The 576,716-nt window shown below is 42.0% G+C and overlaps 7 protein-coding genes, 1 long non-coding RNA gene, 1 other non-coding gene and 1 pseudogene across 48 annotated transcripts in view; 6 read left to right on the forward strand and 4 right to left on the reverse strand.

Annotated features, from left to right (window-relative positions):
- Positions 1-13,718: 13,718 nt before the first annotated feature.
- On the forward strand, positions 13,719-258,442 carry MAPKAP1 (MAPK associated protein 1). Of its 18 annotated transcripts, XM_059142974.1 has the most exons (17): positions 13,721-13,989; positions 14,894-14,927; positions 16,071-16,163; positions 31,860-32,015; positions 32,933-32,997; positions 41,676-42,003; positions 44,416-44,505; positions 57,773-57,921; positions 81,118-81,168; positions 124,475-124,647; positions 145,895-146,071; positions 160,824-160,933; positions 195,481-195,588; positions 214,561-214,701; positions 228,882-229,019; positions 252,472-252,569; positions 257,923-258,442. In XM_059142974.1, exons 6-17 carry the CDS (start codon positions 41,745-41,747, stop codon positions 258,046-258,048), a joined length of 1,620 nt encoding a protein of 539 aa, XP_058998957.1. In that variant the 5' UTR covers positions 13,721-13,989; positions 14,894-14,927; positions 16,071-16,163; positions 31,860-32,015; positions 32,933-32,997; positions 41,676-41,744; the 3' UTR covers positions 258,049-258,442. The 18 variants fall into 18 exon arrangements, with proteins under 18 accessions (XP_058998964.1, XP_058998963.1, XP_058998957.1 ...); XM_059142978.1 differs by lacking the exons at positions 31,860-32,015; positions 32,933-32,997; XM_059142975.1 differs by lacking the exons at positions 14,894-14,927; positions 16,071-16,163.
- LOC131813393 (small nucleolar RNA SNORA72) lies at positions 102,038-102,169 on the forward strand. The gene has a single exon (XR_009346793.1). It is a non-coding gene; the product is annotated as a small nucleolar RNA SNORA72 (small nucleolar RNA).
- A 5,582-nt stretch (positions 258,443-264,024) lies between the features above and the next one.
- Positions 264,025-277,930, reverse strand: LOC131812849 (uncharacterized). 11 transcript variants are annotated; one of them, XR_009346510.1, is made up of 6 exons: positions 276,422-277,548; positions 275,931-275,969; positions 273,895-274,870; positions 271,311-271,422; positions 269,119-271,075; positions 264,031-265,489 (listed from the first exon to the last, which is right to left on the reverse strand). It is a non-coding gene; the product is annotated as an uncharacterized LOC131812849 (long non-coding RNA). The 11 variants fall into 11 exon arrangements; XR_009346509.1 differs by having other exon boundaries at positions 264,025-265,489; positions 273,895-276,594; positions 277,014-277,548; XR_009346508.1 differs by having other exon boundaries at positions 264,027-265,489; positions 273,895-275,969.
- Positions 277,931-303,667: 25,737 nt separating this feature from the next.
- On the reverse strand, positions 303,668-383,208 carry GAPVD1 (GTPase activating protein and VPS9 domains 1). 6 transcript variants are annotated; one of them, XM_059143545.1, is made up of 26 exons: positions 383,110-383,208; positions 350,634-350,851; positions 348,273-349,116; positions 345,065-345,151; positions 343,544-343,678; positions 343,209-343,398; positions 339,029-339,186; positions 336,885-337,014; positions 335,285-335,410; positions 332,917-333,090; positions 331,109-331,249; positions 329,890-330,024; positions 329,304-329,423; positions 325,401-325,478; positions 324,929-325,299; positions 323,462-323,549; positions 322,408-322,488; positions 318,901-319,023; positions 316,781-316,910; positions 315,745-315,854; positions 315,312-315,471; positions 314,250-314,437; positions 313,405-313,618; positions 311,351-311,423; positions 309,857-310,054; positions 303,668-308,657 (listed from the first exon to the last, which is right to left on the reverse strand). In XM_059143545.1, exons 2-26 carry the CDS (start codon positions 350,816-350,818, stop codon positions 308,517-308,519), a joined length of 4,380 nt encoding a protein of 1,459 aa, XP_058999528.1. In that variant the 5' UTR covers positions 350,819-350,851; positions 383,110-383,208; the 3' UTR covers positions 303,668-308,516. The 6 variants fall into 6 exon arrangements, with proteins under 6 accessions (XP_058999528.1, XP_058999529.1, XP_058999527.1 ...); XM_059143546.1 differs by having other exon boundaries at positions 336,948-337,014; positions 339,029-339,189; XM_059143544.1 differs by having other exon boundaries at positions 339,029-339,189.
- Positions 383,209-387,805: 4,597 nt separating this feature from the next.
- On the reverse strand, positions 387,806-394,589 carry LOC131812296 (hypoxanthine-guanine phosphoribosyltransferase-like). Its single transcript, XM_059141629.1, has 2 exons — positions 394,501-394,589; positions 387,806-389,091 (listed from the first exon to the last, which is right to left on the reverse strand). The coding sequence occupies exon 2, from the start codon at positions 388,997-388,999 to the stop codon at positions 388,319-388,321; it is 681 nt and encodes a 226-aa protein (XP_058997612.1). The 5' UTR covers positions 389,000-389,091; positions 394,501-394,589; the 3' UTR covers positions 387,806-388,318.
- Positions 394,590-394,735: 146 nt separating this feature from the next.
- On the forward strand, positions 394,736-399,458 carry HSPA5 (heat shock protein family A (Hsp70) member 5). Its single transcript, XM_059141628.1, has 9 exons — positions 394,736-394,866; positions 394,948-395,167; positions 395,272-395,503; positions 395,929-396,066; positions 396,592-396,704; positions 396,796-397,186; positions 397,356-397,593; positions 397,944-398,111; positions 398,553-399,458. The coding sequence occupies exons 2-9, from the start codon at positions 395,001-395,003 to the stop codon at positions 399,113-399,115; spliced, it is 2,010 nt and encodes a 669-aa protein (XP_058997611.1). The 5' UTR covers positions 394,736-394,866; positions 394,948-395,000; the 3' UTR covers positions 399,116-399,458.
- A 1,789-nt stretch (positions 399,459-401,247) lies between these two features.
- Positions 401,248-428,002, reverse strand: RABEPK (Rab9 effector protein with kelch motifs). 4 transcript variants are annotated; one of them, XM_059141631.1, is made up of 8 exons: positions 427,883-427,997; positions 420,781-420,841; positions 417,082-417,239; positions 413,040-413,192; positions 408,182-408,343; positions 405,201-405,350; positions 402,561-402,710; positions 401,248-401,878 (listed from the first exon to the last, which is right to left on the reverse strand). In XM_059141631.1, exons 1-8 carry the CDS (start codon positions 427,956-427,958, stop codon positions 401,586-401,588), a joined length of 1,203 nt encoding a protein of 400 aa, XP_058997614.1. In that variant the 5' UTR covers positions 427,959-427,997; the 3' UTR covers positions 401,248-401,585. The 4 variants fall into 4 exon arrangements, with proteins under 4 accessions (XP_058997614.1, XP_058997615.1, XP_058997617.1 ...); XM_059141632.1 differs by lacking the exon at positions 427,883-427,997 and adding an exon at positions 423,010-423,090; XM_059141634.1 differs by lacking the exon at positions 408,182-408,343 and having other exon boundaries at positions 427,883-428,002.
- Positions 428,003-429,448: 1,446 nt separating this feature from the next.
- On the forward strand, positions 429,449-465,822 carry PPP6C (protein phosphatase 6 catalytic subunit). Its single transcript, XM_059141672.1, has 7 exons — positions 429,449-429,657; positions 452,195-452,290; positions 454,153-454,218; positions 455,303-455,444; positions 460,401-460,480; positions 460,647-460,856; positions 463,098-465,822. Exons 1-7 carry the CDS (start codon positions 429,583-429,585, stop codon positions 463,344-463,346), a joined length of 918 nt encoding a protein of 305 aa, XP_058997655.1. The 5' UTR covers positions 429,449-429,582; the 3' UTR covers positions 463,347-465,822.
- Positions 465,823-469,358: 3,536 nt separating this feature from the next.
- SCAI (suppressor of cancer cell invasion) overlaps positions 469,359-576,716 on the forward strand; it is a 134,650-nt gene continuing 27,292 nt past the window's right edge. For 2 of the 5 annotated variants that reach the window (XR_009346410.1, XM_059142320.1), the window contains exons 1-14: positions 469,359-469,531; positions 470,246-470,290; positions 537,391-537,522; positions 557,799-557,894; positions 558,455-558,541; positions 559,632-559,730; positions 566,938-567,034; positions 568,494-568,592; positions 568,719-568,871; positions 571,375-571,476; positions 571,738-571,839; positions 572,551-572,629; positions 574,272-574,371; positions 576,487-576,568. Coding sequence is in view for 4 of the 5 variants with exons in the window: in XM_059142320.1 (XP_058998303.1) it covers positions 469,479-469,531; positions 470,246-470,290; positions 537,391-537,522; positions 557,799-557,894; positions 558,455-558,541; positions 559,632-559,730; positions 566,938-567,034; positions 568,494-568,592; positions 568,719-568,871; positions 571,375-571,476; positions 571,738-571,839; positions 572,551-572,629; positions 574,272-574,371; positions 576,487-576,568 (1,326 nt within the window). In the remaining variant the exon portion in view is untranslated. Of the gene's footprint in view, positions 469,532-470,245; positions 470,291-492,001; positions 492,621-527,741; positions 527,806-537,390; positions 537,523-557,798; positions 557,895-558,454; positions 558,542-559,631; positions 559,731-566,937; positions 567,035-568,493; positions 568,593-568,718; positions 568,872-571,374; positions 571,477-571,737; positions 571,840-572,550; positions 572,630-574,271; positions 574,372-576,486; positions 576,569-576,716 lie in introns of those variants that run through there. The other 3 variants (XM_059142321.1, XM_059142322.1, XM_059142323.1) reach the window with 3 other exon arrangements.
- On the forward strand, positions 504,292-504,991 carry LOC131812597 (small ribosomal subunit protein uS10-like; annotated as a pseudogene).

Here is a 576,716-nt window from a genome sequence, read left to right on the forward strand (position 1 = left end):
GTATTTGGCCCGTCCTAGGATGCTGCTAAAAAGGAAATGCATTCTTAAACCCTATTCAAACTGCAAGAAATAAAAAATGTGGCTCATTTGGTATTTCATCACTTATCTCAGATGTTCTAAGAAAGCATGCATTCTTATGCACACTTTGGGGAAAGAATGCCCATTTTTATAATAGGATTTATAAAGTTGACTCTGCCCGCTTTGTATCCAAGAGGGGAAGAAGCAGATGCTGCCGAGCCATCATGCACCACGGGGATCTTCCCGTCAGTGCAAAATGGTTGCGATTTTCCCTCATTTATTGAGGACAGATCTGCTGTGAGGTAGCAGACACCAGACTTGGAGCTAGAACTATTTTGCCTTATTAAACAAATCTGTGTATCACTTTGGTAAAAAATCAAATTTTAATTTCCAAAAAAGAGAGACATGCCGGGTTGAGATAGTGCCTTTTCCTATTTCTCTGGCAGCAATTATTCATCTGAAATGCTATAGAGTGAACTGTCACAATTTCCAGTGAAAATACACACAAAAACCCCCAAACAAATAGAAAGGGAGTAAAGAGGTCCTTTAAAAAACATCTCACAGCTTAGTAGCCATATCATATTCCTCGAGGATCAGAATCACGGAGAAGAAAGTAACAGAAAACACAACTTGAGAGCTTTTTGTTATAAGCTTTTAATCTCTGTGTATAATTACTTTGAGAAAAACAAAATTTTAATTTAAAAATAAAATAATAGGGTAATCTACATCAAATGAGAAAAACTGAAACAAAATAAAATATAGCATAAGAAAACTTGTGGGTTTTTTTGTTTTGTTTTTTTTAAGATTTTATCTATTTATTTGACAGACAGAGATCACAAGTAGGTAGAAATGCAGGTGGGGAGAGAGGAGGAAGCAGGCTCCCTGCCAAGCAGAGAGCCCAGTGTGGGGCTCAATCCCAGGACCCTGGGACCATGACCTAAGCCAAAGGCAGAGGCTTTAACCCACTGAGCCACCTAGGCGCCCCACAGGAAAGCTTGTTAACGATGCTTAAATGCTTTGTGGTTTACCACCAGACCCTTCCAGTTAGAAACCATTTTACTCTCTGGGTATTCTTCTAAGGCCCTGAAAAGGTGGGGAGAGTGGAGATGGCTATTTACACCCAGGAAAGCCCGTGTTTCTAAGGGATGTTTAATATAAAGTGATTATACAACTTGCCTCCACTTAACCAACTTTCCCACCTGGTCTTCACGTGCGACAGACTGGCACACGGTGGCTGAGGGTTGGATTTAAACCTAAGTTTAAATCCTTGCTCTGCAGGTAATCTGGAACAATTTACTTCTCTAAGCCTCAGTGCCTCATCTCTAATGTGGGTACAATTACTGTAGCTACTGCTTAGGGCTAGTGTCAGCATTAAAGGAGATGGTGCATGCAAAAAAATGACTTAAGTATTCCATAAACATGAGGGGGACATTCTGATTTTTTAAACTCCTTTTCCGTTTTTATAGCATGTTGTATGCAGCACATGCAAACCATACCATTTTCTTTGTGATAATGAAGTTCTGATCTTTTTTTTTTTTTTTTTTTTTTTAGGAAGTGCCCTTATCCTTGATTTTCCTTTTTTTTTTTTTTTTTTTAAGATTTTATTTATTTACTAGACAGAGAGAGATCACAAGTAGGCAGAAAGGCAGGCAGAGGGGGGAGGGGGGTTGCAGGTTCTCTGCTGAGCAGAGAGCCCGATGCAGGGCTTGATTCTAGGACCCTGGGATCATGACCTGAGCTGAAGGCAGAGGCTTAACCCACTGAGCCACCCAGGCGCCCCTGAAGTTCTGATCTTTATTCCACTTCTCCCTTCCACTGTCCTCTCTAGGCATTATTTCCTTTTGTCCTCTGAGCAGCATGCTTCTCCCGTCTGCTTTCCGCGTCCTAAAGGTCATTCACAATGGCCAGCATGACCAGTGTTTTACCCAGAACCGACAACATGGAGAAATTAATCCCAAACGTGTTCATGATTTTTTAGTTCTTAATGACCTTGCCAGTTAAGAGAACCGGCTTGCTTTTAAACAGGTATTAAAACATTAAACTGAACTATCCCTAGGTTGTCACAGCTGAGTTTCTGGATTCCCTGACTCTCATCCCCACCAGGAAGGAGAGGCAGGCCAGTCTCCAGTGAGTCTCTCTGCAGTGGACTGCAGAGAGGTCTGGCTAGGGCTGGGATTTTTATGTGGGAGGTTGGGAGGCAGAGAGAAACTAGAAGAGCAATTCTAAAAGGGGTTGCCATTTTCTTCAATGGCGGTAGAGAACGGGCAAACCAGAAAGATGGGTTGGCCTTGGGGTTCCTGACCCCGGGGGGCGCACTTGCCCATCTCAGCTTGAAAAGCACCAGCTGGAGGGCAGGAAGCGATCATTTGATGGGCCAGAAGAGTGGGGAGAGGGGATCTAAACCACCACCCCATCAGAGAAAAGCAGCTCATCTATTACAGCATAGAGTGGTGGCGAAGAGCCCACGCTCTGAGGGTTCACACCCAGCTCTGCCCTTATTAGGTCTGTTTTCTCACACATTACTCCAAACCTCAGATTCCTCATCACTGCTGTGATGTAAGATGGCAGTCATTAGAACACTTAGTTTAGATTCCCATCTGTAAAATGGGAATCCTTTGAATATTTAATTCATGGGGCAATTCTGAGGATTCAAAGACATCATACTTAAAAAGCATTTCACTAAATAGGTATCATTCTCCAGACAGCTGTGTTTCTGCTGAAACGTTACCAATCCGTGAGCCAATTCTGACCAATTTACCTACTTCAAATCGTAACTCATCCCAGTTGTTTTAAGTTAATATTAATAAATATTTTATATTAATTATATTATATACTTATATTAATTATATTTTATATTAATTTATTATTAATTAATATTAATAAATATTTTCAGTACCGTTATTCTCCCCCCATTAGAACATAAGTTCCACGAGGGGATGGTTTTTGTCTGTTCTGGTCACTGATTCTATCCCTAGCACCTAGACAGTGTCTCGCCAGGTGTTAATAAATTTAGTTGCCGAATAAATAAGTTTTGGCCAACATTATTATTACAATACCAGGGTCAGAAACTCTTGACAACCCCTTGAACTGGGAAAATAGGGGAAGGCAAATATAAAAAAGTCTAGTTAGGTAATCACTTGTAACATTTTTACCGGGTACTTGGTGGAGTTTTCATATCTGATCTGCCACATCAATCATACAAAACGTCCTGGAATCTTTAAGGCAAAGATTAAATAGGAAGGAGGGTCCGAGGTAGGGAAGGGACCCATCTATTGAACTGATCCTGGGAGGGGAGACTGAGGCTCCAAGTCTGGAATCCATCTTGAGGGTCAGGAACTATTCGAATGACTGAGGAGGGCAGCGGATTTTCATTTTAAAAGTTTATGTTCTTAATCTGTTTTATGATATGCAAGTAACATTGGGCCTTGAAATATTATCCAAAAAATACAGTTACCTCTACAGCACCAATCCTTCCCTCGGGAGAGTCACTGCAGTTGCTTGGGAATGTCTGTAGGCCTCGACCAAAGCATTTGTAGAGATGTAGAAAGGTATGTATATCTATATGTACAGATGTATGTGTATGTGTGCATATTTTTCAAAATATAAATGCTAGCACACTGTATATGCTACTTTTCAAATCCTTTTTATTACCCTGTCATATGTGTTTTATATCCCTTTGTTTAACTTCCTAAAGATCTACCTCTGTTTTTTTTTTTTTTAAGGATTTTATTTATTTATTTGACACTCAGAGATCCACAAGTAGGCAGAGAGGCAGGCAGAGAGTGAGAGAGGCGGAAGCAGGCTCCCTGCTGAGCAGAGAGCTCGATGCAGGGGCTCCATCCCAGGACCCTGGGATCATGACCTGAGCCGAAGACAGAGGCTTAACCCACTGAGCCACCTAGGTGCCCCAATCTACCCCAGTTTGTAATGGCAGCAGGAGTTTTTAAGTTAATGATGAGGAATTTAAAAAATAATTTTTAGGTGTGCCTGGGTGGCTCAGTGGGTTAAAGCCTCTGCCTTTGGCTCAGGTCATGATCCCAGGATCCTGGGATCGAGCCCCACATCAGGCCCTCTGCTCGACAGGGAGCCTGCTTCCCCCTTTCTCTCTGCCTGCCTCTCTGCCTACTTGTGATCTCTCTCTGTGTCAAAGAAATAAATAAAATATTTAAAAAAATAATTTTTAATAGGGCTTATTTTTTAGAATACTTCTAGATTTGCAGAGAGAGTGAGAAGATAAAAGAGCTCCCATATGCCCTTTACCCAGCATCCCCTGTTAGAACATCTTGCATTGCTATAGTACATTTGTAAAAATTAATGAACCAACTAAAGTTGAGTTTAGTTGAGTTTAGCTTATTAGTAAATGGTTCAGTTTATAAACTGAAGTCCATAGTTCATTCAGATTTCCTTTGGTTATTGTCTTTTTCTGTTCCAGGATTCCACCTAGGACAGTACATTACATTCAATAGTAGGTCTCCTTAAGCTCCTCTTTTTTTTTTTTAATATTTTATTTATTTATGTGACAGAGAGAGAGAGAGCGCGCGATCACCAGTAGGCAGAGAGGTTGGCAGAGAGAGACGAGGACGCAGGCTCCCTGCTGGACAGAGAGACCGGGGCTCTATCCCAGGACCCTGGGATCATGACCTGAGCCGAAGGCAGAGGCTTAACCCACTGAGCCACCCAGGCGCCCCTCCTTAAGCTCCTCTTGACCAGAATATCTTCTCAGACTTTCTCTGGTTCATGATGACCTTAACTGTTTAAGGACTGCTGGTCTGTTCTCTTTTAGCATGCCCCTCACTTGGGATTTATCTGATCTTTTCCTCACAATGAGACAGTAGCTGTGGGTTATGGGGAGGTAGACCCCTGAGGTAAAGGGTCATTTTCATCATATCATATCAAGAGTACGTACTTGCAACATGACTTAATACTGTTGATACTATCTTTGATCACTTGGTTGAGGTAATGGATATTTATTTTACACTTTGAGTTATAATCCAGTAATACTTGATTTATTTTGTTGCTCAAATTTTTCAGCTTTGATCACTGGCTTTCAGTTGGCTCCTGTGTTCCATTTGAGATACTTCCATCAGTAGAGTTGTTGTTGTTTTCAACTACTTTCTTACTTTCTGGTACTACATGATGCTTCAGGTTCATCTCGGCTATTTTCTGCCCCAGCCCTCGAATCTGTCATTTCTCCAAGGAGCCCTGGTTCCTTTCCCTGAAAAATAGTATAGAAAACCAACATCTTGGCACTAGGTGTGTTCTTATGGCCAGCAAATTTATTTTTCTAGGAAGAATAAAAATGTCTATAGACTTTTTACTTTATTCAAAATGAAAATTATTAATTCAAAATTGCCATCATTGAGTCCAAAGGACAAACATGTATTTCAAAAATTTATTATTTACTTTACTGGAAAAAATATTCAACTTTTGCAGCCTATATATGTAGGACATTTAAGAATCCATGTAATGGTGTTACATGACCCTACAGGGTAGATGTGATAAATTCCACCCCTAAATGGGAAAACCAAGGCAGAGAGAAGTGATTTGACTCTTTTCATCAGGGGCACACAGCTGAGCTGAAGTTAGAATTAGTTTATTCTATTCAAAACAACATTTTCAACATTTTGTGCTGAGATTTTGGCAAAAAAAAAAGAAAAAAACCAGGAAAAACAAATGAATGATTTATAGCCCTCCTGCCCACCCACCCCTTTCCTAAAACCTTTCTCCAGCATCATCTCCAGATTTTGCTAGAAACTGTACACACCATCAGACAGAACAAGTTCCTCCAGATGAAGCAAGTTATGAGACTTGCCCCTTAACTCTTTCCCCTCATAATCAATACTGCTATATACAATATCAATATATAAAAGCAGAAATCAGTTCTTAGGTGATTTCCTAAAGCTAAACCAGGCACTCAGCCTCAAGAACCATAGGGCCAGGCAGGTTTTGCCAATGAATACAACAAGCTACAGCACAACAGTCTTGATGAATGGTGGTTGCTACGTGGCCTTCACCACACTCAGTACCCAGCAGGAAGGCAGCCACTATTCACCTGATTCCTGACAAGTGGGCTGTGGACCCGGAGTTGCCACATCTTTCCCAATTTTCCAGGAGAAGCAGAAAAGCCCTCAGCTGGCCAAGACCGTGTGGGCTGGTTTCAGTTTTCAAGCTATCAGGGTTTTGTTTGTTTGTTTGTTTAGCTTGTTTTTTGGTTTGCTTTTCTATTTTGTTTTTGTTGTTTTTACTTCTGAGCTTGCCTTTGTTTCATCATTGTTGTAGGCACTGTTTTTGCTCAAAGTCGTTTGGGTGACAATTTTCACATATTCTTTCAACAATTGCTGACCTCATTTATTTTTCATTCAGGAAAAAAAATTTTTTTTTTAGATTAATTTATCTAGGGTGCCTGAATGGCTCAGTTGGTTAAGTATCTGACTTTGGCTGGGGTCATGATCTCAGGGCCCTGGGATCCAGCCTTCGTGGGGCTCTGTGCTCAATGGGGAGTCTGCTTGAGGATCCTCTTTGTCCCTATCTCTCTCCCTCTCCCCTTGCACATGCATGCTCTCTCTCTCTCTCTCTCTCTCGCACACATGCGAGGAGGGGCAGAGGGAGAGGGGGAGGGAGAAGCAGACTCCCCACTAAGCAAGAAACCTCATGCAGGGCTGGACCCCACAACCCCAAGATCATGACCTGAGCAGAAATCCAGAGCCAGACGCTTAACTGACTGAGCCAGCCAGATGCCTCTCAGAAAATATTATTGAGTACATAATACAGTTGTCATGGATCACTGATGCAGAGATAAGTATTCTGGGGGGGGGTCACTCAACATATGTGGAGGAATGTGTTAGCCTAGGTAAGATCATTGACTGATAATCCTTATTCACTGCCATATAAATATTTACTGAGCATCAACGATTTTGTTCCTTCTGTGCCAGTCACAAGGGATGCTACGATGACTGAAATACGTCTCTGTCCAGGTTCCTTCTAGTTTAGAAGATTGGCTCTCAAGGAGTCAGGGGAGCTGAGCAAATAATAGAGTTACAGGAAAGATTTAAAATAACACTCTTTGGAGACCTAGACATCTTCTTAGTACAAGGGCAACTTTAGTTTTCCTGGATTGTATAAGTCCAGCACAGATCGCTTGCACAGGTAGGTGCTTAATAAATGCTCATTGAAGGTGAGGATGATGACTTGAGATAAGGAAAATCTGAAACCTCTCTCTAGGGATGTGGTCAGGGGGTGGAATGCTTTAGAAAGAGTCCATGTGAGAGAAGACTAAAGAAATTGAGGTTTCTTATACTATATCATGGAGAAAAGAAAGGTGTGGACAAAATAACCATCTTCAAATATCTAAGGAAATATCACTCATGTGTTTTAAACATCAGTTCTTGTCTGCTTAGGGCAGGACAAGAGGGAATTATCTTAAACAAGAACAGAAGGGACTTATCAATCAATGGGAAGGAACCTACCTAAAAGGATTATAAGATGGTGGAAGGCAACATGGTTTTGAGAAAGGACATGGTTATTTTAGGAACAGGGGCTGATTATTACTGGGGAAGTGCAGAACTTGGGGCCTCCAAGTCAGCCAATTACTAGCTATATGATCTCAAGAAAGTGATTTCAAGTTTCTGAGGGTCAGTTATTTGATTTGTTAAATGGGGATAATAACAGTATTTATTTATTTATTGGGTTGTTGTGAGGATTAAAAAGGCATTAGGAATATCTGTGCCAGGCACAGAATAAGGTGCAACCAATGATGGATTATTCATTGCTATTAATCAATGCTGGTCCAACGTGGGGGAAAAAAATCACACCACCATTCTACACATAAACATAAGCTGTCTTTTCAGAGACATCAAACCAACAATTACTGCTGTATATTGTGAGACTTACAGTCTCGTCGAAAACACATGTTGTGAACACTCAGAAAGTGAAATAAAATAAGATTAAAATAATAGCGTCAGTAGAGTGAAGTGGTTAAGAGCATGGAGTCAATAAAATGTGTGAGCACTTGGAACAGTGCCTGCTACCTAGGAATTGTTTGCACTTGACAGAACAAAACCACAGTGCAAACTAAGGTCAATTTTTAAATGAAAGCTTCAAAAAAGACGTATATAGGTTCTCCGGTGGGAGAAATTGCTCCAAATTAGTGTACATCAAACAAACAGGTGGATAAAGGTTTGAATGCATTGATCAGAAGGATCTTAGCTGTCACAAGCAATAGTTATTCACTATTTGGATGTCCTAAGCTTTTATTTTTAAAACATTTGCAGGCACTACTTTGAATACCCTCCTTGTCAGCTTCAAAGAAAGACATTTGTTTCTGATATTTTGAATACACCCAAGAAACAGTTCTCTACATTGTGACTGTGACTACATTGTGACTGTATTCTATAAACTTGACTTCATAGCAATTATAACTCTGCAGCACATTTAACTTACTAATATTTATTGAAATATTTTTAGCTGCAAAAACATTTTATGTTCACTATTATTTATTAATGCCCTGTTTTAAAATATTACACATAAAATTTATTCCAGTGCACATTAGTAAATAAATTACGCTTGTAATTTCTAATGCATTTTTAATTATAAATTTATCCATGTCTACCTTTATTTATGATAGTGGTGTCTCACTGTTGAACATACTGTATATTAATGGAGACACTGTTAATTATGCATTCTTAGAAGTTGCATTCGACAAAACATACGAGTCTTTTTTTTATATCCTAAGTCCTGTTAACATCAATTAATTTAGGAGTTGGCACTCACAGTACTAGCTAACCTTTAGAGCAAGAAAAGATACTATTAGCAGCTGGTTACAGGGCCTGGGTTTGGGGACAAGACTCCAATTATATATAAATGTAGCCAAAGAGATGCTATCTAATGCCAGCCAGATGTTTCATTTTCACCCCAAGTATCTAAAAAGGGATCCTCACCAGAAATAATATTCAGTACAAAACACACTAGAACAAAGCTCAGCAAATCTCTGCAGAGCCCCCAGAACTGATCTATAAACCAAAGCATTGGTTTAAGATTTTCTGGTTGGTTAATGCTGTGCTTCCCGACCACCCACCAAACTCACCTTATTAGAAACAATACATTTGCTTAAAAAATGTCTTCCCATTTGGGGAGTGTGGGTGGCTCAGTGGGTTAAAGCCTCTGCCTTCCACTCAGGTCATGACTTCAGGGTCCTGGGATCAAGCCCCGCATTGGACTCTGCTCAGCAGGGAGCCTGCTTCCCTTCCTCTCTCTCTGCCTGCCTCTCTGCCTACTTGTGATCTCTGTCTGTTAAATAAATAAATAAAATCTTAAAAAAAAAAATTTCTTCCCATTCAATGTTATTTTAGTTTGAAAAAATACTATATTGCTCTGAGATTGTGTACTTCCTGGGGGCTTCCTTAAAATAGTTTGAATGGATATTTGACTAATTTACTGTTGTCCTGAAATTGCTTTGTACAATAGGAGTGTAAATGCCTATGTTTTCCCCTCTGGAAACAAAATATCTATTTCAAAAGGAGAGGAAACCAAAATTGGGGAAATAGCAGGGAAACATATTCACATATATAAAATATTAAGAGCACACATTTGCAGAGAAACTAGAAGGTGCTTCTGTTTTCCCACAGCTCTGGCAGGGCTTGAAAGAGCGTTACTTTCATCCTATTATTTTTACTCTCAGCTTGTTGTCATAGGCTTGGCTAAGTGGTATTTTCCGTGTGTAAATTCTGCTTATACAAAATAAGATTTCCAATTGCTTCATTCATGTGCACATTTTGAGCATCTTTTCCTTTAATACACGTTTTACCAAGTATTTATGGTGTTTTAAGATTTTAGTATCAAAAGACATAACAGACGTTCCTTTCCTTATGGCCTGTGAAGGAGACAGATATATGTTCAAAGAACAGAAAATGTGATTATTGTTGAACACAGAAAATGAAGCTCTTCATGTGGTCTAATAGGGAGAAGTATTCTGGGAAAGCTTCCTGGAGGAAGCAGTATATGAATTGGGTCTTCAAGAATGAATGAAATATACTTAGAACTAGCTACAATGCCATGCACACACACGCGTTTTAAAAGCACTTGGGGGTTGGGGCACCTGAATAGTGTAGTCAGTTGGGCAGCTGACTCTTGGTTTTGGCTCAAGTGGTGATCTTCAACTGATACTGAGATTTAAGTGAGATTGAGCCCCGTGTTGGGCTCTGCACTCAGTATAGAGTCTGCTCAGGACTCTGTCTCCCTCTGCTCCTTCCCCACTAAAAATAAATATATATATATTTTTAAAAAGCACACTGGGGCTTATCCTTTTATAATACTGCCACATGTTGTATAGAAACCTAAGATTGCCACTAGAGAGGCCACCAGGTGCCCTGGTGGCCTCTCTAGCCATCTTAGAACTTCCAGCCGTCTGGCTGCCATTGATTGAGAGGGAAGACTGGCAGAAGAACTGCCCACCAACCCATAAAATCTTAAGGAATAATAAATTAAAAAAGAAGAAGGAGGAGGGGAAGAAGGAAGAGGAGGAGTAGAGGAGGAGGAGGTGCATGAAGAAAAGTTGACTGAGTAGAAAGGGATAGGGCAACTGAAGTTTGCGCAGGAATTGTGGAAAGCAAATGCATAAGGCCCTGGTTCTTGCTGCTGATCTTGGTGTACTAGACCATAAGCCCCGACATTTACAGAACACTTCCTGTATGCCAGACAATGTTCTAAGCAGTTTCCACACAGTATCTCGTTGAATCCTCACAACAACGTAGGTAAAGGAACTGAAATATAGAGAAAACAAATAACTTACTGGAGGCACACAGCTAATGGGTGTCTTTGAACCTTTGTCCATTGCCCCTGTTCTAGTCCTGGAGATGAGAAGAAAATGAACCTCCATCCTCTACTATGGTCTCCTCCTTGCAATTGGTCTGTCTACTCTCGTCCTCATCTGCCTACCTTCCGAACACCGTTCCAGTTGGTTTTCTTTTCACCCTATGTCTATCCATCTTCCTGGGAGTCTTTGAGGTCCTCATGGTATCTCAGTTCCTTGACTGTCTCTCTCTCTCTCTTTTGTTTTAGATTTTATTCATTTATTTGAGAGAGAGAGAGAGAGAGAGCCAGGAGAGGGGCAGAGGGGATTTTTCCCAAGCAGACTCCATACTGAACGTGGAGCCTCATGTGGGGCTCAGTCTCACAACCCTAGATCATGACCCAAGCTGAAAACAAGAGCCCAGTGCTTAACTGACTGAGCCACCCAGGTGCCCCTATCTCACTTTCTTTTTTTTTTTTTTAAGATTTTATTTATTTTTTTGACAGAGAGAGATCACAAGTAGGCAGAGAGGCAAGCAGAGAGGAGGAAGCAGGCTCCCTGCTGAGCAGAGAGCCCGATGCGGGGCTCGATCCCAGGACCCTGGGATCATGACCTGAGCGGAAAGCAGAGGCCTTAACCCACTGAGCCACCCAGATGCCCCCCTAACTCACTTTCAATAACTTTTCTCTCCATTCTACTTCTGTCAGGATCTCACTGTCACATGGCTCTTTATCTGAGGTTATAAAGACATCATCTCTGAGAATAACCTGCCTTACTTCACTGGTGAACTTTATCACATATGTTCTAGGACTTACAGGCTAGTGACATGAGCCTTTCTGGAATCCTCTTATATACACCTAGCCAGCGTCCATTCTGTGGCCCTTTAAAAAGTACTCTAAAGTGGTGCCTGGGTGGTGGCTCAGTGGGTTAAAGCCTTTGCCGTTGGCCCCGGTCATGATCCCAGGGTCCTGGGATGGAGCCCGCATTGGGCTCTCTGCTCAGTGGGGAGCCTGTTTCCTCCCCTCTCTCTTTGCCTGTCTCCCTGCCTACTTGTGATCTCTCTCTGTCAAGTAAATAAATAAAATCTTAAAAAATAAATCAATAAAAAGTACTCTAAAAAGCTAAGGTCGTAAGCTCCTTGACCCCATCACACTTGACCAGTAAAACTGTTTCTTAGGATTAAGCCAATTGCTTACTCTTTCTGTACCTGTATCTTGACCTTTGAAATGAGCAGTTTTAGAAAAATCACACAAACTGTTATATTAGTATCATCATAAATCCAGAGTCTCCATTCTCAATGGAGTGTCCAACATTGTCCTTGAAATCTTTTCATATTTCCCTGTATTCCAACTTGCCCACTAATTCAAATTCAATCAAACTTGACTATACGTTTCATGAGGGCAGAGTCCCTGTCTGTTTTTTTCACCACTGAATCTCCAGTGCCCAGGATAAGCTTAATACATATGCACTTGATCAGTATCTGTTCACTGACCGAGGTGTAGTAATAATGTAAGCATATTATGTAAAGGTCAGCTATGTGCCAGGCTCTTTTCTATGCAAGTTGTATGTATGAACTCATTTAATCCTCATGACAACTCAGTGAGGTTAGTTAGGACTTGTCATTCCCATTTTACAGAGAAGGAAACTTATAGGGGCTACTTGAAGTATGAGGTCACAAAACTAGTGAAAGGTACAGTTCCTTACAACCTGTACAAGCTTAGAGGGTCCAGCTGATTTCAGTTTTAGATAGTTCAAGTTTTATATGTCGGAGGGACAAACAGCAGCTCTGCTTCAGACTGGAGTTCAAGAGGAAAGTGAAAATGAAGATTAATATTTGGGAGGGAAGAGCTAGCCTGGTGACCTTAGAAAATAGGATTTTCAAACCTTGTTTACACACTTTGGTTTAGCAGAGCACCTCCAACAGGTCCCCAGTGGAACTGTGGTGTTGTGTGTGCAAGAAAGCATTTGGGTGTCAAGGTTCTTTTTTTCCCATGTATGAGCTAAGAGATCAGTCACATATTTGAAAACAAGGGGGAGGATACATGGTGTGTTTTTTGGTGACTTTAATATTGTGTAATGATGCGCCAGGGTTGAACTTCGGCCTTGTTTGTTTTCCTTTTGCTAAGGTGCATTTTTTAGAAGTTTTCTGGGCTCTCTCTCAGGAGAGAGATCCTATCACTGCACTACTTGAGTCGTCCCTTCCCCTTCACGGTGTCTTCCCCCGGTTCTGTCAGGAGAGAGACCGTCAACAGTGAGCTCCTTTTCTGTGCAAGTCCTCTTATCTTACGGAAACCTCCCTTCAGTTCTTTAAAGAAAAATTTTTTTTTCACCTATTTTTTTTTGAAGTATAGTTGACACACAATTTCCTGCAGTTCTTGTGGAAGGCAGTTGTTTCCATTTTAAGGTAACAAGGGTAATAACTAATATTTACTGGGTATTTATGCATCAGGCACTGTGCGAAGTGCTTTACAAGCATCATCCCATTCCATTTTCACAGGAATACTCTAGAACTGGAACTACTGTATGGATGAGAAAACCGAGTCAAGAGAGAAGGGTCATTTCCGAAGCTACACAACCACTTATGTTTGGCATTAGAACCCAAGTTTTTGCGACCCAGACGTAAAGCTGTCTCGTCACTCATTTCTGGATGAATTGAGAACTTTCTTCCATAGAGAAAGGAGATGGAGATTTGAAGGAGAACGCTAATGTTGATTTCTATGCGACGCAAATACACGGGTTGACACGTCCGTCACATTCCCAGCTAGCAATCTGTGACTCAGGCCTTAACCGGACCGCAGAAGTGCAGCGCATGCGTACGGCCTCCCGCTCGGCCCCGCCCCCCGGGAGGGCTTGGCTCCTTGCTCTCTGCTCTGGGGCTTGCGCACTACATCCCCAGCCAACGGCTTCTTCCCGGTCAGGGACTTCCGGTGCGCGAGGTGCGGTTCCGGGTCGTAGCGGCTCACGGTAACAGGGCTGCCGCTTGGCCGGACGGCGGCAGCGAGCAGTGGGGGCATGAGGGCGAGCCGGGAGAGAGGCAGTTGAGCCGGCGGGGAGGAGCGCCAGTTCCCGAGGATTCCCAGAGTTCGGAGCTCGGGTCAGGGGCCGGGAGGCGCGGGGAAGCCGGGCCCTTCCCTCAGGAGCGTGTCCCGGAGCCGACCCGGCCCGTAGTGTGGCAGCAGCTTCAGGTAAAGGTTGCCCCAGCCGCTAGCTCCCTCGCACACCGTCCCGTCAGCCCACCCGAGGATCCCAACCCTGCTCACTCCTCCGCTCTGGGCGCTGCCCCGGGGGGGTAGCCTGCCTGGCCCTTGTCTCCATTGAGCATCCGTTTCCTCGTCTTTCCAGAACTGGAGGGAGCCTGACAGCTGGGTTGTGTGACTGGGGGAGGAGAAGCCAGTGGACTGGGTCGTGCTGGGTGGGGGGAGGGTTGGCTCCGGCAGTTTCTGACCCTACCACTCGGCAAATGTAGATGTCCTAATCTTCATAACATGCAAATTGTTTTTAAAGCATTGTCTTTGTGGTCCCCGTTTCCTTAGCTCTTCTCCCCAGCTGTCCCAAAGGAGTAAGCAGCCTCGCAAAACTTTTTTCTAGCTGGAGTGCTGCTGGAACTTGGATTCAGCTTTTTATGAGAATGGCAAGGAGTTTTCTAAATCTGGTGAAGGCTTAAAAAAAAAAAAAAAGTAGTTTAAACAAGATTATTACTTTAACTGAAGACCCAAAAGTTGACTCCTTTTGGAGTCAACAAATTGGTTAAAATTTTATTTGGAATGCATGCAAGTAATTCTTGAAGCCCGTTAGGGTACATGGCCCTGCGCAAAGCATCACGTTATAAACCAAAACCAGCAAAGTTAAAAACTTCCCCAGGTTAAACAGATGGAGACAGGTCTTAACACACATCAGTTAAAACAAAGTCAGCATTCTCATTCTATTTTTCAGAAGCAGAGGGGGAGGATTATTACTTTAAAAGCCTAGTACAAGAGGAAAAGCTAGCACCGTTTTTTTATTCCTCATTTTGTGACCCCACACAAGGTGCTTAGTAAATGCTGAAAGAGTTCTTGATGAAGTGTTGATTATTGTGTTCATCTTTTTCAGTTTACACACTTCCAAGTTTGCCGGAGCTTCTGAGGTATGCTAGTGGCCCCTTTGTCATTTAGCGTTGTGCTCATATCTACTTTTAATTACTGTGATGCCAGACAGTACTCACATTGTATACCTCTTGATCTAGCTCCAGCTATGCTTGAAAAAGCCCCCTTCCTTAATTCCCTACCTGATCTTTTACTCTAGGTAAGTAGGACCTCAAATGGAAGAGTCAGGGTAAATTTTACATCTGGTATGAGACAGAGGTAGGATTCAAACCCAGGTCTGTCTCATGCCTGCATCTGTGCTTTTTTTCGTTATATGCTTTGCCCTCTTTCACACACTGTAACATTATATGAAACTACATACAGAAGAACTATAAACGAGAAAAACTATGAATGTCAAAGTCAGTGGTACAGATAGCCCTTTAAATGTAGAAAAGACTATGATCTTTCAAGGTCAGAAAGTGGTAGGTGGGTCAGTTCAACTTTGAATAGGAGCATGGAAGACCTATAGAGAGTAACATGGACTCTGGATTCAGTTCCTTGTCCCTCCTCTTACTTCTTGACTTTTGGAAAGTTTCTTAATTCCAGTCATTATTTTCCTCAAGTATGGGTTGGGTTAGAGGGATAATATCTCATGGAATGTAGTGAGTATTTAATGAGCTAATGTGGATAAAGGGCTTGATACATGGTTAAGGTCCCCTGAAATGATAGTTGTAAGATGCAAAGATGCAATGTCTATGATGGTTTTAGAGTGGCAAGTAGACCAGACTGAGTAAAGCAAGCCGTTGCTTCTTATAGTGGGGATACTGGGAGGTAAATTGGAGGGTCTATAGGAGTCAGAGTCAGTGAGGGCTTTAGCGTCAGTCAAGAGAGGTAAAGTCCAGTTTCTGCTCATAATTTTTCCAGTTAATAAATGCTCTGACGATCTCTGATTCATTCAGCAGTGCCAGGGAAAGTGTTAAGACCCTGGAGATGTAAAAAGGCATAAAACCAGCACCCACCCTGAGGTGGTTGACATTCCAGTGGGGGAGATGTAAGTATGCGCAGGTAAACTGTAGGAAAGTACCATGGCAGCCGTCTCCACAGGGTACTGTAGAGCACACAGGCGGGAACACTGGTAATGGTAGCTAATGAGCACTTACTGTCTGCTAGCATGGTGTTAAATGCGTTGTCTCATTCCCATACAGAAAGGTGTTGTTAGCATCCTGTTTCTACAGACGAGGAAACTAGAACGCAGAGAAGTTAAAGAAGTTCCCTGAGTGTATGCAGCGGTTGGAGCTGTGAGTAGAAGGGATTATCTGCTAGACTTTGGTGTTTGTACTCACTGTGGTGTGGATGGGTGGATGGGGACTGTCTGAATAGACTTGAGAGATGCTAGCCCTTGAGCCATAGCGTCGGAGTAGCTTGGGTGTGCTTCACTATGCTAGACCGCAGGGATAATGAGGAGGGAATGCGGCCGCTGCTAAGCTCGTGGCCTTATCTATCACGGTAAATATATATATATAGTTTTTGGTGCAGTGGAGGAGTTGTTTTATTTGTTGACTCATAACTGAAGACTAGAAATCTGCAGGTCAGTGGATTTGTATGTATGTATTTCAGGGGAGAGGATTTGCTGGAAATCTCTTATTCTGATATATCGGCCTTATTGTTAAGGACACAGCAATAGATGCCAAATTATATGACTAGGAATTCTGTCACATTGCATTTTTCCCCCCAGGGGAGGTGCCCTGACCTTGTGTTTTCTGGGAGTTTGAGGTTTTAGAGAAGTTTTGACTCCACAGTTAGCACATTTCAGCTTGTGCTAAATTTAAAACAATTGAGCACGTATATATTTAGTCATCTTTAAATGTTTTTGTGCATCTTACTTCCTTCAGTCTTTGTGGTTCTGTGAGATAGGTGGTGTTACCCCCACGGAACACATGAGCAACCTGAGACTTAGTGGTTAAATATATTACCCAACTCACATAGCTAGTGAGTGATAACACCAGAAAAAATAGGCTAAAGAAGAATAAACAAGTATTTATTAGTTCTCTTTTGAGCATGTACCTCAGGGTCTTCTAGCTCAAGTGCCCATGATAAAAGAGTAGGACAGACCTCGGTGAACTGGCTGTCATAGGACCAGTCTGAAGGTAACAGTTGCTGCTCAGCTCCAGTTGCTTATTGCTCTCTGAGGAAGGGGTCTGGTGTCCCTGGATCTTCTGAGGGATGCTATTCTTTTGGTTTTTTATTTGTATTTTATTTAAAATATTTTTAATTTCAATCCCAATGAGGGATAATATTCTTTTTTTGGCCGGGAGAGGATAATATTCTTGAGGGGCATTCAAGAGTTGCTTAAAATCTGGATTTTAATGAATTTAATTTTAAAATTTGCCATTTAAAAAACTGCCATATAGACCAAAGCACATCTGCGTTCTATGTACAGTCCAGGCTGCCTGATTATGAACTCTCATCTACCTGATGACTGAAATTTTGGTACGCACTGTTCAGAACAGGAGGTACAACACATGTAATGATTATTAATCAGAAGTCTACTGGTAAATTGCCAGAGTAGGGTATATTGTAATTAACATACTGATTGTGTTTGGGGAAGTGACGGAGTGAATACTTTTGTTATATCATGAGGCTAATTTTCAGGAGGGATAGGATTTAGATGAGGAGATGACCTTGTAATACTTTTGATTTGTGTTCTTAGCACTTTTTTTTTTTTTTTTACAGATTTTACTTATTTATTTGACAGACAGAGATCATAAGCAGGCAGAGAGAGAGGGGGGGGGGAAGTAGGCTCACTACTGAGCAGAGAACCCGATGTGGGGCTCGATCCCAGGACCCTGGGATCATGACCTGAGCTGAAGGCAGAGGCTTTAACCCACTGAGCCACGCAGACACCCCTGTTATTAGCACTTTATTTATTTTTTTTTTTTTTTAAATTTTTTATTTTTTTTTTTTATTTATTTGACAGACAGAGATCACAAGTAGGCAGAGAGGCAGGCAGAGAGAGAGAGAGGGAAGCAGGCTCCTTGCTGAGCAGGGAGCCCGATGCGGGACTCGATCCCAGGACCCTGAGACCATGACCTGAGCCGAAGGCAGCGGCTTAACCCACTGAGCCACCCAGGTGCCCTGTTATTAGCACTTTAAATGCTACCAGATTCTTGTCTTTTGGTCCTCTTTGTAGTACATGAAGTGAATGAACAAGGAAAGTAATTATAAATTCTTGAGATGAAGAAACTGGTGCCCAGTGAATGACAGTTTAGTAGAAAGTGCACCGGATTGAGAGGGACTCGAATTCTGAATTCAGTATGCCACTAACAGCCTTTTGATTTTGGTCATTTACAAATCCTTGAATGTTTTTCCCATCTGGATAATCATGAGGAGCTCAACTCAAGTCCTGCTAAGGTCTTTGCAGGATGCCAAGCTTTCTGGTTCTAAATGACACTCTTAAAGTCACACAAGTGATTATCGGCAGACCCCAGGGGAGAATGGTTCATATCTAAAATGCTGCTCTTTCTTTCATGATGGCAGGTAGGGAGCTACTCCTCAGCTCTTCCCTCTGGTCTGTGTTCATCACTAATTCTGGGAAAGGACCTTGATAGGCCAGGTGCTTCCCAAATGCATACAGTGGTTTGTTGACTTTATATATACAAGATTGAAAGGGGGCATAGAGACACCTAGCATAGTGAGAGAAATATGGTCAGGGAGTTCCCAGCCCAAGGGTTTATTTTTATTTTAATACCCAGCCTCCACAAGGTGAGAATTGAAGAAATATTGTTCTTTGACATGCTGGTTTTCATTCATACTCTATTGTATAAGGAAATAGCGTAGAATATAAAATGAAGAAAATAAATCCTGACCAGCCACTCAAAATTTATTATCTCTAGTTGGAAGCAATCTAGATATACAGAGGAAATAGATTTAATAGAAGAAACAAAATTTGGACCCAAAGAAGAAAACAGTTTTAAGTAATTGAAAGTGAGAAAAATGGGAGAAACCACTTAAACGACAAAACTTAAAATCTGGGAACAGCAAGAAGGTACTAAAATGACTATTGGAATTAGATTATAGTAATCACCTGTGAAATAGAGTCATGTCACATTTACTCCTAAATATATGCGTTGTTAGATTTTCATATCCTATACTTGAGTATATTTTTATAAGTTTGGGTATATTTTTATTTTATGCTTTTATTGATACAGATAAAATGGACTGAATATGTAAAACTTAAAAAAAATAACATTTTTAGCTCCCTGTGGATTTAGCTTAAGGTACTATATTATAACTAAGTACTCTTTAATAGAGAAAATGGTAGAAAATTGTTGGAAGGACTAATTTTCTTTCTAAAGCAATTTTTTAAAAAAACAGTGTATTTTTGGGGCACCTGGGTGGCTCAGTGGGTTAAGCCACTGCCTCCAGCTCAGGTCATGATCCCAGAGTCCTGGGATCAAGTCCCACATCGGGCTCTCTGCTCAGCAGGGAGCCTGCTTCTCCCCCCCGCCCTGCCTGCCTCTCTGCCTTCTTGTGATCTCTGTCTGTCAAATAAATAAATAAATCTTAAAAAAAAAAAAACAAAGACAGTGTATTTTAAATCTGAGCGTCCATAGTTGCTGATGTAAAGGAGACTAATGAAGAAGACCTGAGGTTGAATCTTGAAGCCATGTGAGGTGGGGCTTTAGAGTCCCAGACACCTGGATTGGAATGCTGGCTCTGTTATTAACTGTGTGAGCTGGACAGTCTGCGAACTGAGGCCAGCATTGCCAGTCTTATCTGGGGCTCAGAAACCACTTATGTGAGTACCTGGTACTAATGATGCTTCTGGAGAGGTGCAGGTACCAGCGTGCAGGGACATAATGCATTTAGAGACAGTATAATGTGATGAGAAATGACTCTGCGGAGTGGTCGTGAAGAAGTGAGACCCTCATTTTCATGTCTGGATGTCATGTCTTGTTCATTTCTAGTTGTGCTCTGTGAATTAGTGTGCCTACCAAGAGTGCACTGTTGAGGCGTTTCCATATGCTTCTTTTTGGTGTAAGGAGGGTTGAATGAAGTCATCTGTTTAGGTTAAATGAATTGATCTGGTAATAACAATAAGGACTTCCAATTGCTTATATAACCTTTTTTTTGGTGTGCCATGACTGCCCTTTGAAGTTGTTAAAAACAAGGGCTGTGGTACTCTCCTTGTCTCCATCTTAACAAATGCTGAAATGGAAGCTTGAAGTAAAGTGATTGACGAGGGAGAGCTGATAATGACAAAGCTCGGATTCAAACCTTTGGAAGTGTTTTGTTTCATTTTACTGTGAACGCAGTGGTGGTTTTGTCACTATTTCATGCTGTTTTAGATTTGGTTGCTGGCCCTTGTTTTAGGACGGTCATCAACTATGGCTCTTCTTACTCCTTTAAACTTGTTACTGATTATATTGTGTAAGTGTTTGGTTACAGGTATAATCTTATAATACAAAGTTTTAAAGATTTAATAAAACCCTAACCATAATAGTTATTGCTAGCAGAGATTGGTGGTGATTGGTTACAAATATATTGCTAGTGGGAATAGAATTGGTGAAAATTTTCTGGAGAGCACCTTCTCAGTATTTATCCAAGCCTTAAAAACTAAGTCATGCAAGTCTTTTGAGCTTGTGATTCCATTTTTAGAAAAAATTTTCAAGTTTTTATTTAAATTCAGTTAGTTAACATAGAGTGTAATGTTAGTTTCAGGTGAATTTGTGATTCATCACTTATATTTGAAATCTGGGGCTCACCAGAAAGTGCCCTCCTTAATCCCCATCACCCATTTAACCATTTAACCCTTCCCCCTGCCCACCTCCCTCCCAGCAAACCTCTGCCCCGCTCCCCTGCTTATGCACGCGTGCACTCTCTCTTTCTCTCTCTCACATAAATAAATAAAATCTTAAAAAAAAAAAATAGAATATGGTTTCATGTATGTTGACATAAATGATGTTGAGGTACCCAGGTTAGCCTTTCTCTCTTTGCCCAAAATTCTCTTTAAGACAATATCATGGAGGGGCGCCTGGGTGGCTCAGTTGGTTAAGCCTCTGCCTTGGGCTCAGGTCATGATCTTGGGGTCCTGGGATTAAGCTCCACATCCTGCTTCCTGCTTAGTGGGAAGGCTGCTGCTTCCTCTCCCACTCCCCCTGCTTGTGTTCCCTCTCTCGCTGTGTTTCTCTCTGTCAAATAAATAAATAAGATCTTAGAAACAAAAAAAAGAAAAACCAGTATCATGGAAGAAGAGTTGTATTTGTGTTGGTGGTACCAGTGTCCTCTTTAGTGGCCAGTGTGAGAGTGGTAGCTTTGTGACAGATGTCTTTCAGAGTACACTCCTGTCTCTGTGAGGTTGGACATTGGTATATGGAGCTTTTATGTGACTTGAATGCTTATATATTGGAAAATGCTCTTTGGTATGGGAAATTATAAGTGTGATTTTCTGTCTCAGTTTTTCTGAGAAAAGGTCAAAATTTAGGTTTTAATTTTTATGCTAACAGTATTTTAAAAAGTATGAATATTAGACTGTCATGATGAATTGGTGCTTTTCTCATTGTTTCATAATTGAAATTGCGGTAGTTTCAGCATGTACATATCAGCAAGATGGCCAGTTAGGGTTGTTGTTGTTGTAAATGGTAATTCTCCTATATACGATATAAAAAACATGCAGAAATTTTAACGATGTATTTGAGCATATTTAAATTAGGAAAATACCAGGCAAGATGTTTCTTTTTGTAAACTGCTTCTGTCCAAAGCATTCTGTATATTATCAGAATGAAAAATGACAGCACTTTGTCATCTGTTCAAATTGATATTGCACTCTATGCAGTGACAGCTGAAAAGGCCCACAGGTGCCATATAAAGAGGTGACCATGTTGTCATATTTCATTTCGGCATCCCTCTGCAAAGCCATAATTACCTAATTAGGTTGTTAATTAGGAGATTAGCATTTCACTATATTGATAGAATGCTCTTTACCGGCGTGGGGCTAGATACAGATTTGTCTGCCCTAATTTATAATCTCTGCCTTTTTTGTACTTATTTATTTGCTTAAGTTCCTGATGTGGGGCAATTCAGTTTACCTGAGAAACTAATGAAGCTTTGATCACTGGATTAAAGTTGCTGAGTTAAAATGTGAACAGAATTAGAAGTGTGGTCCCATCCCCAAAACGATAATAAAAATTCTTGAGTTGGTAGAATCTGTATGCTTGTTTGCATAGGCAACAAATACATAATAAGAAATAAAATTGTTGTTATACAAAAAAATCCAAATACAAAACCTAAGTTTGAAATGCGATAGAGATTTATTAATCCTAAACTAGACGAAGGCAATTATTTAGTTATCTTGAATAACAAACGTCTGTCACTTACACTGGAGACTTATAAAATATGTTAAGTATTTTGAACATGTTTCAAAACTGAAGCTTGGTTAATGACTTTGGAACAAACGTATTCAGTCTTGTGTTTAGACTTCCTTAGATAGCCATCATGCATCAAGGTTTATCTCATTTGTTTCTTCTGTCCTTTAGTCTGTGCTTGGAACATTCTCTTCTCACGGCCTTTGCAGTCCTGAGTGCTTCTGGAATTTGAAGTATTTCACAGTACCCTTCACTCGGTGAACTGTGTGGAGTAAGGGGCATTTCTATTAAGTGTGTCCAAACTTTTTTTGTGGGAGCAGGGAATGGGGCCAGCAACATGATGATTTTCGTGTATTTCCACTCCAGTGTACACGCTTTGACTGGAATGCTTATAATTTGTGTTTCGTGTAGCTTTTCTGATCTTTCCAGTTAAGGAGATTCAGAGTTTTAGGAGTGCATGTTAGGAGCTCCATTCCCACTGTGGTAGTAGTTTTAGCTCCTTTTGATATAATCACAATGAGAGCCGTTGTGGAAAGTGCATGTGTACTTAAGTCCCTTTTCTGTGCAATTGTTAGGAAGAATTGCATTTGTTGATAATGTTCTTTACAATGAAGAAATATTTTAAAATATTTGTATATGAAGAAAATATCATGTGAAATCTTTTAGCAAGTGAAGATTTTGCTTAATTGTAATCATTCACGTATTGGTCATTATATGCTGACTATCCGCGAGGCACTAGGCATATGTCTGGGTATTGAGCAATCAAAACCCTAGACACTGACTCTGCTCTCATGCGACCTGCAGTCTAGTACAGACTAGTTCGAGAAGTGTTTAGTAATGGGAGTGGAGGCGAGTGTGGAGGAGTATCTACTCTGACCTTGATAAGGTCAGCCCTTCCTGGGGTGAGTTGGGATCTGAAGGGGGAGGGAGCAAACTGAGCCAGTAGAAGGATGGAGAAAACTGCTCTAGGCAGAGCTGTTCAAAAGCTTGAAAAAAACTGAAACTGAGGTTGGCTGGAGTCAAAAGTAGTAGAGGGTGAGTAGAAGGTGGAGCTGCAGATGTAGGCAAGGTTCGGTTTTATTACAGTTTGGGAAGGAACCAAAGGATTTTAAAGACAAGTTAGGAAACGAGTTAGGTGAGAGATGGTGGCTTGGGTTCTGGAGATAAAGAAAAGGGAATGAAATCTAAAGCAAGAGGAGGGTGCATAGGATTAATTACATGGCTATAGGTTTCACAGAAAGAAAGGAGTCAAGGATTCTAATTTGGACATTATAATTGCTTTACAATTTTCAGTGTGACATTCTCACACTTAAATGTACTTTAGTACATCAGAGAGAAGAGGTCATGAGACTTCTTTTTCAGTATGACCAAAACACGTACAGTACTACCAACTAGTTTTCTTTGAGGTGAATTGGGAAGAATACTCATATTTGAGTCTCACTTTTGGTTCCTGTATTGTGACCGCTGCTTTGTGGGGTATGCGATAATATCTTACGGAGGTCCAGAGAAACTGCGATTTTCCCAGTTTTCTGTTGCTGGGTTACTGGGTGGTGACATTGGGAGCACGCGGTAGCTCTGCGGAGCCTTGTGTTTTCTACCAGGCAATATTGCCTTTCTGGTTTTATCCCCTTCTGTTTGTTTATTCCAAAGAGAAGAGAAGTAGTCCCCAAGGACCAGTCACCGACAGAGGCATTGTATTGTTAATGTTAACTGTGGCTTCTCCTGCCCAGCTCTACTGTGGATTAAAGCGCCTGGTGCTTTGGTAGGAGAAGCTATGAACGCACCTGAATGTTTCAGCAAAGTCCCAAGATTCTGCTGGGATTTCTGGGACTAGGATTTAATCTTCCTCAACTAGAAATGTAGATTAGTTACCTCCATACAAGTTCACTAACATATGTGAAAGTTCTCCTCCTTTTCTTCAGGAAAAGATTTGGAAGCTCCCATTTTTGCGTGAGGAATTGCATCTCTCTTTGGTATAATCAACCTATATTGTGAAGTGTTTAAAAAATTTCATGGTTGCAGCTTCCACCACTGTTCATTTAAGTGATTTGTTGGCATCATAATGTTAGATTCTCCTGAAGGAGAAGAAATCGGGGATGCAGCATGGATTCTAGCCTTCCTGTGTTTCTACACCGCCCCCCTTTTTAAAATTAGGGTATAAGTCTTAATGCTGTAAAATTTCCCCCTTTAAAGTGTACAATTTTATATTCACAAGGTTGTATAACCATCATCACTATATAATTTGAGAACATTTTTATCACCCAAAAGGAAGCCCCATACCCACAAGTAGTTGCTCCTCATTCCTCCCTCCCACAGCCCCTGGCAACCATTAATCTACTTTCAGTGAACCTTTTATATGAATGGAGTCATACATTATGTGGCCTTTTGTGTTTGGCTTCTTTTACTTAGCATAATATTTTCAGTGTTCAAATATGTTGTAACATGTATCAGTACTTCATTCCTTTTTATGGCTGGATAATATTCCATTGTGTGGAGATATACCACATTTTGCTTATCCATTCACGAGTTGATGAAAATACGTTTTTTCCCCACTTGGCTATTGTGAATAATACTGCTGTGAACATTCCTGTGCAAGTTTTTGTGTGAGCCTATGTTTTCTCCTCTTTTGGAATGGATTGCTGGGTCATGTGGTAACTCTGCTTAACATTTTATAAAGAACTTCCAACCATTTTCAAAAGTGGCTGCACTATTTTGCGTTCTCACCAGCGGTGTATAAAACCGGTCCCCTTTTTGCTTCTACTCTCTTCAGGCTTTGTTGCTCTGGTTTGGGGTGGAATCTCCCTTAGGCTCTAGGAGTTTCATGAGCCCTTTATCTTGATAAATGGGAAATATTCCATTTTCCTTTTTCCACAAGGTTTATTCTCCTTATATTAGACATTAGTGACAGGAAACCAAATAAGGCTTTTCGTCTTTTCCTCTCAAGGACTTCCCAGTTCAGTGTTTGGAACTTCTTATTAGATAATGGTGGGGAGAGGGAAAGGCCAGTGAAGAAAGTAACTGCCTAGGAATTTGTGAATTTCCACAGCATGGTTCCTAACTTTAGAATCTAGGGAAAGATTATCTTGTTTTTCACAGCTTCTAGGATTTCTTTTTCTTGCCCCGTCCTTTGACGCTTGGTATTCCTTGAATTTTGTTTCTAAGTTACTGCTCTTCTTTCCTTATATGTTTTCCCTGGGTAAGTTTATTCCCATCTACAGCTTCATCTGTCATATATATGTTGATATCTTCCAAATTTGCTCAGATCTTTCTCTTAGGCTTCAGATTTGCATATCCTTTGTGTGTCACTTATATGTTGTAGTCTCCCGAACTCATTCAGACCTCATTCCTGGGCTGTCAGGTTTACATCATGATGAATCTGTTTGGGTACTCCATAGATATCGCAGGTTCACTGCGTTTGAATAATTCCTCATTTTCCCTCTACCTGTTAAGCTGTTCCTACTTTTGAGTTTACAGTTTCATTTGTTGGCTCTCATGTAGGCCAGAGAGTTTCCCCTTCTCCTTCGCTGTCCACATCCAGTCACCCAGTTCTGGCAGTTTTATTTTCTTCATATTTCTTACCTATTTCCTAAAAATTTTGACCTATATGTCGCTGCCTTACTTCAGATTTCATCATCTTTCCCTGAGCTGTAGTCACAGCTTCATAACTAATCTTGTGTCTTGTCCATCAGATTAATCTGTGCCCCTGCCAGATCAGTCAGATGAGCACACGAAGTGCTCATCTAACCAGCAACTTTGAACTCTGTGTAGTCTTAGCTACTGAATACACATTCTGCTGTTTCTTGTTTTAATGCCTTATCTCATGTTGTCTCTTCTACTTGCAAGAGATGAGCTTGTCTCTTTGATGACTCTTCCAGCCATCCAGCTTCTCATCTTTGAATATTCATCTTAGAGCGAGGAGTAATTGCAGTAGTAATTGTAGACGTTTGGATGTGGTTCACCATGGGCCAGACACTGTTATATGAACATAACATGAGAATTCATTAAGTCCTCCCAACAATCCTTTGAGATAGACACCAGAATTATTGCTGTTTACAGATGTGTAAACAGAGGCACTGAAATTGTTACTTTGCCTAGGTCCTGCAGTGAGTGATTAGCTAAGTTCAGATTTGAACCCAAGCAGTCTGATGCTTGATTGCTTGCTCTTTGTCTCTCCTACATACTCTTTGTCAACGTACCTGATTCTCTGTGCTTCCCCAGCCTCAAAAGTTAGTTATCTTCATCCTGCTTTTGTAGTAACCCAGGCATGGCCCAAAGTTAATCTGAAGTCCGTAGACAGATCTGGAGCAAATTTTATTTTTAACATTTTTGATCAAGGAGGCAGCATTATAGATTACTTAATTTCCAGCCCTCCCCCTCACCCCATTTTTCTTAAGGAGACTAAGTTGGAAGTAATTACTTTGCATTATCCTGATCTTAGTCATTCATCTCTGTGAAGCCTTGTCTGAATATCTGGTTTTATTTAGAGATTTTTCCTTTGTGTTTCCATAGTACTTTGTTACAGAATCCTCTAGCATTGTTCTCACTCTTTATTTTTTAAAAATTTTTTATTTAAATTCAGTTTAATTAACATATACTGTATTATTAGTTTCAGAGGTAGAATTCAGTGATTCATCAGTTGCCTACAACATTCAGTGGTTATTACATCATGTGCCTTCCTTAATGCCCGTCACCCAGTTACCCCCATCCCGTCACCCACCTCCCCTCCAGCAACTCTCAGTTCGTTCCTGATAGTTCAGAGTCTCTTATGGTTTGCCTCCCTCTCTGTTTTCATCTTATTTTGTTTTTCCTTCCCTTTCCCTATGTTCATGTTTTGTTTCTTAAATTCCACTTATGAGTGAAGTCTTTACTGTGACCGTTTATGTATTTAATCTCCTTTTCTTGACTCCCTTGCTTGCCTGCTGGGGATAGGGAATAAGACTTACTACTTTATACTCCTCACTGCCAGCATGGAGGAGGTATTTCTGCTTGTTGAATGAACAGGGAAGTTTGCTTATACCCATATTTAGATTAGTGAGAGAAGAGGATTAAGAGGAGTGTGATGAAATGGGCTTACATTGGAAATTTAAGGCAGCGTATAGTAATTGTGTGGAGCAGGAATTCTGGAGTCAGGTTACATACTTTATCCTGGCTCCACCTTTTACTAATTTTGTGACCTTGAGTAAGTCTATGCCTCAGTTTACTGATTTGTAAGACATAAATAATAATAGAATCTACCTCACAATTTTGGAAGTGATGTGTGAGAGCTTGCTAAATAAATAAGCAACCTTCTGGAATCCAGAGAATTGATTATAATACTTAAATTGTATTTTGTGAAACATTTCTCCTCTGACTGTAGAACATCATAGGCAGAATGAAGCCAGTCCTGCTGCCCTATCCTCATTTTGATTCATGTAGTGATGGTTTAGAAAGGAAAATAAAAAATGTAGAGTAGAAGGTTGTAAACAAAATGGCTGGCAGTTAGTGTAGTTTTGTTAATAACAATAATAGCAATTATCATTTACTGAGGTTATGAAAGCTCCATTCAAGTGAAAGTACAAAGCACCTTTCAAAATCACATAAAAATAGTTTAGAGATTATCTGACAGTTTAGACGATCTCATTGCTGTCTTTCATTCATTAGAAGTTGAATGAGTTTGTAAATATTCTTTTTCTAAGTATTCCTATGAAGTAGAGAGGACATAGATTATGGATATTTCCCTGCTGAGGATACAGAGTCAGGGATACCTGACTCACTTGAAGTCATTCCATTGTTAGTCCTGAGGCAAGCTAGAGACAACGAGAAATTCCAGATGTGTTTACTGTTACAGTTCTAGAAACCATTTTCTATATATAATAGCATTAAAAAAACCAGGTGGCCATAATGCCCATTCAACTCAGTCAAGCCCATTCAGCCCACTCAGTTTTGTAATGGGTTTCTGCCAACATGTTGATACTATTCAAATCTTTGTCAAAGGAAATTCCTTGAACTTCTATGCTTAGTCTGAACCATGGCACAGTGATATAAGTAAAATCCGCAATAGATTTCTTTTTTCCTTCGAAGCAAAAACACAAAACTTTTTAGTTGGACTCTAGGGTACACTCCCAACCATACCTCCTCCTTCTTGAATGTGCTTGGAATAGAATTTGACAGCTGGAAGTCACTTCTTAAAGTTCAGACTCCCCATGTAACAGATGCAGAAATGGACTGATATGTAAAACAGGTTTAAAGAGGCTTAAAGAAGTGACTTGTCCAAGGCCATGTAATTAGATCCCTGGTAATTAGGGAATTGGAATTCAGGTTTCCTGAGTGGTGCTTGGAGTAAACTGTGTTGCTTCCATTAATTGATGATGTGGTTAGCCTGAGAGCCAGGTAAGTGCAAACATAACTCTCTTGAATTCTTCTGTTTAAGTAAACTGCAAACATCAAGGAGACAATAAAAGAAAAATCTTAGGCTGTAGTGGGATACTTACATACTGAACCAGCACTATGGATAAGGGTCCTTTTTTGGAAAATCATGGCACAACCCTTTGGGAACAAGAAAGATCCATTTGTTCATCTGTTGATTCCACGCTGAGCTCTTATTGGATGCCAGCCACATTCTACTAGAATCTGGCAGCACAGTGATGAATAAGACAGTGTCCTTAAGGAGCTTAGTGTTTAGACAAGAAAACCAACATATAAATAAATAATTATTTAAAAAAAAAAAACAGTGTGATTAGTTTGTTCATTCATTTATTCATTCCTTCAGACTTTAACATAGCAGCCAGAGAGATCCTTTTTAAATGGGAGTTAGATCATATCACAATCCTCTGGTGGTTCTCCATTTTACTTGGAGTAAAAGGAGAGTCCTTAGAATAGCTTGTAAGGCTCTGCATGTTTGCTCCACTCTTCCAGACCTCATCCTCTGCTGCTTGCTTCCTTGATGAGCTCCTTGCTACTTCAGCAGCGCTAGGCATGCTACCCTCACTGGGCAATGCACTTCCCTTCAGAAGTGTACATGACTTGTTCTCTTATCTCCTTCAGATGTTAACTCAAACGTCAGGTTCTGGGTAAAACATTCCTTGACTGCCTTATTTACAGTTGCAGCCGTGGCTCAGCACTTGGCATGCCCATCTCTCTTCCTTGTGCTGTCTTTTTCCATTGCACTTCTAATCTCCTGTATAATTTACTTCTCTGTTTTGTCTGTCTCCCCATTAGAATGTGAACTCCACGAGGCCAGGACTTTCTGCTTTGTTTTCTGCTGTACTCTTTGCATCTAGAATAGTGCCTTGCACATGGTAGACTTCAATCAATATTTGTTCAGTGAATAAATTCAACAAACACATAATATCTTCTATTAACAATGTGCTAGATTAATTATTTGGTGGAAGTAGTGACAAAGTGCAGTGCAATGGGACTGCAGAGAAGGGAGCAGCTAACCTGGTCTATGGGATTCGTCAGGGGGGTTTCCTGGAAGAACTGACCATTTTGAGCTGGATTTTGAAGAATCAGTAGGAGGTAGCCAGATGAAGAACGGTGGATAGGCTTCAGATCGAGCTTGATGGGATAGACTTGCCTTTGTTCAGGCTTTGATTTTCCTTAGGGTATATTAAAATTTCAGTAAACATACTAGGAGTTAAATTTGTTTAGTAGTACCTGAGAAGATTTGAGCATAGATTTTTGTAGCAAAATTGTATAGTTTAGTTTTAGTATCAGTGAAACTCTTCCAAGGGCGTTGGAAATGACCACAAATTTAGTGGCTTCATAGCATCACAGCTGGGTTTCTCAACCTTGGCGTCAGTGATATTGACCTTTGTGGGGGGTAAAGTTCTTTGTCATGGGTGCTGTTCTCTGCATTGTAGGATGTTTAACGGCATCGTTGGCATTTATCCACTAGATGCTAACAGTATGACAGCCAGAAATATCTCCAGACATTGCCAAATGTCCTGGGAAGCAAAATTGCCTTCCAGTTGAGAACCACCACGTTAGAATCACTGCATTGTTGGGGTCTAGACATTCCTGCCTTTAACAACTTTACAGGTGACAGGGAGGGGGAATCTTAATTTAGTGACCACATTTCTGATGCTAGAATTGGATTGAGAAGTTTGAAATTGGCAGTTCCTTATACATGGTATTCATATAACTAACTGTATTGAAGGTAGAAGTAGACTGCTTTTAAAGCAGCTTGGACCCTGCAAATTGGAGAAGAGTTCACAGAGGATGCAATTCTTGAGTTGTGCTTCAAAGAATAAGGTTTATAATGGAGAGGGGCACATCTCAAGGGGATTATCATTGCCAAATGTGTTCATTTGAACTGTGTTTAGAGAGTTCTGGGAGTTGCCTGCTGGGAAGAAGGGACAGATGGTAAAACTGGGTTGTAGAGAGAAAATGTGTATGAAGGCAAAGAGGTCTAGGCTGTTTTCCTTTAGTGTGTATCTTCATTTCTCTTGCTACATAACACATTAGTACAAACTTAGTGTTTGCTTAAAACATTACAGATTTCTTATCTCTTAGTGGGTTGGGAGTCATGACTTCATCTGGGTTTTCTGCTGAGGGTCTCAACAGGACGATAGTAAGTTGGCTCCAGCCTCATCTGGAGGTTTGACTAGAGAAAGACCTCCTTCCAAGCTCCTTCAGGTTGTTGGTGGAATTCATTTCCTTGTGGCTCTGTGACTGAGGCCCTCATTTTCTTGCTGTCTGTTGACTGGAGCCACTCTCGGCTCTTCCAGGCTATTCCCAGGTTCTTGCCATATATTGTTCCGTAATTTGGCTGTTTGCTTCTTCAAGGTCAGCGGGAAAATCTCTCTTCTCGGTTGTCCAGGATGGCATCTTCTATAACAAAGTAATCAAGGGTATAACTTCCCCCACACCTCCTCCCAACACTTTTGCTGTATACTCTGTTGGCTAGGTTTTATGCACACTAAAGGGGTGGGCATGACGTAATTGCATGGCTATCAAGAGATAATTTCTGGGGCGCCTGGGTGGCTCAGTGGGTTAAGCCGCTGCCTTCAGTTCAGGTCATGATCTCAGGGTCCTGGGATCGAGTCCCGCATCGGGCTCTCTGCTCAGCAGGGAGCCTGCTTCTCTCTCTCTCTCTCTCTCTCTGCCTGCCTCTCTGCCTACTTGTGATCTCTCTCTTCAAATAAATAAATAAAATCTTTAAAAAAAAAAAAAAAAAAAAAAAAAGAGATAATTTCTGGAGCCATCTTAGAATTCTGACTCCTTAGAATTCCAAGGAGCTACAACTTTTAGCTCCTTGAAGGCAATGGCCAAGTCTTTTTTCATTTCTTGCTCAGCATTGTATCTCTGGCGCCTGGCACATAATAAGTGCCTTATAAATATTTGTCAAATGAAATGACATCAGTGAATATTTGGTAGACAGTTGAGTGCTGTTTATGGTTTCAGCTCCCATACTGGTAATTTCATGTTGGGAAGTAGTCTGGTTTCTCTGGCATTATTCATTTCTTCACTCTAGGTAAAACGATAAACATTTTTACCTGAAATATTAAAGTAAAACCTCAAATTATTTGTTTATTATCACAAGCGTCGATCAAATTTATTATGTCAGAGAAATAGCACCTACTGGAAAAATAATTTAGGGCTACACTGCAGCAAACTAGCAGATTTCTTTTTTTTTTTTTTTTTTTGAAGATTTTACTTATTTATTTGAGAGAGAGGGAGAGAGAACACTGAGGGAAAAGGAGAAGCAGACTCCCCGCTGAGCAGAGCCTGATGCAGGGCACGATCCCAGGACCCCAAGAACGTGACTTCAGTTAAGGCAGACGCTTATCCGACTGAGCCACCCAGGTACCCCAAACTAGCAGATTGCTTTTAACGGCCAGAAATGTTGGCATATTTGGAGTTTTGAGGGTGGTGGGTAGGTAGATTGTCTGAGGTTTCACATCTCTTGCTGGCTATTAAACACTTCAAAACACTTTAAAAATACTGATTGTTTTATGGTGTTATTAGTAGTCATAGTTTTTTTTCTTTTAAAGATTTCAGTTTTAGGGGCACTTGGGTGGCTCAGTGGTTAAGCCTCTGCCTTCGGCTCGGGTCATGATCTCAGGGTTCTGGGTTTGAGCCCTACATTGGGCTCTCTGCTCAGCCGGGAGCCTGCTCCCCCCCCCCCCCCCCCCGCCTGCCTCTCTGCCTACTTGTGATCTCTGTCTGTCAAATAAATAAATAAAATCTTAAAAAAAAAAAAAGATTTCATTTTTAAGTAATCTCTACACTCTCAATGTGGGGCTCGAACTTCAACCCCAAGATCAAGAGTCACAATGCTCTGCTGACTGAGCCAGTCAGACGTCCCTACCGTTGTTCCTCATACTAGTCATGGGAAACATCTATTGAGCAAAATTTAGATCTTGAATTGTCCATTGATAAAGTGCCATTTTGTCTTCACAAAATCAAGTATTTCTGATATCCAAGTCAATATTTCTCCACTAGACCTTGCTGTTTAGACTGGGTTTATGAGAATCCCAGTACGTGCCAAGGAGCGCTAGAGACCATAAAGTAAGCATGGCCCATATTCCTAGACTATCAATTTTAGTGATATTTTCAAATGTAAAACTTCTTTCCTGTTAAAACAAATACAGATACGGTATATTATAGAATGGAAAATATGAATGAAGTGTAAAAGTAAATTTCTTATAGCATCTTACTTTAGGTGGCTCCTCCAACCTTCTTTCATACCTTGATTTATGGTCGCTCTCCTCTGCCTTTAGGTGTGTTCGTGAACAGAGAGGCCCTGTACTGTACCAGGCTCCCTTTAACTGGATCTTGGCAGATGGTAAGATTCGGAGACATTTCAGGTAGAGATTAGTGGTACAAGAAAAACCAAGGGTGTCCCTTTGTCCAAAGGAGATATTTTATTATAGGAGGGAAAACCTGGTTTCCTGGTAGGTCGGTAGGGGTCTGGTTGGCTTCAGGTGGCCTCAGTTACTCATCAGGAGACCTCAGCAGGATAGCTGGAATGACGGACAACTGAGCCTTTCTACAGGTCAGTTATCCCAAGGTCCTTTTTTTTTTTTTTTAATCTATGCCGCCCCCTCCCACACATCCCCCCCCCCCAAGCTTCTTTCAGTGATTCACGTATGTTACAAAGAAAGTGACAGCAGAAGTTTTGCAAGGTCTCTTGAGGCTGAGGTTTAGAAGTTACTTTCATTACATTCTGTTGGTCAAAGTAAATCACAGGGTGAGGCCAGATTCAAGGGGGTAGGGAAGTAGACTCTACTTGATAGGAGGAGCTGTAAAGACTGGCCTTTAGGAAACTCACCATGTGGGTGCCTGGGTGGCTCAGTCCTTAAGCATCTGCCTTCGGCTCAGGTCATGATCCCAGGGTCCTGGGATCAAGTCCCACATCAGGCTCCCAGCTCTATGGGAAGTGCGCCTTTCCCTCTCCCACTCCCCCTGCTTGTGTTTCCTCCCTCCGTGTGTGTCTCTCTGTCAAATAAATAAATAAAATCTTTAAAAAAAAAGAAAAGAAAAAAGAAACCCACCATGTGATCATGGACAAGTTACTTAGTTCCTTTAAGCCTTAATTTTTTAAATTTGTAAAATGGAGATGATATTAATACCTACCCCTTGGGGTGGTTGTAAGGACGAAATATGTTGTCACATGAACATACAGCTGATAGTAAGAGCTCAGTAAACATCTATTATTCTTCTTGAATGTCTGCCTAATGAAATCCCGGTCATCCCTGGGACCTTCTTCCTTCCTGAAGCCTCTGTAACTTTCTTGTCTTTTGGAAAACAGACTTAGTGTCTCATTTGATGGTTAGTATGTATTGCCTTCTGTTACATTTATACATGTATACAGCGTAGCTCATCTACTGGAGTTTGTAAGCCTCTGGAAGGTGCAGGCCAATGTTCATCTAATTTTTTGTAGGATTCCCAGTGCCTAGCTCGCAATGATGTTTTGTGAATGAATCCCCCTATTATTTAAAAGAAGATACAAGCATTTCTTTTCTGTTGTTTTGAGTCTAACAAGTACTTTCCTGTGCTTGCTTCGGCAGCACATATACTAACAAGTACTTTCCTGAAAGGGAAAATTAAACTCTCCCTCTATAGAGACTCACTATTCACTGTTTAATGAAATTAGATGTATTCATATGGAGATTTTAATTCTTGAAAGGAACAAAAACTTAATTTTTGCTGGTCTAAAAAATAAATGAAGATTTAATGTAGAGTTATATTAGACTTAGAAAAAGATTTAAAAACAATGAAGTATGTTTTATTTTACTAGTCAATTTCAATAATTTTCAAATTCCAGGAGGTATGAACTCTGAACTTTACTAGATCAAAAGATGTCCAAATCTTAGTAAAGGGGTCTGTTGGTTTTCATACATGAAAGATTTTGTATATAGTAAAAAGCCTTTTGTTTTTCTAAGTTGTGGTCATTCCTTGTTGTGCAGATGTAACACTCTTAAGGAATCCTGTGTAGGAATCAGGTCTGACTTGAAGTTAATGCTAATAGCATGAAGTCGGGGTACAGTGAGGAAAGGTGTAAAAAAAAAAAAAAAAGTCTCGCATCTGCTGTTACATGTTGTTAACTCCCTCAGCAGACGTTAAATCATTTCAAGTACAATAATAGTGTGGGAGGTAAATTAACTAACCATTAACAATCTTATAAATACACAATTAACATGCCAACATTTATATGACACATTGATGGGGCAGCAGTAATTTTTGATTGGGAGTTTGCAGACCTTGGAGAAGCCTCAGGCTGTTGCTTATTCAGACAAGTTTTCACAGATTGCAGGTAAGGGGGCTTGAAGTCTGTCTGGCAGAGGGAAGTAGGTGTGTGAAAATCTAGGAAGGGAAACTTCCTTTTAATCATTGGCTGGACGTGAGCATTTTAAGTCATGTTTAGGATCCATCTCAGGTCCTTAGGGAGTGAAGAAGCTCATGCTTGGGTTATCTCAGTTATGGACTTTGTTTGCAACTGAAGTTACATAAATCTCTAGGGGTTTTAAAAAGATGCAAGATGCTTACATGCAACTCGGAATTTAAAGTAAACCTTTCCTCTGTGGTTTCAGGTCAACAAGTAGGTGATCTCTGAAGTTTCTTTCTCTTGTAAAATTTTGTGACTTATTTTTAGATAATCATTATGTGCATTGCTTATTTCTTGCTATTGTACAAATCATGGTTGCATGAGTCGAGGGAAGGCTAAGGGTCTAGTCTTCTGCGTAACACATTTCCTGTATTATGTCTTCCATGAAGACCCGTTACAGAAATTTCTCTCGGGACCCCAGAACCCAACGAACTCAACAACAGGATCTTTAAAAATCTCATTTATTACAACTGTTATAATTCTTTGTTACTTTTTGTTTGGGGAGGTCTCAGACTTATTAACTGTCTGACTTTGGGCAAGTTTTTATTTGCTTCAGTTTTTTCTTCAGTAAAGTGGGGATAAAAATATTATCTCATAGAGTTATTTTGAGAATTATGTGAATTAATCCATCTAAAAAAGAGCAAGTCTAGCTTTTGTAATAAATAAGGTTAGTTATTGTAATTGCTTTTTTGCTTCTGAGATTCTACAGTCTTCCTGTGGCAAATGTACAAGGTCTTATAACATTTGTCCAGAGTTTCTTACCCTTTGCCACTTCTCTCATCTACTTTTTTACTATGTTGTATCTTGTGTTTTTCTTTAGCCCTTTGCAAACAAAGTTTGGAGAATGTATGTGTATAAAGCTATTATTAAAAATATACTTGTATTGAGACTTGATAGCATTAAAACCTACTAAAAATTTACTCCCCTGTGTAGGGCATGTTCCAAGTTAACACAGGCAAGTTACATGGCTATTAATGCACACAAATGGTCACGTAAAGTGGTAATAACATCTAGATTGCACCTGGAACAACACTTAGTACATAGTAGGAACTTCATAAATATTTGTTGAATGAATGAATGAAGTATAAAAGGTGACCCATCTAGTACATTTGAAATGGCTGTGTCACTTTGGGATATCTCATGTCCTCCAACACTGTGTGGATGTCCCTTTTGCTTTCAGTTTTGTAAAACAAATGTCTATGCTTTGAAAGGAACCTGGAGTTAAAAAGGGGGAGAATTTGTGAAAAGTAGGACATCTTGGGGAACAGACCTCCTGGGAGCTGAAATTGTTTATCTAGGTAGCCTAAAGCTATATAAAAAGGACCAGTTATCTCCAAGTCAAGAATTGGTAACATTCAGGGAAGATGTTCAGGGCCCAAAGAAACTGTATTTTAAAAATGTAAAAGTAGCATTTCTAAACCATGTTTGTGAATCTCTCTCTCTCTCTCTCTTTTTTAAAGATCTATTATATTTGAGAGACAGAGATAGTAAGAGAGAGCAGGAGCGGGAAGGGATCCCAGGACACTGGGATCGTGGCCTGATCCTAAGGCAGACGCTTAGCCGACTGAGCCCCTGTGAATCTCTTAGACATTGATAGGTGTTGTTGTAGGAAAAAATGTTTAAGGATCAGATGAATTTGGGATTTGGGATGTTTTGTGTTATGAGATTCTTCACTCTTAGAGATTCACACTATGCATTAGTTATTTAAAAGCATTGGGAAGTCTGTAATTAAATAGCAAGAAGAAAATTTATTTAATTTTGTTTAATGTGGCATTTCTTAGACATTTTTAAAAAATTTTAAAAATTGTAATATATAGCAAAATTAACCATTTTAGCCATTTTCAAGAGTATAGTTCAATGACATTAAGTATATTCACATTGTAGTGCAACCATCGCCACCATCAGTCTCCAGAGCTTTTTCATCTTCCCAAATTTAAACATGCTTTAAAAATACTCAGCATTCCCCTGTCCCTCCAGGTCCTGGCGTCTGCCATTCTGCTTTCTGTCTCTATGAATCTGACTATTCTAGGTGCTTCATATAAGTGGAATCATACACTTTGTCTTTTTTGTGACTTATTTCATTGAGCATAATCTCCTCAGGGTTCATCCATGTTGTGGCATGTGTCAGAATTTCTTCCTTTTTAAGGCTGAAGAACAACCTATTATATGTATATACCACATTTTGTTTATCCATTCCCTACTAGCTATTTTTTTTTTTAAAGATTTTATTTATTTATTTGACAGAGAGAAATCACAAGTACACTGAGAGGCAGGCAGAGAGAAAGAGAGAGAAGGAAGCAGGCTCCCTGCTGAGCAGAGAGCCCGATGCGGGACTCGATCCCAGGACCCTGAGATCATGACCTGAGCCGAAGGCAGCGGCTTAACCCACTGAGCCACCCAGGCGCCCCCTACTAGCTATTTTTAATGACTGTGTAGTATTCTGTTACTTGCATGTGTTGTGACGTACTCATTACTGGTGGATGTTTAGGTTACTTTCAGACTTTCAGTATAATAAATAATCCTGAGATAAATATTTTTGCGTAATTATCTCCTGAGGGAAAATCCTACAAGTAGGGTTGCCCAGAAGGTACTCATACTTTGATAGATGATACCACATTACCCTCTAAGAAGTCTCAATTTTAATTCATTTTTACAGTGCACGAGAAGACTAATTTCTCTGAATCCTGCCAACGTTATGTTTTAAAAATCTTTGATCTTTGCACAACTGATTAGAGAGAATAATTTGTTTTCATCTGTGTTTGGAATATCTTTGTCTTAGAAATAAAATTTACCTTCAAATGATAATTTGCTGCTCTTAAAGTGATTTAAAACATTCTTTTGGTTCTGAAATGTAGTGTTGGGGTAAGTTGATGGTGTCCCAACAGGACAGGTTTTTTGTTTTGTTTTTAAGGATTTTATTTGTTTGTTAGAAAGGCTCGATCCCAGGATCCTGGGGTCATGACCTGAGCTGAAGGCAGACACTTAACCAACTGAGCCACCCAGATGTCCCCCAAGGTGACAGTTTTGAAAGGCATATTGAAGAGAGTCTCTTGTATCTGTATTAATGGAAGAGCAATCCTTTCTTTATAATCATACTATATATGACATGCTCATAGATGACTTACCTCTACAACAAAATTATATAGTCTTTGGAAGTCAGACAGCAACTGTTACTGAATTTTTGCCCTGGGTAAGATGCTTGTTGCCAAAAGGGATGTGGTGTGTCTCCTGTCCTTTTGGAACTTACAGCCTAAGTCTTCAAATACATGTCATGGTAGGTGGAAGGCACACTTCAGGGCAGACTTCCTGGAATTCTCTATGAGAACTGGTTTTGGATAATACTTGTTGAGTGAATCCTACAGATTCCTCATTGTATGAAGTCATAGTATTCTCATAGAGAAGATATCTGCTCCTGTTGGGGATTTTGGGACCTCTGTTCTACAGGGGTAAAGTTAGGGACTTCGTATGTGCCTTCAGAAGTATTTGCCCATAACTCTTTTCTTCATAAGCGGTGATGGAGCAGATCTGTTTTCCTAAAACACACACACACACACACACACACATTCTGATTCTCTTGAGGGTACTCAAGTATACTTTTGTTGCTTCGCCCTTTGCCATTTGACTTCTTGGTGCCAGAACACCCACTAAATGTATTGCCTCTCCCTCAAGCCCTTGTTTTTTGCAGGGGATAGTTACTCAATATGAAATTGAAAGCACCTGTCCCTTTGCTAGTGACTAGCGCCTTTACTGTCCTGGGGGAGACACTGTGATTGCTACGAGGATGTCGGCAGTTTTGACCATCTGTGATGTTCTGATTTTGTTACAAAACAAATATTCTCATTTATAAGTAATTCCATGATTGTATACATCTCTTTGTGGTTTTATAAGTAATTCTTATTTTTACAGGTGAAATTTAAATGCTCCCCTGTGATTCTGTAATGTTTTCCTGATTAATACACTTAAAATGGTAGGCTCACAATAATATTTCTGAGACTTGGAGGGATCTCATTGTATTAGGAAATACACTAGGACAGTATTAGGTTCTAAACATAAAAAATAATATTTATTTATTTGTCAGAGAGAGAGAGCAAGCACAAGCAGGGGGAGTGGCAGGCAGAGGGAGAAGCAGGTTCTCCACTGAGCAAGGAGCCTGATGCAGACTCAGTCCCAGGACCCTGGGATTGTGGCCTGAACCCAAGGTAGATGTTTAACTGAGCCCCCCAGGCATCCCTAGGTTATAAACTTTTTGATTCAGTGGTGCCTTACCTTGGCATTTCCCATTAGCCTCAGTGTAAAATAACGACTCACTAAATATATTTGAAGGAAAAAATGAAGATTAGTGTAATTCATTTGATTAGAGATGTTCCTCAGTTAAACTTTCTCTTAATCTTAGTATCTTTATTATAAGATCTACCAAGTGATGTCAGTAGAATGTTACTAGACAAAAATTTTTAAAAACCTCTGTTGGTTATAATGATTTATTAGCTAGATTTTCCACTATGTTCCATTTCTAGAAGAAACAAATGACACGAAAATCTAGTGTTGTAGGTCTTTCTAAAAATAAAACTTTCTGGGACTGTTCTGGGGACATAATCATTCCAGCTTTCATGTTCCTTACATCTCATAATGACTTTAGAGGAGGAAAAAGGTGACCCAGGTGACCTGCAGAGTCCTCTGTCAGAAAGGAAGCACACATTTTTTTATGTGCTGTGCACTTACTAAAGAAGAATGAATATTGATATATTTTAGGATTATTTTAAATAGAATTGAAAGCTGAAGTTAGCAGTGATTATTTTTACCATCATCTTTGTTATTATTAATTGCAGCCAATATTCTATTATGTGTCAGGTGCTCTTTTGAGCACTTTCCCTGCATTATCTTATATATCCTCTCATTCCTGGAATTCCGTTTTATTAATGAAGAAAGAAAACAGGCTCAAAGAGGTTAAGGTTATTTTGACTGAAATCACGTGGTAGGGTGAGGATTTGAACCCAGTTCTACCTGTAGGTCCTTATCCTGACCAGTGTCCTCTAACACAGTAGCCCCCCCTCATCTGCAGGGGGTGCACTCCAAGACCTGCAGTTGATGCCTGAAACCATGGATGGTACCAAACCCCATGTGTACTATTGTTTCTCCTACACATACCTAGCTATGATAAAATTTAATTTTCGAATTAGACACAGTAAGAGATTAACAACAACAACAACTATAAAACAAAACGATTACAACAATATACTGGAATAAAAGTTATGTGAATGTAGTCTCTCAGAATATCTTATTATACCATGATCAGTGTTCTTGTGATGATGTGAGGTGATAAAATGCCTACATGATGAGACAAAGTGAGGTGAATGACATAGGTATTGTGACATAGCATTAGGCTACTAATCTATTTTTTAAAAGATTTTATTTATTTGACAGAGCACACGCAGGGGGAGGGTTAGAGGAAGAGGAAGAAGCAAGTTCCCCACTGAGTGGGGAACCCAATTCAGGACTTGATCCCGGGACCCTGGGATCAGGACCTGAGCCAAAAACAGACACTTAATCTACTGAGCCACCCAGGCTCCCCTAGGCTACTATTATTGACCTGATGATACATCAGAAGGAGAATCATCTGCTGTTGGACCTCTGTTGATCACGAGTACCTGAAATTGCAGAAAATGAAACCACAGATGAGGGGAGACTGCCGTATTTTCTTTTTTGAATATTCCCATTAAACTGAGGAGGTATCTTAGTTTCCAGAATAAACATCATATGGTTTTCAGAATAAACATCATTTTAGTTTCATCAGGATTCAGGAAGCAGTTCTTATGTTGAGGTTTCTAAGAAACTAATTTGGTAGCAGAGAATTTTGATTAATAAAGTTTATTTTAAAGGCACAATGCTAGGACACCTGGGTGGCTTAGTCAGTTACACATCCTACTGTTAATATCGGCTCAGGCCATTGTCTCAGGGTCCCGAGATTGAGCCCTGTATCAGGCTCTGCACTGGGCGTGGAGCCTGCTTGAGATTCTCTCTCTCCCTCTGCCCCACCCTCCCCCCTCTTAAATGAAATGAAATAAAATAAAAGCACAATACTATCTTAAACCAGAAGAAAGGTAAATGTATTTATTGAACAAAATTACTTTAGTGGTTCATTTTTTATTAATCCTAGTAACTGAAGTATTGTCTGTGTTCTTTTAGTTACCTCACAGCTATGTGACAAAGGGGGAAATGTAAACGAAAGAAGTACAGGTTCACACTTCTGCACATAATTTGAGGAAAATACGACTTGTTCCCCCATGACCTTATAAAGTAATGAGGAGACTGAATGAAATTGAAGGGAGAAAGAAAGGAAAATTTATTGTTTTAACAGTAATTATGTGCTTTGAGTGGTCTAAGGAGTCACTATTATTTGTTTTGCAAGAGAGGAAGCCATCCTCTCTGATACCATGGAGATCTCATTGGCTAGAGCTGTAGCCCCTAGTGCTTATAAGGATTTCCTTTCAGCCTAGATTTAATCCTTGTAAGCTCCTAGGTATAGGGATAAATGTTGATTTTCAAGGTACCATTTTACTAATTTGAATTTGTTTGAAAAATGATTCAGTCATTTTCTTCCTCATTCTTAAATATTGCTGTGTACATCATGTTTCTAGGGAGGTGAGCACGTGAAACAATATGAAGAGGAGAAAATAGCCTTTTAAGGAAATTGGCCCACAGAAAGGATGGCCTTCTTGGACAATCCAACTATCATTCTAGCTCATATTCGACAGTCACATGTGACCAGTGATGACACGGGAATGTGTGAGATGGTTCTCATTGATCATGATGTTGACCTAGAGAAGATTCATCCTCCTTCAATGCCTGGAGACAGTGGGTCAGAAATTCAGGGAAGCAATGGTGAGACTCAGGGCTATGTATATGCCCAGTCAGTCGATATTACCTCAAGTTGGGACTTTGGTATTAGAAGACGCTCAAATACAGGTAAACATTGCCTTTTAGTAATGTCTTCTGAACTTTAAATCAGTCAGTAATCTTACAGAACAATGCACAATGTTGGAATAGGTTTAGTGGGGAAAGTTTCTGTGTATTAACAGGAACATGATTAAACAACATCTCCCTCTCTCTGAATGGAGAGTGCCTCTGGAATGATGCTACTAGAAGGAAGTAGAAGACAAATAGATGAAAAAGGTGACTCTGAGAAGCATGTTGGATGTTGTGTTTCTACAATGTCCTCATGTAGAAAGGGAAGTAGACTTATTTTGAGTATCTTCACAGAGCAACATTAGTCCCAGTGTGTAGACTACCTGGTGGCAGTTTTCAGGTTGACATAATAAAGAATCTTTAATACGGAGAGCTGACCAGCCAAGGAGTGCTGCTGCTGGAGCCCTTTCTTGGCCCTGGAGGGGTTGGGGGGAGCTGGGCAGGGGATTGGAGGTAAACACCTGAATATTTGTTAGGGCTACTGTTAATAGGAATTCCTACACTGGGTGTGAGACTAGAAAAGATGCCCCTGCTTTTAATATATTATCTTTATTAAGTTGCTCTCTACCCTTTGATCTTTGTGGCTTGAAAATGCTAAACCTTGGTACACACATATTCAGTCATTAGCTTTTAAAAGCTTATCATTACCTATTTTCTAGCTTATTTGTTTTGGAAACCTTTCAAGGCGAATGTGATGAACCAAGGCCTTTACTTAGATAAATTATTTAGAATATGTAATGTAGTTCTAATATGATAGGGTGTGCTAGGAGGTGATTTTTATTACATAATCAGAAATAAAATTTCTGCTAATCAGTAGCAGTAACCTGCTAACTTCCAGGAAAAGTAATGACAGGAGATGTGGTAAAACATTTAAAATATTTGCATGTTATATTTGTGGTCCAAATGTAAAATGCACATAAAGGAGTACTGCAGGATACAATATACAATGCAAGGCATGTTAATTTAAGGTTTTGGTTCAGAATTCAGCATTCTGTGATATCTCCAAAGAATAATTTGCTCTCATGATGATAATAATTAATAGCATTTCCTAGTATCTCAAGGAACTTTTATCAAAATAGGGTTTGAGTGAAGGTTTGAATATAATTTAGAACCATTGATTCTCAATTCTATAGTTGAAACTGACTTCCTTGCAAGTTATTGAGATGATATCTTATATGACAGGTTGAATGGATTTCAGTAGGAGAATGCTGCTAAATTGAGAGTTTTATGATTATATTACTTTGGCTGTACCCTTCACATTTATTAATTGCAATTGAATGTATTTTCCTTCAATGGCATTTGGTTCAAATGTGACATTGTCAGAATGCTTTTGCTGGCACAGTTTACATTTACGGCAAGATTAGTTTCAGTGTTTCCCTACTACAATGCTAAGGTGAGGGTATATGATTTTCTACATTGCAAGAGGCTGAAAGAGAAATTTACTTACTTATTTTTTGTTACCATTGTGCCAGGAAAGGAAGTTGAAGATTAGCCAGAGGAAACTAATCTCAAGAAATGGTATCAATTATGACTTTCTTTTCCATTGTGGTTTCCATATGCAGTAGTTGTTAATATATGCTAAACAGTATTTCTTTAAAAGATCGGTTCACTGATTTTTGGAGGTTGATCGGCCAGTGGTAATATAATCTCACAAATGCATGATTTTAGGTGATGCTTTTGTTATTGTTGTTGGAATTTCTTAAGATAGCACTTAGATGCTAATAATTACAATTGTGGTGTGTCCTAGTGACCAAAGAATTTACTTTTTAATCCTTTCAGTATATCTTAAAATTTTGTATAAGAAAAATTATTCTTTTTAAGATTTGACTAATGTTACAAAGATACAAATCATTTATTTTACTACCTATAAACTGTTTCAGCCCACTGAAGAAAAGCTATGCTAATTTATATAGCTTTGACATTTTATAATTTTCATGATTTTTAGATAAAGGATTTTATATTTAAAACTTTAATAGTCTAGTCTGAGTTCATTTATCTTTAATTTTTGAAACGGGTAGAGTAATTCATAACAGTAATTTTATTCCTGTAATGTAATATTCACTTCAGTTCATTTGTGCATTAAAATTCCTTTAAGACCGTTATTAATGATTTATATAATGAAATGTCATATTAATCACAGAAGTTTTCACATTTTATTATTCTCTTCCATGTTAATACTATCTTTATGATCTCTATTAATGTTTTATATCCTCTAATTTCAATTATAAATCAAGAATATTTTCATGTTTTTGTTGGTATTTGCTTTTCAGGGGTGCCACCTTTAAAATTTTATGACTTTTTCCCTACATATGCAATATAAAACATCTTTATTCATATAAAGGTAGTTAATTATGTCTTTGTTTATAGTAAACTTTCATTGACAAACTTATAGTTATAATATTTCTTTTCAAGCTCAAAGATTAGAACGACTCCGAAAAGAGAGACAAAACCAGATCAAATGCAAAAATATTCAGTGGAAAGAAAGAAATTCTAAGCAATCAGGTAAATGGAAATAATTTTAATTGTTAATTTGTGATTTGTATATTTAGTTTATATTAATAAGTAAGAGCTTTTATTTTTTAATTCATCTTTTTAAATCCTCTGAGCAGATACCTTTTGTGTTTTGAGCTTTGAATGCTTTCACTTGGGTGCTTTGGACCTTTGATGCCATGTGTTCTTTAGGTCTTGTGTTTTTGGTCACTGTTCATTCTGGGTCATAGGAATTGGTGTGTGCAAGGCACATTTTGTACAAACTCTCATGCCAGTACCTTGTTCTTAGCGCCAAGGAATACCTATGGTTTGGGTGGGCCTCTGGGTTATAGATTCCTCCTGGCAGTTCCAACCTAGACTTTCCTTTGCCTCATTAGTGGCCACAATAATAATCTTTTTTGCATATGCGCTGATTCTTTTCCTTTAGCTTAACAAGCATTATAGTGCTGGTATTATCAGCATTTGTGGTTTATGTTCATATGGTATATGTAGTAAAAAGCTGGCCGTATTACATATTTTCAAATCTTCAATCTCAGCAAGAAGAGAAAATTAAAAACAAAACAAAATAAAATGCTATTGAAGTTTTTCCTAATGTTTATGTCATGTGTCCTAGATTTCCTCTTTTTTTCTCCTTTTAAAGAAATGTCTGCACTTTGTCTTCTATGTCTTCCAGCACCTACTACCATGCTGGCACGTAATAGATGTCCAATTAATTTTTGTTGACTGACTCCTTTGCTACATTCTACTTATAAAACTAACAATATTAATGACTGTTACATTAACATCAACACCTACCTGGGACGCCTGGGTGGCTCAGTTGGTTAAGCAGCTGCCTTCGGCTCAGGTCATGATCCCGGCGTCCTGGGATCGAGTCCCGCGTCGGGCTCCTTGCTCAGCAGGGAGCCTGCTTCTCCCTCTGCCTCTGCCTGCCATTCTGTCTGCCTGTGTTCGCTCTCTCCCCCTCTCTCTCTCTGATAAATAAATAAAATCTAAAAAAAAAAAAAACATCAACACCTACCTAGTGCTGTTCTAAGCACTTTATACACATTACCTCCAATGTAGTGATCTTACAAGGTATAGCTATTGCTATTGTTAACAGATGAGACAGAAACTCAGAGAGCTTTAACTTGGTAAAGTGATAAGCCCAGAAAGTGGTAGTGCAATAGAGCCATATTGTGTATCTAGCTCTATCTGCAGCTAAAGGCCAATCTCTTTCTGATAAAGAAACTATATAAAGTGGTTATTGCTTTTTCCTGCTGTGGTTGTAAACCACAATGGGTGTGCTCAATGGGTGTGATTTTCTTAATGAAATGACAACTGCATAGAACCAGAAATCTGATTCACTTCTTTCTTACGTCTCATTTCTGCAACTTTCTATAGTTCTCCTTGAATATCTATTTAGTTTTGCTCTTGATACTTTAAAAATCTCTCTAGGCTGGCCTTTTCTGTTGATCCAGTTAATACTTCTCTCTTGTATTTATCACAAACCTGAAAAGCTTTATATTGTTTATCTTGTCCACTTCCTTCAAATTTTTCATGTATCTAATGCCTTTTCTATTCATCTTTTCTTAATGAATATAGAGCCGATTTATCTAAACTCATCTCTCCAGTTACCCTTTGTTTTGCCTTCTTCATTTCCTTATCTTAAGACAATTACAAATAAATAGGATGAGTAGAGCACCTCAGATCTAACTGCATTAATCCCCTTTACCACGTGGCAAATTCTTCAACTTAAATTTCGATACATCTCCCACTTACTCCTTAAAGTCTAATCCACTTTAACTTCTGTTCAGTGTTTCACAGAATGTGCTAGAGAAATAAATAGCGTCCTTTTTGCTTTCATTTGGAGCCATACTGTTCATTATTTGTGTATACTTCTCTCTCCCTTAGTTTCCATCCCTCTTATTTCCGTCTCTCACAGATTTCAGTAATTGACCCTGTGATCTTACTGCTGGAAAAGCTCCTTCTTAATATACTTGTCCACCCTTCGAGATGGTGACCTTGAACCAGCCCAGTGAACCTCATCAATGCACAGAGGAATGGTTTTGAATTCTTTGTTCAGCTGGGTTCCATCATTACCACAGGTTGGCACTCTTGGTGTCCTGAAATGTGTTAGAAGAGTGGAGTCAGCAGCAGTCCAGTAAACACTGTTTTCATGCAAGTCTCAAGCACATACTCTGTTTTGGCAAGAAATGCCACAGCCAGATCCTTTCGATCTTCATTGGGAATTTTGGTTAGATAATCGTTTATTCATTCTCTCATTCTTTTTCTGCTCTTTACATTTCATTAAAAATATTTAAATCTGGATGCCTGGGTGGCTGAGTTGGTTAAGCAGCTGCCTTCGGTTTAGGTCATGATCCCAGCGTCCTGGGATCGAGTCCCACATCAGGCTCCTTGCTCAGCAGGGAGCCTACCTCTCCCTCTGCCTCTGCCTGCCACTCTGTCTGCCTGTGCTCACTCACTCTAACAAATTAAAAAAAAATTTTTTTTAAATCTGTTCTTCTTTTTTATTTTATTCCCTACTAGAAAAATCATTATTATGAATGTGATGACCTCCCCTGCAATGTTTTTCTGCATCCTGTCCATCTTTTAAGATATAGCAGAAATGGGGCGCCTGGGTGGCTCAGTGGATTAAGCCGCTGCCTTCGGCTCAGGGTCTGGGATCTGATCTCAGGGTCCTGGGATCGAGTCCCTTGGCTCTCTGCTCAGCGGGGAGCCTGCTTCCCTCTCTCTCTCTCTGCCTGCCTCTCTGCCTACTTGTGATCTCTGTCAAATAAATAAATAAAATCTTTAAAAAAAAAAAAAAGATATAGCAGAAATGCATTCTTTTCATAGAAGGTTGGAAGGGATCTGAGAAGCTCTCTGGTCCATACCCTGAAGTTTTCTATGAACTTACTGAGATCACATGATAAAGGGAATATCTTAGAGTAAGATCCTAAATGTGAATGTGGTTGTTGGAAGACAGTTTTGTCAGGAACAATGTCAAATCAAGCCCTGGCATATATATATACTCACGTGTGTGTGTGTGTGTGTGTATACACATACACGTAAATATATATATATATATATATATATAATCTTAAAATATATATTTTTAGGTATATGTATAATATATATGTGTATATATTTTAAGATTTTATTTATTTTTTAAGTAATCTCTACATCCAATGTGGGACTTCAGCTCATGACCCCAAGATCAAGAGTTGCATGCTCTTCTGACTGAGCCAGTCCAGTGCCCCAAGCCTCGGTATTTTTGATTTTATTGTTTTGAAATGGTGTTGGTATATTCTTTGCAAAATTTATTATTACTCTTATTCATTGAGCCATTTAACAAGTGTTTCTTCCATACCTTCTGTGTGTATAGTAATTCTATACTAGGTGCTTGGGGATTACGTGATTCTTGCCCTTAAGAAATCTGGTCTAGTGAGAAAAAAAAGCTATTTACACAAGAAGTTAAATAGTAACTCAAGAACAATGTAGTATCGGGGCGCCTGGGTGGCTCAGTGGGTTAAGCCGCTGCCTTTGGCTCAGGTCATGATCCCAGGGTCCTGGGATCGAGCCCCACATCGGGCTCTCTGCTCAGCGGGGAGCCTGCTTCCTCCTCTCTCTCTGCCTGCCTCTCTGCCTACTTGTGATCTCTATCTGTCAAATAAATAAATAAAATCTTTAAAAAAAAAAAAAAAAGAACAATGTAGTATGTATATCAGTTATTTATGATATTCCTGAAGTTTTCTTCATGTATCCTCTAGTATTGGTTTCTTAAACCAGCAGTTCCCAGAAATGGTGACTGTAAAAATCAGAAATGCATCCAAAACCGTATATTATAATGGTTTCCATTAAATTTCTAGCCCTACCTGTGGAATTCCTAATTCAAAAGATAAAGATCAGGGTTCATTATTCTATATTTTTCAGAAGCTCCCTGGGTGTTTCTCATGAGTAACCAGTGCTGGGGACCACGGGCATATTAAGTATGCCAGCCCATAAGTTTGCTTCCTCTTCATGCAAATCCAGCAACTTAGCTGTTAATACTTCTGTATTATATGTGAGAAAACTGTAACCCAGAGGTTAAGTAACTTTTTTAAGTTACTTACAAGTAGTATGTGGCAAAGCCAGAATTCTTCTCCTGGCCAGTCCTACCCCAGACACTGTAGTCTTTCTACTCACTTCCATTCTGCCATACTGTTGGCAGAAGGGAGCTGCTCCCGGACTCTGGGTATTGAGGAGGCTTTGTGTTCCCTTACTCCTTTCCTCCTCTGTGTCAGTGGTGGCCAGGGTTCAGAAAGGTTGCCAAGGCCTCTATATTAAAAGAAAATTTCATTACAGGAAATTTGAAAGAAAATATAAAAATGAAAACAAGCAACCAGTATTCTCAGGTTCAGAGGAACTGCTGTTGTTAACATTTTGATACATGTTTTCTAGATTCTATTTACATAGGTATATATATTTTAAATATTCTAAACATACCTCTTATGATCTTTTTTGTATGTACAAATAGTACATAAATGCAACGTTTTGTCTTGTCTCTGTATTGTCCCTGCACTTTTACATTTCTTATTAAGGTTATTTCCGGATGTTTTGTATTTTGTGCTATCCTTACAATTAATGTCTTCTTCCCCATAAGTTTTGTTACTGCTCTTGTGAAGAAATCTATTGTCTTTATCTATTTGTTTTGTATCCAGCTACTCGCTGAATCCTTACTAGTTCTAATATACATTCCATATTCCTGAATGCTACTGTATGTGCTTTCTCATAAGCCTGATGATAATTAAATTTCTAGGCTATTGTTTTTTCAGTTCTCTGTTTGTTGGGGACTCCCAACTGATTCTGTTATTCAGAACTCTTCAGCTGCCAATGACATAGAGCAAGTGAAGTTGAAGAGCAGTTTGAAGTTGAGCAACTCAGGCTGTGCCTTATGTATGGCTTGGAAGCAGGAGGAAAGGCTCTCATTACCAGCCCCCATCTCATTTCTGCTTTTTTGTGCTCATTTGCTCTCTCCTTCCTCCCTCTCTTCTGCCTCCCTATCCTGGCAGCTCTTTTTTCTTTCTTTCTTTTTTTTTTAAATTAACATAAAATGTATTATTTGCCCCAGGGATATAGGTCTGTGAATCATCAGGCATACACATTTCGCAGCACTCCCCATAGCACATGCCCTCCCCAATGTCCATAATCCAGCAGGCCTATCCTTACTTCCCATCCTCCAGCAACCCTCAGTTTTTTTCCTGAGATTAAGAATCTCTTGGGACGCTTGGGTGGCTCAGTTGGTTAAGCAGCTGCCTTCGGCTCGGGTCATGATCCCAGCGTCCTGGGATTGAGTACCACATGGGGCTCCTTGCTCGGCGGGGAGCCTGCTTCTCCCTCTGCCTGCCATTCTGTCTGCCTATGCTCGCTCTCCCCTGCCCCCCTGATAAATAAATAAAATCTTAAAAAAAAAGAAAAGAATCTCTTACAGTTTTTCTCCCTCTCAATCCCATCTTACTTCATTTTTTTCCCTCCCTAGCACCGAAGACCCCCCCCCACCCTGCCTCTCAAATTCTACATATCAGAGAGATCATATGATAATTGTTTTTCTCTGATTTATTTCACTCTCCGTAATACCCTTTAGTTCATCCACATTATTGCAAGTGGCAAGATTTCGGGTTTTTTGACAGCTGTAGTATTCCATTGTGTATATATACCACATCTTCTTTATCCATTCATCTGTTGATGGACATCTAGGCTCTTTCCATCGTTTGGCTATTGTGGACATTGCTGCTATAAACATTCAGGTGTACCTGCCACTTCAGATCACTACATTTGTATCTTTAAGGTAAATACCCAGTAGTGCCATTGCTGGGTTGTAGGGTAGCTCTGTTTTCGACTTTTTGAGGAACCTCCATGCTGTTTTCTGGAGTGGCTGCATCAGCTTGCATTCCCACAATAGTGTCGGAGGGTTCCCCTTTCTCTGCATCCTCGCCAACATCTGTCATTTCCTGTCTTGTTAATTTTAGCTGTTCTGACTGGTGTGAGGTAGTGTCTCCCTGTGGTTTTGATTTGTATTTCCCTGATGCCAAGTGATGTTGAGCACTTTTTCATTTGTCTCTTGGCCATTTGGATGTCTTCTTCTGGCAGCTATTTTTTCTACTTCTCTTCCATAGTTAATCATTTAACAAGTTTTTAGTTAGCTCCTAAAATACACAAGGACAGCTAGGCCTTTGTAGGCCTAGAAGATACAGCAAAGAACAAGACAAAGTCCCTGCACTCATGGATCTTGTGGGGGAGATAGACAGTAAACAAACCTAGTATTGTCAGAATGGGATAAGTTGCAAAGCAAAAAACATATTCAGGTAAAGAGGATGAGGAATGCTAGGTAGGGAATTTTGCTATTTTTTATATGGTGATCAAGGAAGACCTCATTGGGAGGGTGATGCTTGAGCAGAGTTCTGAAGGAATGAGACAGGCAGATACTAGAAAATGGGTGTCCTAAGATGAAGGAGAGTGAGTGCGAAGGTTCTGTGATGCATGTGTGCCTGATGTATCCACAGAATAGCAAGGAGGGATGCTCATTGACTAGAGTAGAAAAGGGGAAGAGTGGGCCCAAATAGGTGGTGAGAGAGCTGATCATGGAGGATCTTGTAAAGAATTTAAGTTTTACTCAGGGTGAAGTGATTTCATCTGATGTGATTGATAAGCTTCTTAGTCCCTCCACTCCTGGCTTAAATTTAAATGGCTTTTTATTATGGAAAATTTTAAACATATACAAAAATAGAGAGAATGGTGAAATGAGCCTCTGTATACCCATCACCCAGATTTAGCAGTTATCTACTTAGGGCCAGTCTTGTGTCTTTTCTTGATTTACCTCCTCTCCCCTTCTAGACTTTTTTAAAGATTTTATTTATTTATTTAGAGTGCGCTGAAGCCAGAGGGAAGGGCACAGGGAGAAGGGGACCGTCTCAAGCCGACTCCTCACTGAGCTCAGAGTCTGATTTGGGGCTCTATCCCATTATTCCAAGATCATGACCTGAGCTGAAATCAAGAGTCTGATGCTTAACTGACTGAGCCACTCAGGCGCCCCTCCCACCCCCTACCAGATTAATTTTAAGCAAATCCCAGCTATAGTATAATTTCATACCTAAATACTTGTGTATTTTTTAACACATAAGAAAACTTAGCAGGAATTCTTTGATATTAACAAACATTTCCCTGATTGTCTCAAATGTTTCTTTTTTTCTTTTGCCAGTTGTTCATTCAGGTATAGATCTAAGGTCCACACATTTGGTTGACATATTCCATTTCCTTTTTAATTTATATAGTCTTCTTTACTTTTTTCCTTGTGATTTATTTAAGGAACTGTGTCATTTGTCCTATTGAATTTCCTACAATCTAGATTTTGCTTATTGTATCTGTGTGGTCTCATTTAATATGTTCCTCTGCTCTCTATTTCCTGTAAACAGGGAATTGGATCTAAAACTTGGCTAAGATTGAAGCTTGATTTTTTGATAAGAATATTTTGTATATGCTAATCTATAGTTCATATTGCATCGTATTGGGAAATGTGGAATAACTTCTTGTCTTTTTTGTGCTGTTCAGATTGATGGTAGAATTAGGTTTTCTTTACCCATTTTTAGGTTACTCTCATCAGCCTTTCTTCTAATGGTTTTAGTGGTCATTGATGAGCTTTACCTAGATGAATTATTTCATTAGGAGTTGCAAAATAGTGATTCTAATTTTATTGTCTTGATATAAAGACCAGCTTTTCCTAATGTATTACTTGGTTATTCTCAGATGTAGTCACTACAAGAAAGACAGGATAAATGCATGATTCTTATCTATTTCCTTCTCCAGATCTGGCCAGAATTAGCCATTTGTTTCAAGAGTCTTAGTTCTTTTTTAGTGGTAAATGGCATTGAAAGACCAAAACTTGAACTCTAGAGGTGCTCACTGGATTGGTTTCTTCCTTAGAGGCCTTTCAGAGGATAGAGCTCAGAAAAAGATAAATTTAAGAGGAAATACATTTTGAGTTAATGCTGATAACGCCTATTTGAATTTAGGATTATAGAGTGTTTACTTTGGTTTTATGTTTATGTATCTTTTCTCTTATGCTGAAAATCCTGGTTCCAGAATAAAAATATCACCATCATTACTAACACTATGATTACTAAAAACAGTCTGAGAATTTTTTTTTTGCCCTTTTGATATGTTCCATTAGGGATGTATAAATTGCTGTGTGATAAAGTTACTTAAAATAATTTCTCTTTTTGTAGTTAAAATGCCAACTCAATATTACACTTAGGTTTGTTCATTTCATTTTGCTTTTATTTTTAGAGATTGTATTCTAATTTTTCTTTAATAGCTGTATAAAACATTTATATGGCTCCAAAGTTGAATACATAAAACAGGATAAAATCAGAGAATTCTAGTTTCAATTTTTTTTTTTCTTTTTGAGAGAGAGAGAGAGAGAGAGAGAGAGAGAAAGGAGCGTTGGGGGCAGAGGGAAGGAGAGATTTTTAAGCAGACTCCATGCCCAGTGCAGAGCCTGGCAGGGGGCTCCATCTTAGAGTCCTGAGATCATAACCTGAGCCTTAGTCTAGAGTTGGATGCTTAACTGACTGGGCCACCCAGAAGCCCCTAGATGGTCAATTTGAAAAAGGTTTTGGCTTTTCTGTCCATTTAAATCTCTATATAAATATATTTATATTCATATACTACTCTTTATAGGTTACAGATAGCATACTGTAGGGGCACCCAGGTGGCTCAGTCAGTTGAGCTTCTGCCTTCAGAGTCATGATCTCTGGGTCCTGGGATGGAGCCCCGTGTGGGGCTCCCTGCTCAGCAAGGAGTCTGCTTTTCCCTCTCCCTCTGCTCCTACCCCCTGCTTGTGCATGCCTGTACACTCTCACTCTCTCCCAAATAAATAAAATCTTTTTTTAAAAAGTGTACTGTACACACTATTTTATGCAAAACATTTTTCACTTAGCAACACATTCTGGGAACATATAAAGATAGGCTTCATTCCATTTTATAGCTTCGGAATTCAAATTAAATTATTTGTAGTATGCCATGATATGGATGTGCCAGAGTTCAGCCAACCTGTCTCCTGTTGAAGGATATTTGATTGTTTTCAGGCTTTTGCTGTTGCAAATGGTATTGCAGTGAATAGCCTTATGTATGTGTGTTGTGTTATATTTTCCCCAGTGTGTCTAAGAATCCTGGAAGTGGTATTGTTGGGTCAGACAGTAAATATATGATATCCCTTGATATTGCCAAATTCCCTTCCATAGGTGTTTTTCTGTTTTGCATTCCTCTAATAATGTACAGAATGTTATTTCCCCATATCTGTAAAGTTTTAGATTTTTGCCAATCTCATAGATGTGGAATGGTATCTCAGCATAATTTCAATTTACATATCCCTTGTTATAAATGTGGTTGAGCATTTTCCATTTGTTAAGAGCCATTTGAATATCTTTTTCTGTGAATATTTCGTATTTCTTGTCCATTGTTCCAAAGAGTTGTTCAATGTCTACTTTTAGAATCTTTATATAGTAGGAATATTAACCTGTCTTCTTTCCTACTTTATCATGTTTCTTTTTACTTGGCTAATTTTTTCCACACAAAAATATTATTTATTTATTTATTTGAGAGAGAGAGAGAGAGAGAGAGAGAGAAATTATAAGTAAGCAGAGAGGTAGACAGAGAGAGAGAGAGAGAAATTATAAGTAGGCAGAGAGGCAGACAGAGAGAGGGGCGAAGCAGGCTCCCTGCTGAGCAGAGAGCTGGATGCGGGGCTCGATCTTAGGATGCTGAGCTGAAGGCAGAGGCTTAACCCACTGAGCCATCCAGGTGCCCCAAAAGTATTTTTATTTTATGTGGTCAAATTGATCAATTTTTTTTCTTATTGTGATGTTTATAACCTAACACTTTAAAAGACTCTTGTTGGTTGGTGTGTTGGAAAGAGACTGGTGGGAGCAGGCCTGGGTGAGGCAAGGGCAGAAACAAGATTGAATGTGGTGGTATTAATCCAGCATTGGTAACTGTGGAAGTGGTTCTGGTTATATTCTGAAATTTTTGTTAATGCATAGGATGTTGGATGTGAGAGAAAGAGAAGAGTGAAGGTGACTCCCAAGTTTTTGGCCTAACATGATACAGTTGCCATTAACTAAGGAGGAGAGGCCTGTGGGAGTGGCAGGCTTGGGGGAAGATTGGTTATGGACATGTCAACTTTGAGATACCTATTGGACATCCAAGTGGAGGTATCAAATAGAAAGTTGAATATGTGAGCCTATAATTTCAGGGAGTGTTTAGGTCCATGAATAATCATTTGGGAGCTGTCAGCATGTAGAGGATATTTATTTAGGTTTTCCGTTTTTATATATTTTTTTTATTGAGGTATGCTTTCTAGATTCTGAAATGTATAGATATTAAGTATATAGTTCAATGACTTGTGACAAACATATACACCTGTGTAGTCCCAGTCAAGTATAGAGCATTTGTGTACCCAGAAAGTTCCCTGGTGCCTCTTTCTAGTCAGGCTGCTGCCCAGAGGCAGCTGTTGTTCTAATTTATATTACCACAACTTAGTTTCTCCTCAAGTTGATAATATTTAAAATAGAAGGCTGGATGAAATCACGAAGGGTATGAACGTGGATAGAGAAAAGAAAAGGTCCAAATATGATGACTTGGGGAATGCCAAAGATTTGAGGGGAAAATGAGGAATTGGCAAGGAAACTAAGAACGAGTAACCTGAAAGATAGCATGAGAGCCAGATGGAATGGAGTCCTGGAAACCAGGTAAAAAAACTATTTCAGAAAGGAGTGAGTGATCAGCTGTTTCACATGCTGTCACAAGGTCTTGAAAGATGAGGATTCAAAATTTACTGATAGATTTTAGCAACAAGGGGATCATTGGTGACCTTAAAAACTGCTATAACGGAATGGTAGGGCCCGCGGGCCTGACTGGAGTGGATCTGAGGGACTGGGAGGAGAGGAACTGGATAGCAAGGACATACACAGTCATTTTGAGGAGCAGAAAAAGGGCATCATAAGTGGAAGGGAGTATAGGATCAAAGGAGGATTTTTATTTATTTATTTATTTGGAAAGATTTGTAGAGAGAGTGCTTACATGCAAGCAGGGAGGGGGCAGAGGAAGAGGGAGAGAGAATCCTCAGACAGATCCCTGCCAGCACAGAGCCCACCATGGGGCTCAATCCCAGACCTGAGATCATGACCTGAGCCCAAACAAGTCGATGCTAAACTGACTGAGCCACCCAGGTGCCACCGCCCCCCACCCTGCCTTTTTTTTTTTTTTTGAAGATGAGCAGTATTTTGGGTACCTTTGTGTGCTCATGCATTTAATCCAGTAGAGGGAAAGCTGGAAATGAGAGAGAATTGCTTGAGTGATGCCCTTGAGTCAGCAAGAAGTCAGTCCCTGAATATACAAAGGAGGGGCTGGCCTGAGGTCGGGGCCTAGGCAGTTCATCCATGGGAGTAGGAGGGAAGGCAGGTTGTGGTACAGGTGAGAACATGCAAAAGGTCTCTTTTGGTTGTTTCTGTTTTTCTGTGACTCAGGAGGAAGGAAGGAAGGAGGGAGGGAGGGGGATGGAGGCGACGGGAGAGGAAGGAAGGGTGGACAGAGGAAAGAAATGCCAAAGGTTGAGGAAAGAGCTCTGAGTTTGAATTAGTCTGAGAATGGTATTATTAATATATCATCTCTTCATCCCCAACCTTACTGATAACAGTTGCGTGACTTTGGTAAGTCACTTTTGTTTGCTACACCTCAGTTTGTTTATGGAATGAGTAGTAACCCATCTCTTAAGGTTGTTGTGAGGACAAGTTGAGAAAACACCTAGCATTGTTCCCAACCCATAGTAGGTATTTAATAAAGGGTTATTCCTTTCCCAAGTGTAGCAAAAAAACTGTTAGTAGATTATGCGCAGAATAATACTTGTAATATGTAGAATATCATGTAATCTAAACCCTTTTCAAATGTCTATTTATCATCAGTTGTCCTTATATATTCAGATTGTGGAATTGGAGAGTCAGGTGCCACATTTTTAAAAAGAATTAGATCTTTTTCTCCTGGTTTGCCACTTCCATCTATAGGGACTGATTGGATAAATTTGTCCCACTAGTTTGTTGAAAAGATGGTTTTAGTTATGTTTTTCAAAAGTTCTAAGTCACCATTTCAGAGTTCTGTTTAATCTAAGTTCAGTTTGGCTGTACTTAAGAATGGAATGGGGTTGAACCTGTTCATTGCAGATTTTAAGATCTAAGATTGATTTTAAAATTTAATATGGAAATTTTCTAATATTTACAAAAATAAAAAGTATAAAGTATAATAAACCTCCATGTACTTACCTCGCTCCCACCTTAAATGATATTCAGATTAATATGGACACTTAAATGATCTTTGAGAAGATGTGGAACTAACTTGTCTTGATTTACTAATGAGTAAGAGCTAAAGATTCTGATTTAATAATAATTTAATTTGAATTCCTTCAATCATTAATTTATTCATTGATTCATGCAAAAAATTTATTGAGGGTCAGCTTTGTTCATTAGTGCCTAATGGCTAAGAGCCTTGCTGATTGCAAATCTCAGCTCTGCTACTTACTGGTTGTGTTGCCTAAGGCCAATCAAAGTATTCTAAGCTTCAGTTTCCACATTGGCACAATTAAGATAGTGCTAGTATCTACCTCATAGTTTGTTAGGTTTGTTAGGAGGAGTAATTGAGATACATTGGCTTGCTCGGTAAATGTTAGCTGCTGTTATTATATATATCATTTCTCATTTTCCTCCTCCTCCTCTTTGTCTTCCAGATTTTGTGCTAGGTGTCCCTGGAGAGTATGAGAGGATTAAGATGTAGACCTTCACCTTGAAGAACTAGAATTCCAGAAACCCAAAGTATTAGAGCCAGGAGAGATTTTCAGGATTATCTAGTTCGGCAAGCTCAGAGAGCCTTAGTGAATTGCCCAGTATCACAACATCTCTAAGTGGCAAAGCCAGGCCAAAGCCCAGGTCCTTTAGATGTGAAGCTCTTAGGACAGAATGGCTGCTCTGTTGGTTTGACTGTGCCCCACTCCTCAAACCCCAGTCCTTCTAAATTGACAGTCCTGACCTCTTTTCAGGACTCTGCCTTTTCAGTGTGCAAACATCGAAGTATATGTGAAGCTTTTTGCACATATCGGACCTGAATGTACCCTGGACACTCTCTCCTTGAGATTCCAGGGAAGACTTGCTAGGAAAGGTAGACAGGCTGTCTCTCTGTGTAATCTCAACGATGTTCTTATCTTCCTCTTATATCACAGCCCAGGAGTTAAAGTCACTGTTTGAAAAAAAGTCCCTCAAAGAGAAACCTCCAAGTTCTGGAAAGCAGTCAATATTATCTGTGCGGTTAGAGCAGTGCCCTCTGCAGCTGAATAACCCATTTAACGAGTATTCCAAATTTGATGGCAAGGTAAGTAAAAATAAAACATTGTCTTTTTGAGTAAAACCTCAGTTGTGTGGAATTGTTTTTGTTAGTATTATCATTATTAGATTTTAGGGCTTCGTAAATGACTCAAAGGAATTATAGAATGTCATTCACATGTAAAAAGGTCTGAATTTGGGCTGTATACTGTTTCCACAGCAGTATACTTGGAGGATTAAAACAAGAACAGTCTTGAGATATTTGTCCATGTACTCTTTTTCTGTGTTTCATTTTCCAAGTATACTTGAGGGTTTGGGTTGTTGGGATGTGATGAATCAAGGCCTGATTGTGCTGGGAAAGCTTTGAAGGTGGTTCTGGGGAGAGAGTTTGCATTGTTTTGGTCTGATTCTTTATTATAACTATAGAAATTGTTGAGGTTAAAGCTTCATTTCAGATTTTTAGGCCATTGTTTTTATGTCAGTATTTCATTGTAAGCAGTCTTGTTTGACACTCGCTATGTAGGATGACTTTATTTTTTTCTGTTTGTTCTAATAATTTGCAGTTTAAAAATTAAAACATGTCTATTTTCCTTTTAGAAAAAGGGCCACCACTGTAGGTGGAGTATAGTCAGTCGCCCTTGCAGCCCTCTCTCTGCCCACGCTCCCTGCCTTCTGTGTCTCTGTGTGGAGCTGAGCTGGGCTTCTTTGAAGAGACAGTAGCAGTTGATTTTTATATTTATTGCCATTATATTTGCTGTCTGGCAGTGGCTTGGAGGTGCTGAGTGATAGCTTGTTTCCTGGAGGGGTTGCGTACAATTTGTCTTATTTTAACACCACTGCAATTAATAAACATACAGGCTCGTTGCTTATGTTTCCATTTTTTCACATTCAGCTTCTGGTTATATGCTTTCAGTTGTCTGAGCAAGGAGATGTTTTCTCTTCGAAACACTTCTACCTCATAAGGTTCAGCATGTTTCCATATGAAGCATATATGGCCACAGACAAGTGAGGTTATTGATGTTGGTGGGAAAAGAGAGCCAAGAACTAGAAACAAAATGTGGAAGTTCCATAAAGATACTAATATGCTCAGGAGTTGCCTCCAAAAAAATCTGAAAGGACTTTTAGTAAATGAGAGATTATACTGATGTAAAGCATCTCTTTAGCCTGCCCCTGCCACGACTCCTGTTTCTTGTGGAATGTAGCAAAGAGAAGGAAGGGTCCCCCTAGGGGACAGGAATGTCAGTCTCTGGAAAATGGAGAGTTGGACTGTAGGATTTGTTTTTAAATACTACAGTTGATTCATTTAGATATATATGTGTGAGCATTATTACTGGAATTAGGTTACATGGCTGGAATTTATTTGCTTCCATTGTCTGATACCATCTCATTGTTTAAGGACATAATTGCTGGAATAATTACTCTGTAAAAATACTTGATGCCAACAAAATAGCACAGATATTTTAAAATATTATGTCCTAGAATTCCTAGTATACCACTAGATTTTATTTTATAAATTACTTAGCTTTGGATTTGAGAGAAAGTTATAAGGTATCTTTGGTATATATCTAACTTTCGAAGTGCCAGGGAGAAACTAAAAAAAAAAGTGAAGAAGCCATTTTCTTGGTCACAAAGGAATTATTTTTGCTAGATATGTTTACACTTAAGGCTCTCCGTACTTTTGTCATATCAAATCTATTTGTAATCAGCAAAAGGTATATGCATGGAGCAGTCACCATTACACTTTGATTAAGAAAGATTTATGTATCGATAAGTCTATCCCGTGATGCGATGCTATTTTATTATTAGCCTCCATATTACAAATTCTAAAATACAATTAAACTCTTGTTCTCATCTATTATTTAATATTGATGCGTTTGGCAGATATGTAATGAAAGTGGCTAATATTTGAAGGATATTGTACTGTACATATTAAATTAGTCTTTCTTTATCTTTGTGAAATGCATCAATATGATATTCAATGACATCTCAATGATTAATAGAGAATTACACTTGAGTCAAGCCTTTTTGTAACCTAGAAATTAAAATGACTATTCAAATAACACCTCAAAATGATCAAATTAGCATTTTGTGATTGCATAATAATGGGATTGTAGTAGTTATAACAGCGCCATGGCTGCCTCTAGAGTTAAGATCATGTCAACCCCTTGATAATAAAGCCTTTCTGTGAGAGTCGACTTTAATAATTTCCAGATTGATTCTTCCCATAAATCACTTGACGTTCAGCACTAAATTTTTGTTACTGTTGTAACTTAAAATTATTTTATTTTTATTCAGCTCATATTTAAGAAGTGAAATGAGTGTCCTGTTTTAATGATTCACCATCTTGTCATTGAACTCCGTGCTTTTTGCTTCAAATAGAAGGGTTTTTCGTGGACTTTGATAGTCCTTTTTTTTTCTTTTTTTTCTGTGAAGGTTTGTTAAAGCCACTAAAATATGTACAGAGTTTTCCTGTACAGATATTCACAATGCTTTTCTTGGGAATAACGCTTGCCTTATTTACATAATTAACCGAGTTGCTTAGGTCTCTTGGGCAAGTGGTACATAATTGGGGAGAGAAGGGGACAGGGAAGAGTTTGGGGTCTAATTAAATATGCTAAAAAACTACTTAATTATGTATTTCCTCAAGAGGCTGACTGCTGTGAAATCCTCCTTAAGATTAAACTAGCGTTAGATTTGAAAAAAGGATTTTGTTTTTGGTGTGGCTTTACAATTCATTGTAGGTAAGCCAGCATGTCTAGTGTCTTGTTTGTGCAAACTGGATTGTTGTTAGTTTTAGTGATTCTAAGGGTAAGCATCTTTTAGCTATTATGCTAAATTAAAGCAAATACTATTCAGATAATTTGTGGTACCTGTAGCAGTTTAATAATTTCATTTTTAAAAATTGTTGATTAATAATTTCTTAGAGGAATAGAGTTGAGAGAGAAAGACTGTGCTTAGGCATGTGCTTTGTTGTAATTTTAATAATTTTTTGGATCTGATTTATTATTATGTTCTCTTTAGTAAATTGGTGATGCTGTGACCTGTTTTAGATTCATTGATTATTAGTAACTCTGTTTACTGATGATTTGAAAAAAGTCCAAAATAGATTGCAAGTGGTTTTAAGGAGTGCTTGCTTGGTCGCACAAGGCAAAACCAGGCTCAGCCACCTGCCTGCATTCTTTGGGCTTGTTGAAAGCAGTCCTCAAAAAGCTTAATTAACAAAATCTCTGTTCTAAAGATTGAGATAATCAGAAAACTTCTTGTGACAGTCCTTCTGATTTCACTGTATGTGGGATATATTGGGTTTGACAAGGCATTGCTTTGAGGGAATGGGCTCATTCATGGTAAGTGAATACTCACTCAGCACTTATGTAAGTATCTGTCCTGTCTTTCTACCTGTTTCATATGAAGTCATGTTTTTGCAAGTATCTAACCCTTTCCATTCCATGCCTTATCACTTACTCGAGAAACTTTTGCTAGTACATCACCACTATTCTGGTTAAATTGAATTTGCAAATATCATTATTAGTAGACCGTTCAAATTTTATTTTATTTTATTTATTTATTTTCAAAAAGTATTTATTTACTTGAGAGAGAGCGCAAGTGAGAGAGAGAGCATGAGTCGGGGTGGGTAGAGGGTGAGGGAGAAACAGACTCCCTACTGAACAGGGACCCCAACTTGGGGCTCAGACCCAGGACCCCGGGATCATGACCTGATGAAAGTAGATGCTTAACCAACTGAGACACTAAAGTGCCCCTTACTTTATTTTTGTAAGTAGGCTCCATGCCCAGCTTAGAGCCTGGTGCAGGGCTTGAACTCACATTCCTGAGATCCAAGATCTGAACTGCAGTTAAGAGACAGCAGCTTAACTGACTGAGCCATCTAGGCACCCCCATTAGAATTTTAAATACCCATTTCCTGTCAGTATAGTTACTAACAAAGAAATGATAATGATTATTGGTTTTGGCATCTTGGTCAGATTTTCCATCTCTCCAAACCTCAGTTTCTTTACCTGTTAAAGAAATGAGAGTTCTTCCTCAAGGCTGATGAGACCATCAAATAGGACAATAGTAGGGTAAGTAGGGTAGAGCACCTAGCCCAGTGAGAACCAGTGTACTTTACTTTGTGACCTATTTTGTAGTAAGACCTGAGTTTGAATTCGGACTCTACCACTTAACAGTGTTGACCTCAGGCTAGTTACTTAACCTTATAAAGTGGTCCTGTCCTTGTATTAATGTGGGTTGAGATGATGGTAATGTTCTTTCTCATGAGGATTAATTGAGATAAGGTCTCTTTGCCAAGACATGTAGCACATAATAGGAAGCACTCAACAAATATCCCACTTCTGCTCCTCTCTGTAAAGGATGAGGGCTGGTGATGTCGTCCCTTCTTAATGTACTTCATTAGATATTGACAGGATCGAGTGAGAGAAAGTGTGTCTTGAATCCAGGAGTTCAGAATAGCATTGTTCAACAGGACGTGCAGCAGACTCTGGGTGAAGGTCTGCCTGAAGACCAGCGAGTCCAGTGAGGCTTCGGGCTTTAACTTTAAATAGGAAGATTGAGTCAAGTTAGTACTTCCTTTTTTTTTTTTTTTGGCTGTGTTTTTTCTTTTTTTTTTAAACATCATAGGAGAAGGTAGTTTAATATTAGTCATTGGTAGTTTACTAAAACGTGAAGTATTTCTTTGACTTCGCTAAATTCTACTCTAAATATAAGGAGAATGTTTGCCTTGAGTGCTTAAAAAAGCAGAACCCCTTCTTGTTCATATAGACAACTGTGACTGTGATTGTGTTAACTTATTAGAAAGTAACCATTTCTCTGTTAGAAAGTGTTTTAACGAAGCTGCAGAGAGCATGGGGGAAGGGATAATTCATGAGTGCTAATTGCTTGGCTGTTAATTTTCATAAGTGTTGATAGAAGCAGTTCCTTAAATTAAACTTTGTTTAAAATGTATCAGGGGAAATATTCCACAATGTCGAGCCTGAAGTGAAAATTAATATGAATGCTGTGGCAATTAACACATACTGGTTAATAGCTTTTAGCAGCATTTTGGGATGATAGTCCTTAAATACATTTTTGCATGCTGCTCTTGTTTCAGCATTGTTCCAGTCTATGTCTGGATAATTATGAACAAATGTTTTCTACAATCATTGGCATTAAATAGCTCTTTTCAAAGAAAGTCACTTAAAACTTCGCAGAAAAGCATGAAGCCACTGAGAAACGTGGCAAACTTAGGAAAGGTCAGCAAATTGAAATTGCGTTTAAAAAAATTGCCTTGATCGCTTCTTGGCCTTTTGGCTAAGATCAAGTGTAAAAAAATTGCCTTGAGAGGAAAATGCTCCTCATTTGAACTTGGAGTATTTGCTATTGTAAAGGGAATGGTCCCTCTAATATGTTAAGCAACTTCAGTTCAGGATCTCTTTCCAAAAAATTGTAATCTGGACTTTATTGTTGGTTATGTTTCTAGATAGCGGCTTTTGCTTAGGGCTGTCTGAGCTGAGGTGTGGTTTTGAGCCCAAGAGCCTCCTGGTTTTTGAGTTTCTTTCTCTTTTCCACCCATCAAGTTGACCAGCCCCCACCCTTTCTGGGATTGACTTGCTTAGTGCCCATCCAGAGACAATTTAAGAGTATTTTGTTTTTTTGTTTTGTTTTGTTTTGTTTTTAAAGATTTTATTTATTTGACAGAGATCACAAGTAGGCAGAGAGGCAGGCAGAGAGAGAGAGGAGGAAGCAGTCTCCCTGCCTAGCAGAGAACCCGATGCGGGGCTGGATCCCAGAACCCTGGGATCATGACCTGAGCTGAAGGCAGAGGCCCCAACTGAGCCACCCAGGCGCCCCTCTAAGAGTATTTTGAATCAGGTGCTCTATGTCCTGCTCCTCCATTTGCTTCTTTTAATAAACCTTTTTATTTTTTTTTTTTTAAGATTTTATTTATTTATCAGAGAGAGAGAGCAAGAGAGCACAAGGGGAAGCATCAGGCTCCCTGGACCCTGACATGGGGCTTGATCCCAGGACCCCAGGATTGTGGCATGAGCCGAAGGCATACACTTAACCCACTGAGCCACCCAAGCTCCCCTTTACATACCTTTTTAATAAAGGAGAGTAAGTCCCAACATCATTTTAGCAGTCATTCTCTCAGCATCTTATCTGTGACTGTATTTCATTAGTCTTCTTTTTCAAAGACCAGTTTTTATTAGTCTATTCTATTTCTTTCTTTTTTATTTTTTTAAGGTTTTATTTATTTATTTGAGAGAGAGCATGGGGAGAAAGAGCAAGAGCAGGGGGAGAGGAAGAAGCAGACTCCTTGCTGAGCAGGGAGCCTCATGTGGGGCTCAATCCCAGGTCATGAGCCAAAGACAGATGCTCAACCAATTGAACTGCCCAGGTGCCCAGTCTGTTCTATTTCTAAAGGAAGATATTAGGTATTCGCTACCTCTTCACACACTATGATATACTAATAGAAGTACCAAATTCATTATTTTAAGAATCTCCTTTAACGAGATTATTTCCCCCTTACCATCGTATTAGTGCATTTCTCTTCCTGTTGCTTGACATTATACTGAAAATCCCAAGTAGAGATTTTGGGATTTCTGTCTGGGTGGTACTCAAAATGAATTAAACAGGAATCTTACAATGAAAGACAGTGTTTTCAGCATTTGACTCTGCAGTTAAATTTTGAAGACTCGAGTTCTTAAAATTAGCTCCCTCCATTTGGAGCTGCTTCCATCCAGGCCTTGTTTCTGCCAGTCTGTAGAGGCGTCTTCTGATTCTAGAGGAATCTTCTAGAAATTCCTGTCAGAGGTAGAATTGACCATTGGTTTTAGAGGCTTCTCAAAGGAAGGCAGAATTTTGCAGTAGAAAGAACATAATCATCAGGCTTGAATTAGAATTCCAACTTTACCACTTACTTGCTGGGTGATATCAGGCAAATCACTTTACCTTTTTTTTTTTTAAAGATTTATTTACTTATGAGAGAGAGAGCACAAGCAGGAGGGACAGAGGGAGAGAGAATCCCAAGCAGATTCCACACTGAGCACAGAGCCCAATGTGGGGCTCAATCCAAAGACACTGAGATCATGACCTGAGCCAAAACCAAGAGTTGGATGCCCAAGTGACTGTGCCACCCAGGCGCCCCTCACTTTACCTCTTTGAGCCTGTTTTCATATGTCTAAAATGAAGCTAATGTTATCTTTAAATGTTGTCACAGGATTTAACGAAAAGGGGAGATGTGTACGTAGAAAGTGCCTGGCGCATGGTCAGTGCTGAGAGCTTTATTAGTTTCCTTTCATTTTACCACAGTGCCATTTGTTTGCTTCATATTTAATGAGGGCCTACTATGTAAAGACACTGTTAAGTAGAATCTGAATTCACTGGTGAGCAAAAACAACCTGGTTTCGATCTCATGGAACTTTTTCTCTTGGCTGGAAGATAGATGCTACGTAAACAGTCATCCTACTGAATGCAAAATTGCCATAATAGTGTAATCACAACTGGTTAATCACTAAGTACCGGGGAGAGGCAGTTGAGACCTTCAGACTTTTATCATAGGGGCATCTGACCTACTCTAAGGGGTCAAGGATGATATCCCTGTGAAGGTGACTCTTGATTTGAGACTCTTGATTTGAGAGCTGAAGGATGAGTAAGAGCTAAGTAGGTGAAGGGGGAGGAGAAAGGATGAATGGAGGCCCTGAAGAAAGGGATAGCTTGGTAGTTTTGACGAATTGAAAGAAGGGTGTGTCTTTGGGGACCTGGCGGGGGTGGGGGTAAGTAGAGTGTGGTACAAGGTAAAGCCGCAGGCCAGACCATGTAGGTCTGGTGGAATTGTTCTCTTTAAGAGTATTGGCAGGCCTTTGACAAGTTTAAATGAGGAGATGAGGTAATCAGATTTGTGTTTTGAAAAGATCTGAAGGGAATACACTTGAGAAAGGTTTGTGAGGCCAAAGAGACCAATCAAGAAACTTTGCATTGGTCCAGTTGGGAGAGATGGTAACTTGGGCTAACTTATTGGTGATGTAGAAGGAATGGATAAACTCAAGAGATATTTAGTAAGTAAAAGTGCTAGGACTTGATGATGGATTGCATGTTAAGGAATAGGGGAGAGAGCGGTTTCAAGGATGATATCCTGATCTGATTGTGGCTTGTAGAACTGAATGGATGATGATGATTCCATCCCTGAATTAGGAAACACCGAGGGGCGCCTGGGTAGTTTAGTCAGTTAAGTGACCAACTCTTTGATCTCAACTCAGGTCTTGATTGCAGGGTCATGAGGTCCAGCCCTGGCTTTGGCTCCATGCTGGGCATGGAGCCTACTTTAAAAAAAAAAAAAAAGAAAAAAAAGGCCCTGAAAGAGGGCCGAGGATGAGGCAAGATGTTGACCTTTATGAGTTCGTTTGGGCCTGGTGACTGCAGATCACATCTTCTTACCATGCCCTTGAAGACACTACACTGTTTTGGTGGGGTGAGGGGTATGCAGCATACCCTTCTTGTTTGGTTTGTATTTGGGGCATGTGAGGCAAGGGTCTCTGAGGTGGGAGTGGGCTGGGAGCCAGGAACCTCTTCTTTGTCCCTACTTCACAGACAGCTTTGGAACTCTGGCTAAGGAATTGCCCTGGAAGTTGGTCACCTCTTACTCTGAAATGGGTTATACTCTCAGATGCCCAACCCGGTTCACCAGGCTGTTAAGAAGAGAAAATGAGAGAGTAATTTTAGATGAGGCAAATGTCAGGTGTCATTTAAGAAACTATATTGATTGTAATTCTTGGATATTAGAGGACTAAGAGGTAAAACATGGACATGTTTTTATTATAACAAGATTACTATTGTAGTACTATCTTATTCCTAATTAATTACCAGATTAGTAGACAAAATCTGGTTGGAATGTCTATCAAGCACTGAGGTTCCAGGAAAAACCTAGGAGACAGTCCTTGTAGGTGTGGTGAGGCTAGGCATGGTGGGATTTTATACTGAGTGCCCTCATATGGGACACCTTGGTCCATATAATTTGCAGTGAAGAGATTTCCTTGTGCCTCAGAGTACTAGACCCTGATTTTACTGTCTTAAAGAGGACAATGCAGAGAATCAAATGACAACCTAGGATCACTCAGCTGGGCATAGAATCTTTTTTTTTTTTTTTTTTTTTAAGATTTTTATTTATTTGTTAGAGAGAGATACAGAGCGCAAGCACAGGCAGACAAGAGTGGCAGGCTAGAGGCAGAGGGAGAAGCAGGTTCCCTGCCGAGCAAGGAGCCCGATGTGGGACTCGATCCCAGGACGCTGGGATCATGACCTGAGCCGAAGGCAGCCGCTTAACCAACTGAGCCACCCAGGTGTCCCATGGGCATAGAATCTTAAGTGTTCTTATTCTCAGAGATTTTTTTTTTCATTCTTAATGACATTCATATTTGCAAAATGGAAACTCAAGTTCTAGAAAATGACATGGTAGAAAGAACATGGGTATGGACTCAAAAGATGTGGGCTTTAACCCTGGTCATGCCATGGGGCCTGGGACAAGTCACCTCCCATTTCTAAACCTCGGTTTCTGCCTGTTTAGAATGAGGAACTCAGCCTGGATGACCTCTTGGATTCCTTGTGTCTTTAAGGTTCCATCGTTTTGTGATTGGGGAGGTGATTGACACAGTGACATGTAAGTTATAAATGGGAAAACTTCAACTCTTGAAGTTTTGATCTTTGACGTGTATGTTGGTACTTTCCTCTTTTAACTGATTATAACAAAGCTGTGATATAGGGAGTGTCACCTCCATTTTATGGCTGAGGACACCGAGGCTCAGAAGGGAAAGTGATGTGCTCAGAAATGTACTACTTATGTGGCAGAGCAGGGGTTCAACTCCCTTTTCCTTATTCCAGTACCACAGCTGTTTTTCCTACACTCTTTTATAGCCATTATTATGGAGGAAACAAAAACACTGTTAATAATTGAAAAAATTTTTAAATTTTAAAACAAAAGGATTTTCCTTTTACCAGGGCACTTGAGATCTGACAGACTGTTTTGGATCTTAATGTCATTTGTGTCCATTGGATAAGTTACTGCATCTTGTAAACCTCAGTTTTCTTACCTGTGAAAAAAGAAATGAGATACCGGGGCTAGAGAACGCTGCAGTGCTTTGTATGGAGAATGTAGTTTATGTCCCACAGATGCTTTTTTATTTCCACTGCCCTTCCTGGTGTGCAGAGTTGATCATTTGTCTATCCAGCCAAAAAATTACTTATTAAGCATCTATACTGAACTGGTTTGTTTCAAATGTGTATTACCTACAGACTCTGTGCTAGGCACTGATGAGTAAGCTAGGACTAACTGCCCTGAAGGAACTTGAAGGTAAGAGTGGCCATAGCGCCAACAAGTGGAGGAACCACACTTCACAGTCAGGGTTGTGCCCTGTGCTGTGGACTGTGACAGTGGCCCATGACATCAGGTCCATGAACAACTAACTGGAGAGTAAATGTGAGAGGTAGCGTTGTAGAGACTGTGGGAGTGTGGAGGCAGCAATGATGTTCATCTAGTTTGTTATCATAGGTGGATTTGTCTGAACTTTGATTATACTAATTCCTAGACAGCAGATACTTAACTTTGGTCACTCTTATTATGAAGCCCAGCATGACACTCTCCACACATAAATGTGAAAGTTTTTTTAAATGGCAGTGACGAATTTCAAATGTCATTACTCTTTGAGGCTTGCATCTACATGCCACTGTCATAAGAGCTGTGTTTTATTAATATCTCCATTCCTTTGTCTTAAATTGAAGTTTTAACACCTAGACAAAGATACATGTAAGAAAGTAAGTTTAGGAAATTTGCAAAATATGCTACTATGCAACCAAAGATTAAATTGATTTGTTATATGTGCATTTAGCTACAATTCATTTTAATTGTCTGTATGAAGTTAAAAAGTATTAGTGTCAGATAAAGATTCATCACCAGAGTGTGATTTAAGGCTGGTGCTGGAGAACGCAGGCATGTGTTCCGGCAGATGTTTGTAGAAGGCGCTGTCTTTCCTGACAGCAGTTAAAAAGTATGGTTATAGTAATCAAATTGTGGTGCAGCGACTCAGAGGCTAGGGCCAGATTGAATTAAAATAGATATAAGATTTATGAATAGCAATAGCTGTGATAAAATTTCACTGCCTTCTTCAACAGGAAGGACTTTTTCCACAGTGGAAAGAAGAAAATCTAATAACCACTTTCCTAAAACTGTGGTTTTGCTGACTTTCATTTTCCCTTCCTAATTATGACATCAAAACAATAACTTGCTGGGTTTTTTTCAGCTATGATAGCCCACCCCCCTTTTTTTCCCTTTCTGTCTTATTAAGTGCATAGCATTCAAGCAAGGATTTTTTATGATACTGTTTTAGTTCAGAAACAAAATTCATGTAAATCTAGCCAAAGGATTTAAATCCCTTTTTATATAAAGTTTTTATCATTATCACCATAACTGTGTTTTATTGGGTTCCTATGTTGTATCAGGTCCTATAATGGACCCTTGTTACTCCTCACAACATTCCTGTGTGTGAATATTAGTACTGTTGTACAGGTAAGGAAACTGAAGCTTTATCGATTGAATAAATGATGCCTAGGATCTGAACCCAATGTGTGGGACTTCACAGCCCCTTTCTTTACTGCCTTATAGTAGTTCTTAATTTATTCTTCTGCAGAAATTTATGACACTAAGATCTCTAGTCTTTTTATTTCCCCAAAGGCTTTGAAGTAGTTCTCAGATTGACACAGGACAAGCATTTCTTTACTATTCATGATGTATATATATTAAAATATAATAGAGGATTTCTGTGTACTGTGGATGTGAAATAAAATGTTGGGAGCATGTTTTGGTTTAAAATTATACCTCCTAGGGGCACCTGGGTGGCTCAGTGGGCTAAAGCCTCTGCCTTCAGCTCAGGTCATGATCCCAAAGTTCTGGGAATGAGCCCCGCATCGGGCTCTCTGCTTGGCGGGGAGCCTGCTTCCTCCTGTCTCTCTGCCTGCCTCTCTGCCTACTTGTGATCTCTGTCTGTCAAATAAATAAATAAATAAAATCTTTAAAAAAAAAAAAAATTATACCTCCTAATATACAATTACTTCGTTAAGTTTGGGATCAACTTTGTCTTATTACAGTTTTTGCAGAGATTTTCTTTTTTATTATTATTTTCAAAGATTTTATTTATTCATTTGAAAGAGAGAAAGAACAAACATTGGGGAGGAGCAGAGGGAGAGAGAGAGAACCAGGCTCTCTGCTGAGCAGGGATCCTCCATGCAGGGCTCTATCCCAGAACCTGGAGATCATGACCTGAGCTGAAGGCAGATGCTTAGCCGACTGAGCCACCCAAGCGCCCCTTTCTCAAAGATTTCAAAAATCACTAATTGTACGTGATGGGAGCTGAAAACACTGCATTCCCGCTCTCCAGGTGTTTACAGTCTAGGATCAGCATGCTGATAGGGATAAACGAGTGGTGTAGGCAGAGGATAGTTGACAGTTTCTTACCGGAGTGGATTATAGCCTTTTTCTTCTATATAGATATCAAGGAAACTCTGTGTCTTTTTGGGTAAATTAGCTTGGGAAAGAAAATCCCGGAGGTTTTTTATTGTTCCTTGGTCATCTTTAAAACTGTGTTGTGTTCTTCTGTGCTGTCACTGAGCTTCATTTCCCAGGTGGTGGGGGAAAGTACAGTATTTCTTTTACTCGAGGCTGGCCAGAGTGGAGATTCTGGTCCCATCCTTTTCGTAAGGAGGCTGGGATTGGAGTTGGAGTGTGCTTCTCTGGCTCTTCCTAAAAAGTTGGAGGGTCAGCTTCCTTTTCAGCTGGGCAGGGGTACTCCCCCATGGCCCCAGTGGCTCCGGTGTCCCTTTCCACTCATCACCTTTCAGCGTTTTCTCTCCTCTCTTTCCTTTGGTGACACTTTATGCAAGCACGAAGGATCAAGAATGAGTTTCTGTTTGTCTTCAAAGCACTCTCCTGTTGTCGCGATTTTGAGATTCCCCTCCACCTCCCACATGTTTGAAGGTCTGCTGCATTGTGACTGATGATTGTGCTGTGTCTAACATGCTGTTGAATATTTTTAAAAAACACATTTTTCATATTCAATTAGATATACGGAGAAAAATGTTAAGATGTAATTTTGATCTTTAAATGCAGTTATGTAGAACTAGAAACGGATATTATCTCTTTAAATGAGACAGCAAGAATAGGTCTGTTGACCATGAATAATTTTTGTCAGTTTTGCTACCCCGGCAGATCCTTCATTAAGCGTTCAGCATTAAATTAAAATAGAACCAGTTTCCAATAGTAATTAACTTGAGTATATTGGGAGGCTATTATTCACATTAAAGTAACCTTTTAATAGCTCTGCCTTTAACTTCACTGCAGGTAATGACTTTAAAGAGCACTTATTAAAAGAGAAATGGTAATGAGCTTTAATAAAGCAGAACAACTTGAAAATTAAGAACCATTTTCTATGGAAAAGGATGTATAGGTGTGACTTCGATATTACATTAATGGTGCTAATAATTCTTTATCTAGTCTCTTAACATTAGCAGTGATTGCAAAGGGACAATTGTGTTGCAAAAATTAATTTTGCCATTTTGGGGTAAAATCGTGTTAATGTGAAATTTTGTCTCATGTTTTTTCAAGGACTCTTACTACTAGGGGTTGCCTGCAGTTTGTAATTTTGAACCTTTATTATGTACCCCATCTTTAATGAAAATAACGTAAATGGGTTAACAAAGGTTGTCTTGGATCATCGTGGTAGTTCATACATTAGATGCTTGCTTTAGGAGGTTATGGGGTGATTAGTAAAATGTCTATTTTTCTTCTGAATCTATCCTTCTAAGGACACCTCAGTGGAGATACATTGCTCTCTGATCTCTCCATTCCCCTCTTAACCTCTCTTTGGAAGACTGAATGCTTCCTGAATATTTCATTTTTTAATCGAAGCTCCAATTGAGTTAAGGTTTATTCTTAAAATTAAGAATTGATATTTTCTGGCCACTGACCACTTGATTGTGTTGTAAAAGAATGTGCCTTTCTATATTTGACTGTTCAGAAATTTTAAGGTGAGGCAAAAATAAAACACAAGTGATACAGAATTTCTTGCCCTTCAGATTGGAAAGTTAAACAGAAATTCCCACGTGAGCAAGATCTAATTGGTAAAGTTTTCTGGAGGGTAATTTTTGATATATACTGAAAGCCTAAAAATATGCCCTTTGGCTTAGAAAATATATATCTAGGAATGTATTCTAAGGAGTTAAACAGAAGAGTATGCAAAGATCTGGATTTTCATTATGTATGTTATAGAAATACTAGAAAGAACCCGAATGCCCAGAATAGGATTACTTAAATAAATTACGGCATTGTTTCTACATACTGAATATTATGTCATGATTAAAATGATGACATTGATGTGACTTTTTTTTTTTTTAAAGATTTATTTATTTATGAGAGAGAGGGTGAGAGAGCGAGCATGAGCCGGGAGTCGGGGAGGAGAGGAGCAGAGGGAGGAGAAGCAGACTCCCCACTGAGCAAAGAGCCTGATGGGGAACTCAGTCCCAGGACCCCAGGATCTGAAGGCAGATGCTTAACCAACTGAGCCATCCAGGCGCCCCTTGATGTGGCTTTTTTTTTTTTTTTTTAAGATCTTTTTTTTTAAAGGATTTTTTATTTACTTATTTGAGACAGAAAGATACAGAGAGACAGAGAGAGCATGAGCAGGGGGAGAGGCAGAGGGAGGGAGAGAAGAAGACTCCCTGCTGAGCCAGGAGCCAGATGTGGGGCTTGATCGCAGAATGTTGGGATCATGATCTGAGCTGAAGGCAGATGCTTAATCATCTTAGCCACCCTGGTGCCCTTTGATATGACTTCTTGATAAAAATTGTCATAAATAGTAAATTTATAAAAGGTTATATATAAAATAGCATATATAGCATCATCAAACTTTTGTTAAAATGATTATATTTACATAGAAAATATGAAAGGATGCACACAAAATTTAAAGAGATATCTCTGACTTCTGTTTGGCAATTTTTATTCCTCTGAGATTCTTCTTTTTCTGACCTGCTCCGTTTCCGACCTGGGCCGGTTCACCCCTCCTTAGGCAACCTGGTGGTCCCCCGCTCCCGGGAGGTCACCATATTGATGCCGAACTTAGTGCGGACACCCGATCGGCATAGCGCACTACAGCCCAGAACTCCTGGGCTCAAGCGATCCTCCTGCCTCAGCCTCCCGAGTAGCTGGGACTACAGGCGCGCGCCACCGCGCCCGGCGATTCTTCTTTTTCTGAAATGAATGTGTATTACCCCTTTAATTGTGATAATAATGATGAAAAGGAAGCTAAAGTGGGAAGTTACAAGAAAAAGTTCACCTAATTTTGTGTAGAGAAAAACTGGTAGGCTGTTTTTAGATGAAGATGATTCTGACTTTTAAGACAATGAGATTCCATTATTAAAAACCATGCAGTATTCATACTGACATCTTAGACCATGGTATTAATTATCTTTTCTGGATTAAGAAAAGCCATTGGCTACTTGTTATTTGATTTTTTTCTCTTCTTAATCATAAATTCAAAAAATTTTGAGTAGGTATTATGTATAGAGCATAGTACAAGGCACTAAGGGAAGGAGAAAATAAAACGAGGTGTCTGTCCTTAGGAACAATAGATAAAGATAATAATAGTGCCTCCTGTTGACTGAGTACTTGCTGTGTGGCAGGCAGTATGCTGGGAACTTTAAGTATATCATCTCTAATCTACACAGTAACTCTGGGATGCAGATATTGTTAGCTCCATGTTGATAGGAGGTCTGAGAGGAATTGAGCAATTCACCTAAGACCACACCCTGCTATATGGTAGGGCCAGCTCTGAATGCAGTTTAGCTGCCTTTGGAATTGATACTCTGTTTAAGAAAAACCATGTATATTAAAAGAAATATTTTTCACGTGCATTTTACTCCTTTGTCAGATATTGTGTATGTTAGTAGGATGTAAGTAAGAAGCTCTAGTTTTCCTAAGATTTAGCATAAGAAAAAAAATAGTCTGTTTTTTTCCGAGTTGATTCTGGAAGAGTACTTCATTCATGAGACCAAGTTCTATTACTTATTTGTCACTTTCTCTCTGACTGAATTCATCATCTCACCTTTCTGGGTTTAGTCAGCCAATCAGAAAAATGAGGAGGATGACCAAGACCAGACCCATCATTAGAATTACATAATTTTTTGTCAGTGTGAGACATTTACGAACATTTGGAGACTCTGAAGTATTTAGGTTCTTTTTATGACAGTACTGTTGGCAAGGCAGATGGTTCATTCACCAAACATTTGTTGAATATTTACCATACTCCTGGCAGAGTAGAATGTCCTGGGGTACATTAATAAAAGGGTAGTCCCTGCCCTCCAGGAACTAGCTCAGAGTCTCCATGAGGTAGACCATGGTAATCCAAGGACAAGGAGATGTGGGAGTACAGAGACAGGAGTCAGCCTAGACTGAAGTGTTGGTGGAGAAGTTAGTGGTCTTAAGCCCAAGTGGAAGGAGGAGGAGGTTCTGGCTGGAATCGTTATGATTTAGATTTTCAGCGACTGCCCAGGTAGCCGACCTTCCTCGAAACCTGTTTCAGTCTGACATGTTAAAAAGCAGATGCCGTATCTGCTACCAGGTCACATTCTTTCTCTTGGAAAATTCCTGTTTGTCCTCTTCAAGAGCCAACTCACAGATGTCACCTCTTCCTTAACACTTTTTTTGACTTCTCTAATAGTGACTTTCTCCTCTGTACATCCATAGACCTTGCTTCTGCCTCTTTAGAGTCCAAATTTTTCTCTTTCTCCCTCTTCTCGGTGTACAGCCCAGCATAGCACTCAGTAAGTATTGGACAGGAGGAAGGGAGGAATGTGCATCTTAGTGGGTCATATCTGAACTATTTCAAACGACTGTAATGACAGCCACGGTAATAATAACAACGAGCATATGTTGAGCATTTGCTGTGTGCTAGCCACAATGCCAAGTGCTTTGCATGTAATGATAAATTGAATTCTTGCAGAAGGCCTGGGAGAAGGTATTACAATGATGCCCAGTTTGAGAGGTGAGGAGACTGAGGCTGGAAGAGGTCCAGTAACCCGCCTCAGGTCAGAGAGCGCGGAAGTGGGAAGAGGCAGCCGCGGTGCCCAGGCGCTCCAGCTGCAGGCGGCGTTCTTCATCTCCGCGTTACACTTGCATGATGTGTGAAGGGCTCCCAGAGGTCTTCTGCTTGTTATTGTGAGGTTAATTCTCAGCCAGTTTTTAAGTGGCTCCTTGTTTCCCCCAAGGGGTTGGCCACAAAGGTGGTGATCATTCCTTTTGCCCTGAGGTTTTCATAAAGTCTTTTTGCCAGTGGAATATTTGTAGCTGAAGCCATTTAGGAGACAATGAGGTGCTTAGGGACAGAGAGCTGCCGTTGTACAGATGACACAGTGTTTTATGTGCTGCCGTCTTTAAGGGTGCACGCTCTGTTTCCTCAGGCCTGAATGATTGAGGGACATGAGTGAGAGTAAGCAGATTGCAGTTTAATCTTAGAAAGATCCCGGTAATTTGTACAGACCTGTAAGTATTTGGAGTTGACTGGGAGGAAGGATGTTGCTCATAGAAAAAGGAGAAAAATATTAAAGTGTATTTTGTGTGCAAAACAAAGGGTCTTTCTATGAAATTGATAATGTCCAGGTGATTATTTTCAAAGAAAGATGCTTGCCAAAGTGAGATTTAAGCCATTTAAAAATCTGAATTGATAGGAATACTTTTCTTCTCTTCCACCACTCTCTCCTCACATGGTGTCCCTAAGGTCAGCCAGTGATTCCTTCTCAGGGTCTATCAGATTTGACACTTCTCAGATTTGCCAGACACTTCCTTGTTCCAGGACCTCTCACGTCCCATTTATGTTACAGCAGCAGCTTCCAGGCTGGTCTCTCTGCCCGCTTGTCCCCTCTCCCTCCATGTGTCCAATTTGTGGCCAGATGAACTACCCCATTGCCCTCTTGAGATAGCAAAACTAAACCCGTCCACTGACAGTAGCAGCACCCTCTCTTCCCACATACCTTCCATCTTAATTTGTACCATTCAGTTCACCCTTTATTTACCCATCACCTACTTTCCTCTTGTAGATATGCTACTTTTTTTTTTTTTTAAGATTTTATTTATTAATTTGACAGAGAGAAATCACAAGTAGACAGAGAGGCAGCCAGAGAGAGAGAGAGAGAGAGGGAAGCAGGCTCCCTGCTGAGCAGAGAGCCCGATGCGGGACTCAATCCCAGGACCCTGAGATCATGACCTGAGCCGAAGGCAGCGGCTTAACCCACTGACCCACCCAGGCGCCCCGTAGATATGCTACTTTAATGAAGACATCATTTCTCATTTAAGCTCCATGATAGCCCAGAGAGAGAGATATTTTTATTCTAGTTTTCTAGATGAGGAAACCATCTAGAGACAGAGAGAAAACCCCAGAAGGAATTAGCATATAGGTGCAAAATAATTATCTGGTAAATGAATAAATAGATGATCGAAAGCCAATAATTAAGAAAGTTTATGCAGTACTTGAACCTGAACCAGTCTGATTCTAGATCTTCTGTTCCCCTGCTTCCTGATATAGCCCCATTTTCCTTACTACCTGACAGTTGTGTTCTCTGACCACGAGCTCTTTCTAATTTTTCATACTGTTGCTCTAGTCATTTCTTTAGCTTGGACTGCATTTACCCCATTTCCTTATTTTCTTCAGAACATAGGGCAAAACTTATTCTGATTGGCACTTTGATACCTGAACCACTTTTTATCTGCCCATTGCCTTGGTGCTGTAACATTACAATATACTTAATTAGATATTCATTTGTGGCCTGCCTTTTCCTTTCCTTTTCTTTTTTTTTCCTCTTCCTTTTTTCTTTTTCTTTCTTTCTTGACTTTATTTTTAAGCAGTCTCCACACCCAGCATGGGGCTCAAATTCACAACCCCAAGATCAAAAGTCCCATGTTCCACCAACTAAGCCAGGCAGGCACCCCTGATTTGTGACATTTCTAATCAGATTACATTTGGTAGGTATGTCTTCAAAGACAGACTCACGGGCTCTTTGGGCAGAAGGCTGGGAGTAATGAATTAAGTGTCAGGCAGACTTGGGTCTTGGTTTTGCCACTTATTATGCAAGTTTGGATAAATAAGAGCTTAACTTCCATTCGACCCAGTGTTCTCTCCTTTCCAGCCCAACTTTTTAGTCATTTTTTAGACATTGGCCCATAACAGGTCATCAGGACAAATTATTTTTTCAGTTAATTAATGCTTTTTTATTTTTAAGGATTTTATTTATTTGTTTGACAGAGAGACCACAAGCAGGGAGAGCGGCAGGCAGAGGGAGAAGCAGACTCATCTGCTGAGCAAGGAGCCTTGAGGGGTGGACATAGGGCTCCGTACTATGATCCTGGGATCATGACCTGAGCCACCCAGGAGGCCCAGTTAATGCTTGTTTAGTTGTGGGTGTTCTGGTACCTCGGTTCACTGGTACACTTGCCCTGGGTGCAGTATTTAGTTTAGAATTTTCTCCTTAGGAATGATGACCATTCCAGCAGTGTTAGATCGACTTTCCCAGGCCACATATTAGAGAATATGCAATTAGTTATCTGGCAGATGTTACAATTACAGAATTGTTATATGAGGGGGGAAGAGTTTTTATCTAATTTGCCAAATTATTTAATTTGCCTTTATGTGTCTGATAAATATACATTAATATTTCTCTGGGTACTTTTTTCAAACCAATACTTCCCTTAGTGTTTTTTTTTTTTTTAAGTATTTGATTTAGTTTTTTTCCTTCTCTCTAGTCCCTTGTATTTTTGTTCTCATCTGTGTGTCTCCTTCAGGGTAACTGCCTGTTCTAGGCATCACACCTGTCATTGGAGAGGTATTTGCTGCCTTGGCTCAGGGTCTTGTTCATCTCAAAGCAGGTCTCCTTTTATCGGTCGTGCAGCAGCAGTTGTCCAGAGTTCCTTCCAACAAAGATCCGTGGAGTTGGAAGACTTGGGAACAGGGAGTGCCCTGGGAAGGCATATCAGAGCCACAGCTATCCCACCATTCCACAACCAGTGCTTAGAGCTCATACCTAGGCCAGACTGAGTTGAGATGCTCTAGGGGGGGACTATATTTAATCAGATAGAGACCTACACCCTAGCAATCTTTGTTTCAGTTAATTTAGTGAAGACTTGAGCTACTTAGGCCAGGTGTATACAGATGTGAGATAAACCACTATCCTTGTTCTGGAGGGGCTTGCAGTCTAGTGGGTTTACAGACCACTGTGAAGAAGCATTAAGGAAATTTTAAATTAAAGACAACTTAAAATCAGAATTTCGGGTGTCTGTTTTTGAGCAGGAGGTGCTAAATCATCTCTATATCTTTTTGCATAATTTAGTTTTAGTCTGTGTGTAATTGCAATTCTGCTCTCGCACCTACCTTTGTTATCTTTGAAAATTTTTTCTTATATATTGCACATGAGTACTCCTTTTCAGTGACTAGCTTAACGTTCCTTTGAGCATTTATTTCACAGTTCCCGTGCTTCATGAATAGCCTTGTAGAGAAGGCAAAGGTATGGAGCATTTTATCAACTGTGATCTTGAACATACAGTGGAAAGTTGTTTTCATGATTTTTTAAAGATTTTCTTAAAATTTTATTTTATTTTTTGAGAAGCAGCTGGGGAACATACAGATAAAAAGACTGGGAGGTAGGGGAATGCAGTGAGCATTTGTATCTAGTGGTTTCAATTCCGTTTATGAAGTGTTGGGAGACTAATCTTCTGAAAAGAGGCTTGTGCCACTAATGATGTTTGCGGGGAGTGGGCCTGTTCTAAGCTTCTTGCTGTTGGTGTAAATAGACATTAAGAACATCCGATAAATCTGAGGGCAGAATTTGCAGGACCTGATGTCTTCCTGGCCCTGTGGAAGCAGTAGGTTTCATGGTGGGCGGGCCGGAATTGCAGGAGAACTGCGTGCCACTGTTTCAGTGCAGAGAGAGGAAGAGAATGACTCCAGCATGAGACTGGTTAGCTCTATCTGTGGATTATTATGGGATGACCTTTCCACTCAGTAGATTGTCATGGAGCAAAGCAGAGGACAGCAGTTGACAGATGTGTTTCCCAAAGTTCTGTTCTTTCCTTGCTGGTGCATCTTTGTGATAAAATCTTTGAGCCTCAGTTCCCTTATGTGAAAAAAAATTGGAGTGACTGTACGTACCAGTGATGGTTATTTTGAAGGTAGAGTGGAGAATACCTGGGCAGGGGCTCATAAGCTGCTTATTGTCCCTACAAATGACTTATTCTGTTGAGACTTAGACTTTCCGTCTCCCCTGTAACCCAGCATTGAGCATTATCAGGATCAATTTCCACGGAGAAATTTAAACCACGCCTAACTTCACCAGTACTCAGTTTGCCCCAAGGAAATGGGCTCATGAAGCCGTGCAGTGTTCTTTGCTAGTTAGAAAGGAGGTGAAGCCGTAATTGTTTCAGTGGGATTTCTTTTTCCTCTTCTCCACCTTGCGGAAAGTGTATTCATGTGTTTTATAAGACTCCCCTACAAGTCTAATTTGATGACAAGAATCGCCATTATTGCTAAATTTATTACACTTTCACCTCTTTTCCCTGAGTGACTCATTATTGAGTCCTGGAAATGCAACTGTGTTTTTGTTTAGGAGGAGGAGGTGGTGAGGGAGAACTTGGGGATGACTTTTAAATAAGAGAACTTTGTATTATATTTATCTGTCTGGAGGCAATAAATCTGTTTCAGCAGATTAAATACAGACTTCTTTATAAAGCCCTATTTTCTCAAACCTCTTATCAGCAGCACTTGGCAGTAATCACACCTACGGAAACTTGTAATTTTCCTCAAGGAGGTGACACTGACAGAATTAAAAATGAAGGAGCCCCCCTGAAAAGCAAGTTCATTACAAATTAACAGTGGTCTTAGCAAAGCAGTGGGCTAAGGCGTGTCAAATAGCGATATGGATAAAGAAACCCAGCATTTTAAACTGTCAGAGCTGGGAGCAGGGCTAGCCTGAGAACAAATTAATCACATATTGTCAAGGCAAAGTTGCATCAAATTAACACATCGGATTCCAGCATATTAATGTTAGAATGCTTTCACCTGATTATTACTGCAAACCATTGCCACTCTTTGAATGCAAAGATATAATTAAATTGCTAAATAGAAAGTGCATATAATATCTCCACATGCATTTAGGATGCATGAGCTGAAAAGTGCACATCCTAGGAAGTGACAGATTCTATTTGTAGGGGGAAAACTTTACTTTTTTTCCCTTTTATTTACTTGGGAGTACTAGAGTATGAAATTAGAAAAGTTAGTTATGTTATTCATATCCTATATGAGTTAGATGAAATACAGGTTTAATTTAACTGATTTGCTACACTGGCTATGAGTACATAATTACCTCTGTGTTTTTCTGGAAGAGAAATGGGAAAATGTTGCACAATGGTCCTTTGCAACAAAATTGCCCATTACACATAATCCTAGTGGTGGATTTATCATCAGAAGGTACTTTGGAGAAAGTAGACTGGCCTTTATGACAACTGTCTTTTACGTGGGATTGCTTTCGGGCTCTGCTTAATATAGTATTGTGTGTTTTCTGATACTCAGAATGAGAACTCTGGCTCAGTTGTGGTTGACCTTTGTGATCAGGGGTATAGCCCAGCAGGAAGAACTTGCTTTTTTCCTAGTCTCTGCTTGACCTAGATTACCAGGCCTTCTGATTTGCTCTCTCTGCTATTCACATTTGGCCTTATTGTCTCTGTTTATTCACACTCGGGCTGGACTATTTCCCCGGCACCCTCTACCAAGCTCTGTCGGTCCTTTGCATTAAAAATCTTCCTTAGAACTCACTTCCTTTCTTAAGGACCCCTTTATCAACCCAGGTATCCACAGACTTCTCTCTTCAGCTTGAGACAGAGCAGTCTTGATTTACTAGTCTCACTTAGCAGCAGTCAGGGCTTGTAAACCTGACGAAGAGGAGTAGTGATCATTAGGAGCCAGCATGGGCTCACTTAGAACCTGGCAGGGTAAGATAACCTCATTTCTTTCTTGGGTAGGCTGATTGGCCAGATAGAGTACTGTGGTCATGGCACTGTGACTTTCACTAAAAGGGACCCTTGACTGTCTCAGAGGTTACAAAAGTGTGGATGTCATTGCTTCCTGGGCATTTCTGCTTTGTAGGCCATCTGATCTAAGATCTTTGTTCCCCTCAGGGTGAGTGCCTCCTGCCGCTCAAGCACGCCTCCATTCTCCAACCCCACACAGTGAGTTTCTGAGCTCGTGAGTGGCAAACTCATTTTGATATTCATGTCACTGGATTATGTTTGTGAATTAAGTGTGTTGCAAAGGCCGTGTTTATTGCACTCCAAAGACTTCTAAAAGTTTGTTTTGTGTCTAGATGTTTAGGAGTGAGCCATGCCTGTGTTATTAAGTGTACAGTATGGTAGTGTTAATCATTTACACCTTTCTGTGCAACAAAGAACTAAAACTCACAATTCCTCCTTGCTTCCTCCCGCTGCCCACCTGCCCCTAACAACCACCATTCTACTTTTCCTTTTCTCAGAGTTTGACTGTTGTAGATGCCTCACATAAGTACAATCATGTAGTCTTTGTCTTTTTGTGACTGGCTTAAGTCACTTAGCATAATGTCCTCAAGATTGATCCACACTGTAACTGACAGGATTTCCTTCTTTTTTTGGAGGTGGAATAGTATTTCATTGCATGTATGTATTATCTTTCCTATATCTGTTCATCTGTAGGTGGACATTTAAGGTTGCTACAGCCTCTTGGGTATTATGAGTAATGCTTCATAGAGCATGGGCATGCAGATGTCTCTTCAGGATCCAGTTTTCATTTCTTTTGGATATATACCCAGAGGTGGAATTGCTGGATCATATGATAATTCTGTTTTTAGTATTTTGAGGAACTTCCATATACTTTTCCATAGAAGCTGCACCATTTTACGTTTCTACCAACCGTGTACAAGGGTTCCATTTTCTCCATATTTTCACCAACACTTGTTGTTATCTGTTTTGGAGGCTTTTTTTGTTTGCTTTTCCTCATTTTTGTTTTTTGTTTTGTGGGGTTTTTGTTTTTTTTTAGATTTTTATTTATTTGTCAAAGAGAGAGGGAGAGAGAGCAAGCACAGGCAGTCAGAATGGCAGGCAGAGGCAGATGGAGAAGCAGGCTCCCTGACGAGCAAGGAGCCCGATGTGGGACTTGATCCTAGGACCCTGGGATCATGACCTGAGCTGAAGGCAGCTGCTTAACCAACTGAGCCACCCAGGCGTCCTGGTTTTATTTTTTTTTAATAATGGGCATCCTGACAGATGTAAGGTAATAACTTCATTATGGTTTTTGTTTGTTATGGCCTGTGATATTGACTTTTCAAGTGCTTCTTGGCCATTTGTGTATCTTCTTTAGAGGAATTTCCCTTGCCCGTTTTTTTTTTTTTTTAAACTGTTTTTATTTTTTTTTTAAAGATTTTATTTATTTATTTGACAGAAATCACAAGTAGATGGAGAGGCAGGCAGAGAGAGAGAGGGAAGCAGGCTCCCTGCCGAGCAGAGAGCCCAATGCGGGACTAGATCCCAGGACCCTGAGATCCTGACCTGAGCCGAAGGCAGCGGCTTAACCCACTGAGCCACCCAGGCGCCCCTCCCTTGCCCATTTTTAAATTGGATTTTTTTTTTTAAATTGTTGAGTTGTAGGAGTTTCTTATGCATTCTGGATGTTAACCCTTTATCAGATACATGTTTTGCAGATATTTCCCCTTGCTGATTTGTAGTTCTCTTTTCTCTCTATTTACTATTTCCTTTGCAGGGCAGACATTTTAAGTTTGATGTAGTTTCATTTGTCTTTTTTTCTGTTGCCTGATTTTGGAGTCATATCCAAAAAAAAAAAAAAAAAAAAAAAAATCACTGCTAAATCCATTGCCAACAAGCTTTTCTCTTATGTTTTCTTCTAGGGGTTTTATGGTTTCAGGTCTTACATTTAGGTCTTTCATCCATTTTGAGTTAATCTTTGCAATATGGTGTGAGGTACGCATACAGCTTCATTGTTTTACCTGTGGCTATCCAGTTTTCTCAACACCATTTGTTGAAGAGACACATTCTTGTCCTAAATGACTTAGAATGAGAGCACAGCTATAAGTGGAAAAGTAATGGTTAGAGCTTTATCCTTCATATTTATGTGACTGTTCTTGCTAATTTACATAGTGAAGGATTTTATTTAAAATACCCTTTTTTGTGGAGGGTAACTCAGTCGGTTAAGTAGCTGCTTTCTGCTCAGGTATGATCTCAGGGTCCTAGGATCGAGCCCTGCACCGCAGGGAGCCTGCTTCTCCCTCTCACAGATCCTAGCATCCAGTGGTCACTCAGCAAAACTAAATGTATGAACAGGCCATCTTTGCCATAGACTGTACAATTATGAAGGATATGATGCCTAAGTTTATATATAACTAGGTGAGCTTCTGTCTCCTCAATTCTAAAATTAGGAGATGGAAAAAATTAATAATAAAATAAAGTAAGATTAGGAAGTAGATAGTTCTCTGAGGTCCCCAAGTCTATGAATATCACATAGGGAATTCTTATCCACGTACTCCCAGAGCTTCAGTCCCACAAATCCCACAAGATCTGCTGACAAATAGGACAGATCTTAACTTTTTTGTTTGGTGGGTGGGGCCCTAAGGAATTTTGCCATTTTAAAGTCCCGTGAAGTAAAGTTTGTTGGCTAAGCTTTACCAAAGTGTTCTGGTACTAGCAATTCTGTCTTTCATTTCAGGCAAAGCATCCCCATCTCACCCTCTTTTTTAGCTTTACTATTCTTATTTCTAAAATTGGAGAGATTGATCTATTTTTACAGTTCAGTGGATGTGTGTTTGAGGAGGGAAATGAATGTATTTTGAAAGAGCATATTTGATATTTTAATGTTATGTAAGGGAAATAATTTTTATAAAATACTTAGAAAAAAAGTAAAGCTTCATGAAAATTTGTTGGGAATATACAGAAGATAGAAAAAATTTTAATGGCTGTGATGAGGTATACATCATCTTTGGGGGTGTGTGTGAGATTTTTATAGTCATCAGAAGGGGTCTCAGGTTAAAGATGGTCATGAAACATTGCCTTAGTTTTTGCTCCTATTCTAGTTTTCTGTGATTCTGTAATGATGAAAATTTCACAGAAGGCTTCAGAGGGACAAGCCCTGCTTAGTTCTGATTTATGTATGACTTGCATCTACAGTTTTTGTTTGCTTGTGTGTGCTTCTAAATTGAATCCCAACTCTTCCATTTACTACCTATATAACCACAGGCAAAGCACTTAATTTCTCTCAGCCTTAATTTTTTTCATCTGCGAATGGGATATGGTAACACCTTCATAAGATTGTAGTAAGAATTAAGTTAGATGACCAAAGCTCTTAGCTTAGTGGCTGGTGCATCATAAATGTTCTGTTCATGTTATTTACTATTGTTAGTATAGTATTGTTAAGAGTTTGGAAGTGAACATGATCACACGTGACTTTGGAACTTTGAGAGGCATATGTAGAAATTAGGAAAAAAAAATACTCATTTTGTTGTTGGCAAATCTGGTTAGGTTCTTCAGCCTGATACCTTAAATATCTCTACTGAGTTTAGACAAGCACCGTGCAGTAGAACATTCTATGATGGTAGAGATGCTCTATATCTGTGCTGTCTAGTATGGTAGCCCCTAGCCACATGCAACTGTTGATCGCTTGAAATGTGGCTAGTATGACTATGGAACTGAGTTTTAAAATTTAAGTGATTTTAAATTTAAATAGTCACATGTGACTAGTCGTTGCTATATTGGGCAGTATGTGTCTAGACACTGGGATGACTTAAAAAGGAGTATCTGTATCTGCAGAGGAGACAGACTTAACAGAATTGCTGTCTCATACTCTTTCCATGCCAGGGCTGGGGTCAGAGAGAACTGGGCCCTCAGACTTGATCTTAGAAGACTGGCCAGGGACCTAACCCTGGCTAGGGTTCTAGTTTAGCCTATTCTAGTTTGAACACAACTTGGCAGGCACTTTTGAGACAGCCTGGAACAGATGAAGCTATGCCAGGGAATTCAGTCTTCTTGAAAAAAAGAAGAGGGATGACTTTTCCAGTATTTCTAAAATGGTAGAAAGACCTCATTTGCGGCTGGAGCTAGGAAGCCAGGGACTAGAAGGAATAGTTCCTTCAGTGGCTCCTACAGTTATAGCGACTAAATGTTGTACAGGGCATTTTCTCAACAATAAATTTTAAACTTTAATGCCTGAATGATAAAGACTTTATATTTTGTTTCATTTTACACTTCAAATATGACCACATATTTTTTTCTTGGGTACTTGTGTATTTTTTTTTTTTTTACAATGTAATTGGATGATCCAAGTGTAGCTTATCTTTCAGACAGAACAAAGACACTTAAAACTACAATTAAAACAAAATGTTTCATAAGCCTCCTCCCTGAATTCACTCTGATCTCATTTGTATTGGATATGGTTTTTAGTAAGCTTGTGAAGCTTCTTTGTAGTTTTTCCTTTTTCTTTGTATTCTTTTCATTGGGGTTAAATATAAAAGGGCATTCTATTTATATATATTTTTTTAAAGATTTTATTGGGGCGCCTGGGTGGCTCAGTGGGTTAAAACCTCTGCTTTCAGCTCGGGTCATGACCCCAGGGTCCTGGGACGGAGCCCTATGTCGGGCTCTCTGCTTAGTGAGGAGCCTGTTTCCTCTCTCTCTGCCTACTTGTGATCTCTGTCTGTCAAATAAATAAATAAAAGTCTTTAAAAAAAAAGATTTTATTTATTTATTTGACAGAGAGACACAGAGAGGAAACAGGAGCAGGGGGAGTGGGAGAGGGATAACGCAGACTCCCTGCTGAGCAGGGAGCCCAATTCGGGGCTTGATCCCAGAGTGCTGACCTGAGCTAAAGGCAGGTGCTTAACTACCCAGGTGCCACCCAGGTGCCCCTAAAAGGGCATTCTAGATAGAATAGTTTATTTCTAGAAAGGGAAAAGCTGATGTTTCTTTAAGTGCATCTTGCTTATAGCCTAGTAACATGTGCCATCATGACTGTGTAATTTCATAGTATGGGGCATCCTGTTGTCCATGAGTAACTAAGTGAGTTTGAAGGGACATTTTTTGGGAATCAGATCTTACATTTGGGGATTTGTCTTGAGGTCACCATCATATGTACAGCATCCCCCCACCTTATTAAAATGATGGTTACACTTCTAAGCTCTTTAGTTGATATCTTTTCAGAATAAGTATTTTCACACTGTTTAATAGTAGCCTCAAAGAACCATGCATAATTATGGGATATGAGCAGTTACTTTAATGACTATGTAATTTATATAGTGAGGATATAGCATATCTAAAGCAGCCGCCAATTAATTAGAAGACACTGTTTAATCTACATGTATAAAATTTCAATTAAAACGTCTTTGCTAAACTTCTTGTCTGATTTTATTGTATTTTATATGGCTCAATTGATTGAAACATCTTTGAAAATAGTTATTGCCTTGGAATGGTAAATCATTGATTAAGCATTTACTGTGTGTTAGGCATTATGGTAAGTATTTTATATATATTATTTCATTTAATCCTTACAACAGCCTGTGAGATAGATTATATCACTGGTATACAGATTTGAAACTTCTTGGGACCTCAGTGTTCTCTCCTTTATACTGGGGTTAATATTACCTACTTCAGTGTGTAACAAGGATTAAGTGAGATTAGTACATGCGCACCTTGCAAAAAGTATTCTGTAAACGATAGTTGCTGTTGTTACTTTTGTCTTACTATTTTTTTTTTAAGGATTTTATTTATTTATTTGACAGAGAGAGATTACAAGTAGGCAGAGAGGCAGGCAGAGAGAGAGAGGAGGAAGCAGGCTCCCTGCTGAGCAGAGAGCCCGATGCGGGACTCGATCCCAGGACCCTGAGATCATGACCTGAGCCGAAGGCAGCGGCTTAACCCACTGAGCCACCCAGGCGCCCTGTCTTACTATTTTTGATTTCATGTTTCATGTTTTAAAAAGCAGTGCTTTTTTTTAAGAGAGGGGGAGAGGCAGACAGAGAGGAGAATCTTAAGCAAGCTACATGTGTGGAGCCTGACGCAGGGCTCAGTTCCGTGACCCCAAGATCGTAACGTGAGCCGAAATCATGCGTAACTGACTGCGCCACTGAGGTGCCCCAAGGGCCTAAGGGTCAGTGCTTTTTATGATCCAAAAAATGTGCAAAGGTATTACACAGTGAAAGGTCTCTTTCCCTGCTGCCCCCATTCATCTAGTACCTAATCCATATCCATTTTACTAGTCTGTTACATGTCTTCCAGAATATCAATATGCAAATATGAATATATATTCTTACTTCTCCCCCCTTCTACACAAAATATAACATACTATTAACACTGTTTCAAAGGTTGCTTTATTAACTTAGCAGTATAACTTAGAAATCACTCTGTAATAGTCCCCAGAGGATTTCTCATTCCTTCATATAGCTGCATAGTATTCCATTGTTTGGAAATATTATAATTTATTCAGCCAGTTCCCTGTTGAGGGAGACTTGAGTTATTTCTAATTTTTTGCTATTACAAACAGTGCAGCAGTGAATAATCTCATGCACATGGCATTTTGCTTGTGTGCAATTACGTATGTAGGATAAATTTCAAGAAGCAGAATTGCTGGGTCAAAGGGAATATGCGTTTGTAATTTTTGTAAGCATTGCCAAATTGCCCTTCATAGCATTTGTGCCAATTACATTCTAACCAGCATTACAAAAGAGAGTGTATTTTCTCATAACTTCACCATAGAATTTATAAAACGTTTGGATTTTTGCCAGTCTAATAGGTGAAAAGTGAATTTGTGTAATTTTAATTTACATTCTCTTATGAGTGAGATGGGGCCTTTCATTTGTTTAAGAACCTTGACAGTTTTGTAAACTTCCCTAATGTATTAGACTCTTGATCTTTTTCTTAATTTCTAGGAGTTCTTTATATATTGGGGAGAGTAATCCAGTTTATTGTTTATTTTGTGTATCTTTTGACTTTGTTTATAGATTTTTTGGGACCATACACAAAAAATCTTTGAGGAGTAAAATTTACTTGTTTTCCCTTATAACTTCTGGATTTTGAATTTATTTATTTGGGGAAGTTTTTAAAATATGTCTTGCATATTTCTTATGTTTATTCCTAGATATTTGCAGTTCTTGCTATTGTGTATGGGGCCTTATTTTCTGTTTCTGACTGTGTGTATTAAGGCTGCTGATTACTGTGTTAATTTTGTATTCCTTTACATTACCAAATTTGATTTATAGTTTTTAATTCATACAGGATTTTCATATATATATAAGAATATTATAATATACAATAATATATAGAATAATATAGCAATTTCATTTTACCTCTTTCATTTCTACTTCTGCACCTCTGACTGCTTTCTCCAGTGTTGTTGCTATTGTCACGACCACCACCACGTACTTGACATTAAGCTAAAAGTTGGCATTAAGTAAGTGTTCATTCATTCTTTAATTTCAAGGTGTAAACATTGCTAAAATGTGGCAGTGTCCATGCCAAGCAGGGAATATTAAGACAAATTTTAAAAAGTAAAATAAAGGAGGGCAGAGTTGGAAAACATCTTTGTATTTTTTACCCTTTCTGGCAGCGCTTATAAGATCCGATATTAAATAGATGCATGTTTTGTTTGTTTGTTTGTTTTTGCCTTTGTTGAAAAATATCATTTGAGGTGTGTATTTTCTCCCTTGGAAATCACTTGGTATTCTTTTTTCTTTCACTTTGGAAAAAAATTAATACTTGACAATATAACCACAAGATTATGTCTTTGTGTTCGAGTAATAGTCTTGCATTTAATCAAATATAGAACAACATTTGAATTAGCAACTGAAATCCTTTTGAGGTTTTCCAGAACTTCAATTAAACTTAGTAGGAATTTTGGATTGCTTTTTGCTGCGAACATTCTGTTCCTTGATTCCGGGTAGTCCTATAATGAGTTGTCTCTAGCATTCAGCCTTCTGCTCTCAGGGGGTTATTTGATTTGTAAACTGTAGGGGACTGGAGAATTTGAGGAGAAAAGAATATGAGGAGAAATTGTTAAAAATGCTTTTTAAGTGCATATGTAGTTCTCTTTCCCCTCCTCCCTCCCTAAGTAAGTCCTTAAAGGAAATTATTGGTTACTTGGGAATAATTGAGTACTTTTCTTTTCTACATAAGCTGGCAAGCTTGTGAGGCTCCTTATCCATTTTTGAAATATAGATATGGTTTACTTACAAATGTCTTAAATTTTTGAAAATTAGGGTGCCTGGCTGGCTCAGTCTGTTAAGCGGCTGCCTTCGGCTGAGGTCGTGATCCCAAGGTCCTGGGATCAAGGCCCACATTGGGTTCCCTGCTCAGTGGAGAACCTGCTCTACCTACTTGTGCTCTCTCTCTGTCAAATAATCAATAAATTCTTTTTAAAAATTTTAAAAAATTAGAAATTTTTTGAAAATTAAAATATTGAGCAAATGCAGAAAAACATTATTTTGAAAAAGATTTTGTTTATTTATTTGACAGAGAGAAGGTGAGAGAAGGAACAGAAGCAGGGAGAGTGGGAGAGGGAGAAGCAGGCTCCCCACAGAGCAGGAAGCCCTCATGACCTGAGCTGAAGGCAGATGTTTAAAGACTGAGCCACCCAGGCACCCCCAGAAAAACACTTTAAAGATATATCCAAGATATAAATAATTGTGTAGTAATCACTCATGTACCCATCACTCAGTGTGGGAGGAAGAACATTACTTTGACTTTTGAAGTCCCCTGTGCATTATTCTTGCTCTGCTCCCACTCACAGAAGTGTCAAATTCTCTTGATTCTCCTTATAGCTTTATCCCTTATGTTTGTATCTCTAAACAATGCATTTTTGAACTTTATTTAAAAGGAATTCTGCTTTAAATTCTTCTGTAATTTTTTTCTCTCAACGTTATGTTCCTGAGATTCACCTGTGTTGATGCCTGTAGCTTTAGTTAATTCATTTTCATTAATGGAGAAACTCCATTGTATGAGTATACTATAATTTATTTATCAGTTCTGTTGTTGATGGACATTTGGGTTGTTTTTGCTACTACAAACATTACTATTTATAAATAATTTACATGTGCAAGAATTAACCCAAGGCTTAGAAACATGTTTGACCATGAATCACATCCACAATGGGGGATACATTTTATATCCTGACCCAGCACGCATACCTATAATGTGTGATGTACACATATGTATGAATATATAACATTTGGAAGCAAAATTTTCATCTAAGAATATTTATCTTCACTAAGTGCAAAGATACTCTGATACTTTTTATTCTAATCTAGTCTGTTGTAGTTAATTAAAGAAATATTGGGGCACCTGGGTGACTCAGTTGGTTGTCTGCTTTCAGCTCAGGTCATTGTCCCCGGGTCCTGGGATGGAGCCCTGCATTGGGCTCCCTGCTTAGCAGGGAGTCTGCTTCTCCCTCTCCCTCTCCCTCTGCCTGCAACTCCCCCGGCTTATTCTCTCTCTCTCTCTCTCTCTCTGTCAAATAAATAATTAAAATCTTGAAAAAAAATATTGGTCAGAATTGCCTAAATTGATTTCCTAACCCTCAGGACCATGGTTTCAAAAATCCTGTTGCAGAATACATACAGATTTGGAATTACAGGGTCATAGGATATGAATGCAGCTTCAGCCTTAATAGATAATAACAAATTCTTTTCCCAAAGTGGTTATTCCCATTTATAGCCGTGTTTAAGTGTCCCAATTATCCCAGCAGACTTAATTTTTCCCGTCTTGCAGGTATGACATTGTATCTTATTGTGATAAATTTATTTCTCAGATTATAACTAGAATTTTGTGTGTGTGTGTATTGGTTATTGATATTTCCTGTTCTGTGAAATTCTGTTCAAATCCTTTGCCCATTTGTGTTTATCATTTTTTTGAAAGATTTACTTATTTATTGGGGGCGCTGGGCAGAAGGAAAAGAAGAGAAAGACTCTCAAGCAGACTTTCTGCTGAGTGTGGAGCCCGACATGGACTTGATCTCATGACCCCAAGATTGTGACCTAAGCTGAAATCAAGAGTCAGATCCTTAACCAACTGAGCCACCCAGATGCCCCCTTGTTTATCATTTCTTACTGATTTGAAGGAATTTTCGAAAATGTATCTTGGATAATAAACTTCTTAAAAAAGATTTTATTTATTCATTTATTTGACAGAGAGAGCACAAGCAGGGGGAGCTGCAGGCAGAGGGAGAGGGAGAAGCAGGCTCCCCACTGAGCAAGGAGCCTGATGTGGGTCTGGATCCCAGGACCCTGAGATCATGACCTGAGCCAAAGGCAAATGCTTAGCCAACTGAGCCACCCAGGTGCTCCTGGATAGTAAACATATTTATGTGTGCAGATACCAGCCATTTTATGGCAGAAATCTTCTTCTGATTTGTGGCTTGTCTTCATTATCTTTGTGGTGTTTTTTTCTTTTTTAAGATCTTATTCCTTTAATCGAGAGAGACAGAGATAGCAAGAGAACATGAGTGGGGAGGAAAGGGAGAAACAGGCTCCTCGCTAAGCAGGGAGCCTGATGGGGGGCTCCATCCCAGGACCCTGGGATCATGACCTGAGCTGAGGGCAGATGCTCACCTGACTGAGCTACCTACGTGCCTTGTGGTGTTTTTTTGATGAACAGAAATTTATTTTTAATGTATCAAATGTATGAGTCTTTTGCTTCATCATTTATACTTTTTTGTCTTATTTGAGAAATCCTTCCCTACCCCAAGATCACAAAGATATTTCATATGTTGTATTTAAGTTTTGAAGATTTTATTTATTTATTTGACGGACAGAGATCACAAGTAGGTCTAGAGACAGGCAGAGAGAGAGAGAAAGGAGGAAGCAGGCTCCCTGCTGAGCAGAAAGCCCGATGCGGGACTTGATCTCAGGACTCCAAGACCATGACCTGAGCTGAAGGCAGAGGCTTAACCTACTGAGCCACCAAGACGCCCTGTATTTAAGTTTTTATATTTAAATAATCTTTCTGGAATTCTTTTTTTTCTTTCTTTTAGGTGTGTAATGTGAGGTAAAGGTGCAATTTTAGTGTGTTTTGTTTGTTTGTTTGTTTGTTTTTCTGAATGGTTGATTGGTTGGGCATTTGTTATTTAAATCTCATTTCCCCTTGGTCCATGGGGCTAGCTCAGTCATATGTATCAAACTTCCCTTTTTGTGTGCTACTGTTTCTGAGCACTCTCTTCTTTTCCAGTGGTTTGTTTTCCCTAGGTTAATATCACACTATCTTAATTATTTCAGACTTAAAACAATTTCTGATATATGGTAAGTCAAGCCCCAAAACTCTTTTTTTTTTCCCCTTAATTATGAGCATCCTGTGTATTCTTGACCCTCCCATATAAATTTTGAAACTGCTTCTTAGGTTTTAAAAAAATTCCTGTTAAGATTTTGATTGGACTAGAATTTGTAGATTAATTTGGGGAGAATTGATAGCTTTACTGTTTTAAGCATGTATATCTCTTCATTTACGTAAATGCTCTAAAGTGACTTTAATAAGATTTTATAATTTTCTCCATAGAGTCTTGTCCTTTTTAGATGAATTTACAAATACTTAAAATTTTTTGATTCTGCTCCCAATATCGTTTAAATCAGTGTCTGTTTCTTACTGGTGTATATGAATAGCAGTTCATTCTTCCTCCTCCTCATTCTTTTTCTCCTCCTCCCCATTGTATTTATTCACCTCACGGAGATTTTCATCAGTAACAGAGGCAGTTGATTCTTCTGCATTGGTTTAATTTCAACAACCTTGGTAAACTTCTAGTAATCCTATTTCATACCTTTTTTGGTTTTCTCTGGAGTCAGTGATTTGCAAATAATGATAGTCTCTGTTTTCTTTCTAATCCTTATACTTTTTTTTTTCTCTTGCCTTACTGAGCTGGCTAAGACCCCTAATACCGTGCTGAAAAAAGTAATCTTGCTATGTTCCTGACATTAAAGAAACGACTTTTAATATTCCACCATTAAGAATGATGTCTTAATCTCACAAAACAAACTGAGGGTTGCCGAGGGGAGGGGGTTGGGGAGAAGGGGGTGGGATTATGGACATTGGGGAGGGTATGTGATTTGGTGAGTGCTGTGAAGTGTGTAAACCTGGTGATTCACAGACCTGGGGATAAAAATATATGTATATAAAAAATATATGTTTATAAAAAATAAAAAATTAAAAAAAAAAAAAAGAATGATGTTTTTTGTTTGGTAGATGGCTTATGTTAGAATAAGAAAGGTCCTTTTTACTCCTAGTTTGCTAAGATTATCTTCTTTTTTTTTTTTTTTAAGATTTTTATTTATTTATTTGACAGACAGAGATCACAAGTAGGCAGAGAGACAGGAAGAGAGAGGAAAAAGCAGGCTCCCTGCTGAGCAGAGAGCCTGATGTGGGGCTTGATGACCTGAGCCAAAGGCAGAGGCTTTAACCCACTGAGCCACCCAGGAGCCCCTATCATATTTTAATCATGAGTGAGCGTTGAATGTACTGAGTGCTTTTTCTATATTTATGTATACTGCCATATTATTTTTTCCTTTAATTTTGTGATCTGATCAATTATATAAAATCATTTTCTTGTTGTAACTAGCCTTGCATATGACAAAATAAAACAAACTTTGGTCATCGAGTATCCTGGCTTTTATATAGTGCTAGATTGGTTTGCTAATATTTTCTTGAGGATTTTTGCCTCCTTTATTCACAAGTAAACTTGGCCTATAGTATTCCTATCTCATACTCCCAGGTTTTTGTTTTTGTTTTTAATGAATGCATCCTTTTTTTCTTTAAGATTTTATTATTTATTTGGTACAGAGAGAGACAGTGAGAGAGGGAACACAAGCAGGGGGAGTGGAAGAGAGAGAAGCTAGCTCACACTGAGCAGGGAGCCCGATGTGGGGCTCAATGCCAGGACCCCAGGATAATGACCTGAAGGCAGATGCTTTACGACTGATCCACCCAGGCACTTCAGGTCTCAGGTTTTGTTACAAAGTTTTGGTAGGCTTATAGAGTGATTTAGGAATTATTCTTTTTCAGTACCATTGAATAATATGGGAAATAGCATTATCTGTTTTTGAATGTTTGTTAGAACTTGCTAATAATCCGTTGTAGCAGGTTACGTCCCATGGAAAGCAGAATCTGAAGTAGAGATACACATGCAGGAAATTTATTAGAGAATGCTTTTGGATCAACATCTATGGGGAGAAGAGGAGGAAACAGCTCTTCATGGATAGCAGGAGGAGTTGGAGCGCTGACACCTGGGGGACTCTGAAATTAGGAGGACACTTCAGGGTTGCCGCAAGTTGGGGTAAGACTGCGAGGTTTTATATTCCTTGCATCCGACTTGTCACTGAATCCTAGCTGCCCTGAAAAGGGGGTGTGGTCTTGGACAAGGAGGCTCTATCATCCTGTTTAATTCCAAGAAAGGACTAGCAGCTGATAGCAGCCATCCCGGCAGTTGGAGAATCCGCCCTTCATTCCTGAGGATGGCATCTGGGTGGTGCAGCCAGGGACTACCCTTGGTGACACTTGTGTTCATTTGCTTCTTAGAATTCTGGGAGCATTCCTTTGCATCTGTGGGGGCTTCTTTTCTTTGGGGAAAATTATACAAGGAAGGTGGAATAAGCTGTAGTCCGCATTTCTGCAACTGCTTCTAAGGTCACAACTGATACCCATCCACCTCTTCAGGTATCCATGTTAGTCCCTTCAGTCTCAATTAGTGTTTCTGCTGCCCTGGTGGCTTTCATAGTATGATGACTCAGACCCTGATCCCTGAGGGTCCAGGTCCCTGGTCAAAAGCTGTGGCTGCTTCATTTGTCCTTTACCAGCAAAATTGGGCAAAAGAGGAACAAAATATGCACAAGAAGATTTCCTGGCCAGATGTGTTCCTTCCTGCCTATTATGTAACAGCGGTCCTACCTTCTCCTGATGAGAATTAATTACTCTTGTCAGGATTGTGCTTTTTCTTCTTGCCTGATATCACTTGACACAGGGAGCATGAGGGGCAGCCATAGTCTAGCATTTAGTGGGACTTTTGCCGTGTCTCCTGGTGGAAGTGTTATCACTTGCCAGGTTCTCTAAAGCCACAGAGCCCTGATTTCCAGAGATAGGAAGCATTCCCCATAATGGCTAATCTTGCTTCTTCTCCTTGGTTCCTAGAACCATGTATTTTATCTGCTGGGGACAAAATACCATATAATGGTTGTTGATTTTTAGTATATATATAACATCCTGGAAATGGCTTCCCAGCCTTACAGGGTATAATCTGTGAGCTAGTGCCTTATCTGTACCTTCAACGTGTTGTTCAGTCACTCTTATACATTGACAGCTTCTGGGTAGTGTGGTGTCTGATATGACCAAAGGACCCCATGGTTGTATGCTACTGTTAACATCTCCTTTGCTATAAAGTGGATTCCTCAGTCTGGTGGAATATTAGGTGGGCTGCCGCTTTGGTGGATCAAACAGTCTGAGATATCGGTGCTAGCTGAGGCACTACTGACAGGAAGTGCAAACCCAGAAGTACTAGTCTCTCCCCAAACCACTCTCAGAGTAGAAGGGATCCAGTGCATTCAGCTTGCCACCGAATGACTGATTGGTCTTCTTAGTGATGATGCTGTATTAGGGACCCAGCATTTTTCTCTGTTGCTGTTAGGTTGGATATTTGACAGTAGGCAGTAGCAATATCAGCTTTGTTGAGTGTGAAATAATGGTGTTGGGCCTGTATATAGTCTCAGTCTCTGCCGCCATGGCTTCTCTAATCATGGGTCCATTGTGCCAGCATTGGAGAGACCAATAACAAAGAGACTAGCTGAAATTAAAGCAAGTTTGTGTTGAGAATTTCCCAGATAGCAATTTACCAGGAGGATTTATAGGACTCAGCATATAGTTGTACTCACATTTGTGATTTATTACAGCGGAAGGATACAAAGTACAATCAACAAAGGGAAAATGCATATTAGAGACTCAGTGCCCATAGTTTCTATTGGAAGCATGTCACATGGGCACCCTCTGTCTATATACCAAAATTCCAGAGTCCTAGAAAGAAAGGAGGTGTTCAGTATAAACCATTGTTATTCGCACAGTTAGTCATTCTTACTGCTTAGGGTAATGAGGACTGTACTGAGGTCCAAGTTCCCATGAGTTTACATATTTTAACCTCCTGACACAAGCCTTCACTTTGACGTAAGGAAGATGAACAAACATGTCCTAAACTCATGACTATTGGGAAGATTCCCTATCACTGTTGTCTCTCTTTTTTTTTTTTTTTTTAAAGATTTAAAAAATTTTATTATTTATTTGACAGAGAGAGACACAGTGAGAGAGGGAACGCAAGCAGGAGGAGTAGAAGAGGGAGAAGCAGGCTTCCCACCAAGCAGGAAGCATGACATGGGGGCTCAGTCCCAGGACTCTGGAATCATGACCTGAGCCGAAGGCAGACACTTAACAACTGAGCCACCCAGGCACGCCAGTATTACTGTTGTCTTTTAAGGCCACTCCTGAATGGGACTGTAGTATAGCCAGGGTCCATTTTTAGCTTCAATGATGTCCAGCGGTTCTTGAAGTGTTGGTATTCCTCTTAGTCAGTGTATAATTGCAAAATGGCCATAGGTAGGTTGGGGGAATCATTACAGTTTTTACCTGATGTAGAGGTACAGGTCCTTCTTCCTTCAGCTTTATCTCATAATCTCACACTTTTTGGATATGTCTATCACTAGGTTTTTTTTTTTTTCCATGAAACTTTTTTTTTTAATTTTTAATTTTTAATTTTTTATAAACATATATTTTTATCCCCAGGGGTACAGGTCTGTGCATCACCAGGTTTACACACTTCACAGCACTCACCAAAGCACATACCCTCCCCAATGTCCATAACCCCACCCCCTTCTCCCAACCTCCCTCCCCCCAGCAACCCTCAGTTTGTTTTGTGAGATTAAGAGTCACTTATGGTTTGTCCCCCTCCCAATCCCATCTTGTTTCATTGATTCTTCTTCTACCCACTTAAGCCCCCATGTTGCATCACCACTTCCTCATATCAGGGAGATCATATGATAGTTGTCTTTCTCCGCTTGACTTATTTCGCTAAGCATGATACGCTCTAGTTCCATCCATGTTGTCGCAAATGGCAAGATTTCATTTCTTTTGATGGCTGCATAGTATTCCATTGTGTATATATACCACATCTTCTTGATCCATTCATCTGTTGATGGACATCTAGGTTCTTTCCATAGTTTGGCTATTGTGGACATTGCTGCTATCACTAGGTATTTTTTATACCGATTACTTCCTATTTGATACATCAATTATTTATGTGTTTCTAAATTTCCAAACCTATTAGGTTTTATACTTTTTCTTTTTAGTTATTCTAACTTTATTGTTTTGTGGTAGAGAAGATGGCCTAATGATACCAGTTATTTGAAATTTGTTGAATATGGTTTTATGTCCACTGATGTAGGTCACTTTTTATAAATATTACCTGTGAACCCAGGAAGAATGCTAGAATAACTGCTGCTCTTAGTTGCAGGATTCTAAATATGTCCATTAGGTCAAACCTGTTAATGTTGTTAAAATCTGTATCTTTATTGATATTTTTTATCTGCCTGCACTATCAGACAAAGATACATTAGAATATTTCACTTTGTTGATTGCCTGTTTTCCCTTAATGTTCTGACAGATTTTCTTTTACATATTAGGAGGCTGTGTTTTTAGGTTCATACAAGTTCAGAATTATTGCTTCCTGGTAAATTGAACTATTTGTGATTTGGGACTATCTCTAGGGTACCCCCTCCCCATTTTCATAGCTATACAAGCTCCATTTGGTTAATATTTGCCTGATAAATGTGCAGTTTCATGTTTAATGCAGATTTTTTTTTCCCTTGCTTTTCCTCTTTGGGTTTCCCTGGACTTTCTGAGTCTGTGCAGTGGTATCTTTTTTACCAGTTTTGTAAACTCTCAGCTACTCTCTTTTTAGACATTGCCTCTGCACCTTATTCTTCCCTCCTCTTCTTAAATTCTAGTTAAACTTGTTAGAATATTACTTGATTTTCCCTGTCTCTTAACCTCCTTCTCATATTTTCCCTGTGTCTCTTCAGGTTACATTCTAGGTAATTTCTGCAGTTCCGTCTTCCAGTTCACATATTCCCTTTTCAGCTATGCAACCCATACATTGCACTTGTAGTTTTAGTTATTGTATTTTTCATTCCTAGAAATTCCATTTTGATCTTCTAAAAATCTGTTTGGTAATTTTTAAAACTTTTTATTATGAAACTTTTTTTTTTTTTTTTAAGATTTCATTTATTTATTTGACAGAGAGAGAGAGCACAAGTTGCTCAGAGAGGTAGGCAGAGAGGAAGGAAGCAGGCTCCCCGCGGAGCAGAGAGCCTGATGCGGGGCTCAACCCCAGGACCCTGGGATCATGACCGGAGCTGAAGGCAGACACTTAACCAACTGAACCACCCACGCGCCCCTATGAAACGTTTAATAATGATTTTCCTAGTAGTATACTGTTCAGTGAACACCCTTAAACCTACCACCTATGTTTAACTATTAACATTTTTCCGTATTTGCTTTACTTATGTTTTATTTAGCCATTTCAAAATTGCCATCCACTCCTAAATATTTTAGCTTGTATCTCCCAAGGACACTGACATTCTCTTACCCCAACCATGATATCAGATCGTAACCTGGGTGAGGTTTTACAGTTTCTTGCTCTTACTCATATTTTTAATACTTTAAAATTTTTCTTTCAACCTGTATTTTATGTTCTGTTTCTGATCATTGTGTTGGCTCCAGTCTTTGTGGGCCTCTTACGTGATGCTTTTCTATGTTTTATGATTTGAGGCTGTAACAACTTATTTTCTGCAACTTTTCTTTTGAGATTACTGAGTCATGTAGGTTTCTCCTACAAGGCTTTGTTAGCTTTAGCCTGGTACCTGGGGTTACTAACAGCCCAGGACAACTAACTAACTTACTTACGTAGGTTGGTCCTTCCTTCCCTCTCTCCCTCCTTTCCTTTTGCTTTTGCTTTTCCTGTTCCTTTTCGTTTTCCTTTTCCTTCCTTCCTTCCTTCCATTTATTTTATCTTTTTAAGTAATCTCTGTACCCAACATGGGGCTCAAATTCACAACCCTGAGATCAAGAGTTGCATGCTCTACTGACTAAGCCAGCCAGGCTCCCCCAGGATAACTTTAAATTCTTGATTGGATTCTTTCTGGTCCATCCATCAGGTAATATGAATTCGGCATGAAAATCTTATATGAAAGTTGTGGTTATAAATTCTCAGGAGAAAAATTTTTTTTTTGTTTGGGACATGAAATTTTCCCTTGTCATGTGGGGGACCTTAATTCTAATTTACTTTCACATGTAGGTCTTTGGGGTTCCAGCTTTATTACGGATTATGGATGGGCTCTACTGGGTATCCACCTGACCAGGAAAGTATACACTTCATATCACTTTGTTTGGTAAATACCATCAATATTGGCAAAAATTGTGTTGTGTTTTCTTTTCTGGGTTGCCCATTTCACTTAATTTTGGGGCCTTTGTGAATTCCTCAAACACTGCCAACCTGTTGAACTAGGTAAAATGAATATTTTTACATTTTGTCAAGTTCTTTAGTTGTTTTTCATTAGATTGTTGGTCAGGGTACATATTTTGCTATATGGCTGAATTAGAAGTTCTTAAGTAATCTAGAACATTTTTTTTAATGTTTTGTCTTAAATGTTGTAGAAAGAGTATTTTAGAAGGATGAAAAAGATAGAGACAGTTTATGCATAAATATGTCATTGTTCTTGATTTCATGAAAATGTTGATTCAAAATATAATACAAGGCTTTTTCCCTCCCAAGAAAGCTTTAAAAATATACACTGGTTTTGGGGCAAATTATAATAAGTTAAATATTGTGGTCTTTCGAGTCTCTTAGGACCTGGGTTTCCATCTGAGTTCTCTCACTAGCTATGTGACTTTTATGATTTCTTTAACTTCTTAATATTTATTTATCTGTAAAATGGAATAAGTAAGGGCAGTTTTGAGGATCAAAAGAGGTAATATATGTGAAGGGCTCAGCCTGGTGCCTGACACATAGAGTAAATGTTAGCTGTTTTTAATTTTAGCCATTCTCTTTCCAGAAGTGTTCAAGGTGTTAATACAGAGTGTTAAATGTGAAATATCTCACATTATACATGTAATAGTGTAAAACTAAATATGGGTATGTGGGAGACACAACCATAAAGGGAAAAGCAAGACAGGTACCATAGTATCAGAAGATGAGGAGAAAAGCAGTATGAGGCTTGGCAGGTGAGCAAAGCCAAGAAGGCCCTCTGACTCCTCTCGGCTTTCCAGGACTTGGATTTAATAAAGATCTTCTCTGCTCTGGCTTTTTCTTTTGTGCTCTGTTTAGTTAGTCTGGGAGCATATATATCCCTGCCTCTTTGGACCAGAGGGAGTTCTCACTTCCTGTGGCCCACGGGAGCTGCCTAGCATACTTTAGGAGAAGGATGCTTGTTCCCTTCTATTGGGACCTCAAGGATAGTTAGGGATTTTCATTCTTACCAGTTCAACAAGGAACTGTTTGGTATCCCCAGAGTTCTGGAAGTACCTTATTAGATAAGAGATACAGTTGTTTTCTTCAGAATAGAAAAATCTATAATAAACAGGAATACAGAAATATATACCAGGCAGCATCAGCATATATCAGATAATATGAAGCATTTAGACTTTTTTCCTCTTCCCCCGGTAGACCAGGCCTCGTGAAATTCTTGTACAACTTTTCATTAGGCTCCAGTGTAAAGCATCAGAAATAAGAGGGAATCGTGTAGTCCACCTCCTTCTAACCTTTTGCTCTGTATTTTTGCATGCCCAAAGACAAGAAAAGTGTGTCTTTTCATTGTCTGTGTATATTTCTCTTGGTACTACTATTGTCACTTTAGTTTTTTAGTAAAGGAAATTGGCTTATTTGAAACGTTTGTCTTAATCCTCTATGGAAATATCAGTTTACGGGAAGGTTAAGGCAGCTCGTTTGGGCTCCTCTCAGAGTCTCTGCTGCAATTGTCGGAAAGGAAACCCCAGGGAAAGCCCCCGAACACAGGCTTCACAGGAGCAGTGGCTGCGCAGAAGAGAACACTCTCGATGCTTTATCAGGTGCTGTCTGGAGAGCAGAAATAATGGGCTGAAGGCAGAAATGCTGATGTCTCCACTTTCCCAACTTAGCACAAACATCTTCTTTATCTTTGGTGGGTTTTGGTGCCACAGAGGCGGCTCCAAGAAGCCTTAAATGCAAGTGTGATTGCTTTTACAATCCTGGCTTTGAAAGCATGGCGTTTGGGGATTTCCTTGACTTGAATTCTTTTTTTAAAGGGAGCGGATTCATAGCATCCACTGTCAGTGCCATTTCCCTTTCTGTGATGACTTATGCACTGTGTACATGAAAGGATTCAGGAAGTAAGATGTAAACATAAGTAGATAAATGAACAAATAAATGAAACGCTCAGCTGCCTTTGTCACAGTGAAAAGGTTTGACTGTAACATAATGGGAACATAGCAGCTGTTTGATTAAAACTTTAGGATTTTTTCTGCAGATTTCGATGCGTGTCTGCATTTTTTTTTTTCTTTTTAAACAACACTATGATATGGGAAAAGTGGTTCCCTAGAATGCCGTGGAGCTTTTTAATGTAGCACCATCCTAGTCACTGCAGGTGCTGGTATGAGATACTCTCCCTTCTGGGGCTTGCTTCCCTTCTGATATGTCCATCCTTTGGATGGCCCAGAAAGTGGTTTGTAAAGAATTTGCTTCTTATCATCATACAGTTTTTTAAAGTTGTTGTTTTGTTTTACCATCTTAAACAGTTTGAAATGTACAGTTCAGTGGTATTAAATGCATTCATCCTATCATACAGTAGTCCTCCCTTACCCACAGGACCCCCCAGTGGATACCTGAAACTGCCGACAGTATTGAACCCTGTATGTACTATTGGGGTTTTTTTCTATACATACATACCTAGATAAAGTTTAATTTATGAATTAGGCACACTAAGAGATTAACAATAATAAAATAGAACAACTATAACAATATACTGTAAGTTTGTGAATATTCTTACTGCTCTGATTTTGTAATAATCAGGGCAGGCTAAACATTTGATATATTAAGACCATGCATATGTCCCCAGACCTAGTTCTTTCCCTCCATCTGGTTTTATCAATGCTGGTGATAAACCAAGTCAGATTTATACAGTGCATCATATGTGGGAAATGTCTGTGACTCTAGGTATCTGATCATCCTGGAGAAATGACAGCACAGCTAGTGTAGTAACTTTTGAAAATAACCATTGCTAATTGATGATTACCAGTTGCCATTAAATGAGTTATAAAACTAAAAAAAAAAAGTTATTTGAATGTAGTCTCTCTCTCTTTCAAAATACCTTATTGTACTCACCCTTCTGGGGATGATGTGACTTGATAAAATGCCTGCATGATGAGATGAAGTGAGGTGAGTGACATAGGCATTGTGATGTGCGTTAGGCTACTATTATTGACCTTCTGACAGCGTTTTAGAAGGAGGATCCATCTGCTTTGGGACCACAGCGGACCACAGGTAACTGAAACTGTAGAAAGCGAAACTGCTGGTAAGAGGCGACTACTGTATGACCATCACCACTGTCTGTCTTCCTCTTTTCATCTTGTAAAAATGAAACTCTGTATCCATTAAACAGTAACTCCCCTTTCCCCCTCCACCCCAGCCTTTGGCAACTACCATTCTACTTTCTGTGTCTGTGATTTTGACTCCTTTAAGTATTTCATATATGTGGAATCGTACAGTATTTGTCTTTTTGTGACTGGTTTATTTCACCTAGCCTAATCCTCAGAGTTCATCCATGTTGTAGCATATTGCAGAATTTCCCTACTTTTTAAGGTCGAGAAACACATCATTGTATGTATATACCACATTTTGCTTATCCATTCATCTGTCAATGGGCACTTGGGTTGTTTCCATGTTTTAGCTATTATGAAGAATGCTGCAGTGAACATGCGTGTACATATGCTTCTTCAAGCCCCTGCTTTCAGTTCTTTTGTGTGTATACCCAGAAGAGGAATTGCTGGGTTATTTGGTAGTTCTGTTTTTAATTTTTTGAGGAACCTCCATACTGTTTTGCACAGAGGCGCTACCATTTTACTGTTCCACCAGTAGTGTACAAGGTTTCCAGTTTCTCCACATCCTCACCAACTTGCAGTTTTCTGGGTTTTTTTGATAGTAGCCATCCTGATGGGTATGAGTTGCTATCTCATTGTAGTTTTTACTTGCATTTTCCTTCTACCTGGTGATGTTGAGCATCTTGTCGTGTTTATTGGCCATTTGTGTATCTTCTTTGGAAAAATACCTATTCTGGTCCCTTTCCCAACCATAATTTTACTAAAAGCAAAACATGCAGCTTTGCAATGTTCAGAGGCAATTTGAATTGGTGAGTAAGAACTGGGGCTCAGGAGTTAGACAGCTCCAGGTTGACATGGCTTTACCAGCTGTGTGACATTGAACAAGTTACTTCATTTCTTCAGGCTTCCATTTCTTCTGTAAAATGGGAAGAATAGTTGAATCTGTTTTGCGGAGTTCTTCTGGGATTACCTAAGCTAATATTATAGACATCAAATATATGGGATAGTATTTGCCATGTTGTAAGTTTTTAATAAATATTAGCTACTATATTATTGGAATCATGAGCCAGTCTTAAAAGATACCTTTTATGGGCACCTGGGTGGCTTGGTGGATTAAGCATCCAACTCTCTATGTCAGCTCAGGTCTTGATCTCAGAGTTGTGAGTTCAAGCCCTGTGTTGGGCTTGATAATTAACACACACACACACACACACACACACACACAAACACGCACACACACCCCTTTTATTTGTTAGTTGCCTTGCTATCTTGATAGGAGTATAATTCAATTCGTTGCATTCTTGAGAATGTTCACTTGTTTTTCCAGTTCACGCCTACTTACTATCTCAGTCACTGTAGTATTAAGTGAAACCATGTGGAATTACAATTTTTGTAGGTAATAAACTATGACTGGCATCAGTTTAAAGTGATTCAGCTTAATGTAATAGAAACTATTCGAATGTCTAATATATGCCAGAGTGCTTACTGTGCTAATTCATTCATTCTTCCCAGCTTCCCTATGAAGTATATATTACTTTCCCCATTTGGGGAAGGAGAAACTGAGGCGCTCAGAGTTGAACAAACATGCCTGAATTTACACACCTACTAAGTAATGAAGCCAGATTTCAAGCCAGATCTTGTTGAATCTAAAGCTCAATCATTTTCTTTTCTTTTCTTTTCTGTTTTTTCAAAGTTTTTATTTTAATTCCAGGTGGTTAACATACAGTGTTATCTTAGTTTCAGGTATACAGTGTAGTGACCCAACACTTCATACATCACCTGGTGCTCATCATGACAAGTGCCCTCGTTCATCCCTGTCGCCTCTTGCATCCATTTCCCCCCACCCTCTTCCCCTCTTGTAATCATCAGTTTGTACTCTATAGTTAAGAGTCTGTTTCTTGGCTTGTCTGTCCCCCTTTCTTTCCATTGTGCTCATTTGTTTTGTTTCTTAAATCCACGTGTGAGTAAAATCATATGTATTTGCCTTTCTGTGACTGACTTACTTGGTTTATCCTAATACTCTCTAGCTCCATCGAATTCATTGCAAATGGCAGATTGCATTATTTTTTTTAACGGCTGAATAATACTCCACTGTGTGTATATATTGGTGTGTGTGTGTGTGTGTGTAATCACACATACGTGCCGCATCTTCTTTATCCATTCACCAATTTATGGACACTTGGGCTGCTTCCATATCTTGGCTCTCGAAGATAATGCTTCTCTAAACGTAGGGGTGTATCCCTTTGAATTAGTGTTTTTTATTGTTTGGGTAAATACCCAGTGATGCGATTGCTAGAATGTAGGTTAGTTTTCTGTTTAACTTTTTGAGGCACTGCCACACTGTTTTCCACAGTGGCTGCACCAGTTTGCATTCCCACCAACAGTGCACAAGTGTTCCTTTTTCTCCACATCTTCAGAAAGTTCATTCATTTTCCTTCCAATTTCAGCCACATAAACAGTCTCAGAAACACCCTTCCCCTATCTCTGTGCCCTTTAAAGGTGAAAGTTAAAGAAACTACACTATTTCTTCTTAGCTGATGGGGATTTGGGTTTTCTTCAGTACAGTGAGCGTATATGGTAATTCTGTGTTCATGTACATTTTCTGCTTTCGTCTCTCTTTTTCATGTTTGAAATATAGCAGGTGCAGTGTTGGTACAGTCACCTAGCCTCTTTCACAAAGGTGCTGGAGGGTGAAAATAAGTAACTTAGAGTCTGCTTTCAACTCATTTCATGGCCACCATCATGCCCACCATTTATTGATCATTCTGTGCAAGGAGTATGCTGGATGCTTTAGTCACAGCCTCTCATGTCCCTATATAATTTATGTAGAGTAGGGCTAAAATCCTGTACAGTATGGAAGGAAACTGAGGCTAAACAGGATTATATGATTTAGCCAAGAGCATAGGACCCTTTAGTCTATCTTGCTTCAGGGACCAGATGTTCATTTCCTCCCATTCTTAGAAAGGGTCTCCTAGAGGGTAAATGAGGACAGCCTTTCTATAGAATACTCTGTAGCACACTTGGGCCTGTTACTCCTAGGGAATTTTCCCATTTCTTGCCTATTCCCTTCCCCCTTACCTGTTCCCCTTTTCTTTTCCTTCTTCCTTTCCTCCCTCTGTTCATTCCTTCTTCCTTCCGTTTTTCCCATCCACTGACTCTCTCCTTCCTTCCTTCCTTTCTCTAAAACTACCTAATGAAGTTTAAATTCTAAGATTAAGAAACTGATTAATGTATTTCCTGAAGAAAATTGGATTCTCTAGATATTCCCATTTGATTTTTTTTTCCTGGCACTAAAAATTATCTCTAAGTTTAATTTGCTTTCAGAGGAATTACCATTTTTAAAAATATTCTACTAAAACAAGTTAGATTGAATTCCTATCAGCTTTTAGAAGTGACCTCAGTCTTTTAAGTAATAAGATTTGGAAGTAATTCCTTTATGTCTGAGTTTAAGAGAATGGCATGTTTTGAGTTCTAAAGAAAGCCTGTTTGACCTAGCACCATACTTATTCCTAAACGAGGTAACCAGAACCAACTTTCTTACTCAGTCTAGGAACTGTGTTGGTGAAACCTTATCGGTTTGCAGCTGGAGGTTGCACTTTTATTCCTTTGTTGTTCCATTGTTTCCTTTAGGGTAAGGGAAAATAATTAAGGAGAACATCTTTTCTGAGCAGCTGGAATCAAATTCCAGCTGACTGCAGCACCTGCAAAGATGGCACCTCTGCCTTTGGGTGGCCGGGTGGGATGCCAGCCACGGAGCCCGCGACAGTGGGCTCCAAAGTGCAGAGATGCGACCGTGCCGCACCACTCCTGCCCTTCTGTGAGCTTCAGATGGCGGCGGTACCAGTGAATGCAAAGTGTCTGTTTTAGACTAATTAGAGGGATGATTTGTGAAACAGTGGCTATTTATTTAATTAATCACCAGCACAAAGCCATAAAACCCATATTTTAAAAATCCCTGTTAGTTTGCCATGTGGTTAATAGATTGGGGCACATTAAAAAGTGACATGGTGATGTATTAAAAATGTTCCACCTAAGGTTCCTTCAGAAAGGAACGGAAGCTGTCTGCTTTCAGATGCTGAAGTGTTACCTGCCAGGATTTGACCCAGCGGAGGTTTTAATGTTTGTAAAGGCATTTATCTTTTGAATAGCATCTTCATTGGGACATTTCCTCTCGGAGTATTTCAAAATACAAAAATACGGGTAGAATAATTTTTAAAAATTATAATTAAAGTGATTTTGTTAGTTTTTCTTAACAACGAGGAGCTATATTTTCCCATTAGATTATACTGTGTTTACTAAGCAAAGCAGTATTTCTTACAGGGTATTCTTTTCCATTTGGGGGAAAGGGAGTTATTTAATTAAGTAATAAATGAAATAGCATGTTCGTTGCAGCAGTCAGAATTGCGTTTTGTTCTGCCCTCGTTATTTTTTATCTAATAGGTACAGGGACAATGGCTCTCCTTATTCAGTCTCAGTTCAGGTGAATTGTCACTTTTGGATAGGAAGAACAAAAAGAGACTTGACTTATTTAAGAGATAACACTGGCATTAAAAATGAGTATAAATGATTTAGATTATAACAAATAATCATGATTTTCATACACACAAGCTTCTGGTTGGTGTTCAGTATACATAAATGTGTCTATGCAAGGCTTCCTGCGCTTTGAGAGTATTTGGGGCCAAATTTGGTATGTTTGTGATTCACTCTTATTTTTAAAACATTACTCTGAATGGTCAACTGTTTCTAATAAGCAGTTCCCTCAGATTTTAAGATTATGTATGAAAATGTGTTGCTCAGGTGGATGTCTGTACGGAAATTGTCCAGCTCTTAGGATTGTGTTTCTTTGCTGTGTTGTATAATTACCTGCTCTGTTAGAAAGGGAGCTGGAATAAAACATGAGTATGTTAATGCAGCCTGGAGCTGATGTGGTGGTGATGATTACAATGCAGATAAAGCATTTCTCATAACTGCCTTTGCCTACTGGAGCCTTTGAAACATCTGGACCTTTAATTGAAAAATAGTGTGGTGCTGTGCAAGGCAGACATGCTAAGTGAAGTCACTAATTTAGAATACAAAAATATCGGGACGCCTGGGTGGCTCAGTTGGTTGGACGACTGCCTTCGGCTCAGGTCATGATCCTGGAGTCCTGGGATCGAGTCCCGCATCAGGCTCCCAGCTCCATGGGGAGTCTGCTTCTCTCTCTGACCTTCTCCTCGCTCATGCTCTCTCTCACTGTCTCTCTCTCAAATAAATAAATAAAATATTTAAAAAAAAAAAAAAAAAAAAAAAAAAAAAAAAGAATACAAAAATATAATTGATAAAGTGTTTTATTTACATTGTATTTAAATATTCATACTTTGTTATGCTTTGTATAACAGGGAATTACTGGGTTAAATTTTCATGAACATAGACAGTTTAAATGAGATAAATTAAGTGAAAACGTTAATGGAATTTCACACTGGAACCAGAAAACAGTTGGTTGTAGGAGGGTGTATACTTTTGCATGTATTGGGGCCTTTTAGGGAAGCAAATAGGTTAGGTCCTATTCTGTGGGTTTTGTGCTTGAGAGTAACTAACCATCAGTTGGTAACATAATTGCATTTCATTCTTGTTATTGCTATCATATCTTGTTATTTAGTAAAAATAATAAAATAAAATGTTTCTTGGCATAATGGTAAATGGCTTTAATGGCAACATTATCACCCAATAAACCAAAGCCTTCCCCACCTCTCGGGGGCAGGTTATCAGAGCCTGCCCAGGAGAGCAGAAGAGCTGGTGAAGGGCGTGCAATTAACCTTTGTCCTGCATTCGCAGCAGGGGAACTGACCTAGCAGCCTTCCAAGGAAATCCAATTTAATTTAAAATGAATTTGAAAAGACAAATTAGCCATATCTATTTTAATAAGATAAAATCCCGACTCTCCCTGTGTCTGGTTTAGTTAGGACCTCAGAGGAGATTAGACTAAGGCTCAGGATGATCACGAGGGAAATAATGCCAGGGGGCTGAGGTGAAACCCAGGAGACCCAGGTACCCCAGTGCCTTGTCAGTTTCTGCAAGTGAGCAGGTCTTGGGCTGCCCGTTTCCACAGAGAATTGCAACCTGAGATGAGCCTTTGTCTCACCAGACCTTTTGCTTGTGTTGGAGCTTGATGCCACGTTGATGTCATACGCTGTTTGCCGGGCTCTCCGGGGACCGCGTTGTTATTTCCCTCCTTTCATCATCAGAGCACATTTGGGTACTGTCACCTGGGTAGCCACATTCAGTAATAGATACACCTCACAATTACTGATGAGACTCTGAATCCAGGAGGAAGGATTCTCTGGGGCTCCTCAGTTGGTACTGGACTGCTGCTTTTTGGAAACAAGAGCAGAGGGTTCTGCCTCCTCTTTGTGGATCTAGTGTTGCCATGTGTTTTACCTCTGAAACATAATCAGTGAGGATTTATAGAGCCCCTTCTATGAGCCCAAAGGCAAGGAAATCCAAAATAGTTTCTGCCTTCTGCCTGTACATGAGAGGTAACTGCTCCTGGAAGCGGGTATCCTAGTGTCCCTCTAGTAGCAGTGGTCTCTGCAGAGCATCACATGCATGTGACAGGCAGGGCCACAGGAAGAGAGGCTCAGACCTGATGTGTGGGTCTCAGCCAGAAGGCTATTTCCGATCTACTGTCCAGGACTCCCAGATCTAAAACAGTGGCTGCAGCATGAACCTGTAGCCTTTATGATTTTCCTTAAATACCCAGGCTTATCCCAGAGTTCTTGGGGATGAAAGTCAGCAAGAGGGTAAGGTTTTAGAGTTCAACAGACCTAGGTTAGCATGATGTTCCCCCGTCCTAGCTGAGGGATTTGCAGCAGCCTACTGCTTCCTGAATCTCTCATTCTCCCGCTTTAAAAGGGAGCGAGCAAACCTCATAGGACTATTGGGTGCATTAAACGAGATAATGTATGAAAAGTAGTTGGACCCTGGTAGGTGTCCGACCAACGGCAGGCAGCACTTGTGACCTGCCCTTTGCAGAGAGCACTGTGGGGCCAGCACAAGGGGCTGCATTCAGAGGAATGGTGTCTTGGTGCCTAGTCCCACCTCCCATTAAGGCTGTCTGCTCTGTAGCTGGCTAGCTTTCCCTTTGTGTTGTTAGGCTGATTACCTAATTGTGAGCAGTGTGACTGGTGGAGGGCTTTTAATTTTTTAAACTACTTGGTGCTGACAGTTTTATCCAGTGGATCCTGTTGTCCTCTCACTTTTAAAAATAAAGTTTTCTTGAGGGGGTGGGTGCCTGGGTAGATCAGTCAGTTAAGCATCCAACTCTTGATTTTGGCTCAGGTCATAATCTCAGGGTCGTGAGATCAAGCCCCACATCGGGCTCCACGCTCGGTGTGGAGCCTGCCTAAGATTCTCTCTCCCTCCACTGTCCCTCTCCCTGCTTGCATTCTGTCTCTGTCTCCTTCCCTCTCTCTCTCCAAAAATGTATGAATGAATGAATGAAAGAATGAATAAAAATGAAGTTTTCTGGGGCGCCTGGGTGGCTCAGTGGGTTTTTGGGCTGCTTCTCAATTGTAAATTTTGTATATACTTAGAAGTGAATCTTTCCCAAAGGAAGTATCGTTCTAAATAAATAATAATTTAGCTCTTCTTTTTCTTGCTGCTCTTTGTATTTCAACATGTATTTGAAAACTATTAAAAGCAAACTTTCTCAAATGGCTGTTCGGCATTGTATCGTTTTCATAATGTCAAAACCATAATATATTTTTTGCTGCAGACAAGCATCTTTCTCTGTCACCAGAGGTATAGGTTCTTTGTGTGGCCTTTTCCTACACAGAATAACACCTATCCCAGTTATTTCACATGTGCATTTTGAGGATGAAAGTGAATGTCGTAATTGGAGAAATGTAAAGCTATTTATTTCCATTTTGTCTGATGTTTTTACATTGTTTGCTAGGAGGTGAGTCAGGGATTTGAATTAATTACAATTACTGAAGAGACATATACTGATTGAGCAAATAAAGTAGTAAGCCCATTTGTGGCAAGACCATCTAATTAAATTCTAACTTTGGATAAGCTAGATGTGCATGAAAGATTAATTTTAAGAGGTTTTTATGACTTACTAAATAATGATTCAGTAAAAGTTTTGAATTATATCATTAAGAAATATTGAATCTTAAAGTGATAAAACACTTAGTCATGAACATACTGTGTAGAAATTTGTGGGTTTCTAAAAACTGTTCGGAATTAAGGACACAGATTGAAATTTTTAAAGTGTATATTGACATTTAAAAATTTGTAATGTTTAATCAACTAAAGCCCTGCAAGAAATGAATATGATATATGCACCAGAATTATTTCCTTCAATAGTTATACAATTTTATATTCTCAAAATACTTCACTATATCTGGAATCAAATTGTCCTTGGGGGTAGTGGAGGGTTGTACCAACTTTTCCACATAATTTAGGAGAATGATAATAGCTGTACTGTAACCTTTTCTAGAGATACATCATTTAGTAATGGAGCCAAGTATACATTCTCCATTGAGTTTTAATTTTAAAAGTTGATATTAAATCTTAAAAAGACTCATTATATTATGGTAATTGATAGAGTTTAAAACATGTAACTCTTCTTTATGGTTTTAAAAAACCTATTTTTACTTTTAAAGCATATTGATTTTATTATATAAATGATTTAATAATGAAGAGGTCCCTATACTTACCCTAGGTGATGGGGCTTAGTTCATGCAAATTACTTTTCCCTGATATTATCATCATTATAGAAGCCATTGTTTGTATAATTAAATGCAAAGTGCTGTGTAACATTAATGATCTAAAGAATCCCACAATGGCTATGAAAATTCAAAATGGACACTTTACATTCCATTATGCTTTAAGATGGCTGGATTGTACTTGTGCGAGAGCACCTTCTGGCATGTGCTGTAACCAACCCCAGGCTGGAGGAGAAGAGGATGCAGTGGCTTTTCTCTCTTAATGACTGAGTTAGAGACCTTTCCCTTTTGCGTCTGCTTCTCAATTTTGTTTATTCGAAGGGACGATTTATCTAAAGATCTGCCTGGTCTGATGAACAACTTGGGTAACAATGAGAAATAACTGACATCTGTGTAACAGTTTGCAGTTCAAAGTGTTTTTTAACATGCTTTATTTTTATTTTATACATCCTGCCATTCCATTTCTGTCTTATGGCTAAGGAAATTGACTTTCAGAGAGGTTATGGGCTTGCCGAAGGTTGCACAGCTCGAGGCTGGCAGGGCCACGGTCCAGACCAGTTCTGTAGACTCTGCAAAGAGTTACCAAGCAAATATAACCCATGATGGTAAAAACCGACAGTATCAGGAACTGCTTTCTGAATTTAAGACTTTGAGAAAATGGTTGTTATTCCTGATGCAATTTATAGGTAAGCTTTTATTTTTTACCTTTATCCTCCCCCCCTTTTGTAAAATTTCTTAACCTGTATTTGAACAAGTTGGTATCTTCAAACAAAAGAATTTTTCCAGGCTATTACTCAAATTTCACTTGCTAACAGTTAGATTGTTTAAACCAAGAGCAGTAGGGATTTTATTTTTTTCAAAAGTAGAAGAAGACTCTGTCAGCGTATCAAAATATGGAGGATTTATCTTTAATAGAGGAAACCTTTACTGAGAGCAACAACTCCCTTTCCTGTTTTGGGTCCAAGACTATAGATTTCCGTTTACCATAGATACTGTCAAAAGAAAAATTATGAAAATCACTAGCCTAAGAAAAACAAATGGAAGTGGTATTTTCCAATCCGTATTATACTCTTAAAAGGATTATAGTTATAGTCTTGCTCATTCCATGGTACTTAGTAACAAAGTTATTTTGTTTGAGGCTCTCAGATATATGAAGGGTGTCTGTAGAAGTGGAGTTAGATTAGTTTCAGTGTCCTGAGGGCTAGAACGAAGATCAGTGGGTAAAATCTGCAGAGTGTACCTCAGTGGATGGAAACATGTTTTAGCCATCAGAACTGTTTGCCTAGAGACTAAAGCTAAGTGTCTGCCTCTGGTGGTGGCGGGGACTTCATCAGCGAAGGTATCAGGAGAAGTTGTAGGACAGCCATTTGATGAAAAGGTTCTAGAGGGGATGAGTCTTAAAATTCTTTGCCATTTAAAATATCTGTGAGTGGCAATAAGGTTTTGTGGGGTTTTTTGTTTGTTTTTACGCCTGTGAATGTAAAAGCAGGGGGGAAAGAAACCTAAACAGCCAGCATTTCTTGAGCATTCAGTATGGACTGGACACAGTCCTAAGTGCTTTTAATACGCATAGTGTATCATTGAATCCTTTGAATAGCTCCATGAGGTGGTACTTTTATAATCGGTTTCCATGTGGAAATAGTGACTCAGAGAGGTTAAATTAAATTGTGTCCAAGGACATACAGTAAATGGCTTTGCTGGGAATTGAACCCAGTTCTTTCTGACTACACAACTTAATGCCTTTAACCACCACACTGCACTGCTTTACTAGCTCCTATTAATATAATAAGGATCCTGGAAATACCCACATCAGAACTTGACCTTGTTAAAAAAAGAGTGACAGTTGACGTTCTTAATAATAAAAGCTTAATGGAACCAACGTTGGTGATTCAGAGGAAATTAATGAGATTTTGTCAATTTTATTTTAAACTTAACTTGTCAGAAAATACAGTGTCCAGTGACAAACTGTAGAAATGTTTTTGACAAATTAACTTGACTACAGGTGCCAGATCAGGGAAATGTTAATTTAATAGCCTTTAAACGTTCCAGATTTATTGAGGGTTAAGATAGCACTACAAAGCCAAGCCCCTAGCTCTGAATGGATTTGTCATAGAATTTTATACAAAATCTATTCATAAATTCAGTGCTACCATTTTGAATATGAGAAAGTTCTTTCTGTGAGCCCATAAAGCCAGCATTTTGTTGATAGTAAAATGCTACCGTCTGGTGTTCGGGGTGTTTTTTCTACCCCTCCCCATGTAGACCTTCTTTATGTCTCATGGTTAAGCCTGGCTTAGACCATAGGCCAGATTTTATTCAGAATCGTTACTCTGAATAAACAAAGTCCCTTAATCATCAGCAGAGTAATGATGATTTCAGACCTCTGTACCACGGTATGTGGCTACCAAGGATTTAAAGACCAAGCTATAGCTGCAAACTGGGTATGGAGCCTACTTAAAAAATAATAATAATAAAGTAAAGACTAGGACATAAATTGGTAGAATATAGCATCCTTTGTCCTGGCTGAGGAAATTTGGGAAGGAAGATAGTGGTGAAATGGGAGTACAGCCATTCCTTTAAGAGAGTTTTAACTTTTGAAGGCTGCAAATAACCCTTTTATCAAGTTGCATCATTACATTGTCTGCATACACTGATATATTTATTTCTGCATTAAAATTGCATATAATGATCTACTCATGCAGTTGTGACTAATGGAATAATGTTAGCTGCTTTTTGTCTCTTTAATTGCAGAAGCCAAGCTGTCTATCCTTTCTGTTTCTTTCTCTTGATAGAGAAATTGAACACTTAGCAACAGTTTTGAGCTCTGATATTCAATTTATTATTGACAAACCTTGATGTTAAGTAGTGTTGCTAACTGAACCTTCTGTCCTTGAGACTTAATTCAGCTCACTTCCCCCCACCTTTTTTTTTTTTTTAATACAGATTTTATTTCTTTATTTATTGAGAGAGAGAGAGAGACAGAGCAGGAACAGCTGGGAGGGGCAGAAGGAGAGGAAGAATCCCAAGCAGATTCCACACTGAGCACAGAGCCCTACATGGGGCTTAGTCTCACAACCCTGAGATCATGACCTAAGTCAAAATCTAGAGTCAGATGCTCAACTGACTGAGCCACCCAAGTTCCCCCAGCTAATTCACTTCATATGGATGTTTCTTAATTCAAGATTATTTGAACTGAATACTCTCTGTTCTTCTTGCTTTCCCTATTTTGGAAACTATCAGGTCCATAATTTTGAAATTAATTTTATGATAGGCAGCAAATTCTATGCTATTCCAATTAATGAGATCAGATGGGAAAAACCTAGGTATAGATGTAATAAAACTCATCATCATATTCAAATTCTACATATTTCAGTTCTGTATCAATTCACGTTCTATATACTGAAATTATTTTAAAATTTTAAGCTTTTGCATTTTATGAACTACATATCAATTGGATGATCTGTGGTTCATAACATTGCTGCTTCATGATTGCCATAAAAATGGTTTTCAAAAGACTGATCAGTATGTATCATAAGCCCCAAAACATTCATACTCTTTGACTCAGTGATCTACTCTGAGGAATATGTGCCCAAACATTTAAGTACTAGAATGTTTACAGGAATGTTATTTATAGTGGTGAAATATTAGAAACAATGTCTGAATTCAACAAGGAGGGAATAGGTTGATAGTACCTCTGTATGACAGACACAATGTGCAGGTATTTAAAATCATGTGTTGAAAGAATACTAATCATTTATTCCGTCAGTATAAAGAAGTAACTACTATATGTCAGGCCTGTTATTAGATTCTGAGTATATTTTAGAGAAGGAAAGGGATTCTTAAAGAACACAATCTGGGAAGTAGAAGAGGTATAGCCAGTTTACCTGGATCAGGAGAGAAGTGCTCTTTAGGTCTGGTGGGTCCATTATGAAGGATACGCTGAAGAGTCTTTCAGTAAGCTAATACCATACCCCTACTACATGCTATGTCCTAGGAGAATGCAAAATGAGTGAGGCACAGTTTTTCCCTTTGCATAACTCACACTTGCATAAGAAGGTGGAAAGGAGGTGGTGAGGGTAGGTAGAGAAAAAGTAAAACCATAAGGTTGTGCAAGTTAAACTTGTAGTGAGCAAAGCAGAGGGAATTTGGACTTCTGCCTTCTTGGAAGAGGAGACAATTGAAGCTGACAGAAGAAGGGGTACATTTCTTGCTCAGTGGCTACGTGCCAGGCATTTTATATACATCTTTTTTGCTTTTCCAAGTAAGGAAGTAGAGGTTCTGAGAGGTGTATTTACTTGCCTAATGTCTAAAGTCTAGAGGCTACGGAAGTGGCAGAGCTAGGATTTAAACCTGGATCTGGCTGACCCCAAGCCTCGTGCTCCTAACTACTCTTCCGTCTGCGCTAGCAGTGGTACACTGGGACCAGAATGTGATGGGTATTAAATGCCCTGCGAAGAAACGGGCATGCGGACACTGGGGAGAAACATCATATACTTCTTTCGGAGTTGGCGACTGGCCTGTTCAATGATTTGAGTTAAACCACATTGATCGCCAAAGGGAGATAACAGTTTGGAAGAGAAGAGAGGTTTTAGAGACAGGGAATTAGTTGGGAGACTGCCGCATGCAGTGGTCTCCCTGAGGCCTGAAGAAGCTTGAACTAGGGCCGTGCTGCTGAGGACGGGCGGGACATTTCAGAGGGTTTGGAGACTGATGAGACAGAAAGAGGAGTTAAATAAGTAGGGTCCCTAGCCTGAGTGACAGAGTGGAAGAAAGCCCTAACTGAGCTGGGACATGGAGTAAGAGACAAGCTGGCGAAGAAAATCGGCCTTGGACGTGAGGAGCTTCAGGCGCCAGCCCACATTTGCAGAACCATCAAGTCATGCGGAGGCCGTGGGACGTGAACCCTGGAGTCTGGTTGGTCTTCATGAATTACATTTGTGTCGAGGAATCATTTTGCTACAGGGAGTGCTTCTCTTTTTGTTCTGAAACCAGAATTGGGGGCATTCCTTGATTTAGAGGCTGCTCTGGAGAGTGTTGTTCAGCTCCAAAATTTGTCAGCTCATTGTAAGTTTCTTACTTTTTATTATTTTTTTTAAATAAAAATTATTTAGCCTGCCATAGGAAGGTGTCTGAGTTATATTTTCGGCTTATTTTTTCCAATAGCCTGTCACAGCACCGGGCACATAGTGTGTTCTTAATAAATTTTGCCAGATAACTTAACATAGACTACATTTTCAAAACCGATCCTCTCTTTCTCTTACCTAAAACTCTTAAGTGCCATATGGTGGTTCTTTCTATATCCTTTTTAGTTTATAACTGTAACATTTACTGTATTTCTGATTGAAAAGTAATACATGCTAATCATAGAAAATGCAGAAAAATACAAAGTAGAAAATTAAAATCACTCACAATCCTATGTCTCAGAGAGAACTCCAGTTCATTTTTTTGTGTATTGGTATGGTATATTTTTAAATACAGTAAGCATCTTTTCCTTAGGTTAATGGTTCTGTTGAATGGAAGGGTTTCTTTCTTTCATTTTTTTCTTTTTTTTAAACCTAGGCCTTTGCCAACCCCTTTTAGTCTGGATTACTTCTGAGCTGTCATGACAGCCTGTACCTTCCCCCTCTTGAAGCTTTTATCACATAGTACAGTGTAGCTCTTAGACTGTGACTTTGATGAGGGTCTATCTGCATTGAGTCTCGCTTGATTTTGTCTTCAGAGTCCAACACGGTGTTTCAGTGGGTGTTCGTTGCATGCCTGAGTGACTGAGAAAGATGATGCCAACCCATTTTCCCCTATCTCTGTATTGACCACTTCTTTGTGCTCTATTTATGCCTCCGTGTCTCCAGTTGTGTATTGTCGAACGCATAAGTTGCCATGCAGTGAAACTGTATGATATGATCTTTGTTTATCACTATTTGCTTTTTAATAGTTAGATGTTAGGTCTTTGGAATATTGCTTGCCTTGATATGTGATGAATACTTTTAATCCTTTGGTCACCTTTTTTTTAATAAGTTAATTACTTTCTATTATGTTGATGGATTGTTTTATGTTTTAGATGATTCCCTCTAAATATTGCAGCACGGGGACTATTAGGTAGAGCTAACTGCCACCACCTTGAGTTTTTTCAGAAGAGGTTCCTTATTAAAAAATACATAATTTCAGTGTTTGTCCAAGGTACTTTTTCCCATCATCAGTGCCTCAAGATGGAATTAGAAGATTAAAAAGATAAAGTGCTTCATTCATTTAATAAGTATCTACCATATTTATTCTCACAGTTTTCCCCACACTTGCTATTTCACTATAGAGGATAAAGGGATTCATAGACGCGCTGTGTAACCATCTGCCCTGCAGTCAGCTGACAGTGGCAGAATTCTCTAGAGTCTTGGTCTCCTAACACTTCTCCTTGGGCAACTCCTCCGAATTCACTCCATTTGTAGGAGACTGCTTTAGGCACTTGGACTTGGTCTCCTGACACTTCTCCTTGGGCAACTCCTCCAAATTCACTCTGTTTGTAGGAGACTGCTTTAGGCAGTGCTTTGGATGTGTTTATGAGGTCAGTGTGGGAGGGAGGGATTCAGGTCTTGGAGAGTAGAGACTGATTACATTTAGATGAACTTTATATATGTTTATAAAATAATAAAAAATAATGAGACAGTTTTTAAAAAAAGAGAGAGAAGAACTTTAGAGAAAGAAGTCATTGGTATTTGAAGTAGGGGCTTTGAAGTCAGGCATGAGTTTGAGCTCTGCTCTTCCACTTTGGTTGTGGGAGCTTGAGCAGATGACTATAGCCTTATAAGCTTTAGTTTTCTCCTCTATAATATTAGGGTCATGATAGAATTCTGCCTGTTATAGTGATTTTGAGTATTAAATGAGGTAATTTACGCAAACATTTACCAGAGCTTATTTAACAGTTAGCTCTAAATAAATGCTAGCTCTTATTGTAATAATAAATATTATTATTAGGGCTCCTTGCAGCATCCATCTTTGTCCTCCTGTGACTATGTAATTGGCCTGAATAATAGAAGTGGGTCTGATTTTAAAACCTAGGCTCTTTCTGGCGCACTGCTGTGCATTTCTAACACACTTTACAGTTTGTGAAACACATTCACATTTCTCATTGTGATTCCTCTAGCCCCTCAGCCCCAGTTCTACCAAAGGATAAGGAGGACTATACCATATTGGGCTGGGTCTGAAAGGGGGTTGAGAAGAAAGTGGTAAGAGGGCAATATACCCACTTCAAAAAGCTTATTTTAATTTTAACCCTGGGGTTGCCTGACAAGGTCAAAACACTTGCTATTTAGAGACAACTTAGCTAGCTTTTGGAATTACTGTTTCCCAGCTGAAAAACATGCATGGTACCTTTGTGCATGCAGAAGTGAGAGAGAGAGAAAGAGCATTGTTGTAAGAGAAGTACTTTTTTTTTTTTTTTAAGATTTTATTTATTTATTTGACAGAGAATTCACAAGTAGGCAGAGAGGTGGGCAGGGGTGGGGGAAGCAGGCTCCCCACTGAGCAGAGAGCCTGACGTGGGGCATGATCCCAGGACCCTGAGATCATGACCCGAACCAAAGGCAGAGGTTCAACCCACTGAGCCACCCAGGTGCCTCAAGAATTACTTTTTTTTTACTATTTGTTTGATGGCAGGCAAAACTAAAAAAAAGTTTAGTAAATTTAATGTTAGATTCTAGGTCATAAGAAAAGTGGAATTTCTCTAAAAGTTTTAAAAACTGATTTTATGTATTTCCTTACCCTAGTTCTGATCTTTTTTTTTTTTTTCTTCCCATCCTAGAGTTAGAATGTTAAAGATGGAACCACTTGATTTCTCAAGTACCTCCATCTCCATCCACTACCAGGAAACAGACTCATAGAGGAAGATGGATGGTTGGATGGATGGGGGAAACTAACATTTATTGAGTTATTGCCATGTTGTCCTGGTAGGCATTTTGAGTCATCCGTGCATTCATTCCATAGTTCAACAGATTTATTTGGAGAGCCGTCTGTGCACCAGGCACAGTGCTAGCCATTGTGTATAGAGAAGTCAACAAAGCAGACATTATTATGGCTGCTCTCATAGGAGGTCAAAGGCCAGTGAGGAAGACATACACTGAGGGTGTACATAAATACATAATATCCAATTGTTAAGTGCTATGAAGGAAATGAACAGCTTATGGGTAAGAAAGTAACTATGAGAGGGGCTTTCTACAGGATTTTCAGTGAAGGATTCTCTGAGGAGTTGTCATATGAGCTGAGCTTTTAGTAATAACAATATTAATAACTAATAATAATCCTCACAAGAGTTCTCTGATAGGTAGGTTCTATCATTATCATTTTACATATGAGACAGTGCAGGAACAGAGAGATTAAGTAACCTGCCCAGACCCGTACTTTAGAGAATGCAAACGTCATGAGAAAGAGCCTTCTAGATGTAGTGAATAACATTTGCTGTGTTCTAGAAAGTGGGAGAAACAGGTGTATACACACACACACACACACACACATACACACATATACACACACTGGGGGCACTTCTAGAAGGCTGGCGTAGCTGAGCTATGACAAGCAGGCCAGGGAGCAGCAGTAAATGATGTTGGAGAGTTAGGTAGAGATCAGATCATGCAGTGCTTTGTTGGACACTGCAGGAAATTTGGATTTTATTCAGAGTATCATGTGAGCACTCATTGAAGGAATTTAAGCAGAGGTGTAATATCCAATTTGAGTGAAAAAAAAAATCCAGCTTGTATTTCAAGAACAAATTGAAGTAGATAAGCGTATAGGAGGTCAAGAATTTATTAGAACAATCCAGGTGAAACTTCATGGTATTTTGGTGGCAGTGGAGATGCAGAGAAGTGGGATGGTTTTGAAATACAAGATTTTTCGATTTTTAAAGTTGAGTTAAAATTCCCATTACATAGAATTTACTGTTTTAATGACCTTAAAGTGTATAATTTCATGGTTTTCAGTATATTCCCAATGTTATACCGCTATCACCACTATCTAACTCCAGAACAATTCCATCACCGCAAAAAGAAACTTCATACTTCTCAATACCCTGTACCTTACCCCCCCCGCCAATATCCTGACAACCATTAATCTTTTTGTTTTTATAGATTTGCCTAATCTGGACATGTCATATAACTGGGTTACTTTTTATGAAATGGCTTCCTTCTCTTAGCATGATGTTTTCAAGCCTCACCTATGTTATAGAATGTCAGTACATTGTCCCCTTTTATGGCTAAGTAATATTCCATTGGTTTCATTTTTGCCTGTCTATCCATCAGTTGATGGATGTCTGGATTGTTTCCATTCTTTGATCGTCATGAATAATGCTGCTGTGTACACTTATGTACACATTTTCAGTTCCCTTGAGTACACCTAGAATGGAAATGCTGAGTCTTATGGTAACTATATGTTTAAGTTTTGAGAAACTGACAAATTATTTTTCCATAATGGCTGCAGCATTTTACATTTTCACCAACAATGTATGAGGGTTCTAACATCTCCATATCCATGCTAATCCTTCTTGTTTGTTCTGTTAAAAAAAAAAAAAATTATAACCATCCTAGTGAGCATGAAGTGGTTTCTCATTGTGATTTGGATTTGGCATTTCCTTAATGAATAATGACGTTGAACATTATTTCATGTGTTTATTGGCCATCTGTATATTTTCTTTGGAGAAATATCTATTCAAGTTCTTTGCCCTTTTAAAGATTGGAGGGGTCGCCTAGGTGCTTAGTGGGTTTAAGTGCCCAGTTCTTCATTTTGGCTCAAGGCATGATGTCAGGATATGAGATTTAGCCCCTCCTCAGGCTCCACACTCAACGGGGAGTCTGCATGGGATTCTCCTTCTTCCTCTCCCATTGCCCCTCCCCCTGCTCTTTCTCTCTTTTTCATTCAGATAAATAAATTAAGTCCTTAAAGATTGGATTGTTTGTCTTTTTATTGTTGAGTCATAAGAACTGTTTATATATTCTGGGTACTAAATTTTGTCAGCTATTTGATTGGCAAATATTTTTTCCTATTCTGTGGATTGTCTTTTTGCTTTCTTGATAGTGCTTTTGAGACACTAGTTTTCAATTTTTATAAAGTCCAGTTTATTTTATTTGTTGCTTCTTTTGGTGTCATGTTAAAGAAATTATTGCCTGATAAAAGGTCGTGAAAAAGTTACACCAATATTTCCTTCGAAAAGTTTAACAGTTTTAACCTTAAACTTAGCTCTTCGATCCATTTTTTTAAAAAGATTTTATTCATTTATTAGTCAGAGAGAGAGAGAGCACCAGCAGGGTGAGTGGCAAGCAGAGGAAGCATCTTCCCTACCGAGCAAAGAGCCCCATGTGGGATCCCAGAATCTGCGATCATGATCTGAGCCAAAGGCCGGAACTTAACTGGCTGAGCCACCTAGGCATCTCAGTGCATTTTGAATTAATATTTGTATATGATGTGAGGTAGGGGGTCTAAATTCATTCTTTTGTGTGTGGCTATCCAGTTGTCCCATTTGCTGAAAAGATTATTTTTTTCTCTATGGAAATACATTTTTGCAGTAGACACTAGAACTTACTAAGAGGGTAGGTAGAAAACAGGAAGAAGAAAGAAGAATTTATTACTGATTTAAGCAGCTGGATTAGTGGTAGTAGCATTTCCTGAAATGAGGGAGAGTGTTGTTATTTGGGGTGGAATGGAGTGAGGAATAATGAAAAGTTCAGATTTGAACTTGAGTTTCAAAGTTTGTGATACTTTTCTACATATTGTATAGACAGTTTGATGTATGAATTTGGAATTCCAGGGAGAAGTTTGAGATGAAGATAAGATTTGGGTGTCAACAGAATGTAGATTGTACCATAGCTTTGGGGTTGTGAGATACCTAGGGAAGAAATATACAGAGAGAAAAAAGAGAGCCCAATCTAGAAGCCAAGGAGTGCTAACAAACAGAGACTATATAGGTGAAGAAATCTGCAAAGCAGACTGAGAATGAGAGACCAGAGAGCACTGAAAAAACCAAGAGTGTATATCATGGAAGCCAAAAGAGTAAGAGGTTGATATTGTAGGAGAAGGGTAAAGTAAGTAAAGGGATTAAAGTCCTTGTGAAAGTAAGAGCCAAGGGGGCACAGAATATTAGTAGAGAGATTAACCTTTAATGAGATAAGTGACACTCTGGTGTAGGAGGAGGTGTATGTAGTTAAATTCAGGTTAAGTTTGTGAATTTAATTATGGGAGGAAAATTCCTTTCTGAAAGGTCTTCTTTTCTTATTGAAGAGTAAGAATATTTCTCATCTGTTGGCAGTATATGAGCAAAGGATAGGAGCTGAGGTCATGGCGGGCTCATGAGGAGTTTGAGGAGAGAAGCAGAAGTATGCAGGGGTGGTCTTGCATGCATGGGGTGCAGATTGGATCAGGAGCTATAATAGGCATGCTATTGTGTTGAGTGTTTGAGGTTTATCATCATGAATTTACAGTCAAAACAATTTGTGCAGTTACAGGATTTTTCTCCAGCAGTATTTGGTTGGGGAGTACAGAGGTTTGGGTTTATCCAAGGCTGGCATTCTGCCAGTTGAGTCCCATGGAGGAAGAGAGTATTAAAACTGTATTTACAAAGGAATGATTATAATGGTTGATCATGTAATCTCGAGGGCGTTATTGGGAAATAATGGTGACATCATTCATAGTGGTGGATCAGTAAATTGTGTGTTGAAGAATTTGGGGGACTACTTGAACAAGTGAGATGAAAGTATATTAAAGTATAGTTACTGAATAGATGTTCTAATTTGAGATTTTGGAGTTGGTACAGATCCCTGGTGTACCCACTGTAAGTGATTGAAGGGAGAAGAGATAAAAACACATGGGATGACATGGTCTAGGGATTGAGTCACTTGGGTATTACATGGATTTTCCTTTAGATGGGATTGCCAAGAATGATGATAGTTGTTGGGGTGGAAAGAAGACTCCTCAGTGAGAGAGAAGCATGCCTGGAAGGTTGGTGGATAACAGAAACAAAAAAAGTAGGAGGAAAGGAAAGTATAGTTGGAGGGCTTGGGTCTCAAAGCAACAGGGAATTTTGCAAGAAAGGAGAAATAATAGTTTAGAAATAGTGGGGACAAGAATACCTGTTCAACATCCTGGCCTTGAGGACTTGGGTTTAAAAAAGAAAAATACAGAACAGTCTTCTGGACAGCAGAGGAAGCAGTATCCTCAGTGACTAGCAAGTTTCAATTAAGACAAAGCGGTAGAAGGAATGTTTAAAAAAAATTTTTTTTTAAATAAAAGAAATGATTTAGGGTGCCTGGGTGGCTCAGTTGGTGACTGCCTTCAGCTCAGGTCATGATCTTGGAGTCCTAGGTTCGAGTCCTGCATCGGGCTCCCAGCTCCATGGGAAGTCCACTTCTCCCTCTGACCTTCTCAGCTCTCATGCTCTCTTTCACTCTCTGTCTCTCAAATAAATAAATAAAATCTTTAAAAAAAAAAAGTGATTTATGGAAGTTTGCTGATTAGTGCAGAGGGTAGTGAAAGTTTCAGAGGGTAGTGAAAGTTTCAGGAGGGAGAATAAGTGTGTGGGAGGAATTGAGTATGTATAGGGCAGTTTGGGTATTGTTGTTAGGACAATAATGTAAGACCAAGGATCCTTGAACTTTAATGCAGATGACTGAAATAAATAGGTGTACTGCATAAGGGAATTAACCCCCCTAGGCTCTGAGAAGGCAAGCCCTTGGTTCCAGTGCTGCAGGCCTAAATGCTTCCTCACACATGGAGTGTGGCAGCTTCCCGATGCAGCTAATTCCAAAGTCTCAAGGAGTGGTGTAATTTTCAGGGAGAGCAGATGATGTCAGGGTCTAATGGTGACTTGTCCAAGGCCACACCATAAAAGTAACAAAGCACATTTCCTGACACCAAACATAGGTTTGCTCATGACTCTTAATTTGTTTATTTTGGTTGTAGTGCTCCTTTACCTTACTGCAGGCAGAGCTGGACCTATTAGACCATTAGAAAGTGAAAATTAAAGGGGAAAAAAAACCCTTAAGACAGTGTTTCCACTTTGGGGCCATTTCAGGCTCTGGAGGTGGTCTGTGCCAAAAGGATGAGAAATGACTGGTGAGTAGTCATTGTGGCCCAGTGGCATCTACATGACCATGACTGTGTGCTTTACTCTCATGCATGTGTTCCTTCCACAGGGTCATGTAGGCACAACAGCAACCAAGAAGATCGACGTCTACCTCCCCCTGCACTCGAGCCAGGATAGACTGCTGCCAATGACCGTGGTGACAATGGCCAGCGCCAGGGTGCAGGACCTGATCGGGCTCATCTGCTGGCAGTACACAAGTGAAGGACGGGAGCCAAAGCTCAAGTAATCCTTCCTCTTTTTGGCTGCTCTAGTTCTGGCTGTCTTCTGGCCACCCCTGCTGCATTCTGGGCCCAGTCTGTCTTTCTAGGCATTGGCCTGGGAACCAGATGTCCACGCGGATCCAGGTCAGGTCACTCACCAGATCTTGTCACTCACCCAGATCTGGGTCTGTGTATCTCAGGCTTATCTCAGAGAATCTGCTTATGAAGTAGACCGATGAGTTTGTAAATGTAGACTTGAAGAAATACATTTTAGCAGTTTTCAAACCCTTTAATGATGCTTACTGGTTGAAATTGCATGGGAGGCCATAAGAAGGAACTAATATTTGTTGAACACCTACCATGAGTTGGACACTAATGCCGAACTCTATGTACCAAATTTCTTGTTTAATTCTCCTGGCTCTCTGTGAGGTAAGCATCATGATCCTTATTCTGCAGAGGAGGAAATTCAGAATCAGAGAACTGACATTTGCTGAAGGTCACACCAGTGGGAGATGGCATGATCAAGATTTGACTTCTGGTCTGTTTGATGCTAAGGTTTTTGGCATTATTTTCTTTTGGTGTGAATTACAGTCTTCTTTGTCAGTGGTATGGTTTTTTCCTCAGTTTCTAAGCTCTGTTATGATTAAATTATTTTATTAAAAGTGTAACACTTGAATAGACTCCTGCCCGTATATCATAACCCAAACATCAAAGTGCTTTGCCATGTTGGTTCCCTACTTAAATGTCTCATCAGATAGCCAGCCTCTTCTAGTTTCCTGTGCTCTCTTGAGCAGTAAGGTTTGGGTCAAAATATAGTGGGTGCCTTCATTTTGGAATGGATTCTTATGGAGACTTTTCCTTCTCTTAGAACAGTCCATTCTGTGGTCAGTTGTTTTGTTATTTCTTTCTTCTTGAGGTGCATTTAATTTGTACTTAAATTATTCTTTGGGGGCACCGGGGTGGCTCAGTCAGTTGAGCATCCAGCTCTGGATTTCAGCTCAGGTCATGATCTCAGGGTTGTGAGATTGAGCCCCACATCAGGCTGTGGGTTCAGGGTGGAGTCTGCTTGGAATTCTGTCTCTCCCTCACCCTCTGTCCCTCCCCCTGCTCATGCACATGCTTTCTCTCTATTTCTAAAATAAATAACATCTTTTAAAAAATAAGTTATTCTTTCAAGTTCTTATGACATTGCCCTCCACTTTGCCTGAATAAATTGTGAATATAAAGATAATCTTTACTGCTTCTATGGCAATAGAAACCTTTCAGCCAAGCCTTTTCAACCACGTAGGCTCAGAAAAGGGTTGAGTCAACAGCTCGGCCCAAGGCTGACCTACAATGTTATCCTTTTTTTCAACATGAAGTAGAAGCAAGAAAACAGGGAAAGGACCCAAAGTTCTAGGGAATTTGTGCATGTCTGAGTTAACTAAGATATTGCTTAGTGCAAGCACTGAGACCAAGAGACACACAGGGCTGCCCAGAGTTATGCAGCTAGTAGTGAACAGAGTCAGGAGTCTTAACTGTGACATAACGTTATGGATGAGGAAACTAAAGCTCAGAGAGGCTAAGTAACCTTCCTAAATCACACAGTAAGTAAGTGGCAGAGCTGGCGTTAAAACCTGGGGATCTCTGGCTTCAAAACCCTAGCTGTTCTCTGTTACATTATACTCCCTACTCTAGTATTATGGGTGATATTAAAATATTCACTGAATCCATACTTACTGGAGGCACAGTGCTAGATCTTGGCATACAGAAATGAAAATGGTACTTCGTGCCAGCAGGTAGCCTACTGTTTAAGGTAAATAGGTAATAGTAGTATTTTCCAATAGCATGTGAAATCGGGTTCTGTGAGAACATCTGACCCCATAGTCGGGGGTGAGAGTGGAGTCCTGAAGAGCAGCTTTGATGAAGTGACACCTGAGCTGAAACTTGAAGGAGTAGGGAAAAGTGACGCGGAGAGGTTGAGAGGAGGGTGTTCTAAAAACAGAGGGCACAGCATGGACTTTGTTGTGATGGTCCTTTCAATTCAGGCTTTGAACTCTGTATTCCATTCCAAATACATAGCAGTGATAAATGATATATGTTATTGACATACCTGGACTTTAATAACAAGATAAACATGCTGGTAGACTAAAAACAGAACCAGGTATGGAAATAGGCAGTATGTGCAGGGAGTCGGTTCTTTTAGGATGACACTTCCCAGAGAACATGTTGTGAATAAGTTTACTGGGGTGTGAAATATTGACTGTTATCAGGGTAGCTAGGCAGGGCCTAGGGTTCTCAGAGTCCCCAGCTGTCATTTCTGGGTGAGGAAAAGTCTCATCTGTTTACCCACATGTGGTACACATACTGTTGCTTTCAAAGCATGCCATCATGTCAAAAGAGTGGACAACACTGCTTGAGGGTATGGAGACCAAAGGAACTTCATGCCTGGATCAAGACCAGTGGAAGTCTCACTGCTGTTAACTAGAAACTGGGATGGTACTGTCCTCCTTATGAGAAGAAACTGAGCAAAGCTGCCTGGGTCTGTGGCTTGTTCAAAGTTGTGTTTCTGGGGCGGAGTGGGAATAGAGATAGCAGTGCAGCTGGGACCTGGTGGTGACATGACTGGCTTTACGATAGCCCTAGTGTTTCCAAGGGATGGGAACCCTGAGCTGCCAGGATAAGAACCTGGTTCTAGAGTGAAGGTCTCTGCTCTTCACTGGTGGGGATGGGGATGGTGGATGGGGATGGAGGATGGTGCAAAGCTGTTTAAGAACAGGAAGGGAGGGAGAGAGAGAAAGAGAGAAACTGTTCCTATTCAAGAAGAACTAGCAAATTAAGACTCCCAAACAAATGAATGTAATGAGTATTAAAAAAGATAATAATCAGGAGATGAATTCACTCCCAAGAAAATACAGTAAGCATTCTGAAAATCAACTTCAAATAAATATGTTTAAAATCATCAAAGAGATGAAGGGATAATGTCCATGGTAAATGTCTAAGAAATAGTGAAAGAAAACCAAGCAGATGAGAATTAAGGGATGGATTTAGAAGAGAACCAGTTAAAAGTACTGGAAATATAAAAGGTATTTGTTAAAGTAACAAAAAGTCATATGGGGTAAACTCTAGACTGGGTACAATTAAAGAGGGACTGAGTTGAATGATAGTACCAGTGATTTCAATTACTAACCTGGAAAGATGGAGAGCCTCCCACTAGTGAGGCAGAGAATGGAGGGAACCATGTATGGGGAACCATGAATGGAGAAACAGTATTTGAAGAGATAATGATGCCAGAGTATTTCCCAGATTGCAGGAAGATATGAATGAGTCTTCATATTAATAGCACATATAAATGAAATAGAAGAAGGTTAGCCTTTTCAGTGAATGCTACTGGAACAGCAAGACATCATAAACCAAAAAAGTCAACCTAAACCTCATCTATCTTGTATAAAATTAGTTCAAAAATGAATTGAGATTGAAATGTAAAACTTTAAACTTTAAGGAGAAAACAGAGTAGAAAATCTTTGGGACCAAGAGCTAGATGAAGAGTTCTTACACAGGACACTGAAAGCAGGATCCATAATAGAAAACAAAATGATCAGTTGGATTTCATCAAAATTAAGAACTTTTACAAATGATCTTTATTTCCTTTCCATTCCAGAAGCTGTCAGGCAGCCATTCTGCCTCTCCTTTCCCATGGGCCGTAGTCTTCATCCAGCTTCACCTGGCCAAGGGAGATGGAGGGTGGGGGTGGGGAAATGAACCCTTTGCAGAGAGTCAAAACAGTAGAATTTAAGGCAAAAACACATCAATAGACATATTTTGGTAAACTGTATAATGAAAAAAGAGACACAGCCCACCAAGATTATAATATGCCCCTAGTCCCAAAAAATTTTAAGGGAATTGAAAGGCAGCGTTGAGTGATTGACAGTCCTAATAGAAACTCTGATGCATTCCTATTGAAACCTGATAGATAAAGCAGATGAAAAAGTAGTAAGGACAAGGAAGATTCAAATCGTTTAATTAGCAATTCTGACCCCCCAAAATGGAGATTGTCTCTTATAGTAGTTTGTAAGCCTCTGAAATTGAATACATCTTATTAAGATTTATATTCCTGAGATATCTAACACATTCACATTTTTTAGTAGTTGCTTTATAAGTATATTTTGAATTACAAAATTACATTGAATCTGAATAAACCATTGGTTCTTTGAAATTTTTTATAATTCTTATGTGATGGTGGATTTCTCAGTTTTGTTTGTTATTAAGACAATTTATAAAATAAATACCTGGGATCTCTTCCTGTCGGGCAGTACAGTGCAAGGTATTTTCTTCTAGCTTATTTGTACTTAAATGTTGGAATAGATCCTTTTTTAAAAAAATTTATTTATTTATTTTCAGCATAACAGTATTCATTATTTTTTCACCACACCCAGTGCTCTCTAGTACAATCCGTGCCCTCTATAATACCCACCACCTGGTTCCCCACCTCCCCATCCCCCTCCCCTTCAAAATTCTCAGATTGTTTTTCAGAGTCCATAGTCTCTCATGATTCACCTCCCCTTCCAATTTACCCCAACTCACTTCTCCTCTCTAATTCCCCATGTCCTCCATGCTTTTTGTTATGCTCCACAAATAAGTGAAACCATACGATAATTGACTCTCTCTGCTTGACTTATTTCACTCAGCATAATCTCTTCGAGTCCCGTCCATGTTGCTACAAAAGTTGGATATTCATCCTTTCTGATGGAGGCATAATACTCCATAGTGTATATGGACCACATCTTCCTTATCCATTCATCCATTGAAGGGCATCTTGGTTCTTTCCATAGTTTGGTGACCGTGGCCATTGCTGCTATAAACATTGGGGAACAGATGGCCCTTCTTTTCACGACATCTGTATCTTTGGGGTAAATACCCAGGAGTGCAATTGCAGGGTCATAGGGAAGAACAGTGTGGAGATTCCTCAAGAAATTAAAAATAGAACTTCCCTATGACCCTGCAGTTGCACTCCTGGGAATAGATCCTTATTTGATCTTTTCTACTGAGTTAGCTGTGTGAAGAGCTCTTCATTCACAGGAGGCCTAAATTGCTAGATGCATGGTTTCAGTCTGGTTGTTAAGCAAACCATTTATTTAGGAATATTATTCTCCTGTCTCTGGGCCTTGTAAACTGTCAATGGTAGTAGGGTTTGGCCCCAGGGAAGGAATGGAGAATTTGGCTAGAATTTTTGGCTTCCTTTGCTCTTATACCTGTGACTCTTGAGCAAGATGGAATGTGATACTTAAGCTAATTCCCTGCTTCTTTTGATTCAGTGATTTTAGGGAAAACATTTGCAATAAATGAACCTAAATCATTTCAGTCTCTAGGTGGTTGAATTTTTAAATTTAGACTTTGTTATTTGGATTCATGTTTATTGAATTTTCATCAGAAAATGTGGCCTATAAAATTTCTGCTTAGACATTCACTTATATTTGGGAGGCTTACTACACAATAAATTTTTTATAAATATTTTGTGGATTCTGGAGATATATTCTCTATGTTAGAGAATTAAGTGTGTTCTTTTTAAAGCAATATCTTTAATTACTGTTATCTTCTTATATTTTTGACTATTTGGTCTGTGGATGATTAAGAGAAGTGGATTAATGTTTCCATTTTCTTGTTTGTTTCTGTCAGTTTCTCCTGACATTTCAGCAGTTTCCACTTTACATATTTCAGCACCCAACAGTATTCATGCATTTTGTATCTTATTTTGAGTTCTACTTTTTTCAATAAAAAACAGTCCTGTTTGTTTTATGTATTATGTACTGCCTCTTTCTTTGCTTCCAGTAATATGAGCTTTTTTGCCCTGTTCTTTGCATTTGTCTGATTGTTGTGTTCAGCCTATTATCTTTGCCTTTTTGTTTTAAATATGTTAAATAATTTTGTGAGGTTTTTCTTTTTTTGACCCTGTCTAAATCACTCTTTTTTTTTTTTTTTTTTTTAAGATTTTATGTTTAAGTAATTTCTACACCCAATGTGGGGCTTGAACTCACAACTCCAAGATCAGGAGTCTCGTGCTTCACTGACTCAGCCAGCCAGGCACCCCTAAATCACTGTCTTTTTATAGGGAGGTTTATCTTACTAACATTTATCCTCACCATTGATGTGTTAGTTTCATGTTAGTCAACTTGTTTAAGTTTTGTGTTTTATGTTTTTTTGTTGTGGCCTTTCTCTGTTTTGATTTATTTAAAATTCTGAAGCCAGTTACCTATAAGATTTTTAAAATATTTTTAATAAGCTTTATTTTTACAGTAGTTTTAGGTTTACAAAAAAACCATACAGAAAGTTCAGAGTTGCCACATATCTCCTTCCTGACACTTGTTTTCCCCTGTTATTAACACTTTGCATTAGTGTGGTACATTTGTTATAATTGATAAACCAATACTGATACATTATTACTAACTAAAATCAATAGTTTACATTAGGGTATACTCTTTGTATTGTACAGTTCTTTTTTTTTCTTAATTTTATTTATTCTTTTAGTATTCTCTACACCCAGTGTGGGGGTCAAACCCAGGACCCTGAGATCAAGAGTCACATTCTCTTCCGCTGAGCCAACCAGGCGCCCCTATATTGTGTAGATCTAGTGATTGCATCATAGAGAGTTGTTCCACCACCCTAGAAATGCCCTGTGCTCCACTCTTTTCGTCTCTCCCTCCTCACCTTTAGCAACCACTTATCTTTTTACTGTCTCAGTAGTTTTGCATTTTCTAGAATGTCAACTGGTTGAAATCATACTATATGTAGTCTCTTCAGACTATCATCTTTCACTTAGCAATATGTATTTAAGGTTCCTTCATGTCTTCTCATGGCTTGATAGTTCATTTCTTTATTTAGTTGAATAATATTCTATGGTATGAATGTACCACAGTTGTTTTTCCATTCACCTATTGAAGGACATCTTGGTTGCTTCCAGTTTTTGGCAATTACTAGTAAATCTGCTATAAACATTAATGGCAGGTTTTCATGTAAACATAAGTTTTGAATTCATTTCACAAGTAACTAGGAGTGCAGTTGCTGGATTGTGTGATAATAAGCCTTTGTTTAACTTTCTAAGAAACTGCCAAAATGTCTTCCAAGATAGTTACACCATTTGGTATTTCCATCAATTTATGAGTGTTCCTTTTGCTGTAAATCCTTTCCAGCATTTGGTTTTGTAAATGTTTTGGATTTTAGCTATCTTAATAGGTGTGCAGTGGTATCTCATCTTTGTTTGAATTTGCAGTTTCATTTTTGAGTATCTTTTCACATGCTTATTTGACACCTATTTGTATTCTTTGGTGAGCTGTCCAGTTCTTTGGCCAATTTTTTAATTGGGTTGTTTTCTTATTGATTTTTCAGAGTTCTTTATATACCTATCAGTTATGTGTTTTGTAAAGATTTTCTCCCAACCTGTGGCTTATATTTTCATTTTCTTAACAGCATCAGCTCCAGCTTACCACTTTTTTCTTTCATAGATTATATTTTGGCATTGTATATAAAAAATCATCACCAGACCCAATGTTACCTAAATATTATTATATGTTATTTTCTAGAAGTTTTATATGTTTTTTTGTGCCTCACAGTTAGCTCGGTGATTCATTTTGAGTTAATTTCTATTAAAGGTGTTAGGTCTATGTCTAGATTTTTTTTTTAACACGTGAATACCCACATGAAAAGGTTATCCTTTCTCCATTCCTTTTGCTGCTTTGCTCCCAACGCCTTCGCTCCTTTGTTAAGTATCAGTTGACTATATTTGTGTGGATCTATTTTTGACATATAAAATTTTTTAAACATTCCTTTTTAATGTATATTTCATCATATTCAAGAGTGAAACAGATCTTTTGAGTAACACCCATTCACGAAAGAGAGAAAAATAAAATTCAGTGAGGTTTTATCCTGTCAAGAACTTGAGATGGGAGGTATATACACCTGCTCTTTACAGGCAACCACATTTACTCTTCTTCATAGGTAACTTAAGAGATTTTTCAAGGGTAGTTTTGACTAGTCCCAGTTTTTGTGTAGACTTTAGTCCTGTATTATGACTCTGTTGTACACTAAAATAGCTATTCTTTGCCTTCTTCTTTTCAGTAGTCCCTTAAATATTCAACATATTTCATTACTTACTATTGTTCTTTATGAGGCTGCTGACAGGTGAGCTACTAAAAGCCGGAGGAGTTTTGTTGTAGTCTAGAAAGCTGGAGTAGTATACTTTTGAGATTATTGCATTACTCAGTGAGTGGCAGTTTCTGGCAATAGAGTAGTACTGTCCCAAAGAAAAATAATGCAGTCATCTTACAACTGTTAGAATGGCTGTCATCAAAAAGACAAGATATAACACGTGTTGGCGAGGATATGGAGAAAAGAGAACCCTTGTGCACTGTTGGTAGGAATGTAAGGTGCAGACACAATGGAAAACAATATGGAGGTTCCTTAAAAAATTATAAATAAGGGGCACCTGGGTTACTCAGTGGGCTAAAGCCTCTGCCTTCGGCTCAGGTCATGATCCCAGGGTCCTGGGATTGAGCCCCACATCGGGCTCTCTGCTCAGCAGGGAGCCTGCTTCCCTTCCTTTCTCTCTGCCTGCCTCTCTGCCTACTTGTGATCTCCGTCTGTCAAATGAATAAATAAGTCATCTTTAACAAATTAAAAATAGAACTACCGGATGATCTAGCAATCCCACTTTTGGATGTGTATCTGAAAGAAATGAAAACGAGATCTTGAGGAGATATCTGCATACCCGTGTCCATTGCAGCATTTTTTCAGTGATATGTTTCACAGTTTTCAAACAACCTGAGTGTCTGTCTATAGATGAAAAGATAAGGAAAATGTGGTATAGATACACATAGTAGAATATTATTCAGCTGTGAGAAAAATATCCTGCCATTGTAACAACATGGATTGATCTTGAGAGCATTATGCTAAATGACATAAGTCCGAGAAAGACAAATAATGTATAATATCACTACATATGTGCAGTCTAAAACCAAATTCATAGAAACAGAGATTAGAATCATGGTTCCCATGGACTGGGGGATGGGAGATATGGGGAGATACTAGTCAGAGTACAAACTTCCATTTAGAAAATGAATACATTTTGGGGGTGCCTGCATGGCTCAGTCAGTTAAGTGCCTGACTGTGGATTTCAGCTTGGGCCATGATCGCGGGGTCATGAGATCATGGCCCATGTCAGTCTCTGTACTCAGCGTGGAGCCTGCTTTTGATTCTCTCTCTCTCCGCCCCTCAGAAAGAAAGAAAATGAGTAAGTTTTGGAGATCTAATGTGCAGCATTGCAATTTCAGTTAACAGTACGATTTTATATACTTGAAAGTTGCCGAGGGAGTAGATATTTAATATTCTTACCCCCAAAAAGAAACGGTAATATGTGATGTGATGGATGTGTTAGCTAATATACTTGGTGATAATAGTTTTGTAATGTGTAAGTATATCAAATACACATATGTTATAAAATGATTACCACGAATAAACTAGAAGTTCTTAGAATATAGCATAGTGGTTAAGAGCATGGGATCCAAAGCCAGAGTCTGGGTTGAATTCTGGCATTAACGCTTTGGTGTGATCTTGAATGAATTACTTCAATACCATAAACTCTAGTTATCTCATGTGTAAAATGAGGATAACAGGGTAGTTATGAAAATAAAATGAGAAAATACATGACACGTACTTAGTGTTTATTTCTGTTGCCATTAAATACTGTAACTACAGCCAGCTACTACTATGACCAATACTGGTAGTAGTTCAACAACAGAAGTATAATTTAGCTCTTTCTTAATGATTCAAAGAATTATACTGTGCTATGATATACTGGTGCCCTTGTGGGCTTATGTAAGTATATAAGAATATTTGATTTTACATTATGTTTTCTGACAACTTTGCCATTTGAATTCTTTGTACCTCCCCACTTTTGCTGTCTACATGACCACCTCTTTATGCACTCCCATTTCTGGGTTGCTGCTTCTAATTTATTTTCCTTAGAGTTATCATTGAGAACCACATACCTAGATAATATGGCCCACGAGGCCCTTCCCATTCTGATCCTCAACTATGCTCCCATGCATCCATTCTTTAACACATCACATTCTTTAACTGGCAGCTTTTTGATCCCACTGATACCATGTCTGCTTTTTGCTGTTTCCTTAGTCAGAAATGCCTTTCTCACTCTTCTCTTGATATCCAGCTTAATCTTGAAGACTTCAGTTCTTTGTTATTCATTCATTCTGCAAAAATTTATGGAGTCCCAGGCTCTAGGTATCGAGGATAAAATGGGGAACAAGAGAAATGTGATCGCTGCACTCAAAAAATTTACAGTTTGATGGGGAAGAAATTATCAAGTGTAAGAGCATTTTGTAACTGGCTCATTTCACTTATCATTTGTATTCATTCATGCATTCAATAAATATTTATTGAGTGTTTGTTATATACCACACATTTTGCTGGATATACAATGGTGAGTGGAGCCAGACATGGTCTTTCTTTCATGAATTCCACAAGCTAGTGAGGGAAATGGGCAAATAATTCAAATAATTAAACCAAATAATTAAACCAAATAGTGTTTGCATAAAAACTGAGTTAAGTAATGTGAAGGAAAGGAAAGCCATTTATGAGAGCCTAGCCTTGCAAGTCAGGGAGAAAATCCCTGAGAAAGTGATACCAGAGGTGTTTAGCAAGGGGAAGTTCCTGGCAGATGGAACTGCATGACATTGACACTGTGGCAGGAGGAGGCATGTAGTGGTCAGGGAATTAATGAAGACCAGTACGGCTGGAGCACAAAGTAGGGAAGAGAAGATAGAGTGAGATGAGACTGAGGTGGGCAGGGGCACAGTGGAGATTGAGAGAGGAGGACAGATTCTGGAAATGTTTAAGAGGTAAAATTCAGGGGATGTGGGTTGGCGGATTGGGGTGGCTGGGTGATGGACATTGGGGAGGGTATGTGCTATGGTGAGTGCTGTGAATTGTGTAAGACTGATGGATCACAGATCTGTACCCCTGAAACAAATAATACATATTATGTTAATTTTTTTAAAAGAGGTAAAATTCATAGGACTTAAGGATCAACTACATGTGAGAAGTGTGGGAGAGGAGAGGTACCAAAGGTGGCTCCCTAGATTCTTGACTTGCACAAGTGGATGAATTGTGCTTTTCACTGAGGCAGGGGGCACTGGAAGACTGGGTTTTATTTGGGTTTTTTGATGTGGGAAGGGGAGTGGGAGGGGCACAAGTTTCATCTTCTGTCTTTTAATTTGAGATGGCTTTGCTATATCTAAGAGAAGTTTTCAAATAGTCATTTTTAAAAATTCATTTTTATTATAGTTCAGCACAGTTAACATACAGTGTTATATTAGTTTTAGGTGTACAGTAGAGTGATTCAACAATTCCATATACTACTCAGTGCTCATTGCAGTAAGTGCACTCTTCATGCTCATCACCTAGTTCACCTGTCCCCCCACCCATTTCCGCTCTGGCAGTCATCAGTTTATTCTCTGTAGTGAACAGTCTGTTTTTTGGTTTGTCTCCTTTTTCTTTGTTCATTTGTTTTGTTTCTTAAATTCCACAGGTTTCTTAAATTGCCAAGGTGAGTGAAATCATGTAGTGTATTTTTGTCTTTCTCTGACTTACATCACTTAGCATTATACTCTAGATCCATCCATGTTGTTGCAAATGGCAAGACTTCATTCTTTTTTTTATGGCTGTGGACACCTGGTCTGGTTCCGTAATTTGGCCATTGTAAATAATGCTGCAATAAACAAAAGATGCATATATCTTTTTGAATTATTGTTTTCATATTCTTTGGGTAAGTACCCAGTAGTGGAATTATTAGATCATGTGGTAATTCTATTTTCAATTTTTTGAGGAGCCTCCATACTCTTTTCCACAGTGGCTGTACCAGTTTGCTTCCCCACCTACAGTGCACAACGGTTTCTTTTTCTCCACATGCTTGCCAACACTTGTTTCTTATGTTTTTTATTTTAACCATTCTGACAGGTGTGAAGTGATAACTCATGGTTTTGATTTGCATTTCCCTAAGGATGGGTGCTTTTGAGCATCTTTTCATGTGTCTGTTGGCTGTCTGGATGTCTTCTTTGGAGAAATGTCTGTTCATGTCTTCCACCCATTTTTTAAAAATTTTTAAAGTTTATTTATTTATTTAATAATCTCTACCCAATCTGGGCCTTGAACTCACTACTCAGAGATCAAAAAGTCGTTTATACTTCCATGTTTGAAGTTTAGGGCAATCTTGGTGAATGGAAAAAGCAAGGCTCAAAAGACTGCATATAGTATGCCACTCTTGTCTGTGGCATAGAAATAGAGCTAGAAATATGAAGTTAAGAATCATCTGCATAGAGAGATTAATTGAAGTCTCCAACATGGTTGAGTGAAAACAGATAAGGGCTGAAGCCTGGCTGTAGAAAAACTATGTAGGGGGTTCCTGGTTGGCTCAGTGGGTTAAGCCTCTGTCTTTGGTTCAGGATGTGATCCCAGGGTCCTGGGATCGAGCCCCGCATCAGGCTCTCTGATCAGCAGGGAGCCTGCTTCCTCCTCTCTCTCTGCCTGCCTCTCTGCCTACTTATGATCTCTGTCTGTCAAATAAATAAACAAAATCTTTAAAGAAAAAAAGAAAAGAAAAAGAAAAACTGTATAGATGATGGTGCTGAAATGGGGGTCCTCAGGAAGAAAGAGGTTCAAGCTGGGTGAATAAAGAGTTTAGTTTTGGATGTAATGAAGGCTGAGAGTACTTGAGAGATGTCCGTGTGGTGAAGTCTTGTAAGCAGTAGGATAGATACAGGTTTGGAGGCTCAACCATCTCTCTTTTATTGTTTTGTTTTCCCCAGTCCATAACACAATGCTTAGTGCATACCAGGTACTCAAGAAGTAACTTGTGGAATGGATGAGAGAACATAGGAGCATTTAAATTCAAAGATCTGGACTATAAGTTCTCCACCCGCCATTGCCAAGGTAGCTCTTCTCCAGGTGTCTGCTTAGACAAGCCTCTGACTGTATATAAACCTTTGTTCATTAAAAATCACTGTGTTTGGGGCACCTGGGTGGCTCATTTGTTAAGCAGCTACCTTCAGCTGAGATCATGATCCCAGCATCCTGGGATCAAGCCCCACACTGGGCTCCCTGTTTGGTAGGAGGCCTGCTTCTCCCTCTTCCACCTGCCTGCTTGTGTTCCCTGTCTTGCTCTGTCTTTCTCTGTCAAATAAATAAATATAATTTTTTAAAAAATCACTGAGTTAGACAATCTCAGCCTGGTGAAACATTTTTTGAAGTGATAGATGAAGGTTTGGGGATATTCTTTACAAATAGTTTCTTTATTAAGCTGGACGGAAAGACTGCTCATTATCAATATATCCCAAGTGCCAGAGTCCCCATACTTATTAGATAATGAATGGATAGATATGAACACATTGGAGTGCCTGCTCTTTGTCCTGCCCCATGCTAAGCATTTTATGTATATTATTTCATTCTTTATAATACCTCTATTACTCATAGATAACGGTAGAAAAACTGAGAATCAGGAACTTAAGTCATTGCTCAAGATCATATATTTAGTAAGTGGCAGAATCAGGATTTGAACCCAGGTTTCACTCCATTTCACTTGCTCTTAACTACCATGCTACACAAAGAAATGAATTACTTTTCCTGGTGATAGTGCCCAGAGACATGGCCATTTAAGATTTTCATCCATCCATCATTCTATTCTTATAATCGTTCATCAGCAGGCATTTAGATGTTGTTTATACCATCCCAGGTACAATGCTAGGCACTAGGAATATAATCAGTCATAAAATAAAGTTTATAGCCTCAAGATACAGGCTAATGGGTGAGACAGATACTAAATTGCAGAATTTTAGCTCCATTGTCATTGAGACTTGCTATAGTAGTAGACATATAGAATGCTGCAAGATCATCGAAAAGGATTTTTCTAATTCTGTCAGAAGATGGAGGCTCAGGTTGAGTAGGGGTGGGAGAAAAGTCAGGGAAGGCTTCTTAGTAGAATGGAATACCTGAGCTAAATCTTGAAAGATGACCAACAGACTAAGTATAGGGAGCCTCTGGGTTGAGAGACTTGCATGAGTATTAACAGGAGCTGGCATATGATCTGATGAGGATACTATAAGTAGCTAGTGTGAATGAAGCTTAAGCTCTAGGTTCTGGAATGGCAGAAGATTGAGTTGAAAAGCACAACAAAGTATAGTGGGAAGACTTTATGGAAGCCAGATACTTGTAATGGGCTCTTTTGGTTTAATTGTAAAGGGTGCAAAAGGTTTTAAGTATGGGAATGACAGTATGGTGTTGTGTTTCAGAAAGATCCCACTGAATATTTTCAGGGTCAGTTTATAATAGAGTTGACAAATTTCTGAAACTTAGAATTTTGCGTAGTGAATTCTTTTTAAAAATATCTAGTTCAGAATGATATGAAAGAGGACTTCTCAGAAATGCCAGAATGTTAGAATTAGCAAACAGGGATGTTAAAACAGCTATTATAAACATGCTTCATATGTTCAAGATGATAGAGGAAAGAAGTAGGAGATATTTTAAAAAACCCAAATGGAACTTCTAGAGATGAAAATTATAGGATCTGAAATGAAAACATGAGTTTAACAGCAGATTAGATACTATAAAAGAAAACATCAACAAACTTGAAAACGTAGTAATAGGAACTATCCAAAAAGGAGCTCAAAACAGTATAAAGGTCTTCCATTTGGAAATTAGTGGGCATTCTCTCTTTAGAACTTCTTAACCAGGAATTTTAGGCTTAACTATTCCTGTGTGATATGGCTGTGGCTTGACAAACCTTAAAAGGTTACTTACCAATTTACTTTATATTTATGGGATTTTTATTTTGGAGATGAGGATATCTTGAAAGTCTTAAAAGACTTTTCTCTGACCTCAAAGAAATGAACTTCTGTGCTGCAATCCTCAGGGCGTTTCTTTCTATTGATAATGTTTGACACACTCTTTATAATTGATTCTGTCATCAAAGTAAATACCAAAGCCCAAGTAAAGGGTTCTGGATATTGCAGAGCCATGTGCTCTTTTCGTTTTTCATTTAAAAACAACAACAACAACAACAACAAAAAACAAGCATTCATCTATCTAGCCCTATCCTTAAGTATATTTTGCATGTTTTGAAGATAAAAGTGAATTTTTATGAGTATGTAAATTGAACGTGTCAGATCACATTTGAGAGGAAACTAGGATGTTTACTAGAATGCTCCCAAATTTTTATATACAAATTAAATGCCAATTAAATACCATCTTCCTATATATGGATTATAGGCTTTTGTCTCTTCATAAAAACCATACTGGCCTTTGAACATGAAATGAGTATTGGTCAATAATTGAATGAAATAAATTTTTCTAATGCAAAATTTTATTAGCCTTATTTGATGAAACATGAATAAGTGAAATTCAGTTAATTATACCCATTAACACTTCAGGGATTAGGATATGTAGATACATATGTTTATTTTTTAGTCACATATTTATTTGTTTATATAAATATGAAATCTCCACGGTTGCTGTAGTGAGTACATTTAATGATAGAGTATGTGTGTGTGTATCTATCTGTCTTCCAGAAGGACTCTTTTTGGCAACAGGGTCCATTTTGCCCCCATTCATTGTTCTAACTTCCAATCCTCTCACAAACTTAATTGTCCCTGGAAGGGAGTTCTTTTTCCATGCCAACCCACTTCTAAAATTAAACCTCTTTCTGTGGATCCTATTATGCTGTACTTACTTCCATTAGTCTTTTCTTTTTTTTCCAGGAGGAACTCTTTTTTTTTAATTTTTAATTCAAGCATACTTAATATACAATGTTATATTAACACAAAGAAAATGAAAACATAAATTCAAAAAGATATATGTACCCCTGTGTTTTTATTGCAACATTATTTATAATAACCAAGATAGCAAAGCAAGTATCCTTCAATAGATAAATGGATAAAGAAGATGTGTGTGTGTGTGTGTATACACATTATATATACACTCTATATACATCAAAAATGGAAAATTATTCAGCCATAAAATAGAATGAAATCTCACCAGTTGCAACAACATGGATGGATCTAGAGGATGTAACTAAGTGAAATAAGTCAAAGAAAGACGAATACCATATGATACCATATGATCTCACTCATAGGTGGAATTTAAGAAACAAAAAAATGAGCAAAGATAAAAAAGACAAATGAAAAAACAGACTCTTAAATATAAGAACAAACCTGCAGTTATTTATTAGTCTTTTATCATTTTTTCAATCTCTCTGATAGTGTCTCACAAACAGGACTTCTGGTGTTCTCTATTTCATGCTATCTGCCATGCTTCTGTTAGATAGTTAATTCTGCTTCTGTGTAATGAGAAGCTTAGGAGTGGTAGAAGAAATTTTGACAAAATGAGAATCCTTTCTTCAGGTACTGTGCAATTAATTAAGTCATTTAATCCTTTTAAGACCGTTATGCAGTAGATATGTATGGTTAGTTTCTCCATAATTCCAAGACTTGATAGAGAAAATGACCACTTAGAAATCAGGAGATGTGGGGTGCCTAGTGGCTCAATGGGTTAAGCTTCTGCCTTCGGCTCAGGTCATGATCTCAGGGTCCTGGGATCAAGCCCTGCATCAGGCTCTCTGCTCGGTGGGGAGCCTGCTTCCCCATCTCTCTCTGCCTGCTGCTCTGCCTACTTGTGATTTCTCTCTCTCTCTCTGTCAGATAAATAAAATCTTAAAAAAAAAAAAAAGAAGGGATGTGGATGAGGCAGGAAATGCTGGGGGTCCTCAGGACAGGTGATTCTTCAGTGGGGTGAGAGGAGATTTCCCAACCTTCTTTGTACTGTTCTATATTTTTAAATTGTTTTGTGTTTCTGATAGGCCTGCATTACCCTTACCAAAAAATAAGTTCAATATTTTATAAAGGAAAATGAAATACTTAGTCATTATGGGACATCTGGAAGGTACAGGAAAAAAGTGCTCATTGCTTAAATGTAAGCACAACCTTTGTAAACGTTTTGGTACCTTTCATTCTAGTCATTTTATATGCAGATAATTCAGCATTTTGGCATAGTTGTAATAATTTGTGTTTTTTCTCCGTAAAAAAGTAAGGTGTGGGATGCCTGGGTAGCTCAGTCAGTTAAGAATCCATCGGCTCAGATCATGATCGTAGGGTTGTTAAGATCAAACCCCTGTCTCCCTCCCTTGGCCCCTCTCCCCTTTAAAGAAAGAAAAAAAGTGAGGTGCCAGTACTCCCTATCTTGATGAACTATAAAAATGCCTCTCTCATCCTCACCTCTTCCTGGGCCTTTTTCTCCTTTTGTCTTGAATTGCAATCTCTGACTCATCTACACTGCCTAGAAAGCCCCATTTGGTTAACAGATATCAATGTGACAAGCAAGAAAAAGAAAAAGAAAAGCTTATTACTTCTCCTCTTCTTGTTAGCACACACATCATTAATAATACCCTTTATGTTTTTTTCATGAGTAGAGTGATTCAGTCTACACATTCATATATTCATTCATTCAACAAATATTTGTTAAGTATCTACTAAGGGCCAGCCATTTTATTCTTCAGTGAGAAGCAGAGACACTAGAAGAATCCTTGCTCTTTAGGAGAACATAGAAGCACAAATAAGAAAAATGTGATAAGTATACGTAGAAATATTAATCAACTTCGAAAAGACCACAGAGAGGAATCAGTTGGATTCTCTCTCCTAGAGATCCAAATGATTCCCCTAGAGAAATCAAGGAAAGCTTTTTATACATTAAAAAAAATGGAGGATCTCAGAGAGATTTAGTCACACAGCCAGTTAGTGGTTGAATTAGCATTAAAACCAGAGCTGACTGTAAAACCACTCTTTCTTCTACTGAACTAGGTCACAAGGAGGAGGCATCCCTCTTTTCATTGTGTTCATTGTGTTATAAGTTCCAGATGTCAGTATGTGGGGGATTCTTGAGTCATGGACCACAGCTTCCCCCTTTTTCTCTCCCTGCTTCAGAATGCCACCAGTTTCTGATTTGATCTAAGAGTAACAGAGTGGAAGTAAGGAGACCTGAGTCTCTAGAACCAGCTTTGCCACTCTTCGAACTGGGTCGTCATGGGCATCTTATTCCTCATTTCTAGACATCTCTTCCCATTTGTAAAAGTGAGGAGGTTGAAATAAATCTAAGCTTCTAATTTTTGTAATATGTCATGGTTTCCTCCTTCTTTTCAAATTATGAGGCATTTCCATAGAAGCAAGGGTTCCCAAGGGCCTTGGCAAGTCTAGACACACCATGGAATTGGCAGAGGAATAGGTGGGGGTCAAAGGTGAAGGCTCTTAACTACCTGGGTTTGAATCTCAGGTCTGTCACTTACTGCTATTTAATCTTGAACAAACCACTTAACTTCATTGAGCCTTGCTTTTCTAATTTGTAAATCAGAAATAATAATAAATAACTCAGTTGTGTGAAGATTCATTGAGCTTTTGTATATCCATCCACACTATTTTACATGGTGTCGGGCACATAGCACTCAATTAATATAGGTAATGATACTAATGGCTACTGTACTAGTACTAATTTGGAGTCCTGAAGAGGTTTTAGAAACCAAAATACCATAGTAGCTTCTTTTACTAATGATTCCTTTGTATAGGCACAAAGGAACCAATATGTACATGCGTTGAATATGGAGTTTTAGTAATTTTCCCCTCAGGTGTTCAATTAAAGGGTTGAAAGAGTTGGGGTACTGTTTGCTGCTAACTTTTACTCATGACCCAGAAAAGACTTCCATTCCTCTTGTATAATATGGGAGGAGTCATTCATTCTTTTCTCTGCTGTGTTCTCAGTGCTCAGAGCAGGCTACAGCACGGGGTAGGTACTTTGCAAATGTTTTTTGAGTGACTAAATGATTTCACACTTTGTTTTTAAAAACTGAGGAGAATAGTAGCACTTGGCAGTGAGTCTTTAGGCTCTTGGATCTTATTTTGTGACATGTGTTGAGTTTGTTTTGAAGGGGATTTGGGGACATCCCATGACATTCAAAACAGAATTCTTCTGATACCAATGTTTGGCTTTCTGCTTTGATCAATAGGCTTATTATTTGCCCTTGAAACCTCTGTGGTGCTGGGGAATCACAGACATTCCTCAGGATGATTTACACGGCAATAAATAATCTGTGCTGTCGGTTGCTTGCTTCATCAGTGTCTGCCCTGTTCCTAAAACCCTGGAGGCTCCATGGGTTGGAGCACTGCCGACACTAACTCCAGATCATGTCCCTTAGCTTTACTGTTCTTTTGTTGCTCTAATATGCATCCACAACACATTTTTTTTTTAAAAGATTCTATTTATTTATTCGACAGAGATCACAAGTAGGCAGGGAGGAAGGCAGAGAGACAGGCAGAGAGATGGGGAAGCAGACTCCCTGCTGAGCAGAGAGCTTGATGTGGGGCTCAATCCCAGGACCCTGGGATCAAGACCTGAGCTGAAGGCAGAGGCTTTAGCCCACTGAGCCACCCAGGCACCCCTCCACAACGCATTTTTAAGGGTTGGTGTAATTGTAGAAGTTATTTTCCATCTGACTTTATTATAGTTACGATACCATTTATTTTTTTAACTCTGTTATATGGTAGGCTCTGCATATATCATCTTCTCTAATCTGAGTTAGGTGATTGTACCCTTTTTATAGAAGTGGAAACTCAGACCCAAGGAGGTGAAGCTTTTTTTCTGAAATCGCGTGGCCCGTAAGTGCTGGAACTTAGATTTTATTTTAACTCAGGTCTTTCTGGACGCAAAGCTCTTAGCAGCAATACTATGACATTTTTTTAATCTAAGGGACTTTCTTCTGCTGCTATAAGTGTTTGGGGTTTAAGTTTGCAACCTCTTGCAAAGATCCATAAGTTTTCCATATCATTCAGAGATGAATTTTAAATTTCTTACCAGCGTTGCAAATACATGAAATTTATAGAGACAAACATAGCCAGATTACTTTCTTGTTATCCATCCATTTAGCAAATTTATAGTTCCCATTAATTTTAATCTGTCCTTATTACCTGTTTTATATAATAAATATCTCTTAGTCCTGACAGACTGAGTATAGATCACCTGAAGTAGGCTCGCTCTCAATAAGCAGAGTTGCAGCTAAAGATTTGTGAATTAATTGGGAAAATTGCAAATCAGGTAGTCAGTGAAATAATTCATTGTCACATCCAATCAATAAACTTTGTAAATCAACTCATTTAATTCAAAAAATGATCTATATAGATCAAGCAACCAATTAAACAATTAGCATACACTTTGCAATTAATTAATTTAAGCATCAATCATATAATTAAAACTCCAAATTTAAGCTGCACAATTTAGAACTCTAGTGCCTTGTGAACTACTAGGTTCATGTCTGTGAATGCTAGCAGATTAGCAGTTTCACAGTTCAGCTTAGGAGCAGGGTATCTTAAAATGTTTTTAATTGATTTTTAAGCTTTAAATTGTCTTTATGATGGTAGAGGTTCCCACCTTTTTTCTGCAAGTTGACTTTTTAATTCCCCCAAAGAAAGAGAAGGCAGTGTGTGTCGGCTGTAAGATGGGGAAGTCTGGAATCTGGGATTATAGACTGGACATTCTGGGGATGTGAGGACAGTAGTTACCTGCATCAGGATAACTCAGGTCATTTGCTTTTACTCTGTTACGTATCCTTAGTGTCTGGAATCAGATCTTGCCATGTGAATCTGATACTCTTCAAAGAAAGGAGAACTGTATGGATTATCTTTGTTACCTTGAGTATTCCTCTGACCTAGAACAGGTATTTTCTTAACCCCAACCGTAAGTCAAAGGCCTCTGATTCCTCCCCCATGCCAATAATTTTTTCTCCTTTATAGTTTGTTTCTCTTTTATGATATTTATTTTATGTATACTTACAGGTAACTAGTGTAGTACTTACTTTTTCAACTTGATATACTGTAAGCTTCCTTGAGGGCTAATACTAAGTGTCATCTTTGATTTAAGGGGTTAAGTTCTGCATCTTACCTATAACAGGTGCTCAGTAAATGTTTGTTGAAAGAATAGAGTACTGGAAGGCCCTCATTTCACATTGCTTTTCTCCCCCTTTGTATGCCATGTTTTCTCCTTCAAATGCAGTAGGATTGGGGGGAATCTAATGTATCACCAGGCTCTTGGGTAAAAGAACAGCTGTGTCCCAGTTTGCTTGCTGTATACCATCGGCTCTGGTCTCCTTGGCCCTCCTTCATCTTGGTATCCACTCACCTTTTTGGTTTTCCTTTCAGTGACAACGTCAGTGCCTACTGCCTGCATATTGCTGAGGATGACGGGGAGGTTGACACAGACTTCCCCCCACTGGACTCCAACGAGCCCATTCATAAGTTCGGCTTCAGTACCTTGGCCCTGGTTGAAAAGTATTCATCTCCTGGTCTGACATCCAAAGAGTCACTCTTTGTTCGAATGTGAGTATTGACCCTGTTACTGATCTCAGTATCTCATCTCTGCCTTCTAGGACTTGGACTTGTTTGCTCGTGATTTGAATGCCACTGGGCATCTGGATTTTCATTTGTGGTGACTACTTCCAGGGAGATGTTGACGACACCGTTTGCATTGTGTTTCATGCTTCTGCACCTGGATTGAATGCAGACATGCTTTGCAGTAGCAATTTGCATTAGGTAGCTCTCTGCACGTAGTATCTGTGAGCCAGGCTTCTGGACCTACTGCGTGGGGTACTTTGGAGACTGCAAAGCAAAAATTTTGGTTTTCCCTTTGTCTTCATGAACTCCAAACTATATGAAAATGTGCATTGCAGCCACTTTTGTCTTGTGACTTAAAATACTTCTTTTCTTCTCCAACTTCATTCAAATCAACTTTGATTTTTCCTCTCAGTTGCCTTCCTTTAGACTGATAAGGGGGTATTTTCCCGTGCCTTTGGCATTCTAATAAAGGCTTTAACTTATAAGCCCTTTCCAGAAAAAGTGTTTGTAAATGCAGAAAATAAAATCCACCAAGAATGTAAAAGAGTTCCATTATATTTAAATACTTCTGAAATTATTAAATGAATTTGTGATACAGTGATATGTATGGCTTTTTAATACCAAGATCCAGCAGCAGGTCTAACTCCTAAGTCTCTCACTTCAAAGTAGTGATGAGCATAAATGAGATTTGAGAAGTCTGCAGCAACTGTAATGTGCTGTGACATTTGTTTTTTTCTGTTCTTAACAGAGTCACCAATACTGCTAATACTACTGTGATTTGTTGACTATATTTATAATTGAAGGAAATGGGGACACCTGGGTGGCTCAGTGGGTTAAAGCCTCTGCCTTTGGTTCAGGTAATGATCCCAGGGTCCTGGGATGGAGCCCCAAAGCAGGCTCTCTGCTCAGCAGAGAAAAGCCTCTCCTGCAAATGCAAGAGAGCCTCCTCTCTCTGCTTGCCTGTCTGCCTACTTGTGATCTCTGTCTGTCAAATAAATAAATAAAGTCTTTAAAAAAATAATAATTCAAGGAGATGCTAAATATCATAAGTTAATGAAAATAAAAATAAAATTTTTGTGTATTCAAGTCTCTAGAGCGAGTTTTACCCAGAGGTCCCAATTGTTAGAAGAAAGCCTGTAACATTTTCTAAGCACAGCGTAAGCTTCGCTAATGGGAACGGAGACTTGCCCTCTCCAGGCCTCTCCTGGGAACACTAGTGATCCTTTTGGCACCCCCTGCTGTTAGTAACCAGCAAACTCACTATCCACAGCAGGGATTGCTTTAGAGGACTTTTCCCTTCTCTCTTTAAAACATACTGCCTTTGTTTCAGATTTTCAGTGAAAATAGGATTATGCTACCTATGATATAGGAGGATTTTGTGTCAGGGGGAGCTGTTGGGGGGGATGATTCCAAGTTTTTGTACTTAGGGCTTCATCCCTGCTATGAAGTCTTGTTTGCTATATGTAACAGTAAATATTTTCCCTCTTTTTATGTTTCAAAGGGGCTAAATCAACAACACTGAAGAATACTGAAAGTAATCTAAAACTTATCCAATGATTTATCCCTCCTAATATAACTATTTTCATATCATCGTTTCCATGTATATATGGAAATATATATATTAAAATATATATTATATATTACATATATTATTATATATATTAAAGTTTCTGCTCTAGTGTAAATATTTTGTTATTTTTACTTAAAATTACAAATATTTGATATCTTTTCTTAGTTCCTATAATCTATATTTATTATGTACCAAGAATCTAGACCAACCCTGTGCTCATGGAGCTTACTATCTAGTAAGGAGGGATTCGTCAAATCATTAAAACGTGGCAAGCAGGACAACAGAAAAAGGCCCAGGCTGTGTTGGAAGCCTACCACAGCATATTTAGGTTGTTTTCTTGCTTTGGTTTTAGTAAATGATGCTAATCGTACTTATCCAGATCCCTTTTACTTCTGCTGAATCACATTCTTTGGACAATTTCCTGTGTGTAGTATTATTGGTCAGATTAGAAACATCTCTAGACTTTCATTTTGTATTGACACGTAGCCTTCTGAAAGGTGTTCCAGTTTACAGTGCAATTGTATTACTAACAGCTACTGAATACTAACAGAATTCATAAAAGCATCTTTTAAAGTCTTATTGTCACAAAGTATCATTAGGACATTTTTTCTGTTTACTTTAGAAGATGTATACAGGGCTACTTCAGTAGTCTCCACCTGCATTTTTGTTTTTATTTGTAAATGACTGGAAGAGTTCTCATTAGTGCATAATTATTTACTACATAAATATTAACATGTGACCACCACATTCTTTTGAAGTAAATGTCCTTTTTAAAACAAGGGCTTTTAGATCATTGATTTTCAACAGAATGGGGCTGGGGATAGCAAGACATACCTTCCCGGGAGAAGCATCTAAAGACTATACAGGGTCTCCCTATGAACCCCGGCTTTTGGAGAATGGGAGGAAAGAGAGGAGGAAGGGCAGAGGGTAACAACAACTGCTTTGAACTTAATACTCTTACTTTTTTCCTGAATTACTCCCATCCCTGCACTCCCACTCCCAAACACACACACCCCAGGCAGTCCTTTTTCTATTTTAAAGTTCAAGAGAGCTTATTCAATATGTCTGGAGTGTTTCTGAAAACACGAGGTAAAGTAAAAACTTTATATGCATTTAAGAAAAAAAAATGTCAATAAATTTTGTTTCTTCTCTTCCTCAGTTGTCTGATGAAATAGTACAGATTACTGACCGTTTGCCCCATGTGTATTTTCTTGCTTCAGCAACCTTCCATTCACCTTGCTGGTCTATATTCTAAGTTAGAAAAGCCCCTCCTGAAAAAAAAAAAAAAAAAAAAGAAAGAAAGAAAAAGAAAAGCCTCTCCTGCAAATGCAAGACAATGTGTCCAAAGTTTCTTAGAGTAAAGTCCTAGCAAAATAAGTACAGCTGTCGCTCCTTTTCCCAGTTGACCCCTTACCTCCTTGCCTCTCTCTCCCAGGGGAGAATGGGCAGGGGGTGTCTGAGAAGACACGGAACTGAACCAGGAAGAGAGAGCTCGGCTTTGACAATAAGCAGTGAATTAGTATTTACTAAATGAAAGCTATGTATATGTTAGTCCATTTAATCTGAATATAGACTGGTTTTTATTATGACCATTTTCAAGACATAAAAACTGAGGCTGACAAACTTTGCTCTCAGGCCTGGATTTGCCCCCATACCTGACTTGCAAAGTCCACACCCTTTGCAACACACTGCTGAGGGTTTGGGACAGTGGTGGGGAATCTAGTGGTGGTCTCATCATTCAAGTGTCCACTGTCTTAAGGCCAACATTCAGCTACTATATATTATAGTGTAGGGTAGGAGTGAGGGAGCCTCTGGCGCCAGAATGCTTGCGTGCCATTCCTGACTTTACCCTTGCTAGTATGTGTATGTAATCTTGGATGAACTGCTTAACCTTTTTTGGCCCAGTCAAATGAGGGTAATAATAATAGTACCTACCTCATAGAGCCATGATGAGGATTGAATGAGTTGATATATATAAAACACTTAGAACAGTGCCTGGCTGTGTGAGTGTTTATTGTAGTTACTGTTGCTGTGACTAGAAACCTTTTGAGGGCAAGAACTGATCACTTATGCCCCACAACACCCAGAGTAGCTCCATTAGTGTGGTAGGTACACCACAAATATGTCTCAAATGAACTAAATAGAACACTACCTGTTTCTGCATTTTTCTCCTTCCCCTCCTTTCTGTCTCTATAAGAGAAGGGCAGAGTGTGGGTAGACATTGTTCAGCTGGACTGAAAAGTTACCAGGATAACGTTTGCTGACTTAGGGGTAGGCATAGACATTGGCAGGGGTAGACATTGGAGATCTGTAGACTTCAACTCAGTCCTCTTACGGGCAGACATCTTTTAAGAGATAGTAGCAAGACTGTAAACTCTTTGAAGAGAGGGTGTACACAGTCTTCGTAGAGAAGGAATGGATGAATCTTCAGGTGTCTTTGGGCTGCTGGTGGGGGGGGGGGGGCTGGTCAAACTTTTTTTCCTATTTTTCTTTCTGAGCCCACCTAGCTTTTGGTACAGCCCTGTGCCAGAAGGCAAGCCCCCCAGCTTGCCTTCTGGCTTTCGGAGGCCCTCACATCACCCACCCCACCCCTCACACCTCCCACATACCATCTTTTCCCACTCCAAGTGAGGCTGTACAAACTTTGAGCTTCAGCTAACCTGGGTTCAAGTTTCAGTTTCACTGGCGACTTGCTACATGACTGTACTCTCAGCTTCTTCATCTGAAAAATGAGGGGAGTAATAACTACCTCATGGAATTGTCATGAGGAATTTTCTGAAATGTAAATCATGTACAGACCTCTTTTAAAGGAAAATTAATTCTCCTGAAGCCTCAATGTTTGCCAAAATTCATTTTATTATAACATTACTTAAATACCCTTAAGTGTAAAATTCTAGCTATAAATTCCATGTCTTTATGCAATCCAAACAAAATTACAAATTAAATACAAATAAAACTATAACATTAATAAAATGCAAATTAACAACTTAAATGCAACAGATGATGTTTGGTTCAGATTAAGTCACTGATGTTGGATTTAATGGTGTTAAATGTTTTACTTGTCAACTTGAGTTTTTTTGATTTTCTTATGAAACATTGACTACCATATTAATATTTGTCCTTTTAAATAGTGAGTGTATTTTTAACTACTAGTCCATTATTTTAATGAGCCAGTTGATTTATAGTGCATTCTCCCCTGCCCCCCAGTTTTACATGTGCTTTACTGGAAAAATAAGGCATTTCTGCAACGATAACGAATTTATGTCAGTTTGCCCAGGACTTTCCCTGTTTTGAGATTCAAACTCCTATACCCAGGAGCATCCACCTCAGCCCATTGTTGTTTGTTCTGTACATAGGCGGGCTCTCTGCCTGACCGATACCTGGGCACAGTGTGACTTGGGTACTCAGAGCATGAATTCTTCAGAGTTCAGCAAACAGGAGTTCCGTAGAGAGAGCCTAGTGCCCGCTTCTCCCCTCGCTTTTCTCTATTCAACAAAGAATTAATAATCCCACTTCTGCATGCGACTTGCAGTGATGTCATTTGGCTTTTACTGAATCTATTAGTGACATTAAATAACTCTAGCTGCTAGAACACACAACCCCCAGATCTCACCAGTTTATCCAGCAAGTCAGCCGACTTCCTCTATAAAGAGCCAAGCAGTAAATATTTTAGGCTTGTGGGCCATACCTCTCTGTAACTCAGCTCTGCTATAGTAGCAAGAAAGCAGCCATAGACAACAATATATCAATGAAAGGACATGGGATAGATGTGTTGACACTGGCTTATCCTACTAAGTTTAGTTCTTGTTCAGATCCATCTGATGAGGTCGGGTTTTTCTCCTGGGTGTTTCTCCTCTAGGCAGTGATTCAGGGCTCCCCAAGCTGGGTAGAGATGGAGAACATGGAAGTGTAGGAGTGGCCTATATCTCTATCAATCTATTGCTTGTATAGGTTATCATATATATACATATATGTATCATCTACATATAATTTTGCTTTTTAAAATATACATTATATGTATATGATACTGTGTGTGTGTGTGTGTTCTTGATTTTCATTAAAATAAAAACAAAAATTTTAAATCCTAAAACTTAGCTTGTGAATTCATCTGTTGATCCTGAGGGCTGTTGAATCTAAGATAGGAAATGCTGTTAAGAAGATGTTAGCTCAGACCCTGGTATGCAGGAAGTGTTACATAGTTGCTATTTTTATTTTTTCTGTGAGAGATTCATCGGTCTGAATAATTCACACTAAGGTGTGTATGAGATTTAACTTTTCTTTGGGTGATTTATTACATAATGAATACATGTCCATCCTAGAAAAATTAGAAAATAGAGCTGTGTTTCTTCCTATAAAAGAAAATTTAAAATTTCACTTTGTTCCATCATGCAAAGTTGTGACTTTTCAAGTTACAGAATATGTATGTTTAAAAAGAGGAGAGGGTGCTGAGTGTGGCTCGGTTGGTTTGAACATCCAACTCTTGATTTTGGCTGAGGTCATGATCTCGGGGTCATGGGAGATCGAGCCCTTCCTCGGGCTCTGTTTTGAGGTAGAGCCTGCTTGGGATTCTCTTCCTCCCTCTCCCTCTACCTCTCCCTCTTCCCATCTAGTCCCCGTCCCTGACTCTTGTGTGCGTGCACGCTCTCTCTGTGTGGAAAAATAAAAAATAAAAAGAGGTACTAGTTAACTTTCATGAGTCCCCAGTTGGAAAAGTGTTCTGTGGAGAAGGATGTGAAACTGGATGACTTCTGATCTTCTTACTGAGTCGATGGTGTGAGACTAGCCTTCTCTTCCCAGGCCCTTGGTCCCAGGAAACTCCCAGACACAGAGTTGTTTGGGGAGGGAGAATGGATTTACACTAAAAACTTGTAAATTAAGAGCGCGCTAATGGAAACTCTCTCCTTTAACAGAGGCAAGTGGATTTCTAAGATACCATTCGTGATTGATTTTGGACAGATCCAATGTATGTGTGTGTGTGTGTGTATATATATATATATATATATGAATCTTTTTAACTTGCTGACTGGTAGCAGCTCTGAGCCTAAGCATTGAAGTTGTTTGGGTATCAGCCGTGTGGAAGGGGAGAAGTAGGAGGCAGCAGTATGGGGGAGTCTGGCTCCCAACACTAAATCACCGGATTTCAGCTGGATCCCAGTATCCGAGAGAGTGCTCCTTGTCAGCAGTGACCAAGCCAAGGCCTCCCGGGCCTTTAGACGTGGTAGGACAAGGGAGAATGAGATCTTGGAGTGAACAGGGGAGGAGCCTGCTTTGTCCCTCTCCTCCCATTCCCCAGCACAGGGCCAATTCAGTTAGGACTTGTGGAACTGAATTGAGTTCACAAATGGCACTGGCAACAGCAACTGTGACAGTATCATTAGATGCGTTGCCATTAACATTTCACACCAGGATCCTACTCTGGAGTCGGGGAAAAAGGGTTTTAGAAAGTGAAGAAAAGTCCAAACCAGTAAAATGGACAGAATCTCCCTAAATCCTAAGTTAGTAAGAGCAGTTAAACTGCCTTCCTATACATATGTTTTACTTATAATGTTTGTTATCTCAGGTAAACATGGGGAAGGGATGTTTTTAACCAATAGCTAGATCAGAACAGATAGAATCCCGCTAAGATTTTGCTGTTTGGGGAAGGGCCCACCAGGTAGTCGGTAGACGGTCTTCCACCAGAAGCGGGGCTGCCTGGGCCATTATGGCCCAGAGAGTTCCCAGAGACTGCTGTGGCTTCTCTTGGCTCTGTGTGAAAGGAAAGGTTAGCTGTTTTTTAAGAGGCGTGCAGATTCTTTGCTGTTGGCTCTATGAGGACTTTTCAGAGGGGTTGGTAGTTTTAGTGTACCCTCTTGATGAGATCTCCAGGGTATACCCAAAGTGATCAGACCTTTTTGAAAGGATATCATCAGTTTTGAAGCCTCTCCTACCCTTATGTGATACTGCCTTGTGGTCTGGAGAGGAGGGAAAAAAAGGAAATGAGTATTTTTGCACACTCACTCAGTTTGGTGCCTGTAGTGGCCATTATCTCATTTATTCTTTATAACAAACTCATTTTTATAATATATGAGCTGAGGATGAGAGACAAGTAGTTATTTGCTCAAGGTCATACAATTTGGTAAGGGGCAGAGCTAAAATAGAATAAGGAGGGGAGAAAAAGACGCCTGTATTCTTTGTACTCAGGCCTGACAATATGGGTATAAATTATCTTACTTATTTATTGTTTGCTCGAGTCATAGAAGACCAACTGTGTGTTGTTTCTTTTCATTCTGTTGTATTAGCAAACATTTCCATTGTCCAGATTGTCCTCATGTACGGAAATGTAACATATGCAGCCTGTTTAATTTTGTATTTGTAAATCTGACTTGATTTCCTTTTTGGCAACAGCTACTGTCTAGAGAAAAGAAAAGATTTTTCTTTGTGTCTGTTTAAAGTGACAGAAATATTGGAGCAAGTAATAAAGATGGAAAGCATTAATTACATACTTACAAGAATTTAAAGGTCAGACAAGCTAAATATGTATGTTTTGCTCACTGGAATGTCTCTTGAAATTGTGCCAGGATGCGCTTTGTTCCTATAATGAAAGCACCCATTTTAGATAGCCATCAGCTTACTTTGGTTTCCAAAAATTATACCAGATTGTTGCTTTAGTTGCTATATATTCTAAAAGTTTAGGACTCCCATTTCTGACATAAATGTGATTTGTTTCATGATCCACCCCCTTTGGCCATGTTTAGTTACTGTGTCTCATTTTGATTTCCTCTGTTCTCCCCTCAGCTTATGTTGGAGTCTGTCAGCTGCTGCTATGTACATGTCAGGCTAGTGACTTGTAATGTTTATTAATACAATGTCAGTCTTGCTGTTGAAAAAACTGTGATGCTTCTCAGAAGGTTGCAGTAGAACGAAGCGTTTGATTTCCAGATCCTGTCTGCACTGCATGGTGAATACATCCTCAGATGTTATGCAGTTCACTGACCTGACAGTTATGGAACCCCGCCTGGGACCCCATTTCAGCAGGACATATTTGAACAGAAACAGTTTGCAAAACTTTACACACTTAAACTCCTGCCAAGGCAAACTGTTAGCCACTTGAGTTTGTTATAAATACCCAGTGGCAGTGGTTGGAAGTAGCCCACGGTGTGTTTTATATTCTGAACTGAATGTGAATGTCTTTGCGGTTATATAGAGTAGTAAATAATTGAGTTTGATTAGGGAGAGGGACCTCATTATCCCCCACCTGTGCCCAGCTGGAAGGGGAGGGTCGAAATGAAGCCATTAGCTGTCTCTCTTACTGGCATCTCAAAGAGCTCAAATACATCTGTGTCTTATTTTCTTTTCTGGCACAATCAGTCGAGCAAGCTAAGCAGGCATGAACGGATTTGGCAAGTCCCAAGGACTCTGGCAAAGATACACAAGGAGAAGGCGGAGGGCAGTCATTTTGGCTTCTCACTGCCCATTAGTCTAGCGAGTTATGTTTTTGGAAAATGTCTGTTTTGAAAAAGAGTACTTTGTCCAATGTCAAACATCACATACTCACACAATATGCTTTGATCTTTTAAAAAAATTTTTTGTCAGTGCAAGGGGAAACAAAATGTGGCATTCACACTAGTGTAAACTCTCTTTATGGATAAAGTAATACTCAAAAGACTTGCTTTGAAACAGGCATGCTACAGTTATTACAAGGCTTTCTCTTGCTCATATATTTTCATTTTCTACTTTGAAGTACTAGAGAATGAACATGCACAGAGTTGGGACCAGTGCAGGCTGGGGACTGGAGGAGTGTGTCTTCATCACTGTTAGGACCTGGTCAGGAGCGGAGAAGCGAGTGCTGCTCTTGGCTGCCTTTTCCCCTTCCATAAGCTGAGACTGTGGCTCAAGAAACCATGAAATTCTCCAAGGGCTTTTAAAAAGGGACCTCGCAGTTCATATGGTCGTTTAAAATCAAACTGAATGTTACAGTGGAAGTTGAATCTTTGCCACAGATTGATAGGTAGTTCCCACCTGGAGGATGTGCTTTCTGGAAGTCTATTCTTCCCATGACTCCTCAAGGCTCTCCTCTGGGCTACAAAGAGGTATAAATCCCAGGCTTTGGTGTTGGCCTTCCCTGGCTCCAACTCCTGGCTCCTTCACTTAGCTGTGCAACTCCAGGCAGTGTCCTAACCTTGCCCAACCTCAGTTTCCTCCATTATAAAATGGGACCTTTTCTGGGAGGATTAAATGAACAAAGTAAGTGCTCACTAAATGTTGACAGTTGTCCTCATCTCATTCATCACTTCTTGGTACATAGAAAAGCCATGGTTATTATATTAAGCACTTATTACATAACCGGTGTTGTGTTAACAGATATTTAGTCCTCACAATAATCTTCTGCTTTAAGAATTATCCCTGTTTCATAGATGAGGAAACTAGAAGATATAGAGAGAGAGACTGTGTCATTTACCCCCAACTCCAGAGCAGGGACCACTGGGACTGGACTCCAGAGCTGGGACTCCAAAGCAGGGTCTGCTCTAGGCTGTGCTGTGCTTTGCTGCCTTCCAGTCACCACCAGCTTCCGTACCACGATACAGGGCTGGATGATCACTGTTTGAGACATCTCCATTAAGAAGCTCTCTGGTCCCCTGACCCCTCCACGGCTTGGCCAAGTGCCTCTGTGTTTGGTAGCACTCGGAGCTGGCCTCCTTCTTTGTACTTAGTGCACAGCAGTAGAAGTCTTTGTTTGCTTCTTTGTCTTCCTCTCCCACTATACTGTGCTCCTTGGTTTAGGGACCATAGTGTTGATTTCTGAATTCAAAAAAGATCTTTAATAGAGGAACTTCGGGTTAAATGCCCTAATGCCTCCAACCTCGGATTCTGTAAAATGGATCTAACAATAACACCTGTTTTAGGATTAAATGAGTTAATACAGGATTTAAAAGCTTAACTTAGCATGTGACACATATAGTGGTTGCTGTTACTTCTGTCGTGATTGCTGAATAATAACTTGTACTGTGGAGCTCAGAAAGCTCTTAATAAGTCTCACTAAATTTCCCTGCACACCCCCATGATTTTTTACTTTCCTCATCTCTAGCCAAAGCCAGTGAGTTAAGCTGAGGTACAGTGTACCCACTTCCCTGGCTCACTCTCTCAAAAGTGAAAGTCTTGAAAATGGTGCCTTGAGTGCTTTTCTGTGAGCTTCAGAGGGGGCCTGATGCCTGGGTCAGGGGTTGCTTGCTTACAGCGCGCCTGACTGTTGCTACCATGCCCAGCAGGTTGCACATTTTAATGGCCCTGTGTTCCCAACTATAAGCAATGGTTGGGATCCTTCCCCAACTAAGCAGTATCTGCTGAGGGTGTGTAGGGAGGGCGGGGGGGTGAATGGGGCCTCTTCTCTTGGAGAGATGACTTAGGACATGGGGAACACGAGAGCACTAACATTTCTAAGCTCCTTTTACTGTTTGCCAACCCGAATGCTAGGTGCTTGCCATTCATCGTCTATTTTATCCTCTCTGCCAGTTCTTTAGGGAAGAAGCCTCCTCGTTTCATGGCTGCAGCAGAGGTTCCCACGTGTTAAGGCAATGTTTTGGTTAGCCGTGGAACGAGAACTTGAACCAAAGGGTATTTAACCCCCAGTGCATGTGTTTTCCTCTCCAGTATGTTACCTCCCAACTTGGGTTCTGCTTCCAGCTCTGTCCCTATAAATAGAATCTAAGCTTTCCAGATAAGGACCTGTGCCCCGTCAGCTCTGGTTTAATATTTAGCAGAGAAATGCTCATTGTGTTAGGTTAATGTGGGTATAAAAACTCCCCTCTGGTAACTAAGTGGCTTTGCACTGGGACAGAGCTAAATTCCTCAAGTGAGTAATCTCTTTTTAAAATGCCCATACGTTTTTCAGTGGTTACAAGACTTGACAGGACCTAACTTCGAATTGACTGAAGCACTCCTGGCAGCATTTAGTCAGCTCCCTGAAGTGGCTCTTCCTCCTAGACCCGGCGCAGGCAGCCCAAGGAGCTGTGGAGGGCAGCTGCCTGTGCTCAGTGCCCCCAGCGTGCCCTGCTGTGGCGGGAGACAAGCCGTCTATCCACGAGGGGAGCGGGAGGAGGAGCAGTTTCTGAGCCGAGAGTCCGGGTTTGTAGTCCATCTGTCCCTCCATCCGCCTGTCTGTCCGAGGGCCAGCCACCCTCAGCACAGGTCGCACCTCAGAGCCTGGAATGCGGGGCCACACGGAAGGGAGACAGGACCAGCGAGTGCCCTTCCTAGCTACTGCCAGCTTTTCTCTCGAGATCACTGTCTTCTCAGTCTCACAGCCAATGCCCAACGTTAAATAAAAAGCAGCTCTAAAAGATGTATTTCAATAGACTTTTTCGAAAGCCCATAAAAATTCCTGGATATAAAGAAATGAGGCATAAAACCCAGAATGTTTGGAAGTCAAGCTGAAAATTGCGGAAGCAAGTCTCCATATCCATTTATTAAATGGGAGCATATCTTAACAGTCGCACCTAGATGTCTTCTGAGAACCACTTCGATTCCGTGCTCTTGTATTTTGGAAACGTGTTGCCCCCTTAAGTGCTGTAGATTTGGAGCAAGATCAGGAGTTGATATTTGTCTGGAGGGCGGGAAGCGAGCAGAGTGGGAGACTGACCCGAGGAAGCTTTCATTAGGTCCGGTTGAGTGTGCAGTACGTGGGTCACAACCTCTTTCTCCTTTTAATGTGCACGATTTTACCGGAATGGAGCCCCAGAGTGAGATACCGCACACTGGCGCAGGCACGTTCCGAGCGCCGTGCGTGCCCCTTCCCTCCACTGTTGTTTTCATTTTCCTCTCATGAACCTTGCTACCCTGGCTTCAGCACGGAGGCTGTAAAGGAAGATGGAGAGCCAAGTTACCTCAGAATGATCACTATCGTTAACATTCACGGGTGGTTCACTTATCATTCCTGACTGCACAGACATGGCAGCCGCTCGGAAGCGTCCGCAGGTGTAGCATGGTGATACATATTACATTGTGCCACAATGGATTTATGTATTCTGTAACAAAAGAAAAGTGTAATGAAAAAATACAGAAGGTAATCCTTTATTCCTCCACCACACAATTTATCAGTAATGCCTGTGGATGATAAGTGCCAGGGATTTCCTCTGCTTGCTTTAACCTTGTCACCCAGGTACGTTTTGGTAAAATGACAGAAAAATACAGACGAGGGATTTTCCTGTGTTCAAAAATCTTTTAAAAGGACACTTTTAATTTATGGAAGTTAGTCCGAACGCAAGGCTTCCCTTTGAGCTTCTAGTCTGCCTTTGCTAAAAAAGATAAACGTATTGGTTTGAAATAATGCTGTCAGCCAGCAGCAGATTAGGCGAGAATGTAAGCGATTTATAAGCAGACTCAAATCGAAAATAGTTCAGGTGGAACCCAGGTAGATGGAAGTTCGTGAGATCTAGCCCAGGACTAGTTTGTGCGTACCCGAGGACTCGTGTTCCCTTTTAGGCCCCACTCACCCATCGCCCAACATATTGTCACAGATGGAGCGCATACTGACTTCTGAGGAGCGAGCAGGGGAAGACAAGCCTGAATGCGGATGATTGGCATTTGTTCCAAACACGCCCTGGCCTCACGCCAGAGCAAATACCCCCAAGTTTATAAATGCACAAGGCACTTTACATTTCAGTGTGCTTGCCAAAGTATCACTTACTGCATCGCTCCCTAAATATAGTTTTTAAAAAAAGAGCTATTTCTTATTTTGCTTTGATCAGTAAAATAAACTTTTAAAGATTGTTCTGGGATGGGGTCCAGCTTCTGAGGTAAAGAATGGCTGGAGCTCAGGCATGATTCAGTAACAGAGTGTTCAGTAAAATTAGCTTGACAGTTCTCAGGCCTGCTGTTCAATAGCAAGAACTTGACCAAGTTAAAATGGATGATCGTGCTGGCTAGACCAGCGTCGGCTTTTGCTTTTTAACAAATGGAATGTCAAGGATTAAACAGCGAGCCGTATGGAGAGGAGGGGTGTGGAGATGTCTTTGTATTAGGGAAGCAAATTGGGTCCTTGGTTTTGAGATTGGCCCCCCAGCCCCTGTGGAAAGCCAGCCACCTGGTTGGGTCCAAACTAGGTCCCAAAGAGGTTTAAGGCCTCTTCTCAGCCTCTCCTTCCGTTGGGAAGCTTTTCCATGGCTTAGCTTGCGGCTTGGCTTTTCTTTCGGATTTCTTGTCAGTATGAAGTTCTGCCATATTTTTTGGCTGTGTGTTCTCCTTTGAGATTCTTATGAGGAAATGGGAATGCGACCAAACTCCTTGTGGTAATTCCCATGTTCCATCGTTGGAAACTTGGGTCCCATTTGTTAGATGAGCTGCTTGGAATTGGCCTGTTTTGTTCTGGTGCCCGAGCATAGTGAGTAGTATTTGTGATACTTGCTACTGCAATTAACAGTCTTGGTGAAGTCCTACCTCACCCAGGGATGGGCTTCTGTTTTTAGGGTACTTGTTCCCTACCAGATTTCTCGCTATCTACATGAACTATTCCCTTCAAGTTTGACTGACTAGAAGTTTAAAAATAGTCTTAGTGTTTTGTCTTATAATTATTTAAGCTTCATTTCATATTTTGTTTGACCTTCTTGGACTAAGTAGATTAAAACATTCCTACTGAAGTATATATAGACCGTATATTCAAAATTTATTTATTTACTTATTTACTAGCCACTTAGGAAGAGCCTTTTTTTCCTTATTCTAAATTGCTTTGGGCTGTCATTCTCCCCCATCACTCCCCCGCCACCCACCATCCTCACCCCATGACATTTTTCCTGTAGGGCTCCATGAGCTTTAATGTGATGGTAGTATCTGCCTGCAGTGACATCTACTGACACAAGCTAAGTTTATTGTCAACCCGTGTTCAAGATTTGGCTTGGGAGCCAACACAAGTAACCCACGGTACTAGTGACCCACACTGACCAATTAGATTCAATTTGAAATAAATTAGAAAAACATTTCCTAACTCTGACCTTCCTTTCACTTGGAACTGTTTATACCAGAAAGCCCCCCGCCCTCTTTCTCTCTCTCTCTCTCATTAGAAGTTAGTCTGTTTTTTTTTAAATAACTGGCACTTTGAGGTACACTCAGTAAAACTTTATTAAACACAATGACGACCGCAGTAACAGTCCTCTGGTTGAATGTTAGTGATGATTTAATATTTGTCTTTTCCTACAGAAATGCTGCTCATGGATTCTCCCTTATTCAGGTGGACAACACAAAGGTCACCATGAAAGAAATCTTGCTTAAGGCAGTGAAGCGAAGAAAAGGATCCCAAAAAATTTCAGGTGAGACCCTGGAAATAGAAAATTAACCGTTAGTTTAAAAGTGTTTGGTATGTGCATACGTGTGCATGCATGCGTCAGTATGTGCACATGTGTGTGTGTGTCGGTGTGTAAGAGAGGGCTGGCTGGATTGTTTTAGATATCATTGCTAGAAGGTTTGGTTAGCAGATCTACAGCCCAAAAAAAAAAAAAAAAAAGTTTTTTTTTTGTTTTGTTTTGTTTTTGAAACTGCCCCTGGGCCCAAGGAAGGGTTTGGGTCGGTGGCATGTATGAGAAGAATGTGTTCCTATTGATTATGGAAGTTCCACCATTAATAATGTGTGGTAGATTGATATATCTATTTGAACTATTAGTTGGTGTAAAGCTGTCTTAAAAACCAAATGCTAAATTTGAAGGACTGCTTTTAATTTCATGTTTTCATGTAATTTTCCATGGGGGAAACTTTCAGTTGCTAGTGTTTGGGGTATGCAGTAAAAGAAAAACAGTCTTCATTTTTACCAAATGAGGACAACTGTAAAAAAAAAATTTTTTAAAGATAAATCACTTGATGTGCACCAAATACCTGTTAATCTTTAATTCCTCATTACCCAACTTTGTACAGAAAATAAGCTTATAGTATTAGCTATGATATTTAAAAGATATAAGGGGAAAAAATATTACCAGTATTGAGAAATAATTATTTTGAGAAATAGCTCAAAGATTTGTCATACCACAGACAACTTTAATATAAATCAACCTCTCTATGACATGTCAAATACCATCGCTTTGTAAATAAATGAGACTTCCTCAACACCTTTGGTTTCATCTTCTGGAGAGGAAAAAATGCATTACTCAGGTTGAAGAAAATAGTTTTGTGTTCTTTTTAAGGAGAGGCATATAATCTGTTCCAGATTTAATTAGCTATCTTCAGATGAAAGCTGAAGTTTTAATAAAAGTTAGAAGAGATAACACAGTGAAGGACACGGATGAGCTGTCTCAAGGCCATATTCCAGGGGAACGATAAGAGCTGTAAAAAATGGCAGAGGAGAGCAATTGAATGGAGCAATGAAAATCTGATTCTCATAAAAAAGAGAGAGAGAGAGAGATGCTGGTAGGGGCGGTTGTAGATGAGACCTGCTAGCGTCTGCAAGCAATTTGGATGCTTGCCAGGAGTCATTGTTCACCCTCGGCTGTGGCGGCTCTGTCCAGATGTGCCAACTGCACGTTTCGGCTTTTGCCAGCTGACTGCGCCGTTTGATAACCAGCTCTCTGGATGCCCATCACTGGCCGCAGAGATAGAATTAAATGATGATGATCTTCCCACAAGTTGGGAGAGGAAACAATGCATATAAATCTTGATTTCATCTCAGCATGAGAAGTCTTTATCCATCATCACTCATAATGAACAAGTCGTTAGCTGGGATGAATGGTGTTCTGGTTTTTCCAAACACCTCTTTTGTTCATTTTTTGGGTGACTTTTATCCATTGCATGGGGGTCAAACCTCTTTACATTTAAGGGATGATTGAAGAGGCATAGCCTCACCTTCCCAGGGGAAAGTAGATATTTGGGGGTTCTAAGTGCCAATCTAGTAGCATTTAAACAGGTTCAGATATTTAAAAAGCATTCATCTTCCTTTAGGATCCTGTTTTTTCCTTGCGTTTTGACCCTAAGTTTTTTACACAGTAGTGCATTTGGTGACACATTCATTGTATTCAAAGATAGCATTATTCCAGGTTGTCCAAGAGGAGTGGGAACCAGCTTTTTAAACCTTCTTAATAGAAATTCAGCTGTTGCAGATTTTTTTAGACCATGAAACCTTTGTGAACTCGCTGAGGTGCAGCTAAACCAGTGTCTTTGCCTCTGTCTGCAGCTCTCTCTTTCCAATTGTGTACCTATTTATCTGTGTCCATCTCCAGCAACCACGTTTATCATACACATGGTTATTTATGTTCACCTTTGTGTACACATCCCTGCCATTTCCATCAGAGACTTTGCCATATCCAAAACACAGTAATCTGCATTATTTATTCCTTTTCATGCTACAGAAGTCATTTGAGATTGATGTATTTACATAAATTACTGTCCATTTTCTTAATCCAAAAAGCTCTATAAAATGGGAAGCTCTTTCTATTGCTTTATTAAGTCTGGTCTCATGAAACAGAGGATCTCCAGTTTAACAAAAATGTTGATTTAAGGTTAGCGTGGTAAAGCTGGTGTGTTTGGTGGTTTTGAACTTTGTGTTGTGGAGTGGGCTTGTTTTGGAGGGTAATTAACAAAAAGAAGAAAATCGTCTTGTCATAGGTGGAAACACAGTATGTTTACTTTTAAAAAAAGGCTGTTAGTGCTCACTGTTGGCTATGAAATACTTCTACACATTATGACACCTGAACTCGGTCCTGAACTCGAGAACTTGGTGGCAGGAGATGCCAGGCTAGAGACGTTCAACCTCCACTTGCTGTCTGCGGCGACCCCTGCAACCTCTGCGGGAAAGGGGCCTGCCTCGCCCCATGTCTAGGACAGCAGTGGAGCGCTCCGCCCTCTCTCCAAACTGCTTTTGCCTGATGGAGTCCAGAGCAGCACTTGTCTCTTTGCTGCTCTTACTTAACTGAAGTAAGAGGCAAGATTAAACAACATGGGTCATGTGGAGGCGAGAGTTCTCACTACTCGTTCATTAGGGGTTAGTTGCACTACAAACAAGGTTTCAGAAATCCTTTTCCAGGCTGACAGTGCACTTCTTTTGCTTACTCACAAACCTCTAACTTCTCTTCTCTTTTTTCCAGACCGACCATACAACTTTCCATTTCACAGTAATCATAAATTGCGAACCAAAACTATTTTATTATGAAACCTAGATGTGGGTTTAATGACTGTTCTAATGTTTAAGTACTCTGTTGCCCTTCCGTCTGGCACTCCCCGATTTTCATTTGTAAAAAATTGGAAGGTGGCAGATATCTGAGCAAAAGAAGTCTTCTTTGTTTAGGTAGATAGGTTTGTCAGTGGAAACTCATAGGGGTTTTTTTGTTTTGTTTTGTTTTTTGTTTTTGTTTTTTGTTTTAACCCATAGGGTTTTAAAATATTTTTGCTTGGTATGGGTAGACTATCATTATAGGCACTTGTAACTGATCTAGAATTTTGACTTGCATTATTTGTAATTATCATCATCATAACTATTTATGAACACTGCAGGGTTTTTTCTATTAATATTCATGTACTGAACCAGAGTAATCTTTTCACAGTGTGTTCCAGTCAGTTCTCTGCTTAAGGCCCATTTTTTTTTTAAAGCCATTTTTAAATGTCTCTTTTAAAAAAGTTTCTCTGCAGCTTTTCATTTTATTACTGACCCACTTGACATTTGGAAGCTACCTGCACTGGCAGAAAGTCCCCACTGTTTAATAAGAGAATTGTAAATGGAGAATCTGGTTTTGGAAGAGTTAGCTGGAACCTCTTTACTTATTTTTATAGTTGTGTGGGTGAGTTTTTGACATAATGAAGAGTAGCCAGTCAGGTCCCTTGATTTAGCTGGTAAAATATATGGACCTTGTTATTTAGTGAGTAAAACCCTTAGCCATCAAGTTCTCCTTTGGTCAAGTTCACCCTCATAGTCAGTGACCTTCTGAGCCTCTTAGTATTTTGTTGTTATTTAAAAATACTGTCACCCACCAACCTTTACCAGCCTCCTGAAGCATGGTGTTGGGTATGGCAGGAATGCTTAAGAAATGGAGGCAGATACTATTTCAGTTTTACATTGACACAGAAATATAGTTAACTGTTGGTCTACAAAAGAGAGAGGGCTTTGACGTGGGATGTTCCAAGCAGAATAGTTCTCTGTGTGGCTTTGTTATGGGATTTGTTGTCATTTTGAAATGAAGGTGTTTTTCTTTATCATCTGCTGAGAGATTGAACCAGAAGCATGTTAACTTTTTCTTACCTTTGTTCATTCTTGCCTTTCAATGTGAAAGACAATTTTTATTAATCTGAAAATCCTTTTGAAATGTTCTTGTAGTAGTATTAATAAAACTTATGACATTCATTTTTGGTTTTCCCTTATAAAATTTCACCTAGATTTTGAAAGATAAATGTTAGCTTTGTTTAGAGTCACAGACCACCCTATTGTTTGCTAATGTGCTGTGTTTTCACAGGGCACCTAGAATGTCATTAGTGACATGGTCTAGACTAAGACTCCTCTCCATTATTCCCTAATATATTGCTAGGATCAGAGAAGGTGAGCAAACAGCAATCGCAGGGTGCAGGGTTCTGATCAGAAAGAGGGCTAATGATGACATCATTGGACTCTCAAGTTTTATATTAGAGATTCATGTAAAATGTACATTTTGATCCATACTATATTTGTACTTTCATTCATCCTGTATTCTCATGTGTCAGACCTATGCTGGGTACAGGGAGACAATGGAAGGCAGATTTACAAGGCCCTTGCTGAGGAGGAACTTCCATTTTAGAAGGAAGGTAAATATGAAGAGCTGAGAGAGAGAATAGTAAGATGCAACATATAGGATGGTAAGGGAATTCCTCCCTGAGAAATTGACATTTAAATTGTGACTTTCACATTTAAGCTGTGAAGAGTTGGGCAGGGCCAGTGTCATTCAAAGCCGTGGCTATTAAAGGCTTACTATACTTTAATATAAAAAGAACATTTCAGATTTTTTTGTAGTTAATTTGCTTCACTCTCTCCTCCACCCACCCTACCTACCCAAAAAAGTAGTAAAATTGACCCTTGACTTGTTTCCTGGGCAAAGTCCCCATCCATGTCTTACCCATGAGCAGATCCTCTCGGTTTTACCTCCAGAATACATCCTGAATTTGTTCAGTCTTTTCCATCTCCCCTGGGTGAGTCCAGATTGCTATGGCTTTACCCAGACTGTTGAAATAGCAGTTTTTCTGGTTTTCCTGCCTCTACTCTTGTCCTCCTCCTGTCTTTTGTCTACACAGCAGCGAGAGGGTTCTTCTAAACTATAAATTAGATCATATCTGCTCTACATCCTTCAGAAACTTTCAGAATAAAACCCAGACTTTGAACTACTATAAAACACTGAGGCCCAAAGAGGGGAAGGGACATACAGAGAATATGAACACAAAGAAAGAAAAGAATTGGGAAGAAGTGCAGAATTGATCATTGCAATATGAGAAATATATACAGACCAGGCGGAGAACCTGGGAAGCCAGGGTAGGATTTGGAGCCTGTAACTTAATGTGGACCTGCTCAATTTAATAGACAGCAACAGCAGAGCCAGTCTCTGACACCCTTTCTGCAACACCTCACTTGGTAGGCCTTAACTGTCATGCCAGGTAGACCTAGAAAGTAGCATACTAATTATTAATTAATTATCAGTGATGTTTTAAGGGGATTTGTATGTCAGGAGAGGAGTTCGCTTTCCACGATACATGGTTCCTTCCAATGGGGTAAGAGCTGATTTATTGAGTGCCTTTGTGTACTTATATGTACTATCTCATTTAATCTGCAAACACCCCGAAAAAGTAGATTTTGTTATGCTTGTCTTACAGACGAGAATTTAGAAATGCTTGGGGGAGGGGTGTACGTTAAAATTAAGGAACCATTGAGAACTATGTATGTAACCATATGCTTACCTCTCTGAGCCTTTCTTAGCTCTAAAAGGACTTCAAGTTACCCAAATTTCCACAGTAAGTAAATAGCAGAATCTAAACTGAGCCCAGGCTTTTCTGACCTCAAAGCTCATACACTTTTTATTGTACCATGTTGCTTATTAGAACCCTAATGAGAGAACAAATTTAAAATTCTGTAAACAGAAATGTTCATTGATTCTAAGATCTAAATGCACTAGGGAAGTGCAGCATTTAAAGGAACCCTGTGGTGAATCTGGATATAAAACCAGGAATTCTTTTTGTAATTGCACAGTTTGTCTGTATTGGTGTCAGTTTTAATGTTTTATGTCTGGCTTTCTTAAAGCAACATACACCTGTCCTGAGCTGCCCTGTAGAAAAGAGAAACCCATATGTTTTAGAGAGAGTCGGGTCTCTAACACTCTTCTAACCTGAAATGTTCTCTAAAGGCTGAAGTAAGCTAAAGAATCTTCTTGCTGTAGAGTTGAAGATTCTTCCTCCTTGTGTAATTGTAGAGATGGAAAATCTAGTAACTGTTCTTCTATGAAAGTAATTTGCGAACTGGAGACACAGACATGTGGTTTCCTTATGCTGTAGCAGGTAATCCTTTAAAAGAAAAAAGAAGAAGATGAAGAAGAAAATGTAAATAGGACTGTTTAAATGTTCTTAGTCGGGGCACCTGGGTGGCTCAGTGGGTTAAAGCCTCTGCCTTTGGCTCGGGTCATGATCCTGGGGTCCTGGGATCAAGCCCCGCATTGGGCTCTCTGCTCAGCGGGGAGCCTGCTTCCTCCTCTCTCTCTGCCTGCTTCTCTGCCTACTTGTGATCTCTGTCTGTCAAATAAATAAAATCTTTAAAAAATAAATAAATAAAATAAATGTTCTTAGTCAAAAAGGCAGTAATTTCTATGGAAAACTGCTCCTCCTCATGAAATAATAAATAATCATGCCAGTGCCACTCATGCACGGCGGCCGGATGAGATGTGAGGACCGGGTACTTCGTATCCAGTGACCCAGTGGGAAAACGATAGAGAAAATTAGGGCAGCTAAAGTGTTTAAATGTCTAACTCAGAAATGCCCCGGGCAAGAAGCTCCAAGTTAAATATTCCTCTTTCCCTCTTCTCTCTGCCTTTTTATCTTGTTGTCTCTTCCCACCTGAGCTTCCCCCTGTCTCGAGTGCTCTGAGGCTCCTGATGGATCTTCTTGAGAATAGAGCAGAGCATGTTAAAGATGGCATTGCAGTCAACTATTTTATCTAGGAAGCCTGGAAATTTAGAGAATTTATGTCAGGCAAAAATCTTTGGGAACCACTTTAGAGACCCAATTATTTTAGAAGGGTGTTATGAGCTCTCACAACCGCCACATCAGAAAAACCTGAAATACATCATTCGCCAAAACTACATTTGACCAGCGTTTACTCTTCCTGCTAGTCGCTAATCTTTCAGAAGTTCCTCTTCCATCACAAAATCTATTCATTCACGCCATCTGGGGCAGTCACAAACGTGGATTAGATTAAAGCAAAAGCCGAATGAAAGAAAGAGGAAAGACCTGTTCTCCTGACAGGCTGTGTGGTGCTGCAGGAGGCACATGTATTTTGAAGTCAGAGGAAGGACCTCTCTCTGGACCACTAGGGACTAATTCTAGAGCATCACTAATTTAATAATAGCTTTACAGGAAAAAAAATAAAGAAAGAAATACTGCATTCAATGTACATATTGATTGTAAGCTGTAGCCTAATTTTAGAGATGTTATAAAGTAGGAAAAAAATGCATCTTAGAATGAAGAACTATGGTAACAGAACGCATAATCCCGTACTTACCTCTCTGAGTCATGCTTTCCTCAGCTGTGACACAGGAGAGGTTGAGGGAGGGGTCACCTAGGGCACTGTGGGAAGGGGCAGGTGTGCTCTACAGCTCCACAGTGTGGCTCTGACAGACCCTGTTGACTTCAGTGGTTACCGTGCCTCGCTTCCTGCTCTGGGCCAGCCCTGTGAGAAACCCAGTGAGAAAACAGATTGAGAAAAGGGGGCAGTAAAATATGGCAAATTCACAAGGAGAAATACGTAATCTACTAAAGCAGCATAGATTAGGGAGTACTTAAAACTACTGTGTGAGACAGGGCCTGAGGAAAGATGCTCTGGAGTAATGGATTTGGTAGTTTTTTGAAGATTAAATAGAATTTTGCCAGATGGGTAAGTGAGAGGAAGGACATTCCAGGCAGAGACATTTTGAGACATAGTAACGGAACACGGATATCCCAAATGAGTGGAGCAAGAACAAGGCAGAAGGTCAGCTGCAGAAGCCAGGCAGGGGCCAGATCTGATCAGACCAGGCCCCATAAGGTACTCAAAACTAGGAGAGCTGTATTTGCTTACTGGGGGCTTATTTTGCAGCAGACACTGTGTAGAAACTGGGGATTTTGTTAAAGCCAAGAAATGGTCCTTCCCCTCCCAGAGCTTACTGTTTAGTTCTTCCGGGAGAAAAACAGGGAATTACAATACCATGCATGTGATCAGAGGAAATAAGTGTAGGGCCTGGGCACACACATTGTGGGAGGGGAGCCCTAGTCTTTGGGAGTCAGGGAGAACCTCCAGGTGAGACCTGAAGATGGTGGAAACTGACCAGATGAAGAGAACTGGGAAAGAGCATTTAGGCTGAAGGAGTGAGTTGAGAGAGCTTGATGCCTTCTGGAAACCGCTTGTAACTCAGTATAATGAGCAGTAGAGTAGGAGTTAGGAGGGTGGGGCATTATGAGGCTGAAGTGGTCGTTTGGGACCAGGTCATGTTTGTAAACCGTGTTGAATTTGAACTTTATTCTGGTGGCAGAGGGGAACCATTGAAAGGAGAACAATATAGTCAGAATTTCTTTTAGAAAACACACTGTCTGCATGATAAAAATCGATTAGAGGACATAAAACAGGAGGCAGAGACACCGGTGAGGAGGCTCTTGAGGACTCAATCCAACGGATGATGAGGCCTGAATTAAGGCGTGGGGAGAAGAGGATGTGCTCAGTACAGGAAGCAGAGGAACGGACACCATAGTTGAATCGGATTTCTTTTATTAGAGCTAAGTGCAGTTTGAGGAGAAATACCTTGAAATACCTTGAAGCTGCCACCCATTCTGGTGTTAATATTAAAACGAGGGGGTGGTAGAAGACAGGCTTTTAAAGATTTCTTTTTAATAAAGTAAATGCTTGTTGAAAAAAAAATCAAACATTTAGAATATGCATGAAGTAAAAAGAAACCTGTGTCAAGGTTTCTTCTGACTTTATTTGGTATGAACCCTTGGTTTTTTATCCAGTTCATACATAGACAGACATACAGGCTCTAAGTTTCATGTGGGCAGTACCCTGTTTTTTGTTTTTTTGTTTCTTTAAATCACTATATACCCAACATCTAGCAGAGTGTCAAACAGAAGACACTCCATAAATGTTTGTTAAATGAACTTGTAAAAACTGTATCCACGTAATGATATTTAAGGATACCACACAGTGTGTATGGTTTTGCATTTGTATTTCACTCAGTATTATGTCATAAGCTTTTGACTATGTTAGAGCTAATATTGCAGTTTTATCTTGCTAGTTACATTTATTTAACTTAGCTCTCTGTTGTTGGGCATTTGGATTATTTCCAAATTTCCAGTTTTACACAAACAGAGTGAACAATCTGGTATGAATATTCATTGCACGTTTGTGCTAGATGTTAAATATGGGATTGCTTGTCAGAAGTTTGCTTCCTTAAAATGTTGAGAAAAACAAATTGCCCTTTAAAAAGTTTATACCAATTCTTTGACACTCTAAGAATATATGAGAGCCTCTTTTCCCACCCCCTTACTAACACCGATGTTATCAATCTTTAATTTTTGCCAAACTGATGGCTAGCAGTTAATATTGCATTTTAATTTGCATTTCTGGGGCTTTTGTGTAAAGTTAAGCATTTTTAAAGTGTTTTTATTTGCCATTTATCTTTCTAAAAGATAGTTTTTAAGTCACTTGTTTTAGTGGGAAGAGAAATTGAGAAGCCTAATTTCACAAAACTGTTTTTAAGAAGGACCCTGTAGTTTAGCATACATTTCACCCTCCCACTCCCTTTCCTGCCCCAGTAGGTGTGTGTGTACACACACACACACACACATACCCCTGATATAGAGGAGAGGCACACATCCAGCCCAGGCCATTTTACTTGTTTGCCTTTCATTCACCAGCAGAGCTTCTGTTTATGTGCTTGGAGAGAAGTAGCTGATAATTCACTAGACTTCGGTTCACCTCATTTAGGACCTTATGTTGTTACTTTCCTGCTTTGTCACAAAACTATTTGAAACAACAGACTTCCTGTTAAATAGTTTATTTTAGTCTGGTACGTGTATATAGTACTTAGAAAATGCATCATAATCGGAAGTCGGAAATGTAGACCAAGAAGTTGTCACCCCTTAACAGGTTTATTTTGGGGAGGCACATCTAAGGACACGTCTGGCAGTATTATAAACAGCACTGGCACCAAGGGCAACTGTGGGGGGTTAATAGGGACCCTGCATCATTCTTTGCCATGTGCCTGGTGAGTTAACTCCTAGAAGTTTCTGGGAATGGTAGCAAGTGGGGAAAAGACTGCAACCAACAATCAGTGTCACAAAGTGGGGATGACTAATTTGCTGAGGACACCGTCGAGACAGATGTTTAATTAGCTGAAGTCAGAGTGGATAAATTGGGAGAGGACTGCCTATGCAGAGAGATGCCCTGTTCCCTCATCTCTCATTTAACTGGTTGGGTTTGGGTTTTTGTCCTTACCGTTTTCTTTTTGAAGGCAACGTCCTCAGACTCAGGGGAACTGTGAGGGGGAATAGGAGAAAAAGTACCCTTTGGTACATCTCCTGAACGCTTACTATATTTTTGTATTTACAAAGACCTTGTGAAATAGACATCATCTATTTTTTATGGTTGAGAAAACCAAGGCCATTTATGTTTGTATTGTGCATATGTGCACACATTCTTGTGTGGATTGCTAATGAGTGACATAGATGAGATTTGAACCTGTACCCCTTGATTCTTAAGCCCAGTGTTTTTTCTCTGTACTGCAGCTTTCCCATTTAAATTATAATGCAAGTGAGAGAACTTTCTGGAATAAAAGTAATCTGTACATTGACAGGAGCTGGTATCACACAAATGTATACATTTGTTGGAACTGTCAAATGGTACTCATAAGATTTGTGCATTTCACTGTATGAAAATTTTACCTGAAAGTAAAAAGAGAATCTCAAACAAATATTGGATAAAAGTTAAGCACATTGAATGTACTGTTGTCTGCTCACTGCTTTGAAATGCATTTTTTTTTAAAGATGCATTGGTGGATGGATATATGATAAAGCAAACATGGTAAAATTGCCAATTGTAGGATCTAAGTGGTAGGTATATGGGTTTTCAATGTACAGTTCTTTCAACTCCTCTGTTTTAAAAATGTTTATAATAAACTAGGAAAGAACTTATAAAAATAAAATACATATATTTTAGGTTCTGCTTATTAATTTAAATTTCTGAACTTATAAATAATTATCTTTGTGGCATGGAAAACACTAATCTTTACTTCCTATAGGGTATTTTATCTTTCATTACTTCATATGTTAAAGGACATCTTTGCGGTCATAGTTTCTTCCATGTACCTGTGGTTTTAAGTAGCATATAGAGTTATGAAAATATAATAGTTGTTACCACTTAATCGAATATTAAACATTTGCCAGGCAATCTGCCAAACACTTTCTAGTCATTTCTTTTAATCCTTAAATCGAGTGAATTGGTTGTTATTTTTGTTTTATAAAAAAGAATACTAAAGCTCAGAGAGTCTGCAGGACTTGTCCAAGGTCAGACAGCTAGTAAGGAGAGGAACTGGGATTTAAACCTAGATGTATGATGCCAAAGTTCATATTCCTCCTACTGGCTAAGGTCCCCAGGTCCACATGTCAGTGGAAGCAGGTATGCTTTTCTCCCTCGAGAGACCAAGTGCACCTGCTTCATTCGGACGTGGCAGCATGATTCAGTGGAAAGAGTACGGGCTTTGGACCCAAACCAGCCCAAATCTCCACCTTGGCTTGCCTTTCCACACAAGGTATAAGGTTAGACAAGTCATCAGACCTTTTTCACTTTGGTTCTCTTTTCTGTCAACAAGGATAATAATGCCTACCTGGCAGGGCTGTTGTTTTGTCTGGATGCATATAAAACAGTACATAGTAGTTCAGTGGATATCAGCTGCCTTTATCCCTGTTGCTACGATGGCACCAAGCACACCATAAAATCTGGCTTTTGAGGTTTTGGTTTACTTCCTTTTCTGCCCATATGACTTGGCTTTTGCCTGTGTCTTTTGTTTGCAACGAATGAAGTCTGTGGAAAGCTTATACCCTGTGATAGAACCAGCCTTTGAATTATGTTTGGATATGGGTCTGCTGGAAGCACCCTTTATTTTGAACAAGGAGGAAACTAGATCCGGAGAGCCAACTCTAATGATTTTTGACTACCAAGAAAACCCATGTCAGGTATGTAGGGGTGGTTAAATGGTCACAGGCACATTTCGTCGTGTAGCAAATATCAGCAAATTTCATTTACTCTACGGAAGATTCTAGAGAGAAAGCGAACAAATTACAGTTATCTGTAACAAACATGTTTACAGGCGATTATAAAAAGCCTTTGTATTAAGAGCCAAGTAGCTCACAAAGCCTGTTGCTGCTTCTTAGAAAACATTTAAAAGGGGAAATATAATGAAACATCTGTGTGATTTTTGAGGAATGATTACAGAAGTTACAGGGAGGTTTGGAGTGCTGTGTCTGTCCCTTACACTCTCCATGAAGAGTCTTTGTCTCCCCCAGAGGAAGCAGACGGCCTGTTTCTTCAGGCAGGCCATTCATGAATTTATCCTGTTAGTAGCTGTAAGGAAAACTCTTCCTCTGCCAAGGCTGGGTTTGGCTATTTTCATGAAAAATTATCACTTTATATGAGCTGCAGTCTCATAGAAGACCTCTTTCAGGCCAGCCCAGAGACCTGAGACACCCCACTTCTATCTCACTGTTTTCAGAGGTGTGACACTAGAGCCAGTCTTCCTCCCTTACACAGTTTAAAAGGCAGTTTTAACAATTACAGTGACAGCTTTCCACAAGGAGTTTTTCCTTTTTGAGTAAGCTACAAATGCCAGTACTTTCTACAACACCTTTAAATGCATTAAGAAAAGAAGAAAAATAGCTAATGAGTCAGGATATTTCTTCTGTCTTAACAGTGACAGTAGTACCCAGAGACAGAGATGACTTAAAATCAGGAAAAGGCATTGGAGCGGCACTAGGAGGCAGGTCTGGGGAAAGGAAGTATCAGCCCTTACTTCTCATTACCTAGCTACTGATCACAGTCAGCAAGGTGGATGGATTTTACTGTGCCTTCAAATCACTTTTTCAAACAGAAAGTCAGAGAGATGTGATTAAAAGCCCAAGTGCTACAGAAGATACAGGGTGGTCTATTGGAGCTCCTCAATCTTCTCCAAAACTGTCATCACTGGATCATAGAAATATTGAATCATAACAGAACCCCAGCTTCCCTTTTTTTTTTTTTTTTTTTTTTGCACACTACATTTAATAGAACAATGTGAGGGGCACCTGGGTGGCTCAGTGGGTTAAGCCTCTGCCTTCGGCCCAGGTCATGATCCCAGGGTCCTGGGATCGAGCCCCTCGTTGGGCTCTCTGCACAGCGGGGAGCCTGCTTCCCTTCCTCTCTCTCTACCTGCCTCTCTGCCTACTTGTGATTTCTGTCTGTCAAATAAATAAATAAAATCTTTAAAAAAAAAAAATAGAACAATGTGAATTAAGATAAAAGTAAGACAAAGTATGATTTAAGTCTAAAAAAAATCCTCAAGTACAGTGTATCCAAATCCAGACTCATCACTCAGTAAATATTTATGGGGTCTCTGCTACATTTTAATCAGTGTATAAGGATGGCAGGGCCTGCTCTCAGCTCTCATTTTAGTGGGGTAGAGAGTCAATAAAAACAGACCACCCAGCAAGTACTTTTGATAGGGATACTCCCTTCTGGCTTTTAGCATGTCCATTTTCCAACTAAAAGGACTTCTTTGAGCCTCCAGTTTTGTGAGCGCTCCTCCTGAAAGGAGTCCCTCTTGCCTCCACGATCGGGCATTACCTCAGTCTTACCACTTTAGCAAATTTCCACGGATCTGCTGCTACTCGATTACCAATATCACACCCTGATGCAGGGAGACGTGGACAGGACAGTGATGGCTGGATGAATTCGTGAGCAATGAGTGACTCATCACACCCAGAGCAACAGCATCAGTTAAGAGGTACAGGCTGTATCTCAGCATTGGAAACTGCTAGAGGGAACATTGTCCCTTAGCCACTCAGCCTTGCATCAGAGGCGCCATGGGCCTGCCCTGGTGAGTTCCTAATACATTGATCTTGCCAGATGTTGTTATGTACCTTACCAAGGAAAAGGACGAAGACCCTCCTTTGCCTTTGGGATGAGGGGAATTGAGCTTTCATTTGAGTACAATGAAAGTCCTTTGGGGAGAACAGGTTCCTTTTTGTTTGCCAGTACTCTAGCTGGCCTGGAGTTGGTGACTAACATATTTTGTGAAATGAGCAAAGGAGAAGCAGTGAAAGCCAATCTGCAGCCCACAGCTGCTTTGCTCCCTGCCAGCCCAGACCCAAGGCCACCCACTTCCTGTTCGGGAATAGAGTCACTGCACTTTGGTTATTGGAGATCAAACTTCCTCTGAGAATTAAATCATCGAGTGAAAATGTAAATGTCTTAAAAATGAAACACAGTGCACATCAGTTGAAATTAGTGTTGCCTCCCAGGTTCCTAAGACATGAATCTCTAATGAGTCCTTGGGGAGCCAGTGGGATATAGCAAAAACAGACATTTTAAGCAATGATAATCAAGTAAGGGTGCCTAACAGGAAGAAGCTACTGCAAAAACCCTGTTCCAGTAAAAGAAAATTAAAGCAAACTCCTTTCCAAAGCATGGCTGTGTTTTGTGTGAAACGTAGAGCTCACGCAGATTCCTTATCTCCCACAGCAGAAGTTAAACTGTATTATCTGATATTTATAATCATTTTTTAAAAAGCTGAGTAAGGGGGCGCCTGGGTGGCTCAGTGGGTTAAAGCCTCTGCCTTTGGCTCAGGTCATGATCTCAGGATCCTGGGATCGAGCCCCGCATCGGGCTCTCTGCTCGGCGGGGAACCTGCTTCCCCCCTCTGCCTGCCTCACTGCCTACTTGTGATCTCTCTCTCTCTGTCAAATAAATAAATAAAATCTTTAAAAAAAAAAAAAAAAAAGGCTGAGTAAAGAATGCTAATAAAAAATAGGAAGGTGAGTACCAGAATAAATAGCCAAAAATTTTTGAAGTGATTGCCTGTAAGAAGGGATTCAGGGAAATGCAGAGAATTAACTTTTTCACTATAGGACTTGTGGTGTTATTTACTTCTATATACAGCAGCCGCCCACAGGTCCTATCCCTGTGCTTTAATAAAAACACCCTTTTTTGGGTGCCTGGGTGGCTCAGTGGGTTAAGCCTCTCTTCCTTTGGCTCAGGTCATGATCTCAGGGTCCTGGGATCAGCCCCACAGCAGGCTCTCTGCTCAGCAGGGAGCCTGCTTCCCCCTCACTCTCTGCCTGCCTACTTGTGATCCCCACCCCCCTCTCTCTGTCAAATAAATAAATAAATTTTTAAAACACACACACACACACACACACTCCTTTTGTGCACTGGAAAAAAAATTAAATAAAAAATAAAACTGTAAATACAGTTGACCCTTGAACAACACAGGTTTGAACTGCATGAGTCCACTTATGTGCCGATTTTTTACAGTACTATAAATGTATTTTCCTTATGTTTTTAACATCTTTAGCTTTGTTGTAAGAATATGGTATATAAAACATAACATATACATATGTGTGATACAGACACCATATCAAATATGTTCTAATCAACTGTTTGTGTTATTGGTAAGCTTTCCAGTCAGCAGTAGGCTCTTAGTAGTTAAGTTTGGATTTTTGGCTATCTGGGGGATCAGTGCCCCAACCCTTGTGTTGTTTAAGAGTCAACTACACAGTGTAAGAGGTACATAAATGATGAATATTGGAACATGAAAATATTCAACAAAATTAAGATGTTTAAAAAAAGGAGTCATCTATACATGTTCCTTTGCAAAAAGTAAAAATAGTTTTTAAAATTTGTAAAAAAAGAAGATTGCTTACTTTCAAATTCTAGAGCTTAGAAAGATTTCATTCTTTCCCTTGCTCACATGGACTTTATTTGGTAACTTCCTTTCTCCTAAAAGCCACAATCCATTTTATTGTGTGGATGTCAGTTTTCTGTGAGAATGCTGTTATTAAATAGTTGCTTCCCATTGCAAACATCTCCAAACCTTTTAAGACCAGCGTGTTAGATGAGTATAACCATTATAGTGTGATTTTGCCAACATCTTGTCTCTGTGACCTGTTTCTCCGCAGGTTAAAGCGCAAGCTATTAGCTGAGTACTCTTGTCCCATCCTAAGAATGACTAATATCTCAAATATAAATGAAAACAGCTGCTTTTCCATAACATTAGAGTTCCAAACAGCTGTCACATGTACATTTTGACATTCTGGTTTTTTGTTTTTGTTTTGTTTTGTTTTTTCCAAATTGGGACAAAAATTAGTTTACTGAATCACTTATCTGGTTAAGTATATCATCTAACTTCTGTGGAAAGGTGGAGAGGAGGTCAAGGAAAAGCCTATTGAGCTAGAATGTAGCTATCCACAAAGATTCAAACTTACTTAAAATGAAAACCCTGCGATGAGACCCCTCTGTGCTGAGAACAGAAGGTCTGTGGGGGCTGGCGGTGGCTGCCACACCAGTGCCGCCCTTGCCAGAGAGCCTGCTTCTCGGCTGACAGCCATTGTTCTCTCTCTAGCTACAGAGACCGTGCAGTGCCACCCCCTTGTGTCCTCAACGCCTGAATCTGTGCTGTCTCATCTTCCGCAGCCCTTGGAGGGTTTATTTCAGGGATTACTGGTGTGGATCAGAAGACTGTGCTCCCTCTATTGGCTCAAAGCTGGCCCCACCACCCCTAGCTAGGTAACCTTGGTCAGGTCATTCTCCCTCTTCCGAGTTCCTTGCTTTATATTGCTCCTTAGTAAAATAAAGTCGCAGCTGCTTGGTAGTCTTAACTGTGGGAGCTTAATACCTTAGATGTTCTAGAAACATCTCCCTGGTTCTACTCTTGGCTTCTGTTATTCTTTCTAGCTCTCTAGTAGGTTTCTTAGCCTGTTTGAACTTCATTTTCCTTATCTGTAAATGAGAACACTGTCATCTTATAGCATTGTAGTTAGAATTAAATGGAAATCGGTGTGAAACACTGAACACTCAGCTGTTATTACTTTATTACTCAATAAATGTTAGTCCTGCACCCTCTCTTCAATTTCATTGTTATGAAACCCAGCCATATCACAATTTTGTGATATAACACTTTGTTTTTTAGGAGTATGACTGCTTTGACTCAACAGAGACCCTAGCTACTAGGAACCCAGCTCAAATTTAGCCCATGTTAGGTATGGCCCAGAATGTGTGCATCTGTCTGCCCAGCTGCTCATTTGAGCTTTTCCAGGGGTCTGAGGCCCCTTGTCAGAGCAGCAAAGCCTCAGTGAGAACATAGGTATGCACATGTAAGAATGACCTAGCATTCCTCTGGAGGCTCTGCATCTGGAGCTGGATAGGCAGAAGGGTTAAAAGCTGGAGAAACTTTTGTCATAAATTTTCTCTTCAGCAGGACTTCCCAGGGAACATCTGACATTAGGAGAGAGGAAATGCTGATTGGCCTCGGAGTCAGCTGAAGGAGACATGAGCTGCAGTGGAAGCTGCTGGATTTACTGTTATTAGCAAGGCAAATGGAAAGCCAGCGGGGCAGCCCAGCTCCCAGATAATAGATGTAACAAGAAGGAAAACTCCCAGGAAGGAAAATGGCTGGCAGCCGCGACTCCTCTACCTCCTCCGCGGCCATCTTTTCTCTATTGCTTTTACCTTTTTGGTTTGTGTGTTTAGCACAAGGAGAAGCATATTTTAACATGTTGGGTTGTCAGTCACCGTTGGTTTAAAATAGGATCTATAACTCAGCTTCTTGCCGATTTGATAGATTCGTAGTTAAACATGGTGAAATGTGTAAAATTGTACTAATGTAGTATGAAATAGCTGCTATTTCCTGAGCACTTACCACGCACCAGACTAAGTGCTTTACATTGTTACTATCTCATTTAATCCATGTAACAACTTCACGCTCTAGAAATTATCACCATCCCCAGTTTAGAGATAAAGAAACAATGCTTAGAGCACTTAGGTAATTTCCCAAGGTCTTAAAGCTTAGTGGAGCTGGGATTTGAGCCATGCCATTAAGGTCCTACCAGTCCAGGGGAAAGTATTGAAGCAGGAGCCCAAATGGCTATTATGGGGCCAGACAGGGTACTAGCAGTAAGCAAAGTGCTTACTGACGCCTTGAAACACAGCCCTAGCTGGTACAGTGGTGCTTGGAAAGTGGACAGGTAGGCAGAGAAGAGCTGAGTTGGCAGGTGGAAATGATCTCTGAAGGGTCTGATTCCCCCAAAACAGGGAAAAAGGCAGATGGGCAGTTGATGCCTAAGAACACAACTGAGGGGAAATTGCAGGTCCAGACATCAGGGACCAGGGAAGCAGATGATGGTCAGCATCCAGGGACGATCTGTGTTCCACGCGGGTTCAGGGCACAAAGGCAACAGGTGAGCAAAACTCGTGTTGTCAAAATTACCTCTAGAAAAAAAATCCCTTTAAAAATTCCTGTCAGGGGCACTTGGGTGACTCAGTTAGTTAAGCATCTGCCTTTGGCTCAGATCGCGATCCCAGGGTCCTGGGATTGAGTCCTGCAGCAGGCTCCCTGCTCAGTGGGGACTCTGCTTCTCCCTCTCCCTCTGCCCCTCCCGCTGCTCATGTTCTCTTTCTCTCTCTCTCTCAAATAAATAACTAAAATCTTTATTTAAAAAAATGTCTGTCAGAGGCCAGCATACTATAGTTTTCCTCATTAAGTCCAACATGGCTAACCTCTTTTTCTAGGATGAGAACCAATGAAACTAAAAATACGTATCTTTAAATGCTAAAATCAAAGTACTTGTCACAGAAAGACGTTCACACTTTAAGAGGAGCTACAAAACAGATACTGCCATCCACCCAATTAATTCAGTAAGTCATTCTTCAGATATTTGCCAAGCTCTGTAACTACAAAGATGAGTAAGACTCCCCCCCCTCACAATTCACTCTTGGGGTTCACTGAATCACTGAGAGTCATGGCAAGGGAGATTTTACAAACTATTTAAATTGTTCTTTTGGTCATTCTTCACTCTCTGTTTTTCCTCATTTTTACCAAACAATTCTAGTTGAATTCAGGTAAACTACATGTGTAACTTATACACAGATCCAGGCAGGTAGGTGGCATCAAGAGCAGGACCAGTTTTCTGAGAGGCACCCTGAGAACCCAGCAGGTTAGTAAGCCCAGGGCAGGGTTCTGGGCAGGGCTGAGCTGGGGGCAAGGGCCCTTAATCTGAATGAGACATGAAGGTCAAGGCCAGATTAAAGAAAGGAAGTCTTGTTTGGGGTTGGCTTTAAATTACAGAAATTTTGCCTTGAAGCAGAGCCTGCAGGTGTGAGGAACATGAAGTGGCAGACTTTCCTTATTATGGGGAAAGGAAGCGGGCTGTTCTAGGAGCCTGGTAGGTCCTGACGTTGACATGGGGGCAGACAGAGAAACACATATGCAAAAGGTCCTAGAGGCCAGATAAGACTTAGAGAATAACCATGATATGGTTATTCTGTGATACTCCATGAATACTATGCACTGAGCAGTAAGGAGACCAGTTCGGCTGGCTTACAGAGGACATAGACGGACAATTAGGATGGATAGAAGGTCAGGAGAACAGGGTGAGGAAGTTGTGAAAGGATTTTAAGCATGGAGGTGGTAACCTTAAGAGAGCACCCTCTGACAGTAGGATAAAGAATGGATGGCTGGAGGCCAGGAGAAGAGTTGAAGACCATGACTGGGAGCTGGACGATAAGCAGTGCAAGGGTGATGTATTAAATGGGTAGAGTCTTTGGAACTTGGGAGTTGACTTCCTGTCAACAAGGAGGGAAGGCTGAGTAAGAAGTATTCCAGACTTGTGAGTGTCCTGTTCACTACTCTGAATCTTTGGGGCCCAAATGGTCCTTGTATCGGTAGTGCCTACCCCAGGATTTAGCACAGGGCGGGTTCAGTAAACGTTTGATGGACAACTGAGATAATCCAGTATCACTGGAAACCCAGTGACAAGGAAAAAGAGCTCATTGAGTAGAGAAGGTTAATATGTTTGTAGTTGGTTCTCATGTGAAATTAGAATCAATTAAGTGCTTGGAGCTCTCTTCACTCCTGCAAAGGCAGTCCTGAGCCACTTATTGTCAGTGGTACTTCCTTGGAGAGTTGATAGAAGCCCCTGTGAGGCCCTGCAGACTATTGTCCCACCCAGGGTTACAGCCCCTTCATCGGGGCCAGTGGCACCCAAACGGTGAGAGAACACAGTCACTCCTGGTGCCTCACGCCTTTCGCTCAGTAGCCTGTCAAGCACATGCAACTATTGTCTTCATTTTCAGAGGCGGAGACCAAGGTTCTGAGAGCTTTAGTTTACCCAGGCAAGTCTCTGGCATGAGCAGATTTGAATAGAAGTCTTCAGATTCCACTGTATCATAACAAAGTCTGCTGATTGAAAACAGTTGGCCCTAAGCATGCTCTCCATTGACTTAGGTTGGAATCACTACTTTTTTACAGCTCAGAAAAGGCTACAGACAAATGAAGTCTTTTTGTTTGCTTCTTTTGTTTTTGTCCTTAGGTGTTTGTGACTAAATTCACTAATTTTGCTGGCTGTCAAGACTGTGTTAAGGAAAATGGGTTTGAACTGCTGTGGTTTTTGAGTACTGGACTGGATGTCAGAAACCTTTGCCATCACGGGAAATTCTGTCACTCTGGATTTACTATCTGTTCCCCACAGCTGAATTCCTCAGCAGTGTGATTTAGCACCCTGGCTCCCCATCAACCGGTTTTGGCATTTATTTGAATGCATTACTCCACTGGTTTCCATAAACTATTTTACAATTGTTTAAAATAAATGACTTTATTTCCACAAAAACCATCTGTATTTCTTTACAGAGTAGCAGATAACTGTACGTAAAATTTGGTAATGTCACAGTGACTCAAGTTAAGAGAAACAGATTAGATTGAAAAATTGAATGCTAAGGGACAGTGTTAAAGGTTTCCATCCTCTGTAACAAGTGATACCTGGATTTGAAGGCGGGGGGGGGGGGGTTGCTTCTTTTTTTTTTTTCTTCTTTATTTTAAAAGTAATCCTAGGACTCCTTTCTCCAAAGGGAAGTACATTCGTGCCAGCTGGGTAGTGGACTCTTGAGCATTCCTATGTCGTTTCAGCACTCTCTCTGCCTGGAGTGGTGTGTGGGAAGCTCCTATCCAGAAGCTTCCAGACTTCTCCACGTTTTGGGTTATCCGTGCCTTATCTCTTCTTGTTCTGATGATGGTGGGTTCCTAGGCTGTGTGTTGTAGCTCAAAGAACTCTGATAGGAAGCACATTGGGACAGGTTGCTCTGGTGAGAAAAGGCAGGCCTGGGTAAGGGAACTGAACTGATGCGGAGGCGGGCTTGGCCCCTGACAGGTGTGGTCTTCCATTCTCTAGCCAGTGCCCAAAGCAGCACAGATCTCCACCAGCCCTGTTCATCCCCAGGAAACCCAGTCAGAGTTGGGGTTCTATTGTGATTCTCCAATCTGTGGGGACATTTGGAGTCAGCTGGAAGTGGAACTTCAAGTCTTCTCTGGAGGGCGAGGTAGGTAGTCAAGGTGGTAGCCAAGTGGGCCGAGTTTCCACTTAGTCATCCAATAGACACTGAAGCACACTTTTTGCTGTGGCTGCCCCATGAACGCAGAACTCCTGAGTCTGCGCTCCACCCGCATTTTGCGTACAGCTGGTATGAAAGACAGGCCCAACCAGAGACCTTCCTAGTGTGGGTTGCACGGAGAAGTGCAGAGGCAGTGGTACTCGATGCAGCTTTGACTTCTTGAGTAGGGGAAAGTGAGGACCAGAGACGTGAAGTGAAGGGAAGACTACTTCAGATAGAGGAACCAGTATGAGCAGAGCACAAAGGGTTGAAACAGCATGGTTTGGAGGATATTTCTGGATTACCGGATCATTAGGTGGGAGGTGGGAAAGGGAGGGAGATGAGACCAGATTGGCGGACCTCCAGAGGTTCCAGCCTTTGCTGAAGAATCATACCCCACCCCCCGCCCACCCAGTGAAGCTTGGACAGCAGAAGCGGAAACCCAGGCATATGATCTATGGAGTCCTTGGAACAATTCTTTTTTTTTTTTTTTTTTATTAATTTGACATACAGAGATTACAAGTAGACAGAGAGGCAGGCAAAGAGAGAGAGGGAGGGGGGGAAAGCAGACTCACTGCTGAGCAGAAAGCCCAATGCGGGGCTCGATCCCAGGACCCTGAGATCATGACCTGAGCCGAAGGCAGAGGCTTTAACCCACTGAGCCACCCAGGCTCCCCCCTTGGAACAATTCTTAAGAGGGAGGTGCTGGTGCGCCTGAGTGATTCAATGGGTTAAGCCTCTGCCTTTGGCTCAGGTCATGATCTCAGAGTCCTGGGATCGAGTCCCTCATGGGGCTCTCTACTCAGCAGGGAGCCTGCTCCCCCCCCCGCACCCATCCTGCCTGCCTCTCTGCCTACCTGTGATCTCTGTCAAATAAATAAATAAAATCTTTTAAAAAAAAAAAAAAAGAGGGAGATATTGTTATTATCCCTCATTTACAGGTGGGAAAGCAAGGCATAAAAACATTAAGTAATTGCCCAGGGTCACACAGCTAGTAAGTGGTGGAGCTGGGAATTCAAACCTGAGCAGTGTGGCTCATAACCACTAGACCGTCTCAAATGTGTTGGGGTCAGCATGGGTTGGAGGGCACTCCCTAGAACACACACAGACATATACACAGACACATACACACATTACTGAGTTTAGGGCAAGGATCAAATCCACACTTTCTTCCCACCCTCCCAAGCTACAGGGAGGGACTCGGAGCACACTGCCTCTTGTCTGAAAGCCTGAGCGGAGGTATCAGGACTGTCTTAGAGGGAGAATGAATAGGGCAGACAGAGACAGTATGGAGACATCCTTTGTTTTCCACAGCCCATCTAGAACCCAGGTGGAGGACAGAGCAGGCATAGTTTTCTAGACTAAGGTGATAGAGGAAGTTGTCGGGTGGATAGTCTGACTCATGATCTGCAGTCATGGCCTCTCTGCGGGCCTGTGGGTGCCAGCAGCCTGGCCTCAGATGTTCCAGTCCTCTTTACATGTACTGCCCAGCTCCTTTGGGCAGCTCTGGAAGCTTCTGTGGTCCACCCTATGCCTTAACTCTGGACATGGGAACCCTTGAAGAGACTCTATGCCATTTTTGTTCCTGGGCCACCAGCTGCTTAGGTGTCTTCCCAGCAACCACTGAGCCCGCATTACCTGTGAGAAGCCAGAGATAGTGAGAGGGGAGTCCAGAGGACACAGTCCATAGTCTGACCTAGCTGGAATCACCTCTCAGATTGTTTTTTTTTTTTTTGGAATTGGATTTTTAATGACAGAAGTAATACCTATGTAAGATAGAGATCTGTGAAGTAAGAAAGCAAAAGCCTTTGTCTTTGCTACTATCCCATCCAATGCACAGAGGTAATTCTAGTTAACAGAGTAACCGTGAGAGCAGTTTGGCTGATAGCCTTCCAGATTGTGTGTGTGTGTGTGTGTGTGTGTGTTGAAAACACACACACACACATGCATATATATATATATAGTTGGAGTTTTACTTTATTAATATGGAGCATACTCTAGCGCCTGGGTGGCTCAGTTGTTAAGCATCTTCTTTCGGCTCAGGTCATGATCCCAGGGTCCTGGGATCGAGCCCCGTATCGGGCTCCCTGCTTGGCGGGAAGTCTGCTTCTCCCTCTCCCACTCACCCTGCCTGTGTTCCCTTTCTCGCTGTGTCTCTCTCTGTCAAATAAATAAAATCTAAAATATATGTATATATTATATATATATATATATAATCACATATATATATATATATGGAGCATACTCTATACATTCTATATCTTTTTAAATTTAATAATGTGTCATGGAACTCTTCCCGTGTCTTATTAATTTAGCTTATTTTGTTAACAGCTACATACCATCCCAGTGTATAGATATACCGTCCTTTATTTAATCATTTCCTGCTGGAGAATATTCAGACTGTGCAATTTTTGATTTTAAAACTGCTACAGTGAACATCTTTGAACATATATCATTGTGTACTTGGACTAATGCTTCTCAGGATAGATTCTTTTGTTGGGTCAAGAGTCAAGGTTGTTCAATTTTAAATGCCACCTTGTTGAAGTCATTCTATTGAACAAAGATTATTGAGCACCTACAAAGAGCCTGTTGCTGTGCTAGAGCTCTGGGAATACAGAGTTGGTTGTATTAAAAAGCCCCTCCATCCTCATCCTCAAAGATTTGCGGGAGTAGGGGGAAACAATGACAAATAGAAATGCTTCTAATCCAGCATGCTCAATACACTGAGAGAAGCAAGGCCACGAGGAAGTTGCAGAGAAAGGGCCCTTGATTCTGGCATTTGGGCAGGGCTGCAGAGAGGAAGGGAGATGCCAAAAGGTGTGCTTCCCTACTCCTCCCGGGAGCCCATCTGTGAGACTGGGTCTTCAAGAAGAAATTTGTTCTAAAGAATTATGATGCTCCTGCATTTTCTCCTACACAAAGGAGGAAATCTCGGCTATACGCCCTTTCCTTTCCTCCTCTTGGCACTTTCTGATTGATGATTGGAAATGATGGCAATACATAAACTATTTTTCTTTTTATTTTATGACCCGGTAATAGCAGTAACATATTTCCAGTAAATGTTTTCTATCGCAATAAAAAAGTTGTAACAAGACTAGAAATGGGTATAGTTAAACCCTAAAGAAATCATACTTTCGGAACTGTGGATTGAGGCAGTAACTCTGTAAATCATTTAACTTGGAAAAGGTCCCTTTCCACCCCAAAAAAACTTAGGGCAAGCAGCTGGTGTTTACTTTAAGTGCCCGTCGGATAGGTGTCTGCTGTGAGGGCTGGGGGAGGCCTCAGTTTTGAGCCCCTTAAGACCAACTACTTTATTTCTTCCCACCTCATTTCCCACCTAACACCTTTACTCCTTTCTGAGCCAATAAATCATCTCAACCTTATAATTCTTTTTCTCAATCCCTAAATCAAGAAGATTATAGCATGCTCTTTCTGGAATATGGCATGTTAGTGCAGTTAAGAGCGTAGGCTCTGGAAACACACACCTGGATCTTGTCCTGGTGACACTTTGGACACATGACATAACCACTCCACATTTTCCCCCCCCTCTATAAAATGAGGAATATAATGGGGCCTCCCTCATAGAGTTTAATGATTCAGAGTGCTAATGCACGTAAAGTGCTTTTGTTAAGGGCCAGGAAAGTCCTCAATGTTGCTCACTGTTGTTTTAAAAATGGGCAAATTGATGATTTTGTTAAATTTGAATAACAGTGTAACAGTCAACATTTATTGAGTGTTTATTATGTCCTACGCATCATGTTACACATAGTCTTTGCAGTTACTCCACAAATGTTTATTTTTTTTTTTTTAAAGATTTTATTTATTTATTTGACAGAGAGAGATCACAGGCAGGCAGAGAGGCAGGCAGGGGGGCGGGAAGCAGACTCCCTGCTGATCAGAGAGCCCGATGCGGGACTCGATCCCAGGACCCCGAGATCATGACCCGAGCCGAAGGCAGCGGCCCAACCCACTGAGCCACCCAGGCGCCCATCCACAAATGTTTAGATCAGCTAATGTACCCAATGTGACATAGCTTGTAAAAAAAAAAAAAAGCCAGTATTTTAATCAAGTTCTTTCTGACTCCAAAACCATTGTCCACCTTCTGGGCTTAGTACTCTGTGGGAGCAGAGATGATAAAACTCATCAAAACTACTCAAAAATTGTTCTGTCTTACACAGTCATGGCCTCCTTTGGCTAATAAAGATTTTAGAGCAGAGAGTGAGCCCCAGGGCCAGACCAAAAAGGAGATATTTCCTTTCCCTAATTGTAGGGAGAGCAGCCTGCCCTTCAGCAGATCCTTGCTTTGGCCGTATTACTCTTAAGAGAACGGATGTCTGCTTTTTTCTGTTTGTCTGGTGTCCTTAACATGCTCTGAAAATTAGGTCTTTCCCGGCCTTTGTCTTTAATTTCTGATTCTGGCTGACACCTTCATTAATGGTCCAGCACAAGCTTTCTGTCAACTTGAAGACTACTGTGTAAAAGTGGTTTTGCTGTCCTATCAATAATGGTCATAATTTCCCCAATACTCTCATCAGCAGTGAATTGAGTCTTGCAGCAAAGAAATGGAAACCCCAGTACAGTGGTTTTAAAGTGATTTGTCTTGTAGACGGCGTCTTATTTCAGTAAAATCAGGTCAGTGCGGCACTGCTGGGTCAGATGTAAGTCTGATACAAATTACTTGGAGGAAATTGATCATTTGAACGTTAGGTTATTTTTAGCTACTGTAGCTTTTTAATATCTCTCTCTTTTTTTTCTTTATTTACATCTGTTTTAGTAAACTTTAACCATCATCATCAGGCAAATTAAATGTCTTCTCAATTTCAGCTAAGCCTGTGACTAGAGGCTACCCACCAGGAAGGCAGGAGCCTTCCCTGCATGGTTTTGGGGTTGGCCATAGTTCTGGCCTTGTTTAAACACTTAGGCCCACTCCTCCTCATCCTCCGGGCGACCTCCGTTCTGGGCTTTGTTTATTGCACAGACTGGCCCCTTGACCAGTCTGTTCTTCATTGCTATTGAAAGTTAATGGGGGCAAAATTGCATTCCCAAACATTTGAACCTGAAGTGGCCAGGGCCGAACTTAGTTGATCTCTGGTGATCGGTTCAATTTAGTTACGATTTTTTGCCATTAGGCTGGGGCTGAATGATGGTGATTTGGTTGAGGCCAAATGTCTGAAGAAAATTGGCTCTCTGATAAGAGTGCTGTTATCAGAGGGGGCTCCCTTCTCATTTACATTTAGATGAGTATTGATTATTTATTTACTCAGAGAAGTGAGATTCGTTTCCAATCTTATCTTTCTCGTCTCTGCTTGTCAGCAGAAAGAGAGATAGAGCTCCTGACATCAGGCCAAGATAACAGCACTTTGTAGTAAAGATAAAAGTTGGAATGGGCCTTTTTCTAGTCTTGACTGAAAGGATAAGTTTTAAAAATTAGAACTGATGGGTCATGCTTTCAAAACCTTTCCTGAAGGTTTTGCAGTTTAACTAGGCAGGAGAATTGGTTTATTGGAACAGCCTTGGTCTTTCTTCTTTTGTAATAGGAATTGTATTTAATTTGATTATATTCGGCTGTTTCACTGTGAGCAAATTGTGTATTGGCTCAGAAGAGGCTAAAGTGTGACCTTATTGTCATGTCAGCTTGTTCCTTTTTTATTATTTAAATTCCAAATTATCCAATCTGAGCCTCAGAGGGAGTATAAGCTACAGTGGCTATCACTTGAATATAATTCAGTGCTTACATTAAGATCAAGCAGAAAATGATTATAGTCTCCCCTAGAGGAAGAGTTATAAGCGATGGCACTGACACTAAACGCAGACATTTCAGAATAGCTGATGTTGGGTCTGAGCTCTGTATTGACAGCATCAGCTTGTCAGTGGCAGCTTTGGCTTTAGTGAGGAACTCAGGATTCCGCCAGCCCCTGCCATAGAGCAAGCGCGGCTTGGCACAGTTTGCCTCGAATGGGCCTCCCTGCCACCAGTCTCCTCCAACCCATTGTCCACAGTGTCCCTAGAAGAATCTTAACACAGTGTAAAGCTGATTATGTCACCTCCCTGCTCCGTTAGCATCTGTGACCAACAGACCTTGACCGATAGTCTGGGCCAAGTATACCAACCCACTTCCCCCCCCCCCGCGCCCCAGCAGAACTGAGGCCTTTTCCACGCTGAATGTCTCCTGGTCCATGTGGGCTCTTAGTACCTCCTTGGTTTTGGACATGTAGAAATGCAGTTCTTCTCCTCCTGCACTGGCCCTGAGTCCTCCTTCAAGACTGTGCTCAGATGTTTCCACCTCGCTTGCCTCTTCCGTGCTAACACAGCACCTCATCCATCCCTGCCTGAGGACAAGCGCTGACTTGGGCCCTTTGGATAATACCTGCTCCTGTGTGTCCTGCCACCTCTCTCCCAGTCTCCTTGAGGGCTGGAATTACTGATTATTCATCTCTGTGGCTGGGTCATTGTTGATAGGTTTGTTGTATGGGTGTGTGGATGGCATTGTAACATTGCCTGTCCTTTGATATCTACGCTGCCACCATTGGCTCCGTGACCTTTACTCATCATTTTTAGATTATATTCTTTGACCCTGAGCTTAGGGAACCGTAGGAATCCTGGCTGCTGAACAAGTCTCTAGTCATATAGATTGAAAGCAAGCTTGTTTAAATAGATAGTCTCCCGAGGGACGCCTGGGCGGCTCAGTTGAGCTGCTACCTTCGGTTCAGGTCACGATCCTGGGGTCCTGGGATCAAGTCCCCCATCGGACTCCTTGCTTGGAGTCCCTCTGCCTGCCACTCTGCCTTCTTGTGCGTGCTCTCTCTCTCTCTCTCTCTCTGACAAATAAATAAATAACATCTTTAAATAGATACGTACCCTCTCCCACCCTGCAGCCCTACCTTGGACACACATGATAAAGGATATGACATCTGTTTGATGCCAGCATTCTCTGCCACCCAAATCTTCCCTTAATGGGGCTGTTAGCCTGTTAGGACTCTTGGCTTAGAGGTCCACCCGCACCTCATGTCAAACGGCTCTGTTCCAACCGGTCCTAGCAGCAGTCGTGGGCGCCATCACTGAGCACTGTGCTGAAGGAATCAAGGATTGTCTCATTTCATCTTCACAGCAGCCTCTGAGAGAGGTTCTGTTATCCTCGTTTTACAGATGAGAAGGTACACAGAAGCTAAGTAACTTCTCCAGAATGCATATCTGGCCTTCTTACTCCCTGAGAGGGTGCAAACACCTGGAGTTTTCTGCTCGGAATCCGGCTTTTCCTCTTACTGGCTCATACTCTATCTTTTTCTGGCTACAAGAAGCCCTTTAAATTAGTAGATTTAAATAGATTTTAATAGTAGTAGATTTTAATAGATTAAAGCAGCACTTTACGCTGGTGAATGGACAATGACGAACATGAAGGCACGTCCATGGAAGTATTCAACCTTTGACTTCATCATTTTTCTTCAGGCAGGTGGTCCTCCAACTTGTTCCCGTGCTCAGCAATAATAGTGATAAGTTAATTCATTTATATCTCACTTCAATCCAGAGAGCACTTGGAATATATACATTCCTGATAATAGGATAAAAATACACAAGTTGAAAAACGACATGAAAGGAAAAGGAGGGGGCACCAGGGTGGCTCAGTGGGTTAAACCTCTGCCTTCAGCTCAGGTCATGGTCTCAGGGTCCTGGGATCGAGCCCTGCGTCAGGCTCTCTGCTCAGCGGGGACCCTGCTTCCTACCCGCCCCCCCCCACCCTGCCTGCCTCTCTGCCTACTTGTGATCTCTCTCTCTCTCTCTCTGTCAAATAAATAAATAAAAAAAATTTTTTTTTAAAAAGGACAAGGAAAATAAAGATCCAGAGGATTAATTGTCACAGAAGTGCGGACCCAGTGAGCATGGTTGGATCACGGTTTAGTGCTGAGCTTCCTCACACGCAAAGGAGAAAGGGAAGCTCTCTGTTAGTACAGGAGTTACGTGAAGCTGTCTAAAGATACAAAAGAGCAAACCAGTTGCTCCGAGAAAATGCAGCTTTTTCCTGAGAGTAAGGTCTGAAGGACATTTCTGTCTGTGTCTTTAGAAGGAAGATGCACAGTGATTGAGGCAGTGGTCTCTCTCTTTGGGCTTCTGTGTTTGCTTCCCACTGGAGTTCAACTCTCAGCTGGCTCTCAGCTGTTAAGGAATTGTGTGCTAAAGCCCTTTATGTTTCTGTCAAGGATTGAAGGGATAGAGGAAGCTGGACTGACCATCTATGTATCCACCATCCGAAGGATACTTCATATTTTCTTTGAAACTTATGTGCTGAGATGTTTGCCTCAGGTTTACAAAATCCTATAAAAATCCTGCCTGGGTATTATAACTTGGATCCCTCCCTAAGTGCCCAGAGCAGTATTTTGTTCCTAGACCATCCGGTGACATGGTATTACTGCAATAAATACATCATTGGAATGCCCAGGCAGGTTTTCCTGTTGCCGCGCAGTAACTGCTTCCCAGAATCTTCCTTTTGTGTCCACATCCACTGTGAAGTAGAGGGCATGTGGCTTCATGCACAGCTGTGACATTTTAAAACCTCTTTCTAAAGGTGGATGTTGCCTTAAGAACTATGTCCTGTTCAGTGTGAAGGAGACTTTTTTATTTTATATAATCGTTTCCTTGGCAAAAATATATTAATAGAAACTGACCTCACAGCTTGCTTTCTAAAGTGGTTTTGGCTGCTCTTTTTTCTTTTCTCCCATGTTAGCTGCCTGAAAATTAAGCATTTGATAGAGACTCTAGGTTGATAGATCTAGTGGGTCTGGGCTGTCATAGTCTTGATTATCATCACCAGACATTTATTAAGAACTTGTATGAGGGAGGCAGTATGGTCTGTAGGTATTACAGAGCACAGGCTGGGGCAACCTGGCCCTGAATCCTCATTCCTCTACTTCCTATAGGACCTTCTTTCTGCCCATTATTCAGCCTTTGTTAGTTCCAGTTTCTTTTTGCATGAATTGGAATTTATATTCTTTACATGCTAGGGTGACAAATCAGATCATCTGTATAAAAGGCCTAGCACAGTACCTGGCACACAGTAGCAGGCCTGGCTATGTTATGATCTCTTAGTATTGTTATGGTCCTGAGAGGTGGCTGTGGTGGATAGCTGACACTTATATAACACTATTAATGTATCAGATACTGTTCTAACTGCTTTATAGCTTAACTCATTGAATCCTCAGATAGGCCTATGAGATATTATTATTCCCATTTTAGAGATGAAGAAACTGAGAGATACTGAGTTGCCCCATAGTCATACAGCTAAGTTGATCAGCCAGGAGTAGAGTGAGGCAATCTGGCCCCAAGTCCATGCCCTTAACTACCAGGTTATATTGTTTCTCATACATACACTGCCTCTCATTACATGATGTGGCCTGAACTTATCCATCTGGCTTTTTCAGAGGAAAATTCGTGCAACAGTCCTTCTGTGTGAGATGTTTTATTCCCTGGGCAAGAATTAGGAGTGAAATTGATATTGTAAGAGGCAGTTTTCCATTTGGGTTTCGATCTCAAGTCTCATCTACAGCTTAACCACCCTGCCTTCTCCAAAGTCAAGACTCATCAGTCCTTTGCTAAGCTCAGAAATGGGTTTCCAAGTTGGTCTTCAGCTTTTATGGAGGAGAAGGGGGAGTACCCAGGACAGAAAATGACACTCGAAATTTCAATTTAATGACAAAACTGGGCACACATAGGAATATTCTTAAGGAAAGATGGAGGGAGAGAGTCTTTCTGGATGGAGAGGGAAAATAAGGTGACCCTGTCTTCATAAGGACCCAAGTTATAGCCATTGGACAGGATAAATCAGTAGGTATGGATTTCATTAGAATAAATTATGTCAGATCATTTTCATTTTAAATTTATAGAAACCACAAGTTAAGTGATTCGGAACCCAAATGAAACTACAAATCTACAAAAATCTATACTTAAGGTATAAACAATGGCCTCTTTATAATTGGCCAGTAATTTACATTTGCTAGAGGAAAAAAGACTTAAAACACAGAGGCTTTAGAGCCTAAGACCCTTGAGTTTTATTCCCCCTGCCCTACTTCCTACGTTTGTGATCTTGGCCAAGTTACTTCAACCTGCCAACCTTTAGGGTCCCAATCTGTGAAATGGGAATAATAGTATCTGCCTCTTAGAGTTGTTGGGAGCATACACCAAGGTAACAAGCAGAATGCTTGGCATATAGTGAATGGCCATTCAGTAAGTGAGAGTCATCATCATATTAGGCTTCAAGGAGAAAATGCTAAAGCTACTTTCACAAAACAAACTATTTCAATCGAAATATCTGCAAGACCCAAGAAATAAGAGAGTAAATGTTGAATGATGGCAGTTATGGCTTTGATAGTGGTACAAGGGGCTCATCATGTTTAAGGACAAGAAACCCTTCCTACTACTCCCTACCCTCCCTGGTTTCCCTCATCACGTCTCCCAGGCAGCTGCAGAGCCTGGAAGGAAAGAGTGCAAAGCAGACCAGCCTGCTACACATCGCTGTGCAGCCAGGCCCTGGCTACCAGCGATCAAGAAGGTGGTGGCTTATTTACAGTCCAGCTCTCAGGTAGGCAGACAGCTTGAGAAGCCCAGCCCCCTGTAAACTGTGCTCAGAGTCAGACTAAGTAAGCCTAGATTGCAGGGTTACTTAAGTTGAACATAGCGATCTATGTAAACTGATAAATGTCTGGTTTTGATTAAATTATCACATGAAAGACCCATTAGAGAAGCCACAGTGTGTGATAATTATGGTATCCTCAGAAAAATGGCATAGTAAGAAATCAGAGGACTTGCAAGTATATATGATATATTTTAAATTATAAAACTAGCCTTTATTTATTATAGGAAATGTGAAAAGTACAGAAAAACACTAAGGAAAAATAAAAACACTCATTATCCCACCATCCAGTGTAAGCGCTATTCACATGCTGGAAATAACCTTGCGGTCTTGTTTCCCCTGTGACTTTACACATGTTTTTTTCACAATTGTAGCCTTCCTGCACATACTGTGTTGTAATTTGCTGTTTTCATAAAGTAGCATATTATAAACATGTTTTATAAAATTAAGCATTTTTGCAGCATCACTTTTAATATCTTTATGAATTTTCATAATATTTTGTTTAACCAGTCTCCTATTGTTACATTTAGGGTATACCCAAATTTTGGCTGTCATAAAAAAGTGAATTATTACAGCTAAACTCTGTACTGTAAATTCACAGAGGTGGCTGTTAGTGTCTGGCACACTGTGCTGCTGAGAGGTACTGAGGATGGAGCAGTGCAAAATTGTTTAGCAGACCTGTGTCTCACAAAGAGGCGCTCTAGGGTCAGCAGTGACTCCCTTCCCCTAATGGGCTTGAAGAAACGCACAGCTATGAAAGGTGGGTGTTGGGAGAGGAAAGGAAAGAAAAGAGAGAGTGCATAGAACTCTTCTAACCAGTTAAGTTTTCTGAAAGTTCAGCTGGGCATGATTTTTCTGTGATGACTTTCCCTCAGTGAATGTGGGGGATATCAGGAATCAGCAGCAAACATGCCTGGTAATGAACAAAAGTCGATGATGGTGACAGGTATCTGAAAATGGGAATTATCAGTGTTTACATACCTTTATTTGCTAAATATTTTTGAAATGAAAATTTAACTGTATAATGTTGAAATACAGTACCCTCTTGACCTGTATATAGTGTATTAGAGTTTATAAGAATTGTGTAGGTACCTGAGTGTGTATTTTTATAAACAGATAGTGTTTTGAGCACTGTTGACTAGCAAAAGTTTAAGAGCTGTAAGTAGTGTACAAAAGACTCGTGTGTGTGAGAACTGAGACTTGCTAATGACATACCAATTAGAGAAAAGATAGACTGTCCCATGAAACTGACATGACATGACAGTGCTCTCGATGGATGTAGAACATAGGGGAGGAGAATGACATGGAGGAGGTGAGTGAAATGCCTCCGACTAGTGAAGGAGTAGTACTGCATATGAATAACAAGTTGACAACAGCTGAAGAACATATCTAAAAACAAGTGTTCCGCCTGGGAGCCTGGAAGGCCTCTGATACTTTCCTCAGATCTTGTACACCTCCCCTGTCTGACCAAACACGCCTTTCATAGTCCAAATAGTAAGACAGTCTCTTACACCTCTAATCTTTTCAATAACCATTAACAACAAGAGCAGTCTTGTGAATCTGATCATTGGGCCCGTTAGGTGTTATCTGAGAAGAACAAGATTGTCATTTGGCTTGACAAAGAAATACATGAATAAATGTATAAATGCCCCAGTGTTTTATTAAGATCTGCCAGAACCCCCCGTGTGACACAGGCTAGCTAGTATTCCTGGTTTTCAGTATTATTGAACCGGTGTCTTTGTGTTTTCATGAATGTTTCAACAAAAACATGAATCAGCAGCCACTGTCTATTACTACCACCCAGAAATCAGAGATTTTGGGGGGTTTTTTGTTTGTTTGTTTTTACCTCACCTGCTTTTTAAATTTTTAAAAAGATTTTGGGCTGTAATCGTATTAGAGGTCTGAACAAACTTTATTCCTGCTTATAATTGGTTATTCATTATGATATAATGGTTATTCATAACTACTTCTGTGGGAGTGCCTCCTAGGAGGCAGGTGCATACTAAGTATTTTTCCTGTATCATCTGTAATCTTCACAGTAATCCTTAAGGTATAAGTATCCCCCTCATTACATATTAGGAAACAGAGGCTCGGAGACGGTAGGTTACTTGCTGATATCTGAGAACCCATGTAGCCATGTTGCGATTCCAAGTCAAGCCAGTTCAAAAGCCATCTACCTCTCGCCTTGTTTGGGGTCGCTGAGCAAAAACAGACAAGTGTGTAAAACATTGTGGAAAAAAAACCCCAAACGCTTCCAACTTGGATAGCTAGACCCTCTCAGACAGACATCAGTGTTTTCCTAGTACTTTATCAGCTTTTCGCCAGTATGTGGTGTTTTTTCAATGTCAAATTCATTGTTTCAGACTTCCTCCCCTCCTCCTGCCCCTTTGATCTTCCAGGCCCTCAGTACCGCCTGGAGAAGCAGAGCGAGCCCAATGTCGCCGTGGACCTGGAGAGCACTTTGGAGAGCCAGAGCGCATGGGAGTTCTGCTTGGTCCGAGAGAACAGTACGTTGGCCTCCTCGCTCCGTGCCTGCTTTGTCTGTTGCAAACAAGCTTAGGAGTCCTGTGTTTGGAAACACTCACTGGTCTGGCTTCCCCAGGCAGATTTGAAATGACTTTGTTTTCCAAGGCAGATCTAAGCCTTTGTGCCAAAAGTGTGTCCCAAGTGAAATGATAGATTTTATACATTTTGGTAAAAAGTCTGCATCCTGTTTAGTACTGTGTGATTGATATTTTTCTGTTAAGCTGTATCTTCTTAAGGTAGGAGCAGCCCCGGGAACAGCTTAGAGATAAATATGAGGCCTTTTCTGAGGCCAAGACTATTTTGTATATAAAACAACTGGCCCTGTCAGTATCACTGTTCAGACTTCTAGTTTTAGAAAATTCTGTTTGCATATGCCTTAGCAGGAGGCCGTGTAGTGGTTCTTAGAGCTATGCTGTAAGTCTTTTTAAAACTTCAGTTCATTTCTTCTTTACTTTCCTAGTTGTGAATCTTTGCCACTCCCTCCTCTATACTCCCACTGACTCAAGGAACAAGGATGTGAAAACAGATTAGGGCAGCCAACTCACCACTGTCATTCCTGCTTTGGGACATTTATACAGGCTATTTATTCTGCGGGGAGCACACTTCCCCCCACTCCTGTTACCCATATCTCATCCTTTGTCTCAATTCAAATGTCACATCTTCAGATAAACCACCTGTGATTCCCCCCACCCCCCCCCCCCCCGCCTCACCTAAACCTGATCCATTCCTCACTTGGGTATCCTATTCTGTTCGGTCATAGAGTGGACTACTTTTTCTTCATTATATATATTTCAGCTTGTGATTATATCTTTTTCTCAATGATCATTTGATGTCTGTCCCCCAACTAGGTTGTCAGGTCTATGAGGGTGTCCATGACCCATGCAGGTTGTCCCTCATTATTTCAGCAAATATTCACTCATCATCCACTATAGGCCAGTACTGTAGGAGCTTGTCAATATAGATTGAATGAGTGAATGAATGGCAGTTTTTAGTCATGCCACTGACTCTCTAAGCAAGACCAGCTTGCTACTCACTGACCAAGGCCTTGACAGCCTCTGCTGGAGAGGCATGCAGAAATTTCGCCGGGATGGTGAAACATGGTCCTTGCATTTATTTTTTTCAAAGATTTTATTTATTTGAGAGAGAAAGCGTGAGAGGGGGCAGGGTCAGAGGAAGAAACTGACTCCCTGCTGAGCAGGGAGCCCAATGCGGGACTCATTCCCGGGATTCCCAATCATGACCTGAGCCGAAGACAGTCACTTAACCAACTGAGCCACCCAGGTGTCCCTGATCTTTGCATTTAGCAGCAAAATCCTGAAGGCAGAAGGTTGGTATCCCCGTAGTCTACAGCCAGTTATGAGTATCTTATATAAACATACAGAGAAATAAAAATCAATTGGATTCCCAAATGGCATAAAAAATTCAAATAAGTAGTAAACAAAAAATGTTTATCACTATCAACAATGTAAGATAAAAACATTCTAGAGCAACAGTGGAATACTTTTCACCTGTCAAATAAGCTGGGTAGTTGAAAAAAAGTCCTTACTGCTGGAAGAAATAGGCATATTCAAATACCAGTGACTAGTGCAAGTTAATGTAACTGCAAAATTATCTAGAGACCTAAAAATGTTTTCCCCAGTATTTCTGCTTATGGAAATCTGTCTTAAGGAGAAAAAAATCTATAATGCAATAAATATATGTGTATATTGATAGTTGTTAGATATTTATATTATCTAACACTAGAAAAGTAGTTAGATAACTTAAGGTATATCCCTATATTGGAAAATTGTGTAGAGCACATCACATCACCATTTGGTAAAGGCAGACCAAGTAATTTGGACAAATTCTCCCACTGACGGTAACTTAAAAAGCTGATTAAAAAACAAATCATCACCCTAAAGTCATCAGAAAGCACAAGGTAAAAAATATGGTCTATATGTGGGAGAAGATTGAACCGAAAGAACTGAGATCAATACCAAGGAACAATTTTACCCTGAGATCATCCAAATTTAAGGGCTGCTGTATTCCAAGGAAATTTTATAGCATTCAAATTCATATATTACAAAAGAAAAAGGCCAAAAAGTGATAAGCTTATAAGCATTTAGTTTGAGAAATTAGAAAAGAAACAAAATAAAGAAATGTAAAGAGAATAAAAGGAAGGAAGCAATAAAGAGCATAAATTAAGGAAATAGAAGATTTAGGGACATCAAAACCAAAAATTAGTTCTTGGAAAACATTAATGAATCACTAAACCTCTGATGAAATAGATCAAAGACAAGAAATAACAGAAACAAATGGTAATAAAATAAAAAGGAGGTATACTTTTATTATCAAGGATCTGCAGTTAATAAACAGGTAATAGGAATTATTTTTGAAAGCCTCCACACCAAAAATTGTGAAAATGTAGATGAAAAGGACAAAGTCCTTAAAAAGAAAAAAAAACTCAACTTACCAAAATTGACACAAGAAGAAATGGAAAACTTGAGTATACTCACAACTATTTTGAAAATTGAATTCACAATTAAAAACCTTCCCACAGGGGCGCCTGGGTGGCTCAGTGGGTTGGGCCGCTTCCTTCGGCTCAGGTCATGATGTCAGGGTCTGGGGATCGAGCCCCGCATCGGGCTCTCTGCTCAGCGGGGAGCCTGCTTCCCTCTCTCTCTCTGCCTGCCTCTCCATCTACTTGTGATTTCTCTCTGTCAAACAAATAAATAAAATCTTTAAAAAAAAAAAAACCTTCCCACAAAGGAAAATCTGGCCCAGATGATTTCACTGCCTAGTTGTATCAAACACTTAAGGAAGAAGTAACTCCCGTCTTACATCAGCTATTCCAAAGACTAGGAAAAAAAGTGACACTCTCCATTTCATTTTAAGAGACTATCTTAGTCTTTTTATCAAACCCTAATAAATACTATGCAACAAAGAAAATTTAAGTAGATACAAATATCCTAAACAAAATATTAGAGTGAATCCAGTATTATATTAAGGGAATAATACAGCATTCCCAAGTTGGAGTTTTTTGGGTTTTTTTAAAAGATTTTATTTATTTATTTGACAGAGAGTGAGTGAACACAAGTAGGCAGAGAGAGAGGGGGAAGTAGGCTCCCTGTTGAGCAGAGAGCCAGATGCGGGGTTCGATCCCAGGACCCTGAGATCATGACCTGAGCCGAAGGCAGAGGCTTAACCCACTGAGCCCCCCAGGGACTCCCCCATGTTGGGTTTATTTAAAGAGCACAAGGTTGTTGTGACTTTAGAAAAACCCAGTCAAGGGTTGCCTGGGTGGCTTAGTCGGTTAAGCATCCAACTCTTGATCTCAAGTCAGGTCTTTTTTTTTTTTTTTTTTTTTTTTTTAAAGATTTTATTTATTTATTTGACAGAGAGAAATCACAAGTAGTCGGAGAGGCAGGCAGAGAGAGAGAGAGGGAAGCAGGCTCTCTGCTGAGCAGAGAGCCCGATGCGGGACTCGATCCCAGGACCCCGAGATCATGACCTGAGCCGAAGGCAGCGGCTCAACCCACTGAGCCACCCAGGCGCCCCTCAAGTCAGGTCTTGATCTCACAGTTGGAAGTTCGAGCCACGCACTGGGCATGGAGCCTACTTTAAAAAAAAAAAAAAAAAAAAAAATTAAGATAATTTGCCACAATAACAGATTAAAAGGATAATCATCTCAGGAGATGTAGAATGTTATCCAGCCATTATAAGTTGTGTTTACCGAGAGTTTTCACAACAGGAAAAGTAAGTTTTGATGTAATATTAAGGAGGAAAAATACCAGGGAAGCAAAATAACACATACAGACTAATATCAACTTTGTAAAAACAAAACAAACAAAAAGAATAAAAGGAAATGCCAAAATATTAATAGTGGTTGCCTCTGGTTGGTAATATTCTGGGTAATTAATTTTCCTTCCCCTTTATACTTAAACTTTCCGGAGTTTCTATAATGAGCATGCATGGCTTTTTCTAAGAAGAAAAAGTAAATAGTAAAGTTAAGTTTACTTAACTAAACTGTAAAGTTAAATTTACTTTACTTAACTTTAGATAAAAACTACATAATAAGAGTAGCTCTTGGAGCACCTGGGTAGCTCAGTCAGTTAAGCATCTGCCTTAGGCTCAGGTCATGATCTCAGGGATCAAGCCCTGCATCAGGCTCTCTGTTCAGTGGGAGACTGCTTCTCCCTCTTCCTCTGCCTGCCTCTCTCTCTCTCTGTGTCAAATAAATAAATAAAATCTTAAAAAAAATAAATATGTAAGAGAAGCTCTTAATTTAACAATCCTTATGATACTTGAAATCTCAAACCATGTATAGTACTACACCACGGCACACCCAAGGGAGAATTATAACAACACTACCCTTTGCAACTTGTTTATCTAATATTTTTTAACCTGATTTAAATGGGTAATCCCTCCCTTCCTGTCATGTTCTTACATTCTTTAAAGACTCTCCTCTAAAGCAAACTGGGGATTCTAATTCACAGACAGGAGTTCTGTGGTAGATTCTATTTCAGAATGTTGATTCTTTGTCAAATGATTAAGATGAAGCGCTATTTGTTAACATCTTACTAAGTTTTTTTGGACACATGATACTTACTCATGTTTCAGATAACAAAGAGCCTATAGTGAAAACTTCGTCTCTCTTCTCTCCCTTAATTCTCCTTCCAGAGACAACAGTTGTTCCCAGTTTTTTCCATATCTTTCCAGGGATCATCTGTGTATACACAAGCATACTCTGTATAAGGATGTGACTGTATCCCCCACAGGCATGTATATGCTCGCGCATACACAGTGTTCACACACATTTATACTTCCCCCTACTTAGAAGCAAATGGTAGCAAACTTACCATTAGAGTGTTCATTTTTCTTTTCTTTTTATTTATTTATATTTATTTAGCCAGAGAGAGAAAGCATAAGCAGGGGGAAAGGGCAGAGGGAGAAGCAGGCTCCCTGCTGAATAGGGAGCCTGATGCAGGACTTGATCCCAGGACCCTGGGATCGTAATCTGAGCTGAAGGCAGATGCTTAACTTACTGACAGAGCCACCAGGCGCCCTTTCTTTTATCATTTTAACAATAAATTGTAGAGATTTTTCCACATCAGTCCACATGCCACTCCACATATAAATTCACCTCTTTCTTTTTTAACCGTGCCAAGGTATTTCATAACATACTATGATTTCACGTTAGGTTTTTGTTTGTTTGTTTTTTTTAATTTTCATCTTTGTTTGTTTTGTTGTTTGTTTTTAAAGATGAGGTCTATCTCTCGTCCTAGGAAAAAGGCACTGTAAGGGTTGGTAGATAAAGCTTTGAAATCTTGGCTCTTGTTCTCACTTCACTTCTAAGCACGAGCTTCCTTTTATAGAGGAGGCTTTTTAATCTTTTGTTTAATATTAAGTAGAAATCCCAGTGAAACAAGTATTGTTCTCCCACAGCTATATATTAAGAAGTTGGATTGAAGATAAAAATATTTCAGAAATAGAATATTTTTTGCTTCTGTTGGTATTTTTGATCAGGCCAAGCTTGCTGTCCATAAAGCCATTTTGGAGGTGAACTAAATTAGGAGCATCTATTGTGCAGTGTGTAAGAGAATATGCTATTGAGCCAGATTGCCTCGGTTCACATTCTGGGTCTGTCACTTACTGGCTGTGTGACCTTGGACAATTTACTTAACCTCTCTTGGGTAGTTTATCTGCCTTCACAAGATTGACAGGATTCAGTGAGTTTTAATAATCATAAAGCTCTTAGAATGGTGCCTGGCACATAATAAGCACTCAATAAACGTCAACTATAATTAATAAATAATGAACAGTATTCTGTGGCCGACAGAGCAGATGGGCCACAGATGTGGAGGTCTGGAATTATAGACCTGTTGGGGCCCTCAAGGAGGTGTGTGATGGGGGGAACTGATACAGAATGGAGGGAGGAACAGGAGACAGATCTGCAAGTCTATGTCACAAGACCAGAGAACTTAGAAGCAAGGTACTTTCCAGCAAATGTGCTTTGGTGCCCCAGAAGAGATATGTACCTTATAAGTAAAACCATTTGATTGAGCACACTGCCACAAGGATGGATATAAGCCTTCCTGTTTTTCTTCCAAAAAGGGATAGTCATAATTTTTTACATCAACCACATCAAAAGATGTTTCCTAAATTACTTATTCAGGCCTTCTTTTGTAAGGCATCATGCTAGACATTTTGCAAACGCTTTCTTATAATATTCTCAACTACCCTAATAAGATACTATTCTAACTGTGGAGATCAGTTGAGACTTGTGCAAAGTTAGCTAGCCAGTGATAGAACCAGAATTCTAAGTCAGCTGTCTGATTCCAAAGCCCACCGTGAGACTGTTGATGAAATAACCTAAATTTTCAATCCTAAGAATTGTGATGACAATTGTCTTATACACTATGAGAGAGAAGCTTGCTAATGAAGCTGACATGACAAGAGTTTCTGGTAGGGACTGAGAGCTAACATTTGTGCTTGGATCTTGGCCTAAATAAGAAAACGACAAGCCAAAGTCCTTGAGCTTTCCAGTTTGGATTCTTGTCTGATAATCTACCTCATCCTTCAGCCAACTGTCTGCCAGAAGCTGGAATCAGACCAGAAGAAGGCATGAGTACATTATGGAGAGGATGTAATGGTAGAAGACTTCCATTCTTGTCTAAGCATCTATATAAATTCTGGCATCAAACTGAGCCTCACTTTCCTTTGTGCCAAATGTTATCAGTGACCTTTTCTCTTACCCCTGATCACACATAGGTAGACTGGCCAGGTCCTTAGAAGAAAAACGCAGAGTGAACCAACTTATTCTTTGTACAACTTTAAGAGAGAAACGGGAATTTTCCATCTTCGGGAAAATTAAACCTGAAATTAAACTGGCTTTATGGAGTACCAACAAAATGTCAGACCATGTGTCTTTACTGTTTGATCACTCAAGAGTCTGCCCTTGTTGTAGTTCAGCATAGTGCTTTAAAAACACTATGCCTCTGCCGCCTTTGGCATCAGACGAACCATGTCACTTCTCTGAACCTCAGTTTGCTCTGTAAATGGAGGTGGTTGAATCTATTTCACAAGGGTTTTTTGAAGATGAAATGAGATATAAGAACTATCATTGTAATGAACTTTTAGGCCGTTGTGCTCATCATCCTTATATTTTAGAAGAAACGAGGCTTTGAGGGGTGATTTGAAGTGATTGTATGCCTAATAATCAGGGGTGGGGCTGGAAAACTGGGTCTTCTGTGCAGTAAGTGTAGTGCAACAGTTGAATCTGATTATTTTATTTCCTAGTAGAAATTGCCATACAAAGAGTCTTCAGTTCTCTAGACATCATGTCAATCTCCTTTAATCTCCTTTCCTTTTCAAGGAAATCTTCCTTATTTCAGTGCCTTACTGAACTCAAGGTGGACAGTCACCTAGATAAGTGGCCTGTGGCAGGGGAGAGTATCTCTGGGTCTCAGTCTGTGGGGGGCCTCTTCCAGCTCTTTTGGTTTCCCCTTAAAGACCGGAAGAGGAGGTAGCTTCCTGTATCCAGGAAGAGTTTCTCCTTACCTCAGTCTGAACAGTGATTCCACTGGACGGATTGACCACCCCCACACTGGGTTGTGACCACCACCACCCCTCCCCAGGGCAGGGACCATCCTGCTGCCTGTGGCCAGGTATGGTTCATTACCCTAGATGGAGTGAGCCTCCCAAGTCCCTGGCATCAGCAGGCTTCTCACTAGGGCTCCAGGGGACAAGTACATGAAAGCTTTTAAAGACAAGTTGGGAGTTGGGTGAGCGTCAATACCCATGTGTTTCTTCTTGGAGGTACTTGGGCTACGCTCCCAACCCATTACCTCCCCCTCCCCCAATAACACTAAATAAAGAGGAAGGCAGGTAGCAACCATAGGCAGTGAATGACTGTTTGCTCATCCCGATGTGTTTCTAGTTCCTCTTCCCGGGGCTTTTTCATAGTGGGCTGATCCCTCCTCCTGTGTGTGCTCTGTGCCAGCCCTGGAGACTCCCGGGTGGTTCTGTTTGGCTTCTGGAGGCTTTCTTCAGCACTAATCTCTCCAATTTCTATCAATTCTATCTCCAATTCTACCAAGGCTTTAAGCCTCTTTTATTATATAGCACAACAGCAGTCTTCAAGTGCAGAAAAAAATGTGATTATGCAAATAAACTCTATTTACAAATAGAAATGACCTGTGGTGTTCATGGTTTGGATTTTAGGTTGAATTACTGCCGAAAGCCAGTTACGTTTCTGACTTTGGTCGGGGGGAAAGTGTTCACTATAGGGAATTTTTGAACGGGTGAAGGTTTTTCCACGTAGATACGGGTGACAGCTCCCTGCTTTGCGGCATGCTAACAGAATTTAAATGAAACAGAAACATTGTCCCCAATGTAGGAATACCTGTGTGTTTGCACCTCTTGCTTTCTGGTTAATGCAAACTGGTTGGTAATGTGTTGTGGTGCACAAGGTGTGGTATTTGCTGGCACTGTGTGACCTTGGACAAGTCCTTCTCTGTGAACTTCATTTTCCCATCTGTAAAATGTGATGGTAATCCCTATCCTGTAGGGCTGTTAGGAAGATTAGAAGAGAATGTGTGTACCAAGAGCACAGTGGTGTGTATGCACAGGCAAGTATTGGCCAGGCCCAGTATTTGTCTGTCCGTGTACCTGAGACACCACAGCTAGTCTGTGCATGTTTATGTGATGGCCTTTTCTTCCTGTTTTCCCACTAGCTCTTAGACTTCCCACAGGCCCCTTTTGGCAATGGCCAGCACCAAGGGGTAGGTGGTACCTTGGGCCCAAACCAGTGCTGACCTGTACCGGAGACAAACTCGTGCCCTGTCCACACCTGCTTCTTCACTAATGAATGTCTGAATTGCAGTCTCTGTGGGCTGAAAAATTCAACATGAATTGCATTTTTCGCTCTCCCCCTTTCTTGAAAGTCCCCCCCCCTTTTCATTTTATCATTCGGTAGTAATTAGTATTCAAGGGAAATTGGTCTTAATATATTGAAATTGGTTAAGTGCATTTAGACCTGTACCACAGCCAATGTCTTATTGGAAAATGTAATTGGGGACTCTGTGTATGTAATTAATTGAATTACAATTAAGAACTTTCATTAAGCGATACACTGGTACATTAGAGCAGTAAGGAAACATGTTTGACGAGCCACAAACCCTGTATGGGCTTTAAGTGAGGGCACAGGGATTTGCATCCCTCTGGTAGGCTCCTGGCCCCAGAATCTACTCTGCTGGCCCTGACTGATGGCTTGGTAATGCCTCAGGTGACATTTCTGCAGTGACTCCCTGATGGGAGATGGGGTCCTTCTAGCTTATGTGCCCTCAGTCTCTGACTCTGGAGTCAGAGAGAGAAAGAGAGACCTCAGTGTTGATCAGATATTACAGTTCTAAAGTATTTTGTCATGTAAATTGTCAAAACTGCCCCTGCTCCTTTTACTGTGTTTTCAACAGTAACAAAGATACATTGGAGGAAGAGAAAGTGATAGGAATTCTTTCATTAGCCTAACTCGTGAGCAAACCTGTAATGGACCAGTGGTTCAGACCCTTGGCTGGTCACGCTTTATCCTCTAAAAGGTAGTTGGTTTCATTCTTGGCACACATTTGTTTATTCATCCCCTAAGCAGTGGTGGTGTCCTCCTATAGGCCAGTCACTGTGCTGACACAGTAGAGTGGAGCCCCACATCATGGAGCCCACAGTTGTGACAGGTGCCACAGAGGGTATAAAAGAGTAGCTAGCAGGTGTCTGGAGCTGTGGGAGGAGGAGAAGGCTTTCTTGAGGAAGAAGAAAAAGGAGATAGTAAGAGAAGGAAGGTCCCGGTCCAAGGGACTGCTCATCTGAAGGCCTTGAGAAGGAGCTTGAAGTGAGGACTGAGGGATGCATAGGGTCTAGAAAGCAGAGCCTAGAGGCCCTGGTTCCATGTTCTGCTCTTTTCAGAAATTCTACAAACCGGAAACTGTTTCTTTCTGATCACCTCATAAAACAAGATTACCCTGATTTATTGAGGGTCTGAAATCTCCCTGTGGAAAGGCTCTGACTCCGAGAGTTTAATCAATTAGGCCCTGACAGCAAGGATCCCTACCCTGGTTGTAGCATGGAGCGTTCAGTGAAGGGCATATCCTACCGTGTGATCCTGACGGCTTTGGCGAGATTACCGCAGAGGGCGTGCGCGCATGTGTGTGTTATACTATATCACCTATTGATTGTTTTTTAGAGACCAGCAAAAAATGACTAGTAGCCAAAGGGAAGTGTTTAATAGAAGAGAAGTTTGGAGCTTATGAGGCTTTAGGGACTTAAAAGGCCTTTGGAAAAAAAAGATGTGATGGATGTAGAAAGCAAAGGGAGAGTTTTTCTCTCCGACTCACTTATGCAGCCAGCTTTGAGTCTTACAGACAGAGTGAAGAGAATTAGGTTTTATCCCCGATTCTTTGTTCTGGCAAAGCCAGACATGATTGTGTTCTCCTTAGATACTGTTTTGGCCCATGGATTTGGACACTCACAGCCCATCAAAGGGATATTTTTAACCAAAGCATTTTGTGGTGATTAAGGGCACATTTTTGGAATTAGACAGGCATGGGTTCGGCTCCTAGCTCCAGTCTGTGCTACTTGTACAGCTGTGCTAACGGGATGATATTCTAAGCCTCAGTTTTCCTCACCTGTAAGAAAGGGGATAATAATAGGCAACAAAAGGGCATTGGGGAAATTAAATGAGATAGCATATTTAAAGTGCAGAGCATGGCGTCTGGCATCTGGTAAACACTCAGTAAATGTTAGCTGCCCTTGTAGTTGTTGAGGCAGGATCCCAGTTTGGTGGGTTATCTGAATGGAAAACTAGTAATCGTATATTAGGTTCTATTAACCAAGGTAAATACAGGTTTTTGAACTCGGGTACTGTTGCTTTGTTTTGTTTTGTTAAGATTTTATTTATTTATTTGACAGAGACACAGTGAGAGAGGGAGCACAAGCAGGGGGAGTGGGACAGGGAGAAACAGGCTTCCTGCCGAGCAGGGAGCCCGATGCGGGACTCAGTCCCAGGACTCTGAGATCATGACCGGAGCCAAAGACAGATGCTTAGAGCCACCCAGGCGCCCCCAAATTCGGGTTAACCTGTGTTGCATCAAGCTTGAATATCTACTATGTGCTCTGTAGGACAGAACATTCCTGCTCTCAAAGGAGCTCATTGTCTAGAAGGGGAGTGCAGATGTTTATCACACTTATCATTAGACCCTTCAGAACTATAGGGTTTCAGGGGAGGGATCAGGGAAGATTCTAGACTAGACCTTGAAGTAAGTGTGTACATTTTAAAAAGTGGGAGGGACATTCTGGCCAAATGGTATAACCTGAGCAAAGTCCAGTTTAGCTGAAGCAGGAACTATTCCATGTGGGCAACAGCTATAAGGCATCGAGATAGAGCAGGGCAGGGGTGCGGGCTGGCTCAGTTGGTGGAGCATGTGACTCTTGATCTCGGGGTTGTGAGTTCAAGCCCCATGTTGGGGGAGAAAAAAAAGAGTAATGGGGTAGAAGATGATTTATTTCCTATTTATTTATTTATTTTAGATTTCTTTTTTGAGAGACGGGAGAGTGGGGAAGCATGCCCATGAGCAGGAGGAGAGAGGAGAGAGAATCCTCAAGCAGACTCTCTGGTCAGAGCCTGACACAGGACTTGATCCTAGGACCTGAGAACAGGATCTGAGCTGAAATCAAGAGTCGACCCTTAACCGGCTGAGCCACCTAAGCACCTCTATTTCCTCTTCATTTAGTCTGTTATTTGTACAGCAGTATTTTATTGTGTGCCAGGCCCTGACATGGGTAATGTCTCTGCCTTTGAAGATTTGAAACCCCTCCACCTCTGACCATTTTATTTTCCACTATTCCTCTTCACACACTCTTTGCTCCAACCAAATGCAAACACTTGCTCCCACTTTATGGACTTCATGTTTTTCCCACCCTGGATTGCTTGTCCCCTTTCCATCATCTGGGAATCCTGCCATCCTCTGTTCTTGAAGCACTAGCACAGGCCCACAGCTGTGGTTGGTACTGAGTGACTATTTGTCAACCTGCTAGGATCAGTCAACCATATCATCAAGCTATAGGGAGTTTAAAGGTGAGGTTGTAACAAAGGCCATCGTCTTCTGGTTGAGTCGTAGAGTTGGCATAGATGTTTTTGGGGAAGGGAGATTGAAGTTGCTTTAACTTATAACTACATTCAAGCTTTTTGACTTGGTCTAAGAGTTACTGAACCATAAAATGAAGTTCGAAGTCCTGTGTGATTTGTATCTATGAACATAAGACATCTGCCGGTAGCATACTGTGAGTTCATCTGAGCTTTGATTTAATGATTAGCGCCCATTTGTCTGAAAGGAGGTCATTTATGTACCTCTTAAGTGTCTCCCTCAGTTTCAGTGAAATCACATACACAAAAACACTTTTTAAATGTAGAACAATATTAATTATAATTAGCCTTGATCTGATCACCTGACAGCAAGTCTGTTATTCTTGTAATGTATGTCCCTGCTTTCTGTTTGTGTTTGTTTTCAGGTGTGTTGCACATACACAGCTGTAACTATACTTCTGTATCTTAAAATGATTGTCCAGATAGGCATCCAGGCACGGCATAAGGACCAGTAAAGGCAGTGGGTCTCAAGCTTCTTGTCTTAGACCTCTTTACACTCCTAAAAATTATTGAGGACCCCAAAGAGCTTTTGTTTATTGGATTATATCTACTTATTGGGAATAAAAACCGAGAAAAATTTAAGTATTTATGAATTCACTAAAAAGTAATAATAAATCCATTACATGTTAACAAATTTTTATGAAAAATAGCTATATTTTCTTTTGTTTTCCATTTTCTTTCTCTTAAGAGCACTTATTTTTGCTCCATCAGGAAGATAAATCATTGACTAATCACCTGAACCGGTGAGCACCGCTTTATATATATACTTTTGCAGATTTATATAATATCTGGCTTTATAGAAGGCATCTTGATTTTCATATCTACTGCATTCAGTCTGCTATTCAGTTGTAATATGTGAAGAAAATTTGCCCTAACATAGATATGTGGTTGGAAAAGGTAGGAGTATTTCAACAGCCTTTTCAGAAATAGTGGATATTAATTTTCCTTAATATGCCAAAGCTCAAGTGATTGATTCTTAAAGGTTAGTTACAATGTGGAATCAGAATCATATCATTGAACTTATGCACTTGTTATTACTTTGTGCCTTTATAAGATAATAGGCATGAAAAGGGCCAATAAGGTCTTACTGTTAATGTTGAGATAATGGACCCCTGGAATGCTTCTTGGGGATCACCCCTCCACTGGGTCCTGGACTGTACTTTGAGAACCCCTGACTCAGAGTTTACAGTTACCTACCTGTCTGTCTCCTTGCTGCTGCCTGTAGGAAGGTGGTGAGATGGGAGGGGAAGGAGGAGCACAGTGGAAGGAATGTGGACTCAAGTTCAACGGATTTGTCCCAGTTCTCCCTCTTCCCCAAAATGGAACCTTTGGGGCACCTGGGTGGCTCAGTCGTTAAGCATCTGCCTTTAGCTCAGGTCATAATCCCCAGGTCTTGGGATTGAGCACCACATTCAGCTCCCTGCTCGGTGAGAAGCCTGCTTCTCCCTCTCCCACTCCTGCCGCTTGTGTTCCCTCTCTTGCTATGGCTCTCTCTGTCAAATAAATAAATAAAATCTTTTGGTTTTTTTTAATGGAATCTTGGGTAGGGTTTGGCCCACTTGTGACCCTTGATGTCAGAGTTAAGTTTTGAACCTACATCTCTGAACTCTATGTTCCATATTCTTTCCAGTGTTAAGTCCAAGGCTACTTCCCAGCCCTGGGCACCCTCAGCACCTCCTCTTTCTTTCTTTGCTGCAGGCCCTAGACATTGCCTGCCTCCTCCTTCCCTCAACCCCCTCTTGCCAAAGCCTGACTTTGCCACTAAGATAGGTGCCATTCCTGTTTCCTCCTTGCTCATTCTCTCCTTTCAATACCTAGGCTCCTTCCTCGCTTAGATTTTGTCCCCAAACCTTTACAAATTGCAAATGGGCTTTCTGTCATTCTTCTGGAGCCTGGTGTCAGTCCATCTGAGCACATTGGTGCTCAAGTCACTTTTAGACCCCACCCCAAAATTTGATCTATCACAATACATCTTTGAGTTATTGCAGCTCGAGCGTTTTGACACGATACATTATGGTAATCCATGGCACATAGAGACATTAACACTCCCGACTTTGACAAAATACATTGTGAAGTCTTTGAAGGCGCCATTACAATTTATCTTGTCATTCAGAAGGAGACCCAGTTCAGCATTAATGTAGATGAACACAGTGTGGCTTTTGTTTCATTTAATTGCTTGTGACCTTTTTAATTGCTCATTTAACAAAATACCAAAGGGTTATGTTTCAATTAAATTAACAGTTTGGGAGTGGTTTTTTTTTTTTTTTTTTTTCCTGGTATGTTTATTTCTAAAACATTCTGGTTCTCTCTTTTTTTTTTACCTTAAATAGATAAAAATGTCTTCTCTAACAGAAGTGGGTTTTTGATGTGAAGTTGATATACAGTAATAATTTTAACACACAAATGGTATGTGCCTACGTATGGTTGGGTTCATTCCTTTCTGGAAGGATACAAACAGTAAAGGTATACATGCAAAGTCTTTGAACTTTTCTAGTCCAAAACATGCTTTTGGTACACTACTCTGCTTCAGATGTTTTTTAGATATAAAGTGTCTGTTTGTGTGCACCGCTTCTGCCTCGTACTATTTTCTTTGTGTTCCTAATACCAAATCTGTAAGCTTCTGAAGATCAGGAACCCTGCCTTATCCTTACCAGCGTGCCTCCATAATCTAGCATCCCACTGGCATGGGGAGAGTAGTTGCAGGTTAGATGGCTGACTGATCTATATGTGTACACATTCCCCCTCCAAGCAGTGGCACTCCTGAGCCTACTTTGAAAAATGGCTGTGTAACTCCGAGACCAGAAGTTCAGCAGATGACCTGCTTGGGGGTGGGCAGCACATACTGGAGGCAAACACAGGAGTATTCGTTCGCTCCCTACTCCCCCAGGTGTTGTTGCTCTTCTAATGCAAACACAGCCCTTGTCATTGGGGGCAAGGCTCAGGACTTACCCAAGTATCAGGGGGGCTTAAATCCCCAAATGGGATATGAATTTACACTGTTGGGGAGTAGAAGGTCAATGCAAGAAGCATTAGTGTGTTGAGCCAGCTCCAGCTATATAAGTCTTGAACAAAATTAATATAAGGAAACTGACAAGCCTTGCTGGTTATTCCATAGCTTTAAGACCTCTACTAAAATCCTATCATCTCATCTGCCCATTATTAACATTTCAGCAAAATATAAAGTTTTCATTAATCTCCCACAGCAAATTTAGGAGTGAAAACTGGCACTTGTTTGAGCTTTTAGGACTACATTAGCTGGTGTATTAAACAAAATATGTCATTCTTCAGTAGCTTCTGTAAGAAGCTAAATCAATTTCCAGCCATATTTATGCACCACTTTATCTAAAAGCATCTGAATTATCATTTACAGCTAAGATGCTTTATTAGCAGCTGGCATTGAAATTGCTCAGTAAAAAATTATATGTCACGTTATAGTAATTTTTAAATTGGTTTTAATCCAACATCATAAAATGTAAAACTCTTAAGTGTGGGGTTTTTTTTTTTTAGTAATTGGCATTTTAGCATAATGAGCTGTTACCCCTTTCCAAATCAAATACCTGCAATATTTAGAAAATACTAATTAGTAAAGAAAACGGAAGTTCTTGAGGTGAGTTGTATCTAATAATGGCGTTTTCTCAGATAAGATGGCTTTAACTGATTTTTAAAATAGGAAGGGATTTTAATATCTCACCAAAATTCTCCACAGTTCTCCAATTTAAAAGGTTCTGAAAATAGAAATAAACATCTTTGCAGTTCTGTTTCAGTAAAGTGTGTGTTGGGGAAAGTGAATGATTATTTGAAACTCTGGAAACTCTAGCCAGCCTCTTGGTTTAAAAGATGGACATTACCCAGAAGATAGAAGTGCTTGCAACCATGATGCCTCTGTCCAAAATTACAGGTGTCCAGAGAAAGGTAGCAAGGTTACCTAATGTCCCTTACAGGTGTTGAGTGTAACTCTTCTGATCCTAGCAATATGATGTTCGTTAAGTCACTCAGCCTCTCTGATCTACACCTTCCTGTGGACACGGCAGTTCACACTCATCCAGTAAATTTTCATCAAACACTTGCTTTGTTCTGGACGTGGTAGCACTGGCAGGGTCTAGGCTGTAATGGTGAGTAAAACAGTCACTCTGCCTGCTCTCTTGGCGCAGAGACAGATAGTGATCAGCTGTGACAGCATTCTGCAGGAAAATGCTGGTGCAGTGGTAAAAGGAGCTGTGTTAGACTTGGGGGCCCAGGGTCAGGGAAGCTTTCCCTGGAGTGTCAGTTGATCTAAGCTCTTCAGGAAGAACAGGGTGGAGACTTGGAGATACAGGTCAGGAGAGAGTGAAGTGGGGAGACGGGTGACCTGGGCAGGAGGACAGTATGCACAAATACTCAAAAATGGGACCGTTTCACAGGCCCAGTGAATGACCATGCCATTCTGTGGATGGCATCGAGTGAATGACCCAGTGCAGGTGAGGAGAACATTATTGTAGGGGCTGGAGTTACTCTAGCTGGGAATAATTGTAGGGTTTGGAAACCAAATTCACAGTTCCTAATAAATGAGTTCAATGTAAAGTCATCAGAAACTAACTTTGACTTAAAAGCTTACCCTGTAAGCAGTAACTATGGAGAGGAAAAACGTATAATTGTCAGACTGACATTTATGTAACAGAATTTTCCTGTTTTATACCCAAATCTAGAGTTTTCCATTCCTCCAGCTCTGTCCCAAGGAGTTCTCTCTGGATTTCCCTGTGGGCCGTCGCTGGGTGTTCCACACAAGGCTTAGAGCACCCTGCTCTGGTCGGCCTCTGCTGTACGGGTGCTCCCGTCCCAGCAGCTCACCTTCAGGAGACTGCATTTTAAACTCTGGGGGACAGGAGATTATTTATCTTTGCTTACTGTGGCCCTGGGCACATGACTTTACTTCCCAAAGCCTCAGATTCCTCATCTGTGTAATTCAGAAAAATGCTTAAGTGCATGTGTAAAGCCCTTAGCACCATGCCTGATGTATCGTAAACACTCAGACATACTCGTTCTTTTCTTTTTTTTTTTTAATTTAATTTATTTATTTGACAGAGTTCACAAGCAGGCAGAGAGGCAGGTGAGGTGGGGTGGGGAGCAATCTCCCCACTGAGCAGAGAGCCTGATGTGGGGCTCGATCCCAGGATCATGACTTGAGCTGAAGGCAGAGGTTTAACCCACTGAGCCACCCAGGTGCCCCCACATTGGTTCCTATTTTATTTTATTTTAATTTAGCAAAATTTAACAAGAGCATACCAGCTACCTGTACTGCTTGCAGAGATACAGAAATGAATGAGAAACTTTATTGTCCAAAAGCTTCCAAATTAGGGGCGCCTGGGTGGCTCAGTGGGTTAAAGCCTCTGCCTTCAGCTCAGGTCATGATCCCAGGGTTCAGGGATCGAGCCCCGCATTGGGCTCTCTGCTCGGCAGGGAGCCTACTTCCTCCTCTCTCTCTCTGTGTGCCTCTCTGCCTACTTGTGATCTCTGTCTGTCAAATAAATAAATAAAATCTTTATTAAAAAAAAAAAAAGCTTCCGAATTAGGCTAGAACAACCACTCAACAATTTAAGTGAAAGGCTGAATATATGTGGTCCTCTGTGACAGAATAAAAATAATCATGATTGCTCTTTTATTAAGTGTATTATGTGTTACAGTCTTCAAATACATTTTGGCATTCTGTTCCTGGTAAAAACTGAGGTTCAGAGAGAGAAAGTCACTTGCCCAATATCATACAGCAAGTTAGAGGCAGAGCTGGAAATTGAACCCTGGGTCTGCCTGGCTCCAGGGTCCAGTATAAACCAGCTGCTGTGGAATTCAGAAGGAGGCAGAGTTGGAGCTGCCCTGGGTGGAGTTTTGGCAAGTACAGGTTAAGGTTGGAAGGGACGTTCTAGGCTACCACATGGGGAAAGGCCCAGAAATAGAAAAACCTGGACTTGTGTGCAGTCTGAGGAGTTTGGGAGGCGCTGCAAGAAGGTGTGGATGAGAAATGACAATGTAAAATAGAAAAATTATGTCTCAGCCAGATTATGGGCAGCCTTCCTTGCTTGGCTGGAAACAGTGCCCCATCCAGGAGGCCACGCGAAGCCAGGGAGGATTTCCGCGCACCAGCCTTCTTATTTGTCCCCAGTGTCGGGGGTCAGAGTACTGAGCATGCACGAAGCTCTCCCTAGGCATCGAGCAAGTGAGTAAATGATCAAAGCTTCAGAAAGCTGTATGAATCCGAAAGTCCTGTGGTGGCTAGATTGCACAGAGTGCCTGGTGCCCAGAAGGCCAGTGAGGAGACTGTTAAAAGCGGGAGCAAACTCGTGCCCGCACCCGTGGAGACTGTGGGGCACAAGACGGGAAACCGATGAACAGTTTGAGAATCTTGGAAAGCGCAAGAATTCTTCAAGAGCTTGGATTACTTTTATGATTGGAAAAATTATTATGAGGAAAAGAAATAAGAAGTGTGACCGCCCATGCTTTTGTGCTCTGAACTTACTCTCGTGGAGATGGAGAGCTTCTGGCAAGCAGCAGTCTTTCTGTACTTGCGTATCCCTGCTGCCCAGCCAAGGGCCTGCCATAGAATAGGCAGTGTTTGTGGAATTAATTGTTGAATGATTAATATGCTACCATTCTCTGTTTACTGGAATGGCATTATTAAGTCATCGCTCAGCCTTTTCTTCTCGAAATTAAATAGCCCATATTATTTTAATTTATCCCAAAGCATTTTAAGCAGACACCATTTGCCAAGCCTCATGTATCTTTATGTGTTAAAGTGTTTTTTCCTCCCCAGGTTCAAGGGCAGACGGAGTTTTTGAGGAAGATTCACAAATTGACATAGCTACAGTACAGGATATGCTTAGCAGCCACCATTACAAGTCATTCAAAGTCAGCATGATCCACAGACTACGATTCACAACCGATGTCCAGTTAGGTAAGTGCATGAACTGATGAGGGACTGGGCCCTTTGCATAGAAACGGGAAAAGAAACAAGATCCGGCTTTTATGTGACCTGAATGACTAATGGTGATTTGTTTTCAAAGAAAATGTTTAAACAGTGAAATGGAAAGTACCTCCTTTTCCCCCACCTGAGTGCTTGTCTTGTCTTCTTTTTTATGAAGCAGATTAGAAATAGAGCTAACTTGAGACTCTTTTCAAACTGATTGACTTCTGTGAAGTCCCATCATTCTCACCATTCTATAATTCTCTTACCTGCTATCCTTAGAACTGCTCTGTAGCGTTGCCACTTGCCTTTTTTTGCTCAGGTGAATTCATTGCTTATTCATTCATGCCTTTGTTCAGGAAGCTTTTTAATGATCTTAGAAGTTATATTTGGATCTTCAGCAAATAATCCAGAATTAACTCAATTAATATTTGGATTAATTTGTTCCAATTAAGTGCTAAATTTCTGTTTTGACTGACACATAACGGGAGTAGAAAAAGTGTCACAGTAGTCAGTATTACAGCATCATTATGGTCACGGCTGTCATTTATAGGTACGTCTGTGTATAAGGCATCATGCTAAGTGCTTCACATACACTACTGAGCAAAGGTAGGTATTTGTACCTTCGCCATTTAGCAAAGAAGGTAAATGAGGTACCAGAGAGGTAATGTCTGATGCCTGAGCTCACACAGCAGGGAGGTGGTGGTGTCGGGAGCAGAAAGCTGGTCTGGCCGACTTAAGTGCACCTGCTGCCTACAAAAGGACACTGGGAGGAGTGTGGAGCAGGCATGGATGCCAGGCTTAGTCAGGGAGCCGACCTGTACCCTGGCTCCGCCACCAGCCTCTGCCACACCGCCCCTTCCTAGGCCTTGTCTGCCTGTGTGTGAAGGGAGGAGGTTTGCACTGCAGCTCTGAGGCCCGCTGATGAGAGGTTTCTCACAGATGCTCTCTATGTGTCTCATAATAAAGGCTTTTGCAGTGTTGGTGTTAGTGTGGCTAATTTGTAATAAACCTTAGAAATCTCTGCAAATTTAAAAAAAAAAAAAAAAAAAAACCTTCACAAATATCCCTCCCCAGCCTGACTGCCCGGAGCTTAACGCACGCTGACAGGAGAGCTGAGTAAGTCAGACGGGGCGCCAGATTCGCAGCAGCTCTGAATCGTGGCTCTGCCAGTAGCTAGCCAAGTGACTTCCGCTCGCCAAGCCTCGATTCCATTGTGTCTACGCAGGAGTATCTGTAGCACCAACTTCTTCAGATTGCCTAGGGGAACAAGTCAGATGGGCCACGTGAAGCACTCAGCACAGGGCCTGCCAGGTGACAGACTTTCTGGAAATGGGAGCCATTAGTGGAACATGCAGTGGACAGACTCTGGAGCTAGAAGCTGGGGTTTAAACCCCGGCTCCTTTATTAGCTGCATCACCACAGGCCGATGGTTCAGAGCCTCACTTTCCTCATTGGTAAACTGAAGACAATAGTCTCTGTCTCACAGATTTGGGAATGAAGTGCCCTCACACATGCAGAGTACTTAGGAAGGTACCTGGCCCGTAGCAAGGCCTCAGTAAACACGCAGTACTAGGATGATGGTGATCCTAACAGACTAATCGGATGAATTAGCACCCAGGAACTTTGAACCAAAACCACAGAACCCACCTTTCTCCTTTCTGGACCTATTTCAGCCTCCTCACAAACACAAAATGCTAAATATCTAAAATGGTTAAAAAAAAAATACTTATTTATAATGTTGATTCTTAAAACATAAAAATCTTTAGTGTCTTTCTTCCTGGGGCTGCTTTTCCTGGTTCTTCTCATAGAAATAAAAATAATGAGGCTGCTCAAAAAGAAGCCAGATTCAGAACAGGGGGAAAGGTCCATACTGTATTATTCTACTATATAATGTTTAGAAATACACAAAAATAATGTTGGAGCTATAGTGATGAGTGTAAATGCCTTCCAAAAATACACAATAATCTATTGTGTAGAAGTAATAATGGTGGGTATCTGTGGGGAGAGGAGGCTGTGGTGATTGCTGGGAGTCTAGGGATGCTGGTAAGATTTCATTTCTTGATCTGGGCCCTGATTACATGCATGTGTGGACTTTGTGGAAAAATCAAGTTATGGACACTCTTAGAACCGTGCACTGGTGGTATAGAAGCTGTATTTCTAATAGAAGTTACTAAAATAAGAATTCTGTGCAGATGTCTAGTTTGTGTTTGCCTACAGTACCTTCCCAGGAACAAAAGAGTGAGTCTAGCTTTAGGAAACCCAGTAAGTAGCCCAACTGCAGCCAAGATCCAAGGCAGGAATTTTCCCAGGTGAACATCATCAGTAAGTCCACAAATTCCCAAAGTAAAAAAAAAAAAAAAAGCAGTGCTTTGGAAAGATAATCAAGATCATCAGCTCCTTTCCCACACATTATTTCCAAAGGCAAAAAGCCAAACTTTAATTCATCAGATTCTGACATGTGTATTCACTTAAAGGAAAAGGACCACAAAAGGATCTAGGGGAAGAGCCCTAGTCTGTGGTCAGAACTAGGTTTAAATCCCAGCATTATCAGTTGCCTGCAGTGTCACCTTGGAAAAATGCCTTCTCCTTTCAGTCGTAGTTTCTGTCATCTCTTGCATGGGAGTTACAACATTTACCTTTCAAGATAGAAAAAAGAGTATTTGGCCCATAGAAGCTGTATTCTGAATAGAAGCTCGTCTTAGTGTTGCTATTGTTGCCGCTGTCGACCTATTTTGCCTACAGCTTCCTGCCCTAGTCTACCATCTTGAAATTAACCACATCAGTCGGGTTAGGTAGTGGCTCTTTTGGCCAAGTTTCACTTGTAGCTACAGTAGAGAAGCCTTGTCAGGTAGAAACGGATGATGACAGTGATGGAGGTGTCTCTCCCTAGAGCAGTAGTTCTCAGAAGTGTGACAAGAGGCCAGGCCCCCGTCACCTCTGGGTGTTTCCAGTGGTACACATGGCACCCTCTGGTGGAGAGACACAGCTCCAAGGAACTTCCAGACAATCAAATGTTGTCAGAATACTTGTTTCAGTTACGAATCTAAGCTCAGTCTTGAGCATTATAAACAGAAATTGCATTCATTGATCCTAAAGAATTTTGTGACAATCACAGAAACGGCGCCCATGAGTACTACACCAGACAGTGAATAAATAAGCCCCATTTCCTACTACCACGTAGATGAGTTCTGTATGTAACTTTAGACACCCCCCTCCCTCCTTGCAAAGCGGACAACACCCTTTCGTTTTCATAGTAACAACAACAAAGACCTGCTGAGTGATCCAGGAATTCTTTCTTTCCAAAACTGAATCTACTGTAAAGTAGAGAGCAGCAAACAGCGCACCTTTTATGAGCCTTTGAGTGAGCAGCTGGGTTCTGAGATCAGTAAATAATTTATTTTATTTCAACTGACTAGCCAGGTGCTTCAGATCTTTCCTGACACTGATGGATGGCCTCCTCCTCTCATCCATCCTGTGTCAGTCAGAGCAGAGATTTCCCTCGCCCCCTGTGGCAAGTTCTTCTAAGTGGTAAGTGTCTGTGTGCGGCATTTCCCCAGCAGCCCTGCTGATTCCACAGAAAACTGCCCGTCCACTCTGAGTCAGTGGTACGTAGGAGCACGCGGCAGCAAGCAGAATTCCCAAGCTCCACGGGGCCATCACAGCTGCTTGTCTCGTGAGTGGGTAGTCATGGCCTGTGCTCCCATTTCGCCATCTGCCATCTGCTTCTGAGAAAGTCAGGCGAGGAGGGACTCAAACTTGGATCTGCAAGACCCAGACTTAAACTGATTTTCCACCAGACATTTCTGGGATTGAAAAACTTTATTGGAGTCCATTAGTGAAACTTACGGCAAAGACCTGATCTTTTTAAATAATATTAACATGAAGAATCACAATTTTTGAAAGTAGTTATCTATCAAGTGTATGTTGCTAAATGCCAGGCACTTTGCTGATCGCTCTTATTCTTGTCTCCTAGAATCCTTTCACTATTACTGGGTAGTACTGATATTATCTCCATTTCTTATGTGAGGAAACTAGGATATTGGGAACAATTACTTGTTAACTAATGAAGCTGGGATCGGAACCCAAGACTGCCTAAGCCTAAGTCTTGCATCTAGCTACCGTGTTATACCTTGAGTGCAGATTGTCATCGCACTAGCACTCTGTACCTCTGGGACAGCTTGCAGTGGACGGCCAGCCTTCACCCCGTCACCTTATTTAATCCACACAGAACACTGATGATATTACTCCCACTTCATGACTCAAAAAAACAAGGCTTAGAGGAATAAATGAAGTAATGTGATGTATACGGAGAATTTAGTGTTTACTGGCACACGGCTATTACTTAATAAACACTAACTTTCTTTCCCTCCCTCCCCGCCGTCAGGATATACAGCAGGATATCCAGTCCCAGTAACAGAACTGGGACTGAAGCCCAGTCCCATACAACAAGCCCATTCCATCAGGCCGTGGAGGCCTCAGTCATTAATAACTTGCCTTCACAAAGGAAGTGATTACTTATTGGCCAGTTCCAAAATGCTGCACGTCCTCCCTCTTCCCCTGCCCTAGCATCTGGAGGTCAGTGTCAGTGCAGCACGTGTGCTGCTGTCCCATCCTCCGTTTACATTATCAGTCACTGCACCTTTTCCCTCTGGGCCCAGATCTGACCTCAGAACCCTTGCTAATACGGCCCTATAAACGATCGCCAGCGGTCAGTTGAAGTTGCTTCTTAAGTTGAAATCTGTTCACCATCCCTGCCCTGTCAGCCTGGAAAGTTTACCACATAAAACCATCATGCCTGACCATTCCCATTATTTCTCAGAAACATTCTTGGACTATTTCATCTTGTCTACTTCCCCTCTGTGTTGGGCCTGAAAGTACAGGTGCTCTTAAGCGTAGACTTTGTTTGAGCTTATACCAAGTTGAGGTCATTTCCATTAACATGATCTTTCATATGTCTAATCCCATGTGCCTGACCATAGGGTCAGACGCTAGGACATGTGTGCTGCCCAGAGATGCCAAGGCTGACAGCTTATAGTGGGTTTGGAGAAAATGAAACTAAAAGGGTCAGATGGTGAATGCCAGCCACAATCTAGGAAGCCCAGAGTGTACTATCCGTATTTGTTGGGAAGCTGAATATTATGCCCTAGCCAAGGGGCTGCCAGAAACCCGCATAAAAAACAAAGCAGAGAGGACCAAGATACCACCATCGTACACCTCCTACTTACACAATGCATCAGGGCAGTGATTGCAACCCTGCCTGCGTATCCGAATCACCAAGTCCCTGACCTCATCCCAGACCAGCTAGCTCAGAATCTCCCCTTGATTGTGTGGCTTGGGAAATGCAGCCTCTTCGGTGTCCAAAGGACTTTCTTGCCTCTTATTCTTACCTCTTTGTCCAAGGCTTGTTTTTGCTGACTGGGCAGGTCAGCCTGATGTGCCCCATGCAGGGTCTCGGGCTGAGAAGTGCTTTGATAGTTGTGCCACTGCGTTCACTTGATCCCCTTCACCTTATCATCTGTCCGGTTAGACCTTCCCCATGGCACCAGAGGTTTAGGTTACTGAATCTGTAATATTGCGTGAATTCCATCTGGGTCGTAATTGCATATATAACCTAACATCATCCCCTAGAAGATACACAGATCCTGTGCAGGATTTGCCGATCAAGACCGTATCATAAAATAATCTTGCTGAAATGTTCCATGGCTTCCTTCCCTATCTCTTCATAAAACAATCCATATGTATAATCATAACACTTGTGATCCGAGTAGTTATTTATCAAAAATATCAAGTACAATAGCACATATCATAGAGAAGGCAGAGAGGCTTCATCTCGTGAACGGACTCCAGCCAAGCTTGCAATGGCTGCCCAGAGCATTCTGCTGAGGCGGCATCTGGAGCTGCGTCTGAGGGCAACATGAAGAAACTCTGTGATTGATTAAAAATGCCTGCCCTGGGCCTGAGCATGATGAGAGGCAGCGTATTTGCCATCTATTGTCTTCCCTGGCTTATCTGCCCTATCGCAGTTATTATTTAACCCCCTAGTCAATACCTACGAGCCAGCGCTCAGGGAAGACTTCATTACGGTGCCGTTTCTTAATATACAATATGCAGACTTACGAAGCACATTAACACGAGACTAAATGAGTGAAAGCAAACAGCTGTGGCCTGCACTTTTTTTTTTTTCTCCTCACTCTGGTGCTCTATGTGGCTCTATGAATAAAATACTTGTCCCTGTCATTTTCCAGTTGGGGTACCTACGGAGTATAGTTCGAGTAATTACATAATCTGGAAATGAGGGTTCTTAGCAAGTGGATGGGTTTTCCCTCCACTTCTGTTTCATTTCCTTTCCGAATACTAAGTAGATACCCTCCTCCATTCAGATACACAGAAATGATCATGAGAGACCTCTATCACACTTAGCTCCAAAATCCCTGGGTCCGCTGAGTAATTGGAGGATGGCAATTCTAATATCATGTGATTGTTCTGTCCCTGTTGTGACATTTTCTGAACCAAAATTTGCAATAGAACTTAACAAGAACTAATGAGTTTATGAAAGAGCAGGACAAATACTATCAAGACTACCTCCAGAAACAAAAAATTTTTTTACATTAGTGCTTAATGCAGTGACTGATTGGGTTGAGGGAAAAACCCCCTGATAGGGAATGGCAGAAACTCAAGGTTTTTCCTAACTGTGTACCTTCCTCTAATTCCCCGCTCCCAGACCTACCCTTTTGAGAACACCTGTTGAATAATCCAGGATTATTACTGACAGTGTATCGGGTTCCTCACATGGTTGAGAAAGCCTTGAGAATTGGAAAAGTTGAAAGCGACCGGCATAAAGAAATTAATGGGGATAGGATAAGGGAGCGTCCATCAAAGTTCTGTATTCCTTTTAGCATGCCCTCACCCTTGGCGTTTGAGCCCAAGGAAGATCTTGTCTTTCCCCACTCTACGAGTGATAGCATAAATTCTCTTAGGAAATGGCATATGCGTCCCAACTGGATACTATAAGCTCACTTGAAGTATCTGTTTACCGGGAGAATATTAGTTTGGGAAACTAACTTCCCTAATACACAATCTTTGTAAGTGCCTTCTTTACAGAGAGCCCTTAGTCCTCATCCAGGGACAGGTGTTACTGGGTGAATTGGTCCCAGGTCTCGTTCAGTAGGCTCTACCCTTGTGCTGAGCACTGTGCTGAGTTCGGCTCTACATTCATGGTCTCATTCATGCTCAGGCCACCCGTTAGTTTTCATTCTGAAGATAATGGCCTAGTCAAGTACACTCAGGCTTGTCACTCAGTCCCTAACTGACCACACATTGGAACTGGCAGCTCTTAGCTATAGTTCCCAAAAGGTTTCAGATGGTTAGCACTTGAATGGAACCAGTGATTCTGGGCCTAGTATCCCACTTGATCTCAAGAATATAAGGCTCTACTGGTCTCATAATAGTTTGGGCCAAAATATGATATTGTTTTCTATTTTGGGTCCCTAAGGGAGACAGTGCTTTTCATACTGTAACGCATTTGATGGCAGTGTGAATATACCCACTATATAAACTTAATGCATTGAGACAGGAGAGCTGGTCTGTTTAAACCCTGGCCTGATAGCTTGGGGATATGAATTATGGGTATAGCTCTGTCATTAATGGGTGACATCGGACAAGTCATATCCCCACCCTGAGCCTCAATTTCTTCATATGGAGAATATAAGCCCCAGGCTAGGAGATCTCTGAGGTCTCATTAAGCCCAAACAGCCTTTGTATCTGATCCTGTGTGTAAATTCAGACAAGTTTCAAAGACTTCCCTGACTGCTCTGTGGACGCTATCGATTGGCCGTGTGGATTCAGCACAATCCACTCCAGCAAAGAGTTGTTCAGTGACACTCCCCGGGGCTTTTCCAGGCTTTCATAAGGCTCTAGGTAACCCGAAGACAAGAGGATTGTAGAATTATATAAAAAGCTACTCCCGGATTTAACAACAGTGGAGCTTTTCTAGTCTTAGATTCAGAGTTGTAGGAAATTGATGAATGAACCACAGCTCATGATGTCTGAGCAAATAAATAATAACTCAGGAAATACACTGAGGCACGGAATATTAAATGCCCTAATTTTTGCTGAATTTGTGTTTTAGCTTCTTAGAAGGGTATTTTAAGTGTCCCCTAGGGGAGGTTGTGTCTCCTGAGAGTCAGGTGTGCACCTCTGGGGCAATAGGAAGTGGCGAACTGGTCAGGACACATCCTGGAGTTGGTCATATAGACCTGGGCTTCAGCCCAGCTTTGCCACTTTCTGACTTGATTCACCCTGTGGAAGTACGTCATTTCAGCTTTCTGCACTTTCTCTAATAATCTCACTGATAACCAATTGAGCCATCTTATGTGCCAGGCACTCTGTTGGGTTTTTTACATGCTTATGTCATGCCATCTTCATGACATCCTTGGTACTGTTTGTTACCCCCTTTTACAGAGGAGGAAGCTCAGGCTTATGAGGGGAAAAGTATGTTCTCCCAGGATAACAGTAGTGGGAATGTGCCGGCAAAAGCAAGAGCCCCAAACTAATGACCTAGAGACCTTGGAGTTGGTTGGGGCTGGGGGGAGGGGCAGGGGGGTTCCCCGTGGTGCAAGTGCTTCCACAGCTCCAGGTGTGAGAACAGTCTTCCTGATGTCAAGCTTAACTATTGGTGGAGGTTACAGGAAAGAAGAATGGCCAGTGACCCTTGGTGATGGAAGATTACTACAAGGATGCAGAGAGTGAGGCTATTGGATTCCCCAGCTGGACACTTGTTCTGAATCCTGGTGCTCCCAAGGCTAGGATGTAGAGCAGATCCTAGAGATAATACTCCCAGACCAGGGCCAGTCAGGCCCCTTGTTCACATCCCTTCTGGGGCTCCCTGAGCTTCCTGTCCAGACCCTCATTTCTGGGTCTGTGTCCCATCTCTTAGCCCAGTGCCTAACCCCCAATAATGACAGTCATGAGAAGTAGTGGTATAGATCACCAGTGATGTGTGCAGCACTATTCCAAGCACTTGACACATCTTACTTAATCATCACAAAAGCCCAGGATGTAAATTCTGTTACTGTCACCACTTTACAGTAACTTGTCCAAAGCCACTTGATCAGGAAGTAGGCAAACTGACGCTCCAACTTAAGACACTCTGGCTCTGAAGTCTGTGTCGCTTCCTTCTCTGCGTCACTGCCTTCCTGATCAGAAGTGTGGTGAGCTCTCAGTAAGCTGCTCAACGCTAGAGGACCCAGCACAGGGGTGCCAAAGTAGGTATCCAGTGTGTTAGCAGAAGATGATGTACGTGCTCATTTCCTTTTATGGAAATCTTCTGGTTGGTTAAAACAGATGAAGGTCTCCTTGTGATAACTCTAAAGCTTGGGACACATAGTTTCCCCAGAGAGTTGTACATACATTAGAGTTGCGTTTTTGTTTATTTTGAGCTGTCTTGTTAGGGAAGGATTTATGTGCTGGCATTGACATAGGACAGCAATCAGGCATTGTTTTCTGCTTTGACAGTTGGCGTGATAGTTTGCTTCCAGTGAAGTTTGACTCACTGTATCTGGAAGCTGTCAGAAGTGGGAGCATGAAAAGGTCATGACGGATGGCCATGGATAAGTGGGTAGGGAAGGAGAGCTGGTAAAAGAAGACAAGTGACATCCCTTGCTTCTGAGGGAAGGGGCTGACACTGTCCACTTCAGGCCAGCCCCCCATACTGTCTTCCTTGCTTCTCACAGCTGGTCAGGTAGAGCCTGTGGGGGTGGCCGTAATGCCACAGCGGGAACCCTTCCCAGCCGCTCAGCCACTGGGTGCTTGAGAGCTGCTAGCTGGACGTAGTCTTTGTTTAGGGCTGCTTTCATGATTACGCATCCCAGGATTCAACATACTCCCTTCCTCACACTGGAAAAGTTGGGAAAGGGTACTAAATCCTGAAGTAGAAACCAAGAAAATGTCAGATCCTAAAATGAGGTTTGTTTTTATTTTGGGTGAAATTTCTGTTTTGGAATAATACAGAAAAGGAAAGGGTGTAATCTTACTAACCAGAATTGACCACCGTTACCAGTTTGGAGCGTATCCGTTAGATCTCCTTTCTATAAATATTTTTCCTGTCCTTTTCACTTAGCTTCACAAGAATTTTTCCAAGTCAAAGCTTTTCTCATACATATTTTTTTCATGGTTGTGTTGTATTCTCTCATAGTTGGATTAACTGTTCCTCTATCAGCCATTTAAGTTGGAGAAACGTAAACTTAACATAAGCCAACTTCCCTTGTTTTCTGGGACATATGTTTATAATTTGAATTACTTAAAAACAGTGCCTAAGGGACACTTTAAGGAGCACGCCTGTCCTTCCATCGTGGCTTCACACAAAAGCTTTAGCTAAGGACATTAAAACCATGCTCAGTGGTCATACAGAAGAATATTGGTAGGATTTCAGGCTCCGATTTGCCATGTTTGAACAAAAATAGGTGTGCACTTATTGTCACATTTGAATGTTTATTTGTTCCTTGGTAAAAATTGAAAGAGGACATTATAGACTAGTTGGGCAGAATTCCCCATTATGTCTGGGTCCAGCTGAATGAGGCTGTGCAGAGCAGTGGGAAATACCATACTTGGGAACCAGGCAGCTCTGGGCTTAAAAGTTCCCCAAGCCAGGACAAGCACCTTCGCCCCTCCTGGGCATGTAATATAGAACACCTAGCACAGTTCTTGCAGAAGAGTGAAGTGGCTAAGCTTTGCCACTTTTTAACTGTGTGATCTTGGGCAAGTTACTTAACCTCTCTGTGCTTCAGTTTTCTCATCTATAAAATAGGGGCAAATATAGTAACCAGTGGGATAAGGGTATCCTGAGATTTTAATCAATGCACACAAAGAATTTCTAACCATGCTGACATGTGTTTGCTGCCAGTGGTGTTCACCCCTCTTTGCCCCCAGTCTGGACTGTCATGCCAGCCTCCTGACTGGTCACCTCTCCACCGGGCTGGGACTCCCGGGCAGGGACAGAAGTGGTCTCTCTTTGCTTCCAGGCTAGGTTCTGGAGACTCTTCAGCAGCGTTCTTGGTCCTTCGGGGAGAATGGGCTCCAAGGCTAGACCACCTCAGGCCCACCAGAACTGGAAAGCAGAGGGTCGTCACTTGTGCAGCGGGAGCAGATTAGCTCCTGTGGGCTGTGGGCCCTGTTTGAAGAAGCTAAGACTCACACACATCTCAAGTAGGGTGAGATTATTTAATGTACAAAAGGATTTTTCCCATCAGGAAATATCCCCCTACAGGTTCCTTTAAATAGTGACTCCTCTAGGCAGGCAAGTGTTTTACAGATCATTAACTACTTGACTGAACGCCTGCAGGGCAGAGAAACTTAAAACTAAAGTGTTGGGAGCCCCTGCCAATTACAGATCAATCCAAAATGAATACAGAGTATCTCTGGAACTAGAAGTCAGTGGGAAAATGTGACTTGATTCAGAAAAAATCTGATTTACAGGCAACTTTTTGGGAACACACCAGTTGTTTAAATGGTGTTCCACCTGCCTGCCCATCTTGAACCTAATGCATTCATCTCCCACATCTTCATTCCCCAAACGCTGGAATTGGGGTTCCCCTCTGCGAACCGTGACTGCACAATAATGCCCGGAAAGGGCGTCATTGGGAAAGTGTTCTTGTGGCCGTGCAGAGCGCAGGCAATTGATGCAGAGATAGAGCCCGAAATGGATGAACTATACAGTAACAATTTGCAGATAAAAATAATAGAAGTTAAAGTGTACTTTACATGATAAAAGAAAGATGAAAGAGGACGAGAGTCTGTTCCATCTGAGATGGTTACAAAAGTCCTGCTTTGTGAAGTAGGCTCTGTTGAAAAGATTGATGCCATGGGGAGTGACCTTGGCTTGGAGCAGGAGCTGGTGATGTATGTATGAGCATCCCTCTGCTAAATGGACCCAGATTTGTAGCACTAATATACATGGGAGCCCAGAACCAAACTCAGTACGGCAATAAATCAACAGCCACTTTGGGTGTCATTTCTGGTTTATATTCCACTATTGTTCTATCACTTTAATTCATGTCACTATCATCTTTTCATCTGGAACAGTTTTATATAATTTTCCAGTGGAGTTACCTGACAAATCCTATCAAATTAACAAGGTACATTAACAATATTGACTGACTACGGCTTCAGGAGTTGTGGGGCCGTAGAACAAAATTTTAAAGCCATACCTCTCTGGTGATGATTCCCCACCCCCCCCCACACACTTCTCTTTCTGAGAAGGGAATGTGGGGCAGGGTTTATTCCACATAAGAGATTTGCACATTTATTTTGCTCTGCTCGTTTTTGACTTTTATAAATGTCAAAATAAGCAGAGGAAGGAGAGGGGACCAAAACAAAACAAAACAAAACACTTGCTACCAATAGCCATGGCATAAGTACTTTTCTTCTTTCAGGGAACTGTAGAAATGTCCAGATCTTTAACAATTAATGACCAAATTGGAGGGAATAGTGTAACTGGGTAGTCATAATCTATTTTAAGTGAAATGTAATAAAATTGGTCTCCTGATACATTCTCACCCTCCTGAAATCATCTAGACCTGAACGGCCAGAGTCCACTGAACTTATGACATTGTGCCTGATTGAAATATGGTGTTCCTGAAATATGTCTAATGACAAATTCCAGCATTCAATTAATAAAAAAATACCAATTGTTCATCTTTTCGAAAGACCACCCAGTAATGGCCAGGGTTAAGCAACTGTACTGCACTGTCTCCTCTGAAGACAGCAGATGAGACTCTACCAGAGTCTGCACGGTCTCTTGCTTTTCTTTGTCTGCTATTTGGAATTTCTTTATTCATAAAACAAAATAGAAATGGATTGTGTAGCAGACCTAATCACTAGAATTTTTTTTATATTTGTTTTCTTGTTTAATTTTGAATTTGCTCTCAGAGTGTGATCTTGGTGTTATTGGGGGGTTTTGTTTGTTTGTTTCTTAATTGAGCTCTTTATCTGCTTTTTCTCCTGGTCTATGAAGTTTCTCATGTTGTCTTGAAAAATTCCTGAGTGTGATCCATGGGGTGAAATGTATTAATTCTGATGGTCTTTTTGTTACAGTATGTACATTTGATGGTTTTAATTATCTCCTATCTTCACTTGATTTTGCTTTTTTCCACTTTGCCCCTGACCTTTAAAGTATGGCCTAAATATTAATTACTTTCAAGATTCTCTCTGGGGCCCACTCTGGAAGGCATATTGAAGGTTTTTGTCTCACTCCATGAACATATTCCTCGATTTTCGGCAGAAAGGGGAGCAGAGCACATCTAGCCCAGATCGTGTGTGTCCAGCTGAGCATGTACTGCTCAGTGACACCGGGAGAGCCATTGCCAGGCATCGCCGCTGTTATCCTGGGACACCTTTCATCCCTGGCATTACCTTTGTTCTCCGAAAACCTTTGCTCCCCGCCACTGTACAGTATGTTATGTCTTCCACAGCTCTGAAAATGAAACCTGAAGTACCAGTGTTTAACATGCTGGATTCCTGTTGTAAAGTCTTTGTTGCATAAAGCTCACACCCAGTGCTGTTTCTCCCTCAGCGGAGAATCAGTGACCTCCACAGACTGAAGCCAAGCTCCCAGACTTGAACTTGGAAGGCTTTATGTAAAGGACCCTTTGATCCCCCTGTGACTTCCTCTCAATATAGCTGGGATAATTATTTAGTGTCAGAGAAGGAAAGAGAGAGATTTTTTCCTATTTTTAGCGTGTAAGATTCTTCAAGACCAGAAAGAAAGAAAAGAAAGATCACTGATCAAAAAAAAATTTTTTTTTAATGAACTTCACGTTATGGTTTATTTCATTACAACACAGAGGTGTTGTGTAGGATTAACAATATGTAGGTAAACTCTGTATTGTATCTGTGGTACATCTAAGACAGCATGTTTCTTAATAGCTTTTTTGTATGGGTTTTGGTGGTTTTTCCCCCCAACTAACCCACCCGGAAAACCAGTGTGTGCCCTTCGTGTGCCATTTGGAGTCTGATAAGCTGGTGGCATTCCCCAAAGCCATAAGAAAGAGCTCTTCTCATCCAATTTAGGATTTATAAAACTGGTCAAATGATTACACTGAAATCACTTACACCTTCCACTTTTTGTGGCTTCTTTTTTGTCCTCCCACACCCCCCCAACCCCGGCCTTACAGGTATCTCTGGAGACAAAGTAGAGATAGACCCGGTTACGAATCAGAAAGCCAGCACTAAGTTTTGGATTAAGCAGAAACCCATCTCAATCGATTCTGACCTGCTCTGTGCCTGTGACCTTGCTGAAGAAAAAAGCCCCAGTGAGTAGTCCCTTTTATTTATGTCTTCTTTCTCTCTTCCCCCTCTTCCCCTCTGTGTGCTGGGTGCCAGGAGAATATATTGCCACCGTGTCCTTTTTTTCCTTGGGTCTGTTTAATTCATTACCAGAAATTTCTTTTAATCAAACAGGATTGTATTATGGTGCCCAGAGCCTGACATGGACCCCCATCCTGTTAGGTCTGGATGGCAGCAGAGAACCTCACAGCCTGGCTTCTGACCTTAGAAGCCCTGCCCTGGGGGATGGGGGCGGGTTCCTGCTGAGAATTTGACTCACCAGAGCCCTCATTTCACTCTGTGCTCCCTTCCTCTTCCCATGTGGGGGACTTGAGCAGTCAGACCCGGACCTGCCTGCCTTCTTTGCCAGATCGAGGGAAGCTGGGAGATTTCGTGTGGCAGCCAAAGACTAGATTTAGATATCCATCAAGCCGGAAGTGTCAACACCCTCCAGATTATTGGCAGCTGCATGACCTACCAGCTCATAATTAAACTCCTGCCTGGTCCTGCAGAAGAGATCGCTGCTGGGTTGGCACTCCTCTGCTTAAATTATCGAAGTAGATACAGTCTGGTTGTATATTTTGGCATATTATATTTTTGCAGCTAAGTAATTGAGTGTAGTATTTAGATTAATCATTTTTAAGACTTTAGTCCCATCGAGAGGCAGAAAGGACACGGATCACACTGAAATTCCTCCATGGAAGAAAAAAGTTTAAACCGTACAAGTTGCCTGGGAAAGGCTGCAAGACAGCAGTTGTCAGAGTCTGGTACATACCAGCATTGCCTGTGGAGCCTATTTAAAACAGTTCTCCAGGGCCCATCCCCAACGGGTTCTTTTTTTTATTTTTTTTTAAGATTTATTTATTTTATTAGCGTGCATGCACGAGTTGGGGGAGGGGCAGAGGGAAAGAATCTTCAAGCAGACTCCCTGCTGAGCGGGTGGCCTGATGCAGGGCTCGATCTCACCACTCAAGAGATCATGAGGTCATGACCTGAGCCAAAACCAGGAGTCAGACACTTAACCCGACTAAGCCACCCAGACACCCCTCCCCAGTGGGTTCTGGTTCATTAACTTGGAGGATGACGTGAGCTTCTAAGTTTTGTTAATCTCCTTTATTCCAGTGCCCACTGAATTGGGGAACAAATGTTACAAAGAATCACATACTCAAAAGGGACGATAAGGAATAGGCCAGTAAGTGTTTATCATATGGTTCAAGCTTTTGAGATAACACTGACTGAGCAGGGACCTAAAAAAGCAGAGAGCCCCATGAAGGGGTCTCATGGACAGGGCACCTGCCACATTGCATTTATGGGTGGGTGTTTGTGTTTTGTCACATCCAGCTGTACTAGGCTACATAGTCTCCTCCTTTCAACCCATTAGTCTCCAGCTTGTCAGGAAGGGCGAATTCAGTGGTACAGGGGAAAGGAGGCAAGGTGTGCCCATCTACCCCCCACACACACACTTCTGCCATTCTTTTCATCCCAGTGAGGGGATTCTGCAAGATGGCTGCCAGAAAGGGCTGGTGAGAAACTTGCTTACCATTCTGAGGCCCTTGCTTCTGCCTCTAGATAAACATCTTCTTCCTAATTCCTCTCACTCCAGCTTATCAGCCAATAAAGATGTCATTGTTCTAGCATCTTTCTTCCCAAGAATTCAGGATGCTTTGAAAAGTAACATTGTGTAAATTCTCCATGTCTCTGAGAAATGAAAGGCAGTCACATGTTCATAGAGGGATAAGCTGGAGTAGAAAGGTTAGGGAAAGAGCTAGAAATAGGATTCACATTTCTTTTACACTCATACGAAGACACTCACTTGCCAAGGAAGGCTGTGTGTGATTCAGGCACTGAACGGTGAGAGTGTAACGCACCCCATCCAAGAGGAAAGGAAGAAAAGATGCACAGCCACCACCTCCAGTGGCCTCTTGCCGTTAGGCAGTCAGGAAGCAAGCATTACCCATCTCCGAGAGTGAGGGCAAGTCTCAAGACTTGAGGATACCGAGCAGACATGATGCTCGCCATTTCAGTATTGGCAGTTCAGCAAGGAGAATCTTTTGTCTTATTTTCAGACCTGCCGGAGGGGGGGCGGTTCTGTGTAAAAACTGCACATGTGGGTCCTAGGGAGGATTCCTGCTCTCTTATTCTGGCTCCAGAGATCTAGAAATTGTGGTTTCCTTGAACAGAGAGGCTCACTGTCCCATGAGACATTTCCCAAACCCCTGTTGCCCATCACAGTGCTTTCCAACCCATGTTCCTCAGAGCTTTAGGTTCTGGGGGGTGGGGGGTGGAAGGGGGGACCTCAGGGGCCTGGAGGCGGGGCAAGGGACAGGTTTGGGCGTAAGGTCGCCCCTTCAACCAATAGAGTACTACTTTTTTCTATTTGGGGATTCTGCATTTAAAAAGTCAACCAGTTCTTTTGGTCTCACAAAACAAACTGAGGATTGTGGGGCGTGGTAATAGGGAGGTGAGGTGGGGTTGTGGAGGACACTGGGGAAGGCATGTGCCATGGTGAGTGCTGTGAAGTGTGTAAACCTGGCGATTCACAGACCTGTACCCCTGGGGCTAATAATACATTATATGTCAATAAAAAATTAAAAATTACTTTAAAAAATAATCAAAATAAAAAGTCAACGAATTAAAAAGGATTTTGCTGCTAAAAAAAAGTTTGAAAGTTGCAGACTCACAGAATAGACTCCAGACTCCTTAGCAAAGGGCTTTACAGACATTGACCACTCCAGGCACGCAGCCCACAATTTCCCATCCTGGACTTGGGGTATAGCCGCTATGAACTGTTTCCCACAAACACACCTCGCATTGTGCGCTGCTGCTGTTCCCAGGGCCTGGAGTGCGCGTCCCCGCTGCCCGGCCCGCTGACGGCCTCAGTTCAGGCGCCTCCAGTTCCTCATGCCCGGCTCCTGCTCCAGGGTCGGGCTCTCTGACTTCGTCTCACCTCTGGCACAGCAGCTCTCCAGCTGCGCTGTGGTTAATGAAGTCTGTCCGTCTGTCCCACCCCCATCTCCGTGCTCAGCTGTCTGATCCCGGAACCGGTTTCTGTAGCCCCATCCCTAACCCAGTGCCTACCTACCTCAGTGAATGTTTGCTGTCTCCACACTGCCCTTACTGAGGCCAGAATTTAGAAACCAAAAGTTTCTCAGCATAATTTATGCTGTAAAGTGCCCAAACAAAGATGTATTAACTGAATCAGCTTGATGCTGTGTTATTTTTTTTTTAATGATTTCCAGTATCTTCATCAAATTAATTCAGTGACTTAATCTAAAAAGTTCATCTTCAAGACCATCATCAGACCACAGAATTAATCTATGGGGCTGCTGCTTCTTCTTCTTTTCTTAAAGGATTAATGGTAACCCCTTTTATCTTTTGTGTCTGTTGAACCTTAGAAAAAAGTTATTTTAACAGCACTAAAGAAATGAAAGTCACTATATTTCATAAGTTTAGCCTGTGATTTTTATCAGCATAGTGATGTATGTTTGTAGCTGAGTTTACATCAAAAATTATTCTTGGGGCCTTCTTGAATGAATTATGGCAAAGAGAGAGAGTCTAGAAATAGATAAGGTTTTTGATTTCTGCAATATATTTCCTTTTTCGTGTTTTTATCTCTCGTAACACAAGTGTCTTGCCGAAGACTGGAACGTGTGACCAACTGGAATAATTTCGTTGTGAAAACAGCCGACGTGTTATTAAACAGCCTTCTTTACAAAAAAGGCAGTAAGTGTTGGGAGGATAATGAAGTTGTCCCGGTCTGTCTTGAGACATGTTTGTCAGAATTTTGAACAGAAAAGAAACGGTTTTTAAAACCTTCAAATATGGCCAGTTTGCAGTGTTTATTGAAAAAGCCTCTGTCAAACCATTAATTTGGTCGTCATAAGGAACACAGCTCAAGTTTAATTGACGCCATATCCAAAAAGTATGTGAATAGCGGACTTGGCAAAGGGACTGAGCTGTAGAGCGCCTGCAGTGAGACACGTAATTACACATACCATGGATCAGAAAGACCCAGACTCTGCAGCCGGGCTCCATAAATAGCCGTTCTATGGCTCTCTTTGCTTCCCCTAACTTCTCCCTCGTAGGCTGCGTTCTCACAAGGAAGATTTACTGCTCTGTCCCTGTGAGTGTTTAAGGACCTGGAACTTAATGACTAAATAGATACATGCCTTAGATGAAATTTGTACATATAAATATGGACTCTTACCAGAGTTAGTGGAGAAAATCTGTGTATCAAAAGCCCTGAGAAATTAAGAATAAATTCTGCCTTTCTAGATTGGAGAGGGAGGAAAAAAAAAAATGCTGCATGCTGCCATTATTATTCAAATCAGTGATTTCACAGTCTGGTTTTGCCACTCCTTAGGATAGCTTTTGCTATTTTGAAAGATGTCACAAACCTCTAAAAGATGAATTCATTTTAATTCATTTTAACTGAACGAATATGTATACAGCGCATAGAAGGGGAGACTGTTTCCCCATTAGGACCTACCATGGCATTCTCCATCCTTGTAGGGGTCTAAACCTAGGCGTTGGATGTAGCGGGCTCTCTTTTTAAGTGCTAGCCTCAAATTCCAACACTGAAAACAAAAGCAAGGGACCTTTCTTTTAAACTAACACCCTTCAGAGACTCTCAGGCTGTATTTAAATAAAGTACCAGACTCAACCACGCCAGGTCTGGTTTTATCATAAGAAGGTTGTGCAGGTTTCGAGTCTTTAAAGGAAGCAGCCTATCATTAAGAAATCAGATTTAAACCTTAATAAAGTAGCTGTCGTCTTTATAGCTGAAAAGAGCTCTGTATCTCAATTAAGTATAGATAATAGAAAATCTTAAGGAAGCAACATAATAGAGGTAACCTGATTATGTTCTCTTGCAATAGTATAATTTAAAGGAAATCTGATTCTGTTGATGCTGGTGGGGGATTGCTTGTTTGGTTGTTTTTGTTTTGTTTTTGTCCAGAACAGTGTTTGGATACAGGATAGGAACTCTTTGGGATTATGAGTCAACCACAACTGCAGGAGACTGTCAAGCCGTCACGAACAGAACCTGCTAGATATTTGAGATGAGATTCAGTTAAGGTTATGAGTGAAATTAGCGGGGCTTATTGGTGACCTCCCACTTAAATGAATCTTTCTTTTCATAAGTACTTGACAAGATCTGTAAAGTAGTGTATTTAATTTACTAATTAAATTAAAACTACTGAATAATGATTTGTCCACATTGATTTAGCTTAAATAGAAAAGATCAGCATTGTTGTGATCTTCAGCAACCTTAATGGCCAAGCCAGTTAGACACAAAGGCCTCTTGTGTTTTATAGGTCAGAAGTACATAGGTAAGCCCGGGCTGTAATTGAATTGCCTACCCTGCGCCCTGCAGTTGCAGATTCCCTTTGCCTTCTCGTTCCATTGTTGCACTGGGGCTTAAGAGAATGTTAACGTGGTAATAGGCACAGGGCCTTCCCCATTATACGTCTTGCTATCGAGCGGTTCTGCATGACTAGTTAAAGAAGATGGCAAGAAGATTAATGAAAGCAAGGCTAATACAGAAGGGGGTACTTTTGCAAGACTTCTACCGAGGAGATATTAGAGCTGAACCAGAGCTTGGCTTTTTCTTTATCCTGTGACCTTTGAACCTGCCTTACTGTTGAGAGCTGCCAGGGAAGTCGACATTTTGATTGATGTTGGTACACGAGTCAGTCTTTCCCATTGAATTCCACATCTGCACGAAAATAGCTTTTCCAGCAGAATTCATACTGGCCAGAAGTGATAGCCAAATTGATGGCTGAAATGCTTTTATGTAGTTTTCATTTAAACCTAAAGGTATTTGATGGTTTAATTCAGTATCCAGTTTTCATAGATTATAAGCATTCACTTATATGTCCTTAATGGGTTCATCAACCCATAGTGAAAGACCAGTATTAAGAGTGGTCAGAGGTTTACAAAAGAGCTTCAGGCAGGTTTTATGAGAAGTAAAAGCAGTCATCAAACAAAACCTTCACCATCCTCAAAAAAGGAAAATCAGTCTGAGGGTCCAGGCAAACTGACTTTGAGGTTTCTGTATAGAAAGCAAAGTGTCTCACTATTTCTGGGACGCTACAGATGGAGGAGTCTGAATTCTGTCTGTATCCTACCTACTTCAGCCCCAACCCAGACTCTCTTGATCCACCCAGATGCTGAGTTCCTTGACATTGTCCTTGGGAACTAGCATTCCATCTGAAAGGGATTGTTACTTGTCTACTTGTAAGACAGCCCTGTGCAGATATGAACCTCTTCGTGTGTTCCTACTAAGTCTGTTACCTTGCTTGTGGAGCTGTAGGCCGTGTGTGTGTGTCTGTGTGTATCCCCTACCCCCGTCCCAACAAAGAAGAGTAGGAAGGGTGGCAGAAGGACTCAGGTTTTGTTATTAAAATCGACTTGGGCACACCGCAACCGTATTTGAATCCTCTGATCACCTGATTTCTTTTTTTGCCTATTTGATGGGGGTAGTAGTTCCAGCAGAGAATGCACACACACCCACACATACCCGCACACTGAGGTGACAGGCATTCCTGTTCCTAAAGGAGGAGCTACCCAAGAATTTTGTCATATTCTTTAGATGCTCATGAGAATGAAAGAGAAATGAAGATGACATTAGCCACCCCTGGATGAAAGAGTTACAGCCCCTGAGTGAGTAGGCGGATGGCCACGGCCATAGCACGTACTGTAGGTCAGTAAGTAAGGCACGTGCATTTATACTCACATGGGCCTGTAACCAGGAAGACCACAGCCCATCCTTAGGCTCTGATGATTCCCAGGAGGTCCAGGTACTCCAAACATCAGGTGGACAAGCTATGTAATGCTTTTATTCTCTGACAAGGACTTATTTCATAAGTTCCAGATCAAATACGGTAAGTACTGTTAGATTACAGAACACAATGGACTCTAACATATTAAATGCCCCAGTTATTGAATTGCCTTTTCATAAGAGTACTCTGGAGCACAATCAGGAGCAGGCAGTGCCTCATCCTTTTAACAGATATGTTTCCTAGCCCTATTAAAAGGGGTCTTCATCTATCCTGTCAAAGGGAGTCTGCTGGGGTTTTTTAGTTTAATTACACTATCCAATTAAAACTCCTTGCTGCATTTGGATGCGCCTCTCCTTGGGCCTGAGTGGATATGACATTTACAAGGCTCGCCTTTCAAGCAGACAATAGTGTGATTGATGAGGTGCACGTTCAGTGGAGGCGAGTGCCTGTGGAAGTGCTGCTTAGTGCATTTTGATTTATTTATCATCTCCTTCCAAAACAAGGGAGCTGCCTGGGAGACGCGTTTGGGCAACCAGGGGACCACCTCCATTTTTCCAAGTGTGTGGGAGGGAAAGACCCGGAGCGTGCCGCAGAATAAAGGTGGGGAGAAAACTCTAAGCTTGAGGCTCATGTGCCTCATCTACTGCCAGGCTGCATTCTTAGGTTCTCTGACCCAGTTTGGTTTCCAGTAACCTCAGGCTGTGATCTGCTGTTAAATAGGCCACCACTGTATTTCAGGGAACAGTTCTCTGGGGCTGGATAACATTGGCCGGACCCCTGAGAACTCAGCCAGTGGGAACCAACCCAGCATGTGTGCCATTGACCTGGTCATTATTAACTGACACCTGATGTTTGCACTAGGTCTGCCAATTTATGCACCCAGCTGCATCCTTTAGAAATCCAGCACCTTCTGTCCAGGGCTACAGTCAGTGCTCGATGACTCTCTAACTCTGCCTAGGCACCTGAAGCATTTAAAAGTTGCTTCTAGAATTTGGAATTAGCCAACAGCAAGTGTGGCTTTTCAGCAAAGAGATATGGAGGTACAGTGGAGAATTTCTCAAGGCTATTGTGAAAAGGCAAACCCAAAATCTTGTTCTTGACCTACTATTGCTGTTTGCCCTCAGCATATGATAGATGGGACCAGGGTGCTTGTCCCTGTAGTTCGTGGAAAGAGGTGCTTCAGTACAGTGTATGGTCTCAGGAAGGTCAACACTCTATGAATTTAGGAGCCAGGAGATTCTGTTCTGAGCCCCAGACAAATGAGAAGAGCAACACATCTCCCGTATTCATTATCACATACTACGGTTGCTCATAGGAGTGGAGGGTGTGTTTGCTAACTGCATAACCTGTAAGAATGTGTTTCTGAGGAAAATTGTCTGGTGCTGAGATTCTCAATGTGTTTTCATTATCTTTTCTATAAACCTGCTTCGTTTTTCCCTAGGACTTATTAATGAACAAAGAATATGTTTGTGTCCATTAAAATGTTGATATTTGTTAGAGTAGAAAATATTTGGGGGTATCAACTTTTTTTCTTCCTGGAAAAAACCTTTTATTGCTATCAAGCTTGCATCTAATCGTTGACTTGGGCATTATGGACCTGTAATTTCAAAACAAGTAAAATGGAAAATTTGCATACATTTTGTATTTTCCTAGATTTTTATTACCCTTTCTTTAAATTTTTTCTTTTCTGATTTTAACATCAGAAGAGATCCTGATTGAGAAGAGGGTAAGGGCAGAGACTGTTCCCCACTGAAAAGCTGTGACGATTTCTCAGCTGGATAAATGATAGGAAAAATCTGTTTCCCTTGCCTCCTGCCAAGCTCCAAATTGTGTTTTCATAATAAATAAATGGGGTGCTTAGATTTTAAGTTCTTCTTACAGACATGGAAAAAGTAAGCCATTCTTTCATTAAAATCAAAGTGTGTGTTGCTTATAAGATTCCCATAGGCAACTTCCAGGACAGGCTAACTGCTACCAGATTAGCCCTTCTATCATAAATGACTGGAAAACTATACAAAATATAAGAAACTGTTCTCAGACACTGGAAAACAGGCAGTACAGGACTGAGCCCTGAGAGAAGGGAAACAAATGAGGTGAGACTTACTATCACTTCAGCTTTCTTCAGGGTTTCCCAAGGAGAGTATAGCAGGGTCACCAAGCCCACAGAAATCAGAGCTGGAGGAGGCTGAAATTTACAGTAAATTAAGTGTGAGAGGAGGGAGTGCTAAACTGAGAAAAAACTCCAGAAAGAGGTTCTCAGATCTTCTGTTGTGTACTAAGCTGTGCATGCCTACAGTGGGACCTCACAAAGCTGGTCCGAGCACAGCTACTAGACTGCTGTAATCTGGAGTTCTGGCCAACCAGAGGGGAACTTCCACGGCATGTAGCAGTGACTCAAGAAAGGCCACATTTTGGGACTAAGGTTAAACCAGCCCCAGATTAATAATTGTTCTAATCCTTTCCTGATAAAGTTTTTAAGTTTTTATTTTAATTCCAGTTGGTTAACATACAGTGTTATATTGGTTTTAAGTGTACAATATAGTGATTGCCCAGTACAGCTTTAAAAGGAGTCCTAAAACGGGGATCCTGGGTGGCTCAGTCGGTTAGGCATCTGCCTTCGGCTCAGGTCATGATCTGGGATTGAGCCCCATGTCCAGCGGCCTGCTCAGCAGAGAATCTGCTTTTCCCTCTGACCCTCCCTGCTGCTCATGCTCTCACTCACTCCCTCTCTCTCTTTCTCTCTCTATCTCTCTAAAATGAGTAAGTAAAAAAAAAAAAAAAAAAAAAAAAAAATCTTTAAAGAAAAAGGGGGATCTAAAAAAATCAAAATGATCCACAAATAAATTAACTGGTTGTTAGAATAAAACCCAATATTTTCTAAAGAATGATGACAGAATGCAAACAACCCACAATGTAATGCTTATAGTGTCCAGTTTCAGTAAGAAATCACCAGATATGCAAAGAAGTAGGAAAATGTGTCCTGTATCTAGGAGAAAATTCAGTCAACAGAAGTAGCCAGAAATGGCAGGGATCACAGAAGTAGCAAGTAAATACTTCAAAAATAGCTATCATAAATGTGTTTAAAGATTCAAAGAAACAATAACTCAAAATGAAGAGAAATGGAAACTGCTTAAAAAAAAAAAAAAAAAAAAAGAACCAAATGAAAATTCTAGAGCTGGAAAATACAATACCTGAATCAACAAGGATGCAACCAGATTAGAAAATCCGTTTAAAAGGTCGGTGTTAGTTACCTATTGACCATATAACAAAATCCCCCAAAACTTGGTGACTTAAAATAACAACATTTATGATCTCACAGTGGTGTGGTCAGGAATTCAGCACAGCTTAGCTAGATCCTCTTGCGGAGGGACTCTCCCGAGGTTGCAGTCAGCCACAATCCTCTCAAGATTCATTTGGGGTAGGATCTGCTTCCAAGCTCACTGAGTAGTTGCTGGCAGAGTTTATTTCTTTGTGAACACCTTCAGTTCCTCGCCAAACAGTCCTTTCCGTAGGTGAGCTCACAAAAGGGCAACTCGAAGAATAAGAGAGTACCAGTAAGGAAGAAGTCACAATCATTTATAACCTAACCTTAGAAGTAGCTTTGAAATACACTTTTGCTGAATTTTATTCATCAGAAGTAAGTCACTAAGGGCACCTGGGTGGCTTAATCAGTTAAGCATCTGCCCTCAGCTTGGGTCATGGTCCTGAGGTCCTGGGATCAAACGCCATGTCAGGCTCCCTGCTTCTCCCACACCCTCTGCCCCTCCATCCCACTCAAGCTCACTCTCTCTCTCTCTCAAATAAATAAAATCTTAAAAAAAAAAAAAAAAAGTAAGTCACTAGGCCTAGCCCACCACACACAAGACAAGGAGATGACACAGTATGAAAAGCAGGAGACAGGATCACTGGGGGCCACTTCAGAATCTGCCTATCACAATCAGTAAACTTTAAGACAGGACAATAAAATATTCAGACTGAAACACAGAAATAAAAAATTTGATGAGAAGAACAGACTGGAATAATATCAAGTGTTCTAACGTACAGGTAACTTAAGTCTCAGGGATGGAGGAGAAAACTGTTCCAGATTTGCTTTAAAAATACCAATCCACCAATTTTAGAAGACCAATGAAGACCAAACAGGATAAATACAGAGAAAACTGTATCAAGACACATCATAATGAAATTGCTGAAAACCAGTGATAAAGAGAAAAATCTTAAGAACAGCCAGAGAAGGGCATCTGGTGGTTCAGTCAGTTAAGCGTCTGACTCTTATTGTCAGCTCAGGTCATGATCTCAAGGTTGTGGGATCAAGCTCCACATCTGGCTCTGTGTTCTGTGGGAAGTCTGCTTGAGATCCTCTCTCCCTCTCTGCCCTTGCCCCTGTTTGTGCTACTCTCTTTGTCTCTCTCAAATAAGTAAATAAGTCTTTTTAAGGGGGGGTGCGCCTGGGTGGGCCAATCAGGTAAGCATCTGCCTTCAGCTCAAGTCATGATCTCAGGGTCCTGGGATCAAGCCCTACATGGGGCTCCCAGCTTCACAGGGAGTCTGCCTCTCCCTCTGCCCCTCCCCTGACTCGCTCTTTCTCACTCTTGCACTCTCTCTCAAATAAATAAAATCTTTAAATAAATAAATAAATAAAACAGCTAGGGAAACCAAGAGTTTCCTTAGTACTTTAAGATAAGTAAATAAGGATGATTTCTGACTTCTCATCAGAAATAATGCAATCCAGAAGACAATGGAGTGACATCTCTTAAAGCGCTAAAAGAAAAAATCTGTCAATCTAGAATTCTATATTCTGTGAAATGTCCTTCAGAAACGAGGGTGAGATAAAGACATTTTCAGACACTCAAAAGATGAAAGAATGTGTTGCCATTAAGCCTTCACTACAAGAAAGGTTAAAGGCTGGGGGGAGGGGGTGGAAATGCCAGATAGAAGCCCAGATCTACACAAGGAGCTCTCAAAATGTCATTATTAGCAACTGCACAGAATGAACCAAGAAGAATGAAATAAGAGAGGCCTCTTTGAGCAGGGATTGGCAAACCATGGCCAATCCTTACGGGTAAACATTTGCAGTTGATTTGATGATAGGGAACACCAACTTTGAATTCCATTTAAGCAAAGTTATCTACTACCTCGAAAAAATTCTGTCCTTCTCTTTAGTAGACCTATATTACACCCGTCTAAAAGTAGATTTGACTATTATAGTTCAAATTTTGGCAATAAGAAATTTGGAATTTTTTTTTCTCCCATAAATATCTATGATATGCCCTTAATTTTTCTCTGGGCCTGCAAAGCCTAATATATTTACTATCTAGTCCTCTTCAGGACTAGTTTGCTTGTCTTAGAGAGTGTAGGTAAAAAGACAAAAGGAACCTGCCATGTACCGGACAGTGTCCCGCAAGCTTTATATGCACTATTTAATTTTTACAGCAGCTCTGTGAGGTTTTATATACATTTATTATCGAATTCTAGAGTTGTTGATTTTATCCTAGCAACAATGCTATGAGGTTGAGGTTATTCCTATTTTAAAGTACTAAGGAAACTGGGACTCAAGGAGTTACATAACTTGTCCAAAGATGAACATGGGGCATTAGGGGCACTAATCCCCATGTCATCTAAAATCTATGTCTAGTTTCTGACTCCCCCTAAAACTTAACTAATAGCCTATGGTTGACCAGAAGCTGTGCTGAAAACATAAACATTGGATCAACATAATTTGTACGTCATGTGCGTTACATACTGTATTCTACAATAAAGTAAGCTAGAGAAAAGAAAATGTTAAGAAAATCTTAAGGATTGCTGTATTTGTTGATACCATACCTACTGAAAAACTCTAGTGATGAGTGAAACCATACAGTTCAAACCCATGTTGTTCAATGATCAACTGTATAAATGGTAAGAGAGGTTCACATTCTCTCACCCACTGACACAAATCCAAGGCACTTAAACTTCTGTGCTGCTTTGATGGGAGAATATCCCTAGCCCCAGCTCAAACTCTGTAGTCTTTTTTTTCTTTTTAAACAAATGTCAGTCATGCTCGATCATCTGGTTTTTCATCCTAAAGGATATGAAATATGGGAAATTAGAAGAGGGAGAGAAAGAATCACAATAAAGATGATGGGAAGTAAAAACTTACAAGAGTTGACCAAAACTGAAACAAAACATAAACTGTTAAAAAGCAATCCAAGAACTCAGTAGGCAGGGTAGTACAGAGTAATATGGCAGCAAGGAACTATTTTGTGGCAAGATATAGAGCCTTTTGCAGCTCTGAGGAAATTATAATATTCCATACCTATAAAGATGAACATAACAGGGGCACCTGGGTGGCTCAGTGGATTAAAGCCTCTGCCTTTGGCTCAGGTCATGATCCCAAGGTCCTGGGATCAAGCCCCACATTGGGCTCTCTGTTCCTCAGAGAGCCTGCTTCCTCCTCTCTCTCTGCCTGCCTCTCTGCCTACTTGTGCTCTCTCTCTGTCAAATAAATAAAAATAAAATCTTTAAAAAAAAAAAAAAGATGAACATAACATAGTAATTTTATTTTCCTTACACTCTAATCCAGGAGGAAACTTTATAATGTGAAATTTTAATGCTTAAGATTGAAAAAGGCTTTTTTTTTTTCTTTTTGCACAAAGTTCACACTAGCTGTGTGCTCTAAGGACTCTGCATAGATGGGTTTCATGTGTTGCAATTTAGCCTCCCAAGGGTACTTGAAACACAGACTTTGTCACAAACTATGGAAGAATATCCAGACACAAAACTTGTTTCTTGTCTGTCTGCTACCTCTCTAAAAGCTAAAGGGTAAAACTCAACCAGTACTTGATTACTGAAATGCCATGATATTTCGTTAAAACAACTTACACAGGAACTGAAGAATCAAGACTCCATAAACCATTGTTCTTAGGTCATTTCCTGGAGTCCACATAAGCATTTCTGCCGCATATGGGAGTAGAATACGGAAATACGGAAAAGCACGCAGATTGTTGTTTGAGTTGCAAGCTGAACTAGCCATTTAGCTATCTATTTCACGGAACACCAGTTTTACTTGAAAGAAGCTGGCAAACCATGGTCATTCCAAGATGAGTATTTAGCAGACATTTTCCTGAAAATAAAGGAGGGAAGCCCTTCACTTCAAGGAAAACAAGGGATAATATTTGATACCATTGATGAAATTCAAGATTTCAGATGACAATTAGAATTTTGGAAAACTTGTATCTGTTACTGAGCTTGGTTTCTCATAGCTTAAAGACTTTCCTAATGAGATCAGTGGTGATATTAATGAATGTGCTACTTTTTGTGCTACTTTTTGCATCATGAAATGTGTCCGCATTTGGAAGACCTGCATAACTCCATGAACCAATATTTTCCAGACTACTGCATAATGTTACAAAATCCTTCAAGAGTAGAAGATTCATTCAGAGTGCCAGACCAAAAACAAGACCAAACAAAAACCAAAAAAACAAAGTTCCAGACAGACCAGTGGATTTTAATGTAATGGAATACAACAAGTTTATTAATGTGGTTTTACATTCCATATTGCAAGTACTCTTTAAGGAACTACCATGTATCAAGTTTGACATAGTGTCAAAGAAGAATATTTGCAAAGACAAATACTAAAATATGCCTCCCTTTTCCAAAAACATATCTGTTTGAGGCTGGCTTTCTTTCAAACGCTTCAGCCAAAATAGTGTATCAACAGACAAAATGCAGGAGCAGATAGGATAGTCCAGATGTGTTCTATTAATATTAATTAGATTTCAAAAATATAAAGTAATTCCACTCATTAAACTTTTTGTTTGGGGAAATATCAGGGTTTTTCCATTTTAAAAAATACATAGTTTATTTTAACTTGTAATGGGTTTATTATTTTTCATGAATTAAATATTTTTAAGATTTCTCAGTTTTAATTTCTAATGCAATAAATATTGATATAATTCACACAAACAAAAGCTTTTTGGGCTCCTCAGTAATGTTTGTGATGTAATTCTGAGACCAAAGTCAGAATGCTGATCGAGTGTCTTGAAAATTGTCTTAAGAAATTTGGACTTTATTGTGAGGACAACAGGAAATGAAGCCACGCAGGGTTTTAGGAGAGTGACAGTGGCCAGATATGGGTTACAAAAGGATGACTCCTGGGGCACCTGGGTGGCTCAGTGGGTTAAAGCCTCTGCCTTCGGCTCAGGTCATGATCCCAGGGTCCTGGGATCGAGCCCCACATCGGGCTCTCTGCTCAGCAGTGAGCCTGCTTCCTCCTCTCTCTCTGCCTGCTTCTCTCTGATCTCCGTCTGTCAAATAAATAAATAAAATATTAAAAAAAAAAAAAAAAAAAAAAAAAAGGATGACTCCTGTAGGTAGATGTTTGCATCTGAAGAGAGTCATGATCGAAAGTAGGAAAACCAGAAAGGAAGCAATAGATGGTCGGGACCTGGGTGAGGTCAAAAAACAAATGGAAGGGCGCAGAAGATAAATGTGTGAGAACTGCTTAGGAGACTGGATTCCTGGAACAGCTTTTGATTTAAAGGGACATGTTGACCGATTCTGGACGTGCTACATTGTAGGCATATGAAGATGACAGCGGTACTTAGTAGCTGGCCCGGAAACTCTGGAGAAAGGTCTGTCTGCTTCGGGATCATCAACATGAGTGGTAATTAAAATCTAAGGGGCAGACCTGAAAGAGCAGGGTTAGAAGGAACAATGATCAAGCACAGAACGCTGAGAAGACTATTTCTTAAGGGACACATGAAGGAAAGGATCACAGAAGAAGTAAGAAGCAGATTGGCTGGAGAAGTCTACTGACGGGTCAGTAACTGTGGTTGGGTGGAAATCCAGGGTAGAGAGGAGTTCGGGGAGAAGTAGCAAATACAGCAGAGAAGCCAAGCAAGCTAAAAGCTGAGAAGTATCTACTGGGTCTCTCCACATAAAGGTCACAGTGACCTTAGCAAGAATGTTTTCAATAAATTAGAGGAAGAAGGGGAATCACATTGCCAGGGGAGTTTTTATAATCAGAGAGCTTTAATTATGTTTATAAGAAGGAGCCAAAGAGTGAGAGAGAGAAGGTTTGAAAGATGCAGGCAGAACCTAAGTAGGTCAGACTCGGCCCCTGCTCTAAAGGTCAGAGGGGTCATTACAGTTCCCCAGGCCTCTGCCACTGTGGGAGTGCTGAGGCAGCGATGCCAGCCTTTGCCACTTGAAGTACATCGACCTGAAGCCCCTACAGGCAGCTCAGAACTGCTGCTTACAGTGGAGACCGGGTCCATTTGGGTTTCAGCCTAGAAACCAGAGCATTGCAGCCCTGTCCTGAGAACTCCAGGTTCTACAGAAAGGTAACGTTTTGCCTCAAAGAACACGTGCTCCCACTTGTTTTCCCCAGGAATTTCAATAAGAGGTTTCCACTTGTTCCAGGCCAGAGGAACCCGAAGAGATCTGACCCTGGAAACCCAGCTTTCAAATATATCCATGCTGCAACAGCTCTTAAAATTTATAAATGTTTGTTTTCCTTCTTTGTTCAAGGTGGCACAGAGAGTGTGGATTTGGGCTAAAATGCACTGATTTGCAAGGAGGCCATTTGGAATTACAAAGATAGCAAGGTGTTGGGAGCCCTCCCCATAGAGTTCAAATGCTATTTCTGCCACTTAAAATCTTGAACAATACAAATACAGATTACAGAGGTATTTTTTTTTAAGATTTTATTTATTTATTTGACAGAGATCACAAGTAGGCAGAGAGGCAGGCAGAGACAGAAAGATGGAGAAGCAGGCTCTCTGTCGAGCAGAGAGCCCGACGCAGGGCTCAATCCCAGGACCCTGGGATCGTGACCTGAGCCGAAGGCAGAGGCTTTAACCCACTGAGCCACCCAGGTGCCCCCAGATTATAGAGGTCTTAAAACTCAGTTTCCTCAAAAAACAAACCAGTTCAAAGGTGGGCTAAGGACTCGAGTAGACATTTCTCCAAAGAAGATACATGAATGGCCAATAAGCACATGAAAAGATATTCAACATCATTAGTCATCCGGGAAATCACAACTGCACCGAAGTACTGCTCCATACCCATTAGGTTGGTTGTGAGGAAGGAAGGAAGGAAGGAAAGAAGAAAGAAAGGGAGGAAAAAATGTGATGCGGTGGAGAAATGAGAGCCTTCGTGGAATCCTGATGGGAATGTGAAACAGGGCAGCCAGGGCACAACACAGTTTGGCTCAGAAAGTTAAACATCAAGTTACCATATGGTCAGCCCATTCCCCTTCTGTGTATATGCCCAGAAGAACGGAAAGCAAAGGTTCCAATAGATACTTACATACCAGTGTTCATGGCCCCGCTGTTCCCAAGAGCCAAAAGATAGAAACAACTCAAATGTCCGTCCACCTCCGGGTGAACGGATAAAATAGGGTAGATCCATAAACTGGAATATTATTCAGCCTTGAATGAAATTCTGGTACATAGTACACAACATGGATGAATCTTGAAAACCATGAGAAATGAAATAAGCCAGACACAGAAGGACAAATACTGTATGATTCCACTGATACTTGTCACCTAGAATAGTTAGGCTCATAGTTACGGATAGTAAAGCAGAGAATACCAGCAACTAGGAGAAGGGAGAAAGGGACGTTGCTGTTTAGGGAGTACAGAATGTCTGGGATGATGGGAAACTTCTGGAAATGGATAGTGGTGGTGGTTGTAGGACATTGTAAATGCACTTTATACAATTTAAGTTTATACTTAATGCCTGAATGGTAAAATTTAGAATTCTTCCTCTTAAAAACTTTTTTTAAAGGGCATCCATGTCTCATATAAAGGAATTGAAAAATAATCCAAATCCTCAAAAGATGTTTTTCATAGCTCTATTGGTAATACTGGAGATTTTATAAATATCGTAAATGCAGAGAGCATGAACTTTGGCACACATCCACTTACTACTCGTTGCAAAAGAATGCACTTTTGAAAAACATGGTTGTAGAGACTATGTAGCAACATGGAATGGGCTATGGTAAAATGTTAACTAAAATGAAAAAAAGCTCTGGGGTGCCTGGGTAGCTCAGTGGGTTAAAGCCTCTGCCTTCGGCTCAGGTTATGATCCCAGGGTCCTGGAATCAAGCCCCGAATCAGGCTGTCTGCTCGGCAGGGAGCCTGCTTCCTCCTCTCTCTCTGCCTGCTTCTCTGCCTACTTGTGATCTCCATCTGTCAAATAAATTTAAAAAATCTTTTTAAAAAATTGTTTTTAAAAAAAAAGAAAGAAAAAAGGCCCAAGTTTTGGTATACAGTCAGATTACAACTATGTGAAAACTGACATGTGGGAATGACTAGAAAAGAGATTGGAAATCATTGTGCCAGGTGCTGTTATTCTGGGGGTAGAGTGTGGAGGTTTTCCCTCATGTCTAGGTTTATTATAACTTTAAAACAGATTTTATATATATTTTTAGTTGAAAAGCTAAAAAGGGAACATTTATTTTTTGCTTCCCTGGCAAGCGGTGACTCCTGGGGCATTTTAGACAAAGGCGGGCTGCAGGCTGCATTTGAAGAGCACAGCTTGGGACGCCTGGGTGGCTCCGTCGCATCTGCCTTCTGCTGGGATCATGATCCCAGGGTCTTCGGATCGAGTTCCGCCTCAGACTCCTTGCTCAGCAGGGAGCTGCGAAGAACGGGGCTCCTTCAAACCATAATCTCTGGTCCGTGTGCAGAGGACATCTGGGAGCACTTGTAGCAGGTGGATAGAAGCTGCCGCCCCTTTGCTTACAGTGGCCCGTTGGGTGATACCAGCATCTTCTTCAAACAGTCTCTGGTCGTTTCCCCCAAATCACCAGAGGAAACTGCTTTTCCAGCACAGCTTCTTATTTAAGTTAAAGCCCATAACACAGAAGAGAAATTAGAGCACAAGCGTTCCAGTGTCTCCACTTCTGGCAAGTAGTTGATGTTCAGTGTCACATTCCATCTTTCTGTTTTCTTTTGGAAAGAATACATCATGTAAATACATTTCTACATATCCAGTTTCCCATTTCCGTGTTCAGAGGCAAATGTATAGTTGGGGTGTCTGCCCTGGGCATGTGACCAATGCTTAGATGCCCATTTTATGCCCCCATTATATTCCATTTTATTCCTACAACAGTAAAAGCAAATCTGCTCAAAGGCGGATCAAATCGTCAAAATCAGGAGGATTTTCTGTTCGAAAATCTATTTCATCACAGAATGATTGCCAGCGCAGCTGAGCCCCACTATATCTGGGTGATACCTGAGATGCCTGAGGGCAAACCTGGGCACCTACGGGGACAGTGTCTTATTCAGGTCCCGCCACTGGAACACAATGGAGCTGGAATTTCATCCTCAGCCTGAATCCAGAGGGACCGCGCTTTCCCCCTCTGCCTGGAAGGCCCTTGTCATGCCTTAGTTTCCAAATAGAATTTAACAATGCAAGCAAAATAATTCCGACTAATTAGAATATTAGATTTTGCATTTTCTTTTCAAGCATACGGATACATAACTTTTTTCTCAACTGACATTTTTACAAAGACACTTTGCTTCTCTGGCTCCCCCCCCCCCCCATGAAAGCTGACGTTCTTTGAATTTTGGAGGATAACCTGCCCTGCCCAGCTCAGATTCCGTCTCACACCCCAGGACAGATGCCCTGGTGGGCTGCCGCTGGGGAGGCCGTTTGCCCCCTCTTCCTCACTTACGCAAGGTGTGCCTGAGGCTGATAAAGTGTTTGGTAACAGACTTCCCTTACTCTGTTGGCCTGTCCAGCTGGTGTTGAAATGCCAGCGCTTCCTTCTTCCCTGCTTCCATCCCTGGTGAAGGCTAACCACGTAACATGTACGACTCATGCTTATTGAAAGATTTGTTTCCAGCAAGAGGTCAACTAACTTGTTACACATTCATATATAAGTTTGGGGCGAGGTGAAGTTACACAAGTGTGAATCCCGATTATTAGCTGTTACTCGGTCATAAAACAATCCCCAAGTCCTGCCAATGTTCTCTTCTCTGCAGTTCTCAAGTCAGTCCCTTGCTCAGCCTCCTTTTTGCCTCTGTTCAACTCAAATCTGCATACACTCACCTGGGTGAGTATGGCAGCTGGGCTCCCTGCCTCCTGGCCCTGGGGAGCCAGGCGGAACCCCCAGAAGCACAGTTTGACCGTTTACTGCCCAGCTTTACGACCCTCTGAGCCATGAGTGGCTCCGACATTCCCAGCCCTTTGTGCCCTGCCACGTGTCACCTCCTGGCCACCCAGTGCATGTGACTCTGTCTGCTCAGATCCCCCCCAGACACCTGCTGCCTCCTGCCCCTGTACATTGTCCTGACCCTGCTGCATGCTTCTCCACTCCTGCCTTTACCCAGCTCACCCTGCGCCCACCCTCCTTTAAGACCACTCCAATGTCCACTCCTTCAAGAAACTGTCTGTTCTCCCTTCCCTGCCTGGGCCGTCCACAGCAGCAACCTGCACTTCGCACGCTCTTGGTGCCTACTGTTCTCAACTTGATGCACGAGTTGAGGGCCTCTGGCCCTTTGTAAGCCTGCGCTGCTGGCAGGGCCTGGACGGAGTGAAACTGCCCTTCCAGCCCCGAAGTGAAACAGATCCAGGAGTGCGTGCAGAGTCCTCACAGCAAAAACTCTGCTGGATTGAGTCGGCTCCATGTCCCCTGGCTCGGGTATGGGGAAAACCGTGGCCACTGATATTAATATCAGATATATATATATACATATATATATATGATATATATACATATCAGATAATATATAACATATATTATCAGATATATATATCAAGTATAACATACCCCAGAGCTGTCCCTCGAAATTTCTCGCACAGTGTACGAAAGGGCCATGCGCCGTCACTGTCTCACCACACCTCGTCCCAGTAACGATCCTCTGTGGCTCTGTAATCCTCACGAAAGGGCTGCTTCCCTGAAGTTCAAGTACAAGGCCTCCGGGTAACATTCTCAGTGTTCTCATCTCTCTGTGACGTGATTGCTTTCCCTGGGAAAGGTCAGTAAAGCAGAGGCTTCGGAGAGCGGGTGAGTGGCGGACTCTCCATCACTCCTTTGAGCTTCACTCCTCCTTGGGGTTCTGGAATGAGCACCAGGGACAGGCAAGGAACATGCATGGCAAAAGACAGATGTCACCTGGCCCAAACAGGCGGCCTTTCAAGAGGCTTGACTTGGGATGTTTTCTTTTTGTTTTTCACGTGACCGTGGTGTGGACAGGCCGCAGGCCTCCCCCCGTAAACCCACTGTCAGTATGCTCCCCGGGCCGTGGGGTCCCAAGAGCACAGTTTCTAGAGCCTTCCAGGCCAGCGCAGACTGCCTGTCGCATGTGCTAGATTTAGATTCGGCTCTACCTAAAGAGTGCAGAAAAGGGTTTTAATAGCGTCTGAGTTGTTTGGGCAAAACAGGATCTGGCATCTCGAGCTTGGGTTTGGTTTTGTCAGTGACGAGTGGGAGCAGGTGCTATAGGCGGTCTGTGGGATCCCTTATCAGAGTGCTCAGTGAACCCTGAAGCTTCGGGTCTGCAGGCCTCCCTGAGACCTTCTGGTCCTTTTTAGCCCCAGGCCCTAGTGTCTGTGTCTGTCACGGCCAGGTGTCAGCAGAAAGGCCTCCTGGAGGGCGTGTGTCTCTCTGTCCTTCAGAGCCCTGTGACCTTCATGGGTGTCTCTGCTTGGTCACAGCAGAGCCAACAAGATAATGGCACTGTTCTTCCACACAGTGAGATCACCAGCAAGACTCTACTCTTCCAAGATGGGTCCTGTGAAAATAAAGGAACACACACACACACAGATCTATTTATGTGAGATTCGGTTTCTTATCAGAAACAAGTCATTTACATATTAACAGGATGATTCGCTTCTGGCTAAGAATTCTGACATTTTAGTCCACAATTGAGAATCAGGCTAAATTTGTCAAGTGGCTGAAAGTGAGGTTTTTCAGAAATTATTAGCTAATTTTTTCATTATAGAATTTATAGGCACAATTAGTATATCATAATGATGTTTCCAGGATAAAATACCAGTAGCTCAACTTTTCTGGCCACAAATGTACAACATATATCAGTTTATTTTTGGAGATCTGAAGAATTAGCTACTGTAAATAAAGTCCCCAAGAAGATTTCTCCGGGAAAGAGGTGAACTTACAGTAATATGGGTGATATATTATTAATTAATAACTATGACCAGTGCTGCTTCAATTAAAAGGAAAATGGATGAGAAGGCCTATTAGAAAGAATGTGCTTCGTCTCACCAGTCCTGAGGTCTAGAGAGCAGACCAGGGAAGGTTGTTGCTGAGGCTGTCTGCAGGAGGGGGACACCATCCGCTCCCGTCGGGGGACTTTGCTGCGCACTGACTGAGGGTCTCTCGGAAGCATTGCTCATTCGGTTGCCAGGAAGGGAAACCAACTTCAAAATAGATTAAGGGAAAAAAAGGACTTTCTTGGAGAGCCACAGCCTTCCATAACTCAAGGACAGCATGTGCCGATGGGCAAGGGAGGGCTTCACTCGGGACTGAGACAAGCAGGCATCCGTGTCCGTTTGGAAGAGGGAATCTGATTGGCATGTCTGGTCCAGAGGACAGGCACATGACCCCTGTCTGCAGGGGTCACGATACAGTAGACCGGTTTCTTTGACCAGCCACATATGGTATGGGAGAGCGCCTAGAAGTACAGCTATGAAGACTCACCCAAGGAGGTACCAGGTGAGCTGAGTCACACAAGATCGGCAGCCCTTTTCCAGACAGGTCGTGAGAGAGGACATCCCAGGCCTAGGCTGGTGGGAAGGTGCAGTGCCGTGGGCCAGCCAGTGCATGGGAGTGAGAGGAAGCGAGAGAGGCAAGGCAGGAAGCAGTCCCAGAAATGACAAGGTTGTTCTGAAGGCAGTGGGAAAGGGGCATGCAGGAATTTGGTTCTGGGAGAGATTTGTGTGTTCGGAGCATCTGAACCCCTGAGCTCAGATACCTGCCATCCTTCCAGGGTAGAAACGACTGGAAGCCCAGGAGCAGCTTCCAGGCAGGGTCACAAGGCCAGGACCCCCCACCCCGCAGTAGCCAGAGCGCTGGAGAAGCCCCGTAATAGGATTACCAGCAGCCTTTGTCCTTCCTGTTGTGCATTTATTTGGCTTTGAGTACAGTTATTTTATTTTTAGAGTAAAAATATGGAGTTCAGGGGCGCCCGGGTGGCTCAGTTGGTTAGGCGACTGCCTTCGACTCAGGTCATGATCCTGGAGTCCTGGGATCAGGTCCCGCATCAGGCTCCCTGCTCGGCAGGGAGTCTGCTTCTCCCGCTGACCTCTCTCCTCTCATGCTCCCTCTCTCTCAAATAAATAAATAAAATCATTTTTAAAATGTAAAAAAAAAAATGGAGTTCATTGGCCTTCTACCTTAAAAATACCACCTTTTCCACATACTCGTCTAGAAGTAGTTCTGTGAAGCCTTCCTAATGTGGCGTTGCCCTGAACACAGTCAGCGGAATGAGACCTAACCAGCCGTTTGATTTTTTTTTTTTTTTTTTTTGGTCCATTATCTCCCCAGCCTGGGATGAGAAGAATGAACTGCTCCAGGGACAGCGGGCCTCACCGCCTTCCCTCGCTTTCGCTTGAACTGGAGTGCCACGGGGAGAATAGGGGGCGCCTCCCCAAGGGGAACTCACAGAACTCCCTCAACACTGCCTTTTCTCTCTCTGTCTCTCTCCAGGTCATGCAATATTTAAAGTCACGTATCTAAGCAATCATGACTATAAACACCTCTACTTTGAATCTGACGCTGCTACTGTCAACGAAATCGTGCTCAAGGTCAGTGTTTCTCCGCAGGCCACGCGCTGGGCGGGCAACGGGCATGCAGGGCCGGGTCTCCGGCTGCCAGCGGCCCCCTCCTCCCAGCATGGACAAGGCTCCTGGGCCCAGTTTGCAGAGGACGAACTGCCTTCTGGTCACCCAGGCGGGGAGCACCCACACCCAGGGCTGTCCCACAAGTCAGCTGCCCTTCTCCCACTTCAGCCAAAGCAGGGCCCCCTCCGGCTCCCCCCACCCCCCGGTCATTCAGATTCTTTGTGTACTTACCCCTTCCGCGCACCACGTATTTCCTCCAGTCCATTGTCAGGAGCTCCCTGAGGCTTCTGGAACCGATTCAGAGGAAATTGTTGTTATTAGGTAAAGACACTTAATGTACTCAGGATAATTTTAGCAACCTGTTCTGAACATATCCGTCTCTACGCTACAGTTGTGCGTTACTGTGTCTCAGCAGTGCTCCCTGAGCACCTTCGTGTGCTGCGCTAGCCCTGGGGACGTTGCAGTGACAGACCCGTGCTCTGGTGCCAGAAAGCTCTTCCTCTGTCAGAGGAGACTAGCATTAAATTACAGAGATTGTTAAACGGTCACAAAGGTCCCATGTAGATGAGAAAAAGGTAAACTGACGGGGATGGCGGGGCTCAGGGAGCTGAACCCTGAAGGATGGGTGAAAAAGCCGGTGAGGAGAGAGCAGGCATCTCAGACAGGAGCAGCCTGTGAGGGGACGGCGGGGCAGGGCGAGCGCGTGGCGGGAGCAGAGCAGGGTGGGAAGGCCAGGTCGCACAGAGCCTTGCAAAGTGGGGCCAGGCCAAGAAAAGCTCCCCTGGGCCCTTGCTGGTTTGGGAGGCCCAGGGTGGGCCCCGAGACTGTGGGTCTCTGAGAAGTTCCCGGGTGCTGCAGCGCTGTGGTCTGTGCGCTGTGCTCTGAGTCGCTCTGGGCGAGTGGTTCCCAGACTCTTCCAAACGGAGAATCCTTTCTCCCAGCCGAGTCTTGCACAGACAGAGCAGATAGAAACCACCACGCTGCATGTTGGCGGAGCAGGACCCACCGGCAGAGGGGCTCCCCAGCCTGTGGCTGTCGCACTCCTGTTGCTCCCGTCCCCTCAGGGCCTCAGTGCCTCTGCCTGTAAAATGGGGATCGTGGCAGGTGCGCTGCCCCACCCCAGAACACAGATAAATGAGGTAGGGTGAAACTACCCAGATGAGTGTTCTTCCACCTCGTGAGAGTAAAAGCCATCGAGTAATAATAGTGGAAGTAGCTAAGTCAGGGGCGCCTGGGGCACTCAGTTGGCTAAGCATTCAGGTCTAGATTTCAGCTCCGGTCATGGTCTCCGGGTCCTGGGATTGAGCCCCACGTGGGGCTCCCTGCTCAGCGTGGAGTCCGCTTCTCTCTCTCCTTCTGCTGCCACTCCGCCTACTTGTGTTCTCTCTTTGGCTTTCTTTAAAATAAAATAAAACTTCTTAAAAAGTAGCTCAGGGAGGGGCACCTGGGTGGCTCAGTGGGTTAAGCCTCTGCCTTCGGCTCAGGTCATGATCTCAGCATCCTGGGACATCGGACTTTCTGCTCAGCAGGGAGCCTGCTTCCTCCTTTCTCTCTGCCTGCCTCTCTACCTACTCGTGATCTCTCTCTCTGTGTTAATAAATAAATAAAATCTTTTTAAAAAGTAGCTCAGGGATTAGAGAGTACAGGACCCAAGCTGAGCACTTTATACCCTCTTCCAAGGAACCTTCGTGGTTCTGCGAGACAGTAGTGAAAAATCGTCCCCATCTCCTACAGGAAAACTGAGGCTCAGAAAGAAAGAAACTGAGCTAGGACCATGACTGACAGAACTGGACCTGACCCCAGGTTTGGCAGCTTCCAGAACTTGTGCTCCTAACCCCCTGGATGTGTGTGTCCTTAGGGAGTTGAATGACAGGTTTCAACCGAATTATTTTGCAAAGACTTTTGGAGGCCAAGTCCTTATGGCTACAAAAGATTTCCAAAAGTAGTAGATGCAGTGAAAAGGATAAAGCCACTGAGGGGACAGCTGGGACCAGAGTCCCCCTCAGACCAGGCCGTAGGGACGGAGGGCCTGCCTCCAGTGCTTGAAACCAGCAAGCCAAGAGTTACTTGCCAGACTGCCCCCAGACAGCACAGGGAACTTGTTCAGTGTTTGGGGACCAGGTAAAGAAATATTCCATTACCCCATCAGGGGCTGGCCTCTTTTTTATAGCCAGCATTAAAATATTCAAGACTTGAGAAGGATTCTAGTAAAATTATAATCCTGTGTTTGACATCAAAATAATTTTCACAAGAGCAGATTGATGACAGAAACACAGGTTTATGACTTCAGTACGAGGCTCCGCAGGAGCAAGTGCAGAGAAATCATTCCACGGGACCAAATGCTCCCTCGAAGCAGATGCTTTGCTGCAAAATCCCTGAGGCCTATCGCCTCCCCTGAAATGTCTGTTTTCATATGAAAATGTTTGTAGAAATATTGCATCATGCCCGAGACTCCAGGAGAGTCACAGCGTGCCCGGGCCTGATTTACTTAGAGAGCTAATGGTCATGATTCTGATGGAAGATTAAATTTCACTTTTTCTGTCTCTGATTTTTATAGCAATTTAAATACTTAGCCTTCTGTGCCATCCCCACAGTGTCTGAGCTTTGCACCAATACCAAGTGACTGAGGCCCCAGTCCTGTGTTCCAGAGTGTGGCAGAAATGTTCCCACCAGAGGCTCTCCAAGGAGTCAGTCTTAGACTCAAATAATCCATGTGGCAGTTCTAGAATTCGGGAGTTTGACATAAAACGAGAGCTTGAGGCGGAAACTGAAGAAGAAGATAAGGGCCAGAGGCCAATGTCCAAGAAACCGTTATGAACAGGCAACTGTCCATCGAGTGATTTTATCCCATCGCGTTTTTCGCCACGTAGAAATACTAATAACGTCTCCCATTTACTGAACACCAATTGCACACTAGACATCTTACGTAACTCTTTGGTCTTCGCTCTTGGCCTGCAGAGCGTAGACATTATCGCCATCCTGTAGACGAGGGGACAGAGACCCACGGCCGCAGAGTATGCGAGGGTGGTCCAACCCCAGCCCTGAGGAAGCCCTTCCCCCCCAAGCTGTCGGCGAGCTAAGCCATGTGTGGTCCCTAATTCTGCAGGCTTCGAGATGAATCTCAGAGGAATCATTGGTCTCTTCAAATCGGGTTCTTCTTGTGATCGAGTGATGGAGGCTGTGGCTTTATTGACCATGAAAACTCCCTATATTTTTATGCCTTAAGCTGTAAAATGCATTGAAAGTGAAACACTCTGTAGTGCATAAAATTGTGCAAGTTTTAAGCCACAGCATATTAACCAGCTAATGGCAGACCAAAGGGCATTTTTATCTTTTGATTATTACATTAATCTTCCATTAAAATTATCTATGTGATTATCACAAAGCACTGAAGATAATAAATTTAGGAGATAGTTCGCTAGTTAAGGATCATTTTTAAATGCTTTCGTCAAGTTATATGTGCCAAAGATACACTGAAAACACCAGGTTGGCTGAGCGTGCAAACAATATAATCCAAAGATGGCTCTTATTAAGAATGATAAAACCTCTTATTTCCATACATTGTCTGTAGTGTCCCGAGTCGTCAGCCCGGCCCCGCAGTCCTCATGATTTATTGCGCTCAGCTGGTAACTTGGCGAGGCAGCGGGCCAAGCATGTCAGGCCTTCTGTACTCACACACCAGCCTTTAACGCCTGCTGCTGGCGACTATCAGAGCAGAAAGTTTGGAAGGGACTCCGTGTCGGGGCCTCGGCCCATGGGAGGCACGCCATGCCGCCCGCCTCCCCTGCACACCGTCGGCTTCTTTCTCAGAGGCAGCAGGGGCCGCTCCCGCTCAGGGTGTGGGCCACGCAGCCCTCGGGGTGAATCAGGCCGTGACAGGTCTCTGGAGTCAAAAATATTCAGGTTGCTGGTCATAACGTGCAGATACTTGAGAGCAAAGAGAAAGGTGTTTGCTACGAGAAGCCCCAGCCAGAGGCTGGCAGGGGCAGAGGGAGAGACGGTATCTGAGGGGTGAGGGGGTGGGAGCACCTCTGGGGAGGCCTGGGGAGCTACAAGTATGCCAGTCAAGGGGCCCCCTGGTGCGGACGCTTACTAGCTCTGTGGCCTTGAGCGAAGGACAGTACCATTCTCTGCCTTGATTTTCTCATCTGCACAATGGGACGATAGTGGCACCTGTCTCGCTCCAGGAGCACTGCTGCCACCACGCCTTCCGGCCAAGGGTTCAGGCTCTACACTGGGCCCCAGTCCAATCCCAGCACCACTGCCCTTCCCTGGCCCTGCCCGCCCCACCTGGACTGGGCATGAAGCCATTAAACTCCCCAGAAGCACCCCCTCCTTGCCGCCTACCCCTGCTACGCTGGGATGTGTGCTGGTTCGCCCCTGCCCCTGCCCCTGGTACACCCCAGACTCCTACTATTTATTTCTCAAAACCCAGATCGCTCATTCCTCTGCAAGATTTTCCTGCCCTACACGTCCCCGATATTTCTCTCCTCCATCCTGCTCCTTCTGTCTCTCGTGTCCCGCTTGTCATGCTGTTGGATACTCACTGGGCAGTGAGCTCTTCAGATCAGGGACCAAGTCTTACTTTTCCCTCTGTCTCTCGAACCAAGCCTGGAGCCAGGCTCAGACCCGGTGGGTGCTACAGTGACTGTGCGGCTGCGGCTGTGGCTGCGGCTGCCCGGGAGCGGCCCGGCTGCGCGCTCTGCACACGAGACCTTCACAGCTTTGACCCTGACCTCTGGGTGATCCTGGTCAGCTCAGCCCTCTTCCCTGTCCTTCATTCCTGCTTACCAGCCGCGCGCTGGCCGGCAGGGTGCTCCCGGGCAGTAGGTGAAAGCCGGTGGTTGGAAGCTCTGTCGCTACCAGAGAGGAGACTGAAAATAGAGCCTTGGTTCGGCCGGCTTTCCGTCCCTGCAGTGTCTTTCCTTTCACACGAGGAAAGGGGGTGCTCAGGGAGGCATGTGCAGGCCCAGGACTGCGCAGCAGGTGAGGAGCCGAACCAGGAAGCCTGGCACACAGCCTTCTGGGAGGCAGCGTGTGCTGAGGAGGGGACACAGGCTGTGGAATCCGGACCCCCCCCAACCCCCCTCCAACAGGACTGAGAGGCCGGGACCAGCCGCTGGTCCTCTGCCGGCCTCCATTCTCCTGTCGTGCAGGGGGCCCCATCCCAGCCCGCCAGGTTGCTGTGATGACCGGGCTCCACGTGCAAGAGAGCACCCAGCCCTGGGGTCCCGGCGCAGGTCAGGGCCCTTCCCCTCGTGGCCCTGAGTGAACAAGTGGCTGCCGAGTGACCAGGCTGTGTCCTCTTGCTTTCTAGGTTAACTACATCCTGGAATCACGAGCAAGCACTGCCCGGGCTGACTATTTTGCTCAAAAACAAAGAAAACTGAACAGACGTACAAGCTTCAGCTTCCAGAAGGAGAAGAAATCAGGGCAGCAGTGACACTGGCCTCCAGCCCCAATCTGTCACCGTAGCTCAGAGCCTGCCTGCCAGGGCCAGGTGGCCCTAGAGCCCACCTTGTGTCCTGCAGTCCTCGGGGGCAGGCCAGTCCCTGGCTTACAGGCACAAGGCCAGGGGGCTCTTGGGGGAATGGAGCTGGGGACATCCCCACGGGACTGAAGCCTGAGTGGCAGTGGCTTTGATGAGCCGTGCCGGGGGCCCAACGACACAGACGGCACCACAGCCATCCTCACTGCCCGACGGCCCTGCCTGAGGATGTACATAGCCATGCCCAGACATTTCCTTGCAACTTGATCAAATTTCTTAAAACAACCGAAGAACAAAATTGTACATTTCTTTTTTTTTTTTTCCTTTTAATAAACAGGTGTACTCTTTATCATGGTTGGTATGACGGGCCGTTCTTTGGGGCAAAGGATTGATCATGTCATTCTCTTTAAACCTGTTCCCGTATTGAACAGGCAGATTGGAAAAGCTATGGCTCGATTTCTCAGAAGAAATGTTTAGGGCTTAGTCAATAGTTTTAACTACGCCATTTGTTTAAATGAGTGCATTGCTTTGAGGATAGTATCTTACTAAAGTTAGGATGGGGGGGGCCCTGGTGCCGTGTGTCCCGGGCTCCCCCTTCAGAAGCCACCTCTCTTCAGCTCGTCCGGGCACCTCTTGGTTTCAGAGATGCGGGACTGCAGGTCCGGCACCCAGTGCTGGGAGAGCGGGTGACGGCTGGTCTTCAGGTCAGCTCCCAGCCTGAAGTGGGCTTTTCCATTTCTTAAATAGCAAGTGTATGTTTCAGCTAGCCAGTAGACCTGCATGTGGGGTTTTCCGGGAATTGAAAATGTCTCTGCTTTACTGACTCAGAAGGACCTCCGCACCCCCTTCTTCCTCTCCATACAGCGCCTGCCTGCAAGCTGCTGTTTCTCCCTCTGGCGGAGGGGTCAGGGCCCGGGGGGGGGGGGGGGTGAGCAGAGGGGGCAGGCAGAGGGGAACCTCCTCCAGCGGGGTCCGACTGACTGCTCGCTGACACCACACCCCTGGCCACACCAGATGCCTCTGCGGTCCTCACCAGCCTTTCCACGGTCCCTCCCAGGGAGACATCCTTTCGTGCTGTCCCCAGCCAGGGCCGAGGACCAGACATTTCACCGAGGACCTGCATTTCAAACAATTTTTTAAATTGTTGTACAAGAAGAGATGTGCCAGAAACAGCATCTCCAAGTCGAGTGGGTCTCTTTGCACTGGGGGCATTTTAATGAATTCCTCTTTCATTCTGATCTTTGTTCAGCCAACAGAAGCATCTTTTTCTAACGTCTTCCATTCCCACCTACCCCAGAAACGAAAGAAATATGATTTGTAGCTCGCTATCTATCTGTATTTGAATTTTTAGCAATTTTATATTTAGATATCTTTGAAAAATGTAAATGACTAATTTGGTCATTAAATCTTGTGACATATTCAATATTAAAATGATATTAAAATATAAGTCATATAAATATCATCTTTCGTGTATTGCTTTGGATTCTTGAAGTCTTAAATCCATTACCCTGACTTGTGAGTCTGCAGTGAATAGCATTTGGATAGTAGGAACCGCAGCATTTGCTGGCGGTTCTGGTGGTACCGAAGTCCCTGAAATGCACCCAGGCCCCCTTAAATACTGAGCGAGACAGGATGACCCTCTTCACTGAAATCTTCACCTCCCTCGAGTACAGAGTCAGCACCATTGTCGTGTTGTGACATACGGCATGCCCGCAATTGACTACGTAAAGCCCAGCTGTCCAGGAAGAGTGGAAGGGGTAACACCGGCGAGCCTCCCAGGTCGACCGAATATCAGGACTAGTGAAATTCAGTTTTTCCCTCGGCCCCGCTCTCACCCCTGGATATTAAGACCACACGCTCCTCAAGGGTACACTTGACTGAGCAGGCGCTCAGCCTCCCCAAGGTAAACAGGGGACCCTAGGGCCCTGCTGGGGCTCTCCAGCAGCAGCTCCTGACCTGGTTCCCGCCACCAGGGCTTCGCTGAGCACGGGCAGTCAGGCAGCCTGGCTGGTGGCCGCTGGACCCCAACTCAGCCGGCCACCCGCTGAGACGTGCCCCCCACTGCCCCGGGATCTGAGGGTCCACAGCTCGCCAAGCAGGCTACATGCTGGCCCCTTACAAACACACGCGAGTCCGTGTAGCTCCCGCAGCCACCACGGGGCAGGTGCTGTCATAGCCTTGTGGCCTAAACGCCCCAGATCCTGCAGGTGTCCCCAAGGTCCCACGGGGAGGGGCCCTGCTGTAGGGAAAGCCGCCTGGGAGGAGGAAAGAGTTAAGCCTGTCGTGTTCGGTTCCCACCAAACACCTCTGCTTAAATGCAAAGTCCCAATAGGGTGGTGTTGGCCATAAAAGCCCTAAGAGTGATTTGTGAAGTCTCGAAGCCCTGTAATCTCGTCAGCGTAATGGGATTATATTTCAAATCACCACAGCCTGTTCATTACCCATTTAAACTCCTCTGACAGAGGAAAACTTACATGAAACGTGCAAGGCAGCCCTCGCTGACTTCCCCGCTCTCCTTCCTGATTAGACAAACAGATGCTGAGGTCTGGAATGAAAAAATAATGTGCCCATTTATTCATTTTTCTGACAAGTCACAATAGATTTTTAACTGCCAATGAGTGACCTCCCGGAGGTGCGGTGGCGGGGAGGCGCCCGCCAGGCAGCCAGTGGTCATTTCCGCCCGCGCCAGCCGGTGCCCTGGCCCAGATTCCTCCCGGGACCGGAGCCGGCAGCCAGACTGAGCCCCGCTCCCCGCTCTGTCCCTGCCGGGGCCGCCCAGGAGCTCAGCCAGGGTGGGAGAGCCTCCTTGGCTGTCACTGCATCCCCTCACTGGGGTCCAGGGACCTCCCCCAGGACACAGCCACGGCCTGAAGTCAAAACCCCAGATGGGAACCCTGGCCCTGCCCTTGAAGAAGGAGCCTCAGTTGCCCCATCTGTAAAATGGAAAAAGGAAGAGAGCTCATCTCAGTGGTGAAGGGTCAGGAGCCTGGCTTGGCTGCCCTCAGGTCCCACTCTGGGCTGCCTAGGACGACTGTCCCCAGTCAGGGCCCCCGGGCTGTGACAAGGAGAGAACGGCCTACCCAGTGCCAGCCCTCCCTTGACCTTGTCCTCTGGGGGAATAGGCCTTTGTGGACAGTTACTCGCTGGGTCCCAGGGCCACAGAGCAGGTGGGCAGAGGAAGCCCTCTGGCTCTCTGGTCTGTGATGATGCCTGGAGCAGGGGTGGGCTGGGGGGAGGGGTGCTGGGTCAGGGATCAGCTCTCCCTGTCCCTGGGGTACCCATCCCCCTCCTAACTCGGAAGCAGGACATTGCTCCTGAGCTGGGCCACCAGCTGGAGGAAGCCCTATGGCGCGGAGTCGCCGGAGGCATAAATAAGATAGTATCACAGGCCTGGCGCACAGCAGAGGACAGGTAGCCATGGAGACAAGGGTGCCCAGTCACAGAATTGCTGGGAACACAGAGGCCGAGGCCTTCCCTGCCAGCAGGACTTTGGGCCTCGGGGGGCAGCCCCAGCCCCCCACGGAAGCGCCCTCTGGGTCACACGCAAGAGGAGCTCCAGGCCCCCTGTTACCTGGCTCTGGAGGAGCTCCAGGCAGGGCTCCCGTCTTCAGGCCTTCACTCCATGAATACATAAGAAATACCGTGAGGCTAATTCTTTTTCAAATGATAAAATTCATCTGTATTATAACATTCCAGCCCCCAGCTTCCTGAAAGCTAAAAATATTTTAATGTCATATTTCCATGTAAATTTTAGTTTAGAATTTAATACCCTTTTAACATACATTAAATTTTTAGCATTCTTCAAGCCCTTGACTCTTTTAAGGATTTAGCTGATGTGCACTGGAGAAAAGGGTTGGCGGAGGCCGTAAATTAAGAGAGAAAGTTCTAGAAGCAAGATGGCCCCCAAACCTCTGTGCCCACCGCCTCAGAAGTTACTCCTCCGGGCTGGGGAGCACCTGAGTCAAACCCTAGGTTCCTAGGGAGGTGTCAGAAGTCTCCGTTTCCTTCCTGGAAGGAGCGACTGTGACTGGATTTATGGGGGGCAAGGAGACTTCACCACAGCAGCCTGGGTCTGGGGTGCCAGAGTGGCCTGGGGCCCAGCTCAGGGGTGCCACAGTCGGGGTAGGGTCAGGCCCTAGTTCTGACACTTGCCGGCAGGTGATCTCAGGATGCTTTCAGTGCCGGTTTCCTCGCCCCAAACAGGGCCAAGGTCAGCTTGTGCACGGGTGACATTTGAGTGAATGCCCATGAAAGGGGGGGTGGGGCGGTTATCGGCTCCAGGGAGACCTCCAGGGTGACCTGCCTGGCCTTGCCGAGCAGGCCAGCGTGACGACACGTGTGTAGGCTCGAGTGCATCATTTTGGGTTGATCTGTACCATGCTCCAGCCCCTAGAGCAAGATCTCAATCACCCAGTGATACAGAGACACCCCCACATACAAGGGCGTCTTTGCAAAGCCTCGTGATTGGCCCAAGGGCTGCGGCCTCACCACACTCCTCCTCCCGGAGTAGGCCAAGAAGAGTCAGGAGAAGGCTCAGAAAATGACAAGGAAGGGTGTTCACAGCAGCTGTTGGGGGAAAGTAGGGTGGGGGCTTCCTGTCCCCGAGGGCTTCTGAGGTCAAGGTCTGGGGCCTGCCTGAGAACTTTCCCCACAGCCTCGAACTCTGGGATCTGGGTCTCCACTGAACGGGCCCTCACCCTTCGGCTGTGAGTGGCCACGCCGGGGGCCTCAAGTGAATCCTTCCATCTGGCTGACGGCCCATCTCTGAAATGCGGGCAGCAGTAATAAAACTTGGGGCGCCTGGGTGGCTCAGTCAGGTAAGCATCTGCCCTCGGCTCAGGTCATGATCTCAAGGTCCTGGGATCGAGTCGTGGGCCTGGCTTCCTGCTCAGCGGTACGTCTGCTTCTCTCTCTACGCTTCCCCCCGCCCCACTCATGATCTTTCACTCTCTCTGTCTCTCAAATAAATAAATAAAATCTTTTCTAAAAAGAAAAAAAATAATAAAACCACCTTTCAGGGTTGCTGGGAGGACCCGGTGAGATGGCCCACAGGAGAGAGGCTGGCGCGGTAGGAGCCTTCCTGAACGAGGCAGCATGTAGGGAAGGGCTCGCTTGGCCCTCTGTCCAAGCAATCATTAACCAGAATTATAAATTGACAGTGTGGAGACATGAAATCGGGTGAGATGGACAGCTCTTCTTTCTAATCACTTTCAGGGAAAGATACGATGCATTGATCGACAGAGACGAACCACAGTTTAGGCTCCAACCAGTGTCCGTGACTAAAGCAGCCACCTCGTTAACTTAGATCTACAAAGAGTGTCTTCATCCTGGCGAGAGGAAGGCATGGGGGAAGGGAGCTGCTGCTGGCGTGGGATGATGGGGAGACCCAGGAGCCAGGTTGGGACCCCCCCAATTCCAACCAACCCCAGAAGAAGCCCAAGGAATCCTTCCAAGGCAGCCACTATGAGAGCTGTATCCTGGTGGGAAGTAAGTTCTCCAACTCTGGAGTAATGTAAGTATTTGGCGTTCATTCAACAAGTGTCCACTAAGGCCTACCTTGAGATGGTTCTCAGCCTCCCTCTGGGCTCAGTCAGCCTCACTGGGGCCCACCGCCGTGGTACCCAAGGGGCCTAGAGCTTGATGGGCCAAATGGTTGTCTTCATTCTTAAGCCAAGAAATTTTCCACTTCCGATGGTTGGTTTCTCCCATGTTGGAAGAAGAGCCCTTTGGGTTCAGGACAGGGCTTAAACCTGTGACACTGCCTGGAATGCTGAGAGAGGACAGGACCCTGATACCTTCCTGGGCTTCCCCAGAGCAGTTCCGGCTGGCACTCGTGCTGCCCTGTGTCCCCCTGATGACCCGATACACAACTGTCCCATTTCTCGGCTTCATTTCTCTTCCTGAGTGGGGCAACCTTGGGGCGTCTGGCTGGCTCAGCTGGCAGGACACTCAACTCTTGATCTCAGGGTCATGAGTATGAGCAGCACGTTGGGTGTAGAAATGACTTAAATACATGAAAAAAGAAACTTTAAAAAAAAGGGGGGGGATCTTCCACGTGGCAGGGACAACCTAAACAAGACTTCCGAGCCTCAGAAGGAGGCTTGTCTCGCCAAATACCATAGACACGTCCCAGGCCAGGTCTCCCATAGGCCCGGCAGGGGCCACGTGTCCATCCCTGGGCCAATCCCTGTGGCTGGGAAATGAGCCAGGGTGATAGATACCCCTTCCAAAGCCCACGGGGCTCCGGGGAGGAGACCCCGCTTACAGAGCAGGGGAGGGGACGGTGAAATCAGCGGACCGCTGTAGCAGTTATGACATGCCAACCACTGTCATTACAAAATTGATTCTTTTTTTTTTTTTTTTTTTAATCTTCTCGCTCTCACCAAGAAGCAGGGACCCTTAGCATCCTTCCACAACAGCAAGGCCTCGAGAGCGACGGAGTTTGCCCGGCGTGGAAGGGGTGTCTGTGGGACCTGCACCTGCTTCTGACTCCAGTCCCGAATGCCTGCCTCCTCCAAGTGGGTACAGTGGAGTCCTTGCTTCCAGCCCAGCTTCTCTCGGAACAGTGGTGTGTGTGTGTGTGTGTGTGTGTGTGCGCGCCCGCGTGTACACGCGCGAGTGTGCAAGGGAGTGTGAGTGTGTGTGTGAAAGAGTTTAATCCGCCAGCAGCCCACTAGCCCTCCCCCCTCCCAGGCAGGGGCGCCCACCCTCACACACCTGTGCCCCGGGCACAGCCGAGGCTGATGGCCGTCTGCTCTCTGAGGAGGCCGCACACGTCTCTAAGCAGCCCCTTCCCCACAGCCGAACAGCTGGCCACCATCTTGGCACACATTTCCCTGTCACATCTGATTTGCAAAGTCATGTCTGTAACAGACCCACAGGAGCGTCCAGTTGGGACTTTTTCAGGTCAAGAAGTATTTTCCAGAGAGTCTCTAGTTCTTTCGAGGAGAAAAAGAATGTGAGGAGAAAAGAAAGAATCCTGTCTCTGTTGCACGGCCAACACTCAACACCAGTGCAATGTTCCTCTGGGCCACCCTGGGTGAAGGCCTTCAAGATCACTTTGAGGTTCTGTCTTTATCCCATTTGACAGATGAGGAAATCGAGGCTCACAGGAGTCCTGTCATTTTTCCCAAGGTCACACGGCTGCTAAGGGCAGAGCTGGGAATCGAGCAGGGCCCTTCCAGACGCCCGAGCCCTTGCTCATCACCATCATGTCCGCAGTCTTCCAGTGGATACCTGAGGTGGCCGGTCCAGCCGGCCTGACTTCAAGACCTCCTCCTCCTCCAGGAAGGCTGCCAGGGCCTCTGCCGCTCTCATACCTGCTGCTGACTGGAGTTTCTGGTTTCCAGAGCATCCAAGGAGGGCCCTGGTCATCCTCTTGGCCAAGACATTTTGACTGCAAGGAAAGGAAGCCATGAGAATGCAGACAATGGGAGTCCCATAAAAATCCACAGCCCTCAGCCCACCCAGGCACCATGGGAACCAAGCCGGGCCCTCGAGGACCGAGCCACACTCTGAGGGCTGGGCTGTGGGTCGTCTCTCCCTCTCTCCGTCTCCTTCGGGGAATTCCGCCGGGGAGGATGCCCGGGAGCCCCAGCCCCAAGACCGTGCGCTCCCCATCTGCACTGTCACCCCTGCCTCTCCTCCGCCTCTGAGCACTAACTCCCGGGGGAGGCTCCCAGTGGGGTCAGCAATGGTAGCCCGGACCGGGCCGGGGGGGTACGCAGCAAGTCAGGAGTGTGGAGGAGGATGATCACGCAACCTTCGGCAGCCCCCTCCTGCCCGGGTGCACTGTCGCAAGGTGAAGCCTGAGGCAAGTGACTGACACCAACTGTCTACAACCAGGGGGAGGGACCACACCTTCTTCCCTCCTCCGTGCAGTCAGGTAGCGCCTGCCCAGCAAGTATTTGTGAAGGAATGGAATTAATGTTAGGTTTCCTAGTCCCCAAAAGGGTTCCATGGAGACAGAGGGGAAAGGCTGCAGGACCCCTCAGAGCCTTTAATTAACCACCGCCCACTCTGCTCTGGGAAGGGGGTGCCATGTTCAGCATCGCCCAAAGTTCTCTTTTGTGGAAGCATGTGTAGACATTTCTAGAACGGGGGTAAGTCAGAACTCAGGTGGCAATGCTGTTTCAGGCAATCCAAGGGAAGCTGTGTCAGGTGCCAGCTGAGAGCATGGCCTCTGGAGTCAGGCACACCAGTGCTGTTGCCTATTAGCTGTGTGACCACTTGGCCTCTCTGAGCCACAGTTAGCCCACACGCTTCCATGGCGATCATCAGGGCCACGCCATCTTTTTCCCTGCTGCATCATTGCCATGCTCTACCACGTAGCAGTGGCCCCTCCCTGGCTTCTCTGGCTCCCCTTTGGATATGATCTCAGAGTACAGGGGCCTCTAGTCCTCTTGTTCCCCATTCACTGTACCCCAGCACCCAACACCCAGAGCAGGCCTGACACACAGTAACATTTGCTAGATGAATGAATGAATGAATGAATGAATGAATGAATGAAGAATGAGCGCATGGTATTTCTCTGTGAGCACTGAGTTTAGTTTGGGGCAGGCGTGGCCACTCCCTGACTCTGGCCTCCTCCTGCCTTCTCTTGCGCCTCAGTCTGGCCTGAATCTAAAGGAAGTCCAAGACCCAATCAGCAAATGTTTATTCAATTTGAATAATTATATCCTTTGGGGAGTTGGCTGACCAGAAACATGATTGAGAGAAACTCTTTCTCAAATACACATAAAAACAACAGCCTCCCCCTCTGGAGGGCGCTAGAGGCACCAGGCCTGGGCTCGCCACCCGCACCCGCCCACACACAGGGTGCTGAGCTTCTGGACTCCACACCACGCCCCTGTGGTGGGACTCTAGCGTTGTGCCCATTACCCAGAGGAGGAGAGTGAGGCTCAGCGTGCTCAGTGAATCGCCCAAGATCACACAGCGAAGGGGAAGCGAGGCCACAGGTTTCGTCTGACTCCAGACCCGGCAGTCTTAACCCTCCATCGTTCCTGACGAGAACCATGGCATGGGACACAGGCAAGAACACAGTTCTGGAGTCTGGACTGAAATCCCAACTCTGCTTCACCCCCTACTTGTGTGACACTAGGCCAGTCCTGTCACCTCTCTGAGCGAGTCTGTTTCCTTCTCTGTCAAATAGGGCCAGTCATCCGTAAGGTGGATTCCAAGGGCTAGCAGATGGGAGAGAGATTTCTGAGGTAGCACCAGCTCCGTGGCCGCGCATGTTCAGAGGACAGAAAAGCCTTGGAAATGCCTGCCTCCAGAATGAAGCCCTCGGCTGAGCCCGAGGCATTGGGGCCTACGTTGTGGAAGGCATATGGCAGCTCCCAATAAAGTCATGCAGAACCAATTGTCAGCTTCCGCTGGTGCTGCAGACTGTCCCAGGGTCCTTTTGGACAGACCATGGGGTGAAGGCAGTGGGGCAGTGAGCTGGAGCCCAGGTCCGGCCTAGACCCATGCTCTAGCTCCGGGAGCCTGTGAGGGCGTGTGAGCCTCAGTACATGTTGGCCCAGAACACCACTGCCTTGTCTGCCAGGATGACCTCACGTTGGTCAAGATGGCGGCCCCATGGCGGCCATGTCTGCCCCCAAACGCAGGGCCCACGGGGTAACAAGGGCCCCACTGCGGCTGGATGCGACATGGAACAAATGAATTCTTGAACTGTGACCAGGCTCCAAACGGAGTGAGTCAGAGCCCAGGATAGCCTAAACTCCCCGAGACATGGGAAGAAACCCATCAGCCCATCCCCACGCCCCTGAGAATGCTGGGTAATTACGTTTTCCCCCTTTGTCTTTTTGTTTTCTTTTAGCAGAACCACCAAGAGGCCGCCGCAAAAATCAGTTAGAGCTTCCAAAGTGCTTCTTTCCCCAGAAATCTTTTATAAAAGGTGAAAGATTTACAAGACCCGAAGAGCAAACCAAGCAGGATAATTGTTTTTGGAATGACCCCAATATTTTCACCCCGGTGACCCCGGCTGGGCATCTTGCCCCATATTTATGATTCCTGGTCCTCTGCGCGCCGCCGGGCGACCTTTCTGAGCCCCCTCTGCGAGCCCCCAGTCCCTTATCGGGCCTGTAACTCACCCCGACGTTATCTCTCGGGAGGGTTTTATGCACTTTAATTTAACTCCCCTCATCATTATTTCCTGGACTTCAAGGTTTTCTCTCTCGAGCTGCCCTTCCCGGGACAAGCATAATCTGTTTGCCATCAAGCCCAATAAATATGTTTGTGCGGGAGATGGGAACCATTTGGGGAGAGAGGCCCAGGCCTGAGAAGCAGCCTCGGGCTTTCACCCCAGTCTGGGCGGCCCGGCTGGGCGCTGTGTCCTTGAGCCGCTCTCAGGCCGGGGTCCGGATCTAGCGAATGGACCTACAGGACAGCCAGTGAAATTTGAATCTCAGTTGGATAAGGGTTTTATTTTAGTGTAAGTGTGTCCCATTCAATGAACGCCCCCCAAATTATTCGCGGTGCTTCTGCGATTCCAGTTGGGCTGGGTGTCCTATGTTTTATCCGGCATCGGCTCCTGGGTGACCAGCTGCCCTGCTCGCACCCCTCAATGCAGATTGGGCCACCAGAGAGAGGATTCGGAGCTGCCATGACACACACCACAGCTGGACGGCTTAAACAAGACAGTTCTTTTTTCACAGTTCCGAAAGGTAAAACACAAGGTCAAGGTATTGGCTGGGGGCTGGTTTGTCCTGAAGCCTCTCTCTTTGGCTTCTCCCCCTTCTCATGGGGACATCAGTTGGGGGTTAGGGGTTAGGACTTCAGTAGAGGAATGTGAGAGGGGACCCACCCTGCCCCCCCCCCCCCCCCCCGCCAAGAGCCCTAGAGAGTGAAGGGGACAGGGCAGCTATTCCTGCACTGAACCCCTGGTCCCTCCTGGAGTGCGGCTGTTTCCTGACCTGCCCCAGCCCCTCTCTCCAAGTCAGGTCCTCCCTTCAAAACGGTGACCACCACGATGAGAACCTTCCACGCCCTGGTTCCACCCTCGTGGTCTGAAGCGGGCCTCACCCTGGCAGCTCCGGCGGGGGAATGGTCCTCCTTGGGCACCTGGCTGTCTCCGCAAGCCCCCGTGGTCCAAGGAGTGGGCTGGCACGGTGGCCGTTGAGGGCAGCACCACGATGACCTGGTCTCAGAAGACACCTTGTCCAGCTCCACCGAAGCCCGGGCTGAGCTTTCAGCGCAAACTCCATGTAGACATCGCCCCTGGGGCGTCCAGAGAACTTGTCACAAAGCGCAGTGACCCAGGGGACTGCTCACAGAAATTGAAGTAGGCCTCCGGCTCCTGGACCAAAGACTGACCTGTGGTCGACTGCACCTTCTCCATGGGAGTCCCTGACGTGCGCTTCCCCTGTGCGCCACCCCAGGGCCTGCTCCGTGACCCGCAGCTTCTGTCTGATGGCCTCCAGCTCCCAATCAGGTACCAGGTCCCTGGCCAGGTCCTCTTCCCTCCAAGAGAGATGGATTTGACTGCCTTCCACGGCAAGTCCAAGCAACTCAGACGTGCTTATGTGGCCTTGCCCATTCGTTTCCACAGTAAAGGCTCTTTTGGGCTCTGCCCAAAACACAGCCTATAAATATTTATTGAACAAATAGAATCAACACAGATTTCCCTAACCATGGTTAATACTAGTAATGAAATAACCACATTATACCTATGACAAAAGGCGTCCACGAGAACCTCCTGGAACCTCCCAGTACTTTCCTTCACCATTCAAAAGGAGGCAAGCACAGGAGAACAGAAACTGTTACTAGAAGTTCAGGAACAGCAAAACCCTTCCATGCTACCAGTCTTCACAGTGGCTGTGTCATCTCAAGAGGGGTCACATGTGTCCGCTTAAGCTCGGTGCACCTTGCCCTCTAAGAGTTATACCTCAGTTCAACAGTTAGGGAAAATAAAAATAATGTTAAATGCATCTGAGTCATACAAATCTATACATTGGATTAAACTACATGGAAACACAAATGAAATTGTGTAAAACCTGGTGAAACCGACATCAGGCTGTGTTTCTCTAGCAGAATCGTACCGATATAATTTCCCGGCTTTGGTATCGTCTCACAGCTGCGCAAGGTACCACCTCTGGGGGAAGCTGGGGGAAGAGTAACCCGGACTCGCATCACTATTTTTTGCAACTTCTTGTAAGTCTATCCCTAACATTAAAACAAAAAGATTTTTAGAAAATTTAAAAACGAGAGATGTGCTGAAATCAGAACCAAATCTCTATGTACGTAGCATTTATTAAGCCCTGGAGATAATTCAGAACAGTCTAGCGACCCAGGCTGAGCTGTGAAAGATAGGTGAGATATGGTTTATAAACTCAAAGAATTCTGAGTTCTGGAAAAGTATCGAAAAGTATGGGTGGTTATCAGTACATAACGAAGCTTAGCTGATACTAACCTAAAGAGATACACTGTAAAGAAAATAGAGGGAATGGAAATCATAATATTGGATAAAGAAGTACTCTAGTATCTTTTAAAAAAAAAGATTTTATTTATTTAGAGAGAGTAAGTGGGGGAAACGCCAGAGGGAGAGTATCTCAAGCAGACTCCCCAGTGAGCGTGGAGCCTGATGGGGGACTGGATCCCAGGACCCTGAGATCGTGACCTGAGCCGAAACCAAGAGACGCTCTCCTGACTGAGGCACCCAGAAGCCCCAGTACTCAAGTATCTTAATGCTCTGTGGTTTTTCATGACCATGTGCCTCTTTGGCGTGAAGACTTGTGTTTACTCATTTGGGGAAAACTCTATCAGTTTTGACTATTTCTAAACATTGTTAATTAATATCTTGGCTTCTGTACTTGGTAGCCCGTATGAAAACAAACAAACAAGAAAGACTGTGCCTGAGTCCGACCATGGTACAAGAGCAGGAAAGTTTAATCAGATAACACAGCAAAACCAAGGCTTGCTCCAGGAGAGGCTGGAACTCCAGACGGCAGGAACCTGTCTTTTTCCATCTTATTCCCAGAGTCTGGCACAGAGAAGACACACGGTGAGAATTTGCTGACTCAGTGAGGGGGTGCCACCTCGGTTGGGCGTCCGCCCCTGGCCTCACAGGCCAGTGGGTCTCCTTGGGTTGGGTTCCGGAGGCCCCGTACCCACCAAGTGCCTCCATTCTACCCCCACTGAGGCCCAGGTCTGTGCCTGGGAGCCAGGGGCAACCAAGGCCTGTCCCTTCTCTGGGGCCCCGGCACCCAAGAACCCACCTTTCTGGGTCCTTGGCTCTGCCACTTGCAGCAAACGGAAGACGGTCGGGAGACGGGGAGAGCCTGTGCTCCACGGAGGAGGCCTGGCCCAGCTGTCTGGGGAGGCCTCGGCCTGTAAAGACATGGTACTTCAATGAGGGTCTCCTGATACAATAAAAGATCATCAGCTAAATAAAACAAGAAGTGACTGGGGCCACTATGCCCTGTTGGATTGAAATCGTGTGAGCAAAGTGGTTTTCTCTGAGAGATTTATTTCCCGCGCTGGCTTTAGGCAGCCAGCCCAGCCGGAAAGAACGGGGCTGGTCTCCCGCCATTTGGGTGGGGGGAAGGGGACCGCGGGGTTTTATTTAATCTTCCAGTGAGCTGGAACAGTGAAGGCGGCATGAATGGACATTAATTCTGAAACAAATTATTAAAGCGCGATCTGGGATTCCGGGAAAGCCATCTACCCCCTGCCTGTCTGCCACTTCCCCTCACCAAGGCCATAAAATCCCTCCTCTCCACTCAAAACCCAACACCACGTTAACGGGGTCTCCCATTCAGGCTGAGGAGACAGGTCTGGTACTGACCTCGGCTGAGAGGCAACAGAGCATCAAAACTGCACCTGCCCCTGCGGCCTCAGCCATCTACCTGCCTGGGCTTTGGCCCCTGACAGGGACCCCCAGATTTCTTATTCCTTTTTACCTGTATTAGTGTTAAAGGAACGGCATAGGCAAAGATGGCTGCCACCTCGGTCACGTGGGCTCAACTTCCATCGCCTCCACCACAGGGACCTCAGCCCCCCTTGGGCCTCCCGACCTGCTTCCTCACACCTGGCCCGGGCCAGGCCAGCAGGGATCCTGCTCTCCCAGCTGCATGGCGCCTTCATCCCACACCCAGCGCTGGGCCCTACCCAGGCCCTGCTCGTCTAAGGGGAACAAGACCTGAATTCAGGTTAGGAGCCAGAAAGCATGGTGTGGGGGTTCTGGGGCCTCTGGCTGGGTCCTGGAGACACAGAAAAGTCAGACCCAGCACCGCTGGTGGCCAGTCTAGGAGAGGAGAAGCAGCTACTGGTGAGCGACTGCTGTGGAGATGTTGGCCCACGAAGGGCTGAATCTAGTCAGCTGGGCGCCAGGCTGAGCCTGGAGACACTTCCAAGATAAGACCCTGACCCGGGCACTGCGTAAACCGACTGGACCAGGACATTCTGAGAGGAGAAAACAGCATTTGCAAAGGTCTGGAAGTAAAATATTGACTATTGTTTCCAAGAGCTATAATAATAGCAGTTAAAACGTATGTATTGAGCATTTACTATGTGCTGAGCCAAGTACTTCACACATGTTCTCTAATTTTAGTCTTTCCAACAACCCTATGAGGAGACAGGCAATGTCAGTATTCCCAGTTACAGATGGGGAGACGGAAGCTCTGGGAGACCCAGTTGTGCCATCTGGTCAGTATGTGGGAGAGTCAGAATTTGAACCTAGGTCTGTCTGACTCCAGAAACAATGCTCGTAGCCACCCCATACTCCATCTCCCCCGATCAGACCCAGGCTGCTCACTGCCTCAGGCCATGGAGGACCAGCAGGCTTTGCATCCAGGTCTGTTCCCCTGATCAACACCCTAGGGAGTCCAGGGCCTGGGAAAACCTACCTGGCCTGGCTCTCCCCCATTCCCTAGTCACTTCCTGTCCCTTTAACAGGGCAAGTGTCCCTGGGTGACAGGGGCTGGGCAGGACTGAGAGACCCCAGGCAGGTCAGCCCCTCTGGGGGAGCCCAGCAGCCCACCACGGCCATGTCCATGGGCCCACTTGCCTGGGACTCACATTTTTTAATGATCAGAAAACATCTGGAGGCCAGATGGCTTGACATCCAATGTAGATGTGTCACTCGTGGTTCCCAAGTCCCAGAGCCTGGCATGGATCGGGACCAAAGGCTCACCAGGGCTCCCATCAGACCAGGCTGGGGGCCCCGAGCTGCTCCTTCTCCCGGCCATGGCACCACCACGCACTAAGCTGTACCAACCAGAAACTGGCAGGGCCCTCCTGCCTCTCACCCCCCATCCCCTCCCTGAGCAAGCCCCGTCACCGCCATCACAAAGCACATCCCCAACCCAGCCACTTCTCCCTGCCTCCCTCCCCCTCCCTCGGCCCAGCACCCCCATCTCTCCCCCCTCTGCGACCCCCAACCATCTTCCCTCATCAGTCTAAAGGGGTTCCTTTAGAAACCCGGATCCAGGGGCGCCCGGGAGGCTCCATCGCTCAAACATCTGACGCTTGGTTTTGGCTCAGGTTACGATCTTGGGGTTGTGGGATTGAGCCCTGTGTGAGGCTCCCCGCTCCACCGGGTGTCTGCTTGAGATTCCCTCTCCCTCCGCCTCTGCTCCTACCCCTGCTCACGCTCTCTCTCTCTCAATCCCTGAATTAAATAAAATAAATATTTTTTTAAAAAGGAAGAAGAAAGAAACCCAGGTCCAATGGGGCCCCTCTCCCTCCCCACCCCACTTTGGTTTAAAACCCTCCAGGAGCTGCTCCCCACAGTCTGAGAACAAAGCCCCAGGTCTATGCCGCGGTCTGAGTTCCTATGTGACTGCCCTCCACGGGCCTCACCTGCCTTGGCCCGCACAACGCACCCCTTCTCAGAGCTCCCTGGCTCGGTGGCGTGGCTTCCTGTCCTCAAAACGTGACGTCCTTCCTGCTTCCGGACCTCCAGCCAAACTTGCCCTTTGGGCCCATCATCCTCTCACCTTTGGGGTCGCAGCTCCCAGCACCTCCCGTGGACACCAAGCCCTGCTATGAGCTCTTGCCTTCCTTGAAATCGAATAATATATACTTAGCCTCCAGCCCTTCACAGACCGGGGATCCAGGAAGGCCGGGCTCACACGAAGCTCAGCATGGGCCTTAGCAAACAGTAGGTGCTCAATAAGTGACTACTGTTGCATAAAGAAAAGCACCAACCCTCAGCCCTTCAGCATCCTTCAATGGTCCCCAGTGCAGGCTCTGCTGAGAAAGGAGGGCCAGGCCGGACCTGCCCCCAGGGAGCGCGGATCTCATGGAGGGTGGGGTGACACAGGCCAGAAAGAAGGGGAGGTTCAGGGAAGGGGTGGGGGGGGCATGCCTCTCCCTGGACATCCCTCCATAGCTTCCCAGAAGCAGAAGCCCCTGACAGGATCACAGACAGGAGGACTCAAGCAGCGCATGGTAAATAAGCATCATCTTTCTCTTGTTCTCTGATGATGGGAAAAGAGTACATTTTTCATCAGCCCAAACAAACAAACAAACAAACAAAACACAATGAAAAACTAAGCATTGAGAAAGAACTTCGTTAGCAAAGGCCCTCTGGCTGGCAATGCACTCCCCACCCTACCCAAGCTAGTGGGCGGGCTCAGGTCAAGTGTTGCCTCACTCAGGGCACAGCTGTCCTCCTCCTTCTGTCAGGACACAACGTGGAGTCTTTCTTGATGGCCACGATGATTTGGAAATGATGTCACAGCTCTGTGTCTCTTTATTGTCCTGGTCCCTCTCGGGGCTCTCCGCCACCCTTGGGGCCAGGTGTCCCACCGTGCCCGGCTCTGGGTCTGGGTTCCTGGGAAGGGCAGAAAGAGATACAAGCAGCCCCAGTGGGGGACGGTGGCCCCACCCCAAAGACTGATCCTGTCACCCTGGTGGGAGCAAAGCCTCCAGGGATGGCCGGCGAGAGCTCCTGGGGGGCTGGGTTAAGAACCTGAATGGGGCTTCCTTAGACCAGCATTGACCATGACCACAAATCACGTCTCCCTGGGTCTGGCCCTCTCTGGCAGGCAGCCTGGGGTGCAACACTGGCTTCCGCAGGCACCTGGGACAGTGGGGGGCTCGTGCAACCACCTATAGGTTCAGGACCTTAGCGCACAGAAGGTGAGGTTCACCAGCGACACACAGGGCAGGAGAGAGGGCACCCCCACCCCTCTACTCCAGGCCTGCGTGCAGGGTCAGGAGACCCGAGAGAACACAGTTCGCCCAGCACCTGGGGATGCCGGGCAGCGAGACAGAAGCTAAGGGCCGGGCATGACCCGGAAAGTGGTTCAAGGACTCGGGGCTTGGTCCAGGGAGGCTCACAGTCACATTTGGGCTTACGGCTACCAGGCCTTCCTGTGGGGAGTGGGTAGGAGAGAAAGTCTGAAGCCTGGAGGACAAGAAGGAGTAAAGGGAGCCTGAGAGAGAGGAGGGGGGAGGGGGGAGGGGGGCCAGAGACCCATTTTATGCCCAAGGAAACAAAGCCTTGGAAAGGGATGATGACCTGTCCAGGGTCACTCAGAGAGGAACTGCAGAGAGGGGGTCCCTGAGATCTCTTTGACTCTCAGCCTTAGCTCTCTCCCCTGCCCATAAGGAATGGCACTCCACACACCATGTCACTCAACCCGCCACTCGGGGAATACTTCATTATTTCTGATCTGCTCGGGACTCTCCCAATCACAGGACAGTGAAAATGCAAACCAGCTAAAGCCAATACAGGTTTTACGGCTCAAAAACCAAAGAAAGACTGTGGTGGTGAAGATTCCAAAGCCCGTCCAGCAGAAAAGACTCTGGCCACAGGGATTGCGTGCCCGCCTCCGAACCAACCACAGCACCAGGATGGGGCACTCGGATTGGCCAAACCTGGATCATACCTCCTTTGCTGTCCTCAGTAGTGAGCACTGGGCTTGCTACTAGAAGGGAAGGGGAGAAAATACAGCTCAGAGAGGTTAAGCAACCCTCCCAGATCACACAGCGTGCCATGAATCCGTGGGCAGTGGGGGGGGGGGAGGGGGTCTAAGTCTGTGTGGGAAGAAGTCTGTGGGTGGTGACACGTAATTGGGGGCCTCTGCCCCTGGATTCTGTAGGAGAAAGTCCAAAGTTCCTTTTTTCTGGCATTTAGGCCCTCCGAGCTCTTCTTACCTCTCCCTCTGATCACACCCCCAACACGGGCAGCCACCAAAGACATGTCCCTTCTGCTCTGTTGAACGGGCCCCGTTGGACAGGGGTGGGGCCTTACTCCTCTCTAAACCCCTTCTGCCATGCCTCCTACTCCTGGGGCAGAGCTCAGGGCAGCTGCTTATGAAATATATGGATTCTGGAATGAGCTGGAAAGGATATAAAAGTCCTGAGGCTCCAAACGCACCAGACACAGGCAGCTCACCACCTCCGGTGCCATGTCTTCTGTTGCTGATACTGGCCAAGTCAACCCCCACCTACATGGGTCAAGGGGGCCCTAGAGCTTGCCAGCTTTCAGGGATGCTTCTCCTCTGGGCCTTCTCTGGGAGATCCCGGTCCAACAGACTCAAAAAGATGTCCCTACAAAGACACACTCGCAAGCATGTGCACACACACAGCACCCCAGCTGTTTCCTTAGAACAGGGATGGTGCCCATCTCCCACTCAAGTCTTCCTTCCTTTTGGAGAAGGAGCCCAGGGAACCCAGAGGGAGGGATTTAAGAGGGAGAAAGCCACACTGCTTATCTCTGCCCTTGGAGGCCATCCTGCAGGCCTCCAGAAGCCTGCGGGGACCTCCCCTGGAACAAAGGAAGAACTCCCCAGGCCGGAGGCCCAGCGCCCAGTATCAGCCCCAGGCACTTCCACAGGCGCACAGCACACACACAGGCCTCCCCACGGACTCAGGAGTCCCAAACGCGTCCCTGTTCCCACCGGTGGCTACTCTCAGGTTGCGGGTGGACGGGCACTCATTGTCACACTGTCACCAGCACCCCCACACACCTGCTGCGACACAGGGCAGGGACACAACCTGCCCCACGGTGCACCCCGAGGGCCCCGGGAAAGCCCAGGGTGCAGGCGCCCCGCATTCTCTGCAGCTAGGGAACCGCGTAGAATGTTGGAGAGGCGGAGGGGGGGTGGGGGGTCCGGCCGCCTGTCCCACGCCCATGCGTCGGTCTGGGCCTTGGCCTCTGCCAGCGGGGGTGCTACCCCTAACGCCCCAAACACACACAGGGTTGTCCGCAGACCGGCGGGCTGGCGACGGCGGGGACGGCCACGCGGGACCGAGAACCGCTAGGACGCGCGGCCGCGGGAGCCGCCAGGGAGACCCAACTGCAGCCTCGTGGCGCCACCTACAGTCCGCACTGCGCGGGCTTCCCCGCCCCGGGCGCCCACGGCTCGGCCCTGCAAGTTCCCTCACTCTCAGGGTGCCCGCCGGTACCCCGCCGCCCTCCTGGATTCCTCCCCGGGGGAGGCGCAGGAGCTGCCCTCCGCGTCGGGTGCAGAAAGGCCCCGGAGCCCACAGCTGCCCACAGCTGCCCCCTCACCTGCCCCTCGGCTCTGCTGTCCCCCCTCCGCCCCAGGAGGGACGCTTCCTCCTGGCAGGGCGGTCCGCGGAGCCTAGGCGCACAACCCCGAAGTGGGGAGACCAGGCCGCGACCTTGACACTGGGGCAGCTGGAGCTGGCCGGCCCCAGCCCCGCTCATCTGCACCACCTGCCGCACCCAGGAAGACTGGAGTCCCCAGCCTTCCGCAGAGCCCGACCCACAGCCTGCCTAGCTGTCCCCAGGAACTGCTGCCACCTGTTTAACAGTATCATACCAGAGAAGAAGCTCGGACACCCAACCTCCCTGCTCAGCTTGGGTCCAGAAAACCAAGCCCGGTGCAGGCTCCTTTGCTCTGGCCTGGGCCCCCTGAGTTCCTCTGTCTAGACCCAGATCCTGGGCCCCTCCCCCTGCCATCCCCTACTGTGACTTGCAGGCACTGGCCCCAGTGGGTTTTTTTTAGGGTTTTTTTGCACTGATGACAGTAGTGAGAAGCTTTGGAAGGTAATGCTCAGGGCCAGGCCCTGTAAACCTCGCCACAAATCAACCCCTGGAGGGGCGGCATTATTATTACGGATTAACCCGAGAGTCAGCAAGGTCGGGGAGGCTGGCCCAAGCTCTCGGGGAGCAGGTGAGGGGCAGAGTTGAGGCTGGCTTTGTGGCATGACCCACTCACTCATAGGCACGAGAGTCAGGATCACACTGGTCACGGGGTGTCAGGCTCCAGCCCGAGCCTGGCCCTCCGCTGGCCTGCGCATTGGATGTCTCTGGGATGACCCTCCAGTTTTGCATCCGGACACACAGAGTCCACAGAGACGCGGCACCTTGCTCAGGACCACACAGCGGCTGTGGTCAAAGCCGCTCAGAAACCCAGGCAAGAGTCAGGACCCAGCTCTGCTTCCCGAGCTGCGGTCCCCGACCTGTAGGATCAACCATGCAGCCGGAGCTCTCTGTCTGGGAACAGAGGGACGAAGGGGAGAGGACAGGTATTGACATAAACAATAACAAACCCAGAGGACAGAACCGAGACAAGCGTTTGCCTGGGGCTTGGGTGGGAGCCCCAGGAAGAGACTAGATGCAGGAGGGGTCTGCCGGGGAAGGAGTCTCAAGGACGCGACATCTAGTGGACATTGAAGGGTGAGTAGGAGTTTGCCAGTGGAAAAATGCAGGCAGGGATATTTCAGGGGACACATGAGGTTTAGAGGCATGAGGAAGCTTAGCATGAGGGAATTTATACCTTGGTAGTTAGGAGTGTGGGAGACAGGCCCAGGCTGGGACCCCAGCCCCGCTCTGTGACCTGTGGCCGGGACCATAACCTTCTGAGCTTCCATGTCCTCATCCGTAAAATGGAAGAAATGGTCCTGTCTTCAGTCCCGGGGCAATCGCAAGGTTAGCCCAGGGTGGGACACACAGGGGGGCACCCGCGGGTACCCCGGAGGGAAGACCAGAGACTACTGGCGGGGAGTAGATAGGAACAAAGAATGAGGTGGCTGAGGAGGTCGTGGGAGGTCGGACAGACCGGGAGGGACCTTGAAAGTCAAGCTAAGGAATTCGGCTTCATGCCAAGGGCAGCAGGAAGGCGTGGTTGGAGTCAAGGAATTACAAATGGGATTTGTGTTTTAGAGGGTGCCCCCTGAGCAAAGCCTGGGGCGTCCTGGTCCTTGCCTCCCCCCCTCCTTAGCCTGATGCTTCTCATCCTCAGCTCTGTGAGGCGGAGAAGATCCCCCTCCCCCGCCCTATCCCCACCCTGATTCTGCGGCTGAGCAGGGGCCGGGGAGGGGCTGGCCTGCAGCCGTAGGCCCAGACACCTCAGGCCCGAGCACCTGCACCCCCGAGAAGGACCTGGGGTTCCCCGTGAGCCGGCCTCTGCTTTCCTCGGAGCCGCCCCTCCCCCACCACACAGAGACACACTCCCGAGTCCCCATTACAGAGAAAGGACAGGCGGCAACCGCCATAATTTCTATTTCCTTCTAAATAGATGCTCCCAGACCTGCTCCCACAAAACCAATTAAAGCACCTGCCTAGGATGAGGCTTTGTCAGCAAATTATTTCCAGGCTCTGAGGCCCAGGAATAAATCTCGGCAGGACGAAGTGGGTCGGACGAGGAGGGGAGCTGGAGATGGGGCGCTCGGGCAGGCAGAGGGCACAGGGTCCCTTTGTGTCCAGACAGCCGCAGGCGGGGTCTTCGCACGCCCCCCAGAGCCCTGGCCAGACCTCCACAGTTGTGCCAGAGAATCGGTCACCAAGGAGTCAGACATCCCGGCTCCATGTCGGGAACTCTAGGGAAGCTGCCTAGAACTGACTTCTGGGGCCGTGGCAGGAGTGGTGGCCTGAGCGTCTCTGTGTCATCCTCGCCACCACCTGTCCCGCGTCCCCGCCTGCTTCTCCACCATGCAGCAGGAAGCAGATGCAGACAGCCTCAGTGGGAGTCAAGAGGCCTTGGCTTCCATCTCACTGTGGGACCTTGGGCAAGGCCTTCCCTGCTCTGGGCCTCAGTGTTTCTATCTGTAAAATGTGTGGATGAGAGTTTGGCCAAACTCCACATGGCCTTCTGGTTCAGGCGAAAGTTGACCTTCTAGAATGCCCATGGACTCTTCTCGGACAGGCAAAGCCCAAGGGGTAATAGAGTTGCCTCCAGGGCAGCCACTACTGCTCCCAGGAGCTCTCCGCCTGGCAGAAGGAAAGAAGGAGCTGAGGAAGCCCTGGCTGGGGAAACGGGCAGTGATTCCTGCACAGAAGGCAGCGGCTTCCCTGGGAGGGGTCACTGGAGCTAGGCTTTGAAGGTTGAATGGGAGTTCTCTGGGTTGAGATATCATCCTCCCAAAATAGAAATGATTCTGGTTCATGTGGCATCTCTATGAGAATTCGAGAAGACACCCTGACTTCCTCTTGACTCCCGTCTTTCAGGAAATTGTCCTAACTTCAGAAAATCTGCCACATCACGGTGCCTGGGTGGCTCAAACCTTTAGGCGTCCAGTTCTTGGCTTCGGTGCAGGTCGTGGTCTCAGAGTCCCGGGGTGGAGCCCCAGTCAGCCTCCACACTCAGCAGGAAGTATGCTTGAGGGTTCTCTCTCCTTTTGCCCCTCCCCCTCCTCAAATAAATAAATCTTTTTTAAAAAACCTGCCATGTCTATGACATGAAGCATGAATATGCCTAGGGTTGAGCGGTGTACGAGTCCCATACCTGCACTGCGGCTCTAGGAGAATCAAGCCAGAAGCAGCAAGGAGCTGCCCATCCCAGCAACCTCGAGAGGGGCAGAGGCAGTGCAGAGGCCTCCTGCCAGCCAGAGGCGTGGGAGGGGACTGACCTCAGGGGTGACATCAGACGGGCTCCATCCCCAAACCGCAGGTTCAGAACCTACAAAGATATGAGGAGCACTCCCCCCAGTCGGGACCACAACCCTCCAGGAGTGACTGACACCCCATGAATCCTCGCCCAACCTGCAGCAGGATACTGTGGAGGAAATTGAGGCAGCTGGAGACCATGTCACAGAGGGACTCTGTCCAAGCTTGGGGTTTCCCAGGATTTCCAAAGAGTGTTTTTCACGTTATACATCTAATTCCACATGTGTCAGAAAGAAATAGACCCAAGTGTATACCCTTCAAGTGTAACAATTCATGGATATTAAAAATGAACATATGGCGCCTGGGTGGCTCAGTGGGTTAAGCATCGGCCTTCAGCTCAGGTCATGATCTCAGGGTCCCAGGATCGAGACCCGCATCAGGCTCTCTGCTCAGTGGAGGGCCTGTTTCTTCCTCTCCCACTTCCCTCTGCTTGTGCTCTCTCTCTCTCTCTCTGTCAAATAAATAAATAAAATATTTTTTTAAATGAATGTATATTTTTGCAGCAAGAAAAATCCCAAGTAAGTGAGAACAGGTGGCATTTTTGATGAACCTGGGAGGGGCTGAGACACAGTGCCCACCGCCTCCTCTATATTTGCACACGGGCAGCTGCAGACCCCTAGCCAGCGGACACGGCCTCCTGGGTGTGAGCCCGTGCCAGGTCATGTGTGGGCACTCTGACCAGCGTGCAACCACTCAGCCTCAATGGCTGTCCCAGGCAGCTTCACGCCAGGCTCTGTGGGGAGCCAGGGACACTCACCTGCTTACCTGCCTACCTGCTAGACATGACATCTCTTGTGATAAAACAGAGAACTCGGCTTGGGAGGGTAGGGCTGGTGAGCCCAAGTGCCCAAGGGCTCTCAGCTAGCAAGCTGAGGCAGGGGGTCCAGGACCAACACCTACACTGCTCCGGGACAGAGAGAGAGAAGCTGGACTGAACCCGAAGAAGTTTCCCGAACCTTCTAATCGGTCCTGCACTTGTCCAGTTGGGCAGGGCTGGAAGGGCCTGGAAGTCAGGATTTGTTGGGGTTTTTGCTTTCAGTAGAGGTAATTATGGGAAGCAGTACAGTATAATACAGTGAGCCAAGTTTGGGACAAGCTGCGTGATTTCGGGGCAGCTTCTCTGGGCATTAGTGTCCTCATCTGCAAGGTAGGGATCTCAGTACCTGTGTGTCCCTCGGCATCGACCAGGAGGAGTGTTTAGTGACATGGGGAATGTGATCCAAGGAATTAACCACGCAGGAGACAGAAGAGCTGAGAAGCTAAATGGGTTGGGACAGTGACCCAGAGATTGTGGTAGCAGGAAGCTGCTTTTTGCTCTGGGCACACAGGCAGGAGACGGGGCTTCCAGGGGCCACTTGCTGGAGGCTGGAACCAGAGAGGGTCCATCTAGGGGAGGGGCAGCCCAGCACAGTGAATGACTGCAATTCCTATGCTTTTCCTTTCTTTCTTTGTTTTTTTCTTTCTCTCTCTCTCTCTCTCTCTTCCTTTCTCTTTCTTTCTTTGTTTTGTTTGTTTGTTTGTTTGTTTGTTTTTAACTCATGACCCTGAGATCAACACCAGAGCTGAGATCAAAAGTTGGACATTCCACCAACTGAGCCACCCAGCTGCCCCCATTCTTTTTCTTTCTATGATTAAAATAAGGCATGCTCGATGTATTAAAACCGTTTTGGTTGCAAAAGAAACTCAAGCCAGGTTAAACATGGCAAAAAGGAATTTAATAAAATGCTACAGGGGAGTCTCTAAAATCCAAAGCCTGGACCCAGGACCCAGAAAGGTTACCAGGCGTCTGCAGGGCTTTCCCGCTGTCTCCTGCTTTTCTCCATGTGTCTGCTTCCTGCTTGTCGTGGTCCTCAGCCCTTGGCAGCAGCAGATGGCCCCGGACAGCTCCCAGGTTCACACTGAGTCTGGGAGTCCGTGGTCACCTTTCCAAATTTCTGGGGAAGACATTCTGATTGGCCTGGCTTGGGTACCAGTGCCTGTCCTGGTCCAATCAGCAATGGCCATGGGGGCGGGGTCACAGGGAGGCCAGTCAGCTTGTCCACCATGCCTGGGGAGCATAGCCCATGGATTTTCCAGTTGGTGTTACAAAACCTGCTGAGACTTACAGAAAGTATTAAAGTGCCCCCTTACTGTTGAATTGTAAAGAAATTTTTTTAAAGATTTATTTATTTATTTATTTGAGAGAGAGAGAGAGAGAGCAAGCAGGGGAGGGGCAAAGGGAGAGGGATAGAAAGAATCCCAAACAGACTCCCCACTGAGCCAGGAGTCCCATGTGGGGTTCTACCCATGACCCTGAGATCACGACCTTTGAACCAAAATCAAGAGTCAGCCAGCCACCCAACCGACTGAGCCACCCAGGCCCCCTGTAAAGAAATTTTGATGTTTCTTTTCAGATCTTTCTATTTTGGTTGTCTCTACTGTTATTGTTAACCTAAATGATGCCACAGCAAACAGCCCTCCCCCAGTGTCTCCTGGGGATGATTTCCCAGAGATGGCAGCTGCCTACTCTGCACCGACCCAATGACCCTGGCTGATAAGGTCCCTTTACTGCACCCTCTCCAGCCCCCCATGCCACCAGTGGGCAGTAGGTGCTGGTATTTTCTTAACTGATTGTTCTCAACAAGGGGAACCTGCATTGAGGGTTTCAGAAGGAGAGGCCAGTGGGCCCCACGGCTGACTAACCCCTCTGTGGCTTTATTTTGCTTTTCGGCTTTGTGCATATTTATTTGATTAATTATTATTGGATTATCTGATTCATTATTATTCCAGACCTCAGTAATCCATTAAGCACAACTATACAGACAAAGTCGAGGCGTAATTAAACAGAACTTTGACCTCCGTTGGGGGAAAAGGAGTTTATTTAACAGGAAGGTAAAATAGATTGTGGCAGCCAGAAGGATGATGCTTTTTCTTCCCACTTTTTATTATAAGACCTTTCAAAACATAGGGAAGTCGAAAGAATTGTGCAACGAACATTCATGTACCCTCTATCAGGATTCAATAATGATTCATGCTTTGGTTTAACTGTCTCTCTCTTTCTCTCTTTCTCTTTCTTTATATATGTACTATTAAGATATTTGATTATAATATTAATATTATATGTTAATATTAATATATAATTAATATTATTCTATATAATATTAATGTTAATGTTATATATATTTATTGTACATGTGAATTTTTTCCCCTGAGCCCTTTGGAAGTAAGTGGTAGACATCACAACCTTTCACTCCCAAACTCCTTTTCATTTCTTAAGACAAAAACATTCTCCTGCATAATTACAATGCTTTCATTATACCCTCCCCAAAATTTACAATTATTCTATCATCCCATTAAGCATTTCAGAGGGACTAATTCAAATTTCAGGGAAACCAACTGCTGTTGATCAGCAGTTTCAAGGAATAGCTAATATGCATCCAGTAGGAACTTAGTAAACTTGGTCCATGAACTTTCCATCACCACCACCTTTAAAAATAAGGTAATTCTGAGCAGTGGCCTCCATGTGAGGCCATGTCTGAGCAGCGTGGCCAGACCACTGGAGCTCCAGCTGGGGCTCCCCGAGCTCTCCCCAGCAGCCACAAGGGCAGACACTGAAGGCAAGAGGAAAATTGCTGGAAACAAAAGACAGAGTCACAGGGCGCTGAACTTGGCCTCAGCAGCCTCTCCGTAATGAGTAATGGCGCCAGAGAGGGGATCCGTGCCAGCCAACACCGCTCAGCCACGACGTGGCAGACAGAGCTGGGCTCCTGGCCGGGGTCCCTCCACTTACCAGGGCAAGAGCGTTTTTTTTTTTTTTTTTTAATTGTTTTCAAAACAGATTTCATGTGGTCCCAAAATGAGACCATGATTGTAAATTAAAGTGTAATTAGCCTTTACGCTTTTATATTCATTAACTCTTCTCTGTTAATGATGCTAGGCTACAGCAGAAACCCTGCATTATGAAACCACATCCAGGAAATAAAATAGTGATTTAGATAATGGCCACAATGTATTGCTACTTACACATAATTAAACAAATGCTCCATTTAAACTTGGAAACATGACTGAATGTTGATTAACCCTCGCCCGGCGATTCTGTTCGGAACTGGGGAAGGGGAGGCGCCATGAGCTGGTCTGGAACTGAGCGTCGGGGCCAGCCACGTCCACAGGACACATCCGCCAGCCACAGACCTGTGCAGGGCAGGTGCAGGTCTCGTGCCGGGGAGCGTGGCCACCGGTGGCCATGACCATGAGAGTGATCCTGGGACCACTTGGGAAAACACCACCCCACGTGGAATAAGCCAGACACAAAAGGGTAGGCAGTGTGTGAGTCCCCTTCGATGAGGTCCGCGGAGCAGTCGAGGTCACGGAGACAGAAAGTAGGATGGTGGCTGCCAGGGCCTGGGGGAGGAGGGAATGTGGAGGCAGTGTTTCAGGGGTACGAGTCTCAGCACGGGGAGACGAGAAGTTCTGCGGACGAGTGGTGGTGAGGGTCACACGATGGTGTGAATGTGCCTCTTGCCCTGACCTGTGCACTTGAAACAGCTGAAGAGTAAATTGTATGTATAGACACATGTTATGTGTCTATACCACGACCTTCTTGGTTTCTGAAAAACATAAAGAAGAAGAAGAGGAGGAGGAAGGGGAGTGAGAGGGTGGACCCCATCGGGCTCTGCTGCCAGGCATGCACTGAAGCCAGAAGCTGCCCTTTTCCTCCGGTCAACTCACTCTATGCATTGGTCTCCTGAGACCTGACTCTGATTTTTATGGGCAATTTTTTTTAAATTACAATAAAGAATTATTTAAAATGTAAATAATTCAGACCTATTGAATAAAACGCCAAGTTTCTGGTTCTCAAACCCATCCAGAAAACCACTCACTAATTTTCCGTGGGTCACTTCCCTGCCCGTATCCTTTTGCAATCCTGTGTCCCTATGCTGGGGGGGTTCCCGCAGAAACAGAGCCCGAGCCGGGAACCGGAAGGCAGGCGCACGGTCTGCGAGGTGACCCAGGCAAAGCCGGAAGGGAAGTGGAGAAAGAAGGTAAAGGAGGAGAAACAACCCACAAACGGGGCATGTCTGTTCCGGTCATTCATTGCTCTGTAACAAGCTGCCCCCAAGTCTAGTAGCTTAAAGCAGGGATCATTGTTACTTCTCAGGACTTCCTTGGGTCAGGAAAGCAGGCTGCAGGTGCGAATGATCTCTGCTGCCCAGTGTCTACAGCCTGGGCTGGAAAACTCAAAGGCTGGGGCTGGAATCATCAGAGGGTCACTCGCTCACTCACACGCTGGGCAGTGGATGCTGGATGTCCCCCGGGGGGTCCCATTAGGGCTGCCCGCTGAAGCCCCCACTCATAGCCTTTCCGGGTGGCCTGGGTTCCTGAGACATGTGGTTGGGTTCCAAGTGCAACTGCCGAGACTGACAGAAAACGATTCTGCTGCATGTCTGAAGTTCTGCCCGACTTCAGGGATGGGGGGGATGTCAACAGCCCGATGTATGTGCGGAGGCACCCTCTGCCACAGTCACCTGCCAAGTTTCCCTGGGGTACCACTGGAACGCAGTTGCCCTGGGGGCCTCCGGGAGGTAGGCTGCCACGCTGACATTTATTAAGGATGACCCTTGTAGGCCTGTGTCCCGGGCTCCTGCGTGCCCCTCCCCTTCCTGCTGGGAAACAGCAACGCCACGGCCTCGGAGACACACCTGCTGAAGAGGTCAGACCCTTCCTGAGCCCGGGACCCCGAAGCACCACGGGGAGGCGAGCCCCTCTCCGCCTTTACTCAACTCATGTCCCTCCCCAACCTGGCACCGGGACTCCCGGCAGCAAACGTGTGCGGGTCTGTGTGTTATGGCAGCTCCGTCTGTTCTCGGACAAGGGCCTCCTCTTGGCTTGAAGCATCTGAAATTGCTGTGTTACTGCTTCGTGTAACTCAAAAATGGCCAAACGTTATCAATTTCAGATGACTCAACAGAATATATGGAACGTATTCTTTTCCCCCGTGGGTAGTGCCCACCTGGGGAGGTACGTTCTCTTATTTAACCTCCGTCCTTTGGATAAACATCTGTGTTGTTTCCCAGTTTTGGGGGGTTTTTTGGGTTTTTGTCTTCACAAATTATGCTGCAGCCAACACTCTTCGATATTCATCACGAATTTGTACAAGTGTGTCTGTGATTGATTCCACAAAGCGGCATTGTTGCTCATTTAAAAATTTGATAGGCAGAGCGCCTGGGTGGCTCAGTGGGTTAAAGCCTCTGCCTTCGGCTCAGGTCATGATCTCAGGGTCCTGGGATCGAACCCCACATCGGGCTCTCTGCTCAGCGGGAAGCCTGCTTCCCTCTCTCTCTGCCTGCCTCTTTGCCTACTTATAACCTCACTCTGTCAAATAAATAAAATCTTTTTTTTTTTTTAAGTTTTATAGGCGCTGCTCAAATTACTCTCAAACATTTTCTGACTATCACTTGTGTATGTGTATTTGTGTGGGTGTTTAAGCACTTGTTGATGTAGGACTTAGTATGTGCCAGTCACTGTTCTATGTTCTTTACAAATATTAATTTAATTAAACTTTGTAACAGCCCTATGGGGTAGGTACTATTAACCCATTTTACAGATGGGGTAACTGAGGCCAAGAGAGATAACTTGCCCAAGGTCACAGCACGAGTAAGTGGTGGAGGGTGGAGCTGGGATTTGAGCCCAAGGACGCTGTTCCAGAAGCGTCCTTATGACCCCCGTGGGGGGGGGACGCTTGCCCTGAGAGGCCCTCTCAGACTCCAAGGTGGCCTCTGGGCTGGGTCCTGGGAGGCCCACTCTCTCCCTTCAAGAAAGGCAAACAGCAGCAGGGGCACTGCCATAATGAGCCCTGGGTAAGGGCAGCGTGCGCTTAATAAAAAACAATTTAAAAATTAGTGACTCAGGGCACCTGGGTGGCTCAGTGGGTTAAGCGACTGCCTTCGGCTTGGGTCATGATCCCGGAGTCCCAGGATCGAGTCCCGCCTCGGACTCCCAGCTCCATGAGAAGTCTGCTTCTCCCTCTGATCTTTTCCCCTCTCGTGCTGTCTCTCACTCTCCCTCTCTCTCAAACAAATAAATGTCTTTTTAAAAAATTTTTAAAAATGAGTAACTCACAGGAGTCTTCCCTTGATTTCCTTTCTTCTTACTCAGCGCACGGCTTCCTGTGTTTATTGGTCCCTGGAATCAGACCGAGCTGCCCATGAGATCTGGCACTGCCACCAGCAGCCTCGTGCCCTTCTCTGAGATTTATCCTTGTGTCTAAAAAGTGCGGGTAATAACTGGAGAAGTTAGCAAAAGCAGTGCAGTCTCCCTCGTCAAGAAGGCCTCAATTGCGGGACGCCTGGGTGGCTCAGTGGGTTAAAGCCTCTGCCTTCAGCTCGGGTTATGGTCTCAGGGTCCTGGGATCGAGCCCCACATCGGGCTCTCTGCTCAGCAGGGAGCTTGCTTCCTCCTCTCTCTCTGCCTGCCTCTCTACCTACTTGTGATGTCTCTCTGTCAAATAAATAAAATATTTTAAAAAAAGAAGGCCTCACTTTCATATGAGAACAGCGGCCCCAGGCCCAGAACCCCCAGGGACAGCTGCTCCCAGAGACCGTGGACACATCCAGCTCCGCGGGCTGCCCGGGGGAAAGGCTCCTTCTCAGACCCCAAGGATCCCTCTGGGCCTTCGTGTCCCCAGTTACCCTGCCTCACAGTCATGCCAAGACTAATATAATATAAGCATAATAAGTCCCTGTCCCATAACAGTCACAGTGACTTTCCTTCGCGACCAAGCCCGGCGTGGTAGTTACTGGCCGTGGCCACACTTCAGAACAGAGAACCTTCAGGATGGGACTCTGGCATTGGTTCTCTGCTCTGAGGAGATGTGGTGGCATTATATGCATTCCCGGGGGTGCAGAGGACTCTGGAGATCTTACAGACAAGGCCTATGGCGGGGTCTGGGTGACCAGGCAGATGCGGGCCTGGCCTGGGTCAGTGGAAATAAAGGGAGGGACCATGGGGCTTCTTGGTGACTTCTAAGTGCCCCGGAAAACAGAAAAACAAAGATGAGCTCCGAGCTTTCTAGAGCAAGGTCTGAGTAAAGAGCCACGTGTTCTCTCTACGTCTGGAGAAACCCTAGCGGCCTCTCCTGAGGAGGTGAGATCTTCCTCAAGACAATCTCCCTCTATCCCCCTTATTTCTAGATGTTTCTCGATGTAGAACCAGATTCAAGACCCAGCAAGTTTCAGGGGGTCGGGTACAAGGTGTGACCCATGAGGAGGCACGGGGGCACACCAGTGCCTCACAAGATGTTGCGGGCTCACGTCAACAGGAAAATGTGTATAGCAATGGACCCCCAATTCAAGGGGAGACATGTCCAAGCATGTGTGGCCATATGTTGAGAATATTGCAGAAAATCACATTGGGTCATTAGGGTCACTTGGCTGAGCTCCAGCTCTCGGGGACCCAGTGGGTCCCTGGACAGAGCTCAGGGTTGTTCTTCCAGTTTGGGAATGCACAGCTGGAATGAGTACCTTCAGCCATGGGCAGCTCCTTACCTGGGCAGCGAGGGCTCTCGTGGGAGGCAGGGCCACATGGAAACCCCCAACCCTGCCAAACAGTAAAGCGGAGGCGAACCGCATTCCCGGAAGGACGGCAGGGACCGGGTCCCGCACCGGAGGCGCGCACGAGGCCGGCGGGCTTACCCCCACTGCGTCCCCCTTCCACTCACCTAGGACAGATGGAGCTCGCGGGACGGCAAGAGGCATCGTAAACTCGCTCAGGTGGTGCCTCCAGCTGCAGCTGCCGTTCCAGATGTGGTTCTTTGCTGGAGCCGCTCGGGACATCTGGCTCCTTCTCTGATCGAAGCAGTTTACGCTCAGTTGGCAGGGCCAGTAACATACCTTCCCATCCACCTTCGGGGTTCTGTCGACCACCCAGCCCCCTTTCCTAAACTAGACGCCAGGGACCGGGAGAGCCTCTCCCTTCCACAGACCATGGCACGTGTCTCCTGAGCCGCCGGGACAACCGCTCCCCAAGGAGCTCAGACGGCAGGCGGCAGGTGGGTTGCAGCAGGCCCCCCGCCGTCGGAGGAGCAGGAGCCTCTCGTTCCACTAGGCATGGACACTGATTCCGCGTGTGGGTTTATCTGCCTAAAGCACTATCCGCTCATAGCCAGAAGGGAAATAAACATCACCCCTATATGAATGAAGGGGACTTTGTGTGCCTCGTGTACCCCGCGGCCACAGACCCCCAGAGCGGAGCCCCCCATTAGCAGCAGCCCCGTGTAGACTCGTCCCTGAGTGTCCCCTTTGCAGCCAACAGCTGCTGCTGACTGGTCTTCAGATGGGCTGGCCGGGGTCCTTTGGGACCCTCCGGTTTCTCCTTGAGGGTCACTTTCCCAGGTCCTTCCACATCGTGTCAGGCCTAACTGTATATAAACCTCTTAGCCCGTAGCACTCTGGGCGGCTCAGGAGGGACCCTGATGGACTCCCGGGACCCCTGTGCCAGGGCTCAGTGGTGAGAGACGGACGAGGCAAGTTCTGTCTGCTCCTAGAGCGGAGAAGGGCAGCGGGGGCCAGCGCCGGGGGAGGAGGCAGAGAGAGAACATTATCTGCGTGAGGAAACTCATGCGACACGGCCCCGTGCCATGAAGGTCCCCTGCCCGCCCTGCCAGCCCTACCTGCTGTCCCCCCGCCCCCCACCTCTGTAGACCTTCAGCTAAGCCCTTTCCCTACCTGTACACAAGGGGGCAGGAAGGCTCACCCACAAAAACGTTTCCAGCTTTCAGACTTTCTCTTTCGGGAAGTATCTGGTTTGGGGCGAACAGAGCCCCCCCATAAAGAAACAAGAACAAACAAACGAGAACAAAGCAGGTGTTGGGGCCTCGCTACACCTGACTCAGATCTTGGCGAGCATAGCTCCAGCCCTGGCCCCACCACGGCCGCCGCCACCACCGCAGCCTGGGCCCTGCGCCGTGGCCTGGAAGGGGTGGACAGTGGCGTCTGGTGGCGGCTTAAAGGACAGCAGGGCCCAGGCTAAGCAGAAGGGGGACACTTCAGCTCCAAACTTGAGGGCATGTGGTGCAGTGACATTGGGAATAGCCTGCGGGGTGGCTGGGCAGGGGACACTCCCCACCTCAGCACAAATGAGGAGAGCCAGGCTCCGGGAAGTGAGTAACTTGTCCAAGGCACCCCAGGAAGTAAAGGGGGGAGGACTCAGGGTCGGCCTGGCCCCCAAGCCCTCCCCAGGGCAGGCAGTGCGGTTTCTGCGGCTGTGGTAAGTACCACAAAGAGGATGGGGAACCGCTGAACCTTACTATCCCAGCGCTGGTTCTGGAGGCCAGAAGGCTGAGCTTGGGGTGTGAGCCAGACTGATTCCTTCTGGCGGCTGGGGGCGAGGGGGGGTCTCTCCCCAGCTTCTGGTGGTTGCTGGCAATCTCTGTGGCCCTCAGCTGTAGAAACACCTCGTCTCCTCGTGTGCTCTCCGTGTCCAAATCCCCCTTTCTGTGAGGACACCGGGCTCCACCAGTCAGATTGGATTAGCGCCCAATGACTAATGGCTTCCTTATTCGAGGACGGGGTCTTTACAGAGGCTATCAAGTATTCTAACTTGAGGTGAGGCCCCTTGCACTGTGACTCTGGGAAGGAGAGCAGAGGGGAGTGAAAGAATCGGGGTTTGTGTGGTGGGTGATGTGAGCCAAACCCCTGGTGGACCAGCCTGGGACAAGGGGCCTCTGGTCCCCAGGGCGCCCTGGTGCTTCTCATCCCAGGACTCTCCAGGCGACCTGTAGATCATCTGAGATCCCTCGAGATCAGGCTTCCTCTGGGAAGAGTGGTCAGGGCCGCAGGGCCTCAGGCCCGGTTGTGGGGTTCTCTAAGCCACCCCCGCCGCTCAGTCCCCCCAGCCCCGCCGTCAGGATCTGCACTGCCCCTTCCACCTTCCCACATTCATAAAAGGAGATTAAAGATTTTATCTTGATTACCAGTGTAAAGACCCTGTCCCCAAATCAAGTCACATTCGGAGGTTATGGGGGTCAGGACTTCAACATGGGGGCGCAGAGGATGAGAGATAAATCACACCCCTAAGAGTGGCTGAGAGCCTAGATTTGCTACCCAGGCCCTGCCCGGTCCCAAATCTTGCCTGGAGGGTCCCGTTGTTACACTCACAGCAGGCTGGTCTCAGTGCGTTCACAAGGCAGACGGCCGGGCTGCGGGTTCGGAGCCGGGTCTGGGTGGAGCATGGTGGCCTACGGCAGCCGCTGCCCGGAGGGTCTGATCTCTCAGCACAGCAGCCTCCTCCCTCCTAGCTCGGCCCTTATGAGGGGCCTGGCCCTGTGGACCCCTCCCAAGCTCCTGCAAGGTGGGGATAAACTACTCCTATTTTACAGAGAAGGAAACCAAGACTCAGAGGAGGGAAAGCCCGGGTGCAGGGACAAAGCCCTGGACGCCAGCCCCGGGCAGGACTCAGCGGCCAGCTGGACCAGGACCCAAACTGCCTCCCTAGCTCTGGTGGGCCGGCCTCCCCCTCCAAAGCTCTGTCTTGCCACGGGGCAGTAGGGACAGGAACTGCCCACGCTTCCGGCCGCTGAGAGGCTCCGACAAGATCCAGCTGGACGGCTGTGCACTCCCTGAGGGCGGGGCCTGCTCCTGTGTTGCCCCCTTTAGGGCCTGGCGGAGTCTGGCACACTGAGGGTACTTAGGAAGAGCCCAACAGAAGACGCACAGCTTCTATAAAGGTGGGTAATGAACAAAATAGAGGCTTCTCTAAGCTCGGTAGGTAAGCATCTGACTCGGTTTCGGCTCAGTTCATGGTCTCAGGGTCGTGAGATCGAGCCCCAAGTCATGCTCCTTTCTCGGTGTAAAATACCCGGGAGCTACAGACACAGGGGAATTCATACCCACTCACAGGCTCACCTCCAAGCACGTCATCTACGCTCACAGGAAAGATTGGGGGCAGGGCGAGAGGCCTCCTAGATCGCCTAGGGAGTCCCCGTGGGAAAGGCATAAAGCCTTTTTCCACCCTCTCCCCTATGAAACAAGAGACTTGAGGAGCTGAGAGCAGAGCAGGAAAAGCCCCCAGACCCACTGCAGTTGGGGGAAGCAAACAGAAAAGCCCACCAACTCTGGGGGAGGGGTAGAAATACATCCCGGGAGTGGTGCCCGGCTGGCTCTGTCAGGAAGCATGTGACTCTTGATCTCTTGGTCCCGAGTTCTAGCCCCATGCTGGGTGTAGAGATTACTTTAAAAAAATAATAATAAAAAGTAAAAAAAAAAAAAAAAAAAAAAAAGGCTCCTGGGTGGCTCAGTCAGTTAAGCGACTGCCTTCGGTGCAGGTCATGATCCCGGGGTCCTGGGATCCAGCCCCACATCGGGCTCCCTGCTCATTAGGGAGCCTGCTTCTCCCTCTCCCTCTGCTCCACCCCCTGCTTGTACTCTCCTTCTCTGTCAAATAAATAAATAAATAAAATCTTTAAAATAAAATAAAGAAATAGAAGAAATACATCCTCCGCACAGAGGCATTAGAAAGTGAAATGACAGCCTGCAGAAGGGAGAAGACATTCGCAAGCCACATATCTGACAAGGAATTCATCTCGAATGTATATGAATGAGTGCATATATATATATATATATATATGTATATATACATATACATATATATATACACATACACACACAAACACACACATATATATATATAAAATCAAACTCAACAACAAAAAAAACCAAACACCTGATTCAAAAATGGGCAAAGGACTTGAACAGACAATTCTCCCAAGAAGAGAGCCACCCGGCCGATAAGCACGTGAGAAGATGCTCAACACCATTAATCACTAGGGAAATGCAAATCAAAACTGCGGTGAGATACCACTCCACACCCATTAGAACAGCTATTGTTTAAAATACACAAAATACCCCAGAAAATAACAAGTGTTGTTCAGGAAGCAGAGAATCTGGGACACCTGTGCGTCGCTGGTGGAAGCGTACAACGGTACAGCCACTTCGGGGAAGGTGGAAAGTCTCTTCAAATAATGAAACACGTAGTTGCCATATGACCCCACAAGCTCGCTCTGGGGGCTGCTCTACAGGACGTAAAGCAGGAACTTGAAGACATGTTCAGACATACTCACAGCAGCATTATTCACAACCCCTAGAAGGCAGGGTCGAGTTGATCCCAGGAAGGCTTTCCAGTTCGGCCATTTGTGGCTCTACAGCTGCCTTGGAAAACAGGACATCGAGGGCCATCAGATCTGGTCCAGCCTAGGACACGTCATTACAGTGTGGCCCCCGCAGCCGTGCTGCCCTTCCAGGCTGTGCGAGCAGGTCAGCTCCCTGCCTTCCAGGACCGGCCAGGCCTCCAGATGCCCAAAGAGCTGGGCCCACCGACAGGCTGTTTCTCCAGCCACAGACCCTCCGCGCCTGCAGCCACCACCCTTCCCAATCTCTGCAGAAACTTTGGAAATGCTCTTTCCGCCTCAAGGGAGGTCTCCCGTGGGGGTGGGAGTCAGCTCTCCAAGCACAAGGGCAGGATAAAGGCCCTTTCGAGCCGGTGTCCTCGAAAGTCCAAGCAACCCCACTTGGGGAGTTTCTGGGGAGCAGCAGGGGGACAGTGTCGCTAGGACAGTCTCAGGGAAATTCCCGCCCCAACAGATGGTGGGAGTTGACCTGGAGCAGATGAGCACATTTGGGACACGGGGGCTGTCGGGGCGTGCAGTGATGTCCCGGTGGGAGCGGCCCTCCTAGACAGTCCCGCTTTGCAGGCTCCACCTGGAAGAGGTCCCTTCTCCCGCTGTCTCTATCCCTCCGTTCCTGCCCCCGCAGTGTCTTCCGGCTCAGTGCTTCTGACCCTTGGTCAGATGAGTTCATCAATCTGGAAGGCAGGTTCACAGAGAGCTCCAGAGCTAGGAAAGGTCTAGAAGAGCGTCCAGACCAGTGGGAAAACAGCATGAAGTCAAGGTGAGGCTCTCTTGAACTTGGAGTTCAGACATGTGTCCTATGTGCACATGTGCGAGTGGTGATGTGTGTGTGAGAATACGTGCTCACGCATCCGTACACATGCTCGTATGTGCACGTGGACACGTGTGCATGTGTGTGTGTGTGTGTGTCCGACAGGAGCTCCATAAGCCAACTAGGCCCATCTCAGATGGCTTTCCACCTCCAAACTTTTTGCCCAGGAAATGTGATTAATTTAAACACTATCCTACCTCCTTTCTCTCCCCCAGTCACTACTGATCACAACCACCCCGGCCTCTGGTCCTCTGTTTGGAAAGTCTTTCTCAGCCTGGTGCTCACCAGCTCGTGAACAACTTCCAGGTAGAGTAAAGGATTAAATGGAAGGCACAATAAGAAGTGAAACAATTAGAATTTCTGCCTCATTATCATGGTAATCTTATCAGTCGGATAATGAGGTATTAATGGAGATTTAATGTGCATCTCATAACAGAATCCCTTGGAGAAAACACACAGGGAAATTGCTGTAAATCCACTTAATGATGGAGAAGTCCCAAAACACCATATTCCAAAGGATGAAAAATGCAGGATGCAAATGAGAAAGAATCAAGGTCAATAACACCATGGGGACGGGCCTAATGGCAGATTTGGAGATATATGTAATAAAAATTGCATGTTGCTTTTAAACCTCACCCTCTGTTTTCAAATGTGCATCCCTAGTAATGAAACACAGAAGTGCAGCCAGAATGATTTGTATGTTTTGGAAACCATAGGGGGGATGGAAACATGTCTCACAACCCATCAGGTCCCCTGAGGGGAGCCATGGGAAATGGGGTGTTTTACTGAGAGGCTTCCAAGGGAAGGGGGTGGGGAGAGGAAGAGCCCTTTGGTTGGCAGAGGGGGGATGCAGCCCGTGTGAGTTCAAGGTCATTTGGGAAATGTGCGTCTTTACTTCCGCTCCTTCATTCCACCGTTTTGTGGGTTGCCTGCCGCGCGGCTGACCACAGGCCACTCGGAAGGACGAAGGGCACACTCAGATACAAGCCAAAAATAGGAACCGTCATTCAGAGAACACCAGCTCTGTGCCCCATATGGCATTACTGAAATGCTATGCATGGACGATCTCATTTAATTCCCACAGCAAGGCTGAGACATAGAAACGACTAATATCCCCATTCCTCAGATGAGAAACTAGAGGCTCAGAGAAACGGAGCGTCTCCACCTGCTCCGTTTCTGAACATCACCACTACTGTACCCGGCTGAGCCATAAGAAACTGCCCGAATCTGACTGGGAGGGATCCATGGAGAGGGTAATCTCACACGGTGCAGGTTAATCTTTTACTCTGGGGCAAAGGGACCCTTTCTAAGACACGGAAGCCTCTGAAAAAGGCAGAGGGAAGGACAGAAACAGCGCCCTGAGCCCAGTTGCGGATTCTGAGGATGCGTGGCCTCACAGAGGACCAGGGCCAAGAGCGTGCCACAGCTCCTGGACTCCGATTTCCCACATCCACTCTGGGGGTTCAGCGAGTGGGTGCTGAGTACATGGAGAGGAAGCCCCAAAACACTCATCCCGTAAATTAAAAGCACTTCGTGAATTGGAAAATGTTAAGCAAACATTGGCTGTTTGGTTCTTGTAGTTTACTAATGATAATAAATAACCTTTGGGCTTCCCAGACGTTCGCAAGTCCTGAAGATAAAGCTAGGTGTTTTTCACTGATTTTAGGGCACATCGCTAAGGAGAGTTTTGTGGGGTTCTGAGCACAAGAGTGACTAGCTGTCTGGGTTTGCCTAGAACTGTCTCGGTTTTAGTCCCCCAAATCCCACATCCCGGGAAACCCTTCCGTCCTGGGCAAATTGAGACAGTTGGTGGTCACCGTGCCCCAGAGGGACAGCTGGACCCCCAGGGTCACGGGTGGGAGACGTCAGGCCGGTTCCATCCAGCACTGGGAGGGTTAGCAGCCCGGTATACGGAGGCAGAGAGGGAAGGAAAAGCAGGCTCTCCCCACACAGCTACGGTCTGAGCTCTGGAACAGCCCCTGAATATCCATCACCTCCTCAGTCCTCAGGAATCCTGACAGCCAGAGGGTCATGAACCCACTTCGCAGATGAGGAAACTGAGACGCGGGCTGGCAAAGGGACTTGCCCAAAGTCCCAAGTATCCAGCGAGCGTCTGAAGGGCTGAAGAGGGAGGATGAGACCCTGCTTGAAGGTGGAAAAGGCCCCCAGAGAAGGGGTCAGTCGAAACCAGGAGAAGGCGAGTATCAGGCAACATTTCTGGAGTCTTGCAGCTGTGTTCCGTTTAATCACAGACTGCAAATTGAATGAAGTTAAGACAGTGTTGCCTCTTTGAATTTCCCCCAGGCCCTTTTTAATGAATAAATAGGCATGATTTGTAATTAGCTTATCCATTGTGCGAATCTTCTAGAGCACCTGAAGTGAGTTAAACATGCCCCCTGCAATTTTGTCGACAATATTAATTCGCTCCGCAAACCTTTCCTCCTGGTCCACCTTGCATGTGACCGAACAATCACGTATTGCTCTGCGGTGGACATATTGAGAAAAATTGGGATTTTTCGGCCTGGAAAATGAAGACACAGTGTCCTCATCAGCCCTGCCTCCCTGTGTGGGATTTGGAAGCTGACAAGTTTGGTTTGTTTTCATCAGCAGACACGAGATAACCCGCAGGACAATCTCCCACGTTCCCCCTCAAAACCAGCTTTCAAAATTCCCACAGCCGTGGCTCGAAGGTCTTCTGGTCATTAACACCGCCCCACTGAGGGCCCCGAGGCAGGGGCCAGCCGTGGTCACCTATCCGGGCTGCCTTTTTTTTTTTTTTTAAAGATTTTATTTATTAATTTGACAGAGAGAAATCACAAGTAGATGGAGAGGCAGCCAGAGAGAGAGAGAGAGGGAAGCAGGCTCCCTGCCGAGCAGAGAGCCCGATGCGGGACCCGATCCCAGGACCCTGAGATCATGACCCGAGCCGAAGGCAGTGGCTTAACCCACCGAGCCACCCAGGCGCCCCCGGGCTGCCTTTCTTTGGAGCAAGCTGTCATCGCTTGCGGGGGCCGCTCGGTCCCCGCCCGCCGCCGCTGTCTGAGTCCGCTAACTCCTGCCAAGTTCACGGGCGGCCTGTATCATTTATCCTGTAATTGGGGTCGCTTGTCACGAGTTTTGCCTGGTTTCCGTGCTAACCACGTGGCCGCTGCTGAAATTCTGAATCCTAACATTTTCCTGCTCAGAGCTGGTGGGAGGGCCCCTCGGCGAAGGTAGCATTCTTGATTGCCTCCACGTTTTCCAGCAAAGGGGTTTCCATTCATCTTCATCATGGGCTCAATCTGTGCACAGAGAGGAGGCGGCCGCCCTGGTGGGTCCTCTCCACCCAGTCACCTGGAGGCTCTCTCTCATCTGTTCCTCTGCGTTCACGGCCGCATTTATATTCCGCCCGCCCTGCTGCTTTCTCAGGGGTCTGCGAGGGGTCCCCAGCAACCAGGCCCTCTCCCCCGCGGGCCCTGCATGGGAGTCCAGGTGCTAGCCTGTTACAACAAAGGAGGCGGCGAAGGTCACCCCTTCTTCTGAACAAGGCGAATGGAGAGGCGGAGACGCTCCCTCTGTCCTTGCCGTGGCCTTGACTCTGGGAAGTGGACTTGGCTCTGTGTGGGCAAGTGGGGAGGTGGGCTTTCCCGGCTCCAGGGAGCCCTGATCAGCCCCATCTGCTGGTGGCCGCTGGGTGCCAGGCTTCGTGCTGGGCATGGGGAGGCCACCCGGCAGCAGGGTCAGGATGGTAAGGAACGATCCTGGGTACCATACTCTACAGTTTGCAAAACTCCCTCTGCTTCCACCTCATAGGAGGGCCCCCTGCCCCTAATCCTGTTGGGATGCGGAGCGGCAGACAGGACCCCTCAGTAGCTGAAAACAAGGACTTGGGAATCCGCCAGACCTGGATCAGCTCCGAGCTCCGTCATTCACTTTCTGTATGGCTTTGAACAACCTCTCTTCTCTGAGCCTCAACTTCCCCATCTGGAAAATGGGGCTCATTGCACTACCTAGCTTGTGTGAAATAACGTGTGTACAGCACTCAGCACTGTGCCTGTACATGAAAACAGTCCCGGAGCTCAAAGTGCTATTGTGACACGTTGGTAGTACCTTCCTGAAGGATGGAGTGCGGAAGTCCCCATAGTTTGGGAACTAGACTGTCCAGCGAGGCCGTCTAGCCTAGAAGCCTGTCAGAGCTGGGCGCAGGTCCTGAACTGGTTCCTCATTGGCTACGTGACTCGGGGCTGCTGCCCCATCTGTGAAATGGGAATAATAACCGTGCCCTTAGGTTGCTATAGAAACGCCTTCTAGGGGTGTCTGGTTGGCTCACTGGTGGAGTGTGCGAGTCTTGATCTCGGGGTTGTGAATTTGAGCCCCACATTAGTTGTACAGATTACTTCAAAAGAAAATTAAAACCCTTTCACTATTGAGAATAATGGTTATTATTTGCTGTAACACTGGGCGGGCAACGAGGAAGCCCGGCATATGTGTGTATCGAGCATGGGGGGCGTGCATGAGTCCCGGGGTCTGTCTAGAACTGTCCCAGTAAAGAGGTGGCTGAAAGGACCGATGGAGGGGACTGGTTGGTGCTTCCCGTGTCCAGGAACCTAGCCGCTCTCCTGGGCATGGACCCGTCCTCCAGAAGGGCCTGACCGCGCCTGCACCAAGAAGTCTATTCCGCCGATGGTATGTACCTGTCCTTGGCCACAAGATGTCACCCAAGGAACAGCAAAGCAGGGGCCTGGGAGGAAACTGGCCCGCCTAACACCAGCCCAGGAAACAGCAAATCCCAGTCCTTCTCCAGGGCTCCCACCCCGGGGAAGCCTCAGAAGAGCCTGGGAAGGCAGGCATGACACTGTTGGCCCACTGCTTTATAGCCCCTCGCCCGAGAGTTAATAGATATGGTCCTCCCCAGCGCACAGAGAAGGACTGAACAGTGCCCAGGGAACGAGGCCCCGAGGAGGGTTGTGCAAGAACTTGGGTGTGAGCGGGCTGGGCAGGCGCTCAGCAGGGTACCTGACACCCTCCATCCCCATCCTGTCAGGGCGCGTGCCTGAGAGGTGACGCTGTGGCCTATCCTCGGCCCCTCAGGGCATCCCCAGGCTCCCTCTTCCTGGTAACTCCATCCGCCCATTGGTTCAGCTCCACGCGGCCCAGCAGGGCCCACCCCGATTCTTTGCGTGGCAGCCACCTGGCACCTGGATTTGGAACAGGAAGGGAAGAAGTGGGAGGAAGGGCACGACCCCAGCCCTGGCGCCCCTGGGACAGCCCCAGGGGAAGCACCCCAGTGGCGGGCAGCCTGGAGCCGGGGGACCCCATGCCCAGCCAGGGGTGAGCCACAGGAGACATCGAGGCCCAGCCAAGTGCCCTGGTGTCTCCAGACCTGAGGACCAGCTGCCGCTGGGGAACCCAGGTGTCCTGGGCCCCCGGCCTGATCCTCCAGGGACCATAGACATTGACCTTGGCCGGGAAGCTGAGCATACAGTCCGAGTGCCTTGCAGACACTTGGGTGTGTCCACACGTCGGTGGGTGTGAGGTTCCTTATCAGTTCCTCACCAGCTGGGGCTACAGAGGTGGAGGCCAAGGGTTTTGGGGCGAGGTGTCTTCCCAGAGGATGTGAAGGTGGGGGAGGGGGAGCCTCTGTCCCCATAGGGGCTGAATTTGGGAAAGACAGTGAAATCCCCCTGCCGAGGAGCTAACAAGGGCCTCTCCTCTCCTCCATCCCCACCTGCAGACATTTGGGGACACCTGCCATTTGGGGTGGGACAGTCCCCTAGGACAGCATGGGCTCCAGGGAGGTTGCTACTTTGCAGAGAAGTGTACAGGGGATGCGGCCTCCCTGGGGACGGAGGGAAGGATGGGGGCATCTGGGGAGTCTGCCTTCCTCCCTTTGAAGCTGGAGTGGTAGGGAGAGCCCTTGAGACCGCAGGGCTCAGGGAAGGCGGACACCTGCAGGCGGGCGAAGCGTGACAGTTTGGGGCAGAGGTGAGCGTTTCAAGGCCCCAGGTGGAGCTGGAGAAGAAGGACAGACATAAGGCTGAAAAGTAGGTTGGAACCAAAATAGAAGAGAGGTTTTAGGCAGAAGAGGATCTGATCAGACTTAATTCTAAGAGCACATAGGAGAAAGGCGGTCGTGAGAACAGAGGTGGGGGAAAGCGGCTTGGGTGGTGGAGGCACATTCGGGAGAAGTTGCTCAGGAGACCTCAGGAGGTTTGGGAAACACGGAGCTGGGGCAGTGGAGACGAGCCCCAGGGGCAGGACCCCAGGGCACTTACCGACTGACGACGTATCCAGATCCGGGAGGTTTCAAAGGGAAGCTGCAGAAACTGTTCTGCGGTCGTTAGTATTCATGACCACGGCACAACACATGTGGGTTCACAATGGAACCTTTCAGTTAAAACTGGGTTCCTTTCGCGTGGTTTCTGGGCTCAGAGGCTGACTGTGCGTGTCTGGAATGTTTAGGGGCCCAGCCTGGGCTGCCCCCTTTCCGTGACCTCTGCGGTCTGTGCACTCTAACTCCATCCCTCAGTGAGAGGACAGCACAGAACTATTTCAAGATTTTTTTTTAAATATACACGTGACCGAACCAGAGACTGGAGGAGTTATTGAGTAATAGAGCTCAACGCAGGAAGAGGTCACCTGCCTTGGGTCTGGTTAGAGGTAAAGCTAAGATCAGAGCCGTCTTCAGGCTCCCGGACCAGGTACTGGTCCACATGCCATGATGTACGACCAAACACCACTCAGCACCATAGCTTTTCAGAAGGTGCCAGGAGTCTTCCCGGGAGGGAGAAAACCCTCTTCGGGCTGGTGGGTGTGGTCCAGCTTTGTGGTGGAGGAGATGCTGGAAGGAGGTCATTACCACCGTCCCTCTCTGCCATCTGTCCTGTTCCTGCACACTTGCCTCCATCCCCCGTCCACGGACCCACTCCCCACTCTTCCGTCACTAGCATCGCCACAAAAGAGGGACACGGGGTTGTTGGTGATCAGGAAGTGAGGTGGGCAGGAGGGAGGAAAACAAATCCAGGACTTGGAAGCCACAAAGTGACCGTGGGGCCCCGAAATGGGGGAGGAGAGAAGTGAAGGTTCTCTCACCCCCAGCAGGGCGAGGCCCAGGCTGCTCTTTGGGAGCAAAGGTCCAGTCAGAAGGCAGGGGCTGCTGGAACCGATGCTGTCACTTCACATGGCGACCCCAGTTAGGAACAGAAACAAAACACAAAGAAACGAGGAGACTTGAAAGTGAGAGCAGGGACAAAGACAAGTATTTTTTTTTTGTAACGAGAGTTGAACATTGGGATCCTCTGGGTATGTTTAGCCATTTGAGGTTTGGGGAAGAGGGTTTTTACATAACCACACGGGTTGTGAGTAAAGAAAACACTGGGGCTTCAGCAAATAAAAAGAGCTATCCTCCGGCAAAAGCTCCTCTCCATTACAAGAGCCTGCCTTCCTCACAGCTGTGACCCTCGCAGGACTTGAAGCCAACCCTTTAAGAACTGAACACTTTTTGCCGTGGATCCCAAATTTTTCCGAGCACCAGCCACATGGGAGGACTTGCTACGAATGCTGATTCCTGGAGGCCCCCCTCACCCACCCCAGAAATTCTGATTCAAGGGTTAGGGGGTAAGATCCCAAGGTTATGGACATTCCCAGGTATGTGGTGCAGAGGGGCCCCTGGTTCACGCCTTGTGAAATGCTGGCTCCCCGAACTTTCGTAAGAATGTCACCTGGAGGACTTTTGTTTTTCTAGAAAATACTTTTAATTCTTGCCCTTAAAAATTATAAAGACTATACATGATTTGGAAATGAGACTACCACACAATGGTCAAGTAAAAATGATCCATTCCATGCTGTTTGCTCACTCAGAAATCAGCGAGGACTGTGGTTGCTGGTCACCTTCCGTTGTCCATATCCGTGAGCCCCCCATAGCCTACTGTCCCTTCCACATAAACTCCAGACCGTCCTTCATATACCAATAGGCCCATCTCTGAGACCTGCCTGGAATGATGGTATCTGTGCCACGTCATCTTTTGACTGACATCACCTCCTTGGTCCGCTTCAGGATTGCCTCAACGCCCCATCTCATCTGTTGCTGGAGAAACTACTGTGACTGGGTGTCTCTTCCACCTGTCATGACGGGGTCCTGACCCACCTGCCCCGGTGAATACACACGATTCCCAGATCTTCCCAGAACCAAGCTGCCAGCAGTCTCAGACTCACGTCTTTTTTTTTTTTTTTTCAGACTCACGTCTTAAAAGCTGATTGAGTACCTGTAATACAGGTCTTTGAAAGGTGGCTTCTAGGTTTCTTTTTTTACGTTGAGTCTTTTCCTGACTCTCTAGCTCAGACAGCAAGAGCCGCGTGATCACTAAAAGATGTAAAGATTCCTGGTTCCATCTTTAATAAACTTGGATTTACAAACAAGAGTCCTAGGTGATTCTCAAGAGGGAAGTTTGGACAGCAATGGTTTACAGAACTCCACAGAGCATAATTTTGGGTCCCACTCCCAGAGAAAGTCATTCATTTGGTCAGAGAGAGTCAGGACAAGATTCCCTGACTAAATTCCCCAGAAATGGCAAAGAAACATCAGCGGCTACATATATGAGTCAACAGAACAGCCTTGCTTACAAAGCTTTTGTCAAACCTACAAATTAAGAGGAGTAAGGAAAGCTGAGGTGAAAATAACCTATTTTTTAAAAATCACATGAGAAGGGGCATCTGGCTGGCTCAGTCGGTGGAGCACGCAAATCTTGATCCCAGGGTCGTGAGTTTAAGACCCACGTCGAGCATAGAGATTTCTTCAAAAAAATCACATCAGATACTCTTTTCACAGGAACATAAAATTTAATGTTTTTGGCCAGCAATATGCTGAATTCCTAGTTAACAGAAATAAGTCTACTGTGGTTTTCATGTTCAGCATCTACAACAGGTTCAATGACTCGGAACTGAGAGCTATTCCCAAATGTGGAAGATGTTTTCAGGATCCCCACGGCCAGAGATTTTCTGGTCTCTTTGGTCAAAAATTTTTTTTAAGTCTACATACTGCATTTTGGTACCCCCAAGAAGATGGAAAACGATTCTTCTGGAATGAAATGACTGAAGCAAAAGCTCTTCAATGAATCTTTACATCTCTAGGCAGAGGACACATTCATAGCCAAGAGGTGCTTCTGAGAAATGATCTTGCTTCTCAGGATCATGACATGTCTTACAGGCGGCCCTACAGGAAAGCCTAGCTCAACAGTGTCACAGCTCAGCATCCTTCGGGAAAGCATATAGAGCCACTTACTTGGAGAGAGGGGTTGAGTGGGTACAAATATAACAGAAGTCCAAGCACACAGGTAATGCCAAGTTGGCAAGAAAAGCTGAATTCAATTTTCAGTTTTAGGCAAGTGATACATTAATTTTAATACTGAGCAGACTGGATGCAAATGGAACCCCCATTGAAATTTTTTGTTTCCTTCTAAACAAGGTGTGATCAATATAGGGCAAGCACCTTTCTGACAGTGGAGGAAGCCTGCAGAGTCAGCCTGTGACGAGGGCTCCTGGTCTAACAGCACCGCCCCTCAGCCGCAAAGGTGAATAAAGGCTTCAGTGAATACCGGAACGGGGACTTCTGCTCGCAGAACTAGGGCTGATGAGTAGCTACCAAACACGAGGGTCAGATACGAACTGTGTGAAAACAGTAAATGTTCACCATCGCGTTAGTAACCGTGAGTTCACGCGCATTCCCTCCTGGACCACACTTAACAAATATCCTTAGAGGTTCAAATGAAAAAGACGAGTGTGAATCATCATGGAGAAATTAGTAACATTTGAAGTCAAAGAAACTTTCGAAACTACTTCTGCATGCAAAATAGTTAATGGAAACATAAAATCCAGGGAATTCTACTGCTCTCCCTTTTTAATCAGCTTTACAGAATGGTACCATACATTAGTCGTCACATTGGAAGACAGGAATTTCCTATACATATACAAGATTGTGCAAGCTCATTAACTGAGGCTTATAGAAGGTTTTATCAGTTTCAAGGAGAGGCAGTCCGACGCTTTTTAATACAGGCGAAGCACAAGAATCCGTTAAGTAAGACAGCGTATCCGCTCGGCAGGGTGAATTCTTAAGGTGCATGGCCACTGCCCACGCTGTCTGCGCTGTTAACCCAGGAGAGAGGACTTCCTCCCTCTTGAGCTTAACCTTTGCTGAGCGTAGGCCTGTGGGACACACCAGCTCCACGGTGACTCCACACCAACCATGACACTGAAGCAAACTGTTTTCCTTTCTCCGAGTGTTCTCAGGAGTAATAGAGCTATTCTTGGTCATCCTACTTCTTCAGTAACCTACATTCTAAAACATATTAAGTATTAATCTGGCAAAGTTCTCAAGCATTTTGGCATTCAAAATATCTCGAATATGTCATCACTGTTCATCTACTAAAAATTCTGTGAGCGTCAATAAGATTGTTTCTGATCCCCACCCCCAAATCATGGCAATTATGTACAGAATAAATCCACTAGACTTAAAAGAACTAAAGACCGCAAATACAGACTTTTCCTTAAAGAAATAAAGGGGATATGGAGAGACAGGAAGAGAAAGTCTAAGACACACATGAAGGAAGCTAACCCCACATTTCTATCATTTCTATGCAATCCACTAGTAATTTTGAACAAGTGTGGTCCGACTTCCCCTTTCCATACCCAATCACATCAGAGAAAGGAATCTTTAAAGCCTCCCCCATTTAAAAAATGGAGTTGACCTTGACTTGGCCCAAATTAGAATCCCGAAGGCCGCGACTCAACAGTGGTGCTGGACAGGCATGCGCAGTCGGCTACAGGGTCTCGGCACAGCTTCGCTACCATCCAGGGCAGTGTCTGTTCTCTTGCTCACGCACCTCGGCAAGACAGAGACTGAAAGTCTGCAAAGGCTTCCAGGTCACAACAGGAAAAGAAAAACCATGCAATATGTCTATTTTCAATCCCTCACAAAGCCTAATTCTCTTACTACAGCGATTTAAAGTCTGTATAAAAAAGCTTCCATCAGCAGGTTTTTAAAGGAAAAATCAGAAGAAAGCAATACTGCGGCTGAGATGTGAACTAAAGTGGAGAGAGAAAACGAAACATTTACCAGGTTTAAAAAGAAAATAATTTCACAAGGAAAGACAATCTGTATTCCTATTACTGTTTTCCAAAAACAGAACATTAACACACAAACTGTGTAAGATTTCAGTGGACTGAGCCACTCTCTCTCCATTTAACATTCATTATTGCTGCAAATTCCATGTAATAATCAGTGGCTACTGAATGTTTCCTGTGGGTCATTTTATACTTTTGCACAAATCCTTCATACAGGTCCTGGGAGGAAGTGTCATAAGAACCAAAGAGCTACTGTTCTTCATTCCTGAAGGAGCGAAATCAAATCACTGCCTGTCCCAGGCCCTACCACGGCCAGGCCATTACCAATTCCTCTACTCAGAGACAACACTGGGGTTAGTCATGCCCCATCACACCGGCAGCGGGGAATGCTGGTTTGTCCGTGCTCCCCATGGGGGTTCCAGAGGGAAACGTCACTGCCCCTTAAACAGCGGGGCTGCGCTGCCCGGCCAGCACCTGAGGCGAGACCCAAACCCCTGCCTGTCTGAGGTATCGTCTGGCGCCAGGTCTATGGGCTTCTACCCTCGCCACTGGTTCCGGCACCACTTGGCTCTTACCTCTTGCCTCCAGCGCAACCAGACACCCAACTCACCGCCTTCTCCTCCCCAGAAAAGAGCCCTGTGCCACATCCACAGCTTCACATTTATTTCCATAGTGATAACACAGCAGAGGTGTAGCAACCATGTGGAGAAAAAAAAAATCTCTAGGAAATCCCACAATAATGCATTTCAACTATTCCAAGTCTTCTATCAACTTAACATTTATTGAATCAAATGCTGAAATAAATGGACTCCCCCTAGGTCTTAGAAATTGTGTCAGACTGTTTGTTTGTTTCATAAAGTAGTTATGATCGGATTTGACAATCTAATGCCTAGGCAAGTTTGACAGTCCACACAGAGTGCTTGGCCTAACATTCCAAAGGGCATTCTGTAGTACTAGTTGAATTCTGATCTCTCTCTAGAGGGCAGAAACCACATCCCACACTCCTATGCAACTTGTTATTTTGGTATTTTTAAATAAATGAATGAGAAGAGGTGGAGGCATAAAGAAACTCTGGCTTCTTTAGGCACAATTAAACACAGAGGTCTTGGAGAGAAGTAGACAGCCTCTGTATTCATCTGCTCAAGGCTGTCTGTCACAGTTCCCTTAAAAATGCCTCGAAAGGCTGCCCGCAACAAGGGACTCAAAGTATAGGACCAGGTGTGTTATAAAAGCAGCTCCCCATGTTTAGGAAATGTACAAAGTGAAACCAGTCAGTCGTGACTTATGTACAGGACTTGTGCTTGAAGCTTTGGTGTGCCTCCATGGCCAATTTCTCAGACACCAAAACCCATTCCTGATTATCAATATACAATCAAACCAAAATACAGAAACATAGACTTTTGTTCAGAAGAGGGAAATAAAAGGCACAGAAACCTGCCAAAATAGACTTTTTTCCATAAGAATAATATGGTTGGTTAAAATAGTTTATCACTAGTAAAACCTGTATCACTAGAGCAGACAATACAAATCAGTTTTTAAAAAAATGACATTCACTGAATTCCTGGTCTGTCATTCAATGTGAATCATCATCAAAAATATATTACAATTAAAGGTTTGAAAGGAGTTCAGTTTGGGGTTTCTACACTGTATCTAGTATTTCAGATAAGAAGTACCACAGTAACCTATTAGGTGTCTACTGTTCCTTTGTACGCAATGTGTGGCGATTAAAGGGTCTACCTCCTTCCTCCTGTGGGCTCAAAGACGTCCGTGGTGAGGAATGTCTAAGTGAGTATACCCTCATCAGAGGCAGTCTTGTGCATCAAACTCCACACCTAGAAAGTTCAAGAAACTGTTTTCCACTTTAATAAATATTTCTGTGTATTTGTTTGCTGCTATTAAGCTCAGCTTAAACTTTGTCCAGGAAACCATTTCACAAGAGGGTACATCACAGCCTACTATCAGCAATACTCCTTGTTTATTAGAATCTGAAGATGTCCATATTACATCAAATATAAATATATATTATATTTACATTTCCTTCTTAGCTTTTCATTTCGGTGAGTGTATTTATAGATAATGCCACTAATGTCACCACCATTATAATTCTCAGTGCAACTGGTATCTTCCTTCCATTAGATGCATATAAGATTAGACAGCATCTAAAAAGAGGTGTACTGTTCTTTTTATTTTTTTTTTAAATAAAAGGAAAGAATGGGTATCCATGAATGGAGATCTAGGAATTTTCTAGATTTTGTTCTGTTTTTTAATATTTCAAAATACCTGAAAAATGTGGTCCCTTTTTGCAGTACTAATTCTCTACTTGGGACAAGAAAATAACCAAATATGCAACAGAAAGGAAAAGAGCCCAAAGAAAAGAGAACCTGCTTGTTAGCTCATTAATCTGTTTAGTAAAGATCTGTTTTAAAATGTCTGAATGCTGTACAATATTATACAAAAACAATCTTCAGCCTTCAAAGCAGCTGGTACATTTTCTAAGAGATCTGTTTGCCCGCCTAACAGTCTGAGGCCTTGGTGGGCCTTGGTCTTGGTCACTTTCGGTCATCAATAGTTTTAATGAATTCCACTGCTGCTGTGAACTGCATCCACCAATAGGATTCCTCTCCAGACAGACAGCTGGCGTAAAAACTACTGATATACTGGACAGTGGAGAGCAAGCAGGGCGGATTTGCCTAGAGAAGTGAAAAATGAGAGAGTCAAATACTCAAGATGTATAGCTCTGCAAAAATCATCTAAGTGAACATCTTCAAATGTTTTTCTGTGAAAGAGATGCCAGTCCTTTTTGAAAATAATCCCCAAATTCTTCTTTGGAAGTGATGAAACACCTAGCCACTAAGGGCAACAATGGAAAGGTAACTCAGGTTCAAATGCCAGCTGGGCTATCTAGAGCTTTCCAACCTTGTAAGTCACTGAAGCTTACTGGTCCCGAAGGAGGCTGAACTAATCCCAGCAGACTTACTCAACATCCCAGGATTCCAAAATGTTAGATAAGGAAAAAATGCTATATGCCAAGTGACTTCTAAGTCTGGATAGAATCAGCCAAGAAAGAAAAAAACTAAAAAGATAATATACCCTCTGTTGCCAGAGGTAACACAGAACATCTCTCACTTTTTCACTGTCTTCCTGTGAAAAGAACGGACATGCGTGTTTTAAGTGGCTGGGAGAAGGCAAGGCCTGTGCCTCAGAACACGTCCAAGGGGCCCTGCACCGAACTAACGCGCCCCACGTGGAGGAGACAAGAGCGAGGCCAGAGCTGGAGTTACGAAGGCTGAGCGCACACGGCCCCCGGGGGTTGCTGCCTGAGCTAAGAGTTCGGATTGCAGAAATACCACAAATAGGGGGAGCCTGGGTGGCTCCATCAGTTGAGTGTCCAACTCTTAATTTTGGGTCAGGTCATGATCGCAGGGCTGTGTGATCAAGCCCCACGTCAGGCTCTGTGCTCGGTGCAGAGTCTACTTGAGATCCTCGCCCTCAGCTGCTCCCCACTCATGCCCCCCGACACTGCAAATAAATAAATCTTTAAAAAAAGAGAGAGATGTCAGTATGTTTTAAAATAATATGGCACAATTATAAAACAAGAGCCCTCATTCTTCCTTCCTTCATTCGCTCAGTAATTACAACCAAGCCCCAACCAAGAACCTCAGGCACCTAACAGCTGGAAACGTTCATCTAGCAATCTGGTCCTCCTATTCTTTCTTCTGAAAACCGTAACTTCTGGACAGAACAAAACCTCACATGAGACTCTTTCTTTCTGGGTAACACAGAGCTTGGGACTGGAAGAGCCGAGGTCCCTGGAGTGGGGGGAGCCCTGCACCAGCCTGCTCAGAAATGCCAAATAAACTCTTCTCATTAATAACAGTGAGGGGCCCACCTTTATCAACACAAATACCAAAACAGGCACGAAGTCATCTGCTCCGGGGACAGAGTCCTCATTGGCCAGACTCAGGAGGTTCATGATGGTGGAGCACATGCGCAGGATACACTGCACTTTGTCCCGGGGGGTCTTATAAGCACTTATTGTCCTGATTTCCGACTGTGCAGATGGCCAAGGGGCTTCCCGAAGATAAACCTAAGTAAGACCAGAGACAGACAGGCAGATCGTGAATCCAACAGCAACCACAGGAAGCCACTATGGCAACCTGGGTGCCAGGAAGCAGAAGGACAAGCTTGGTGCCTTTTCCTTTCTTCAGTAATGCCAGACTGCTGTTCCTTCCTCTCCCACCGAGATTAAAGCTTCACTTCTAAACTTTTAAATAATCTGCTTTGCATTTTCAAATAAAGTAACCCAGATATCCATTAATGGAAGAAAGGACATACAATAACACCAAATCCAGAATTCAAAAAATTTCAAATAATTCCTAAGTAGAATGGAAATTCTCTACACATAGTAGCTGATTCTAAAAGCCCAACAAGCTACTTCTGAAAGAAAAAATTTTAAAAATTTGCACATTGTTGCAATAGCTCTAAAAATAACAGACTCAAAAAAATCAAAAAATAATTTAAAAACTCATGCTAATCAATATTTCATTAGTGGAGATTTTAACAAAACAACCAGAAAGCTCAAATACCTGAAATTTCCCTATTATTTTGTAAAAATTGGATGACGCTACAAGGTAATTCTGACATCACATTCAGATTTAACTTCTTCCCCTGGAATAATAGTTGTCACACTCTGTGGAGTGTCACCAGATCCCTTATTCAAATGGGACTTTTCTGCAGAAATAGGACTACAAAATCATCCATGGAGGGGGCGCCTGAGGGGCTCAGTTGGTTTTAAGTGTCTGACTCATATTCTGGGTCAGATTATGACGTCAGGGTTGTGAGATCAAGACCCGAGTTCGGAGCCTGTTTAAGATTCTCTCTCTCGGGGCGCCTGGGTGGCTTAGTGTGTTAAGCCTCTGCCTTAGGCTCAGGTCACAATTCCAGGGTCCTGGGACCCAGCCCCGCATCAGGCTTTCTGCTCAGCGGGGAGCCTGCTTCCTCCTCTCTGCCTACTTGTGATCTTTGTCTGTCAAATAAATAATAAAATCTTAAAAAAAAAAAAGAAAGAAAAAAAGAAAAAAAAAGATTCTCTCTCTCCTTCAGACCCCTCCATCATGCTCTCTCTACAACAAACAAACAAACAAAACACATCCGTGGGGAGCACTGTGGCGGGAGGCCAAGTGGCTTCGGGGCCCTCCACCTCCTCATCTCCCCACTGACATGCCGTTCCATGCCAGACAATTTTAATCCTAGACCTTTGAGAACTTTATAGTTAGAATTACATCTAATGCAAACTGTGTTTTGTAATTTACTACACTGTTTCCACGCATAGGGTATATGGACCAACTACCAGCACCGCCCAGGCCGTATGCACCTACATTACCTCTGGTATCTGAAGAGCTCTGTGATTTGCAGTCACTACTTTAGACAGTCTCTGAATATGTTCATGAAGAACCCTGCAAACCCCCAAAACACAGATGTAAATACATATTTCACATAATAAGGCACACAGAGTCATAACTGATTTTTTTTTTCTCAAAACATTTAAAACATTTAGACTTGCTTCAAGATAAGAGATCACAATTACAGCGGAGAGTATCTCTTAGCTGTAAGTATTCCGTCTTGTCAAAAAAAAAGATTCACACTTCGGCTCTGCTTAGAAATGCTAAGGGAGCTGTGGGGGGACAAGAAGAGGGAAGTTCTTCCTTCCCAGCCAAGGACAGCATTCCAGGGGACAGATGAGAGGAGGCCCAGCCCAGAAGCCACCGGGACACACTAATCAGTACAAAGCACGAGGAAGCAGAGGGATCAAAAGCCAAAAACTGAAGATCATAGAAGATGAGAGAGAGAAAGAGCTTTTGAGAACACTCAAACTCTCTCTCATTTCATAGATGAAAATAATTGGGCTTAAAATAGTGAAGGGTTTGCCCAAGGTCACACAGGGGTTAGGAGCAGGGGCTAAACCCAGTTTTCTTGGTTTCTACTGTTCTTTCCAAAACACTGTGTTAACTGTCCGCTCTATAAAACGTGCAGAAGTGCTGTGGAGGAGAGCATACAAGTAATCCGCTTCAAAGCTCCTCTTTGCAGTAAATACAGTGTGAATGTCCCTAACTCTTCATTCCATTCTGGAAGCCCAAAACTGGTCTCTGGAGAGAAAACAGGTCCCAGTTGGTGAATTAAACACAGAAGCTTGGCTGTACCTCTGAGAGCGTGAACCAGTGGGAGAGGCGGACTGGAACAATCCTAACGCACTCACAGAACATACATGCAAGATCTTAGCATTTCCATGAAAGAAACCATCTATAAACCACTCATGAGTCACCCCAAGGTCTTATCACGTGGACCCCTTGAAAGCGCCTGGCACAGTAAGCCAGTGTTACTGTGGGGTGTGGGGGGGGGAGCCGGGTGGGAGGGGCACAGGAGACACTTTGCTGGGGGCAGAAAGAGGGTACAGTAGTGCTCCAGAAAAATGCAAAAAAGGGAAAATGGAAAATACGAAATCATCCCCAGTCTCATTATCCAAAATATAATTCCCGTTACCACTCCAGGTATTTCTTCTCAGGACTTTTTTTTAGGATTATTTTTTAAAATCAGCTTTATTGAGAACCATACATTTCCAGATATTTTTTTATATTTAAACGTAGAGCTTTTCATTCCTAATAAATAGGTATCGAGCATATAGAAGTCAGGCGCTGTGCTCGATGAGGGGAGAGCGCAGTGACTGTGAGCGGGACACTCCTGCTCTCACCAGCCGATGATGCTGCGGCGCCGGAGGACGCTCGCCACACAACCGCACACAGCAGCAATCGAGCAGGCGGTGGTTCGGCGCCCCCCCCCCCCCCGCCCCCGGGGGACATCTGGCGGTGTCTGGAGACATCCTGGTTCTCACAGCCGGAGGGTACTACTGGCACCTGGTGTGCACAGACCGGGGACACTGCTAAGCACCCCGCAAGGCACATGGCCGCCTCCCACATAAAGGATTATCTGGCCCCAAATGTCAGTGGTGCCACGCTGAGGAGGCCCGACGGACGCTACCAAATGTACAAGCACAACTGAGGCAAGTGCTGACGACAGGGACACAGGCCCAGGAGAGCCCTGCCAGGGAAGGGACCGGGTCGGAAAGGTCAGGGAGGAGGAGCTGCAGTCAAGACCCGAGGGAAGAGGAAGGAGGCGAGCGCCGCCGGTGGGGAAGAGCAGCGGACAGTCCCCGCCGCCCAAACAGGCCCCGCAACTGACACGCCCGCAGGCCTCATGCCCACCGCCCTGAACAGAGCGTTATCCTTCCTTCTGCTCTTGGGATCAGACAGGTGAAAAACGGTAACACGTGCTGCCTTCATTGTCACATACTAAGTCTCAGCACAGCTTGTGTCAAACAAGGGACTGGCTGATGTACCCCTATGTGATCAACGGGGACGCAGTAAACATGGGAGTGCTCACTGGTCACGCAGTATGTCACCGTCCTGGTTAGGGTAGAAAGCAAGCTTGAAAATCCGATTCATCACACTGCGCTCGATGGCCAGCTGGGCGTCCTGAAGCTGCTCCTCGCTCGCGTTCTGCCATATGACGTCCTGGGCCATCGCACCATAGAGGAACTGCAGAAAATCTTCTACCTGAGCAGTTTTATCATCAGCTGCTGTGAGTTGCTGAAAGTCTCCAATGCAAAATAATAATTTTTTAAATACACTATCTGGATAATTTTAAAAAGGAAATTACAGAAATCATTTTAATAACTAGCTATGCAGATACTATTCTCTTAAAGCCAAAAGTATCTAGAAACAGTTTAGTTTAGAAGAATATGTGGCCAAATCATTAAAATTGTGAGAAAGGTAAGAAATATGAAATGCAAAAGTAGAACAGCAAGGGGCTTGTTATAAAAATGACATACTTGGACTAATGTATAGAATTGCTGAATCACTATACGATATACCTAAAGCTAATACGATACCATACATTAATTATAATGGTATTTTAAGTATAAATGTTAAAAAATAAAAATTTAAAAAACTTTAATGATACGCTTTATTTTTAAATATGAGAAGAATTTTGTGGATCCAAAACCTTAACCAATTTTCCCAATTTCGTATAAACTACAGGTATTCGATCCACGGTAAAAATGAAATTTACTGGTTCCACATCAAGATGATTAAGAATCCATAAAACATCTGGGAATTTAAGGGACTACTCTTAGACATGCAACTACTCAAACCAGCAATACAAAAATTTCCGAATTTCCCCACTAACACATGGCTGAAAAGATGCTTAATCTAAAGGTCTTCGGTTACCGTGAATGAATTCCCTGATCTTCTTTTCTTTGCTCTCAAGCAGCAACCTCACACAGACAGTGGTGAAGTAACGATTGGCCACCTCTTTGTCCCGCAACACCCGCTGAAGTAGCCTTTCCAGGTGGGCCTGTGTGGTCTGCAGTCCTTGCCGACAGCGAGTGAGATAAGCAATATAGGGCGCCCTTTTCCTAAAAGGAAAGGGGCTTTGCAGGACATCACATACATACAGTGCACACTTTCTTAGAGACAAAGAGTCCTAATTTTTCTTAAAGAAAGAATATGACCTCACAGACTTTGGTTTTATGCATTAGCCACATCAGGCTGCAGACAGCTGTCTTAAGGGCTAATCCTGCTGCCAGCTCAAGGAACGGAACCATTCTGCATGTTGGTGAAGAAGAACACCTACGGGGTTAAACGCTTAGCTGCCTAACTCATGACATGTTACTAAGTCCCCTGGCATCCTTGATCTATTTCATACTGGCCCATGGTCTCCCTGCTGGCAGGACCTCACACTTCACAGGAAACTGATTGCTACAGAAGACTAAAACAACAAAATACAGGTTAATATGCCACTAGATCATTAAACGTATCATCGGTAATTTGCTTATACTCTAATTGTAGCGATCACTAGAGCACCCATCCCCTCAGCCTGGGGGCCTCATCGTCCCCTAAGAATCTCACTGACGTTCTTCTCCTGAAGTGTTGGCAAAGGGCAGGCAGCAGACAGGAGGCAGCAATTTTTAGGCTACACTTGCTTTCCTGCTCCAGGGAAGTAGTTTTTCTGGTCACCTCCCAGAAAAGGAGCAGGATATCCTAGTTCTCCTGGCCTCACCTCTGCAAACACTGCTTCTGTGCAAAGCTGAAGGAAAGTGCACTTCTTTGTGAGAGCTGCTCATTCACAACTACATCTCCAGATAAATAACCAAATGTGTTCCTCGGAAATCTACACCCAGGTAAATACAGCCCAGGATGCTGCCGTAAGCCTAGATTCACTTGTGAAATAAAGACAGGGAAGAAGATCCTTGCCACTGGGTCACAGGTGCAGGAGGCTGGGGTAGTTACCTGTAGTCCTCAGCGATAGAGGCCAGCAGTTTTCTGCAAGTTCTGTTATCAAAGCGGCACACGCAACGCATTGTTTCTTGAAGTTGAGCCATTAAGTTCTTATCTTGTAAATTAATTGCTTCAGCTATTTGAACTTTTAAGAAGCATACAATTTCATTGTCTAAACAAAAAATGAGAGAGAGAATTGTTATTGCCGACAACTTCCACTGCACGCCAGCCCTTAGCCTCTGGGATGTCCGTTCCGCTCTACCAGGGATCAGAAGAACTAAGCAGCCCTGCCCCTCACTTTAATGAAGCATCAGGAATCAAAGTGCCCTTACCTGATGCTAATACAAATAGACTAATGGAACCACATGGAACTGCTACATAGCTTACATAGGTTGAATACAGGCAGTCTCACATGGCTCAACCCATAAATACAGGAAAAACCTACCCTCTGGGTCTGTATGGTCCGGTAAACCGTTCCTTGTTGAATGGGTGAGCACTGGGAAAGCAACAGAATCCGCAGAGCAAAGAGCAAGTCTCAGTTTCTTTTTTGCGTCTCTGAAGAATGAGTCAAAAGTACATTAATTTCTTCTTCTTCTTCTTTTTTTAAAGATTGTTTATTTGAAAGAGAGAGCACAAATGGGGCGCAATCCCAGGAAGGCAGGATCACGACCCAAGCCGAAAACAGCCACCCAACCGAATGAGCCACCCAGGTGCCCCAAAAGTATGTTAATTTCTTTATGCAGAGAGCGGTCACACTTTATGAACACTTACCATATAAATTAATATACTATCTCAGGACTCAATTGTTTCAAGAAGTCATAAATAACAGATACTTTTTTATTTACTGACTCCTCACTTAAAGGAAGAGGCTTTCTGGTGACCCAAGGAGCAAGACCCTGGCAAGGCTCAAGGCTCATTCTGTCAAGTCACCACAATCAGTCAAACAGCAAATCCTCTGGACCCTGTAACACACACTGCGTCTCTATGAGGGCACTATGAAGAGAATGCAAAGGGGGCCTTATGCCAGGGTCTGCAGGGGCCACAGAAGTCCCCAGAGCCATCTCCTCACCCACACCAAGAAGGCCCTCCGTCACATCTCTTGAGAAAGGCTGATCCTGCCGCAGACAAGCCTGACAAGAGCCCTTCCTACCGCTCGACCATCTGCCACGACAGCTGATCCTGCCACCCGTCCAGTCTCCCCCAGCATTTCTTGGTGTGGGCAAAGGGACGGCCACTTGTGTCATTTAAATCACTGACATGACCCCTGAGGGCACATGAGGAGATTGTTTTTTCAGCCCTGAATTAAAGCCTTTGCTACACGGCATCCAGAGTGCAGCAGTCTCTTCCGGACACAGCATTCCGTCCTTATCTCTCTGCTCTAGACAGTCACTCGGTGGCCTAATGAGTCATCTGACTTGACGTGACTGCAGTGGTGATGAAAAGCCCAGAGCCTCAAATTCAAAATCCTGTCAAAGAAATACCTGTACGAGAAAGCAGAATCCTGGGGGTGGGCCGCCTGGCTCGCGGAATCCGGGAGGTCGTCGGCGGAGATGTTCTGCAGCGTCTCCTCTCGAGGAGAGTCATGGGCGCTCTCACCGTCGCCCATGACCTCTGCACAAACCCATCCCCCAAGAGAGGACAGAAGCGGGTTAACCGGAAAGAGTCTCACATGAGGTGTTCAGAGCTACTTGACCATAAATTAGCACTATGCTTTACAGTCAGAGTTCTTCAAAAAAAGCAAGCAAGCAAGCTCGCTTAAAACAGCTGATAGCAGATCACGAGGGCAGGTGTCACAAAGAGAATGACTTTTGCCTTCTCTTACCAATCTTAACCCAAGGCGATGAAAGTCTGTGACTTAACCGATAATGCTTTAATCAGAACTGCCACACCACAGAACGAAGAGGGGCCTCACAAATCATCTTACGTAACCACCTCGTGTTACAGACCTGGAATCCTGCCCCAGGAGAAAGTGGCCTGCTGTACAGCCCTCGGCTACCTGGAGGCCGAGGTGAACCCTGCCCTCAGCTCCCCCGAGCTCTTTACTAGGGCTGTTCCCACCACCCAAACGATGAGCTGGGACCGACTCACAAATGCAGCCACAACAGACCTGTGGTTCCCACAGCTGTTTCTATGTTTTTAATTAACCAATTTAGAGAATACACTCGTATATAAAATCAAAAGGAATAAAAATTCATTACTATAATAAAGATACTGTGCTTATGTGGGACAACTATCTTTATTAGGAGACCATTTCAAATGCTTCCGGGAAAAAATATAGAGAAAATGCAGCCAAACGTTAACAACTGATAAAGTCCCAAGTAGAGAGAGGGAATACAGATCTTCACTGTACTAGTCAACTCTCTGTCCTTTGAAACTTTTCAAAATAAGATGTATGGGAAATTCACCTCTACTCTGGCTGCCCTTTATGCTCCCTTTAAATTCTCCCTCAAGCCAACTCACACTACCAGCCAGATTCTCCCAGGGACAGTCCTGCACACACAAAAGCAGAAACACGTGCAGGGCACCTGGGTGGCTCAGTGGGTTAAGCCTCTGCCTTCAGCTCAGGTCATGATCCCAGGGTCCTGGGATCGAGGCCTGCATCGAGCTCTCTGCTCGGTAGGGAGCCTGTTTCACCCCTCCTCTCTGCCTGCTTGTGATCGATCTCTCTCTCTCTCAATCTCTGTCAAATAAATTTAAAAAAAAAAATTTTTTTTTAAAGAAACATGTGCAGTATACAATTTATGCTTTTATATACTTCTCTTTCCTCTTTATTTTAGGGATTATACTGTATTTTTCTGACAGCTATTCAAAGTAGTCAAAAAGCTACTTATTCCGAACACTTCTCACTGTGATACCAAAGGTAGAACACTTGACCGGGAAACACAGGTTTGAAATGTGTGAGTCCACTTATACACTGTTTTCTTTCTTTCTTTCTTTTTTTTTAAGTATTTTCTACACTCAACGTGGGGCTTGAACTCACAATCCCAAGGTCAAGAATCATTTGCTCCGGGACGCCTGGGTGGCTCAGTTGGTTAAGCAGCTGCCTTCGGCTCAGGTCATGATCCCAGCGTCCTGGGATCGAGTCCCACATCGGGCTCCTTGCTCCGCAGGGAGCCTGCTTCTCCCTCTGACTCTGCCTTCCACTCTGTCTGCCTGTGCTCGCTCTCACTCTCTCTCTCTCTGACAAATAAATAAATAAAATCTTTAAAAAAAAAAAAAAAAAAAAAAAAAAAAAAAAAAAAAAGAATCATTTGCTCCTCTGATTGAACAAACCAGGCACTCCTATGTGGAATTTTCTTTTTTCCAATAAAAACATGCAGCATAGTCAATGTCTTTTTCTCTTATGACTTTAACAACGTTGTCCTTTCTCCAGCTTACTTCACTGTAAGAACACAGTATATAGTAACATATAACATGCAAAATACGTCTTAACTGACTGTTCATGTTGTTAAGGCTGCCAGTCAATAACAGGCTATCAGTTGTTAAGTTTTGGGGGAGTCAAAAGTCTAACTATGTGGGAGGTTGGTGCCCCTACCCACTCACCCCCACACACACCCCACTTCAGGGTCAACGGTATTCAAATCTTTATCATGATGATCACCTGTACTTTCATAGCTCGCCATTGCTCCTTCACTGGGGCTGGTTCGCTTAATGGCATTCCTGTATTTGTCCAGAATATCCTCAGCGACCTGAGCTTGCGCACTGAGTCTAGGGCTGGGATCATCTGCAGGGAAAGGAGAGTGAGAGAATCAGTTCCCCTTGGTTTGTAGCAATTCTGATGTTAGTACGACACCAGTAGCATAATCCCAAAGGCGGATTAGGAGGTATGACTTAAAAAAGAGCACATATCTCGGTGTTAAGAGGCACCATGCAGCTGCCTGCTCATCCCGCTTCGCGGTCTCAGGGCTTGCCCAAGCACGGAACTGGGAGGATTAGCTCCACCTTCTCATCATTGCCAAAATTCTGCATGACAGTGTCGGGAAGCTCAGCGCAGACTACATGGGTGATGGATTTCTAAAGCGCTTCCGCTCAAGTTACTGTTATTATCAGTTCATGCTGACAGAACTTCCAACAGTGCATCTTTATATGCAGATTCATGTATGCAGACATCTCCATGCTAAAGGAGGGGGAAGTACCGAATTTAGAATTAAACCCTTTTAAATAGTAATTATTTTTTTTAAAATGCCTTCCTCCATTCTTCCTGCATGACTCTCTTTCTACACATTTACAGCTCCGGGTATCAGTACTCTGTCTTACTGAATCTCATGGTGGCACTGCACCGGCTAGCAGAGCGCACTTTTGTGCGTGCGATGGTGTGAGAGGCACTCCGAGAGAATCTAGCCACCGCTGGAACGTGCTGGAATTGTACCCAGGGTACATGGAGAAAAAGTTTACCACCATCACAGAGGTAGCACTGTTTACTGTCAGGACCATTATCCTGTCAGCAAAATCGGTGCCTCAAAATATGTCCCTGGAGTCTAAGATGTTAAGAGCCATCAAGGCAAAGGGCTGCTACAGATCTATGGGACAAAATCAAGTTCTGTAGTGAAACGCAAACTCCTCAGGGAGATGTAGACCAAGAAGGTAACCACAAGTGTCCACATGCTGGTAGAATCCCATTTTTCAGAAAGTCTAAAAGCACATAAAAAAAAAACCCACTAGGTTTTGTGTCTGTGTGTGTTTGTGTGTGAATAGCAGCTAAAAATAATGGCAGCTAACATTTACTGAGCACTTATTGAGCACTTACCACGTGCCAGGAACTGTGCTAAGCACCTTATATGTACAATCTCAATTAATCATCACAACGACCCTACAGGGAGGTATTGTAACCACCTCTATTTATGGACGAGGAAAGCAGGTACAGAGAGGTTCAGCAGTGTGCTCATGGGCTCTTCTGTTTCCATGGGGGAAAAAAAATTTAGTATCCATGTCTCTGTAAAACTGCAGTCAACTGTAGAGAGAGAGGATTTCCAAACTAATTTAATCTTTCTGCCGTAATGGTATTAGAATGCATGAGAAGAGAATCCTAATAAAATCCGATCTTTAAAATGTAAACCGATAAAACTTTTCTATCATTAGAAAATCTTTCTTTGGAGGGGAAGTACTTTTTTGCTATTGGTTTTGAGTGCTGCTGAGCGTTCTGAAAAAGGAACAATAAAATTTGGCTAACCATAGGGAATGCCATAACGTTGCTTACAACCTTTATTTCTAAGTGATTAATAATTTTATCCCAGAAAAGAAATGAAAACAAAATATGCAGTATATACGAAGCTGTGAGCAATATTTTCATCATAAAAAAACTGGATACAATTCAAGTATCCAAAGGCAAGAAAACATTCAGAATGTTATCAAATCATATGACAGGTTATTTGTGAGCCAATACAGATTATTAAAACCAACCATGTCTACTAGAAACTGGAGAGGGTTTATGAACTAACATTTAGTAAAAGAAGAATATAAAATTACACAATACTCTGATTCAATCATGAAAAAGCCATGTACTGATATGGAAAGATTGGGAAAGAACATGAAAAAAAGGATAGGGTGACTGCATTATGGACAGACTGTTAAGAAATTTCCCTTCATATCACTTAAAAGTTGATTTAATGATAATCTCCAACAAGTCATTAATTAAGACTGGGCAGAAATTTCTGCACTAGTAGGGAAGCTAAATTGCCTGAATCAAACACAAAGAAAATGAGATAAATACCTTATGGAAAAACCTACTCTCCTTAGCTCCTAGATTAGGCACCAAGAACCAAGAAAAACGTTTGCCCAAAGACGCAAGCAAAAAATTAATTTTTTTAATTTAACATTTAAAAAACACAAGATTTCCTTAAGAGTATTTCACTCCATAAACACTGGTGAACTCATAAACACTAGGAATGTGGTATATGTTTCCAACTCTTTTCAATCAGACCGTAGGCTCCTGAAGAAGAGGGGTCACGTGATTTGACTGAATAACCACAACACTTAGCACAGTGCCTGGCATGAGTCAGATGTTCAACAAGTATTTGCTGACTGAGTAAGATAGGCTTGACGGCTCTCAGCAGGGAATGCTGGCCTGGACACAGCACCTTACCACCCTTCATTCCAGGAGAGTCACGGCACCAGACAAAGCAGGGATGTATGCCAGAGACCATGGCAATATATCCAAATACATGCAACCAGATACCAGAATAACATGCATTAAAATGGGATTCTACCTGTACTACGCTGAGCTATTTGAGGAGGATGTTCTTTGGAAACCTATACCATTTTTTAATAAAAATCTTCATTTTAATGTAGTAGGATAACATAGTTGAAAATCAAGATGAGAAAAAAAGAGGTGAGAAATTAATTTCCAGTCTAGATGCTCTCCATCCGTCGGAAACAGTACAAAGCTATCCAACTCGAGGTGGGGTCACTAACACTACTTCTCAAACTCATTCCTATAAGGCTACTCATTCATAATGTGCCAAACAGAAGCTGCAAAAACACAAATGCTGAGTAAGGTAAGAACCCAATCCCTAGCTGTGTCTTCCTTGGGTCAGATAGCAATGTTAAAATGATTCAAGCCATAAAAAATTAGTGAAGTATATAAATTTATGGTACTGTTTGAACACTTTATCACAAAAAAAGGAAATGATTAGGTAGAACGAAATTTCACTGTGATCCTGAATAATCAAGAACAATCAAGAACTACAGAAGGGAATAAATTTAGAATTCTATGACGAATGTGAGAGAAAGCTATCTGACCAATGATCCAAAGACGGGGCATGCATCACACTAAAACCATCACCACTCTTCCCTAAGAGGCCCCATGTGGCATGGTCCCACTGGGACTTCGAGTTGTAGGGTATGCCTAGAGGCTCAGCAGCGGGGGCCTCATCAGAAACAGAAGTTATGATAATGAGGATGAGGATGGCGGTGGCAGTCTGCAGGAAGAGCACACGGAGGTTCCCTGCGGCCACCACCGGGAAGCCACAGAGCTATGAAGAACACACTCCCCACTGCACACACACAGACACACTCTTCTAAAAAGGCAGCGCTTACGGCGCCCAAGAAACAGTGCTATGAAATATGTGCTCTGGGAATGAAGGAGCCAGGAAGTCCACGGTCTACAAACCTGTGAGTGTTGAGAATCTGTCAGGCCCCACATCATCTTTGTCTTTTTCTTGTTTTTCTTTCTTTCTAAATGGTATAGGAGCTGGAAATTAAATAAAGTCAGTAGCGTGACACATAACATACTGCACTACTTGGAAGACAGCAGTCATTTTGGAGTATTAACTGGTGTGCCAACATTTCTAAGTGAAAGGAAGGTGAAAGTTTAAAAGCTAAGAAATCCTGAGTGTCAACGGATAACCATTCTTAAAACAGCACTGAAGGTTCTTAAAGAAGCTCTCAGGATCTGTTCTGGGGTCACCGGCCATAGGAAGAATGATTTAATTCGAATCTGTTGGGACTCAGTCAAAACCACTGCCTCTTCACCTCTGCTGGAAAACACCACATTCAAAGCTCCGAGCCTCAATCTCTCATCAAGGGGGCTTGAGTGCAGCTGAAAGCAGTGCCCCTCAGCTCCCGAGCGCCACGGTGCCGAGAAGAGGCCTGCAGGAGTAGTTCCCAGCCTCGCTCCTAGATGATCTCTCCTTGCAGAAGAGATGCTTTTGCCAACTCAAATCTCAGTATCTACTGCTACAATGCCAGGCTAGTCACCTGGCAAAAGCAAACAATTTTATACAACTGCCTTCCAAAATAAACACTTACTAATATTCAAAATAAAAACATTCTCAATGAACACAAAAAGTTGTTTACTCCAGGAATGTAAAGGATGAATTTTCAATGTTTAATTACCAATAGCATCCCTTTTTCCTGCAGTAATCATTAGCAATTAGTCAAAAGTCCCACGTTTACTCTTAATGGCATATAATATTTAAACAACCATGACCTGCCTGATTTCCATTTATGAAGCCACTACCACTTCCTGCAAAGAACAAGAACTATCATTTCTAAAGGTCTGCCTTTAGCATTCACCTGAGTGAAAACATTTTCTATGCTCTCAAAATGGCTACAAACTTAGGCCCGGCAAACCTCACAGATGAGGTGACATGCTGGCTCTCTGGAAGAGATTTGGGGGCTTTGCTTCTCGTTGCTCATATGACTCTAATATTTTATAAAATTACCTTTAGGCATGGCAGAAACAAAACGTTTTCTCCACCAAGGTCTGTTCCTGTCTGATTTCTCATCATCGCTATCTTTGCGTTCTTCAGTCTGTAGAAAAAGTTTGATGCTTTATTTGGAGTTGGACAGCAGGATAAATTACTAGGGAAAGGATTTCAGTTTGTCTGTGAAAATCAAAAACCACTCTTGCTTGTCTTAAAAGAAAAACTGTTCTTATTGCTGTACAGGAAACTTCTGAAACATGGAAGTATACCTTTTAGGCACCAGACTTTGATCTGCTTGAGGGTAGGTACTATCACATTAAACCAAATCGCAAGTAAACCAAAACCTTAACACAGAGCCTAGCACAGAGTAGGCGCTCAATAAACACTTCTGAAAGGAGTAAGCTTAATCACATGAAGTCTGGAGGGGTAGCAGAGATGAGACAGTAGTAGTAATAACAAAACTGAGTATGGACTGTGTGCCAAATACTGAATGCTGAGGATACATGTTATTTCATTTAAACCTCACAATAGCCTTAGGAGATAAATAATACTATTAAGTCCTTTTATAGACGTGAAATAAGGGGCTAAAAAAAGCTATCTCCCTATCTGCCCCCAAAGTTCTCTAGCCTGCCTGTCGCAGAGCTGGGACTCAAACCCAGATGCAGACAATTTCACAGTTCATGTTTTGATCTCCAATTAGAGTGAGTTATTAAAATCACATGTCTGGGGCGCCTGGGTGGCTCAGTTGGTTAAGCATCTGCCTTCGGCGCAGGTCATGACCCCAGGTCCTGGGAAGTCCCACATCGGGCTCCCTGCTCAGCGAAGAACCTCCTCCTCCCCCTCCCTCTGCCTGCCGTTCTGCCTACTTGCGCTATCTCTGTCGAATAAATAAATAAAATCTTAAAAAAAAAAAAAAAATCAGGGGTGCCTGGGTGGCTCAGTGGGTTGGGCCTCTGCATTCGGCTCAGGTCATGATCTCAGGGTCATGGGACTGAGCCCCACGTCGGGCTCTCTGCTTGGTGGGGAGCCTGCTTCCCCCTCTCTCTCTGCATGCCTGCCTCTCTGCCTACTTGTGATCTCTGTCAAATAAATAAATAAAATCTTAAAAAAAAATCACACATCAAAGAAGTGAGACCATAGTTCCTTTACTAGCCTATCAAGTGACCTCAGACAAATCATTTAATTTCTCATCTTGGAAACTGTGAGGTTTAAATGAAATTATATACAAAATTGCTTGGAGAAAAGTTCAAAGTGTCAAAAAAATGCAAAATGCATTACAAAACCAAAATAGTATAGGTTTCCCATGGGTTACCGTTGGGGACAAACTAGACTGACAGATCATCTTTTAAATCATGACCGCTGTTCATCCTTACTCTGAGATTTATATATACCGTGTTAATCTAACATATCAAGAGAACCTGGCAGTTAGAACATTAAAGCTGACCACAACCAGCAAAATTCTTCTAGATGGGTTGTGTCCCGTACCTCTCCTCTTGAGGAGTCCTTACTCGGGGATGAAGATGATGAGTGAGGTGCAGCCACCAAAGAAGTAGCACCAATGGCTGCGGCTGGAGAGAGTTCTCGCTCTTCATTCCCTGGACGACGGTTCCAGCTGGGGTCACTCATGGGTCGCCGAACAGATGACACTATATCAGAGCTCCTGCTGCGAACTAATCTCTCTGGGTAAGAATGCCTTTGCCTGAATGCCTCCATTTCTGCTGCAGTTAACATATGAGAACCAAAGTTCGGCAACCTGGCCTCATTTCCTCCCACAGCTCCTTCCAGGATTGGGGGATCTGGTGGTGGATGCGACGGCCTGGCATAATGAACCTTTGGCCTTACCACAGCAGAAGCTCCTAGAACACAGGGGAAAAGAAGTTTGCAACTGAGATACAACTGATTCAACAAAGGCATCAACAAAGGGTTAGGAGTCAAAAAGCTCATTTGACTAGTTTACCTTCATGTGAAGACAGTGGATCAAACATGGCAAGTACAGACTCGGACTGGGAAGGAGGAGAGGTCAGCTGGTGGGCGCCTAAAATAAATAGGCAAACTGTAAGACCAAATCAGAACTCATCACTCAGTAAGAGTTTCTACATAGTGATAAAGGTTCTAGCGTTCTTCCAGTTTTCCTTTCTTTTTTTTTCATTTAAGATTTATTATTTGAGAGAGAGAGCACACAGTGGGGAAGGGGTAGAGGGGGAGAGAGAGGGAGAGAATCCCTGGCAGACTCCATACCCAGGGCAATCCCCATGCAGGGCTTGATCTCACGACCCTGAGATCACAATGTGGGCTGAAATCAAGAGTCGGATGCTCAACTGAGTGACCCAGGGGCTCCCCCCGATTTCCCTTTTCTGATCAACAGAACTTGAGGGGCATGTCAGAAAAAAAGAGAATCTAATAAATATCATATTCTGATAACTTCAAATTCACGGTATGTTTTTACCTACACACATGGATTTTAATGACACGTAAGTGGTCTAGCATTGCATGTTAATCAGTTTTAATGGCCAAATTGTATTATAGTTAATGCAAACAGCAGAGCCAAAATACGCAGATCATCAAAATTTTCAGAATGTCACAACTGCCCTGAGGCTCACCTTCTTTCCACCTATAAAGATAAGGACAAAAAAATAATAATAATAATAAGGGCAGGAGTGCCTGGGTGGCTCAGTCAATGAAGCGTCTGCCTTTGGCTTAGGTCATAATCCCTGGGTCCTAGGATTGAGCCCCGAGTCAAAACTGCTTTGCCCTCGGGCGCCTGGGTGGCTCAGTGGGTTAAGCCGCTGCCTTCGGCTCAGGTCATGATCTCAGGGTCCTGGGATCGAGTCCCGCATCGGGCTCTCTGCTCAGCAGGGAGCCTGCTTCCTTCTCTCTCTCTCTGCCTGCCTCTCAATGTACTTGTAATTTCTCTCTGTCAGATAAATAAATAAAATCTTTAAAAAAAAAAAAAAAAAACTGCTTTGCCCTCTTGTCACTCCTCCTGCTTGTGCTCTCTTTCTCACTCTCAAATAAACAAAATCTTTAACAATAATAATAATAATAATAATGGCAATATTACCTAGAAGAAGTATATGTGCTCGCTTCGGCAGCACATATACCTAGGAGTATAAATAAAAAGTTGTAGATTTTGAAATTATTTTTTTTTCTTAAGATTTTATTTATTTATTTGACAGATAGAGATCACAAGTAGGCAGAGAAGCAGGCAGAGAGAGAGGAGGAAGCAGGCTCCCTGCTGAGCAGAGAGACCAATACGGGGCTCAATTCCAGAACCCTGAGATCATGACCTGAGCCGAAGGCAGAGGCTTAACCCACTGAGCCACCCAGGTGCCCACTTGCAATACGTATTTTGACTGAAGTATATGAAGCTGGCCTTACACAGATATGTAGTTAGAAAAAGGAAGATATTTTAATAGCCTTCTCAGATAACCGTGCACATTCTTCTATGATACAACACCGAATCCTGATTAGTATTTTAAGGTTAGCTACAATTAGGAATCAGAAACCAAATCAATGAACTTTTACTCTGTTACATTAAAATTAATTGGTCTGTCTTCTACTCTAAATGATTTCTATAACATCATATATTGATCACCTGGAAACTACTGATTCAATTAGATACGTAGATCCTCACATGTTGACACACTTCAATATATAATATCAAAAAATTATATTCTCATCAGAAAAAAAACACCAGTCTCATCAGAAAAGTCTTTAAATATCAGTAAGCTGTCAAGCTCATGAAGGTGAATACAAATTTTCTACAATTGTCATTTTTATCTGAAAGCCTGAATTTTATCACTGGCAACAAACTCTGCCAGTTGTTTTCCTTGAAGTGATAGGCTCCCTTGTTTAATTTTCAAGAAATGCCTGCCAAATACCCAAATATGAGTAACTACAGTTTGTCAGTCCTTCTTTCAAGTAAAAATGGTATGTCGTGAAAGACAAACAAGAGAAGAAACAGCTAGTTAAGCTCACAGCTCCAATAAGCATCTAAGTGTTTCTCTTTGAGATACTTTGCATTTCAGACTGCAGCAGAAATGCATTAGGAGGGGGCACCTGGGTGGCTCAGTGGGTTAAAGCCTCTGCCTTCGGCTCGGGTCATGATCCCAGGGTCCTGGGATCTAGCCCCCCATTGGACTCTCTGCTCAGTAAGAAGCCTGCTTCCCCCTCTCTGCCTGTCTCTCTGCCTGCCTCTCTGCCTACTTGTGTTCTCTGTCAAATAAATAAAAACAAAATCTAAAAAAAAAAAAAAAAAAGAAATGCATTAGGACTATTTCCGATTTCTCCAGAATTTTAAACAGATGTGTACTCAGGGTTCATATGTGATTAAATAATTTTTATTGCTTCATGAAAAATACTCGTACGTAAAACTTTTTTTTTTAGCTGGGAGAGAATATAGTGACTGCTCGCTCTGCTTCATGCTCAGGCCTGCCCCGGCCAATCTACCCACCTCTGCTTGTGCCCCATCAGTGCAAATGTCAATACAATGAAAAGGAAAATAACCTTTTACTACTATGAAAAAAGGTTTTGTGGGGCGCCTGGGTGACTCAGTGGGTTAAAGCCTCTGCCTTCGGCTCAGGTCATGATCCCAGGGTCCTGGGATCGAGCCCCACATCAGGCTCTCTGCTCCTTGGGGAGCCTGCTTCCTCTCTCTCTCTCTGCCTGCCCCTCTGTGTACTTGTGATCTCTGTCAAATAAATATAAAATCTTTAAAAAACAAAACAAAACAAAACAAAACCCATTTTTTATGAGAAAGAAAAAGTATCTAAAACTCAGCACATAAAACCACTGCCAGCATTCTGGTATTTCTTTCCTGTGCTTTCTCTATGATAGGTCTTTAATCTATTTTTTAATTTTTTAAAAAGATTTTATTTATTCATTTGATAGACACAGCAAGAGAAGGAACACAAGCAGGAGGAGTGGGAAACAGGGAGAAGCAGGCTTCCCGCTGAGCAGGGAACCCAATGTGGGGCTCCATCCCAGGACCCTGGGATCATGACCTGAGCCGAAGGCAGACACTTAGCGACCAAGCCACCAAGCACCCCTGATAGGTTTTTTAGTGTTTTATTGTATTACATATGAAATTCTTCAGGATAGATTTCCCAAGAGATACTATGTTCTAGCATTTCTAGAGTTTCAAGTTATTTCATATGCTTTAAAGGATTTAAAATAATATATCCACAAAACAGTCACATAAATTATAAGTGGGTACATCAAAATTCACTCAGCAATTCAATTTTTCAATCCTTAGGTTGTTTCTCATTTTCTGCCAATAGGGAAGCTATGAAGAACATCAATGTAAATGCTACAAAGAACATAAGACCTTCTGCATACACAGAACTGTTTCCTGATGACTATTCCTAAAGTAGGCTAACTGAACCAAATTTAGTTTGTCAATTTCCTTTCTTTTAGGGCCTGAACTCACGAGCAATGCAAGATCAAGACCTGAGCTGAGACCAAGAGTTGGATGCTTAACCAACTGAGCCACCAGGCACCCCTGGTTTATGAATTTTCAAGGCCTTACTTACGCACTGCCAAATTACACCCCAAAGTGCTCTACCAACTGATATTATCACAGCAAAATTATAAGACTGCCAGTTTGAATGTGATCATTTTTTTTTTTAAAGATTTTATTTATTTATTTGACAGAGAGAAATCACAAGTAGGCAGAGAGGCAGGCAGAGAGAGAGAGAGAGAGGAGGAAGCAGGCTCTCTGCTGAGTAGAGAGCCCAATGCGGGACTCGATCCCGGGACCCCGAGATCATTACCTGAGCTGAAGGCAGCGGCTTCACCCACTGAGCCACCCAGGTGCCCTGAATGTGATCATTTTAAAGTCATTCTCCTTTCCCCTTCTTACCATGAGTTACTTCATCCATGTCTGGACTAGTGACAGAATCTTTACCACCAAAATCAGAGCTGCACTCGGATCTCAGGTCTTCAATCTTATTGGGAATATCCTCAGAGGTTGCACTTATGCCTTTAAATAAATAAATAAAGTAAAAAATAAACAGCAAGAAGAACAAAATAACCACACGAAAAGTATATGAAGTTTGGAGAAATGTAAATATTCTCAAAATTTTTATGTCCCAGTGCTATACATGCAAGATGTTTGGTATCAGATCCTTTATTGTACAACTGCCTACATATGCTTACCTTGATTTGTACAACACAATCACAAGTATCATGTGGTATCTAAATACAGTAGCAGAGGCCACCAAGAACAGAATTAGGGAACACACACAGACTGTTTGCCAATTACTTCAACAGGCTCTATAAAGCCACACGTTAAGTTCTCAGAGATTTAAGGTTCCATGGAAATAATTCTGTTTCCTGGAATATTCCTCAACTCTTAAATAAAACATATCTCTTTGTTATCAATTTTATAAATGGAGAGGTGGGAACACACCTTGCAATCCTTATTCCTTAAAACAAGACAGACATACCCGACACAACACTGAGGCCTGGTGTGCTGGGGCGGGAACTGACCTCCCTGACATCTGTATCATCAGACGTGCTACCTAGTCCAGAGCAGCTCTCCAGCTCTTGTAGACGCTCCTCCTGCTTTAGATCCGGGGCCTCTAAACAGAAGACATGAGGTGCCACATTAGTGATTCTATTAGCATGCCACAGTTTCAGCTTGTGACCCACATGAGGGAAGCTACCAGAATGTGAATGAAATCATTGTAAACAGATTTCTAAGTCTGGGCCAGTTAGCAAAGTTGGTTAGATCGAGTGTTAAAGAAGCTGAGGTTGTGATTTTCATTTCAGTATAGGCCAGTTGTTGTGCAAAGGTGAAGACTCTGCCTGTAGATCACTAATCTCATAAAATATGCTATTGGTTAAGAAGTAAACTCAGTAAGAAAATACAAAATAGCTTAACATTAAACCAAACATTTTCTAAAAAGTAACTTCTACGGGCACTCAATAGACAGTAAGCTAATCCTACTGTCTCCTTATGTAAAGGGAAGCATATCTGAGTCCATTAATACTATAAAACATATCAGAATCACTTAATTATTCTTGAGCCAAGTAAATCAGACAGAATGTTATTCAGACACACAGTTACTTAAATTTGCATTCTGGTAGTTGACATTTCATTGAAAGCAAAGTTTTATCTTCATAATCAGAATACAAAATAAAGGAGAAATGTAATTTTTAAGAAAAGAGAAAGTACAAAACACTTTGTATACACTTATAATAATCCTGTACAAAATAATTCTCAAGACTTGAGAGTCTCAATTTCAGTATATTTCAAAAATATATTAGCTATCTTTTAAAGGGTCAAGTTCTCCCTGGGATGAATCTAGGCATGCTTACCAAGCATCCAACCGCTCAGGGTTCAAGTTGTACTGCTATTCCTATTTTGTGATGAGTTAGTGCGAGATACTGAACTGAGGGTCCCACACAGAACTCTGGTGAGTTGCTACCAAATACTTAAAAATAACTGAACACACAATCAAAAAGCACCTGCCATCTTAGCCTATGCCATCCAACACTGCATTTTTTTCTTGATGGACAGAAAATGCCCTAACTGTCCACCTGAAATTCTTAGTAAGATGGTTGTGTCACACTTGACAAAAATGTACAGAGTACAGAAATTAAGATACCTTATATTTAAAACTTCTGTGCAAATCAAAAAACAAACAACGATGGCATACTAACCTGAGTCACTTGGCAATACCTCTACACTCCAAGCTTCGCTTGTTGTCTCTGATATGGTAGAACCAGTGCAGGGGTCAAGAAGCACTGACCCTGAACCTGGCAGGCACAGTAAACTGCCTAACATGTTCTCTGCTGCTGCACCTGTATAACCAGTGGGGAGCAAAGGGTTAACGAAGATCCTGATGGAAAGAGCAGTGATAATGGAGAAGGACCAAACACTAAACTAAGGTCATCTCTACTCTATCCACCAGAAGGAAGCCAAAGTAAGTGTAATTTCAATCAATAGCACCACTAAAAACAAATTTCCCACTTTGGTCACAATGGCACAGCTTAAGCTCCTTTTTCTCAGTTTCCTCCTGTTCACCTTGGACTCTCCATAGAGAAAACATCCATCATTAGGGTCAAGTCATTTCAACCAGCTTTCATCTGGGTTTTGTAGTACATTTTTACATGTGTCCCTAAATACCTAAACTATATAGTCTTCACAGGGATTAAAAACACTCAAATGGAGATAGTTAACCACAGAAAGTTATACTGGCCAAATATGTTTTCTTCCAGCACATTAGCCACGTATTTAGAGCAATAAAATATATTTGCAGGGAAAAAAAAAATATTTGCAGGAAAATACACATCTCTGTAGCACGGATTCAACTGCAAATACAGCTCATTGCTCAAACAGCTTTCTGCCAGGAAATGTACTACTTTGGCCCCTGAAACAAAGTAATGCAAAACCAATGAAGAAATCTGTTTACACTACTTATAAAGACAAATAGAAAGGATTAAATATGATTATACACCCGTGTTAGAAATACTCAAGTTCAGGATGCTCCACGACATCTAACTATGCCTTTCAAAAGAACATTTCTACTGTAGTGCATAGGAAACTTTTGGCAAAAGATTACTGGTGAAAGTTACCGTTTAAAGATATATCATAAAATAATTACAAATAAAATAACGTCTGGAACTTGCCTAAACATAACAGGGGGGTAGGGTAAAAGGGTAATGGGAAAAGAGAGGAGACAAAACCTGCCACACGTCTACTTGTGCTAGTTGAAGCTGAATGACGGGTACAGAGAGTTCAATCTTCTCTCTTGGATTTGACTGAAATGTTCCACAATTTAAAGTGAAAATGAACATGCTGCTAATAGGACTGTATGAAATCTTTCAAAACTCACAAAACAGCAGTATCCTAAAGACGGTGAGTTTTAAAGTATGTAAATTGAACCTCAATACACTTGACATTAAAAAAAAAAAAGAAAAAACTATAGTCCCTCTTTTGGAACTGAATTAATCCTTCCAAAAGAAAATTCTTTTCTTTTTTTTCTTTTTCTTTTTTTTTTAAAGTAAGCTCTATGACCAACATAGGCCTTCAACTCAAAACCCTGAGATCAAGAGCCACATGTTCTACCGACTGAGCCAGCCAGGTGCCCTACTAAATTCAATTTTTAGAGAATCTCAGTACTATATTATTCTGAAAGACTTTATGGCTATAATCTATAAGAATTTTCATCTTCAGGTAAGGTATTTAGTCTCAAATAGAATATCATAAGAATATATACTATGCCCTGAAAACAAGAAGCTAATTCAGAAGACTTTTTTCTTTTTTGGCAGGGAAGGGGGAGTTAAATGCAGACAGGGAAAAACACTACCTATATTTAGGTAAAGAAAGAAAGACACAAGTGCCTTGTTACATACAGTTATCTCAGCTTCCCAGTCTGTCTGTCGGAGGCTGAAGTCCCTGCCCATGAAGGGTAGGTGGGTATGAATAACTAAACAGCAATCTTGCAGAAAAATTAAACAGCAGTTACCTGCAATTTCTTGTAAGCGATCTTCATCAATGTTAGGATCAAAATCACTTCCCAAGACATCTGTACTCCAGGTCTCACTCACTGTTTCTGATATATCTCTGTCATCTGTCAGTCCCATCATGTCACGTATTTCAAACTTCCTTAGCTTATCATCAAGATTATCTTGTGTTGTAGCTATCAAAAACAAAATTACGTACTTTAAAAATGGCAGCACAGCTATTTTTTTTAAATCAACTTTAAAGATACATATTTTCTCATGAACACTGAGCATGCAATACCAAGGCACTGAATCATCTCCCTGCGGATGTACGATTTCCCTCTCTGAACAAAGCTCAGCATATGGACCCCCATTTCTGATAGACTAACTGGGGCAGTGTGATTCTGATAACAAACTGGGATATATTTTCCTCTCCATGTATTTGCACAGGCTTTGTTACTTGCTTTGGCCAAAAGAGTAAAGAAGTGTGCCAGTTCCAAGGCTAGACCTCAAAAGACCCTTATAAACTTCTGCCCTTTTTTTCACCCTTGGTTCTGCCATGAGAACAAGCTTAAGCTAGCCCACTGGTGGATGAGGGACCACAGGGAACAAAGCAAAGGCCATTCCAGAGCAGCCACGTCCTCACTGAACAACCGTCCCCCAACTAAGACTGGCAGAGCTCCCTTCCCAAGAGCCGGTGACTGCAAATACATGAGTCAGTCTAGTCAAAATCAGAACCACCCAGCTGACCCACAGACCTGAGAGCACAAATAAATGTTTGTTGTCTTAAGTCACTAAGTTTTGAGGTGGTTTGTTACATAGCAATTACTCCAGCAATAATGAACTGATAGAAAAATATTTTTTTCATTTGCCTTGAATACATTCCCCTGATACTAGAGTTTTCTCTCTTCCCTGGACTAATGAGTAAAATAGTCTGTAATTTGTCTCAATTTATTAACCTCATGTTCACAAAATGGAGACACCAACCACCTACATCAGAATCACCTAGAGGGCTTGTTAAGTGATATTCTTTCAACTTCTGTCTTAAGCTATTATTTTAGGTTTCTTTCTTATTTGCAGAAAATTTAATCCTAACTAATATGACAAACTAGTCCAGGAAAATATACTACTACTTTTATTCAAGCCACACATATCCCAACTGGCAATGCTCTTTTCCTTTCTGAAAATGAACTGCACAAGGATTCCTAGAAATGAGACATGGGAAATGGCTTTCAGTTTCCCAGGTTATTTTGATGCGCACGCAGGTCTCAGAATATTGCCTCTGACCCAGCTGATCTGCAATCTGCCATCAACACTCCCTTGAAGTCCACCAGTGATCTTTAAATCAACAAATCCAAAGAACTTTTTCAAATTCATCTTCCTAAAGCACAACAGGGATCCGTCTACTTTTCAGTCCTGACCCCATGTCATTCCCCTACTTGGCAGTTCCCGAGTTAAGTACTATGGTTTCCCACTTCCCTGACCTGCTTGTACTATTCTATTCCTTCACCTAGAATGCCCCATCTTTAGTTTCTGCCAATGCAATGCGAGCCGGGCTTTAAGGCTAGCATTTTCCTCCACTAAGTTTTTTCCTACACTTCTAACCACCTGTATCTCCCACTCAGAATCGCCAAGGCCCTTTTATAACACTTTCAGACATTTGTATACCATCCTCTCCCTATTCCAAGTGCCTTTAACCCCAAATATTTATCTTTGTCTCCCTTAAAATTTCAGTATTACAGAATTGAAATGCCAAATATTATAGAATTCAAGCTGAATTGCTCTATGTAACTTAAGCCTAAAATAATTCATTTACCAACTAAGTATTTTTTTTTAAGATTTTATTTATTTATTTGTAAAAGACTTTTATTTATTTATTTATTTAACAGACAGATCACAAGTAGGCAGAGAGGCAGGCAGAGAGAGAGAGGAGGAAGCAGGCTCCCCACTGAACAGAGAGCCCGACGTGGAGCTCGATCCCAGGACCCTGGGATCATGACCTGAGCCTAAGGCAGAGGCTTTAACCCACTGAGCCACCCAGGCGCCCCTTATTTATTTATCTGACAGAGATCACAAGTAGGCAGAGAGGCAGGCAGAAAAAGAGGGAGAAGCAGGCTTCCTGCTGAGCAGACAGCTCCATCCCAGGACCATGGGATCATCACCTGAGCCAAAGGCAGAGGCTTATTAACCCGATGAGCCACCCAGGCGCCCCCCAACTAAACATTTTTAACTGAAAAAATTTTGAATAAATGCAAGTTTTCTGGTCATTATATAAGCAACCTACACTTATTCTTTCACCGAACACAGCCAACTGACATGGAAACATGTAGTTTATCCTGCAGCCGGGCAAATTCTTTGCTACTTGAACAAATGTGTTCAACTTCACTTTACCTTGTTCATGCTCTAATAGCTGGAGAGCTTCAACTCCATTACTCCCAGAAGGTCCTGCTCCAAGTTCTGATACAGACTCTCCTTCCAGGTCTAGAGAGGACACTGAATTAGAGCGATTTGATGGACCTAGAGAAATGTTTATACTGTGAGTACGTTTTTTAAGTCACAAGCCACCATGCAACTTTTCATGCCTTGGTAACAGACTGAAAACTGAATAAGGTGCATTTATTTATTTCTATGTATATATTTATTTTAGAGAGAGAAAGTATGCGAGCATGGGGCACAGGGAGAAGCAGAGGGAGAGAAAATCTCAAACAGACTCCCGCTAAGCACGGAGCCAGATGTGGGGCTCGATACCAGAAAGGCTCCACGTCCAGCATGGAGGCTAACATGGGGCACAATCTAATGACCCTGAGATCATGACCTAAGTCAAAATCAAGAGTGGGATGTTTAACCAACGAAGCCACCCAGGTGTCAGGGTGCTTTTAATACTGCATCTGTACCTTAAAAATACACATACCCTTTAAGCCAGCAATTGTACTTCTAGGAATTTATCCTAGGAAACAACTAAAAAATTCACCTAACATTGCTTGTCGAAGGGCTTTTAATAATGCTTGGAAAGTAAAAACAATCTATATGTTTAATCATACAAGAATGTTTAAATAAATTATGCCCACTTTAAGTTAAAGAAAAAACCATTAAGAACCTAAGTTATTTAAGAAAGGGAAGTGTCCCCGCTAGACTGTTAAACAAAAAAGGGTTACAAAACAACATAAACCTACTCTTGCTATAAATAAACCAAAATGCTGCTATTAATAGAATGGTACGGCGCCTGGGCGACTCAGTCAGTTAAGCATCCAACTCTTGATCTCAGCTCAGGTTGTGATCCTGGGTCAAAAGTTCAAGCCCCCAAAAAGTAGAACAGTGAAATTACAATGATTCAATTTCATTTCTGCATTTTCTAGAATGAATGTACATTACTTCTGTTCTAAAAAGTCAGAGAAAAAGGAAAAATTATATTTTGCTTAAAATGATAGTAAACTCAACTTTCTTCATTAAAAAAAGTTTGTCCTCATACATGAAATGACAAAATCTCACTACACAATCTACAGTTTTAATTTTCTACTGTTATTCCCATTTCCACTGTATCTTCCTACTTCATAAAGATGTGTATGTGAATAAAGAAATACAGAACATTTAAGGTATACACAACATCCTAAAATACTAGTAAGTCCATTTCTCCCATTCAGACATGCACTCTATCCCTCTAAAGGAGCTTCATAAGCTTTGGGATACCTTAATTAATACTAGAGAAACTTGGCATTACTCAAGTCTCAATAAAGACCTTTATCTTCCCCATTTTATATGATCAAAGGTCTCTTGCAATCTTTTTCTTTTTAAATTATTTTCTTGCAATCTTAGTTTATTCCAGAAACAATCCTTATAGCCAACTCTTCAAGATTATTAGAGGAAAATTTCATTACTCTCCTCAGGGAGAGGAACAGATGGTATAATTATAATTTTTAAGGCTCCTTTAAAGATCAGAAGACAAAAGTATTACTTGAATCACATTAACTCTTTGAATGAAGTAACCCTTCACCTTCAGATATTCCTTCCAGATTATCACTGCAGAGGGAAAAGCGCAAGGTTTTATCAGGTTTACCGTGGAGTTTGTTTTCATCGACAGGGACATCTCCTTGTCCTCCATCCGAAAGTTGCATGTTTAAGACCTGAAAAATAAAATGCCACTGGCTTATCAGAACTGAGAGGTTACTGATATGAAAACAGAACAAAGTAAATGCATATTTAAGTTCTTCTTAATCTTAAATTTTCATTTTTAACAAAAAACCCACATACGGCTCTATGCTGGGTGTAGAGACAAGCGCTTAAGATTCTCTCGCTCCTGGGGCATCTGGATGGCTCTGTCGGTTAAGCATCTACCTTGGCTCAGGCCATGATCTCAGGGTGCTAAAATCGAGCCCCATGTCAGCCCCATGTTCAGCGGGAGTCTGCCTCTCCTTCTGCCTCTGCCCCTTCTCCCCTCCCCCTGCTTGTGCTTTCTGTCTCTCAAATAAATAAAATCTTTTAAAAAAAGATTCTCTTTCCCTCCCTTTGCGCCGTCCCCTACCCTCCCACTCAAACAAATAAGTAAAAATAGAATTATTTTCCTATCTGCTTGAAATTAAATGCAGATGTAAAATTTTACATTTTGTATTTTTAAGATAACTTGGATCTTTAAACTCACAGTGAGCAATGTACAAAGAATCTTCAGGAAGAAAATCTATCTAAAGGCCTAGAGAACGGTAAGGTTAACAGCAAACAAAAGGCTCATACCACAAGGAAGAGATTACCCTGCACAGGAATGCAGGCTGCTGCCTTCAGGACTGCCAGAGCTGGGAACCCGGGGAAGGTTACGCAGGGAAGGTAAAACGCCACAGCTCCCTATCTGAAATGCAGCAGTTGCTTTTCCTCATCTAACATTCCCCATATGTTTTAAGTTTATTACATTCTAGAGTTCCTAAAAAGTTGATTCTGACAGTTTTTGCCAGTTCATTTGTGTGTGTGTGTGTGTGTGTGTGTGTCTATGGCCATTTGTGTGTGTGTGTGTCTTCTGGCCAAGTCCAGAACTCTTTCCTAAGGGTCATGGCACAGATCCAAACACAGCTGTACCAACCACTATCATCACTTCATTGACCACTGTAACTAGTCCCTTTATCCCAAGTCATGAATAGGTTTTCTTGACTAATAAGCAGTCCCTGTTGAGTATAAAATGATGGTTCTTTTTGATTTCTTCATTCTTTTTGCCTCTGTTCCAAGCTCTTCTATATACGAATATCTTAAAAGTGATGCCCACACCCCAAGTCCATTTCTTCAAAATATTTTCTTTTCTTAGTTTTCTTTCTTTCTTTCTTTCTTTATTATTATTTTTTTTAAGATTTTATTTATTTATTTGACAGAGAGAAATCACAAGTAGATGGAGAGGCAGGCAGAGAGAGAGAGAGGGAAGCAGGCTCCCTGCTGAGCAGAGAGCCCGATGCGGGACCCGATCCCAGGACCCCAAGATCATGACCTGAGCCGAAGGCAGCGGCTTAAACCACTGAGCCACCCAGGCGCCCTCTTAGTTTTCTTTTCAATTCTGTCTACCATTTCTTTCTAACTGACCAAAAAACAGAGTATTTCTAAACAATGTCTGGCTCGGGCGCCTGGGTGGCTCAGTGGGTTAAGCCACTGTCTTCGGCTCAGGTCATGATCTCAGGGTCCTGGGATCAAGTCCCGCATCGGGCTCTCTGCTCAGCAGGGAGCCTTCTTCCCTTCCTCTCTCTCTGCCTGCCTCTCTGCCTACTTGTGATCTCTTTCTGTCAAATAAATAAATAAAAATCTTTAAAAAAAAAAAAAAAGTCTGGCTCTTTAAAGCAGGGATACCACTAGTATATCATCAGAAAGAAAAGAAACAAAAAAACATTTCCTACAGGTCAATGGAAAAGTCTTTTCAATTTCCATACTACAATTTCCTCACTTCCTGTCTCTAAGACTATGAGGAAAATTCCTTTCGGTGTAGCCCTAATCACCAATGATTGTACTATCAATGCATTAATGTGAAAGGCCCCCAGAACTGTTCACAGGGAGTTTGGCAATTAATGCACTCATAGAAGCAAGAGACCATGAATTAGAGAAAAAAAAAAAAAAAGAACCTAATTCCTTAATATTGATGGCTCTAAGTTAAATGTAACAATACATTCATACCTCATTTTCTGACATCATCCCTGGAGTGAGCTGGGGACCTGTCCCTAAGGAAATGACCAACACCTCTTCTGGCTGTACTTCCTGGATGGTTTCTTGAGATGATCCTTCATGGTCCATATGTAAGTCCATTAGCACATTGGTGCGGCTTCTACTTCGAGCTGCTAATAAAAAATTTTTCAAATATAATTTAGAGAACAAGACAAGATGAAGAAAATGGTACAGTAAATACAAAAATGTATCTTCTAGGACTTTGCGCATGCACAAAAAAAAAGAGTGGAGAATATGAATTTTTTTTAAAAACCCTACAACTTCCCAGTTACTCTACTAATGAGTGACATAGATTCTCCTTCAAAACTGAAACAATAGGAGCGCCTGGGTGGCTCAGTGGGTTAAAGCCTCTGCTTTCGGCTCAGGTCATGATCCCAGGGTCCTAGGATTGAGCCCCACATCGGGCTCTCTGCTCAGCAGGGAGCCTGCTTCCTTCTCTCTGTCTGCCTCTCTGCCTAATTGTGATCTCTGTCTGTCAAATAAATAAATAAATCTTTAAAAAAAAAAAAAAAACTGAAACAATAGTCTATGTGCACCTGACAGTGAGCGACACACAGATGAGCGCACCTGCAGGAACAGCAAACACATCTCAAAGACTTGGGGGGACAAGAAGAGCACTGCCTTATTTCTTATCAAGATACCGTCTACTATTTCTCCTATGATTTAACTGCCACCGAACTCATAAGCGTCAGAAAATTTCCCATAGCAACCTTTTAGCCATATAAAGTAATATATGCTAATTGGACAACCACTGACAAAATCATAATCAGTTTTTTAAAACATGCTGATTTTCCTGAAATGTACTAATTTCTTTCCAAAAATGCAGAAAAAAAAAGACTTCCCTATGTTTGAATATTAAGTTTCCCTTCTGCTTTATAGAAACATTCTAAATTAATGAAAAATCTAATTACTTGGGGGAGCCCTTTTCTGTAAGTAAACAAGTTTGTTTGTTTGTTTTTAAACAAGTTTTAACCTTTAAGTAAAAACAAGTAATACTTTTTTTCTAAAATAACCATCCCACACACATTACAAGAACTTTTGGATTCTGAAAGATTTATAGTTTGACAATTTCTCTATGAGTTTAAGTCTTCTGTGGTAAGTTTCAAATTTCTTTCAGAGGGCAATAAAATTCAGTATAACTGAAATCCCAAATACAAATTCTACTTTGGTACAAAATAATCAAAAGTACAGAAATAAAGCAAAACCACTAAAAATAACAAATGTCTTTCAACTTCACTTTGAGTGAAAGCTGACCTACTTCAAGACAAATATAAAGAATTCCCTTGGGGTCCCCGGGGGTTCAGTTGGCTGAGCTTCTGACTCTTGGTTTCTTGGTTTTGGCTTAGGTCATGATCTCAGGACTGTGGGATAAAGCCCCATGTCAAGTTCCGCGCTCATCGGAGAGTCTGCTTGAGATTCTTTCCTCTCTGCTCTTCCCCCCATGTGTGCATGCATTCTCCCTCTCTAATAAATAAATCTTTAAAAAATGAGAGGGAATATGAAGAGTCCCCTACACAATGCTGTAGATCTGTTCATCAATTGCTCTTACTTTCAAAATCCAGAGCACACTTCAATTTCCAAAAGTTGAACCCAGGCTCACTCCCACCTTTATCTGCTAACCCTCCCGCACTGCCTTCTCCTGAACTGGAAACTTAAATTCTACTTCATGAATAACTACATGAATCTTGAGCAACAAACTTTATAATTTATAAAAATGCAAGTAACCAAAATCCATGTAGCAATTTACATAAAGCAAAAGCAACATGCATATGGAGCACATTTTCATATACTATTTTTTAAATGAAAGTTACATAAGAAGAGGAAGAACAGCCTATTACCCACCAAATGGGGTTACTAGAGTAATATGAGCAGTAAGATTGGTGGCTGAGGAATCCCAGGCAATGATGGCTGCTAACTGTTGTCCTGGGTTGCGAAAGCATTAAACAGAAAGAAAATCAACTCTCTGAAATAATGGACACATTTTTTTAAAAATATGAAATAAATTCAATGGCCAGGTCATAGGACTATACGAACTAACAGTGCAAACAACTGAAATTTACTTTTCATTATACCCATACTTAATGATACTTCCAGATGACAAGAAGTGAAAGAACTAACAAACAGGAGTGAATAATGGAGGGGAAAAAAAAATCCCTGATTTACTAAGAATCATTTAATTCTTCATGTTAAAAAAATGCCAACAGTGGGTGCCTGGGTGGCTCAGTTAGTTAAGCAACTACCTTTGGCTCAGGCCATGATCTTGGGAGTCCCAGGATCAAAACCAAAATCAAGCTTCCTGCTGGGTGGGGGGTCTGTTTCTCCCTCTGACCTGTCCCTCCCATGCTCTCTCTCTCTCTCTCTCTCTCTCTCAAATAAATAAATAAATAATCTTTTAAAAAGAGAAAAGTACAAACAAGCTTTAATATTAAAAATAACTGTGAGTTCAGAGCCAAAAAAAAATAATAATAAATAAATAAATAAATAACTGTGGGGGCGCCTGGGTGGCTCAGTGGGTTAAAACCTCTGCCTTCGGTTCAGGTCATGGTCTCAGGGTCCTGGGATTAAGCCCCGCATCGGGCTCTCTGCTTAGCAGGGAGCCTGCTTCCTCCTCTCTCTCTCTGCCTACCTGTGATCTCTATCTGTCAAATAAATAAATAAAATCTTAAAAACATAATAATAACTGTGTGTTGGGCACCTGGGTGGCTAGTAGGTTAAATGCCCAACTCTTGATTTCGGTTCAGCTTATGATCTCATATCAGGCCCACACTCAGTGAGGACTCTGCTTATCTCCCTCTCCCTCTGCCTCCTGCCTTGCTTGTGTGCTCCCACTCCCTCTTTCTCTAAAATAAATTTTAAAATATTTTTTAAAAATCACTGAGTGTCAAACTTCATCCTTTTCTATTTTTAATTCTGAAAACTGGTATTTTGGGATGACGAAAGCCAAAGATTTGAAGAACATGTTGCCATATTTTTGTTGATGATATTATTTCGTATTATGTTAAATGTAAGATGGATTAATTTTAAGAAACTGTCAGTTCTTAACAAATCAGCTCATAGAAGCTTAAAAATGAAATCCCGTTCTTCAAAATGTGTAAAATAAAGTAACTATTCATATTCACTAACTGGTGCTGAGCTCCTCATTTTCATTAAAAAATTGGCACTAAAACACTGTTCCCTTGGCTTAAACACTCTTTCTCTCCCTCTCTGGTCTATTTTGTCTAACTCCCACTCATCCTTCAAGAAAAAGTATAAGCTTCACTGTCTCCAGGATCTTCTCCCGACACCATCACCGCCCAGCCAACATGGGTGCCCCATAAACCTCCATGCACACTTATCTCCATCAAACACAGTATAATGACGGCAACTGGACTCCTCTCACTCTCCCCAGTTAGACGACCAGCAACTACCAGAGCAACAGCATATCCTAATGGTCTTTGTATCCCCGGTGTCTAACAAGGTGCACCCCCCATGCAGGATAGTGATTATACCTACTCTTTTTGCATGAATTAAATGAAACAACATCTATAAAATGCTCATCCAGAGTCTGGTACAGAGTACATGGTAATGTTCAGTGTGTGTGTGTGTGTGTGCGTGTGTGTGGGTAACAGATGTTTACTAAGTGAATAAAACATAATTAAACCCAATTCTTAAATAAGCTTGACAAAATAAAATGAAATCTTTGTTTTATAAAATAACAGATACCTTAGCTCCTTGACAAAAATTATTAATAATAATAACAATGGAAAAATTATAACTGTATTTTCATATTTACCAACAGAAACCTCTAAGTTATTATTTTCTTGTATTATTTAGAACTTCGAAGAAATGACAGGGCTATATATTTCAAATGACACTTCCAATTTTTCCTAAAAAAGTTACTAAAATATGAACAAAATATACTGTAGGTGGCATGATCTCAATTAATTGTGAAAAGTACATCTAGATAAAGCTAAAACCTACTTATAAACCTTAACTGGTACAATTTTTAAAAATTATATTGGTATCAGTAAACACAAAGAGAAAGGCTTTCCCAAATTATTTAAAACCATATTCCAAAACACTGAGCGGTATTAAAGGCCAATTAAAAACACTAAATTTAAGGGAAAGCCCGAATATGAGAAATGCTCTTTACCTATAGGCAATCGATTCTTTTTATTTGCTGGAGTGGTTGCTGGAGACAGCTGAGGAGTATTATACGGGGTCATTTCCAAACTGCTGCTTTTTCCCGGCTTTGCCTGGGGCAGGTTTGCCAATAAATTGTCAAGAGCCATCCTATCTTCTCTCAGCTGATCTCCAGACATCACACTCTTCATAAAATTCACCTGGCAAAGGTAAAAGGACATTAGCTAGTGAGATCCATTTTTCACACACAGTATCTATGTCTCACACAATGTACTCATCTATGACTCTGCCCATGCTTAGATAAATGACTTTTGAGAAAATCCTATTAAAGAATAAGGCCATTACCAGAGTAATAAGCTGACTATACGTTATATAAACCACAGTTCTGCTCAATCCTTCCAGAAGATTAACGGAGGACATTGGAGGGGTCTCCACTGCACGGCCCCCAATCACAACATCAAGAAAGGCAGCAACACAGCTCTGTTAAACAGGAAAAGATCACAATGAAATATTTCCTCTTTTAAATAAGGGAACAAAATTTCTAATTAAGGTAGACAAGCGCACAAAAAGTTTTTCTTCTTGAAAATTATATTAAACCCAACGATGAAAAAATTAAATTCTTTTGAATTGACACAGAATTGTCTCCATGAAATTCTGGTACATGAAACAAACATGACGCAGAACAGTCCACACTACCCTACCATTTGTGAAAAGAGGGGGCTGGGGTGACTGGGAAAACATATGTAAGAATTTGCTTGTATACATATAAATCTCTTGAAGAAAACATGAAAAACTGAGAACATCAAGAACCTTCTGGGGAGGAAATAAAGGTTAGAGATCAGAGGTAAAGTGGAATTTCACTATATAACCTCTGAATTTTAAATAAGGCTGAATATACAAACTACTCAAATATGATTAAAATCTAATTTAACTGAATAATGCCATAAAACATATTTATGAAATACACTTAAAATTATATAATTATTACTGATTTGCTTTAGTGCTTTTTTTAAACTAAGCTATCTATTTATTTAAAGATTTATTCATCCATTTTAGAGAGAGCGAGTGTATGCACGAGCACACACGCACTCAGTGGGGAGGGACAGAGGAGAGAAACAAAGAAAGAATCTAAAGCAGATTCCCAGCTGAGTGCAGAGCCTGACCTGGGCCAATCTCAGGACCCTAAGACCATGATCCAAACAGAATCCAAGAGTCAGACACTCAACCAAATGAGCAACCTTATTTATTTAAGACTTTTTTTTTTTTTTAAAGTAATCTCTACACCCAGGAAACATGGGCAGCTCATCGGACTCCTCATTTCTGCTCTGGTAAGGATCTTGAGGTCACAGGATTGAGCACCATGTGGGGCTCTGCACTTAGCATGGAGTCTGCTTGAAATTCTTTCCTCCTCCCCCTCTCTCTGCTCCTCCCTCTGCCTGCATGTGCACACTCCCTCTCTCTAAAATAAATAAATGAATAAATAAAATATTTAAAGTAATCTCTGCATCCTACGTGGGGCTGGAACTCTAACCCCAAGATCAAGAATTGCGTGTTCTACCAACTGAGCAAGCCAGGCTCCTTATCAAATTTTTAAAATAAAATAATCTTAATAGCTCTTTGGCTCTCATTACAGTGACATCTCCTCAACAGTTTAACAAGTAAGAATTAGTAATCTTTACTGACATCTTCCTTTAAATGCTACTAATCCAACACTGTATTCTCTATAGCTATACTAAGCATAACTGAAAAGAATAGTTTATTCTCAATAAATTAAAGGACAAGACTTAATAAAGACAACAGTTAAGTTAACTAATACTTTGGGAATATTTTCTATAAACAGTATTTCTCCTAAGATAGTATTCTTACTTTATCAAATTTTCCAAGGCTGCTCTTTGTCCGGGGATCTCCTTCTTCAGAGCCGGTCATTGCCAACTGCTGCAAAAGGCGGCCAACCTGCAACCCAAAGCAGTGGTCGGGAGACGTGGGCTATAGATACTTAGAAATCGTTCTCTATGAAAGTGCTTTCATTCTAGTCTAAAAAGCTGTTTCATAATAATAGTTATACCATCTGACCAGGCATGCAAAGTAGGGTCCCAAATTAAATGTGTATCTTCTCTACATCAGCTTTTACTATATTTAGATGAAGAGTCATAGACAATAGAAAATTTTACTTTAACATTACATTGACGATATAAAATAAAAATAAAACACCTTTGTTTATGATATTATACTTTTCATACATTTAGATATTTTAAAATTCACTTGCAAAACTTGATTCAAATTATCTAAATGAAGTTACTATTAAGTACATTTCCCTTTAGAGTTCACAAAATACTTAAGGTAGAATTTTTTTTCTAGATTTAAAAAATCCTACTGAACAGAGCTGCTTGGAAAGTAAATGTTAATTCACACAGCAGGTTCCTTACTGGTAAAAGAGAACTGTTAATTTACTCTTACTTTTTTCCTTATGATTTATTTATTTATTTATTGCAGAGGAGGCAGAAGGGACAGAGGGAGAGAGAGAATCTCATGCAGACTCCCCACTCAGCATGGAGCCCAACATGGGGCTCCATCTGATAAACCTAAGATACTGACCTGAGCCAAAATTAAGAGTTGGATACTTATCATCTGAGCCACCCAGGCGACCCTAATCTACTCTCTTTAAAGACACTTTGGGGGAAGCTAATACCATACAGTATCATCTTAATATCTGGTATAATTCCCTTTTTTACTCATTTTGACAATAAGTGATTCAATCTCTACTAGAATGATAAAAATAAAAACCTAGAACTACACTATATTAAGAATAAATTTAGTGTTTCAAAGATGATAAAAATCTTTTAGTTTTACTTCAGGGATTTTTATATAGTTAATTGCTAAACATAACATAACAGAAATGACCATGGGAAAAAAAAGCTTGTCGTTAAAAAAAAATCATCCAAAGATATATTCTAAATAAACTCAGTTTTTTCTTCATAGTATTTCTGGGGGACAGGATATGATTAAAAGATTCCCTTAAGAAATAATAACATGGGGCACCTGGGTGGCTCAGTAGGTTGGGGGACTGCCTTTGGCTCAGGTCATAATTCCAGAGTCCCAGGATCGAGTCTCGCATTGGGCTTCAAACTGTGCGGAGTCTGTTTTTCCCTCTGGCCTTCTCCCCTCTCATGCTCTCTCTCAAATAAAAATAAATAAAATCTTCAAAAAAGAAAAAAGAAATAATAACATGGAGGTGCATGAGTGGCTTAGTCAGTTAAGCATCTGACTCTTGATTTCGGCTTAGTTCATATCTCAGGGTTGTGAGATCCAGCCCTATGTCAGGCTCTACACTGGGCATGGAGCATGCTTAGGATTCTCTTTCTCGCCCCCTCCCTCCGCCCCTCCCCCCCTCTCAAAAATAAATAAATGAATAAATAAATAAATAACAAGATTTCAGTAGTTCTCATGATAAAGGGGAAAAAACTGCTAACATAAATCCAAAACTCCTCTTTCTGGAACTCTGAGGACCAGAAAAATTTCAATTTCAAAATTTAAAGATTTTAGAAAGGTCGAATCGTGCACACATATAACATAGGCAGTATTAAGGGAAGCATCCTGTAATCAAATGTATTCACCATTTCTGCAGCAAAACCTGAGTATTCATTAGCCCTAAAAGGAATAACTAGCAGTGATAAACAGTCTCATGTTAGTTTAGGTCATGTTTTGCTACCAAACAATGTATAAAAGATAATGCATAAATATTTCCAATCACCCTGGTTTTGAAATCATGGTAAAGAGATGGTGGCCCTGTTCTAGAAAATCTAATCAACTAGGGGTGCCTGGGTAGTTAAGTTGGTTAAGTGTCTGCCCTCAGAGTCCCAGGATAAAGCCCCACAGCAGGCTCCCTGCTCCGCAGGAAGTCTGCTTCTCCCTCTTCTTCTGTTCCTCCCCCAACTTGTGCTCTCACACACTGTTTCTCAAATAAAAAAAAGAAAAGAGTAAAAACTAACACAAGGGGCACTTGGATGGCTCAGTCGGTTAGGAGTCTGACTCGTGGTTTTGGCTCAGGTAATGATCTCAGAGTCCTGGGATCAGGCCCCATATTGGGATCCAAGCTCAGTGGGGAGTCTGCTCGAGGATTTCTCTCCTTCTCCTGCCCCTCCCCTCACTCTCCCTTTCTCTTTAAAATAAATAAATAAATGTTTACACAGGAAAAACTAACAAAATATATTTTTTAGGACTGTATTTGTTTGACACAGAGAGAGAGAGAAAGAGAGAGCAAGCATAAGCAGGTAGAGTAGCAGGCAGAGGGACAGGGAGAAGCAGGCTCCCTGCAGAGCAGAAAGTCCAATGCGGGGCTTGATCCCAGAACCCTGAGGGATCACGACCTGAGCCAAAGGCAGATGCTTACCAGACTGAAACAGGTGCCCCCAAAACTAATATTTTATGACAATGGTATTTTTAATCCCAATTTAACTGCTTTTTTAAATTTTTTTAAATTTATTTCAGAGAGAGAAAGAGTGAGAGAGAGAGTGTGTGTGTGTGTGTGTGTGTGTGCACAAGGGGGTGGGGGGAGGGCAAAGGAAGAGACTCTCAAGCAGATGCCCCGCTGAGAGTGGAATTAGACCGTGGAGACAAAGGCAGGGCTCCATCCTACAACCCTGAGATCACGACCTGAGCTAAAACCAAGAGTGGGACACTCAACTGACTGAGCCACCTAGGTGCCCCGCAACTGCTTTTATTTCTTAAGAAGCAAATATTTAGGGGCACCTGGGTGGGCTCAGTCGTTAAGTGCCTGCCTTCTGCTCAGGTCATGATCCCAGGGTCCTGGGAACAGAGCCCCACATCAGGATCCCTGCTCGGCGGGAAGCCTGCTTCTCCCTCTCCCGCTGCCCCCCTGTGTTCCCTCTCATGCTGTGTCACTGTCAAATAAATAAATTAAAATCTTTAAAAAAAAAAAAAAAAAGAAAGAAATATTTAAGCCAGTTTGAGGAAACAGAATAGTAAGAATGTAAACATATTGCCATCGTATTTTGTTCACACCCCACTACTCATTCAACCAACTTTCAACTGAATGCCACATTAAAAAGCGTACCTGCATCAGATTAAATCTTGCTACCTCATTAATAGGAGCATCAGAAATTATTCCATACTGTTCTGGATTGACAACTGCGGGACAAATGAAGCAGGCCAAGAGGAGATCAGTACACATTGCCCTGACCTCCCCAACTTCCAGTCTGTCTACACAGGAGAGGGTTTTGTACATCTGTGACACAATCCACCTCAAACTATGTGGAAAGCAGTACGTGTTCTGTTTGAGATAACCAATAAACTTGTTCACCAGAGCCACCAGTTTGGCCTCATTGGAATCTACCATCTCTTGAACCTTTTGCCTGAATCTCTCTGAGCCTTTCTCTCCAAAGAGCTTTTCCTGTTGTAATGGGGAGAACCTATCGATCAGCTTGTTTGGATCTGTCTCCAGGTGGTCTTCATCTTCAACAAGCAGCTGCATGATTGGCTCATGTAAAGTGGCTGTGAGGAAAAGTTTGGCGGAAAACAGTCCTTCAGAAAAAAGTTTAAATAAGATGCTGAAGGCACAGGTTCCTCTCCTCAAAAGTCTCCTGGGGTTGTCACTTTCTTTAAGTTCAAATTCAATCAAGTATCTCAAAACCTGAAGGAGGTAGCTTTCATCTTCTTGCATGATGCAGTTGCCATAAAGGGAGGTAAAAACTGTGTATATAACACTTTGTGTGTTCTCCTGATTCAGCTTCTCCCCAGCAACCAAAGAGGAGGCAATAAGACGAGGATTTTCCCTTAATCGACTCAAGAATTCTCCATAAGCAGTCTCCTGAAATCCCAATTGCTTGTATCCATCAACAAACTGTGTATCTTCCAAAATCTTGGCATGTTGGCAACATTCAGCAGGGGAAGCTTCAGCACTAAAAAATGAGCAAACAAGCAAAACAATAAAAATCAATAACAATAATACGGTACCACTGAAACATGGAAATGTAGACTGATTATAGTCCTGGTAATGAGATCATTCCGAACTGCTCAAATCTTTCAGCCGACCAACACCTGAACATGCGAAGAAAGGAGAAAACCGAAAAGTACAAAGGAGGACAAATTCCTCCTAGTTCATCAGGTTCAATGAAAAATATAAAAAAATAACCATTATTCCGACTTCTGTTATGAAAGATCAGCCCTGCTTTTTTTCAGCTTCACATAAATGGAATCATACTTCTCTGCATCTGCCTCGTTTTCTCAAATTTATACCTCACCACCACTCTTCTTAGAGCTAAAAACTGGTTCCTTTTTTTTTTTTTTTTTTTTTTTTAAAGATTTTATTTATTTATTTGACAGAGGGAGATCACAAGTAGGCAGAGAGGCAGGCAGAGAGAGAGAGGAGGAAGCAGGCTCCCCACTGAGCAGAGAGCCCGATGCGGGACTCGATCCCAGGACCCCGAGATCATGACCTGAGCCGAAGGCAGCGGCCCAACCCACTGAGCCACCCAGGCGCCCTAAAAACTGGTTCCTGAAGCAACAGAATAAGATATTAACACAGTGAAAAAGAGGTTTCTAAAAGCGAGAGGTAGATATACAGGAAGATATACAGAATCAAAACATGGAAATACACACAGTTGACCCTTGAACAATGTGGGGATTAGGCGCACTGACCTGCCTATGCAGTGGAAAATACTTGCATAACTTTTGACTCCCCAAACATTTAACTGCTAATAGACTTCTGTTGACCAGAAGCCTTACAGATAATATACTCGATTAACACATATTTCATATATGTATTATATACAGTATTCTTACAATAAAGTATGCTAGACAAAAGAAAATATTAAGAAAATCATAAGAGAAAAATACATTTATAGTATTCTATCGAAAAAATCCCTGTATAAGTGGACCCACAGGGTCAAATCAGTGTTTAAGGGCCAATTGTATATTAAATAATACCAGGAGAAAAGGGGTGCCTGACTGGCTGAACTGGTGCAGCATATGACCCTTGATCTCAGGGTTGTTTGAGCCCCATGCTGGGTATAGAGATTACTCAAAAAAATTTTTTAATCTTAATATAATAATAATCATAGAAAAGTAGAGGGGCGCCTGGCTGGTTCGTGGGTAGAGCATGTGACTCTTGATCTCAGGGTCATGAGTTCAAGCCCCACATTGGGTATGGAGCCTACTTAGAAAAAAACACAAGATAATTTACTCTCAGCAAAATAAAAGGTTATCATACAAAGATACAAATTAAGTGGTGTGGTACAAAATATTAATGCTTAAGTTATAATTCTCTAAAAAGGCCTTAATTAACAGACAAAATAGGCAAAGACTCACCTTAATGTTGATTCAAACTATCTGAAAGCATACACTTTGTTGGAAATAGATTCATTTATTTATAGTTAGCACAGAAAAAATTAAACATCTCAAAACCAGTTTTTTTTACCTGGTTATGATAAGCCGATCCAAATTAATTCTCTGCTGCTTAGCAATCCATGCTGTACGATACAACTTTTCAGCTGTCTTAAGGACATCTGCATTGAGCCTCTGAATGAGCTGTTTCTCAGAGTTCACATATAAGCGTTCCTGCTTAAGGTGATGGGCCAAGGTGTGAATATCCAGCTTCACCATCTTCAAATGTGGAGAAGGTACAAAGGCTGATCACTAAGAGTAAAAAGGTTTAAAAACTTAGACTATTTTCCCAAAATCAAAAGGGATAAGAGAATACATTAAGAATTAGGGTACATTTAGTACTATGATTAACTCTAATTTTAAAATAATCTATATATTTTTTGCAGAAGCATTACAGGTTCAAGATAGAAAAACTGGTAAATACAGATAAGGGGGGGAAAAAAAAGCTCCTAGTAAGAAGGCCACTGCTCAGAGACAGCCACAGTAAAAATTTGTGTATTCCCTTCAAGTCTAGTATCTATTTATTAGCACTAGAGTTTCTTTGACTGCTCCCTTTTACACTGCCATCAGTCAACTTAACCTGTTGACTTGATCTTCAAAATACATCTCCAATCTACTTCTCACCACCACGTTCATCATCCTCTCTCATCCAAAGGTCTATAACCACTTCATAACTGATCGCCCTGCTTCCTTTCTTGTACTACTTGAGTCTGTTCTCTACATAGCGTAGAGTACCCTTTAAACTTAAGTTAGATCACCTTATTTCCTTACTAGAAACCATTCAAAGGTTTATATTACATTTAGAATGAAATCTAAAGGTCCTACATGATCTGCCCCTGGCTACTTCTCCAACCTCATCTCCTACCATTCTACCCTTGCTCACAGAGCTCCAGACACACTGGCTTCCTTGCTTAAGAGGCCAAGCATGCCGCTTCCTCAAAGCTTCTTGCATCTGATGATCCCTCTGTCTGGAAGGCTGTTCCTCCAGGTATCTTTGCATGGCAAGTACCCTTACTTAACTCAGGTCTCTCTGTTCAAATGGCTACTTAGAAAGGCCTTCTCAGGTAACTCCTAAAATAGAAACTATCACTTCCTATTCCCTTTTCTGGCCTTTTTAAAAAGTACTTGCCTCTGTCTAGCATTATACTACAGATACCTACTTGCATGTTCACTATGGTTAAAGTATGGCTCCCACACTAAAAGGTAAGGGCCAGGGGTGCCTGGGTGGCTCAGTGGGTTAAAGCCTCTGCCTTCGGCTCAGGTCATGATCTCAGGGTCCTGGGATCGAGCCCCACATCAGGCTCTCTGCTCAGCAAGGAGCCTGCTTCCGCCTCTCTCTCTCTCTGCCTGCCTCTCTGCCTACTTGTGACCTCTGTCTGTCAAATAAATAAAATCTTAAAAAAAAAAAAAAAAAAAGGGTAAGGGCCACCAGGGAGGAGTATGGCTTCTCTGTTTTATTTACTCACAGCTGCAATTTCAGCGCTGAGCAGAGCACCTGATTCATAGCAAGAATGGAAAAAATATTTGCCAAAGGAATGAATGAAATCACACAAATCTTGTTTACCTAGTAGTTAAACAAACTGATAGAAATAGCACACATATTTTAAGCATTGTTATTTAAGCTATACCTGTGAACCTAGAATGCCTGCCAGACCACACTTTTTTTTTTTTTTTTTAAGAGGTCCAACAGGATCTGAGCTGAAGGCAAATGCTTAACTGACTGGGCCACCCAGGCACTCCTGTTTTTAGATATTTTTAAAGTTTCTTATTTTAATGAACTACTGAAGACTAAGAACATAGATTTTACCACCTAACCTGAATCTTACTGCTTTCAAAACCACTTTCTTGGGGCACTTGGGTGGTGCTGTCAGTTGAGCACCCAGCTCTTGGTTTTGGCTCAAATCATGATATCAGGATCATGCGACGGAGCCCCAAGTCAGACTCAATACTCAGCTCAGAGTCTGCTTGCAACTCCCTCTCCCTCCTTTCAACTGTGCTCTCTCTCTCTCTCTAAAATACATACATCTTTAAAAAAAAAAAAAAACAACTTTTTTATACCTTATCAATTTCCTAGCAAACTATGTCAAGTCTTTATTCCAAATCACCCGTATCACGAAGGCCCTCATACTTCTCTCCTCTCAAAAGATAAAAGCATGGGCGCCTAGGTGGCTCAGCCAACTGAGCATCCAACTCTTGATTTCAGCTCAGGTCATGGGATCAAGCCCCGTGACAGGCTGTGTCCTCAGTGTGGGGGTCTGCTCACCCCTCTCCCTCTGCTCCTCCCCATCTCTCTCTCAAGTAAATTAAAAAAAATTTTTTTTAAAGATGTATGTCCACTAAAATGATCTGTTAAGATAATAACAAAACCATGTGGGTACATTAAGAAAAATCGGTGACATACAGTATATAATCGTATTAATTCAATTTACCGAAAATTCATATATGACTTTACAGACTTCCATGTGGGAACTCTAACATCCTCTAGGGGCCTCTAAGTACACAGACGAAGAACTATTAAGTATTACAATTAATGGCAACAATAATGAAATGGGCTCTTAAAGATCTGAATGTTTCATTAATTAGTTCTGTTACTTTGGGCACATAAAGAATATTCTCTGAACCTCAGATTTTTTTCACCCATAAAATACAGACTCCATATCTATCTTTTTTATCCCTGGTACAAGCAACATATTAGGTACTAGGAATAAAAAAAGGGATAAAACCTGTGTATCCTTAAGGACTTTCTAACCTAGCAGAATGAAGCAGACATGCAAGCAAATGGCTGTCCAAAAATGTTACGGGTATGATGCTAGAAGACTGTACAATGTAGATGGAGGGGGAAGAGAAGGAACCTGTATGGCACCTAGTCTTAAAAGGCAAGCTGGGGAGGGGTTTGAGAAAATGAGTATTTGCCAGAGATAAAGAAGATGGTGGGTAGGGTAGAATTCTAGACATGGGGAGTCAACCAAGCAAAGGCACAGAGGTATGTAACAAAGAGTACAATTTAGACAGCTACCCACGGCTTGCTACCGTTTGGGGGATGGTGTCTGTGTGTTCAGTGAGGTGGGGGAAGGGAGGGAATGTGCATAATGAGAGATAAGGCTGTGGAGACAGAAGGTACATAGGAGACAGAGTTAAGAAACTTGGACCTTACACTGTAGGTGATGGGGAAAGTTTTAAACGGGAAATGAGTAAGATTAAATTTTTATTTGGGAGCATAAACTCTAGCAGCCTTAAGGAAAGGATGAGGAGGTGAGTATGGGACCAGAAGAGAGACTAAAATGATTGACAGGCAAGAAATGTGGTGGCAATCGAAAGAACAGGACAGGTTTGAGAAATGTTACAAGATAGAAATGTAAGATTTTTGAACAACAAATGAGGGGGCAAAAAAGGTAAAAGTTTCCAACTCTGGGAATAAGGGCGGGTGTGGTATTAATTCACCACAGTTGAGTACTGTATGGGAAAATACTGAAAATGGTGCCTTTACACACTTCATCTTCATAATATTCCTCTGAGATAAGTGCTCTGCAGCTAAGGAAACTGAGGCTCAGGGATATGAAGTAATTTGCCAAGGACCATACAAGTGAGAGATGAGAGAGCTAGTACACCATTATTATTACCCTGATCTCTACAAGAATGACTCAAAAATCCTGTGGTTACCTAGAAGAATATCGTATTTTTATGCTCAAGTATGTAGAAGAAGTGTTAGGATCTGCAACTTACTTATACATGGTTCAGCCAAAAAATGAGACTTTTAAAATGCAGCAAAATGCAAGCAACTGTTGAATCTGGGTAGAGGGTAGATAATAACCATTATACTACTCTTCAATAATTTCAGTTATGTCAGAAATTCTTCATAATGAAAAAATAGATAAAAATATTTTGGAAGGGGCGCCTGGGTGTCTCAGTGGGTTAAAGCCTCTGCCTTCAGCTCGGGTCATGATCCCAGGGTCCTGGGTTCGAGCCCCACATTGGGCTCTCTGCTCAGCAGGGAGCCTGCTTCCCTTCCTCTCTCTCTGCCTGCCTCTCTACCTGCCTGTGATCTCTGTCTGTCAAATAAATAAATAAAATCTTAAAAAGAATTTTTTTGTTTTGGAAATTCTCAAACTGTGCCTTTCTTGCTTTTTTACTACAACTTAATTCATCAAACATATTACTGGGCTTGGCTGGAGTCTAGCCAGGTTCCCTAATCTCAAGGAGCTCACAGTCTAATTATAACCGAAATATTGTTCAAGATAGAACATATAAAATGTTTCCAATGACACAGCAAAATATCAACCAATTTATACAATTTAGAAATTAAAACCTTCAAATATAGGTTCACTTAAAAAATTAACACATGAAAGTAATGCTCCACCTAATCTAAACCCTTTAATAGTCCCAAACATCTTCAAAAATATTTTTAATAAATCTAGACAAAACTTGTTAAGCATTTTTTTCCTTTCATCAAGTTCAAAAATTATATGCTTTAATGCTTTTCTTTCTATAATTAGTTTGTCTTGATTGAGTGTTGCCAAAAAAACAGGTAAAAACTTACCCCACAAAATAATACTTTAAAACACATGATTATACAGGGATGCCTGGGTGGTTCAGTCAGTTAAGTGTCTCTCTCTCTCTTTTTTTTTTTTTTTAAAGATTTTATTTATTTATTTACTTGACAGAGAGAGAGAGAGCACAAGCAGGGGGAGAGGCAAAAGGAGAGAGAGAAGCAGGTTCCCCACTGAGCAGGAAGCCAGGATGCAGGGCTCAATCCCAGGACCCTGAGATCATGACCTGAGCCGAAGGCGGCAGATGCCCAACTGACTGAGCACCCAGGTGCCCCCAGTATCTGACTCTTGATTTCACCTTATGTCATGATCTCAGGATTGTGAGATTCAGCCCTGTGTCCAACTCCACGCTGGGTGTGGAACCTGTTTAAAATTCTTGCTCTCCCTCTTTCTCTCCCCCTCCCCTAAAAAAAAACTGTCAGTAAACCACTGGGTAAAATCCAAGAGATTAAAAATATAAATTAACTCTGACCTGTATTTTCATCCACATTTTACCTAAATTAAATTCATGTTCTAAGTACCATTTTATACATGTAGCACATGCCAAAGTATAATGATATTGTATCTCTATCTAGACTGTAAACGCTGAAGGAAAGAATTCACCTTTGTGTCCTAACATAGCTAATGGCAGGTAAGAGCTCAAACATGTTAAATGAACTCAATTCAGGTAGCCCCAAGTCTACTGGCTCATACATTTTGATAAAATAATACCACCACACAGGGCACCTGAGTGGCTCAGTGGGTTAAGCCTCTGCCTTCGGCTCAGGTCAAGATCTCAGGGTCCTGGGATCGAGCCCCACATTGGGCTCTCTGCTCAGCAGGGAGCCTGCTTCTCCCTCTCTCTGCCTGCCTCTCTGCCTATTTATGATCTCTCTCTCTGTCAAATAAATAAATAAAGTCTTAAAAAATAATAATAATACTCCCACACACAAATAACAGGCACTCCTTAAAAACAACAGTTGGAGGGACGCCTGGGTGGCTCAGTTGGTTAAGCAGCTGCCTTCGGCTCAGGTCATGATCCCAGCGTCCTGGGATCGAGTCCCACATCAGGCTCCTTGCTCGGCGGGGAGCCTGCTTCTCCCTCTGCCTCTGCCTGCCATTCTGTCCGCCTGTGCTCGCTCTCTCCCCCTCTCTCTCTCTGATAAATAAATAAAATCTTAAAAAAAAAAAAAAAAAAACAGTTGGAGAAGAGGGTTTGAGAACGTAAAAGGCAAAGTCTATGAAGGTGTTCTGCCCTTCTGAGACACCATTATAACACAATCATTATAGCTACTGGGAAACAGCTTAAATAAAATGTAGGCATAATAACTAAAAGTGGGGAAATTTCACCATACTGAACACAACAGCAAAGTACAAACATTTGCAAATAAGTTAGTTTCCTGAAAAGTAACAATGACAATATCAATACTGAACTAACACTAACAATACTCACACCAAGCTAACATTTATTTAGAACTTCATCATGCCAGGCACTGCTATTTTTTTCCTCACTGAATCCTTATAACCCTAAGATGACTGTGCTCATTAACTTCATTTAACAGTTGAGAAAAGTGTTGACATACCTAGCAAGCAGCTACATCAAAATTCACAATGACTCAGTTCTGGTTCCAAAGCAGCCCTTGCTCTCAATTGACTAATCTAAACATTTTGTCAGTCACATCTACCTTAACTTCCAGTTCTGTTAATAACTGACTCCTTAAAGTTCCTTTTATCTACTGGTTTTACAGAACTTCATCTGGCTTCTAGTTACATCTATTTCACCTGAGTTTATGCTCAAATACCATTTAAAATACAGGGGTCTCCAAACCTTACCTCTTAGCTGAGCTTAAATTCTTTATTTCCTCTGTTATTTTTTTTAAAGACTTTACTTATTTATTTGCTTATTTTGAGAGAGAGCACTAGCAGGGGGAGGGACAGAGGAAGAGAGAAAAGCAGACTCCGCACTAAGGGCAGAACCTGGCGGGGGGCTTGATCTCACAACACTGAGATCAAGACCTGAGCCCAAATCAAAAGTTGGATGCTTAACCAACTGAGCCACCCAGACGCCCGTCCTCTATGATCTTAACATCAAAACAGAATCTTAGATTTGGAAAGGCTGTTAAAAGCTATCTTCTCCTATTTATTTATTTATTTACGGACTTACTAATTTATTTGACAGACAGAGATCACAAGTAGGTAGAGAAGCAGGCAGAGAAAGAGGGAGGAAGTAGGCTCCCTGCTGAGCAGAGAGCCCAATGTGGGACTCGATCTCAGGACCCTGGGATCATGACCCAAGCCAAAGGCAGAGGCTTAACCCACTGAGCCACCCAGGTGTCCCTATCTTCTCCAATTTAATTCAAGTCAACAAATATTTTCTGAATGTCTTCCCTAACAGCACAGACAGAACAAAACAGAGACAGCCTCTGTCATTGCAAAGCTTAGTCAACTACGAAGCCAGGAGCAAGTAAACTGTAAATAACTACAAGTACACACACACACACACACACACTTGTGCTCTACTTTTTTCTTTACTTTGAATGAACTGCCCTTCTCTAGGTTAAAGCCAATCCTCACTTGATGCGGATTTCTTCCCTTCACATCTACTTAAGAACATTACTGTAGAGATCCCAACTATCCTATCCCCCTCCCATCCACATTTCTTTCTCTATGGATCATTCTCACCAATAAATAAACATGCTATTATTTTTCATCTTTAAAAAAAGAAAAGAGAGAAAGAAAACTCTCTATGTCACGTCTTCCCTTCAACTTCCACCTCCATTTTTTGTCCCTCCCTTTACAAGAAAATTGTATGAATGAGGTGTCTATAATCACTGTCTCCAGCTTCTCTCCTCTGATCCCCTCTTGAGCCCATATCTTGGTTTGGGCCCAGGTTGGCATCTCCGGGTTGTGAGATCGAGCCCCACATCAGGCTACATGCTTAGTGTAGAGTCTGCTCTGCTTGAGTTTCTCTCTCCCTCTCCCTCTGTTCCTCTCCCCCGCTCTCTCTCAAATAAATTTTTAAAAATATATATACAAACAAATAAGCACACTATAATCCAATGATACATTATCATTTCTCCCCTTCTTGACCTAACAGAAGGCTCTAACATGATTGACCACTCTCCTTGAAACGCTTCCTTTGACTTTGGGACATTACACCCTCACAGTGTTCCTCCTGTCAGTCAGTCTCAGTCTCACTTGTTACTTCCCACTCATCTCCCTGACTTCAAAACACTGGGGTACCCTACCCTTAAACCCAGTCTTTAGACCTTTTCTTTTCTATCTATACCCAGCACTAGGCAATCTCATTCCATCTCATGGCTTAAGAACCATCAAAATGCTGACAGCTCCCAAGTTAGTTATCTCCAGACTTTACCTTTCCCCTAAATGCCAGATCCAAATTTGCAACTACCCACTCAACAGCTCCTGTGGGTTGTCTAACTGGCATCTCAAACTTAACATGTCCAAAACTGCACTCATCTCCCTCCACTCCCCCCAAGAAAAACCTCTTTAAATCCCAGGCTTCCCCATCTCAGTCAATGGTAATTCCATCTTTCCAACTGTTTAGGCAGAAAACTTTTCCGTCATTCTCAACTTCCTTCTTTTTCTTACACCGATTATCAACTCCTGATGACTCCACCTCCAAAACACATCCAGAATATACCTACTTACCATCGTTTCTATTGTTAATTACCACCCTGGTCCACAGTACCGTATCTCTCACCTGGGATCATTGCAGCAGCCTCCTAATTTTGCTTCAGTCCCTGCTCCTATTCTACTCTCAACACAGCAGCCAGAATGATCCTATTAGCCCAAGTCAAATCATATCACGCTTGTGCCAAAAATCCTCCAAAAGCTTCTTTTTTCAGTTCTCCATCGTCTGCCTCCACCTTCCTTACCTCTCTGATCTCACCTCTATAACCATAAGACCTTATAATTTGCCATTCAAACCAGGACACTACTAGGTAGGAGTGAAAGTGGGCACTATTAATAATATGTCATCAAGATTAAGAGATGCAAACAAGGGCATATAATCTCTCTACTACTGGCCCCCCTTTCCTACTGCTCCATCTGTGTTCTCAGACTTGCCAGGTATACTTTCACCTCTGTACCTTCACACTTGCTCTCCACCCAAATCTCTTACTTCCTTTAGGACTTTTTACTCAAGAGTGGTCTTCTTCAAAAACATAAAAAGATGGAAAAGCATTTCATGCTCATGGATCGGAACAATAAACGCTGTTAAATGTTTATACTGCCCAGACCACCTATACTTTCAATGCCATCCCGATCAAAATTCCACCAGCATTTTTCAAAGTACTGGAACAAATAATCCTAAAATTTGTTTGGAATCGGAAAAGACCCCAATTGCTAAGGAAATATCGAAAAAGAAAAAGCTGGGGGCATCACATTGCCTGATTTCAAGCTTTACTACAAAGCTGTGATCACCAAGAGAGCATGGTACTGGCACAAAAACAGACACACAGACCAGTGGAACAGAGAGAGTCCAGATATGGACCAGCAACTCAACTAATCTTCGACAATGCAGGAAAAATAATCCAGTGGAAAAAAGATAGTCTCTTCAATAAATGGTGCTGGGAAAATTGGACAGCAATGTATAGAAGAATGAAACTTGACCATTTTCTTACACCATTCACAAAGATAAATGGATAAAAGACCTCAACATGAGGCAGGAATCTATCAAAATCCTAGAGAAGAACATAGGCAGTAATAACCTCTTTGACATCAGACACAATTTCTATCAAGAAACATCTCCAAAGGCAAAGGAAACTAAAGCAAAAACCAACTTTTGAGGGCACCTGGATGGCTCAGTGGGTTGAGCCGCTGCCTTGGGCTCAGGTCATGATCTCAGGATCCTGGGATCGAGTCCCGCATCGGGCTCTCTGCTCAGCAGGGAGCCTGCTTCCCTCTCTCTCTCTCTCTGCCTGCCTCTCCATCTACTTGTGATTTCTCTCTGTCAAATAAATAAATAAAATCTTAAAAAAAAAAAAAAAACTTTTGAGACTTCATCAAAATAAAAACCTTCTGCACAGAAAAGGAAATAGTCAACAAAACAAAGAGGCAACCCACGGAATGGGAGAAAATATTCACAAATGACACTACAGACAAATGGCTGATATCCAAGATCTATAGAGAACTCCCCAAACTCACACTCAAAAAACAATAATTACGTCAAAAAATGGGGAGAAGACATGAACAGACATTTCTCCAAAGAAGACATACAAATGGCTAACAGACGCATGAAAAAATGTTCATCATCACTAGCCTTTAGGGAGATTCAAATCAAAATCACACTAAGATACCACCTCACACCAGTTAGAATGGCCAGAATTAATAAAACAGGAAACAGTAAGTGTTGGAGAGGATAGGGAGAAAGGGGAACCCTCTTACACTGTTGGTGGGAATGCAAGTTGGTGCAGCCACTTTGGAAAAGTGTGGAGATTCCTTAAGAAATTAAAAATAGAGCTACCCTATGACCCTGCAATTGCACTACTGGGTATTTACCCCAAAGATACAGATGTAGTGAAAAGAAGGGCCATATGAACCCCAATGTTCATAGCAACAATGGCCATAATCGCCAAATTGTGGAAAGATCCAAGATGCCCTTCAACTGACAAATGGATAAAGAAGTTACGATCCATATATACAATGGAATATTAGGTCTCCATCAGAAGGGATTAATACCCAACTTTTGTATCAACATGGATGGAGGAGATTATGCTAAGTGAAATAAGTCAAGCAGAGAAAGTCAATTATCTTAAGATTTCACTTGTGGAGCATAAGGAATAACATGGAGGACATTAAAAGAAGGAAAGGAAAAGTGAATTGGGGGAAATTAGAAGGGGAGATGAAGCATGAGAGACTGTGGACTCTGAGAGACAAACTGAGGGTACTGGAAGGGAAGAGGGGTGGGGGGATGGGTGAGCCTGGTGGTGGGTATTAAGGAAGGCATGGAGCACTGGGTGTGGTGCATAAACAATGAATCTTGGAACACTGAAAAAAATAAAATTTTTTTTAAAAAGTGGTCTTCAATGAGGTCTTTCTTGGACACGTTATCTAAAATGTCAGCCCCTACCCTGTCACACATTCATATTTCCTCTCCACAGAAAGAGATATTTTTGCCTAATTTGTTCCCTGACAAATCTGCACTGACTAGAACAAAACCTGTCAAATCACAAGCATTCAGTCCATATTGGGTAAATAAATATATGAATGAATAAGAGGTATTTCAGTAACATACTCTAGTTAGAGATTTCATAACCAGAGTAGATATAACATAGGAAGAACAGGAATACAGTCTTTGGTGGATGAGAAAAGAAGAGGTGAACAGCATGAAATCATCATTAAATGTTAACTAAAATAACCACACAATACTGAAAACTTTAACAATAATACCTGGAAGGTTCATGAAAGACTTAAAGGAAAAACAAAGGTGTTCAAATTCTTCATTTATTCCTTACTTCACAGAAGACAGTTTCCAAATTCCTTAGCCTAATATTCAAGGACCAATCTTGCCTTAACCCACACTTCCACTCCTATCTCACACAATTTTCCTATATAAAATCGCTTGTTCCAGCTAAATCCGCCTTTTCATTTTTATTTTTAATTCACCTTCATAGTATTTTTTTAAAGAATTTATTTATTTATTTAACAGAAAAAGAGAGTGAGAGAGCACAAGCAGGGGGAGCAACAGAGAGGGAGAGGCAGGCTCCCCGCTGAGCAAGGAACCCGATGTGGGACTGGATCCCAGACCCCAAGATCACGACCTGAGCCAAAGGCAGCTATTTAACCAAATGAGCCACCCAGGCACCCTAGTATTATATTCATTGTTATTTACATCAGACCTCATCTTAATTACTTATTCTAATTTCCAAAGCCTGGCTCGATAAAACCTTCCTTCCCAACCATATAGTACGGCCCCAGTAATAAATTCCAACTCTGAACTCTTTTATTTTTTTTTAAGATTTTGTTTATTTATTTATTTGACAGACAGAGATCACAAGTAGGCAGAGAGGCAGGCAGAGAGAGAGGAGGAAGCAGGCTCCCTGCTGAGTAGAGAGCCCGATGCAAGGCTAGACCCCAGGACCCTGGGATCATGACCTGAGCCGAAAGCAGAGGCTTTATTAACCCACTGAGCCACCCAGGCGCCCCCAACTCTGAACTCTTAAAGCACTGCTTATCCATACTACTAATTTGAAACTTTTTATTTTTGTTTTCATTTTTGATGTCTGTATCCTCTCTTTCCAGCAAAAATGACAGGTCCCCTCAAAGGCTGAGAATATCTTTTAGATGGATGTAACCCTATTCCTGAATACCACGAGCACACAAAGAAGTACTCATATATATTTGGTAACTGCATTGTCACAAGTTGCTCTGCAAAAAAGAACATTAGTAAAATAAAAGATTTTACATTAATATTAGGCACTAACATATCTAACAATAACAAATGGATTTTTTCCTGAAATTTGCAAGCATTTTCCAAGGGAGATCATTTCTTTTTGTAGTCAAAAATTAGACTCTGAAAATCTGTAACTTCAGTTTCACTTACCACATTTTCTACAAAAATAAAATTCATTATAAACCATGCACATTAAATCAAATGTTAAGCTTTTCAACTCATGTTAGGAAAACATATCAGTGAAAGAACAGTGGGAAGATTTTAGTTGCAGGAATAAAGCACAAGGGGTTTCTGTGTCTATGGTATAGAGCTGGGCCTGGCAGACTGTAACTATAGCTTATGGCCCAAATTCAGCTAGGGGCCCAATTCTATAAAGTTTTATTGGAACACAGCCATGCCTCTTGGTTTGGCATGGCTGTGTTCTATGTTCTACATTCTATGGCTGTTTTCATGCTACAACGGCAGAGCTGAATAGTTGCCAGAGTCTTCCAGAGTCTACATGGCCCCCAAACCCTAAAATAGTTACTATCTGGCCCTTTACAGAAGACATTTGCCAATTCCTGATAAGAAGCATACCTAATCTGATGCAGAGCATAGAGACGAAGAACAGCCTGAAATGTGTGACCTAAGACATATGCTCTAAGGAGGACACACATATTACAAATGCTAGCAACTATGCCTGAATGAACTCTTATGACTCAAGAGAAGGACTCTATACTAGGGAAAAGATGATTTCAAATGTTTTATGAATGAGAATGTTTCATGTTTTTTCTCTGTTGAAGATTTCTAATTAAAGGGATCCCAAGATAATGATAGGTATCTAATGGTTCTACACTTTAACAGCTAGACTTCAAGTAAATAATCTAATAAATCCAGGAGTAATTTTGTGAGACAGTCCATATTATACGAGAGAAGACCACCTGCTACTTTCTCATTTTAGAGACTACATCAAACAACATAGCAAAAAGGATACCAAAACTGGGGTCAGAAGATCTGAGGCATTTAAGGCTGGGCTTTGACACCTACTAGCAGTGTCACCTACTGGCAGCTTAGTCACTTCACCTAAGCTTCTGTTTCCTCATCTTCAAAACTGGAGTGTCCTTGTCCCTCTCATATGCTAAGTTATATAGTTCATATGAGGTGACTGGAAAGTGTAAATGACCACACAGTGCAAGACGTCATTCTTCTTGTCAATTAAAAGGTGATGTCTATCATTTCAAGGGGACACAGCTCCATGTCCATCGCATAAGAGAACTGACCAAAATGAACCTCTCCATGAAATTAAGTGGGAAGCACTGAAGTCTTAACTAAACAGGTTAGACTACTTGCTAAGACTATAGAAACTACACTTGTAAAAGGCTTATTAAAAGTGAAACTAAAGGCCAACAATCTTCAGCCTAAGAGAATTTTTAGCAACATAAATTCCACACACAAGTGTGGCTTTAAAATTTGAGAACAAAGCATGCTTTGCAAATATGTTAATGTGCCTAATTTAAAATGATCTGATTAAAAATTACAGAGGTAATGACAACTAAATATAATATGGGATCCTAGAACAGAAAGAGGACATCAGGTGAAAACCAAGGAAATCTAAATAACATGAGCTTTAGTTAACAATGATGTGTCAACAGTGGTTCACTAATTGTAACAAATATACCCTGTTAATGTAAGATGTTAGTATTAAGGGCTACTTGGTGCTGGGTATACAGGAACTCCTTGTGTTATCCTCTCAGTTTTTCTGTAAATCTTAACCTGTTCTAAAAATAAATAAAGTCTAATTTTTTTTTAATTACACAAGTAATGCACTTCAAAGTCCAAGAACTCAATTTAGCAACTTTTTTTCAGTTAAAAAAAAAGTATTCTAACTTGAGAAAACGTTTGAACACAGTAATTTATCACAATCTTCAACAACCACCATCTAGAAAAAGGATTACCAGCTATTATATGATGTTCCAGAATCGGTTAACAGCTGGTAACACATTTTAGTGTTCATTTTTTTAAAGATTTTATTTTTAAGTAACCTTTACACGCAGCGTGTGGCTTGAACTTACAACCCCGAGATCAAGAGTTGCATGCTCTTCCAACAGAGTCAGCCAGGTGCCCCAACATATTTTAGTGTTTAAACTATCACACTAAAAACATGGTCTGCCTCCATTTACTGTGATCAGAAATGAAACACGGATACTTCATAACAAAATCTCCGCAGGCACATTACATTTTCCTGGTCAAGTGAACCAAGGTAAATACACGTCCTAGCCAGAATGTTTAAGAAAAATCTGTTTTTACATTAGTTTCCATTTCATAGCAAACTCTCTTAAAAGGCATTATAAATAGCAATGGCTGAACTTGAAGAGAATTTTTACTCGTGGTAGTAAAATATATCCATGCTTAGGAAATTAAAAGAACAATAACTGGGGCGCCTGGGTGGCTCATTTGGTTAAGTGTCTGCCTTTGGCTCAGGTCATGATCTCAGGGTCCTGGGATGGAGTGCTGCAACGGGCTCCTTGCTCAGCAGAGAGCCTGCTTCTCCCCTCTGCTTGCCGCTCCCACCCCCCCTGCATGTGCTCTTGCTCTCTCTCTCTCTCTCTCTGACAAATAAATTAATAAAATCTTTAAAAAAAAAAAAAAAGGAAAGAAAGAAAGAAGGTAAGAAAAGAGGGGCTACCACACATTTCAGGCTAGTCATGAACTCGGCACCGATCAGGGGCTTGAACACAGATATTCTCCTCTCATCTGTGTAACACCCCTGAAAGGCAGGTATTCTTTTTTTTTTTTTTTAAATATTTTATTTATTTATTTGAGAGAGAGACAGTGAGAGAGAGCATGAGCGAGGAGAAGGTCAGAGGGAGAAGCAGACTCCCCATGGAGCTGGGAGCCCAATGTGGGACTCGATCCGGGGACTCCAGGATCATGACCCGAGCTGAAGGCAGTCGCTTAACCAACTGAGCTGCCCAGGCGCCCAGGCAGGTATTCTTACCGACATTTCACAGGTGAGGACAGAGGAAATTAAAGGATCTGTCCAGGTCAAATTAGTTAACTGGCAAAGCTGAGAGCAGAATCCAAGTACATGTGGCTCACCAAGCTTTTACCACTATGCCATCTGAGTGCATAATTCACAGTCAAGGCCACCTGTAATCACCCCAATCTTCGGAAAACTATTAATATGCAGGTCAGCATCTGGACGAGTCCCCCTTTCTTTGGGAGTTTCAAACTATCTGACAAAGTCAGGTTTAGTTGGACTTCAAGACTAAATAAATAACCTATATTCCCTCAAATTCTATGAAAGATATGATAAAACAAAGTTTAGAAAAGGTTACTGGAGATTAATTCCTTAAATCCCTCTTTTTCCATTTTCCAGCTCAACTCCCACCATTTCTTCACTTCCCCAAAGGCAGCTGTCGCTACATACTACATCCGAAAGTCTCCCAACAGGAGCAAATGCTAGTATACGGGCCTGAAAGGCCCACAGCTTCCTTATGTTCAAATGAACTCAGATTTATCCTTCAAGGCCCAGCCTCCAAATCTCTTCCCTCTGCGAAGCTCTAGGGGAACTGCTCCCACCAAGAGAGTGAGTGCCTTCCTCCTTTATGACACCAAATAACAATGAACCACGAAGTAGGAAAGTTACTCCACTTTCTTTTTCTTTATAGTTTTTTGCAGCCCAGCATGTGGCCTAAACTCATGACCCTTGGATCAAGACATGAGTGGAGAGGGCGCCTGGGTGGCTCAGTGGGTTAAGCCGCTGCCTTCAACTCGGGTCATGATCTCGGGGTCCTGGGATCGAGTCCCCCATCGAGCTCTCTGCTTGGCAGGGAGCCTGCTTCCCTCTCTCTCTCTCTCTCTGCCTGCCTCTCCATCTACTTGTGATTTCTCTCTGTCAAATAAATAAATAAAATCTTAAAAAAAAAAAAAAAAAGACATGAGTGGAGATAAAAAGTAGGATACGAGACTGAGTGAGGCACCCGGGCATCCCCAAAGTTACCCCATTTCAAGTCTCTTTTAGTCCTTCTATTTACATCATGGGAGAAAATCTAAGCAAGGTGCCAATTTGTCTTCAACACTTCTCTAACACTTGGCCAATCTCTCCTTTTAATTAAAGGATAGCAGGCTTCAAACTCAGCAGCTTTTAAAAAAAATTATTTATTTATTTATTTAGAGAGACAGAGAGTGCAAGCCAGGAGAGGGACAGAGGGAGAGAGAGAGAATCTTAAGCAGCCTCCACATTCAGCACAAAACCCCAAGGGGGGCTTGATCTCAAGACCTTGAAACCATAACCTGAGCCAAAACCAAGAGCTGGACACTTAACTGAGCCACCCAGGCGCCCCAAACCCAGCAACTTCTGCAAGTAGTAGCTAGCTAGGTTTCTTAACATTGCTTTGTTTTTACTATATTTAAGTTGCTTTTGAGGTGTTAGCCCTTCATTATGGTAATTACATAGAGCTTCTTGGTTTGTTCGGGTTTTTTTAAGATTTTTTTTTATTTATTTGACAGAGAGCAGGAGAGACAACAGAAGAGAAAGAACAAGCAAGGGGAGCAGCAGAGGGAGAGGGAGAAGCAGACTCCCCGCTGAGGAGGAGCCCGATGCAGGACCCCAGGATCATGACCTGAGCCAAAGGCAGAGGCTTAACTGACTAAGCCACCCAGCTGGCCCAACATAAAGCTTCTTGAAAAATATTTTCAAATTGTGTCCACAAAAAAAAAGACAAATAACAGTACAAGTAGCATGCAGATTTGGGAAAAATCATGATGTTACTCAAGGAGTAAGCATGGGAAACATTTTTAGATACTGATGCCTACACCCTGACAGAACTGCCAGTTACTTTTTCTGTTGTTCATTACATAGGAACAACAGTGCTTACATAATATTCATATTAACCTGATATGGCAAAAAAAGGACATGACTGCCAATTACTAATGACCTACCTGCCACAGTGTTACCGCCTACATTTTATCAATCAAATATTTTAAATTTGAGGATTTATTTTAACTACCCACCACTTTTCAGGAATCCAACCAATCCATATGAGATAGATATCCCTTGCAAATAATTTTTATAAATAACCATCTTGAATTAGAAGGATTTGTCTAAGCGTGTCCCCTTACAAGACTTAACCTCCTTCAGTGCAGTAACAGTTTATTACTTATTTTATGTTTTGTTAATTATATGACCTAAAAATCGTTAGGTATTAAAAATAATGAACTCCTTTCTGAAAAATGGACAGACAAGCACAGTAAGCTTACTACAATTCCCTCACTCATTCATTCAACAAATGTTTGTTAATCATCTAACAATGTGCTAGGCACTCATGAACAGGACGGGTAAGGTCTGCCCTTGAGGGGCCTGTGTTCTCACACTGTACATGATAATAACAATTTTGAACTGTTTCCACAAATCATATTTCTATATACCCTCTATTTAGAATCCTTTGCCCACTCTGGTCATTGGCCAGTTAAATCTCACTTACGGATCAGAGCCTAGCTCAAACCGAGGAGCCTTTCCTGACCATTCTCATACTTTCTCATTTGGCCTCATCTCTATCACAGCATTTTATACTGTTAGCAACAAAATGTTGTTTTCTCAACAAAATTCCCTTACCTGAAGTAGGGAGATAGTCATCTTGGTACCCCCACTCCTTAGCAGACAAACTGGTGTTTAGCAGTCTGATTTAATGTCTACATTTATATAAAGTTAATCAATAAAGGACTGAATGATAACGAGCAATGAGCTAGTTAGGAATCAGCCAAGCAACTTCTAACCAGTTCCAAAATGATTAAAGAACAATTACTAAATTTAAGCTGAAAATATCTACTATTTTTCTAACAGGCATACCTGAAATAATTATTACTGTACTAAAAAAGATATTTCCTCACACTTAAAAAATAACTACTACTAAGGAAAAAATGAAACAATGATACGTTCACATCTTCAGTTGGTATATTTGAAATAAGGGTAAAATATTGTAGGAAAAAAAATGGACTTAGTACCAACTCTTCCTGGCACAAGAACAAGGAATGGAAATGCACCCTACCTTGAAATGCAAGTACTATAAAGCCAGAGTGTATCTACATCTCAAGTTAACACTATGCCAGACTTCTTGTTTGGACACCAAAATTCAAGATCCTGCCAAAGTAAATAAAACCCAAACAGATGTCAATTCTACCCCCATTACACTACAAATCTTCCACAACTAAAGAAGACAGACTGACCGCAAAAATAATGAAATTCATGCATACCCAACAACTTATAGGTTAAGCTTGGATTTTATTATGTAACTCCAATGAGAGAATATCAAAACACCTGGACAGCAAATATACATTACTTAGTAAATACTAATGTATCCTTACATGTTCCAGTTCAAAAACCTTGACTTTTTAAAGTATTACTTGAAACCATTACTAATGTAACTGGCAATATTAAACAAGATTAGGTTTGAAAGACACTAAGTAAGTTATGGTACACCTCTGCCATAGAATACTACACAATTGTTAAGGAGACAGAAGTACAGAGGTCCATTACCTACCATTACAAGAAAAAAGCACAGTGCAGAACACTATGCATGGTAAGACCCAGAGGCATTTTTAAAACACAACACTCAAGCAAAACTACCTGGACTCAAATCTCAGCTTTGCCACTCACTAGCCGTGCAACCTTTGGTAATTACTTCTCCTTGCCTCAGTTTTTGCATCTTCAAGTGTATATAAAAGAGAATCCAATTCGTAAGGTACGTTCATACTCTTTCCCACTCTCCCTCCCCCAACAAAACAACAAAAACAAGTTAATATCTGTAAAGCACTATGCAAGCACAAGTGTTAACTATAATTTCTGGAAAAAGAAAAAATTCCAAAACATATAATATGTGCATGTATATGTGGGGAAGAAAAGCTTTCATTTTTTGCACTTCTTTTTTAAGTTTATATTTATTTTTGTTAGTACTCTCTATACCCAACATGGGGCTTGAACTCACAACCCCATGATAATAAGCCACATGCTCTTCTGACTGAGAGCGCCAAGGGCCCCTTTTCTGCATTGTTTTTAGTTTTTGTTTGTTTGTTTGTTTAAGATTTATTTTAGAGGGTCGCCTGGCTCAGTGGGTTAAGCCTCTGCCTTCATCTCAGGGTCCTGGGATTGATTCTCACATCAGGCTCTCTGCTCAGCAGGGAGCCTGCTTCCCCCCCCATCTCTGCCTACCTCTCTGCCTACTTGTGATCTCTGTGTGTCAAATAAATAAATATATAAATATCTTAAAAAAAAAAGAGAGAGAGAGAGAGAGAATATAATAAAAACTTGGCAGTAAGTAGTGCAATTACTTAAAACACTCAGGACCAAATTCTGTAAACAATTATATATTAACACTGTGAGGGGTGCCTGGGTGGCTCAGTCATTAAATGTCTGTCTTCAGCTCCGGTCATGATCCTCCTGGGATCCAGCCCCACATCAGGCTGCCTGCTCAGTGGGAAGCCTGCTTCTCCTTCTCCCACTCCCCCGGCATGCGTTCCCTCTCTCGCTGTCTATCAGTCAAGTAAATAAATAAAATCTTTTTTTAAAAAAAGTGAAAGTTTTTAAGTGCAACAAAAAGGACAGTACTTCTGGACACAGTTCAACAATAACAAGCTACATACCAATAAGCAGAACTGCAATGATGTCCTTCGATTTCCCAGAGGCAATAAATTGTACAAAAATATGCACCCAATCTAGAAATGGGTATCAGGAACTTTCACAATTAGATAAATCTCCATTACTTTTTTTTTTTTTTTTAAAGATTTTATTTATTTATCAGAGAGAGAGAGGGGGAGAGAGTGAGCACAGGCAGACAGAATGGCAGGTAGAGGTAGAGGGAGAAGCAGGCTCCCTGATGAGCAAGGAGCCCGATGTGGGACTCGATCCCAGGACATGACCTGAGCCGAAGGCAGCCGCTCAACCAACTGAGCCACCCAGGCGTCCCCTCCATTACTTTAATAGTCTGAAATTCAATACCACCAAATCTAATTTCCTCCTATTCAACAATCTCTAATGACAACTCACTAAGACATATACAAACCAGGAGCTTAAGATAAACCAAATGATTCTTAAAAAACCTAAAATCCTTAGAACCCTCTGAGAAATTTTGAGAGAAAGATTTCACCACCTCACAAGCTTTGAGGAAGCTTTAGTCCCCTGGATAAACACAGCTTCCCCCATGAATACAGTGAGTATACAAAACAACCAAACAGAAGAGCAGAAAGAGAACTTTGAGCTTCAGCTGCATTTTTTTTGCTGAGCTGTAATACTGGTAAAGCCTGTTTCAAGATCCAAGAGTTTCAAGAGTCCACCCTAAAAATTAGGGAAGATAGATAAACAGCAGGCTGTCATGTTCATTTCATCGCATTTACCAGAATGGTATCTGATAAAATTATAAATATTACCAAACTTCAAGCAGCATTATTATCACTGACTGTGTTTTACCTTAAAGGAAACTCTTTAAGGTCCCCCCACCCCTGCCCCGATGTGGGCCTCGATCCCAGGACCCTGGGATCATGACCTGAGCTGAAGGAAGCTGCTTAGCTGACTGAGCCACCCAGGTGCCCCGGTTTAGTTTTTCAAAAAGAAATCAACTGTTAGGATGCCTCCATAGAACTATGAAATGCGTAATTTTAACTAGTTTACATAATGCTTACAAAAACAGAAAGAACTCAATAATTGCTAGTTATTAATGATGCAACAGAAAATCAGAATTCAAGTTGGCCCATTATAACCCTGAATAGTTAGATATTAAAAAACACTTGGTTTTAGAGGACTCAAAGACTCCTTGGGTTCTAAAGGAGGTACTAAAGATGAAATAATTCTGCAAAAAGAATTCACCTACTCTTTCTTAAGCTTTTCAATACAGAAATCTGTATTTGTAAACATTTTGCAATTCTGCCTTGTGACTTTTAGACCTAATGTATTTTTGTCGGGTGTCATGATTTATAAATAATGGAAGTAAAATTGACAGCTGGGGTTAAAGTTTTGCATTAGAAAATGAAAGGAGACAGTTTGGAGGGTGTTAAAAATAGATGCATTTGGGGCACCTGGGTGGCTCAGTAAAGTGTCTGCCTTCGCTCAGGTCATGATCTCAGGGGCCTGATATCAAGCCCTGCATTGGGCTCTCTGCACAGCAGGGAGTCTGCGTCTCCCTTTCTCTCACTCCCTCTGCTTCTCCCCCTGCTCATTCTCTCTCTCTCAAATAAATAAAACCTTAAAAAAAAAAAAAAAAGATGAGTTTAGCCTAAGTCCTAAAAACTTTAAAAATATACATATTTGGATAAAATTAAGACAGCTTAGGAAGATAATTTGACTCTGATTCTGTAAAAAGAGAAAAAGGCTAATATCCCTTAACTAATACTTTTGTCCTTTAAATTCTCCAATTTTTTTTTTAAGATTTTATTTATTTATTTGACGGACAGAGATCACAAGTAGGCAGAGAGGCAGGCAGAGAGAGAGGAGGAGCAGGCTCTCTGCTGAGCAGAGACCCCCCCCCCCACCGATGTGGGGCTCGATCCCAAGACCCTGAGACCATGACCCAAGCTGAAGGCAGAGGCTTAACCCTCTGAGCCACCCAGGTGCCCCTAAATTTTCCAATTTTAATTCTTTCAAAGACTCATTGAAAATAAACTGAAGACATAAATTAGTAAGTAGAGGGGCGCCTGGGTGGCTCAGTGGGTTAAGCCGCTGCCTTCAGCTCAGGTCATGATCTCAGGGTCCTAGGATCAAGTCCCACATCAGGCTCTCTGCTCAGCGGGGAGCCTGCTTCCTCCTCTCTTTCTGCCTGCCTCTCTGCCTACTTGTGATCTCTCTCTGTCAAATAAATAAATAAAATCTTTAAAAAAATAAAAAATAAAAAAAATAAATTAGTAAGTAGAAAAAAAGGAAGAATGAACATGTTTGACGACATGCTTCCCGCTAGTCTCTAGTGTGGGTATACTGGCATTACAATGGAGCAAGACCATGCAAGCACCCTCTCGGACAGAGATTAATGAGCAGACATCTTGCCTGCTTTTACAGTTACAACAGTGGGCTTAAAGCCTTACATTTTAAAAATGGCATACAAAAAAGTTGTATACAAAGATAATTTTGGCCTGATATATATATATATATATATATATATAAAATATATATACATATATAAATATATATATAAATATATACATAATTATACTATTAGCATTAAGCTATGCTTTTTTTTAAACATATGCTCAACCATTCATTTATACATATTAAATATGACAACTCGAAGTATCAACAAATAGTTCAAAACTGGGCTTCAGAGTCTGGCTAGCTCAGCTGGAAGAACACGCAATTCCTCATCTCAGGGTGAGGAGTTTGAGCCCCACACTGGGTGTACACATTACTTGAATAAATAAACTTAAAAAAAGAAAACAAAAAACTGGGTTTCAGCTTAGGAACAATGAAAAACTCCCCTACTGAAAATGTTTTTACAAAGTGCCAATACATATTGAAACATATTCCAAAAAACGAGAAAAATATAGTAAGCATAAAGAAAGAAATTTTAATTAACTATAATTTAAAAACAAGAGAGGAGCCTGGCTGGCTCAGTCCAACGCAATTCTAAATCTCAGTGTTTTGTTTTGTTTTTTTTTAAAGATTTTATTTATTTATCAGAGAGAGAGAGGGAGAAAGCGAGCACAGGAAGACAGAATAGCAGGCAGAGGCAGAGGGAGAAGCAGGCTCCCTGCCGAGCAAGGAGCCCGATGTGGGACTCGATCCCAGGATGCTGGGATCATGACCTGAGCCGAAGGCAGCTGCTTAACCAACTGAGCCACCCAGGCGTCCCTAAATCTCAGTGTTTTGAGTTCGAGCCCCACACTGGATGTGAAGCCTAGTTAAAATTTTTTAAAAAAGGGGGCGGGGGGCGGCTGGGTGGCTCAGTGGGTTAAGCCGCTGCCTTCGGCTCAGGTCATGATCTCAAGATCCTGGGATCGAGTCCCGAATCGGGCTCTCTGCTCAGCAGGGAGCCTGCTTTCCTCTCTCTCTCTCTCTGCCTGCCTCTCTGCCTACTGTGATCTCGCTCTGTCAAATAAATAAATAAAATCTTTTTTTTTTTTAAAGATTTTATTTATTTATTTGACAGACAGAGATCACAAGTAGGCAGAGAGGCAGGCAGAGAGAGAGAGAGGAGGAAGCAGGCTCCCTGCTGAGCAGAGAGCCCGATGTGGGGCTCGATCCCAGGACCCTGGGATCATGACCTGAACTGAAGGCAGAGGCTTTAACCCACTGAGCCACCCAGGCGCCCCAATAAAATCTTTTTAAAAAAAAAAAAAAAAAGGGTGCCTAAGTGACTCAGTTGGTTATGCAACTGCCTTCAGGTCAGGTCACTATCCTGGAGCCCCAGGATCGAGTCCCACATCGGGCTCCCAGCTCCATGGGGAGTCTGCTTCTCCCTCTGACCTTCTCCCCTCTCATGCTCTCTCTCACACTCTCTCTCAAATAAAAATAAGTAAAATCTTTGGCGCCTGTGTGGCTCAGTGTGTTAAAGCCTCTGCCTTAGGCTCAGGCCTTGCATCAGCCTCCCTGCTCAGCAGGGAGCCTTCTTCCCCCTTTTCTCTGCCTACATGTGATCTCTGCCTCTTGAATAAATAAATAAAATCTTTTAAAAATAAATAAATAGGGGCGCCTGGGTGGCTCAGTGGTTAAGCCGCTGCCTTCGGCTCAGGTCATGATCTCAGGGTCCTGGGATCAAGTCCCGCATCGGGCTCTCTGCTCAGCAGGGAGCCTGCTTCCTCCTCTCTCTCTCTCTCTGCCTGCCTCTCTGCCTACTTGTGATTTCTCTCTGTCAAATAAATAAATAAAATCTTTAAAAAAAATTAAAAAATAAAAAAATAAAAATAAATAAATAAAATAAAATCTTCTTTAAAAATTTTTTAAAAAGAAAAAACAAAAATAAAAACAAAAAATCAAGTATCTCAGTACCTGAAGCCTCTTCTAAAATGTATACATAAGGGGCGCCTGGGTGGCTCAGTGGGTTAAAGCCTCTGCCTTCGGCCCAGGTCGTGGTCCCAGGGCCCTGGGATGGAGCCCACATCATCGGGCTCTCTGCTCAGCAAGGAGCCCGTTTCCTCCTCTCTCTCTGCCTGCCTCTCTCTGCCTACTTGTGATCTCTGTCAAATAAACAAATAAATCTTTAAAAAAAATATATATATATATATATGAGAGATACAGAAATTATTGGTCCTAGTTTCTTTAAAAATGAAAATACCTTAATTAGGATTACTTAAGGAGCAAAAGCCACAAATAATTATATGCAAACACAAGTTTAGGCAGCTCATAGTGAAAAAATACCTAACTAAAATCCTTCATGCCTATGTAAAGATTAACTCCAGGGAAGGAATTACAGGGAAAAAACAGAAGTTGAAGGGAAAAAAAGTTAATTAACCATTTGAGAAAATTTCTTTCAAGTACGGGTCTTTCCATAGCAAGTAGGAGGGATTCCACTTATTTCAGGCTTTTACAAAAAAATTAAAATTAAAAGAAAAAAATAAATCATACTTTACCTTGAAGAATCCTAAAGTAATGTGTAACCAACTCCACCCAATCAATTCTAAAAAAATTTTTTTTTACTTTTTTAAATAAAGGGAAAATGTCTAACTATTAGGAATATATCCACTTTCCCTCTTCAATTTTCTACAATAATTAGGGGTAATTTTTCCAAATGCCATTATGAGGCAGCATCACCTTGTAAGGTGGGAAGTGCTCTGGGTCATCACTAGAAAGCAGCTCACAAACTCACAGCAGAACCAACTGGGTGAAGTGAGAAGTGACAGCATTTTAATAGTGGCCAAGAAAGCACCTGAAGACTAAGGCTTGTTTTGTTTTGTTTTTAAGGATTTTTATTTATTCATTTGACAGACAGAGATCACAAGTAGGCAGAGAGGCAGGCAGAGAGAAAGGAGGAAGCAGGCTCCCTGCTGAGCAGAACCCGATGCGGGGCTCGACCCCAGGACCCTGGGATCATGACCTGAGCCAAAGGCAGAGGCTTTAACCTACTGAGCCACCCAGGTGCCCCTAAGGCTTGTTTTAAAGTCAGGGATGTGGTACCAAGGCAAAACAGAATGCAAGAGAGCTGGAGCACCAAAAGATAACTAGCAATCACTGAACGAAAGGCATGTTCCCGAAGCTTTTCATATGCTCCTGTCATTAGTCAGTCCTATGACCCCCCACTTTACAGATGAGGCATCAGATTTAGAAAAGTCAAATAACTTCCTACCTAGCCATTCAGCTGTCATGCGGCAGAGAATTCTAAAACTACATTTGTTTGGCTTCACAGCCCGCACTCTTCATTTCCCCATGCTGCCTCTCTGGTTCTTCTTCAGAATATTGACTTCAGGTTCCCTGTGCGCAATTTCACTGTAGAGAGCACTAGGAAGGGAGTGATACACCTGCAGGCAAATGATCACATACTATGGCCTGGGTGGCTACAATTTTTCCATATTTCTTCATTCCAAGCTACCTTTACAATCCTTCCTCCCATTTTTCCATTTCAGAGACCTAACATACTAGCCAGAATTTAAAAAAGAAAGAAAGAAAGAAAGAAAAAGTAAAAAAGACTTGGATATTCTATGTAATTTACAAATTCCTCTTCTTTGTTCCGCTTATTCCTTTGCCTGGAGCCCTTCTCCAACAGCCCTGGAGCCAATTACATCTATGATTTTTAGTCCACCTCAAATGCCACCTCCTTCAAACAGCATTCCCTGATCTTCCACTCTCCCGTTCAGTGGCAGTATCTCCAATCTAAATCTTCTTTACACTTTATATACTGGCACCTCTATATAAACAATTCAGGAGTCTGATAAAGTTTTTTTTTAAGATTTTATTTTTATTTGTTTGACACAGAGAGATCACAAGTAGGCAGAGCAGCAGGCAGAAAAAGAGAAGCAGGCTTCCTGCTGAGCAGAGAACCCGATGCGGGGCTCGATCCCAGGTCCCTGGGACCATGACCTGAGCTGAAGCCAGAGGCTTAACACTCTGAGCCACCCAGGCACCCCATGGAGTCAGATAAAGTTTTAAAATAATCACTCCAGGGGCGCATGGGTGGCACAGTTGGTTAAACCTCAGACTCTTGGTTTTGGCTCGGATTATGGTCTCAGGGTTGTGAGATCAAGCCCCAGGAATATGTGGTGGTTTGGTTTGAGCCTGCTGGGTTGGAATCCTACCTTCCACAGACTGTAGGACTTTGGCAAGTTACTTAACCTCTATGTGTTTCAGTTTCTTCTTGAAGTAGAATCTACTTCATAGGGTAGTTGTGTGGATTTTGCAAGTCAGTGAAAGTAAAGCGTCTAGCACGGTGCAAGGCACAATGCAGGAGCAGAATGCGTATTAGCCAGACACAGAATATGTGTCCCTTCAGCTGCTGAAGTGTAGCAGAACAACGTACTTTTTCTTCATTTTCTTTATTTACTTTAGAAAGGGGAGGGGGAATAGAGGGAGGCAGAGGAGAGGGAGAGGAAGAATCTGAAGCGGACTCCGCACTAAGCACAGAGCCCAATATGGGACCTGATCCCATCACAGTGAGATCATGACATTAGTTGGACACCTAACCAACTGAGCCACCCACGTGCCCCAGAACCAGTTACTTTATGGATAGAATGCCGTGTGCACAGTGGTCACTCAAACATTTATTAGTGCTCTGTAAACAATTTCACATTAGACTCTGAAACTTTCATATTTTGATATAAAAATATTTGGTATGTTTGATATTTCGATATAGAAGACAGGTTGAAGAGTGAGAAATGAATAAATACTGAGTGTAAACTTCTGAGTATAGCCCCCACACATATTGCATGTATTACTCTGTGTGCAGGTGTGAAAGTCTATTTTATTAAACCAGTGCTGTTTTCTTCAAAGATTTATTTATTTAAGAGAGAGAGAGACAGCAGAAGCAAGCACGGGGTCAGGGGGAGCAGAGGGAGAGAGAAACTCAAGCAGACTCCATACTGAGCATGAGCCCATCACTCAGCTGGGTCTCCTAACCCTGATATCATGACCTGAGCCAAAACAAAGAGTTGGACACTTAACCAACTGGGCCATCCAGGTGCTCCTAAATCAGTACTGTTCGAAACAAACATAATGTGGGACGCCTGGGTGGCTCAGTCAGTTGAGTGTCTGCCTTCGGCTCAGGTCATGATCCCAGGATCCTGGGATTGAGCCTTGCATCAGGCTCTTTGCTCAGTGATGGCCTGCTTCTCCCGCTCCCTCTGCCTCCTCCCTGCTGTTCATGTTCTGTCTCTATCTCTCTCTCTCAAATAAATGAAATCTTTTTAAAAAGGAAAAAAAATATTTTTTACATTAAAAAAAAAATAATAAAAGGGGGCACATGATGATAATAAATAAATAAATTATAAATAAATAATAATAAAAGGCACCTGGGTGGCTTGGTTGGTTGAGCATCAAATTTTTGATTTTGGCTTAGGTACTGATCTTGAGGTTGTGGGACTGAGCCCCATGTTGGGCTCCATGCTTAGTGGGGGAGTCTGATTGAAATACCTCCCTCACCCCCTCCTCCCATTCACACAAGTGCACACTCTCTCTCTCTAAAAAAAAAAAAATCATAAAAAAATCACTTTACTGATTACTTATTAATTACAAAGGAAAAAGGGCCCCTTTGCAAAATAAATCTAGTAGATACTACTTTATTCAAATGACCAAATTTACATCAATAATGAAATTGACAGCTAGTGCCTCTGATGTGACACACTTGAGACCTAAAATCAACTACACAGCATTCCAACCAAAAATGTTTAACTGAATCTGATCATGCAGAGACAATCAGACAAATCCAAATTGAGGGGCATCCTACAAAACAACTCATTTGGATACTTACTGCCATGAAAAACATCCTCCACCCTGCCCCCTCCAAAACGCTGGAAAACCAGTCCAGATTCAAGCAGGCAACTAAATGCAATGCAAGCCCCTTAAATGCATCTTGGATCAAACAGAAAACCAAGGATCTAGGGACAGTATTGGGACTATTGGGGAAATTTGAATAGGTACTATATATTAAAGAAAAATTATATATCCATGTTAAATTTCTTGAGGGTGACAACTGAATTGCAATTATGTGGAAGAAAGTGTTTGTTCTTGGGAAATACATACCCTTACTTAGAGGGTAAAGTGTCCTGATGGTATCTATACCTAACTCGCAAGTGGTTCAGGGAGAAATGTATCTACTAGTGCATAAAGCAAGCATAGCAAAACGTTAACAACTATGGAATCTAGGCAAGGAGTACAAGGGTATTATTATACTACTCTTGCAACTCTTCTGTAGGCTTATAATTTTTCAAAGAGTTGGGAAACAATACTTAAAAGTTATGGATTCAAGGGTGCCTGGTTGGCTCAGTCAGAAGATCACGGGGTCGAGAGCTCAAGCCCCATGTGGGCATAGAAATTACTTTTAAAAAAAAGTTATGGGGGCTCCTGGGTTGCTCAGTGGGTTAAAGCTTCTGCCTTTGGCTCAGGTCATGATCCCAGAGTCCTGGAATCAAGCCCCGCATCTGGCTCTATGCTCAGCGGGGAGCCTGCCTCCCTTCCTACTTGTGTTCTCTGTCAAATAAATAAATAAAATCTTTTAAAAAAATGAAGTTATGGATTCAAAGCAAAATCAACAGAAAATAGGAACAGGTGCAAAGATGACTTAGCACTTGTATTAGGATTAACTGTTAACATCATCATAATTGCTTTTAATATTTAAAGAAAACTTACCGTATCATCCCCTTTGCACCACCTCCACCCATTCTTATTTCTTTCCAGAAACTGTGAAATTATGAGGTAGGGTATGCCCATTTTCAACTTTACTAAATAACTGCAAATGCTGTCTCTTGAGGCAGTTATACCCATTTAAATTCCTACATTGTTTAGAATCTGTCCTACATAGAAATTGTCCTACAGCAGTTTCTAAATTACCATTTTCAGTGACATCTTCACTAACTTTGATACTGTCAGACATTAAAATTTTTTTTCTATCAATCTCATGTCAAAAATTCAGTGTCATTTATACCAAGCAAGGATCACAAAGTAAAAGAACTTCATCCACAGACCCTTCCTTTTATCACATCACTGTAAGACATTCAGGATAATCAAACCTACATGGCAGCATGTACTAAGAATGATCAGTTCCCATGTGAAACCAAATGCCCATGAAAGCAGGGCATAATGTTTGGGAAATAATTTGTCTTTAAAAAATGTAAGATGAAAAGGTTCAAATTCAACCGGCATACATGATACTATCTGTTAAGACTTTTTTTTTTTTTTTTTTTTAGATTTTATTTATTTATTTGACAGAGAGCGAGATCACAAGTAGGCAGAGAGGCAGGCAGAGATAGAGGGGGAAGCAGGCTCCCTGCCGAGCAGAGAGCCCGATTCGGGGCTTGATCCCAGGACCCTGGGATCATGACCTGAGCCAAAGGCAGAGGATTAACCCACTGAGCCACCCAGGCACCCCATCTGTAAGATTTTTAAAATAGATATTTTATTCCTAGAAATAAATAACCTAGGTCTTATAATTTAACTCATTTACTCATTCATCAAGTATTTACTGAATACCTGTTATGTGCCAGCCACTATTCCAGCACTGTGGCAAAGACAAAAATCACTATTCTCACAGACCTAAATTCTAATGGGGAGGCAAAAATTTTTAAAACCAATTTACAAATAATATGGTATCAGATAAATACATGCAATTAAAAAAAAATAAAGGGGTAGGGAACAAAGAATAATAAGGAGGCAGCATAAGGACACAGAAAGTACCAGGCAATATCTCTCCAAGGCACTGATTTTGTCGTATGGTGTGTTCAATTCAGAATAAACTATTTCAGCACCAATATCTTTTCATAAAATACTCTTCTTCACTCTTCCATACCCCGCTTTACTTTTTCCAGGAAAAAAAGTTTGCCGCAATGGTTTTCCCACTATTGCTATTATTTTAGAGGGGAAAAAATCTCACACAAAGTATTGACAGGTGTTTTACAAACAGTTGCAAATTTCAAGTCCCACATAATCTAAAGAAATGTCAACAGTGATCTGTCAGTGAGAAGTCTAATGCTAAAATGAAGCTGAACTGTAAGAATTTAAAATGGAATTTTGAGAAAATGATTTACCAATTCTCCCAACTCTATCGCCTGCACATTTACTTTCTATCATATATGAAAAGAATAACAGCAATAGGAAATATATCTGAAAAGAGACCATGTGATTTTTACTTAAAGATTAAAAAAAATTAGAATATCCCCCTCTTTGGGGCACCTGAGTGGTCATGATCCCCAGGTCCTGGGATCAATCCCCACATGGAGCCCCACTTCCGCCCAACTCCCTGCTCAAAGGGAAGTCTGCTTCTTCCTCTGCCCCTCCCCCCAAACTCATTTTGTCTCTCTTCCTTAGATGAATAAAATCTTTAAAAAAAAAAAAAAAGAGGGCGCCTGGGTGGCTCAGTGGGTTAAGCCGCTGCCTTCGGCTCAGGTCATGATCTCAGGGTCCTGGGATCGAGTCCCGCATCGGGCTCTCTGCTCAGCAGGGAGCCTGCTTCCTCCTCTCTCTCTCTGCCTACTTGTAATCTCTCTCTGTCAAATAAATAAATAAAATCTTTAAAAAAAAAAAAAAAAAAAAAGAGTATCTCCCTCTTTAAAAGCCACACTACCTATATGATTTGAAGAAAACCAGCACACATTAAAATTTCTTTTCACAGGCTTACACAAGAGCTTAGAAGGCTTCTACCACTTAGAACTAGGCAGTGCCTTCCTATAAAAATCTAAAAGCCAAAGTATTCACTTCCCTTTTTTCCTCAGACTATTTTGCTGATTCCCCAGTACACTGAATGAAGTATCTACAGTCTATCTTTCAAAATTATTATTCTGACTCAGCCAATTCTTCTTTTACTTCTGTGTACAAAATTCCCTCTTTATCTATACTATAATCCTATCTGCTTTATCTTCTTCCTTAAAAAAAAAAAAGGAAAAAAAAAAGATTCAAATATCTTTCAGGCCAATTTATAGATCACCAAACACTTCTACCTCAGGAGTTCTTCATCTTTTTTGTACCACGGATCTTTTTGGTAGTCTGATGAAGCCTATGGACTCTCAGATTTTTATTCTGATTTTATTGATTTGATTATAATATCAACACGCAACGTGGGAACTGAACTCACAGCCCCGAGATCAAGAGTTGCACACTCCACTGACTAAGCCAACCAGGCACCCCTCAGATTGCTTTTAAACAACTAAATATATGAAATCATGAAAGAAACCAATTATATGGAACTGTTATTTAAAAATCATGACTCGTTAATATATGTGTGGCTTTATCATCACATTAAATAACAAGATCTAACAGTGTATCTAATAATGCTATAAATTCAAAAAAATACAAGCATAAATGATATTGAGAGATCTGCAAAAACTGTAAACATGATACAAAAATATTTATAATTTTTATCGGTGACAAAGTCACCGGTATTGTAAATTCCACTGCCTACGTTCATAATTGAAAGAACTAAAAATTAGTTCCCAGGTAATAAAAATAGATGTGATTTTATCCCCCATTCTAGTTCAAAAATCCCCTATAAAAATCCACCAAATGGTAAAATCCCAGGTTAAAATCCTTTCTAGTTCAAAGCTGTGCTCAAACTAACTTCTGTCACAATTTTGTTTTTTAAGATTTTATTTATTTGACAGACAGAGATCACAATTAGGCAGAGAGGCAGGCAGAGGGAGAGAGGAGGAAGCAGGCTCCACGCCAAGCAGAGAGCCCGATGTGGGGCTCGATCCCAGGACCCCGGGATCATGACCTGAGCCGAAGGCAGAGGCTTTAACCCACTGAGGCACCCAGGCGCCCCTGTCACAGATTTTAAAATAAAAAAGATTCCTCCCTTGGCCTAGCTCTCATCTGAACATATCACCATGCCTGTTTTCCCACAGACTTATACACAGAACACTGTTTATTTCTATGGTTTGCCCAGCCAGCACCCATTTAAATTTGACAGTCAATAAAAGGTGAAGTTGAAGGAAAAGGAGATGGAAGCAACCACCAGTCTCTCACTTCCAAGACCTCCAACAGCAAGTAGAAAGATGCCAAGTATACTGGGTGTGTGCTTTTCGAAGCCGGGCTGCCCCCAGACCCAGGAGTCCAGCTTGTCAGGAATCCCCGAGGCTGACACCTTCACCAGCGGCACTCAGAAGATAGTCCACCTCCCTCTCGCCTCCTGTGCTCAGTTCTCCACCTGCCAGGTCGCTCGCCTGCGGCTCCCACCCAAAGCCGCCCGCCGTTCCTCGGTCCGTCCCCATCCCATCCCCCACGCGTCCCTCCCTCCCGTCTGCCCCAGGCCGCCCTGGCCCGCGGGCGCCGCCACATCTGTCCCCTGGGCCTAACCGTGTGTCCCCCTACCCCTACTTCCACCGACACGGGAGGGAAGGGCCCAGGGCCCAGGGGTCATCTGCACGGGGTGGCCCGGCCATTAGGCGCAGGCTGCGGCCCTAGGCCAGACCAGACCGGCCGCCAGGCAGCGAACCGCGCACTCCGCGCGACTTAACCCGAGACGCGCACTCACCACGGGGATCACACGAAGGAGGGCACCCAGGTTTCGCCGCACCGCCACTCGGCCTCGGAACCGTCGCCGTCGCCGCGAACTGCTACCGCCGCCGCCGCCGCCACTACTCGCTAGCTGGCTTCCCTGCGTCCTGCGGCTGCGCTGCCGCCACGCCATGGCGCGTGCGCGGCGCCGCGGGGGCCCCTGGGACTGGTGGTTCGCGCGGGCGGCCAAAGCGGCACTTCGGTTTTAGCCCGCACGGTCCGCCACCGGCTGGAGCGTTCGGGGGCGTCTGCGGTACCACGAAGCGCCTTCCGGAAAACCGTTCCTCAACTGACCCGCGACGTCGCTTCTGCACAGGTTGCTGCTGGGTGTGAAAAACACGCCTGTGCAAGTCCGTGTAAAGTAAAAGAATTTAGAACATTAACATCTTCGGTTACAAGTGTCACTTGCCCCGGACACATGACTCGACTCACGCGCGCGCGCACGCACAGACACACCACCTCCACCTTTCTGTTAAAAGTTTTGCAAGTGGCCTTCAATGGTATCGGGATTTTCAGTTTTAAACCTGATTTCCCAGTCCTCGTTTTATCCTTTTACTTACTGTGAATTTGACCATACAGTTTTTTAAGTTGGCTGATTTATCTGATAAAATTTTATCTTACAAAAATAACTCAGGTATATTCAAACGTCAAGTTAACGGAGCTGCACAGTCATAGAAACTTTAGAATTGGAAGACACGTTATAGGTTATTAGTCTAACTTCTGCCCAGGCAGGAATTCGCTCTTGTACATTCCATGCAATGATCTTCCAACTTTCTTTCTTTTTTTTTTTTTTTTTTTAAGATTTTATTTATTCATTTGAGAGAGAGGGAGCAGGAGCAGGGGCCAGAGGCAGAAAGAGAAACGGACTCCCGGGACCTGGAGCTCCATCCCAGCCCCGGGAGAGCATGGCCCTACCCAAGCGCAGACACTTAACCGTCTGAGCCACCCCGGCATCCCCTCTTCCAACTTCTATTTCCACAGTTCCAATTTCAGGGAGCTATCTCAAGTGAGATAGCCCGCTCCACTGTTGGACAGCTCTAAAAGTTCGAAAGCTCTGCCTTGGGTGAAATCGGCTTCCCTTTTACCTCCTTCCAGTGCTAGAAGTTCTGATGTCTGGTGCAATATACAATGTTTTCCATTTTACAGCCTTTCAAAAAACTGAAAACAACGATTTTATCCTCCATCACTGGGACTCTCCAGGCAAAAAAAAGGGGGGAAAAAAAAAAGTAACATTCAGTTTTCCAACTATTTCAAATGTGAATCAGCTCCCACAGTGCTTTCCATTTAGTCATCCTCTTTGATGTATTACACTTAAAATTTTGTCAAAATTTGCTATTTATTGCCTCATTTTATTAGCATGATAGCATTCTCCAGTTAGCTGGTCAGGTATTATGACTATCATATTGTCATTCAACTGGTTCAGGAATTCAGTTTTAAAGTATTGCCCAAAAGACCATGAGGGTAACTCACACAGATTAAGGATCATAATAATAAGCTAAGGTATAAAACTGTATGAGAATCCCTGAGAAAGTTTTCATTGAGTTGAGAGGCCATGACTGTAAGAAGATGATAGTTGGGAGTTACTGGATGACTGGATTTTAAGAAGGAAGATGGCACGTCAGGATTGCTAAGGAAGAACCCAGCCTGAGCAAAACCTGAACACATTCAAGGTTTGCTTTCACTTAACACTGAGTACTCTAGATGGGCTTGGAGCACACTTGCCATGGGAGAGAGAAAGAAAGGACCCTAAAAGTTGCAAAAAGCTCCTGAGGGTTGTAGAAAGAGCACTGGGATGGTCAATCATTCTGAACCCTACTCTGCCATCTATAAATCAGTTTTCCATTTTTAGGCAGTTTTCCATTTTTCCCCCCACAGCACACCCCAGGAACATAACCCCCACATTAGAACAATGGATCACTACAACAGTAATTCTTTTTTTAAAAAAGGATTTTATTTATTTGAGAGAGAGAGATGGTGAGCCTGAGCGGGGGTAGGAGCCAAGGGAGAGGAAGCAGCAGATTTCTGGCTGAGCAGGAGCGGGATGTGGGGCCTGATCCCAGGACCCTGGGATCATGACCTGAGCCGAAGGCAGATATTTAAACAACTGAGCCACCCAGGTGCATCTACAACAGTAATTCTTGTGGAATATGTGGCAGGTGGTATTCTCAACATCTTTTACGCATAGAGAAATGAACTCAAGAGGTGAACAGATGCTCAAAATCAATAAATAATAACCTCGGATGGCACAGAACCCCATCTTATTTACCACTGTCCCTCTGGAACCTGGCATACCACCTATGATGTAATACATATTTTTGTACCTTTTTTTAAATGAATGAGATGAATAGAGAGTGAACCCTGGCTAAAGCTCTTTCCACTACGCCTCTCAGCCTTCCCTGATATACACAGACATTAAGTTACATATTTGTAGTTACGAAATTCATACTGATCTTGATTAGAACTCTGTTTTTCAGATTTCTAACTCCATACTCTCCATAAAACTACTTTGCTGCAGAATCAGAGTGCACTGACAAACTCAGAATTAAAAAAAAAAAAAAAAGTTCCTGGGGCGCCTTGGTGGCTCTGTTGGTTGAGCATCTGCCTTTGGCTCATGTCATTGTCTCAGTGTCCGGGATGGAGCCCCAAATGGAATTCCCTGCTCAGTGGGCTCTTCTTCTCCCTCTGCCCCTCCCCCCGCTCATGCTCTCTCTTTCAAAATAAGTACAACTCTTTATTTTTTATTTTTATTTTTTTTTATTTGACAGAGAGAGTGAGATCACAAGTAGGCAGAGAGGCAGGCAGAGAGAGAGGAGGAAGCAGGCTCCCCGCTGAGCAGAGAGCCCGATGCGGGACTCGATCCCAGGACCCTGAGACCATGACCTGAGCCGAAGGCAGCGGCCCAACCCACTGAGCCACCCAGGTGCCCATAAGTACAACTCTTTAAAAAAAAAATTCAATGCTAAAAGCTAACTGAACCATTACATTCACTGTATTTGTTTTTTAAAATTCATTTTCAAACAAGTAATACAGAAATTCTTGACCTTAAAAGATGTATACAATGAAGTCAAGAAAATCCTCTTGATTCCCGTCCAATTCCACCCAGAGGGAGCCACTCTTGTCAGTGGTAGGTATTTGTCTAGACTATGGGGGAGGGGTTTAACACAAACAGAATCACGTTGTACATACCATTCTGTTCTTTTCATTTAAAAATAAATTGAGCTTCATTCCATATCACTACATAAAAATCTACCTCAGCTTTGAAACTTTGCAAACTATTTCCATAGTATCACCTACCATAGTTGATTTGGCATCCCCTATTGAGTTTGACATTTAGGTTGACTGTACATTCTGAATAACAAAAAGATAAATGTGAACTAATGAGGTTATTTTTTAACATAGTTCAAAAAATATTTAAGGGAAAACTTTTTTTTTTAAAGCTCTGGCAATCTGCAAAACAACAACAACAAAAAATCCAGAAACACATGCAGGGAAGATGTTCGACACAGGTGGCAGATAGTATTTCTTTATAAAATGCTTTTTGCCCTTTGGAATAGCCCAGCTGCAAGCAAAGGACAAGACTACAGGCATAACCTTACTCCATATTCTGGGCCCTTGGTTGTCCTACACTGGCCCCCACTGGCAGACTCAGAAATAGTAGCAGCACTCAGAAGTGGATATACTATGAAATAGACGGAGATTATGATTTAGGGCCCCTCATTCACCTCGGGATTCTTCCAAGGCCCAGGCAATTCAGTCAATATGATTTTGTAACATTTGCTAAAAAATTTTTAATTATTGGCTAAGTTAAGGACAGATAACAGCCTGAAACTTGAGAATACTGAAAACGAGGAAAAAGACGCCTGTAGAACAGAGTCATAAATTAGGCAACTTGTACTTCAGCACAGTGAAATCTACTATAAACCTCATCCTTCCAAGGTGTCTTGGTGGCTTAGCTGGTAAGTGCCCGACTCTTGATCTCAGGGTCATGAGTTCAAGCCTTAACAAAACAAAGCAAAACAAAAAAATACCTTATCAGGCATGTCCAGACTGATTGGGAGCTGTCATGTTAACACATCAAATTTTGGTATACTACCTGTATTCGTTTTAACCTATGACTATAACGTATGAAATATGTTTATGTAATTATATCTTTTTTAAAAAGATTTTATTCATTCATTCGAGAGACAGTGAAAGGAATAGAAGTCACAGAGGGAGAAGCAGAGTCACCACTAAATGGAGAGCCCAACAGGGGACTCGATCCCAGGACCCCGAGATCATGAACTGAGCTGAAGGCAGACCCTTTAGCAACTGAGCCACCCAGGCACCCCAAAGTAATGTATCTTAAACTTATCTTTCACTGACCCTTGATGTTCTCTCGTATTACTTTTATTGTTTTAGGTATTTTGGAATTTATTGATTTGTATTTAAAATAAACTGTTGAGGGGCGCCTGGATGGCTCAGTGGGTTAAGCCGCTGCCTTCGGCTCAGGTCATGATCTCAGGGTCCTGGGATCGAGTCCTGCATCGGGCTCTCTGCTCAGCAGGGAGCCTGCTTCCCTCTCTCTCTCTCTCTCTGCCTGCCTCTCTGTGAACTGTGATCTCTGTCAAATAAATAAATAAAATCTTTAAAAAATAATAATAATAATAAAAATAATAATAAAATAAACTGTTGACAAAGATTCACCAGAAATAATCTGAACAAGCAGAAAAATACAGTTAATACTACTGAAACACTAAAATAATTCAAGGACACATGGTTTTATCCAAGAAAACAATACCTCTTAAATGCTGTCATTGATACAAAAACTGACTGCTTCTTTAAACACAGTGGCATAATCAACAATATTCAATCACTTGTTTTTTCCCTGAATACATAAAAATTAAAATGCCAATTAAAAATGAATCTTCTCTTTAAATGTTTCCTACAAATACAATTTCAATACTTTCATCCAACAGTGGTGTGGTTGAAGAGATTTTTCATTCATAAGTTAAACAATCCACCCAAACAGAACTGATACTCTAGAGGTTCATAATGCAAATAAAGACTTTAGGAATGCAGCAAAAGACATTTCTAACAAACATACCAAACAGATAAAATTCTCAGAAGATACATGCAAGAAGCCCCTCTAAGCAGCTGGCCACAGAACTAGAACATTTAACCATTTTACTATTGATTTAAATGGGACTCTAAATGTTTCCAGAACTCTCATCTTGGGCTTTGTATTTTGCTTTTCCACTTTCACTAATGACACAAACATGATTCAAATCCCGGAAATATTCATTATAGTCAAGGGCATATCCTACAACAAACTTGTCTGGAATTTCAAATCCAACAAAGTCTGGTCTGTATCCAATACTGTGAGGAGTCCTTTTCACCAGCAAACTTGCAACCTTGACCATCTTTGGATTATACTGCTGGACCAAGGAAAGCAAGGTTTGCATTGTTTTGCCTGTTTCAATTATATCTTCAACAATCAAGACATTCTTTCCAGTTAAAGTTGAAAGATCATCTCCACCAATTACTTTTATGTCCCTTGTTGACTGGTCATTACAGTAGCTTTTCAGTCTAATAAAGTCTACAGTCATAGGAATGGATCTATCACTATTTCTGTTCAGTGCTTTAATGTAATCCAGCAGGTCAGCAAAGAATTTATAACCCCCCTTGAGCACACAGAGGGCTACAATGTGATGGCTTCCCATCTCCTTCATCACATCTCGCGCAAGCCGTTCCGTCCTGTCCATAATTAATCCATGAGGAATAAACACCTTTTCCAAATCCTGAGCGTAATGATTAGGTATACAAAATAAATCTAGGTCATAACCTGGTTCATCATCACTAATCACAATGCTGGGGCTTCGGGTTGCCATAACGGAGCTGGCTGGTGCGTGGACTGAAAGCAGTTCTCTTCTGTATTACTTTTAGTTTTAGCTCTTAAAGGTTTTTCAAGCTCAGTAAATTCCTGATAGATAAACAGGGATTTTTTTTTAAATAACAAGAAAATGTAGACAAAAAAGTAACATACTTAAAATTTACTCTTTGAAAATCATAGGTATCAATAATTTTAATAGCCACATTTCATCATCTTGAAGTAACATAATTTATCATTTCAAAACAAAATTATTCATTTCCAATAAATATTAAATACTAAATTCATGCAATTTTTTAAAAAATTCTAGAATATAGAAATTGAGATTTAAGACCTTGTAAAGCATATTTTAAAATTATGGCATAGTATTATCATACTGTTAAATAACTTACTTTTCTTACTTAACAAGATATAATAGGTTTGTTTTGCCAACTTGACAAGCTAATTCTAAAGTTTATATGGAAATACAAGTACCAAGAAAAGCAAGACACTCCTAAGGTGGAAGGACATGTTCTACTGGATTATCAAGCTATAGTAATTAAGACAGAAGCTAATATGATAAATGGTAAAATTCTAAAGACCGGAACAACAAAGAAAAGTTAACTTTTTTATGGAAGAGAAATTAGGATCAGCTGGGGTGAAAAAGTGAGGACTTCTGGTGCTGACAACATTCTTTCTCTTAATTTGGATATTGAATACCTAGGGATTTATTTTCTTGATTAAATTATAAAATTATTTTATATTTATAATTATATAATTATAGCAGTTATTATATATGTTATAGCATATAATATTTAAAATTATAGATTCTTATTAAATAACAAATATTATTAATGACTATTCATTAAACTGTATACATGCATTTCATGTACTTTTCTGTATTCACATTGCAATTTGTAATAAAAAGTTAAGATATGTAAAACATCCAGCACATAGTAAATATCCAATTAAGGGTAGCTACTATTGCCATTAAAAAAAAAAAAAAGAAGGCAGTGGATTTGTGACAATCTTTAACTGGATGAAAACAACCATGTATGTAGCATTCTCCATCACTATTTTTAAATTAGGAATACACACACACACACATACACATACACACACAATGCATATGAATATGAATAAAACCTCTCTAGGCTACACAGGAAAGTGGTGATGGTGGTTATCTTTACCAGTAGAGGAGTAAGGCTGGGGTAGGGTGGCCGGCAGACTTATTATACATTGTACCCTTTGGATTTTGTACCACATACATATATTTCCTATTTTAATTTATTTTTAAGCATTTATTTATTTAAGTAATCGTTACAGCTAACATGGGGCTTGAAGTTGCACACTCCTCTGAGCCAGGCAGACACCCCTATTTTAAAAATTTAGAGATTTAGGATATATACTGTCACTCAAATATCATTCAGGTTCTATAGAGGTAGCTCTTTATACTTAGTAGCTTATTTTACTTCAACAGAAAATTTAAAACAGAAGAAAAATTAAGATATTTTCTCTGGAAAATGAAAAGGCTTCAGTCAATCAAATACAGGCGTGCCTGGGTGGCTCAGTTTGTTAAGCATCTGCCTTCCACTCAGTTCATGGTCCCAGGGTCCTGGGATGGAGCCCGACATGGGGCTACCTGCTCACCGGGGAGTCTGCTTCTCCCTCTGCCTCTCCCACTGCTTGGCCTGCTTTCCCTCAAATAAAAATCTTAAAAAAAAAAAAAAAAAAAAGAAATTAAAAATTTTTTAAAAAAACAATAAAATACCTTTATAACAGCCTTTGTGAGGAAGCAAAATTGTATACATTTTACACACTACTGAACAGAGCCTCGGAGAGATTAAGTGACTTGCCCTAATCATAGCTCGTTTGGTGATAGAACTATAACTAGTATTTATGCTTCCAAACCTCATGTGCTTTTCTCTCAATCACACTATCTGACACAGCATGCCTTCCTAAATGTCTTCCACCAGGGGAGCCGGGGGAGTAAAGAAGATGCACTATTTGCAGCTTCTCATTTGTGTGTGAGGAGGGTTCCCTATTAACCAGAAAATTCTCTTTTAAAAAGTCAAGGGTCACCTGTGTGGCTCAGTTGATTAAGCATCTGCCTTCAGCTCAGATCATGATCCTGGGTTCCTAAGAGCCCCTCGTTGGGCTCTCTGCTCAGTGGGGAGCCTGCTTCTCCCTCTCTCTCTGCAGCTCCACCTGCTTGTGCTCCCTTTTTCTGTCAAATAAATAAAATCCTTTAAAAAAAAAAGTCAAAACAAAGAAAACTAATTGCATAACACATTGCACTTTCAAAAGCGCACATACACACAAAAAAGCTACATGATTTATACCTAGTATTGTTCCTGGCTCAGGTGTCGGGAAGATATTTTTGTTTTACTCCTCACTTGTTTAATAAAGTTAAGGCCCAGTCTCTCTTTTCTTTTCTTTTTTTTTTTTTTTTTTAAGATTTTATTTATTTATTTGACAGAGAGAGAGATAGCACAGAGAGGCAGGCAGATGGGGAGGGAGAAACAGGCTCCCCGCTGAGCAGAGCCGGACGTGGGGCTCAATCCCAGGACCCTGGGATCATGACCCGAGCCAAAGGCAGAGGCCTTAACCCATTGAGCCACCCAGGCGCCCCTAGATTTTATTTTTTTAAAGTAATCTCTACACCCAGTGTGGGACTCCAAGATCTCACATTACAACCCCAAGATCAAGAATTACATGCTCTACTGACTGAGCCAGCCAGGCACTCCTACAATCAGAGTTTTCTTGAAGTAAATGCTCTAAGAAAAGGGAGGTTCAGGGTTCTAAGGGCTGAGTCTCTTAATAAAAAAGACATCTATCTAACCATATAAGAAAGTAATTAGAGCACTTAAAAAAATATTTCCAAAAATATGTCAGATTCAACATAATTACCACACATTATTTCCCATTGAAAGAAATCTTGAAAATTCATTCTCAAGAGATGGGTTTCTTAAAGAGCTTCTAAAATTTCTTCTCATGGTATAGTCACATGATTAATAGCATTCCTATTACCCTACAACTTCCCACAGACTTTTATACACAGTATCTTATCTGATCCTTGAAACAAGATGCTAAAGCCAACAGGACAGAAATCCCTGACATACAACAGATACAAATACTGAGGCTCTGGTAGGTTTGTTCCCCCAGGTCATGTACCTTATCTTTTAGTTGAATATTCTCCCCAACAGAGGATGTGGAAAATTCTCAGTTATCAGGGTCTAAACATTCAATTTGTCAATTACATAAGTCTTTTCCTTTTCCTTCCTGTTGTATGCTTATAATTCCCTTTCAGAAAGGAAAATTTAAGAACTAAATGACATCCAATCCTGATCAATCTTAACTCTGTTTAGCTGAGATCAGATGGGAAATAGAAATCTACTTTCTTACCCATAAGAGCGTTAAGTCAAATGAGCTGGTTTAAATTACTGGATAAAAATCTACATTTGTAGATTTTTGTAGATTGTAGATTTTGATGGGATACACTCATCAAAATATTTGTAAACTATTAACTACTCTATACCCTAAATGAGATATAAATCTTATAAACCCAAAGCTCAGGATGATCATCTAAACCACAGAAATTAAAAATCAAATTGCCAAGGCTCAAATCCTGGCTCTCTATTTAAGCTGTGTAATCTCCTGGGCAAGTTTCTTCACCTCTTGGGGCTTCTTCACATTCCTTAGCTCTAAAATAAGGGTTTAAAAAAATGCTTTCATAAAAATTGAAAGATAATGCACATAAAGTGTTTGTTTAGCAAAGTGTCTAGTGCTTAGTTAAGTACTGATAATTTGGCACCAATACTATTATTCAGGAAACTAGATTTACCTATGCATTTTTCTATTCAATCCATAGAATATCACACTTCGGGTTATACAGTAACATATCCCTAATAAACTTGGTTTTAAAAAGATATTACAACCACCAAAATACTCATTCCCCTTGGGAGTTAGCCAGATATCACTTATCTAAATCTTAGGAAAAAGAGTTACAAAAGATTACTCCATCTATCAATGATAAGGCTGAAACTGAGAGCTTTGCTTTTAAAGGAAATAGATGTTACATATACAAAGTTTGTTTGAAATGATATGAAGCTGTAAAGTGGCTGGATGGTAATTTCTATTTTAATAATGGACTGATGCAATCTACAGAGGGTCAGTATTACGGCAGTATTACAAGCCCTGTTGTAAGATGGGTGATGCAACTTCAATAGTCAATTCTGAGTCACCAGCATAACCTTTGAGAAGCAGTGGAGAAAGGAAAAATTCTTGAGTACTGACTCCTAAGCTGAACATCTTAGTAAACCCTGTGTAAGATGTTTCAGTCCTATTTGGACAAGGTATGATGAATACCATGAATCTCAAGAATACATTTAGTGGAAAATGTATTATATGTATATATTAAATGTATTATATTATATGTATCTATTAGTGGAGCAGTTCCTCCAAAAAGATCTGTTGAATGAACTATTTAAAAAAAAACAAAAACAAAAACAAAAACTGAGAGCATTGGCTATGAAGCCAAGCTGACTTGGATATCCATTCTAAGTGCATCACTCACCAGCTCTATGACTTTAAGCTACTTTTTTAATATTTCAGTCCCAATTTTCTCATCTGCAAAATGGGAAATGCAAGTATTAAACTGTAAGGACTGAACAACATAGGAAACCAAATAATGGGCGGCACACAGTAAGTCTACAGTAAATAGCAGCGTCTATTATTTTTTGCTACAGGTTGTTCTACGAGAGTAAAGGCGATCTCAGAAAGTCTTTCTCTATCAAATGGGTTCAAGCACACTCTGACCTTTTCCAGGAAGAGTGAAGTCAGAAAGGTATCAAGAATAAAGGACGGGGAACACCTTGCAAATGATAATCCGGGGCCACAAAGGAAAAAAAATAAAAAGAAGAAGAAAAAAAAAAAAGATGAGCAGAGAAGGAGAGCTAGAAAAATGATACATCCCAAGGTGGGAGCGATGGCATTAGTAAGCTCTTCAGGAGAGGGCTGCCACACCGGGGTGGGGACTCGGGGCGAGGAGGCAGTTACTTTGGCCAGGCCTGTGACTTATCGTGGGGTAGGGTAATGTGGAGCAGCCCGGTATAAATAAAGATAGGTGGCTAGGGAGAGCAGGGCCGACAGAATGGCTAGCAGCCACGATCTGCGGCCGAGCGGTGCTCCGGCCAGGACCCAGCTCGAGGGCTGCGGGCTGGAGAACGACAAAAAGCCTTGAGGCTCGGACACCCCAGAACCGTAGCGGCTATAAAGGGCAAAGAAATTTCTTCTGAGGTGATCACAGCATCTACGCTGAGACCTGCCTGCCTGGGACGGGCTGGAAGCTGGGAAAAGCAAGAGCCGCTTCCCGCCCCAAGATGAAGGACGGAGGAGGGACAAGCAGACAGGAGAGAACGAGAAGCAAAAGACCCAAATTCCACCGCCTCGAGGGAATCACGCAGGGCCCAGTAGCCTCGGCCCCCCGGGGCCCAGCGTGGAAGGCGGGACTTATGCCGTTACCTGCGGAAACGGCCTCCGGGTGAGAGGTCGCATGAGGGACAGGCAGCTGCTGAACCAGTGAGACCTGCGCCTGGAGCGGATGTTGCCTCCCATTGGTGGCTGTCGGGTGCGGCCAGCAGCCAATGAGTCCGCCGGGGGGGCGTAGCGGTGACGTCTGTTGCGGAGGAGGCCGCTTCGAATCGGCGGCGGCCAGCTTGGTGGCCTGGACCAATCAGCGTCCTCCAACGAGCAGGGCCTTCGCCAATCGGTGGCCTCCACGACGGGGCTAGGGGGGAGGGTATATAAGCGGCCTCGGCGACGGCGCGGTCGACGCTGGCTGAGACATCACAGGCTCATCAACTTGGGGGATTTTTGTGAGTCTGAGAGGTAAGCGCCGCGGCCTGTCTTTCCGGACCTGCCCTTCGCCTTGTCTGCTTTGCCTGCTGACTCCGGGCCCTGTACCTTCAGATCAGTAACCTCGGTGCGCTCGGGTGCTGTGGCCTGTGGCTGGATTGCCTGTGATGTCCTGCCAGCCTGCCGACCGACTGGCCTACGGCGCCGGCAAGATGAAGCTGTCCCTGGTGGCTGCGGTGCTGCTGCTGCTCGGCGCGGCGCGGGCCGAGGAGGAGGACAAGAAGGAGGACGTGGGCACGGTGGTGGGGATCGACCTGGGGACCACCTACTCCTGGTGAGTGGGGTTTCTGGAAAGGGGGGAATGGGGCGTGGCCTCCTGGGCCCCTGTGAGAATCACGGTGCTGATTCCTGGCGTTCTTGGTGATTTTTCTCTGCCAGCGTCGGGGTGTTCAAGAACGGCCGCGTGGAGATCATCGCCAACGATCAGGGCAACCGCATCACGCCGTCTTATGTGGCCTTCACTCCGGAAGGGGAGCGTCTGATCGGCGACGCGGCCAAGAACCAGCTCACCTCCAACCCTGAGAACACGGTCTTCGACGCCAAGCGGCTCATCGGCCGCACGTGGAACGACCCGTCCGTGCAGCAGGACATCAAGTTCCTGCCGTTCAAGGTGCGATGGGGCTTTCCTCACCCGAACGGAGGTGGGTGGCTGCGGTCGGGGTGTTTAAGGTTTAAGAAGTTGCTGGAAAATGGTGGAGACCACAGGAAGGGCACAGACATAGTGTGTTGGTAATAACTTTCATTGAGTAATCTTGGCATGTTACAAAACTTGCTAGAAGAAAGCTTGGCCGGCAAAGACATTTCACACGTTAACTGTCCTGTCTCCATCGTTTAGGATTAAGAGCCTGATTAAAATTGAGGAGGCTTGTCTTCCTCGGGCACCCATACTCCTTAACCTATTTCTAGTCAGTATGCGGTTCCAGTCGGCTAAAGTAAACCAAACCATGGGGGAGGAAGTGGGACTCAGACAGCCCTCTGTAAGTTTTCAGTGTTCTTGCTTCCGTGCCTGGAAGTAATAATCGTTCTGTAAAATAGGTGGTTGAGAAGAAGACTAAACCATACATTCAAGTGGATATTGGAGGTGGGCAAACAAAGACATTTGCTCCTGAAGAAATTTCTGCCATGGTTCTCACCAAAATGAAGGAAACTGCAGAGGCTTACTTGGGAAAGAAGGTAAATATTTCTAGAATGATGTTAAGTAATTCTGTTTTTACTATTCTTGATTTACTGTGTAGATGCCTTTGTTGTTTTAATAATTTTGAATCTGAATGATGTCTATGTATATCAGTTTTAATAACTTGCATGTTTTACTGTGGGCCAAAGTATTAAGGACTTTTCATGTATTACCATGTAATGCTTGCAAATCCGTGGGTATAAAATTACATGTTGTTATACACACCTAACAAACAAATTGTCTTAGAAACTAAAGTGGTGTTCCTTGGTTTTGTTTTGTTAAGATTTTATTTATTTGACAGAAAGAGATCACAAGTAGGCAGAGGGGCAGGCGGGGGGAGCAGGTGAGCAGAGATGCTTGATGTGGGGCCCGATCCCAGGACTCTTAGATTATGACCTGAGCCGAAGGCAGAGGCTTAACCCACTGAGCCATCCAGGCGCCCCTAAAGTGATGTTTTGAGTGCAACTTATATGAGGTAAACTGTGTGATAAAATACACTAACTTACCTTTTGTTATTCTGTAAGGTTACCCATGCAGTTGTTACTGTACCAGCCTATTTCAATGATGCCCAACGACAGGCAACCAAAGATGCTGGGACTATTGCTGGATTGAATGTCATGAGGATCATTAATGAGCCGTGAGTGTTAATTCAAAAGCTTGGCACATTTGCCAAATCAGGGGAATGTAAACTTAACTAAACTTTTTTTTCTTTCTCTTTCTCTTAACAGTACAGCAGCTGCTATTGCTTATGGCTTGGATAAGAGGGAAGGGGAGAAGAATATTCTGGTGTTTGACCTGGGTGGTGGAACTTTCGATGTATCTCTTCTCACCATTGACAATGGTGTCTTCGAAGTCGTAGCTACTAACGGAGATACTCATCTGGGTGGAGAAGACTTTGACCAACGTGTCATGGAACACTTTATCAAACTCTACAAAAAGAAGACTGGCAAAGATGTTAGAAAAGATAACAGAGCTGTGCAGAAACTCCGGCGGGAGGTAGAAAAGGCCAAACGGGCACTGTCTTCTCAACATCAAGCAAGAATTGAAATTGAGTCTTTCTATGAAGGAGAAGACTTCTCTGAGACTCTGACACGGGCCAAATTTGAAGAGCTAAATATGGTATGTTCTTGGGGGTTTTTTTGTTTTGTTTTGTTTTTGGTGTTTTTTTGTTTGCTTGCTTTGCTAATGGGATCTAGTTAGACTTTGTGTTTAGGGTATTATATTTAGGTATGTAGACAATATCTAGGTACAATAGGCATCATCACAGTAATTGTGTTCTCTATTCTAGGACCTGTTCCGTTCTACCATGAAGCCTGTCCAGAAGGTGCTGGAGGATTCTGACTTAAAGAAGTCTGATATTGATGAAATTGTTCTTGTTGGTGGCTCTACTCGAATCCCAAAGATTCAACAACTGGTTAAAGAGTTCTTCAATGGCAAGGAGCCATCCCGTGGCATCAACCCAGATGAGGCTGTAGCATATGGTGCTGCTGTCCAGGCTGGTGTACTTTCTGGTGATCAAGATACAGGTATGTCCCTGTCACAGCATCTTCCACAGTACTTTCACTTCAGTAGCCTGATAGGTACTTCAATAGCTTGATAGGAAGAGTGTAACTGACTTTTGCTTTACAAGGTAATAGAACATGAGCAACAGGGTCTCACAGCTAGTAAAGGGTAGAGTGAGGACAAGACTTGGCTCAGTTTCAAGATCATTAGCAGCTATATTGAATTCAGTGCTTCTAAAATGATTTTGCATTAGAACCTCACACTAAATGGCAAGATGGAGAAGATAAAGTTACACAGTTCCAGGGGAGACTGCTTGTGGGACTCTTGTGACTCTTGAATTGGAATTTAACTTTGGTTAACTTTACCTTTGCAGGTGATCTGGTACTGCTTGATGTATGTCCCCTTACACTTGGTATTGAAACTGTGGGAGGCGTCATGACCAAACTGATTCCCAGGAACACCGTGGTGCCCACCAAGAAGTCTCAGATCTTTTCTACAGCTTCTGATAACCAACCAACTGTTACAATCAAGGTCTATGAAGGTAATACCCTACATTTGTGAATGAAATAGTATGTTTTTGAGAAGGATGTTTTCTTAATATATTCTATTGAAATGAGAAAGGAAAGAAATATTTGCTATTTTCAGACAGGGTCCCTAATATGACTAGTGTTGAGTTTGGTAGAGTCAGCCCCAAAATCTGGTTCTTACCTTGCTATCTGGCACTCTTTGCCTTTAAAAATAACTTCTGAACTGGCTTCTAGAAATGTTGATAATGCTGTAGATGAAATTCAATTAAAAGTTAGTAGTAACTTAATAGTCCTGCTTGCTACTCCTTATAGATCAATACTGACCCACTTCTAGCTTGATAAGCATGCCCTTGCCACTGTAGGCTCTACCAGACTGAAATATAAGGATCCAGATCCACTAATGTTTGTCAGTAACAACTAACAAGTTTTGTGGGTTTTTTTGGTGTATCTTCTAGGTGAACGACCCCTTACAAAAGACAATCACCTTCTGGGAACTTTTGATCTGACTGGAATTCCTCCTGCTCCCCGTGGGGTCCCACAGATTGAAGTTACCTTTGAGATAGATGTGAATGGCATTCTTCGAGTGACAGCCGAAGACAAGGGTACAGGCAACAAAAACAAGATTACAATTACCAATGACCAAAATCGTCTGACACCTGAAGAAATTGAAAGGATGGTTAATGATGCTGAGAAGTTTGCCGAGGAAGACAAAAAGCTCAAGGAGCGCATTGACACCAGAAATGAATTGGAAAGCTATGCCTATTCTCTAAAGAATCAGATTGGAGATAAGGAAAAGCTGGGAGGTAAACTCTCCTCTGAAGATAAGGAGACCATGGAAAAAGCTGTAGAGGAAAAGATTGAATGGCTAGAAAGTCACCAAGATGCTGACATTGAAGATTTCAAAGCTAAAAAGAAGGAACTAGAAGAAATTGTTCAGCCAATTATCAGCAAACTCTATGGAAGTGCAGGCCCTCCCCCAACTGGTGATGAGGAACCAGCAGACAAGGATGAGTTGTAGACATTGCTCTGCTAGTGCTTAAATATTGTAAATACTGGACTCAGGAACTTTCGTTAGAAGAAAATTGAGAGAACTTAAGTCTCGAATGTAATTGGAATCTTCACCTTGGAGTGGAGTTGAAAATGATATAGCCCAAGTGGCTGTTTACTGCTTTTCATTAGCAGTTGCTCACATGTCTTGGGGTGGGGGGAACGGAAGAATTGGCTATCTTAAAACGTGGGTAAAAAAGCTGGGATAGGGTGTGTGTTCACCTTGGAAATGTTCTATTTAACAATTGGGTCATGCACATCTGGTGTAGGAACTTTTTCTACCATAAGTGACACCAATAAATGTTTGTTATTTACACTGGTCTAATTTTTGTGATAAGCTTCTAATTAAGTCAGTTGCTTCAAGGTTAAATTCTCGCTTGTGTGGAGGGGGGTTGGGGTCTTAAATCTTTCAGGGAATTTTTCTAACGTTAACCTAGTTTAAGAAAGGGGTGGGGGACACCTGGGTGTCTCAGTTGAGCGTCTGACTCAACTTTTGCTCTGGTCATGATTTCTGTGTTGTGGGGTTGGGTTGTCCTTCTCCCTCTGCTTCTCCACCTTTTCTCCCTCTTCTCCCCTTCCCTCTTTCTCAGATCTTTAAAAAAAAGAGGGAGGGCAGTAGGGAGGGACGTCTGGGTGGTACAGTGAGCTAAGCAATCGACTCTTGGTTTTGGGTCAGGCTATGATCTCAGGGTCACGAGGTTGAGCCCCCTTTCAGCTCCGAGCTCAGCACACTGCTTGAGCTCTTCCTGCCCATCTGCCCCTTCCCCAGACGACCCCTCCTACCCCCACTCCCACAATATAAAAATCTTAAAAAAGAGGGGCGCCTGGGTGGCTCAGTCAGTTGGGCTCTGCCTTCACCTCAGGTCATGATCCTGAGGTCCTGGGATTAAACCCCAGATCGGGCTCTCTCTCCACCAGAGTCTGCTTCTCCACCTCCCTCTGCTCCTCCCCCTTGCTTGTGTTCACATAAGCACTCTCTCTCCCTGTTGAATAAATAAAATCTTCAGAAATTTTAAAAAGGGACAGGAAAGGTAAACATTCTTACCTAGGCAAGGGTCATTTTATAGTGCCCAAGGGTGGAGTTGTCTTGAATGTAGTTGAAACTTCCAATTTCCCCTTTAAAACTTTCTAGTGGCTTTTTATTACCAATGCTTTACAGCTGCTATTCTAAGACTTGGTATGAGTGACGGATCACAGATGTTAACTTTACACACCTGGACTCAGTTCATAACTTTAGGATACAAAGGTGTATTTTAAAACCTCTGCTATGTCAGTATCTCCCTCTCCAAAATGTCTCATTAGTGGTCTGGAGTGGGATCTAGGATGGTGATCCTGAAACCATTTGAAGCCCTACTACAATTGTGGATCAAAGGCAGTCATTTGTTTCAAAAGAGGTTCAAGATTACTTTGGCTCCCTGAGGAAACAAATGATCTAAATGAATAATTTGTGATCAATAAAGGGCAGGCTCTCTGGTGCTAATAAGAAATCCAATACTGCTCAAGGATAAGTAATTTATAGGTGGGCAACCAGCTGAAAGGTTAATTGGTTAACTGTGGCAGAAATGAAACCTGAGGGCTTGTGTGATTATTTTACTCAGGCCCAGACCCCGCTACAGTGCCCTGGAAGCATTTGGACAAGCCTAGAGCGTAATACGGAAGGTCTTCAGGCCAAATTCCACACAAACCTTAAAAGTGATCTGCAGGGGGCGCCTGGGTGGCTCAGTGGGTTAAGCCTCTGCCTTCAGCTCCTGTCATGATCTCAGGGTCCTGGGATTGGGCCCTACAGCGGTCTCTGCTCAGCGGGGATCCTGCTTTCCCCGTCTCTCTCTGCCTGCCTCTGTCTACTTGTGACCTCTGTCAAATACATAAATAAATCTTAAAAAAAAAAAGTGATCTGCAGTGCTGTGTGCTGTGGTGTTAGCCGCGGTTGGGAAAGACAAGGACCATTCTTCCTCCCTGTCCGCAGTGGCTCTCAGTACCAAATACCAACAGGCTGCACCTCTTTCTGGAGAGCAGCTCTAAATACTAGAAAGATAGACTTCAACCTGTAAATGTCCATTCCCTGATTTATACAGCCTTATTCTAGAACATCTTTGTGGTCAATTTTCTTTTTAAAGATTTTATTTTTATGTAATCTCTACACAAAACATGGGGCATGAATTTACAACCCTGAGATCAAGCGTCACATGTTCTACTGACTTAAGCCAGCCGGGTGCTCCTTTGTGATCAATACTCCAAAGCAATCACATTTACTTAAGCTATATTACTGGTAAAACCCTTTTAATAGAGGTTTTTGCACTTGGGCTATCCATTTCCTCACCTACTGCGTAGGTGAGAGCAAGAGGGATATAGTGTGCAAAAAATATTTTGGAGGTATAAAACAGCTAAGGTTTCATTTAACTTCTCTGAAAGTCTGTCATTTAATAAAAATGTGGCATGTATTAGTCAACTACAGTCACAATACAGTCATTATAGATTTCCCCTTCTGTGTTCATCCCGCCGAACACAAAACAGAGCAGTATGTCAGTCTGACTTTCCTCATGTGAGTCACCACCTTCGGTCACTCCTTTGTTGGTGGAATCCCCTTTCTCAGTATCATAGTTTAGAGTGACAGAATTTGAATCTTCTTTCTCAGAAGTACACCTCACTGGCCACGGAATGACACACATGGAATGATCCAGTCGTCCAGGGGGTAGAAAAGTATCAAATTTAAGCAAGGTCCAATGCTGCTTTTCTATGTTAGAGAAAAGACAAACATACAAAAGCTCTGTTAAGAAATTTCCAGAAATGCTCAGTGATTTGCTATATCAGCCCTAACAAAAATAGGAAGCAACAGAAAGATCTAGGGCGGGGGGCCTGGGTGGCTCAGTTGGTTGAGCGACTGCCTTCGGCTCAGGTCATGATCCTGGAGTCATAGGATCGAGTCCCACATCAGGCTTCCTGCTCAGCAGGGAGTCTGCTTCTCCCGCTGACCTCTCTCCTCTCATGCTCTCTCTCTCAAATAAATAAATAAAATCTTTTAAAAAAAGAAAGAAAGAAAGAAGTATCTAGGGCTCCTGGATGGTGCAGTTGGTTAGGTGTCTTAGACTCCTGGTTTTGGCTCAGGTCCTAATCTCAGGGTTGTGAGATTGAGCCCCATGTCCGACTCTGCGCTCAGTGTAGAATGGGCTTGCGATAATCCCTCTCCATCTGCCGCTCCCCTTCATGCTGTCTCTCTCTCTCTCTAAACTAAATAAATCTTAAAACAAAAAACAAAAAGCTAATGGCTGCTGCTTTAATGATGTCATTCCCTGAAGTTTGGCCTTTGTTCCTTTGGATTTATGTGGAGAGAAAAAACAAAGCACCTTGATACTTTCAAAGAATGATCACATTTGCTTAAACATTTGTTTAAAGACCCACAGTGAACACCTGCTCACCTATGTGATACTGGTACATTGTATCCAACGCTCCTGTAGGAGTCATCCCTCCAAAGATATACAGGTGTTTCCCCACGGCCACAGCTGAGTGGGCAGCACAGCCTGTGGGAGGTACCCCAGTGGGACTTAGCTTCTGCCACTGCATGTCACCTGCCAAGAGAAAGCAAGTGGGTACAACATGACCTAGAAGATGGATTCCACCTTACCTGTCAGACTCCCGCAGTGTGCAAACTGATCCACTCAGCACTCTGAGAGGTAATACAGCAAGGTTTAATGGGTGCAGAAATTACTTGAGGGAGCTTCAAATTCTGTTTGGGTGTCCAGGGAGGGAGGAGGAGCTCAGTACTCTCCAGTTTTAGCAAGTATCTCAGATGATTCTGACATAAGTGGTCTTTGGAGCATACCGAATAACAGGATATTATCTTTGGTGAGTGTCACTACTTACTAATTTGGAGCCCAGAAGGAGTCAAGTTCTACGTGTGTGCACGTTTCAAATACTAGCACTTCCTTAGAAAGCAAATTTGGGAATGTTGGCTAGGCACTTTAAACATTTTGCTTGCTCACAACAGCCCTCTGAAACTGCCTACTATTTTTTTACTGGTGAAAAAACAGAATCAAAGATGGAGACACTTGTCCAAGACCTCACAGCTAGCAAGAGGCACAGCTAGAATGTGTGTCTACTCAGGTCTGATGCTAGAACCTGTGTTCTCAACACTGTAACGTGCTGCCTCAAGCACCTGCTCCCAACCTATTTTGGCAAGGATATTTGCATCTTTTCAAACAGGCATTGAAATGAGGCACGATATTATTGCATTTTAGGTTTACAGAATTACCATGGTAGGAAAGGAAGAGAAATAGCCAGGAAGCAGTTCCTCAGCACAAGGGAGTAGGACTTTCTTTTTTAAAATACACATTAAGGGGCACCTGGGTGGCTCAGTGGATTAAAGCCTCTGTCTTCAGCTCAGGTCATGATCCCAGGGTCCTGGGATTAAGCCCCAAATCGGGCTCTCTGCTGAGCAGGGAGCCTGCTTCCTCTTCTCTCTCTGCCTATTTCTCTGCCTACTTGTGACCTCTGCCTGTCAAATAAATAAATAAAATCTTTAAAAATAAAATAAAATACACATTAAAACCCCCATTGAGGGGTGCCCGGGTGGCCCAGTCAGTTAAGTATCCGCCTTTGGCTCAGGTCATGATCCCAGGGACCTGGAATCAAGTCCCATGTCTGGTTCCCTACTCAGCAGGGAGCCTGTATCTCCCTCTCTGTCTGCCATCCTCTCCACCCCCCCGACTCGTTCTCTCTCTCTCTCTGTGTCGAATAAATAAAGTCTTAAAAAACAAATAATTTAAAAATAAAGCCTCAGTCAACCGCTGCAAGGAACACCTCTGTGAAGATATTTTTCCATCTGTCAATTCAAGGCAGGGGCCCAGCATCTCAGAGTTGGAAGGGAGAATCACCCAGCCTAACCAGAACAAGAATCCCAATCAGTGTCACCCAGTCTCGGATGTCACCAACCTAGAGAATCCTTTATTGGGCAAGATAGCCCAAAACACTGCATAGCAGTTCTCCTGCCTTCTGCCCACTGTTCTAATTCTTGTATTCTACAGTAACACAAAAGATGTTCATTTTTTTGTCCATCCAAGGCATGCACTCATCACCCTCAATCTTCCAGACACTGTGTTAAGTGCTGGAAATATACTGGGGAACAAAAGAGACAAAGCCCCTGCCCTAAAGAAGCTCATAGTCTGAAAGAATGACCCAGAATAAGTCCAGGATCTCTAGGACACATCAGCCCTTCAGACCCCTAGAGACAATTCTCATGTTCTCCTTAATTTCTTCTATTTCTCGTGTGTGTGTGTGTCTGTGTGTCTGTTTAAGATTTATTTAAGAAGGAAAGAGAGAGGGAGAGCATAGAGGGAGAAGCAGACTTCCCTCCTTGAGCAGGGAGCCCAATGTGGGACTCGATCCCAGGATCCAGAGATCATGCATGACCTGACCCAAAGGCAGATGCTTAATGGACTGAGCCACCTAGGGGCTCCCTCTTCCTGGTGTTTTTAACTATTTAGCATGGCTACCTCTAGACACATTCGAAGTTGTCCATGCCCCTCATGGGCACAGGGTTAATGGTTAATGCCAGCCAGGGAATCCAGTCAGGGAATACAAAGAATAATGAATTTTAATGAAGGACCAGGGTTGTTGGAAGCATAAGAGATAATTCATGGCTGGGTACATAGCAAGTACTCAGAAAGGGATTGCTTTCCTTGGTTTTATTATTATTATTATTATTTTTAAAGATTTTATTTATTTATTTGACAGAGAGAGAGATCACAAATAGGCAGAGAGACAGACAGAGAGAGAGATGAGGAGAAGCAGGCTCCCTGCCAAGCAGAGAGCCCTATGCGGGACTCGATCCCAGGCCCCTGGGATCATGACCTGAGCCGAAGGTAGAGGCTTAACCCACTGAGCCACCCAGGCGCCCCAGTTTTATTATTTATTATTATTCCAGCCACAATTGACAGAAATCTAGCCAAGATTCTGCTAGCTGGCCGGTTACCCACACTTAAGGGCAGCGCTATATTCTATCAAAGCACATTTTATTTAATTTTAAGAAGACAAACCCCCATGCACTCTACCCTACTTACTTATATCAATGCAATGGAGATCATCATAGAATCTGTCCCCAGCCAAGCCTCCATGGATGAAGAGCTTTGTCCCTGCGGCCACCATCACATGACCATGCCGGGGGGATGGAGGTTTTCCAAGTGTTTCTGGCTGTGACCAGGTCATAGTGTCTAGAAAAGTAAATTCACGGACATCAGATGAAAAAGCTAGGAAGAAGAAGCTTCACTTCCCAGCAAAGAGACCTTGGGGTCATTCACTCCAACATGCCAACCCAAACCAGGCCTCCCTCCTTCCACAGCCCATACAGCCTCTGCCTGAACACTTCCGGGGCTAGAGAATTCACTACCTAACATGCGTGCCCCTTCTACTGGGTATTGGGAAACTATTCTTTGCTTTGGCCTGGAACTGCTCCAGAGTTCAAAAGAATGAGACTGTTTCTTCCACGACAGGCCTTAACAGTGTATCTTTGACTGATTTGCTGGAAGCATGGGGGTAAAAAAAGACTACTTTCAAACGTAGCAGGGCCTGCTAAAGGGTCGGTATAGAGTAGGAGTCAGAACACGAGGTATGGAATTAAGACTGGCTCATTTCATTGAACAACTTCGTGGCCTTTTACCAGCGAATTCCCTAAGCTCTAGTTTTCACGGTTGTAAAATGGGGGTAAGCATACTACAGCTCTCAGGGTTAAAGTATGGATTAAATGAGATGATGTACATAAGGCATAGGCTCAGAGGAATTACTCAGTGCGTGAGAGTTTGTGTTAGAATTGCTATGGGAGGCATGTCTAAAGGTTGTGCATGGAGCCCCACTGTTTGAACGAATACAGTTTGAAATAATCTGAAAAAGGTTTATGCACAAACACATTCATCATAGCATTATTTTTAAGAGGGGAGAACTGAAAATAGCTTCAGTGACTCAACAGGTGAATGACTGTTATTACCACAGTCATGACAGAACAGTATGTATTTATTAAAAATGTTGAAGACTAGGGCACGTGGCTGGCTCAGTCAGTAGAGCACGAGACTCTTAATCTCAGAATCAGTTCAAGGCCAACCCTGGGTGTGGAGCCTACTTAAAACAAACAAAAAGGGACACCTGGGTGGCTTAGTGGGTTAAAGCCTCTGCCTTCAGTTCAGGTCATGATCCCTAGGTCCTGGGATCAAGCCCCAGGATGGCTGCTTCCTCCTCTCTCTCTGCCTGCCTCTCTGCCTACTTGTGATCTCTGTCTGTCAAATAAATAAATAAAATCTTAAAAACAAATAAATAAAAATAGTGAAAACCTCCCAATCACAGGGAAAGTACTTAAATGAAAAATATAGGATATAAATATTACATGTAGAATTATCTCTGCTATTTTTAAATTTTATTTATTTTTATTAAGTAGACTCTACGCCCAACCAGTCCCATGCTCTAGTGACTAAGCCAGCCAGGTGCCCCATATCTGCTGTTTAAAAAAAGAAAAAAAAAGGGGGCACCTGGGTGGCTCAGTGGGTTAAAGCCTCTGCCTTCGGCTCAGGTCATGATCCCAGAGTCCTGGGATCGAGCCCCACATCGGGCTCTCTGCTTCCTCCTCTCTCTCTGCCTGCCTCTCTGCCTACTTATGATCTCTGTCTGTCAAATAATAAATAAACAAAATCTTAAAAAAAAAAAAAAGACTGTAAACACACTGAGAAGTGAATAATTTGGGAGTGACAGTATTTTATATATACAACTACATATAAAGCATACATATATATGTACATTTTTTCCTCAATCCTTAGAGTTTCGTGTATTCAAAACCAACATTAGTTAAAAACTTTAGAAACTTCCTTAAAAGATTTGCAAAGACAAAAGTCATACTGTGAGGTGTCTTCATTATTCCAATTTTACTTTGGAAGTTTGAAATTTTGCTTATTCCATCTTCTCAAAAAAGGCTGCGTCTCTCTTGAAAAACACACATGAAAATTATTTTGGTCATGTTATTTGTAAATTGTTATTCATCAATGCCTACTAGTAAGAGGAAGAAATGTAAATAGATGCTCCTTATGCAAAAATCTGGCAAGAGGTCTCATAATTCCAAATGTTTACATCTTTTTCACCCAGGAACTCCACTCTTAAGCATCTACTAAATGTTGGTAACATACACAAAAGTTAATGTGTATGTTCGCTGTCGGACTGTCAGCAAAAAGTCAGTCAGTAGGAAAATGAATGCAGAGCCTACCCACAGGATAGGCTCTGCAAGGAAACTGGTATTGACTTAGAAAACATCCATGTGTGTGATTAAATGAAGGGATCACCACAGTTCATCTTCCTGAGGTGCTTCCTGAGGTACGCCAGCCACTGTGCTATGCACCATATCACATTATCTCATTTAATCTTCCCAGCTCTTTTTAGTAGGCCCTATTGCTATCTCTATTTACAGATCAGTAAACTAAGACCTAGAGAGATTGACTGGTCAGAAGTAATATAGGAAGTGTCTGTCAGGTCTGGTCCTGAGTCCAGGTTCAGCAGCCTCAAAAACGCATGCTTTCACCTATGGAGGTTGAGCCTCACCCCTGCAAACGTAAGCCGCAGAAATGTATTTATAATCTGATCCCATGTATGTGTTCCAAGGCTTCTGTATCATTTCAAAATTCGCAGAAGAGTCATAAATGTCCATTTACCCACATATATATGATTTATAAATGCATAGGCAAGTCTAGGAGGACACATCAGGAACTGCTATGAGTGTTTCCCTCTGTTTGGGGAGTAGAAAGGAAAAGGCTAAAGAGGAAACTTTTGCGTTTTTTTGCTTTATAAATTACACTGTTTAAATATTTTAAATTGACCATTTATACCTTTTTAAATGCACATGTTGCTGTGGGAGAAAGATATTAGGTAAGGGACACGTCAAAGACATCTAGAAGTGAGACGTCGGACAAAGTGTCATTTTCTAATCTCTGCCTCCTACATCAGGTAAGCCGTAGGCTGGGGTGGCTTTGACCTGGTAAGTGGCAGCCCTAGGGTGCCCGCCAGTCCATACTTGCGTCAAACACATGCAGCTTCACATCCTGCACGGGCTGGGCGCCTCTCTCTCCGCCCCCAAAGACATACAGCTGGTTTCCAATGGCCGCAGAGGATGTGTGGAATGTTCTTGGGGAGGGCAGAGGACTGGTCACCTCGGGCACGGTCCAAGTCCTCGTTTCTGGTCCAGAGAGAAAAGGTAGGCACCTAAAATATCCAGGCTGATGGATCTCATATCTTGACTCTGAGGCTAGGCACAGTTACCTTCCACACCCCCAACCCCAAGGTGGACAGCAGAAGTCTAGGCAGGGTTCTCGTGCCAAGGAAATCAAGGAGGGGTCATAGGGGATACTGAGAATTTTCTCAGATAGAGTCAAATCCCCCAAGACTGAAAATTAAGAATGAGGTCAATTTGGTTTTGGAGATCTTCCTTCAAACATCCTCTCTGATTGCTCTTCTCCTTTACTGACTACCCTGGGCCCATTCAGAGCAGCCCAACACCTGCTAAAATTCTCCCCATTAGTGGCTAGAACTAAATCTGCCAAATTTCCCAGACTATGTGGCCATTAAAAGAAAATAGATAAAGCAATCACAGTGTCATAGTAATAATAATAGCTCCTTCTAAATAGTCTGTACTAAGTAAATATTAGTTTCTCCATTTTACAGATAAGGGAATTGAAGCAGAGACAGATGAAGTCATTTGTTTAAAGTGACATGGCTAGGGGCGCCTGGCTGCCTCAGTCAGTGGAGTGTGCAACTCTTGATCTTGGGGTTGTAAATATAAGACGCACATTAGATGTGGAGGTTTACTTAAAAAATAAAATCTACAATAAAATAAAATAAAGTGACATAGCTAATAAATGTCTGAGTTAGGATTCAGATTCTATTCAGTACCACCAAGATCAATGTATTTTCCACTCTTCTGACTTGAGAATAAAATTAAACCATCTGTGGGACACCTGGGTGGCTCATTTGGTTAGGCAGCTGCCTTCGGCTCAGGTCATGATCCCAGCATCCTGGGATCGAGTCCCACATCGGGCTCCTTGCTGGGCTGGGAGCCAGCTTCTCCCTCTGCCTCTGCCTGCCATTCTGTCTGCCTGTGCTCACTCTCTCTCCCTCTATCTCTCTGATTAAAAAAAAAAAAAAAAAAAATTAAACCATCTGGGGGAGGTCCAAAGAAGCCTCTCTCTTTTTAGAATGCAGCATGAGTTTTATAGAAACAGATGCATTAATTGAGCACCTTCCTTGTGCAGAAACCTTGTCCTTAGCATTTTTTTTTTAATTTTATTTATTTATTTGACACACAGAGAAAGATCACAAGTAGGCAGAGAGGCAGGCAGAGAGAGAGAGGGAAGCAGGCTCCCCACTGAGCAGAGAGCCCGATGTGGGACTCGATCCCAGGACCCTGAGATCATAACCTGAGCCAAAGGCAGAGGCTTAACCCACTGAGCCACCCAGGTGCCCTGTCCTTAGCATTTTGTCTGTCATCACCACTCAATTCTAGAAGGGGGATGGAAAGCAGCCTCATTTTGTAGGCGATGGAACTGAAGCTCAGAAAATTTAAACCCTTCCCCCCAGGTCAGAGCACTTGTGAGTAGCAGAGCAGAGGTTTGAACTCAGATCTGTCAAAAGTCCCACACTCGTGCCACCACAACACCCCAGGAATGATTTCTTGCCTAGGAAATTCTATGCCTTTTGTAAGGGTCTTTTTTGTTGTTTTTTAAAGATTTTTATTTGAGAGAGAACCAGTGGGGAGATGGGGCAGAGAGAGAGGAGAAGCAGGTTCCCCGCTGAGCAGGGAGCCTGACATGCAGCTTGATCCCAGGACCCTGAGATCATGACCTGAGCCAAATACAGATGCTCAACTGACAGAAACACCTAGGTGCCCCTGGAAAGGTCTTCATTCAGCATCCAGAGTGCCACAGGTAGCATCTGTAATATGTATGGAACTCAAACACAAACCTGGAGATGAAACAAGTCTCAGCCTCTATCCAAAGCAAAATGTAATTATCTCGAGAGTTATGGATCTTGGAGAGCTTTTGGATCTTAGGGGGAGTTAGAAGGTACACATCCTCTGGGATCAGAAAATCCTGGGATTGTGTTGCTCCCACATCAAAACACCAGCACAAATAACCACAAAGGACTCCTAAGCCTTTCAACAGACTGGACTTAGTAACAAAATAGCTAATGACACATTTTTCATATTTTGGGGGCATCGTGTCAACTTATATTTTCTAGAAGAGGAAAGGGATCTGGTAGAAAATCAACTCCTCTGACAGAGGCTTTCTAAATTCTCCTTATTTTATTCAAATGGATGCCATCATTGAAAATCAAAAGGCCAGGGATCCAGATTCCATCTGCTAAACCATAGCTACATCAATCAAAACAACAACTACCCAGCATTAATTGTGTGCCAGATACTGAGTGAATTTATATCCTAGCCAAACTTAACAAGGTAAGAACTATGACTATCCCAATGGAACAGAAGACCATCTGTTTGCAAACAAGCATCTTATTGAGAGCACTGGGCAAGAGTGGACTGTCGTGTGAAAAATGTCCAGGTTGCTCATTGTTAACAAAACGCATATTTAAATAATTAGATAAAAGTCTGTTGCCTATTGAATCAGCAGTGTTTAAAAATGATAAATTCAAGAGCACTTGGGTGGCTCAGTGGGCTGGCCTCTGCCTCCAGCTCGGGTCATGATCTCAGGGTCCTGGAATCGAGCCCCACATTGGACTGTCTGCTCAGCGGGGAACCTGCTTCCCCCCTCCCCCCCTGCCTCTCTGCCTACTTGTGATCTCCATCTGTCAAATAAATAAATAAAATCTTTTTTAAATAAAAAGATAAATTCAGGGGTGCCTGGCTGGCTCACTGGCAGAATGTCCAACTCTTGATCTCAGGATTATGAATTTAAGCCCCACACTAGGCACAGAGATTACTTAAAAACAAAATCCTGGGATGCCTGGATGGCTCAGTTGGTTAAGCAACCAACTCTTGATTTCAACTCAGATCTTGAGCTCATGGTTGTGAGTTTAAGCCTCAGGGCTATGAGTTCAAGACCATGTGAGTTTAATCCCCATGTTCAAGGCCCAGGTTGTGAGTTCAAGTCCCACGAAAAATAAATAAATAAAATCTTAAAAATAAAAGATAATTTCAATGCCAGTCAGGAGTGAAAATGCAATATTAATCAGAGCTGGAGAGAGCAGCAGTTAGAAAACTCTGGACATCAAGTCGGTAGCATGGATCAAAAGCCTTTAAGTTCACAGTGTTTTACTTTGGTCTTTTTTATTCTGGGCATGAATTCTTTCTTTTTTTTTTTTTTTAAGATTTTATTTATTTATTTGACAGACAGAGATCACTAGTAGGCAGAGAAGCAGGCAGAGAGAGAGGAGGAAGCAGGCTCCTCACCAAGCAGAGAGCCCGATGTGGGGTTCGATCCCAGAACCCCGGGATCATGACCTGAGCCGAAGGCAGAGGCTTTAACCCACTGAGCCACCCAGGTGCACCCTGGGCATGAATTCTAAGCAAATAATTGTCAATCACTTCTGAACAAAGATGTTCACACCTTGTTATTTACAATGGTAAAAATCTGAAAACAAACTAAGTTATAGTATTGTCCCAAAATGGAGGATCATGCAGCCATTAAAAGTGATGTTAAAACAAAGTTAATAGGAAATTATTTATACAGTAACTATGAAATGAAAAGGAAAAAGGCACCCTAGTGTAGAATTGAATTAGTATGAACTAAGGCTTACAAAAATGCAGAGAAATAAAAGAAAGGAAGCACACAGAGAGGTTATCAGTACCCTGAATGTCATAGGATCGTGGATGTCTTCTGTCCACTTTACACTTTTTTTCAAATATTTTACAATGAATTATGTTTATTAAAACAACCCAAAAATTTTAACTACAATTTTTTTAAAACTACAATTTTTAACAAAAAGACAAGTCCACCTCCCCTGGGAAGTTCAGGAACATTCTCTCAGAAGAGATGTTCCTTAACTGTTTTGTCTGTGATAAAACTGCCAGTGAGGCTGGGCAGGAACTTTGCACTATTTGGCTAAAAGAAACATAAAAGGAGGATCTAGGTCAGGGTTTCTTAACTTTGGCACTATTGGCATTTGAGTCTAGATAACTTGCCATAATGGGATGCTGTCCTGTGGATTACAGGATGGATAGCAGCATCTCTGGCTTCTGCCCACTAGATGCCAGTAGCAACCCCCCACACCGCGAGCTTGATCACCAAAAATGTGTCCAGACTTGGCCAAGTGTTCCCTGGGGGACATAGTCACCCCCATTTGAGACCCCCTGATCTAGGTGACAGGTTCTAGGCTGGCTCAGTCACTGACTCCCTGGTGACTTTAGGAAACTCACTTCCCCTTGACCTGGTTGTCCCCTTGGCAGCGCTGTTCTCGGAAGTTTCTTTCAGTTTTGGCTTTTAAGAAGTTGATGGTTGTACATGGTATGAGGCGGGGGAGGGGGGATGTAATTCTGTTATTTTCAGATTCTGCTAGATGTTAAAATTCCTATTTTCAGGCACCTGGGTGGCTCAGTCAGTTAAGTGTCTACGTTCAGCTCAGGTCATGGTCCCAGGGTCCTGGGATTGAGCTCTGCATCAGGCTCTCTGCTCAGTGGGGAGTCTGTTTCTCCCTCTCTCTCTAGCCCTCACCCCCGCTGATGCTCTCTCACTTTCTCTCTCAAATAAATAAGTAAAATCTTTAAGAAAATAAATTAAAAAAATGAAAATTCCTATTTTCTAAGAGGTAAGCAAAGTTAAATGAATTATTCAGGACAATCCAAATGAGTTTTGCTCCAGGAAATGGAATCGGAATTACTTCTTTATTTAGGTAAATAAAAATAACTTTTGGCCACTTACCAGAATTCAGAACTTGCAGGCAATTGCGATTTCCTGACCGGTCAGCACCTCCAAACACCCAGATGGTATGAGGTGCACAAGAGGGAATGAAGCTGGCATGCTCGTAACGGGGCAAGAGGCCCTCCACAGCGGCCAAATCCCACCGGTATGTTCCTAGAAGACATTTCACTCAGCCCCAGCGTCGGAGCTGCCAACTGCTTCTATTAATTGGCAGACTTGAGAGAGGGGGAAATGGTCAAAAGCGTAAGTGAACAATCATCATGTCACTTGCAGGAGAATATGGTCAAATTCTAAAAAGTCCTATAATAGAAACTTCAGGGGTAATCTGCCTAGTCCAGAAACCCTTCTCTAGGGAAACTGTCCCCATTCTACCAACCATCAGGGTGGAGATCCCAGAAGACCTGTTTGTATTACAAAACCTTGACTTTCTGGCTTCAACTGATTGGTTCAAAGGTAGTCACTTGACCCAAAATGGGTCAATGAGAACCTCCCTCCAGAGAAGCTGGAATTCAAACAGATTTCCGAATTTCTTCTATCATGTGTGGAGAAAGAGCTAAAGTCGAAGTCCAGAGAAGAGAAAAGAAACATCAACATAAAGAAGTAGATCCCCGGGGCGCCTGGGTGGCTCAGTGGGTTGGGCTGCTGCCTTCGGCTCAGGTCATGATCTCAGGGTCCTGGGATCGAGTCCCGCATCGGGCTCTCTGCTCAGCAGGAAGCCTGCTTCCCTCTCTCTCTGTCTGCCTTTCTGCCTACTTGTGATCTCTCTCTGTCAAATAAATAGATAAAATCTTTAAAAAAAAAAAAAAAAGTAGATCCCCCAGAGAGAGTCAGGGAGACAGCAGATGGTTTTTGATGGCTTTCCAATTCCTTTTTCTGCTCTCTCCTGAGGATGGGCTGTATTTCCTATGTTTAGATTCTTCCTTATTTTTCTGCCAGTTTAAGAGAATTTCTGTTACCTTCAACTAAATGATTTCTGGCTAAAACAAGTTCACAACTGCCAAGGGGAGTCCCCATTTTACAGGGCACTGAAGCCCAGATGGTTCAGACAGCTTAGCTAGGGTCACAAAGCTAGTACTAAGTCCCACCAAAAATGTTTGTGATCTAAACAGTGAGTTTCTTGAGGGCAGGAAGAGATTTCACTTGCCTTTGATTTCCTAGTGCCTGGTGTAATTCAGATGGCTATGCAGGAGGGAAGGTGGCACATTGGGGGATGAGAACCCCCCTGAGAGGGGGCATCTCTACTGTTGTCATGTAGACATGCAGGGCTACTGATGTCAGATCTCCCAAAATTATCAGAAGCCAAGCCATTTCCATTTTCATATGTAGACCTTTGCACATTTGGTTGGTGAACAACTGAGATCAAAATAACAGCCATGTGACATGGACCTAACAAACTTGTATGTGGGCCACTGGTTTTCTTCTGCCTATTGCGTGTAGCCCGGAGTGGCTACCATTCATTCCTTGTTCATTAATTAATTAATTAATTCATCCATCCATCCATTCATCCATCCAACCAAATACTTAAAAAGCAGCTACTCTGGGGGGCCTGAGTGGCTCAGTCAGTTAAGTGTCTGACTCTTGATTTTGGCTCAGGTCATGATCTCAGGGACAGGAGACCCAGCCTCAAGTGGGGTTCTGCGCTCAGAGCATGGAGCCTGTTTAAAGAATCTCTCCCTGTCCCTCTCTCTCTGTACCCCACTGCCATTTGTGCCCTCACTCACTCTCTAACAAAAACAACAACAAATTAATTTTTTAAAAAGCACCTACTCTGTGCCAGGCACCAGGACAGTGGCTTGGGATACAATGATGGATAATATAACTATGTTCCTTGTTTCCAAGGAACTTATACTCTTGTGGGGAAGACAGACAAAAAACCAATCACATGGGATAAGAGCTGTGAAGGGGGAGAAGAATGGGAAAGCACAGAATACTATGGACATACAGAAGGTGGACTGACAAACTGTGATTTATATTAAGAAATACAGATGTGATCTTTGTCAGTTCCAAGCACAGGGCTCTTAAGACCCTTGGAATTTCCGAAACTATACGATTGTAAAGGTGTCTTACATAACAAGTGCCTGGGTTTACGTTTATGAGGTGACTTCTGGAAAGCCCTAACGATAGGGGCTGGTTGTCAAGGGAACTAACCATATGATTAGAAGTTTGGAACTTTCGGGACACCTGGGTGGCTCAGTTGGTTAAGCAGCTGCCTTCAGCTCAGGTCATGATCCCAGCTTCCTGGGATCGAGTCCCACTCACATTGGGCTGCTTGCTTGGCAGGGAGACTGCTTCTCCCTATGCCTCTGCCTGCCACTCTGTCTGCTTGTGCTCACTCTCGCTCCTCTCTCTCTGACAAATAAATAAAATCTTAAAAAAAAAAAAAAAAGAAGAAGTTTGGAACTTTCAGCCCCAGCCTCCCACCCCGACCTCTAGGAACGGTAGAGGGGATAGAGGTTGAATCAATCACCAGTGGCCAGTAATTGAATCAATCATGCCTGTGTAAAGAAGCCTCCAGAAAAACCCGGAAGAAGGGGTTTGGAGAGCATCCAGGTTGGTAAACACAAGGAGTTGCTGGGAGACCATGCACCTGTAGAGCATCTTGAAGCTCCGTGCCCTTCCCCCGTTCCTTGCCCTACGCATCTCTTCCATCTGGCTGTAGCTGAGTTATATCCTTTTATAATAAACCAGTGATCCAGTGAGCAAACGATTTTCCCAAGTTCTGTGAGACACTCTAGCAAACTAATGGAACCCGAGGAGGGGATCATGGGAATCTCTGATTTAAAGTTGGTAGGTCAGAAGCACAGGCAGCAACATGAACTTACAGTTAGTATCTGGAGTGGGGAAGGGGTGAGAGAGTCATATAGGACTGGGCCCTTCACCGGTGGGATCTGAAGTTAAGTCCAGGTGGATCGTGTCAGAACTGAACCGAGTTGTGGGATACTCAGCAGGTGTTGCAGAATTGCTTCATGTGGGGGAGGATCCCCAGATATTTGGGGGCCAGCAATGAGACTAGTGTTAAGAGGAGAGATACGGGACGCCTGGGTGGCTCAGTTGGTTAAGCAGCTGCCTTCGGCTCAGGTCATGATCCCAGCGTCCTGGGATCGAGTCCCACATCGGGCTCCCTGCTCAGCAGGGAGCCTGCTTCTCCCTCTGCCTCTGTCTGCCATTCTGTCTGCCTGTGCTCGCTCTCTCCCTCTCTCTCTGATAAATAAATAAAATCTTTAAAAAAAAAAAAAAAAGAGGAGAGATACAAGTAGCAATGCCTAAGCTAGTCCAGAAGCAGCAGGGAAATCTTCCTGATGGAAGTGATAGTTAATCTGAGATCTTAAAGATGAACAGTTGCTACATGATAGGGAAATGGAAGAGCCTTCCAAGCAGAGGAAACAATATGTGCAAAGCCTTGGAGACCAGAGATTTAGACACGTCCAAGGAACTAGAGGATACTCAGTGTAGCAAATGCGGGTTTGGGAGAGCCAAGAAATGAGCTGGGAAAAGCTTGAAACATGGGAGGGACATGGTCAGATTTGTATTTTAGACAGTACTCTCTGGCTAGGTAAAGAAAATGCACTGTAAAGGGGTAAACTTGGAAGCAGGGAGACTAGAGAAGAGGCTGTTGGAACGTTTAGTGGAGAAATAATAATGCTCGGACTGCAGTAGTAGTATGGGAAATGGACAGACACGGATGAAGATAGAGACACTTGAGACTTGGTGATTAACTGGATATGTGGACGGAAGACGAGGTAGATCCATCTATGTCTCGCAGAGGACTATTTGTTTGGTGAAGGAATGGTTGAATGTTCAGGGCTCTAAACAGACACTGTGTACCCCCCACCCCCCCCATAAAAGAAGCTACTGGTTGGGTGGATGTGTTCCAGAGATCTGCTGAGACCTTAGGGAGTTCTCAGGGATGTTCATTTCCTTACAGGACATCCCTGCTCTCTAGTTGGAACTGGTGTCCTGACAAATGCTCTGGTCATGGCCAGTGTAGCACAAGCTCTGCTCTTTGGCTATAGGACACCCGCTCCACAGGTGCTGGTCTTACCCAGGTCCAAGATGTGCACATCTGAGAAGCTCCTGTGTGGATCTGCTCCCCCAACAATGAAGACCTTCCCACTCTTGGCGTCACCAACGGAAGGTAAATAAGAACAGCTGTGGCCAACCCGAGCACAGGGGCTCTCTCCAGGTGGGGTCAAGGTGTACCTGCCAAAGGGAGGATGTATTCAGGAGACCTGGGCAGCAGCATGTTTTTTCTACTCCAATGAAATAGTCCCCCAGGATGAGGGCTCTTACACACACACACACACACACACACTTTAAGTTGCATCCAGGAAAGCGGTATTTCCCTGATTAATCATAGTACCTTGCATTTGCACATAACATTTGGCTTTTCAGTTTTGTCACTACTTCATCTCACGTTAGCCTAATGGGGATGCCCTGGACTAGTAACTGTCCCCACTGGGTAGACAGGGAAACTGACAGCCAGAAAAGTTCAGTGGTGTGTCCAGGCATGAAATGGGAGTCGTGAGCATGATGTGTGAATTCAGGCAGACTGGGTTCAAGCCCCAGGTCAGATGCTTTTGAGAAGTGTGACCCTTCGGAAGTCATTTAACCTTTCTAAATCCTCCTTAGTTTCCTCATTTGTAAAATGAGGACGGCAATAGTTCTTTCCTGGGAAGGGTAAGATGAGGTCTTGTAACCAGTATAGGGAGGATCTCAATGAATGGTGGCCAGAGCTTCCGGTGCACTCACATAGGAACCTACAGCCCTAGCTCTTTAGCCACAAGCCCTCGATGCATTGTCAAGTAATATCCTCCAGAATGTGCTGATTTTAAGAGCTTTCCCAGACTATTCATAAAGCTTGGCCTGATAGAAGCCAGAGCTAGGACTCTCAAAAAAACCAAATACAGGACCCATCCATCTCATTCTCTAAAGTTATTCTGAACATGACTGTAAAAACATACTTCAAACTTCCTGGTTGGAAAAGAAAATTCTGCAGCTGTTTCTCGGGCCCTGTCTCATTTGACCTCTCTGGCATCTGATGGTCCTGATTCTTCCCTCCTTCTCGTACCTTCTCCTTACCTGGTTCTCCACATCTCTTCTTTTTGTTCTCTACCCATCTTTCTGACTGCTCTTTTGTTTTTGTGCTCTGAATCCTTCGCCACCAGCTGTTTCCTGAGGCTTAGTACCCCTGGATTCTCTTCGCTTCTCAATCTCCATTAGCTGACCTTATCAAGTTCATCAGCACTGATGGTCTCAGTTACCACCAACCTTTATATTCATCAGTGATTTCCAAGTCTCCATTTCTTTTCCAGATCTCTCTTCTGATAACCAGACTCACACCTCCTATTATTACCTGAATGATTCCCAACAATGTATCATGCCCACGGCTAACTTCCTGACAGCCCTGGTTTCCCTTAATCTGCACAAAACCCCTTGAGGACAGTACTATTTTTTTTTTTTAAGATTTTATTTATTTATTTATTTGTCAAAGAGAGAGAGAGAGCACAAGCAGGCAAAGGGGCAGGCAGAGGCAGAGAGAGAAGCAGGCTTCCTGCTGAGCTAAGAACCCGATGTGGGACTCGATCCCAGAACCCTGGGATCATGACCTGAGCAGAAGGCAGCGGCTTAACCGGCTGAGGCAACCATGGTGGAGGACAGTACCATTATCATCATCTGCCTTTTACAGCTGAGGGCCCAAGACATTGAAAGATGAAATAACTTATCCAAGAGTACACAGCCACTTAGATGCCTGGTGAATAAGACAAAAAATTTCTGTCTTCAGAGCCCTTATGGATTAGTTGGGAAGAGAAACATTAAATGGATAAATTCACAAATATCCATTTTATTTTATTTTATTTTTTATTTTTTTAAAAATTTTATTTATTTATTTGACAGAGAGAAATCACAAGTAGTCGGAGAGGCAGGCAGAGAGAGAGAGAGGGAAGCAGGCTCCCTGCTGAGCAGAGAGCCTGATGCGGGACTCGATCCCAGGACCCTGAGATCATGACCTGAGCCGAAGGCAGTGGCTTAACCCACTGAGCCACCCAGGCGCCCTATCCATTTTATTTTAATTGTGCTATAAAAGAGTACAAGGGATATATTGTATGACAACACGTCATGAGAGGGCCTTAATCTGTATAAGGAGAGGTGGGAGAAGGAGGTGGTCGGAGAAGGCTTCCTGAAGAAGCGCCATTTGAACTGAGAAATGAGTAGAAGTTAGCTGGACAAAGAAAGGGATGAAAGATAGAGGGAAAGAGTGACCCAGGTAGAGACCAGTATCAGAGTTTGCAGTGCGAGGTGTGTTAAAGAAGAGAAAGAGAACAAAGGATGAGTTAGGGTACTTGAGATTGGAAAGACAGGCAGGGACAGATCATGCAAGGTCCAATGGGCCATTTGAAGGACTCTGGTTTTTATCTTAAGATCAAAGAGGCACAAGGGGGGGACGCCTGGGTGGCTCAGTTGGTTAAGCAGCTGCCTTCGGCTCAGGTCATGATCCCAGTGTCCTGGGATCGAGTCCCACATCGGGCTCCTTGCTCAGCAGGGAGCCTGCTTCTCCCTCTGCCTCTGCCTGCCATTCTGTCTGCCTGTGCTCGCTCTCTCCCCCACTCTCTCTCTGATAAATAAATAAAATCTTAAAAAAAAAAAAAAGGCACAAGGGGTGCCTGGGTGGCTCAGTGGGTTAAGCATCTGCCTTCGACCTGGGGCATGATCTCAGGATCCCGGGGTTGAGCGCTGCCTTGGGCTGCCCGCTCAGTAGGGAGTGTGCTTCTTCTTCTGCCCCTCCCTGCTGGTGCATTCACACTCTTGTCTCTCTCAAATGAATGAATAAAATTCTTTTTTTTTTTAAACTTTAACTTTTTTTTTTTTTTTTAAGATTTTATTCATTTATTTGACAGACAGAGACCACTAGTAGGCAGAGAGGCAGGCAGAGACAGGAAGGGAAGCAGGCTTCCTGCTGAGCAGAGAGCCCAATGCAGGACTCGATCCTAGGACGCTAGGATCATAACCTGAGCCGAAGGCAGAGGTTTTAACCCACTGAGCCATCCAGGAGCCCCAGTGAATAAAATTCTTTAAAAAAAAAAAAAAAAAAGAGAGAGATCAGAGAGAGGCATGAAGGGTTTTAAACCAGGGAATGCCAGGATCAGATGTATGTTGGCTTTGGAGTAAGAGTGGACACTGGTAAGCCAAACCAGAAGCAAAGTCCTACAAAGCACTGCCTCCCCCCTACAGCCTTCTGTGAGCCCTGCTTCAGTGCTGACCACATTTCCTCACCATCACCTGCTCAGGGCAGCCCCCACAATGCAGAGACTATTCCCCTCTGTACCTTCAGCACCTACACGGCAGCTGCCCCTGTCGGGCCAGTGTTAGCTGTATAAAGGGTTGGTTGAACCAGCAGCTGAGAAACAGCAAGGCTGGTTTAATCCAAATCCTCTTCCCTGAAAATCTGAAAAGTGAATCACAGCTTGAGGCAAGACACGGTGTTGGAGCTGAGGCTGCCAGATGGTCAGTGCCTTACTCTTCCTAGAAAATGGATTTTAATAAAATCAACATCTGCTCTGCAATAATTATTGCCCCACTATCTTTCCTCTGAAGACCTTTCCAGACAGTTTGAGTCTAATTACCAGCAACTACAGACAGTTTCATCTCTCCCCTTTTTCATAGATGATCAAATATGAAAGTAAACAACTTAAAATGAAACAAAAACTCTTGTTTTTCTCTGTCTGAATCCTTCCTTACAGACCATGTTGCTTTCCTGGGCTTGTCTCCAGGCTCCAAGACTGGCAGCAGCTTCATGGTATCCTCTGCATAAGAAAGAAAGGCACTTTTTAGACATTTTAAATTATCTTCCACCTAAAACACAGAACAGGGCGCCTGGGTGGCTCAGTGGGTTAAAGCCTCTGCCTTCGGCTCAGGTCATGATCTCAGGGTCCTGGGATCGAGCCCCACATCGGGCTCTCTGCTCAGAGGGGAGCCTGCTTCCTCCTCTCTCTCTCTGCCTGCCTCTCTGCCTACTTGTGATCTCTCTCTGTCAAATAAATAAATAAATAAATCTTAAAAAAAAAAAACCCAAAACAAAAAAACTTTCCTTTTGATGTGCCAATTCCTAGGGCCTGATTAATTTGAATAAACATTAACAACACTTTGATATAAAGTTATATTTGGGAGGCAAATATAATACAACTTTATTAACACAATTATACAAGGTTTTTGGTTAAAGTTTTCTGTGTATCTGTGATTTTCATGGAGAAGGGGCATATACAAAATTTTCAGGGGGACACTTGGGTGGGTCAGTTGGTTTAGTGTCTGCCTTCAGCTCAGGTCATGATCCCAGGATCAGGGGATCGAGCCTGCATTGGGCTCTCTGCTTAGTGGGGAGCCTGCTTCTCCCTCTACCTACTGTTCCCCCTCCTTGTGTGCTTCTCCCTCTTCCTGCTGGTCCCCCTACTGGTGTATTTACTCTCTGTCAAGTAAGTAAAATCTTAGAAAAAATTTTTTTCAGGGCCCATAAAATATTCACACTCATCAAAAGATAAAATATTTTGTTTTATTTATTTTTTTAAGGTTTATTTCTTTTAATAATCTCAACACCATACACAGGACTCGAACTCACAATCCGGAGATCAAGAGTCACGTGTTCTTCCAACTGAGCCAGCGAGGCACTCCAAAAGATAAAATATTTTATTTTATTTATATTTTAAAGAATTATTTATTTGGGGAGGGGAGCAGAGGAAGAGGGAGAAGTCCCAAGCCAACTCAGCGTGTAACCTGAAGGTGGGGGACTGGATCCCATCACTCCAGAGATCACTACCCCAGCTGGAAACCAAGAGTTGGAGGCTTAATGGACTATACCACCCAGACACCCCCCCAAAAAATATTTTAAAAGGCTGGGAAATACTGAACTCTGGGATAAATCCTGGCCTCAGCATGGATTTCAAAGCCTTCTGGACTCAACCTTCTTCTCAGGAACCCAGCGCCACACTTCTTGCTATAGTGAGCTATTCTTGTTGTATTTGTTGTTTCTAACATGGCAGGCCCTTTCATATCTTGTATCATTTTTTAAAAGATTTTATTTATTTATTTGACAGGGAGAGAGATCACAAGTAGGCAGAGAGGCAGGCAGAGAGAAAGAGGGGGAAGCAGGCTCCCTGCTGAGCAGACAGCCGGATTTTTTTTGGGGGGGTGGAATGCAGGGCTGGATCCCAGGACCCTGAGATCATGACCTGAGCAGAAGGAAGAGGCTTAACCCACTGAGCCACCCAGGCGCCCCCATATCTTGTATCTTGTGCTACCTCCCCTACCTGAAATGTCTTGTCAACTAGGAAAATCCCAATGAACCTCCAAAGCTCAGTTCAAACGTACCCCCCCCTTCTCAGTGTAACCTTCCCTGATTTGTTGCTTTCCATTTACATCCTCAAGTTACTTCCTTCTCCCTCTGCAAGGTTATCCAGCCACCATCATTGCAGGGATCACCCTGAAAGTAATTATCTATTTAAAGGTCTCTAGTTTAGATTCTGCACTGAATTCCAACAGAACTGGGCCTCTCAGATTCAACCAGAGAACCTACCAATGGGCTCGGCTTAGAGTAGAACTGAGGGATGAGTGAAGAAGGAGAATGGATGAGATTCCTGGGAGATAAATGGATAAATTCAACCTTTGGCCTAAGCCCCTGGCCACGGTCCGCAAGACCCAGTGGTGAAAACTTCGAATGGGCGGGGACTTCCTACAGCCACCCCTGCCAGTCCCATCCCCCAGTCACCATCCCCGCGTGGCAGCGATAGAGGACAGGACTCTGGATCGAGAGAGCACAGGCTGGTTCCTTTCCGTCATTGTCGCCGGGCCGGAGTCCGATCGCACCCTCCCCAGGGCTCTCCGCCCGGCCCGGGCCCACTACCCTAAAGGATGGGACCGCCCCCGCCCAGGATAGCTTGAGACCCACCGCCCGGAGAATCCCAGACCCTGACCGCATTACCTGCGGCAGCTAAGGACGGTCCCGGTTGTGGCTCCGCCCTCAATGTGGGCGGGGATTACAACTTCGCCCCTCCCCCAGACCCGGAAGAGTCCAGCGGCCAACCGCTCCCCTGCTCTCCGCTCCCAGGACCCCGCCTCCAGGGCGCGTCCTTGTGAACCGTACCAGGAAAGCTCCTCCTCGCCCTCCCCGAGTGTCGACTTGGCCAAGCGAGTCTCGGGAACTGACCTGGCTGGCCGTCCCTGGGGCTGTAGCGAACTGCCGGGGGGTGCTGGGCATCCACTTGGACGACCCAAATTTCTTTGACAGCAGGGCTAGGATGTTTTAAGTTACAGCGGCTGCTGGGAACGGTTTTTATGAGACTGACGCGCTACCTACTGCGCTAACGAGGCACCTTGGGAACGGTTTTTAAAAGGGAGAGTTAAAAAGATGCTTTTCTAGGTGTGAAATCTCCCTTCGTGGTCCTTAGGCCACTTCAACCTTTGGTGCCTTAAACAGCCGACTCCATAATTAGCGTTAGTGACTAAGGCAGGCACTATGCCGAACCAAATGTGGCCTCTGGACTCCTGGAGTTTACAAACTAACAGACAGAAAAACAAGTAACTAGGTACATGTGCAAAAAGTGCAAGGAATACAAAGTTCATCAATGAGAGTATTCTTGGGGAAGTTACTTTTCTCTGGGCCTCAGTGCCACCCATCTGGGAAAATGGAGCTATTAAGATTTCTGTCACAAGGTTATGGGGCAGAATACATGAGCTAATGAATACAAAGGGCTCAGTGCCCAGTTGCCCGCACAGAGTTGGTCTTCTGTAGAATGTAATGCCTTTTTTTTTTTTTTAAGATTTATTTATTTACTTGCCAGAGATCACAAGTAGGCAGAGAGACAGGCAGAGACAGAGAGAAGGGGAAGCAGGCTCCCCGCTGAGCAGAGAGCCCCAAGCTGGGCTCAATCCTAGGACCCTGGGATCATGACCTGAGCCAAAGGCAGAGGCTTTAACCCACTGAGCCACCCAGGTGTCCCGAGTGTAAAGCTATTCTTAGCTATAAATGAAGTTTAGACACCAGTCCTGTCTGCTCATTTGCTTTACCTCTGGTCTCCATAACATAGTTCCCCTGCAGCTTTCCTGAAAAATGGATCCATGGCTCACCTATGTCTATGTTCCAGGAGCCCCACAATCATTTAGGAAGACTGAAACCAGTTGCTGTGTTCTAGGAAATAGAAGAAAAGCTAAGGAAAGAGACCACAGGAGCTCTTCAAGAGTAGAGCTATGGTACCCTAGTGGAACTAGACTGACATGCTTGGGTTCAAATCCAGGCTCCAGCACTTACCGTGTGACCCTGACATTTGGCAAGTCCACTAACTTCTCTGAGCCCCAGTTTCCTCATCTCTAAAATGGGGATGGTAATATCTCGAATACCAATTCTTTTTTTATTTTTTTTATTTATTTTTTTTTAAAAATATTTTATTTATTTATTTGACAGAGAGAAATCACAAGTAGACAGAGAGGCAGGCAGAGAGAGAGAGAGAGGGAAGCAGGCTCCCTGCCAAGCAGAGAGCCCGATGCGGGACTCGATCCCAGGACCCTGAGATCATGACCTGAGCCGAAGGCAACGGCTCAACCCACTGAGCCACCCAGGCGCCCCTCGAATACCAATTCTTGAAATTATAACAGGAATTTATTGACAAAGTGGAATTTGAGGTCTGCGGCTCTTCTCACAGCTCAAATATCCTGATTCAAACACCTGAAGTATTCGTGAGTTCCCATATTAATGGAAAAATCTCCACTGCTGTCTGCCACAGAGGATTTTTAGGAATATTCAGTAATTCTGGGGGCAACTGGGTGGCTCAGTCCGTTAAACATCTGCCTACGGCTCAGGACACGATCCTGGGGTCTTGAAAGGGACCATTGTGTCAGGCTCCCTTCTCAGTAGGGAGCCTGCTTCTCCCTCTTCTCCCCACTTGTGCTCCCTCTTGTTATCTTTGTCCCTCTCTCTCAAATAAATAAAATCTTAAACAAACAAACAAACAAACAAAAGAGTAGTCAGTAATTCAGTAATTTTGCTCTCCTAAAGGAAAGAAAACGAGGACTAGATTGGCTCTGCCACATGTTCATGCACGTCTAGATGGAGATTTTTGCTCAGAGCTGCAGAATGCTCTGATGCATCCTGTGTCTTTTGGCTAGCTCCATTTCAGGGTGCCAAACTGGAGTTGCGCATAAGAAAAACCAGAAAAGGTTTGTGGGCAAAGTAGCGACCACTTTTCTTTGTGAAACCTATGCTTTATACTAGAAATCACATTCAGAAATTGCTGGAAGGAACTTTTGAGATCTGTTTTTAAAATGGAAATGGAGGCCCAGAGAATTTAAACTGATTAGCCTACATAAATGGCAGAACCAGGAGCCTAGATTTCCTCCTTTGCCAAAGGAAAACTAAGAATACATTCCAGTGAGCAAGTTCTGTACATTTTCCAAAATAAATGACCAATGTGTCTATCACCTCTTCTAAGAGATCACCCAACACTCTGAAGGATGCTTCCCTTATTTCTCTCTGCTGTGTATATCAAGAGTGAGGTTTACTGAATGGGGTGGGGCTACAGGGGGGAGTTTACCACATGATTTGGTAATGTGAGAACTGTCACCTGTGATACTATCCACTTTCATTAGCTACCTGTTCACTGACTTATCAGCAAGGAAAGCAATGTTGCTGATGTCATCTCCCTTTCAACCCATATTATAATTTGTAAAGAATGGTCATGTCCATCTCCTTACTTGCCTTACTTCCCAGTTCTGAGAAGGTATCTTAAGTAGGATTAATTTCCACTTACTGAGATTCAAAGCTAAAAAGTGAATTGCCAGCTTTCTAAAGAGAATGGTATTAATAATTTTAAAAAGTCAAAAACAATAGCATCTTTTCCTCATTTGGAATTCTTTCTCCAAGAAATTCTGGACATGTCGGGGCACCTGGGTGGCTCAGTGGGTTAAAGCTTCTGCCTTTAGCTCAGGTCATGATCCCAGGGTCCTGGGATCGAGCCCCGCATCAGACTCTCTGCTCAGCAGGGAGCCTGCTTCCTCCTCTCTCTCTTCCTGCCTCTCTGCCCACTTGTGATCTCTGCCTGTCAAATAAATAAATAAAATCTTAAAAAAAAAAAAAAAGAAATTCTGGACATGTCATCCTTACACTTTTTCCCTCTTAAAATCTTAAATGTTACCTCTTCAGAAAGGCCCTTCCTCTCTACACTAAGAGCTAACATTCATGTTGCACTCACTCTGTACGTAGTATCATTAAGCCCTTTTTATATACCACTAACTGTACTAAACCTTAGTACAAGCCTATAAGGTGTTATTCTTATCTTCTGCATACAATATGATGACAGTTATTATCTCCATGTAGAAGCTGAGAAAACTAGAGTACAGAAAGGATAAATAACTTTGCCAAAGTCACACTATGAGTAATAGAGCCTGGAACTGAACTTTGGCCAGCTGGTAATACACTTTATAATCTCTCTCTACTATATTGCCAACCTAAAGTAGGCCTCTTCCACTCCATTTTTCTTACAGCACCCTTCTTTCCCTTTTAGGCATGAATCACACTTTGCAATTAGGATTTGCTCATTTATATTTATTCTGTTTGTCTTTGTCAGACTGTAAGCTCCATGAGGGCAAGGATCATATCTGTCTCATTCATGTTGTAAGTGCTATATAAATATTTGTTGAACAAATGAAGAAATATGTGCTGTGGATGTCATTAATTCTGCGACAAACTTTTAAAAATTAATTTTAGGCGTGCCTGACTGGCTCAGTCTATAGAGCATTTGACTCTCGATCTTTGGGTTGTGGGTTCAAGCCCAATGGCGGGTGTAGAGATGACTTAAAAATAAAATCTTCAGGGCGCCTGGGTGGCTCAGTGGGTTAAGCCACTGCCTTCGGCTCAGGTCATGATCTCAGGGTCCTGGGATCGAGTCCCGCATCGGGCTCTCTGCTCGGCAGGGATCCTGCTTCCTCCTCTCTCTCTCTCTGCCTACTTGTAATCTCTCTCTGTCAAATAAATAAATAAAATCTTAAAAAAAATAAATAAAATAAAATCTTCAGGGGCACCTGGGTGGCTCAGTCATTAAGCATCTGCCTTTGGTTCAGGTCATGACCCCGGGGTCCTGGGATGGAGCCCTGCATTGGCTCCCTGCTCAGTGGGAAGCCTGCTTCTTCCTCTCTCAGTCCTTCTGCTTGTGTTCCCTCTCTTGCTGCCTCTCTCTTTCTGTCAAATAAATGAATAAAATTTAAAATAAAATAAAATAAAATCTGGGTGGCTCGGTCAATTGGGTGTCTGCCTTCAAGTCAGGTCATGATCTCAGGACCTTGGGATCAAGCTCCGTATCAGGCTCCCTACTCAGTGGGGAGCCTGCTTCTCCCTCTTCCTCTGCAGCTCCCCCTCCTTGGTCTCTCTCTCTCTGTTAAATAAATAAATAAAAATCTTTAAAAAAATGTTAAAAATCTTCAAATAAAATTAAAAAAAATTAATTTTGGAGGTGCTTGGGTGGCTCAGTCAGCTGAGAGTCTGACTCTTGATTTCTGCCACGGTTGTGATCTCAGGGTCGTGAGATTGAAATTTTAAATATTTTATTTATTTAGTTATTATTCATTTATTATTTGTTCATTTTTTATTATTTACTATCATTTATTTCTATATTATTCATTTGTTTATTATTTAAATATTTTATTTTAAAGTAATCTCCACACCCAATATGGGGCTTGAACTCACAACCCTGAGATCAAGAGTCTCATGTTCCACTGGGACCATGTTCCCAGGGTCCTAGCCAACCCCCCCCCAACTCCCCCTACACCGAAAAAATACACTTTAAAGTAAGAGGATGCAGGGGCACCTGGATGGCTCAGTGGGTTGAACTGCTGCCTTCGGCTCAGGTCATGATCTCGGGGTCCTGGGATCAAGCCCCGCATCGGGCTCTCTGCTCAGCAGGGAGCCTGCTTCCTCCTCTCTCTTTGCCTGCTTGTCATCTCTCTCTGTCAAATAAATAAATAAAATCTTAAAAAAAAAAAAAGACTCATTTAAAAAATAAATAAATAAATAAAGTAAGAGGATGCAGGCCAGGGCCATTTGAACAACAAATATTACTGAGCACTTGCTACTACTGAATTATTCAAGTCTCCTAACTGGTCTCTCATCTGCAGCCGTCCTAATACAGTCAGAGAGATCTAATGAGTTTTAAAATGAGTTTTGCATGTTACTCCTCTGCTCAAAACCCTGCAGTAACTCCCCATTAGATTAAAAGTTAAAACGTTCTTTTCTCTCATCCCTTCTCCTCTTGCTTCAACCGCACTAATCTTGCCATTTTCAATATTCCATCTAGATATGCTTCCCTCTCCGGGCCTCTTGTGTTAGCCTCTTCCTTCTGATTGTCCTCCAGCATCTGAATGGCTAACTCCCGTACCTCTTTATTGGTTCTTAGAAATGCATCACACCATCTCCCTTACACTGTGGTCTTTCTTCCTTCTCTCTAGCACTTATCACTTCCTAATATGCTCTACAGTTATTATTTTATGTTCTGCCTCCTCTTCTAGAATGTAGTTACAGATTGAGGATAGAGATCTTTGGTTATTTTTCTTTCTAAATATCCTAAGTGCCTACAGTGGCATATAATTGGTGTTCAATAAATAGCTGCTAAAAGAACTACTGTTGAAGTTATACTTAGTGCCAAGTCCTGTTTTTCTGTTGTTTTTTTTCATTTGTTTTTGTTTTTCTTCACTGACGGTAGAACAAGAGACTCCCTGTGCTCATGAGACTCACACCGAAGCATATTTAAACCAGGTAGACCTATGTTCGGATCTCTGTTCCCCTGCCTAGTCCCTGTGAGTTATGGTTCAAGTTACTTAACCTCTCTGAACTTTGCTTTCCTATTAATTGTTATGAGGATTAAACGGAAAAACAGCATTTATATAGCATTTAGCCCAAGAAACCCGTAATGAGTGTTTCCCTCCCCTCCAGGGCTGCAAGACTGGTATCCCCATGTCTCTGCTACAGGTTTAGGCAAGGTTTTCACAAGGACTTTCAAAAGGTACAAATAGGTTAACTACGCCCAGGCTTACCCAATTTTTAACTGAAGAAGTATGGTGAGAGGATGCTTAAAAGCGTCTAAGTGAGAAACTAAGGAATGGCTAGGGTCATCTCCTTTTTTTTTTTTTTAATCAGAAAAGCCTCGGTGGACCCATTGAAGTTAAAGTATAAAGGAAGGGAAGGGGAGAAAAAGTGGGGCTAACTGGCCACAACTGCAAACTACAAATCCCAGTACTCCCCGCGGCAGAAAACTACGGGTCCCAGCCAGATTCATCGTGTGGACCCGGGGTGCCTCCAGGGACCCGCAGCCTGGTTCGGCTGGAGAGAGCGTAGGGCGTGCGGAGTCAGCGGGGAGAATCGGCTCAAATTTTACGCCGCTGCGCAGACGCCTCTCACGGGCCGGACGTGACGTAGGAAGAGTTCCGGCTTCGGCCTCCGCCGCTGCCGCCGCCGCCGCTACTAGAGCCGCCGCTGCTGCCGCCGACGCCGTCGGGGCTTGTTATTTCTAAAATGGCGCCCCTAGACTTGGACAAGTATGTGGAGATAGCGCGGCTGTGCAAGTACCTACCGGAGAACGACCTGAAGGTGAGCCCGGCCGGGGCGGGAGCGCTGCTTGCGGGGCTCGCCCCTTCCGGCAGTGGGGCGCCCGCCGGCCCGCCCTTCCTCTCTCCGCGGGACCCCCGCCAGCATCCCGCCCCGTCCGGTCCTGGCGGTGGGCCTAACGCGGGGCGAAGCGACCCGGTTCGACCTGGCGTCACGCGGAGAGCGGGGGGAGCCCGAGTCCCCCGAATGCTGTCCCGGTTCCCTCCGTGGGGATCCCGAGGGATGTCGCGGCCTCTGTCCCAGGGTTGCCCCTCCTGGCCTTCGGGCCACCCCAGGCTCTAAGCCCTGACAGCTTTGCGTGGAGGACTCCTCTCCGCTCACCCCGACCCGGGTCTCCTGGAGGCCGACCGAGGCCCAGCGGACAGTGCCCTCGGAGTGGGGTCATCCCCCAGAGGTGGTGACAGGAGCGCGCGGGGTGGCCGGCGTCTGACAGGAGATGCCGCCAGCTCCCGGAACGCGGCCCGGCTGCGTTTGGGTCCCTGCGGAAAGGGAAGACGGTGGGCCAGAGCGGTCTGGTAGGGATGTCAGAGAACGTCAGGTCGTCCCTCTTTCCGTACCCCTCGTCCCAGCCGCTTGTTGCGAGCGTTGGTTTAGTTCTGTTAATTCAGATAGGAACCCATTTTCCAGTGCGTTGTTGAGCTAATGTCAGTGGATAAAGTCGTAGGCCCTCAATACAAAAACTTTATGCCTCTTAAGTTGTTTCCTCGTAATCCCTTCTTTTATTTTATTTTATTTTTCAAAGATATTATTTATTTTATTTGAGAGAGAATGAAAGAGAAAGCACGAGGGGGAAGGGTCAGAGGGAGTAGCAGGCTACGCGCCAAGCAGGGACTCTAGGATCGTGACCTGAGCCGAAGGCCGTCGCTTAACCAACTGAGCCACCCATGCACCCCTCTTAAGTCCTTCTTAACTGAAGATTTCCTTTCTTGGTTTCCCAAAGGAGATGAGTTGTTCCTTGCTATTACCTAGCATGTGGGGGTAGAGGAATGAACGTAAGAGAGAAGGAATGTAAGTTTTTGGTAGGTTGCTTTTCTGAGAAGTGTTTTCATGCACAACGTTTAGGTGTCTGACAGTGTTCAGCGGTCAGTGCTAGTGCCTGTTTTACTTGTTCAGTTAACTTTGATTTACTGTGTGGTAAGTGGGTAAGCTGTTGATATTTTTTTCCCTCTAGTCTGTGGATGGAAAGCAATTTATTTTTGTAAATTCTTTTTCAAGGAAGGGATTACTGTTTTTTTTTTTTTTTTCTTTTGCTCTGTTTGTACAGGAAGTTGATATTTAACATCAGTCAACAAGTATGCAAAATGTCTAAGGTCACACCAGCTCTTATGGATGTAACTTAATTGTACTTAGATGTTAATTATATATGCTGTATGATAGGGGAGTCATTCTTGCACATTTTCCTCCTCTTTTTAATAAGATACTTTGATTAAAATGAGGACAAAGCCAATACTAGCAGTGTAGCTTTTATTTATGCCCATCTGAGTCCTTCTGACATTAGTTTTGTTTGTATGCACCGAGGATACAGCGAACATTGGGACCTAATTCATGGAAAACTAATCAGATGTCTTTTGGTGGCATTGTTCAATAGATCAAGTTGATTTTCTCATATCAGTGATTTGATGTGAAACTTTCTGTTTTTTAGCACAAGTAAAGCTGTCTTGAGCTTTGTGTTAATGAATAAAATGTTGCTTATTATTATAGTGTGTCTTGATATTAACTTGAGATTGGTTATATGATTTGGAATATAATCAGTTGGATTGGATTTTCTTTAGACCTCTTAGTTTGATAAACATTGGATTTTCTTCCCACCTTAAGGAAATAGAGGTATTAAACCATTTCATTTCCCTTTGCAACACTGTTGGGCTGTATGTAGTGTATATCTGTTTCTTTTTTTTCCCCCTGAATAAGTATTTATTTATTTTTATTAACATATAATGTATTATTTGGTTCAGGGGTACAGGTCTGTGAATCCTCAGTCTTACATAATTCACAGCACTCACCATAACACGTACCCTCCCCAGTGTCCATAACCAGCCACCCTGTTCCACCCTCCCAACCCTTAGTTTGTCTCCCTCCCCAGTGCCATCTAGTTTCATTTTTTCCCTTCCTGCCCCCCATGAGCCCCCCATCCTGCCTCTCAAATTCTTCTCATCAGAGAGATCATATGGTAGTTGTCTTTCTCTGATTGACTTATTTTGCTTAGCATAATACCCTCTAGTTCATCCCCATTGTTGCAAATGGCAGTATTTGATTTTTGATGGCTGCATAGTATTCCGTTGTTGGAGATCTGTTTTGTTTTGTTTTTCCAAAGATTTCATTTATTTATTTGACAGAGACCGTGAGAGAGGGAACACAAGCAGGGGGAGTGGGAGAGGGAGAAGCAGGCTCCCCGTTAAGCAGGGAACCTGTCGTGGGGCTTGATCCCAGGACTCTGGGATCATGACCCGAGCTGAAGGCAGAGGCTTTAACCCACTGAGCCACCCAGGCGCCCCCTATATCTGTTTGTTTGTTTGTTTGTTTCTTTTTTTTAAAGAGTTTTGTTTATTTATTTGACAGGCAGAGATCACAAGTAGGCAGAGAGGCAGGCAGAGAGAGAGGGAAGCAGGCTCCCTGCTGAGCAGAAAGCCCGATGTGGGACTCCATCCCAGGACCCTGGGATCATGACCTGAGCCGAAGGCAGAGGCTTTAACCCACTGAGCCACCCAGACGCCCCCCACCTATATCTGTTTCTTAATAAACCTTTTTTTTTTTTTTTTTTCCAGTCTTCTGGACAGGTAGTGGGCAAAAAGCAATTCTGATTTTTCCTCTTTAAGTAGAGGCTTTTCTTTGTCTTGGAAATGGTTTTATCAGATGAATTTAGTTGTGCTCTTCATGTCTGGTGTATTTTTAAAGAAATTTAATTTTGTTTCTACTTCTTGGCATAAAATAGAAACTAAAATTAGACAAGCCAAGAAAGTATTCCAGGAGCACCTTTTCTGAAGATTTTAGAGCCAAAATAAAAGATTAGAGGAAGAAAATTCATTGGAGCCCCTTAATGGTCATTATGGAAAAGATTTGTTCTGGTAGAAAAGATGATAGCAATATACCTGTGTTTTTAATTTGAGTAGAAGTTGGAGGTACTAAGTAATATGAGTGCATAGGGTGTTCTACATCTAATTTTGATTTCTCTATATCTAAATTGGAAGTGGTCAGATCATTAGTACTGGATTGAATCTGCATAAATGTTTGGTAGGAATAAAGATGAAATATATGAAAGTGAGTGGGCCAAAACATAACCTTTCTTAAAAATGAGCTCAGTGGTTCTCATCCACAGTAAAGATTTTAGAGAGGATCATAGGAGATAGAAATTCCTTATCTGGCCAAGTGGAAGAATGAATGATAAAAGGCAGGTGTATTGAATACTTAAGAATTTCAGTGGGGGAAGGGTTCTATAACTTGGGGATTGTTCAATCTCTTGGACAGTTCTTTTTTTTTTTTTTTTTTCTTGGATAGTTCTTAAAGGTGACATGTAGGTAAAGAAATTGCACAAGGAATTGTGCAGTTCCATAATAACCACTTTTATGAATTAATAGTTTAGGTAGTCTTTTTGGAACTCACTTTTATGTTTAGTCTGAGCCATTTCTGGGTTCTTCATATAAGGCTACTTGCACAGCAAAGTTGCATCTTGCTTGAAATGCCTCCATAAAGCTTCAAAAAATTCTCCTTTGCTTTTTTCCTGAGATTTAGTAAATAGCTTTTTATACATCCTCATTCCAGACTCTATCTGATTTTATAGATCCTCATCATACATAGTAGTCTTTATCCTTCCAGACTTGGAATCCTTTAGTCTAGTCTAGTCACTCACCTTAGTAGTGCTTGTTGCATTGATCATTCTGTTTACCCAGATTGTTTGTTTTTTGTTGTATCTTTTTCAGGTACCCTAGGGAAAACTGAAGACAATGTGACAGTAAGGGACATACTGTGGCATTGTATAGGCTAGAAGAGTGTTGTCAGTGTTTTCAGGACCCTTTCTGATAAAACCTTGCATTTTGTTTGTCTTTCAGGCAACAGAATCACATTCCTCTATGTCTTACGAAATAGTCTACAACAGTGCTGTCTGGTAGAAATAAAGTGCTCAGAAACATGAACCTTCAATGGCCACATTTTTAAAAAATAGAATAGAACAGTTGAAATTTAATAATATTTTATTTAACCCAATTGCAACTTGTATCAATATAAAATTATTAATGTAATATTTTCCCCTTTTTTGGGGTACTGTGTGAAATGTGTATATTTTACATTTATGACACATCCCAGTTTGGACTAGCCATATTTCAGGGGCTCAGCAGTTACATGTGGCTGTAGGTGTTTTGTTGGAAGGTGCACATCTCTAACAACTCACTAGTCCCTTTCTAGAATTTCAGAGTTAAGAGAGAATCAGAGTTCTTCTAGTTCCATGCCCTTCTTACTTTATTGAGGGTATACTGAGCTTCTTGGAGTGTATGATCTGCCTGAGGTCGTGCACCTAACCAATGAATTAAGTTGGAAAACTTCTTGTGCAGACTCTGTCTGATAAAGTTATTAGCTGTTTTTTTTTGAAGGATGACAAATAGCTTGCTTTTCTAGGCATATCTTCCACTCATGACTTTTCTTTCTACCTTCCATTCTAAGTACATTGGACGGTTCCCTTCTGACAACACTCCCTGTGCTTTTCTCTGTGTTTGTTTCTGCTCAGTCTGTTTCTATCACCTAGTTTTTTTTTTTTTTTAAATACTTACATAACACAAATTGTAAATCATTTAATACTCTGTGAGTTGGGTACTAATATTTGCCCCATTTTATAGATAAGTTACTGAAGCACAGTCGGATTATAAGTATCTTTCTATAGTTATACAGTTAGTAAGTGAAGAAGCTGGGATTCAAACCTAGGTAATCTGGGTCCAAGATTTATGTCTGTAACTATCATTTCTGTTTTTTCTTTTTCTTTTTCTTTTATTTTATTTTATTTTATTTATTTATTTTTTTTAATTTTTTTTTTAAGATTTTATTTATTTATTTGACAGAGAGAAATCACAAGTAGGCAGAGAGGCAGGCAGAGAGAGAGAGAGAGGAGGAAGCAGGCTCTCCGCTGAGCAGAGAACCCCATGCGGGACTCGATCCCCGGACCCTGAGATCATGACCTGAGCCGAAGGCAGCGGCTTAACCCACTGAGCCACCCAGGTGCCCCTCATTTCTGTTTTTTCTATACAGTACCCTCAATGTCCCTTTAGACTTATGCCTCAGATGCCACTTTCTCCATGCAGGGCTCCTGGATTCCCCAGTCAGAATTATTAGCAATGATTAGAATGTACTTAGCTGCTTACAGTTTTCAGAGTACCTTCATGTCCATACTGTTATTTACATAATACTTTTGTAAGGCAGAACAAATGCAGTGCAGGTCTTGAGGTTTATGTGGGTTTTGCCACAGCGACTCAATGGGAGTATATACCTGCATTATTTGCTATTAAAAATTTCCACTTTTGGGGCATCTAGGTGGTTTAGTTGGTTACACATCCGACTCTTTTTTTAAAAAATATTTTATTTATTTATTTGACAGACAGAGATCACAAGTAGGCAGAGAGGCAGGCAGAGAGAAAGGAGGAAGCAGACTCCCCATGGAGCAGAGAGCCTGACATGGGGCTCAATCCCAGGACTCTGGGATCATGACCTGAGCCGAAGGCAGAGGCTTTAACCCACTGAGCCACCTAGGCACCCCTAAACATCCAACTCTTGATCTCAGCTCAGGTCTTGATCTCAGCGTGGTGAGTTCAATCCCCAGGTTGGGCTCCATGCTAGGCTTAGAGCCTACTTTAAAAAAAAAAAAAAAAATTCCCACTTTTTTTTTCCCCTATACTGACCTTTGTCCCATAACTCCATTTACCTTATTGCTCCATTTTACCCTTCTCTGTTGTATGATAGCAAATATGTCTGTATCCACATTAGATTACAAGCTTCTAGAAGGCCAGGATCATATTTGTTTATTTTTGTGTTCTCCATAGTCTTAGAACACTGTCTTGTAGGTGATAGACAAACAGTTAAGGTTTGTTGAATCTCATTGTATACTGTTCTACAACAGACATTTTTCAGATGTCTCCTTGTGTCAAGTACTGTTCCCTGTGGGTGCTAGAGATAGAATCCGATACTTCCCTATGAGGGGCTCTCAATATAGTAAAGGAGATAGAGAGGTAAACAAATGATTGTTGCGTGGTATGTTAGGTGCTATAATAGAGGGCTCTTCAGGATATTGGGGAACGTATTCAAAGCAGCATCTAACTGGAACTGGGACGATTTCAGCAAGGAGGAGCAGTGAGAGGGTAAGAGTGTGTTCGGGTAGACGAAACAGGAAGGAAAAGGATTTGCTAGCAGAACAAATCCCATATGCAATGGTACAGCTTAATTTGAAAGAACATGGCTGATTCAGGGAACTTGAAGTAGTTTAGTGTGGCTGGAGGTGGTGCTGGGAAGGCCGGGAGAGGCCAAATTGTGGAAGACTAGACAAACTTCGATTTTTATCTTTCAGGTAGTATATAGAGAGATGCTGAAATGCTTTTATATTTTAGGGAAAAACAAATCATGCTGTGACTTTGGGATGTTGTTTAAATGTACCTACTTGAGTGCCTGGGTGGCTCAGTGGGTTAAGCATCTGCCTTCAGCTTGGGTCGTGATCTCAGGGTCCTGGGATCAGGACCCATGTTGGGCTCCTGGCTTGGTGAGGAGTCTGCTTCTGTCTCTTCCTTTTCCCCTTCCCCCACTTGTGCACTCTCTCTCTCAAACAAATAAAATAAAATCTTAAAAAAATGTAGCTAACTAAAAAGAAAAGTAGATTCAAAGAAAACTATTACAGGGATACACTGTTGTATGTGGTAGGAATATGACAAAAATCATAAAGATGGTATCTGCGTAAAGTTTTGGAAACACTGCCATAGACAGAGGAGTGCTCTTGAGAAATTTTTAAGGAGGACTGTGATAGTAGATTTTAGAAATATGGTTCTGGCAGCATTTGTGGACCATGGTTTGGAATGGGCAAAAATGTCATAGAAGCAGTAGGGCAGGTGACATGGGAATTTAAAGTAGGGCAGTGACAAATGATTGCAGTGTTTAAAAGGAGATGGGGACTCCTGGCTGGCTCAGTTAGGAAAGCATGCCTCTGGATCTCTGGGTTATGAGTTCAAGTACCACACTGGGTGTACAGTTTTACTAAAACACACACACACCCACACATACCCAAAACTTTACAAGTAGATGGAGAAGGTGTACTAGGACCTGTTGACGTGTTAGGTCTAGGTTATGAGGAAGAGAGAGGAGTTCAGTGTAATCTGTTTCCGGCATAGATTACTTAGTAAATACTGTAGCTAAATTAAAGAATGCAAGGGAGTTTGGTTTGGGCTGTACTGAGTTTGAGATGCTGCCAAGTGAAGATATTGAGGTAGAGATGTCCAGATTATCTGTTGGATTCACAAGCTGGTTAGGTAACAAATACTTTTTTTTTTTTTTATTTTAAGATTTTATTTATTTTATTTGACAGAGAGAGAGATCACAGGTAGGCAGAGAGGCAGGCAGAGACAGAGGGGGAAGCAGGCTCCCTGCTGAGCAGAGGGCCCGATGCAGGGCTCGATCCCAGGACACCGAGATCATGACCTGAGCCGAAGGCAGCGGCTTAATCCACTGAGCCACCCAGGCGCCCCAATACTTTTTGATTGTCAAATGTGCTCTAGACGCCAGTAGCTCTAATAGTAGTAAACTCAGAAGAAAGGTCTATACCATTGATTCTCAGCTGGGGTGATTTTGCCTCTGAGAAGATCCTTGGCAGTGCCTGGAGACAGTTTTGATAGTCACAGCCAGGGAGTTGCTATGGGTGTGTAGTGGGTATAGAGGCCAGGGGTGCTAAACATCCTGTAACAGATTGGACAGCAGCCCCCCACAAGAAAGAATTATTGGTAGTGCCATGGCTGAGAAACTCTGGCTTAGACTAAAGATACGGATGTTTTCTTCTAGATTGCAAGGGTGTGAATATTATTATCATCTTGGATTCCAGCTTCTTATTCTCAGTGATTTGTATTATAGTAGAAATTCTATACAAAGTCTATGTAAAAAATACTTTTAGATAGATTTTTATTTATTAAACCAAGAGATTTTATGAATACTAGTATGTCAAAGTAAATAAAGGAAATGGTATGTTTTAGCTAGCAGGGTCAGCTAAACAAAGAATCACAAAAATTTAAAACTCGGTGAATTTGAGGAGCAGGAGGGGACACAGAGACAGGAGCAGAGAATAGAATGGAACCCTGAGTATCTTGAAGAAAAGGTAGAGAAGGGAAATGGGGTCTTCTAAGACCCTTCTAAGAAGGGTCTTATTTGTTCAAGAATTAGGAACTAATTGGGCATTATGGGGAGAGATGGGTATAGTTTGCCTTAAAGTTGGGTAAGATTGAGAATCTTGCCTCAAGATTGATGATTTTGGAGCAGTAAGAGAAACCACGCTTCTTACCAACTAAGCAGTAGAACAAAGCTATGAAGGGCTTTGGAATAGAGGACCATGTGTCTTCTCTCATGGCAAGGTTAGGCTCTTTGAGGCCAGTGTGTGTGTAGTTGGCTGACTTATATAGAATTTGCATTTGAGATTTCGTGGACTTATTTTTGTGTGTGCTTGGTTTGGATGTGTAAGCTACTGCTGAACTGGAGAGATGAGAGGCAATAGCTTTGGCTTAGAGACTCGACTCTCTAAATCTTCAGTTGGGACTGCATGGCAGTGACAGGAGACAGTTGTTACTTAAGGTAGTGTGCATGGTCTCAGATTGAAGATGCTGCTTAAGTAGTTTACATGTGTTCCCTAGACACTTACCAGCTTTTGAGATTGGCAAGGTTTCACAGTAACGTTCTTGAGTTTATGGTGTACTGTTACTTTGAGGTCAACACTGGGGGATATGGGCCGGTCAGCAGGGGTGACTTGCAGTTCAAGGGATATTATGGGCTAGGAAAGCCAGACATAAGTGGGTGCAAATTCTAGCACATTCGCATATGGGAATCATGGAGTCCCTCGGGAATCTGTGCTGTGATTAGTTTCAAAAACGTTAATTTGTTCCAGAAAGGATATAGAGTGGTTTACAAAGGTGTATTCAATATAGCAAGATAAATTACATACAGAATAAGTAAGAAAAATGAGACAAAGAGAGTGTAAAGATAGAATACCAAGATGGAGCGGTAAAAGAATTGTATGTAAGATAGAAGCTGTGATGGCCAGATTACTTCTTTGAGATTAAGCCCTGAGCTTTCAGGGAGTCTACTGAAAGATAGAAACTAATCAGCTAAAAAATTCACCAAGTCTAAAAGGTAACAAACTCAAGCTGCTCAGGAAATCACATGTATCCATGATAGAGGGAGCAGAGATGTTCCTCCCCTGGGTCCTCCTTGAAGATGACTGTATAACAACAGCACCCTGTGCATCTTATTTATTGTCTACACGATGACAAGCTCTGTTCCCACAATGCCCCTTACCACAGGTGGATGGCACGACATTAAAGTGTAATTTGGGGAAAAAGCAGTTGGGAAAGGAGGGCAGTATAATGCAGGGTGATGACAGGTCTCCCTGAAGGACAGTTTGGCTTATTTCAGGGTGGAGTTTATAGTAGGTTGGCTTCTTTCTTTTCTTTTCTTTCTTTCTTTTTTTTTTTTTTTTAAGATTTTATTTATTCATTTGACATAGAGAGGGAGAGAGAGAGAGAGAAAAGAGAGCATGCACAAGCAGGGAGAGGAGTAGGGAGAGGCAGGTTCCCTGCTCTGTGGGAGCTCAATCCCAGGACCCTGGGATCATGACCCAAGCCAAAGTCAGATGCTTAACCTACTGAGCCACCCAGGTGCTCCTAAGATTTTATTTTTAAGTAATCTCTGTGCCCGTTTTGGGTCTTGAATTTAGAACCCTGAGATCAAGAGTCACATGCTCTACCAGCTGAACCAGCCAGGTGCCCCTATTTATTTATTTTTTAATTTTTTAATTAAGAAATTTGGGGGGGACCCTGGTTGGCTTAGTCATAAAGTGTCTGCTTTCAGCTCAAGTCATGATCCCAGGGTCCTGAGATCGAGCTCCGCATTGGGGGTCCCTGCTCAGCGGGAACCCTGCTTGCTGCTCCCTGTCTCACTCCCCCTGTTGTGTTTCCTCTCTCGCTGTGTCTCTCTCTGTCAAATAAATAAATAAAATTAAAAAAAAAAATTTTTTTTTTTTAAAGTAAGGTCTTTGCCCAATGTGGGGCTTGAACTCAGGACCCTGAGATTAAGGAGTCACATGCTCTACATACAGAGCCAGCGAGGCACCCCTAAAATCAACTTTTTTTTTTTTTTAAGATTTTATTTATTCATTTAACACAGAGAGATCACAAGTAGGCAGAGAGGGAGGCAGAGAGAGAGAGAGGAGGAAGCAGGCTCCCCGCGGAGCAGAGAACCCGATACGGGACTCGATCCCAGGACCCCGAGATCATGACCTGAGCCGAAGGCAGCGGCTTAACCCACTGAGCCACCCAGGCGCCCTAAAATCAACTTTTTTTTTTTTTTTTTAAAGATTTTATTTATTTATTTGACAGAGAGAAATCACAAGTAGTTGGAGAGGCAGGCAGAGAGAGAGAGAGGAGGAAGCAGGCTCCCTGCTGAGCAGAGAGCCCCATGCGGGACTTGATCCCAGGACCCTGAGATCATGACCTGAGCCGAAGGCAGCGGCTTAACCCACAGGCGCCCTAAAATCAACTTTTAAAGAGGTGCGTGAGTGGCTCAGTTTTTTAAGTGTCCGATTCTTGATTTTGGCTCCTGTCATAATCTTGGGGTCATGAGATTAAGCCCTGCATTAGGTTCTGTGCACTCAGCACGGAGTTTGCTTGAGATTTTTTATGTCACTTCCTCTGCCCCTCTGCTCTGCTTTCTCTAAATTTAAAAAAAAAAAAAAAACTTTTTAAAAATTAAGAAAGATTGGGTGCCTGGGTGGCTCAGTGGGTTAAGCCGCTGCCTTTGGCTCAGGTCATGATCTCAGAGTCCTGGGATCGAGTCCCGCATCGGGCTCTCTGCTCAGCAGGGAGCCTGCTTCCTCCTCTCTCTCTCTGCCTGCCTCTCTGCCTACTTGTGATCTCTGTCTGTCAAATAAATAAATAAAATCTTAAAAAAAAAATTAAGAAAGATTAGCTCTTAAAAGTGTACAGTTCAGTGGGTTTTAGAATATTTAGAGTTGTGCAACTATCATCTTAATCAGTGTTTGAACATTTTTTTTTACCCCAAAGAGAAATTCCGTAACTGTTAGCCAGGAGCTCCCCTGTTCCCCCTTATCCTAAGCCTGAGGCATAGGCAATCACTAATCTACTTTCTATGTCTATGGATTTGCCCATACTGAGTGTTCTAAGTTGAATTATATAGCATGTGGCCTTTTGTGACTGGTATAACGTTCTCAAGCCTCATCTACTTTGTAGCATGTACCATTACTTCATTTTGTTCTTTGGTTCAGTGATATTCCATTGTATGGATGTACCACATTTTGTTAATCCATTCACCTGTGGATGGACACTTGGGTTGTTTCTACTTTTTGGCTATTGTGAATAATACTGTAATAATATTGGTGTAAAGGTATCTGTTTGAGTCCCTGATTTCAATTTCTTTTGGCTCTATACGTAGGTGTGGTGGTCCTGGGCATGTGCTAATTCTCTTTAGCGTTTTGAAGAACTGCCAGACTGTTCTCCATAGAGGCTATCCCATTTTATATTCCTATCAGCAATGTGTGAGGATTCCTGTTCTTGCTAGCACTTGCTGTATTTCATTTTTATTTTTATTTATTTATTAAGATTTTATTTATTTATTTGACAGGGAGAGAGAGACATAGAGAGGGAACACAAGCAGGGGGAGTGGGAGAGGGAGAAGCTGGCTTCCCACTGAGCAGGGAGCCTGACATGGGACTCCATCCCAGGACCCCAGAATCATGACCTGAGCCAAAGGCAGATGCCCAATGAGTGAGCCACCCAGGCGCCCCTATATTTCATTTTTTAAAACTTGTGGTCACCCCAGTGTGTGTGAAGTGTTATCCCATTGTGGTTTTGATTTACATTTATTTCCCTAATGACTAATGATACTAAACATTTTTTAATGTGTTTATTGGCTATTTGTATATTTTCTTGGGAAATATGCCTGTTAAGTCTTTTGCCCATTTTTTTTTTTTTTTAAAGATTTTATTTATTTATTTGACAGAGAGAAATCACAAGTAGATGGAGAGGCAGGCAGAGAGAGAGAGAGAGGGAAGCAGGCTCCCTGCTGAGCAGAGAGCCCAATGCGGGGCTCGATCCCAGGACCCTGAGATCATGACCTGAGCCAAAGGCAGCGGCTTAACCCACTGAGCCACCCAGGCGCCCCTCATTTTTTTTTTTTTTAGAGTTATTTATTTGAGAGAGAGAGTGAGTGTGTATGGATGAGGGGAGGGGCAGAGGGATAAGGAGAGAGAAAATCCTAAGGAGACTATTTTCTTCCACAAAGAATAAATGTTTTTCATGCTTTTTTAAAAAGTAAAAGAAACAGGGATGCCTGCGTGACTGAGTTGGTTAAACGGCTGCCTTTGGCTTGGGTCATGATCTTAGGGACCTGGGATCGAGTCCCACATCAGGGTCCTTGCTCAGTGGGGAGCCTGCTTCTTCCTTTACCTCTGCCTGCCGCTTCCCTGCTTGTGCTCACTCTCTTTGACAAATAAATAAAATCTTGAAAAATAATAATTAAAAAGTAAAAGAAACAAAGATGAAAGTGGAATTCCTTTGGTTTGACATCTCCAGCAGCTGCTATTGTGTGTAGGCTTGGTGTATATCCTTCTTGGTCATGTTTTATAATTCAGTGTACACATATATGTAATAGGCTGAGTATATAACCCTGTGTGTGTATGTATAAAACTCTACCAGAGCACTTTGCATGCACTCTCTTATTTAATCCTTAGAATCTCCAGGTATGTATCTCTATTTTGTGGATGAGGAAACTAAGACAGAGAAAGATCAAGTAACTTGCTCAGGGATATACAGCTGAGGTAACAGTAAACTAAGTAATAGGTAAGAGGTAGAGCTCATATTTGACCTCTTATCTTTTTGGACTTAGAAGGCTGTGCTCTTAACCTCTGAATTATACCATGGTATTAATTGGTATGCTCTGTTTCTTAGCGTATAAAATATTCTGGGAATGGTACTTGTTGATTAGGAATAAAAAAGTATTCCCTCTCAGCTCCACTCTGTTTCTCCAAAATTTGACCTTTTAGGAGCATTGAACATAGTTGATTACTCCTCATTTTCTTTTTTGCCCATGCCTCTCGATCACTCCTCTTTTTTTTTTTTTTTTTTTTTTAAAGATTTTATTTATTTATTTGAGAGAGTGAGAGAGAGCATGAGTGGGGTTAGGGGCAGAGGGAGAAGAGCTTCCCTGCAGAGCAGGGAGCCTGACACAGGGCTCTATCCCAGGACTCTGGGATCAGGACTTGAGCCAAAGGCAGATGCTTAACTGACTGAGCCATCTAGGTGCCCTGATCACATCTCTTTTGAAACATTTTCTTCACTGGATTTCCAGGATACCACATGCTCATGGTTGCTTTTCTGTCTCACCAAGCTATCTCTTTTGCTTGTTCTTCCTCTTTTCCCTAACTTCTAAATATTGATGTATCTTACAGATCATTTCTTGATCTTAATTCGTTCCTTTCTTTGTAGATACCACTATAGTTATCTCTTCTAGTCTCATGTATGTATATATGTATGTATGTGTGTGTGTATGTATATCCTGACAGTCTCTAAATTGGTCTATCTGGCTCAGACCCTTTTCCTTGAATTTGGGACTCATTTGATCACTTATTTACAGCACATACGGGGCTCTTAGAAGTCGGGTAGGCATCTGAGACTTACTGTGTCAAAATCAGATTCTGACAGCCAAACAGTGAAAATCACCCAAATGGGTAGCAACTAGTGAATGGATAAGTAAAATGTGATAGATACATACAGTGGAATATTATTTATTTAGAAAAAAGAACAAAGTAATAAAATGTTTCAATACAGAAAAGCATTTTCATTACATATAACAAAAATCATTATATTAAGTGAAAGAAACCAGTCACAAAAGGCCATATATGCATATGTCCAGAGTGGACAAAGCCATAGAGACTAAGTAAATAAGTGATTGCCTACGGCTGTGGCGTGAGTTATAGGAGGAGACTACCAATGCATACATAGCTTTTTGAGGGATGATCAAAGTGTTCTTTTTTTTATTATTATTAATTTGTAGCTTTGAGGCATTTTATTATAAAAAACTGACATTCATGTACATAAACAATAAACTTAAAATTCATCACATATTTATTTCATCACATATTTATTTCACTTTTGAGCTTGGCCTTCTAGTAAATCTTTAGCTTTATTGATTTTGGCTGCTACGTAAGGAGATTCTCCCTTGTCTGGGTGATTTAAAAACACAATTCATCAGTGAGCAACTCTTATTTATTCCTTTATTGGCAGTAGTATGCCTAGTATTTTTTTTTTAAGTTTTTAAAAAAATTTATTTATTTGACAGGCAGAGATCACAAGTAGGCAGAGAGGCAGGCAGAGAGAGAGGAGGAAGCAAGCTCACTGCCAAGCAGAGAGCCCGATGTGGGTCTCTATCCCAGGACCTGGGATCATGACCTGAGCCGAAGGCAGAGGCTTTAACCCACTGAGCCACTTAGGCACCCCATAGTATGCCTAGTATTAATGCTGCTTCTTGTTTTGTCATTTTGGGTTCCAATCCACTTCTGTAAGCCACCACTGAAGGCAGATTTTGGTAGACATTGAAAAACTTGTTTGACTTGAGGCTCCATGTTTCATGGTTTGCAAAACATAATATCCTGCAAATCCTACAGCAACAATGGTCAGTCCAGCTGCTACCATTGTATTGGCCATGGCTCTGGCTCAGTTCCCTTCCTTCACCAAGAGCAGGGTTCATCCCAGCTCAAAGACCTCAGCCACCAATTCCTACGCCTCTACCAGGCAGTGATACAGCCGCCACCAGCAAGCACTGAAAATTTTCTAATATTAATTATGATGATGGTTTCTGAAAATCAAGCATGTGAAGAAAACAACTGAATCTTGCACTTTATTATTTTTTTAAAAGAACTAAAATCAAAACCATCTGCTTATGCAAGAAATCATTGATAAGCTGGACTTCATTAAAATTAAAAACTTTTGCTCTGTAAACGTAAAAATAAGGAAGAATGTAAGAATAATGTAGGAATAAGAATAAGAATAAGGAAGAATGTAAGGATAGGAATGTCAAGGGACGCCTGGGTGGCTCAGTTGGTTGGACGACTGCCTTCGGCTCAGGTCATGATCCTGGAGTCCCGGGATCGAGTCCCGCATCGGGCTCCCAGCTCCATGGAGAGTCTGCTTCTCTCTCTGACCTTCTCCTCACTCATGCTCTCTCTCACTGTCTCTCTCTCAAATAAATAAATAAAATCTTTAAAAAAAAAAAAAAAAAAGGATAGGAATGTCAAGAATAAGGAAAAATGTAAGAATAAGAATAAGGAGAATAAGAAGACAAGCCACACACTGGAAAAAATGTTTGCAAAAGACGTATGTGATAGGGACTTTTATCCATAATATGCAAAGAACTCTTAAAAATCAGCAATAAGAAAACAAACTGCTCCTTTAAGAAATGGGCCAAAGACCTGAGCAGACACCTCACTGAAGAAGATCAACACGTGGCGAGCCTATGAAAAGGTGCTCCTCATCATACATCACTAGGGAAATAAATGCAAATTAAAACAATGTTATAAACAGCCAGAATTCGGAACACTCATATCACCAAATGTTCCCAAAGTTGGGGAGCAAAAGGAGCTCTCATTCATGCTTGATGGGAATGCAAAATACAAAGTACAGCCACTTTGGAAGATTGTTTGGCAGTTTCTTGCCAAGCTCTTAGTATACAGTCTAGTAGTCATGCTCCTTGTTGTTTACCAAAATTAATTGAAAACTTGTGTTCATCCAAAAACCTATTCATGGATGTTTACGGGAGCATTATTCATAACTGCTAAAATTGGGAACCAACCAACTTGTCCTTCAGTAGGTGAATGGATAAATAAACTGGTACATCAAGACAATGGACTATTATTTAGCACTAAAAAGAAAAGAGCTATCAAGCCATTAAAAAACATGAAAGGACCTTAAGTGGTTATCTTTAAGTGAAAGAAGTGAATCTGAAGAGTCTACTTGTATATGATTTAAACTGTATGACCTTCTGGAAAAGGCAAAACTATGATGACAGTAATAAGATCACTGGTTTCCAGGGTTTGGGGGAGGGAAGGATGCATAGATAAAGCACAGAGGATTTTTAGGGCAGTGAAACTATTCTGTATGGTACTATAATTCTGTATACATGTCATTATACATTTGTCCAAACCCACAGAATGTACAACACCACAGGTGAACCCTAACTGAAACTATAGACTCCACATAATACTGATGGATCAGTGTAGTTCATCAGTAACAAGTGTACCACTCTGATGGGGAATGTTGATAGTGGGAGAGGCTGTATGTATGTATGTATGTGTTCGTGAGCAGCACATAAATGGGAATTCCCTGTATCTTCTCAATTTTACTGTGAACCCAAAACTGCTCTATTTCTTTTTTTTTTTTTTTTTAAGATTTTATTTATTTCTTTGACAGACAGAGATCACAAGCAGGCAGAGAGGCAGGCAGAGAGAGAGAAGGGGGAAGCAGGCTCCCCGCTGAGCAGAGAGCCCGATGCGGGGCTCAGTCCCAGGACCCTGGGATCATGACCTGAGCTGAAGGCAGAGGCTTTAACCCACTGAGCCACCCAGGCGCCCCCCAAAACTGCTCTAAAAAATATAAATTCTAAGAGAAAATTACAGTAAGAAAGTCTTTCCTTAGAGTCTTAACTATCAATAATGACTATTAACACCCTTGCAGATACTTAAGCCAAAATAATTTTTTAAAGATTATTTATTGGGGCGCTAGGGTGGTTCAGTTGCCTCTGACTTTGGCTCAGGTCATGATCCCAGTGTCCTGGGAATGAGCCCCATGTGGGGCTCTCTGCTCAGCAGGGGGCCTGCTTCTCCCTCTCTTTCTGCCTGCCTCTCTGCTTGCTTATGTGCGTGCTCTCTCTTTCTGTCCCAGGCAAATACATTAAAATCTTTATTTTAGGATTGAGGATTGATTTATTTCTGGTGTGAGAGAGTGCACACCAGTGGGGGGAGGAGCAGAGGGAGAGAATCTTCAAGAAGACTCCCTATTGAGCACAAAGCCCAACGTAGGCTTAATCTCTCTACCCCTGAGATCCTGACCTGAGCCAAAACCAAGAACTGGACGCTTAACTGCCACCCAGGCACCCCTTAAGCCAAAAACATTGAGTCACCCTTGATTCCTTTCTTTCAATGCTTTCTTTCCAATTGTTCTCAAATCTAGTGGATGCTGCATTCAGAAAACATCTGGAATCTGTTCACTTGTGGCCAGCTCCTACTTTTATGATGCTGATCAAAGCCAGTATTAACTTTTACCTAGATTATTTGTAGAAGCTCTCATAAGTGGTGTTCCTGCTTCTGCCTTTATCTCTTTCCAATCCCTAAATTCATCACAGCCCATAAAAATAGCGGATGTAAGATCATAATCACTCCTCCGCTTAGGGCCTCCCAATGGCTTCCTGTTAAAAGCCAGGTCCTTATATTTACCCCCAAGGACCTAAAAATGTTTTGTGGTGCTCTCCTGTTTTTTTTTTTTTTTTCTTTTTTTAAATTCAATCCACTAAGCACTCCAGCTTTGATGTTTCTCAGACAACAAGCATGCTTTCATCTAAGCAGTTTGTACTTACTGTTCTCACTGGCTGCAGTGCTGTTCCCCCAAAACCTTACCTTTTTCTGATTTTTGCTCAAAAGTCACTTTATCAGTAAGGCTTCTGTGCTCACCTTATTTAAGATACCAGTACCACCTCCCGCCTCTGCCACTATTTACTCTTGTTACAGTGCTTCCTTTTTCTCCATTCCTCTTGCCACTATCTGAAAAAGTAGTATGAACATATATTTTATTTATTTATTTTCTCTACCTCTCCTCATTAGAGCGTAAGCCTCTGGAGAGCAGGTCTTTTAGTCTGTTTGGTCATTACTATTTATTTACTTTGTTTCTAGAATTACTGGTATCATACTAGGCTCTCAATAAAAACTTGTTGTGTTGAACAACTAAATATTCAAGATAGTATAGTGAAAAAAGGTAGGTAACCTGGATTCCAGATCTGTTGTTACTAAGATTAAGTAGTTTAGTGACTGAGTACTTGTGGGTCTCAGTCTTACCTTCTGGGTCAAGTGAAAGATTTGACATAGGTGGTTTTTAATGAAGTGAGATAATAGAAATATATGTATTGGTTCTGCCCCCAGTTCCTAGCACAGAAACCCTTATAGTTTCTTGGGCAATAGGAGTGCCTTGTTCTAAAGGGATGGCTCTGGGTCAGCTCCCCGATGGCTCCTGGGTATAGGCTAATCACTGGAAAAACCAAATCATGATTAGAAGCTTGGCATTTTCAGGGGCACCTGGGTGGCTCAGTGGGTTAAAGCCTCTGCCTTTGGCTCAGGTCATGATCCCAGGGTCCTGGGATCGAGCCCCGCATTGGGCTCTCTGCTCAGCGGGGAGCCTGCTTTCTCTTCTCTCTCTCTGCCTGCCTCTCTGCCTACTTGTGATCTCTCTGTCAAATAAGTAAATAAAAAAATCTTAAAAAAAAAAAAAAAAAAGAAACTTGGCATTTTCAGTCCTGTCCCCAATTGTTTTCAAATAGGAGAAGGGCTGAAAATGGGGTTAATAGTGGGAGCTTCCATAAAATCTCTGAAATATGGGGTTCAGAGAGCTTCCGTCTGAATGTTCATTTGTATCCTTTGTCATGTTCTTTTTTTTTTTTTTTTTTTAAAGATTTTATTTATTTATTTGCCTACTTGTGATCTCTGTCTGTCAGAGAGGCAGACAAGAGAGAGGAAGGGAAGCAGGCTCCCAGCGGAGCAGAGAGCCCGATGCGATGTGGGGCTTGATCCCAGGTCCCTGGGATCATGACCTGAGCCAAAGGCAGAGGCTTTAACCCACTAAGCCACCCAGGTGCCCCCTTTGTCATGTTCTTTAATAAACTGGTAAATACATAGATGTTTTCCTGAGTTCTGTGAGCTGCTCTAGCAAATTAGACCCAAGGAGGAGGTCTTTGTAACCTGCATAACCTTTGATCTATATAGCTGGTTGGTTAGAAGCCTAGGTGATAACTTGAGCTTTTAACTGATACCTGGAGAGAGAGAGAAAATGTGTGTGTGTGTGTGTGTGTGTGTGTGTGTGTGTTTGGTGGGGTGAGGTGGCGCAGCCTGCTTGTGGGATATGATGTTATCTCTGTGTGGATAGTGTCAGAATTGAGTTAAATTGTTGGACAACCAGCTGCTGTCACAAAGAATTGCTTGTTGTGGGGAAAAAACCTCTACACATTTGGTGACCAGAAATGTGAGTGTTTTGAGTGACTAGAAGCACACACTAGGGAAGAACTGGGTTTTTCCCTCCATAGGAAAGAAAAACTGAATTTTTTTCTTCTACAAATGTAAACCAGAATTTTTAAACTGAAGCAACCTTGAGAAAGCATCTTTCATTATAAAGTTAAGGCTTTCAGTTCAGAAACATTGTTTCACTCACTGGTATCTGTTCCTATTATGGATTATTGGCAGGACTAAGTCTTGTTTGGTGAAGCGTTTGAGTGTTGTGGGAAATTCAGCACAAGAAGGAGCTAGCTGCTCAGGGGCCCTAAGCTAGAAGTAGACTCCAGGCCAGAAGAAATATCTTGCCTTTGAGGTTCTATTTGAAGATGAGGAACTTATCCTAGGAATAAGAATAAACCATTTTATTTTGAAAAATTCCAAGCAGCTCTATTTCCCCTCATTTTCTTTTGAGGGGCTTCCACTACCCACCCCCTATTCCCCCGGGATCATCTGTCATTGTGAGTTTTTTCTTGTGCTTGGCTCTATGTAAAGTAGCTGTTGCTGTTAAAAGTGTGTCTCTTATATGTTTAGTTAAACTGTAGCATTTATATTTTTATCTTTTTAGATTTTATTTTCTAAAGTAATCTCTACACCCAATGTGAGGCTCAAACCTATAACCCCAGGTTTGAGAGTTGCGTGCTCTACCAACTGAGCCAGCCAGATGTCCCTAGCATTTAGATTTCTTCACTTTTTCTTAAGGCTTTATTTATTTGAGAGAGAGATAGAGAGTGAAAGAGCATGTGTGCATGTGTTGGGAAGGAGCAGAGGGGAGAGGGACAAGCAGACTCCGTACTGAGCATGGAGTATGGAGCCTGACTCAGGGCTTGGGGCTTGATCTCATAACCTTGAGATCACGACCTGAGGTGAAACCAAGAGTTGGAGGCTCAACCAACTTAAATTTCTTAATAATTTCATTATGCTTGTGTAGTTGGTTGGTTGGTTGTTTGTTTTAAGTAAGCTCTCCATCCAATGTAGGGCTTAAACTCATAATGCTGATGAACTAGCAAGGTACCCCTTCTTAATTAATTAATTTTTATTTTTTAATGTTTTTAATGCTTGCATAGTTCAGTTTCTCTTTTCTTAGCAGACCTACCATAAAACCAAGTAGGGCCTCTGACTATACTATAAATTGGTCTCAGATGGAAGGTAGGTTCTCCCCCAGTTCTCCATGCTTAGCAAGACTATACACTTCCTTCTCCACTGCTCTGTCGTGAGAATCATTTTCCTTCTATGAAATCTTTTTTTTTTTTTAAAGATTTTATTTATTTATTTGACAGAGATCACAAGCAGGCAGAGAGAGAAAGAGAGGAGGAAGCAGGCTCCCCGCCGAGCAGAGAGCCCCATGCGGGGCTTGATCCCAGGATGCTGGGATCATGACTTGAGCCAAAGGCAGAGGCTTTAACCCACTAAGCCACCCAGGCACCCCATCTATGAAATCTTTTGATATGAGTGTTGTCAGAGAACAAATACTTTTAAATACAAACAGTTCTTTTTAAAAAGTTGGGTGACTCCTCAATTTTAGGTTTACATTTTGTAATTATTTAATTTTAATCTTTTAATTTTAAGATAATTATTTGTAATTGTAAAAAGTAATACTGAGAGATCCCACATACCCTTCACTTAGTTTTCCCTAGTAGTAAGGTCGTATAGAACTATAGGATATTGTTGTTGATACAACCCATGATCTTGTTCAGATTTCTCGTTTTACTTGTACTCTGTGTGTGTGTGTGTGTGTATGTGTGTGTGTGTTTATTTCTCTGAGATTTTATTACATATGTAGTTTAAAAATTTTTTTTTTTTAATTTAAAGATTTTATTTATTTATTTGACAGGGAGACAGAGAGAGAAAGCACAAGCAGGGGTAGTGGGAGAAGGAGAAGCAGGCTCCCTGCCAAGCAGAGAGGCTGACTTGGGGCTCGATCCTAGAACCCTGGGATCATGACCTGAGCCGAAGGCAGACACTAAATGACTGAGCCACCCAGGCACCCCTATTACATCTGTAGTTTTAAGTATCCAACACCATATTTAATATACTTCCATTACCACAAGGATTCCTCATTTTGTCCTTTCATAACCATACCCACTTCCTTTCTGCTGCTCCTAATTTCTGAACCCCTGATGACCACTAAGCTGATCTCCATTTCTATAAATTTGTTATTTTAAGCGTGTTATATAAATGGAATCATATAGTATGTAATCTTTTGGGATAGGTTTTTTTTCTCACTCAGCATGTATCTCTTGAGATTCATCCAGGTGTCAATAGTTTCTTGTTATTACTGAATAGTATTCCATGGAATAGATACAGCACAACTTGTTTAACTCTTCACTTATTGAAGGATACTGATTTATTTCCAGTTTCTGGCTATTATAAATTAAGCTTTGAACATAAATTTTCATTGGTGAGTCCAGTTGCTAGGTCGTATGGTAAATACATGGTTTGCAACTTACTGTATTTACTTATTTTTTTAAAAGATTCATTAGTTCATTTAAGTGGTGGGGGGAAGAGGGCAGAGGGAGAAGGAGAGAGAAATCCAGGCAGACTCCTTGCTGAGTGTAGAGCCTGCTGCAGAGCCTATCTCCCAACCCTGAGATCATGACAAAACCAAGAGTCCAGGGGTCTCCTGACTGTGCCACCCTGATGCTCCTCCAATTTACTTTAAAAATTAGTAGATAAAAATCTTTTCTTGTTAAAATTATTTACTCTTACATTTGTTTGGTGAAAAGTATCATTTTACAGTTTCTTTAAAGCTGTTTTCTAGAACCTATTGTCTGTAGCCAGGGAATTTGCGTTTGGAGTAGCCATTATATCATCCTTGGGCATTATGAGATGAAGGTAGAAGCTGACAAATCAAAGCACAGAATCCTTAAAGGGTAGTTTTCCTTTCTTATGAATAATATGTGTATTAGTTCTTGTCTTTTTTGCATTTGATCTTTAGTTTTAATGTTGTAGTAAAAGGTTGAATTATATTTTCTCTTCTTACAGCGGCTATGTGACTATGTTTGTGACCTCCTCTTAGAAGAGTCAAATGTCCAGCCAGTATCAACACCAGTAACAGTGTGTGGAGACATACACGGACAGGTAAAATTTCATGAACAGATTTTTAGCTTTTGTACTGTCCATAGTCCACGTGTGTTTCCACTTATGTGCAAAAATGCCACAAGAAAAACAAGAAACAAACACAGTTCATTTGATAGATTGGCCTGTCTGTGTGACACTAATGATTCCTGGTTACTGTTACAGTGAGTAAAAGCGGTGGTCAAATTACTCATGGAGTTTGTTGAAATTATACTTGCAAAGTGGATAGAATGCAACATTATTGCTCTGGGAAGCGTTGTGGACAGCTCACAGTGACTGTGATTAATAGGACATGCTTTGGTTTTAGGTGCTAATTTTCTATTCTATTCACTCAGGTCAAATTTTATTGAAAATGTATCATTTCCTTAGTGGGAATGAGAATAATATAGGTTCAGAAGGATAAAATTATTGGTGCATGGTTTTATCTTGGGGTCCTGGGATCCACTCTCTGCTCAGCAGGGGGCCTGCTTCCCTCCCCCACCCCCCCTTTCTCTCTGCCTGCCTCTCTGCCTGCTTGTGATCTCTCTCTCTGTGTCAAATAAATAAATAGACCAGTAAATAAGTAAATAAATAAATCTTTAAGTTTTAGAGATTTAATAATTTTATTTTCAAGTGTAAAATACAACTGTATAGGTGTTTTAGTTGTAGTTGGTTAATATGTTATAGTAAATTCCTTTAATTCAAAGTCTTAGAAAAGCTTAAGTTTTCTTTAGGAATTAGGGTTAAGATAATCTAGCTGATTGAGTTTACCACATGTACAGTTTGTCAATTACCAATTTACAGTGAAATAGAATATGATGAAATACACAGTCCTTTTTTTAACTGATTATTGAGAAGACACTCCATAGCTAAAGAGCCTGAGGGTATAAATCTCTAAAATAGAGTGTGGGAAAGTAGGTTGATGTGATGTTGTGAAGTGTCATGTAAATTCATTTGAAAAAAATTCTTATCTACTTGTTTGCTTATTTTTTTTTTAAAGATTTTATTTATTTATTTGACAGAGAGATCACAGCGAGAGAGGGAACAGAAGCAGAGGGAGTGGGAGAGGGAGGAGCAGGCTTCCTGCTGAGCGGATGATAGCCCCAGTGTGGGGCTCAATCCCAGGACAGTGGGATCAGGCCCTGAGCGGAAGGCAGACACTTAACGACTGAGCCACCCAGGCGCCCTCTATTTCCTTATTTTTTATCTCTTTAAAATAGATACTGAGTATGGGGTGGGGTGGTTAGGTTAGCTTATTAACAACTGATCAGTTATTTTAAATTCTCAAGTGATGGGGCACCTGGCTGACTCTGTTGGTAGAGTATGTGACTCTTGATCTTGGGGTCATGAGTTCGAGCCCCACACTGGGTGTAGAGATTATTTTAAAAATTCTAGGTGATAAAATGAAAGAAATTTGAGGGAGAAGGCCTGTAACATTAATGATCTGGGAATGACTTTACTGGTAATTGTGAGATTTATTTTAGTGCTTTTTTTAGACTTGAGATCTGTGTGCTTGGCAGTTTTGCTTACACTTTATTTCTTCTTAAAAGTGTCAGTATTTGAGGTCTTCTTAATTACATACTTCTTCTTTTTTTTTTTTTTTTTTAGATTTTATTTATTTATTTGACAGAGAGAGAGATCACAAGTAGGCGGAGAGTCAGGCAGAGAGAGAGAGAGAAGCAGGCTCTCGCTGAGCAAAGAGCCCGATGCGGGGCTCGATCCCAGGACACTGAGATCATGACCTGAGCCGAAGGCAGCGGCTTAATCCACTGAGCCACCCAGGCGCCCCATTAATTACATACTTCTTTACACATTTTGCTCTCAGTTTTATTATTTAACTCCTTTGCGGGAATTTGTAATCAGCATATATTGCCTTTCTTTTGTAGTTTTATGACCTTTGTGAACTATTCAGAACTGGAGGTCAGGTTCCTGACACAAACTACATATTTATGGTATGTAAACTCCAATGATATCACATACTTACTTAAAATGGAAAGGATCTGACTTATTACAATAAATTACATAACAGTTTCACTTTCATGTGACATTCACTATTTAATTTTATGAAAAGGTGATGCTGTACTTTTTTACATTTTGCCATTTGTCCAGATGAAAGTAATTGCCTTAGTAAATTGGGATATGCATAGGACTGGGTTGTAGCCCGAGTAATGGTTGGCAGAAAAATAGTCCAGAACCACCCAACTTTTTAAGGCACAAATCTTCAATTTACTGTTATTTTATCACACCTTTTTTTGAGAATTTATTTTCATCTGTTACCATTCTGTGGATTGATGAATATGTGCACATACACATTTGCTATTTAAGGGAGATATTTGCTTACTTTGCTTTTGGAATGTAATGTTACTGTTGAATTTTTCCTAAATCCTATCATTTTCCTTCCTTTTAAAGGTTTCTGGGTCACTTTCCTGTTCTTTTAGCTGTTTTCCTATTGATCTAACATTGTTCCAACTAAACATTAATGGGAAGTATAAATAGTATGGCTTTACAAGCAGTTGTTAGATGCACAGCTGAACCTAGAACACTGTTTTAATTACCGTATCTGCTTTTACAAGAACACTATCTCTTCAGATTGGGGTCGTGAGTTTGAGCCCCATGTTGCGTATAGAGATTACTTAAATAAATAAATATTTTAAAATAATAGAGTGATTTTTGAAATTTATTTTAAAATTTTATTTATTTTAAAATTTTTGATTCACATATGACCTTTTAGAAACATCTGCTAATGTAGGTAATAGAGAATTGGAAAAATGGTGGTTTTGTAGGGAAGATCCTTGAGAGACTTGCACAGCAGATTCCTGTAGGCCTCCTGAATCATAAGACAAGCACATTTAGTAGAGACTGCTCATTTACTTTGATTTGAGTTTTTTTGTTAAAACCTAGTGTCCAAGTAATTCAACATGTGACTCTTCGTTTTTGTTACTTTTGACTGTGTCTCTCGGTTTGTACATTTAGGTGTAATTTTAAAAAATATTATTGCTATTATATTGTTTCTAATTTTAAGTTTTTACTTTACAGGGTGATTTTGTAGACAGAGGTTACTATAGTTTGGAGACCTTCACTTACCTTCTTGCACTAAAGGCTAAATGGCCTGATCGTATTACACTTTTGCGAGGAAATCATGAGAGTAGACAGATAACACAGGTGTATGGATTTTATGGTAAGACTTTCTGTTTCTCTGATTCTGAATATTGTTTTACTTTCCTCTTTGGGAGAAAAGCCATGCAAGTCATACATGTGTTTTACAGTAAAATTAGAAATACAGATCATCGTTTTCCACTTTCTCAACCTGGAACTCTTCCCTCTTCCCCCAGTCAGTTGAGAACCTTACCATGGAGTGAGAACTATTTTTAACTTTTTAGTGTACATTGTCCTAGATCATTGCCTCCAAGTGTAGTCCTCCGTTTACCTCAAATGAATCATTAGGAGTGCTTGTTTAAAAGGTACATTGCCAGGACCCCACTGAAAACCTTTTGTGGTGGGAATCCTAGAATCTGCTGAATGTGAATGTTCTATGCTTCAAAGTTTGAGAGTGTGTGTGTGTGTGTGTGTGTGTGTGTGTGTGTGTAAACATATTTGTGTGTTTTTTCCACTTAATGCCACCAGCCTTTCTTCACTTCAGTGATGTTGTTTTTATAGCTGCATTGCGTTACACTGTATGGATGTATTATAATTGATTAAACCTGTATCTTTACCATTGGACATTGATATTGTTTGTTTGTTTTAAAGATTTTATTTATTTGACAGACAGAGATCACAAGTAGGCAGAGAGGCAGGCGGTGGGGGTGGGGGGAGGCAGGCTCCCTGCTTAGCAGAGAGCCCAGTGTGGGGCTTGATCCCAGGACCCTGGGATCATGACCTGAGCCGAAGGCAGAGGCTTTAACCCACTGAGCCACCCAGGCGCCCCTGGAATTGTTTTTAAGGTGCTCTTATACACATCGCTGAATGAATATTCTTTTTACATGTGTTTAATATTGTATGTGTATAATATATATAATTACGTATGTATGTATATGTGTATATTTCTTATCTATCTGCTCCATCCAGAGAATGCTAGAACCTGAGGGGTCAGAAATGGAACTTAACGTTTAAAAGCAAAATATCTGCTTCTTTCAAACTTTTATATGGTTGAAAGTTTTTAAAAATGTGGTAAGAAAAGAAAAATGAGGTCAGAGTGGTGTTGGAAAAATTGGACAGCCACATGCAGAAGAATGAAACTGGACCATTTCCTTACACCACACACAAAAGTAGACTCCAAATGGATGAAAGACCTCACTGTGAGACAGGAGTCCATCAAAATCCTTGAGGACAACACAGGCAGCAACCTCTTCGACCTCAGCTGCAGCAACTTCTTCCTAGAAACATTGCCAAAGGCAAGGGAAGCAAGGGCAAAAATGAACTATTGGGACTTCATCAAGATCAAAAGCTTTTGCGCAGCAAAGGAAACAGTCAACAAAACCAAAAGACAACTGACAGAATGGGAGAAGATATTTCAAATGACATATTAGATAAAGGGCTAGTATCCAAAATCTATAAAGAACTTATCAAACTCAACACCCAAAGAACAAATAATCCAGTCAAGAAATGGGCAGAGGACATGAACAGACATTTCTGCAGAGAAGACATCTGGATGGCCAACAGACACATGAAAAGTGCTCAACGTCACTTGGAATCAGGGAAATACAAATCAAAACCACAGTGAGATACCACCTCACACCAGTCAGAATGGCTAAAATTAACAAGTCAGGAAACAACAGATGTTGGCGAGGACACAGAGAAAGGGGAACCCTCCTACACTGTTGGTGGAAATGCAAGCTGGTGCAGCCATTCTGGAAAACAGTATGGAGGTTCCTTAAAAAGTTGAAAATAGAGCTACCTAACGACCCAGCAATCACACTACTGGGTATTTAAAGATACAAATGTAGTGATCTGAAGGGGCACGTGCATCTGAATGTTTATAGCAGCAATGTCCACAGTAGCCAAACTATGGAAAGAACATAGATGTCCATCAACAGATGGACAATTATCATATGATATCTCTGATATGAGGAATTTGAGAGGCAGAGCGGAGGGTTGTGGGACATAGGGAGGGAAAAAATGAAATAGGATGCGATCAGGAAGGAGAAAAACTGTAAGAGATTCTTAATCTCACAAAACAAACTGAGGGTCTCTGGGGAGTGGGGCGTAGGGATACGGTGGCTGGGTTATGGGCATTGGGGAGGATATATTCTATGGTGAGTGCTGTGAAATGTGTAAGCCTGATGATTCACAGACTTGAACCCTTGGGGCAAATAATACATTATATGTTAATACAAAAAACTTTTTTTAAAAAATGAGGTTAGGAAGCTCTTTGAAGGAGATGGCAGAACTGTTGAGATTATTAACATGAATTTTCCTTAAGCCTAATTGAGGCAGATATTGAGATATTTGGAAATATTAATTTCATAACCCTTTATTTTTATTTTTTTAGATTTTATTTATTTGACAGAGAACACAAGTAGGCAGAGAGGCAGGTAGAGGGAAAGAGGGAGAGGAAGGGAAGCAGGCTCCTTGCCAAGGAGAGAGCCCAATGCGGGGCTCAGTCCCAGCACCCTGGGATCATGACCTGAGCTGAAGGCAGAGGCTTTAACCCACTGAGCCATCCAGGTGCCCCAGCCCTTTAGTTTTAGATCTTATATTTTGGATTCTTCTCTGTCATAACAAAGATAAGCTAAGCTCTCTCTCTCTCTCTCTCTCTCTTTTTTTTTTTTTTTTTTGTAAGCCATTATCAATTACTAAACTGAGAAATTTTTATAATTTATGATTTATTTATATATTTAAAGATTTTATTTATTTGACACAGAGAGAGAGAGAGAGAGAGACAGCGAGAGAAGGAACATAAGTGGGGGCAGTGGGAAAGGAAGAAGCAGGCTTCCTGATAAGCAGAGAGCCCGATGAGAGGCTCTATTCCAGGACCCTGGGATCAGGACCCGAGCCCAAGGCAGCCGCTTAATGACTGACCCACCCAGGCACCCTGATAATTTATGATTTATGTAACTTTGTTTATAGTAATTGAAAAGTTAGATGGCTAATATTTGTTTCTTTTTTACAAGTTACTTCTGATTTTCACTCACAAAATACCAAGTATCATTTAAAATAAATGTTTTTGATTTTTTTTTGGTAAGATTTTATTTAGTTATTTGACAGAGAGAAATCACAAGTAGGCAGAGAGGCAGGTGGGGTGGGGGGGGGAAGCAGGCTCCCTGCTGAGCAGAGAGCCCGATTCAGGACTCGATCCCAGGACCCTGAGATCATGACCTGAGCCGAAGGCAGAGGCCTAACCCATTGAGCCACCCAGGCTCCTGAAGTTTTTGATTCTTTTGCAAAATAGTCAGTAGTTTGGATAGTACAATACTGTGGCGTTAACTTAGTTAAGATTGAGATTAAGGGGCACCTGGATGGCTCAGTGGGTTAAGCCTCTGCCTTCGGCTCAGGTCATGATCCCAGGGTCCTGGTATCGAGTCCCATATCAGGCTCTCTGCTCGGCAGGGAGCCTGCTTCCCACCCCCCACCTCTGTATGTCTCTCTGCCTACTCGTGATTTTTCTCTCTCTCTGTCAGATAAAGAAATAGAATCATCACAAAAAAATTAAAAAAAAAAAGATTGAGATTAAGATAAAGTTGAGATTAATATTATATTATTAATATTATAATTACATCCCAAAATTTGACCCACATTTATCAATGTAGGACAAAGGGATAAAGGGGGAGAGGAAAGAGGACTTTTTATTTTTAATTTTAATTTTTTAAAGATTTTATTTATTTGTCAGAGACAGAGCACAAGCAGAGGGAGTGGCAGATAGAGGGAAAAGCAGGCTCCCCACTGACAAAGGAACCCTATGCGGGACTTGATCCCAGGACCCTAGGATCATGACCTGAGCCAAAGGCAGATGCTGACCTGAGCCAAAGGCAGATGCTTTCCTGAGTGAGCCACAGAGGCATCCAAAAGAGGACGTTTTAATCAAGATACCTTGACTGAAGAAAATGACAACAGTACAACATCTAGGATTGAATTCTCTTGTTCTCAAGCTGTGCTGGTCTGTTATTTTGTTTAATAAAAGGAAGACCACTAGCTTCTCAGGCCGGAGATAATTTTAGTTATCATGGAAGTTAACATTGATTTTAAAGTAGTAAAAAAGTCCATATATAGCTATTAACTATATTGAGCATTCAGTTCACACTGATAGACACATACTGATCAATTATTGTGAACCAAACGCTTTGCATTTGTATAAAGATGAAGAAGACAAGATTCTTGCCTGCAAGCTCAGCCCAACGTTAGTGCTCTCATGACAGGTTTACTTAAGGATCCTGCTTCACACATAGAGGTAATTTAGAAAATCATGAGGCTTCACCATACCCCATAGTCTTCTGTAGTATTTTCAATTGTTCTTACAGCAATAGTGATGTGTCAGGTTTTGTTTTTTTTTAACTAAGGAAGAAGTCAAACGGAACTTCCATGATATTAATGGAAGAAGAGCCCTATATCCTATTAACTGTTGTAGACAACAGAGAAATTGTTCAGCTGGGAATATTTCAGAACTTGATTGGCGGTCTGTCTCCAGTGATGACTGCAGGTGTGCTTCCTGGAGTTCAAGTATTTCATAGTGCAATTTGCAGAAAATCTTAAAAGAGACAACTTAGGCCTGAGAAATGTTGAGATAGGCATCTCCAATGCTCCTATAATTAAGGGTCCTCTGATTTGTTTGATCATCCTACTAGAGTAAGGTGGTCACATTAAATAAATTACTCTGACAGAATTGTTCAGTATGAATAAATAGTAAGCCAAAGCATTTGTTTTGGGTTGTATGAATTTAATAGTTAGCTCTTTCTGATCATAGCATTTTGATCAATAACTTGAGCTGCTTTCTAGGGGCACTTCTGGAATGAAAAGCAGGACCACATGCTTAGATTAGTTGAACACAAGTCTTCTTCATGGCTCTACGTGGAAGACCTACCAGGTTATAGCTTGCCATCCTAGTTTAATTTAAACTTCTTTAGTATTGGGTGCATTCTTCATTTTTATTGGCAGCTTTAGAACTTCACACTAATGAGAAACTCTTCTGTTTATTTCACAGATGAGTGCCAAACCAAATATGGAAATGCTAATGCCTGGAGATACTGTACCAAAGTTTTCGACATGCTCACAGTAGCAGCTGTAAGTTTATGTAAATCTTTGTAAAACCTCAAGTATTTTCCTGTCAGTAACCCTTTGCATATCCAATTGCCATCTCAGTTATATTGACATCATTAACATTCATTGATGAATTTAGATATGACTGAGTTTATCATTATGCTTTCAACTCTGTTATCCTTTTTGCTAGTTAATAGATGAGCAGATTTTGTGTGTTCATGGTGGTTTATCTCCTGATATCAAAACACTGGATCAAATTCGAACCATTGAACGGAATCAGGAAATTCCTCATAAAGGAGCATTTTGTGATCTGGTTTGGTCAGATCCTGAAGATGTGGATACTTGGGCCATCAGTCCCCGAGGAGCAGGTTGGCTTTTTGGCGCAAAGGTCACAAATGAGGTAAAGCCAATATTTTTTGAAAAATGGTTTGTTGGTTGCTAATGGACTACTTAAAGAACTATGGTGACTATAGATAACAACCTCTTTTTTCTCATCTAATTCATCATCTATGTCTTTCCTTACTGGTTAGATGAGATGACATAATGAAAGCACCTCCTTCAGTATCCGTCTGCTAATACGTATAAAATAGATGTTTCTTTCTTTTTTTTTTTTTTTCAAATATTGCAATTAATTATTATAATAGCAAGGGCAAGATAGGTCATATACATATATGTGTGTGTGTATGTATATATATGTATATATATATAAATTTTTTTTTTTTTTTTAAATATTTTATTTATATATTTGACAGAGATCACAAGTAGGCAGAGAGGCAGGCAGAGAGAGAGGAGGAAGCAGGCTCCCCGCGGAGCAGAGAGCCCGATGTGGGACTCGATCCCAGGACCCTGAGACCATGACCCGAGCCAAAGGCAGCGGCTCAACCCACTGAGCCACCCAGGCGCCCCTAAAATTTTTTTTTTTAAGATTTTATTTATTTATTTGACAGAGAGAGATCATAAGTAGGCAGAGGGGCAGGCAGCGAGAGAGGAGGAAGCAGGCTCCCTGCTGAGCGGAGAGTCCGATGTGGGGCTCGATCCCAGGACCCTGAGATCATGACCTGAGCCGAAGGCAGTGGCTTAACCCACTGAGCCACCCAGGCGCCCCTATAAATTTTTTAAAAAGATTTATTTACTTATTTGTCAGAGAGAGCAAGAGCAAGAGAGGGAGCACAAGCAGGGAGAATAGCAGGCAGAGGCAGAAGTAGGCTCCCTGCTGAGCAAGGAGCCCAGTGTAGGTAGGACTTAGTCCCAGGACCCTGGGATCATGACCTGCTGAAGGCAGAGGCTCAGCTGACTGAGCTACCAAGGCATCCCTGTATATAAAAATTTTTAATATATATTTTCAATTTAGATTAATTGATGTAAAGCAGTGTATTAGTTTTAGATGCACAACATGATGATTTGATAGATATAGCTATATCTATATATATAGCGAAAGTCCAACATTTGAAGTTCAGCTGTTTTGTTTTGTTTTTTTTTTAAGATTTTATTTTTCTTTATTTGTCAGAGAGCGAGCGTACAGGCAGGCAGAGTGGCAGGCAGAGGCAGAGGGAGAAGCAAGCTCCCTGCTGAGCAAGGAGCCTGATGTGCCAGGACACCAGGATCACCACCCAAGCTGAAGGCAAACGCTTAACTGACTGAGCCATCCAAGCATCCCTCAGCTGTTTTTAATTTAAAAACACACACACACACACACACACACACACACACACACACATTATATATGGACATAGGGATGAGTTTATATTGGGAAGTAATCCAGCACAAAGGAATGAGAGAGTTAGGTTCAACATAATTTAGGTTAATTATTTATGTGCTCTGACCCTCTGTTTCCTTAAGTTACAAAAGAAGAATAAATCTCCGAATTCTTATAAGAACCATGCTAAACCCTCAGTAAATGATAAATATGGATAGCAACATATTTTTCCATTATCCCATAAAAACTTTATTTCATATCTAATACTGCTTACAGAACACTTCCAAAAATTTCTTTTTTTTCTTTTTTTTTTTTTTAAATTTCAGATTTTATTTATTTATTTGACAGACAGAGATCACAATAGGCAGAGAGGCAGGCAGAGAGAGAGGAGGTAGCAGGCTCCCTGCTGAGCAGAGAGCCTGACACGGGGCTCAATCCCAGATCACTGGGATCATGACCTAAGCTGAAGGCAGAGGCCTTAACCCACTGAGCCACCCAGGCACTCCTCTTCCAGAAATTTCTAATAAATTATGTGACTGTGTGATTTCTATAACTTAAGTCAAAGCAGCTCTGTACTTTTGGAAGTAGGGGGATGACCAGTAGAGTAGGTTCTATAATCATGAGAACTTTAGTAGTAAAAGGATTTATCTTTTTTATTTATTTATTTGTTTGTTTATTTTAGAGGGGGAAGGGGTTGGGTAAGGGGAGAGAGAATCTTAAGCAGGCTCCATGTCCAGTGTGGAGCCATACGAGGGCCTTGATCTCACAACCCTGAAATCATTACCTGAGCCAAAACCAAGAGTTGGGTGCTTAACTGACTGAGCTACCCAGGCACCCCTATACTTTATGTAAATCTTATTTTCGTGTGTGTGTGTGTGCATAAAATATATAGCATGATTTTTCTTAAGTGTGCTAGATACTTAACAAAACCTTTCTAAATTGCAGTTTGTTCATATCAACAACTTAAAACTCATCTGCAGAGCACACCAACTAGTGCACGAAGGCTATAAATTTATGTTTGATGAGAAGCTTGTAACAGTATGGTCTGCTCCTAATTACTGCTATCGTTGTGGAAATATTGCTTCGATCATGGTCTTCAAAGATGTAAATACAAGAGAACCAAAGTTATTCCGGGCAGTTCCAGATTCAGAACGTGTTATTCCTCCCAGAACAACGACGCCGTATTTCCTTTGAGGCCTTCGCCCATCCTGCTGACCCATTTTTCCTCCCTCTTCTTACCCCAACTTTCGTGTATTACCCTCTACAATATACTTTTTATCGAGCACTTTGCTGCTGAAATGCTGCCTCTTGCCTTTTTTTTTTTTTTTTAATTTTAAATTATCTAAATTTATTGTTTGTTCTGGTGTCTATAGCAATGTTTTTCTATCAGTTTTCTCCCCCATCCCATCCCCACCTTGGACTCATTTGAGAAGACTTGAGAAATGTCTTAATACTCTCACACTGCTGCATGTAGCTCTTGCTTATTTACTGGTCTGGGGGAAACAGGATGTGTTTCCTCTTTTTTTAAAAAGCCAATTGACAGAACAGACTACCCCGAAATGCTCCTCCTTTTGTATCATTCAGGCTTTTGTTTTAGTTTGGTAAGTTTTAAGAAATTTCAGCAGCAAAGTTGTTATTCAGTGGGCACGATGGACTGCAAATGCCTCGAGTTATGTATACCTGTCCCAGCTGTAAACTTCATTGTCCTTTGTTGGATGATATTTTAAATGGATATAAAATAAATTGGTCTAAAGGGCTGCCCTCCTTGTTGTGTTTTTAAATTTTAGTTAAAACTGTTATAGCTTATGACTTTGTACAGTAAGATAATTGTATTGATCTTTTTTCAGATTCCTTGTATTTTTTAATAAAGTAATCTTAAATAAAACCCAGATAGGTTAAAGTGTTAGAAATTTTAAACAGCTTACATTGTTAGTTTAAAGTTATTCTCCCCCCCCCGCCCACCCCCCAAATCAGAGTTTTTGACCCTTTGGTTATTGAGTTTAAAACTTCAACTGAAATTCAGTACTATTTATTTAAAAAAATAAAAATCACTAAACTGTGCCTAAAGAACATAACTGCCATATTAATGTTTTGGTTTATATTCTCTATAGTAATAGAAAAACATTTAATACTTGTAATGCTGATGTGTTCATTTGATACCAGTTAAGTAGAATGTGATCGATCCAGTTTACAATCTATCATGAGTATCATTAAGTAAAATCTGTGTACTTTTCGATAGGAATCATTCTCCTCTTGCTGTAACACTTGACCTTAACTTTTAGAAAGTGTTCATTTTTTAACTGCAACTGGAAAGGTTGAAAAGTCAGGACTCTTGTATTTGTGAACTGTAATTTGAAGCAAATTTTAAAAAGTGTAGAAAGAAACAAATTGTCCTATTTTGTAAAGGTCTGTGATACCGTGTTTCGGCTTTGTGTAAGTAATTTGAATATCCAAAGGGTGTGATGATCAGTTCTTTATATGCAACTGTCCACTTAATAAGGACAAGTGTTCCAGTGTCTCTTATGACTGTGGTCATAAATGATGTTGGAATTCACTATTTTGTGAAATAGTTGGTATCCCTTTACTACTATAATTAATTTTTGTCATTCCAGGAAATCTTTGTGAAGCCAGCCAATTAATAAAGCACTTTAGTATCTGTTCAGGTAGTTTTGAAAACCAACTTTTCCCCTTCAGGATAAGAACTTCCAGGTTACCTAAAAATGCAATAAAAATCTTTATAGTCTAAGCTTCTTGGCACATAATTTTTCATCAGGGTTTTTCTTTTATTAAATGAGCACAATAATATTTTGATTTTTATTTTCTGCAACCACCTAGCTCCTTGTTTAGTTTTTAATTGTATAGCTATTATGAAAGAAGTGGCTAAGACATTTGCTGCACACACTTGAACTGTTGGGTCAGTAGCTTTGTGTTACTGCCCTGACCCCAGTGTAATTCAGGGGGAAAGGTATTTTTTATCTTACAGGGATATGTAGCTATGTATTTTACTAATTGTGAAACACTGGAAATTAATGATGCAGACAACTTGGTGTGGTCTTGAACAGCTCTCTGCAGTGTTTTTTTTCTGTTACCATAAATTGTATTTAAGTGCTTTCTCTCCTCTGCTTTTAAGTTGTACCAATAAAATCGGTAACCTCAGCCCTCCCTTCCCATTTGACACTCCTTAGCTTAGAACGATGTAGTTGTTTTAGTTATCCCTGTAATGTGACCTTTATTTTTAAGTCATGGTGTACTGCATTTGTTTGTCACTAGTTGGGCATGTGCCAATAATATTCTGTCCATTCCTTAACTGCCATCTCTATTTTGTCTGATTTTTTTTTTTCTCTTCAGCTGAGTAATGGCTTTTTTGCATGAAAAGAATAGTTTTTACTATTAGACATGTAAAGGGAAGAGAGAGTGAATGTATTGGACTTTGTAAGCCTAAAAGGAACATTTGGATCCCTCTACTAAATAAGGGCTATGTACGATATAGAGTAATCATGTAGTGGAAGATACTTGGAAGTCATAGATTTGTAGGCAGGAGGCTCTGTTACTCCCTGTATGTAGGCTGAATGTAAAATCCTTTATGTTGTATTAATGGGGGTAATAACTATTTTTATTTGCTGATGATAATACTTGGTTTCTAATAAAGTGTCCTAGGCTCTAGTGAGAACTGTCTACTTTTAATTGCCAATTACTCCCTTTCCCTTTTCCTGATATGCTCTTGGCTAGCTTTTTATAGGTTAATGCTTTTTCCTGAAATATCTCACTACTTTAAATGTGTTCATTTGGGTGTGATCCTAAAAAGTCTGGATCAAGAGTACATCTGATATGCAACCTGCATCAGCTCCTGTTCCATCTGGATGACCAGAACTGTTGGAAGATTGTGACGTCTTAAACCCTGGGTTTTGCTTTTGAAATAAGGTTTGAAATATTGTTCATTGCATTCAGATTGGTGTGTTTCTGCTTTGTAAGCCCAACACCAGGTTTTGAAAATGCCTGTATTGCGAAAGCAAATCTGAACTCTTTCTGAGCCTCTTTCGTTGTCAGAAATAGAATTACTTTCCATCAGCCTCCAGAAAATTGTGTATCTGGAGTTGAAGAGATTTAACAGCACGGATCCAGATTTTTAAATGTAATTGTTTTTAAATGCTAATGTTTGTAAAGCACCTTCAGTTCCTTGGATGAAAGGTGCTATATTCTCTCAGTGTAAATTAATAAAAAGATTGTAGGAAGTTTGTCAGAAACTTTTATCTAATGCATAGTCTGTAGCCTGTCCCGACAAGTTAGCATTTTATATAACACAATTTAAATTAAAAAATGCTTATTCCTTCACTTGGTTGCTTGACTAGTAAACAGAAGTGAAACTTTCTCTTGTTCTGCATTTGACTTTGAGCTAAGTGTTCTAGTTCTTTAAAGGCAAGTTTCATTGTTATGTCCTGGACCCAGTGCCCAGAACCATGCATCATGAGATCATCCCAACCCTTTCAATTATATGTGTACAGTGCGCCTTCATGCTGATGAATATACAGTAGTAAAACACCAAAAAGCATTTGGAAATTCCCCTGGTGTGGTGCCAGACACAGTAGCTGCCGGGGGGAATGTTTGTTCCTTATTCTCCTCCTCTTAATTTTCTATTTCCTTATCAGTCAGTTGGTGATTGCCTTTCTTACCCTCATGAGAGATTATGCTGGCTTGGATCACTCAAATATTTCCTTTATTCAAATTGCATGAAATTTATGAGGAATTTTTTGTGTGTATCAACAAGAATACTTGCTACATAAGTATATTCCACTAAATCCCTAGACACCCACTATTGTTCTCAGCACTCTGTTTTTGTGTATAAATGGGAATGAAATCTAAAAGAGTGCATGGAGGCATTATGGAATAGTGTATAGAATATAGGCTCTGGGATCAGATCTTAGGTAAAAAACCCAGCTCTGCCAGGCAGTAATAGCTAACTTAGGTAAGTGCCGTATGTGCCCTATTTTGTCTTTACCTTTGCCATGGTTCTATGACTGTATTACCTGTCCCCACCTCCCACCCCCTGTCCCCCTTCAGATGAAGGAACAGATTTAGGATAGGTAACTTTGCCAAGGTTGCATAGGAGAGTTGGAACTTGAACCTCTTTAGGGCATATGAGAATACATCTTAAACCCTCTTAAGCCATCTTACGCAGTATTGGTTATTGTAGCTGTGTGACACTGTGTGAATTGGGTTCTCTGGATCTTAAAATTCTGTGTCTAAAATAGAGAGTACCATACAGAGTTGATATCAGGATTAAAAATAGCACATATAAAGTACCCAGTCCCTGGCCCAAAGCTGCCATTTATTGAGGGCTCATTCTAATATATCATTTTAATTAAATGTAGGTGGGAAGTAAGAATAATTTAAGGTAATATATAATTGCTGATACAGTGTAGCTTATGAAAGTACAACAAATTTGGAGAAGAAAGTGATCTAGAATGGAGTAATTGGGAAAGCTTAAAAGAAGTTTGAATTAAATGTGAACAAGAATGGTGGGATGTACATTTCTTATTTAGTAAAAACACAAGCAGAGATTATTAGAACTTGCATATGACATGAAGATAGGACTTGAGGGTGCCCCTTGGGAAGGTTTAAGAAATGAATGCACAGCTCTATTGGCAGAACCAGTTATCAGGAGTTGGCCAGTTATGAAAGATCTTGAAAACCACACAGAATTTTAATCCCTGTTTTTAAGAAATGTAATAAGTGATATTTCAAAATTAGTCTTCTAGTGAGTTGATGGCCCTTCCCACCAGGACTCCCATTCCACCTGCCACACTCTTGTCTGACAAATTATTCTGTCCCCCCTTTTCTGATTTGGTTGAGATCAAGGCTGTTCACAGTTTGGTGATTTGGGGATTACATAAAATGTTAATTATGGGAACCAACAGACGTTCAACAACATTTTTTCCCTTGTCAAAGCCATTTAAGAACCCCCAGTACAATTTGTCATCATTATTTCATAGAAGGAATGTCATTTTTAACATGAAAGATGTAAAAAGAGCCATCTCATAATAAAAGTCCTTTCTGTCAAATAAATTCGGTTTTGTGAAAAACTAGTATCCTAATTTCTGCCATTTGTGAGGGCTAGTGAGAGATTTGTCCTCAGTGTGCTGATGTGATCTACTCTAGGTTGTCACATTATTGATGCATAAAAACATTTTCTAATAAAAAGGTAATAGCAAAAGAACGTTTGGTGCCTCCTCCCAGTTTCAAATAGATGCCAAGGATCTACCAAAAACAACAAACACCTGTTCATGTGGAATGTGGAGAGGCTGTAGAATACATTAAAGGAAGAATTTTATATGTTAATGAGCTGTGTCTTCAAGGATGGCCCTATTAAAGTATAAGAGGAACGATAACTTACACTGTGCCTATGTGCTGAAAGTATTGCGTATTTAGGTCTGTCAACAATAAAAATGCAGTGAAATTTATTTTTAAATTGATTAACTGGCATTTAATTTACGATCATCTGCAGTATCACAGGATGGTTAGCACACACTTGAGGATCAATTCTACTTAGTCCTTCCAAAATGGAACACACTGCTTTTAGTTATGGCATCAATTCTGTTTGCAGTGATGATTTTTCTTTCATGGCAATTTTTTTCTTGCTTTCTTGGAAAGCTTGCCCACAAGCTTGTGATCTTTTCTTCAGAGAACTGAGCATCTGAAACATGCTTTATTTTGGTAGATTCTTGCAGTTTTCTTGCTGGATCCTCTATCAAGGGTATCTGTGAGCTGTGAGACCGTTTCAGCATGATGTAGAGTCAGGGACCGCATCGAGGTGGTTCAAAATGAAGCTCCTTCTGGAGAGTTACCGCACTGTTGCACCTGCCAGAGTTTGGGAAATTGCAGTGCTTGGCTCTTGGTCTTGGCGTGGTGCAGTGTTGGGGGGCGCCAGCAGGTGTGTGGAATGCAGGACGCAGAGCCAGGAGAACCTGCCGGCAGGTGTCTGGCGCCTGAGATGCAGTTTCTACTTTCCAGCGCATGGTGGCGCTTGGGTCTCCCCTGCCCTACTAGCAATCTCTAAGGCACCTCCGCCGCCACCTGCAGTCTCAACCAAACCTAGGTGGCGGGATGTGACGGCCTGCGCGTCCAATCGACTGCTAGGCTTTCGGCCACACTACAGCTCTAGCCAATGGGAGTCGGGGAGAGGCGCGGTGGAGGCGGGCCCCGCGGCATGCCAGGCAGAGGCGCGAGGCCCTCCTCCCGCCTCTCCGCCTACTCCAGCCTCCGCCGCCTCAGCTTCCCGAGCGAGCCCTGCGGCCGCCGGAGCAGCTCCCGCGGCGGAGCAGGAGCCGGATGGTCAGAGGAGCCCGGCAGCCCCAGCAGCCGCGGAGTCGCCTGGCCCCCAGGTGGGGCGGGAGCTGGGTCGAGGTCGGGGTTGGGGATGGGGTGGGGGCGCGGGAGCGGGCCCAGGGGCCGTGAAGCATTCGGGGCTCCGAGACGGGAGGGGCGGGGGGTGCAGGCTGAGTGGGGGGGGGGCCTCGGGGGCGTCCAGGGACGCGGGAGTGGGCTGGGCGGCGATCGCATCCTCGAGGCCGGACGTGAGGGGCGTGTGAGGGAAGGGACGCCGAGGGGTGAGGCTGGGGGCGCCGGACCGGGAGGGGCAGGGTGCGCGCGCCCCGTGGACGGGCCGTGGAATGCGGGGGGCGCGGGGCCTGGAGGGGCGGGGCTCGGAGGGGCAGTGCACGCTCGGGAGGGGGTGGGCACGGGAAAGGGGAGGTCGGAGGGGCTTGCGGGAGTGACGAGGCAGACAATGAGTAGGTGGAGGTGGGTGGTTTTGGGGAGCGGGGCTGTGACGAATAGGAGCTGAGGATGGAGTGAGGGACTAGCAGGGAGTGCAGGGTTTGGGCAGAGCAGACATTGGGGGAACCGTGAGTCCCAGGGTTGCATGGTCTTGGTAAATAGGGGAAACAGAGCATCAGGCGTTTGTAAGGTCAGGTATGAGCTTAGCGAGCCTATGGTCCTAGAGGGTGGTACACTGAGTTTTCGACTGGCACAGTAGGACCAGGAGATGTGTTCTTGTATGTTACTTTTAGTTATCATCTTATTTGTTTGGTTTGTAGACTGACTGGCACAGTGGAGAAACCACCTCGAAAACGGAAAAGCAGGTAAGTCAAAATGCCTTTCTGTGTTGCTTCGTGTTTTTCCATTTGCTTAGCTACACCTATGCCGTACTGCATAGTTACATATTGTTAGTAGATGAAGTTTTTTATTTAGCTTCTTTTGTAATGAATATAACTACATGCAAGATTTTTCAGTTGAGGAGTTCAAAGTAATACCTGTACCGTGTGTGTGTGTGTGTGTGTGTGTGTGTGTAAGATTATATGGGAAAGAGACGTGGGTAATTGAGAAATCCTAGTTTTTTACGTTAGCTATAATATCAACTTCTCCACCAATTTTGTTTAAAAAGCTAGTATTTGGCGGAGGGGGGTTGGTGGCGCCTGGGTGACTCAGTTGGTGCAACATGAGACTCTTTTGATCTCAGGGTTGTGAGTTCGAGCCCCAGGTGGGGTGCAGAGATTACTTAAAAATAAGATCTTAGAAACAAAACAAAACTAATTTGGGGGCACCTGGTTGGCTTCCTTGGTAGAGTGTGCGACTCTTGATCTCAGGGTGGTGAGTTTGAGCCCCACATTGGGCATAGAGCTTGCTTTCAAAAATAATTAAAATATATTAAAAAACTAATGCTTACTTAATGTCTCCTGTGTGCCCAGTACCATGTGCAAGTGCTTTATATGTATCATCTTCTGCAATCTTGAAACTCCCCAAGGAAGTATGTACTGTTACCACAATTTTGCAGAAGAGGAAACTGAGGCCCAAATCACTCATCTAATAAATAATGGAGCCCACATCTGAATCCAGGCAATCTGACTCCAGAGCTTGGGCTCTTAACCATTATACTGTAATGCCTCTAATAAAAATACAATTGAAAATAGATTTCCTTACTGCTTGTTCTTTTATCATCATACTTAGTACATAGAGTCTAATAAAAAATCAGGGCATAGGGAAATAGAAACAGAGAGTGTACTTAGTCTGCAAACAAGTGAATTACTCCTTGAGTGATGATGAAGAGCATCTGTCTATCCCACAGACATCTTTGGGTGCATTTCACATGTCAGATACTATGTAGCAATTATGAGAAGGTTTCTTTTGCACAGAGGTAGGCAGTGGTCTAGAAAGAAAGTAAGTTACAGTAGTGAGGATGTGACCAGTAGGGCTACTGTCTTAGTTAATACTTGGCAAGTTACTGATGTTAGCATGCAGAATACCTAAACAGTAAGTAGATATGAAATGCTGATGACAGAAATGATACCAGCCAAAGGTCCTTTGTCATTCTGGATCTGTACTGTTCAATATGGTAGCCATATATGGCCATAAAGCACTTGAAATGTGGCTGGCATGGCTGAGGAACTGAATTTTGAATTTTATTAATTGTAATTAATTTAAGTTCAAAGACTGGTATTTGACTGGAAAATGTTCAAGTATGTTTGGAAAAATTTGGGTATGTGAATCTACTTTTTCATCTACAAGTTTTATGAAATTTATATACACATCAAATATTCCCAGTGAAAATTTAATGTCCAAAACAAGTATATTCTAAGTAAAAATACACATCAGATTTCCAATTGGTATAAAAAAAAGAATGTAAAATTTTTTATTACTAGTTTTTTTTTTTTAATATTTTATTTATTTATTTGACAGAGATTACAAGTAGGCAGAGAGGCAGGCAGAGAGAGAGAGAGAGAAGGAAGCAGGCTCCCTGCTGAGCAGAGAGCCTGATGCAGGACTCGATCCCAGGACCCTGAGATCATGACCTGAGCCGAAGGCAGTGGCTTAACCCACTGAGCCACCCAGGCGCCCCGAAGTTTTTGTATTGATTATATGAAGAAATCGTATTTTAGATATATTAAATTAAAAGTATTACTAAGATTATTTTCACTTTTTTTCTTTTTACTTTTCTAACATGGTTATTCAAAAATTAAAAATAATACATATGGCTTACATTACATGGTTTTTTTGGACCGATTTTAACTCTCATTACCCCACTAACCCTCTCTTGCTGTGGCCTGACTGCATTCTCTACGTCAAATCTGTAATTCACTCATCATGCTGTGCAAGTTGATCTTGTAATTCTTCTGCTTCAATCCTTCTGTGGTTCCCCATTGCTTATTGAACGTAATTCAGACTTTTTAGCCTAATGATACAAAGAGACTACCTTTGGGGTATCTGGGTGGCCCAGTGGTTGAGCATCCAGCTCTTGATTTCAGCTTGTGTCATCATCTCAGGGTCATGGGATGGAGCCCGTACGTCGGGCTCTGTGCTGAGCATGGCACTTGCTTGGAATTCTCACTTTCCTTCTCCCTCTGCCCCCTCCCTTTGTGCCCCCCGCCGAGAGACTGCCTTTATTTCACTTCTGCCTGTCTTCCCAGCGACAGTTTAATACTGCAGCCATGGAAATTCTCAATAATGGACCTCTCAGATGTCTAATATTAAATGACTTAACTTTCTGGTGAATCCTGTATGATGAGTAAATTGCTGCATGTAACTTTGTGTTCTGTTTGCTGTTCTCAGAACTTATGTTCTCTCTTTGCTTTGGGTTTTTGCACATGATTTTTCTCTCTCTCTCAAATACTTTCTCCTTGTTTCTTGGCAAGCTCCCTCCTTTAAGACTCTTAGCTTAAATGTCACATCGTGGGGCGCCTGGGTGGCTCAGTGGGTTAAGCCGCTGCCTTCGGCTCAGGTCATGATCCCAGGGTCCTGGGATCGAGCCCCGCATCGGGCTCTCTGCTGGGCCGGGAGCCTGCTTCCTTCTCTCTCTCTCTGCCTGCCTCTTTGCCTGCTTGTGATCTCTCTCTGTCAAATAAATAAATAAAATCTTTAAAAAAAAAAAATGTCACATTGTGTGTGTGGACTTCCCCACCCTCTCCTTCACCTTATCTGCTCCTGGGTTAACTTGTATATATGCCTAGGTATAATGGTTGGGCTGCATTGGAATCCTAACGCTGTCACAGACAATTGTGAGATCATATGTGAGTTAATGAACTGAGCCTCAGTTCCCTCAGCTGTATGCAGAAATAATAAGAATTCAACCCTGGGACACCCAGCTGGCTTAGTTGGTAGGGCAGGCAACTCTTGATCTCAGAGGTGTGAGTTCAAGCCCCATGTTGGGTATAGTGCTTACTTAAAAAAAATATATAAAAACAAGCTAGTCTCCCTGCTTGGTGGGAGCCCGCTTCTCTGTTTCCCTCTGCCACTCCCCCTGCTTATGCTCTCTCTCTTTCTCTCTCAAATAAATAAATAAAATCTTTTAAAAGAATTTTAAAAAGAATAATTTAAAAGAAGAAGTCCAACCCTTACAGGGTTGTAAAGTGCTTAGTATATATAGTGCCTGGCACATAGAAAGTACACACTTAATTTTATGTTAAAAAAAGCAGCCATCAAATTCTGTTTATTTCTTGCCTCTTTTTTAAGTGTATAAGGCTAAAGGATTAGAAATAAGGTATTAAGGCAAAGAAGAAATGAGAAAAGAATAATAAACCAGGGATGCCTGGGTGACTCAGTCATTAAGCATTTGCCTTCGGCTTGGATCATGATCTCAGGGTCCTAGGATCGAGCCCCACATCAGGCTCCCTGCTCGGCGGGAAGCTTGCTTCTCACTCTCCTACTCCCCCTGCATTTGTTCCCTGTCTCGCTGTGTCTCTCTCTGTCAAATAAATAAATAAAATCTTAAATTAATAATAATAATAATAATAAACAACCTGTGGCAAAGTTAGTATATAGACTAGAAAACACAGTATAGTTACTAAAGATGGGTTCCATTTTTGGCTCTGAGTTTTCTCAAACAAAGCAAAGAAGAAAATAAAGCTCAACTTCCAGATTCATAGTGTTTATAAAATCAAACGTGTGTGTGTGTGTGTGTTTTAAGATTTTATTTATTTATTTGAGAGAGGGAGGGTGAGAGCAGGAGTTGGGGGGTGGGAGTGGGCAGAGGAAGAAGCAGGCTCCCTGCTTACTGAGCAGGGAGTCCCATGTGGGTCTCCATCCCAGGACCCTGAGATTGTGACCTGAGCTGAAGGCAGATGCTTTATTGACTGGGCCACCCAGGTGCCTCCAAACACATGTTGTTTAAGAGAAGTACAACTTTTTTTGATTGTTAGATCTCTCTCTCTCTCTCTTTTTTTTTTTTTTTAAAGATTTTATTTGACAGAGAGAGAGAGAGCGCACACCAAGCAGAGGGAGTGGCAGTCAGGGGGAGAGGGAGAAACAGGCTCTCTGCTCAGCAGGGGCTCGACCCCAAGACCCTGAGATCATGACCTGAGCTAAAGGCAAATGCTTAACTGATGGAGCAACCTAGGTGCCCCCTTGATCATTAGATCTGTGAAAATTTTTATCACTGGTCTTCATGGTGGGGACCCTGTGGTTTTGTGAGGGGGACAATCCCAGTAATAAACATAGTAGTGAGTTTTTAAAGATTTCTTCTTATAATTCTTCTCAATCCAGGTTCATGTAATGCCAGTGAACATTGTCCGAAGACCCAGATTAGTGTATAAGTATACAGTTCACTGACGGCTTGGCTTGGTTCGGAGCTAACAGGGATGACAAGTTGCAGGGTTGTTTATTCCCAGCATCTAGACTGGTGCCTGACACATAGAAAATAGTTGCTTGAATTATTGAACGAATGTGTCCTTAAATACTCCTCAATGAATATTTATTATTTTAATTAAAAAATTTTGGGGGGGCATCTGGGTGGCTCAGCCGTTAAGCGTCTGCCTTCGGCTCAGGTCATGATCCCAGGGTCCTGGGATCGAGCCCCACATCCGCTCCCTGCTCAGCAGGAAGCCTGCTTCTCCCTCTCCCACTCTCCCTGCTTGTGTTCCCTCTGTTGCTGTATTTCTCTCTGTCAAATAAAACTTAAAAAAAAGAAAATAATTTTGTTTTACTTTCTGTTTTTTTTTTTAAGTTTTTGTTTGTTTGTTTTTTATTTTTTAAGTAATCTCTCCACCCAGCCTGGGGCTCGAATTTACAATCCCAAGATTAAGAGTCGCATGCTCTTCTCACTGAGCCAGCCAGGTGCCCCTGAAACTATTTTCTTAATAATACTGAGACTTTACTTCCTTTTTTTGCTATTACTCACTTTGATTCACCATGGAGTTGTCTGAGGCTACAGTTAAGAGTGATTTCAGGAGGGGTGCCTGGGTGGCTCAGTGGGTTAAGCCTCTGCCTCTGGCTCAGGTCGTGGTCTCAGGGTCCTGGGATCGAGCTGCTCAGTGGGGAGCCTGCTTCCCCCTCTCTCTCTGCTTGCCTCTCTGCCTACTAGTGATCTCTCTCTCTCTGTCAAATAAATAAATAAAATCTTTAAAAAAAAACAAAAAGAGTGATTTCAGGAGCACCTGAGTGGCTCAGTGGGTTAAGCCTCTGCCTTCAGCTCAGGTCATGATCCCAGTGTCTTGGGATCGAGCCCCGCATCCGGCTGTCTGCTCCGCAAAGAGCCTATTTCCTTCGCTCTCTCTCTCTGCCTGCCTCTCTGCCTACTTGTGATCTCTGTCTGTCAAATAAATAAATAAAATCTTTAAAAAAACCAAAAAGAGGGACGCCTGGGTGGCTCAGTTGGTTGGACGACTGCCTTCGACTCAGGTCATGATCCTGGAGTCCCAGGATCGAGTCCCGCATCGGACTCCCGGCTCCATGGGGAGTCTGCTTCTCTCTCTGACCTTCTCCTCATTCATGCTCTCTGTCACTGTCTCTCTCTCAAGTAAGTAAATAAAATCTTTAAAAAAAAAAAAAAAACCAAAAAGAGTGATTTCACTTCTGCTCTGAGGGCTAATGGAATTTGTGCTTCTGTATTACTGTGTTTAAAATTTTTCTTTTACAATCTAATATAAATATTGATGGATATACTCACAAAGATAGTTTTCAAGAGTTGTAAAGGGGCTCCTGCGACTAACAAGTTTGAGAGCTGTATGAGAGAATATATTGTAAGAAAGATTAAATTATCCTTCACTGTCAATTCTCGGGATGCTCCTTTCTTTTTTTAAATAAAGGTTTTATTTATTTGACACAGAGAGAGCTCATAAGTAGGCAGAGAGACAGGCAGAGAAAGAGGGGGAAGCAGGCTCCCAGCTGAGCAGAGAACCTGATACGGATTCAGTTCCAGGACCCTGAGATCATGACCTGAGCTGAAGGCAAAGGCTTAACCCACTGAGCCACCCAGGTGCTCCTTGGGATGCTCCTTTAACAATAGGTCCTTCATTGAGGCTCCTTTCCTTCCTTTGGGTGTTTTGACACTTTAAAAAGAGTCCAGAATTGCTGCCTCTGGGAGCCCCCAGCTTGGACTTCCTGAATATTATTTCTTTCCTTTTTTTTTTTTTTAAGATTTATTTATTTATTTATTTGACAGACAAATCGCAAGTAGGCAGCGAGGCAGGCAGAGAGAGAGAGGAGAAAGCAAGCTCCCCAAGGAGCGGAGAGCCCGATATGGGGCTCGATCCCAGGACCCTGGGATCACGACCTGAGCTGAAGGCAGAGACTTTAAACCACTGAGCCACCCAGGTGCCCCTGAATATTATTTCTTGTAACAACATTTTCTTAAGCATCAGGCAGCAGTGATTTTACGCTTCTATTCTTAGTCAAGAGTCTTGAGAGCATGTATTTTGCCTGTCTGATTAGGTCAGACCCCAATCAAGTCAGGATTTGGACCTGAGCAGACAGGCAACATACATCTCTGGAGAGGTTCTGTGTGCAAGACCATGATTTTCCTCAGAAAACAGTTCTTGAATTGCTCTAAAAATAGAAAACAAAATGACTAGTTAAGGCCCTAAAGATGGATTGTAAAGAAGGGATGTAATGATCATAGCCAGAAATTTTTTTTTTTTTTTTAAAGATTTTATTTGTTTACTTGACAGAGAGAGATCACAAGTAGGCAGAGAGGCAGGCAGAGAGAGAGAGAGAGGAGGAAGCAGGCTCCCCGCCGAGCAGAGAGCCTGATGCGGGACTCGATCCCAGGACCCTGAGACCAGGACCCTGAGACCCTGACCCGAGCCGAAGGCAGCGGCCTAACCCACTGAGCCACCCAGGTGCCCCTTAGCCAGAAATTTTTTATAGTTGTTATTATCAGTTGCATACTGTGGCCATAAAAATTCTCAGTATCAAATAGAATGACTTCCTGATGAACACTTCAAGATGAATTAATTGTTGAATTTGGTCTTAAGCATCCCTTTGAGTTGGCCGGCTGTGTAGAGTTGTTGACTGTTGCCCTATATATCCTATTACAGTTGGGAAAACGGTTGCCAAAAGTATCATTTTTATTTTATGGTAGTTTCTGTTAAGTCATTTTTTTTGATAGACATTAGTTAGTGGCTGAATTATTTTTTTCCTTACATTTTAATTTAAATTCCACTTAGTTAACATATAGTGTAATATTAGTTCCAGGGATAGAATTTAGTGATTCAGTACTTACATACAGTACCCGGTGCTCTTTCCAAGGGGACTCCTTAATCCCCATCACCTACTAAACCCAGCATTCCCCAACCCTGCACTCATTCCCTGCTGTGCACTTCCCCTCCTCCTGTTATCTTTTTTTTTTTTTTTAAGATTTTATTTATTTATTTGACAGACGAGATCATAAGTAGGCAGAGAGGCAGGCAGAAGAGAGGAGGAAGCAGGCTCCCTGCTGAGCAGAGAGCACGATGTGGGTGGGGCACGATCCCAGGACCCTGAGATCATAACCTGAGCCGAAAGCAGAGGCTTAACCCACTGAGCCACCCAGGTGCCCCACTCCCATTATCTTTTGAGATAACACACCTAGTACACACCAAACTATAATCATGTTTAAGAAGAACTAAGAGAATTTGAGATTAGCATTTTATACCCTACTCTTATTAATTTCTCCTGTATTTTTTTCCTCACTAAAACTTTTATTCCTTTATCTTAGTCCATCTTTGTACCCCTGGCACTGAGGGGGTTCTCAATAAAACCACAGTGAACCAATAAATGAGTTGGTAGCAAGAGGGAGTTCATGTATGTTGGGGCTTTAGTGCTCCAAAATGCTGTGGCACTATTTAAGGACCCTGATAAAGTGTACTAGACTAAAAGGAGTTTTAAGATTAGGCAATTTGATCTCTGTGTTGTTTTGGAAGTTCTGAAGACTTCAACATGTCTGCTTATAACATTTGGATCCTGAGTTTGAGCATCCTCTCAGATCCTATCAGGAACAAGACCCATTTGCTTGGATAGGATTCATGCTGATTAAAGCTTTACCGTGTGATTTGGGGGCTTTTTTTAGTGATGCGTTTAAAGCCAAGAGATCTAAGCATTTTGATGGTATATGCAATTTGTCTGAATTACATTTGAATTCTAAAACCATTTAAGTGCTCTCTAGTCCTGGATACCAGGCATATAGACACGAGTGAGATTTGGCCCTTGCTTGGGTAAAACTCACGTAGTAGTGGAGAAGGCAGACCCAAACAATGGGCAATGTAATGACTTTGTATGTACACGAAGGATTTATGGTAATTCTGGATACTGGCGGTGAGGGCACTTTGCACAGACATCTCATCCAGGCCCTGGAGGTTTTGGGGAGGTTACTTTGGTGGTAGTGTGGTTATTGAAATGACAGAGTAGACCTTGGATGGACTGACTAATGATGAGGTCTTAAGTGAGCTGAATTCAGGACCCGAACCAGGTATCAGGTATGGAAAGAAAGGTGTTTTTAATAATTTGGGCTGTGATGTCAGTTTTTAGAGATTAAGCAGTGGTTCTCAAAAAAGGGCAAGTGGTTCTCAAAAAGAGGCAGTTTTGCCTCCTGGGGGGCATTTGGCAATGTCTGGAGATATTCTTGGTTGTTACAAGTAGGGGCATCTAGTGGGTGAGGCCAGAAATGCTGCTGGACACCCTACAGTGTTCCCTATAGAGTGGCCTCTAACATCGAAGAATTATTCAGCTCAAATTGTCGATGATGGGAAGTCGAGAAATCCTGGACTACAGTCAAATTCCAGCTCTTCCAAATACTGCCCTTGGGCTCCAGAACAAAGTAGATTCAATCTCTGAACCTGTTTGCCCTTTTGCAAAAAGCAGGTGTTGACAGTACTTCTCTTGGAGGATTATTCCCTCTTCTAATAGCATATAAATTGTGGGAGTGCAGGGACTTTTGTCTATTTAAAAAAATAGATTCATTGGGTACTGGGTGGCTCAGTGGGTTAAAGCCTCTGCCTTCGGCTCAGGTCATGATCCCAGGGTCCTGGGATCGAGCCCCGCATCAGGCTCTCTGCTCAGCTGGGAGCCTGCTTCCTCCTCTTTCTCTGCCTGCCTCTCTGCCTACTTGTGATCTCTGTCAAATAAATAAATAAATAAAATCTTAAAAAAAAAATAAGATTCATTGAAGTGATGAATGTAAAGTACATGATAACAGTGACCTGACATGCATTAAATACTTAATAAATGATACCTGTGACTGTCATTAGTTTAAATATTCTTATTTTGTCCTTCCTTTTAGTCTTTTATTTTATTTATTTATTTATTTATTTATTTATTTATTTTAAAGAGTTATTTATTTATTTATATGAGAGAGAGACAGTGAGAGAGCATGAGCGAGGAGGTCAGAGAGAGAAGCAGACTCCCCGTGGAGCTGGGAGCCTGATGTGGGACTCGATTCCGGGACTCCAGGATCATGACCTGAGCCAAAGGCAGTCGTCCAACCAACTGAGCCACCCAGGCGTCCCTAGTCTTTTATTTTTTAAAATCCTTCTAGTCTTTTTTAAAAAACACGTTGACTGAGGTTATTATTAGTGCAAAAAAAGTGCACTAATTTTAAGTATGCAATTTGATGAATTTTGACAAATGTATACAGTTGTGTAGCCACCCACTGTAATTATGATCTTGAACATCGGCATTACTATCCTCCCCACCCCCACATTTGCTCATGTTGCCTTGTAGCCATGATTTTGGAAACCACTGGTCTTTTTATCCTATTACTTATAGTTCTGTTTTTTCTAGAATCTCATATAAGTAAATCATTCATTAGTTAGTCTTCAGTGTCTTGCTTCTTCCTTGGCATAAAGCTGTTGAGATTCATCCATGTTCTTATTTATAACTGTAGTTAATTTATTCTTATTGCTGAGGACCAGTGTATGTATGTTTTTACATTGTATGATTTTTACCATAATTTGTTTATGCATTTGCCAGTTGATAGACATTGGCTTGTTTCTGGTTTTTGGCTAGTATAAACGCATCTGTTAATGAACATTTGAGTTAAGTCTTTGGGCAGATAGGTTTTCATTTCTCTTAAGTAGATAGATGCCTATGAGTGGACTTGCTGGTAAATGTATGCTTAACTCTTTAAGAAATTGCCAGACTGGGGTCGCCTGGGTGGCTCAGTGGGGTAAGCCTCTGCCTTCAGCTCAGGTCATGATCTCAGGGTCCTGGGATCGAGCCCTGCATTGGGTTGTCTGCTTGGCAGGGAGCCTGCTTCCCCCTCCCCCTCTGCCTGCCTTTCTGCCTACTTGTGATCTCTCTCTGTGTCAAATAAATAAGTAAAATCTTAAAAAAAAAAAAAAAAAAAAAAAGGATATTGCCAGACTGTCCTCCAAAGTGTCTGTACCATTTTGCATGCCTGCCAGCAGTGTTTGGGATTCCACATGCTTCCTGTCCTCGCCAATATTTGGTATTGCCATTCTTTTTCTTTTAAAAAGCTTTATCAAGGTATAATTGCATGCAGTAAGCCACACATACTTGAGGGGCACAATTTGATAAATTTTGACACATGTGTATACCCTTGAAACCATCACCATTGTTTGCCATTCTGGGGGTGTATAGTGATATATATCCTTCTGTTTCTAATTTCCCTTTCCATACTGATTGATCTTGTTGAGCATCTTTTAATGTATTTATTTGCCATTCATAAAACTTCTTTTGTGGGTTTTCTTTTCATACCTTTTGTCCATTTTTTATCAGTTGTTTGTCTATGTATACAGTTATAAGGTTTCTTTATTCTGGAAACAAATGTTTTGCAAGTATTTTCCTCCAGTCTGTGGCTTGCCTTTTCCTTTTCTTCACAATAGTTTTAGTTTGAATAATAGGTTGGATGGCAACGCTTTTAATCTAGACAGCAGAGACAGGAGCAAATTTGGAAGGGTAAGATTATGAGTTTATTTTGACTATATGGAGTGTAAAGTGCTTCAGAGCCCCCCATCTCTCACCAGGCAGGTAGAAACATGGATCTGGAGCTGAGAAGGGAGTAGGGCTTTCGATACAGAGCTGGAAGCCATCAGTAAATAGTTTTCCAAGTTATGCAAATGAAGTAAGTAACTGAGGACCATCTTGAGTAGAAAGTAAAGAAGAACAGAGCATTTTAATAGCTTGGTGGACACTGGGGAGGGTATATGATATGGTGAGTATTGTGAAATGTGTAAACCTGACGATTCACAGACCTGTACCCCTGGGGCAAATAATACATTATATGTTAATAAAAATAATTAATAAAAAAATAAATAATAAAAAAATTTTGGTGTAGAAATAGACCAGACTATGTTCTGTTTTTTGCATGTTCTGTCTTTGCAGTATTATCTGTCCATTGCAGTCTTTCTTTTTTTTTTTTTTTTTTATTTATCTGTCAGAGAGAGAGAGCATGAACACAGGCAGACAGAATGGCAGGCAGAGGCAGAGGGAGAAGCAGACTCCCTGCCGAGCAAGGAGCCCGATGTGGGACTCGATCCCAGGACGCTGGGATCATGACCTGAGCCGAAGGCAGCTGCTTAACCAACTGAGCCACCCAGGCGTCCCCATTGCAGTCTTTCTGTATGTAGTCATCAAACAAGTAATTATCTCTGGGAGATAGATCTCCATACTCTTTGGTGAGGAACCGATTCTTGAGTTAGTTGTATTGAAAACCAGGTAAACATTTTCCAATTTACGCTGAAACACAGGAACATCCTCTGCTTAGAGAGTTTGTGTAGGACACTGTTTGCCTTACTAACGTCCCTACAGAAATGCAGTGGATTTGGTAAAGATGTTTCTTACAGCATGTGTCGGTGAAAACCTAGGACATATCAAAATTCAGTTCTGCAAAAACAGATTTTACAGGGCCCAGGATAATATGGTCCACGTGGTAAGCATTTTCATGGTAATATTTTGCTCAAGATAAAACCTAGACTGGCTCAAGAAGTGATTTTTTAAGGGTGTTAAAAAATGAGCCCAAAGATTCATTGGGACTAATTCAAGGGCTTCTGGGAGGTGGGAGTAGGCAGAAGGAGGTGAAACAGGCCAGCTTCCAAGGCTCCACGCTGACTTTTATGTATGTATGTCCGTATGCGTAGATGTCTGTATGTGTATTTTTAATGTGGAAAATTTCAAATACAAAATTAGAATGCTACAGTGAACTTAAATTGTTCATCCAGCTTCAATAATTATCAGTTGAATCCTGTTTCGTTTATATATCCTCCTACTCTACCTGAAGCATATGCCACACATGGTATTCTTCTCTAAATATGGTAGTAATGCGTTGTTGAAAGATAAGGACTCTTTTAAAACACATTACCACAGTACCATCAACAATAACTTAGTGTTCCCCTAGTATCATCAAATATCTGTCTTTTCAGTGTTCAGATTTCCACATCTGGCTAAACATTTTTTTAAAATGTCTGTCTGGGGGCACCTGGGTGGCTCAGTGGGTTAAGCCTCTGCCTTCGGCTCAGGTCGTGATCTCAGGGTCCTGGGATCGAGGCCTGCATCGGGCTCTCTGCTCAGTGGAGAGCCTGCTTCCCCCTACCCCTCTGCCTGCCTCTCTGCCTACTTGTGATCTCTCTGTCTGTCAAAAAAAGAAATAAAATCTTTTTAAAAAGTAAAAATAAGATGTCTGTGTGTCTGGAGTGTGTGGGTGGCTCAGTCATTTAAGCATCCGACTCTTCATTTTGATTTGGGTGGTGATTGCAGGGTCATGAGATTGAGCCCCATGTTAGGCTCTGGCTCAGTGGGGAGATTCTCTCTCTCCTTTCGCAAAAGATCTTTTTAAAAAAAAATAAGTAGGGTGCCTGAGTGGCTCAGTGGGTTAAGCCGCTCGCTGCCTTCGGCTCAGGTCATGATCTCAGGGTCCTGGGATTGAGTCCCATATCGGGCTCTCTGCTCAGCGGGGAGCCTGCTTCCCTCTCTCTCTCTCTGTCTGCCTATCTCCTTGTGATCTCTCTCTGTCAAATAAATAAATAAAATCTTAAAAAAAAAATAAGTAAAAGTACAGTGTCTGTTCAAATCAGGATCCAGGTCAGGTTCATAGCTTGCAGTATGTTGAATAGATCTCAAGTTCTTTTAAGTCTGTAGTTTCCCCCATACTATTTATTTGTTGAAGGAAGTATGTTTGTTACTAAGAGTGTCCCACGGTCTGTGATGCTTGGGTGGCTCAGTCAGTTAAGCGTCTGCCTTTGGCTCAGGTCATTATCCCACGGTCCTGGGATCAAGTCCTGCATCAGGCTCCTTGCTTGGCGGGGAGCATGCTTCTCCCTCTGCCTCTACCTGCCACTCCCCCTGCATGTGCTGTCTTTCCCTCTCTTTCTCTGACAAATAAATAAATATTTTTTAAAAGAGTTTCCCACAGTCTGAATTTTTAATTTCTGAAAAAGTTGAGGTATGATTTATGTACAATAAAATTTACCTATTTTAGCGTATGGATTTTGACAAATACATAGAGTTGTTTACTTACCACTATAGTCATGGTCTCTAACAGTTCCATCATTTCCCCAAATTCCCTTCTGTCCCCACTGACCTCTTGACAGCCAATGAACAGTCTTTCCACAGTCTGGATTTTGCTGGTTCTCTCCATCCCCATGGTATCATTTAGCATGTTTCTCTATTCCTTGTGTGTCTTATAAAATAGTAGTTACAGCTAGTTCTAGATATTTGATGATTGAAGACCTATTTTTTTATTTTTTGGGAGGGAACACTTCATAGGAATGGTGTGTACTTCCATCAAGTCTTCTCATTTTTTGATGTTAGGAACCCATAGTAATCAGTGTCCATGTTTATAATTTTATTTGGGGTTATAGATGGTGACGTTCTGGTTCTGTCATTTCTTTGTTATTAGCTAGAATATTTATATAAAGAGAAGTTTCCCTGTTGACTCGAACATTTACTTTTTTTTATTTTTGCAATTAACATACAGTTAAATTGTTTTTTTATGTTTGCAGTTCCATGAACTTTGAACACGTGTAGATTCATGTGACCACCACTATATTCAGGGTACAAAACACTGCAGTTACCTCAAAAAACTCTCTTGTGCAATTCTGTTGCAGTCACCTCCTTGCATCCCTGCTCCCTGGCAACTGATCTGTTCTCCTTCCGTTCATTGACTTCCTTGGTTTTCCTTAAGTGTGGTGTGTAAAAGGAAAAGCAGAATAAATGCTCCTTTGTCCCCCACTTTTTTTTCCTTACCATATTTCAGTATGAGTTGGATTCCTAGTGTACTCCAAAGACAGCTGGCTTTCTTTCTTTTTTGGTTTATGAAAAGTATTATCAAGTCATGGATTTAAACATATTTGATGCATTTCGGTCCATTATGGTTATTTTTCTTATTGATGTTCACATTGACCTAGCTTTGCCCAATGGAAGCCTCTTTAAATTGGCTCCTCGGTCTTTTTGACACAACTCCAGGGAACTTTGCTAGCTTCCTTGCTTCCTACTTAGACAAGGTATTCTAGGCCCATCTTGTAGTTTCCTCCTCTGACCTAGAATTGACCATTCTCCAAACAGACCTGTTTCTTCTGGCATCACTTTGCTTCTAACTATCTTTTCATATCCTGAGACTCTATTTGAAAGAAAGGACTACACAACCTAAAAGTAGTTTGAAAGCAGCAAATCTAGAGGAATGGATTATATATTATGTGTTTCAATAATCCTTCATAAATGTAGTTTTTTAATTTAGGTTTGTGATAAAAGTTGAGTAGCACACAGTTGGGAGTTATATTTTAGGTTAAGATCCTGAAATATGGGTAATCTGTAATGCTGAGTATGGCTGAATCTATTGAGAGATCAAGTGACCAGGCGGTAGAATTGATTTTTTCTTTTTTATGGAAATTGTTTATTTCTAACCTAAATGAATGGCTTTCCCACAAGACCAGGATTTTTCTGAGTTGGGGGGACGGGGATGGGAATCCCAGGCAGAAACACCATCCCCAGCTAAACACCAATTGCTGAATGTTCTATATATTCTTTAGGAGAGCATAGCCTGGAAAAAATTGTGGGTAATACAATTTTTATTTTATTTATTTATTTGACAGAGAGAGAGAGAGAGAACATAAGTAGGCAGAGCATCAGACAGAGGGAGAGGAAGAAGCAGGCTCTCCCCTGAGCTGGGAGCCCAATGTGGGGCTCGATCCCAGGACCCTGAGATCCTGACCTGAACCAGAGGCAGCTGCTTAACCGACTGAGCCACGCAGGTACCCCCCAAACCTTGATGATGTTTTGATGGAGCAATCTATTTAGAACTTTCTTTGAAACTACCAAGAGTAGGGACTGCTTGGGTGCCTCGGTTGGTTCAGCATTCGCCTTTGGCTCAGGTCATGATCTCAGAGTCCTGGGATCTAGTTCCTCATCAGGCTCCTTGCTCAGTGGGGAGCCTGCCTCTCCCTCTGCCTATCGTTCCTGTTCTTGTGCCCAATTTCTCTCTCTCTCTCTCTGGCAAATAAATAAATAAAATCTTAAAAAAGAAAAGAAAAGAAACAACCAGGATTAACGAGTTGTAAAAGAGGTCCATAAATTGGTTAATTAGTTGACTGTATAGTAGGGCTATGAATTTTTTTAAAGATTTTATTTATTTATTCAAGGGGGGATGGCACACAAGCAGGGGGAGGAGCAGAGGGGAGGGAAGAGAGACAAGCAGACTTTGCACTGAGCTCAGAGCCCAGTGGGGCTCGATCCCACAACCTTGGGATCATCACCTGAGCCCAAACCAAGAGTTGGATGCTCAACCAACTGAGCCACCAAGGTGCCCCAGTAGGTATGAATTTTATTTCACGAAATCAGGTAACCAGGAAATGTTACAATATTTTAATTTTGTACGAAATTAAATCCAGCCTTGGGACACATGCCCCTCCCACCCCAATCCACCAAACTGATGAAAAATTCGGTCTTAGTGATTAAGAATGGGCATCCACCCCTCTTCCGGGTTGTAGAAGAATCTCAGAGCCAGGCAAAGGGTGAAAGGTAATTTTCAGTCCATAATGGCTGTGACTGGTAGGAATGTTGTCTGAACGAGTATGGTTCCTTGAGGTTTGGTGGCTCTAACAGTTATGGCCAACTTTAGGCACACAAATTTTTGCTAGCTATGGGGATTCCAGGGTAGAAGTTTTGGCTTTCTTAGGTACAACACACATCCATTTCTTTCCAAGGACCTGTCATTTATCTGGAACACTGCTAGAAGTGGGGTTGCAGGCCCTGTCTTATTGTGGGTCCTGAAGAAGTCCTTCCTCTTACTAGATAATTCACTCATTTTTTAAAAAAGTATTTTTAATGTATTCATTAGAGAGAACACAAGCAGGGGGTGAGGCAGAGAGAGAGAGAGAGAGAAGCAGGCTCCCTGCCGAGCAGGGAGCCCATCTCTGGGCTCAATCCCAGGACCTGGGGATCATGACCTGAGCCCAAGGCACACGCTTAACCATCTGAGCCATGCAGGCGCCCCAGATCACTCCTTTTTTCTTTTCGTTTCTACCTTGCTGCCCTCAAAGGTACTGTTCTTCCACGCTTCCCTCAGCGCCATCTCCTCAAGGAGCTCACATTTTCAGAAAACAAACACAAACCTCCCTTGAGGCTAGGACTGTCTTGGAGACTGGGGAATACAGTGAGAATAAAACATCACTGATGCCTTAATAGCTACGCAGCTACTTTTTTTTCTTCATTGATTCTTTTAGTCCCTGTCGTGGTTTTAAAGATCTGTCTACAAATTCTTTGATTCTCCTTTCTTTAAAAGATGGAGCTTAATTCTCCTCCCCTCGACTGTGGGCTGGACTTCTGACTCCCTTCTAGTAGCTGGAAAACAGTGGAAGCAATGAGACCTCACATCCCAGATGAGGTTGTCAGGAGACTTCAGCCTGTCTCGGGCGTACTCTTTCCCTCTCTCTCTCAAATCACTTGCTGTAAGGAAGACTAGCTGCCATGATGCGAGGCAGCCCTGGACAGACGAGAGCCACTTGCTGTGTTGTGAAGACAGGCAGCCGATGGTGAGGGCCACATGGTAAGGAAGAAAGCCTGCCAGCGACCACGTGAGTGAGTTTGGAAGGGGATCCTGCATTAGTTGAGCCTTGAGATGACTCCAGCCCTGGCCAACAGCTTGACTTACTATCCTGGCTTCACAAGGGCTGAGTTATATAAGCCTGTGATTTTGGGGGCTGGGGGACTGTCTCCTTTCTTTCAACACTGGCTCTGTTGTACCCAAGGGATGAGTCTCTGGCTAAGCTTTCTCTCCTGGGTAGGGCTCTCAGGGGCACTGGGATGTGTGTGTGTGTGTGTGTGTGTGTGTGTGTGTGTGTGTGTGTGTTTGGAAGCAGCTATCTTTTGATTAACAGCACTGCAGGACAACTGACTTTCAGGCAGTGATGTGTGCCTGTGGTAATAGCCGAATCTTCAACCATTTGCTTTCCTCTTCAGAGTCTTTGCTCTGTCCCTGGTCTTTCGTCCCACAGATTAAGAGTTAGTCCACGCTCATGTTCACTTTTATTAAGGCAAGAGCCAAAAGGTCGTTGCGCAGTGAAATTCAGTTTTCCTTTGCCTGGTATCTGTCACTAGGTTTTGAACTTTTTTTCAACCCCTTTCTTGGGTGATGGATAATTTTATGTATCAACTCCACTGGTGCCTAGACATTTGGTCAAACATTATTCTGTGTGTGTATCAGGATGTTTGTGAATGAGAGTAACATTAGAATTGGTAGACTGAGTAAAGTAGATTAACCTTCCCAATTGGGTGGGCCTCATCTAATCACTTGAAGACCTGAAAAGAAGAAAAAGTCTGAATAAGAGTGAACTAACTCCTCCTGCTAGACTGATTGAATTGGGACATCAGTCTTCTCTTGCTTTGGACTTGAGCTGAAGCCTTGCTCTTCTTGGGTCTCCATCCTGCTGGCTCTTAGCCTGGAACTTAAACCATAAGCTCTCAGCAGGCTTTCGTACTCCCCAAATAGAATCATACCGTTGGCTCTCCTGGGTCTCCAGTTTGTTGACTGCAGATCTTGGGACTTTTTGGCCTCCATAATTGTATAATCCAATTTTTTATTATCTATCTATCTAGACACACACACACACACACACACACACACACATCCTGTTGGTTCTGTTTCTCAGAAGAACTGACTAATACATAAGCCTCATCTTTTTTGTAGCCTTACTTTGTTTCATCACTGGCTTGTCCAAGTGCTCCTAAATTTGTCATAGCTTCTGCATAATTAGCTGTGGGTTCTCTTCATGGACACACTCTACCATGAAATGGGCGTCTTCACCATGAGCTAAATAAAAGGAGAAATGCTTGTGTTTTCATAAACTTGGCAGCTCTTTTGGAAACATGTCACACTAAAGCTAGGCATCATTCTTTATATTCTTGTTTTGCAGTGGGTTTCTTTCTCCCAAGCTCTCTCCATATACTCCCATGGGCCTCAGAAGCACATGTGCCTATTGGGCAGGATCCTGGGAATTCTTCCTGGATAGAGGAGCCCATAGTGAAGGTGCTCACATATGGTTTTCCAAAAACCTGCAAAGTGGCAGTCAGAACTTTTAAAGTTTTATTTACTTGTTTATTTATTTATTTTCAAGTAGAATCCACACTCTACATGGGGCTTGAGCTTAGCAATCCTCAGATCAAGAGTTATGTCGTCTTCTGACTATGCTAGCCAGGTGCCCCAGAATTTATAAATTACTGTGATAATTCCAAACTATAGCATTATCTACCTATTTTTAGAGGACAGTTGCCCCCCCCCCCAAACAAAAAGACTTTAGATTTAGAACAGTTACCATTAGCCTGTCTTTCTAACAGTAGACAAGCAAGTCGTTTATCTATTGTGGTGACTCCCAGCTGGTGGTAATGAAATTGTCATCAGTAAGAGATTTCTTACTTGTTTTAAAAAGTAGGAATATGTATCTATATTGTCTGAAACCAGTTTTACATTATTGAGATGCACGTTTGGAAGAAGGGGAATGTGGGACAGCTGGGTGGCTCAGTCAGTTGGGCATCTGCCTTCAGCTCAGGTTGTGATCTCAGCGTCTTGGGATGGCCCAGCATCAGGCTCATTGCCCAGGAGGGAGTCTGCTTCTCCCTCTCCCTGCCGCTCCACCTGCTTGTTCTCACTCTCTCTCTGACAAATAAATAAATAAAATCTTAAAACAAATGAAAGTAAAAGAAGGGGAATGCTTTTAGTAATTTATAAGAGAATTACAAAATCTGTCCTGGGAAAGATTTGTTACTGAATACAGTAGTAAGCAGAGTAGGAGAAATCCTACTGTTAACATACCGGAAAAGGAAGTTCTTTGAAATTCCTCAGTCTCCATCTTTTCAAATATGGTTTACTTACATGTTCATCAGTAGCTGACGTGGAGGCATGCCTGGCTGGCTCAGTCTTTAGGCTTCTGCCTCAGGTCATGATCCTAGGGTCCTGGGATCAAGCCCCGAGTCAGGGTACCTGCTCTGTGGGAGGCCTGCTTCTCCTTTTCCCATTTCCTCTGCTTGTGTTCCCTCCCTGGCTATCTTTCCCTCTGTCAAATAAATAAAATCTTTTTAAAAAAATAGCTGACATGTATTTCAGTGTTTCCTAAGAATTTTATCCAAATCAATGTCTCATGTACCTGCTATTACATATCTTATCTGCCTTTGTGACATATGACATTTAGTAAGAAGAGTTCGTGAGTTCAAGATATTTCTCTCATTATTGATTTTTCTTAATAACCAGTAACTGGGGCCCCTGGGTGGCTCAGCTGGTTAAGCGTCTGCCTTCAGCTCAGGTCATGATCCCAGGGTGCTAGGATAGAGCCCTGTGTCGGGCTCCCTGCTCAGCAGGAGAGTCTCCTTCTCTCTCTACCTCTTACCCCCCTCCCCCCGCCCATGCTCTCTCTCTCTCTCTCTCTCTCTCACTTGTTCTTTTTGTCTTTCTCAAAAAAAAAAGATAACAAATCTACAATTGTCATATAGATGGCCACAAAATTCTTTTAGTTTTAAAAAGAGGTTCTGAAAATGTTGGAAACCACTGGACTAGATATCTTTGGAGCTATTTCTAGCTCTGATATGTGGAAAAGGAACTGTGGCTTAAGGAGGGAGTGTATGTTAGGATGTGTGTGAAGAGTATCGCAGAGCATGCTGGTGAAATCCACAGGGCTTTGGCTGGTTTCTAGTCATTCCTTTTTTTTTCCCCCCTACATACCCCAGGGGTTTGATTCATCTTTTTTCTAAGAGTCATTTGGTAATCTGTTGTTCTCTCTGCCCATAAAGCCTTCTCTGAAAGAGCATGCAGGTGCCTCAGCTTTCCCTTACTTTGTTAGCTCTGAAAGCATTTGATGATTTTTCAATTTCAAGGGTTTTTACTGCCAGTAACAATAGAGAATGAAATGAATGAATAAAATCATATGCATTTTAGAACTTAGAATTTTATTAAAAATAAGAGGTTCCCCTAAACTTCATTGAAGAATAAATGAGTAGAACTCAATTTTCTAGTAGTTGCTGGAATAAAGGCAATAAACTAAGTGATGTCCGAAGTTTCTTCCAACTCAAACATCTTTAATTTTCAGAGAGAAATTACTCACTTTCCCTCATTTTGTCACGGTCTTATTCTGGGAAGTACATAACCATCTTTTCTTCTCTTCTCTATCGTTAGGCCCTGAAGATAATCACTTATAGGCCATTGAATTCATTTTATCACAGAGGAGGAGAAGCTCCAGGTTATTGTTTTTAGTCTCTCCCTCTTTTTTTTTTTTTTTTTTTTTTAAGATTTTATTTATTTGACCCAAAGAGGGAGAGTACAAGCAGGGGGAGTGGCAGACAGAGAGGAAGGGAGAAGCAGGCTTCCCACTGAGCAGGCAGCCTGACTCAGGGCTCCATCCCAGGACTCTGAGATCATGACCTGAGCCAAAGGCAGGAGCTTAACCGACTGAGCCACCCAGGCCCCCTGTTGCCTTTTTTTTTTTTTTTTTCTTTTTTAAAATTTTTATTTATTTATTTTTAAAAGATTTTATTTATTTTATTTATTTGACAGAGATCACAAGTAGGCAGAGAGGCAGACAGAGAAACAGAGGGAAGCAGGCTCCCCGCTGAGCAGAGAGCCCAATGTGGGGCTTGATCCATGACCTGAGCCGAAGGCAGAGGCTTTAACCCACTGAGCCACCCAGGTGCCATACCTGTTGCTTTTTGCAGGAAAAGTCTACTTAATAAAATCCAATAAACACTATTAACAACAACAGAAAAAACCCCAACACTATTAACAAAAAATCAACTTTGATATAAACTGACACATAACCTTCCATTATTGTAATAGCCTGTGTTTCCTAAAGATACCAGCAATGCCAGGTTCATTCTGCATTTCTCCTCACATTGTGACCTTGACACTTGTCCCACACGCTGTTGAAGTTTGTGTCCCCATCCCTTAACCACAGCTGGCCTTTGTAACTGTCTCCATCAAAAGAGCATGGCTCAGGCAAAACTGTGCAACTCATGGGGCTAGGTCATAGAAATGCCATGTGCTTCTACCTTCCTCTCTTGGGTTACTTACTTTCAGAACCAAGTTCCCAAGCTGTGCTATGAGGGCTCAAGTGAGACTCCGTGTGGGAGAAATTAAAGCTCCTGGCCCTCAGCCCCAGCTGAGTTCCCAGCTGACATCTAGCCTCAGCTTGCCAGCTGTGTGAGTGAGCCATCCTAAAAGCGGATCCTAATCCTCCAGATCCCCATCATACAGCCCCAGTGGTGCCCGTGTAGAGAAGAGCTGTCCCTGCCAAGCCCTACCCAGCTGCAGATTCACAAATACAAGTGAAGACGGTTGTTTCAAGCCACCAAGTTATACAGCAGAGGATGACTGAATTGGCCTTCCATTCTGCCAGAGCTTAGAGAAGAGAACCTTCTATGTATTAAAGTGCTTCATTGTAGAAACAAAACCTATTTCCACCTTCAGGAGTGTTGTTAGCATCATAAAAGAAGAAAAAGAGATTCCGTGTCCTCTTCCCTTAGAGATTTTTTTATCTCCTAGGCTTTCATTTTATGTATTTATTAAATTATGGGTCTTTTTAATTAAAGAATACTGCAGAATTGCAAATGGTGGAAGTACTACCCCCGCCCAGATAACTCCATTCTTATGTACTTCTAATATGGAATGTCGTGTGCATGTTAATAATGGGCAGTGACTTTGGAATCATTCAGGCGACGTACGGGACCTTGGATAGCAACATCCTCTCTGTAACTGTTTCTTCTCTGCAATGGTATCTACTTTAGATGGTTGTTGTAAGTCTTCCGTGCTATATACATACGAAGTGTTTACATAGTGCCTGTCACACAATCTTGGCTCTTCAGTACTACTGCTAGTCACTATTACTATTACTGGCATTTTTACTTTTAGACAAGGGAGGGGAAGGATAACCAGCAGGAAGATTGCAGTCTGAAATGATGGAGTGAATATTCCTGAGAAGAAGTTAGGGACAGAGGGATGTTGGGAAGTCTAAAGCGACTAAAGAATGAATAAGCATGTTTGAGATTTTTATAAGGCTTAAAATTGCAGTTACGAGGTGAAGACCTGAGGGACTCCTTTGGGAAAAAAAGATTAAGGAGAAGGTGATGAAGAAATTTCAGAATCAGGTTGGGCTGGTGCCAGTTTTTGGACTTCTTGGTGATGGTTGGCATTTACTGATCTATTAGCCAGCGATTTCTCATACATATTACCTGTTGTCACCAGTTCATTTTTTAACAAGCCCTTTACATTTATTAATGAATACTTTAATGCAACAAATGTTTGGATCCTAAGTATTCGGTTCAACTATTTGTTTCCATCAGTTCTTAATTGTTTAGTGTTCAGGCTGGTCACAGAGTAGAGTCAATGACCTAAATGGGAGGAGGGGACTGAGGGAAGATAACTTAATTCCCAGGGTGCTCGTTGGTCCTTATTAGCAGGTCAGGTTAATGTTTGTTACTTTGTTAGAAGACAAAGGATGAATACCCAACTTTTGTATCAACATGGACAGGAGTGGAAGAGATTATGCTGTGTGAAATAAATCAAGCAGAGGAGAGTCAATTATCATATGGTTTCACTTATTTGTGGAGCATAAGGAATAACATGGAGGACATTGGGAGATGGAGAGGAGAAGGGTGTTGGGGAAAATTGAAGAGGGAGATGAACCATGAGAGACTGTGGACTCTGAAAAACAAACTGAGGTTTTTGGATAGGAGAGGAGGGGGGGTTGGGTGAGCCTGGTGGTGGGTATTAAGGCAGGCACATATTGCATGGAGCACTGGGTGTGGTGCATAAGCAATGAATTCTGGAACACTGAAAAGAAATAAAATAAAATAAAAATCTGAGGAAAACTTGAAAGGATATAATGACAACACACACATAATGTGAAAGATGGGGTCTCTTCTATACGCCATCTGAAATCATGTATTTTGTAATTGACCAATTAAATAAGTGAAGGGCTGATAGCCCAAAACTGGAAGTACAGAAGGGCTCTGCTTATAAGTGGTTCATCTGTAGATTGTATGTATATGGACTTGAATGAATAACAACCTCACACTCTTCCTTACCCCTGCAAAAATACATACATAAATAAATAAACAGCAAAAAAAAAAAAAAAAGAAAAGAAAAAAAAAGACAAATGGCAATTGTTCCCATTTACAAATAGAGAAACTGGGGCTCAGGAGAGTAAAGTGATTTACCTAGAGTAATACAGCTAGGAAGTAGCTCAAGCAAGACAAAACTCAGTTTTTCTGTCTCTGTGATATTTTTGCAGTTACAGAGTGAAATAATGACATTGGCATTTTGGAGATAATGTCCTATGAGGGTTTTATTAAAGTCCTATAAGTAAAAGGAAAACAGTTCTTGAAGTGTATGTCTTCTAGTTTCAGATGCTTCAAATTTCCTCAAGCTGTTAAAACTATTATTTTTAATTTTTTCATTTTCTATAATTGACATAGTGTAGTTTATCAGATATTCCTCTCCAATGGCTAAGGTGATTAGGTAAAATTAGTTGTTTGGGAGAACCTAGTGCAATTTTACCTTTAAACATCTAAGAAAATAAAGAGCCTTAAGAATGAAAAGAATCTGTTTCCAGACAGCATATGCTGTTATAAGTCTCTTAGATAAAAGATTTAAAGGTAGAAATGATGTAAGTGATGTTACTTAATTTTCCTGGATAACAAACAACCTTGTGCTCAAGACTAGATGATGGATAAGTAATTTGAAATGTTACAAAGTGGAGAGGTACCTGGGTGGCTCAGTTGCTTAAGCTTCTTTTTTTAAAAGATTTTATTTATTTATTTATTTATTTGGGAGAGAGAGAGAGAGAGAATGAGCAGGGTGTAGGGGTAGAGGGAGAGGGACAAGCAGACTCCCTCCTGAGCAGGGATCTGGATGTGGGGCTCCATCCTGGGACCCTGAGATCATTATCTGAGCTTAGAGTAGACGCTTAACCAACTGAGTCCTATTACTATTTTTTTAAAGTAAACTCTACCCCCAAGATGGGGCTCAAACTCAGTACCCTGAGATCAATGGTCACATGTTCTACCTACTGAGGCAGCCAGGTGCCCCAACATTTTTTTAGGTAGAGAGGGAGAGTGGGGAGGGAGCAGGCTCAGTCCCAGGACCCTGAGATCATGACCTGAGCTGAAAGCAGAGGCTTTAACCCACTGAGCCACCCTGGTGCCTCTCTTCATCTCTTTTTTTAAAGATTCAGTTCATGGGACACCTGGGTGGCTCAGTTGGTTGGGCTTCTGCCTTTGGCTCAGGTCATGATCCCGAGGTCTTGGGATCGAGCCCTGCATTGGGCTCCTTGCTTGGCGAGGAGCCTGCTTTTCCCTCTCCCTCTGCTGCTTGTTCTCTCTCTCTCTCTGTCATATAAATAAATAAAATCTCTAAAGAAAATAAAGATTTTATTCATTAGAGAGAGAGAGAGTATGTGTACAAGCATGACCGGAGGGGGAGGGCAGAACAGAGGGAGAGGGAGAGGCAGGGAGCGTGATGCGGGCGGGACTGGAATCCAAGCCTGGGAGATCAGGACCTGAGCTGCAGTCAGATGCCCAACTGACTGAGCCACCCAGGTGCCCTGGATTTTTTCTTTTTTAATACTTTGTGTTAGGGGTGCTGGGGTGGCTCTGTGGGTTAAGCCTCTGCCTCTGGCTCGGGTCGTGGTCCCGGGGTCCTGGGATCAGGCCCCACATCGGGCTCTCTGCTCAGCGGGGAGCCTGCTTCCCCCTCTCTCTCTGCCTGCCTCTCTGCCTACTTGTGCTTTCTCTCTGTCAAATAAATAAAAATAAAATCTTAAAAAAAAAACCAACAACTTTGTGTTATGTCCCAGCATTACCTTTTTTTTTTTTTTCCTGCAATTGTTCTAGTTTGGCCTGTGGGTACTCTTCAGTTTGTTGCTGTGTCCCTTTGACGTACTCCTATCATTTTGGGTTAAAAAAAATTTTTTTTTATTTTGATGCTTCCTTGCTCTTTGGCACAAGATGCTCCAGGGTCATCATGTGTATTTCTTGCCTCAGTCATAGAATCAGACATTTCTCCAAGGAACCCTGTTTGCTTCTATTGGAGCATGGTATTAAAAACCAAAATCTGGGGTCACGTGACTGGCTCAGTTGGTAGAACATGCGGCTTATGATCTCAGGGTCATGAGTTCAAGCCCCATGTTGGGCATGGAGCCTACTCAAAGGAAAAAAAAAGTCAAAATCTAGGTTCTGAGTATGCTTGTTCCTATTAGGGAACAATGTGGTATTAATAAGCATTCTTCTGATGACTAATGAAGTCATGTATCTTTATACATGTTTACTGGGTTTTTGTATGTCCTGTTTTTCATGTGACAAGCCTGTTCAAGAATTTTATTCAGTGGCTGAGCTATAGTTATGACAGAGACTGTATGGCCTACAAAGCCTAAAATATTTACTATTTAGCCCTTTACAGAAAAAGGTTGCTTTACACTTATAGTTATGATAGCTGTTTTAATGTCAGTTCTGGGTTGGTTTTGATTGGTTGATTTTTCTCATTATCACTGGTCATATTTTCCTGTTCCTCTGAATACCTAGTAATATTTGTTTGGATGCCAGACATTGTGGAGGGACTGGAGTTTTGTTTGATTTTAGGGTTTTTTTTCCTCCTTATATATTTCTGGAGATTTTTTCTGGTATGCAGTTAAATTATATAGAAATATTTTGATCCTTTTGGGTATTGGTTTTAAGTTTTGTTGGGTGGGGCCAAAGCAACAGCGCTTTCAGTTCTAGGACTTAACATTCTTTACTTGTGGCAAGACTTTGTGGAATACTCTACCAGGAAATTACAAGGTTTTCTAAGTCTGGCTGATGGGAATAGGTGCTATTGTTGGCTTTGTAAACTCTAGGCACTGTTCCGTCAATTACTCTTGGATGATTTTTTCCTTCTGTGTTTGATAGTTTTCTTGGATGCATGGGCCAGTGTGTACTCAGTGGAACACTTTTTAGAGGGACTCCCCACAAATCTCTAGTATTTTCTCTCTGTTTAGCTTTTTCGTCTAGAGTATTCTACTCTGAACTCTAGCAACCTTCATCCTCCTGGACTCCAGCTCCATCTTCTCAATTTAGGACATTCCTTGGGCTCTGCCTGGGCTCCTCTTCCCTGTGCCACACCCAGGAAATGCTAAGCGGTAAGCCGGGGCAATTGTAGGATTCACTTTTTTGTCCTCAGAGATGACTGTTTTTTTTTTGTTGCCTGATGTACAGTTACCTGAAAAACTAGTCTGTTGTCTAAACTATTTTGTCTGCGTTCTTTTGGTTGTTTAATGTAAGGGGGTCAGTCTGGTCCTGGTTACTTTATCTTGACTAGAAGCAGAAGTCTTTGAGATCTTTTTAAAAATCCTGAATGGGTGTTTAATCTCATCAGATGTTACTTCTCTGTCTGTCGAGATGATCATGTGATTTTTTTTCTTCTCTTTTTTTTCTGGTACTGTGTGTTGAATTACATTGATTTTTTTCCCTAATGTTAAATCAAGCTCTCATTTTTGGGATAAACTATTTTGTCATGATACATTATCTTTTTTATATATTATTATATATACTTTAGAGGAACTAGTATATTTTTTAGAGTTTTTGCATCTGAATTTACATTCATATACTGCCCTTCTTCAGATTTTGACATCAAGGCTATCCTGGTTCATAAGGTGGGTTGGGAAACATTCCTTCCTTTTCTCTAGAAAACGTTTGTTAATATTGGTGCTTTTTCTCCATAAATGGTTAGAAAAATCCTCTGGTGAAGCCATGTGGTGATTTCATTAGGGAAACTGTTTATTAACAGTTTATTTCTTTAATAGGCTATTTATTTAATAGACACAGGACCATTCAGATTTTTTATTTGTTTGCGTTTGAGTTTTTGTCAGCTGATTTTCTAAGAAGAAAAATGATCTGCTCAAGGTCATAGATCTAATAATGAATAAATCTTCCAAGCCTGTGCTTTTCCAGACTTTGTCATACCAGCATAATCTATACTTTTAAATTTGTATACTTTTATCTTCTACTGTAGATTATAAACTAGCAGGCAAGTTCTATCTCTGATAAAATTTAGTATCACTGGAGGATTAGGGCCAAATAGATATTTAAATTAAATTGAAGCACACTTGGGGTTTGTATTGAGATTTTAAAAGGAGAGACCTTGATTTAAGTAGCCATTTCACTACTTCATTTGAACTCTTTCAGTCTCTAAAAGGTACATTTTACCTCTTTGGTAGTGGATTGTTGTTGGTTAGAACACACATTGAAGGAAAAGGTGGGAGTAGTATAGTTCTTACACTTTAGAAGTAACATTCGTACTGTTGCATTTATTTTTCTAGATTTTGGTTTTATTTTTATTTCCTAAAACCTAGTAGGGTAAGTTATCTGTCTGTAATTCTAGGGCAATTAAAAGAAAAAAAAAAAAAAAACCTCTAATTCAGAATATCACTTACCGGGGCACCTGGGTGGCTCAGTGGGTTAAGCTGCTGCCTTCAGCTCAGGTCATGATCTCAGGGTCCTGGGATCGAGTCCCACATCGGGCTCTCTGCTCAGCAGGGAGCCTGCTTCCTTCTCTCTCTCTCTGCCTGCCTCTCTGCCTACTTGTGATCTCTCTCTTTCAAATTAAAAAAAAAAAAAAAAAAGAATATGACTTACCAAAGCCATTTTTAAATATCTGTTCAAGAGAGATTGTAACTAAGATTCTATTATCAGGGAAGATTCAGTGAATATGTAACATTTCAATACCATAAATTGTGTCCATCTTGTTACAGTAGACTTAGTCTAAGATTCACATGTTGGGGAAGAATGTGAGTTTGAGTGGAGAGGGTTCAGTTGAAGGTCTGTTTCTATAAAGTATGTAGTCCATTGCCAAAAGAAATATTACCTAGCAGCAATTTACATGTGCCAAGAAAGGCCAGGAAAGTCTTGTATTAGAAATTGTACAGGGGAGCTGTCAGACTAGATCCCTGAGGATGTCAGGCAGGAAATAAAGCTTACAGTGCTAAAAATTTTTACTGGATAGCTGGGCAATTGGAAATAAATATTCCAATGCTTGTATTTTTTATCATGCTTTTATGTTGACTAGGCAGTTGAGAATTGCAATTAGGTAATTTAAACTGTTTAAAAAATTAAAACCAAACAAAGATTTTTCTAAGATTATATTAAGTATTATTTTCTTTTTCCTGCGTAGTGTTTTATTCTGAGATTAGGTTTGGAAATGTATTGGGAGAGGGCCTTTAAGTTCTTAGGAATAAAATACAGTAAATAAACAATTTCCTGGGGCGCCTGGGTGGCTCAGTGGGTTAAGCCACTGCCTTCGGCTCAGGTCATGATCTCAGGGTCCTGGGATCGAGTCCCGCATCGGGCTCTCTGCTCAGCAGGGAGCCTGCTTCCTTCTCTCTCTGCCTGCCTCTCTGCCTACTTGTGATCTCTGCCTGTCAAATAAATAAAATCTTAAAAAAATAAATAAATAAAAAATAAACAATTTCCTTTTCAATGCTCAAAGTGGAAATACAGAAAATGTAAATAAGTAATTGTGCCAAAGTATTTATCTGTGGTTTTTTTAATTTCTAGAATACATTTCCCTTTTCTACTGTACACATTCAGATATATTTATAGAAATTTCAAGCTTAAGGGACTTTTTTTTTTTTTTGACAGAGAGAGATCACAAGTAGGCAGAGAGGCAGACAAAGAGAGAGGGGGAAGCAGGCTCCCCACTGAGCAGAGAGCCCGATGCAGGGCTGGATCCCAGGACCCTGAGATCAAGACCTAAGCCGAAGGCAGCGGCTTAACCCACTGAGCCACCCAGGTGCCCAAGGGACTTTTTTTTTTTAAAGATTTTAATTTATTTGAGAGAGAGAGAGGCAAGGGGAGAAGTAGGCTCTCTGCTCAGCAGGGAGCCCAATGTGAGACTTGATCCCAGAACCCTGGGATCACTACCTGAGTCTCAGGCAGATGCTTAACCAACTGAGCCAACCAGATACCCCTAGCTTTAAGGGACTTTTAAGGTAGGTACAGTTGAAATATGAGTAACTTGCCCAGTGTCATGAAGGAGGGTAAGAACACTTGTTGCACTTGGGGAAATGGAGTCTGGTTTACTAAGTTACTTGAAATTTCAAATATATGGTGATAACCTTGCTTTTCTCGCCACCTCATGGCTTCTAAATGTTGGTGTATCAGCTTTTGGTTCACTACCAGCAAAGGAAAAACTGTCAAAGCGGGGCACCTGGGTGGCTCAGTGGATTAAGCCACTGCCTTCAGCTCAGGTCATGATCTCAGGGTCCTGGGATCCAGCCCTGCATCGGGCTCTCTGCTCAGTGGGGAGCCTGCTTCCCTCTCTCTCTTTGTCTGCCTCTCTGCCTACTTGTGATCTCTCTGTCAAATGAATGAATAAAATTAAAAACAAAACAAAACAAAAACTGTCAAAGCTCTTTGAAAACCATTATTATTCAGAAAACAAAAACAGTATTGACAGTTTAAATCAAATAAGAGTAGTTTTAGGTTCTCTAAATTGAGAGAAGGTTATTTAAGAAATTATAAGTTTTCTAGGCTGCTTCTACTTAACATGCTCTCTTCCATTATGAGTGCCCCTTGACATTCACAGATAGGTTTTAAACTAATGTTAGGAAACACTACAAGGGATAGAGATGGTCCTGTGATTTCAGTTTAGGAGGTCTTTGTGTGTGATTTAAAATGTTTTCTAGGGCAGGACTGAAAATCCGTCTGGTTCACTTCTGGGCCATAGAATGTTGATAATAATTATTGTAAAAATGCATACAGTTTATAACAACATTAAAGAACTTTCTGAAGACAAAAAATGTGCCACTTAATGTGAGAAAAATTTCTTCTTACAGTGAAGTATTTTATTCATTTTTATTTTGTTAAAATTTTTTAAAAAGATTTTATTTATTTATTTGACAGAGAGAGATCACAAGTAGGCAGAGAGGCAGGCAGAGAGAGAGGGGGAAGCAGACTCCCCACTAAGCAGAGAGCCCGATGCAGGACTTGACCCCAGGACCCTGGGACCATAACCTGAGCCGAACTCAGTGGCTTTAACTCACTGAGCCACCCAGGCGCCCCTATTTTGTTAAATTTTTTATTAAGTAGGCTCCACACTGGGCTTGGAACCCAGTATGTGGCTTGAACTCATGACCCAGAGATCAAGACCTGGGCTGAGATCAAGAGGTGGGTGTTTAACCAACTGAACCACCCAGGTGCCCCCAGAGAAGTATTATTTTGGGCTCAAACTGCAGCTGCATTATAGCCCATCCAGCAGAGGCAGCATCAAATCACAGTTAAGAGCTCCAGCTTTGCGCCTTGCTCTGGACTGTCCAGCAGGTTCCCTCACTTGCGTATGTCTCATTTTCTTTGACTGTAAAGTACTGTGTCCTTCATGTACTTTGTTTTGAGGATTACATGAATACTTGTGAATTGCTTAGAATAGTGCTTCCCATGGTAAGTACTCTGCAGATGTTAGCTCTTATTATTACTGTCATAACATGCGAAGCTCTTAGAATCTGGCTTAGTCAGTATTCAGTAAATGCTAGCTCTTACTGTTCTTAGGAGGTTTTAGTCAGTATGTAATAGGCTTTAGGTTCTTGAAGTAAATTCAGCGGTTTAAACTAGCCTTTTCCAAAGTGTAAAGCTGTAATTCAGTATTCTGCAAACCACTCTCACAGTGGTAAGTATTTTCTTCCCTTTCTTAGTCTTTTATAAAATACTTTACCCGTCCCTGATCTCTGGAGACAACCCAGAAGTCCCATCTAGTCAGCACTGGGCTGAAGGTCTTGACTGTTGTGATCGTTTCTGTGTCAGACCTGATGTAGTCTCCGCGTTGCTTTCTGACTGTGGTTCTCTCTGAGCTCATCCCCCACTCGCAGTGCTGAGGGCTGGGGCAGGGACGGGATGACGGCAGGAGACAGTCCCCTTCTCCTCGTCTTCTGTCGTCCTTCCCTCACCTTTTCATCCCTTTGTCTCCTTTGTCCTTTCCTTCCCTTTTGCTTCCGCATTTGCTATTTCCGGCACTGTTTTAAGTTCTGATGGGAAATCTATCTCTTCTACTCATTTTCTTTTCTTGGGTCAATCATTTTCCTTTTAAGCTTACCCTTTTGTATTTTATCTTTGAGTTCTTAGTTCATGGAGTTCATTTTTTTCTTCTTTTCTCTCTTTTTTATTTTTATTTTTATTTTTTTAAAGATTTTATTTTATTTATTTGACAGAGAGAAATCACAAGTAGATGGAGAGGCAGGCAGAGAGAGAGAGAGGGAAGCAGGCTCCCTGCCGAGCAGAGAACCCGATGCGGGACTCGATCCCAGGACCCTGAGATCATGACCTGAGCTGAAGGCAGCGGCTTAACCCACTGAGCCACCCAGGCGCCCTCTCTCTTTTTTTAAAGATTTTATTTTATTCATTTGTCAGAGGGAGACACAGCTAGAGAGGGAACACAAGCAGGGGGAGTGGGAGAGGGAGAAGCAGGCTTCCAGCTGGGCAGGGAGCCCAATGTGGGGCTCGATCCCAGGACCCTGGGATCATGACCTGAATTGAAGGCAGACGCTTAATGACTCAGCCACCAGGCGCCTCAAGTTCATTCTTTTCTTAATTTTCTTCATTTACTCCACGAATGAGAAGAAATGTACGTGGGTTATGTACTTTTCATCTGTATGTTGAATATTACATTTCTTAGCCTATTTTTATATTTTACATAATTTTGTATTGGTCTCAAATCTAACATTCCACTCTTTTAATAGATTAAAATTCTGTTTCTGTCACTACTTTTTAGACTTTCTGCATTTTATTTTATCATTTGAGACTTAATTTTCTTATTTTTAAAAGGTACTTCATAAGATCTTCTTCCCAATGTTATTATAAATTTAGATTAACTTGCTTAAAAATGATGCAATTCCATATGTATTTACATTTCTTCTGACATTAAAAAAGCAGAAAAGGTTAAGGCTAAAAATAAAAAGAGTGATAGAGAACAGAATAGCTGATCAGAGATTTAATAAAATTTTGATGATAGAAACTTGATAGAGGAAAAAGTAACTGACATAGTAGGACAGAGAAATGTTATTACCCTTTAGGTAATATCTTTAGGACCTGAAGATGTGGTGCCTGTAAGAAGCACACTAATTCTCTCCACAAATTTCTCAAGTGGCACCAGGTATTTCAGAGGTGGGAGTGAGACATTGAACTGAAAATGGGGCATTGGTTCAAAGTCTCTTGACTGAAATGTTGAATCTCCAGGGCCGCTGCCTTATACTGTGCAGCCAGACAACTGCCTGCCCTCCACCCCTCTAATATTCAGAAATCAAATGTGACCAGGGGTGGGGGCCTCTGAATTGGAGAGATTTCAGGCTGGAGTGACACATGGGATGGGAAATGGGGACTAGCTGTATAGCGAACAGTGGACCTACAACCTCTCACTTCATCTCCAAATATACTGTGGCTCCTGACCACTGGGACCAGATTTGTGTGGCTAATTCAGGAGATTGAAGGGTTATTTTTTAGAGAAACTGAAGAAGACTCAAAGAAAATACTTTCTCATACTGACATTTAAGGCTCTCTAATGAAAGAGCTATTTCCTGTAGGGAAGCTCTCTGATTGAAAACACTGTCTATACACCAGGGATGCCATTCGCATCTTTCAGGGCCTCGTTCTTAAATAGTAACAGACAATTACTAAGGATCATGAGACAGGAAAAAACCTTCAACATGAACAACAGAGTCCAAAGTGAACACATTGCATGGAAGGATCTGGTGGAAATAGAGGTAGGGTAGGGCTTAGAGTAAAGATATGAAATGAAAAAATAATGGGGCACCTAGACAGTTGGTTAAGTGTCCAACTCTTGGTTTTAGGTCAGGTTGTGGTCTTGGGGTCCTGGGGTCAAGCCCCGTTTTGGGGCTTTCTCATAGAGAAAAGGACTTACAAAATGAGAACTGGATTCTTTGAAGAAGGAATGATTTAGAAATGAAAAAACTTTTGGATATATGTAACTGTGGCAGCTCAAATTAAAACAAATCAGAACCAAATATTTTTTAAAAAATGGTTAGAACCAAGTGAAGTTGAAGAAATCTCCCAGAAACTAGAAGGAAAAGACGGTGTAGAAAGTAAGAGAAAAACAGCTTTTTGAAGAAGACATGGTTGTGGCTACAGTGGAGCTTCGTCAGCCCTGCTTCTGCTCCCGACTCCTCAGCTGTTCACTCTTCTTGAGGAACAAGTTGGTCAGGAAGCCATGCCATGGCCATGGCTTTTAGATTACTTATTTGTTTATATTTTAGGATTTATTTATTTTAGAGAGAATGTGTGCAAGCAGTGGGGAGGGGCAGAGAGAAAGGGAGAATCCCAAGCATACTCACCACTGAGGTGGTGCTCAACCCAACGACCCCACGGTCATGACCCCAGCCAAAATCAAGAGCTGGATGCCCAGCCAACTGTGCAACCCAGGTACCCCATGTCCATGGCTTTAAAAAACGCCTGAAGGACACCCATGGAACCACAGGTTGTGACTCACTGAATTAGAATGACTCTAACCAGCCATAGCATAAAACCTTTGAGGCAGTTGTGTGCCGATTTGATCAGAGGTACGAAGGAAAAGAATCTCAGGGTGCAAAGATCAGTTCAGATGCCTGTCAAGACTGAGAAGCACGGCCAGGAAAACTCCTTGTGGTGACTATTCTAAGACGTGGGATCATTTTCAGATGAGGACCCAGAAGGAATGCGTTGATTGGCACTATCCTTCTGAGGTGGTTATGTAGATGACTTCCCTTGGTATTGAGCCAGGAGTTCAGGTTGAAGTTGCTGTTGCACTTGTTTGATTCAACCCTTTTAATAAATTGATTATCAGTTGTTAGAAGAAAAGAAAGAAGAGATGAGACACTTACAAAGTTAATTGAGGAGGTCCAATGACAGACTAATGGATACTGAAAAGACAGCCCACAGAATGTTGGGAATTGATTTGCAATCATATATCTGATAAGGGACTTCAACCCAGAATGTAAAAAAACCAAACCAAACCAAACAACCCCTCAACTATACAAAAGCAAATAACTCAATTTATAAATGACCAAAGGATCTGAATAGACATTTCTCTAAGGAAGATACATAAATGGCCAATAAGCTTATGAGAAGTTGCTCAACATCATTATTTATTAGGGAATGCAGATCAAAACAACAATGAGATACTGCATCATGCCCATGGCCGTGATTTGTAATAAAAGAGAAAGACAGTTTCAAGTGTTGATGAGGACATGAAGAACCCTCATTACATTGCAGGTAGGACTGTAAAATGATGTATTCACTTTAGCAAACAGTTTGGTAATTCTGTAAAAAGTTGAGAGCAAGGAGTTACCACATGACCCAGCAATTCCATTTCTATGTATACACTCAACAAAATGAAAACATATGTTCATGCAAAAACTTGTACAGATTTTCAAGGCAGTGTTAGTCATAATAGCCAAAAAAGTGGAAACAACCCAATTGTTTATTGCCTGATATTTGGGCAAATGTGGTGTGGTATATCCATACAGTCAACTATTATGCAGTCATAAAAGAAATTAACTACTGATACATGCTTCACCATTGATCAATCTTCAAAAGAAACATGATGTTGGGATTGAGTCCCCGCATTGGGCTTTCTGCTCAGCAGGGAGCCTGCTTCCCCCTCTCTCTCTGCCTGCCTCTGCCTACTTGTGATCTCTCTGTCAAATAAATAAATAAAATCTTAAAAAAAAAAAAAAAAAAAGGAAACATGATGTTAAGTAAAGGAAGCCAGTCACAAAAGTCCACGTACTATATGATTCCATTTAAATGAAATACCCCGTAGAGGCAAATCCATGTAGACAAAAGAGATTAATGGTTGCCAGGGTAGGCGGAAATGGGGAGTGACTGGATGGATATGAGATTTCTTTTTGGGGTGATGAAAATGTTCTGGAATTAGATAGTGGTGATTGATGTAGAATTTTTGGGAACATACTAAAAACCCCTGAGTTACACACTTTTTTTTTTTTTTTAAGATTATTAAGTTTATTTACTTAGAGCAAGTGAGAGAGAGAGAGCACAAGCTAGTGGGGAGGGGCATAGGAGAAAGAGAAGGAGAAACAGACTCCCAGCTGAGCAGGGAGCCCAGTGATGAGGAGGGAGCCTGAGGGAGCCTGACACGGGACTCAGTTCCAGGACTTTGGGATCATGAGCTGAACTGAAGGCAGGTGCTTAACCAACTGAGCCACTCAGGTGCCCCTGAGGTACACACTTGAAAGAGGTTATACACTTTATGGCATGTGAGTTGTATCTCAACTAAGCTGTTACTTAAAAATCCTGTGTGTTATGAATGGCTTACTCTAATGACTAATAAGAGATTATTTTGTGATAAAATATGAATTGGAATCATAAAGTAATTAACCACCTCCAGATTGGGTGATGACTGAGAAACAGTTGAGAAAAAATATTGCATGAGTCTCCAGCAGACACCAAGTAAAACTTGGGACTTATGTGGTAGCTACTGTATAGCCAAACACAGGGTAATATTTTTGTTGTTTAGGCTAAATTTTGGGAGGTATGACATCTTGGTATAAACTTGAAAGTGATTGTTAGTTTGAAATGTGTATTTTATTCTTGTAACAGGTTTATACTTAGGCAGGTTAAAACGATTGTAGGGGTACCTGGGTGGCTGAGTGGATTAAAGCCTCTGCCTTTAGCTCAGGTCATGATCTCAGGGTCCTGGGATCGAGCCCTGCATCGGGCTCTCGGCTCAGAAGGGAGCCTGCTTCCCCCACTCCCCACTCTGTTTGCCTGCCTCTCTGCCCACTTGTGATCTCTCTCTCTCTGTGTCAGATAAATAAATAAAATCTTAAAAAAAAGAAAACAATGATTGTAAAACTAGAAGGTGACAAAGTAGAAACTGTCCCTTTAGTTCCAGTTCATTGTCAAATCCTTCACCAAACCCATAGAACTGTTTTGGCCATAAATGGCCTCCCTTGTTGCCTAGATAGTAGATGCTCTCTTTTGGGAAACAACATGAATTACTTTCAAAAAAGTGTTTGGTGGTTTTGCCAGATTGGTTTAGGTCAGTATTTTCATCTTATACTTGTCATTTGCTGTTTTTGATGAATATCTGTTTTAAAAAATAATTGAGCCATGACCTGGGTTTTTAGAAGTGTACCAACGGTACTATGGTAATTTTATACAAACATTTCCCTGGCTTTATCAGCTTTCATTTATTGCTAGTCTGTGCTAGATTTTAATGTGATAATGGAGGTCAGAAGTTATACTCATGTGATTATCCACTCTGCAATTTCCTTTAATCATTTAAAAACAGATGTAATTTTGCAGTGTGATTTGACCCAAGAGGTTATGTTATTTGAAGTAATATTAAAGCCCTCCTAACTTTGTGAAGATGGATGCTCAGCTGGTTCATTCGGGAAAACATTTCACAAAGGGCCAATTAAACATTTGTGTCAGCTCTAGTTGGTAGATTCTTCGAGATAATTATCTTAAAGCAATTTTAGCTTTATGTTGTAACAAATAGTGCAAAGAATTTCTGTAAAGTATACTGCTAGAAACTTCATTTTGCAGCATTTGTGAATTTTTTGTTTGTTTTTCATTTAATGTGTTGAGAGCTGGCAAAGACGATCTGACAGGCAGAATTAGAAATCTTTTGGGGGTGGTGGTGACGTGTTTGGATTCCAAAGCCTAGAGCCTAGAGGAAGTGATGGCAAGAGTAGAACTGTAAACCTCAAAATGCCAGTAACTTCAGATGCATTCAAGACTTTTCTCCCTAAGATTTGGAGTTAACTCTTTGAAAGTAGTTACACCCAGGTGATGCGTGTACCTCATACTAGAGATTCTGTTGTTTTTCCAGTTACTTCTGCCAGATGGATTTTAATACATACGGAAGAATATGATGTCAAGTCTTTTGTACTTTAGATTAGAATGATTTTGTCCTCTTGTCTGCCTGAAGAGCCCATTGGAATCTCTCCTTAGTGACCAGCTTTATTTTTTTCATTGTATTTTCTAAGTGTCCATTTCTACTTACGGTAATAATCCTGGTAGGATGCATATTACCAGCTGTATATGAAGGTGTAGCTATATGGAGCATAAAATTAGACATGCTTCCTGCCTTTGGCTCACAATCTAAATTTAGTAGGCGAGAATCTCCTTTCCTAGATGTCATTAAAAATAGAAGATACCCATCTGTCTGGAATGGTTTAGATACAATTCTGCCTACAGGCTTGGAGATGAACTATATAATGATGACTCTCTTTTAGTCCTAGAATTCTTGGAAAAATATCTTCTTTAATACAGAGGCCAAGAGTGTACACAGCTTACAGTTTTGACCTTAAATGATCCTGTAAGTTTGTGAAAATCAGGAAGATCTAAGAGAATTAAACTTTGAGGAGAAATGTAAAAGATAAGATGAAACAGTAGCACTTGGTTAAGAAAATTGGCTCTGAAGTGAAAACCAGTTATGATCTGATACTTAGGATTTGCTAGCTATAAGAGAACTACCGAACTCCTCTGAGATTTTGTAACTTCATTTATAATGTTGAAATAGTGAGGCTTATTTCATAGAGTTGTTGAGTACGTTAAATTAGTTAGTTTGTAAAGTGCTTTCTTCAGTGTCTGGTGTGCATAAGGTATTTTTTTGGTGGTAGTTATTATTGTTTATTGTAATAAACAAATTCTGATCCCCCCCCCCCCCCCCCAAATTCTGCTATCTTGCTCTTAACAGATCTTACTTTGGAACTCAGAATATAATGGGGTCAGAGATAAACAGAGAATTCCTAGGCATTTTTGGAGTGATGGAAATCATTTATAGGAGTACTGAAAGTCACCCCCCAAGGACTGCTTACATTTTGGGGTGACAGAAGACACAGGGAAATAGAGAACACTACCAATGAGGTGAGAAGACAACCGGGAGAGTGTGTCACATAATTCAAGACATAGGCTACTCCCCAGGGCACAGATTTTCTTCAGAAGTTAATAAAAAAAAAATAATAATAAACAAAACACAAAAACCAAAGTCCACAATAAAACAAACAAAAAGGAAAAAGTTTATTCAAAATATTGTCAACCATAGGTGATGGCAGGTAATGACCAAACCCTGGGGGAACCACTTAACTGGGCAAATGGGAGGTCTTGGTCTTTGAGAGAATAGAGAAATGGCTGTAGACCCAGATTTTATTGGGCGGAAAAATCAATGTGAGGTGAAGAAAAGTAGAGGCCCTAAGTACAAGATGGACTCTTATGAAAATTTAGTTGTATAGAGGAGAGGGATAAACTTAAGAGGGTTGAGAAAGGGTTTGGGTTTGTTTGTTTTGTTTAGGAAAGAAAAAAAAATGAGCATGTTTGGAGGCTCAAGGAGAAATTAGACATATTATCCAGTGGGTAATTGCCGGACAGGTTCTGGTATGAGGTGAGTGGGAATGGAATCCAGTGCACAGGAGAGGCTGAGGGGGCAGCTGCTGTTTTGTAGATGAAGAAGAAAGGAGGAAAACAAAGGTTTGAGCTGGGAGGGGACAGCAAGGAAATTTGTTCAGTGGCTTCTATTTAAGTGGGGAAGTGGTTAGTGAATTTAGTGAGATAGTAATAGACCAGTAATCTTCAACTGTGGGTGATTTTTGCCTCCTAGGGGATATTTGGCAATGTCTGGAGACATTTTTGATTGTCATAAGTTGGGGAATGTACTTGGAGCATCTAGTGTGTAGAGGACAGGAATGCTGTTGAATGATTTACAGTGCACACAGCAGCTTCCCACCGCAAAGAGCAGTCTGGTCCCCAGTGCTAATAGTGCTGCCCTTGACCTCGATCAGATCATTCCTGCAACGTGATCTTCAACAAAAGCCAAACAGCTTGAATAATGGCTTCACATATCCTTTCTTAGAAAGTCACAGTACATATTTTTGAGGTCTGAAAAATCCTCAGGAGAAAATCTAAACTGTTTAACTAACTGACTTGTTTCTCTTTGTTTTGTGACAACCTTAACACTGAGAAATGCATATAGGAAAAGATGGTACTTTTGATTTCTTGGCTGTATTTTCATCCTTGTATATAAAGCTCATAGCGCAGAAGCTGGCATTTAGTAAACCGTCAATAACTGATAGCTGCTATTATTACACTTGTCTCCCCTCCAGCTGTGAAATCCTGGACCACTTCTGACATTTGTTACAAGTTGCAGTTTTAAGGTTCATGGAGTCAGTGTGCAAGAGACAAGAGATACCTTTCAGACCTATACAATGCACAAATCTTACATTAGAGTGTGGTGGTTCCCCACAGACTGAAACTGAGAACTACTACATTACCCAACACCTAGTTCTGCTTCTGAGTATATACCCAAAGGAATGGAAAGCAGGGACTTGAGCACATATGTGTACGCATACTCATGTTAGTAGCATTACTCACGATAGCCAAAATGGGAAACAATCCAGATGTCCACCCTTGGATGAATGGGTGGACAAAACGTGTTTTATATATATGTATCTATGTATAAATACACACACACACACAATGTAATATTGTTCGACTGTAAAAGGAGTGAAATTCTGGCACGTTACAAGGATGACCTGTGGAGACATTAACTTAAGTGAAATAAGCCAGACACAAAAGGACACATATTGTCTGCTTCCACTTATTTGAGGCAGCTAGAGTAGCCACATTCATAGCAACAGCAAGTAAAACAGTGATTTCCAGGGTCTCAAAAGGGGGAATAGATTGGGTACAGAGTTACAGTTTGGGAAGATGAAAAATCCTGGACATGGGTGGTGATGATTGTACAGCAGTGTGAATGTACTTAATGCCACTGACCTGTAGATATGCTTAAAAATCGTTAAAATGGTGAATTTTATTCCACGAGTATTTTACCTCCCCCTGCCCCCATCTCACATTAGAATACTTAGCAATCACCACAGAGCAGTCAGGATGCTCCCTGGTGGTTTAGTGGTTAGAATTTGGCCTCTTACCAAGCAGTCAGGAACTTTACTTTTGTTTTTTATAGAACTTCACAAGGGTTAGCAGAGACCAGTTTTAAACCATTGATACCATTCTAATGAGATAGTTAGAATAGACATAAACAACAACAAAAAGTTCATTTATTATATCAGTGATTAATATAAATTTAACACTTCTACCTGACAGGCACATAATTTTCTCATGGGTGGTACTACTCCAGACCATTTCAATGTTCAGGTCCAGGGTAACTGAAAATTCTTTGTTTTATTCAAATAAAAGGTACATACTTGTTCAGAGAGGGAAAAAAAAGTGATTCTTTTTATAATTCTGTAGGAATGACATCATGGTTAGTTTAATTTGGGGGAGTATCTGCATATATATTTTCTCCCACGTTTTTATATATATTCTTAAAGGATGTTAAAAATATAGCTAGCAATATCAGAAAGAACCCTCATGGAAATGCAGCCACTTCTCTGCATCTCAAGAAAATCCCCTACAAGTAAATCTGTTATTAAAAATTGTCTAAGGGATGCCTGGGTGGCTCAGTCAGTTAAGCAACTGCCTTCACCTCAGGTTATGATCCCAGGGTCCTGGGATTGAGCCCCATATTGGGCCCCCTGCTCAGCTGGAAGCCTGCTTCTCCTTTTCCCTCTGCCGCTCCCCCTGCTTATACTCTCTGGCTCTCTCTCCCTCTCTGTCAAATAAATAAATAAATAAAATCTTTAAAAATTGTCTAAAAATGTTTACATCAAATGCAAGCAACATGGGGGCACACTTATCTAGGGTAATGTTGTTGATTTCTTTAATCTGTGATTTTGCCAATCAAGCAGAAATGGAAAAAGGAGCGAGAGTTTTGATATCGTGGATGTACTTGCTGATTAAGAGATAAGTGCACATACACACAAACCCAGGAATTATCTTCCTTCTGCTAAAACAACAACAAAACCCTCAGATCTCCAGTGCTAGCCTGTGTAATTGCTTTCGGCATAATAGCTATTACCTCTGACAGACTGAAAGTTTAATAACTAGATTGGAGATTTCCCTTTGCAGTGCACAAATAGGAAAAACACCACCATAGAAGTTCTGTCTCACATCTGACCCTCCTCTGTTTCTTAATTTACCAGCAGTGCAAGTGCATCTCTCTACATGCCTCATTTTAACATTCTTAAATTACGTTACAGATTATTGGCCCACCAGAGTTTTTGATATGTTAACATTGAACAGTTCCAAATGAATATAAAACAATTTTGTCATTCATAGGAGTTTGTCTTTTAAAGGCTTCTGTTTGATTTAATGCACCAGTATCGTCAGTTTGTGGAAAATGAATGTTACATTGCTTTATTAAATCTCTTTTACACTTGTAATCCAGTAAGAGATCGTTTTTAAGATTACATTTTCTTTTTTTTTTTTTTAAGATTTATTTTATTTATTTATTTTTTAAAAGATTTTATTTACTTATTTGACAGAGAAAGACACAGCGAGAGAGGGAACACAAGCAGGGGGAGTGGGAGAGAGAGAAGCAGGCTCCCCACCGAGCAGGGAGTCTGATGCGGGGCTCAACCCTAGGACCCTGGGGCCATGACCTGAGCTGAAGGCAGACGCTTAATGACTGAACCCCCAGGTGCCCCTTATTTATTTATTTTAGAGAGAGACAGCATACGCACACAGGGGAAGGGGCAGAAGGAGAGGATCTCAAGCAGACTCCGTGCTGAGTGTGGAGCCCCATGCAGGCTCGATCTCAGACCCCGAGATGATGACCTGAGCTGAAGTCAAGAGTCAGAGCCTCAGCTGACTGAGCCACCCAAGCGCCCCTACTGTTATGTTTTCAATTATGTTCTAAGTGTGTTGATAATCTTAAATAATGGTGGTATTGAAATACAGAAATTTTCTATTGCTTGTTGACTGTTATTTTAATTCTTGGAGACTCATGAAACATCTGTAAATAAACTCTTCTTCCTTGAAATATAGGCATAATTCGAGCAACATATCCTTTTTAAATATCCAAAATATACACACATATATATTTTTTAAAGATTTTATTTATTCACTTGAGAGAGAGCATGAGAGGAGAGAGGTCTGCGGGAGAAGCAGACTCCTGCCGAGCAGGGAGCCTGATGTGGGACTCGATCCTGCGACTCCAGGGTCCTGACCTGAACCGAAGGCAGTCAGTCAACCAACCGAGCCACCCAGCATCCCCCCCAAATATATTTTGTCATTAACGAAAGGATATTCCTTGGAAACACCAAACTTCAAATAGCATTAGACTAATAATACACAAACACGTCATTTAATTCTCCTTTATCTTCTGCCTGCCTCCTTAAATCACAAGAGTCTAAAGAAGAACATCCTAATTTTTTACACGAGTTTTATGTATATCTTAAATATATTTAGAGTTATATGTTTTGGTGTTAATGTACTGAAAGTTATATATACACATAAAATATATTAATTTTCTTTAGACCTTTAACCCCTTCCAGGAGTTTAAAGATGTAGGGTAAAGAAGATATAATTTACCTATTGTTTAAAAAGATTTATTTATTTATTTGAGGGAGAGATTGTATGAGTGGGGGGTGCACAGAGGGAGAGGAAGAGAAATCCCAAGCAGACTTAGTACTGAGCACAGAGCCTGACTCAGGTCTTGATCCCACAACCCTAACCAAAACCAAGATTCAGATGCTCAACCAACTGAGCTGCCTGCCTGTCCCTAATTTATCTATTTTTAGTAAATTCTGCCTTGCTTCTTTTTGGTGTTCCTAGAAGTCGATGTGTATATAATCTTTTTTCTTGTTGATGAACAGAACTCTAGGTATGAGTCAATGAAGTTTCTCGTTTTTGTAAATTTCTTCTTCACTGCTCTCCTTTAATAAATAAATAAATGAAATTTCTATACCCAATGTGGGGCTCGAACGCATGATCCCAAGATCAGGAGTCACATGCTTCTCTGACAGAGCCACCCAGGTGCTGGCTCAAAATGTTTTTAATATCAAAATATTTTTGATATCAAAACTGTTTTTGGTGTTTATTTGGACTTTAAGTTATAGGCAGCCATATACCTGAAAAATATTGAAGTGTGTATATATATATATATATATCCTATAACCATGGAATATGAATCGTTTTGTTTTTTTTAATCAATTAACATACAGTGTATTACTACTTTCAGAGGTAGAGTTTAATGATTCATTAGTTGCATATAACACTTAGTGCTTATTACATCTCATGCCCTCCTTAATGCACGTCACCCAGTTACCCCACCCACCTCCCCTCCAACAACCCTCAGTTTGTTTCCTATAGTTAAGAGTCTCTTATGCTTTGTCTCTCTGATTTCATCTTATTTTGTTTTTCCCTCCCTTCCCCTATGCTCCTCTGTTTTGTTTCTTAAATTCCACAGGTCCATGAACCATTTTAAGTGAAAAAGGTGAGGTGCATGGTTTACCTTATAATTCCATTTTTATTTAAAAGAGTCACAGTATATTTGATTTTGCAGAGGACAAGGTTTGGCAAGGTGTACAGGTGTTAACTGTGATGAACCCTGGGGAATGGCATGATACTCACTGGATATATCCACAATGACTACTGTCTCAGGTTTGGGGCCCCAGAAACAGAACATCAGATGGGATTTCACAGGGAAGTGACTTACTAGGAAGAGTTTCAGGGAAACTTGCTAGGGAGTGAAGAAGTGGGTCTGGGAAGAGAGAAAAAGGCTAGAGGCCGACAAGGATGTAGCAAGGATCAAGCAAAACCTCAAGGAGGCTTCAGCTCAGCTCTGCAGGGGAGTTCTGGAGCTTATTCCTAACAGGTGTCACAATCAAGGACAGAATGAAAAGGTAGAGCCTTTGTCCTCCTAACCCTAACCCTTGAGGACCACCGCTCATGAAGAAGGATGTGTAAATGGCCAGACGTCCTGGCTGTCTGAGGGCGGTCTCCATCGGGAGACCTGCAGATGCTGACCTGGCGAGGGAGAGCACAGGGTTGGGGACAGAGGCAGCCAGAGCACAGACAGCAGTGGGAGCTGTCACCCAAGCTGTAGAGGTTCAACTAGATAGAGGTTTTGGTATTTTCTCAGGTCATAATCAAGTTTGGGAAGTGTGAGGCTGGTGTGGTGTCTCCACGGGGGTCTGGGCTCCTTGTATTTGGTTGCGCTGTTACAGGTTATTGCCCACATGTGCATGGTCCGAGATACTCAGTATTACGTCCACGTTTCCTTGCAAAAAAAGGGGAAGGTCAGAGGGAAAAGGGCACATTAACTCCTCTAAAGACAAGTTCTGGAAATGCACATCACTTCAGCTCAGATCTCACTGGCCATAACTTAGTTATATGGCCATACCTGGAGGCATGGAAGAATAGATTTTACTGGTTAGCCGTAGGCCTAGTTAAAAATAGAGGACTCTCATTATGTAACCATTTCTGCAGGAGAAAAGGCGTATCATAGGATGATCTGTTACAGGGATGTTAGTTTTCCACTTTATAAGGATGAAGTTTATTGGTTTGTTTGTTTCTTAGTTTTAACAAGCATGCTCCAGGTCAGGGTCTTCTGGAAGCAGAATTTGAGGTCGAGTTTAGGGTATAGGATGTTGAGAAGTGCTGTTGTGTTTAGTACCTGTGGGAGGGATGGGAAAGAGACAGAATCTGGCAGAAGTTGAGGTACAGCTCTGTTCTGAACAACCGTCCAAGCTGACTCTCTAGAGAGCCTAGAGCCGAAGTGGCCTTTCAGAGTTGTCCTAGAGTAGTTGGGCTGAAATGGCTGTACCATTATACCCTTCTCTCCATCAGTCACTGGATGGAGGCCGCTTTGGGGGGAGCATGACCTTGGGAAAGGCAGCTCTGCATGATCCCTGAAGGGGTGGCAGCATTCCCAGCAAACAGGACACCATGTCCTTCTTTGAAGGGAGATCTAGGAGACACATACTTCTATCACAACCTGCGTGTGTGTGTGTGTGTGTGTGTGTGTGTGTGTGTGTGAAAGTAATTAATGCATGTTTATAAATCCATTTATTTTTTTAAAGATTTTATTTATTTATTTATTTATTTATTTATTTATTTTTAAAGATTTTATTTATTTATTTGACACAGAGAGAGAGAGAGAGAGAGATCACGAGTAGGCAGAGAGGCAGGCAGAGAGAAAGGAGGAAGCAGGCTCCCCGCTGAGCAGAAAGCCTGATGTGGGGCCCGATCCCGGACGCCGAGATCATGACCTGAGCCGAAGGCAGAGGCTTAACCCACTGAGCCACCCAGGCGCCCCTATTTATTTATTTATTTTGAAAGAGAGTGTGTGCAAGCGAGAGGAGAGGGAGAGGGAGAGAGAGAAACTTAAGCACACTCTGTGCTGAGCATTGAGCTCTCCACAGGGCTTGATTTCACAACCCATGAGATCATGACCTGAGCCAAAACCAAGAGTCAGATGCAGGATGCCTGGGTGGCTCAGTTGGTTAAGGGTCTGCCTTCAGCTCAGGTCATGATCCCGGGGTCTTGGGATCGAGTCCTGACTTGCGCTCCTTGCTTGGCGGGGCATCTGCTTCTTCCTCTGCTTGACACTCTCCCTGCTTCTGCTCTCTCTCTCTCTCTCTGCAAAAGAAAAACAGAAAAGCCTTAAAAAAGAAAAGAGGTATGATGCTTAAATGACTGAGCCACGTGGGCAGCCCAATATCCATTTATTTTTTATTTTTTAAGTTTTTGTTATTGAAGTATAGTTGACATACAGCATTTATTAGTTTCAGGTGTATAGCATGGTGATTGGACAATTATGTACATTACCCAGTGCTAGCCACAATAAGTGTAGTTTTTAAAATAAAATTTTTAAAAAGATTTTATTTATTTATTTATTTGACAGACAGAGATCACAAGTAGGCAGAGAGGCAGGCAGAGAGAGAGGAGGAAGCAGGCTCCCTGCTGAGCAGAGAGCCTGACACGGGGCTCAATCCCAGAACCCTGGGATCACGACCTGAGCCAAAGGCAGAGGCTTAACCCACTGAGCCACCCAGGCGCCCCTAAAATAAATTTTTTTTAAAAGATTTTATTTATTTATTTGACAGAGAGAGATCACAAGCAGACGGCAAGGCAGGCAGAGAGAGAGATAGAATGAAGCAGGCTCCCCACTGAGCAGAGAGCCCGACGCGGGGCTCGATTCCAGGACCCCGAGATCACGACCCGAGCCGAAGGCAGCGGCTCAACCCACTGAGCCACCCAGGCGCCCCTCCTAAAATAAATTTTTATAATAAAAAAAGCTAGGGGAACCTCGGTGGCACAGTCAGCTAAACATACAACTCTTGCTTTCAGCTTAGGTCATGATCTCAATGTTATGAGCTCCATCCCAGCATCAGACTCTGTGCTCAGGGCAGAGTTGGCTTGAGATTCTCTCTCCCTCTTTCCTTCCCGCTCATGCTCTCTCCCTCAAATAAATAAATTAGTTTAAAAAAAAAAGTAAAATTTGCTTAGTAATTTCTTCCACAAGAGTTTGTTGAGCAGCTCTTAGGTGCCAGACTCTGTTGCAGGCACTGGAGATAGGGAAGTGGCAAAACAAAAGTCCCTACCCTTGTGGAGTTTATGTTGTGACTGAACATAGAATATATGTAAATAAGCAAATGTATGATGTATCAGATGGTGATAATAACTTTGAAGAAAAATAATGTACTATAAGGAAGGGTCTTTCTGTTTTATATAGACTGGTCAGAGAAGTCTTCTCTAATAAGGCAATTTGGCCAGAGACAAGAGTGAGATGGTAGAACCAGACACACTGGTATTTTGAGGATGAGCATTACCAGCTGAGACTACAGTACATGCCAGGGTGACCCTGTGCAGGAGTATATAGTGTACTGGCATGTTTGGTAATATAAATGGTATTTAGAATTTTTGCTTTTTAATTATACCCATTTGGGGAAGGCAAAACTCAGTGAGTGGCAGGTCTTTAAAAGGGAATGGGTGTGGGGAGGGGAGACATGGCATTGTTCCAGGGAAGGTTCTTGGTTGAGAATTATAGCCCCTAACTCCAGCCAAGTTAAGCAGAAAAGGAATTTATTGGAAGGTTGTCAAGTACCTCAGAGCACTGATGGAAATATTGGTTTAATGGTTTAAAAAGCAAGCAGGAACCAAGGGAATCAGAAGATCTAGAATTACTGCCAAGGTCATACCCCTGGAAGACCTTGGTTAAGGATGTCTGGTTAAGGAAGCGGTTGCAGTCTGAATGTTTGTGTTCCCCCCAGTTTCATGTATTGAAATCCAAACTTCCAGAGGTAATGGTCTTACTAGGTAGGGCCTTTGGGGCGTGTTTTAAGTTAGGAGGGTGGAACCTCATGGGATTAGTGTCTTATAAAAAGCTCCCGAGAGCTTGTTTTGAACCATTGGGCACCATGTGAGGGCACAAGTCTGTGAGCCAGAAGAGAGCCCCTGCCTGAATGTGCTGCCAGTCTGATCTCAGACTTCTTGCCTCCAGAACTGGGAGAAGTCAGTTTCTGTGTTAATCGCTACCTAGTCTGTGGCTATTTTGTTAGAGCAGCTTGAACAGACCAAGACCTATGCTGTTGCTGCTGTTTTGGAACCCCAGTGTTGTATCTGGAGGAGATCTGACTTCTGAACTTATTTCTTATTTGACTCACTGGATCTATCTCAAAGACCTTTTAAAACATTACTCTCGGGGCACCTGGGTGGCTCAGTGGGTTAAGCCGCTGCCTTCGGCTCGGGTCATGATCCCAGGGTCCTGGGATCGAGCCCCGCATGGGGCTCTCTGCTCAGCAGGGAGCCTGCTTCCTCCTCTCTCTCTGCCTGCCTCTCTGCCTGCTTGTCATCTCTCTCTGTCAAATAAATAAATAAAAATTAAAATTAAAATTAAAAAAAAATCTTAAAAAATAAAACATTACTCTCAATGCTATGTCAGGAATGAAGTGAGGGGTTCAGGAGCAGATGCGGGAAGAACTAGTCATGAGGCTCCAGCGTAGATGACATTAAGTTAGGGAGATGATGTTAACAGGGAGATGAAAAGAACGGATGGATTCATGAAACAGGCTATTAGGTTGCCACTAAAATACTTGTCTTGGAAAAATTCTTCTTCTATTTTTTCTTCTTCCTCCTCTTCTTTCTCTTCCATTCCCTCCTCTTCTGTTTCTTTTCCTCCTTCTTGAAATCTAAACCTTTCTAGAGGCCTTGTTGTAATCTTGCTTGCACAGGGCAGTATAGCTTATCTGGCTTAAATTTCATAGAATCTTACAGCATTCATCATTTGTTCATTGAAAAAATATTTCTTTTACTTTTTAAAAGATTTATTTATTTATTTGACAGATCACAAGTAGGCAGAGAGGCAGGCAGAGAGATGGGAGGGAAGCAGGCTCCCTGCTGAGCAGAGCACCCGACACGGGGCTCAGTCCCAGGACCCTGAGATCATGACCCAAACCCAAGGCAGAGGCTTATTAACCCACTGAGCCATCCAGGAGCCCCTGAAAAAATATTTCTGTGCTCCTACTGTGTGGACTGTAGTGCTAAAGAAGGTTGCTAGTTGTGGCCATTCCAAATTGAGTTCAACTTTAGACACTCAGAAATGGCTTGTTTCTTCCAGGGAAGTTCATGATTGGTGGCTCAGACCACCATTTTCTAATGTGGATAGATTAGAAAACACACGTGGTGTGGATAATTTGAAAACACATGATCTCCCTTCATCTGAAGCCCCCAGAACTGATTAGTCCCTTATTTTAGTCTTTTACATATCAGTTATTTGAAACAGGCCACATAACATGTCCATTATTTTAAAAAGTAATGAGAAAGTGGTATCTTTTTTTACCCTCTTTAGACAGTGATTTTCAGATAGAACCAATCATCAGAAATGACTAAAATAGTTGAAAAAAAAAATAGAGAATCCCAGCCCTCCTGAATCGTATCTGGAAGTAGATCTCAGAAATCTTCATTTAAAGAATGAACATTCAAGGATAATCAGCCAGGTTTGGGAACTATAGCTTTATGTTATTGAGACTAGCTTTGGTCTTTACAATGAGACTTAATTAAATTCTTCTTGCTTAATTGGAAGGATCCATAATAAATAACTTTGGTTTTCTCAGCTTGATTTTAAAATATGGTGTTTGTCTCATCTTTGAGAATGGTTTCATAAGATTATAGCTAGTTTTCTTGGGAGGTGATAGAGGTGGATTCCATTAATTTTTCTCTTACCCTTTGGCTGTTTTGTAACTGTACAGTATTTATTTCATCTCTAAAAATAAAAGAAACTTAATCTCTATTTTAAGAATATAGCCCACTAGACTTCAGCTTCAAGCCAGTTTGTGTCAAAAACAGTGTTTTTAAAAAAGATTTTATTTATTTATTTGAGAGAGATAAAGAGATATCACAAGTAGGCAGAGGAGGGGGAAGCAGGCTCCCCGCTGAGCAGAGCGCTGATGTGTGGCTCGATCCCAGGATCCCAGGACCCGGAGATCATGACCTGAGCTAAAGGCGGAGGCTTAACCCACTGAGCCATCCAGGCACCCTCAAAAACAGCTTCTTAAGCTTGATGTGCATACATATTGCCTGGAGAGCTTGTTAAAATGCAGATTCTGATTTAGTAGGTCTGGGGTGATGCTCATGCGGCTGGTCTGCACATCTCATTTGAGTTGTAAGAGGCTAAATGACAATTGTATTATCCTGTGAGCTTTCATCTTTGTATGAGTTACTCTGCTTTGGGGCATGCCTTGGGACTGTTTAGTTTGACCAAAGGTTGAGTAGTATATTTTAAGGAGATTGGATTATATAACCTTTATTGCTTTTTCCCATAATCTTGAAGGTTGTAGTACTATATATAGTCTTAAGATTTTAGTTTCAGGCTTTGAAACTGAATAAAGGAAGAGTCAGAAGCAGTATTTTTTTTTTTAAATTGAATCATTAAATCGGCAGCAGCAAAATTGGTTTATATACCTGAGGTAGTCTGAACTTATTAAGTGAACTAAGAATAAGAAAGAAAATTGTAGAAAAGAAAAAGAAAAGATAGTTAAAAATTAGTAGTAGATATGCAGGATATACCTAAGGATTGGGGAATTTATATTTTGCAGACTTGAGACTGCTTTGGAGAAGATACACATTAGGGCAGTGGGATCTTAGAGGGGATTTTTACCTCCAGGGACACAGTTGATAATACCTGGAGATACTTTTAGTTGTTACGATAGTAGGTGGTTGTATTTCTACTAGTATCAGCAGGGAGAGGCCAGGGATGCTGCTAGATACCCAGTAGTGCTCAGGACAAGGAATCACTTGGGCTAAAATGTCAGTAGTTCCAAGACTGAGAAACCTTATGTTGGAAAAGTTTCACAAGTACTTTATTTTTTAATTAAAAATAATACAGAAAATAATCATTCATATTCCCACCGATCAAATTCAACTGTTGTTAACATTTTGTGATATTGGATGTTAGCCTTTCTGTTTAAGAAATTTCACTCCAGGAGCAGCTGGGTGGCTCAGTCGGTTGGGCTTCTGCCTTCAGCTCAAGTCATGATCCTAGAATCTTGGGTGCAGGGCCCACATCGGGCTCCTTGCTCAGTGGGGAGCCTGCTTCTCCCCCTCTCTCTGCCTGCCACTCCCCTTGCTTGTGCTCTCTCTGTCAAATAAATAAATAAATAAAATCTTAAAAAAAAGAAAAAAGAAATATCACTCTAGGGGTGTCTCGGTGGTGCAGTTGGTTAAGCATCTGACTCTTTGTTTCAGCTCAGATCATGATCATCTTGGAGTCATGAGGTGGAGACCCACATTGGGCTCTGTGCTCACTGCAAAGTCTGTGTGAAATTCTCTCTTTCTCCCTCTGCCCCTCCCACTTATGGTCTCTCTCTCTCTGTCTCTCAAATAAATAACTCTTTAAAAAAAGAAATATCAGCCCATTATTTTTGGGAAAACAACATTATTATCTTGAATTTAAATTATGTAAAAAGTTCAAGTATGAAAGTAATGAAGCTATCCCAGATCTCACCACCCAGACATAAGCATCATAAACAGTAGCTGAACATTATCCCAGGTGTCTTTCCATGCATAGGTGTAGCTAGAAGAATAGAGAGAAGTGCTTTCATAACCATACTTATGTGAATCAGACCATACTTTACGTGAATCAAAAATAACCTTTTCCTATGAAAAATTTTAAACCCAGAGAAAATTAGGTGAATTATTAACCACTGTGTACTCATCACTGAGCTTCAACAATCGTAAATACAGAGCCAATCTGCCTTTATCTGTATCTGTACCTACTCACCTGACACGGAGTATTTTGAAGCAAATCTCCGATATCCCATCGCTTCGTCTGTAAGCATCTCGGTGCCTGTCTGTCAAGCTTGAGGTCTCTTTCTTTGAGCTTTTAATCTTACACATGCAAGTAACTGTTTCTCTGATTGATTCATTCTTTCCCTCCTTCTCCCCTCTTTTTCTCTCTCTCTCCCTTGAATTATGTTTTCTTCCCAATGGAAGCGTTTTTGGGTTTTTTTCCGACTGAGAGTGCACAGAAAGCAACGGCAAGAACAGTAATTGCACAAAGCACGGGAAATGGGGACTGCAGAGCAAACAAAGCTGTTTGCCGCAAATACTTCCTGCGAGTTTTGTGTTTTCTTTCTAGAACGTTGGGGCGCCTGGATGGCTCAGTGGGTTAAAGCCTCTGCCTTCGGCTCATATCATGATCTCAGGGACCTGGGATTGAGCCCCATATTGGGCTCTCTGCTCGGTGGAGAGCCTGCTTCCCCCTCTCTCTGCCTGCCTCTCTGTCTATTTGTGATCTCTGTCTGTCAAATTAAAAAAAAAAAAAAAATTCTGGGGCGCCTGGGTGGCTCAGTGGTTAAGCCGCTGCCTTCGGCTCAGGTCATGATCTCAGGGTCCTGGGATCGAGTCTCGCATCGGGCTCTCTGCTCAGCAGGGAGCCTGCTTCCCTCTCTCTCTCTGCCTGCCTCTCTGCCTACTTGTGATTTCTCTCTGTCAAATAAATAAATGGAAAATCTTTAAAAAAAAAAAAATTCTTAGAATGTCTACATCTATTTGGCAGTACCATGTAACATAGTGTATTTCTCTTTACTGTGTTCATTTTTCCATCTATCCATCTTTTCCAATATTTCTTTGAGATACCTTCCTGCTTTGGTGTATTTGCTTATAGCAGTGGCCTTTGGCAACTATTAGTGGAAAGTACCTGCAGGAATCATTTAACTGGGGCTTAGCTTCTTGAGGGCAAGGAGTCTTACCATCTCTCTGGCTGATATGATAGCTTCACTGTATCTTCAGTGTTTGTGGGATGGTTGTTATTAATCTCGAGAGGATTGTGTCAATATTGGTTAATATATTAATGAAAACCACTTATTTAGAACAAAACATAGTCTAACATATGTGCAAACAGGAGAATATAATTGGGATGCTAACATTTGGTACCTGTATCTATGGGTGGTCTCCATACAAAGAGATGAAGCAGGGAATTCTGCTCCCTGGTCACATCCTGTGGTTTCTTCTGAGACTTACAGGGTGACCACATGTCCTGGTTTGCCTGATACAGTCTCAGTTTCCAACAGTCTTGATGTAATTATTCATAGTATCCCTTTTCAGAACTGTCCCAGTTTAGATGGTAAATTAATAGTACTACTTTTAATCCTACCTCTTTAATGTGTGCCACGCTTTTCCCCAAACACTTTACATACATTCTCACTTAATTTTCGTGATAACACTAAGAAGCAGATCCTATTATTATCCCCATCTTACATATGGGTAAGTTGGGGCACAAAGCGGTCAAATAGCTTGGCTGAGACCACAAGGCTCTGTTCAGATTTTAGGTGGCGAAGCCAGGATTTGAGTCCCGGCAGTTTGGTGCGGGTGCTCTCCACTCTGCTGTGTCACACCTCTGCTGGCCCCAAACAGATCTTTGTAGAAGACCTGCTGACCTCCTGGTGACTAATCGGCATATTTGTGGATCAGAAGACTGTGGGAATTTACATGATTTCCTTATCTTCACAAGGTATTTGTAGCCCCCTTACGTCCCACCATGCCGATGCGATTATAGATGTCTTTCTTTGAGGATTGAACGTGAGCCTTTTTTCATCCTCTTAAGGGCAACTACTTGGCATTCCCTTCCAGATGCTCAGGGAGATGCGGAGTCGCAGCTTCCACAGATCATCCGTCACTTTTCCTTCCTGTCGACCATCTTTGGTCTTTTCAGTCCACACACGCAGTGTCTCCAGATCTGCAGCCGTGCCTGCCCTTCGCTGCCTTGATGACCAGTTCATATTTTGGACTTCGCGGCCCTTGCTTGGGGTGCTTGGAGGAAAGATGGAGACAGCGACTGCTTTCAAGGAGCTTACAGTCTAGCAAGGGGATGGGGACCGTGCAGGAATGTCCATGACGTGAGGCAGCTGAGCTGTGTGGGGAACGTAATTTAGAGTTCGGGGCAAAACAAAGCATTTCTGACGGGGTTGATCCAGAAAAGTTTTGTGAGGGTGGATACACTTAAATCAGTTTAATGACCTCCAAATAGGCCACCAAAGGACTACTTTCTTGTGCTAAGGACAGGGCTTGCATTTGCCAAGAGTAGAGGCCTGACAGAAGAATAAGATGGCATTAACCCAGACGAGGGGGGACTCCAGTTGGTCTGACACTGGGTGCCCGCATGAGGAATCCTCAGTCAGCAGGACTGCTCTGTTCTTCTGATCGCATCGTCATTGTCACGGCACATAGTGACCCTCTGGGTGGGTTATAAGCAGCAGAAACAGATGAAACTCCGCAGCAGCAAAACATTTTATTTTTTTTAATTTGGGCTATTGATTTATTTGAATTCTTTTAGCCTTTTTAGTTTAAAGTCTTTTGATAGACACAAGGTCTTTTTCCCTAATAAAAACGTTGTCTACTTCTCATGCAGTTGACCCTTGAAAAATATGGGGTTAGGGGGCACCCACTCCATGCACAGTTGAAAATCCATGTGTACCTTTTGACTCCCCAAAACTTAACTAATAATAACCTATTGTTGACTTGAAGCCTTACCAGTAACATAAACAGTTGATTAAAGTGTATTTCATATGTTATATGTATTATATACAATATTATTATAATAAAGGAAGCTAGAGAAAAGAAAATGTTATTAAGAAAAGTGTAAGGAAAATACATTTACAATACGGTGCTTATTTAGAAAAATATGTGTGTATATGTGGACTCACACAGTTCAAACCCATGTTGTTGAAGGGTCAGATGTCTTTGGATTTACCTTTTTACTTTTCTTTTTGAAATTTTGTTTTTAACTAATATGTACACCCAACATGGGGCTCAAATTTACAACCCAGAGATCTAGAATCACATGGTCTACCAACTGAGCGAGCCAGGCACCCCTTACTTTTTTACTTGATTATCTTAATAAGAAAAACTGAATACATTTAATTAGAGCTTATTTCAGTAGCTGGTGAGATAGGGAAGTGTTCATTATCCTCGCTTAAAAATGAGGAAATTGAAGTTAGGTTACACAGTAAGCTATGTGACTTGGCTGAAAATGTTGGAGTTTGGACTTGTACTTAGGTTGAAGCTTCAGAATGCAGATCCACTATAAATCACATGGTCTTATTTAATTTATTAGGTTAAAAATATTTTTATTCACCATTCAGATAAAAAGCAACAATGAAAGTTGGGATTATCTCACATTTTAACCCCTTTTTTAATGGATGGCATTATAGAATCTAGTTCAGCATAATTAGTCTGTTTCTTTTTCTGAGTCAGCACTGCTTTGGTGATTGTCTATCCCATAAATTCGACTGAAAGGGAAATCCTGTAGAGGCTGCAGGTGGCCTACATGGTACCCCTATGCAAATTAGCAGAAGGCAGTCTCTCTTGCTGGGTAGGCCAGTCAGAAGAAGGCATCCCTCTTTGGGGCACGTTCAGCCCACATCAGGGTGCTGGCCTTGGGAAATAAGTGTCTGGATTTTTTTTTTTTTTTTTTTTTTTTTTTTTTTTATTTTTTTTTTAAAGATTTTATTTATTTATTTGACAGAGAGAAATCACAAGTAGATGGAGAGGCAGGCAGAGAGAGAGAGAGGGAAGCAGGCTCCCTGCTGAGCAGAGAGCCCGATGCGGGACTCGATCCCAGGACCCTGAGATCATGACCTGAGCCGAAGGCAGCGGCTTAACCCACTGAGCCACCCAGGCGCCCCTGGATTTTTTTTTTTTTTTTAAAGATTTTATTTATTTATTTGACAGAGATCACAAGTAGGCAGAGAGGCAGGCAGAGAGAGAGAGAGAGAGGAGGAAGCAGGCTCCCTGCCGAGCAGAGAGCCCGACTCGGGGCTCGATCCCAGGACCCTGGGATCATGACCTGAGCCGAAGGCAGAGGCTTAACCCACTGAGCCACCCAGGCGCCCCTGGATTTTTTTTTTTTTTTAAAGATTTTATTTATTTATTTGACAGAGATCACAAGTAGGCAGAGAGGCAGGCAGAGAGAGAGAGAGAGAGGAGGAAGCAGGCTCCCTGCCGAGCAGAGAGCCCGACTCGGGGCTCGATCCCAGGACCCTGGGATCATGACCTGAGCCGAAGGCAGAGGCTTTAACCCACTGAGCCACCCAGGTGCCCCGTGTCTGGATTTTCATCTCTCCCGTGGCTCTCAAAACCCAGCAGCCAAGAATCCTGTTTCTATCAGTTGATGAGGAGCTGAGGTTTCTTCAGTGTCGTGCGCATAGACAGCACCCATTGTTCTTACCCTGCATACTGCACGGATACCTCCCTCAGTGGCTGTCCTTGTTCAGTCCGCCTGGAACCCCAGCCTCCCTGCTCCCGGGCTGCTCCCTCCTTCACTTCATCCAGGACTCCGCTTGAAGCTTCCCTTTTCAAATGTCCGTTCACCTGCTCAAACTGAACTATTACAATACCCCACTCACACTGTCCTTCCTGCTCTGTTTTCTTCACAGTACTTCTCACTTGGAGTATTCAATTCATTTGTTTTTTTTTTTTTTTAAAGATTTTATTCATTTATTTGACAGAGAGAAATCACAAGTAGATAGAGAGGCAGGCAGAGAGAGAGAGAGGGAAGCAGGCTCCCCGCTGAGCAGAGAGCCTGATGCGGGACTCGATCCCAGGACCCTGAGATCATGACCTGAGCCGAAGGCAGCGGCTTAACCCACTGAGCCACCCAGGCGCCCTAATTCATTTGTATTTTATTCTGTTTTTGTCTTTCCGCCATACAGTACACTTTGTGAAAGCAGGGGTTTTGCCCATTTTGTTCGCTGCTATATTCTAGCATCTAGAAAAATGCCTGGCATTTAGGGGACTCTCAGTTGATATTTGTTGAATGAATGAACAAACACTGGACTGTTTGTATTGTGACTAATGGTATAAATGTCCAGTTGGGTTTTTTTTCTTTTAGATTTTTATTTATTTATCTATTTATTTGACAGACAGAGATCACAAGTAGGCAGAGAGACAGGCAAAGACAAAGAGAGGAGCAAGCAGGCTTCCTGCGGATCAGAGAGCCCGATGTTGGGCTCTATCGCAGGACCCTGGGATCATGACCCGAGCCGAAGGCAGAGGCTTTAACCCACTGAGCCACCCAGGTGCTCCATAAATGACCAGTTTTAATATTTGCTACCTTCTACTGACTGTATTTGTGTGCTTCCTGGACTATAATGTTATGATTATTGTCCAATTTAACTTATAATAGCTGTATGAGAAGAAAATAGTGCAATCTTCATTTTAGAATTGAAGAACTCCTCAAGCTTAGAAAAATTAAATAACATTCCCAAAGTCAAAAAGCTAACAATTAGAATCATTCCTTGACAGGTAGATTTGATAACCAAAGTTTGTTTAAAAATAAAAACATGGTTTCAGTGATTCTTTGGATCTTGTAGTTTTTTTCAAAGAGGGAGTTCCAGTTACTGGGAGAGGAAAAAAAAAAAAAACTTAAAAATGTGGTCAGCTATGTTTTAAGGGAAAGGAGAGATAAGACCCATGGGATTGGAAGGGTTGGGGTACTGGAGATCAAACAACTCCCGTTTGTAATCTTTGCATTCTTATCTAAGGGTGCTGACCTTGAGGGTCCTTTGGAATGAAGAGTATGACTTTGGAGTCCTTTTCCAGCTGTGTAAGTCTAGCTAAATAGCTTATCTGAACCTTTTCTTCATCTCTAAATTCTAGTAACAGTGTCTACCTTATGGTGATATGAAGATGAAATAATATATATAAATTTCCTAGCATAGTGTCTGCCACTTGGGAGCTTGATTTCTCCTGTCCCCTGCTCTTGTTTCCCTCCCTTTAGCTGCAAGGGACAAGAAATCCATGTTGTTTCAACACCCTTCAGCGTGATTTTTTTTTTCTAAGTTTTTAATTATTTATTAGAGAAAGAGCACAAGCAGGGGGAGAGACAGAGAGAAAGGGAGAAGGAGATTCCCCGCTGAGCATGGAGCCCAGTGTGGGGCTTGGTCCCAGATCTGAGCTGAAGGTACGCACTTAACCGACTGAGCCATCCAGGTGCCCCCAAGTGATTTTTTTTCTTAACAACTTCCCCCAGATAAGTAATCTCATACGTAAAGCTGTTTTCTGGTAGTATGTAGGCAATCAAGGTACCTTTTATAATTTGGATGTCATTTTGTTTTATCATTGCAATTCAAAGAGGTACTCATGGGCTTTGTTAGTAAGTGCTGTGTGCACATATTGCTGTCACAAACCTTTGGGTCTGATTCCTGCTTTTGGCAATTGAATGTTCATGAACACTGAGTATCAGTAACTGGGAAGCCCTCTTTACTTGGTCTCCCCATGTTTCATGAAATACCAGATTTTTTTTAAAAGTCAGTGACATGTTTGCTAACACATATACTTTTAGATTCTTACTAGAATTTATTGAAGTACCATGTTACAATTTCTGTAATTGTCACCATGTCTGCAGAGTAGTGTTATCATGCGCAGATTCAGAGAATAGGTTTTCCTTAACCACTGAGTAACCGAGGTAGGAAAAAAAAACCTGGAATTTTTCAGTTCTTTCTCTGAAATTAAATAGTACAACATTTGGGGCGCCCGGGTGGCTCAGTGGGTTAAAGCCTCTGCCTTCGGCTCAGGTCATGATCCCAGGGTCCTGGGATGGAGCCCCTCATCGGGCTCTCTGCTCCACGGGGAGCCTGCTTCATCCTCTCTCTCTGCCTTCCTCTCTGCCTACTTGTGATCTCTGACTATCAAATAAATAAATAAAATCTTAAAAAGAACATGTTCTGAAGTTGAATGTGGTGATGCTTGTATATCTGTGAATATATTGAAAACTGCTGCCTTACATACCTAAATAAGTGAACTGTGTGGTATGTGAATCATATTTCAATAAAGCTGTTATATTAGTATACATATATATACAGATATATGGGCATATCATCAGTTAGTTACTGCTAAAAGAAAGAGTAACTTTTATTTTTCTTTTAGTGAAAAATTTATTATTTTCTTTCCTTGGCTTTCAATTTATTACAGATAAAACCTGTAATTTAGGAAACCCAAATTGTCATGGTATAGATCATAAGTATCTTTTAATGGGTTATTGGCTGTTTTGTTTTTGTTTTTCATTCTGCTTAACACAAATCAGGTGTGACCTAATATTTGCATGACTAACAGCTTTCTCTCCGAGTATGCTGAGATGGTGGTTTTGGGTGGCCCCAGATGCTTTTCATGTTGTCTGCTTTTAGTGTACTATAGACACAGACTTCTGACTATTGCCACTGTCATCTTTGTTTGTGATTAAGAAGAAAAAGTCTGTGTGGTCTGTACTTCTTCCTATACCGAATAAGAGTAATGTCTTTTTGGTTGGTGATTGAGATTCTTGCCTGAACTTCTTATTGCCTCGTGAGTTTTTATGTGATGAATAAATGGAACTATTTCAATTGCACTAGATTGCATTTGACTGCTACCTCTAGATTGCATTTGACTGCTACCTCTGTGGGTTCCCCCACTGGAGACAGTTTTTATGAATCATTAGCCTTAGGCTGCTTCAGATGATGTTTTCTCACATTATTCTCAAGGGTACATATTTTTGATGCTTTCATTCTGTATATTTTTGTGTTTCCTGCCCCATTAGCCTCATAAATAGTCCTTGCATGTGTCTTGTTGATAGTCATTGTTTTGAGATGACTGACTGACTAATGCCTACCTTCCCTTTCTTTCACTGTAGTACTTTCTGGTAGGCTGTGCTAGGCCTCCATTCAGTAAGTACTGGATTTGCATATTTGTGTGTGTTAAACACCTCTCTTCTTCCACATTCGGTAGGCAAAATATCTTCCTAGTCTAGTGCACAGCATCTCACAAATGACCTTCTGGCTCTGTGTACAGGACTGAGGCTCCAAGACCTAGTTCCTTTGGCTTTCTTTTCTTAAACTCTCTTTGCCTTCAGTCCATTCAGTTGCTCTCGACACAGAGCGAGGAGAAGGGTGGTGCCTACGCATTCCTCCCGACGTTGTTCTTACAGCATGTAGCTTAAGTTCAGTCGCATGTTGCATTAAGTCTGAAAAATTGTTTTCAGAAAATAATTTGCATGTAATTCAGGATAGTTTTGTGCTGTCTTTGATACGTGAACATGCTTTCCATGCTGGTAAGGACCAGCTTCTGAGCACTGCCGTTTGTTCGTATTATAGGAATACCATCTGGACCAAGCAGTAGCTTCTTGTTCCTTTTACAGTGAATGTGTGAAAACCACATACACACACATTAAAAAAATTTTTGTACTTAGTATTTTTCAATTTGTGCTCTGTTCTGAGCACAAGTATGACAGTTTTACGGCTAATAATTCTAGAGTACATCATAATTTACAGGGCAGTTTTATATCCATTAGTTCATTTTATTGTCCAACAGCCTTATGGGGTCCTTATTATTAATATCTCATTTTTTTATAGGTGAGAAAACATATGTGTGATACTTTTTTTTTCATTTATTTATTTGTCAGAGAGAGAGAGAGGAGAGAAAGCACAATTGGGAGGAGTAGGAGGCAAAGGGAAGAGCAGACTCTGTGCTGAGCTTGATAGAGGACTTGATCTCAGGACCTGAGCCTGAGCCAAAGGCAGGTGTCCAACCTACTGAGCCACCCAGGCATGCCCACTTCTTCTTCTTATTTTTAATATTATTTAATTATTTGCGAGAAAGGGAAGGGGTTGGGGCAGAAGAGCAGAGGGAGAAGGACAGGCAGACTCCATGTTGAGTTCAGAGCCCAACGGGGGGGCTTGATCTCAGAACTCTGATATCATGACCTGAGCTGAAATCAAGAGCCAGAGGCTCAACTGACTGAGGCACCCCTGTGTGATAGACTCTTATGCTGATGCTTAATTAGACAGCCATTCCATCTCTATTCGACTTTTTAGAAATCTGAGTACATTAGAAAATGATTTCTTTCCTACCATGTGATTTCTATAAATATATTCTCTGTTCTGTCCGAATAAATTTCTTACTATATTTTGGTTTCACTTCCAACGTATTTCCATTGTTTTCTCGATGGTTCTCTTTTAGGTCTTTCATTCTTTCTCTCTTACCCTTCTTCCTTCCTTCCTTCCTGGGAGAGAGAGTGTGAGAGAGCAGGAGCTGGATGGGAGGTGGGGAAGGGGCAGAAGCCGGCTCCCCTCTGAGCAGGGAGCCCCATCCCAGGACCCTGAGATCATGACCTGAGCTGAAGGTAGATGCTTAACTGACTGAGCCACCCAGGCGCCCTCTCCCCTTAGCTCTTATTACAGGATGATTCTCTCTCTCTCTCTCTTTTTTTCTTTTGAAGCATCACTAAACTGCAGAGTAATAACCATGGGGATATTATACATGACACAGTGTTTTCAGACTTCTTTCACACCTAAAAAACCTTGCTCTATCTTCACAACAGTTATTTGAGATCTACAGAACAAGTGCAAATTGCTTGTTTTTGTGAATTAAAAACTTGCGGCTCAAAGTGTTACCTAAAGTTTTGGTTTGTTTGTTCATAATCACATAACTAAGAAGTGTTAGGAACAGGAATACTTGGGCTTCTGGGCTACGGGAGGGCTCTTTCCACTGTTGTTAGGACCCTGCATTGTTTCCCTCTGTGTCATGTAATACACACTTAACCAGGTTTCTTTCATACTTTCGTGTTGCCAACCACTTACTCAGAATTCAGTCCAGAGTAGCCAGTTTCTCTTGTTGCTTTGTTGAAAGACTTCCTAGAAAAAGAAATTGTCAACAAGGCAGGTCAATAATTTGCCAGATGCTCTGTATTTAGCAGAACGACTCTTTGAACAGTTGTCCCTACTCGTTGCTCTTTTGCTGTGTGTCTATTTTGTAATCCGTATCAGGATTCTGTCGTATATGGATTGGTTTCCTAGGGCTGCCATAACAAATTACCAGTAAGTGGGTGGCTTAAAACAACAGAAATTTGTGCTCTCACACTTCAGGAGGGCAGAAGTCCAAAATCAAGGTGTTGGCAGGATTGGTCCTTTTTAGAAGAAACTCAGAGGGATCATCTGTTCCATTTCCCTGCCCCTAGCTTCTGGTGGTCGCCAGCAATCCTTGGTGTTCCTTGGCATACAGCTGCATAATTCCCGTCTGTCTCCTTCTTCATATGGCTGTCTTCCCTCTGTGTCTGTGTCTGCACATGGCATTCTCCTCACTCTGGGTGTCTGTCTCTCCTCAGTTCCTAAGGACACCAGTCAAATTGGATTAATACTCTATTGCAGTATGACTGCATGTTAATTTACATCTTAATTACATCTGCAAACACGCTACAGCTGACCCTTGCACAACACGGGTTCTTGAACTGTGCTGGTCCACTTATAGGTGGATTTTTTTTAGGAAATCTATAAACTGACAGTATCAAAGAGACATGTTTTCTATTCCTTATGATTTTAATAACAGTTTCTTTTCTCCAGCTTACTTTATTTATAAGAATACAGTATATCATAGGCACAGTGTACCAAATATATGTTCACTTACAGTTGATAATATTGGTAAGGTTTCTGGTCAACAGTAGGCTATTATAGTTAAGTTTGCAGCGGGCGGGGTGTCAAAAATTATACATGGGTTTTCAGCTGCACAGGGAGTCAACTTGTCTTTCTTTCACTTTTCTGGTAGTGTCTTTTAATGAATACAGTTCTTGGTTTTCAGAATGATCTAATTTTTCCATCCTGAAGTGAACTGTTTAAATAAACTTTTTTTAAAAAAATTAATCCCAGGATCATGAAGATTGCCTCCCATATTCTTATGTAAGAACTGTTTGATTTTACCTTTTATATTTACATCCAGGCTACCGAGAATTGATTTTTGTGTAATGTAGATAGGAATCAAGATTCATGCTCTTTCTTTTAACTTAGCTATCTAGTTGACCCAGTACTGGTTCTTTTTCTTTCTTTCTTTCTTTTTTTTTGGTAAAATGATTTTTTCTCATTGTTTTAGAGTGCCACTGTTGTGTGTTGTGTGTCATAAATCAAGTGAGCATTTACATTTGGGTTGTCCTTCAACTCTATTCCGTTGTATTGTTCAATTTTTCTCTCCTTGTGCCCATTCCACAGTCTTCAGTCCTGGTACTTTTCAAAAGTCTTGAAATTAACAGATGAAATTAATTTTAATAATATATTTTATTTAACTAAAATACCAAAATATTATTTTGGTATCATCCAGTGGCATCAGTTCTTCTATTTTCTTCTTCAGGATTATTTTGCCTGCTATTGGCTCTTTACATTTCTGTGTAGGTGATAGAATCAGTATGTCCATTACCACAAACAAATCTATCAATACTTTGATTTTATTGCATTGATCTATAGACGAATTTAGGGAATCTTAATGTCTTTATAATTTTGAGGCTTCTAGTATAAAATACGGCATATTCTTAATTTTCTGTAAGTCTTTAACTTTCAAGCTCTGAGGGTTTTATAGCTTTCTGTGATTCGTCTTGTATATCTGCATTACATTTATTCTGAGGTTTTTTTTAATATTACTTGGTACAGTTGTTAAAGATAGATACTTTTTAAAGTTTTACTTAATAATTATTTGTTCTGGGGCGCCTGGGTGGCTCAGTTGGTTAAGCGGCTGCCTTCAGCTCTGGTCATGATCCCAGGATCCTGGGATCGAGTCCCACATCAGGCTCCCTGCCTGGCAGGGAGCCTCATTCTCCCACTCCCCCTGCTTTGTTCCCTCTCTTGCTGTCTCTGTCAAATAAATAAATAAAATCTTAAAAGAAAAAGAAATATAATTGAGTCATGTATGATTTTAAGTTTTCTCCTAGACACATTAAGAAGTAAGAAGAAACAGATGAAATTAATTTTAATAATATATTTTATTTAACTAAAATACCAAAATATTATTTCAACATGTAGCAATATAAAAATTATTAATGAGATTTTTACATCCTTTTTTCATAATAAGTCTGCTAAATTTGTTGTATTTTACATTTACAACATATCTCAATTTATTTATTTATTTATTATAAAAGATTTTATTTTTTTATTTGACAGAGACAGACACAGTGAGAGAGGGAACACAAGCAGTGGAAGTGGGAGAGGGAGAAGCAGGCTTCCCGCTGAGCAGGGAACCTGATGCGGAACTTGATCCCAGGACGCTGGGATCATGACTTGAGCCACCAAGGCACCCAATACATCTCAATTTAAAGATTTTATTTATTTATTTGACACAGAGAGAGAGATCACAAGTAGGCAGAGACTCAGGCAGAGAGAGAGGAGGAAACAGGCTCCCCGCTGAGCAGAGAGCCCAATGCAGGGCTCGATCCCAGGACCCTGAGATCATGACCCAAGCCCAAGGCAGAGGCTTAACCTTCTGAGCCACCCAGGCACCCCAGCACATCTCAGTGTAGAGTGCCAATGTTTCATATGCAAAGTAACCACATGTGGCTAATCACTAGTTTTGGACAGTATAGATCTAAAGGATGAGTCATACTTTTTTAAACAAATAATTGTTTGATTGTATGTATAACAGTTTGATTATACGTATGTATAATCAACCAATTACACATATAATATGTATAATTGTGTATATGTATACTGTACAATATACATCAAATGTATATTATACATATAATGTGTATAATGTGTGTAATTATATGTATGATTTCTTTAAGATTTTCTTTATTTATTTGGGAGAGAGAATGAGTGGGTGAGGGGCAGTGGGAGAAGCAGGCTCCCTGCTGAGCAGGGAACGCAATGCAGTGCTTGATCCTGGGGCTCCAGATTCATGATGTGAGCTGAAGGCAGACGCCCAACTGACTCAGCCATCCAGGCGTCCCTCTAGATATGATTTCTAATGGAGTCACTGAAGAAGCCTCTACTGTCATTAGATTTTCAAGAAAGGTTTTACTGAAAAGGTGTCATTTGCATGTCTTGAACTATGAATAGAAATTTACCAGGTGAAAATAAATAAATAAATAAATTTACCAGGTGAACAAAATAGGCAAAAGCAATAACATGTAAAGTTGTGATGTTATATAAAAGTGGAATTTGTTCAGAGGCCCCTGGTTGGCCCAGTCAGTTGGGTGGCTAACTCTGGATTTCAGCGCAAGTCATGATCTCACCGTCCTGGGTTTGAGCCCCTCATCATGCAAACCCTCATCGTGCTTCCTGCACCGTGCTTCCTGACTGGGGGTGGGGTCATCTTCTCTCTCTTCCTCTGCCCCTCCCCCTCCCCTTCTACTCCCCTGCTCAGGCACCAGAGCAGGCGAACTCTCTCGAACTTACAACCCTGAGATTGACTGAGCCAGCCAAGTGCCTAAGTTTACTTATTTTTAAGCTTTTGTTTTCTGTTTTTCTCCCACGTCCTGGGGATGTGAGTCACCCTGGCTCACAAGGTATTTGAGGTGAGGTGAAGAAGGCTACAGGCAGCTTTGGGCCTAGTTTGTGCGTCTCCTGCTCGATTTAGAGAATGAAGGTGGGCATTGGGTTGGGAGGGAAGACTTACCCAGGGTCATTACACTGTGAAACCCTTCCAAGGCCCAGCCCTTTCAGGTCTGTTTCCCTCTGTTAAAACCTCCTACCCCACCAAGCGCAGAAAGCATTGGTGAGAAGAGGGAGCATGTGCACATGCAGAGTCCACGCAGTACCATGCATGCAAGTCACCCCCACCCCCGGCTCCACGGCACCCACTTGTTCTCTGCAGCCCCTGGACATTTTTAGGCTTCCTGACAATCTTCCTGCCCTGTAGCCACAATTGCCTGTTCAAGAAAATGTTGGAGAGAAAAATATTTACCAAAATAACTACACCACACCCTGACTCTCATCTCTGGTCTCTGGCTCTTGTCTGTTCTGCCTGTATTTTCACCCTGCATTAGGGCCAGATTTCTGTATGTTGTTCTGGGTGTTTCTGTCCATATGTAAACACAAATGAATATTTTTATTTAGTATAGGTTCATACTACCCATACTGTCCAGCAACTTGCTGTTTTCTCAAATGGCTTGATTACCAGGATTGATTACATATGAAGATAGCTTAGATTTAACAAAATGTATCTTTAATGTGTATGTGTGTATGTGTGTGGTTTCTATACCCTTTTTACACTGAGTAGTATGCTACACTGGCATGTTCTCACCTTATCTTAAATATAATTTTAAGTTAGTGACAGGATACAGTGCTGTTGTTAGCATTGTGTGAAGCACTTTTTTTTTTTTTTTGGAAGATTTTATTTATTTATTTGACAGACAAAGATCACAAGTAGGTGGAGAGGCAGGCAGAGAGAGGGGGAAGCAGGCTCTCTGCTCAGCAGAGAGCCTGATGCGGGGCTTGATCCCAGGACCCTGGATTGAAGGCAGAGGCTTAACCCACTGAGCCACCCATCAAGAGTCCACTAACTTGTGTGAAGCACTTTTAAAAAAATATTTCACTTATTTGAGAGAGAGGGAGCACACAAGCAGGAGAGGGAGAGAACCTCAGGCAGACTGCATGCAGAGCACAGAGGCTGACATGGCGCTCTGTCTCGGCCATGAGACCATGACCTGAACTGAAACCAAGAGCTGGGACACTTAACCGAATGAGCCACCCAGGGGCCCTGTGAAACACTGTGAAACACTTAATAATTGCCCTCTTTGGTTCTTTTAGGTTGTTACCAGTTTTTAAATATTATGATACTGAAAATTATAGATAAAAATTGTAGATAAAGTGTTTTACATTTGTCGATCATTTTCTAGGATGGATTTACAGAATGGATCCAAAAGATAAATAGATCGGAAGGATCAACATTTTGTTTCTTAACCATATAGAGGAGGACTTGGAACATAATAGGCATCCAGTTAATGCTTATTGGGTGAACGAATATTTTTTTTTTTTTTTAAAGATTTTATTTGTTTATTTGACAGACAGAGATTACAAATAGAGAGGCAGGCAGAGAGAGAGGGGGAAGCAGGCTCCCCGCTGAGCAGAGAGCCCGATGCGGGACCCGATCCCAGGACTCTGGGATCACGACCTGAGCCGAAGGCAGCGGCTTAACCCACTGAGCCACCCAGGCGCCCCTGGGTGAACGAATATTAACAAAAATTTACTTTCCAATATGGATGTACCAGTTTTCATTCCTACTATCAATATGAGCTTGTCTGTTTTCCCACACCATCTTGTACTTATGTTATTTGGATGATTTGACTGTGATCAGAAGAATCCTATATGCATCTTGAAAAAAATGTTCAGATAATATAACTAAGATATCTTTCTCTTTTTATTTTTACCTACTGGATAAATGGACGGATGTTTTCTTACAGGACTGAATTTGCGCTTAAAGAAATCATGTCCTCTGGAGGTGCTGAAGATGATATCCCACAGGGAGAGAGGAAAACAGTTACAGATTTTTGTTACCTTCTGGATAAGTCTAAGCAACTGTTCAATGGATTAAGGTTAGTGGACTCTTGATGCCTTAAACTTTTCTCTAGTTCTGTATTTTTTCCCATGGCTGGTATGTGGTAAGTTTCTGAAAGTTATGGGTAGACTGTTCTTTTTTTTTTTAAGATTTTATTTATTTATTTGACAGGGATCACAAGTAGGCAGAGAAGCAGACAGAAAGAGGAGGAAGCAGGCTCCCTGCTAAGCAGAGATCCCGATGTGGGGCTCGATCCCAGGACCCTGGGATCATGACCTGAGCTGAAGGCAGAGGCTTTAACCCACTGAGCCACCCAGGCGCCCCTAGACTATTCTATAAATACGTGTATTAGAGGTTATCACACTTTTTTCTGTGACACACTTCATTCTCGGATGAAAAAAAATAAGAGAAAGGAGAATTTCTATTGTTTTATTCAAGTTGAGAATAATTATTTTGTTAAATGGTTTTATGTACATTGTTCCACATCATTCCTGATGTACATCTGATTTTACACACTGGGGTATTGACGTTAATATATCTTTTAAGAAGACATTTACAGGGAGCCTGGGTGGCTCAGTGGGTAAAAAGCCGCTGCCTTCGGCTCAGGTCATGATCTCAGGATCCTGGGATCGAGTCCCGCATCGGGCTCTCTGCTCAGCGGGGAGCCTGCTTCCTCCTCTCTCTCTCTGCCTACTTGTGATCTCTCTCTCTGTCAAATAAATGAATAAAATCTTTTAAAAAAAAAAAAAAGAAGAAGAAGACATTTACAGTTATAAAGATAATTACAGGATCACCAAATGAATCCTCCCGGACCACTATCTAAAGCTACACTTCCGGGGCATCTGGGTGGCTTACTGGGTTAAGCCTCTGCCTTCAGCTCAGGTCATGATCTCAGGGTCCTGGGATCGAGCCCCACATCGGGCTCTCTGCTCAGCACGGAGCCTGCTTCCCCCTCTCTCTCTGCCTGCCTCTCTGCCTACTTGTGATCTCTGTCTGTCAAATAAATAAATAAAATCTTTTAAAAAAAAACCCTACTCTTTCAATCACTTTATCCCTATATTCATTTAATTTATTTTTAGATTGTATTTTGAGAGAGAGAGAGCAAGAGAGAGAGCATCAGCAGGGGCGCTGTATAGAGGGAGAGGGAGAAGCAGACTCCCCACTGAGCAGGGAGCCCAACCTGGGGCTCAATGCTAGGACTCTGGGGTCGTGACCCGAGTGGAAGGCAGATGCTTAACCAACGAGTCACTTAGGTGCCCCTAATTTTTTTTTTTAATAAACTCATCACTATCTTGAGCAGTCTTATTGATTTGCTTTATAATGTCTTCCTACCTAAAATTAAATGTTCCTGAGAGCAAGACCCTGTCTGTCACAATTTCTCTAGTAAGTAAGCCAGGGTCTGGCCCACAGCAGATGCTTTATAAACATTTGTTAATGAAGGATTCCCAAGACAGTGTTCACTCCTACACTCTGCTGCTTCCTATTTTGTGCTATAAAAGAATCTTTGAGATCCGCTTTTGCTTTTGCTAACAGTCAGATTAATTGCATCTTTTTTTTTTTTAAGATTTTATTTTCTTACTTGACAGACAGAGATCACAAGTAGGCAGAGAGGAAGGGAAGCAGGCTCCCTGCTGAGCAGAGAGCCCTACTTGGGGCTTGATCCCAGGACCTTGGGATCATGACCTGAGCTGAAAGCAGAGGCTTTAACCCACTGAGACACCCAGGTGCCCCCATTTTTTTTTTTTTTTAATTTAAGTAATCTCAACATCCACTTTGGGGCTCTAACTCATGACCTCGAGATCAAGTCACAGGCTCTTCCAACTGAGCCAGCCAGGTGCCCCCTTAAGATTTTTTATTTTATTTTATTTTTTATTTTAAGTAGGCTCCACGCCTGACATAGAGCCCAATGCAAGGCTTAAACTCATGACCCTGAGATCAAGACGAGCTGAGATCCGGAGTCGGATGCTTAACCAACTGAGCCATGCAGGCACCCTAAGATTTTATTTTATTTTATATTATTTTTAAAGATTTTATTTATTTATTTGACAGAGATCACAAGTAGGCAGAGAGGCAGGCAGAGAGAGAGGGGGAAGCAGGCTCTCCTCTGAGCAGAGAGCCCAATGTGGGGCTCCATCCCAGAACCCTGAGATCATGACCTGAACTGAAGGCAGAAGCTTAACTCACTGAGCCACCCAGGTGCCCTCAAGAATTTTTTCTTTTTTAAAGATTTTATTTATTTATTTGACAGAGATCACAAGTAGGCAGAGAGGCAGGAAGAGAGAGTGAGAGGGAAGCAGGCTCCCTGCTGAGCAGAGAGCCCAATGTGGGACTCGATCCCAGGACCCTGAGATCATGACCTGAGCCGAAGGCAGTGGCTCAACCGCTGAGCCACCCAGGCACCCCAAGATTTTATTTTTAATTGATCTCTACACCCATCGTGGGGCTTGAACTTAAAACCATGAGACTGAGAGTCATATGTTCCACTGACTGAGCCAGCCAGGCACTCCTATTGTCTGTCCTTTGGATGAAAGTCATTCTTGTGGGTCTTGTGAGGTGGTATCTCATTGTGGTTTTGTTGTATTTCCCAAGTGACTAATGATGTTGGACATCTTTTCATGTATGTATTAACCAAATGTCTTTTTTTTTTTTTTTTTTTTTCCCCTTATGGGGAAGGAGGGCCAGAGGGAGAGGTAGAGAGAATCTCAAGCAGCCCCTACACCCAGCCTGGAGCCTGACGTGGGGCTCCATCTCATAACCCTGAGATCATGACCTGAGCCAAAATCAAGAGTCAAATACTTAACAGATAGATCCGCCCAGGCACCCAGCCAAATGTCTATTCTAATCCTTTGATCATTCTTCCAATTGGGTTATTTATCCTCTTTTTTTTTTTTTTTTTAAGATTTTATTTATTTATCAGAGAGAGAGGGGGGGAGAGAGCGAGCACAGGCAAACAGAATGGCAGGCAGAGGCAGAGGGAGAAGCAGGCTCCCTGCTGAGCAAGGAGCCCGATGTGGGACTCGATCCCAGGACGCTGGGACCATGACCCGAGCCAAAGGCAGCTGCCTAACCAACTGCACCACCCAGGCGTCCCAGGTTATTTATCCTCTTAAGTTATAGTTGTTCTGGATATAAGTCCTTCTTGAGTTGTAATGATTCGCAAATGTGTATTTTTCCATTCAGTGGGCTGTCTCTCCACTTTCTTGATGGTGTCGTTTGAAGCAGAGAAGCTTTTATTTTAGTAAAGTCCCGCTTGTTATTCTTCTTGTTCATTGGTTGTACTTTTTAGTGCTTTGTCTAAGAAATCATTGCCTAACCTGAAGTCATCAAGATTTACTCCTGTTTTCTTCTTTTACGCTGCTCGCTCTCCTATTTAGATCTGTGAACCATTTTTAGTTAATTTTTACATATGCTGTGAGGTCTTAGACATTTTTTTAAATCAGAAAACATTTTTTTCAGTTGAATATTGCATTTCTTTCGTATTTTTCTTTCTTGTTCCTTGTTCTCCCTTCTTGTTTATATTCTTGTATTGCTTACATTGAATATTCAGCCCAAATCCTCTGCAACAATCTAGTCACTCGATTTTCATCTCTGTTCTTTTCTTCATCACTTTCAGAAAATGTCTCTGAAATTTGTCCACTAAATATCACATTTTATTTCTTTTATTATTCATTTACTATTTACAAGACATATTTCTTCTTGTAATTTCATATCAGTACTTTTTTGCTATACTGCTTTTCAAAAACTAGGTATTACATATTTGACCCAAAGTTTACTAGTTCTCTGTATATTCTTATTTGAATATAAGAATGAGTATAGTAGGAGTATGAGTATGTTTTCACTCAATATGTCTGAGAAGCATATTGGATTTAGCAATGTCATTTTCCTTCTTCTTTTTTTTTTTTTTAATTTATTTATTTGACATAAAAATCACAAGTAGGCAGAAGTAGGCAGAGAGGAGACAGAGAGAGAGGGAGAAACAGGCTCCCTGATGAGCAGAAAGCCCGACTTGGGGCTCGATCCGAGGACCCTGGGACCATGACCCGAGCCGAAGGCAGAGGTCCAACCCACTGAGTCATCCAGGTGCTCTGGCATTTCCCTTCTTATAAAGGAATTATTTTCCTAATCTGATTCAGAGTCATAAATGAATCATAAAGCTCAGGTAATCTCCTGCTAGAGACTTTCTGCCTGGTTAGCATCATTCTGTAACTACTACAACAGTAACAGTAACACATACATTCCACATAGCACCATACAGTTTATAAATCATTTTTAAGTACATCTTTATCTTTAGGCCACATGAGAACAGCATATATTGTATCCAAAACCCCTGCTAACTAGGAGTGCCTGCATGGCTCGATTGAGTGTCCCAACTCTTGCTTTTGGCTCAGGTCATGATTCTGGGGTCATGACATTGAGCCCTGCATCAGGCTTCACACTCAACAAGAGTCTGCTTGAGATTCTGCCCCCCTACTCACTCCTCCCCCTGCTCACATACATGTGCTCTCTCTCAAATAAATAAATAAATATTTAAAAAAAAAAAAAAAAACAGCTGCTAACTAGAATTAAATTGTTTTATTTCACTCTGTTTTTGAAATGTTGTTTCAGTTGTGCAAATATATTTTACCAGCTCAAATGGGTCTCATTTTGGTCTTTTTTTTAAGTGCCATTTTAATGATCACACTGATCTTTTTTTTAAAGGATTTTATTTATTTATTTGACAGACACAGATCACAAGTAGGCAGAGAGGCAAGCAGAGAGAGAGGGGGAAGCAGGCTCCCGACTGAGCAGAGAGCCCGATAAGGGGCTCGATCCCAGGACCTTGAGATCATGACCTTAGCTGAAGAACCCACTGAGCTACCCAGGCGTCCCTGATCACACTGATTTTATTTTGATTTTTAAAATTTTATTTAGTTTTAAAGTAACTGCAGAGTAAAATTTATCTGTGGGAATGGTAGGAAACCCTAATTCATGGAGAATGTTGTGTGATCTCTAACCTTTAGGACTGTTTATTCACTGTTGGGGAAATTTATTATAATATGCCAGTGATGCCTATTTCAGTTTAGTTCTTGAGAACTTGAAACTATATCAGGTTCAAGATTTAATCCTTTTGACTCTTGTTCTCTAAAATATTCAGTACATGAAGACACAGGTCCCACCAGTTTGAAATCTCCCTTCTTCATTTGTTAAGTGAGAATTTTGTCAGTGTATATTTGTAACTTGCAGCTATCATAAATTGCTACCTAAAAGCAGTATTTTCTATACTGATACGTTGATTGCCTCCCAGATGTGGAATAGTAGTTTCCTTAAGTGCTATTTAAAATTTGACAATACTGGGGTGCCTGGGTGGCTCAGTGGGTTAAGCCACTGCCTTCGGCTCAGGTCATGATCTCAGGGTCCTGGGATCGAGCCCCGCATCGGGCTCTCTGCTCAGCAGGGAGCCTGCTTTTTCCTCTCTCTCTGTCTGCCTCTCTGCCTGCTTGTGATCTCTCTGTCAAATAAATAAAATCTTAAAAAAAATAAAATAATAAAATAAAATTTGACAATACTAATAAGGCTAGGACTCCTGGGTGGCTCAGTTATTAAGCGTCTGCCTTCGACTCAGGTCATGATCCCAGGGTCCTGGAATCGAGTGCCACATCAGGCTCCCTGCTCAGTGGGAAGCCTGCTTCTCCCTCTCCCACTGCCCCTGCTTGTGTTCTTGCTCTCACTCTCTCTCTCTGTCAAATAAATAAAATCTTTAAAAATAAAAAAATTTAAAAAACAACTAATAATGCTAAATTTTGGCCAAGAAGAATGGGTAAGCAAAGTCATCAGGGATTTATTTTCAATGTTTTGCATGCAGGGCTCTTTTTATTTTAAACAGCCTTAATTATTTCTAGTATAAAAATGGTGAGTAAAGAGTACATATTATCTGAATGCTTTTGGGTTGCTGTTTGAGAGGAATGTAACTAGTGGTGGCACAGGTCTATAGTTCTCTGAGAGATTAGTACTCAGACTGTCTTCCATTTTCTTTTCATTTTTTAAGAAAATCTATTTTATATACATACCCAAATATGGAATAATATAGATCTATTAAAAATATTTTGGTGGATATGTAAATGAGAGTTATATGGTATATGGTTAAATGATATATAGTTAAATGAAAAAGTGCAAATTGTAAAAACTTCATGATCTCAGTTTATAAAAAATTTTATATTTCATCGATGTCCATTTACCATACTAACTCTTAGAGGGGACTCTTTGCTCTTAGTGCTCAGTTCAGTCCCTAAATGACGACCAGATATATTTGGGGGCTGGTTTTCTCAAAGTGTCTGGCACATGTAGGGTGTGTATTTTTTGTGCTTGTTTCTATAAAGGAAAGTGCTTTATTCAGTATTAGATCTTGGTTGAAGACCTCCCTCTGTTTATCAGTTCTGTAGGTCATGTTAGAGTTCCCTAGAGTGTTGGGTTGTGGGTTATATGGCATTCTTGTCCACACCGCTCTCCTGTTCCCTCTCCAAAGAAGTTCTTTGAGTTACATGAATTAAACACCTCTCTACTTTCAAGAGTTAATATAGCTTTTGTGCATTTCTTTTTTTTTTTTTTTTAAGATTTTATTTATTTCACAGAGAGAGAGATCGCAAGTAGGCAGAGAGATAGGCAGAGAGAGAGAGGAGGAAGCAGTCTCCCTGCTGAGCAGAGAGCCCGATGCGGGGCTCGATCCCAGGACCCTGGGATCATGACCTGAGCCGAAGGCAGAGGCTTTAACCCACTGAGCCACCCAGGCGCCCCTGTGCATTTCTTTTAAAATAGAGATTTCTGGGCGCCTGGGTGGCTCAGTGGGTTAAGCCGCTGCCTTCGGCTCAGGTCATGATCTCAGGGTCCTGGGATCAAGTCCTGCATCGGCTCTCTGCTCAGCAGGAACCTGCTTCCCTCTCTCTCTCTGCCTGCCTCTCTGTCTACTTGTGATTTCTGTCAAATAAATAAATAAAATCTTTAAAAAAAAAAATAATAAAATAAAATAGAGATTTCTTTGGTAAAAATGAAAAGAAAGGTTTTTTGGTGTTTTCCCTTCTTCTGGTTGTGTTGGTCTGAATAGAAAACCGGATCACAATGTTTATAGAGAATAAAAATATATTGGGGTGGTCTGGGCCAGCTCTGGGATTTGGGGACAATGGGGACTCAGCTGGAGTAGTGTGGCCTTTAACATGGTGCCCTTCATTCCTTTTAAAGATTTTATTTTTTTTTATTTATTCATTTGACAGAGAGAAATCACAGGTAAGCAGAGAGGCAGGCAGAGAGAGGAGGAAGCAGGCTTCCCGCGGAGCAGAGAGCCCGATGCGGGGCTCGATCCCAGGACCCTGAGATCATGACCTGAGCCGAAAGCAGAGGCTTTAACCCACTGAGCCACCCAGGTGCCCCATGGTGCCCTTCATTCCTGACATTCCTTTCACTATTAGTGCTTATCTTCTGGCTAGCTTGCTTTTGTGTTTTCACTCATTTTTCCTTTGGGGGGCCGTTGTGGAGGGAGAGGAGGAAGGGTAGAGGGAGTGAGAGAATCCCAAGTAGGCCTCACTTGCAGCACAGAGCCCAACTTGGGACTTGATCCGATGACCCTGAGATCATGACCTGAGCCGAAATCAAGACTCAGACACTTAACCAACTCAGCGACCCTGGTGCCCCAACTATTTTTCTTGAGTTCACGAAGTAGTTATTAAACTTACAGTGCAGTGTCATATACTTTCAGACAAGTACACATATTATCATGTGTATAGTGTGTTTTGTACAAACAGGGCACATCTGTGTTGTTTATACTTGGATGAAGAAAGAGAACACGTAGCACCTCAGCAGCCCCCTTGTGCCCCCCTCACTTGGACTTAAACTCCTTATGAGCAGACCAAAAATGTGCATTTCAGTGTGTGAAAGGCTTCAGAGTTTCTATGTAATATCTTCCTTGGGTATAATAAATTCCCTTTTTACTCTTGAAGATGTGTCTTTCCACCTTATATTAAGTCTTTCATCTAACTTGTCAGAGCCTTTTGATTCTCCTAGATGTGAATATCTTAATGAAGTGTTTTTCTTGACTGAAAATATCTCCTTATATTATGTGCATAATAAATAAGTTCTTTCCACTCACTGTGTCAGAAAACATAGTCCAAGACAGTGAGAAATGGATGAAATGAATGGTGTTTTTCTTTTAATAGCTCTTGCATGTAGTTACAGTAGTAATGAAGTGAGAATAATGTTGGAAATATCTTTGAATACTGTCAGAAAATGATCAAAAGCCCAAGTGCTTGCAGGGTTCCAGTTACCATGGTGACTAAGACTGCTAGAGCAGAATGGAGTCCTTGCTGGGATTATATAAGGCAGCATCTTGAGACATGTGTTAGAGATACACAGCTGTGTCTACCAGTGAGATCCATGACTTTTGGGGCTTTGAGACAACAGAGGCCTCCGAATCACTGATTATTTGACTCCAGAGAAGCAGATACACTTGGCCAAAATAAGCATTGGAGGCCATAAATATAAATATATATATTGACAGAGAAGTACACCAAAGAGAAGTGTAATGGTGTTAAATAAAAATAACTGTAGAGATTATTTTGATTAAATATGCTCCCAGTATTTAAGTTAAAGAAGAAATCCCCTACACAGGAAAGGGTTAACTGGGAAAGTAAGGGTTCGCTCCCTTGGCCCCTTCCTATCCCGCCTCCTCCTTCCCCTTTCTTCCCTCTTTTTCTGCTGCTCCCTCTTCCTTCTCTTCTATCCTCAAAAAAACCACTATTTTCCTAGAGGCGAGTTCTGGTAATAGTAAAGCATATGTGATTTCAGAGATAATACTTAAACTACCTGTACAAGCCCGTGACGAATGCTTTTGTCTTCTGTGGCTTACCATTCGAAAGAACTGCACACACATTTGAGGTCCACGGCCACCAGAGCACAGCAGGTATCTTGATCATGTGATCTAGAGAAGCATTGACTAATAAGAATTTAATATGAGCCACAAAGGTGATTTTAAATGTTCTAGTAGCCGGATCTTAAAAATGTAAATAAAAAAGAAGTGAAATGAAGGTTAGTAATGTATTTCGTTTTATCTAGTATATCTGAAACACTTTATTTCTACATGTCATCAATATAGAAAAATTATTGAGATCTTTTATCTCCTTTATTTCTCACACTTAGTCTTTGATGTACACTGAATATTCTTACACATATTCTTAATTACGTACATTTCAGTTCAGATGGGCCACTTTTCGAGGACTTCGTACCCATATATGGCTATTGGCTCAGACAAAATACCTCCCACTTTCAGCTTTCGTTCTCGGGATGGTCTGCTGTGCTTTCTGGTGAATACATATGATACATACGGGCATTTGTGGGGGTGGGGGACTCTCTTCTTCACAGGTCCATCAGACGTCGCATTTGTTTCTTCTTTCTCTTCCCGTACAGATGCCAGTGGCCTGCAGGTCTCTTGGACCCACCTGTGTTTGGGAATTTGAGAGATACTTTGTTACCCACTGTGTAGTTTGCTAGGACTATCGTAATGAAATACCACTGATGGGGTGGCTTAAACAGCAGAAATTGTTGCACAGTTCTGGAGCTTAGAAGTCCAGGAGCAAGGTGCTGCAGGGCTGGTTCCTTCCCAGGCCTCTCTTTTCAGCTTGCAGATGGCTGTTTTCTTTCTCATATGGCCACCCTTCTGTGCGTGTCTCTCTGTGTGTCCCCATCTCCTCTTGATAAGGATTGTATTAGTGCCCCCCCAAAAGGCCTTGTTTTAGTTTAATTACTATACTTCTTTAAAGGCCCTGCCTCCAAAGGCACATTCTGAGGTACTGGGGGCCAGGACTTCAATATATGAACTAGTGGGTGACATAGTTCGCCTGTAACATAACACTTATTTTTGCTGAAAATATTGTCTGTGGGTTTTTGGTTTTGTTACCTAGTGGTTCTGTCTGTTTTTTGAATGGATCTGAGTAAATTAAAGACTGTGCTGCTGCCCTTTCCCCAGAATCCAGAAAATCAGTGATTTAAATGCTATACCAAGATTTTAAAAAATAAAAAGAGATGAGTGTATTTCTAATTAGTTCTCTGTGACCGTCACAGTTCAGTATAACCTGATCTGGAACGTTACTGTTTATGAATACCTTAATTGCCTGGCTAGGAATAGAAATAGGGCTTCTTCACCTTTTTATTTAGTTGCTAGTGGGTGAGATCAAGGCTCGGTAAGGGGGAAAGTATTTGTGTTTACTTTTTGAGGTCTTCCAGGAGGAGCATAAAGAGAAAAAGTGAAGATGTTTTAAGAACAAGGGATTTCACGAAATCCTCCAGACACCCTCATTCGCATCTATTTTCTTGGTTTATAAATGAGAAGGCTGAAGCTTTGGCGTATTAAGCAATAGCTTATGTTAATAGGATAGGTTCTGATTTGGGAATTGCTACTTCAGAGAAGTGGTTCCTCCGTATAGGAGTTAAGATCCTAGAATACCAGGGGAGCTCTGGTAGCCTCTTCTCCCAAGGTGATATAGGCGAATGCTTGACGGTAGGACTGGTGCAGTTAACTCCCTGGCTTCTTGTACTCCTCTCCTTGGTTCGCAGAGGAACTCATGTCTGTAGAGCTTGGGTATTGTCATACCTACAAAATAGTCATGGACACTTAGTGGGACAAGGCAGCAACACCATGGAGGGGACATGGCATCTAAAACTTGACAGTCTTTTTTTTCCTATGAGCAGGGTGCCATTAGAAACAAATTTATGAATAGTTCCGTTTCTAAATGTAAGAATTTTTATACTTCCCCTGGAGCTGGTTCATAGGAGGAAGAGATACCATTCCATAGCTTTATTTGGCTTGGCATGTCTGAATTCAAACTGGGGGTGATTATTTGAAATTGTTCAAATTTGCAAACCATTATTAGGAATGGAACAATTTGCTAAATGCCTCCTTTAAAAAAAAAAATATTTCATTTATTTATTTGGCGGAGAGAGAGCACAAGCAGGGGGAGTGGCAGGCCGAGGCAACTGGAGAAGCAGACCCCCCACTGAGCTGAGAGCCCAACATGGGTCTCAATCCTAGAACCCTGGGATCATGACCTGAGCCAAAGGCAGATGTTTAACCAGCTGAACCACCCAGGTGCCCCTGCTAAGTGCCTTCTGTGTGCCCACACCATTCTAGATATGGGGCTAGGGATAGGAACAGGATACCAAGATAGATAGGATGTCCACCTTCGGCCTATTCAAGCACTCTTGGGCACTTTCTGTCAAACCCTCATTCAAAAAAAGCTTTGCTCCCTCCTCAGTAAACAAAAGGCTTGATACTGTGGTATCATTAAGGTACCCTCCCCTAAAGGAAGCACTCAGTGTTAACAGCCTATACCTGTTGGTACCCCTGGCACCTTCAAAGTCACAGATCCGTTCCTAGACCTATATTTGAAAACCAGATATACCAGTTGGCAAAAAAAAAAAAAAAAAAAAAAAAAGTGTTAGTGTTAAAACAAGGAATTGCTCAACTGATTTGGCAAGTCCCAAACACAGTTTTGTCCGGTATACAGATAGACACAGAGGCATGGATCAGAACAACGGTGTCCCTGTAGTAAAGGCCTCTCTGTGTACACCAGACTATGTGAAGGGACGCTGTGCTCCTTGACTGAAAACCTTGTTCAGAGAAGTTGAATCAGGCCCTTGACCACAGCTTTGTTGGAGGTCACTTGCATCCCATGACCTGGGGAGCAGAATGAGCTCACAGAGAAGAAATTTACTAGTGTGGAATCAAAATCTAGGTGGTTTTCCCTTATGGTAGAAAGAAGAGAACATTAGATTAGGGGTTAGGAGGTTTGGATCTGAATCACAGCTAAACAATTTACTGGTCATGAGTTCTCAAGCAACTCACTTTAAGCTCCTTGATGCCCACCGTGTGTGTGTGTGTGTGTGTCTGTGTGTGTGTGTGTGTGTGTGTGTGTGTGTGTACATACACATGCCCTGGAGAAGCCAAGCATTTAAGGACAGGCTTAGGAAAGAGAAGCCAGTAGAAGAGAAGAGAAAGAAGAGAGAATTACAAGATGGTAGAAGTGGTGACCAGCCGCACGCCCCAGGGAGGACTGGCATGCAGAGGATGGAAGGGTGGCTGTTGAACCGGGATGTCAGGTGTGGGTGGGCATCAGCGATCCCAGCTAATTCAGTTTAGTTAAGGCATTTGATTTATAGAAACCCAGAAGACATTTCTAAATTTTGGCATCTCAGCATACTCTGGAAACAGCTCGGGGAACCAAGTTTAATCATTCGCACTGCACTTCTGCCTCCTCTAGTCTCCTAACTTTTGTTGATGGAGTTTAGGATTTAAAAAAAGAGTGAGATAGCTGTCATACTTTCAATTTCCTCTAAAGCTTTGGAAGAAGAGTATGAGCAGCCGATTTATAACATAGTTGCCTTTGCAAAAAGTGAAATATCAGGTCGTTTCGCTTACAGGATAATTCACAGGGCCCCATTTAATTTAATTCTATGGACCATTAATTTCCCATCTCTAATGTCAGTAATAATGACCAAATGATATATTCAGAGTTTCACACCATAGTCAGGCTCTGAATAGTAGAGGAATTTGTCTAAAACTCTTTATAAAATACTTTAGTTAGTTTTAGACTCTAATCGAATTATAACAGTTTGTTTATTAGCTTCTGTGATGTGTTTCATTAGAGGAAGGGTGATCATAGGACTTACCCTAAGTTAAAAAAAACTTAACTCTGTATTGAAAAAGAAATTCCTGTCTTTAGAGCTAAGTTTTTAGACTGTAGTGGCACATATTCTAAATTCTTTTGTGGGAAATAGTATAGAATTTAGCCAACTTTGTTCAGAGCTATAAATCAGAAAATATTTGGATACTTAGTAATTATTGTCAGGAGCCTGTTCTAGCCTTTCAGATCGACTTCTCGTGTCTAGCCCAGGTGCAGAATTCCCTTCCTTAAAGCTTTTTACGCTGAACACCTGAAACTATATATGTCATCATGAAATAAAACACTGAATTCTAGTTGTTTTCTCAGTTAACAATGTGTATTACTGAGGTTTATTAAATCTGTCAGTTTGGGAAACTCAGAGTAACTTAAGCAGGCACATGCTTCCTTGAAAGTTTGCGTACAGAGTCTGTACAATATCCACAAAGAAGCCCCCAGTTGTTGTCATTTCTTGTGGAGGTAATGTTGCCGCTGCACACTGTTACGTAATATACAGTCTTCCTAGCAGCAGCCACATGATAAAGAGTCTTAACGATTCTGGCAGTACCTTCAATTTTAAAATGTCTGATTAGCACTTTCTCACTAGAGGTACGTGGAGACATTGAAAAAACAAAAGATGAAAACTTAACAACAAATGTGGAAACTGGTATCTATAGTTAACTTACTTCTGTAATCTGGAATGAATTTCTCCTTCTCATAAGGATAAGGAAACAAATTTAAAAATGTAGTTACTAACTCATTCTTGTTATGGGCACCTGAAAATTTCACATAGTCCTTTTGCTTTTTTTATTCGTTGTCTTAACATCCAGTAGAGAAATGCTTATCTTCTTTCACTTATTAACTCCACTTACAGAAATTTACCTTTTACTCATATTGCGTAAATATTCAAGAATAGTATGAAGATGTTTATTGCAACATTTTTGTAACAGGGAATAACTGGAAGCAATAAAAATGTCCGTTGGGAAGGGATTGGTTAAATAAATTGGTTATTGTGTGCTACATTATATGCAGTGAATAATGAGATAATTGTATGCATTAAAAAATGCTGATATATTTTTAAATTTAAAGAACATGTAAAAATAAACATACAAATAAAAGGTATATTGTAGAACATTATATATTTACATTATATATTTACTTAAATGTACATCAAAAATGCATTTTTTTAAAGATTTTATTTATTTATTTGACAGAGATCACAGGTAGGCAGAGAGGCAGGCAGAGAAGCAGGCTCCCTACTGAGCAGAGAGCCCAATGCGGGCTCGATCCCAGGACCCTGAGATCATAACCTGACCCGAAGGCAGAGGCTTTAACCCACTGAGCCACCCAGGTGCCCCTAGAAAATGCATTCTTAATGGTGATTATATGGGGGGGCTAGAATTGAGGGGGGGAAGCAATAGGGTATTTTTTACAATGTGTAGCATTTTATTTTCCAATTGGCTTATATTAATTTCAGAATTGAAAAAGAAAGGAAAAATTACAATATTTCTGTGATAGATTGCTTATAAAAAATCCTTCTCTTCCCTGTGTCCATGCCCACGAGCCATTCCCTCCCATAGTCTGTGCTCAGCCAAGGGGATTGCTTTGGCCAATGGAACAGCTCAGACATGATGCAAAGAATCAAAAAGAATGATGCATATTAGAACTGCCCTCTGTTTTGCTGCTTTTGGGATCCTCAGCTGAGTTAGCCTGTTGGATGAGAAACACATGACCCAGCACCCTAGCTGCCAGTCAGGTAACTGCCAGATGTCTAAGGGAGGCCTTCCACCAATAGCTGTCCACACTTGGGCCTTTGTTTCTCTTGCATATTATCTTCTCTCTCTCTGTCCGATGGTCACTTCTTTCTCTTTTACCTATCCAGCTCTCTTTCTTCAAGCAGCTTTCCCTGACTACTCAAGTCCTCCAGTGTATCTCTTTTTTATACTCTTTTCTACACTCAGTCCTATATAATTTAATACTTGGGTGCTGTTTTTCCTCTTTTTCTGTATATGTGTTCGTCTCTTCTATCTAACTGAATTTAAGCTCCTTGGTTGTGGAGATCATGTTACACATCACTTTCTCTGGCCTTCGTGATACTTATCACTTGATAGAATTATACGCAATAACCAGGTTTTCTACTTCTATCCCATGACTTCAAAAGACACCTTGCGGGGGCGCCTGGGTGGCTCAGTTGGTTAAGCAACTGCCTTTGGCTCAGGTCATGATCCTGGAGTCCTGGGATCAAGTCCTACATCAGGCTCCTCGCTCAGCAGGGAGTCTGCTTCTCCCGCTGACCTCTCTCCTCTCATGCTCTCTCTCTCTCTCTCAAATAAATAAATAAAATCTTCAAAAGACACCTTGCCTAACTGCAAGGCAGGTGTCACCAATAGCAAGATCCCCCACTAGGGCAGGAGAAAAGCTATAGAAACATAAGCTGTATTTGTGTCTGCTCTGTAGCCTTCTTATTTCCATGGAATTAGGTATCCTTTGTTAAGTAAATGACAAAATATATAGCAGCCTTTTGTGTGTGGGGGGAGAGTCTCTTTCTGCTAATCTCAAATATGTATTTGTACTATACACTGTGCTACATATGATTATATTAAACTTGAAAAATGTTAACAATATAGTAAGCGAGAGAAGTTTACATGACAAAACAAGTACTGTGCCTGTATACACAAATACTGTGTATGTGTGTATATATATATCCCTCCGCTCTCAGCCCCAAACAACTGAACAACAAATACTACCTCAAATTTCATTAGATTAGTATAGTTTACCAAGAATATTCAGCTTACTTAGTGAGATAAACAAAGGATTGCTTTTATACTTGAAGGTTAAACTTAGGTTAAATGAGAGAATTTGAAGTCTCTCGTTTGGGGGCGCCTGGGTGGCTCAGATAGTTAAGTGTCTGCTAAGGTCATGATCCTAGGGTATTGGGATCAAGCTCCGTGTGGGGCTCCCTGTCCAGCAGAGAGTCTGCTTCGCCCTCTCCCTCTACTGTTCCCCCTGCTTGTGCTCTCTCACTCTCTCTGTCAAATAAATAAATAAATCTTTAAAAAAAAATAGAAGTCTCTCTTTTGGGGGTGCTTTGGTGGCTCAGTGGGTTAAGCATCCAATTTTGATTTCAGCTTAGGTCATGATCTCAGGGTTGTGAGATTGAACCCTGCATTGAGTTCCATGCTAGGTGTGAAGCCTTCTTAAGATTCTCTCTCTCTGCCTTTCCCTCTGAAACACACCCCCTTTCTCACGAGTGTGCACATTCTTCTCTCTCTAAAAAAAAAAAAAAAGAAGTATCTCCTTTTACCATGAAACACGTAAGTATTTTCTCTATTTTAGGTATTTTAGTTGCCATTTGGGTTATAAGGGTCATTCTGAAGTACAGCCTTCACTTCTTTGCTTAGTTGAAAATAATGCTACTGGTGATCAGAGGGTTATTGATTTAACTGAAGTTGTATTAGCATAGACAGGTAGATTAATGAAAAAGAATAGAGTCCCCAAACACAGCCACTTTGTCTGGCAACCCCAAATAGAAATGCTCAGGTATATTGGGATTCATTGTACTGCTTTTGTGTATGTCTGAAAACTTCCAGCATAAAGGAAACTTTAAGACATAACTTTAAAAAGGGGCACTGGGTGGCTCAATGGGTTAAGCCTCTGCCTTTGGCTCAGGTCATGGTCCCAGGGTCCTGGGATCGAGCCCCGCATCGGGCTCTGCTCTTAGCTGGGGGCCTGCTTCCCCCACACCGCCTGCCTCTCTGCCTACTTGTGATCTCTGTCTGTCAAATAAATAAATGGGCTCTTCAAAAAAAAAAGAAAAGACATAACTTAAAAAAATAAAGATACCTTTCACAAAAGCAATAAAAATATGAGACATTGTAATAATGTGAACCAATAATATTAGATCTTCATGCAAAACATTATAAAATTTATTTAGTGCGTATTTTCAACATAAATGGAAAGAGGTACTATTGACACTAAAAATTATTTTTAAAATGTCAGTTCTCCAAATGGATGTCTAGATTCTTTCAAGTCTCATTAGAACCCATTAGGATTTTTTTTGGTAGAACTTGATAAGCTGATTTTAATGTTCATATGCAAGTATAAGGAACCAAGAATAACCAAGGTATTCCTTTAAAAAAAAGAGGAAACGTCACACTTTTTTTTAAGGTTTTATTTATTTGTTTCTCAGAGAGAGAGAGAGAGATTTTGCACAGGCAGGGGGAGCATCAGGCAGAGGGAGAAGCAGGCTCCCTGCTGAGCAAGGAGCCTGCTGTGGGACTCGATTCCAGGATCTTGGGATCACGACCTGAGCCAAAGGCAGACACTTAACCCACTGAGCCAGCCAGGCGTCCTGATGCCACACTTTTTAGTAAAGCTGTAGTAATTAACAGAATGTTAATGAGGAACTAGAAAAACCAGTAGAATAGAACAAAGAGCTGAGACCCAAGCATAAGGGAAAATTGATGACTGCAATTCTAGTCCTGTCAAATTATTCAAATTATTCATATTTTTAAAAATTTTTTAAAAGATTTATTTATTAGAGAGAGTGCGAGGGAGAGAGAGCACAAACTGGGGAGCGGCAGAGCGATAGGGGGAGATAAAGAATCTCAAGCAGACTCTGTGTTGAGCGTGGAGCCTGATGCGGGCTCTGTCTTAAGACCCTGAGATCATGGGGCGCCTGGGTGGCTCAGTGGGTTAAAGCCTCTGTCTTCGGCTCAGGTCATGATCCCAGGGTCCTGGGATTGAGCCCCGCATCAGGCTCTCTGCTCAGCTGGGAGCCTGCTTCCTCCTCTCTCTCTGTCTATTTCTCTGCCTACTTGTGATCTCTGTCAGATAAATAAAATAAAATCTTTAAAAAAAAAAGACTCTGAGATCATGACCTGAGAAGAAACCAAGAGTCAGATGCTTAACAAGTTGTTCCTGTACGGGATTTAAAAAAAAAAAAAAAGAATTCAGAGGGGCGCCTGGGGGGCTCAGTCGTGTTGGGCATCTGCCTTCAGCTCAGGTCATGATCTCTGGGTCCTGAGATAGGGTCCTGAGATCGAGTCCGGCATCGGGCTTTCTGCTCAGCAGGGAGCCTGCTTCCCTGTGCTCTCAGCCTGCTTCTCTGCCTACTGGTGATTTCTCTCTCTCTCTCTCTGTCAAGTAAATAAGATCTTTTTAAAAAATTAATTCAGTTAGGGGATGCCTGGGTGCTCAGTTGGTTAAGCAGCTGCCTTCAGCTCAGGTCATGATCCCAGCGTCCTGGGATCAAGTCCCACATCAGGCTCCTTGCTCCGCAGGGAGCCTACTTCTCCCTCTGACTCTGCCTGCCACTCTGTCTGCCTGTGCTCGCTCTCGCTCGCTCGCTCTCTCTGACAAATAAATAAATAAATAAAATCTTTTAAAAAATTTTAATTCAGTTAGAATTTGTTAATATATATCTGAAATATTGGTTATATTAAACAGTTGAATTTGGAAGGTGAAACTTTAAATCTTTTAAAAGGCTATATTATTGTATGGATGAATTTCTTTAAAAAGACAGAAAAAGAACTTTCCATAGAGATTGAATTCATACCTTTTGGTAACTATTCATAAAAACCCCGGGATGCCTGGGTGGCTCAGTTGGTTGGACAACTGTCTTCGGCTCAGGTCATGATCCCGGAGTTTCGGGATCGATTCCCACATCGGGCTCCCAGCTCCACGGGGAGTCTGCTTCTCCCTCTGACCTTCTCCTCTCTCATGCTCTCTCTCATGGTCTCTTTCTCAAATAAATAAATAAAATCTTTAAAAAAAAAAAAAAAAACCCAAAAGCCCAATCAGTAAACACTAGAATACCAGCAGTCATAGACTCGGGTAAGAAGAGTACCTCACTGGAATCAGTGGGTGGTTATTGTTCGTTTGTAAAACAACCAGTGTTGGGCAGTATGACCCTCCCAAGATTTGGTTGACTCTTTATTGGATTCACGTAGCTTTCACAAACCAACAGCCATAGCCCTAGTTTTTTGAAACTTGCCTCTTTTTCTCTTCTAGAGGTTTTTACAGACACCTTGAGCTTATGAGGCTTCTGCAAAACAATTGGATTCTTATTTCCTTCTCCCTGATCCAGCTTGTTCCAGTGAAAAAATACCTTTGGGGCCACATTCATAGATTTATTCTTAGGCTCTAAGGAAGGTTTTGCCCTGAGGCTGAGACTCCGTTGTTAGTGGTGTTTGTAGCCATCATTCCCCCTCGTATCTTTCACCCATACGCATGAGAAACTGTTTTTGCTGTCCTGAAAGTTCTGGAACTGGTGGGTCATCACTTTTCCTTTTCAGCCCAGCTTGCAGCTATTTCTTTTCTGAGTTCATCTCTTTCTCGTGTTTGTGAAGTGCCCCTAACAGCATCCGGGGCTAGTAGCATACTTTTCCCAGCTTCTTTGTATAAATCCATATGTTCACCAGTCACTTTAACTGCTCTCCAAGTCATTGCAGGCAGATGCTGTTTTGCCTCTGTATTGTATGCGTCATCATTTTTCCAGCCTTCAGTGACAGTGTTGTGTTGCTCAGTTCCAATGCCAGTGTTACATATGTTATGTATTTGTTATGGCAATAGCCTCTTCCTGGTATCCATTTCTGTACTGGCTTTTCCTCAATGAGGCTGCTGTAACAGCTCCAACATTTTAGTGCCTCACTACAATAGAGATTATTTCTAGCTCCCGTGCTAGCTGTAAGTTGTCTGCAGTTCTAAAACTCCATGAAATGGGTCTGACTCTGTGTTCCAGGCTAAGGAGCAGCCCTATCTTGGTCTTAGATTGGAGGGAAGTGAAAGTGCTGAATTGCGTAGTCTCTCTCATGTCATCTTCTAGGACATGGTGTGGGAAACTTGCAATTATATTTCATTGGCCAGAGCAAGTCTTAAGGCCAGGCCCAATGTTCATATGACAGGGAAGAAATTGTCTCTAAGGCATGTGGTTTGAGTTACCAGACCTAAGGGCAGGGATGTATAGTTCACCTACAGAGAGACGATAGAATAATCAAGACCAGTAATACCACTTGCACATCCACTGCTAGATGCGTTCCCTAAAGCAGCACTGTTTTTCAGAGTGCTGAGTTCTTATGTGAAGATAATGAAATTCTAATATGAAGATAACATTTGGAAGCTATCAGTGCGTAAGTGACTACGAATAAGATCACCCCAGGAGAAGAAAAAGAATGCTAGAAACCTCATGGGACAGTGTCTACAAAAGAGACTAAGAATGAACAGAGGTGGGGAATAGAGTAGGAAAGAACAAGTCCTGGACTCTTACAGAACAATTTCTGCTCCAAAAATTACAGCTTTTTAAAAAAGAAAGCCTGAGGGGCGCCTGGGTGGCTCAGTTGAAGGCAGATGCCTTCGGCTCAGGTCATGATCCGTAGGTCGTGGGATCAAGCCCCACATCAGGCTTCCTGCTCGGCGGGGAGCCTGCTTCTCCCTCTTCCTTCCCCACTGCTTATGTTCCCTCTCTCGCTGTGTCTCTCTCTGTCAAATAAATAAAATCTTAAAAAAAAAGAAAGAAAGAAAGAATGAAAGCCTGAATGCAGATGCTTTAAATCTCTCTAGTTTATACCGTCACAAGTCTTAATTTCCAAATAGCTTAGGAGTTTTAAAAATAATACGTGTTTGTTTGTCATTACAGAGATTTGCCACAATATGGGCAGAAGCAGTGGCAGTCCTATTTTGGAAGAACTTTCGATGTTTACACCAAACTCTGGAAGTTCCAGCAGCAGCATCGGTAAAGGAATTTTACAGTTACAGGAGAGTGAAGGGCCAGTTTATGTTAGTTCCAGTTTTGACCTTTACTACCTCAGTACGCTTTATCTCGTGGTGCATTTTAATATAGTTCATCTTCATGACCCAAAGGAAAATAGATTTTTTTCCTATTTATGTAAGTTTTTTAAATGTAATGTTCTCATCTGACCTTTAAAGAGTGTTATATCTGAAATGGTTCAGATTAACATAGGTAGGCTTGATGCATGGTTTCATTCTAAAATAGGTGTTGTTTATTTGGTCAAAGCTGTATTGGGGGGAGGTTGTTGCTTTTAATTTTCGTGAGCATAGCTCAAAGAAGTTTCTTTTCATATTTCAGCATACTTTAGGTAGACATTTAATACATGCTTTTTGAATTTAGTTGAATGATGTTGAAATCTCATGAAAAATTCATGAATTTGAATTTATGAATTCAGAATTTTATGCTGAATTGGGTGGTATTTTATCCTATTAAATTTACAGATTTGGTTATTTTTGGAATTTATAGTCTCTTATTTCTATTTTCTTATCTCCTATGTAAAACAGACAAGTCTTGGATAATCGGTATGGCTTGAAGCGGTGGCAAATAGGGGAAATTGCTTCTAAGATTGGGCAGCTATACTACCATTATTAGTAAGTGAATTACATATGGAAAAAATAAAGCATTGTCCTGATTTAAACACAGCATGCAGAAGTATGCATAATATACTTACTTGGCAGGAGGGAAAACTAAGGCATTACAAATGAACCCCAGATCGTAGTGATGAAAACAGTATTATGAAATGATCTTCCATAATTTAAGTAACATTATTTGCTTCAAAGGCTTGCCTTCCTAACAGTTCATTTGGGCAGACTCATTTATAACTTAAATGCTCGTGATCTTGGTTTTAGATAAATCGTAAATATGAAATGAATTTATAATTCTTAATGGCTTCACTTAAATCTTGATCATATCATAACTATATGTTTGAATGAGTGGTTTTGGGGGAATACTTTAAAACTCATATTTGTAGGATGTATCTAAAAGGCTACATGAAGCAGATAAATCTCACTGATGAGATGAGATCCTTAATGATGAGTCAAGGAAAGAAGATAATTCCTTTTCGGAATCTAAATCTCGTTGAGTATCGGGTATACCATAAAAAGCTTGGACCATATGGAATTTCTTCCTCTTCCTGTCTCTTGGCATGCCATCCAACATTCCCCCATTAAAATCACTCTTTCAGGTAGAATATTTTCTTAAGAAGTCTCTTGTAAAACTAGAAATGTTAAACAGAGAACATGATTCATCAGCATCCTCTGAAGATTAATACGGATTAGTCCATTTCTGAGTCCTATGAGAAACTGAAGAAATGAGCCAAAGGACAAGTGACTCTGTATGGATTTGGGGAAGGCCGTGAAAGGTCTGGTGGAAAGATGTAACTGGGTGGAATGCTGTTTGGAGAATCCTTTTAAAGAATGAGAATAATGTGTACTTTGGATTGCCATCAAAAAAGGCTTGGGAGCAGTGGGGAGGTATATATATATATATATATATTTTTTTTTTTACCTTATCGTTATTTTTACCCATTGTAAGGGTATTAAGATTATTGCGTTGCTGATTGCAAATTTAGGATAGTCCTTCCCGTCCCCTCCTGTAGAGGAATAGAAGAAGAATAAAACAAGTATTCGTCATGAAGATTTTGAGACACTGTCAAATTTAAGGATTTTTTTTTCCTCATAGCCTACGCACATCTGAGACCAGCTATCTGAATGAAGCTTTCTCCTTCTATTCTGCAATCAGACAGAGATCATATTATTCTCAAGTCAATAAAGAGGACAGGTATGCACCTACTATGTTTTTAGAGAGGAGATAAAACACTCAGAATTTTTAGCCTGTATGGAAATTATGCAAAGAAGCACACATTTGTTTATAACTTTTATTAATTTAAATGGACTTTACTGAGCACCTTACAATATATTAGGCCTTTTTTTTTTTTAAGTTTTTAAATTTTTATGAACATATAATATATTTTAATCCCCAGGGGTGCAGGTCTGTGAATCGCCAGGTTTACACACTTCACAGCACTCACCATAGCACAAACCCTCCCAAATGTCCATAACCCCACCTCCCTTTTCCAACCCCCCTCCCCTAGCAACCCTCAGTTTGTTTTGTGAGATTAAGAGTCACTTATGGTTTGTCTTTCTCCCAATCCCATCTTGTTTCATTTATTCTTCTCCTACCCCCTTAACCCCCCATGTTGCATCTCCACTTCATCATATCAGGGAGATCATATGATAGTTGTCTTTCTCCGATTGACTTATTTTGCTAAGCATGATACCCTTTAGTTCCATCCACATTGTCGCAAATGGCAAGATTTCATTTCTTTTGATGACTGCATAGTATTCTGTTGTGTATATATACCACATCTTCTTTATCCATTCATCTATTGATGGACATCTAGGTTCTTTCCATAGTTTGGCTATTGTGGACATTGCTGCTAAACATTCGGGTGCACGTGCCCCTTCGGATCACTACGTTTGTATCTTTGGGTAAATACCCAGTAGTGCAACTGCTGGGTCATAGGGTAGTTCTATTTTCAACATTTTGAGGAACCTCCATGCTGCTTTCCAGAGTGGTTGCACCAGCTTGCATTCCCACCAGCAGTGTAGGAGGGTTCCCCTTTCTCCGCATCCTCCAGCATCTGTCATTTCCTGACTTGTTAATTTTAGCCATTCTGACTGGTGTGAGGTGATATCTCATTGTGGTTTTGATTTGTATTTCCCTGATGCTGAGTGAGGTGGAGCACTTTTTCATTTGTCTGTTGGCCATCTGGATATCTTCTTTGCAGAAATGTCTCTTCATGTCTTCTGCCCATTTCTTGATTGGATTATTTGTTCTTTGGGTGTTGAGTTTGCTAAGTTCTTTACAAATTTTGGACACTAGCTATATTAGGCTTTCTTAAGCATACAGACCTATGTTACCTAAAAGCAATAAATGTCATAGATGTAACAACAAATGTCCTAGTACCTGGGAGAAATCAGAGCATGAAGGAGGGGTTGATTATTTCTTAATGAGAGATTGGAGAGACCCACAAAGTTTCATAGAAATGAAACAATTCCAAAGTGAGGCTTAGGGATAGCCTTTGTTCTTGTTATCCTGTATAATTTAAATTCATATACATTCAGAAGCCTGCTGACAGCTGTGGGTGGGGCTAAAGAAAAGGCCGCTAAAGCTGTTTACATTGTCTTATATAAACTGGATATGTTATGGTGGTGTAGCTCCAGTGTAAGAAAAAAAAAATCATGCAGAATTTATTCATTCCCAACTGTCATCTGTTGAGCCACGTGTCTTGTATTTGGCAGTGGTATAGATGCTTGGGTGGGAGAAGAGAAAAGAAAAGAAGAAGGTTTACAGGTGTTCTCTCTTCCTTTCAGAGGATTATCTTCTTATGAAGTTACAGACATATTTGGGGTACGGGTAGACTGTGATATTATTAATTCCAGGGGAAGACATAATTGCTGAAAGAATCAGGGTTCTGCTGGAGAATCTCTGTTACTAGTATTCCAGGAATTGTTGGGAGGGAAAACTCAAGCATAGAAGATCTGAATGTTCTCTCTACTGCCGACAGCAGAGCTCACAGTTGTTATATAGTGAAAAAATTATATTCTCTTACCAGCAGACAAGAACATAATTTTGACATATTTTTCTAGAGAACCCTTTATGGTTGGCTATCATAAGCTTTCTGGCTAAACAGCAGTATTTTTTGGAAAGCACCACTCCTGTAAATCCCCTTCATTACCTAGCAGATCTTGTTCAGGCTTGTGCAAAGGAGTTTGCTTGATACAAGGAAGGCAGGCAGATTCTCTGTTTTCCCTGAAGTCATCAGTGTGCTTCATTCTTCCATCAAAAGTTCCATCAGTTACCTACATCTCCTTCAGATTTTCTCATGGCTTACCTCACCTATTCTCACTACAGATATATTTCCTCAGAACACAACCCCCCCCAATTTTTGTGTTCATATTGTACAATTTGAATTCATGGTGAGATAAATTTTATTTCTAAAAATATGCAAAGGGGCTATGTAATGAATATCTTTTCAGTATGAAAAGACATATAAGGGAAGAACCTTTTTTTTAAAAAAGATTTTTATTTATTCATTTGAGAGAGAGGGACAGCAGGAGCAGGGGGAGGGGCAGAGGGAGAAGGAGGAGCAGGCTCCCTGATGAGCAGGAACCCTGTGCAGGGCTGGATCCCAGGACCTGGAGATCAGGACCTGAGCCAAAGGCAGACATTTAACCAACTGAGCCACCCAGATGCCCCAAGGAAAGAACCATTTTAAGCAATAATGAAATACCTTGTATAATTCACTCTTCTGCATTTTCTAATTCACTCAAAGGGAAATTGGCCTTGGGCCCTTTGGCTTAAAACCAACAGTTTCCTTTATTAAAATCCTTTTCTATCTTAATAGCAAATACCCCATATGAATGATTTTCCTATGCTGCCTCCTAGAGCAAGGCAGATGAACAGAGGTAGGATTATTTATTTATTTATTTATTTGAGGTAGGATTATTTATAACCAGTATGACAAATCTCTTGCCTGAGGCCACTAAATTAAAATCTTGACCTTGTTCCCTGTACCTTAGAAAGGATGATTGTTGGTAGGTTGTTTCTCAGTTCATACAGGGTAGGAAGACAGCCAAGGTAACTTGCTATTAGGTACTAAAATGAACAGCTGGTTTAGCATAATAACCCTCTAGTTCCATCCATGTCTTTGCAAATGGCAAGATTTCGTTCTTTTTTTGATGACTGGATTATATTCTATGGTATTAATAAAGTAAGATGAAAACTGAGAGGGAGGCAAACCATAAGAGACTCTTAAGTCTAGGAAATAAACTAAGGGTTGCTGGGTATTAGGAAGACACTTGATACAAGGAGCACTGGTGTTGCATGCAACTCATGAATCACTAAATTCTACCCCTGAAGTTAATAATACAGTATATGTTAACTAAATTGAATTTAAATAAAAAAAATAAAGCGAACAGCTGGTTGATTAAAATTAAGTAAGAGAGTATTGCACAATTTCGCAGTTCCTTTAAAAGCAAAAATCTCTCCTCAAAGGGGCAAATTCTCTCTGCATTGTCTCAGTACCTAAGGACTGTGTTAGAGCCAGAAGGAATGGTACATTCCAGTGATCACCAAGAGCGACACATACACAACTCTGAAAATGTCTCATTCCATCATTATTGTGTTTAGTAGGGGAGATATTACTGCATAATCATTTGCCCTGGGAGCCACTGACTCTGGCTTTGCAAATGGCTGAGGCTGACCTGGTCAGAGTTCAATATGGAGAGGATGAAGTTTCTGAGTACCCAGAGGTTGGGGCCATGTGCGCTCAGCCACCTGGGAAGACTGTTTCTCGGGCAGATGTATAGAGTCAGTGGGCTGAGTCAGTTAGAAGCAGTGGGCCTGGCAGTCTGGACAAAGCTACGGCTCTGGAGTACCAGAAGAACTTTGTCAGGAGAATCGTGATGTCAGCTGTGGGGGTGACATAATGGACTTTTTCCATCATGGGAACCGTGAATCGAATCTTGAGGACCGTGGCACCTTCTAGTAGTGGTGTGTGTAGGGAGGACTTGAAGTGGACCTTCCTACCGTGGTTCACGGGATATTTTCCTTCTGCAGTTTGATGTGTTTTCAGACAGTGGGGCTGTGGGTTGTTGAGGTTTTGGGGCCTGACAGGGGTAACCTCTCGTGTGTATGAATGGATAGCCCTGACTTATTTACCTGACCTCTGCTCAGTTCGACACAGTGGTTTCCACAACAGAACACATCCATCTACTGCTGTGTGTTCATGTAATACAAGGATGGCACGGCTGTTTGGGAACTGTCTGGTAGCTTAGGATCCTTTTGACATTTTTGAAGTGCAGTGAAAAAAAAGAAAGGGTAGATACACTATGAGCACCGTATGTGCCTACGAAGCCTAAAACATTTACTGTCTGGCCATTTGCAAAAATTTGCCAATGCCTAGTTCAATAAGTGTTTGTGTAATCAGTGTTACATAATTGTGTGATATGATACAAATCCACAGAACCTGTTTTATTTTTATCAAAAAATTAAAGAAATTTTCTTATTAATAGTTTAGCTATGAATGAACATCTTCCTCCTGCAGATTTTCCTCCTGTTTGAATTCCACTTTGATAATGTGATAGGCTAAACAATAAAAAACAACTGTATCCAAAATAACCTAGAGATGCTGGATAAACAGATCAACTGTCTTTTTTTTTTTTTTTCTTTTTAAAGGTTTTATTTATTTATTTATTTATTTATTTATTTATTTATGAGAAAGACAGAGATAGTGAGCTAGAGCATGAGCAGGGAGAATAGGGAGAAGCAGGCTTCCCACTGACCAGGGAGCCCCCCCATGGGGCTCGATCCCAGGGCCCCAGGATCATGACCTGAACTGAAGGCAGATGCTTAACCCACTGAGCCACCCAGGCGTCCCTCAGCCATCCTTTTAAATGGACAGTTTAGCTGTCAAGAAAGTAAGGGAAATCCTCAGGTCATTCACCCTGTGACCAGTGCTGGGACACCCTTGTAGGAGGGTGGTTAGTTCTGGTGATGTAAGAGAACGATTCTGGATTTCTTCAGAAAGAGGAAAATTGAAACTCGAAGGAAGAGGGGATTTACAAGGATTGGTAAGAAAAAAGTTAGCCCTTTGTTTCCTAAAACACCACGGACTTCATAAGACAGTGGTCATTGTATTAATGGCTAATTGAGGTTATTGAGATAAAGTGGGGCCAAATTCTGGACAAAACAAGAACATGAAAGAAGAAAGTAAAGAACTAAACCATACCAATAACATCCATTTATCGTCCAGAAGAAGCTTAGAGTCAGTAAAGTTTGCTTATTAAAATATTAACAAAAATAGGGGCACCTGGGAGGCTCAGTGGGTTAAAGCCTCTGCCTTCAGCTCAGGTCATGATCTCAGGGCCCTGGGATCGAGCCCTGCATCGGGCTCTCTGCTCAGCTGGGAGCCTGCTTCCCCCGCTCTCTCTCTCTGCCTAGCTCTCTGCCTACTTGTGATCTCTCTCTCTCTCTGTCAAATAAATAATCTTTTTTAAAAAATTCAAAAGATAAAAAAATTAACAAAAATATTTTAAGAACATAAAGAAAATGTGTAACTTCAAAACAGGTAGAGGGGAGGAAAGTGAAAATTAAAATTATGATGTATGATCTTTACAACAAATGTAGGAAAGGAATACACACTAAAATATAATTAGCACAAAAATCTAAAGTAGAAATAAATACAAGTACATTGGTAATCATAGTAAATGAAAGTGATCTAAACTTCCTAATAAAAGTCAGAGATTATCAGTATGCCTTTTAAAGGAAAATCCAATAATATAGTGTTTATAAGAGATCCTCCAAAGATACAAGGTACAGGAAAAGATAAAATAGATAGCCGAGGGAAGAAATGCCACTATATTTAAGGCAGGGAGCATTATTAAAGATAGAGGTTTACTTCATACTGGTACAAGGAACAACTAAAAAAAAAAAAAATCCAAACTTGTATATGCCCAATAATGTAATATTAGAGTAAAGCAAAAAGTGGCATATTTTATGGAAGAAATTGATAAATGATCCAATCAGTATACAAGAAGATTTTTCATATACTATATTTAATCATTTATCAAGAAAACAAAAAACTGAGGTTTGAATAACATAATTAAAAACTTGTTCTAATGTGCTTAAAACTGCCAACAATGTGCAAATGCACATAATTTTCAAGCTTAAATGAAACTTTTGTGAAATTGACTTAAACCTGACATAAAACACGTTTCAATGATTTTCAAGTGTAGGATGTCTAACCATGGTCCAGTGCCATTAAAAATTAAGAATGACAACATAATTTTTAAAAAATCAATAAATATATCAATTAGTAGACACCTTTCTAAATACCTCATGGGTCAAAGAGGAATTTTTACAAATTTTATCATGGAAAGTGTCCAGCATATACAAAATATGCTGTTGTAAGATTATTACAATTGTAACGGCGGCTGTGGAAATCGGAAATACCGAGTTTGAATTGATAAGGGATGAGTATAAAGGGTCAAGTGTGAAGAGGTACAATATTGATGGTCAATAGCCTTTGATCATTTACTTGTAGCAACCACTAAAGTAAGGAAAGAGGTGTTTAAGTAGGAAATTGACAGACGACATAAAATAGAGCACTAAAATATATGTGATGAACTGGAAAGAAAGCAAGAAAGGAGCACTAGAAAACAAATACAGGACGGGCAAATAGAAAACAGACAGCCCAGTGGGAGATGCAAACCCAGCCAAAGTAACAGATAAAATGTAAACGGTCCAACTTCCTGAGTCTGTGAGGCAGAGATTGTCTGGATAAAAAAAGCTAACTAAATGTGGTCTACAATATACCAGTTAACATGAAAAGACACAGGTACTTGAAAGGCGAAGATACAAGAAGATATGGCATACAAGCAGTAAGCATAAGAAAACTGGGTTTGATTACATTAATACCAGAAAATAAGATTTCAAAACAAAAAATGTTCTTCCTGGAACTCTTTTCACCTCATATTTTCCTGCGGTTGTCTTCTACCACAACATCACTCTCGCTAGGAACCCTCCTCTATGGGCTCAGATAGTATCCTTTAGTCCTCCTGTTGTTGTATGTATTCTGTCATTGTGTTTATCTGTGTCCACTATGTTATAGGTAACTTCCTGTCTCTGAGATTTGTGAAGAGGGGGCTGGGTCTGTAGTTTTTGTTTTAATCATTCTTCTAGCAGAGTGCCTGAGGCATCTAAGGCCCCCCGTGGGTATTTGTTCAATGAATGAATATGTGAATAAACGTAATGAGTCTACGAGTAAGAAACGTGTTTACATACGACTAGAGGGTATGTGCGGAAATAGTTGTAACTGTGCAAAATAATATCTGAAGAGTTTAAAAGCTGCCAGAGAGCTGGAAAAATCAAAGAGCATGTTTTCTTTTTTGAGTCTAATGAGTTAACTTCCTCTTTGCCGTAGACCTGAGTTGGTCGTTAAGAAGCTACGATACTATGCAAGGTTTATTGTAGTTTGTCTTCTGCTCAACAAAATGGATGTTGTGAAGGATTTGGTGAAGGTGAGTGTGCTTTAAAATTGTTAAAATCCTAGGCTGTAATTGTGTATGGATAATTTTGTTTCTCAAAAATAGACTCAGGGTAGGGCGCCTGGGTGGCTCAGTGGGTTAAGCCGCTGCCTTCGGCTCAGGTCATGATCTCAGGGTCCTGGGATCGAGTCCCGCATCGGGCTCTCTGCTCAGCAGGGAGCCTGCTTTCTCCTCTCTCTCTCTCTGCCTGTCTCTCTGCCTACTTGTAATCTCTCTCTGTCAAATAAATAAATAAATCTTAAAAAAAAAAAATAGACTCAGGGTAATAAATAATTTTAATATATGTAAAACATTACAGCATTCAAAGTATAGTAGCTTTGGACAAGGGCAGTGCTAAAAGGATTTTCCTGCTCTGTCATATTTCTGATACACACTAGCCTGAGACATTTCTCTTAATTCCTTGCTTTTGTCCCTTAAGCATGTTTCACATTTCACTACCCATCAATGGATGGTCAAGAAATGCAAACCAAAGGTAAAATACTTGGTTTAAGAGAAAATAATTGAAAGGTTAGGTCAAGAGTAAGCATATACTGTTTTACAAAGGTATTGTGAATGAGTTTGGGTCTTCCCATCCTTTTGCTCTGTCTGCCTCACTCCCCTTCATTAGCTGAGGTAATTAGGAGGTAACCGTACCCGGAATTCACTCCCTATCTGTAGTTACTGCATACCCCATTCTGGTTGCACTCTGTATTCAGTCAGTCCTTCCAGTGGTGTGCTTCCTAATATTTGGTACTCAACTAGAACATGCTAGTTTTTTGTGGTGTGTGTGTGTGTGTGTGTGTGTGTATGTGTGTATGTGTTTTATTTGAACGAGAGAGAGAAAGAGTACAAGTAGGGGAAAGGGCGAAGGGATGGGGACCTGAGCAGGAACCCCCGCGTCCCCATGCAGGGCTTGATCCCAGGAACTGAAGGTCATGACCTGAATCAAAGGCAGACGCATAACCCATTGAGCCACCCAGGCGCCCCAGAACATGTTAGTTTTGCCAGGTCCTTCTGTCTTCTTCCATCTCTAGTTGCTAATAAGACTCTTCCCAAAACACACTATGATATAAATCCAATGAAAATCATCTAGACGGTCTTCATTTTTTTCCAAATATTAAAAATTGGGGGTTTTATCTCTAAGAATCTTCTTTTAATAAATTAAGTGCTGATGTAGCATTGATTAAATATGAGTTACTCTCTATCTCTATGAAGATCTTACTAGTATGTATTATTCTGGAGTCTTAAAGCAAAATAAAGCAGTATTCTTTGTTTTTGGCTATAATTGGGACTATTATATTGGGACTTTTTGGCTATAGATGGGACTATATGTTGATAATAATCAAGCTTCTTAACTATATCAATTTCTGTAAAGAATATGGTATAATATAGCAACCTATTTTTATGTGTATTTTTCCTATAATCATTTTTCTTTGTGATATTTTAAAATTAGGAATTATCAGATGAAATTGAAGACTATACTCACCGCTTTAATACAGAAGATCAAGTGGAGTGGAACCTGGTGCTTCAAGAAGTAGCAGCTTTCATTGAGGTCAGCTTTTGACAAGGATGATTGTGTAATCACGGATAATATGCATTTTTATTGTGTGTATATATCACACAATATGTACTGACATTGTGTCTTGTCCATCAACTACTTACTACTTTTTTTCTCCAGGCGGACCCTGTGATGGTACTGAATGATGACAATACCATTGTTATCACATCTAATCGCCTCGCTGAAACAGGAGCCCCGTTGCTGGAACAGGGCATGATTGTGGGACAGTTGTCTCTGGCTGACGCACTCATTATTGGTAATTGCAATAACCAGGTAAAGAATGGTGAAGGAATTATACTAAAAATTCACTTCGAAAAATAATGCTTTCCTATTATTAAAGAATTATAGATTTTTATTACACAATGACTTTCCTTGTAAATATCCTAAATCCATTTGTGAGAAAATGGTTAATTCAATTATGCCATGTCCGTATGGACTGTATTACAGACATTTGCAGGTTTAGGATTTTTCATTGCAGAGATAGATACACTCATGATATGGTAAGTGAAAATAAAGTTGGAATAGAGCTGTGTAAACAGAATTATTTCATGTATGTTAAAATGTCTGTATGCATGTATGTACAGGCAAAAAGACTAGGAGGAGATTTACCAATATCCTAAAAGGTTTATCTCTGCGTAACAGAATGATAGGTGATTTATTTTCTGCTGTTTTAAAGCTTAAGTTTATTTAAAAATTTTTTAAAGATTTATTCATTTATTTTGAGAGAGAGAGTATAGTATGTGTGAGCAAGCAGGAGGGGCAGAGGGAGAGGAGAGAGAGGATCTCCAGCAAACTCCTCCCCACAGAGTGCAGAGCCCCCACACAGGGCTCAAGCCCACGACCCTGAAATCACAACGTGACCTGAAACCAAGAGTCAGATGTTTAACCAACTGAGCCTCCCAGGCACCCCTATTTTCTTCTTTATAACTTTCTAAATCCCTATATTACTTTTACAGTCAGGCAAAGGGAGGAAGAATTATTTTTAAGTATATTCATCACAGCCAATATAAAATATTTTTTCATGACAGAATAGTTCCATGATGGTAAGTATTTAATGTACTAGAAATGTAAATTTACTGGAAATTATGGGATATCAGAAATGGGTCCCGTGAATACCTTTTTCTGTATGCATTATTTACACAAGTTTAAATATTGCATCCTTCCTGCACACCTTTCATTTTTGTTATTGGTAACTTTTTCTAGTATTTCTCCAATTTTGGCTTTAAAAGCTATTAATTTGCAGGATGCTTGGGTGGCTCAGTTGGTTAAGCGGCCGCCTTCAGCTCAAGTCATGATCCCGGGGTCCGAGGATCGAGTCCCGTATCAGGTTCCCTGCTCAGCAGGAAGTCTGCTTCTCCCTCTGCCTGCTCTGCCTCCTGTTCCCCCTGCTTGTGCTCTCTGTCTCTGACAAATAAATAAATAAAATCTTTTTTAAAAAAGCAATTAATTTGCAAATTTAATTTAAATTTTAAAATTGCTTGCTTATGGTCAGAAGACATTAACAGTGTCTCCAGTAGAGACATACAGATGGCCAACAGACACGTGAAAGGGTGCTCAACATCACTCATCATCCAGGAAATGTAAATCAAAACCAAAATGGGGTATTCCTCCCTTCACATCAGTCAGAATGGCTAAATTAAAAAAATTCAAGAATCAACAAATGTTGGGAAGGATGTGGAGGAAAAGGAACCCTCTTGCACTGTTGGTGGGAATGCAAACTGGTACAGCCACTGTGGAAAACAGTGTGGAGGTTCCTCAAAAAGTTAAAAATACAGAACTACCCTATGATCTAGTAATTGCCCTACTGGGTATTTATCTCAAAAATACAAAAACACATATTCTGAGGGATACATGCACCCCTATGTTTGCTGTAGGATTATTTCTAGCCAAACTGTGGAAGCGGCCCAAGTGTGCATTGATAGATGAATGGATAAAGAAGAGGTTCTCTCTCTCTCTCTCTGTGTCTGTATAATGGAATATTAGTCAGCCTTAAAAACAATGAAATCTTGCCATTTGCAACAACATGGGTAGAGCTAGAGAGTATAATGCTAAGCAAAGTAGGTCAGAGGAGGACAAATACCATAGGATTTCACTTATATGTAGAATTTAAGTAACAAATGAGCAGAGGGAAAAGAGAGACAGACAAACCAAGAAACACACTGTTAACTGTAGAGAAAAACTGATGGTTACCCGAGGAAAGATAGGTGGGCGGACGGGTGATATAGGTGGTAGGGATGAAAGAGTACACTTGGCATGATTTAAAAAAAAATTTTTTTTTTAAACAACACATTGCCTCCCTGAAGTTCTATAGAAGTTTTATTCAAAACGGAGAGGGCTGTACCCTTAAACATCATATAGAGCCAAAATGTATTGACGAGGTTTTGAAATATGGGCCATAGCCATTTTCTAACAGTCTGTTTTGCCAAAAGTTAGCATGTTTTGAAGGACCTAATGTAGGTCTTTTTATTTAGATGACTGCTTTTCATGTTTCTGAAAATACCTGAGGAAGTTGATGGATTGGCAGAAATATAAATAAATGGAGAGATACGTGGTAACGCAAATAAACAAAATGTTAATGGTATAGGATCTAGATGATGCGCTCTGGGTATTACTGTACAATTCGTTTAGTTTTCTGTTTTTGGAAATGTTTTATAGTAATACACTGGGGAATAAAATTACCCGATGTCATCAATTACGCATGAATGTCTGGGGTACTATGTGGTCGGAGGCTTCTGGGTCTATGTTGCATTCATGGTCAGGTTTGTTTTCCTTGCAGGTTAAGTTTAGTGAACTAACTGTGGACATGTTCCGGATGTTACAAGCCCTGGAAAGGGAGCCAATGAACTTAGCCTCCCAGATGAATAAACCAGGAATGCAGGTGATCTTCTCTCTACATTTGCAATCTTGGTAACACTGTTTCTGCCTCTGCTCCTTAGGGAATGCTGTTAACTCAACAAATGCTGTGCATGTAAATAGAGAATTCTCTTGAGATACAGGAGAGATAAGCACAATAATAGTAACGTGGAGTAAAAAATAAAAAATAAAAGCTATTTGATGAAGAGGATCATAAAAAAAGACATTGATAATTCATCAGTCAAATACAGTTCGTATGTGTCTTGTTTTCTGTGTGTAAATATAGGAATCGGCTGATAAGCCTACCAGACGAGAAAACCCCCACAAGTATCTGCTCTACAAACCAACCTTCAGTCAACTATACACATTCTTAGCAGCATCTTTTAAGGTATATATGATCCAATACTCTTTGCTATATGAGAAAAGTATGCCCTGAGTAGAATCTGAGAGTCACTCTTTCCTTTGAATCTTTGAGTCAAGAATTTTGATGAAATAAGAAATTAAAAACTGCATTCAGAATATCTGATCACATTTATTTGGAACAGAAATTGCTTATGATGTTTTGACTCTTCCTTAACCGTTAACTAATGAAAATACTGACTAATCATCATTCTCCTTTCTCCAGGTTTTATTACTAAAAGTACTTTGGGCATAATGGTCAGATTGCACAGGCATGTTGTGTGTTCAGGGAGCTCTGGGGAGCACTGTGGCCATCTGAAGGTCTGAAAGAACTGTGAGAAGTAGGGGATTCCTGCCAGCGCTTATGCAGAGAAAGCCATGGGCAGGAGTTGGTCTTTTAGACCTATGGCCAGGATCCTTACTTCTCCATTTCAAGGTTTGCAGAGACCATTCTCTAAATGACAAGGTTTTCAAAGCAGAGAATGAATTCAAGACTTTGGGCAATAATAATAGATTATAGATTTGTAATGATTCTTTGTTGCCTGAGCAGTTATGAGTTGGAACCTGCAAGAGTGGTTGAACTCCTGGAGAAGATGGCATTACTTTGAATTAGGTTCTTATTGCCCCTTTAACTTGAAAATGTCAGGATGTTCAATGAAACCGTTTGTTGTTTGGTGTATGTGATTTTCTTTAATTGCAGGAGCTGCCCGCCAATAGTGTGCTTCTGATTTACCTGTCAGCCACTGGCGTCTTCCCCACAGGTCGTGCTGATAGTGAAGGTACAATAAAGGAATGCTCCCTGTTGTGAGCAGGGCTTGAATTCTCTTTATTTTCTACAAGACGATGGCCCATAGCCCACAGACCATCCCAAGCTTTCCAGAGAGGCTTCCATATTTGAAACCTGGTCCCTTTGTTGAATTGGCAGTCTTGTAGATACCCCTGTCTGCTTTATTTAAGTTGCAATATTATACTTTGAAGTCAACAGATCACCAGCAAATTCGTATACTAAATGCATGCCTCATTATCAAGTTTGCCAAAGGCACATATATATTTAAATATATATGGAATAACCAAGGCTCCTGTTCTGCTTCACATCACTGAGTTTTTCTGGGCCTTTAGGGCAAAGGGGAATCTGGTCAGCGGCTTCATTGTGGCTAAACGTCTTGGTAGAAATTAATGCACTCTTGTAACTGTGAAAGTTCAAGTCCTTGTCATGATTTTGTTTTCTGTCCTTTTTTTGGTTTTTATGGATTCAACCTGAAGAATATTGGGATGCTGTTTCAGAATCAAAACTATCCAGAATATATGAGTACAGAATATAAGAAATTGAGCAGAATAGATGAGTAACATGGATATAAATTAGGAAATTAAGTCTTTGGACAAAAAAAATTTTTTTTTCTTAAAGTTCTTAACATTTTCCTCTTCATCTGTTTGTTGAAATTTGCATTCCTTTATACAATGCATGTCCCTGCCATCTTCCTTGCATGACTTATAGGTCCTCTTAAAGTGTTAAAATGAAAAAGAAGCAAAATGAATCTCAGAGTCTTTTCATTGCAGTGATTCTTAAGGAATAAAACGTAGCAGTGTTAAAAGTGACACGATCATAAATTGCTTTAAATTTTTTGGTAATGAAGTTAGTAATTTTATTTTTAAATAATTATTTCCTTGTTTTTAAACATGTACTGTTGAATCTGCGCCCCCATTTTGACATACTGATCTTATTTAACTTTTTCAAAGTATAATAGGTACTAACTAAATGGCCCTTTGAGAGAGATGATTCCTAACATCCCACAGTTTACAGTTCCATTTAGATAAGAGTTCAACTAAGCAATGTGACCAGTAGGAAAGGCTAACTTCAAAACCGAAAGTACAGTGCTGACATAATAGAGACAATAACAGATGTTTTTCACACACTGAAATTTGGCATTTCTTTTCTAAAAATGAAGTTTTTGCAATGAGAATTTTCAAGTCCCCCTCAAAATTTTCCCTAAATTTTATAATTAGTGGCTCACTTAGAATTACATTTAAGAAATTCTTAGGACTTAATTCTGCAACTTTCTTTCTTAGATAATTTGATTGAATTTGAGAGATAATTTTGCTTGAAATATAAAGATCATTTTGAACATCCCAGATCTCCATCCCTTTTACTATCCAGAAAAATGGGGTGCAGTAGATTCTTGTCTTGTTTCTCATTTTATTCTGTTTGAAGAACTGAGGAATGATTAAATGATTTTTTAAAATGTTGAAACAGGCAACATGCTGAAATCATTTAAATACTGCATTAAACTAGAATGTTAAATTTTAAAGTGGTTAAAATATTTTGTAATTGTCTTCCATTTGTATCAGTAAGAGAGTCATATGAGCGTCAGATCAGTATCATTCTCCATCTGAAGTCTAGGATTCTTCCCTTTGTTTTTATAGGTCCTTATGATTTTGGAGGGGTACTTACTAATAGTAACCGAGATATTATAAATGGAGATGCCATCCACAAACGAAATCAGTCCCACAAGGAAATGCACTGGTATGTATTCTGGTGTCTCTCCCTGTTATAAAAATTATAGTTCTGTCTTAGAAAATACTAAGTAAATTGGGGAGTTTTTTCTAGTACTGGATATACTCCCTCAGGCTACTATTAAGAACACTTATTTGGGTTCCAGCAATATTTCAGGCTCTGAGTGTCCTAGGAAATTAGAATTTTTGGCTGATACTCATTTTTAAAATTTTCATTGAGTATTATATGTCAAGTCCTGTTCAGTCATTGGGAATATGTCAGTGAGCAGAATTACATTCAAGTTGAAAGAAGCTATAAATGTATGCATAAATAGTATGTACATAAATAGTATGTCAGGACATGATACATGTTAACATTAATACAAGCTTTTTTTTTTTTTTTTTTTTAAGTTTATTTGAGAGAGAGAGTGAGCCAGAGAGAACTTGAGTGGGGGAGGGGTCGAGGAAGAGGGAGATGCAGACTCCCAGCTGAGCAGGGAACCCGTGTCGGGACTGGATCCCAGGATTCCAGGATCATGACCAGAGCTGAAGGCAGACCCTTAACCAACTGAGCCACCGAGGCGCCCCCAATACAAGCTTTTTAAAAAAAAAATTTTTTTTCTTTAATTTATTTAACAGACAGAGATCACAAGTAGGCGGAGAGGCAGGCAGAGAGAGTGGGGGGGGAAGCAGGCTCCCTGCTCAGCAGAGAGCCCGATGTGGGGCTCGATCCCAGGACCCTGGGACCATGACCTGAGCCGAAGGCAGAGGCTTAACCCACTGAGCCACCCAGGCGCCCCCAATACAAGCTTTTTAAAATAAGGTTCTTTTGGTTTGATATAGTATAAATGAACTTAGTTGTATCATTTCAAGTAAATTTCATCCATGAAAGTTTGCTGTTTTTCTAAATACTGCACATTCATTACTTGGGCCAGTATTGGCTCCAGACTCTCTCCAGGTGAGGGATAGCCGTCTGGTTATAAAGGAGACTGGACTTGTAGGAAACTGCATTTCTAATCGCACTTTACAGAAAAATGTTAACTGTTCATATTGAAGAATGAGGGAAGAAGGGCAGAAAGGGAGGTGTTTCAAATTATGTGTATAATAGCTAACAGTCCTCCAAGTCATACATTGGTGCTGTCATTGACCTTGGTTATAAATGATTTATATTTGAAAAACTTATATTTGAAACCCATTGAGGTTCGACAATGATGCTCATTGACACACCATTTTATTTATATTCACATTTATATTAAGATTTTATACATATGTTGTCTGGTAGGCCATGAGAAAGAGGATACACACCAAAATTGTGACCTTGTTTAGTAGCGGTTCTCAAATGTTTGTTATTGGACTTCAGACCTTGGGGACAGTGGGTCTTCTGTGGGCCAGTGAATCTGTATGTTTAACAAGCACCCCAGCTGATCCTGGTGCAAAATATCCAGAGGAATCATAATGGATAGTGAAAGGGGAGCCTCTACTTAGTATCTGTAATATTAAATTGTAGCATGATGTATTAAGAATCTTTAAAATAAATGAAGATTTTTAAAAGACTCACTGCAGTACAAATCTGATTGTGTTAGCACATCATGATTTGAGAACATTTTCTTAGAAGGAGTTTTTTTTTTTTTTTTTAATTTTATTTATTTATTTTACAGAGAGAGATCACTAGTAGGCAGAGAGGCAGGCAGAGAGAAAGGGGGAAGCAGGTTCCCTGCTGAGCAGAGAGCCCGATGCAGGGCTCGATGCCAGGACTCTGAGATCATGACCTGAGCGGAAGGCAGAGGCTTTAACCCACTCAGCCATCCAGGTGCCCCAGAAGGAACTTTTTTTAAACAAGCACCTACATGCTGACTTGTGAGCTTTTCATGTTTTATGTTTAGTCCATCATTAAATCTGTAGATTTCTCTTTAGCTTGAATGTGCCTGAATAATTGTTCTCTCTGAATATTTTTCCATCTAAACTGCTAACTTGTCTCTTCCAGTCGATATAGATATGTTTCGCCTTTTGCCAAATTAATCTTTGTTTCTTGCTCTAAGCTGTGTTGAAAAAGAGATGGGAGCAGACCAAACTGAGGAGTAAGATTTCTGAGACTTGGCCGGTGCACCTGCACAGTTAATCGTTGTTACCGTTGCTGTTTCCCTAGCCTTCATCCCGGAGACCTCTACCCTTTCACGAGGAAGCCCCTGTTTATTATAGTGGATTCGTCCAACAGTGTCGCATACAAGGTGAGTTCTACGTGCAGCATTGTGTGTGTTAGACCTTGTGGCACTATCCCAAGGTAAGCAGTCTTAACCCCAACCTTTTTATTTTGTGTTATTCTTCAAACATTTTACGCAGTTTGTATTTAGTGTTTCTTTTCTTTTGAGGTTGTGC

Source organism: Mustela lutreola, chromosome 12 (assembly GCF_030435805.1).
Source record: "Mustela lutreola isolate mMusLut2 chromosome 12, mMusLut2.pri, whole genome shotgun sequence".
Lineage (NCBI taxonomy): Eukaryota > Metazoa > Chordata > Mammalia > Carnivora > Mustelidae > Mustela > Mustela lutreola.

Excerpts from the sequence above, each read along its gene's own strand:
- MAPKAP1 (XM_059142974.1), top strand. The coding sequence starts at position 41,745 with ATGGCCTTCTTGGACAATCCAACTATCATTCTAGCTCATATTCGACAG. Across the intron at positions 124,648-145,894 it reads GGACGGGAGCCAAAGCTCAA|TGACAACGTCAGTGCCTACT; the intron begins GTAATCCTTCCT and ends TTTTCCTTTCAG. Across the intron at positions 146,072-160,823 it reads GAGTCACTCTTTGTTCGAAT|AAATGCTGCTCATGGATTCT; the intron begins GTGAGTATTGAC and ends CTTTTCCTACAG.
- GAPVD1 (XM_059143544.1), bottom strand. The coding sequence starts at position 350,818 with ATGGTGAAGCTGGATATTCACACCTTGGCCCATCACCTTAAGCAGGAA. Across the intron at positions 333,091-335,284 it reads GCTATTAGAGCATGAACAAG|CTACAACACAAGATAATCTT; the intron begins GTAAAGTGAAGT and ends TGTTTTTGATAG. Across the intron at positions 315,472-315,744 it reads GGACCATACAGACCCAGAGG|ACAATGAAATTGTATGCTTC; the intron begins GTAGGTTTTTCC and ends TTTTTTGTTTAG.
- LOC131812296 (XM_059141629.1), bottom strand. The coding sequence starts at position 388,999 with ATGGCAACCCGAAGCCCCAGCATTGTGATTAGTGATGATGAACCAGGT.
- HSPA5 (XM_059141628.1), top strand. The coding sequence starts at position 395,001 with ATGTCCTGCCAGCCTGCCGACCGACTGGCCTACGGCGCCGGCAAGATG. Across the intron at positions 396,067-396,591 it reads AGGCTTACTTGGGAAAGAAG|GTTACCCATGCAGTTGTTAC; the intron begins GTAAATATTTCT and ends TTATTCTGTAAG. Across the intron at positions 397,594-397,943 it reads TTCTGGTGATCAAGATACAG|GTGATCTGGTACTGCTTGAT; the intron begins GTATGTCCCTGT and ends TTACCTTTGCAG.
- RABEPK (XM_059141631.1), bottom strand. The coding sequence starts at position 427,958 with ATGCGGGGCTTGATCCCAGGACCCCGAGATCATGACCTGAGCCGAAGG. Across the intron at positions 408,344-413,039 it reads CCTGCAAGTTCTGAATTCTG|AAACGAGGACTTGGACCGTG; the intron begins GTAAGTGGCCAA and ends TCTCTGGACCAG. Across the intron at positions 405,351-408,181 it reads GCTGCATGTGTTTGACGCAA|ACACTATGACCTGGTCACAG; the intron begins GTATGGACTGGC and ends TTACTTTTCTAG.
- PPP6C (XM_059141672.1), top strand. The coding sequence starts at position 429,583 with ATGGCGCCCCTAGACTTGGACAAGTATGTGGAGATAGCGCGGCTGTGC. Across the intron at positions 429,658-452,194 it reads TACCGGAGAACGACCTGAAG|CGGCTATGTGACTATGTTTG; the intron begins GTGAGCCCGGCC and ends CTCTTCTTACAG. Across the intron at positions 455,445-460,400 it reads ACAGGTGTATGGATTTTATG|ATGAGTGCCAAACCAAATAT; the intron begins GTAAGACTTTCT and ends TTTATTTCACAG.